The sequence below is a fragment of the Melanerpes formicivorus genome, unplaced genomic scaffold (genome assembly GCF_026170545.1).
Source record: "Melanerpes formicivorus ecotype bairdi unplaced genomic scaffold, bMelFor1.0.p_v2 SCAF_8, whole genome shotgun sequence".
Classification (NCBI taxonomy): domain Eukaryota; kingdom Metazoa; phylum Chordata; class Aves; order Piciformes; family Picidae; genus Melanerpes; species Melanerpes formicivorus.
Window position 1 is genome coordinate 12,678,188 of NW_027142360.1, and position 498,078 is coordinate 13,176,265.

At 42.0% G+C, this 498,078-nt stretch overlaps 6 protein-coding genes across 18 annotated transcripts; 1 reads left to right on the top strand and 5 right to left on the bottom strand.

The window, feature by feature from the left end:
* Window positions 1-4,314: 4,314 nt before the first annotated feature.
* On the bottom strand, window positions 4,315-80,370 carry PTN (pleiotrophin). Its single transcript, XM_068142166.1, has 5 exons — window positions 80,082-80,370; window positions 30,592-30,701; window positions 28,581-28,754; window positions 26,501-26,662; window positions 4,315-11,162 (listed from the first exon to the last, which is right to left on the bottom strand). Exons 2-5 carry the CDS (start codon window positions 30,698-30,700, stop codon window positions 11,110-11,112), a joined length of 498 nt encoding a protein of 165 aa, XP_067998267.1. The 5' UTR covers window position 30,701; window positions 80,082-80,370; the 3' UTR covers window positions 4,315-11,109.
* Window positions 80,371-104,186: 23,816 nt separating this feature from the next.
* DGKI (diacylglycerol kinase iota) lies at window positions 104,187-311,807 on the bottom strand. Of its 7 annotated transcripts, none has more exons than XM_068142168.1 (34): window positions 311,425-311,807; window positions 233,410-233,518; window positions 230,982-231,077; window positions 227,036-227,110; window positions 224,444-224,500; window positions 223,459-223,524; window positions 219,071-219,142; window positions 218,429-218,545; window positions 212,027-212,122; window positions 211,652-211,726; window positions 210,454-210,549; window positions 208,204-208,286; window positions 206,908-206,968; window positions 201,603-201,716; window positions 200,920-201,057; window positions 199,730-199,808; window positions 195,046-195,101; window positions 194,128-194,190; window positions 193,832-193,905; window positions 192,237-192,348; window positions 189,408-189,607; window positions 174,731-174,831; window positions 164,802-164,881; window positions 162,989-163,033; window positions 158,048-158,117; window positions 156,533-156,573; window positions 155,715-155,842; window positions 154,007-154,132; window positions 137,768-137,793; window positions 123,262-123,299; window positions 121,584-121,704; window positions 111,295-111,331; window positions 109,423-109,522; window positions 104,187-108,012 (listed from the first exon to the last, which is right to left on the bottom strand). In XM_068142168.1, the coding sequence occupies exons 1-34, from the start codon at window positions 311,805-311,807 to the stop codon at window positions 107,896-107,898; spliced, it is 3,252 nt and encodes a 1,083-aa protein (XP_067998269.1). In that variant the 3' UTR covers window positions 104,187-107,895. The 7 variants fall into 7 exon arrangements, with proteins under 7 accessions (XP_067998269.1, XP_067998274.1, XP_067998272.1 ...); XM_068142173.1 differs by lacking the exon at window positions 212,027-212,122 and adding an exon at window positions 183,982-184,044 and having other exon boundaries at window positions 311,425-311,524; XM_068142171.1 differs by lacking the exons at window positions 212,027-212,122; window positions 311,425-311,807 and adding exons at window positions 183,982-184,044; window positions 271,620-271,898 and having other exon boundaries at window positions 218,444-218,545.
* A 6,137-nt stretch (window positions 311,808-317,944) lies between these two features.
* CREB3L2 (cAMP responsive element binding protein 3 like 2) lies at window positions 317,945-403,581 on the bottom strand. The gene is made up of 12 exons (XM_068142175.1): window positions 403,260-403,581; window positions 355,760-355,976; window positions 340,397-340,563; window positions 338,774-338,861; window positions 336,808-336,989; window positions 335,989-336,135; window positions 335,036-335,094; window positions 333,675-333,743; window positions 326,812-326,911; window positions 326,492-326,618; window positions 325,631-325,856; window positions 317,945-324,704 (listed from the first exon to the last, which is right to left on the bottom strand). The coding sequence occupies exons 1-12, from the start codon at window positions 403,365-403,367 to the stop codon at window positions 324,629-324,631; spliced, it is 1,566 nt and encodes a 521-aa protein (XP_067998276.1). The 5' UTR covers window positions 403,368-403,581; the 3' UTR covers window positions 317,945-324,628.
* A 6,993-nt stretch (window positions 403,582-410,574) lies between these two features.
* Window positions 410,575-428,623, bottom strand: LOC137442955 (single-stranded DNA-binding protein, mitochondrial-like). 3 transcript variants are annotated; one of them, XM_068142178.1, is made up of 17 exons: window positions 428,587-428,605; window positions 427,764-428,135; window positions 426,855-427,054; window positions 425,633-425,681; window positions 423,009-423,181; window positions 422,242-422,363; window positions 420,820-420,966; window positions 420,002-420,103; window positions 419,580-419,665; window positions 418,614-418,784; window positions 418,386-418,528; window positions 415,747-415,783; window positions 414,230-414,290; window positions 413,191-413,331; window positions 412,456-412,543; window positions 412,141-412,229; window positions 410,575-410,742 (listed from the first exon to the last, which is right to left on the bottom strand). In XM_068142178.1, exons 2-17 carry the CDS (start codon window positions 428,094-428,096, stop codon window positions 410,696-410,698), a joined length of 1,989 nt encoding a protein of 662 aa, XP_067998279.1. In that variant the 5' UTR covers window positions 428,097-428,135; window positions 428,587-428,605; the 3' UTR covers window positions 410,575-410,695. The 3 variants fall into 3 exon arrangements, with proteins under 3 accessions (XP_067998279.1, XP_067998278.1, XP_067998277.1); XM_068142176.1 differs by lacking the exons at window positions 410,575-410,742; window positions 412,141-412,229; window positions 412,456-412,543; ... (1 more) ...; window positions 414,230-414,290; window positions 415,747-415,783 and adding an exon at window positions 416,260-417,477 and having other exon boundaries at window positions 428,587-428,623; XM_068142177.1 differs by lacking the exons at window positions 418,386-418,528; window positions 418,614-418,784; window positions 419,580-419,665; ... (6 more) ...; window positions 427,764-428,135; window positions 428,587-428,605 and adding an exon at window positions 415,893-415,954.
* A 3,801-nt stretch (window positions 428,624-432,424) lies between these two features.
* DENND11 (DENN domain containing 11) lies at window positions 432,425-449,914 on the top strand. Of its 2 annotated transcripts, none has more exons than XR_010987798.1 (9): window positions 432,425-432,675; window positions 438,434-438,533; window positions 439,557-439,715; window positions 440,341-440,494; window positions 440,749-440,887; window positions 441,378-441,509; window positions 441,671-441,821; window positions 442,304-442,368; window positions 443,450-443,479. XR_010987798.1 is itself a non-coding variant. In XM_068142179.1 (9 exons), the coding sequence occupies exons 1-9, from the start codon at window positions 432,441-432,443 to the stop codon at window positions 443,643-443,645; spliced, it is 1,335 nt and encodes a 444-aa protein (XP_067998280.1). In that variant the 5' UTR covers window positions 432,425-432,440; the 3' UTR covers window positions 443,646-449,914. The 2 variants fall into 2 exon arrangements, 1 of the variants encoding a protein (XP_067998280.1); XM_068142179.1 differs by having other exon boundaries at window positions 442,300-442,368; window positions 443,450-449,914.
* A 64-nt stretch (window positions 449,915-449,978) lies between these two features.
* On the bottom strand, window positions 449,979-488,361 carry AGK (acylglycerol kinase). Of its 4 annotated transcripts, XM_068142184.1 has the most exons (16): window positions 488,189-488,260; window positions 481,634-481,758; window positions 479,063-479,102; window positions 474,409-474,488; window positions 472,340-472,415; window positions 470,967-471,059; window positions 469,988-470,020; window positions 467,927-468,021; window positions 465,668-465,737; window positions 464,849-464,928; window positions 462,823-462,880; window positions 460,143-460,290; window positions 458,930-459,027; window positions 456,901-456,971; window positions 452,030-452,114; window positions 449,979-450,443 (listed from the first exon to the last, which is right to left on the bottom strand). In XM_068142184.1, the coding sequence occupies exons 4-16, from the start codon at window positions 474,456-474,458 to the stop codon at window positions 450,306-450,308; spliced, it is 1,095 nt and encodes a 364-aa protein (XP_067998285.1). In that variant the 5' UTR covers window positions 474,459-474,488; window positions 479,063-479,102; window positions 481,634-481,758; window positions 488,189-488,260; the 3' UTR covers window positions 449,979-450,305. The 4 variants fall into 4 exon arrangements, with proteins under 4 accessions (XP_067998285.1, XP_067998283.1, XP_067998281.1 ...); XM_068142182.1 differs by lacking the exon at window positions 481,634-481,758 and having other exon boundaries at window positions 488,189-488,361; XM_068142180.1 differs by lacking the exons at window positions 481,634-481,758; window positions 488,189-488,260 and adding an exon at window positions 487,475-487,611.
* Between the last annotated feature and the right edge of the window lie 9,717 nt (window positions 488,362-498,078).

A 498,078-nucleotide genomic window follows, 5' to 3' on the forward strand; every position in this document is an offset into this window, starting at 1 on the left:
ATTTGGCTTAGAGCTCTTGTCATTGCAGCTGCTGATATGGATGCAGGGGAGAAGTGTTGGGCTGGCGAGAGCTTGCCTGCCAAAAACAGCAAGCAAGGAACTGGGATGTGAATAAGAGGGGCCTATGGGTACTATGATTTTTATTGTTTTTTTAAAGTTTATGTAGTCCCTTTCAACAGAAGATTTTTATTTTTTTTCCAGATCAGCTTTTCACAGAGAAAAGTAGTTAAGATACCAGTTTTAGGTCTCTCAGGAGATGCTTTGAGGGATGAAGCTTTAAATCTGTCAGCAGTCAATGCTAGATAAGGAGTGGCCCTGCAGAGCTACTCCCCAGCTATTCCCATTCTCACCCCACGGCCCCTTCCTGCGCTCACTTGTTTCCGGGAATTACTGGCCTGCTGTTGAGAAATGTGGCTTCACTCTGGTTCCCAGAGTAGCCATGAAAGAAGCAGGGGCATCCACATCCACATGTACATTCATCTGGGGAGCAGAGCTTCCCCTCACACCTGCTGTGTGGCACAAAGGACCAGGAGCCCAGCAGGGGACACAGACCCTCACCCGCCCTTCCTCCCTCAGCTAAGGCAAATAAGTGAACAAAAGCCAGGATTCTCTCTCCCTTTTGCCTCAATACCAACTTCAGGCCCAAGGAGGGGGCAGCCAGTTCTTCTCTATCACCTCTCTCCCACTCTCCAGTTTCACTCAGGGCCATGCTACATCCTCCCTCCCCTCTGACAGGAAAGATTTATGCTGGGACTTCAGATCTCATCACTTGAGGCCACAATCCATGGCCTTGGCTCTCCTGCCTTTTGGTTTTTGGCTCATGTCATCAAAGCTGTTAGGACCCCTTAAATATAAAACTCCTAAAGACCTTTGAAGTGCTAGCTTTCAGCGTTGCAGTTTGCTATCTTAATGGGAGGGCAAACCACCATCCCAAACTCAGGTCAGTCTAATACACTTCATTTCCCTAAGCTCCCTCCACATATAGGAGGGAAAGAGGCCCTTCATGACATCTTTCAGATTTACTAAATCAGCCCTCTATTCTGAATCACCTTCTGAATAGGCTTGTCATGCTCCATTGACTACAGAGGGAGCCTAAGGACAACCTCCAAGATTAACCTTCCACCTCACACACAAGGGGTGGAGGGAACTTAGCATTGACAAACTGCAGAAACGTTTGCCAATCAAAGGTGTTAACTGAGGAGATTATAGCTAAACTACAGTACAAAGCACAATAATAGCTGTTAAATAGTTTTTACTGCTGCTCATAACAGCAAGTAAGTATATTTCTGGGTGTAAGATTAGAATGTTTTTCATCCCCCTTGATGAAATCCATCTAGTCCAGAGACCCATAGCATAAATTTCATGCTGCAAAGTAGGAAGTTGGCTGCTTTCTCTATTGTTTTTTATTCCTCTAAGAGGCTGTTGTTCTTCATTTATTGTAACATTTTACTGTGACCTTTACATTAAAGTTGACAAGCACTTATTCTATTGACTGCACACAGCACTCACTGCAAGAAAATTTACTGGTCTTTTTCTCCCCATGCTGGTACATGGAACAGTGGCTTATTTAGGGAGCTTTCCTGATAAGACAGCAAGTAGCAGTGATGGTACGCAGGCCCCCGTTTATATTCAGCTACTTAACATGCAGTCTTTATCAGAGGGAGCGTGTGTTTTGTCTTTGCAGCACTCAGTTGTGCAGGTGGCTTGATGGACCCCTGTCATCAAAGAAGGACAACAGCAAAGAGAACATATGTACTTCACTCATAGCTAAGGATAAATGGAGACCTGATGCCGCCACTCCTTGGGCTTCTGCGCTGTTGAATCAGCAGGAACATCTGCAGCACAGAAAGCACAATGCTCATGCAAATTGTTACAGGAAATGCTATATATTTTAGGACATTTATACATTATATCGTGAGCCTCAAGACATTTCTCCAGGCTGAAACTGGGCCACTTCATATTCAGAATATATCCAGAATTAGGTCCAGAATTCAACATAAATCTTTTAAAATATATCTTTTCAGAAGATGGGAGGATAGAGAGCTGGCTTTCCTTACAGCCAGTTCCATTATTGACACAGGCAGTCCTAATTTTAGAATAGGATTCTTCAGCACCTCAGTCTGGGCACTCATTTGTGTTTCTCTGGCACAGGTACCTACTTTTTTGTTGTGCTGGTCTTTACATCAGGGATTCTGCTCCCATCTTCCAAAATCACCTTTCCCCCTCAACGTTTCTTCCCAAAACCCTCAGCCTCACAGAAGTTTGGATGCTATTTACAACAGTGACTTCATGCAATTACAGATTACCGTTCCCAGGTAATCACTTACTCACCAAGTTCTAGGTCAGCAGTATGTGGCCTTAGACCAAGCAGAGAGTGGAAGAAAACAAGCTAGGAAGAAGCCTCAGTGCTACCTCACTTTGGCAGGTACCTCCACCATACATGCCTTGAGGAGAAAGTGAAAGCCAGTCCATTCTCACAGCTGAAGATTCCTTTTGCATCAGTGCATACCTACACCAGGACTTCATAAGACTGAGGCTAATTATGCACCCTGGAGTGACACCAATTCTAGTTGACTCTATATATAATAAAAAGAAGCCACATAGAGAGATAGCCATCTAACAACCTGTTGCATGAAAGCAACCCACCAGAGAAGAGCTGATACAAAAGCTCTTTGTAAGGCCTATTTATAGCTTAGTCAGCACTCGGGGACAGAGGTGAGCAGGACAGGAAAAATCAGAGATCTGTGTGGTCTACATGATGGAGTTTTAGGAAGCCAAGTATGACTTGAGACAATCCACAAGCAGCTCAGGCATACTGATGATATCAGGTATCTCTCAGGGAAGAACATGTAAGAACTCTCTTATTACTCAGTAACCTTAAAATGTAACTAAATGCTAAGTAACATATTAAGTAGAATTTTTTTTCTTTTCCTTTGCAATTAAACTGTAGTGAGTCCCTGGTTTCCTTTCTGAGGATAGGATTGAGGTTGTTGAGTTCATTAGTGGTCTGAAGGATGCACTGTCAGTTTTCCAACCTTGTAATACTTCTCTTTCTTCTGAGCAATTTCAGAAGGCTGTATAAATCTCCTTGTAAACATTGTGAAGCATATCACTCTTTTGGCAGTGAATGATGGAATAGCTTGTATGGACTAATTAGTTATTCTACTATTTTAAATAATAATTGGAAACAGAGACAAAACCAGAAGTATTTGAAAAAAGAAAACACATTTAGAAAAAAAAAGGGTAATGAAGAACAAAGACAAAATTAACATACAATGAGCATTAGCTGAATTTATTTAGTTCATTAAGGTAATTTAGCTTTGCTCTACTCTCATCATCCTCTCACCTCTCACCAAACACACACAGTAAAAAGTAAAACAGAGGAGCATTAGAATGCTGGGAATAAGGTTTCCCCACTGCTTAGTTGATCATGTGCTTTATTTAAAGAAAAAAATACCACACTCCTCATCTGTAACCCATCGCTGCATCAATATCACACAGGTTGAATGAACCGTGTGCTGAAAGAAGCTGCGTCACAGAACCGGTGTCAGGCAGTTGGGGCAGACAGACTTCAGTACGCACAACCCAGAGAGATGTTTTCTGCCGGAACAATTTTCTGACAGATTTCCTCCTAGAGACTTAAACTGTTTCTGAATTTACAAAGAATAGTGTTTGTGTGATGAGAAACACCTACAGCTGATGAGAAATTAGTCTGATAAAGAAATATTGCTAATACTTGAAATTCATTTAAGAAAGAGTGGCTCAGTTAGTAGCGCATAAGACCCTTAATGGGAAGGTCATGAGTTCAAGCCTGCAGTGGGCAGTAGTGTCCTCCCTACTCTAGTCATGAGGTCTGTGGTGATAGGTTGGACTCGATTTTTGAGGTCTCTTCCAACCTTAGTGATACTGAATACTGAGCTGGGGGATGGGGTCAAGGAGCAGTGTAATGTCCTGGAAATCCATGAGGAATTAGTTTGGGACCTGCTGAGCCACTTGGACACTCACAAGCCCATGGGACCGGATGGGATCCATCCTAGGGGGCTGAGAGAGCTGGCAGATGTGCTGGCCAGGCCGCTCTCCATTATTTTAACCCCCTTAGGTGGCTCAGTTGGTAGCGCATCAGACCCTTAATGGGAAGGTCGTGAGTTCAAGCCTGCAGCGGGCAGTAGTGTCCTCTCTACTCTAGTCATGAGGTCTGTGGTGACAGGTTGGACTCGATGATCTTTGAGGTCTCTTCCAACCTTAGGAATACTGCAACTTCAGAAGTCCCCCCCCCCCCCAGCCCCAGTTTCCCCAACCAAATAACACCACAAGTCTGTGTATTAGTTTATTTAATTCTTCATCGCCACTAAGAGCAAGTAAATTATGTTGATACAATTGGTAAACATATACATTGGCTAGAGCCTCCCACAATCCCACAGAGCTAAGGGAAACGTTAAGGGATGTTACAGGATTAATGCTTTCATTCTACAATATGGATATATGGCTTTCATACATGTTTTAAAAAAACACCCAATAAAATCAAAAAGGTAGTATACTGCTAGCTTACAAAATCAATATACAAACTAGGGAAAAAAAAACAGGAAAAGGAACAGGATAAAGAGTAACTCATGAGAAGATATCACATAACACTGGTTTAATAGATATGTACAGAATTAGAAATCAATTGAACACAATATTCAGGCTTTAATTTGTTAATTTTGACTTTCATTCCTTCTCTCTATTTAACACCCAAACTACAAGTATTAAAATTATTTACTTTGTTTTTTCTTTTTTTTTTTCCTTCCCCCCCTCCCCATTTCCCTCACTTTTTATTGGCAGAGAAAAGACCTTTTTCTGCCTCCGCTTCAACGTTCACATCTAACTGAAGCAGTCCGTCCGCTTTGAGGCTTTGAAGCCCTTCCACATACTTGGTAGGACAGAAGAGAACATCACTCTGATACTAAGACCTATTGGCCATTTCACTGGCATGTGTTTTGCATTTTTCTTCTTGGACACAGCTATCCCTAAACTGATAAAACAGTCAGGTGGGAAGAAATCTGGTTCTTCATCCTATATACTACTTTTGCACCCTTGTGTAAATAACAATACACGAAAAGCTCTTTCACTTCTGCTTTAGCTTGAAAACATGCAGCACTAGCTGTGAGACACATTTTGAGTTATGGATAAACTTTTCTATAGTTTTTCTTTCCCATATCTGGAAATTATATGTGTATATATATATATATATATATATATATATATATATATGCAGTGTGTATGCATGTGTGTTAGGGAGCTGCTGTGTTTGATGCTGACATTCTCATTAGGTGGTTCCTAGCTCTAAGCTGCAGCACTAATAGCCTGCTCCTGCTTTAGGTCCCCTCAGGAACCACAACACACTCTGGATTATCAGTCATTTCCTACAGGTGTAAAAATCTAGATGAACTATGCAATTATAGTATGGGAAGCGTAATGAATGACCTGATGAGAAAAGTTAAATAATTCAAGGAAGATTAGGGTGAGGGAATGCAAACAGTGTAATTGATTGAATGAAATTAGCTACTGGTAAGACAGCCCTGCAGTGGTTATCCATTTTCCTAGCTTTACAACAAAGAATTCAGGGTTAAAGCTTTTGTACAGTCTTTAACTTTCAATGACCTTCTGAAATGGGAATATTCAGTAGCCTTTGTTTTACCTCAACAGTAAATTCATACAATGAGTACAAGCTTCAAGTTGTCTTGTGGGTTTTGCTTGGTACTACTCTTCTTTTTTTTTTTTTTTTTTAAGAAAGGAATAAGAACTGTAGGTATATTTTTTTTCATATGCAACTCACTCAAAGCTGAGCAATTTAAAGGTGAAGAGATACCTACACATTTTTCAGCCATCTGGGACTTCAAGACACTCTGCATTTAAATGGCAAACCACAGAAAGGTCACAAGGATTGCATAGTCCCAGCAATTAGATGATGATAGCTGAATATAGTTGAATTCCCATGTTTTCTTTGAAATACCACATTTCTGATCAGATCAGAGTGATGAACCACACATAGACTGCCATTTTTTAAGACTAGCAGAAAGGGAACATTAGGAAAATTATTAGACTTCAGCATCATTTAGTTTTGGTCTAGAAGCACAGAAAGTTTGCTGCTGCTATGAATAAGGCTATCTAGACCTTCTCCAGATGCAAATACCCATGGGGTAGAAGAGGTTCTCTTCATTCTTTACTTTTCCCAGGCAAGTCTTCCACTGTTCCTGAAGCTCTATCCATCATGTCTCTCTCCTTATGATTGGATGGCAAAAAGTGGGAAAGTGTGCATCTTCTTGCCACTGTTTATCTAGTTGTTTTTCTCTTTAAAGGCAGAGACTCTTTCATCATTGTCTCTAATTTTCAATCAAAAGGGATATTTTTATCCCCTAGGAAGCTTTGCCCAGGTTAAGCTATGACAAAGGCTTTACCAGCAAGCCACTCTCCCAATGAATCAAGGGAATCTCTTTACTCACTCTCATATTTCCCAGTTCACTGTCATCTTCTGATCAACCAGTTGCTACCATGTCCTTTAATCTTAGGACACAGTGAGAGATAACCTGATGGTAGGGGCTTGCTGGGGCAGTTTAGCAACAGCCCAGCAAGAAATGGAGAATACAGCATGAGGAAGAATCAACAATATCCATGGAAGACTGTCGGAGAGATAGCATGCCTTGGCAGGATGGACAGAAAATAGACAACAGGTATAATCTGTCTCCACAAGGGAGAGGACACGGGAGTTCACGTAAGATGCTATCTTAGAGAGTTTAAAAGGACTGAATATGAGACAACTACCCCACTGATATACTACTTCCCCTTCCTATAAAAATTTGGGAGATGTAAAAGATTACTGTATCATGTCAAAATGGTGTACCTCACCAATATTTTGCTTTAGAAAAGTGGCAGGTTTACATTATTAATGTTGTAGTTCCTGGACCGGTGGAAGTTCAGGATGGCTTTTGTCCTACCCTCATTGCCTATTAGACTATGGAAATTCAGGTGAGCTTATTATATGCTATGCAATTTCATTAAATAAATAGTAATGCTACACAATATTTATCTTCAGATGTTCACTGCTAGCATCATGGTTAGTTTCAGAGGGTTTATAGGCCTGTTTCCACAAGCAGTCTCCATGAGCACTCACCTCCTCTTAGTTCATCTTACTGCTCCATTGTTTTACTTGAGTTGCCCACTACCACATGCCGAGTGGTGAAGGGTATACACCAAAGAAATACACGGCATTTTCTCCTATCAACTTGCAGTCCTAAGCCAAAAAAGAGACATACTATTGTCTTCTTTTGGCATTGCCTCCTTTACTTCTCTGTAACAGTCTACATTTGATTAGTTTTCATTAAGGCACAAATCAAATGAAGCATAAAAATAAATGTGCCAGCCACTAATCCTGCTCAAGGAGCATGCCAAAGATGTTTGTATGAAATGCTCCAGACTTCATACCTGCCACTTCTTGACAAAGTCTCTAACACTGTCTGTTGATAAGTTTTATAATTATTATGCTTTCATTTAGTTTCTTATATTTTTTCTCCATTGAAAAACAGTACAGTCCAGAATGTCATTATGGAATTAGAAGATGATAATCAATGAGTTGCAACTTAGTATTTACCTGCATGTACAATGCTTCTCCTTCCTGGAGCCTTTCCCTGTAGTTTTGCTGCACTTAAGTAGTATGTCAAATATGCCTGGCTAAAAAGCAGTGATTCTCATTTAATATGCTCATGTTTTTTATGGAGACATATCAAAAGTTATGAAATGTCCCAATCTTCACATATTATTTTGAATCAAGATAAAGACAGGTCTAATTTCTTAGAAGAATGGCTCAGCCTACTTAGAGGAAGGGAGTTATACTCAAATTCTCCTAATTTTAAGCTTGCTAGAATCCAGAGTCTGGATACAGATTCATCTTTCGCAGATCATCAGAAACTCATCCCTCTCTTTTCTAACTGATTTTAGGGCTTCAGAAAAAGGCTATCACTTGGGGGATTTCTGTCATTCCCCATATCATATGGGGGTAGCAGATGAGGATGAAAGCCACTTCTCAAGAGGGGCATTTGTGAAAAAAGTTTCAGTTGGTTAAACTATTTAAATAATACATCTATGTTAAGTTATTTTCCATTTTAATAGGATAGCACCAAGAGGGCAAAACGCATTTTTCATCTGAAGTAGCCGCCCCCACAGCACTGTCAGACAAGTTTGCCCTCCTATAGGAGGGAGAGTAGAAGATTAGAAAGGAAAATTCAGAATTACTGAAGTGGAAATTGAAACAGATATGGCAGGAAGAGGTTTTGCCTCTTGCTTTCTTAATAATGTCACTAGTGAAGCAACTGCTCCTGTTAGGTACCAGGTACCTCCTTTCAGAGCTGACTTGACTGACTTATTTGGTTCAGTCTTCTGTGTTCTACCATGAATGCCTTTTTTCACCTCCTTCATAGCCAGAGTTTCCACAGAATGTTTTATGCTGCTTTCTTGAGAACTTTTTAAATCATGTATAAAGTATGACAGATACCACTCCAACTACTGTCAACAGCAAGATGCCAATATAAAGTGAAACATATATGGCTGAGTGGTACAGAGGAAGTGTTCTATTTCATGCCCTTTGCTACCAGGACTGCTGAGCTTTAATCTGGTCCAACCATGGTATTTTTTTTACCTTTTTCATTGTTTTCTGTAAACTCTCTCCATGGAGGCTCTATACCACCATAAGAACCTGACTGGCCTCCTTCATAAACTATTAGGAATGTTCCTTTAATAAGCCAGATGGACAGATAATCATAAGATGTCAGAAGAAACACAAGGGAATTTAAGTTCCTCTTACTCACAGAGGTGGAAATCAGAAGCTGCATCTAAGGTTTGTTAAAGGATAGTCAAAATGTTGGTCACAGCATCATTCCCAACTCCTGCCATCATCCTATGAAAAATGGACTAGATTAACCAGTGTAAGACAATGGTGCAACAGTGTTTGCACTCAAAGCTGAACCACTTCAAGTGAACTGATGCAGCATTTAGACAGACAAACCTTTGGTGAGTGAAAAACCTTCCTTCTCCCTTTGCTATCAATCCATTAAGTCTGAGGCACAAGCACAGGGAGACCAAATTGAAGTACAAACAAACCAAATAGCACCCAGAACCATCCAAATATGAGCCTTTATGATTTTGGATTTGGTCATTGCACATCCACCACAAGTTGGGGGAATTTTTAACCATACCACTGGCTCAGGTATGTCTAACAGCACAGTCAAAGTAATGAGGACATCAAGACAAACTGCAAAGCACACCCAAGGAGTCTGGGAAATAATTGTGGCTAGTCTACCTTGACCTATGTGCAGCCTTGGCTATCTGGTTTCAAATGGATTGGGGAACATCTGCAGAAGGGCTTGCCTCACAGTGAGTTCAGTTCAGCCATACTCTCCATGTGAGAAAAACAAGGGCAAGCTCTGCAACTGTAATAACTGTTTTGCAGAGAAGAGGGGAGTGATGTTAGTCTGGGAAAAGACTCTTTGCTTGTCTACAAGTTAATCCCCAGAGAGGAAGGTGATTTACTCAGATGAACACAACCCGCTGCAACTTCGCTCAAGTCACTGGGTCCTGCAGCCCACACAAAGAGCAAAGCTTACTTCTTGCTGCTGAATCTTAAGATTTAGAATGTAAAATAATTAATTTTTAAATAATTTGGGCATTGAAATCCCTTATGTTTCCTCCAAAAAGGTCTAGCCTGCTGGCTCTTTAGTTTGATAAACAACCCTTCACCTAGGGACAGATCAGACTTCTGTCAGATCTGTTAGATTTTGTGACTATTCTCAGGACTTATTATCATTTAGAATAGGTGAAACTGAACAAACTGAGGAGCAGATGGCTATCATTTTTCTTTTTCTGCCCTGCAGATCATTTAAAATAAAAAAAAAAAAATTATTAAGATCACAGAACTATTTTTATTTTGACTGAGATTTTCCAAGGTTTTTTTACTTATATACAAATGGAAGAAAGTGAAAGGTACTGGGTTTGTATTTCCCTTCTGCTTTACCAACAGCAACAAAAAATTGTTTCATTCCTATTGGTTTCAAGTCCCAGTTTCCAAACAGCATTCTGCTGTTACTTCCTACCAGACATAGTATTTTTCAACCAGCTAGAATTAAATTCAACAGGAAGATTTCCACTGATACAGAAAGCAGTTGGGTCAGGCAGAATCACAAGACTTTCAACTTGATTTATGTGAAAAGGATATTCTCCCTTTTGACAAAAACCACAAATGAAAGACAGCTTTTTTTTCAGCTTCTATATGGACAATACAGGATGTTACCATCCACCAGCACTGACATGCTTTAAAATTGACAATGTTGCTGTTATTCCACTTGGAAAATCATTGCTAGGAAAAAAAAAGAAAAAAAGTGAAAAATTAGGACTTTTCTATGTCCAACTATTGAAAAGTTTCAGGATTTTTACTGCCAGTATCTAAAATATGGCCAAGAATAGATGTGCTACTGGTTTTTTTTCCCTGGTGATGGTGGCATATTTGCAATTCACCACGCAGCCAAACAAAAATCTTTGCCTGTAAATATTAAAAAATAATAAAAATGCCCCCATCCTTTCCTTAGACAAATAAATTCATACAGTTATCCAGATGTAATAAGAACTTAAGAAACAAGCCTGGGTTTTTTTTAGATACAAGATCCCAATCTTAAATATAATTGCATCCAGCCGGACTGCGTCCGCACAGGGCACCACTGGCTTCAGCGGAGCTCCACAGAGGTTCATATTCTGCATGCATGGAGTAATTACCAGATTGAGACCTATGGCAAGACTTGAGAAAAAGGTATTTTTGAAATTTCTATATTGTTTGATATACAATAGACATAATTTTCTAAATGAGTTTGGAGTCCTTTATTACAGGCGTCTAAAAATTGTTGTTAGGGTTATACATTAAAAATACTAAAGTAATAAAAAAAAGGATATTTTTTTTTCTGTGTTTGTTTCCTTCTATGATACCATTAAGCTATAAATAATTTTAGGGTAAAATGCCTAGATATAAATGAAACTGTTAACTAATCAGTTTGCTGATGTCCCTTTCTCACATTGCCCAAGCTAGCTCCATTAATCCAGCATCTTCTCTTGTTTTTTGCCTTCCTTTTTCTTCTTCTTGGATTCTGTTAAGACAAAAATAACCGTTAAAAAATTAGCATCTAGCAGTTACTGCAATGAATTTCATACAATATCCCTGAAAGTTCCCTTTGTTTTCTCTATGCACATAAAGCTAATTTTGTTTCTTTGTTCTGAATACATAAAGAGAAAACGGAAATAAAAGGAGTTAAAAAAACCCCAAAGCAAAAACAAACAACAACAAACAAAACAAAAACACCACAACAATAACAGTAATAACAACAACAACAGAAGATGGAAAGAGAAGTGCATGTGCAGTTCAGAACAGTTCCTATCTGAGCAGCTGACCCTGTTTGGTATGCAAAGCATTGTCCCAGGAACTTGCTTCAGAAATAAGAAAACTCAACAGCAGGCAGCTCCTGGAGAAACCAGGTCATGGCTCAGTGAAAAGTTGGAAGAAATCTTTGCACACACTACCCACACACATACCCCTCCGTTGCTTCCTTTCTCTTTCATTGTCAGTCTTTGGCTTTCTCTGAATATGAAAGTAGCTCTAGAGTGCAGTGAGAAAGCTCACTTGTTTCTCCAGCTTCTCCATTGCCAAAGCTTCCCTGCTTTGTAAGGGACAAACACCTCCTAACACTTAAGAGGCAGATGAAGTTTGGCCTAGAGTCATCCAAGCAGGGTCTGTCCAGCTTGCTGGTACTGATAGGACAGGGAAGAGACTAAGGACCATGTTCTTATTAATATTGGCCAAATAAGGGAATGATATGAAGTTACACTACCATCTGCAGTAACTTTCTCTGTGCTATAGGGTGGTGTGTTGTTCCACAGTAAAGGGGAAATTCAGAGGGCCCTAAAATGAGTATGAATTAAGGGGATTGGGTACTTTTCTATCATATTGCCTTGTAATGGAGGAAATAACAGCTCTCACTGGGGAAATGAATAAATCCTCATGGATGCTACCACAGAACATAGCACAACAGGCTCTACAGAGATGGAAACTGAGTTTCTGTGAAGCATCTTTCCTGAAAACAAAACATCAAACAAGCAGAACCATATTTGCCTACATCCAGATCTCACTTCGCTTCTATGAATCCTGCCTTTCTTCCTAACTTCTCAAAAAAAAAAAAAAAATAATCAACCAACCAACAAAAAGAAAACCAAACAAACAAAGACAAATTGTCTAAAGGCTAAATGGCAAATATCACCATGAATGAGAAGACAAACACTGGGCCCTTAAGGTAGTACTGTTCTTTGTGAATGTGTTTCTTTTCTCTCTGACTAGTTTGCATAACATAGACAGCCAAGTAACCACCACCTCTGGTATAACTAACTTAATAGCATTAAACTCATGAAAACTACACTGTGATCTTTCAGCTATGGATAGGGCCAGGATACCTTCAGCAAAAGTCACACTCAGGTTATCATATTGCTCTGACTACTGCTTAGTGTTTTAACCCCTTATTTTTTCCTTCATATTTTTCAACGTGACAAAGCTTATTTCTAACAGTCCTTCAGTCAAAGCAAAATAAAATATCTATTTCATGTTGTCACATAATCTGCTATAAAATTTTGTTCCCTTAAAAGCTTTGCTTCACATTTAAAGGAATAATAATTTAAGGCATGAAGCAATTTATTTGCATCTGAAAATGTAAAAATCACACTTTATTCACACGCACACCCTCGCCTTTGTATGTGTGCCTGTGATTGTGCCTGTGTGTATGCATATATTCAGCCTGGAACCTTTCACAGAATCTGGCACTATTTTACAACCTGTCATTCCAAAAATGTCATTTTTTAATAAGTTAATACTTAATTTGCTTTCAGATAAAGCTTTTTTGCTCTGCAAATTTTCTGTCTCCCCTCCAAGCTTCTGTTACCCACATCCTCTGCTTCCTCAAATCTTCCCTCTGTATATCACCAATCCTCCTAAATTCTGAACTGATTGTACTACCTCTCTCAATCTCTCTTCCTTCCAACACTGCTTTCTCTGAAAGAAATGGTGGTATTTTATCAATCAGATCAGTGCTTGAATCTGTAAAAATCTATTTAGACACCAAACATAAGCAGAGTTTTGAGAATCCAGAAGAGGGGTGAAGTCACTGTCAGGAGGAAGTTTTGGTCTAGAGTCACATCATCACATCATCCTCACTTGACTTGAGATACTAGACAAACCACTAGTTTACTAATTTGCACTTGATCCTTTTGAGCCTATATCTGCTCCTGTTAGTAAAAGCTCCTTTCTGTTGTCTGTCTTGTAATGATCTGGCAAACTGCCAACCTCATGTACCTACAAAGAGTACTGACTCTTCTTCATGTTTCAGCAGACAAAGCCTCATGTGTGGGATGTAGTTCCTCTCACATTAAAGGTAGTCACAGCACCACAGCTTAACCTTTCAGGTAAGTGCCACATGTGCTCCATGAAATGACATGCATCCCAAGAGTTGTGACAGGAGTAAAAAAGAAAAAAAACAAACAACTGCTCAAATATTTCCCAGTCCTCAGGCTCTTTTAAAAACCCTACCACAGAAACCAACACCCACCCATAAACATATTGCCATGCACACACTCATGCACAAATCCATTTACAGCTGCCCTCCAACTGTTTTGACTGTGGTCAGGCTACAAAATGCTGCATGTCCATGGTTAACAAAGCATTAAGTTGCTTAAAGATGTACTTTGTTCATGTCTTCTACTCTTTGCATCTCTGACATTCAGGCTTTATTGCTCTCAGCTCTGTTTACCTTTCACTACTATTTCAACTTTCATGACATGCTATCATGTCAACTCACACAGCCACACTGGGATCTATCTCACTTCTACCAATTGGTGATGACTAGTAACAAAAGTTCCAGTGAGAATTTTACCAAGTAAACAAATGAATTTTGGAAACAAAAATTTCTCTATGCAATTTGAAATGGCAGTGGCCCTCTTTAGTCTTCTTTATTCTGGGCCCTCATTCTTACTATGCAAGCAGTAAAGGAAAGTAATTATGTCAAACTGGAGCCACACATCATTTCAAGCCACTCTTACTGTATAAGGCACAACAGAGAGGTAATTACATTTTAATGGAAGTTAAGCTTTGTATGCCAAGATTTGCAGGTATTTATTTTCATTTGTTGAAAAGAAGGTAATGACTCCCTCGCAGCACTGCAGAACTCATGTATATAAAAGTCAAGTAGTTTCCCCAAAAGCAATATATATCATTCAGAATAGCAAAAGCTCTGCTGATGAAAGGTTAGAGTGAAGTATTTCAACACCAGGTGTTCGGGAAGCAGTTTCCCCAGGAACTAGCATTCAGTCCCACTGAGTATAGAGGAAGGCAAGTTTTCTATCATGGGGACAAATTTTCCAAAGCATCTGGTTGCCATGGGGTGCAGGGAACTTCTGAATTTTGGGGGTGAAGTGCCAATCTATGTGAAAGGGAGCAGACGACTTTGGTCAAGCCAAGGATTTTATCCCTTGATGACAAAAACCCCAAAACTCTAAAGACGTTCACTGTAATCTATAGAAATAGAAACTGTACTATCTTTGATTTCCATGACTGTACAAACAAATACCTTGATTTGTGAAATATCATTTATATATGGTATTTCTTCTGCTTCTAGACAAATGAACCTTTCATGGCTAATTCCTTTTCCTCCTGTTTTCCTGCACTATACATAGTATTCATGTATTCCAGCTAGTTTAAGGAGGAAAAACTATATTACAACAGCAATTTTGTTCCAAAATTAATTCTTCTGAAAGGCCTCTTTGAATAAGATGGTTCCACTGGACAATAAAAAAGAAAAAGAAAAAGAAAAAGAAAATAAAAAAGAAGTAATACTCTACTAGCTAAACAGCAGTAGAAAGCTGATCTGACTGATATGAACAAGCTGATGCCTCAAATACCATGTGAGGCAGTAGCCTTGTAGTTAGGACAAGTACATGTTTTGTAGTTAAAACAAGGTACAAAATACACCAGCTCTACAGGGCTTGGAATGCATCAGAGGATGGATGGCACTGCCTCCTTACCAAACTTTTATATGTTCCACTGAGATAAGAAAGTTTGCTGCACAGTGTACAAAGGGTAATAAAACACAGGATCTCCAAACTCAACTGGTGGCAAGGATTAATGCTGCCCTTTCCCCCAGGCATGTGGAAACATTAGTAGGCACCACATTCCAGCACTTTCCATGCAAAATGTGGGACACATCATGAAGCCACAAAGCAACACCCTTTTTGGCAAAGAATATAAAGGACTTGAGCACACTGTCAGGTGCACTCCCACCACTGAAGACCGAAGGAACAGATCTGGAAACCTGAGTGGTGATCTGGATCTTTACCTATTTTCTTTCTCTCTCTCCCCCTTTCTCTTAGACACGTCAAGTGTATACACATATAACTTCAGTCAGGCAGTTAACTATTAAATTTCTTTTTGTAAGCAGCTATGATCTAAGTCTCTTTAATCTGAACCAACTAAATCATCAAATGAGAGTCACTCCATTTTTCTTCTTCCCTCTTGGCTTGAGTGGGATGTGACAAAGTCAAGCCTCCCAAGAATCAATGACTCTGATGTGACTTTTACTTAATATACTACCACTGATTATATCCCCACACTTTAGCTCTGTGCTGTTTAATGGCTTTCTCTAGTTAACTGTGCTTCTCAGTTTCTCCACTCTTCCAGTCATTCCTTTCCAGCAGGTTTTGTTCTGCTTCTCACTTTACTAAATTTCCATTGTGGATAGGTTTGGATTCGTTCACAACTGAACACAAGATGGACCCAATTCAAACCTAAAGGGTGGATTTGCATCATATAAACCAGGAGGGTAGATTGCAATGTGAACATTGCAATGGGTAACAGATTTCTGTCTGTAACCAATACTAATATATGTGACAAAGAAATGGACCAGAGAGCCACACACAAAAGGAGTTTTACCCATTTTCTTTCTACTGGAATTGCAAGAAGAAATCAATGTAGGGAAAAAGTAATCTCATTTATTCTAAAATGAACTACAAAGCTCTGAACAATCTTACACAGCTAGAAGCCATTGCTTGAACCTGACAGAGATGTAAGATGCTGCAAACATTCCCTTTAACATCCTTACTTAAACTAGTTAGGAATTAGAGAGATTTTTAGAAGACGGAATTAATTGGAAACAAGGATTTTAATCAGAAAGGTTTCATTTTGGTGATTTTCTTAATTCAAATATTTGATTGAAAAAAAAGTTTCAAAATTGCCAAGGCACAGGCACACAAAAGATCACAAAGGCATGTGCATTTTCTGGGCTTTGGGCTGATTTAGAATGTCTAAGTGCCCAAAGATAAAGATCAGGAAAGTTTTGTCTCATTTTCTTTACATCTGTATCACATGTATCTAAGCTTTTGTGAGCATTAGCAGTAAGTATTCAGAAGTCTGCAATGGATAAACTTTTCAAGAGAAGTCTGCTTGAGAAGTCTGCAAGAAGTCTGCTTAAGGGGTCCAGCTAAAGAGAAAGTGATTCCCAGAAACAGCTCACTTTGCTCTTCTGTTTGCTGCTTCTTATCTGCCTCTGGTACATTTGTGCTTGTGCTTATGTAGGGTATGGACTTTCTTACTGTTCTTTGTCATGTTCTGTGCTCAGCACAAGAGGGACCCAGTCGCAGCTGGCTCTTCAGCCCTCTGTCTATGCTTTACACAAGATCTCTCTTAATGCCAGCAAGACAGGTGCAGGCACAGACTGACACATTCAGAGTTTACCCTCTGCATTCGCATGTCTGCAGGAGCCTTGTTGCCAACAAAAAGTATTTATAATCCATTTTGATTTTGGCATATACCTATACACTGAAAAGATCACACACTGAGGCAGTTTTATGTCAAGCAAATCTATATTATATACATATCTATCTATCTGTAGTATACAAATAGTTATTTAGCACAACATGTTTTGTGATATACTCTGCACAGAGACCCTATTTTATTTAGTTAGATTTTCTAAACCAGACACAGGAATTTCTCGGTTGTGTTTTCTGCATCTGCCCCAGATAGGATCTGTCCCCAGGGCACAGGAGAGGGGCTCCACACTCTGAAAAGTTGCCTGCAAAACAGCTGCAGTAAGCACAGATAGAGGAAAAGATAGAGAGCTGCTGACATGGAAAATGAGATGGAGGGGTAAAGAAGGGGCGGGGGGTGTAAAGCTTGAAAAGAAAGGAAGTAGAGAAGTAGAAAACAAAAGGACAGAAAGGAACAGTACTGTTGGAAACAGTAACAAGTGTAAACATTTGCTGATGGTATATCTTTTATTAGAGCAAATCCCACAGCTTCAGGCATTTTCACAGCTCAAGGGCACTAATTAATGCCAAGGAGGTTGGACTGCTCTTGAAAGCCAGGATAGTGAGACAATGAGCATGTAACAGAATTGGCACACACAACAACACTATTTAAACTATCACCCACAAAGGTCTGTATTAAAGCCAAAAAGAAAGCCCCAGTTGCACAAGAGGGTTAAACAAGTGCATTCCTTATATCCACTTTTTCATCTTTTGAGGTAACACGGGGGGCGAGGGGGGGGAATAGTCTTAATTACAAACCAGGGGGTGAGAATACATGAAAGGCTAGGTTTCCCACTAAACTTCCTAAGCTTGCTTTTCTTTCTCTCTTTTTCTCTTTCTTTCTTTCCTTCCTTCCTTCTTTCTTTCCTTCTTTCTTTCTTTTCCCCTCTCATTCTTTCTTCCTCTCCTACAAGAATTTCCTGATTATGATCTGACAATGCATTCTAATTATTTATCCAAACAGTGTAATTTTTCAGTGGTACAAATACAGTCTCATGGGAGACTACCATGCAAAGCTTCCAAGGAACATAAGGAAATGGAGGCAGCAAAAAACACTGTTATAAGACATCCAAGTATTACTAGTTATGGACTGCACTGGCAACTTACTAGCAGCTTGAGGCTGGTCTACATTTTAACAACCACTGTGTTTTATTTTTCTTACCTGGTTTCCTCTTTTTCCTACTTAAATTGAGAAAAATCCTATTTCCCCATATTATGGTAGCAAGGAACCAAATCACAGAGATATGTCTCAAAGTCTAGTTTCCAGTGAGTTTTACTTCATCTTGATATAACAAGCTTTGATCTCAGACTAGCAATGGGCACCAGGAAAGACAAGCAAGCATTTAGTACCCAGGCTCACCCCGCTGGACGACTGTTTCTTCTCTTGGTCTTCACATTTCTCAGCTCCATAAGGCATACATTATTCATGGCAAAGCTGCCTCTCACAGTGTTTATGCAGTGCTTAGTACAATGGCACTCTTTTCAGCTCAGGCCTCTGGGCACTCATGCAATACAAATAATCATGATGATAGCAACAATAATAATAGCAAGCTACGCTGTTCCCACTGGGTATCTACCGCCAGTGTCTACCCTTGCAGAGTTCAGATTACTGTATTTCACTGCCAGCTCCTGGTCAATGTCTAAGGCCATTCTTCAATAAATCTGCCTTCCTCTTTACAGCAAGAGAAAAACCTCCTAATTTTGCCTTTCTGGTATTTTTGTTAAAATGTTACAGCTGTTTCCTAATATGAGAAAATCCCTCATTTTTATATCTAATTAGTTTGAGCAGATCCTATTATTCTGCCTCCTGTAATACTAATTATTACGCTAGCTGCATGCCTGCACAACTAATGAGTTACATTAAAGACAGGGAATTCTGAAACCTACAGAGGGAGGTATGGTACAAGAGCTGTGCTAAAATAGGAGACACCAACATCTTTCAAACAAAAGAAAATCACAGTCCTGACAAGTAATTTCTTCTCCCTCTGTGTCCCCTCCAGCTACTCTTCAAAACTAGGTATCTGCTGTTGCACAAAAGCAAAGCCAAGGGAGGGCATCCCATAAAAAGTAGAAGCCTGACATGCAAAATTGGCTGGGCTGCAGGTGGTCCTTTCTGTCAGTGCATCATTCAGTTTGTCTGAACAATGAATAGAAGTTTATCAGGTAAGAAATTCATACAGACATCACTGTCAGTTGCTTGCACTGGCCAGTAGCCAAGTCATCCTGCCACAAGCAGTCAGTCTGTCATGGCAGTGCACTGTGAGTAAGATGACTTCTCTACAGGTAGAAATCAAGGCTGCTTAAAAACTACAGGTTGTTTTCTGCTCCTGGCACCAAAGGAAGGACAAGGATATAATTGCTTTTTAACAGAAGTCCATCTTCATGTTTTGACACCAAGACAGGAGGTAAGTAAGTGGCAGCACCGTCTTAAGTCTACTTGGATTACTAATGTCAAAACCAAAGACCCTGCAGACTGTGGTGCAGACAGTCAACTTGAAGTAAATTCTGGTAATTGTAATTGCAGACTAGGAAAAAAACAGGACAGCAGCTACTGGCAGCAGCTGCTGGCCGACAGCTGCTAGCAGAGTGCCTGGACCTGCCACTGATACTGTGTAAACCTGGAAAATCACTTAACCTTTTGAATTTCCAGTTATTACTTTTTTTTAAACTGTACTTCCTCAGCTCTGAGGAGTGACAGATGGATTAGCCAATTGCTACCTGTAAAGATTGGTAGATAAAAGAAACAGTGTAGTGGAAATTATTTATACTGCACTAAAGTCATAAGTAAAGCTCCTCAAACAACATGAAATTATTGAAAACACGGAGTGTAGTTTTTTCTCCACAGCAGTATCATGTTACCACTTGTTAAATTGCACTGACAGGTTGCTAGACTCTCAAATGCTGCACCTGATCTGCATTGCATGAAAGAGATTACAGCCATTAATAACTCAGGTACGTCTTCTTTCATATGAGAAGCCCTTCCAATCACTACATGCAGGAGGATGTGACCTCATGGTGTAAGCAGCATTAAGGTACGTCAAGCTTAGCTGGAATTGCTTTCCTTTGTGGCAAGGACTGAGCTGAGTCAGCTGTAACTCACAGGTCAGACATCATACTGTAAATTGCCAAAATATTGGAGAGGGAGATTCATTCAAATGAATAAATGAATGAAAATTTAAAATTTACCAGAAAGCAGTGTAATTAAAAAAAAAGAATGAAGGGTACCTTGCAGAAAGAGCAAGCAGGCTGCTTATTCTATTTAATTTCATCTTAATCAGAAAAATAAATAAGTAAAAGTATATGAGTTATGGGAAGAGAGAGAAATGGAATCAGAGTGATGGAAAGAGTGAAAAAGATATAAAGGCTAAAGCCTATTGAGCAAATCATCTCAATAAAATCAATTCCTCCCCTCTCAGCAGTTGAACCAAAGTGTTTCCTGAATCCTGACAATACCCCATTCTTTTACTTGTTGGCTGGCTGGAACCCGAACAACCATCAATCAAGTTTGGGTGGCTGTGAAGTAGGCCAGATGGAGCATGTCAGAAGCGTTTTCTGCTCTTTGGTGGAAGTTGACCATTAGAGCAGCCACTCGACAGAAGTGCCTGAGTCTTTCACATCTGTCAAGACAGTTTAGGAAGATCTTGAATATTCCCAGCTTGCAGACACTGATTAGAATATGCAATTGTTTGTGCTAGAGGAGAGGTGGCTGTCTTTACTGGGATTTTGTGATAAAAATAAGCCTTTCAATCCTTTCCAGCTTTTGTGACAGGCTTTCTCATGACCTCATTTGTGTACTAAATACACAAGTCATGGTGTCTGGGATATCACTGTCACACTGCTGACTACCTCTCTGTCCAAATGTGCAATGTTCAAGAACGAACAACAGTTTTCCTCTTGTGTTAACTACGCTTCAGCACAGCAGCCCAGGACCAAGCTATTGTCTTCCGACCTGAGAACACCTCAGCAAAGCTATGGAGAAAAGAGCTTCTTAGAAATCCAGATAAAATTCATAATCCTGATTCATCATCTGCTTTCTCCCTTAAATCCAATATACAGTGAAGTTTCTCAAAAAATTCTTCTGCAAGCAGTGAGCTCCAAAATGTCCAAGTGTTGTAGGATGCAATCCATACTTAGAGTCAGCTGCTTAGAAACAAATGAAATATTGAGACAGAGCAGTTGCTAATAATGAAAAAAATACAATTCTTAATTACTTTTTGTTTGCTTGTTTCTAAAATAAGAGTTCTTTAAAAAGATTTTAAGGCTTTACTGTGAATGCTGACCAATGAAAAATAAACCTAGGAGAACAGTTAGACCACCAGTTTATGAGGCGGGCATTGATTTCCAAGGTTAATGAGTACCTCCTGGCTTGATTTAGCAGAAGTTTTGCCACAGATCATAGAAGATCCTGGCAAATCAAAATATACTTTGTCAGCAAATCTGCAAGATTATAACCCTTGGGATTTTTCTGCAGGTATAATTTTCCTTTCTGTTAAGCATAGATCAAACTCTAGGGAACAGCAGACACAGAACTCATCCTGCTAGCAAAGTTGCTGCATGTTCATGAGCTGGAAAGATGTATAAGCAACAGGTGAGCAGCACTTAGAGATAACATCAGTTTACTAGCATTTTTTTTCGAAGAACAGGGAAGGTGAGATGGAACTTCACACACCAAGCCACACTAAGGAAATGTGTCAGATAAAATGTGATAGACAGCACTTCATTGGGCAAGCCTAAAATAAATAATCTGCTTTCTTGGGTTCTTAACTAACTACATTAAGATTTTTTAAAATATAGGAGTCAGGGAGAAATGTGAATGTCTTAGATAAAGAAATACGCTCCACATGCAAGCAGTGATCAAAGGAAAACTATATTTAAATTATTTAGTGGGTGTAATGAACAATAAAGGAAGTAGTACAGTATTTCCAACACAAATCTATAGAGGATATGCATGGAATATTGTGTACAGTAGTCTCTTAAGCTCAAAAATGATTTTGCAGTAATAGAAGGAACGTAAGTAAGTCTAGGAGAGAGACTTCTTACCATGGATAAACTGTAATACAATTAAATACTTAAGTCATGGGATTTAGTTTAAAAAGATGGCAAGTGACAAAAAGTAACTGAAGAAATATAAACCTACAAATGGTTGGAGAAGCTGAATAAGAGGCTTTTAATACAATTTACAATAAGAAATCGAAAGGAAAAGTGACGTAACAAAAAGGTTACAAACATAACCTAAGAGAAGGAACATTTTAGGGCATAGGAAAAGGAGTTAGTAAGGAAGATCATGAAAACAACCTTTTCTGAATATATTGGTATTTGTTATTGCAATATTGTCAGTCAGTTCACATTTGCATTGAGAACTCTCAGCCTATTCCTGTCAGAAATGTCTTCAGCAAGGCAGCTCTTCAAGCGCACACCAGACAGAAAGGTAACTGACTAGCAGTAGAACAGATTCCTGTGATCAATAAGCCACTCACTTCCTATTCTTCTGCCAGGGCTCCTAAATGTCAGAACCACTGTCCTGCTACTACAGGCAATCACAGTAGGAAGGTACTGCACTCAATCAGCATATCAATGCAGACCTTAGGTAACACTTCGCCTCAGAAACAAACCAGCTCCTTTCAAATAATGTATGACATGCTTCATGTCTTTTAGACAGGAAGGATATCATAGACAAGAAGCTTCACTGATATGAAGCTATAGGTGAAAATGGAGGCTAATAAGTACCTGTAGTCCATTGCACAGAAAACATAGAATCACAAAATGATTTGGGTTGGAAGGGACCTTTAAAAGTCATGTAGTCCAACCTCTTCAGTAAGAAGAGATGTCTTTAACTAGAACAGGTTGCTCAGATCCCAGCCAACCCAATCTTGAATGTTTCCAGGGGTGGGGCATTCACCATGCCTCTGGCTAACCTGTTCTAGTGTTTCACCACCCTCATTGTAAAAAAAATTCTCTTTATATCTAGTTTAAACAGTAGCCTCCTCTAGTTTATATCTAGTTTAAACATAGCCTCCTCCTTGGCCTCTTAGTCTCATTGCAACAGGCTCTACTAAAAAGACTGTCCTCATCTTTCTTCTAGGCCCCTTTTAAGTACTGAAAGGCTGCAATGAGGTCTTCCTGGAGCCTCTCTTCTCACAGAATCACAGAATACATCCAGTTGGAAGATACGTCATAGATCATCCAGTTCAAGGGTGAAAAAACTCTTTCAGCCTTTCTTCACAGGAGAGGTGTTCCAGCCCTATAACAGCTTCCCCTCCTCTGGACTTGCTCTAGCAGTTTCATGCCCTTCTTGTGCTGAGGGCTCGATGACTGGACACAGTACTCACTGGAATTGAACAGAGCAGCACAAGCCACTCCCACTGCCTGCTTCTCATGCTTCTTTTGCTGCAGCCCAGGACACAGTTGGCCTTCTGGACTGCAAGTGCACATTCTTGTCTCATGCCCAGCTTTTCATCCACCAGTATCCCCATGTCCTTCCCTGCAAGGCTGCTCTCAATCACATCATCCCCCAGCCTATGCTGATACAATAGATTGCCCTAACGCCCTGTGCAGGACTTTGCACATGGCCTTGTTGAACCTCATGAGGTTCACATGGACACATCCACCTCTCAGGTTTGTCCAGGTCCCTCTGCATGGCATCTTGTCCCACTGGAATGTCAACTGCACCACTCAGCTTGGTGAGGATGCACTTAATCCCACTGTCTATGTTATTGATGAGAGCATAAATAGGATTGGTCCCAGTACAGACACTTGAGGGACTCTCCATCTGGACGTTGAGCCATTGAACATTACCCTCTGGATGTGATCATCCAACCAATTCATTATCCACCAAACAGTCCCCTCATCAAATCCACCTCTCTTCAATTTTGAAAGAAGGTGACCATATTGATGGCTTTTCAGAAGTCCAGATAGATGACATCCATCGTTTTTCCCTTGTACACTGATGTAGTCACTCCATCACAGAAGTGCTCACACAATAACCTATATCTTACTTCTCATCTTCACCTCAGGAAGAAAATAAATGCTCTTAGTCTAGCTAACATGTCAGCACTCAGATTTTTTTAATACAGAAATAAAGTTCAGTAGGGCACAACATTTCACACAGTACTAATCTACTTGACCTAATTTCTTACTCTAGCTCCTCCTACTGCTGCCAACACACTGTCCAGTTTAGCTGCCGTGTAGAGCCACAATATGGATTTCTTATCTTTAGCTCAAGGCTCAGGCAGGCTGTGACAGGCAGCCTGCAAGTGTGACTTCCATGTGTGCTGCTCTGATTAATGCCAGCAGCAGATGAATGAGCAGGTGGCATACAGGAAGACGCCGTGAGATTTGTAATGCAAATCAGGAGAGCAGAATTTCTGCCCACAGTTATTATGATCACAAACCTACATTTGTATCTATTTCTCCGTACCTATTTTTTCAAATCAAATGAAGTCAGGTTTCCTAATTATATTAAACCATAAAAGTATGTTTGCTGCAGTCAGTCCCAAGTTTCAGCCTCAGCTATAACTTACTCATGACTAGAACACAGGAAGTTCCACCTAAACATAATGAAAAGCTTCTTTACATTGAGGGTGACGGAGCACTAGAGCAGGCTGCCCAGGGAAGTTGTGGATTCTCCTTTTCTGGAGACTCAAAATTCACCTGGATTTTTTTCTGTGCAACCTGATCTAGGCAAACCTGCTTTGGCAGGGGCATGATCTCCAGAGGTTCCTTCCAACCCCTACCATTCTGTGATAACCAGAATCAGTCAGCTCCAATCCAGGAATTCCACACAATCTGCCTTTAAAACTGTAAATTGAAAACAACCCTGTACCACCCAACAGCACTGCTCTCCCAAAATAATGCTACATCAATGCTCTGCTGTATTACCCTCTCCCCTCTTCTGACAGTCATTGACAGAATATACTGACTCAGTGGGAGCAGAACAAGACAGAAGGTTACTAGTGGCTCTGCTGGCAGTGACCTTGTGGCAGAGAAATAGGAAGTTTGTTTCAATAAATTCCCAAATGCCACTTAGGCATGGAAACTTATTTAAAAAACCCTAAGTCCTTCCCTCCAAACTTATAAACAATCAAATCACACAGCTCACAGCCTTCCTGCCTTCCCACCCAGTCACATCTATCCCCAAATGAAGATGTTTATTACTGCCAACTCAACCAAGTCGGCTAGTCTCTGAAAACCTAGTTGTATCCTTTCTGCTTCACAGCTTGCCATTTTCTATGCAAATTCCACACTCAGCAGTTATCTGATAACTCTGTGGATGGTGTGTGAGGAAGACCAGTCACAGTTGTACTGACTGCAAAACAGATGGATGCACGCACACACAGAGAAAGCATCTGCAACCTCATCAGATGTGTCTCTGGCTGCACAAGCAGAACAGGGCACCTGCAGGTACTCCTCAGATCAATGGTGCACCACCACCCACAACTTGAAAATTGCTTGTCCCAGCTGCCCATCACTCCTAATCACATTTATTTTTGTAATTATCTAACCTACCTCACTGGTTTTAAGCAAACAAATGCCAGGGTAGCATAGCTTGTGAAATCCACTGAAAACACATCACTTCTGTACCTCAAACAAGATCGCTTAGCTTTAACTCCCACTATAAATCAGACTATGCACATAACACCTGCTACTCCAACAGGAGGATACATTAAAAGCTTTTAATGATCAGAACAAAAATAAGTCTGTCTAAGGGACACCTGGAAATACAACTGCAGGTTGCATGTCTTTCTGTGTACTAGGAATTACACTGTCACTGACATTTAAATAAGACATACAGATTCTGTAGTCTCCTTCTTGCTATGTTTGAATAAAGAATATACAATTCCAAGGGTGCAGAACATTCATGTATTTCAACACGCAGCAAGAGGAACATCCCTTCAATACTACCTGTCCAGAAAGAAATGAGTCCTTTTTTCAACTAGTCATTATTTGATACCAGGCCAAAAATACAGAAAATGTGTCTTTACCAAGAGGCATTTTTGCATGCTATTACTGTTTGGTTTTTTTCCCATCAAGAAGTGAGTTATGGAAAACATCTTTACTTTGGAAGTCTAGTTGCATCAGCAAACTGGTAGTACAGGTGGTCTAAGATTAAAAATGGTGCTCTAAGCTTTAGCTTACCTCTTGTGTATGAGACTGCTCTGACTATACAACTCAGGAATATTGTCTGCCTGACTGATGAGATACAGGAGCAGTACAGAATTTAGGGAAGGCTGTGAAAAAGGCTCAGGGAAGATCTTTTATCATTCTCTACAACCACATGAGGATGCAGCAAACCTGAAGTTCTAGGAGTATCAGGCTCTGCAACAGGCTGCCCAGGGAAGTGGTTGAGTCACCCTCCCTGGAAGTATTTTAAAAACAGGTAGATGTGGTGCTTAGTGGCCTAGTAGTAAACTTGGCAGTGCTGGGTTAGTGGTTGTACTCAATGATCTTAAAAGTCTTTTCCAACCTGAATGGTCCTATTATTCTGTGAAATTACAACCTTCTGCACTACTGAGCTCCCATTGAAGCACAAGGGATGTCACAAATCCAGTGATTTGAAAGAACTAGTGTGCAGCTTTCAGCAAATGGAATTTACCTTGAGGTTTGGGTTTGGTAAGCTTCCCACAGGGCTTCGAGATTGTAACAGTCTTCTGGCAGTCAGCATTATGGAGGGCCCTCTTCAGGTTCCCAGTTCGAGTCTTCAAGGCAGTATTCAAGTCACATTCTCCCCAGGCCTGGAACTGGTATTTGCACTCCGCTGAAACAGGCAAATAAATGGCAATTTTAAAAGAGAATGATTGAATGTGGGGGAAAAAAAAATATATTATGAATCTAGTAGGTTATTACAGACAGACAGTATTTGTAAACAGATCACAAAACTGATGAAAGCAATCCTGAGAAAACTATAAAGATGATTTGCAGTGATAATTGCCATCTCTCCCACAAAGTATTTCAAAATTTAATCCTATTGCTTTTTGGATGGATATTGTAATATAAAAGAAAATGTATTCAGCTAGGAAGATGCACAATAAATAGTAATTAAACATAAATAAATAAATATCAAGAATGGAAAATGCCCTATGGCTGCTCCTCCATTTTTGTGATGCCAAGAGTTACCAAATAAGGTTTGAATGTGGTGCAGCAGACACGCTGGAGGGAAGGGAGGCCATCCAGAGGGACCTTGACAGGCTGGAGAGGTGGGCACAAGCCAACCTCATGAAGTTCAATCAGAGCGAGTGCAGGGTCCTGCATCTGGGTCGAGGCAATCCCAGGCACAAATACAGGCTGGGCAGTGACTGGCTGGAAAGTAGCCCTGAGGAGAGAGACTTGGGGGTGCTGGTGGACAAAAAGCTCAACATGAGCTCTCAATGTGCGCTTGCAGCCCGCAAAGCCAATCAGATCCTGGGCTGCATCAGGAGAAGTGTGGCTAGCAGGTCAAGGGAGGTGATCCTCCCCCTCTACTCAGCCCTGGTGAGACCCCACCTGGAGTACTGTGTCCAGTTCTGGAGCCCCTTTTACAAGAGGGATGTGGAGGTGCTGGAAGGTGTCCAGAGAAGGGCCATGAGGATGATCAGAGGGCTGGAGCACCTCTCCTATGAGGACAGACTGAAGGAGTTGGGGCTGTTCAGTCTGCAGAAGAGAAGGCTCCGAGGAGACCTAATTGTGGCCTTCCAATATCTGAAGGGGGCCTACAGGAAGGCTGGGGAAGGACTTCTCAGGATCTCAGGTAGTGATAGGACTAGGGGGAATGGAATGAAGCTGGAGGTGGGGAGATTCAGGCTAGATGTGAGGAGGAGGTTCTTCACCATGAGAGTGGTGAAACCCTGGAATGGGTTGTCCAGGGAGGTGGTCGAGGCCTCGTCCCTGGGGGTGTTTAAGAGCAGGCTGGATGAGGCTCTGGGCAGCCTGATCTAGTGTGGGGTGTCCCTGCCCATGGCAGGGGGGTTGGAACTAGATGATCCGTGTGGTCCCTTCCAACCCTGAATGATACTATGATACTATGATACTATGAAGAACATGTGTGCAACTATGAACTTATCAAGTCTCAAACTGCAGCACTAATTGCCTTGGTAAGGTCAAAGTGAGAATGCTATATCCCTACAAGCTGTTTAGTAGAAAAAAATAAATAAGCTGTTTTTAAGAGTAATCAGATCTGAGTTGTAGATAGACAACTTGTCCAGGACAGATCTACCACATCTTTCTGCACTGTTATATATGAACCTTCTGAACTGAATAACACAGACAAAATTGCTTCATTTAGTTCTTTCTCTGCACATACTGATAGCCACCCATGCTTTGTGCTGCAAATCACATCACAAGGTCATGTAAAGCCTGTGGTAGCCATTGCAGAGATTCTCAGCTGTGAGTGAATGTGCCACACTGGCAATGTGGCCTTAAATACAATTGTACACCACGCAAGAGCAGATTTTGGCATGTTGCTGGAAGATTGAGTTTAGAGTAAATAGATCAATAGGGACTCTCTGTAGAGGAGCTGCTTTGCTCAGAAGAAGCTGCCTTCTGTTGACTTATGTGTTCTAGCTCTAATGAACTTGAAATAGAGCAGTAGCCCCTTCACTGAGACATTTGCAGAGCTAAGCTGATAATACAGTCTTACTGCTCCATACTTAAATAAAAAGTAAAAGACAAAGCAAATCCCTTAAGAGACTCCTGCTTACCTCCAAATTGCTTCTTCCAGTTGCAAGGAATCTTGCACTTCTGAGTCTTGGTGGTTTGCTTGCACTCAGCTCCAGTGCGGGTGCCCTCACGTGTCCCCAGGCCACAGTCACCATTGGTGGGCACACAGACACTCCACTGCCATTCCCCACAGTCAGATTTCTTCACCTTTTTCTCTAGATGAAGACAATGAACATAAACCAAACCAAGAGAAGTGGTCAGTATCCAGAACCTATGGAAAAGTTCCCTAAACTTCACTAAACAGTCATGAAAGAGTCAATAAGGAGACATTTGTAAAACAGCTGCTTCAAAAGCAAAAGCTCTGGCAACCTCTTCACACTTCTTCAGAGACAGGTCAGCCTCTTTGACTCCAAAGCAGTGTGGATCATTGAGATTCCATTCTACTGCCATTCCTACTCGTCCACTTAGATATTCTCAAGTGGATTCTCATCTCCAGAATGGGGGATTATCTAGAAACCCTCAGGGATCACTGACCAAAACATGCAGGAGGGCTCACTCAGAAAGGTCGCTTCTTGTCTCCTGTAGCTGACAGCATGCAAATATTTTCATTTCCATCTGAAGCACTATGCACTATACAGACTAGAAATGTATGTGTTGACACTGTATAACGAAGGATTTGAGCACCTCTAGGGAATAGCTGTGTGACACAGACTTTCACTTACTATACCATACCAAATTTTATCCAGCCTGGAGAAGAGAATCTTCTGGGAAGACATTATAGCAACCTTCCAGTACCTACAAGAAAGCTGGGATGGACTTTTTATGAAGATTTGTAGTGATGCAGTGAGTGGGATGGCTTTAAGATGGAAGAGAGTAGATTCAGCCTGGATGTTAGGAAGAAATTCTTTACAGTGGGGGTGGTGAGACACTGGAACAGCTTGTCCAGGGAAGTTGTGGATGCTCCCTCCCAAGAAGTGCTCAAGAACAGGTTGGACATCACCTTGAGCAAGTTGGTCTAGTGGGAGGTGTCCCTGCCCATGGCAAGGGAGTTGGAACTAGACGATCTTTAAGGTCCCTTCCAACACAAACCGTTCTATGATATTTTATGACCAGAACTCCAAAAGTGAAGAAAAAAAAAAAAAACAAAAACATGGAGAAGTGTACTCAAAATGCTGTTAACATAAGTGAGTTGCTGCTCAGGGCCAAAACTAAGGATCATTATTTCATTGAAATCCTTAAACCCAAGTCTTATAAGAAATTATAAGCAATGTTATTAAACCCAAGGTTTCACAAATAATTAATTAAGTCCCCAAAACCTTATGAGCAACTTTAAAGAGCCTAATATGAAATTATTTTCCTTCTAGCTCTTGTATATTTATGTTCACATTTTCTCATATTTTTATATAGGCACAATGGTTAGAAAAACTTTTTTTAATGGGAATGCTAATTCTGACTGATAATCTTACAGGTCATATTAACTGGTGTGTCAGTTACCTGTAAAAAATAATCACTTAAGAAAAACAACAAAAGAAGTGTCCCTTGAAAACTTCCAAAATTGGGTTTGATAGGTATGAATTTCCCACCCTAAGTCTGTCTTTCCTGTAATGAGGTCCGAGTTCCTCACTGACAGAAAGCAATTACTGCTGCATGTCTGACTGTCGGTCTGCAGCAGTGAGTTAGTTCAGTTATTTGTCAGAGGATTTCAGCACCACACAGCATTGGTGTAACATTGTCATATACAACACTGAACGAGTGACATGATAACTGCCCTTTCATCGCTGCTGTTTAGTTCTTCCTAAGCCAAGCATGAACCTATTCTCTGATAAACTCAGGAATCCAGTCTCCAGAGCTGTCAAGATGACAGCTTTCATGAAAACTACTTTCTGTTTTCTTATTTAACACAGAACAACATGTCACCGTCACAAATTCCTACCTTGCATGTCAAAAGGTTAATGAATGGCCTGGATTTCATCACATAACCTGAAGCATTTGACATTCTCCCACACATGCAATCTATCTCAGGGATTAACTCTGAATTACACTGGTCCTTACCTGGTTTCTCTTTTTTGCCAGCCTCAGTGGTACCCACAGCTGCCAGAATGAAAACAAGTGCCAGGAGGGCAGCTGTGAACATTCGACGTTGCTGTTCTTGCTGTTGCATTCTGGAGATTAACAAAAGAGAGGAACGAAAGGTTGATTAGACTGCAAAAAGTGGGACCCCATTAAAAGTGTTCCTACACCATTTCTGAGAAGCTCAACTTCAGGGCCATGAGACACAAGGAGGTCAGACCTAATCAGCCATTGGCAGAACAGGCAATTATCTTCATTCCAGAGAGAATACAAAGATTTTTAGCAATTATTTTACAGCCTGTGTGCCAAATCCCTGATCTACATCATTGATGTTATGGACAAATTTTGCTACAGGAAATTCAATAATTACTGCTCATCTTCTAGAAACCTGTCAGAGAAGCAAGGCTCCTGATGAGCCTTCTCTCATCTTTTCTGACCTTTAGCTGTGATTTATTGTGCAAAAAATAAACATGTGTTATGTTTCAGTTTCCTCATTCATATAAGTACTACACTGTCCACTTTGCAAGGGTTCAAGTTCTCATTAGGCTTACCTAACATCTGAGAAGAACATTTATGAAAACTTACACAGGAAATATGTAATGCATTATTTTAATTTGCATTGTCATCTTGCTACCCACCTTTTCCTTCCCCTCCAACTAGTGTCTCTTCCTAATATAAATTATGCTAACTGCCTAAAATGCAAAATGGGCACAGAGGTAGGACATGTACATGCAGCTATAGATTGTCCATAGCACGTTAATGAACCTAAAAGCTGGATTTGGAAAGCAGATATTGAAATACTAAAAGGTATTAAAAACATTTGCTGGGTTGTGAAGCATGTGATTAGCCAATCACCAAAAGTCATTCAGAACTGGCTAACTTTAGTGGCTTATACACACAGGTCCCTTTCTCTTTGCTATAATTTGCATTGTCTCTTTTAGCCATTGTTTATCAGAATGGAGGGCCTTAGCAAATACACTTCTTAAAAATAAGAAATCTCTCCACTTCCCACTTCTCTAGTAAGTGGCCAGGTACCAAGACAATGGACTGCAGACTGCTTGGATTGAAGGTTTATCCAGCCTTTTTTTAAAACCAGGGCCCATGACACTCATACTGCATCAGCCCTCTGAGGAGGTGTCAACAGTGATAGCCAGTATGATGGCCTCAAAAACTCAACTAGACTGGTGTTACAGAGAGTTTAGAGGCAACCTGATCCCATTTTGCTGAATGCAGCAACCTTAGGGGAGAAATAATTCCCACCATGAACAAGGAACAAAATGTATTTGAATTTAATTTGGCACTCCTCTGTATTCTCTGCTGGCAATCTCTTGCTCAAAAGCAATGTGATTGTAATCAACATGAAAAACAGGAGAGGAATCCTAAACCTACAGACTTTTAAGCATCCAGTTTTCATATCATGCTAGAAGCCCAATGAGAAAACTTAACAGTTATGTTGAAATAAAGTTCATGTGAAGACTGAAAGAGATCTGGCACTGAAATGTCTAAAAGAGCAGTCGTCAGCACCAGTGTGGTTTACTTCAAAAGAAAGCACTGTTTCCGGTCATGATGAAAGGACCACCAGTGTTTTCCAGGGAACTCAAACAAAGCCCAGAGCTAAAGCACACCGGCCCTGTGTGACCTCAGGTTTGTTTTTTTCCTTTCTTCAGCTACATGTTTCCACTTAGAGCCTCTCATGTTTTACAGAAAATGAAATAAGTAAACAAACAACTAAAAAATTACACAACCTGCCTTTTTATTCAGTTTACTTCAATCTAGTTCTCCATAATCAAATGCAGTTGCAACACTATTAAGACATCAAACTTCCCCCTCGGCTCCTTTGCCTTGGTGAAATTTCACAACCAGTACCATTGCACCTTACATACCATTTTCACTACATTATCTTCTCACTTCCTCTCTTCCAAATGATCCACCAGAATCCCTCACTGAAGGAGGGAAGATAAGTGGCTGTGTAGAAACACATATAGTGAGACACATACTTCCATAATCTCAAGATAGCACCCCAGCGTGTTGTCTCGGGGCATGAGAAGTTGAAACAAGTCAGCACTAGTGGGTTTGCTGCACAGGATGCCACACACAAGAGACACCCACACCATGCTTGGGTCTCCCTCTTACATCCTTGCTGCCCATCCCAGGAACCTGGGATGTGGTCACATATACCCTACAGGCTACTGGCAACCACTAGGAGCCATGGATAACTGTTTCTAAGGAACCTGTCTTGTATTAACAGAGACTCAAATTTGATTGGGATTATTTGCAGCAAAACAGGCAGGGAAAAGAGCTGGGTTTTGGAGTCAGAAGCCCTATAAACAAAACCTCCTAGAGCCTTAAGATAACATGTTTTCCTAAGAGTGCAAGTCTCCCTACAGCCAAAAACACTTGCTAAGTTTTCTGAGGCAAACACTAACCTGCAGATATATGTATATACATCCCTCTAGCAGAGAGAGCAGGCTGCTTGCTGAAGTGCCTTTGCTATTAATGCACAAAAAGTGAAAAGCCATGTTGTACAGAGGGAGGCCTTGCCTCACATCGCAGCAACACCTTCAATTTGACGTAACCACTATCACAATGAAAATGGCATTGTTGTTTTGCACATGATATATCAGCAAGGGCAGATGCTTGCTTCTACAAAATTACAGTCTATGCACAGTATTCATTCAATTAGTTTGTTTCTTTTTTCAGATGGCCACAAAATTCTAAATGTCAATAATCATTGGGGTTCAGCCTTCAGTCTGGGCTTTAAAAAGATGGATGAAGATAAAAACTTGTCAGATTGGATTTGGTTTTGGAAACAATATATTCCACTGAAAATAACTTTGTCTTTTTTTCAAAAGCTGTTGGGTTTTTTTCCAAAATGTGAAGGTGATAGTTTTTCCTTTTTATTAGATCTCCTTCTCTTTGTGAGAACATTTTCATTTCAGCTTTTAAGAACTGCCAAAACTGCTAATAACACTGAAAAAAACAGATGTTTCATGATACACAAAATGGACTCCAAATCAACATTTTGATTTTTGTAACAAGCTTTCTATCTACACCAGTGGTAACAAGTCAATCATCTACCATAAAGTCTTTCTAAAATCCTGTATGACAGCCCCTAAAAGGACCAAGACAGCACCATTTAAACAAATGATACTTGCATTTACTACCAACAGGAAAAGATGAAAATAAAAGCAAAGGAAAATGACATTTGGGGTGCAGAAGCTTCAAGCAACTTCAGAAGAGAGAAAAGGTAAACAGAGATAGTGGGTTTAGAAGAGTTTAAATGTTAAGCTGGAACATGATTCAAAAAACAGACTGAGTAATCATGAAAAGACCATCACAATAGGAATGAGGAAAGGACTTAATGATGGTTAAACACTGAAACAGAGAGTGTTAAGAAATCATGTGACAAGTGAAGCCCAGCTGAAATACATCATAGCAAGTGGCTTGTTCCAGCAAAAATGAAGCACAGGAATTATTTCAGTCTTACAGTCAGTTTCACAGTCAGTCTCTGTTTGGGACTAAAATATGAAGGAAAAATTTAAAAATGGCAGGCAATCACAAAATTAATGAGTTCATCAATCATTCATCCATGGGTTAATTGCATGTTGAGTAAGAGAGGCAGAAGCCACACTATGGCTGCAGCCTAAATGACCTTCTGAGTGTCATGTGAGCCTTCTACTCCAAATCCATCACTGCCCCTGACCTGATTCTGCAGATACACATAACTCCCAACCTTGATTCATTAAGTCATTTGTCTGCTGTGATAAGTACAGCCCACATGACTAAGTGTACCAACTTTTCCACAAAGTACCCACCCTATGGACTTCATCACACAAATCCCTGCTCTAGCAGAGACCCAAAACAGTATCTACATTGTGTAGCAGAGTAGCATGCAAACACTTCCATCTGGGTCCAGAAACACTACAGACAATGCTTTCATGTGGTGCCAGGCTTTTTTAAGCAGCCCAACTGAAAGTTCACTCCTTCCAACCTAAGACCTTGCAAATGCAGCCTTCTTATTTAACAGCCCAAGGTGGCCTGGGTATTTTCACACTGGATCATAATGCAAGTCAAGCTTGCTGGAACAGCTATGTCTGAATTCATGCAATTAACTCATACACAAGTTCTCAGTTTCTCATATCTGAACAAGCTTTTCCTGAACATGAGAATCCAGAACAAATGAGACAACTTCAGATGAAGCTCAATCGGTGAGCAATTGCTTATTTTTCCTAGCCTGACTGAAGCTAGCATATGCAGCAGATCCTAGGATCTTGTATGCTTTTTGCAGGTGGCTTTTTAGCTGTTAATAACTACTGCTCATAAGCCCAACCCTTCATCTGTTCTTTCCAAAGCAACTGGCAAGGTCCCAGATTATAGAAGCAAATACTTTGTTATTAGTCTATACGAGTGTAATCTTCCACTCCAAAGTCAGGTTTTCTAACACGATTTATCACATCTGTGTCCTTCATTTCCAGTGCCCTGCATGTATTGCAATACTGTATGTATTGCCATTTCTCATGACAACCCACAGGCTTTGAAGAAGCAAAATGCATCCCAAAGGCAGATTTAAGAGATTTCTACATCTCATTATTTCTCTTCACAGCACTACTTATTTTGAGTCCTCTTTTAGCTCCTTACCCATGTCAGAACTATCTTTTACATTAATCCATTTTTTTCCTGCTTGAATTAATAATTTATTATCAAGTCCCACAACAAATACTTTAATAAATTACAATTTGATTAGTCCCAGATTAGACACAGCTGCAAAATCAGTTTTTAAATGCACTAGTTTGGGAGATCAGTTTCTTTTCTATAAACACAAGCTGTATTTAATGAAACTTAACATTTACCTCCATTTCTGAAATTGTTCCCTTATTCACAATGTGTTCTATTTTGCAGTCCATCTAGGGAAGATAAACATGTCTGCAGCTACCTGGATGTGTGTCTTTCCCCTTCTTAAATACAAATATAATATTTGCTATGCTCCAGCTGTACAACAGCAGGAAGTATTTGATGCATGCTTTAACAGTCTTGTGCATCTGAAATGTCAAGTGTCATTTTTACAGACCTTTGAGATGGAAACAGTTTTCTCTGTTAAACAGAAATTAAGAGCATTTGGCTCTTAAGAATTTGATTTCTGTAACAGCTGCAGAAACTTCCGCTTCTGCAAGTCTCTTTCTCAATCATCACCATCTGGTGCACACACCTATGTCCTACCTGATCTCCTATACTGAAAACCATGGCAAATGCTCACATGCTTTTGAAGCCAAAACATTGTGAACTGTCATCTTCTAACTGTAAAATGTTCCCTCTTCACTCACACAATTTGGGAGCTGCATCAACAACACCAAACAGTGGACCACAGTTGTCTGAATCCATGTGTCAACAAGTTAGTTCAAAGCAGTGTAGGAACCCCCAAAACCTACTGTAAATCAGCTCCCTGCATTTTAGCCAAAGGAAGATGGCCATGTAGCTGGGCTGGCACCTCAGCATCAGTCTCCAGATCCCTGTTCCCTGTTCCAGCATGCACAGCAATGCAGCTGGCAGGTTGCTCCATTCAGCAAAATGACAGAGAAATGGGAAGTTTCAACTAACAAGCACTTCTTCACTTTCCTTTTTTCTAACCCTCTCCTTTCCTTTCATGCTGGCATGAGAGAGGGGCTACCCCACACAAAAGCACCTCCAGCAATGTTCTCTCCTATGCAAGAGAGAGGAAGCTTGCAAGCAGCAGCCAGCAGGGAAGAGGCAACTGCTTCCAAAGTGAGATGGTCCTAGAAGGAACTGGGCAAGCCACAATTTATTTAGCAGTAGAGTGTCAAATTTTACATATATATATATACATATATGTTTGTTGCAGCACATGAGCCAGGGAAAAGTAAGAAAACTCTAGAAGCCTGAAATTATATTTGGCAAACTTTAGGTTTTTTAAACTAGCATTTATACTCAGCTACAGCACAGGGTACCTATAATAACAAGCCAGGAGCAAGCAGTTAGCTAAAAAAGAAAAAGAATCACAACATGACCCTTCTGATAAGCCAAAGGCAAACACTTCCCTTCAGAAATTGCAGTCTGCAGTTCAGTGACTACATTTTTCAATACATAGTCAAGTTTATGTTCTCTTTTCAACATGGACATCATCAAGGCCCAGAAAAATGTGTATTGAGGCCAGCAAGTTATGCCAATGCCATAAATATTAGCTGCTAAACAAGAGTTTCTTGACTGGAGAAACTTATTAGAATATAAACAACAGAAAGTCAAAACCTATGATCAATTAACATGTCCTGTCTTACTTTGTTGAAGTAAATAAGCCAAAGCAATTAGTTAACTTGTGGCTAACAGTTTCCCTAGCCTTTGATATTTGCGTAGTTGATTGCATGTTTGTCTCATATATCAGGCTAGGACAAACACACAAGCTGTGGACATTTTATACTTCCAGCTCCCACACATAAATTAATAGTTGAAGTTGATAACAGATATCCCTGGGCACGTGAATTCTGCCTTTTAGAGCTAAGCATAATTTAGACTGACTTGTGACTTGAGATAACAGACAATCAACATACAGACAGAACATTTCTTTCATTTTTTTCCCCCAAATCTTATGCCAAAAATAAAATGTTTCATGGCCAACAAGATGGCAAAATTTCAAAAGCATTTTTTTATTAATATAATTTTTGTCTTGACTTCATTCCCTTCCATTAAAACTACAATTTTACACAATCTATATAAAGGATCCTACTGCTTCTCACAAGCAGACCCTCCATCCAGACTCTCACAGATAGTTCTGCAATTTAACATCACACCTAGAAACCTGAACCTCCATTTGGACTTCTCGTTACCTGTCTCTCTCTCTCAGGGAACACCAAGAGCTGTACAATTCCTTCATTGCAAGGTTTAGAGAAAATTTGGCCAACCAAACTATAAACTTTAGTTGATCACTGAAGATCAACTAAATCAGACCTAAAAAGCATCATTTGGGGAGGGTCAAAGTTTTGAATTCAAGCAGCAGTGTTGTGAACAAAACTATCATGGTAACAGTTTCTTCCTCAGAGGAAAAGGGTAGTAAGTAGAAATGCCATGCTAAACAAACACAGCAGACAGTATGGATTGTGTAAAATGCCAAGGAACTGAAAATCTAATAGAGGCAGCCAAAACCCTCCAAAGGGGATTACAAATGTTACACTTTGCTCTTTCCAAATTTCCAACACAAGGTTTTACAGAAGTGATTTTATTTACAGAAAGTTTAGGGAGGACACCTACACTGGGGGGGGGGGGGCGGAATATCCAATCAGTATAGTAAGCTAACATCTAGAAATTAACCATGTCAATAACATGGTAAAAAACACATTCTGTCCTTTCAAGAGAAGCATTACATTTGTTAAATATAAAAAGAACAGTTGCCATTTGTTGCCATTTTGCTTGCTGGCCCGCAGCCAGAGCACATTTCCTTAGCCACGGCCTTCAAAATTTCCATTGCTGCAATAAACATCCCTGTTGAAATCAGTTTTCTCTCCTCCTTCCCTGAGCTCTTATTTCGCTCTCACCCATAATGCACACATTTTCCTCCTCTCTTTTGTTCACAGTGGCTCTGAACAAGTTGGGGTTCTCAAGAAGTGACTAACACTGCCTTCTGCAACAGCCTCTTCTATTAACCTTCCCCTCTCGCTGCTCTAGCTGAGAAGCTGAAGAACACAAGCAAACAAAACAACAAAGAATTGATATTTCTGCTGCATTTCCAGATCCAGTTTGAAAAAGGCATTTTTAATCACTTGTTACCATGATTTTTTTCCCTCTCTGCTCTTTCCACTACGATCACAGCTGCTGTGTCACTACCAACTAAGTCACACTGGTTTTCTTTACACTTTCATTTCTCCAAGACTAAAGATGAAACAGTCCTGGATCTGATCACAAGGAAGACCACAGCAGACTCACTTTCATTGTCTCCAATTAGTTTCATTTCAGTGAGAGTGAGATCAAGATGCTGACTCAACTCTCTCTCTGCATAATATGCATCAATGTGTTTCTCCTGGAGTATTCACATGTGCTGATGATGAGTTTCCCACACCACTACTACTGGGAAATCCTCTCTCTCTATTCTCCTCCAATGTGCACAAGATATAATTACTTGATAATGGCAGAGAGACAAAGCACACATGTCTAAGGGAAAATAAGCTTGTATTAAAATTACTCTTTCTGCCTCCTTTCTCACCCTAAACTGGCTACTTTCTTTGCTTTAGCTAGCAATCTGGTTGCCTGAGATTGTTAAAAATTGAAGTGGTATCTTTTTCCATGGTTTTACAATACCTCTGGACAGGTGCCCAGATCCCTACTACTCAGCTATCATGATACTACAGGACCAGAAAAGGACAATAAACATTGTAATAGCCTCTTCTGGTATAAGTATACATCTTACACCTGCTTGGCTACAGTGTTTTCAGCTGCCAGAGATCAAATTTCGGTACCTTCTGAAAACATTAGAGTAAGGAGTGGTAGTTTCCTATTCATTTACTAAACAGAGGGATGAAAAGAGTCTCTCACCATCCCTATCTGGCCAAGAAAAAAGTTTTTCTCACAGTCATAAATTCATTTATAGAGATACATTTATGAAGCCTCACTTTCTTTACTGGAGGAGTTGTATCAATATCCTATGGATATCACAGCCAGTGAATGAAGGAGCAATCAATGAATACAACTGGTTTTGTAATTAGATCCACAGCCAAAGATTATTACTTTGAGGACCAAAACTGTGTGCAGATATACACTTATTTTATCACAGCTCCAGTGGTCATACCATTATTGTGAATGCATCACAATTTGAGAGCTGTTTAATCTGTGACATGATTTTCATAACAGACAGCTGTACCATACAAGCCAGACCGATGCCTCCAGAGTATTTTCTTTTTCTTTTTCTCCCTCTGCCCCAATAAAGACATTTTCAGTTCAATGGCAATAGGCAAATCACAGTATCTACCACTGACCTCACTTCTCCATCTGTGAAATAAGGATAATAGCACTTGCTTCCTTCAATGAGAAACCCAAAACAAAAATTATAAAGGGGGGGACAATTTTATTATCCAGCATCAGATGCAGATTGCTCTACTTTCCTGGAACTCATGCCTCCATGGTTCCAGGCTTTGAGCAGTACAGACAGACTCCTCCAGGAAGAGTAGAAAAGCAGCAACAGTGCAGCTCCCAGTACCTTATTATGTTGTGGAGAGAAAGCTGCAAAACAGCAGAACTCCTTTATCTTTTATAGCTATCTTTCCTCAAAAGTAATACAATTTCATTAAATGCTTGAGTTTTGATTTGCCTGAGTTGATTATCAGGTTGGAGACTCTTTTGGGTTTTTTTACCTTTTACTTTTTTAGTGTAAACTATTTCCCAGAGTCTGACTGGAGGTTAAACAAAATAGCACATTTTATTTCCTTTACTCATTATGACTCCCTGTCACATTTGCTGGCACTCCAAAACATGCAGGGCAGTCAAAGCCTACTTCAGCTGAAAGCACGTGGCCTCTCACCTATGCCCTCTATTAGTATTTTTGAGGGAGTGCCTTCTTTCTTTCCCCAGAGAAATTATCTCCTTGCTTCAAGTGACAAATCTCAGGGCATTGGGACATCTATTAAAACATTAATGAGGAAAACATTAATTCAGCAAAACCAAATGTGACATGCAAAAGAAATTTATTTCAGCCTCATTGTAACACCGGGCTGGAATGTGTTTTTAAATTGTTCGCCTCCAAAAGCAGTTAGTGAGCAGAAGGCAGCTCTTGTGTAGCATGTTAACTCCACTTTGTCAGTCAAGAAAGCAAAAGGCATCTCTGAGGCACATACACCCTCTGGAATGATACCAGTTAGCAAAGGAAGAGAAAAGCCCAGGCACATATTCTGCAATTGATATTCGTTGATATTTCATAGTTGGAAAATGCTTTTGAGTCTAACCATAAACCTAATTCTGCCAAGTTTGCCACTAAATCATGTCACTAAGCACCATATCTACATGTCTTTTGAATACCTCCAGGGGTGGTGACTCCACCACTTCTCTGGGCAGTTCCAGTGATCAAGTTTCAGTGAAGAAATTTTTCGTAATGTCCAATCTAAAACTCCCCTAGTGCAATTTGAGTCCATGATTTCTATCACTTGTCACCTCACAACTCACTTTCAGGTACTTCACAGCCATTTTTACTCTGTGTAATTTGACAACCACTCCCTACCTTGAATTCACCAAAAGACATTCACTATGGCATTTAATGGTAGCAAAAAGTGGGCTGGGATGCAGCACCTCTCTCTTTTCTGGTGTCACGGTTCAGGCATAGCCAGCAGCCAAGCCTGACACAGCTGCTCATACAGCTGCCCTACCACCACCAAGCTCTTCCCTGATGGGACAGGAAGGAAAATCAGGAGAAAAAGGCAAATCCCCATGGGCTGAGATAAGGAGAGTTTAACAGTAGGGCACAAAGAGATAACAACAATCAGGAGAACCATAACACTAATGAAGCAGTATATACAGGAGTATATACAGCAAGTGATACAAAACACAGGACTGACCACCATGGCCAGAGCCAGCACAGCCCAGCCTGGCCCATCCACCTGATCTTGCCTCATTGATGCCATGTCAATGATGCAAGTCACAGTCACCTGTGACTGTGATAACACCTGCACTTGCCCCAGCTAGCCCATCTGTAATAAAGCAGGCATAACATCAGTGTGGTATCAAATACCCACTGGCTGGCTCAGCTGGCTGTCTTGCCAGCATCTAGTAAGGGGAAGAAAGAAAAGAAAAAAGAACAATAGTTGCCAAAAAATCCTACCCTAGCCAAACCCAGGACATCCAGTATGGGAGACTGCCAACATTCACCATGACCATATCACTGCTAGTAAGGAGCAATGTATTTCGACAGCTGCAGTGAAGCAGTGTCAGGCACAGCTGGTGAACAGCTGTATTCTGTGACAGCATCTCACAGTGGTGCCTCCATCTACAGGAGGTTGTTCTAGAAAAAAGAAAGAGAAGAAAGTGCAGTCACCTTCACCTGGCAGGATAGAAACTGAGGGATAGAGAGATAAATTTATTTGCTTGCTTTGTGGCCACTAGACTGTTGAGCTCTTTTGCTATATTCCATATGTCCGTTTTGGAAATCAATACAGAGCTGCAGAATTGCAACAAAATCTCGGTAGCTGCAGAATAGGCCTGCACACGTCTGCAGTACTATTCAAATGGACATTGTGCTGCAGCTGCCTTCTAGCCATGCAACAGGTCAAAATACATTCAATTTTTAAAAGCCTGTTTTCATCACCCCAGGGAGGGCTAAAATGTGTTTTTGTGACTGATTAGTCTTTTGCATTATCATCCTCATCTGCTGGAAGGTATAGGGGGAAAAAAGAAGAAATTCCATCCAAATCAAAAATTCTTGCTATTTGACATCCTGGCTGTAATTTGATGGTCTATATTTCACCCTGTTCTTTCAATTATACTTCCATGTCTCCTCTACATTCCTTTATCCTTGTGGATACATTTTTAAAGAGAATCTCCTTATGAGTCTTTCTGCACCTTCTGTGTCAGGTCACAAAGTTCACTTGAGACTCTTATTAAACTAAAAAAACCACGAAGTCCACTCTTTAAACTAAAAGATAGAATTCATCAGGATGAAGGAGAACCAAACTCATTGCTACCCTGGGGGTCCAAAGAGAAGAACCAGATAGTCAAAGAGGGGGGGAAAAAATATTTTTAAAAATAATAACAATTAAATCTGGGGGTATTTAAGGCCATCACCTGTGGTGTAGAGAGTTGGCAGCTACTTGAGAATAATAAAACAATTCAAGGACTATTTCTCAGTTTAGTCAAGACTCAGATAACAAAAGGCAACAGGTCACATGCAAAAAACTTTCCTCAAAGTTGTCTTCTCAAATCCCAACAGCTAAAGAGCTTTCTTCTTCTTCTTTCTTTTTTTTAAATGAAATCCAGATTCTGCATCACAGAATAAAGCAGTAGATGCCAGAAAGATAAGATTGCATCTAGGAAGAAAGAAGTCGGCATCTTTAATCTTTAAAGGGAGGCTCCAGCCCTTAATGAAGTTGAACTACTGCTGGAAGGCAGTTTTTATTCAAATTGAGTTCTTATTAACATATAAATAAGGTAATTTGAAAAAAATTTGGTCCTTAAATCACAGCAACCAGGCTCATGCTGAACAATCTCTTTCAGATTTTGGGCAACCAGTTAGTCACACGAGCTTAGTGCTAATTTACCAGCAGAAATTAAAAGAAAGGGAAAAATAATTTACCTTTTTTATTCCTTTGTTTATTTTTATTGATTTTAAAATCAAAATGCAAATCCTGGAAGATCTGTCTTCAGATCCTGTCTATGTATGATAGTTCCGCTATTGATTTCTGCTTCCTGTTCCTCAAGACAACCCTAGCTAGAGCTCAAACACTTCTCATGCACTCACCTCAATCACCCATACCAAGAATTTTTCTCATACTATAGATACTTCCAAAGGCCTCATGGGGCCTTTCTTGGAAGGTGGGATTATTATGCCCTACTAAATATTTAAGTTTTGTATACTACATGATTAGTTTCCACATGAAATGTGGAGAAACTGCCACATTAAAGTGTAGTACAGTATTTACAGCATTCAGATATGCAAGTTTTGAGACAAAAAGAACTTTTCCAGTCCAGCAGAGAGGGAATGTGAATGAGGACTCCCTCATTAAATATTCTCTGCGAAAGACCACTAAGTAAGGGCAAGGCAGTACAGTTTAATCTCACTGCTCTTTTCTCCCTTGCCCATAAACTCTTCAGCTTATCTTGCAGTTATGTATAGCTATATACATCTCCTAACTACATTTCTCAGTGAAGAAAATATTTGGCAACAGACTTTTCTTGAGAACGTGTCTCTCAGCAGACTTGTTAAGACAGTCCTTTTTTATTTCCATGTGTGAAATAAACTGTTCATAAGCACTTCAACCATGATAAAGGCAGGATTTTTAGAACAAAATTCCAAATGTTTCTGTTCCCTGCATGCTGCACCCAGGGATATCGAAGAGATTCAAGTGAGAGGCCTCCATAGCCAAAACCATATTCCTAGAATTGAAACCCAGGTGATCTCTGTAGAGTCTCCTGATAAGTGGAGCCTTAGGGATCACATTGCTTAGACTACTTGGGATGTGTATGTTTTATCCTTCCTCATGCAGACTGACATTTCTTCTCCTAATCTTCTGTACTGCTATTACGTGCAGAAATTCAGTACTGTATTTCCCCATATGAAGAAATTGGCAAGGAAAGTGTACTCTTGGCAGAAGTTTGCTCTGGGATTATGCCAATAAACAATCATCTTCTAGTTGCCACAAGCACTCCATTATTTTTGGTTTGTCCATTCAGTCTACTCCAGTTCAGCTCCATTATTGCTTCTTAATAAACCTCTATTATCAGGGGCTTAAGCCTCAGTCATGTGAATCCATGTTCAGCTGGGACTTGGTATTCAGGGACCCAGTCCGAGTATCTTAGAAAAAAAAAATACAAAATTAAAACACTTACTTCACCACAGGACAGAGACAATGGAATTTCTCTGGCTGCAAATTATATTTGTACTTAAGGAAAGCTGCATTTTGAGGCTTGCTTTATAAACAACACTTGGAGGCTTTGGCTCTTACTGAGAAGAGAATTGCGACAGCTGTCTCTTGTCTTCACATCCTTTTTTGCATGTATCGTTCTGTTGTTTACAGCAGAAATGGCTTTAATTTCCTCATCCATTTTTAATCACCTACTTTTGAGGCTAGATTTAGGGGGTAAAAATCCAAAACTCAAAAGAACCTCAAGCCTCGCACTGGCTTAGATACCGAGCAGTGACAGTACCTGAGACAGCTCCTCCTGTGGCATGCTGCTCAACTGACTTGGTGACTGCTGAGGAAGCTGCTCAAGCCATTTGTCTGTACAGCATGGGCTTTACAGCTTTGATCCAGGCACCTCAGTTCTCCTAGAAAGCAGCAGGCAGTCTATATCAATATGTGCACCACAGACAGACACCAAATTAGTGAGGGGACCAGCTTCAGAGTTTGAATTTTAAGCAACTGAAGTCAACTTCCTTGCTACAGAGATAAGAGAAATGGTTTGCCCAGAGAAAAACCTAGACTGTAGGGTGTGCCTCTGAAAAAGCCTACAGACACCTCCCTTGTGTGCCCCACAATCATAAACCCCTTAATGTTTAAGCTGTTCATCATTTTCTCTCCCCAGAATCATAGAATCATTAAGGTTGGAAAAGACCTCTAAGATCATCAAGTTCAAGCGTCAACCCATGGCTACTGAACCGTGTCCCAAATGCCACATCTACACATTTTTTTAACACCTCCAGAGATGGGGACTCCACCACTTCATTGAGTAGCCTGTTCCAATGTTTGACAATTCTTCCAGTAATGAAATTTTTCTTAATATCCTATCTAAACCTCCTCTGGTGCAACTTGACCATTTCTCCCAGTGAACCAGCAATAAGATGAGAGTAAGAGAGTGAGCCCCACCTCATTAGAACGTCCTTATTCTTTGCAATAAAGATGTAAAAGCCATTAATCATAGCAATGTATTGGCCTGAAGGTGGGAGTCTTTAAGCAGAACCTGTGCAGGGCAGGAGTAGCGGCATATATTTACTTCAGATGAGGTAAGTATAGTATCTGTCTGCTCTAATGCAGCAAGTTCTCATTGTGCAAGTTGGACTCCACTGTAGTTACAATGGCAGCCTCTAGAAATGAACATTTACATGCAAAAGTGTTTATCATCCATAGATCAAATCACACAGCATTGTCCCTGTAGAAAACAACCTCTAAGGCCATTGAGTCCAACCATGACACTTTGTTGGTTTGCTTTTCATTGACTTGATACCACTATGGCCATTAAACCACCTCCTTAAGTGCCATGTCTGCACATTTTTTTTAGCATGCCAGGAGTGGTGACTACACCACCTCCCTGGGCAACTTATTCCAATGCCTGACCACTCTTTTAGTAAAGAATTTTTTTCCTAATATCCAATCTAAATCTCCCCTGATGCAACTTGAGGCCATTTTCTCTCATTCTATCACTTGATACAAGGAAGAAAAGACCAACACCCACCTCACTACAAGCTGCATTCAGTTAACTGTAGAACATAAGAAGGTCTCCTCTCAGCCCCTTCTTCTCCAGACTAAACAATCTCAGTTCCATCAGGAGCTCCTGACAACACTTGTACTCCTGACTCTTCACCAGCTTCACTGCCCTTCTCTGGACATGATCCAGCAATCCCATGTCCTTCTTGTAGTGAGGGACCCAAAATTGAACACAGTATTTGAAGTGCAGCCACACCAGTGCTGCGTACAGGGTCATGAGCATTTCCCTACTCCTGCTGGTCACACCATTCCTGATACAGGCCAGGATGCTGTTGACCTGAGCACTTTGCTGGCTCTTGTTCAACCAGCTTTCAGCCAGCAGTCCCAGGCCTTTTTCTGGTGTGCTATATGTGGTTGTTATGATTTCTGTAAAACAAAATAGGAGTTCAGTTTCAATGAGCCTCCCAAGAACATGGTCAATTTTACCCACTGATGTTTGTCATTTCTAATTTTTGTGAATTTGCAAGAAACAGTGATGGGGGGAGGGGGAGAAGTGTGAATAAAACTGCAACAGCTGGATAGTTAAGCACTTGAGAGGAGTGGGGTAAGAAAAGAAGAAAAGGTGGGGAGTGTTAACTCTTGATAGTTTTGGTGGAAAGTTATGACAAGCCATAATTATTTTCTTCCTGCCCAGCTCAAACATATAATGCAATCAGTCTGGTTCTCGTGCCAGCAATACAGCTGCCACCACCAATGGGAGTGATTTGCCCAGAAATAATCCAGGATTCTATTGCAAAAACCTTAACCACAAGGTTAGTATCATTTGTCATGAATTAAATGCATGATTTGTCATTAGGAAGGTAATTCAAAGGTCCATGAGGTAGACTCATCAGCGGTATCTGTGTAGGTGCAATACAGCATTGCCCTCTGCTGGATTTTAAGCTGCCTATTCATGCGTGTGTTGCCTTCAGCTGAGCTAGAAAGGATTATTTTTAAACAAGCACCGTACTAATTATCATAAGAGAATATCTTGGCACCCAGTAAGGGATGGAATAGTGAATTAATGCTTATTCTTAAATTGGTTTGTTTTTTCCACAGGACTAGCACTCCATGAGACAGGGCCAGTGTTGACTCATTCAACCCTTGCCTGGTCCATCAACAGTCAAGAGTATTCTGCATTCACCAAACACAGACAGCATCAGTTCACAGACAGATCCACAACATCTTAACAGACAGAGGCTGAATTTTAGGTGAACTCTGGATAAACCCATGCCATAGTTCTGTTACCTACAAGAACTGGCCATTTTACGTGACTATCACATCAAATAGGGTGTTTTCCAGCACCCAGCATTCTTTCTAGATAAAAGCATGCTGCCACCAACCCTTTTCTGGGTGCCTCTTCCTGAAAAGTCTATTTCCAGTCCCTTCATAGGCATGAACATGGAGACTATGTCAGTGTAGACTGGTGTAGGATGAGCATGACAAGAAAAAGGAATGGCAGACTAGATACAGCAATATAGTGTAAGGCAAACCTCTTTGTCCATTCTTGCTGTTCAGCACCTACCATTTGCTGCTATCTCTTCCCTGGCTTATTGACATTAGGTATAACTAGTCAAATGCACAAACATAGGCATATAGGTATGCAGGAACACCTGTATGTCTAAACACATTTTTGAACACAGCTGCCTGGAATAGTCTAATTATAACCATATGATTTAGATAAAAGCAACAGATTCCACTTCTGTACTTTTTAGGCTGTTATTCTTGATGATCATATGAAAGACACAGCAGGGCATTTTGCATTCTGTAGCTTGATGCTGTGCAAAATGGGACTACATCCAGAGCATCAGGACATGCAGTAATTCAGACTAATATATGGGAAACAGCAAAGTCAGTAAAGTACTCTTTCACAGAAATAGAAAGTGCAAAAAGAAAGCTCCTTTCCATTTGTACTAATTTCCACCCTACAGTCTGCTCTTGCTCGTCTTAAATGTTCCTTTATTTGGTTTCTTTACGCTTTGCTTTGTCAAAACATCATTCTATCTTTCTTTCAAGCTATACCTTATTTTCCCATTCCAATCTTGTTCTAACATTTTACTCATTTCCCTCTTCCACCAAAAATATGTGCTGTGTGCTCTCTTCAGAACAGCTATTCTGCAAAAAACCAGCTGCTTATATCCCTAGTTTTCTTAGTATTCCAACTCTGTTATGTATCTGTTTCACAGTAGTTGCTGAGGAAGCCGCTCACTCATCTCCATGCATGATGTTGTTAATAATTACAACAACAATAATAAAAAATCCATTTCTAAAGATACTTTCTTGCTTTGTTGTTTGAAGAGAATGTTCTTTCTAATCTGCTTCTCCCTGTAAGGTATTCTGCAGTTCTCTGTGGGAGGCTTCTTGCTAAAAATAAACATCAGAATTTGTTTTCTCTTATGTTACCACTAATAAAACTTTGCTGATATAACATTTCACCATTTCATTCTGCTGCATTTCCAAAGCACTTTGACTTTTTTGCTGCTCTTGCCTTGTCAAGCCAAAAGCAATGATTGTACTTTCATATGAAAATTATCAACCCCAGCGACATGCAAGGAAAATAAAAAGCAAACCCCGCATTGTTTGGTCTCTTGCAAGAAGTTATCAGCAAGAGTCAAGATTTTATAATCTAACAACTTCAGTTTGCAAACTGTGCAAAGCAGGGAACCTGCTTGTAATAAAAGGTTTGGGTCACTCAGACATGAACATGCAAAGAATGTAATTAAAAGCTGACAGATACAAGATAAGAATTATATACCTAGGGAAGGAGGGGTGGGGGGAGGGGGAAAGAAAGACAAAAGTGATGATAAGGTCCATATCATCCACAAGTCAATTCTTTGAAAAAGCCTACCCAGATGCCAAAGCAGACTAGGTAGGCATTTCATATGATTTACAGCATCAGCCCATTTTTTTTTCCCCTGCCATGTGTTTTATTTAATTATGTATACTTGTACAAATGAGTTGGTAAAATGATCCATTAACATTTTATACTCACCTTGAAAAAGTGACTGATCAATTTGCAAAGCTATGAAATGGATCTTGTAAAGATGACAGAAACCTGAACATGTAGTAATTCAAAAATAGGGCCAATTATCAATTGCTTTGGCCAGCAGTTACTTTGGCCAGTGATACAGATGATCTCTCCAGTTTAAGACTGAGTCATAATCACAGAATCACAGATTCACCAAGGTTGGAAGAGACCTCAAAGATCATCAACTCAACCTGTCACCACAGACCCCATGACTAAAACCATGGCACCAAGTGCCACATCCAGTCCCCTCTTGAACACCTTCAGGGATGGTGACTCCACCACCTACCTGGGCAGCACATTCCAATGGCAAACGACTCTCTCAGTGAAGAACTTTCTCCTCACCTCAAATGCAAAATGTTCAGCAAAGCAGACAGAGATGCAAGAGAATATACTAAATTCTCAACACGTTACACTCAGGTGCATTCTCTGCTTTACATTTTAAAGCATAAACATTTCAATGGGGAAGGGGAAAAAAAAAACCCACAAAAAACCCCACTGCTATTTAAAGTGTAAGTTACACAGGCAAACTTTACTTAACACTATGCATGTTCTTGAACTTTGGACACACTGAACACTATGAGTGGTTACATCACAGTGCTTTGAATTGTTTTAAGTTGGAAAATGTTTGGTGATGATGATACATCAAAATGTGAAAAATCTCCATGTGACCACTGTCCTGTCTTGAACCTATCTGCAGGTAAACATGTACCAATCAACAAAAAAACCTCAGCAACAAACCACAAGCAAACAAACAAATAGAACAGTGGCAACTTCTTAGCAGTGTCAGAAAGCCAATGCTAGCAATGCAAGCTATCAAACTGTTGAGCCTTCTTTTCTTTCCCAGGGTGTGGGTGTCCCAAATGTCTTGGCACATTCCAAAGCGATTTACACAGTCCCTGGAAGACGGGACTGGAATGGAAGGACTCTGGCAAGATCCAGCATCCTTTTAAGTTAAATGTATCCAACTAAAAAAGGTGAAAAAAAGTTTATTCTCTTTATAGCTATACCATATAACTGACTTTGGAAAATATTGCCTACAAGCAGGCAGCAAAAAATCTTAACGTGGATTTCAAAATACCTTGCCTAAAAGGTGCAGTGGTATTTAAGCTTTTCTGACATTTTTTTCCAGTCTTTATCAGAGAAAATACCTATAAGAACCAAATTCTAGTTTCAAGTGCAGTAAGGTGTGAGTAAGGTAGTACAGTCCTACCCCAAAAGAAAAAACGTTAGACTGACAATATCCACTCAGATCTCACGGCACCATGACTCCTAAGGAAATATGGAAAAATTAAAAAGAGCAAGAAATGAGCTTCCTCTGTTGAAACTTTCTGAAAAGTATGATAAATGTTAGTGTTCATTACATATTAAAAGAAAGCAGAGCTGGAAGGTTCTTCAATGATCTCAAAGGTCTTTTCCAACCTGGTTAATTCTATTCTTTTCTACTCTACTCTATTCTATTCATTTACAAACAAAGCCTAAAGTATTAGCCAGTTTCAGGTACACATTCCCATCCAGTCTCAACTTCTGCACAAATAAAAATAAACCACACAAACAAACAAACAAGCAAAACAACACCAATCACCTTCAAAATACCCAAGGCACCCACTGTAGCATCTTCTCTCCCATATGCAACTACAGCTTCACATGTTAACCTCTGTAATATTGCATGCTGTAGAAAGTAAAAACTGACATTAAATAATCTTGCTACCCTTAATGAATGAAGGTGGAGATGCCACAAGCTCCATGATTTATTTTTTTTCTAGTAGCCTGTTGTGTTGATAGGGTTAACAAGGCCCAGGCATAAAGACTTGAGTGACTTAGGAACTTATTGGCATGTGAGATATACCCAGATTAATAAAATGTGGAGCTTTTATACCTCTGCCCAGTACCTCAGCCCAGATAATGTCTCAGATGGCAATTCAGATCAAATATAGCTAAATATAAATGTAGCTCAGCTTTGTCCTGAATAGCTAGAATATTGGAAATCATTGGCTTCATAGGGTTCATTATAAGCTAACTTACCTCATTACCTTTTTGTATCACTGTAGCCACTCAGCTACTTCTCAGCCAGCAGGCCTATATAGATTTAATTCTCCTTGTGCATCAATCTTAATGATTCTTGATTACTCTACTATAATAACGAGCTCAAGAAGGCTGAATGCACCTCTGCAATGTGTACCAGCATGGGACATCAGTGATCAAATCCCCAAACCCAGCATAGTCACATTTGTTTTTTCCTTCTGAATAGTTTGTGATCCACAAGATACACTGAATCCTGTTGGCTCTTTTCTATTTTTTACTTTTTGGTAAAGGTAAGAGATGTTCAGATTTTGGGTAAGACTGCCTCCATCTGTTAAAGAGCAACCAACACAATGTATGCCTGAAGTTAGAATTAAATTCAGACTTGCCTAAAGTTCCACACAATTTCAGCTAGCTTCCTTCTCTACCACACTCACTGTAGGCCACTGAATCACATTTACTTATACAGAAATAGACACACCATATATCCATCAGTTAATTTCACTCTTTTTTCACCAACAGGAAAAGCTGCTGGCACAGAGCAGACCTCTATCTGCTTGCATAATAGGTGCATGTGCATGGAATAGCTTTTGAGAATATTTCTGCCATTCTTTGTTCTAGGAGAAAGAAAATGACAGAAAGCAGAACACAGAGAAAAAGAAGGAAAGAGGATACTAATAATGAAGAATTCCCCTATCTCTGTTTCATTAATATTCTCAAGTTCTTCTATGAAGAAAAGAAGCAAGAACAGCTCAGATTACCAGGGCTCATACCACCAGCTTTCTCATGTGTGGACACAGGCAGACAAGCAGGAGCATTCCTGCAGGTAATTAGCCTTGACTCTTAATCAAATCAGCCAAAAGTGATGAGCAAATTGGAACTTCTGTAGAGAAGCTAGTCAGATGGTCTTCCTAGATCCCTAGAGCAGCGTTACTGCTTTCAGTGATGCTCTGGGAACAGTGACCTGCAATACGTCCTTGCTGCTTTCTGACCTGTCTCCCACTCCTGGAGCCTCCCGCCACAGACCTGGACCCATCTCCCAGTCAATGCTGTCTTGATGACTGACAGCACCTGAGGGCAAAGAAAGACTTAATTCAGGTGGGCATCTGACCTATCCTTCACTCCCATGGATACAATTTCAAGATGAAAACTAGCACCAGATCCCTTTCTTCATCTTATGCCCCCTATTTGCATCATTGCAGATATTTGCAGAAGAGGAAGAGCAATAGGGTCCTTGCTTCAGTTGTATGCAGGCTCCATGCTACAGCCACCCAAGGGACTGAGTCAGCCCAAACAGTGCAGAGAATGCAGAACGGTGACTCTCTGTGACAGCTAAGAGGTTCCCAAGGGATGAAGAAATTAAAAGCAAGGCTCTGCTTTTACAGATGTCATACATGCATGATATGTAGGCATGTTGTGAAAAACAGTGTCCAAAAGCTGGGAGGGATGGGACAAAAGCTGTATGTCAGATACACTCAGTAAAGAAACAATCAGTCACAACTCTGTCACTCAGTGAAAAGACTGAAACCTTTCAGAGTAGAGGACTGTGTCACAGATGGCAAAGGCCTAAAACAGATGGGATGAAAAAGGACTTGGAAGAAGAGGATGATCAGGAATGGAATGGGCCAGGAAACAGCAACAAGCAGGCTGTGCATTGAGGAGAAAGGCTGATACAGAAAATATCTGAATATGAAGTTCAGCCTCACCAGCTGTGATGAGGACACAAGGGGCTGAGGCAGTTACTCAAACACCCCCAGAGAAGGCGATTAGTTTCTGTGTCCTGACATTTTTAGAAACTCAGCAAAGGAAATGAAGAAAACTAAATCCTTCCAAAGATTCTCTTCTCAATCCAAGATGGTGATAGCTTAATAATGCTGGAACTTATTAAAGGCTAGACTTTAAAGAAAAGCACCCTATAAGATTTCAAAGCATGGAAACATAGAATTTAATAGATATTACTGCTAAATCCCACAGAATTTAACTGAAAACACTTACAGGTAGATGTCATATTTCAGCTGCTAAAAGATCAGAGTAATTTGATTCCTCTTAGTATAAACATTTACATAAGTCAGAGGCCGATGTGGGATTTAATTATGAAAGTTCTACATCAGAAGAGTGGGATTTCCAGAACCTATTTGCAGATCTGTGATCCAAGCTACCCCACGCCATTTCCTCCCTCCACCCCCCTTCTCCCTGCCACAGGATAGGCTTGCTGTAAGCAGCTTTCTGCCAGAAGAAGGTTGGATGATTAAGGTAACTACCTCACAAGGCTCAAGGATTATATCTTCCGTTTTACTGACCCAGAAATAGCTTTAGAAAGAAAATGCAGAGCTCTCAGTGACAAAAGCTGGAAACTGGAGGCAGGAAGGAGTAAAACCATCCAAGGAGTTCAAGCCATTCTAGTGCCCAGCTAACAGCAGCCAATACCAAAGACACTCCTACAAGTTTTTCTAGCAGCAGTTCATCCTCAAGAATTTGAGGAAAGGCACATTTAAACACTCCATGCAATCAGAACTTTTGCACACCACCCAGACTGCACAAAACATTTGAATATGTCTCTGCATACATTGGCCTTTCCTCCAGAGCAAACACAATTCTGAATTAAGCAGCTTCTCACCAAAGCTAGCCCCTAGCTACTTTAGTTTCCCTGCTTTGGGGCCAAAGACAAGCAGGATGTCTAGAAAGTGTTCCAGTCTTAGGGCTACACTGGCACAAAGCACAATACAGGACTAATTTCCCTGAAGGTCCAGGTTGTTTCATACTGTAATAAAGCCTCTTTGAAGGAATAAGAACACTGTCCTTTCAGACACAACTCCTTTATCAGGATGGCAGTCTGTGCACATGGCTGGAATAGCAGCTGAAACGTCAATCCTTCTACTCCAAGCAAAGCTATTTTAGCATAATCTGTTCCCTTCTAACATTACATATAGTGCATGCCTTCCTCCTCACCTCTACTAGCACACACTGCTGTTCCATAGCACCTGAATGAGACAATTGCTCAAGAGTCACATCAGCCAGTGTAAGAATCATAGATTTGCTGAGGTTGAGAGGAACCTCTGGAGGTCACTGTGCTTAACTACCCTGCCTAGGATTGAGTTCAGATGAATTTTGAGTATCTCTAAGATATTACTCTCTGAGTAACCTGTGCTAGCACCTGGTCAGGAAGAGATCCACACTTCCACTTATGTCTGACATTGCAAGCAGGCTAGGTTTTGTACAAGGCTGGACAATCACAGAGCTGACCAAATTCACTTCAGTGCACCATGTGGTTTTGCATCTCCGAATCCTGGAGTGTCCACACCACTGGGTAGAATCTAGATAAATGTGTGCAAGATTTAAAGTCAAGCCCTACTAGCTATGGAAGCTAAAGTCCTTTTGTTAATGTTTTGTCACATCTGTTCTTCAGCAAGAGAGCCCTTTGAATGGAAAGCATAATTGTTACAGTTTACATAGTGCTGAACTTCTGCATTTTAATTCTCAAAATGGCTTGACAGAAGAAGAGGAAGTGTTTGTGCTTCACCCAATCAATCATATTGGAGCTTCTTCAAGACAGAGTACTCCCACTCCTCAAATAATACACACATTAACAAGGAGGTCAGCTTTGTGATTACTCCTGGTAATGGCTTTTTTAAGCAGAGTCAACTCTAACAGGTGGGTCTGCTACAGATAGGGGCAGAATGTATTACAAGTAGGAGTGAAAATACACAGAAATGTAGGAGGAGTAATCAAAACAACACCCCAGAGGGTGAAACTACAGGTCTGTCTCATGAAGTAAAGTCTTCATAGAAAAGTAGGATCAGGCATAACAGAACAAGTGAAACAAGCCTCTATATTAAATCAGATCTTTATGCTTCTTCCCCATTGCTTTAATTTCTTGTTTGTTATGTTTCAGGTGAAATGAATAGAGAACTAATGGAACTGAAAGTCCTACTGGAGGAGATTTGTTTCAAACAAGCGTGTCACCAGCAGAAGTAGATTAACAAAATGAGCTATATCTCATGAGGAGAAAAAGAGAATGGCCCTAGCTCACCAGCCAGTACACTTGGTACAAGATCTGCTCTTGGAGCAGTTCAGAGTCCTTGTGTTAAGAATATGCTGCAAGGAACATCACCATCCTGCAGATACAGAGGCATCACCAATCAAATACCATAGCTACAAATATGACAGCAGCTCCTCTCCTGTTTGGGTACTGGCAGCCTGAATCTACTAAAATAGGCCAATATCTTCCTTATTAACAAATAAACTCTTCACCCTCAGTCCCTGCACTGCTTCCTTCTACCTCTCATGTAAAAAAAAACTGCAGTGCTTTTATTTTTCATTCACTTTGTTTCTGGCCTATTTCTGGGGTCCCTTTGGCCCGAGTTTGCATACCTCTGAACCAGTGGCTGATGTTACAGTTTTGATCCTTTCCCTGCCTGGTTTAGTTGCCTTTATTAGCTGTAGCATGCCTCTGAAGTTAGAGCTGTTTCTCTCAGCAGTCTCTCCTTTAGCATGGAATAACGCTTTTTAAAGCTGATTCTCTCCCTAATTAAAGGACATTTAACGTTTCTAGAGTTACATATTAATTCATTCAGTAATGTAAGCATTTATTCTTCCTTTGCTTCTCAGTTCAGTGTATTTCTGTCCCCTCAACCTATTCCATCCCTTCCTTCTCTGCTCCCAAAACAAACAAACAAAAAGACTATTCTAATTCCTCATTTTTACCCCCACTGGTGACTTAATATGGCTCTAGTTTTTACTTTTACTGGATCACAAAGATGTAGAATTTGTTCAGACTGGTGTGAAAAATCCAGTGTTCCTTTTGCTTTGAGTCCACCCTTGTTGCTTTTTAAACAAGTGAGGAAATGCCAAAAACCAAACAAATGAGAAGCCAAAACGAACTCAAAAAACCCCAATCAAAACAATGCTACTTTCCTTGACCTGGCTACTACTGTCCTATATACAAGAGAGGAAAACACCATGATAGTATGGAATTGGAAAAGACTCTTTACAATTGTTATTTTACAAGGTTCTAAAAATATATTGTTATTTTTTAAAATGTGAAGGAATAAATAATAATAAGCCACCACAAAATGGAAAACACAGCAAAAGCCTATCAGGACCTACTTTTGACAAAGAACCCCAGCACTCTCCAGCAATAAAAGGTGCAACTTCCAGCCAAAGAAATACCCAGAATTCTCCTCCACCTTGAAACGTGTTAAGCCACTCTTACAGGACCACAAGGGAGATCAGGGGTGCTGGTGAATGGTACAATAGGCAGAGGAACCATAATGTTGAGAAAGACCTTACTAACAAGTGTCAAGTACCCTGAGAGAAGAGGGTACATCCCAACTTGACCTGGGTGCTGAAGACTTCATATCAAGCATGATTCAGGGTACAGAAAGACTTCTATAAATGCTGGTTCCTGAATGCATAGCACACTTTTTAACAGCACATACTCAAGACTCTAAGGAAAAGTATTGTCCAGTTTGAGATCTAGACAGATTTAGCAAGCTGAGAAACATAATGTTGAGGGGAGGTATCAAAGCCAGTTGACAGGGATTTTAGCATCAAACTTTTGCATTTCCATTTAATTAAGAAAACACAGGAGACCAAATATATATATATACTATAAAATTAGTAGGCTTTCCTGCTAGTACATGTTAGGAAGAGGTCATCATAAGAGAAGAACTGGATAACCTTGGGTATGGAGGGGTAGCAAGTTCTAAAACTCAGTAGTAGCAGAATCAAGACTATGTGCTTCAGAAATAACAGAAAGTTCTGCTTTGAACCACTGGCTCATCCGGTCACACAAGTGAGAAAGTGGAGTTTTAACACAGATCCTGGTTACCACCGTGATGAGACCATTTGAAGAGGAAATGTGTATTCAGAACATATCATGCACCCAAGCCATGAGGGTCCTGGTTCCTCCTTCCAATTCCTTCCCCCTGCAATTAACCTTCAGATAGAAACCATCTGCAAATGACAACATTCAGTATGTGTTCTTTTGTTTCTGTTGTGGGTTTGTTTTTGTTGTGGGTTTGTTGGTTTGGGTTTTTTTTAATATAGGGATTGGAAAGTTTCCAAGTTTAATGGTTGTAAAACACCTGAGTTTTGGATGTTTGTAAAAAGCTTGATAGACTTGACTTCACATACAGTCTTCTAAGACACAGACTTCCTCTCAGTGGCTATTTGTGCAATGTCATGAAAGCATCCCTCAACTTTGTTGGCTGAGTCCTCCTGGTACCTCTGTGAAAGGAATTAAAAAACAACCTCATAATCTCCAAAACTGGCTGGGATACTTACCTATACTCAATTCTCCCTTCCCATTTCTCAGAGGGGAAGGGTTGTTTACTTAATCAGAAGATTACATTTATTGATCAAACAATGAGGAGAATCCCCTCTGCCTCGCATGCCCCATCTGCATGCAGATTTCAGAGCATGGCCTTGCTGAAGCACAATGTACAGCAACACGAATGAACTACCCCTATATTAAGTCACCAGATGTAATCCTGACAGCAACTTCAAGATCTTGGGTCCCTCTTCCTATGATCTCTCTCTTTTTTCTCCCTCTCTCCCCTAGCTTGATAACTTTGACAGCCAAGTTCTTGGAAAGTTACTCCAGGTTACAACATGTCACCTTTAATGGAATTCAAAGCTTTAATTCAGAAAGTGGCCACTCTTGACCTCTGGCCCCACTGCCACCCACTCTGCCATTCCCCCTTCTCCCCCTCAGAACCTCCCGCCCCCTCTTCTCCATCACCATGGAAATGAATAGCCAAGCGAAAAAATGGGAGCAGGCAAAGTCTAAAGCTTTTCACAGAGCCCCCAAAAGAAAGATGAATGAAACTCATTCATCACCGAGCAAGGGACCCAGAGAGCAATGCTGACTGAAAAGCAAGCCAGAAGGAGAGCAGGCAAGGCAGAGAGATAGATTGAGATAGAAAAGGTTACCTCATGCAGGAAGTTATGTGATTTGAAACAGAAAAGCACAGGAGGTGTAAAGGAATATAGTCTACTTGCAAAAACTTCAGATTCTGCCAAGAAAGATGCTGTTATTTGGGAAGGAGAAGTTATTTCCTTAGCCCCTTCCCCACATAGAATTTCTTGGCAGATTACCAGGAAAGGATAGAAATTGGAGAGGGAAGTGAGAAATGCCCAGAAAGAAAATGCAATGAGTGCCTAAAGGATGAGCATGTCATTGCAAGGAAAATACAGAGTTAGAAACAAAGCTGTGTTTATATTGTTGAAAATCCCTTCATCTAAACTCCTACTTCAGGGGTATTTTGTCCCCAAAGCATATACTTCCCTTTCCTCCCCATCAGCTCTGTATCACACAGCTTGATTTGCCTTGATATGCAATATCAGTCAGATACTAAGGCAATTTTTAGCACTAGGGAGCAAATGCACTTGAGAGGCAATAGCTTATTCACTGAGACATAGCACCATATTTCTGGTGTGTTCTTCTAATTTCTCTGTTTCTCACAACCTCACTACAACTGTATTGGCAAAGAGCTCCTTCCTTCAGGGCATCTGAAAAGATGCACGGTTGGAAAAAGAGTAAAGTTAACTGACACCGTGTATCCCAACATCAGTTAAGGAAAATGTGCTCCTGCATGCTGTCCTACAGAGCTGAAGGAGCTTGCTGATGCCAGTAACAAAAATAAAGGGAGAGAGAGAAAGGGTGGTTTGAGGTTGAGCAGCTCCAAAGAGCATATTTGCCTGCACCACCTGAAAAAGAAATAACCAGAACAGAAGGAGGGCAAGAAGTGGTGGCAAGTGATTCCCTAAACCCAGATTCCTTTGCAAAGGTATTAGTTAAGAGTGTCATAGATTATACTGGAATATTTATAGAATTGATGACTTCCCAGAATAACCAGTCAAAATCCATCTCTCTCTAGTGTACCAAAAATCAGGCATAAGCCACCAGCAAACTTTGGGATAGTTGTGGAAGAACAGCTGTAAAAGGTAGGTCTCACTAAGAGGCAAATTCTCACCTAAAACTGACTTCCTCCCTTATCCTGACAGAGAAATGATAATGAAGCTTTCCTTTTCACTGAAGAACCATCCAAAGCTTGCCCATTAAGTATGACTCAGAAGAGAGCCTACCACAAGATTAAGTGATAACTCCAGGAGATAGTTGCCCCTTGCAGAGCAATTACTATTCTGAAGCATGAGATTCTTTTTCCTCCTTCGAAAAGCTAATCAGGCACAATTCTCTTTCATTTCCCCAATCTCTTTACCACAATTTAATTCCTTTCTTAGTGTTCAAGTGAAAAGGTATCACCCAAGAGGCAAGAATCATTAGACTTTATTCATTGTTAATTCAGTGAAGATGCCAAGCCAAGCTTCCTGGGAGTGGCATTAGCACCTCTCCTGGCCAGGCAGCTCAGAGCTCATTCAAGCTTCAGCTGTTTGATAATTTCTATTACCCTCCCTGGTGGCTTATACTCTAGCTCTAGTTTGAGCTACTCTGTAAATTCCTCAGGGAGGGGATTTCAGTATATGTAGTATATACGGCTTATGAGTCACAGTAAAAGGGACCTAGTATATGTTTAATGCCTTTTGAAAAAGGGAAAAAATGGAAGTGGCAATTTGTATACAAATGAACTGAAACTGAAGCTAGCATTCCTCACTGCTCCTAGATCTCTTTTCCACACCTATCAGAATATGTCTATCAAAAATGGAAGCAGTCATGTGAAATGTTGCATTTCACCTGCTGGATGCCTACTACTGAGGTAGGTTTACTTACCCTGTTGCTCATTTCTCATTATTGGGGAATCATTGCCTCTAAAAACCTGAAGGCTCATTAAGGTTGCCGGTATCACCTGTTAAAGCTGATGAAGCATAATTCACCACAGAAGGATGCCATCGGTGAAGGGTCAATGCAGAATCACTGCTACCTCTCTATGCCTCATCTTCATGAGAAGAATGTCTGCAGATGTAGAAGAACTAGAAGCAATGCTACAGGCTCATAGACTGAGGACAGAAAGGAGAGCACTGAAACAGCAGAGAGGGAGAGGAAAGAATCCAAGAAGGCTTACAGTGCTGCTTATCGTGCCTTGCCTTACCCTCCCCACTCCTCTGGCCTGCTAATTTCTTCCTCTCTCCCCACCCCCATGGACCCTTAGCTTCATCTTCAAAAGCTGGCTTGCAAATAAAAAGATCACTTACAAAAGGGTTTGATAGTTACAAAAAAATAACTTTTTTCAGGGCATGGCAGAAGTTAACAGGATGATGCTATTCCACACAGGCAAGGTAACCACATAACTCTAGTGTAAAACTTGTGTTAGTGTTAAGAAGAGCTAACAGTAATATCTTAGTGAGGAATTACGCTATAAATCGTTCTTCTCTCTGGTGGCCTCAGGCTAAGGTTTTGGATTGTCTTGAATGAACATATCTCTGATTGATCCACGCTTAATTCCCACTGTAGGGAAGTTCAGGTTAGCTCTGTGCTGCACATGTGTTTATGTTAAACAGATTTTGGTCGTAGTAAATTGTGCCACAAATGGCTTCACTGAGGTGAGAAGCCTCATTTGGTCTTCAAAGTAACCAACTTCCTACAGCAAATTTAAAAACTTCAGTGCCCCAAACCATGAAGAACACCTGCATGTCATTAAGTACTTAATGCTGAGCATACAGCTTTCTGGGTCACCATCTGTTCAGCAAGAGCACCAGCTCCTGGCTGCTATTCCCCAATTCAGTGTGCTCCAGGCTTTGAACTCTCAGCCTTGGCAGCTCACAATCATCCAAAAGGTAGCACGGGTGGATCTTCTGTGTCAGCAACACAAATTGAGAAACAGAGTCTGGGGAGAGCACAGTCCAACAGGCAAAGTTCAGTAATGTCTGTTTAAGAATTAGCAACTAATCAGCATAGCTCATAACATACCTGCCTCTGTTGTATGTACTGCTGCTCTTCTATTCTCGCCAAGATGCCTGCTTATCTGCAGTATCTGGCTCTGGTAATACTTATTGGCTGTGTTGTTTAACCAAAGTTCTCTTTTGTGCTAGAAAGTTTGCTATCTAGGCAACTCCTTACAGAATATACTTATATTCTTCAAAATTAGCATGCCCTCACTTAAACAATAAAACTTGATGAAAACACTTTTTGTAATAGACAGGAGGAGCTGCCTGTTCAAAGCTAAAGAAGAAATAACTCATCAACTCTAGATATCTAGAATGAATTTCCCTCCACTGTTCAAGAGCTAGGCTGACTCAATGCTGGCACTTCTATCCAAAGTTTTTGGCTTAGAGCATCAGCCTTTTGAAGTTGAATCACCAGATGGTTCCACTACATCAACTTCATCATTAAATTAGGCAACATTCATCACAGAGATAAAACAAAAGTAGCAGGTCCTAATGGTCGCTGGGGAAGCATAAAACAAAGCAGGAGGAAAAGAGAACAGGGGCTACTCTAAGGTCTGGGGAACTGATGTAGGCTATAAGTACTTCGCACATCATAGAATTATAACTTCTGGGTTTTGCCCCCTGCTTTTCCCACCCAAGTTGTATTACACATGAAAACTCAATTTTAGGAAAGTTACTTTGTGGAACAGTTCATATTCTCAGAAAGAGAAAACCCCAAGCTTTTCCCATTTAGAAGAATCCTATTTGGAATTTGATCTAGTTCAGTACTCGAACTGAACTAGAGTTCAATGCTGCTAAAAGCTTCTTCATTCTTCCCAATGAGAAGAAACTCATTATTTCTCTTGATTCTGGAAACAGAACTGACTTACCCACATGACCAGAAATGTGTATATCGAATTCTCCCAACCCCATAAGCAAAGGAAGCTCAGTAAAGCTGATATCCTAATGCCTCAGTCTTGCAAAACCCAGATCTCCTATCCCTGTATATATTGCACGTTCCCCAACTATATGTAAGAAATAGCACATGATGGTGTAGACAGTCGTCTTTAAACTTTGAGTCAAACCTTAGTTTGATTTAGTTTACTTCACTCTGAAAGAGACTTGTTTACCTTACAAAATTGACACAACTCTACCTCTCTCACAAATGCCTGTTTTTCTTCATTCAGATTCACTTTTCTAAGAGGCTTTATGAAGGCAAAACTTAAAGACATTAACATAACGCTTGGGTAGCTATCTTTTGTGCTAAAGGATCAGTGTTTCAGGGATAATGGCCACAGCCTGCCTGTCTGCTATCAAGAAAATCATTCTTGATTGGAAAGGAAAGCAGACACTTAGCTATCATTCCACTAATGCAAGGAAAGCAGAAAAAAACCCGAAATCAAACACCACCACCACCACCACAAACCCCCACACCCACAAACACCAAGAAAAAAACCAAACAAACAAAAAACCAGCAACACACTTAGAAAGGAAGAATTAACCTACTCTGATGGTGAATGCCCACCCAGCATGGCCCTTTCCATTTCTGTGATGTACATTTCCCTGCTCACTCTGTTTCACATGGTGTTTGACTCTAGTCTTCTAGGTTTACAGCATCAGTCACAATGTGATATGATGAAGGGCAGCACAAGAGGTGGGACTTGTAACATGTTACAGCCTTTGTAGGATACAAATTGGCACCTAAAATGAAGTCTTTATGTATTACAGTTAACAGAACTCCATCACTTGTTAAAGCAGGATGCATTTGCTACCTTTGAAAAGGCTTCTGCTTCACTGACCTGCCCACATTTCACCTCTGAGCAGCTGAGAAAAACTTTTCCGTCATGCCAAAATGGATGTCCTGATGTAAAACTCCCTAGTTAGTTCCTTGTACCAATTATCTGGGATCCGCAGCTCCACGTTTGCCATTTGCACTTCATGAGATGAGGGATCCACTGCCTTCTATGACAGCTTTTGTGAGATTATCATCCTGCCTCCCACCATCGACACTGTAAAATAGTAAATTAGTTTGTAATTGAATTTTTCTTATCATGTCTTTCCCTAGATAGTTACAGAGACCTTCACCACTTGTTATTTTTCTTCCTGAAAAGATATGTATGATGTGGTTATCTGCTCTTCTTGAGTCTGTCAGAAAAACTAAGTTACTTAAGTCACAGGGCAAACTTTCTCCAGCCATTAGTTTGTTGGAGAGTTTTTCCCTTTCCTTTCATTTTTGCAGCTGCTGAAAATGTTGACACCAACACATAATGCCTTATCCTAATACCTCTGTCATCACCCTGGTCTGGCTCTTTCATGTACATGCCTAAAAACTGGTTTCAGACATTCTTCCACAGCGCTATGCTCAAAGATCATCTGCCAATGCCTACCTCCTATGACCCCCCTAAAATCCTTTATAGTCACTGCTTTCCAGATATTTCCCACTATAGGAGTTTCATTCACACATACAGAGCTAGAAAGGACTAAGCCACGCTGTGCTAAGCCACCTACACCTTTATTTTCATCTCAGAAAACACAACAGGGAAAATGTTGCCCATTCCTATAACACAGACAGATACATGAAGGAACAGGTGGTAAAAGGCTCCCTGCCTTTTCTTGGCACTTTATTCCCTTTCCAAAAAGGTAGAAAGAGGTCTTCAGCAGCCTCAGGCTGCTGCTGGTGGTGCCAATGCTTGGTCAGTAATGAATTTTGCAATATTTAGCATTTTCCTTAAAGACCAAAGTCTAATTCTTCATCAATTTTTAAAAGAAAAAAAAAAAACACCATATATTTTCAGTCTTCAGCTTTAAAGAAAACACTTGAAAGTGTGACCAATGGGCTATATTAAAATAATAAAAAGCTATGTAGAAGGTCAGAACAAAGAATCCCATCATTGTTTTGGATTTTCTTCATCTAGTGATTTTTAGGCCAGTATCCTGACAGGAAAGGGGGAGAACTGGGGCTGTCAGTACTGTATTCAATGAGTATAACTACACTGAATTAGAGCTAAGGGGTTTAGAGAGAGGGAAAAAAATACTGTTCCACAGAGTTAATATAAAGTGGGCTTTCATGTACATACAAACCCACAAGGAGCAAGCTACTGCCTGCTGAGACCTATTTGAGAGCCAAGGGATTGATCGGACTCAGCCAGCCCTTGCTTAAGAACAAAAAAAAAAGCTGCAGTTGTGAATTACTGTAAAGCATTATTCACATGATTGATGGGTTTACCCCCACCACCACATTTGTTTCAAAGATCCATTTTCTCTTCTGTGGCAACGGTGTGAATTAACCCCTTTCACAATGGCTGGCTAGAATTCGCAAGACCAGTCCAAAGTCTAGGAGCTTGATGCTGCTTTTATCTTTTGCAGCCATGTGACTGGGAAAATGGGAAAGAGATGTTGTTTAACACCCAGGCTTCTGAGGAGCACCATAACACCAACCTTCTCAAATAGTCTGCAGACTTTCTGCTGTCAGACCAGCCAACTCTTCACCTGCCTGGAGACTGGGCTTTGAAGGATCTCCCTTGCAGTCTGACACTCAATCCAATTGTTCTTACATCCAAGGCAACATGAGATATTTTTATTGCATCTCTTGCCTTTTTAACCCAATTTGCTATCAGCAGTAGTTTTCTTTCTGCCTTCTGTTTCCCATGGCGAGCAAAAGGAAGACTGAACTGTGTATGCGCTAAAGAAGCCAGAGACTCCAGGTAGACTTGTGATGGGATTTCTCTTCAGTCACGGTGAATAAAAAATAGCTAGAATAGCCAAAGGAAAGGGAAAGAATAATCAGAAATGGGCCCAGATCATGACCAGTTATTTAAAAGCTCCTGAAATATTGTGAATTGACAGTATGACACGGAAAGTCAGATTTCCATGGAAGCCTAATCACATGCTTGCTTAGGAACAAGCCCACAGCATCTCAGGAATAGCTCATTCAGTCAGGAATAAATCTGTTCATGTCAACTGCAAATTGCCCCGTGTTCTTCCCAGTTCCCAGAAAGGTACTACATACATGCATAATTCTTTTCCCTTTACAAGGTAAATAAATCACATAGAAGGAGGGGAGGGAGGAAAAAAAAAAACCCAGAAAACAGACAAACAGAGGATTAAACACTATTAGCTACACCACATTAGCTGCAGGCAAGTGAAATGTAACCTTCCCACACACAACTCTGCAAATGTATTTCACACTGTCTGCACCACTTCATTTTTCTTGCTCCGGACTTCCCTAAAACCATGTGGTGTCTTATACAGCACCTCCTCCATATTCACAGTCCAGCTCTAGCCTCAAGGAGAGAAAAAAAAAAAAAAAAAAAGAAAAGATGCATTGCTACCCCAGTCATCTGTGTCACTAGACTCCCACCTCGACACTACCAGCATTTCTTAATCTCTGCCTGCAGCATCTGCTGCTCCCCACAGTACGCCTGCCCTTTATCCCAGCCTTATCACCACACCTGCTGTCCCAGGCCTGGGCCCAGGAAAATGGAGTAAGAGCACGTGTCATGACATATTACAGAAGTTTTCTGTCCTCAGGTTTAGAACACCTTCTAATCCTCTGGTCTTTTCCCGGACTTCATCTGCCTTGATAGTTACAGCAGATGTTGCAGGAATCGAAAATGCCAAACTCAAGCCAAAGGGCAGCGTGTTTCATTTCTCTGTGAAAAACTCTTTCAATTGTAAGGAAACTGCCCGATTTTTCAGGATAAATTGGACTTTTACTGTGCTTGCCACCTCTGTTGCTGTCATTTGCAAGTTCTGCACCTGTGCTTTCTGCTCCATTATGCAAACAGGGAAGGAGGAAAATGGCAGGAGGAAAAGAATCAATGGCAGGCTACAACAGGACCTTTTTCCCTTCACTTTGTGGGGGGGAGAAGGCTGGGCCTTCCTCTCAAACCTTTGACAACCTTGCAGAACTGCCAGCAGCCTGCAAACCAAACATACAGAAAAGCACACCATACGACAATGTCATGAATCCTGTGGGAGTCGGGGGTGGGTGGAGGAACACCTGAGCAGCATAAACTAGCAGTATCAGTGTGCTAACATGGCACTGCTGTGTTAACAGAGCCATCAAATCCCATACACCCACCATCCAAAGCTGAAGCCCACTCCAGTCCTAGGAGGCCAGCAGTCTTTGTTTCTACCTGTTGTATGATAAAAGCATTTCCACTGGGGTCTGATCATCACACTTAGTTATTCTCTTCCGTCCCCCGCCCCCCCCCCCCCGGCTCCAAATCACCTTACTATGCAGTTCAGTCCAGCAGCAATCACAGCTAGATGTGAATCACAGGTATGCTATTAAGAAAGGTCAAGCTATTTCCTTTCCAAAGCCTATGTGCAGTGGACTACCATTAAAACCAGGTACACTTTTCTTTTTGTTCCACCTAACAGATTATTTGCTTGAAACAAAACTACTTGTTGTCATGCTTTCCTTTGCCACACTCGGAATGTCACAGGCAAGCATGATCACTACAAGCAAGGGGTTAACTTCAACCTCAGCTTCTGGCTTGTGTTATTGCTGATGCTGTGTGTCACACCAAAATCTGTAACACATTTAGTAACACACGATGACAAAGAGCATGGACCCCTGCACCCATTCACAGCACATCACATAAAAGTCAGTTGAGTTCCTCAAGAACAGGAACAAGCTTTTAAATCCAGCCCAATCCAGTTAAAGGCTTACATTGAAATGCTGAGAGACAGGGCTTACAGGTAGCTAGCTCACACACACACTGCTTTGCTAAAACTTGGGGAACATGTATGAACTGCCTAGCTGAAGTTCATAACCACTTCTTTCCTCTCCATATATTCTTTTACAGGAACTTTTTACTAAAGGTATGAATTTAAGAAAGGGGTCAAGTGACCTCTGTAATAATTATTATAAATCTTGCTCCACTAGTATATACACACCAAAAAAAAAAAAACTTATAAAAATTATAAATCCTGTTAAGATGCAGAAGCCTATTTCAGTCTTCCTGATCAATTAGTCTTCCCTTCCTGCTTTTGGCATATGTTTGCTTAAGTTGATTTGCTTCTGCTAAAGAGATGCTGGCACACGTCAAACTAGAAGAAAAAAAAAGATGCACAGAGGCTTTGAGATTGTTTGTTGCGACATCAGTTGGTGATAACAGTACCATCCCCTGTCTCCATCACTCCATCTGTGCACACAGATGTAATCTTGAGAAGTGGTTGCTCCTGATCTCCTGAAGAGCAAGCATATAAATGGATGCCCAAACTCTGTCTTCCCAACCACCACCAAGTGTGCAGGATAGCTCCAAAATGAAGGATGAAAGAAGATTTCCTCCATTCAAAAAACAAAGATTTCCTTTGGGATTCATTACTTAAAAGGTAATAACCTTAAAGCCTTGCTAATTCTAGATGTTCTGTAATAGAAACTGGGGATGGGGAGCACCACTTTTGCCCAGAATATGAGTAATTCTAAGAGTTAAATGAAAGGTGTTTTTAGAAATATAAGTGTTACTACAAGAAGTTAATATTAAATATCTGTGTGATGCAAGGAGACTAAGTTGGCATCAGATTAATTGAACACAGCAAGACTTAGGGGAAAATGTGTAGCTTTCACAGGACATTGCAACTACGACAACATACTTGTTTTCAAATGTCCATTTACCACAGCTGGCAAGCATCAAGGCATCAAATTAGATGTATATAAGTGCAATCAGCTTGCATTTCTGACATCAGAAGCAGCTTCGTGGAGCACAGTCTGCTGAAGTGTTAATCAAAAAAAAGGCAGTTACACAAAAAGTGTTAATGACAAATTATACAGTCAGGCTAAATCACATTGAGCCGACATACATATATGTTTATTTATATATATATATATATTCAGTTGCTTTGGTAGACTTTAAATCAGGCCTTGAGCTAAAATGCTTAGAGGGGATTCTTCTAAAGAGAAAACATACAATCTTGAGCTGTACTTGCACGCATACCAAGTAAGACAGGAAGAAGTCAAAAGTACAAATCTGACTTCTCAGGCTTTCTTCAGTGAACATTTCTCCACAGGGAGGTACATTAAAGGAGTGTTTCCAAATACAAATTCTTCGTGACAGTCTTGAGGATGACAGAACACAAACCTCCAATTCAGACCAGAGACAAGCAGTAAAACATCTGGTGATCAAACAATGACAGTGACATTACCTTTTTCTAGAAATCTGAAAATGTTGGTGCAACCAATTCATATGGTGGCAGCTGGTTTGAAGCTTGATAAGTGAAAAGACACAATGAGTTAGTCCTAAACAATGGAAGCCAATTGATTAAGGAATTGGACCAATTTCCAAAGGGAGAATTGCCATGGTTGTGACACATTTCCATAGGATGTCAACACAGAATTCTCTCACAATCCTTTGAAATCTTCACCCCAGGGTTACTGCATGATTATGGTGGATTCTAGGATTGGGAGGTTGTTACTAGTCCTAAGAAAAACAGGCTTCAAGAAGCACAATATTTGGAAGTCACTTCTTTCTGCTCCCTGCAATCCTTCCTCTAACAAAGCATGCAAGGAATGCTCACAGATACTCTGAGAGGTTGCCAAAATGCAATCACTGATGATACTTCTGGCCATTCAGAATTAAAAAATAAAATTAAAGAAGGAAAGAAAAAAGGAAAATTATTTCTCAAATATAGTTCAAGAATTTATTCACTCACAGACTATCCATAAAAGAAAGAAAATGGAAATCCAGCCCAAGTGAAACTAATAGGAGCGAACAACTATGGCAGGTGAGATGCAAAATGGAGATTAAGAGAAGCAAGGCTGAAGAACAAAGAGACAAATACATAGTGACAAGAAATAATAAGGCATTCCTTAAGCACACAGAAAACTAGAACTCCAGGTGACCCAGTGGGTACTGCAGACTATACTGGAGACTACCCTGATGCAAAGAAGTCAGTGAGGGCAAAGAAAGAGATTGCACAGAAGTTAAGTGATTCCTCTGATTCAGTTTTCATTTCTAAGTAGGGAAGATAGATGCATGCCCCAGGGTTATACAGGTAAAGATTTTAAGGCAGAACTGCCAGACAGGGTTAAGGGAAATAAAATAAATATTTTCTTTTTCTTATTTTTTAAAAAGAAAACACTTGAGAAAATTGATTGCACTAACTGCTTGTTCAGATCTGAGAAAAATCAGCTACAGGCAAGTGTAAAGCAGCTAGACTGAAACAGATGTCCCACAAACTAGAAAACTCTAAAAAAGCACACTTTTCCAAATGATAAATCATGCCTCCCTAATCTATAAGAAGCCTTTAGAAAGCTTGGCTATCTTTCACTAGATGTGAATCATTTGGACTTTAAAAGGCTTTGGGGAAAAAAAAAGAAAGAAAAAATATTAGGAGAGCTTGGTAATCTTGGAAGAAGAGGTAAGGTCCTGTCACTCTTTAAGTAATTAGTCAAGGAACTAAGAATCCCTGGGTAAGAACAAAAATCAGTTTTTCATACATCTTAGCTTGGCCCAAAATCATCACTGCTGAGTACATTTATGAAAAATCTGGAAGAACAAGCAACAAGGCAACAAAATGTGCTGCCCATGTAAAATGGTATTAGTCAGTAGTATGAAGGTCCTTCTCCTCTCAAGTAAGCAGGCAACTGAACAGAGATACCAGATAAAATCCACCACAGACACGCCAAAGTGGAACAAAAATATGCTTACATACCTCAATGTACCTATGATGACTGAATTAACTTCTAGATGCCAAAAAAAGTTCTGCAGACAAATGATGTCAAATCCCTGTGCACAGCAGCAGAGTAATTTCAGAAAGGCAAAGCTTTGGAATGGTGCTTCTAAAATTTTGAACTATAACATTAAAGAAAGGAGTTTGGCTATGGAAATTAGAATGCAATTATAGAATGTCAGGTTAAATTTCAACTAAACATTCTTGCTGAAATAAGTGCACAATTTTGCTGAAACATTTGGCACTTAGGATGGGACTCTAAGAGATCACTGAGAAACATGAGAGAACGTGTAATATTTATGAAGGATGACCTAATACTAGAGAGATTAAAGCAAAGAGAAGAGGGAGTTAGGAAAATAAGGACATTAGAGACACGGGAACTGAGAATTAATCTTTAGGAAACCTCAGCTATTCAGAGTTAGGGAAATGCATCTTCTAAACCAAAGCAGGGGAAAAAATCCATTTCAGATCTATGCACATCCAAAGCTAAAGAAGATGAATGTTACTTACAAGGAGTTTTAAGCAGTTCATATAACCCTGGTTTTGCAGAAGTTGACCTATGCTCTTCCATCTCCTTTCATATCTTGTACAATTGGACTGCTACTAAATGGGTGTGATTCGCATCTTCGAAAAATCCAAACCTATTTCACAGACTCATAGAGCTTCTGCTACAGAAGGATAACTTCTGCTACCCTTCAATGTTTAACTTTCCAAGACATCAAAATCAGAATCAGACAGGAATCTGAGCAAGGAAATTATACAAGCAGGTGAGGCTGCTCAAAGTGGGCAGCTCACCTGGATCCAGCTGTTACAGCTTGTAAATTCTGCTATTCCAAAAAGCTTTTAAGCCCCAAATACTTCTTTTTTTATACCTGGGGGAATTGATACCATATATAAACCAGATTAAAAATATATATATATATCTATCTCCTTTCCATTTGAGAAAAAATCATACTCTGCATCAGGCAGACCATTATTCTATTTAACACTGACCAAAGCCTGAAATGTCTTTTGCAACAGAAACTATGATAATACAGGGAGAACATAAAATAAAGTAGAAGAGAGAGAAAATAAAATTAAAAATCACAGACACCTCGTCCTGTGGAGAATCTGAAAACAACATGCAGAAGACTCTGGGAAGAAATAGAATCAAAATTTAAATTTCACTCAATTCCTTTATTATAATAGTGCTAATTATGAAAATACATATTTATATAGTCACAATTGTTTGCAATTATTTTGTAATAAAGAACTTTGCAATACAAATAATTTTGTCACGCTTTACAATTATTGTGCATATAAATTATATTCTAATTTTCCCAATTATACTTTGAAAAAAAGAAAATAATTAAACCTATCAGGAAAAGATAAATTTGATAAAATGCTCCTCATTCCCCATTACTCTTTTTGTGAGACATCGTGATCATAAAATTGCCATAATGAACAGCATCAGCTAGACATCATAGGGCATTACAAAGAGCTTACTATAGCCAGTGTATCACATATGTAGGCTCAAGTTCTTGTTTCCAGTCCCTCAATACCCACTGAGTGCTGCAAGTGTTCAGGTACATACTAGAATTTCACTGACCTGGAAGAGAAATCTCAAATTCAGTAACTCCAAATTTTCCCTTTTAATAAGCCTTATGTGAAATACTTCAACCTCAACACTTCTTTACTTAGATAATTTACACCTCACAGACTTCTCCTGCTTTGGGCTTTTCATTTGTTTCAGAATTTCCTATTTAAATGAGACAAGAAATTCCCACCTACAATTACTTGAGAAATCTCAGTTGGTAAAATCCCAACTAGAATTAGAGCCACATTGCACATGCTGAAAGTGTCAATACAGAAAGCTGTGAACTTGTCACTTATAGTACATGTTGCACAGTTGGAAAGTCTAAAGTTAGATAACACATTTTTACTGCACTTCCCCACAGCTTTTAAAGTTTCTCCAGAGGCTCACTTATGATGTATGTGTGTAAAGCCCAGTGTTGGAGCAAAGCATCTATACATCTCATTGTTTTCTCTGCAAAAACAGTCTCCATATCCACTCCCCTACAGCTGTAGTCAGCACAACAAAGAGAGACTCTTATTTAAAGGACTATTTCCTTGTAGATATAGTCATAAATAATTCAAACTGAACTAAAGCAATTAAATGAACAAAGTATATGCTGTAATATACCACCTTGGCTTTTTAATCCATTCCTTGTACAGTAGTAGTCAGTCTCCAGACATTTTCAAAAGCTCTCACCCTCTGTGAAAATTAGCATGGAGATCCTGTACATGAGCACAGAGAAGCAGACATAGAAAGACCAGGACCACCTAGCACACTTATGGTACCATAAGTCATCTTACATGACATGTTTGTAAATATTGTATCAGCTCTGCAATACTAAAAAGATCTACAAATGTCTCTTGAAAGCAGCCTCAAAGTAAGTTTTCTAGATCAAAGTTATACTTAAAAGAAATTAGTTCATCCACTTTTCCTCCCATTCCTATCCCCTTTCAAACTCCAGAATTTTTCATCACGAAAATGTGACCAGTTCTGTAGGTAGGGAGGGACAAGGAGAGAAAATTTCCCCCATTTTCCTACATCTTGAATCCCAAGTAGCTTTATAAAACCATTTTAGATGTTAAGCAAACCTAGCAGCTTTCTCTCTTTAGAAGAAATATCCAGGGCTGATCCTAGCGGGAAGAGGGCAGCCTCCATCTCTCATCGTGACAAAGTCAGAACTTTCAAAGCACCACAGGTTATGTCAGGCCCACACCACATCTTAGAACAGTGAAGTTAACATAGATAGACACAAGAAGCTTACACTGAGAAACAGAGGAGAAAACCAGCTTTCCAATAGCTTGAATTTTACAAAAGAAGAAAAAAATAGCATTCAGGAACAGCTCCTTAAACAGATGTCCAGAAAAATATCAAGAAGCTGCAAAAGGCCCCACAAAAAATGTATTACTATAAAACTTTATCACAAGAGATTTCATCCCCACACATTCATAAAGGGCATGCACCTGGATGTCTCCTATATCAGCAGAAGTTTTTATTTCAGCTCAGTGTGTCTAATCTTACACCTTAGGGCCCTGGTCAAGCAAAGCTTTCACACATAATTTTACGTTTGCGTTGTTTAAGTAAATCCCACTGTTTCCAATGGGGCACAAATGAGCCCACAAAGCTGTTCCAGTGCATGAGACATGCACATGCAATTACAAGTGACTGACAGAAACACTGATCCCTCCTAAAGCACATACACCTGTAAACCCAATGGCCACTCAACATGTGAGTCACAAACACAAACTAATCTCCATGTCCCATTTAAAGACATGGTCTTGAGCTAACAAACATGAAGGGAGTGGACTTTGCCTTTTCTTCTTTATCACCCCATAAACATGGTTGCCATGCTATTTGGGAAAATAGATCCTCCTATTTAGGCAGCCTATAATCCCTGCAGCAATTTATAAATCCTCTGCTGTTAGATCATGTGTTCATTGTTGCTAACAGAAGGAAAGATAGAGCAGCTTTTAGGCTCTTCCAAACTCTGTAGGTCTTAGGTCAAACTGGCCGGAAGATCACCATATCGTAACTGGCTCCTCAATGGCTTTCTGTTGGGTTTTGTTTTGGATTTCTGTTTTGTTGGGGTTTTTCTCCCAGCTGCATAAGTATGCCTGGAAGAGGAGGCGGCCTGCACCACGGATCAAGTATGCTAATGCCGTATCATACTAACTGCCATGCCAACGGCAATCACACACACGCCTGCTCACACTCTTCTGCCAAATAATCACTTAAGCAAGCATCAACTACAGAGATTAGCAAAAGCATCTGACAATGCCCAAATCAGACAAGAAACATGGGCTGAAGGGGCATCTTAGGAATGTGAGGATTTAATAAGTGAAATGACATGAAGTTCCTGAATCAAAGCTTGCAGTGTTTTTGGAAGATTTCTGAAAATCCTGCCTGTTGCCCTTAGATTTTTTTTTTTTCCACTCCTCAGTCCCTACTGCATATCAGCTGCACCCAGGCAGGCTTCTAATAAAAGCAAGTGACTCTTGCGAAAACAAAAACCTGTTTGTGACCTCTGGGAAGGCAGCAGCTCCAGCAAACAACCAGGCAGTCAGGTGGCACAAGCTATTGGGAAGCAATCATTGCATCTCAGGGGCAGCAGCAGAAGGAACCCTAAACTTCTGCCATGTAAGACTGGGTTTCCAGGAGAAACAATCCAGGTACACTGAACAAGAGTTCAAACTATTTATGTTTTAATAAGGCGGTGTTTGGGGGGGCTACTTTTGAACAACTAAGTGTTATTGCTCAGACTCAGGCATTTCGCCACCAGAATCAGGGCAGAGCATCAGAATAATCTCTTGACTTGTCTTTAATTTACTGAAACATGCTTCACTCCAAAGGCATTTCCAGTCAAAGTACTGAGATTCTGCTTTGAAAGTACAAGAAGAGACACCACCATTTTACCAGCATTTTAACTCACCTGTGTCTTATTAACTTATTTTGTGTAACCAAAACAACGAGGTGGGTTGCCTTCCTAAATCTTAGGCTGAATTCGGTTGTCCTTATTCTGATGAAACTCTTGCTGAAGCATCACCTCTGCCTGAATAACGGTTGGAGGATGTGTGACTGATTTAGTATTAATCTATGCTTGACAGGAAGAATATGACTCCCAGAAAGATGAAAAAGATCTCAGTATGGAAATGTTAGAAGTTCATTCATTCAAAACCAAACTGTGACCTTGTAGTGTCCTAATGCTGAAGAGACAGCACCATATTAGATGTGTCATATTTTTACCAAGGCTATGTCTCTGTCCCCTTCTATATCCCTTTCAAAAACAGTAGACCTTTCTTAAGAGATCCATCCATTACCATCTAACAAAGTGCTCAGAAGAGCACCACAGAAATGTTAAAATAGGCATTGTGAGCCAATTTCACTCTTCCCACTGTTGCTTGCATGGTTAAAGCCTATTAAATAAATAAATTAATTAATTAAATAAAATAAAACCCAGACCCAAAGCCAACCAAAATAATTTGGTTTAGATATAAAGGTTTTGATATGAAAGCAACCTACACACAGTATTAAGCATATTTTGGATGCTTCTGTCACAGAAGCAAAGATACTCCAGACTGTGAGCCTTCTGTTGCTGCTACAGATGGATGCATACATTTGCATTGCACTGCTAAGTCTCTTTTGCACTTTGAGATACATGATGTATGAGAACTATAGCTAAAAAGATAAATACATAAATAAATCTGTTGTACTAGTGATCCCATCAAAACAAGGAAGCCTTAAATGCAATAGTAGATCATCTTTCCTTGGTTATTAAACTAATGCTATTGTTCACATCGCTCTGAGAAACAAAGCCCAAGAACAAAACAAGTTTTGTGACTGATATCCAATAGAATTGAATCTGAGAAGCCAGTTCAGTCACTTTCATTGCTTGCAATCAGACAGGGACACTGACTTCCAGTGATGTCTATGTATTTGCTGCTTGTTTCAGTACACAGAGAACTCCTCCTCTCTCATATACCCAGAGAGCACAATTATCTGCTTTTAACCTTTCTAACCCTAAGGGACAGCCTAGGACAACAGGGCTATGTAGATACCAGAGTCATGTTCTGAAGACAACAGTAGAGTGGTCAATCTCCCTTAGTGAGCTCAGAAGATCCAAATCAACTTTGCACTCAAGGCTGATCTCGATCCACATCTGCCTCATTCCTGATATCACTAGTGCCATGCCTGTCTCCACTGCCAGTGAGACCAGCCCTACTAAAGCAAAAGAGCATCAGCCCAGATGCATAGAAAGAGGCTTGCTGAAGGAAAGAGACGATCCAGCCTCCTCTTCTCTCCTAGTTGTTCTGTGTGATTCTACCCCAAGGAAAAGAAATTGTAGATAGTGAATTGCTCCAGCAAATACTGTTTGAAGACAGCAAAAATTCTGTTTCATTTATGCTGTTAGTGAGCTGCAGAACAGCGTCAAAGCAAGCATTTGGACTGGAGTATTAGAGAATTTCTCCTCATTTCCAGCTAAATAGGGGATGTTTACAAGGTACAACCTATACCGGAATTATGTAGAGACTAATGAGGAAGGAAGACTTTTTCTAACATTTTCATGAAACATTTAATGAGCTCTGAAATAGTGCTGGCAGGCCTCAGAGGAGAAAGGTCCAGTTTAAAACTGAACTTTGCAGTTTACTAAATGGCAGTGGACTAGAGCCCTAAGCATTATATGTTTTCAGAGACTATTTTTATCAGAAAATCTCCAACTCTTGTTAGGCTCTTCTGCCCTAAAAGTCATTACTTCTGTTGTAGCTGCCATGCAGTCAATGGCACTTGCCAAGCAACATACTCCTAACAGCCCAAATTAACATATTAATATATTTTTCTTAATAAAATTAAACTGAGTTCTACCTCACACAGCTCTACTTTGTCAACTCTACTTGACAACTCTACCTTCAGAGGTTATTCACATTGAAACCAAAGTGCTATTCTGGGAAGGCAAGAAAGGGCAGTAGCTTTTTAGAGTGGAGGGACAGAGGGGGTGGAAATCACCTGGCTGCATCAGTAATGTATCTAGCTCTTTATTATATTCACATTTCCCTTTCTCATCTCCCATGAAACTGCCTACAGCTGTGTTCTCTCAACCTTCAGTCTGAAAGACATTAAAAAGCACTCTGCAAAATTATTACAATTTTCCAAAAGTCACTCCCACATATGTAAGCAAGGAAGGAAATGAGAAAAAAATCTAAAAAAATAAATCACCATTGTGCCACTGCAGGAGGCAAAGGCAGATATTATAAATGGCTCAGTGATTCTATCCCTTGGAATAAAATGAGATGAGACAAACTGGCTATGACAGTGGCTAGTTTGGTAAAGACCTGCAGATTCTTTCTACCACCATATGGTAAGCCACTGCTGAAAACTTAAACTGAGCTACCACTATGACAAACACCACCTGCAAAGGGGCCTTTTAAGTCTTAAAGTCTTAGTGAAAAGACTGCAAGAGTCTGAAGATAGTCTGAAAAGTATTAATAAACTTGGCATCACAAAATCAGCTCTTCTGGTGACTCAGAGCCACAAAATTTTAAACAGAAACATTCCCTACTGACTGCCAGCTCTTCCTACATGGGCTTGATCAAGCTCATGTTAAAGGTAGTGAGATTAATGAGTTTCTCCAGCTGACGACCACCTCTGTTTGATACGTGATCAATGGTTTGCAAAGCATATTTGAATATATATATATATATATATATATATAAACACACACATATATATACCGGTCTTTATTCAGCATCTACTACCATTGGCACAAAATCCAGGTCCCTTTGAAGCTAATGAAACACAGAAGATATACCTTTTCTCATCTTGTTTAGTTGCTGCTGTATCAGTCCACAGAGAAACCACCATACCATTTCTTATGCAACTACAATGTTCTGTGGGTTACTGTAGCAAAACGCAAACATCCACATTGCAGAAGACGGCATTTGCTCCTTCAGTTTCTTTTTTCCACAGTGCTTTGGCTGAAGAAATTGATGCAAAACAACTGACAAAAATTTCCCCCCAACTCTCCTTGAACACACACTGAACACTCAACAATGCCCACTTTTATATTTTCCTCTCATGGCTCCGTCAGAGATGACCCTCTATGCATTCAGAGCAGCACAATGGAGAATGATTTCCAAAGCATTAACTTGGAGCCATTGAGACTTGGATGTTTTCAAAATTACCCTATTGTGCTCAAAGGATTCTAGACTACCCCAGCTACTCTAGAAGAGTCTTTCTCCCCTTCTCAAAACATCCATTCCTTGTGCCATCCCTAGAGTGCATTGTTGGGGCCAATTCCTTAGTGCAGTGAGTTCCATCAGTCAAAGCTCAACAAATACAAATAATATCAGGATATGGATATAAATTAGTGCGACAGACCTTAAATAGTTTTGACAGGTTTGTAAGTATATATAGCAACACAGAATGCTATTCCTGCTGTCAGACATCAATATGTAGACAGAAGATTGGGGGCACCATGGAAACTCAGCGACATAAGAGTGGTATTGATTGGATAGAAAATGAGGCTGCAATTTAAGCTTAAGGCTGCTAGAGATGCCAAGAATGGAGAATGACCTCCAGCAGCGAATTTTCAGCATAAGCTCCCTGTGAACAAGCCAGTCCAAGAAGGGATAAATCAGAGACAAGCTCACCAGGGATATGGCTCAACCGAATGCAGGCTACTCTAAGCAGATGAGAATCACTCTGTGTGCATGCGTTACAGTGACCTAGTTCGTTCAAAGACAGCATTTTGAATGGTTTATTATAGAGGCTAGAAACAAAGAGATTTCCTCAATTAAAGTCCTGAAATGAATCCCCTAAATGAAACCGCTTTGGATACTCTGATCAGCAAGAGTTGCAAATATTGAAGCAAAGCATACATTGTTAAAGACCAGTTCCCACAGAAAACACCACAGTTGGGAGTGTAGGTAATGAGGGGACCTGAAGAGTGCAGGAGGTCCCTTGAATGATGCCAGATCCATCCCTAATGCCTTAGTGTTACACTGAAACACTCGTTACTCTGTAACACTTGATAAATCCTATCTTCCCTGCCAAGAAAGCGCACTAAAATAAAATAGAGTATGAGCTAAATGAGTGCATTTTCAGAGCTTCTGTAAAGGATTATTTTTAATTGCTATCTGAGGACTCAGAAACAGCCATTCACATAATGATTGAGAAGAAACACAAGACATGTCAGGGAAGTCACTTGCTGACCGCTGGAAGTCAGCTAAGTAATACTATTCACGTTTGTTACAGAAAGATGAATCTAAACAAAACATTCATCAGTACAGCTGTTTTAGAAATAGGATAAGCGCTCAAAGTTTCCTCAGTGCCACTATGGCCATGGAGGAGAACAGGCACTGGGATAATAGCACCATGTTTTGTAATACTATAGTATGACTATCTCTCTGCTGACATGGAAGTATCAGCCACAGACTGCATTTCAAATAGCTGATGATAGATACCTAGATAATAGCAATAAGTGCTTTTCTTAGGCAACATCTACACTATAAACAAAGGCTTATCATTTTTAAAAGAAAGATTAGTTACTGGGTTCCCTTTTTTTCACCCAAGAGCTTCCTGTGGAGCACACTAAAGTCATGAAGCTTTGGATGAGATTGAAGGACAGAAACTTACTAAGTAATAAGTCACCGAAGAGTTTATCTTAGCCTGGAGACAAGAGTATATTAAAGCCCTACTCTTTAGGAAGAGTCACTAAACTATGCATCACGTTCCTTTGGTACTGCTTTTTTTGTGTGTGTTTGACCTCTCCAATGAAGTACCCTCTTCATTCACAACAATTTTTTATTACAACAGCAAAACAACTAATTTTTAACAAACATGCAGGTTCCTTTTTCTCTTCAGAGCATGCCTCGATCAAAAGATCAGACTTTTTTCTTTTTCTTAATTATTATTTCTTTGCAGGAAGGAAACAGAAATACACAGAAGAGAATAATTCTTTTGCTTTGCAAATCTTCTCAAGCACATTGGCCAGAAACTTTAAAATACAAGTATTTTTTATGACTTTTCCCATATCTTTCTTCTTACTCTCTTTCTCTGTCCTTCCTCCCTAATACAAGCAGTTATGTACTTCTTGTCCAAAAAGTTGAACTTTGCTAAAAGCTGAAGTGTTCTTCCACTGCAGCACAAGTCATGTAGAGCAAACAAGACCTAGTTAAAACACCTCACACTATCCATATCTGCAAGCTTATCTCACAAAGCTTTAATGCACATCATGAACATTTCCATAATGCTCTCAAGAACCAACTAATCTCCACAGAGTTTACATCCTAGAATCCAGCTTCAGAGAGTGTAGCTAAGCTAATGCACAGCATTCACCACCAACAGCCAAATGGAAGACATAGAAAAAGCACATGAGCTCCCCAAAAATGAAGACCACCTTTCCCCTGTACAAGTCTCTACTTTAAAAAGAGAGAGAGGATGAAGGACAGTAAGGAGTTAGAAGTATCAATGTCAGAAACTACAACACGTTCGCAGAACAACTTGCATGCTCAACAGGAGGAAACAGTTTTCACCATTGTTAAGTCATATTTTCTCCCAACCTATCCCTCGAGAAGAAAAAGAGAGACGAAAAAACTAATGATGGCAATTTGAACAGCTCTATGAGCACTAGCTAGATCCAGTTCTTTCACCAGAAATAAACTAGGGATAAGAAGACAAAGTCCCAAGAAAAATATCAAAGTGCTCAGTCTGAGAGTGCAATCTAACCTTATATTCTGAGTCTCTGCCTGGATATTGCTGGCACAGGGCAACTGGGACCTGTAGGGGGTTTGCCGCGCTGGGGTCACTCCGCTGCCCTTTTGTCCTCTCGGAAGGACCAGCTCGAGGACTTCTGCCTCCCTTTCCCACTGGCTTATGTCCCCCACCGCTACCGCTCTCCTCAGCCTGCCTTGGCTTTTTAGCGCTCCGACTTACCGACCCGCGGCAGCCACCAGCGGTAGCGCTTCCCACCATGGCAAAGCCCCGCCACCACGTCCCTGCTCCCCGGAATCCAGACCTCGCTGCTCGGACAGGTGTCTCTGGGGCTACAGGTGCCCACCACCACACGGCTGGGTCCGGGCTCCCACCCAACCCCACGACCCCTCTCCCGAGCCCCATCGCTGACGTGGGTCCCGGGCCGCGGAGCCCCGCTGAAGCAAGTCCCCAGCAGGGAAGAACGGGGGAAGCGCTCCTCACTCACCCCCAGGGGCAGTGTGCCCTGGGGGCACCATCCCTCGAACGCACCCCATGATTCCCCCTGCCCCCTTGGACTTACTTCGGGCAGAAAAAAAAGCTCTTCTGCAGCTGAGAAGAGTGAGCCGCGGGTGTCCCCGGTGAGCAGCGGCTGCCGCGGTGCCGCCGCAGCGCGTCCCTTCGCTTCCCCACAGACGGTCTCGCCGGTCGCCGCCTCAAGCTCCGCTCCTCCTGCGCCCCGTCTCTCTTTCCAGCAGGAGATTTCTCGCCGAGATTTTTATACTGGAGGCAGGGAACCTGATCCGCGCTTTGACTCAGCAGAGCCCGGGCTGCAGCGAGGCGGCGAGAGGAGGGAGGCAGGCGGGCGCCGGGGCAGAGCGAGCGGCCGCGCTGCCCCCTCCCGTGATGCGGTGGGGGCGCGCCCGCCGGGCGGGTCACCCGCGGGGCAGCCTCGCCCCCGCCGTCACTGGAACCGGGGGAGATGGAGGGGTGTGGAGGGGGAGGAACGGGAGGGCTCCTCTGGCCGACGGGGCTCTGCTGCAGCTCCCCCTGCGCCCAGCACCAAAGGCGAGCCCCCTCCGGCTGGGCTGCCCCGCGGGCCGGTAACAGGGTTTTAAGGGTTTTCCCCTCCTTTTCCTCACGGCACCCGAGGCGCTGATCCGCCGGCCTGGGGAACACCTCGCGGTACTCTCTCTGGGCAGTACGAGGGCTCGCCGGGGCTTCAGCTACCTTCCCAGGTACAAACTCCCGCAGGTTTTGCCGAGTGGCTTTTGGCTCTCGGGATTTGCGGAGCTCTAACTTTAGCCTCCCTGACTTCTAGCTTGGCACTTGGCCCGCAACTGTTTTGGACTGGGAACACTGCTGGGGAGGCAGAAAACAAAAGGCAATAACAAAGAAAAGAAAATAAAAGGCAACAAACAAACGAAACAACCACAAAAAAATGCCCCAGCTTTTAATTTCAACTTGGGCTGAAAATGCCACGAGACCAGTTTTTGTCATGGTGTTTCAATGCTTCTGGTTGTAGTTGCTGGAGTTATATCAAGGCTTTCATTTACAAGCAGGCTTTTCCAACTTTTAGGTTCATTACATCCATTGAATAAAAGTGTTCCCCAATCCACAGCTTAATTTAAAACTAACTGGACTTGTTCCAAACTCTGGGCAATTTCTATGTAATTCTTGATCCCCAGAGCAAGTATCTGCCTTTGGTTGGAAAGACAGGGCTCATTGACTGCTTGGGTCTCAGTTGGGGTTACAGCTTGCAACTCCTGCTCCAGGTTTGCACAGAAATCCAGTTCAGATTCCTCTCCTGTTTCCCGAGGAATGAGCTAAAAAAGTAATTTGTCTGGCACCGTACTCATTACATCATCTAACACCTACCATCTGTGACAATGAAAAGCACTGTGCAGCTAGTCCCAGCGTGGGCAATTGCACCCACCTGGAGTCTTTCTTAGAAAAGTGAACTAGTCCCTTCCATCCACACCTTGGCATCTTCTTTTCATCACACAGTTATGCATTTAGTTCTGGCATGGCTGCTCAGGATTTGCACCACTGGCAGATTTAATGACAGTGATGTAATTTAAAATAACAGTTTTGATTTGTAGAGTAAAGTGATAGCTTGAAATTGAGACAATTATCTTTTTAGCCGCTGGATGAGTGGAAATGAGCACTCAATAGTAAACTTCATCTCCATGTTTCAGAGCGTGCAAAGGTGAATGGATCCCCGATAGCTGTCTTCCACCTTCCGAAGGGCTTCTCAATGAAATCCTGGCATCACGGTGCTAAGCACCACAAACATTTAGAGAAAGACACTTTTCATCAAAAAACACCTGGTAGCTGTGGACACTTTAAGCCCTCAGTTTCTCCACACAACCACAAATAGCACATTACAGATGGTCAATCATGTCTGACTAACAAAGAGAAAGTAGGAAAGAGGACAAAAGCAGATCTGTAACCTCACCTGAATCGAAACCAAAATAAATTTCATCCAAGTGGGTAGAGATTTCTTCCTTCCCTTACAGAAATCTGAGTCTTAGCTAAAACAATAGGAACTTCACATTTTCAGCTTTTCAGAAAACAATGGAAACTTTCCAGAGAAGGCAAGAGTTTCCCACAAAGATGTGCATGACATTGGAAGTCTCATTTGTCCACTAACTTTTAGAAGCTATGTCTACAGAAAATCTTTGCTCAGATTTGCTCACAACTTTTCCCCATACTTAGTTTTCCATAGTCCAGAAGTGAATTTCTTGAGACTGAGTTTACACGCTCAGAAACTAGGTTTGTGTGATACAGTTTAGGGTTTGATTCAGAAGGTCCAAAATAAAAATGCGGATGAGGTTAACACAGCTCCTCAGTGGACAGATTATTGTCTGAAACACCTATGACTGAAAAGAAGAAAGTATCAGGTTTTGATTGATAAAAAGTCAATATGTTTTAATGTTAACATTGTTTCTGTCTCAAAGGCACCTTGAGGCTTAACTGAGGTTTCTGTCACAATAAAGACTGTACAAACACAGGAACATATTCTTTGGCCCAAATTTCCCACTATGTTGGATGGTTTTGATATTAATAAAGTATAACACTTGAATTTCTTGACTGAACCTTTGCTGTTGAGACAGAATTCATAAAGACATAGGAGGTGATACATTTGGCAGATGCAGCAGTTTTGGGAAATTCCTTTTGCTTAAGAAAAGATCATCAACTCTGTGTTAACCACAGCCTCAAAGGTGCCTATTTTGCTGGTTCCCAGTGGGAAAGAACAGGACAGCACAGAGAAAAGGGATGGATGGGTCATAGGGTATGACCATTTACTCACCACAAGGATATTTTCCTTATTGAAAGAACCGTGAAGCTGGAGAGTCTTATTTCCAGAATGTCTGTGCTATTTTGTTCCTCCTTGATTTTGTTTTCCAGCCAATACTTTATTTCCTATGTAATCTCTGGAACTGTGTTTCTTGTGACATATAGAAAAAAATCTGTACTACAAAAAAAATAGGGTTTGATTATTAGGGTTTTTTTTCCCCAGTTTGAACATAACAGCTAAACTAGAAAAGAGAATTTGCTTGCAGGTTGACAGAGATACTTTAACATTCCTGACATTTGATTACAGCTACTGGTTCCACTCTGAGGAATGGACTGGCAGATGTAGAAGTCCAATTTCTACTTTTATGTATCCTCTTTGCTACCCTGCCCAGAAATTTGCAACCTAATGAAAAAGAGAGATAGGGCTGAATTTTCTTTTAAAAAGGAAAAGTGACTGTTAGGGTTGTAAGAAAATCCAAAGGGACTTCTAATTGATTTATGATTGTCATTATTCTGATGTATGAAAGCAAATGTTCTCATCATCCAGAAGTATTAGATCCCAGTCAGAAAACCAATTCAATGAGTGAATGCTCAAGACAATTTGGGGGAAAGAAGCTCACAGAATTAGATGTGTTTTTTGCCAAAATGTAGAAAGTCACCCATAACGAATTTTCACTCAGTGAGTTGGTTTTCTCTGAAAAGAACCCAATTTTCTCTATGAAGCTGGGGATCTCAGTACTTTTAGGTAGTCATTTTGCATACCACCTGACAAAGGTAGTTATTTGGATCTCATCAGCTTCTAGGAAGAGTTTGCACTTTTTTCCAAAGATGCCCATGGAAAAGTCTGACTCTAAAACTCCGACTACAAAGTCAGAGGGCAAAGTTTTATGCAGTTTGCTCCCAAGAAGTGCTCCACTGTTTTCAGTCCCACTGCTGAGAAGAATGAGGATGTACTGATTTTAAAAAAGAAAAAAAAAGGTGCCACCCCTTGCACACCAGTAAAAAGATCAGCTTGGGCTGAGCTTGTTTTGCTTGTTTCAGATACAATGCAAATACAGATTTCATTCTCTTGCCCTCCCTAGCTGCCACCAACAGCAGCTCCAGGAAGAAGTAACGGGATTCCAGGAAAGCTAAGAAGAGAACTCAACAGTAGTTTAGATTTCTTCACCTTTTTCTGCATTATTTTTCCCAAGCTATTGAGCTGCCAAACCCTGGCAACTAAGTGCCCCACATCCCCATTCCTGCACTAAGATCAGATTTCCATTAGTGATACTGAATTATTTAGTGAATGCATCGAAGACTGAAATCAACTAGAGAGCTGTGTGCTTTCGCAGCCTATCTTTCACTTAAAGTCCACACAATGGCAGGCATATTGTGACAGAGACTATCAATCCTATAATTAAAGTAAACAAATCCATGGAGTTCAAAAATAATAGTTCATACCTCACTCTCTAGTATTAAAGTAATCCAGTATATAAAAAATCAGATTTCCCAGTTGTATGCAGAAGGCAGCAAACAGAGAGCATGAACCCAGAAGTGTTATTCTTTCATGCACATATGCTGAAAACTGGAGATGTTTGAAAACAAAGTCAGTGTCTCAGAACTTGGTCTAAAGCTTCAGTCATTAAACCATGAATGCATGTTGTAACTTTACACATTTGACTGATTCCATTTTCTTCAAGGGGATTAAAGCTCTTGTGCTCAAAATTATTCATGTGCATACATCTGCATGTTGCAGTATGAAATACACAAATATAATGAGACACAGCAGGCCTTCCCATATCCCCAGCATTTAAAAGACTGCTGTTCATATGTTGGCTTCTCTCACTATTTTCTTCTTTTGTGCTGGCAATCCTGGGAATGGAAGTCCTATATATCTACAACATGAAGGCTACTACATACAAAAATAATTCTTAGTTATGGTAAAAAAAAATTGCTGTTTTGCATATGCTATCACTTTCCCCCCTATACAAATAAACATCTTCACTTTAGTTTTACTAGGGAAACAACCAAAGCAAAATGGCATTTTATTTTGAAGGGCTGAGTAACAGATACCATTTTTGTTCTGTTTTCTGGGGGCTTGTTACTATGTATTTCTGCATAAAAATCTAAGCAAACTGCAGAAACAAAATGTTCTTACATTGAACCAATGGGCTTTTTTTTTCCCTTTTCAGTTTATCTCAGGAAGAACTTGATTGCCTAGCACCTATTTTTTCCTAAGTCATTATACCCCCATGCCTAACTACTCTATGAAGAGTGGCTGTAGAAGTAGAAAAGGTGGTATTTATAATCACACTGAATCAGTCCTTGATACTTGTTTAAAACAGTCAGCTAATATCAGTCGTAGTACCAAATAGAATCATAGAACACTTTAGGTTGGAAGCAACCTTTAAAGGTCACCTAGGTCAAAACCCCTCACGGTGATCAGGGAGTACTTTAACTGGATCAGGTTACTCAGAGCCCTGTACCACTTGGACCTTGAATGTTTCCAGGGATGGGACATCCTCCACCTCTCTGGGCAACACGTGCTGGTGTTTCACAACCCTCACAGTAAAAACTTTCTCCCTTGTATCTAAGCTAAATCTACCCTCTTTTACTTTTAAATCATTAACTCTTGTTCTGTCACAACAGGTCCTACTAAAGACTGTCCCTATTTTTCTTATAGGCTCCCTCTAAGTACTGAAAGACTGCAATAAGGCCTCCCACAAGACCTTAGCCTTTCCCTAGGCACTAAACTGAAATGGCCAGTTTAATTCTCAGTGATGAGGAAACAAGAACAGTTTTGAGGCACTAAATACAGAACAGGCAAGTGATTGGAAAATGAAAATTATTCTCATCCTTTGTCAATAAGCTGAATCAGAGCATGCAACTATTTTTCAGTTAAAACTATTTTAACCACATTTTTAAATGCATAATCAGTACCTTTCAGTCTAATGATGATTACATAATTAAAAAAAGTATTTCCTAATATATTTCCTTAACAATTAATTACTGCTATTACGAGGAGTAACCACTAGGACACTCTACATCCACAGTATGTTGTAACCAGTGCAACTCTGAACTAAATGTATGAACAAAGAAGGAATTATGCTTAGAAAAATGTTCTCTTCTTACCTTTTAAAATGATTTGTCTGTCAATTTGTAAAGGGTTCACCTGTGTGATTATAACGATGCTGAACTTCACATTTAAAGACAAATGTAAGTGGTTTTGACAAGTCTTCCGTATGTGCAATCAAATGATGAGATGTTCTCCTTCAGTGCAAGTGCAGAACAGACAGTTAAATCCTTGATTATCAATTTTAGTGAAATCACAGCAATGGAAGAAACACTAAAAATATAATATTGACAAGTAATTATCAAACATGTTCAGAAATACCATTACCAAGACTTCTTTATAACTGGCTTTTTCAAGGCTTATCCTCAGTCTATAGGTAAGCTTGAAAGCTCAGTTTTTCAAAGGTGACAGTACAAGTCTGAATATATTAATGGAAGGGGGGGTTTCCTTCACTTCAGCTGGTACCACATTCTGTAGTAAAGTCAAGCATACTCTAAGACTGACAGTTGTTGAAATAAAAGAAAGTCATCCATAAAGTAGGACAAAGTAAAATTCAGACCCTAAAAATGGTGCTGCCTGGGGTTGCAAAGCTCCTCAGGTGATAGCTTTCTAGTGAGGTATTCATAATAAAATAAAATAGAATAAATAAAAAGTGAAATTGTACTCAATTTAAGTAGTACCTTTTCCTAGCTACCATTTTCAGAAATCACTATGGCAAATGCAAAATTTAGGAGGTATATAATATATAGATAAAGACACACCCATAAGAAACCAACATAAAGGTTTGTTGCTAGAAACATAGGAGTTGGAAGACAAACAGCTATAACCTGTGCCTGTGCAATGCCCTCATTAGTTAATGTAATGGCCATGATTTCCCCCCCCCATAAGAATAAAATTAAGTACATCTGTTCTTAACTTACTGGCAATTTCTTGCTTGAGATTTGAGCCAGTTACATGGCCCTCATAAAGCACAATACATCTTTGATGGAAACTCCTGTGGGATGCTGTTGGCTTCAATGTCAGCTTGATCTAGGTTTTCATGCTCAGGAGTTTAACAAAATGTGGCATCATCATTCACAGACCTAGACCTGGACTGGTTGTTATTAAAAAAATTAAAATGAAGGCATTAAATCCTTTAACATCCACATTAAAGATTTCATGCTGATGTCAAAGTATAGGGACTGCTATGGGTAATGCTGGCACTTCTTGATAAATGGTGGGGGGGGTTTCCCCAAAGATCGACTTCCCAGCATTATGTGATTGCATTAGACACATAGTTTTCAATAGCAAAAGGTGAACAGGCAAACAATGGGGAGAAAGTCTTGCCTCTTCCACTCCCAGTGCTTTACAGGAAAAGTCCAGAATATAAAAGTTAAAAGGCTCTTAAAAATAATCTACAAAAAAAAATGTTAAGAATATGTGTTAAAAACTATAACATAAATGTATATATTATAAAATAGAATACCTGTAAATATTTAAAATGTGCTGACTGTCTCATATGGTGTTTTTTTTTCTTCACCTATTTAATGGAATTTTCACATATTTAATTCTTCATATTTAAGAAAATATCCATACTTACATTTCACATTGCTTTCTTTTGTTTTATCCACCAGCACATTCTTTACTTCAGGAGTTCCTGCAGATCAGGAATTTCAGTAGAGTAAAACACAGGGGAAAGAATCTTCCTGTGCAGAATAAATTCTGATGTCTCTCAAACAACCTTAATTTTAGGCTCATTTTAACAAAGCTACTAGCTATTGCTAATGATCATTTTGCTGACACCATTCGTGAGATTATGGATGTTTTTAAAGGAGGTGGTTTTGATCAAACACACTTGGTTTTACATGGAAAAGAAAGAACAATCAGAGTAGCTGCACAATCTACAACTATTTTATCGTAAGATTTATCATTTCTATTGGGAAATGGATAGGAAGCAGGGTCTTATCCTCTGAGACCCATCCAGAACTTTATGCCTTTTGAAGATCCCATGATCCTTTAGTACTATGTATGTAATGTTTACAACAAAGGACCAAAATTTCAGCTAAGGTCTGTAGTTCCTTTTGTCCTAATTTTAGTACTAATGCTAATTAATATACATGATTATTGACAAAATTATATTAACACAGTTGCAGAAGCTATGAGGATAGATGAAATTGTACTTCAATAGCAATATACTTGTTTTTACCATTTGCTTTTCAATACTACAAGAAAATGTACAAACCTCTACTTAAAACTGTTCAGGATTGGTTTTGTGTCCCCAGGCTATTCCTTTTCCAATTATTTGGGCTAAACACTAAGATATTGAAAATTAGACCTTTCCAAACAGTTAGAGTGAGCATTGTCTCCCTCTCTGCATCCCCAATCTCTTCAACATTTTTCCCATCTTCTTTAAACAACCTGTGTCCTTCTCTTTGTCTAAATGATGTTAATATACTACTAGGACAGCATCAATAATGCATATTTGGAAACTGCACCATCATCAAGGAGTTGAAAGCAGCAACCATAAAAGATTTGTGTTAGGAACCACCACAAACTGCCTACAGGCAGTATGATGTTTAATGAAATGTTCACAATATTTAACAGAATGCTCATGTTTCTCGTGTAATTTGCCTATTTACATTTCCTCCATCACGTTTCTTCAGGGTGTAGAAAGCATGAGTCTTTTACAAGGAGTTTGTATGAGTCTAAACCCTGCCTCACTGTTCATGTCTGAACTCTAGTGACATGGTTTAGATTTTGGTCAATATTTTCTCCTTAACTTTTTTTGTGTGTGTGTGTGTGACATCTGTTTTGTTTCAGCTGCCTAGGATAGGAAATGAGGAGCATTTTGATAGCTGGATTGCCTGTCTTTAGCTTCTACAGGTAGTATTCATTTTCCAGATGAAATATTGTTTTGGAATGCTGTAAAATGATACTCCCTTTGTGTCTCAAATTATTCCTACAGTGTTGGTCAAAAAACTGAGAAACACCTCATTGTGAAGCATAGTTACAGGACCCGGTCACAAGTGTAATTCAATGCTCTTTACACAGTGTTTTTCCCCTGGTCCTTCTGATGATGAAAGAAGTGCTGGGAATTTATGAACTTGTTTAGCAAGTGGGGTGTTTCCTTGTGGTGGTTTTTTGTGGTTGTTTTGTTTGTTTGTTTGTGGTTTTCTTTTTTGTTTTTTTTTATTATTCATGAAACTGAAAAATGAAGATGGGAGAAGTCCCTGCAAACGGATACACTCCCTGATCCAGCCAGGAAAAAGTCATCCTTCATGGAGTCCTGGCTTATTAAGAGGGGTAACATTTTTATTTAATCCTATATGAACACACAGAGCTAGATTTTCCTCTACAGCCTAATACTCAGATTCATTCTGTAAGGAATGCCCAGATCGGACTGTAGGCAGACATGCATTCAAACTCTCCTCACTCTGGCACCTATTCTCACCTGTGATTTTCACCCAGTAGAATAAGCCAGTTGTGTGAGTGAATCAAAAATTATATAGCACTTTGTAGAAAAACTCATATAGGAAGGAAGTTCAAGGCTTTTTTTTTTTTCCCTGGTTTTACTGTTATTAAATGGGGAAAAACCCAAACCAAATGACAATGGTAAACATGTTCAAATTTGCACCTTCTTAGGCTGCGTAACGATGTGTTCAGAAAACTCCATGGTGGTCGGGTTCACCAAACATGAAGCTATCACTCAAGATACTACATAACTCTGGTCTGATTACAACATTTCTGAATTCAAATCTCCCCCACTTAGATTACTGAACAGAACTTGAGGAAGGCAAAATATACATCAATACACCGAGGTTCTTTGTTGTTTGGGACAGCTGAGAAGAGGAAGAGCACTGAGTCTGGAGCCACTACAGAACAGAGACCACTGTTAAGCTCACTGTCTAAAAAATGAAGACAAATTAAAGAAAATGGAAAGTGATTCCCTGGTCCTTGTGTGCAGAGTTACTCAACCAACATTGTGAAAACTATAACACTCTTAACTGCAAAAGGCATTAACCAAATGTTCTCCATCTTGAAGAGGTCTTGTTTCCTACATCTCATCAATACTTCAGACATGGGACAAAACTGAACTGCTATTTTTGATGCCCATTCTTGGACCAAATTCTACATTATGACCTTTGAAAAACATTTACTTGATTTACATACAAAGGGGATTAAGTTGTTAACTTCCACTCAAGGGGCTGGGGTTTTGTGTGTGTGTGTGTGATGGGAGCAGGTTTTTTGTGGGTTTGGTTTGGTTTGGTTTGGTGTGTCTAATTAATACTCCAGAGTTACAGCTAAGAATAAGCATATATATTTCATATATATGAACATATATATTTCAAGAAGATGAGTTTGAAAGATTAAGGCAAATGAAAAAAAAAAACCAAGAAAGAAAGCTTAGAACAGTAGTTCTACATTAAATATATTTAGTTGTATTAAGTTGTCATTAATAACTATAGCACATTTCATTTAAAGACTGAAAGCTTCATCAATATTGTTGCTGGTGGTAAAACTGATGGTTAAAAAACTTTAAATCCAACATTTACTTTAAAAAAAAAAAAAAGTGAAATGTGTGCAGGACACAAACCAGACACCATCTGACTCCAGAGTTGCAGCACATGCATGATGCTCACTCCCATCCCTTGACAAAGAGCAGCAGCACAGCTTGCTCCCTTGTCTTGTGCACAGGATTATGCAATAAAATTATGAGAAAAAGATGACTGAAAGACAGTAGTGGTTGTGGCCTGAATCAGATTTTTCAACAGCACAACACCTGCGTAAGAACCTACACCTCATGCTGTTGTGCTAGCGAGATGAGGAATTACCTGCTTGTCTGGAAAGTGCATTTGGTTCCTCCAGTCAGGAGCACTGCTTCTCCGTGACTGTCTTTAGGTAAGCCTGAATGCAGCTGTACCCTGAAGCAGATAATTTTTCAACTGTTACACTTGGCTCACACTGAGATAAAACCATTTTTGCTGTTGTTGTTGGCCAGTACACTGGTATTTGAACTTGTAGGGTAAGGAGATCTGCCCTAATCTATGGACTAACAGAGGACACAAGTCCTAGGCCAAGCTGCACTGTGCTTTTCAACACTTTTCACTTTAAAAGGGACAGAAGAAACAAAACAAAAGAGAAAACATTTTCATATCTATTGTTTTAGAGGCTCGGAATCAGGCTTTTGCCTGCTGTCCATGTGTATCAATGGAAAGAATGTGGCAAGGCTGTAGGGTGTCCCCTCCTTCTCCTCACAGTTTCCATTTAAAGGCCCAAAACATTTGAGAAGAACCAATCTGTTTCCTATTTTGTGCACAATAGGGATGCAACTTTTAGCTTCAGGGGACCAAAAAATAGCCCCAACAACTCAAAGCAAAGTGCATAAGTCCATGAAACAGCCCTCAGCACAAGAGAGACTTCAGAAACAAGAAAATTCAAGAGTAGACACACAGTGCAATACAACTTACCAGATGTGAATTAACTTCGTGGGAGCCAGGGGAGTTTCAGGTCTGTTTGTTTTGCTAGTGGTTATTTCCTGGGTGCCTTCGTGTAAGTGAAACTTTTCTTTAGCTGGCTGTGGTGTGTTCAGTCCCTGATTCTGCAAGCTGCACACATTTTTTCTTACCTCAGATTACCAACATGGGGGCAATAGCAGTCCATTTTTCTATTCATGCTCGCAGTTCTGTAGAGCAAGTGCATTTTTCTTTCAGTTTTTCTATCAACCCATGGAAGGCCTTGATAAGACCTAAATTATGGTCCTAAAGACAAGGATCTGACCTCGATCACCCTGACCTAAATTCAAAGTTGATGCTGGTTTGAGTGAGAGGTTGGACCAGATGTCCCCCACCAACCTAAATTAGCCTATATTTATGTTTAACAGTGATGGAAGTTCAGCATGTGTTTTAATAAGCAGATAGGTTTGACATTGAAGTTTGTGCATTAGCAAACTGCAGCTTTGGGATCCAGACAGCTTTCTTCAGTTCCTAAAGCCTTCTTTATGGAGGTTACTTATGGTGACTCCCACATCCATCTTGGGCTCAGCAGGCTCATATATATCTGTATAGTTGGTGAGCCAAGACCCATCTCTCGTGTTAAACAGGAGGTGCAGTTAAGTTTATTCTTGATGTGAGATATCTAGGAACAGCAACATTTTGTGAAGGCAGTCAGTCACACAGTGAGAGTTCACCCCTTCTTTCCTTCCCTAGATAATTGCAGGTAGAGTAACTAGAGATTCTCTGACTTGGAAAGGCTTTGAGCAAGTCTGCCAGTGGTCACAAACCTGGAAACCTTGAGCAGAAAATTTACACCGTGAAATTAAGGAGCTCTTCTGTCCTTAACAGAAGAGGATGTTGCATGCATTGCCTGTGAGTTAACAGCCACCAGAGAATATACTAAATATGTAGGATCCATCTCCCCTCACCATGGCACAATCCATCAAGTGTTTACTGAATGCTGTGACTACAGAACCTAAGTGAGCTTTCTCCCCATACCACTAGAAAAAAATGTGTCTTGCTGTGTGTCCAAAAGAAGCCCACAGTCACCTGCTTTTCTTTACTTGCCTTGTTTCTGTGATCTAGTGAGACCTTCAAAACCTTTTTATTGGTTAGCAAAGAAATGAAGCAGAAACAGGGAGGTTCAGTAAGTCTAGGTAAGGAAAAATGCAGATCTGAGATAATGAAAAAATCAGCATCACAGCCTGGAAGTGGTAAGTTCATTTCTGACATCACTAAACTTAATCTCCCTGAGACCCAGGTAGCAAGAAAGAATCTAAAGCAGAAAAAATAATCCTGGCCAATTGCAATGATGTGAATTAAAATAGTTAGAATTATTTTAGATAACAAAAAAGAAATCATAATACAGATACTGTATTTCCAGGGTTTTGAAATTAAAATACAGGAAACAATAGGAAAAAAATAATTAAAATAAAAATCTTAAACATGAGACAGTTGGAGATAATCAGCCCTTGTTCTCTTTCTTCCACATACAGACACAGATGCTTAACTTCTGGCTACAGATCTGATCTCCTTCATTACTAAAGAGTAAAAAAAGCTCCCAAATGACCTGCAGAGCATTGCAATACTGAACTAGGTCTCCTACTAGGAGACCTAGAGAGAGATGGGCACTACAAGTACAATTCAGTTTCACTGACAATTCAGTGTCAGAATTTCAGGGTGATTTGTGAAGTCGTGAACTCATGCAGTGACAGACGTACTGCTTTCATGGTTTTTATCAGGGTAAACTTCAAACTACAAGCTTTAATCTACAAGCTGTCCATCAGCTTACCATAATATTAATTCTGATTGTATCTGTGAATATATGCCACCTGATGATGTCCTCAATGCAACATCAGGTGGCATATAAGTGAAAATTGAAATGGAAAACCGTGAGTGACTAGAGAACTTTTAACAGCTGTATTGCTCTGAGAAACTCTTAGTTACCCAGGGATCTTGCATACTTCAACAATCTTCATGCAACTGGACACAACTGATAATACCTGCTCTTCCCTCATACATTTGATAAAAGGCAGAACAGAGAAACTAGAGGGAAAGCCAACATCCAGAATAATGACCCTGGATATTTATAAGGAGCCTTGCATCCAAATATTACCTACTTCAGAGATGATAATGAGACCTATTTACAAAGTGCAGATACTCCTGGAGCTGAATATGTATCCGTAAATGGAGTGAGAAAGCACAGATTGTTAGAGTAACAATTCTGTTGAGACTAACATTAACAGAAGCAGGCAGGTAGTCATGCCCCATTTCTGACAAACACAGCCCTCAGCCTGTAGACAGCAACAAACCCCTCATGTTCTAGCCAGCAAACAGCCTGAGTCACTCCACCTCACGGATTCATGGTGGTTCAGGCTGGATGGTAGCTCTATTCAGAGCCACCTTCAACTTCATCCTCCTATCACCCTTAAAGAAAATAACCCAACAAAAACAACCACAATCCCTTCAGCTACTCTGTGCCCTTCATCTTTCATCTGGCATAACAGAACATCCACCTGAGCTGGCCTACATGCATCCTCTCATGAGAAGAGTTCTGGTGTCTTATTACTTCTGCACAACACTGCATCCAAAAGCCAAAATCTCTGGAATGAGAGTGAACTAATTACCCTGTGCAGTTACTTGGCAAGCCATTAGGTGCTTTGGTAATAATGTAAAACAAACAATACTGCAGTCAAATGTTTGGACAGTCAGTACTACTGATTTTTCTTAACTCTCTGGTTAGGTACAAAATTGATTGAAAATATGAACTAAGTAGTGCTTCAACTGGATTCCTATCATGCTCCCAATTGCCCACCTGAGTTTAACTCCCAGTGAGTATCTCCTGACTGTTTGAGACACAAAATTATTTTTCTGGAAATTAGGATTCACAGCTCACTTTTCTATCTATGGGATCATTCACCTTATTGAATGAGAGCAGCAGGATCCTTGCAGTTGACACACTCATAATTTAACACCACATTCATATAAAACCACTTCCTAACACATCCTTAGTGCCACTTAAGATCATGGACAGAAGAAGCAGAAGAACAGAGGCAACAGGTCTGAAGGTTTCCTTGTCCTTTGGTACACCTACTGTGAACTAATCTGGCTTCAAATACAATATTCATGTATCAATATCAACACTTTAATGTGAAAATATGAGACCAAACACCTTGAAATCATGGGACCACTTCCAATATTTACCTATTTTTAAACTCAACAACCTTGGCAACACTACCTAGCTTAAAAGATCCCTTGTGAGAAAGAATCACATTTTAACTGCAGGGAAATATTGAAGTCACTTGGCTGCACTGAAACTGCAGGGGTTTAGAAGTTTTGCTTAAAGACAATTTTTCCTGTCACAATTATATTTTTTTTTTCTTCATTGTAGTTATGTTCCTACAATGAAAAGCTTAGTTTTTAGAAAAATCAATTCAAGTTATTACTTTTCATATGTAAAGAAAGGGTGCAGGAAAAATTCCCACTTTAAAAATACATTAGTCTGTGAGAGAGATTTTTGCATGTATGTAAGCATATAGATGTGAATTTCATCAGCCTCTTGAAAGACTTTTCTTCTTTTTTTTTTAGGGTAAGTTGGCTAGAAATCAGCCCTGAAGCAGCCAACATAGCTGGAACGCTGAGGAACAAGGGAAAAATACAATGGATGAGCAAAGCAACAATTGGACTGTCTTCAGAACTTCATAGGCATCCATACAAGGCCACACACGTTCAAGAGTTTGGGGTGCAAAACTGGTAGGGTATAAAGCTGTGCTGCTGTTTTTCCTTAAAGCACCACTGAGCAGCTCTGCCTGCAGGTGGTGGAACATCTCTAGATGTTGCTGTGAGGAAAGCTCTGAGCACATCAAAAAGCATTTCTTCCCCATGGACATTCCCAGAGAGGAGCTGGCAGCCGTTTGGTGCAGCCTGTTACTGCAAAGGACCCCAAAGGAGTCAGTGCTTTGTACCACAGTGCTTATGAACGTCAAAGCTGTGCTTGGCAGTGCTTTCTCACTGTGCAGCAAGGCTCAGTGCAACCCATGACTAGGTTACATCCTCATCCAACTCCAACCAGTTCTGCACAAGCAGAGCAGTTGTTCTTTTTAGCACTATTATTATTAATAATATTCTGAGGCTGTCTGAGACAGCAGGAAAAGGGGGCTTAAGATATCATTTAAAAGAGACAAGCACACAGCTGGCTGCTGGCAACAGTGGTGAGCATCAAAAGGCTTGGAGTGGAAAGGAAGCCAGAACTATGTGCAATGGTGATGTTTTTGTGGCAGACACTGTCCCAGAGAGAGCCAACAAAAAGGAAACATCACAAAATTATTCAAAAATATGATTTCAGGATGGGAGAAAAGAGACAAGGGAACTGTTAGGAAATATCAACTTGCATGTGAGGGAGGCCACAAAAAAGCTTAAAATGGTACAGAAGCTTCTGAGTGGGGCAGGCTGGGCAGCTGCTGAAGACAAGAAAGCAAGCAATAGCTATGACACGAATGTCCTAAATCACACACTGCTGGGCAGAAACAAACAGAACTATTCTATGCTCATGTATTACTGTAAAGGTGCCAAACTGAGAACCTAAGGTAACTGAGAGGTGGATTAGAGAGAGCCATGGAGAAATGCTCCTGAGATGCAAAGCAAAGACCTTGAGGTGACCTATATATGCCCACATTACAGCCTTACTAATCTCTGCTGGACCTCTTCTGCACACACTGAATGCTGTGCTGACTATTTGAACTTACTGAGGGACTGGGAATACCACCCTGGAAATATTAAGGGATGTCATTAACCTTTTTCATTACCATGAGCTTGAAGCTGGCTCATCCAGAGGCTTAACATTCCCTTCCCATCCCTCCCCTGGTACACTCAGGCACACAGAATTTGTGACCCTTGCATCCCTTTCCTCCACTTTAACTCCGCAGCTTTTGAGTCACACCAGTCTTTTTGCTTTTCCAGAAGCAGCAACACAGCTTCACTGGAAAGTAACACAAGGAAACTAATCCCAGCCAAGGCATGAGCTGCTTCACTTTTATTCTGTACATTTCCACACAGATCACAATACAGAAGAAGTGTCCAAAGGAACAATAACCAGATCTTTCACCTTATACAGATTTCTTCCTTCCCCCAGTTTAAAAATCTCCTCCTTTACCCCACACAGTGATCAAGATAATGCATATAAATAAGAAATGCAAGAAAATCAGGGAAGAAAATACCTTCTTACTTGGCTACAAAATGCCCTCCCTCTTCCCACATCCCACTTCAATGCTGATTACCTGGTTCCTGATTCTGTGTTAAACATATAGCTTCATTGCATGGGTGCTGCCACATGCCTCAGATTCCTTTGGCCATCTGTCAGTCTCATGATGCACAGCTCCACAGCATTATACATGGGGTCAGGCAGCATAAAAGAGCTCTGTGTGATGTTATTACAACTCCTAGAACAGATGTGAGTTCAGATAATAGGATATGTACAAATATTGGAACTCTGGATGCCCCTGAAATGGTAGCTGAATGTGCACATTTGCTATTTGGCTTTACTGCTCTATTCAAGGGACTAAATACCTAACAGAGTGGCCCAGATTCTGACTCCTCTCACATGTTGGTTCACTTGGAGTGAGTTCAGTGCAAATGATGTCAGAATCTGTCCATTATCCTTCCTCCATCATCTTCAGGAAGTAGCAAGTGAATATCCACTACATAGTCTGACATAAACTGAACCTTTCTATCATGAGCCTGTTTATCAGCATCTCAAGTGACAATGACTCCTTAGCCTTGATCCTTTTCAGATAAGACATCTCCAGCTCCCTAACTCTTTGCTAGCTCTTGTTCTTGTTCTTTATCAGTCTTCATCTCTCAATGCCAACTGGCCAGAGAGTCTGCTCCCTCAAACATTTGGCTTTGTTCCTCAGAAACCTTTTGCATCGACAAACTCAAGGGGTGATTTCTGGGCTGTTGGAAGATACTGTGATACCTCAATGATAGGATAGAGGTGAGAGAGGTATTTCTGACATGGGCCACTTCTAACGAAACACACTCTGCTCAATGAACACAACATGATGGAGTACAACTGCTCTGAAGTTCAGGGAAATATTATTCTCTGGAGGGAAGGCAACCACCTGAATGCTTTTATTGACTGGACATATCACCTGAGTTAGAAGTTTTAATACAAGACAGCTCAAACATGGAAACTATTAGAAACCTGTCATCCTACCGTACTCTTTACTATCTCAACTTAAGCCATCTAAACTAAAAACTATGAGACAGGGCTGCTCCCACTTAAAAAAAAATTGATTCCAAAAGAAGCAGGATACTATATGGGAGCAGCATTACAAGGCACAACTAAAAAATCATAAATAGTCAATGCAAAGCAGATTTTGGCCTCGCAAGATAAAGTGCCTTACCTGGTGTGTGCATGTGCAGATGATAGTATCCCCAGTTTACAGATAAGGAAACTGGGGAATAGGAAGGTTAAATGATTTACCCAAAGCAACACAATGACAGCAGAAGGAATAAAGTCTCAACCCTTTGATTTGCTACCTCCTTCTTTGTCACTGACCAGAATACCTCCAGAGAGATGTGCTGATGAATTATAACATGCAGCAAGTGCTTTCCCTATCCTGTGACACAATCATTTGGCACAGACTTGCAAGCTGTCTTCATAGAAGCAAATCATTAAAAAGAGTGCTCATTTTTTTGCAGAATGATTATATTTTACAATAAAACAACAGGTCAGATCTTGCTTAGAATAAATCCCCACTGAGTTAGTAGTGACAGACTCATAAACCAGGTTCAGGCCTTATTTACTATGTATTTTCATTAGCACACACTTGCAGCTTGATGAGTACTTGTGTCCACAGGGGAATTACATTTCCCCACAATGCATCTCGGGTTTTCCTAGTGTAAGGCTACAGAGCTAGAGCTGGTTTAAAAGCTGTACAGAAGCAAGGTAGCAATAACAGTGGCACAAAGGCAGGCCTGTATTTTGTAGCAAAATATTCTGCTCACTGACTCAGAGAGGACACTGAAACCTCCACGGACTGCCAGTGGGTTTATGTGGGAGATGCAGAACGTGAGTCCTCAGCTTTATCATCAGCTAGACTTTCCAAAACCTTTGAAAAGCTTCCTTCTTCCAAAAAGCCAGCTGCATCCAGAGTAACTGGCATAGGGTTTACAGTACAAAATAATATGGGCAGAAAAACATAACCTTCATCTCCCACTATAAAAGCATGTTTCACCTTGTGGAGATTTCTACAAAGAAATATTGGCAGTTATATTTCATGTTCTCCTCCTCAGTTCACTGCACTCTGCCAAGGCTGCCAGCTCCCAAGTCCATCTGGAAAGGAATTTTAACCCTTTGATATTTCATTTTTTTATAGATTTACAGGACACAGAGAATAGAATAGAATAGAATAGAATAGAATAGAATAGAATAGAATAGAATAGAATAGAATAGAATAGAATAGAATAGAATAGAATAGACCAGACCAGACCAGACCAGACCGGAAGAGACCTTCAAGATCATCGCGTCCAACCCATCAACCAATCCAACCCACCTCAACAGCTAAACCATGGTGCCAAGCATCCCGTCAAGTCTCCTCCTGAGCACCTCCAATGATGGTGACTCCACCACCTCCCCGGGCAGCACATTCCAATGGGCAATCACTCTCTCTGTAGAGTACATGCAGCCCATGGTGTGAGGGCAGCTAGAGGGCAGCCATTACAAAGAGCAGCCCCACACTGGCTGGTCTGAGGGGCAATAGGCAGGAATCCCCATCCTGGAGCTGCTCTTTGCCCCTGAACCGGGACAAGAAACAAAAAGCTCTTGAAAGAGTTGTCAAGAAAGTGAGGCAGCTCCTAGAGGCTTATTGATACTCATATGTATTTTGCACTTGCCTGGCACATGGTGAGGCGCCCAGAATACGCAGCCTCCAAAGAGTTGTTATTTTTGCTCATAAAGCAAAAGAAGGATCTTTCTACACATAAGGCATATCCCCTTTTTCCTTTCCCCAGATCTGTAGGTGCAGCAGTAAGCTAGAGAGACAAAGCTCTCAAGAGCTGCTTAGTGCTTTGAAGGCTCAGTCACTTTTTTTCCTCCCAAAGCTGTGGTGTGATCAAAGGAGGCAGATGGAGGAGAATCACTCCGTAGTGACATGTAAACGGAACAAAAACCTGATAAGCCTCTGCCATTGCCCTGTGATTTTTCTGAGATGCATGCTGAGCAGAAAACTGTACAGTAGCAGGGCCAACCATTTCACATGAGAGACTAGCACACTCACTCACCACTTGGAAGCAGCTGACACTGCTTGTGCATACACCATCAAGCACACAATCACAATCACATTACTCGGTAAAGATTGGTTACAAGAAAAATCACAAAGGGAAGGAACATGAGAAGAGCTTCCACCCCCCCAAAATGTGTGGTTGTTTTTCCTATTGATATTAAAACTCAGTCTAAAAAAAGTCTAAATCACAATCCCTCAGGTGTGAAATACCTTAGTTCATCATGCTTCTCTTCTGCTTAATCCTGAGACATTATGACTGCCCTCAGAAGTGCCTTTAGTGCTATAGATCTGACTCATTCATCATACAGCAGAATTTTAACATGTCTGGGCATGGGCAGAGGAGATCCAGCTATCTGTAAGTGGTCAAGCAGATGTGTCCCAGAGGCAAGCCCATGACCAAGATTTTGACCTTTCCAGTCAAATATTAAGGTAGCACAAACTAAGGAAATAAGAGGTGATGAAAGACCAAAGACATCAGTAATGAAGGTCTGAAAAGGATAGAAGAAAATGAAAATAGAAAAGAAGGGGGAAAAACTAAAAAGGGGGGGGGGAGGGGGGAAGGAAAAGCAAAGAGCACTGAAGATTATTCAAAATAACAGTCCATTTCCTCCCTGCCATTAGCTACTAGTAAACTCACTTTCTCCTTAGCTTTGAAATAAATATATTGATCTTACAAACCATGGAAATAAGGGCATTATTATACTAATGGCAAGACCACAGGAGAAAACAACTTGCAACTGCATCCATTTCCTATGGAGAAAAACAAAGCCAAAACCAAAAAACAACCAGGAACATCAAGACCAATTTTCCCATTCTGATCAAGGCAAAACCCCTGATTTTGGGAAAAAGGCTGAAGCAGGGAATGGGAAAGATAGCTATTCACTTTGAGGCCTATAGCAATAATATTTTTTATGTGGCATTGTTTCTATTAATTTAGAAGGAAAGAATCCAGTGTGAATAAGGAATAGGGAGAAGTGTCATTGCATAATTTTGGGCTCATGTCTCACTTTATGAAGCCTCCAGATACGCAGATAGGAGGATGTGCCACACCAGTTTGTGCGGCGATTCCTGCCAGGGCATGAACAGGAGAATCCCTGCAGCTGGATGACACAAATACTAGCAGAAAAGAGCTTAGAAAAGAAATTACATCCATCTCACTTTAATAAAAGCAGACAGATACATATAATTATGGTAGATAATTACTCATTGCAGTGATATTCAATAGCTAGCATTGAAACTTCCCACTCAGAAAATAGCAAAGCTTATGGAAACCATTCAGTAGGGTCCCCATTACCAGGGGCCAGCTTAGCTTTGCTTTTCTAATTTTGCTTTCTCTCATTTTCTATGTGACTGTCATACAGGGCAAAAAACCCCAAAACCAAAAACAAACCCAAAAGTACTAGGAAAGTATGAATATCTATTAAAGCCTGATTAACCAAGCAGAAATTGCTCAGATCTGTTGCGTCAGGCTCAAAAGCTTCTTGAACTGCTTCTCTGTACCTGCTTCCTACAGTTCCTAGACACAATCTGGATTCCTGAATAGGTGTAGGAAAAGAGACTTCCTTCTCCCTCCTTCTTGGCAACAGGCTGAGGAAAAAGTGATAATTGAAGGTCATTAAGGCAGCTGGAACCAGAAGACCATTTTTCTCATTAAAGTGTAACCCTAAGAAATTAATTGCTGCTGTGGATCATACATTAGTAGTTAGATAATTGCTGCAGCACTTGTCATAACGGAGCACTGGATTGCCACCACGCACACTTCACTGAGTGGTGGGTTGCACATCAAGCAGCCTCCTAGACAGGGACTAATTGAAGAGCCAGGTGTTACACTTTGCCAGCAGAAGCAGACAGGCTCTAGATGAAGTAATTACCTACGCAGTATTATATTGCTAAAAGAAGTAGGGCTTTCTTTTTTTTTTTCATGTCAAAATGCTACAGCTTTTGCATATGAATGCTGGAGCTGTTAACATATTGGTGAACTCTAAAACAGCATTTCCAAATCAGGGTTCTGTTTCAAGTAGATGAGATCAAAATAATAGAAACAAGTTTCTAGAGAAGTCAGTCTTTCTGGGATATTCAACTTCTTGTACAGGTCTGTCAAGAGAATCACTGCTGCCTTAGATTCCCAAATTCTCTTCCATGTTGGGTGTCCAGGAGCATAAGTTGACTGTTTTTTAAAGGCTAAGCATCAAATTGTTTCCTGAATTATACATGTGTTTACACTAAGTTAAATGCTTTTGTTGCAGGGCATTCTTAGACTTTAGAAGTCGTCACATGCTATATCAGAATGAGGGGGTTTTCAGATGATCTGCCTGACTTTCCTTCTCTCTGGGTAAGTAGACACGTGTAATGCATAGGATAGATTGTCTTTTATACATGTATAAAGCAGTCTGCAAAGGAAGAAACTGTATCTGAAACTGGAATGTGGCACCTTATAAATAAGGCAGGAGAAGAGATGTACTCTGATGGCTGAATACAGTACAGTTATTCATCTCTAAGCCTGCCTAATCACTGAAGTCAAAGGTAATGAATTTACTGGTATGATCAAGGCTGGAGGGAGGGAATTTTCCCCATCTGCAGGAATGGCACCATAGGTGGGCCAGGAAATCCTTTGGCCAAGGAAGGAGGTGTTGCTCCAGTGCCCAGAGAATGCCATCCTGTAGACACTGCCGTGGGCAGCAATGCTGGAAACATGCTGAGGAGGAAAAGGCCCCTGAGCTTTGGTACCTGCAGAGGATCTCAGGAAGGCAGTCTTGAGAAGTGTGGTGCTGAGGCACAACCTGGAGTATGCTTACCCATCATCACTGCTTTGACTGCTGAGTAGACAATCCCTCCCAAGCCAGTTTTTATATAAAATCAGAAGTGAGAAACCACCCAAGTGTGGTTTTGGGCAGCCCGAGCCAAGTGCCAAGCTGTTGCAATCTGTCTGTATGATAACTCCTCAACAAAGGTTGAGACATCCTAACTCCCCTAATATATTCTGTCTACTGCAATAGACAGATGCAGTGCTGTGTTACACATCCTCTCAAGGTATTTCCACAGTGCAGCCACAAGCTGCATCCTGCCCTTTTAATCTAAAGGCAGTTAAAACACCAATTCTAGAGACAGATCCTCCACATAAAATTCACCAATATGTTAGCATGTCACATTTAGCATATTACTGAGCTGTTAATGCAATCATATCTTGGCAGGCAGCACGTGGTATTTTAAAGCTGTAGCTATCCACTGTTAAGTAAAATAGTTGTCCACATGTTTGTTAAGAAAGCAAAGTAGGACGAGTACCACAGTAAACACTTGTAATACTGTGTCCTATGGCTTCACAGGTAGCCAGAAAGGCACAGGTAGATGATAAGTTGTTTCCAGGACTGCTGAAGTGACCGAAGATACTCACAGTTGATGCTTTGCATTAATTAGGAAGCTAGTAACCAAATACATCTTTGGCTTGGATTCAGCAAGGTATGTATAGGAATTACTGTCTGATGAATGGAAAAGGTATAGTGGAGATAGAAATGTTACTTACAACAAGCATAAACACCATACTTAGAAAATACTTCTTCATGGATGTTACTCTGGTGCAAAAGAAGCAAAAAGTGGGGGAAAGAAAATGATAGCCCTCAAATGGATGAACACAAGGTACTGTTTTCTTCTTGAAGAACATGGACTGCAAGGACAGAATTGTCCTTGGAGTGTTTTCAAGGCATCCAAATTCCAAACATGTCCACACATTTCTTGAGCACTATTCAACTCCTGGCGAGCATAAGGCTACATATGTACCTTGCCCATTTCATAGCTTTTGCTCAGAGTCAGGTCAGTGCAGCATGCTTTTGGTATATGGAAGGGTCAACACATAAGCACCTGTGATGGCTGAAAGGAAAATAGCCACCTTCTACGTGAGGTTGTGTATTAATGACTTTCATTACCATGCATGTTACTGTCCCAGCAAAGGCAAAGACAAAAATGAGCAAAAGAGGCTATAAAATAGTAGTGAAACCAACATTCCATGGCCATGCTACCAGAAAAACTATGTGCCCCATCTGTTCACTCACAACAGGAGCAGCTCTGCAAATACAGCTGGGAATGGCAAAAAAACCCCAACTAACCAACCAACCAACCAAAATCATCAATTTTGTTCCATTTTCTTTATGTCTATGGTGCTCCTGTATGATGATCCTCATGTAGCAGGGAACATCTCATGCAATCCAAATCCAGGCTATGGCACCCTGAGTTGAGACAGAGAAATTCTATGGCTGCTGGGGAAAAGCAAGAATGAGTTGTCAGCAGAAACATCTACAGCCGTCCTAAAATGCTAAACCACAGACAAGCCATTATTTCAAGTGGTGAAAGAGTCGCTGGAGTTGGAGGCTTGCTTTGTAATGGTCAAAATTTGCCTTGAACTCGTGTCATACATGAGTCATTCAGCCTCACATCACACAATACTGAGGAACACTATAATCCGTGAGAAATGTGCAACATCATCATGTCTTGGATAACACATAAATATACCTCTATCATTAAAACATGAAATAATAAGAGTAACTGATACTATTAAATAACAAAAGTATGTTTATTTTGTCAACATTATAAATACTTTCTTTTCCTCCATTTGACTCCAAAATGAAATAGTAAGTCCAGTACAATGGAACCATTAAGGAACTCCTCAGTTCTACTGAAAAGGGTCCCCTTTAATACTAAATTGAAATGGAAAATGGTATATTGTCCGTCCAGCAGTCTCAGTAGCTGAGCATCCCTAGGTACTTTGTTATTCAAATGGCACAGTTAGTGTGCAAATCTATATATATGTATACTGATAACTATCAATGTACATATACATAGTAATATACACACATAAATAGACACAGCCACTGAACAGCCACTTTTAGCAAATCAAGATATATTACATGTAATTTAAGTAGATTTCCAGCTGCAGAGTAGAATTTGGGCCCTTCACAGTGCAGGCATAATACTGCACTAAGCTAGATCCCAAGTGCTCAAGAGTTTCAATATGTACATGTCACCTTTAACTGCTAAGTGTCTGCCTGCTTCTGGTGGCTGTTCAAAATCAAGAATACCATTGCTCTTGAAAAGGAGTAAGGAATAATCTTGCAAAATCCTGGCCTCAAACGTCTTCCCTCAGTGAACCAACTTCTCATATCCCTGGTCATGTATGAGCTATTGCAGAAACCAATATGCATCCTCTTTTACCTACAAGAACAATACATGGCCAGTATCTAATGTATTACACATGCAGTGCTTTGGGACACCTTAAATATTAAAGGCACTGTATAAAGCCACTTCCTGTCCTGTCTTCAGTGTTGGGGTTTATTTTCATCGTATCCTAACTGCCTCCTACTGAGCGCACAGCACGGGCAGCTTTCCAGAGGCACAACAGGCTCACTCTGATCATAGCATCGTACTCCAGCTGCCAGGGAAAAAGGCAATCCAGACTCTCTTGTGTTCTCTAAGCTTCTTTGAGCAGCCTGAAAGGCACAAAGGAGCTCAGGAAATCTGCCCATCCTGCCAAACAGCTCCAGAGCCAGTCCCTGCTGTAACCACCCTCTGGGCACAAGGAATGTCTCACTGAAAGGAGGACCACAGAGAGGGACCAGATCCAGCTCCCTTAACATAATTTGTATGTGGCCTCTGGAAGCTACCTGTGATTAAAGCAAGGCTTTACTACTCTGCCTGCTTCATGGGACTAAAGCTGCTGACAAACTTCTGCTCTGGTACAGGTGTGGCCTCGGCACAAGACAAAATCAAGCCCCTGGTGTCATTGAGTGTCTTCCGTTTCTCCTATCAGTAAAATAAAGCAAACCAAAAGCAAAACCCCAACATAAACCTGATACTGATATAATTTGTATTTTCATCCAATGTATATAAATATTACAGTAATGTCTTCCTCACAGCAGGGAAATGATGCAAGGCTTACCACGAAACCGCAGCGTGAGGATCTTCCCTGCGGAAATTTCACGTACACAAAAATTATACTCGTTGATTTGGTTTTTATTTTAACAAGTTGCCAAATTCCATTCTAATATATACACATACTGGCCTTCAGCACAAGCCCCTGGGCAGCTATCAAGGGAAGGAATTTGGCTTTCATATTTTATTTTATTTTTTTAAACAAGAAAGGTAAAGACAGAAAATAAGACAAAATACATTTCATGTCGCCGGTAATCTATAAATTACAAATATATATAGAGTTTCCTTCCAGAGGAAGAAATACTAAAGAAATACTCTGCTCATATCAAATAAACCTCTGAAAACAGGAAAACCCCCAAATAAATATAGATTTCAGCTCCTCTCTCTCTCTGGCACAACGATCATTCTCAGTTGGAAAAAAAAACCAAACAAAAGAAGAAGAAAGGAGGAAATAAAAGGAAAATAATTGCATCAATTTCATTTCCACAACTTCTAGCAAGGAGGGGAAAAAAAAATCTTCTCTGAATAATGACCTGAGTTATTTTCACTTTTTCCAAACTGCATATGATCCAAATGATCACCACCTACCAGAGACCTACACTTAGCAAGGCATGTGGAAACACCAGTGGATCTTTCAAAACAGACAATAAAGCAAAAGTCAAAAATCTGTTGCAAGAATTATGCCAAAAGTGAGCCGTGAGCATCTTCACGGGAACCGGTTAGACAAAGCCAAAGTGGAAGCTCTGCTGTTTCTGGCATCTGAGTAGTGCTTGAAAATCTGAAAGTGAACGTTTTGTGCAGGTATGCCCGTGTGTATACATTTGCTTTCTCTTCTTTTGTGGTAATGATCTTTGAGGTAAGACAGAGAACAGATGAGTACATAAGACAGGGCTGGCCTTTACAGTGGCTAAGCAACTTTACATTTCTGAGCCTATAGTGGGGTAGCAAGATAAAGAGCTGCCATTCGTTCTTCCCAGTGGGATAGCCTCTCTGAAACTTTATTACTTGGGGAAATCAAATCACAGAATCACAGAATGGTAGTGGTTGGAAGGGACCTCTGCAAATAATCTAGCCCAAACCCCCTGCTAACACAGGTACACCTAGATCAGACTGCACAGGAATGTCATTCAGGCAGGTTTTGAAAGTTTCCAGAGAGGGAGACTCCACAACCTCTCTGGGCAGACTGTTCCAGTGCTTCATCACCCTCACAGTAAAGAAGTTTCTCCTTAAGTCTAAGTGAAACCTTGTGTTCTAATTTGTACCCATTGCCCCTTGTCCTTGTTTACACCTTCAGATAAAGAAGGTTTTCCATTTCCCAATGAAACCGGGGCAACACTTACTTGTTGCAGCAAGCAGCAAGCTTAGGCTGACTGCTGATATTCTAGGTCTCCTTCTGGCTTCTGCTGATATCCTAGGTCTACTTCTGGCTGTAACTTGAAGGAGACTGGGTCTTTAAGTCAGTCATTTCAAATGTAAAAAAATAGCTCTTAGCTTCTAGGCAGGCCTGAAACTTGAGCAGAATTGAGTCAGTCATCACACAACACAATGGTGGCATGAGAAGCCTCACCAGTAACTTTCTGCTCACCACACAACATGGCATCCCATGTAACCCTCCTGGCTGTCTCATGAGCACAACATAACTGTATACTCAGAAGCAATGAGGAGATTAGACTTTGTAACAACTGTAAATCGAACTTTGCCCTACACCCTGGGAAACAAGGCAGAGTCCTCTCTAAAAGTGGGAAAACTCCCTGGTGGTTGAGCACTGAGAATGCAGCTTCCGAGAGGATGCCAAGGGAGAGAATGGTGGCCACTAAAAATGGTGAGTTTTTCCTAAGGGCATCCAGAGCTCCTCAGATTTTTTGCTACTGCCTGACCATTTGTGAAGACTTAACACAGAGATAAAAGGTACTATTTAATTGATGAGAAGTGAGGGGAATAGAAGAATAAAAGAAATGCAGAAATCTGTAGGAATGAAGGAGGGCCTGGTTGGGTGTGTTACTGTCCCAGTTAATTTGGTTCCCCCACACCCTCTTTTCTCTTTCCTTTTTTTTTTTTTAATAAATTGTACAGATGAACATAGGAGAAGTTCATGCTACTTGCTGGAAGCAATAAAGGTAAATTTTCCTGGCCCATGGATTCCACAGACCTTTGAGTGTCCTGCCTCGTCCTTCACGGGCTAAATTATGGAACTTAATTGTTCCGTGGCAAGACTCATTAGCCCTTAGAAACTGGTGGTATGTCCTCAGGTATTTCCCATGAGAGTGAGAGACACATTGATTCCATCAGCTTCTTCCTCATACGATGCCTGAGTGCTTCAGCTGCAGCCTTGTGATTTTCAAGGATCCTCTTTGAGGTGTTCAGACATCAGACTGCTGTCTCCAGATCCTCGTGGGAAACCATTTGGTAGTTTTGTCGACTTTCCAGGTAGGAGGCCAGATCTGGATCACCAGCTTGCTGTGCCCTGTCACGAGGGGTCTTACCCTATAATAGAGAAACATGAAAAGAAGGTCTTGTGCTAGCATATTTGGAAGAATAGATGAATGCACAACCCAGAAAAATTCCTAAAGGAAGGATGGAACCAAATTTGGATCATTTAGCTACTTGTTGCATGAACTGGCATTAAGTTTTCCTATCAGAGTCATGACATTCCAAAGATTTCCAAAGTCCTTGTGTGGGTTAGGATAAATCATGCAGTTCTGCAAGGACACGCTAGTTGATACACCACAAAGAAGAGCTCACATGCTGGAAGGGAACTAATTTTTCATTCTAGGACTACAAGCCCTGTGTAAATGAATACGATGCACAGTACTACAGCTAACATTTGAAAAGTGCACTTCAGAAACTCCACACTTTGCTCAGGATGTGCAGAGAGATGCCCAACATTTAAGATAAGTTCAATGTGCCTCATTCCAGCTCAAGTACAACTTTTTTTTCCAGTGCATAAATTTGCTACTCCGTTATCTGATTTACCTTATGAATACTGTTAGATTTGATCACAAGTGTTGATCCTAAACTATGAAAAAAATATTAGAATCACATTAATCTATCTCCATAAAAGCACTCTTACTCCATGGATTTCTGGGCCACTTGTCTGAATGCTTAGCTACTGCAGAAATTACCTTTTGCAACGTGCAGCAGTCTCATCTGAAAAACAGATGATCTCTCTCCCTATTATAGGCTACCTCAGATGGCATAAAGTCATAGGAAATATTTTTTAATTGTCTTTTAATTGCTGCAGTAAGGCTGCTTCTGACTCTGGAACCCAGAGGTCCAGCCATGTCTCAGCTACTGACCACAGAATGCTTATCATCAGAAATGCCAAGGGTGCAGCTCTGGAATATGTTTCCTATGCTATCAGAGTCTTGTATTGACAGGATATTCCTAGGATTTAATTTTGCCCAGACTTCTTTCTCAGCCAAGAATACACCAAGAGAGAGCTGTGGTTAGTGTCACACCAGTGAGCATAAGGACAGGCAAGGGCAAAAGAAAATGGTTAGTCACCCTCGCAAAGGAAGTCAGCCACAATAACCAAGCCACACAGATGCTATCACAAACCAAGGCTTCCCCAGGTGGTCCTTGCCCACAGGCCTCTCTTTTGACCACACAAGAGGAGGATGCTGCTGTGCTGTGGACATGCCTCATTCACACCCAATACACCAAATGGTTTGAGGCCAGTCTCTCAGTATGTGAAGATGACCCACACTGGGGACTGAACTGAAGTCTCTTGTACTTGTTTAAATCAATACACTTTTGTAAATACAAATAGCTTGTTTAAAAAGAGCGCCTCTTGGCACACACAAGGAAGCTTCAATCATGCAAACAGCAGGGACAGATGCTGATTGGTCTCACTTGACTGCAGGATGTTATATCTGGTTGACAGGGCTGGGTTACCTTGGAGTCTGTCTTTCTCAGAGAGGCTCCCGCATCCACCAGGAGCTGGCAGACGGCACGATGGCGCTGGCAGGCTGCCTTATGTAATGCTGTCTCACCCCTAGACCAAGGTACACAAACCAGCAGTGAGACACATCGTACCAATGCATGTTACAAGGTATGAGGTACAGAGGACAGACAGAGAAGGATGCTACATTTCTGTGAAGTTTCCTCTTGCTGGCAGAGGCAGACTTGTGCACTCTCTCCCTTAGCATCTACATCCTTCAACTCAGTAAGAAAGCCTGTAACATACAAATGGCAGATGAAGAACTTCTAAGGGCTGGGAAAGAAACCTGCACTGGTTTTATGTATTCAAAGGACTGAATGTCATATTCCAATCAAGCCACCAGTTCTGCTATCTGCTGCAAAGGCAAACTAGCCATTTTCTTAGTTCACAGCAGGCAAAACAGCAACAATGATTGTTTTCTCCTGCTCTCTTGGATGTATGAAGCAAGTGCTACTGGGGAAACTTGAACACATACTTTTCAAAAGGGTAGGCTGTGCAGTGGGAACAGATTTTTGCAAACTCCTCATTCAGACTGGGGCTACCGGTAACAGCATTCTGAGACTGACTCTGTCACCCAGGTTAAAGAAATATATCAAGATTTACCTAGGAAGAGGAGGAGAAGATGCTTCAAATTGATTGAAAAGGTGTCCCTAATACCAGTGTTCAAGTAGGGACATTACATAACCTTCAAAATACCAAATGACAAAAAAAATATGTGTAGTAGGACAAATCTTGCATCTACCTAGCCATTCAGAAAGTGGAAGTGCATAAACAAATGTCAGCCTCGGTCCATAAGAGGACAAGCTGAAATATTAATAGACAGCCCTTTAATGAATCTGCCTCTGCTGCATGAGAGAGAGATTCAGAATTAAATACTACATGACTTCCATCTGGGAATCAAGAGATAAGTTCATGCTGCAAATTACAGCTTGAAAATTTAGTTTTCAAGAGTTCTTGGTAGAGGAACCTTTATAAAAGTCCTCACAATCTCCATTATCGTGTTCACTTGCAATCTTTTTCAGTGGCTGCGCCGTGCTAGTGGATGAAGAGAAACAGGCAGTCCATCTAGACTCCATCACCCCTGGGCTGCACACACACACTTTGTGCAGTACCTGTGTGGTGTTTCATGTTAGAAGAGGAGGGCACTATGGGTTGAGGTTTAATCCCTATAAGCAAGGTAACATTTTCTTTCATTTTATTCCATATACTTCCAGGACTATTCATGCTTTCCCTACTTAGTCTTTGTGATGCTTTGAATATATCACATGATGTAGAACATTTGGGAAATGGAAAATGAAGTTTGTGGGTTTGGTTGGTTGGTTTCTTTCATTTATTTGGTTATAATAGAGATGATAATAGGTTCTAGCTACTTGAGAGAAATCTTCAACTGCACAGGTTGTAGCCACTTGGGACAGCTGTAGCAGAGCACCCTGGGTGAATCAAGAAAGGACTGAAAAAAAAGGTGTGGAGCAAGAAAAGTAATCTCCTGACTTCAGGAATTTACTTTTCTGGTTGGTCCCTCAGTAGTTGATGGCAGAAACAGTGAAGCACAATGCAGGATTTGTGTTTTTCTAGAATGATTGAGGAGGCATGGGAAGCAATGGAAAGAAGTCCTTAATGGAATTAAAGAAACATTTCTTTCACATCAGAAAGCCACATATGAGTTGGTTGTTGTTTGGGTTTAGGGGGAGTTTTATTTGCTTGCTGTTTTTTGAAGAACTGTGCCATTTTGCAAGCTTTTTTATTTGAAAGTTTGCACTTGAAAACCAAGAGAAGTCTGCTAGGTCAACAGGCACAATGTGAAGGGCAAGGTGCGTTGTACTTACGTTTCACTGTCTGTCATGTCCAGTAATTCAGATGGCCCTGCAAAAGATAGCCAGGTAGATCATGTAGCATTTGTCTGCATGACTAGAACATTAAAACTACCAGAAGAAGACTCTTGGTGCAAATATGTAAAAGAAGCCAACCAAACCCTCAAGTTACACAAATATACCAAACTTCAAGGTAATATTTGTTTGTGAGCGCTCTTGCATTAGCAAAACTTTGAATTCATAGTCACTGCTGGACTCTCAGCACCAGTGAGTAGCTGCCTCGAAATTATACTAGGAATGAATATTCATGGAGTTTATTTTCTCACTCTTCACCTTGCTCAATTAAATAGTTCACATAAGTACAGTGCATTGAAAATGTTAGTACACTGGAAACCCTGATATATTGCAACTTAAAATCTATTGTTAGTCCTAGAGGGAAAATGTCATTAGAAAGTTAAAATTAGCCAAAATTCTGTCCTGAATGACATCTCTGTGCTACTCCATTTAATAGTGTTATACAGAATGTAGATCAGGGTGGAATATTCCCAGCAGTCTTTATATTGATATGCAAATCCTGTACTCTACTGGTTAGCAATAATCAGGAAAGTAAGATTAAGAAAAATTGAAAAGATTTTTGTTAAGTTGGAAAAAATACTGCATCTATGCTAAGGTTCTTTTGTCCTTGATACTCACTACAGGCAGATGTTTATTGCAGCAAATTCCATTGCTGAATTACAGTGAATTGGAAAGGCCAGGATCTGGATAGCATTTGAAACAAGAAAAAACTTTCCCTTTGCAGTCTCTCACTTCTCTGGAGCACGGTGCCAGATGGTATGGGGCAGTTTGCAAGGGAAAGAGTGAAACTTTACAGGAATTTTCCTTCCTGTGTATGAATATTTCTCTTTAGCACACTTTGACTTTGAAATTCAAGAGTCCTCAAGAGCTTACAGCAAATCTCACCTGAAACTGAGGAATTTCACACTACTTGCTTACAAAGGCCTACACATAACCTCTACACTCCTTTCACTCCAAGAGCATGTCAGAATCGATCAGAGCAGCCTGTCTCTCCCACATTGCTTTTACAACATACACATGCAATATCACTGGGGCATCTGGCAGCTCCTTCACTTCATCTTCTGTCATCATGAGAAAGGTGTGGTCAAAAAAGTAGCATGCTCAGTCTTCAGGGCAGCTGGCATTGCATACTTATCATGACAGTTCTCCGAATTCATTAGACACTGTCAATTTCTAATGCACAACACCCTGAGTTTACCACTGCACATCCTCAACTCTGCACTTGGCATTAAGTGTTCACTGTTCCCTATCAAAAAGAAGCAACACCCAAGACCCCTGAACTCCCATAAGCATAAAGGAGGATACAGAGGGCTAAGCAGGACCCCTTGTTGAGAAGAAAGATAATACCTGAGAAGCTAAAAACAAACAAACAAAAAAGAACAAACCAAACAACAACACTAATGAAAAAAAAATACCAAAAAGCAAAACCACAACAAACAAGCAAGAAAAGTAGCTAAACCCAACCAACCAGCCAAACAAAACCCACAAGTGATTAAAAAAAAAATACTCTCTTCCAGGAGAAAATCACATTGCCTCAAAACCAGTCAATTCCCCATGACTTTCTGCAATGCCACATCCCAGTGACAGGTAAACAGGAAAGGCCTACAGTGTGTAAGAAAAAACACTTCAAGTAAACTATTACTTCTGTTCACAGATGGGAGGTTCAATGAAGGGATGGGAGGTTCATGCCAAGGTGGAAAAGTGTGTCTCTGCTGGCTGCACTGAGCATAGAGTTACACTCCCTGATGAATGGGGAAAAAAAACACTACAACATTAGGAGGAAGGATGGAGAGAAGTTACAAGAGTATGACCTGAGAGGAAGGAGAAGCTGGGGCGGGGTGGGTCTGGAGAGACAGGAAGCCAAGGATGACGGAAAACTGATGTGGAGCAGGAAGAAATAACAAGGGTAGGACTGATGAATTTAGTGCTGAGGACTGAGCAGGCAGTCTGCAAGCACACACCTGAGAAGCTACCAGGTACACCCCTCCTGTGTGCAAAGGGTGCCCTCCTGGATACTGTCCCAGATAAAGTATTTCATGGAAGTGCCCCATCTCCATCCCAGTCACACATAAGGGCCAGATATTGGGGTTAATTGATTAGCAGCATAATGTGATACCAGGATTCATTTGTTTCATTCTTCTCTGGCCTACCTCTGAAGCTGGAATGTCCCAACTCACACACAGCCTGAGCTGTGCCCTTTACTACTTTACTTTATTTTCACTTGTGCTTCTCTTAAACCATCTCACGCCCTCCTCCTAATTCCCTTTCCCCTCTTTTTTGGACCTCATTTTTACATCAGTCTCCCTGGCGCTGCCAACCGACCATTCCAAATCCCCCTCTGCCCTGGGACAAAAGCTGCACAGATGTGGGAAGGGCTGGCACTGGGAAAGCTAACGGCACTGTCATCCTGACCCAGCAGGGAGGCAGCCGTTTTACTCCAGCACAAGAGACAGAGAAAGAAAAGGGGACCAAGGCGCAGAGAAAGAGAGGACAAAATAACTCAATAGAAATCCGGAAGGGAAATGCATGAGTGAGATTTCTATCAAGGAAAACAGCAGGGGAGGAAATAAAAACAAAAGATAGAAATGTGTGGAGAGGTGGAGGGAGGGGAAAAAAGAAAGAGAGAGAAAGAGAGAGAACGACTGGGGGGCTAAAGAATGGCAGGATGGGGACAGGGGGGTAGGGGTAGAAGTTCGCATGAAAGGAGCTGAAAAGCATGACGCACTGAGGGGAAGCCCAGCTGAGATCACTCTCTTTCCCTAACATGTCCGATAGACTGTCTGTGGAGAATTATTAACTTTTTTCCTTCTGTCCCCTTTCACTCCACTAAAGCCTCTCTCCAGTTTTCTCATGAGGCAAAGCCGCCTGAGCCGAGGATGGGAGGAGGGAAGGGAAGGAGACACTCAAAAGCAGCTGCCCTTTAGCTGAGCTCACGACAACATAAAAGAGAGACTAAATGACCATATTTCAGAGGCATTTCCAAAATATACAGCACCATGCAGTTTGAAAGGCCTCCAGCTCACAGCACACCCTGCCCTCTCCAATGGATGTGGTTACCGCTACCCACAGGAGATCCACAGCTATTAACTATTGCCAGTCCCTTGTCCTGTCAGTCCCTCAAAGAACTGGGGAAGATGGCTTTAAGCAGTAACAGTGGACATCAGCAGCATTTCTGGGTCTTCAACTGCCAAATCCCTCCTCATTTATTTTGATGAGGTTATCTGGGAGACAAAACTGGATTTGATTCCTTACCTTCAAAGAGGGAATATTTTAAATATGATTGTGATCTATAAAGTCAGAACTATTTCAAGCCTTCCCCCAACTCCATATTCCTTGTTTACACTGGATGTGAAGATGAGTAGTGTCTGAATTTGACTGCTAGTGCCCTCTAGCTCATAATTGCCACGATACCATTGAGGGTGGTACTCTGGCTGTGGAATCGTGCTTTCCATTATAACTGTCTAGCAGCCATGTTGACCTAAAATTTGGTAACTTTCCACAATAAAATAGACTATTTTATACCCTATATCTTTTAGGAAAACTAAGGCATTTTCTGCTTAGGTCCTTCACAAATGTTGACTACCCTAAAACATTCTGCACTCTAGACATATTAGCAAATATCAGGCAAACTATCTCTCTCCCAGTGTTGTTTTCTGATGACTATTCACATTTTCTCCCTGACAGACATGTCTGTCATGGTGAAGTTTGTCTTCCAAAAGCCTTCTTTGGAACTCCTGAATCTGGCCAGAATGTGCAAACCCAAGCTTACTAATGGCTTTTCACTCTTGACCTTGCAGCACTAATAGTAATAGAAGCCACCCTCATTGTTACCAGAGCATGCTATGTAATGGAGCAAGGACACTGAGGTTCACGCTTACAGAAATGTTCAGGATGAGATGCTTTACTGACTGAGAGTCCCACCAGAAGTTCCCATGCACCACAAATGCCTAAAGCAAATGAAAAATTCTTTCCTGTGCTTTACCTTTCAGTGCCCTAAATGAACAACAGAATTCTTGTTTGTCTTTTGACCCGCTAGAGAAGAGAAGGCAAAGAGAAGGCATACCTCAGAATGTCTTGTATAATGGTTCTAAACTATAAATAGTTCTGAACTGGACATATAAAGCCTCCAAGCCAAATTTGTTTCCAAATACAGATGATTAGTTAGGAGGTTGTTTTTCTAATGCAGATCCTTAAGCCCTCCCCAATCCTGTTTGTGTTACACAAGTAAGCAGTTAATTCTTCTCCAATGTGTATGCATTAGGGTATGAGACAGTTGCTGATTGTAGCACTAAACAGATGTGTTTCTGATGCCTATGGAGTCTGGCCCTCAGTTTCAAGCTAAGTGTTCCTTAGCTCAGATGTTAAAAGGTGACTGTCCTCCCACAAGTAAAAGACTCATGATTTAGGAAGGCAATCTTGAACAACAGATAGGTCTGTGTATCTGCCCTTCCTGCTCAGGGGACACAGAGAAACTCTTCTGAAGGAACAGCAGCCAACACAACTGTTTCTGCAACAGCAAGCAGATGTTGTCCTGACACCTACTACATTGGTGCTTCAGCTGTTATTCCAGGCTTGTGATGGTAAACTGCTAAATCTCTGACAACACTGAGCAGCAGTCTCCTGTGACTCATCTCTGCTTTTTCTAATTTAAGAAGGGTTATTTTCCTCTCCTTAACATCTGAAATAATTCTGATGAGGATCACAAAATGATCTCCTGCATTGATGTCCCTTGCATGCTTGCAGAAAACATAAAGTCATCTCCAAAATAATGGTCAATCATAGCATCACTACACCACTTTCTCTCCTTCATAATCTCAATGCTATTGGCTGGGGGAATTCCCCACCCCTATACTGCATTTGATTCACCCCACTAGTTTCACACTTGTTAGCTAAAATTCCTGGTATGATGGGGTTTGTCTTCTTTTGTTGTTGCTGTTTTTTAAAGACAGTCAGAAGATTTTTCCCTGTGTGATTAATAATAGGTTTTCTGTTCTGTATGCTGGAGGGTATTTTACAATGGAACTCTTATTAATATGAACTACTTCCAGCTGTGTATGGAAAGTAGACAAACTGCAGAGGAAGTATGGCTGGGCAGAGGTAATTGCTAGAGCAAAAGTAAGACTCATTTTTATCAAGGATGGATATCAGCAGAAATGACAATCTAGATACAAGGAAATCCTCAGATATTGGTAGTGTTGGATTGGATCTTGCACAGTAATTAGATGTTGAGAAGATGCCAGATGCCAGCAAATGCAACAGAAAAACAAGGACATTATGATGATGATGATGATTCAGCAAGAGAGCTCATTTGGGACTGAGAAGTGCCCAGAGTAGAAATTAGTTTCATTAATTGCTTGGTGGGAGAAGAGGCTCCTATTAGAGCATTGTCCCACGCACTCTCTGATCCCCAGAGAATGTTAAACAAACAATGCATTTGGAGAAGCCCAGAGGACATATGTCTGGAAAGCTACAAAAACTTCCTGCCATCCTTGGGGATAAAGGCTCTAGAGAGGAACTGAGCTGACATTTGCTCAACCTTCTGGTTTGTCTTTGTCTAACAGTCCATAATCCCTCACATTTTTCTATTCACTTTAAATATTCCCATGGAGTTCCTGCTCACATCCTTACCAGCTTAAATGATCTCATTTTAAACCTTCACCAAAGGAATGGTAACTGGGTCAGACAGTAAGTTGAGGTGTATGTGTCTAAGAAAAATCCTGGAGAGGCAGCCATGACAGTGAGTTGGCAGAGGTCATGTGCCCTGTGAGAAGAGACCAGAGGCAGTAAGAAAATTAAATGAAATTATGTCCACCTGCAGAATTCAGAGGCTCATATATATACTGTGATTTTTGAGATAATTTGGAGAAGTCAGAAAGAGGTAGAGTTAGCACTGGTAAGGGTTGACACAACTGCTGAGAAAATTGGCCAATATTTGGATATAAGGCCAACTGCACTTAGATGCCCATGTGTAGGCATTTATACATAAAAGAGCAATTCAGACCCCCTCAGTGAGATATCTGGGACACAGTTCAGTTGCCCTCACAGGTATTTTGTGGCATTCATATGCCTACTGGCAGGTCTTGGGATCCATTTGGAATGACAGAGATGGTTGCTTGGGTTCCAGTTGCTAGTTCAGTATGTCTCTCCTACAAGCTTTGCATGCTATCTTGTAGACCCATGGAGATGTCCTGGATGTTCAAATGCAAATGACATTAGCAAGTTAATGTTTAGCTAAATGAATGAAATGCACAGGTATCTGTCAGCTGACTTGCTTGCTGGACTGCAGTGACAGCTTTGACTAGGGGCACCCTTGAGCTAGTTGTGCTGTAGACCTGCTGTTACTAAAGGTGCCCTCCTCACTTCTATTTGCCAATGAAAGAGGACAAGTCTTCTGTAGTACCTCTGCCATACGTGAGCAAATGAACCAAATCATAGCTCTTTGTTGGCAGTACAGGAACTTAGACCCATAGGTTACCTGGCACCTGTACGTAAACACCTAAACATAGGAGTCAAGCCTGAGCCAAAACCCAGCCCATTTAACACAAATGTTAAGAGATGAATTATTACCCTCTTCCTTTCTTATGACTTGTGCTTTTTCCTTCTGCCTGTACAATTTTCAGTAACTTTCAAGCATAAGCTAATATGCTGCTGATGGAATAGCATAGCTGATTTTGACATCCAGAAATCAAAATAGCCATGGATATTTTTACAAAGGATTACAGAAGATTTACATGAATGTTTAAAGGACTAGGAAAAAAATTCCTACAGTGCAGGAGGCTGGTCACTGTGACTTTAACTCTGCATGCAGAGCAATGATTACTGTACTGCTCTCAGCAACCAAAGAAAAAGATTACAGTAGTTCAACAGGCAGAAACTCATACATGTGACTGCCTCAAACGTGTGTACACACACAAATTGCTGCACAGCCTGTGTAAGCATGCCTTCAATTTTGCTACTGATGGAGACAGACTCTTAGAGTCACATCCTGACCAGCCTGAAACAAACCCAAGAAGCAGATGGAGCTCACAATATGGACAAGTCCTTGCCCTCTTTCTCTGTGACTAAACGTGGTAACTTATCAGATAGCAGGTAATGGCAGCGAGCTATTGCCCAGCACAGCAGGCACTACATGCATGTCTCCCCAGTGACTACCCCACCTTCCAAAAGGCCCTTGCAAAGCAGGAATAATGCTCTGCAAGGTAAAAGGATAAGGATGATAGCTCACCATCTTGGAAGAGTGGCCAAGGTTTAGTCAGTCTACAACCCACATCAAAAACTCTTCAGGAAAGAATAAAAGACAAGTCATTGCATAGGTGACTTGGTTCTGAATGGGATGGAAGGTCTGATATGCAGACTGGACCAGTTTCATAAAGAAGTCTGCTGCCTCCCTGGAGCCTGGGTTAATGAGGTAAGGAGAAAGCTTCCTTCCCTAGTATGATCCTTCTCAGATTACTATCCATTGTTAATCTTTCAGGTAGGTAATGATAAAGTAGATATATGAAATCCAAGGGCAATAAAGAGAGACTTCAAGACCTTGGGATGACTGGTTAAGAGATCAGGAGCACAAGTAGTGTTCTCTGTCCCTCAAGTTGTGAGGAGTGATGACAAAATAAACAGGAAGAGCCAGTCAATCAATGCCTGGCTCCAAGCCTCGGGTAACAGGCAGAACTTTGGGTGGATTTACAACACAACAGGCCTGCTGGCAAGATATGAAGTACAACTTCCTCAAAAGGGTGAAAGGCATCATAGCACAGGAGCTAGTAGGGCTCACCAAAAGAAATTAAACTGTTTTGGAAAGGTGAAGGGCACAAAACTGAGTTTGCTAGAAATAAGTCCAAGAGCTGCATTCCAATATTTGAAGGATGGTGTGCTAGTGAGGCCTGTCAGTCTGCAGAGGTAGGGAAAGGAGACCCACATGGCAGCAAAGGTGCAAGTGCTGTTCATGAGTTAGTAACCATGAGTTAGTAACCTGAGAACAGTTTTGTAGGAATTAAGACTTCTTCCTGCATAAAGGTGGCAGGACCATTAGACCACCTGAGGTGTATCTAATGCACACACCATTGGACACAAACAGGAGGAGATGGAAGCCGTTGCACATCAGGAAAACTATGGCACAGTGGCCATCACAGAAATGTGGTGGGATGTCCCACACTGTGGAAGTGCTGCAATCTATGGCTACAAACTCTTTGCTGGGTTAAAAAAAAAAAGCTGGATGTCTGGGCCCAAAGAGTGGTGGTGAGTGGATTTAAATCCAACTGTCAGCCAGTCACTAGTTGTGTTCCCCAGGGCTCAGTTTTGGGGCCAGTTCTGTTTAATATCTTTATCAATGATCTGGATGAGGGAATTGAATTCACTCCCTCTAAGTTTACAGATGATGCTAAGCTGGGAAGGAGTGTTGATCTGCTCAAAAGTAGGAAGGATTTACAGAGGGATCTGAACAGGCTGGATCAGTGGACAGAGGTCAATTGTATAAGGTTTAACAAGGTCATGTTGCATCTTGCAGTTTGGTCACAACAACCCTACACAATGCTACAGGCTTAGGGGAGAGCAGCAGAGCAGGGACGTTAAGTGACAGCTAACAGAATATGAGCCAGCAACGTGCTCAGATGATCAAGAAGTCCAACAGCATCCTGGCCTGTATCAGGAACAGTGTGACAAGAAGGACCAGGAAAGTGATTGTGGCCCTGTACTCAGCACTGGTGAGGACACATCTTGAGTACTATATTCAGTTTGGAGGCCCTCATGGCAGGAAACACATGGTGTTGCTGAAGCATGTCCAGAGAAGAGCAATGAAGCTGCTAAATGGTCTGGAGGAGAGGTCTTATGAGGAGCAGCTGAGGGAACTAGTGCTGGTTAGTCTGGAGAAGAAAAGGCTGAGGGAAGACCTCTTAACTCTCTACAACTGGCTGAGGGAGCTGGGGTTGTTTAGCCTGGAGAAGCGGAGGCTCAGGGAAGACCTTATTGCTGTCTACAACTACCTGAAAGGAGGTTGTAGCCAGAAGGGCATTGGTCTTTTCTCCCAGGTAATCAGCGCCAGAACAAGAGGACACAGTCTCAAGCTGCACCAAGAGAAGTTTAGGCTTGAGGTGAGGAGAAAGTTCTTCACAGAGAGAGTTGTTGGCCATTGGAATGGGCTGCCCGGGGAGCTGGTGGAGTTACCATCCCCGGAGGTGTTCAAGAGAGGACTGGATGTGGCACTTGGTGCCATGGTTTAGTAGTCATGAGGTCTTGGGTGACAGGTTGGACTTGATGATCTTTGAGGTCTCTTCCAACCTTATTGATTCTATGATTCTATAACTACTGGAAAGGAGGCTGTAGTGAGATAGGTATTGGTATCTTCTCCCTCGTGTCAAGTGATAGGATGAGAGAAAATGGCCAGAGGAGGTTTATATTGAATTTTAGAAGAAAATTCTTCACTGAAAGAGTTATCAAAAACTGGAATAGGCTCCCCAGGGAGGTGGTGTAATCTCCTTACCTGGAGGCATTAAGTGATGCATAGATAAGTTGCTAAGAGAGATGGCTCATGGCTTAGCACCAGAGCTGGTGGAGTTAGATAATGGTTGTACTCCTAAAGACCTTTTCCAACCAAAATAATTCTATGATTCTACAAAAGATGAAAAGAATCCAAAAAAAAAAAAAAAAAAACCCAAAAAATGAATGATCACAGCCAATAAATACAAGTTTAAAACAGAGATCATACATGTTATTGAGGGGGCTTGAATCTAACAGAGACATAGTATTGGAAGGTCGGAAGACAAGCTAGGTGAATCCAGTCTACAAATAATTGCAGATTCCTAATCAGTGTGCTACTAAATACTGAAATAATACCAATGGTTGAATGGGCTCCCTGTCACTGTAAAGGTTTCAATGAAGGATAAATGCTTTCTACAACATATGCTCTAGTTGAAAAACAAATCAGTTCAGGTGATTTCTATGCCAGAGGTTCTAATGAGAACATCACACATTACTTCTTCATAGCCCCCACAACTGATGCAACTGTGAAAACATCCATCTTCCTCAAAAGCCAGCTTTATTTTTGTTTCCATGCTTTCCCTTATCTGGAGCCATCATTTATGTTGCTGACATATTCCTAGCCTCCTGCTCACATATGCTGCAGGTGGAGATTTTGCTGACAGTGACCGCAGAAGAGTGAAGGCACTTCCAGCCACATGGTGTGGTTTTACCTGGCTGGAGTACAGCTCCCTGTGACTTTAACCACTGTGACTCACCATGCTCCAGGATGTATTTCACGATCTCGCCTTGACCAGTCTTGGCAGCATGGTGCAACAAGGAGCAGTGATCAGGTCCTTGGATTAACAGATTGGCTCCTTTTTTACAGCATTCTATGAACTGGAAAAAAAAAGATCAACAACACAAAAACCACCACACAGAACGATAAGATGGAAGGAGCAGAAAAACAAATATAGAGGTAAATTATTAACTAATCTTTATAGGAGGTCATAAAATGGAGTATAAAAATGGAGTAAAAAGAAATAAAATATTACTTTAAAGTCAGCTTTGGGGCTCCAGTGGAAAACAAAAAAATCTATCTGAGTCTAGAAGAACTGACAGTTACATGACTTAAGAGGAGCAATTTGTATTCTCTAAACAATGAGACATTACTACTCTACTGGTGATGAATTATTGCCTGATAATAATGTTTGCAAACCACTTCTGGTGAAGAGGTTGGGATATTTTTAAACATATGTATTTGATAGAAAATTCTGTCTTCCCTACTGAAAATTCCAGCTTTTCATCAGGATGGGAAACAAACACTTTCTTACTACACCAGAAAACTCCAACTCAAAAAATCTGCAGGGCTGTGGGGTTCAGCTGCTCCAGATCTCCCTTCTCACTTTTTGCCCTCTACTCATGGCTGGTGGTAGGGGAAGCACTACAAGGGGTATTAACAGGCAGAAAACAGCATCTGTCCAGATCTCAGAAATGCTGCAAACTCAGGGAGAAGGGAGGGTTGCAGCTCAGGTCACTACAGAAAAGGGGAAGAGGATTGTAGCAGTGGGGCATTGTTTATGATGCAGTATATCTGAAGAAGGGCAAGAAGTTTCCCACTTAAAGCAAGGTTGGGCAAAAAGTTCTCAAGATGTGGAAAGGAGACAATATTTTTATGACTGCTGGTTGAAGGACAGCTCCCTCAGTGTTGCAGCCACAAGCACAGGGACGGAGGCATAGATGGGGCACCTGCAAGCGAAGATTTAGCCTAACAGTACTGTCATTTTTACAAATGGCTCCAAGCTGGCTGCTTGCAGATAAAATTGCAATCATTAATCACAGTCCTCATCCAAATGCGAGGACATGTTTTCAAACACCGCCTTGGCTTCAGAAATATGTAGCCTGAATAACTGTCAGATATGGAACTTCAGACTTTGGGCACAAAACATTCTGGCATGGGTGCCTTTTCCTCCCAATAACTAAGAATACCAAAACACTCCATGTTTTGAGACAGGCAACAAACTAAGCTGAGATTCATTCTACCCGCTCTGGTGGTTACCCAGGTAGAAGTTAAAAAGTCTCCAGCAACTCTAGGGGCTTGGCCACCAACCTCACTGCCACAAAATATCATTTACTGTGTAAAGTTGCATCAGAAGTACCCTGCTGTTCAATTGCGTTTGCCAGTAGAGTAATTTTGTGTTAGTAACTGAGACATTACTTGGCACAGCACTCTATGAATCCTGGGCTGAAAGGATCCTATTCACTTGAATTTCACATCTCACCTGACTGATGTGTTCCCCTAATATTCAGGATTTCCTGGAAAGGCTGTAAAATGGCACTTGCCAGCCCTCCCTACAGCAGTCTATTTCTGTTTTGAGCAGAGGTGTGATAAAATTTACGGTATATCAAACCTGTGAAAAGCTGTGAGAAAGTGGACACTCAGTGCTCTGTACTTACCTTCAGCAGATCACCAGCTATGACTGCCTGTAAAAGTGCTGCAAAAGACAAACAGAAAGCTAATGTTAGGAAGGAAGCATTAAGCATGTCCTTTCAGGTAGTTGTAGGGAGCAATGAGGTCTCCCTTCAGCCTCCTCTTTTTCAAACTAAGCAGCCTCAGCTCCTTCAGTTGCTCTTCATAAGATTCATTCTCCAGGTCCTTCATGGCTTCATTGCCCTCCTCTGCATGCACTCCAGCACCTCCACATCTCTCTTGTATTGAGGTCCCCAAAACTGGATACAATGCTCAAGGTGTGGCCTCACCAGATCTGAGTACAGGGGAACAATCACCTCCCTACTCCTGCTGGACACAGCATTTCTACTACAAGCCAGGATACCATTAGCTTTCTTGGCTGCCTGGGCACACTGCTTGCTCATATTCAGTTGCTTGTCAGTTAGAACCTCCAGGTCCCTTTCTGCCAGACAGCTTTCCAGCCACACTTCTCCAGGCCTGCAGCATTGCTTTGGGGTTGTCGTCACCCAAGTGCAGGAGCTGGCATTTGACCTTGTTGAAGCTCATCCTGTTAACTTTGGCCCATTGATCCAAGTCCCACTGTAGAGCCTCCCTACCCTCATGAAGATCAACATTCCCACCTAATTTGGTGTCATCTGCAAACTTACTAATGACACACTTTATGCCTTCATCAAGGTCATCAATAAAGATGTTAAACAGAAGTGGTCCCAACACTGAGCCCTGGGAAACAGCACTTGTGACCATCTGCCAGATGGATTTAACTCCATTGACCACCATTCTGTCCATAACTTGTACAAAAGCTGTAGGGACATCAGCCCAGAGCTTCCAAAACTGCCTTGGAACTGCGTGCTACTAACTGAATTATTGCCTTGAGACACTTCAGGAGCCTTTTAACAGTGTCTACATGTGGGTCCTAATCTCTGGAGATGTCAATGTCAAATACAAAGAGCTAAAAGCAACCTCAGACATCTCAGACTGCTGCTCTTCAGTCTCAAATACACTGAGAGTCTCAAGATGCAGATGCTTAGGTGGCAAAATAGAAACTTCTTAATAATTATTTTCACTACAAAAACATGACAGTGGGCAGCAAGTGCTCTAGGTTTGGCAGGCAGGGTCAAAGAAAGCAGGAGGCAGTCCTCACCTTTATACCTTTCATAATTTAAACAGATGCAGAAAGAAAGAGAGACAAAGAGAAGCAAAGCAAACAAAAGCTCACAGCAAGGCAGGGTAGAGCTGTGCACAGGGCTGGCGGCTGCTCGCTATTTGCTGCTGTGCCTCATGCCTGTTAAAAAGTAGGAGGGCAAAAGCCTGGGACAGTATTGCTTTATGCATAGGCTTAATTCAGCTAAAAACATGATTGTGGCAAGTACCAACAAACATGTAGTTATTTCCTTCATTTTTCCTCCTCTTCCCTGGTATGACATATAGGGTAAAAGGTAATTATGAATAATCTTTCTGAGAAAACACTTATTTGGTTTGCATCTTAGAAAGTATTAAACATCTGCCTCAGTTCATACTCTTTCAAGAGTGCTTAAATCCATTTCTACCTTCTAGTCTAGGCAGTGCAATCAAAGAAAGCATTCACTCAAGTACCATCCTTGATAAAGATGCCAAAAGCTCACACAGGGAGGAACAAGGGGGAAAGAAAACCAGAGCATGGCTTTGCCTCTGAAAAATAGCACACAGGAAACTGCAGTGTGAATTCCATGAGGACCTTGTTAGAGCCTCAGAAATGACAACACACTGGAGAACAGGAAGGGCATTCACAGACTACTCAACAAATGTTGGTTCCTTTGAAAACACCTGGGGCTGTGCATAACTTTCTGATCTCATCAGTGCCTTGTGCCCTGGCCACGCAGCAGCAGGAAAAACAAAAATCTAGTCCAGCTAACTTCTGACTTGGAAAACCAGTAGCATCAATTCTTGTAACACTGGATTTAGGGCAGTTTAATGGTGAGCATAAGTTAAACCAAGTCTTGCAAATGTCCCTGGCATCTGTGGAAGCAAGAGCACACAGATTTAAGGAATAAAGAAGGAGGAGGGTGAAAAGTGTATATCTTTTAATTTTAATTCTTGTGTCATTCATTTTACCTTTTCCCTCCTTTATTGCTTGCCTAGTGTGACTGCCACAATCATTCTGTGGGCTACTCCACTTGGACTTCTATAAATATTTTGTTCTCCTCACACACATGAAAATCAAACAAAGAGGTGGCACTAGTTTTTCATTTCCTTCTGCATCCATTTTAAGACACGGTTACATCCTAAGAGGCAGAAATGTATTTTCTTATGGAAATGATGCTTAAGATTATAGTTCAGAAAAGCCAGGAGGGAGATACAGAAAATGATGAAGTGAAAAGAGAAGTCTGGCAAGCCATGAGAAATCCTCTGCAGTGAGTATCTGTAACAAGAGTTGGTCTGGTGATAAGGCTATTAGGATAAATAAACTCTAAAACACATTCAGCATAATTACAGCAACCTTTTCCTCTTTTCCCTAAGCCTCTAATCCAGCAAAGCATTTAGGCAGGTGCTTGGCTTTGAGATAATTGTATCCTTTTCACCAAGTCTACCTGCACACTTAACAGTAAGGGCTTTGCTAGAGTACAACCTACTGCATAAATGAATACATTACAGATCAACAAAACCAGCTGGCATAACAAGCAGATTAGACTATAGTATAATAATTCCATTCTGTAAACCAGGATGCTGAAAGACTATGAAGCTGTTGAACCGGATGCAGAGAAAGGTTCTTTAGAAGAGGGTACACATTTCCCTGAGTATATGAATATTGATTAGCACACTAAACCCATAAACTCAAACAGGACATGCTGGCCATATTGAGGAGGAGGGTGAAGATGGCAAAAATCACCTGGTTGATAAAGAGGGGGTAAAACAAGCAAACAGATGGCACTGACAAGAGGGAGCACACTGAGAAATTGAACCAAAATGTTGTCAACAATGCCAGGCTAGTTGAAAATTAAAAACATTAAAGTGAGAATAGTTTTATTTCTTCTGAGCGACACTGCACCGCTGATGTAATATATAACATGAATTATGCAGTTGTTCTATCATATCGTAAAATACCTCCCGGTCTTAAAGATGCCTCAAAAATTACTTGCTTTAATAAATATTTAAATCAAGTCATTATTTTCTCAGCTTCTCCTAAGACAGGCATTTGTCATGACTAATAAAAATGTTTTATTACTTTTTTCATGTATTTAGCAAGCAGATTTATTGCTGATGAAAGGTGACAGCTTGACAAGACTGTGTTCTGTCCATATAATGAAGCAGCACTCAGTCTGCTGCAGTGATAGACTCCAAAGGCTGTCTTTTCTGTGAAGCTCAACCTTCTCTATCAGCACACCTCTGCAGACAGCCTGCTCTATCCCTGCTGAAACTGCCAGCAAACATGTCCTGCCCTGCAGGAAAACTTCCTTCTCATCCTAAAGATGCTAATCAGCATAAATCAAGGACATACTCTGGGCTCAGCACTGGGCTACTATCATACTATAATTTTTGATAGTAAAACACTTTCAGAGAGAACATGGAAAAAAAACTTCTCAGAAACCCTTGTAGGTAACTTCTCAGAATCACAAGGTTCTTTGTTTAAAGTAGGTTGACATGAAAAACATTTATTAAGTTAGTAAAATAATCATTGGTGAGTCAGTGAGAGGAGTTAGTTTTCACCAGAAGGAATCTGCAGTCTGTCAGTGGCATAGGACTAATGTCTCCTTTTACATGAGTAGAAGTTATTCATAAACCATAAGCCTCTCCCAGATTTTACCACTTGGATTGCACGTCTGGTCCAACCTTTTCCACACAATGTTTGCATCAGCTACTGTTATATAAACTATACCACAATGAATATTGACTGAAAATGTATGGCTGTTTTGAAGCTTTAACCATCTCCAGGCAACTCTTTAGTGGGGGGAGGGGGTCTAAGCATTGCCACTGAAGGGAGAAGACATTTTTTTAAGCTGTGTTTTAAAGTACCACAGAAAGAAGTTGCCACATCCATGATTACCATGCAGCCAGTTTGAGATCTACAAATGATACATGGCATGATGTCAAAGTATTACTGCGATTATACTCTTACCATGGGTTTAAAAAATGCCAGGCTAACAATGAATCTGATCACTGTATGAAAACTTTTAAGCATATGGGAAATTCTGGCAGAATTCAACTAACGTAACTCCAACAGAATTAAGGCTCATAAAATCTTTAGCTCTTTCAAAAGACCCAGTAAGACTGAATGATCTGAATGATCTAAAGTGATCAGGACCTTGTAGAAACTTAATTTCTTGGGCAGTGCTTGCAAGTGTCCACCCCTTTCTAAGAAACAGCTAACACACCAATTCAGCACTTGGAATCAATATGACATCCACATTTCTGTGTTGGATGGTTCTTACTGGTTTAGAGGCAGCTCATACAAAATATTAGACATTAGAGTTTTGCTGCGGGGACCCCAGAATTTGAACTTCACTGTCCACTACCATGTCCTGCTGGATATGGTCAGAGGAACTCTTAAGGAACACCTCTTGAAATACTGCTTAACTCAAACTTTGCTGAGCTGATAATAAAGAAGAAATTGCACCAGAAGGTGACATTATCAAATTTCATAAGAGTTATTAAACTTTATTTGGCCAATCGCTACCTTCCAGAACACTTATGGCTCTTTACTGCTGTTCCAGACAGTGAAATTCATAGTCAGAAATTTAAAGTAGTTACCTTTTTTGCACATTGAACAGTTAAAAGCTGACCCCAACTAGAAGAGTGCTTTTACACCACTGGAGTCCTCTGAGCCATTAAAGATCAGCATTAAAGAAATTGTAAGAAAACAAGCCCTCATCCTTAATTTCCCACTAGTTTTTAGAAATCAATAATAACTTCTATTTCAAACATTCAAAATGACTACACTATATTACCATACAGAAATACATGCTTTTTAAGCAACAGTTTACTAGATTGTACAAAGCTGTTGCAAGCAAAGATCAGATCTCACCCAGAAATGTACAAAACCGAATTTTTATGCTCTAGCCATGATTTTCAGCCTTGGACTGCAGATGAAAGAGGTAAGGGGACCATGGAAGATTAGTTTGTGAACTATTTCCCTTCCAAGATGGCTATGAAAACAACCATCTAAGATGCACAGCAGTGAATACCTTTGACATTTCTGAAGGGTCTGCCAGTCCTATAGAAATATTTTAGAGATTCACAGTGAAGAAAGGTTGCAAATCTCTGCATTTGAGCTTTTACAGACACTTTACCTCTTCTCAATATTTAATCTGCTTTTAGAGTTACAGGGGGAAAAAAACACCACACTTTAAAATATCTATGCCAAACAGTCTACATAACTGAGAAATTAAATTACAAAATTAGCATAGAATAGAATAGAATAGAATAGACCAGACCAGACCAGACCAGACCAGGTTGGAAGAGACCTTTGAGATCATCGAGTCCAACCTATCATCCAACACTATCTAATCAACTAAACCATGGCACCAAGCACCCCATCAAGTCTCCTCCTAAACACCTCCACTGATGGCAACTCCACCACCTCCCTGGGCAGCACATTCCAATGGGCAATCACTCTCTCCATGAAGAATTTTTCCCCTGGCACAGCTTGAGACTGTGTCCTCTTGTTCTGGTGCTGGTTGCCTGGGAGAAGAGACCAACCCCCTCCTGGCTACAACCTCTCTTCAGTTAGTTGTAGAGAGCAATAAGGTCTCCTCTGAGCCTCCTCTTCTCCATGCTAAGCAACCCCAGCTCCCTCAGCCTCTCCTCATAGGGCTTGTATTCCAAACACCTCACCAACTTTGTTGCCCTTCTCTGGACACGTTCCAGCAAGTCAACATTAATAACAGTTAGTTGAAATGACAGTGAGCTCACAGGTCTTTGATCTACAGACAATCTCAAGTCACACCAAGGCTGATGATGCTTAAATATTTCTTTTTGAAGCTAAGCTGAGTCAAAGGAGCAATTAAATGTTTCTTCATTTATTTAATACACCTGCACATACTGGAAATAACTACTGAAAACAAGTAAATGGGAGCTAAGCCTTGTGGCTTAAGAGGACTGGCAAACCCCCCAGAAATCATAGAATCAACAAGGTTGGAAAAGACCTAAAGGATCATCAAGTCCAACCTGTCACCCAAGACCTCATGCCTACTAGACCATGGCACCAAGTGCCACGTCCAATCCCCTCTTGAAATAAAAGGTTAAATCTTTGGGTGGCTATAAGACAGGCAAAAGTCTGGCAAAAGTAAAAGCAGCAAAAGCAAAACATCCACTGTGCAGACTTGCTTGAATGTCTACACAATAAAATCACTTCTGCGCTCACCAAAACAGTACTTTACATCAAACATCTGTCTGACACTTAGAACCAAATTTTCCTCCTGATAGAACTGGACAAAGGTCACTGAATACAAGTGAACAAGTTGGACCAAAAATGCTGCAAAAGGGACACTCCACTTTGGAGTTTGTTTCTATAAGAGTGCACAATTTATGCCAAAATAAGGACACAAACATTTGCTCCTATTGTAACTAAGAGGACTCAATTTTTCCTTACAGCTGTACACAGGAAAAGCAGTGTTCAGAGGGAAAACAAAACAAAACAAAACAAAACACACCACACAAAGTCAATTTTCATCAGAATACCCTGTAAATACAGCCCATGTACTGGTGGGGAATTTGCCTGATCACAAAGCTTAGTAGTGCTGTTTGATGAGGGTATATCTCTGTCAGGTATTAATCTCCATCTTTTCTTTTTTATGCTGATTTTCACCTCCATGGTGAACTAAAGCTGACATATAGTAAAATAAGGGGGGAAAAATAATATTGCACTGAACAGGAGAATATTTTTGCATGTTTTTTTTTTTTTTAACTTTGGTGCTGAGCAATCAAAATAGAACATCTTCAGTGAAAAAAATATGCAACAGACCAGGAGAATCAGTCTCACATTTCAGTACCCAAGAAAGACTGCATTATACATAAACAAGGCGCATTTTGACAGGGAATGCGATTGCCTGTAAGCTGGAAGAGACATCACCATATAAATGTTATTGAAGCTTTAACAGGGAAAAAAAAGGAAAAGAAAAAAAAAAAAAAAAGAAAGAAAAGCAAAAGTCTCTCACTAACCATTTCAGAAACTCTAGCCCTATATGTCAGAAACATCTAACATCAGCCATGAGAAAGATGATGCTGGTTGTCTACATCTGAAGCAGCTCTCTGCATAAGAATGGGGAAGGGTCCTGGATTTCCTAATGGAGTTCTGCTTCAGCCTAAAGACTTCATAAAAACCATGATGGAAACATTACAGCACCAAGACAAACACTTAGAGGCTTCTTGCCTAGAACATAGTATTTCTTGTGCTGGCTGAAGCAAAAACTCATTGATTTTTAAATTGTGTATCTGTTTGCTGCCACCATTTACTGTCCTAAAGAAACACCTGGTGAACAAGATTTCTCCACAGGATTTCAGCTTTGGGAGGCTTCTGAGGGAATCTGTGAGCAATGGCACCAGTCTAGGTAGCTCACAGCAGCAGTGCTGTGAGGCACTACTTCCGTGAAAGAAAACCAAATGAAGAGCCTGAGAGCTCAAAATGCTCCCAGGAGATAAAGAAAACCAATAGTGAGGCAACCTGCTGTGACTGAAAGCTCAAAAGCACATCAGCTGAACAGCAGCTAGACACAGATGTCTGATGACTATTCAGCAAGGGGAATATTATGAAGGCCTTCACACAGCATCTGAAGCTAATCCGTCTGTACAGGAAAACCTGTGCAGGAGCACACACATTCTGCTGTGGTTTGAAAGCCTTTTGAAGCATCCTGGGCCCCTGCGTAAGTTATACCTCAATAGCATCTACTTCTAGGATTGCACAGAGGTAGAAAACCCTTTTAAACATTTGTGGGCTATCTTTAGCTACAAAAGCACCACAGTCTGTGTGGATTCAGAAGACAGAACTGACACAGTTTTGACTGCCTCTGTTTGCCTAACTTGAGAATAAGACAAAAATATTAACAGGCAAAAAAATGGTCCCTTTACTCAAGTGGCTATAAATATGCACTACAACTTTTTTCTTATAAGAATTTTAGATTCAAACAATCCACAGCATCAAACCAGGCTTGCTGGAGGGAAAGTAAGTTTAAACTCTTACTTACACAGAAGTCCCTTCATACATTTCTGGAAGAAAAAAGAAGCTTTCAAGCAGATGTAAATTACACCCAACCTGCCTTTAAGGCCTTTCACTGTCAGACTAGCTTGAAGGTACTATGATGCCAATTAGAGTCCACCCTGAATTGTTTATGTGGCACTGATTCTGAGCTGAGAGTGCAGCTGATAGTTAAGAGTGGAAGCATTCAGAGAACGATGCCAAACTTTTCCTGCAAGATCATTTAACTTAGATTTACAAAAAGAAGGGATGACTGTAAAGAAAAATTACTTCCTTTGTAAATAGCCCAAAACCCCAAACAGTTGCAGACAAACTAAATACCACCTGGCAGATATTGTCAGGTTTTTTTCTTTCCCTTTGCCCTCCACCATTTTCAGTTTTAAGCCAAGACAGGAACAATTAATGTAATGTTCAGGAGCGATGTGGTGGAGGAAAATGTCTCCAGTCAACCAAGAACACAGGACAGGGAAGACTTTGGCTGACTAATGCCACCACTTTATCAGTAGTGTGACATTACTTTGGCAGAAAGAGAACTGTAGGTAAAATAATTAAGCAATGATTTATTTATTTATTTATTTTAAAATGAAAAGGGATAGCAGATAAAGGAACATCGTGGGCCTCCCTGTGCCCTGGCTTCATATCACAGTATCGCCAAGGTTGGAAGAGACCTCAAGGATCATCGAGTCCAACCTGTCACCACAGACCCCATGACTACTAGACCATGGCACCAAGTGCCACGTCCATTCTCCTCTTGAACACCTCGAGGGATGGTGACTCCACCACCTCCCCGGGTAGCCCATTCCAATGACCAATGACTCTCTCAGTGAAGAACTTTCTCCTCACCTTGAGCCTAAACTTCCCCTGGTGCAGCTTGAGACTGTGTCCTCTTGTTCTGGTGCCGGTTGCCTGGGAGAAGAGACCAACCCCTTCCTGGCTACAACCTCCTTTCAGGTAGTTGTAGACAGCAATGAGGTCACCCCTGAGCTCCTCCTCTCCAGGCTAAACAATCCCAGCTCTCTCAGCCTCTCCTAATAGGGCTTGTGTTCAAGGTCTCTCCCCAGCCTTGTTGCCCTTCTCTGGACATGTTCAAGTGTCTCAATGTCCTTCTTAAACTGAGGGGCCTTCTTAAACTGAGAGACCTATCACAGGCATTTCTAACACACTCTCTTCACATTTTTGCTACTTCAAGACTGGTTGCAGGGCTTTTCCCTGGCAGTATCTAAGTAACAATTCCTCAGCAAGCTAGGGCTTCACAGTTGAACTAAATAATCTGAAAGTCAGTTCAAGCATTTATTTGCTCATTCGAGTCTTCAGTGGATGGAGTAAATTGTTTTCTTGGTTTATTTTGACAAGTTGCTGCTCTTACCTGACCAGCTTCCATCAGAAACAAACATTTTAAAAAAGTTTTTAAAAAGAGGAGCAAAGCAGATTATGTAAGGTTGCCAGTTTGAAAATAGGTGTCCTGATCCAGACAACTCATTCCTTACTCCTACTCCTCCTAAGGTGAACGAGAGAATAGCAGTGGCCACCTGGAAAGAAACACTTCCCATTTGCCTTGATTTGTCATTCAAAATGGTCACATCTGCCAGATCCTCCCTCCCAGACTACTGACTCCCCTGTCCTACTGAAATACCATGAGAGGTTGGGTGTAGGCACCTTTTAAAGCTTTTAGGCAGAAAGGACCCCCCTCAGAAGTGTTAAGACAGTACGCTTTCTTTTGCTACAGGTACCATGGGTCTGGATTGATAACAGCCTCTGCTGAGCTGAAAAGTACATGAACAAACACAGAGCAGATCCCCAGGCAACTGTTGGCTCAGCTGGTCACAGACACTTTTGAAACACTATCCAGGAGAGCTTTCTTTCCAAAGTGGCTAATTAATCAAAATAAATACCTGCAGTCAAGAACAACCCTCCCTACTCTCTTTGATTTGCATTCCAAGATATCTCAATTTGTTGCTAGGTAAACAGCTGCAACATCACCCTGAAGAATACAGCTTCTCAGCTGGAGCTGCATGAAACCACGACTACCTCGATTGAAAGAATCTGGTGTACAAAATAATGGTGGCTTTTTAATTCTGCCATCACGGAGATGCTTTGCTTCATCTGTAGTGCTCTGGTCATCCTTTTATTCCTGATGGCAGGATGCTATAAAAACTTGTGAGGAGTACACCCCCTTGCAGACTCTGACTAGCAAAATCAGTGGACAGTGGATACAGAAAGTAGAAAGAAATTTGTTAGAGCAAAGTCCATGCTCCCACTGGCTGTCAGGCAAAACAGGAAATACTTGTTGGAGGTCCCAGGAAGTGTTCTCAGCTGTTTTGCTCTTTTGTGGGGCTCCTACAGCCATCCTCCTACACTATACCAGGGCCTACAGGACGAAACATTGTGTTCTTCACAGCCATCACTCGAATTCCCCATCTAAACAGCTATGCTTTGGTATTTGCTATTTGCATAGTTTGTAATTTTTATCAGTATGTTAGGGAATTTAAATGTTAGGGGGTTTGTCTGCTATTTTGCGGTTTAGTATTTTGGATTTTTGTTTGTTTTTTTAAGGTTGTTTGACCTTTTTTTGGGGGGGTGGTGGCTTTTGTTTGTTTGTTTGTTTTGTGTGCCTGGTTTGGGTTGTTTGTTTGTTTTAAAACTGGAAATAAAAGGAAATAAAAAGATGGATGCTATTCTAGTTCTGCATTTCCTAACTATCTGTACCAAGAATAAAGACACAAAACTAAAATCTTTAAGAGGCTTGGGTCTTTTGTTTTGAAGTGTGAGGGGTTTTTAGCAGTTCTGTTTTCCTTGCCGTGCCAGCTAAAATGGTTCTGTTTTGTAACTGATAAAGGTGCCTTTAACACATGTCCACAGCAAGAAGCATTGTGTCCTGTTACAATTGTTCAATAGATGCCCAATGCCAGACAGATGGTGCTTTATCCTCACCCTCTCTTCAAGACAGTATAATGTGTTGTCCTGTCAGGGATTAATGGAAATGCCACTCACAGTAAATACTAATTCTGGTAACAACTTTGTTACTACACTACAGATGCTATAGCTCCTGCTTGCAACTAATGCTTGAAGCAGACAGTCCACACTGAAGGAGAAACAGGACATTCAGAAATGAAAGTTAAGAGTATGAATCTGTGTAGAATGCAACCTTGTGGTCAAGGGGAGAGATACATTTGTAAAGGAGGACAAGGATGATGGAAAGAAAACCGCACAAAGTAGCAGTAGAGCTAAAAATGAAGACTGAAGATTAAAGAAGACAAAACAATCAGGAGATAAATAAGAAGTTAAAGCAAAAGATCCAACACAATGGAGAAAGCGTCTTTTCCCATCAGAAAATCATCACTAGAAAGGTGTCCCATAATAAGGAGAAGCAGCTGAAACACAGGACATAGTGACACCACTAAGGATACATTATTTAATAGTTGAATCTTGTTGCATTATAAAACTGCATATAAGTATTTAACATCTTGAAAAGACACACATTTGAGTAGTGATTATTAATGAAAATAACAGCCTCCAAACCGACTCCTGGATGCTTACTCCAGCAAAATATACCAGGAGAGTCCTGTGTGAACACTAGGAAAGACAGACAATTCAGAGAATTTTTTTCCACTCACTCCTGGACCCTCCCTTTATTGTGTAGAGAAGAGATTTAAGATCACAGACTACTTTGAGATGTTTCCACATGTACATAAATTGGACTCAGAAACACCTAGACTCAAAAATATCCTTGTGCTATGGCATTTCTGTAGCCTTTTCTTTCTACTATTGTGCTCATTCTGTATATGGCTTTGTGGGAGAGAAAAAAATCCAAGTATTGGACTTCTCTTTCTAAAAAGTCACTGGGTCATGGGAAATCTTTTGTGTTTGAGAGTTGCTCCTACACATTTACATGGATTACAAATCTAGGTAGATAATCAACAGTCATAAACCACAAAACTTCTAATAAATAGCATTATCATGTCACTAACTGGTCAAGGAGATATAGGTCTTTCACTCTGCATTTCAGCATGGGTTTCTTATGGGAGAAAGGGAAGAGAGGGAAGGAATAGGCTCTTCAGAAATGTTTATCAAATCTGAAAGCCAGACCTTGGCAGCAGATGGTAGATGGCAAACAGGAAGATTTTGTGAAAAACTGGAACAGTTTAAAAATAGTGGAAAGAAAGAAAGAAAGCATTATGACAGCAGAAAATACTGAAGTTTAAAGACACAGCAGAAAATACATTTACACTGTGTGTTACTCCATTAATGGATAAAAATTGAGCAATAGAATAAATGGAAAAGAAATGAAAAAGCAAGAGCAGTCTGCTCACTAACAAGCTCATGCACTGACAAGCAACTTGAGTTCAGGTCCTGAAACAGTATAGTAGACCCTAATGTTTTCAAATCTCTTCTGGGGGTTGGAGAAATAGGCTACACTGTTAACTTCTCACAGGTTTCCAGTACTTTACATTAAGAAACTCTGGCCGTGGTAAAAAGCAGATCAACTATTAAACAAGAAAATACCTCTGGTTCATGGAGTCAGTGAGCTGTAAACCATGGGAAGTTGATAGGGTACACCCAGAAATGAAAACTATATACTTCTGCCATTATTGTGCTCTTATTTATCAGGGGCTCCACTATTATTGGACACTAGGAATGGAGTAGATGGGTTAGATATATCTTTGGGCTGACACACTTGCCCATTTTTATGGCTTCTTTTACAACTCTTTTTATTAAGAAAAGATATGTCAAGGAGATGAAAGAAAATTTACTAATGAAACTATGTTTGACAGCCACTATATTAGACTAAAAAGGTCTTGGCTGGAGCCAAGGACAGCTAGTCATTCCACACTCCAAACAAACATACTTCATGATGAAATTCCAGGCTCAGACAACCTTACATCTCCATTTGTCACAATCCTTACTATTTCCCATTTGGGACTTTCTTGAAAGCTACTTATTGTATTATCCAGAGATTTTGTTGATGGTGTAACTGGATACAAATTGAATGCCAGAAGAAAACAGATACTTATTTATTTTGTGGTCAAAAAAAAACTATTGGCAATTCAGAAATATATGATCATCTTTCTCCTCTCAGTTACAGACACCCTTTTATATTTTTTCCATTCCTTATGTGACTCTGCCAGTGCAATTATCACCTCATTTGAGGTATGGCTAGAGGAATATTTATGCCACCCAACTAAGCATTTAAGCTGGTCAAGTTATCAACCAGCTAGCCACTGCCAGCTCCCTCATTAGTCCATAGGAAAAGTCTCTTTCCTTCAGAGCAAGCATATTACAATAACCTGCAATTCTTGTTACTCAGGATATAAAGATTTTACACGTAAAAGCTGTTATCTGCACTAAATTCTACACCATGCCACCAAACTGACTTTAGTGGTCATCCAAGGTAACAAGGGTTCAAGCTTTTAAAACATTATATACTCTCTTCTACTACAAATGTGCTGTCCTGTAAGTCATCTTCACCAAAAAAAGTATCTTTCTTAATCTCATGAATAATTTTCCATAGGTGAAGCATTATGCAGTTGTGCAAATAAACTGCAAACTTTTGTGATAGTTCCATTTGATAGTGCAAGATTGTCCCAGTACTCAGCACTGATGGGACCACACCTTGAATACTATGTTCAGTTTTGGGGATATCAATACAAGAAAGACTTTGAAGTCCCAGAGCAGGTCCAGAGAAGGGCAACAAATATGGGGAAGGGTCTGGAGAAGAGGTTGTATGAGGAGTGGCTGAGGGAACAGGGATTGTTTAGTCTGGAAGAGAGAAGGCTGAGGGAAGATCTCATTGCTCTCTGCAACTACCTAAAAGGAGGTTGTAGGGAGGTAGGTATTGGTATCTTCTCCCTAGTGTGTCAAGTGGTAGGATGAGAGGAAATGGTCTCAAGTTGCAGCAGGGGAGGTTTAGATTGGATATTAGAAGAAAGGACTCTCAAACAGTTGGAATAGTGTCCCCAGGGAGGTGCTTGAATCTCTATCCCTGGAAGTGTTTAAAAGATGCACAGATGTGGTTCTAAGGGACATGTTTTCCCACTAGAGTTGGGTAATGGTTGAACTCAATTATTTTATAGGCCTTTTCCAATGGAAACAATTCTATGATTCATTTTACAAATAATGCAGCATAGGCATAACTTCTGCCAGTCCCAATTAAATCAACCAAATGTACAAGCAATTGATATCAAGGGGTGAACAGCATGTGAACAACAGCAAAGTTTCAACTTTAGAAAGCAATTTTTCTCCACTACAACTATGTTAAAACACAGCTTGCTAGCTTGTCTTCAGAGTAATTTTTAATCTGCTACTAGTGTCTATAAAACAGAGCTTACCTTGATCTTCTGAAGAGACTGGTGACCTGGAATGAAACAACAAAGTCCAGTCAATCTTTGTTATGAAAATACCATAAATAAGTTCAGTGTCACTGTGGGGGATGTGATATGGAGGAATTTGAATGTTTTATTCTTTATTCCTTAGGAGAGATGGCTGGAAGGCATCTGACAAGGAAGGAGCAGAAAAGCACAGGGAACTACTCTAGCCACAAGTTTACAAGTCATGTCTATATGGCAGCAGTCAGCTGCACTGAGGCACTCCTGGCATGAGTTTCTGCAAGTACTTCACAAGAGAGCTATTTTCTACTGCTGTCATTGGAAATAGCTGACATTACTGTTGGGAAAGTCCTGATCCTCCAAATATTATTGATTGGACCAGAATTAAGTGTGGGCCGGTAGAAAACTTTGCAGCTAGAGGTGGTTGAGGAAAATCACAGTTTTATGAGAGCTCAATCTTTAAGGTGGCCATTTTTCTTACCACAAGCCAGTGTAGTAGCCAGAATAAAGCCACTATGGTAGTTGCTACCATAATTAATAACAGTTTGTGCCATCTTCACAAAAGCAACATAAACAGACAAACAAAAAATCCAACCAACCCAGGTTTGCACAGATTTAAGTACAATAAGAAGCAACATAATAGCAGCAACACACAATTTACAGGATACCCTAACCAGTGGCTTAAGGCTCTGAAAGTACTCCAGAGGAGTGAGTGTGTTATAGAACATGAGGGACTTCTCAGTTCTCCTGCTGATGAACAGAAGGGGCCCACTGAATTCCAGAGATTTCTGCTACAGGTCTCATTACTAAGGAGCACATGCTTTATCATTTTGGTCAGCACCCACAACAAAGGAACTTAAAGAGGTATAAAGTATTTGCCCTCCATTTTTCCTTACGCTGCAGTGGCTTGGGTTAGCAAGACTGGGCTAAGTGTACAGCCAGATCTGAGATGTGCCTGGGTTACTCAGGCCAGACAGCACACAATGGATTGGACCATTGCCACCACACTTCCCCATCAAAGATTTTCAACTGCATGTATAGCTTTTCCCACCTAGTAACGAGTTTGTTCCTGCAGTGAATGGGATGATCCATGCTTCCTTTTCCAAGATACATTGAATTTTGCACCAACACACAAATATAAATTACTAAAGATTTAAAGATGATACTGTTGCCAGCAGACAGATCAAATCTCACATAAGAAAAGCAGCCATACAGGGGTGAAAGGAAATGAAGGAACAAAGGGTGAAAAAAGCACATGTATATATAACTGAGTCAGCAGGGGCTGTGGGTTGGAGCAATGGAAAAGAAGAGTTAGAAACTCTGAATTTAGAGGAAAAAAGGAGCTGAGGAAGGATTCATGATCTTATTCTGTAGCAGAGGTCTGAAAATGAAGGTTGGGGGATTATAGGACATCAGAAGAAAATACTCAAATATGTAGATGCAAACAGGAAAGATGGAAAAAAGAAAAGAATGAAACTTTTCTAATGAGGTATGCAAATTTCATTAGAAAAAAAAAAAAAAGAAAAAGATTTGCAAAGAAAGGAAAGAGTTACAGCACAGCTGGAGCAGTGGTCACTGTGAAAGGAAAAAATGTGATTGCCTAATTAAGATTCTGACTGTGCAAGAAGCCAATGTGTCTGTATGGATCAGAATTAATTAATCCTCTGCTCCCATTACCATTTATAGGCCTTTCTCCATGATTCCCAGCAGAAGCCCTTATGAGGGTCAAAACTCAATGCATAGTGCTTCCTACAAGCTTAAACTCTGTAGAATGGGCCATATCAAGAGGCGCATATGTTTAGGTACCTAAAAATATTTTTACTGCAGGAGTCATGCCATGTTCCTTAGCTCATATATCCTGACCCTCCATCCATTGTTAATGCAGTATCCCACAGCATCAGTAGAATTTATTCCTTTGCTTTTTGCTTAATTGAACAGTTTCATCATCTTTAAGATCTTTATTTGAAATAATAAAATAAACAGCAAACCATGTTCTATAATTTGGCTCTTCTTTATGCCTGGTAAAACAGATGTCATTATTTCCTTAAACCATCAACAATGGGAGAGACACTAATAGAGTACTATTACCTTCTCAATTAAAACATTGAAGGGAGGGATGAAAAATATGTTTCTGCATCTTTAGTGTGTCCAAGCTTAGTATGTATGTTTCAAAATACTACTGCCACGTATCATTGTTGCAGGCCTTGAACACAGTGGTTAAACAGTAAGAAATCTAACAGCTACTACTGTTGCTGCGAGAAGTGTTTTCACCTGAAAGGCTTCACCAAGCATCTTTTGGAACTGTGTAGCCTGGTAATCTGAGAAAATAAGGTTAATATAATCACTGAACCTTGACGTTTGTAAATTCACCTCTCTGCCTCATCCTAATGAAGTTTGAGCTTGTTGACTTATTTCACTTCTCATTAGCAAATAGGTTGAAGACTCAATTCTTGTTTTCATAAGGAAAAACAATAAGCTCAAAGTTTCTGATGTAGCTTCAAAGCCACAAAGAGAGAGGTTTTGAATATCTCAAGCCCCAGGAAAGCCTCAACTAGAGGCTTCCATCATTGGAAATACCAAAGGTTCAACCACAATAAACCAGGCTTCCTTTGTTTCACTACTGACAAAGTATTTCAGCAAAAGGTGAGTGCAGAGGACTTTCAACATTCTCCTGCGATGTCAGGTCACACATTTTATCAGGCAGATTTTTTCCGAACCCTTCAAATACCAGCCTAACTACACCATGGGAAGTCTTGCTTTTAACTGTAATGGAAGGAAAGGGTGCTCTTGAAAAGATACACACTAGCAGTGTTTGGCATTTCATGCATTGGCTGGTCTACCTAATGCTTATGACAGCCTCTGAGGGAGGAAAGAAACAAAGTCTAATGCTCTGCTCTAAACTACATATTCCACAGCCACAGGGTATTTTCCTGACAGCAAAACAATCCAGTGGATGCTCATATTTCCAGTCACACATCCTTCTCTCAGGTCTGTAAGAAGTGTGAGGGATATATTGTGGCAGCAGCGGTCACCAGATGAGCGTCCTGAGAAGGAAGGATTCTCAGTTGTTAACATCTGCACAGCCACCATCTATCCAGTGCCTGACAACTGCCCTTCTAGTACAACTCTAGCTGTGTGTTTGACTGACACAAAGAAGTAAGTTATCATTCTCACAACCTCCATGCCTTAAAAAAGTAGAGGCAAGTCAGAGATAAAAGTAAAAAAAAATTGCCCAAAGAAATCTTCAAGAGATTTGATTAAACAAAACAAATCCCAAAAACATTCAGGAAAAAGTTCAGGCACTGCAGTATTCTGTTCTTGACCATTCATAATGGCATTGTTTATACTTTATACCCAACTGCTACTTTTTTTCTGCTTTTATCTTGGTGTAGAATTAACTTTTAGAAAGAAAAGCTTATCAACCCTTCCCCCAAGATAGTAGAGAAAGATCAGTTTGTATATGACTGGTTTAATTTCCAAAATTATAAGATTAAATTAGCTTTTCTTCCAACAATATTCTTTCACCAAAGGCATTAATGACTTTCACCCTACTCTGGTTTGACAGATGTTTCCTGTTCTAGTGACTAGTTAGGAGAAAAATAAAGATGACTATCATGATAGAGAAGGAGATTCAGAAGAAAGAAGGAGGCCAAATCCTTCCATGTTTTTCATATCCCTTCTTTCACTGCAGTCCTGCAGTGCCATTTTCCTCCTGTTTCAGAATCACAAGCTTTCCTCAGAAAGGCACTTGCAGGCCTCAGTTTGCAAAGGGAACCTGTGCATTGCCTATTCCACAAATCTCTGTGCAAGCAAAGCAGTAGGCTGTTGTGCCTAACAAAATGCACAAGGATCTCCCAGGAAATGAGGTACATATATTTAGAAATACTTTAAAAAAAAAAAAAAACTTGAATAATAATGTAAAAAGTCCTTAATCATATATACACTAGATGCTTCCAGAAAATTGGGAGACTTAGGATACTGAAGGCATGAGGCAAGCCCACCTAAAAGAGCATTGTGATCCAAAGCTTACTGCCATTTTTTCCACTCACTCTCACAGGCTATGAATCAACTGCTGGCAAAAATCTAATTCTCAGTATAGCCAAGATAGCCCTCAGAAACATGCAAGAGTTCCTCGAACAGCCAGACCCTTCGAGTTGTTTCCAAGTGCACTCCCCAGTGTGCAAGCATTAGATTTGCTCAGCACTGTAAGGGTGGAAGAGGTAACATTCATTTCTAAGGAGGGAAAGGCACGGACTGTCCCAATTTTGAGCCTAAGCAGCTAAGGCTTAGAAACCTAGAGAAATTCAGCAAGCCTCCAGCAGATGAATTTTAACAAATTTTCTGAAAATGAGTTCATTGTTCATGGAAACAAAAGCCTCTGGAGAAACAAGCCCAGAGCTGATGTAAAGCAGCTATGTTAATCAATAAACCTGTAGCAGAAAGCATCTGCACCAGGCCTATTTAAAATGAGCCATTTACAATTTAAAGGCCAAATAACAATCTGTGTACTGCAGTTCTGCTGGGGTTTATGACCATTCCCCCTTTTCCCTGCTTAAGCAATGTATTTCTGGAAACTTATTCAGCCTGACGTTAGCTGCCTGTGAAGAAGGAAGAGACGGAGCCTTCAGACGAAAACCATTCATTCTCATTTTGTGTATACATCTCTTCAGGACCCAAAGCAGCATCCCTTTGGGGGTTTCTTCATATCTTCTCTGATTGTAATCAAAGAAAAAATTTAGCATGTAAAGTATTTTTAAAATAATGGTGAGGAAGCCCTCTCATTCAGCAATCTGCATCAAAACCTCCGGGACTAGTGAGTTCTCTGCAGCCCCAGCTGCAGACAGTGCCTTGTATCTTGCTGGAAAAAAAAGGCAGAACTTCTTGCTTTCCAGGTCCCTTAGCATCTCCTAACGGCAGATGATCAATAAGAGTTAAAGCTCAGCCTGGGCATCACCATTTTCTATCATGCCACTCGATGGAAAATAAAAGCTTAAGAGTTACTGAGATCTTCCCCACACTTCCACTTTGACCCCTTACATGGCAAATTCATTGACCTTGAGAGCTAGCAGCAACCTAGCAGGTTCAACAAAGGCAAATGCAAAGTCCTGCACCTCAGGAGGAATAAACCCATGCAGTTTAACACACTGGAGGCCTTCCACCTAGAAAACAGCTTTGCAGAAAAGGATGCAGGGTGTTAGCCAAGCACAAGTTAAATGTCACTTAGCAGAATTCCTTGCGACATCAAAGGCTAATGGCATAGTTGAGTTATATTTGCAAGAGCACAGCCATAAGCAAGGATGGAAGTGATTTTTACCCTCTACCCAGTATTCGTGAGACCTGAATACAAGATAGATATTGACAAGCTGGATTGAATTCCACAAAGAGCCATGAAGATGACAAGGGCATGTGAGGAGAGACATATGGGAAAGGCTGAAGAAGATAGGTTTGTTCAGTAAGAGAAGGCTCAGGGAAAAATCTTATTGCTGCCATCAGCTACCTTTTGGAAAGACATAAACAAGACAAAATCAGAGTCTGCTTGAGGAGAGAGGAGGAGAAGCAGCAAGTCACAAGCTGGGATGTAAGAAATTCAAATGGGATATTAAGAAAAATTTTTCCACCACATAGATGTTCAAACAAGGCAACAGGTTGTACAGCAAGATTCCTGAATCTCAAGCATTGAAGATATTCAGAACTCATGTGAACAAGGCTCTGAGGAACTTCATCTAATTCGACCTATTTTGAACAGGGTGTTGGATTGGATAACCTTCAGAGATCCTTCCCAACCTAAATTTTTCTGCAATTCTGTGAATGTCTCTACAAAGCTTTCTGCTTTATTATCCCAGCTTTCCTGCTATTCTTTTCTTTCAAACATTTCTCATAGACAATGGCCATACTGTCTTTCACATGGGAAAATGCCAAACAGCAATGCTCCCTGAATTAGAAAAAAATCCATTCGTGTTATTTATTATTTTACAGAAGTTTGTCCAGACACTTACTGTTAATTTGTAAGAACAATGTGGAGAGGCTGGTTTTGTCTAATTCTGTTAATAGCAAAGGCTGGTAATTTTCTAGCATCCCTGTAACTTCCTTCTGCAAACTCATTCTCTACCAGCACAGAAACCACTGCCTCAGGCTGGTCACAAGCAGTCCAACATACAGAAATTTAGCTTGAGGCTTCTTAGGAAAACATTACAGCTCAGATGTACTCCTTGCTGTGTCTCAGGCATACCTGTGTCCCTTATAACGTTCATACCTTTTCTCATCAATGTCTGACAACTTTTTGTTTCTCAGCATTTTTCTGTCCACCGTAGAATAGCTTTACTCAAAGCTTGCAACGCCACAATGCAGCTGTACCTGAAGTTGTACTGACACCCAGAGGGACTGCATGGGAATTGCTGCCTAACAAGGGAATAGGGGTTGACGAAATAGACCCTTTTCATCTTGAAAAGAAGATAGTTCTATCTTGGAATCAAGATCAAAACATGACCTTGAAGAAGAAAGCTGGTTTGTTATTTCCTTGAAAAAGAGGTATTTCCAAATGACCAAATGACCAGCAGGATCGATATTGGATGATCATAGGTTTGGTGGGGTTTTGGGTTGGGGTTTTTTGTTTGCTTGATGTGGGGTTTTGTTTGTTTGTTTTGTAGTACTTACATACTCTCCTACACGTTCTATTATTACCACATGGCACCTAAGTATCTCAGGGGAATGTTAGACATGGAATTTGAAGAGAGCCTTATTCAGACTTCTTTGAAATGCTGTTCTGCCATCTCCAGATTTGAACTAAATCTTAAAAATCCTCAATGACCTACTTGTCAATTGCTTGGCAAATTTGGTGGGCAAATCAGTAGGTGATGTGGATTTAACTCTAGAAGAAATAAAGCAAGACCTAGCCATATCATGTAATATTCTGGCAAAACAACAGTCTGGATGTCAAAGGATTGGATGGTATTTGGACCATCTCTTTATTAAAAAGAAATGGGAGAGGCATGAAAGGGGCTAGGTGTATACACATTCTATATGAAAAGCAATTAATGATGTTAGACATAAGCAGGTAACAAATAATCTGACCTCTTTCCTCAGCAATGAATCTCTATACTTTTTCTTTTTTCCAGAAAAAGATTAACTCAGACATCATTTTGCTAGGACTTTCACTTTTCATTTAATCCAGAGAAAGGAATTTGGTAACTGCAAAATCATAGTCACACTACAAGCACATCAAGTACACTCTGATTCAGAAGTCACACCCCCACTTGGCTCTCAGGTTAGATGGAGAGGAAGCACATCAACTGCTTTGTATCTTAAGACACCTCCCAAATAATCTTCAGCCAGTCCAGGTTTCTAAATAATCTAGAAGCTACTCTATGTAGCATGTTTGTTACTACAAAGCAAAGCAGTGACTCCTGACAAATAGCCTTTAGTAGTTTTGGAAGAAGACAGACTGAAACATTGGAATCCCTCAGAAAGAGATTTTTGCAATTATGTTCATAAATATAGGGCCCAATTTTCACAAATTCTAAGCATCAAGCAACCCTCTCTTTCTTGCCATCTTAAAAACCAAATAAATAATGAAACAATAATATTCTGTTTTTTAAAGCCACAAATTAAAAACCTACCCCAGCCCCACCTGTTGATGTGCATAACACGCAGGTCTGACTCAGAGCAGAATTGTTGAGCCCTTTACGTTCCTGCTATAGAGTAATTAGTGGAGAACAAAACCTACAATAGGCGCTTCAGATACGATTTTGTGCTGCACTTTTAGATGCCTGGCACAGAAACAAAAATCTGAGAGTCAGGGTTATATTGGCTCCGAGCCATCCCTTGCTCTCTGATTTCAGTCCTTGGCATAATTTAGTCAGGTCCAGCTGTCCCTGCTTGCCCATGAGCATTAACACTGCCAGCAATCTCAGTAAGGTGAAGGGTTACAGCCCCACTCTTCATGTATTTCCCTCTCATACACACACTTCTGTACCAGAGCTGCTAAATGCTCACTCAATCTCAGCTACTAAGACAATGCTATGGGGTCTAGTGTTCCCATACAGAGTAGCAGCAGGCAAGCAGGGACAAATTTTCTCCCGCCTTATTTGAATGCTTTTAAGCTTTCAGACGTTTCTCCTCTCACTTGACAATCATTTGGCAGGCAGTTTAAGAAAAGGCAGCACCTTTTATGCCCCCTGCAGCCAGGGGACTAGGACAGGCAACCTAGACATGGAAGGGTGAGAGTAGCTCCCTGCAGAGCAGCCAAGCCAAGAAGGACATTTTGGGCAACTTGTTCTCTATCCCTCAGCATCCCCACAGTGAACCTGAGAATCTCTCCCCAGTCCAAGCACACTAAACTAGTCCACTTCCTGTTGCAAGCAACAGATATTCCAGAAGAAATAAACTGCTTTTATGCCCAACTCCACCAAGCAAAACCAGCTCAACAATACATTTTTCAATACTGGCAGTATTTTGTCTCCAGCTTTTTGTTGCACTGCTTGAAAGAGTCCAACACAGAGCCACAAATATGATGAAGGGAGTGAAACATCTTCCTTAGGATGAATGGCTGAGGGAGCCAGGTCTCTTTGGCTTAGAGAAGTGGAGGCTGAGGGGTGACCTCGTTAATATTTATAATGTACAAAATGAGTGTCAAGAGGACGGAGCCGGGCTCTTCTCAGTGATGGCCAATGATAGGGCAAGGGACAGAGTACAAACTGGAGCACAGGAGGTTACACATGAACATAAAAAAAACAAAAAACTTTTTCACTGTGTGGGTGCCAGAGCACTGAAACAGGCTGCCCAGAAAGGTTGTGAAGTCTCCTTCTGTGGATACATTCAAAACCTGCATGGATGCATTCCTGTCTGACCTACTCTAGGTAATCCTGCTTTGGCGTGGGAGTTGGACTCGATCTTTCAAGGGCCCTTCCAATCCCTAACATTCTGTGATTCTATGATTTTGACACTTTCTAGTTTCCAGTCACAGTTGAAATCTGACTTCTTGGAGTTTAACAGTCAGCTCAGGCAAAGTATTTCTGTGTGATAGTCTAGAGCAGTTATTTTACCAAACTATGTGTCAATTCCTTTTGCAAGCCTGTTAAATCAGAACTTAGGATCATGAATGGGTTGTCAACAAATCCAGTCAGAATGCATATTATGAGATGCCCTATTTTGAAAGCTTGGATACACTATGTATTCTGATATGTATGTTACATATGTACAGGACTCTGTTTTGTACCTGTGCCTTGAAAGCTTATTAGTTTCGGGTTCAGCAAGACGGCTTGATTCTGAGTGATAGCACATTAAGAACCAGTCTCCATTCTAAGCAGATGGCAGCTCCTTATGGCACTGATGGAGCACATGGGCACAGGCTTGCTATTTGAGTGCAATGCTCAAAAAACTAGGATCAGGATGGTATTTTTTTCTGTCTTACTTCAACTCTTAAAAACAGTAACAAGTGCACACAAATACAGACATATATATTATCTAAACCTACAAGTTTCACTTCTTTTCCACTTTTCATTGGACTGCAAGCCTGTTTTTGCTGGAGGATATTCAAGCCCAGAAGAATACAGGCTGTCAGTCATTCTATATCACACTAATAAGCCCAGCTAGTCCCTCTTTGAGTGCATTTAATGTCACTGTGGGCCATAGGTCTGCTTTTTCCATCCCATAAAGGTGCACTTGTATCATTAGCTTCATTTTCTCTTCTATCCTCTCTTGCTGGATGAAGTTACCACATACCTGATGCTTGCAGTAAAGCAGTAGGCCCTAAAGATCGAATTATCAAATGTAATGTTCTTTTAGCTAGGCAAACAGAAAACAAGGGTACAAGAAGTGACTGTCTTAATATGATTTCCTGCTTTCTTTGTTGTACAGCCCTTTACTTCTGGATCCAAGGGCAAAGGCAAGAATGGAAGCAAAGGGGCAAAAATAATAAAGAAAGATCTGTAGAAATAAAAGAGAAAGAAGAAAGAACTCTATTGCTTCTGCCTTGACTATCTCCCAGAGAGCAGAAAGCAGATTTATAGCTGTTATAGTAAACCACTTAAAGACACCCAGGACATTCAGCTCTCCACTTAAAAACACTTTAAATACACTCCAAGCAAAAAAAACCCAAAAATTATCAACAAACTCAACCCAAACAAAAAACCTAATAACATTACTTTTGGAAAAAGCTTTTCCATCTCCTTATCTACTGAAACTATTCAGAAACTATTTTAAAGGTTTTTCAACACTCAGGTAAGGAGGTCCCTTTTGTTAAGGACATGCTTATTGTATTTCTTGAAATCACCCCAAGGAGAAGAGGAGAGCTGGAGGGCTTGCATTTCCCTTTTGGAAAGTGGAATGCCAGTCAAGAAGCAAGATCTCTCTAAAGAAGCCAATCTGTGGTTTCATGACATGTGGGAGTGTTTTGCATGTCACTGCCTGCTAAAATAATTTGTCAACAGGGTGACTATCCTCAGCTGTGCATCAGGTGTGGGAATGTTAGGAAAAAATCATTAAGAGCCCTCATTCTGAGGGCTTGAGGCAGGTGGGTGGGAAAAGTGGAAGCTGAAATCCCACTCAGTCCACTCTGGGGAGCTACATTATGAATAATAAAATTGCTTGTTAATTAAGTACTGATGAAAAACTAAACATCCTACAAGATGCAGTACAGCATGTCCTCTGTTTCTACCACATATTGAAGGGGCAGAAGCACAAACCCACCTCATCAGATGTGCCTACTGTTGTTAAAGCCCCTTAGCAATTTGGCACCTCAGCAGCAAAGCTGGACACTTAATTCTGGAAGAAAGCAAACACTATTTGCATTTCACTCACATACACAAATAAGGTCATAGATATGCAAATCTAAACCAAATTCTGATGTCTTCCTTTTACAATTACAGTCAACAAGAGCAGAACCAAAAGGCAGTGTTTAAAACTCAGGATTGCTGGGAGAGGGGTTGTCGGGATGATGTGCAAGTATCAAATACTAATGACTACTGCAGACATTTTAATAAATTAAAAGCATGGCTTTTCTAAACCCCAGTTCTCTGTAGATAACACCATAATTGAGCAGTAGTGGCATAAAAATTTTACTAATTAACAGGGGAAGAGGTGATTAAATAAGGCTTTCCTTGTATTCAGTCACTTAAATATGACACCAGAAGTTGTTCAAAGTTTGTGTTGAACAGTTACCAGAAGCATCTAATTCTTGCTCTTCGGAAAGGTCCCTCAGGTCTGGTGGGTATAATCACCACAGAGCTCATTACCTGACACAGCAGGCATTGTATGTGACAGCACTTTCCCTTCTCCTGTTTCTGTGTCTTCAGACATCAGAGTAGAATGCCAGGATCTCCTAATGCCCAGAACCATCCCCGAGATAATACAAACATGGTTGAAGCAATGCAAAGCCACTTGAATTTTGAATTGAGAACGCCTGTTCTTGTGTTTACCTCACCTGCACAATCTGTACATCATACATTCAGGATATACCAAAAATATTGGGGTGCCAATATTCTTGTCCATCCTCTTTTTTCTGCAGTGGACTCACGATGTGTCTGCAAATCAAACATGTCCAGGAGTCCCTTCTCCTATCTACAATAGGGATACACATCACTACAACTAGACATTGCTGGGGGAAAGTAGACATGGATTAAGTAATAATGCAGGAGAGGCTCAAAACCAACTTGTGAATTAATGTTTGTTCAGGTAAAAGTCTTATTTCTCGTTCTGTGACAAGTCATTTGACAAGTTCCTATATGTGATTTATCTACAACTGCAGTTGAAACTGCTATATAAGAAGCTCTCTGAAATGAGGATATCTCAACCTAAATCTAACAGCATGACCCTGATGTTATGACAAACAAGTCCCTGAAGAATGAAAAGTATTTCTTCAAGAAAAATTGTAAAAGCTGGACACTCAAATTAGCTTCCAAATAGCAACAGATGCCAGCAGCAGTAGCTGTCCTTTATAGAAACTTCTGAAATCCCACAGGCTGCAAAGCAGCACAGGGCACTAAAGATTTTTCTCTGCTGTCAAGCTGGAAAAAGTATGAAGTTCAGTGGGAAGTATTTCTGCCTCTGGTGCTACAGTCTCCAGACTGTTCTTTCAGTCAATGGTTGTACCACAAAACAAAAATAACTATGCTAGTTTTGAGTAGCTCTGTATCAAACTGACTACACAGAGAAAATAAGGGATTCAAACTATATCTGGAACAGGGTGATTTTAAAAACACAGGGATCTCTCAGAGAAAGCATGCCTCTTTGTTAGCCAAATTCCACCCTTTTCAAGAGGCATCCCATCAAGTGTCAGGCTGCATGTATTTTTTTTTCTGGGTGGCAAGAAATGAAGTTTCAAGACAAATTATGCAGGCAATGCCAAAATTCTGATAAATTTTCATTGCAGCATTTGAAGTTTTTAAAGGCCTGTGAAAGGCCAGAAATATTTCAGAATCTCAGCTTATATAGTCAAGGTAGAATTCCAAAGAAAATCAGCAATTTTTCTCTCTGCAAATATCCAAAATTAATGAAGGCAGATGAAATCTTGAGGTATATGTAGAGAATTCCTATTCACAACAGGCACATAAAGTACATGAAATTAGTTATTTAGGCCATCTGGACACTAGAGTGTAAAAAACTAACAGATACCACCTTCATCAAGAAAGACTCCACAAATGGGACAGGGGAAGATTTACTTAAGCAACTGAAAAAAAAATATTTCCTAATAGGGGATAAACTGTAGAGTCTATCTGGAATTTGCACAAGTATTGTGATTACATCACACCAACAATAGTGAAAGCTTTCAAAATGTAGGACCAGACACCACACTGAGATGCCTCACTTTTTCCCACTTAATGTCACTCAGGGAAATTCCTTTCCCTCAAAAGAATTTCTTTCCCATTTGCTGTATTATCATAATTTTGTTTTGTTTTGTTATTCAAAGTACTTTCCCTATTTAAATCATGTTTACCTTTCCCTCAATCATTCCCAGCTCTCATTACACCACTTTTTCTCAACTATGAGCCTACATTTTTCCTTTTACTAACACCCCTTCCATTTTATTATCACTTCTCTTGCAAGATGTGCAGAGCAGCAATAGCAAAAATCTTTCTCATGCTCCACTTTAAGCAGCAAGATGGTGTCTTCAAGCTATTTGTAAAAGTATCCAAGACAACAGAAGAGAAGGAAAAAGGAGAGCTGAGCATAAAGAAGCCCTGCATTTTGTTATGTTCCTATTTTAAGGACTACACAGGAGCATAGAGTGAAAGCGAGACAATGATTTATGTCTTCTTTCAAATAAGATTGTTCCAAAGTATTTAATAGTCATGATGATTCACCTGGGGTTTTAAACAATGGAAAGTAATTTGTACAGGTGTACGAAGAGCTGGTTAAAACATACATACTTCATTCTTGTGGCTTAATCTTACAAATGCAGCTTAAACTAAATCTGAACCAGATTTTGCTATGAAAACACACCAGAGCAGACTACTTTGCCTAGTTTGGGGTAAACACCAGAACTTTTCAAGACCTCACCCTTGAAATTTTAAAAGTTCACTATTACCAACATGTTCAAATCTTAACAGTGACCTACGTGGTCCTGCTCTGGCAGGGCAGTTGGACTAGACAATCTTTTGAGGTCCCTTCCGACCCCTAACATTCTGTGATTCTGTCACCTATTAATATTTTCTTAATTTTCAGTACATGAGCATGCCTTCTCCTTTCTAAATGCAAACTTGCATCTCTGATGCTCTTCTTACCTTATACCATACAAAGATGTCTGTAAGAAAACAACAAAACAAACACAATAACCCACCTCAAGCCACCTCAAAATATCTCTGTTGTCACACTAATTTCCTGGGCAATAATCTGATTCTTGTGGCTGAGTTAAAACACCTGGCATTCAGCCTTTTTCTTCTTCCCTCTCAGGAACTAGGTTATCATTGTCTCATAAAGCAATGCCTGGGTGGTATTACTAGCTAATGAATGTATATTTAGTGTAAAGGGCTGCATCCACCTTCCAGCTTCTACAGGAGCTTTTTCTTTCTCTCTCTGACACAACCAGATGGCATTCTGGCTAACCTTCACCCAACCTTCACAAGCAATGCACTTGATTCAGACAATGCCTCTAGTAGCTTTGGAAGCACATCACACATCACCATTACAACTGCACAGATGTTAGAAGAGTGGTTGTTACTACCCTAAACAATGGGGAAATCAATTACTTCAATTAAAAGGTGCAGATTAAACCTCTACCAAAGTATAGTCATCTTTTCATTCTTGTGTGCTGTTGTGGGGTTTTATTTTATTTAATTTTCCAGCCCTCATCACATAACAGGGTGGCAAACAACTAACTAGGAAGAGAAATATGTGGCCAACAATGAATGCTCAGAGCAGGCTATGAGAAAGCAGTCATCCCGTCTCACTGCACCTTTTGATCATAGGATAAATTAGGATAATGTACCCATTCATGTTGAAAGAAGGAGTCAAATCACATATTTCAGTGCAGTCATTCCAGAACACTAAGCTTTTTTCAAGATCAAGCACCAGTAGTCCAAGTAGTTGTCTTCCCATTGTGTTCTCGTATGCACCAATCATACTAATTTGATGTTCTTATTGAGCTACAATATGTCCCAGCTCCTGGTTACTGCATCAAGATGCTGTTTCATGTCCTATCCACTCCACAGATGGGTGAGACATTAAAGAGCCATCAGAAAGGGGGCAAAACATGAAATACAAGCAGTCAAAAAACACCTGAAAATTAACTAACACAAAGCTCACTTAATCAGAAATAAAAGCATTATGGAATGTTGTGTCCAGTTCTGGGCTCCCCACTGCAAGAGGTATAGGGATATACTAGAGAGTGTCCAATAGAGGGCTACAAGGATGATTATTAAGGGACTGGAACATTTGTCTTACGAGGAAAGGCTGAGAGACCTGGGGCTGTTTAATCTGGAAAAGAGAAGACTGAAAGAAGATCTTATTAATGTTTATAACTATCTAAAGGGTGGGTGTCAAGAAGGTAGTAGTCTCTTCACAATGGTGCCCTGTGACAGGACAAGGGGCAATGGATACAGACTAGAACACAGGAAGTTCCTCCTCAATATGAGGAAAAATTCATACACTGTAAGGGTGACAGAAAACTGTAACAGGCTGCCCAGAGAGGTGGTGGAGTCTCCTTCTCTAGAGACTTTCAAGACCTGCCTGGATACATTCCTGTGTGACCTGCCTTAGGTGATCCTGCTTTTGCAAGGGTTGGACTTGATGATCTTCAGATAACCCCTGTAACCCCTACCATTTTATGATTCTAAGAACATATGAATAATTTTCCTTCAGAAAGACCCCTGACTCAAAGCCATTACATTACTCTTTACCCCAACAGCTTGTGATCAAATGCAACACCAAACATTGTAACTATTTTTCTATCACCCCTTCTCTTCTCTATTCTCATTGCTTTAAGGAATTTAAAGGATCTCCCTATTTGCACACTTTGCCTTTTTAGCTACACTCCTCACCTCAGAAAGAAATATTTCATATTACAGAGGTTTTATACATATATACACACACATATATACATATATATAATTATGTTTGCACACACACACGTATTTATGCAGCAATGCCACAGACAGGAGTCTGCAGCCATACTATGGCCAGCTGTGGTCTAATCTGCTCCTAACAGCCACACTCAATCAAAAATGGCCAGTGAGAAAACAGCCCCAGTGGGCCAAGTGAGGACACTTTCACAGCAAGTCCTCCATCACTTTCCCTAGTGACAGGCTATAAGATACTGCACGTGGAGCTGAGAGTGCCATACAGTATTTGGGACTTGGTGTAAAACACTGAACACCAATGACTCTTAAAAGACCCATAAGAATCCCAAGTACAGGAGCAATTGTCCCACTCAATGTTCTGCCATTGCATCAGAGCTACCTTAAGGGTGAGTGCTTCACTTTTTCCCATAACCAGTTTCCACAATGGTTCCCTTAGCTGGAAGTACTTCTGAAAACCTGGAGCTAGATGTTTTATGAATGCAAAGTGACACAGAGGGAAAACAAACAATCAAAAAAAGGCAAGAACATAACATAACATAGTGGAGAAAGTGGGAGAAACAGAAGGGAGGAGCGAAAAAAAAAAAAAAAAAAAAAAAAAAAAGGCAGCCAAACACCTTCTGTTAATTTCAGCACATCAGCACAGCTCATTAAGCTTAAAGGAGCCACTAGGCGTTGTCTGTGGTGACGGTGACAATGCATCATCAAGCAGAGAAATGCAGAGGGCTCTTACTGCAGCGTATGTGTCTGGTTGGCGTCCTTTTGTTTGTCAGGTACCTCGTAGTGAGGGGAAATCTTGCCAAGGCCACTGTCACTCAGCATCCTCTTTCGAACTGCAGGATTCCACCGATCTGATATTCTAAGGAGAGAGGAAGAAAGAGAAAGGCATTCACTCCTCAGAAATCACCTTACATGCTCCACATCAAAGCAGTCTTATGCTTACTGGCTTCCAGATTTTTTTCAGCCCATAGCAAGCTAAAATAGATTAATTCATTGTGAGTCTGAAACTGTTGCTAAAGATGAGTCAGAGCATTTCTGGTTTGCCCAGAGGATGAGGAGATACATCACCATCATTCATAGGTACAAAGGGCTTCAGGGCCTTATACCGAGGTATCAGAGCCTTGACCATGCAGAGAAGTGTTTGTAACTCAGCCAATACAAATTTATGATAGGGCAGATACAGTCAAGGCATATGAGGAGATTGAAAGATGTTGAAGTCTATTAGTCCTACTGTGTGCTTCAGGATGCTTAATGGAGTAGGTGTTATTCCACTGTCATCCTGTCACTACCATGGCTGCATCTGATCCTTTCCTGTCATGGTAGGGCCAAACATCCCCATCATAAACCCAGACAGACACTAAGGTGTCTAGACATGGTCCCCTTCTCCCCCAACCTTCCTGCAGAAAGCCAGGATAATGCGGAAAAAGGAGCAAAGGGGACAGGACCATGCATGTCTGGTAAACAACCCTGTATCTATATTAAGGGCATGTGTTCCAGCCACAGCCTGGCAGAACCCCTTCCCATTGGGTAACTATGTGCTGGTTTCATGCCTTATTGGTCCAATCAGTCTTGGGCAAGATTTATATACAGGCTGATTTCTAGTTGTCTGTGCCTTGCTTTTGCCTTGCTCAAGCATTACTTAGCATTGCTCAGCCTTACTGAAGCCTTGCGTGCTTGCACCCACTTGGACCTCTGGCTGAAACTGCCTCAAGTTGCATGCCTCAAGTTGCCCGGTCCAGCTCCTGCGATAAAGCCACAAGCATACACACCACAAGCTACAAGAGAAGCCACGAGCTTAGGAGTCAGAGCCAAGCCTGCTTCCCCTTGTGACCAGGATTTTGCCATGCCTCAATTTATCCAGGACAAAGCAAGCACCCGTCACAATAGCATCATTAACAGCTGAAGCATCATAACTGCTGAAGCCAGACCAGCCATAGAAGACCGCATGACGTTCCTGCCAGCAACCTGCATGAGCACCCCAAAGCCTCTAATACACCGCAGCAGCACTCCCTGCCTGGGTACAACCAGTTATGAGTAATTAATTAACTGCCTCTTTGGCATAACTGCTCTTGTTGAGTGTCCCCCCTACTGTGGTCAAGTGCCATTTTGCTCCTGGGGTGTTCTTCCAGTTTGCATAAAACAGTTAAATTGTTACAGGTTCCCAAATACTGGACATTCCCATTGTAAATGCATTCTAACTGTTCATCAAACCTTTTGATACATTTTAACAATGTTCATATCAATAAATGTTATTAATATTTTGATTAATGTTGCCATATAGTTTGTAATAAAGGAAAATTATATATTCCTCTTTGACATGTCCCCAGCTCCCCACCTAAGATCTGATCTTCCAAGTCTCCCAGTCCTTCAGAAAAGGGGACCAGAAAAGAGATGCCCAGCTCTAATACAGCTGCTGAAATCCAGATCCAAGCATGACTCACCCGGAGGCCTGCTCCACTACCAGATCAGGCATTCCTGGTGGCGTCCCCACCTGCTGTGACATTACCAGCTCTGGGTCCAGAATAAAAATCTCGTCCTGCGAAATTTCTGTCACAAAGTGCAAATGTTCCTGTTGGCATGATACAAGGAACAAACAATGAACCTGAAGCATCTCTGGTCTCTCAGCACACAGCTGGCTATAGAAAAACTGGATGCACATCAAGGTCTCTGAAGAGCATTCTTGAGTATATTGAAGTATGAATGTAGACACACATTAAAACCAATGCCACTGAAGTTGTCAATAAATACTTCATTAATTTCAAGCCATACAAGATTCCCAACCAGCAAGCTTCACACTCACAGTAACACCTTTTAAAATGAGTACCAACACATAAGGTCTACCCTTCAATAATGGCTAACAGAGACTTTCATTGCTATTCCGTGTCTCACATGGGATCAAGACTTCTGCTAACTAAAAGCATTAGAGCAAAGTTAAACTCAAATACTCTGGTGCCACAGAGATGCCCTTAGTTGGACCTGATAAGAATGACAAATGCAGAAAATTCTGAACTGTACCTCAGATTGGTAGTAAACAGAAAGGCAGATGGTCAGCAGAAATAAATCTTCAGTGAAACAATGGGAATTGCATCAACTACAAATGGCCCAGAGGCTCTGCTCTCTACTTTTCATGGGACATTAATGACATTTTAGATTACACAGGGGGAACTGCAGATAATTCATTTTAAGCTGCATTTGACATAGCTTTAAAAATAACAATAAAAAAAAAATCTATAGAAACAGGAACTGAATCAAGATTTACCTGAGATCTGTCAATGCGGTAAAAACGGTCAGCAGAAGTTGCTGCAAGACAGGGAGAAAAACAGAGCCACAGTGAAGAAAATGGTCTGAGCAGAACTGCATGGACGAGTTGGACTGAGCTAACATACTACCACATAAGACAACCTCTGTGAAGTCACAGTGAACATCTGTTTTGTTCATGATGTTCATATTCCTATCCCATTAAGTGATGAATTTAAAGGTAAGACCTAATGAAACAATATTCACTGAAATCACTAAGCAATTTGTTTTTAACAAGTTAAAAAGTAAAATGGATTTCAGGCTTTTGAGAAGAATTTATTACATTAAAATATGACAGAAAAAGCTGCATAGTTCTGATGAAAGTATAGTAAGCATATAATGAAAGTGATGGGTCTAGTAGGATTAATTCAAGTCTTGAACCTAGAGAACAATAACATGCTTGAGAGCTCTTTGTAAATCAAGCCTGTAACCACAGGTATCCACCCTGAATTACAAATATGCTCAAAGAAAATTTATGCTACTCATGAAAACAGAGGAGATTCACTAAATAAAGCACCTGATATGAATTTTGTCGCTGGCAAATAATTTATGTTATTAAACCCAGAAGTGTTTTAGCACCTACAATGTGCTTTATCACACGCAATACTTTTGTTTCTGGTTTGAATTTATTTTGCCTAGTGAAATCAGAGTCGTTCGTTCTGGAGTTTTGACATAAGAGCACAGTGATGTAGCATGATATGTTTTGGCACTTCAAGGGAATATCAAATCCCTAAGGACAAAAACTGAATACATCTATCCACCTATCTTTCTCTGAAACCCAAATAGATTCTCATTATGTTCTTTTATCAATTTCCCTTGTGAGAAACAAGAAAAAGTGATTAGAAATTGCCAAAGAGAAACCGGTTTTGTTTAGAATGATAAACATTTCAGTCCCCTCATGTTGAATTTTTTGCAAAAGCAGGTGCCATCCCTTTTACCTGCTAATTCCACTGCTCTGGAGCCTGATCTAAAGCATGGAAGAGCCATCAGGTTTGGCAAAGTCTGAGTCAAACACAAATGCTTCACTTCACGTGAAGTGGTCTTACCAGGAAAGGGAGGTATATTCCTATCACCTAAATACCTTAGTATGGAAACACTACAGTACTTAAAGAGAAACCAGAGCAAAGAACATTGCATTACCAGTATCAGAACATTGACACAAGCAGCTGTACTCTGAGTCAAGGCACTGCCATGAGATAAGTGCTGCTCATCACATCACAGCAGAAGCTCTAAGGAACCAAACTTCTAACTACCCTTAGAAAAATATGACTCCTGGAGACTCCTGCTACAGCAGACATTTTGAAGGGCCCATTTAATTTTTCAGAGGGAAAGGGGGGCACCCAGCTCCTTTTTTATCTGCTCAGTATAATAAGGAGCAATTACACTTCCCATGGTAATACTTTCAGACACATTATCCTTCACATCCATACCAGAGGCAAGCAGCATGTTAGGAGCAAGGGAAGGGAGATGCACTTACCATCTAGGAAGCACCATCTGGGAGATAGCCTCTGAACGGAAAGAACTCTGGGGAAAGAGCTTTCTTGGTCCTGGATAGGGAGGGAATTGACATTAAAAGTAAAAACAAAACAAAACACACCATCCCCCATTCTCCCCTCATCTCCACACACCACCCCCCCCACCCCCACCCCCCCAAAAAAAAGAAATGAACAAAAACCAACAAACAAAACCACACCCCCCCCAAAAAACAAACAAAAAACCCCAAACAAACCCACAAAACAAACAAACAAAAAAAAGAATGAAAAAACCCACCTTTTTCCTCTAAAAAGTACTATTCTCTAGTTTCTGCCTCTTTCATTGTTCTCTACTGATGTGGTACAATGCACAAAACCTACATAGCTCAAACCCACTGGTTTTGCTCCTCATTGACACTGGGGTTTGACTGCAATGTTATGAATGCTTAAACCATAGCATAACACCAAAAGCCACCACTCCAGTCTTAGCTGCTGTAAACCTTTTAAAAGAGCATGAAGCGAGAGACTCCAAGTGGCACAAACCCCACCATTACCAGGGCACAAACCCCACCATTGCCTCAGATGGCTGACACTGTGCATGATTTGAAGGAGGAAAGCAAGGGTGTTTTGTATACAAGAGAAGAAGTGCAGAAAGAACAACAGAAAATAAAACTTTGCATATCTGGAACATTTGCACAAACTCTCAGAGATTCACAGTTTCCTATATATTTTCCTCTGTTTTTACTCCCTCATGTTTAAACCATTAAAAAAACACCCTAAAAGTGATAGCAATTTCTCAGCAATTTATTTTACTGTTAGAAATATGTCAGATTTGAACAAAAAATATATATATTTCTTATCTGGGTAGCCATGTATGAGAAAAAGTTATGGGGAAAAAATAAAAACAAAACAAAAAAAAAACCATAACAACAGAAAAAATGTGTGTTTCATCAATTTAGTTCTCTGGTCTACCTAACATTACAGTAAGACTACAGGGAAGAATCAGTTTCTTTCTTCAGCCTGGGGAAAATCTCAGAAAATGCTGCAGGAATTTGTCATTTCAATGTGAATGAGTAGAACAATTTTCAAACTGATTGCAGATCAAATAATGCTCTCATATGTTAAAAGGCAGACATTGATCTTCAATTTACATAAAAGTATCTGACGCTTTACCAGCCACCTAGGAAAAACTGAGGTCATGTTGATGCTTTTCAGATATACACAAGTTCTTAGTTTCTCCAGCTTCCTGGTCATTAGGGTGATCTAGCTTAAGATGTCCCTGCTTACTGCAGGGGGGGGTTGGACTAGGTAACATCTAAAGATCCCTTGCAGCCTAGTGCATTCAATGATGATAATAATAATAATAATAACAACAACAACAATAATAATAATAATCCAGGTTGGAAGAGACCTTCAAGATCATCACGTCCAACCCATCAATCAATCCAACCCACCTACACAACTAACCCATGGCACCAAGCACCCCATCAAGTCTCCTCCTGAACACCTCCAATGATGGTGACCCCACCACCTCCTCAGGCAGCCCATTCCAATGGGTAATCAGTTTCTCTGTATAGAACTTCTTCCTAACATCCAACCTAAACCTCCCCTGGTGCAGCCTGAGACTATGTCCTCTGACTCTAGGGAGCTTGCATGCACTGTATGTTATTTTTCAAGCAGCTCTGATGATGATTAGAATTTTGCATTTTGATGGACATTCATTTCTCAGCCAGATGAATGTGTATCAGTGCTTGGCATGATGCTGCTACAAAATGTTATTAATTACATCTGGCATCATGACAGCTTTTGCAGGATTCATCTTATTAGCTTCTGACTGAAATCATTTATTATTGCCTTTCCTTTCTGGTTATGTGGGACAGAAAAGCAAAGATGGCTCCAGGCAACTCATCTGTTGTCTCCACAGTGCCCCAAAGTTTGACTACAATTCTAGCAACAGATCTCATCTGAAATGTTACTGCAGCAACTTACAGACTTTGCTTGAGTAAAACAAAACCAAACCAAAACAACATACTTATCTTTTGATGCACAATATCTGCATCTATAGCCAACCTGATGAAAATGAACTAGCCCTAATTCTCTCTCATATTTAGAATCACAGATTTTACTTGATTCCATAAACCTTGCTCTCATGTACAAGTTTTTGTCTCCCACCTCTCTGCATTGAAGACCACCAATATCACAACATCCCAGAAAGCGAAATGCACATGGGGACCAAATATCATCTCTGTGGCTTAAGCCAGATTTAAAACACATCTATGTCTTTCTCAAATAGTGGTTTATAGAGTTGTGGGATGCTTAGGCTTGCTTGTCTCACAACTGAGGCTTGTATGGGAGAGTACAGGGGTTTTGGAACTACTAGGTTCACTAATGCCTATGCACCTACATGCACAAAGCTTTACGTGTCTCAATATTTAGCCCTTTTGTAAAAGGGTAAGGACTGGGATATAAAGGACAAAAGAAAGAAAACATCCAAAGATAACAGTGCATCCTAAAACAGTAGATGATACATAAAGGAGAAATTAATAAAAATTCATAGACCTAGCAGAGTACCTAATGCTGGGTAAATTAAGAGAGGGATAACGCTGATAAATGTAAATTCAGGTCACAAATAGTATATGGTGTGATATGCTCCTTCCAAGACTTCACTACAGTTCAAATACAGAACTAGTTTGGGAAGTCTCAGGTTATTGAAAATTGTATTTTATGAGTATTAAACTCATAAGACAAACAAAACAGAGTGAGGAACAACTCAGGCATCATTTCTCATCTGCACCTGGCCTTGCTAATGTTTCTGCTGACTCTGGGTTTTGAGCTGCAGAGGAATCACACAAGAGAACTGTATTTATAAGACCTAAAAGTACCCATGACATCTTATTAGTGAGGCAAGAAGACAGTTTCATCAACTCAAGCACCTTATTCATGCCCTTTATCTGCTTTTTTTCCCCCTTTTCTGTAATGTGTAGAGGAATACTAACAAACATGGAGCAACTCTCAAATGAACCTAAAAAGACAGTTTGTAGAAATGACCTAGTGAGAATAAACCACTGTTTGAGGAATCCAGGATGAGCAAGTACTAAAGACAAAACACAGAGGAGGAGTGGGGGGCATTCAAATGTAGCATCATAAATAATTGAGAGAATGTTAGGGATTTCACACCGATATGCATGAGAGAAGATGGTTAGGCAATTAATTTGCATGCTGCTAGAACTGCAGAGGTTAAAGCAGTATGGGGCTGATTTCTGACATTCCATACTCCCTTTTGGACCTCCGCATACATGCAGATTTAGTTTTTTTGCCTCAGGCAGTTTCCTAGGCATGGAGCAGTCGGCAGCCACTTGGGTTAATTTGTAATGAGTAGAACAGAATAATACATGCTGTTCTATTACCCAATTCACTAGACACTAACTCTGCTCTAAAACTCAGTTCCAGGGCAATGATTGACAACAAATGTCAAAAATATGAGGTTAAAATTGGACAGGGAAATGCAGAAACAAATCATGAACTGGCATGAAGAAGGCAACTCCAGGAAAACATGCCAAATTGCATTTTCTCATAGAGTCTTCCTGCATTAAGCACATTTACAGGCATTCTTGCCAAACCAGAATTCTGTATCACCCAAATGAACATTAAGTCCCAATGAATTATCTGCTGCTTGATTGCAGTGAGTTGCTATGGGTTGTGAATCTCTGTCCGCTTTTTCTGTGAACTCATTCCTGCTGATCCCAACATGACTTACATTATTATAGCTAGGAAAAGGCTATCAATGCTGTAAAAACTTCTCTTGTGATCCTAGGCACCCTGTCAACTGGCCATGGCTTGTGTCAAGTTTTTGTGTGAATGTCAGATCAGCTCAGGAGTCAATAGAGTTACCCTGAGTTAGTTTACTCCCAGTTTAAGCACTCTGTTGTGCAATAGTTTACTGAGAGAAATATGCATCCATGAACAATACTCTTAATTGTATAAATTGTAAAATGAGCCACCTGGCCTCATTTTTCTGGGACAGAATGAGAGGCCAGCCATGGTCTGCAGGCCACTAGCAGTTTTGAGTCGGCCTGGGCAGCTGACCCCAGCTGGCTCACAGGTGTATCCCGGACCATAAACAGCATACTCAATATAAAGGGGAAGGAAAGTTTGTGGAAGATGGGGAGTGTTTTGCTCAGGCTCCGCCTGACTCTGCTCCTCTTCAATCTCCCTTTCTTGTGGACTGCTTTTCCAGTTTAGTGGGATTCTTTGTACATTTGCTGGGCTGAGTAGGATTTTTACTACTAATGCCAGTATAAAGTATACATTTGGCTGCTTCATTATATCTATTTTCACCTCAGTTCATGGGTTTTCGCTCCTTTTCCTGACTTCCCTTCTCTGCTATGGTGGGATCATCAGGAGACAGACCAACTGCTATAGGTTAGTCCCAGATATGGGTTAAACATACACATCTAAAACTAGAACCTGTTTGTCACATGTACAAGATGCAAATGCGCCTAGGATAAACTGAAAAACTACTCTGAAGGTTATGTCAAACTGAAGGTAGGTGTCTATGGTGCACAAAATTATTAAGAGGTTAGGCCTGCTAGCACATCTCTTTCTCAGTGATAGATTTTACTATAACAGCTATGCAATATAACATGATCTGTTTCTTAGACAAAGAAACAACATTACTTCTGTAATTTTCCTACAGGACACATTCTCTCATATACTTCAATATGCATAACATTGCTATTGCAATATCATTGCATCATCATGCTGTGCTAATTCTAAAGCTGGTTCCATCAAGGTCTGCAAGGAAAAGGACTGTCTGAGGGGGAGGCAGAACAAACCTCCAGTATGTGAGGGTAAAAGATAATCAGAAATTCATCTAAATGCAGAGATTTCAGTTCATATTGTTAAGCCTCCTTTTGTTCTGATACTGAAAGGAAAGCTTATCTTACCTGGTAATGAACTCTTTGTGTAGTAGGAGGTACAGACTGTAGGTCCTAGGAAGAAGATGAAAAACACAGAAATTACAGAAGAAAAACACAAACAAACAAGGAGACAAGCTGTTTGCAGTTCTACTATCTGAAATATTTGGGCAAAGAGAATTTTCCAACTATTTCTCACTGGTTTTAAAAATACAAAACACATACCACAGAATAGTCATGAAAAGGTCACTTAAAGTTTAGATTTGCACACAGTTAGTGAAAAAAAAAAAAGTTTTAAAAAAACATAGAGATTCTTGGTAGCTCTTTACCATGTCACAGACCTATTTGTTCCATGAAAGTTATCCAAAGTTAGAATATCTGCAACACAGTGAAAGAAAAGATTCTACAGTCTGGAAATCTTTTTTCCAGTGATTAATTACTTTTTTTCTGAGTAATTAATTTGCTAAAGAAAACCACTGCCAGTCCTCATATCAGGGCTATCATATCAGAACAACACAGGTACTTAGCAGGGTTCTGGAATTGATTTTTATAGAGAGTTTGATGGATAGTTTTAGCTCATGACATAGACTACTAAGAAGCCTGGCCTACACCCCATAGTTCCTCAGTTGGCGTGCAAGTTGGCAGACTGGAGGAAACCTTGGCACCTCTTTTCCTAACAAATGGGTCTGAGACAAATCAAACACACAAAGGAAAGTAGCACAAACCCTGCAAAATATTTGAAAACAGAGTTCCTCCACAACCACTGCAGGTAATTCAGCCAGAACATTTAGCTGGGTGGCCTTCAGGACTGTACAACAAATTGCCAACCAATAGTGACCTTTAAGTTACCTGAGCTCAATATGAGATCACATTTGTAATCTGCTGAGAACACCACTATTATTTCATTGTTATTTTCTATCATTGGATACTTAAAATATGCATCACCTTGAAATATGGGTTTATGTTTAATAAACACACCTCAAGTCTAAATGCTCAGAAACATTTAATTAAGGGAATCCTGGCTGAAATGAAAAAAGTCAAAGCCTGTAGTGAAATACTAAGGCAGATATTCAGGCTACACATGCAGAGTTTCAAAGCTACAGGGAATTCAGTAGCTACTGAACAGTTCAATAGGAGGGATGAAGTTCCTAGCTTCTATGTGAATTGGAACACCTATTCAGGAACCTGTGTAATGCTCTTACACTTAATAATGTTACCAAAGGTTATCAGTAAAAGACTACAAAGACAAATATATCAATGAAAATCCATTAATTTTTAATCACTAAAGTCGTACAAACAAAATTTTCAGGTAATGGAACATTTGGAGTCTCCATTCTTAGACTGTATGGAAGAATAAACCCTTGTGAGGCAAGATGTTCAACACAATAAGAGCAATGTTATTATTAGCTGCATGAGCATACATTCCTGTGTATTTGTTTACTGGTGCCTCAGATTACTCCATGACAGTATTAGAGAATGGCGTTTGCATAATTAGACTTCCTTGAATACCACAAGGCTTATCCTTATAGAATACACCCTCCAATCAATAATTTGTCATTTCAGCAAGATATGTGGAAAGACCTTGTATTTCATTCCAATTCTAAGAGAAGTAAATGCACCCGTCCACATCAATCACATTGTCATGTAAAAGGAGTCAATATGAATTCTCCTTTAGAAAATATATTTCAGTGCTACTCCTGCTTTTATTACCATAACTGTAAAGTTTTGTTTTGAGTGATAGTCAAATTGCAAAATTGCAATGGTTGCTGCAACTATTAGACCTCTGCACTCGTAACTGATAATACAGATGAGCAAATGATACCTGAACTCAGAAAAACCTTACCTCTTGTAGCCGGTCAATGTACATACGACAGGTCTCCAAGTCACAATCTCCTCGTACAACTATAATTCCTAGGGGAATGGCTGGAAATTCAAAAACAAAGGAAAACCACTTTAATTGAAGTCTCTTGAGCTTTACAACATTTGCAGCACACTTTGGTTTTGGGTGGTTTGGTGTTTGGTTTTTTGTGTGTTCTCACAACAGCTAATAGGATCTAAATCTTGAGTAATTAAAAGCAGGAACACATTACTCTTCATTAGTTTCACCCTCTTATATCTATCAAAGGTTTTGGTTTTCAACTGGCTTTAATACCAATGAAGCTAAACCAAATTCAGTTAAATTGTGTACTTCATTGTCTGTTGTCAGCATCAATTGTTAATGTCAAAGAAAGGAACATTGCCCAGCACAAGAGTTTAGGGAGATGTTCTTATACATTGAAATAAGACAGTGATTTTTCATTTTCAGAACTCTTAAAAGTCTACCAAAATGATTTAAAGCAATGAAAGTTATAGCTTGATTTCAGAGAAAACTATCCAGCACCACATTATTTTGATATAAGGCTTCTTTGAAATCACACCAGACGTTATTCCATCTACTCACAAAACTGACACATCTCCATATTTTCTCAGGGGGAAAAAAAAAAGAGAACCTGTAAAAATACAATAAATAATTCCCCTCAGCTGAGGGCAGCATTTGTAACAACAGAGGATTCGGGGTTTCATATCCATTCTGTTCTTGCAGGCAAAAAGATACACAAAAGACACCCAGAAAAAGAACAAAAGAGAAAAAGGTATACCTGAGTCCATAAGAAGGTACTAAGAGAGTTACCTAAGATGTCATTAAATAAAAAGAAAACAAGTGAATACTCTTGATTACCTGATTTTCTAAAACTGAATCACTGAAAGTTCTTTTTTTTCCCCTCCCTTTTTTTTTTTTCTTTAATCAAACAACATGCAAAAAAATTTAGGGAAGTAACAGAAAAGTGATTGACTTAAATCCTTGTATGACCTTCCAAAAAGAGAGCAGACTATCAACTAACAGCTTTAGAAACTGGATAACAAGCAGTAAAATTCATGGGCAGTTTTGGGATAAACAGAGGCAGGAACAAACAACTTTTCAAGAGAAGTTGAGTAACAGGGAAAGATATTTATCTACCAAGAAGCTCTTTGTTCTGATAAGAGAACATGACAGCACAAAAAGATAGGGGGGAACATGTCTCATATTTCTGTAGACCACTGAGACCAGAGGCACAAAGAGATGCACAGTGATTTCAGGAAGGAATGTTGGGGAGCACTATTACCAATCATTATGAGCCTCAGAGACAAGCACAGCACTCTAGGGACTTCACCAACACTGCCAGCATCGTGTTTAGAAAGCAGGTAACAGCACAACAGCTATGAACCCAGGAAAACCAGAGCCAAGGGAAAAAAGCTGGAGTGAGAAACACAAACATAAAGAATGAATAGGCAGAAAGATAGGAAGAAGAGAAGAGCTGGTATTTCTCCTGAAGCAACACTGACATCTGACAGCAATGCTGATCCAGCCACACATTTTCAGAAAGGCCAAAAGGGAACAATGTTCATTGTGACCTTCTGGGTTTCTTACTACAAAACAGAGCCTGAGACACAAGTGAGTGGAAGGAGGGTGGGTTGTGAGGTTTGCTAGTGGTCTGGGTCACAGACTGATTTCCCTTGCCTAGTGTTTGTTATTGATTAACCTGCTCTGACACAAGACCTTCAAGGTCTTTGCAGAGTGTACTTAATGGGTATCCAGTTTCAACTCAGCAGAGCCCTCCACAGGCCTTTGAGAAGTGGTTGTTAAATGCAGTTATAACACTAAAAAGTGAATTGCAGAAGATAGAACTACACCTCCAATAGCTACAGAGCACTAGGGAGCTACACGCCCCTCACAAGTCATCACCACACATTTTTCTCTTTGCTATTGAATTCCTTTATGGAGGAATATATGCACTTAATGGGGACTAAAGTCTTGACCCAGCTATACAACACACCTAACACAGAACTGCAATCCTTTACTGTGCACATTTCCAACAGCCTGGAGAAGGAGGACTTTATGAACATCTGATATTCTAAAGGTATCTACTGAAGTGTCTGAAAACACTAAAGTGCAATAGATAGCTTAGCATTGACATTTATGAGCCTCCTCTAATGAGTAAAGGAGAAAGTAGTGATTCCAAGATTTAATTAATTTATATCCTATCTATTCTTGGTGGCCAATGCAGAATTGGATGACTTTGACCTTAACAAGAAATGTGCAGCTTTTGCTGCATGGAAATCTTAAATCAGTATGAGCTACAGTGTGTTTTGGGGGTCAATGGCTAGCTAAGGAATAAAGTGTGTCAGGCAGATCTCATTCCATATGGCTCATGCTCATTGAAAAACACCTTTTAAACTTTTACTGCATAACACTGCAGCAAATGCTAAAATGATGATTGGAAAATTTTTCATGTTTGGGATTTTTTTCACAGGGTTTTTTGTTTGTGTCTTTTTTTTTCCTGTTGTTTGCAGTTTGTTTGGGGTTTTTTGGTTGGTTAATTTTTTGATTGATTGGTTGGTTTGGGGGGGTTCTATTGGTTTCTTGCAAGACCCATTTGGCAGCCTTCATTTTTATCATAAAACCACACAGACAAAGTTTTCAGTGTTTCACAATAACTGCTGTTTGAAAACAAAAGCAAATCCTCAAGGACTGATATTGGATGCAAACTATGGGATTTTTGTTTATTCTAAATATAGGGCAGTGCTGTGCAATAGAGGCAAAATTAGTTAAGTTATGACAGATCAGTTAAAGACAAAGTTAACATGCATGATATTCAATATCATTGTGGACACTTTCATCCAGGAATAAAACAACAGCTACCTTTTCTGAATAGCTCTGTGTGGGTGAGGATGAGGACAGTACAGAACAGTGTTGTGGGACACAGTGATTACTAGATATGCACATGAGAGACAAGAAGACAATCTTATATTAAGAGCACAGGCACTGCAGAGTAACTTTCCCATACACCCACACAGTGTCTGCTTCTGTGCATATATGGATATATCCACACATGGGAATATGCCAACAATAAAGGATGGTCTCAGACCGTGAGCCAAGCCATAGCATTCAAGTGCCAGACATTTTTCTCCTATGGCACCTGCTCTTCTGGTCACTTGCATCCAACTTCCATTTTCTTTGTGCTCTCTCATTGACGAAAAGGACTTTGTCCAGGGATCTGTGGATACATACTCTAATGTTGCACTGATGAGCAGCAGTGCAAAAACCCCTGGAGATAAGACAGGGAGACATTTGCAGTATGTTCTGAACTGGTACTGTGGAAAGTTTTTGGTCCTGGCAACACTAACCAAAATCAGGTATCAGCAGAAAGAGGGTTATGTAGGTATGGCTATCCTGATACCCCAACTGCAAGACTAATAGTTATTTCCTAAATCCTTGTGAAATTAGCTGCAGACCTTCTAAATGAGTAATAAATCTTCTACCTATTAATTGTCCATTATGCTGAATACCTAAAGCTAGAGACCTCTGTAACAGTATTAAGGGCACAAATGGAAGAAGCCTGAACATACTATGTATGGCACCATGAAGGAAAAACAAAATTCAATTAACTTCCCACTTATTGTTAGAAAAGGATTTCATTTGTGATCTAAACACCATGATTAGCCTGCTCAAATTTTAAACAGAACAGCCTCAAGACAGATTATTAAGGTGGATGTGAATGCTAGGAAAGCTCATTCTGAATCTGACATACCTCAGCAGTCTGGGGAGAGAAGGCATTAGGCTGTAAATGTTTAATGTAACAAATAAAGGATCCTCACTACTGAAAATGTTACAAGAATGTAATTTTCCTGAGGGATTTTCACTGGTATTAGAAATGTGAAGGACCAAATAAGGTCTAAAATGTTCAGGCATTTAAATTCTTTGGCACTCCCTGTATGTTATAATACAACTGAGTTTATACAAAAGGATTTTCTTACGATACAAATCAGGGGATTGGTCTCTTCTCCAGGCAACCAGCACCAGAACAAGAGGACACAGTCTCAAGCTGCACCAGGAGAAGTTTAGGCTGGATGTTAGGAAGTTCTTCATAGAAAGAGTGATTAGCCGTTGGAATGGGCTGCCTGGGGGCGTGGTGGAGTCACCATCACTGGAGGTATTTAGGAAGAGACTGGATGAGGCACTTGGTGCCATGGTTTAGTTGATTAGACAGTGGTTAATTCTATTCTATCTTGTTGGATGATTTTAAGCAACCCTTCCAGTTTCAGATCTTAAGTCACTGTGACAAAGAAATGCATGTACTAGCAAACGTCTATACAACACATACAATGTTGTTAGAGTAAGGCAGTGGTTTTTAATTTTCAGTTTTAATTTTCAGAGTGAAATTTGTTAGACAGTTTGTAGGTAATGCTGCCTAATGCAGAGTTTTTATAGATAAGCCACCGTGTCCCCCAAGAGACCTTCTGACAAACAGTCATTGGTGCATCCTTTGCAGAAGAGAAGAGAGTGTCATTAGATATACAACCTATCTGACACAAATCCACCCAGATCAAAGTTGCTCTCCAACATGAATACATTTCCTTCAGTGGCTAATCTCCCCAGTTCTTATTCCATTTGCTAATTCAGGTTTCCCTCATCATACCACCAAGCAAGTTTGCTGCTTCCCTCCCCTTTACATTGTGGATATTCTGGACATAAATACCAAGTCTTCAGTGTTGCTCTTTTCTTATTCAGCTACTTGCTCAAAATCATATGGAATAGTCTCCAAATTAACTTCACCTGCCATGTCCCTGAACTTTACAGGTCAATGTGTCTCAAACTATTGTAAGAGCATGGTATGAGGAAGCTACAGCATCTCTGTACATGTATACATCCCAAATGACTATTTACTCTGAATACCTGATAAAAACTCCTATGATGACCCCAAAACCCTCAGATAACCCACAGAAATCAAAGGCAAGGACACACATTATAGACATCTGGTTAGAGAGAGAGACAAGAATTCTAGGTTAACATCACATACTGTTACTACTACCTCCCACTTCCCACACACACACAAAGCAAACACACTGCAGAGAAGGATTGTTAGATAACAAAGAGTTCAAGTGTTATACATATGGAACTAAACTTTCTTCAAAATTGTACCTATTGTGCCATTTTTTCCCAAGAAGTGATAAGAAATAGCTGTCTCTGTAAAAGACCATGTGGGAGACCCAGAGCTGTTACAAAGCTGAGAGCTATTTCTGATACTGCCATTATTACAGTTGGGTACAGTTAGGGGCTGGAAGGGACCCCTGAAAAATCATCTAGTCCAACCCCCTGCCGGAGCAGGAACACCTAGAGTAGGTCACAATTGTCTGTGTATGTATTATCCACTTTGTTCCCTAACTATGCTGCAGGTGGAGAAACATTTGAGCTGCTTTCATCTGATCTAACTCCAGTTCAGAATCAGGAAGTCTTATCCGTAATGTACTGCAGAGAGTGAATTTCCTAGTTCAGGTAAATACCATTTCACAGAGCAGCCTCCCTGACCTATTTCACCTCAGGATGATCTTGCAGCCTAATTTCACAATATTTTGTGTTATCCATACTTTGCCATTATCCCATTTCATTGCTTTCCAAGATCATAGAGAGTTTACCTTATATAAACTCAAAACATGGCTGCACAAGGTTACTCAAGGAACTCAAGAGATGATAAACTAAGAAATGCAGTGATTGAGAAATCATAAGGCATTGAGTAAACTAAGATTGCTCTCCATGGCTGGGGCATACAAAGCCACAGGTTAAGGGTCATAAGAACTGATGTTCTATTTAAAAACAAACAAACAAAAAAACCCCACACCACAAACATGAAAACCAACAGTGCAGTTACTGCTGATGGTGAGCTATTTCACCACTCCATTGTCATGGTGCAAATCTACTACAGTGCTGCCAGGACAGTCTAATAAGGGTCAAAGACCACTTGATCAGTAACAAGTTTATAGTTGGTGTGCTTGCTGTTGATTTTTAGGTTGCTTGAGTAGTAGTAGTTTTTGCATTTTACATTACCAGGAATTTGAGAAACATTAGAAAGGGGAAAACAGGGCATCAAACAGAAACATGTTCTTATTTAAAAAAACCACACCACAATTGTTCCCCACAATGCTGCCTTGGATCCCACTTTCATAGAACAACAGGAAGTAAGAAAGAGTGCACAGAAGATGTGCATACAAGAGAGACAAAATTAAATTCTGTCCACCTGAAAGCACTGATGCAACTTATTTACAATAGGTTTTGTTATGGCCGTGTAATGTAATATTGGACACAAGGTGGTGAAGCTGGTGACTAGGGTGACAAGTGTATGTATAGAAAGGTATTACAGAAGATGACTACATTTGCAGTGAAGAATATTACAGCATAACTAAAATGTCAACATACAGTCCGTTCTTAAAGTAGTGCATGGAGCATTCCCCCCTCCTCACTGAAGAATCATTAAGCACCCTCTGTACCATCATCCATCATCCCACAGACAATATTGAGACACCGACAGAATAAAAAATGAAGGAGAAAAGAATGAGCATGGGGAGGGAAGGAAGGGACAATTCATAAACAGCATCTCGGTTAAATGTCAGCTGCAGTGACAAGAGAAGTAGAATGCAACAGAAAGAATGGGTGAAGAACAGTCATGCCCTTCAGAGGAAAAAATGACATGCTTTAATTGCTCAGGGTACTTGCAAAATGAGGTGTCCACCTCCAGCAGAGTGAAGATTAATCTTCATGGAACAGTTTGTGTAATGAGTTGTTATATGTCAGGAAGTGTAATTTTAGGTGAAGTAGCTCATAGAATCAAATCAGGATTTCAAGCAAACAAGGGGAGTGAAATGTATTTACTGTTATTTAAAATGATTCAGATTATTACAATGAGTTTACAAAAGTCTATTACGGAGACATGTAACAGGCAAAACCCATAACAGCCTCTTCACTGTTTTTCCTTCAGCAGTAACTCATTTTTCACTGTCTTATTTTTCCTTTTCAGATTTCTGTGAGATTCTGGTTTGGTTTTCAAAATAGTTGGGGAAGTAGAATTGTTTTTAATCTTTGTGGCTAGGGAATAGCTATTAAGTATATTATTCTGCAATTAAGTTGCTGGTATTCAGTCAAAGCCTGGACAGATACATAAACGGAGTTTTCTGCAAGCATCCAGTGAGACACACATGAACCTGAGAGCTGCAGCCACGCTGAAGGATGTTAACCCCACCTGCATGTTCAGGCCTTGTACAAACAAGGCCCAGTACAAGTGCTCTTGTATTTACTAGTGCACAAGTCTTATCTGCATTTAATTCAGATTGAAGAATTTTTACCTCTTCACCTGCCACGGAAATTTATTTATTACCACTCTCCATCCCCTCCCAGTCACTCTCTTTTAACCAAAGAATCAGTTGGCCACTCACAGCACTTCCCTCCTCCCCCTTTAGCCAGGTAACTTTTACTGGCAATTCTCCATGAAATTATTTGCTGATGAGGACATACAGCATGTTTATTTCATGTAAGTATGTAGCATGTGACAAGCCAGACAGGAACACATAGACCTGTCATGAGAAAAATATGTACAATATATGCAATTATTTATGTCAGAAACAGAATTTAAATGGCTATCTACTCTTCTTCAAAGGGAAAACTATGTGATTTTCCAGCTTTTTTCCCCCTCATAAAAACTTATGAGTAGCAAAACCAAATGAGTTATGTAGTACTCTAACGTAACCATGTAGCTCAATGGCTGGATATGCCTCAGTTTCCAGGAGAGATGCAAGAATTTTGCAGTAAGTCACAGGAAAAAAATTATGTGAGGTCTATGCTCAGTGACCTGCAGGGATTTTCCATCTTTTACTTCACAAATTTCAAGAAGCTGGCTAGAATATTTAAAACAGTTTGGTTTTGGTTTCTGAGTGTTTGGAGAGTACTTCTCTTCCCATACATAATTTTCTTCACTTGTAATCAGCATCACCCAGAGTCCTAAACTGAAGAGCAGCCTCCCGAAAAATAAAGGCTGGACAATTCCTATAGGAGATGCTTAAGCTCTGTCCACAGAAGTAGGCTGATGATCATCAGTGTATGCTGTAAGTTATATGTCCTTACACAGGACATTTCTAATGACTGCAAAGGGTAAGGTGAGATATCTTTTGGTGGTGGGAATATATCTGGTTTTCCATATTTTAATGTAAAAGCATTCATGCACAAGCATTACCAAAACAGCTAAAGAAGGACAGATAGGAAAAAGAAATGAATGAAAAATGTCTGGGGACAATACTTCAGTCCTGCTATGTTATATTACAAAGATGGCCACACAGCAACTCGAAACAGACATGGTCTGCAAATGCCCCAAATCAATCATTCTAACTCTCAAAGGACAAAAATCTGTTTTGAAAGAAAACCTCTTATGTATACATCCAGCAAGTGATCAGATGCACATGAAATCTAAAACCATATCTCAGAGGTTCTAGATCATTCTGTGGCATTTTAAAATAAGTTATCACTATGGTTTTTTGCAGGTAACAAATAACATAAATACACATCTACAACTGCAGTTACAGTATAAAGAGTTGTATATTTCATGTCAGAAGATGCAAAAGGCTCTTAGAGACTACATAATATATGCTGAATGTACATACATAAAATTTATCCATTGTGAGGGTGGATGAGGATAGCTCTCCTCAAGTATGAAATCACAGGAAGCACCATCTAATGAACCAATTGTTTCTGTGGGTGCAGTAGGGCCTGAAGTCTACTCAAAGTCAAATTCTCAGTTTAAAACTTGAAGAAAAATCTTCTCCAGTGAGCCATAATCCTCATCCTTTAAAATTCAGTCCAGTGATGAAAGTTTTGATTGCATTTATGAACAAAAACAGCTAACAGAAACTTCAGAAAAGGCTGTTAAGAACTCTATTCAAATTTAAGCTATTTCAGTTCTTTTGTTGGAAGGAGAGCTGCTAAACTAGGAGAATAAGGAGTGGGACTAGAGGAGAGTGAAACAGTTTAACTATCTTCCAACAGTAAGATAAGCAAAGCAATTAAAAGGATTGTCATTCTTTAATTACCAGAGCACTATCTATTACAGAGGGAGCTAAAGCTTTGTTGCACAACAAACATTCATGCTTGTAATTTAATATGAATAATGAGCCAGATGCATGAACAAAACTATTAAATTGTTATCACAAGCAGCTTTGTCCCTCATTGATTAATGACTCCATGTGGCACCAAGGAAAGGAACTCCATTTTTAAGTGTGGATTGTCATCATTAATGTTGCCAAAGCAACCGGTGTCTGGTTTTGACTTACCACTGAACATGGCAATTAACCATTACATGAGGAAACAAAACAGTAATTATTCTCTTATGTGGAAAACAGAGGGTTGCTAAAGAATAAGGGACTGGGGAAGCAAAATTTGTTTCCCAAGAGAAATGCACCTGTGCATAAATCACATTCAGGGTCAGAACATATTCTCAATATGAAATTTATCACGGGCCCCAATTCAGTTTAAAATCTGATGCTAAACATAAAATCTGGAATAATTTCATACACTAGTAGAAACCCATTAGAACAAACAAATACATGAATAAATGAAACAGGTGTGAAAAGCACCTATTTTACAGCAAATAATATCAACTAGCAGAAGGTACAGTAAGCAAGGAAAGATGTGAATTCTCTACATATGCTCTTTATAGGCAGAATATGTCTGTGCATATGCACAGCTAGATAAACACAAATTCCATATAACATCCAAATGTATGCTTGACCCTGTGTTTATGGTTTTGGTGGTGGTTTGGGTTTGGTGGTTTGTGGGTGTTGGTGGTTTTTTTTTTGAGGTGTTTGGGTTGGATTTTTCCTTAGTTTATACAGAATATTCTACCAAAAGCATCTACAACCTGGTTTCTTCCAACTTACAAGCTTCACGGAGTTTTTCCTTGTCATAATGTAGTCCCTCATATTCTTGCAAATTAATCCTGTTCACTCTGATCCGCAGGCGATCTGGGATGGAATGAGGACTGAAAAGAAAAGAGGGAAGCTTCTTAGACAAAATGTTCCACATAAGAGCAAAACAAAAACAGGATATGATTTTAATATTTTGGGGGGGGGGGGGGAAGGGAGGGGAAAGGAAAGAGCCAAAAACAGAAAGCCTCTTCAAAAATGTCAGCTGCTCACAGCCCCATCAATATATTAAAAATTGTAACTACCCACTGCACAACAATATAGGCATCACACCTGAAATGATAGGCAAGATCAAGAATCTCTTTTGCTGGCTGTGTGGTCTGGAATTGAAAAGGTTTTCTGAGTTTTGTAGTCTCTATATAGCTGCCCCTCCCCTCTGCAGTTTGCCTTTTTGTACATCATTAGGGCCCTACCACAGCTAGCAGGTCTGCCAGGCTGTGATTCAAGACACTGATACTTTCTTGGGAAGTCTCTCAGGATAACCAATCCTTTGCCCTTGAAAATACCCACCCTCATTCCTGCAGGATCCTTATTCATAATCTCTGTTCTGAGAAATGGGGCACAGAATTGTGGCTACAGAATTAGATTACCAAAGTAGAGAGTCTAACATGGACAACCCAGGAGGACTTCCAAAAGCAAGCAGCAGTATAAGAATATAATTTCTACAGATCTGAGCCAACTTTAGATACCTCAACTCTCTACATACTGGGTGCCTATCTGTATATTTAAGTGTCATTAAAAGCTTTGTTTTGATTTCATGCTGGCTTCCACCTTACCATAACCTGTTACTTGATTTTGTAAGTTTAGCTGAAAGCTAAGTAAATGAACTTGGCCACATTTGCTTTTTTCACTTTTAAAGAAAGGTAGATAACTTGAGTATTATAATGCAGAAAGTGAATGTCTGTCCTATAGGAACTGGCTCCTGGGTAAGTTAATAGTACATTCTTCATTCTGTGCTTCCACCAAAAGGTTATTTTCTCTGTTCTAAGCTAATTAGTAACAGAATGTTGCCAGTGGTACTATTGCCTAAGACACGTTCCTCCTTTTAAATGTAAAAGGCTGTACACTGTTATAAATGCTTCTTTCTTTGCCTCAACTTTAGGTATTTGTCCTACAGCATTTGTACTGTTAGTGCAGGACAAGCCACATCTCACAACTGTAAACTTGATTGCTTGTTTCTTTCTTTTTTCTTTTTAAACAAGTGAGCAATTTTCTTTTTGGCTAGAAAATACTGTAGCCAAACTGTAGTTACTGTAGATCTAACAAAGCACAGGGTTTGTAGCTATCTCTTGGTAGAGCCACTAGGACTGTAACTAGCAATTATTTCAGTGTTACCTTACTGCATGCTTTCTCTCTGTTGCTATAAACAGCTCTGGCACATCTGCACAGATGAAAATAAAGATCGAAAATCAAGTTCCAGTTGGGAAAAAAAACCTCTATTTGCACAAGTACTCTTTGCTTTAAAAGTGACAAAAGATACCAAATTGAAGGTGACTCCAAAACTGGAGTGTAAGAAGGAACTGCACTGAAGGAACTCATGTTCTGAATATAAATTTCTATATTAGTGATGAAAATGAACTTAAGATACAGGAAGAATGCTTAACAGTGGTAGCAAGACTGACAGAAGCATACAGGCAACCCTATGTTTCCCTGTGCTGACTGACCAGGACTATTGTGTCAAAGCACACCAAGATATCAATAAATTGCCCATATTCAAGATTAGCTTTTGCAGTTTGATAGCTGCCACCTGGGATGGTAATTTCAAAGACAGCTTCAGGAAGAGGTAACTCAGGTGCCACTATGTTGCCCTAAACAACAGTAATCTCCAACTGCAGGCTCCAAGGCTGGTTTAGCAACCCAGAGAAGATGGGTGTCTGCAAATAAATGGAGGGGAAAGGTGCACAGTGGAACAAGAACATAATCTCACAGCCTCTGACACTGTTTTCTCTTTCTTTTCTTTTTCAAACAAGTTTAAAAGTCACATAGCTGACTGTGAAATTAACATGATCTAAGGGACTATGTGTTCCCTTCCTACTTCTTTAAACTGCAAGTTTCAAAAATTAGAATCGTGGGAGACTTTGGGTTTAGGCAAGAAAAAAAAAAAGAAAAAGAAAATATTTAAGTCAGAACATGGTAATTTAATTGCATAGTCTTTGAGGAGAGAAGAGAAATGATTCACTGCATGTACTATGATTCAGGAAAATGACAGATCGACAGCTCTGAAAAGTGAAGCTTTTTATGCACTAGTGCAACATGGGCAGAAGCTGCGGTGCTTTTACCATAATCTTCTGCCAGCACATTATGAGGAGGGTAGCTCAGCCTTCCAGCTGAACAGTTTGCAACTTGGGGAACGTTGTCAGGTGTCAGTGAGGAACTGCTTATGAATTACCTCTACTTCTTTGAACTCAGCTAGAAGGAAAAGGCACAGGAAGGCTGCAGAATTCAGCTATTTATTTCTGTTGTAACATTCAAACATGCTACAAAAACAGCCACCCTCGCTATGTGCTGAATTAAGCCAAGTATATATATACACAACCCAAAAGAGCTGTCTCAAACTGTTGCTTCTCCTAAAACCAAATCAAATCTGTGCTATTCTGTGGAAATCTTTGAGGAACCCAAGAAGAACTACATAAAAACTATCCTTTCCAATCCCCAGTTCAAAATAACCGGTTGGTCAAAGCCTGATGCTTCTGTGCAAGTTACTCAGCCTAGCACATGGGATGCTTGTCCTTCAAGCCAGAGCCACACCATAGCCTCCACCTACATGCTCTTTTCCATTTTTTCCTTGCTACAGAGCTCATCCATGTATGATGTCCAGACCCTCCCATTCCACTCTGTGACCCTCCGCTGCCTTCCAAACTGAAAGAAAATATTTTAGTACAGGAACTTTGCATCTTCCTGAGGAAAACTGCAATTTTAACTCCTAATAGAAGATCACAAACTCCTTTTTCCCCTTGATTTGTCCTTTTAGATCTACCACAGCAGATACCTGAGTGATACCTGTCTTTCAACCACTCCTTGGATCCTATCACTCTTGCTACCCCAGCAACCTACTGGCATCATTCAGCTTAAAAGATTAATCTGTTTAATGTGTTTTTCTAGCTCTGCAGTATCTGTGCAGAACTCACTACAGCTATGAGGTCTTCAATATTTCCCACTCACAATTTCACTCCCTCTCCTTACACACACTCTTGTTCCTTGGTGCATGGCAGGACAAGATCATGCCTGATACAGGAAACTGGAGGACAAGATATGCTCTGTCGTGCCAGGTATGGGAGGGTAATCAGCTACCAAGCACCAGAATTTCCTGTTCTCCTTTTAGTCCCTCCTGTTCACCACCTTTTTATAAAGCCAAAGTACTGCTACTACATAAGCAGGCAGTGTGTGCCAAGCCATACAACTCTGGAGAAACAAAGTTTGGGCTTTTGTCCATTTAAAAAGTTTAGCTATATTATTCATAAAAATGTAACACTGAAAAACACATCTTTCTGTACAAAATAAGTAATTATCAGAAATAGGAATGCTCAGGGGTCCTTTTTACAAGGTAGAGCTTTTATGTACTAGCTAGGTCCAGGCACAGATAATATAACTTAAATGCATATGTACATAATATCTATATATACAGACATACTCAAAAAAACCTCCATTTATTCAGTCATTGAAGTTCAGTGGGTTTATGTTTTACTTGCAAACGCTGTCAGAATGCAGCTGTTGGCTGACATTAATACCTACTCAGTATAGCTTTGGCTCTAAAATTCATTATGTGAACATTCATTCCTTACGCTATCACACTGACAGTTGACACCAGGACTAATTAACTCATTCACTCACAGAACTCATGAGCCCCACACCAAGTATTTTGCACCTGAGAAAATTACTTCCACTATCAAGACGTCTGCAGTCTTCACAGATACTGTATAGTAATCCATAGTATTAGACCAGTTGCATAATTTATCTTGTTCAAGCTCGGCGTATTCAGAAACCACAAAGATTAAGTACTTAAGCATGCCCATATAAAAGCTAATAATAGGGTGATGAATGTCACTGAAAGCAAACATTAGTACAATATCAATAAAAAATGATGCTTCTTAACACTCTATAAAACAACTTGCTCAGCTGTAAGGAGAGGAAGAAAAAGAACTTTCCAGTTAGAGCAGCATGCAGTTTATAAGTATATTCAGGGAGATTGCTTCACCACAATTCAACCTAAAATATTTTAATTTCTTACCCCTATTATTCTTCAAAATGGTATATTACATAGTCATTGAAAAGTAATCTAAAGGTACAGATGAATGACTTCCATTACCTCCTAAAGCATCTAATTAACAACCTCATTCCCCAAACACACCAATCCACAGAATTAAATCCTAAAGGTCATATACCCCATGGGACCATAAATAGTGATTGAAGTCAGCTGAAACATTCTGTTCACTCATGTTCATTAGCTATAAAGGTATCATTTAAACACAAACCTAAAGATCAATCTTCTCAAATCAGGAGCATAGATAGGCTAGTTACAGTATTTAGTTTTAACTGATGAACCAGAATTGCACATTCAGAGCATTATTAAGCAATCAGAGCATTATTAAGCAACAATCCAAATGAGACTTGCATATTTTTCAGTTAGAACAAACTATGAAAGATTCTACAGAAATATTAGGAGGTCCTCTCAAAATTTTTCCACTCACATAAAAAATGATATTCAATTTCAGTAACAAAGGATTCTTTTCTTCCCCTTTTTAGCTGCTAAGTGGCTGAACAGTACAAGGAAAATGCATTACTTATTATCAGAGAAAATGCATGTGGCTTTTCCACATGAATGCAGGCAATTATATTTCTCCTGCCAGGGCAGGATGAGGAAGCTGGGGTTGTTTAGCCCAGAGAAGGGAAGGCTCCAGGGAGGCCTAATACTAGCCTTCCAGTACCTGAAAGGGGTCTACAAGAAGACCTGTAGTGATAGGATGAGTGGCAATGGTTTGAAATTAGAGAAGACTAGATTTAGATTGGATGTCAGAAACAAGTTCTTTATCATGAGGATGGTGAAACACTGGAACAGATTTCCCAGGGAGGTAATTCAGGCACCATCCTTGGTGATATTCAAGGTCAGGCTCAACAAGGCTCTGAGCAAGCTGATCTAGTGGAAGATGGCCCTGCTCACTGCAAGGGGTTTGGACTAGATGGCCTTTGGAAGGCCTTTCCAACCCAAAGCATTCTATGATTTTATGATTACTCAGTTATTGAATAATTCCCATTGTAAGGAAAAGGGCAGGCTTTCTGGAAATTTGTAAAACTTCTAGAAATTCATTAATGTAAATAAGTAATTTTATTTTTATGATTTTAAAATCTAGTGTTCTGTGAGAAGTTATCTATCTCACGGTACTATAGGTTACACAGCAGAATCAGAACCACTCTTTTTACAGTGGTAAGTCTTCAACAACCAGCATCATGCTAGATAAACTGTTTATAGGGTGAAGTGATTTTTAACACTACCCATCAATCTGCTTACCAAAAAATGTATGCCTTTTTATTTTTACCCTTCTATGCCTCAGCTATTGCATTTTGGGTATTTTAGAAATGTTATTATCAACACTTCCACCACCCCACGAAAAACCTAAAACATAACAAAGTCTATAACTACAGGGGTTTGACAGGTTAAAAAAGAGAGAGAGAAGATGAGAAGAGCTTCCTTATTTTTATTATTTCTTTTTTTAAAATATCTTTAATTCCATCATTTGTGGTCCAAGTCCAGACACACCTATTCTGAGGTTACCAGCAGAATGTGATCTACTTCTATTCACCAAGAAAACACACTCAGCGTTTTGTGAAGCTGACACTTCCTCCTCTCACCTCTATTAATCATCCCATGACAGGTGAGAGGATGCCAGCCAGCTCACTTGGAGCACAGCTGGATTCGTAAGAAACAGGCTCCTGCCTCCAGTCACTCAGGAAAGAAAACAGGCAGAGCAAACCAGGTTCTGCCCAAGCCTGGCACTGCTGCACAGCAACCTGATAACATTTCTGCCTGGTGGCCATGCCACCAGGTTGGTTCAGCTGGGAAGACAGACTTAAAATTATACATGCTCTAGCCCCTGTATCAATTATTTATGAGCCCTCTGAACCACTTCTTATACCTTGTGTCCACAGAGAATGGATAAAAATAATAACTAGTCCAACAGCTCTACAGAATCCAGTGACAAATGTCTGACAGAGCTTTCACAATACAGCCCACACCTGACTACACATACAGATCTTCATATGATTCAGTAAATGGAAAAGGAAAGCTTCCACTTCACTTCCCATGTAAAAAATGAACTTTAGGGGAAAAGAAACAAACAAAACCCAAATACACACAACCACACTCCTCTGGGACATGTTTGCAACGATGGATTAATGAATTAACTTTGTCATGGAAAAGAAATAAACAGGAAAAATCATCTAAAAGTTCCAACTGAAAAAAAAAAATAAAAGAACAAAACAAACACCCAGAACACCACACCACCAAACACAAACCAGCAACAATCAGAGGAGAAAAATAAACTTATCTTACTTTTGAGATCACACTGGCAAAGCTTGGAAATGATGCATGAAGAAAGTGTAATTTTGACAGCATTTATCTCCTTAAAACATAAAAACTGCCACAATACAATACAATCATCCAGTCTCTTCTGATGGACAAACTTCAGTGCTTCACAAAAGTCCACTGCTGTTTTAAGGCAAAGCTCTTGCTAAGCTCTTTACCTAAAAAAAATACCCCTAAAAATATTAGCGCCACATTTTATTTTTTTCCTTCCATTTGGTGAGTGTTACACAGATAAGCCAGGTTAACCCAACTGTACTAAACCCTTTTTCACTTATAGAATAGAATAAACTGGGTTGGAAAAGACCTTTGAGATCAAGTCCAACCTATCATCCAACACTAATCAACTAAACCATGACACCAAGTGCTCCATCCAGACTCTTCTTAAACACCTCCAGTGATGGTGACTCCACCACCTCCCTGGGCAGCTCATTCCAATGGCCAACTATTTCACACTTGCTTTAGTAAGTGCTTGAGTGTTTTGTTTATAAAGGCTATGCAGACACACACTCAAACACCTGACAAAGTGCCAGGTAGAATCCTGGGCTTCGCTGTCAGACTCCTTCCCCATGCTAGCTGTAGCTCTCTCAAACTTTATACTTCCAAACGTGGCAGATTCTCCAATACTTTCTCTCTTACACATTGTCTTCTACTGTTCTTAATTAGACTCTTCTCCTATAGACAACACCTATAGTCCCCCTAAGAAAGCTGATTCTCTTTTGCATTTGCATCTCTAAAAGCAAAATTTATTTCCTGTTGCTCCCTTGCTATTCAGAGATGTTTTATATGCATACTCTGCTGCAACAATTACTCTGTAAACTCTATGAAAAAAAAGAGCCAACTACTTACCAATAAAGTGGTAAGTGTGTATTCATTTATGTGGCTTTTGTAATAAAAAGAAATAATCATAGCATATGCACAATGTTTACTGTGCTTGTAAAAGAATGGTAGGAGCTATGCAAGTCCATGATGTTTTATTTTTCAAATTTTAATTATTCTGTAGGATTCCTTTGCATCAGTCACACAATATTCTCACATGTGTATCCTTCTCATCTCTGAACAGCCAGCTGGAAGGAAAACACAAGTCTTCAGCTTCCTTTTAAGAGCCTCAATTAAAAATACAACATTTATATTTGCTTATGCACCTTGTATAAGCACTTAAAATGGATAACACTGTAGAATTGTGGTTGTACTGCTTCTGCAACAAAGACCATATGTGACTGCTAACTGTGGCTGTCCCAAATTCCCATGAATATCCTGAATGCAGAAAACCTGAAATTTATCTAAGGCAGGCTCTACCCATTGCTAAAAAAAAGGAGCACTTGAATTTCAGAGTCATCATAATCCATATCAAATTTCCCTAATATCTCATGTGTTCCTGTTTTAATTTATTAGACATATTAATAGGCAGCCCTGATGCAGCAGCATGTTTAATCTATTTTTACAGATTTTTAAGATACAGAACATCTTTGACTCACAAATTAGTTTGGAGCTCTGTTCCTGCCTTATCCTGACATCTGATATTGAGTGGGACATTCAAATGAACTGTATCAAAACTTGGAGGTCATTTTCTAAGGGATATGCCTCAACTTGGAAACAATACCCATTCTCCCAGATACACAGCTTAATGTTCTGTTTAAGCAATAAGGCTTATCTCAACTTTTTTTTCTACAAGCTCGCTTAGATACTGAATTGGTGAGATAAGTTGGTTTATTAATTTCTGCTCCACAGCAGTGTACAGCGAATACGACCCAGGTATAAGGCACACTGATTTGTAAATCTTTCCTTGCTTGCAAAATAACAATGAGGAACATGCAGCTTTTGGAAATGTCATAGAATCACGAAAGTTTGACGTTGGAAGAGATCTCTGGAGGCCATCAGCTGCATACACTGCTCAAAGAGGGCCACCTAGAGCAGGTTGCCAAGAACAACGTCTAGGCAGCTTTTGAGTATCACTAAGATGGAGATTCCACAATCTCTCTTGACAACTTGTGCCAATGCTCAGTCATTGTTAGAGCAAAGCATTTTTCCTGATCATCAGAGAGAACCTCCTGTGGTTTATGTTGTGTCCATTACTTAATTGGACACTGCTGAAGAGAGTCTGTCCGTGTTGTTTTTGTATCCTTCCTTGAGATACCTATAGGCATTGATGAAATCCAGGCTAAATAGTCCCAGTACTCTCAGCCTCTCCTCATACAAGGGAGTCACCTTAATGATCTTTGTCACCCTTTACTGGACACTCTCAATGTCACTTCACACTGGAGAGCCTAGAACTGGATCCAGTACTCCAGATAGCAACTCACCAATGCTTAGCAGAGGGTAAGGATCACTTTCTTCTATGACTGGCACTTAACTTCAGACCTGCCTGTTGCTTTGGCTTTGTCTGGCAAGCTGGACTCTTTGCTGAACCTGGTGACCATCACCAGACACACCTGCTCACCTTACTTGGGTGCTGTGGAACCATGCCTTTGCTGATGAGGCCACTGCCCTGCACCTGCCATGTTGCCACCTGAGCTCCTGTATCCCAGTTGTCACTGGATTTTACTGCATTGTCTGCTGGCTGAATGACACACATGGTAGCAGCAAAACACTATGGCTCTATTTAAGTAGAAAAAAGCCAGATACTCACACAGTGAAGGAATCAGGGGGAGCTGAGACTCTCCTCAGGTCAGCAGACTGCACTTTATGGATACTATTGGCAGCAGGAAATGAGTGGCCAGGAGAAAGGCAGCACACAGTGTGGACAGACAAGGAAAAAGACAGAGGAGAGAGTGGAAGAAAGAAAGAGAAAGACATACAACATTTAAACAGAAACAAAAGGAATGTGTCACATAAAAGTTGAATGAAGAAACATGCCAAGCTCCAAGTTCACAAGGGCAACAGAAGTCATGCAAATGGAGAAAAATCACTGTTACATGGCACACAAGAGCTTTCTAAAGACACAGTGGCAAGGACCAATGACAAGCTAGGCATTTGGCTATATAAGGAAGACGAGGAGCCTCAGGATTTTTTTCACAGGCACTGAAAAATTTCAAGGACTCTGAAAGCAGGTCCACAAATGCAAACAGACATCCACGCCAAGACCTGAATGTATAGAATTGTCTCCAAAGATAAAACAAGTTCAAGATAAAACAAATACATTAAAACCAAATTTTAAGAAAAAAAAAATACTCTTACTGGAGACTTTGAATCCACAGTGACAAATTGTTGTCCCCATTCTTCAGTTATGTACCTTAGGGAAACATGCGTTTTATATACAGTGACTCATACTCAAATGGTCCTTTTGTTTCTCTCAAGTATATGGAATATGATTTATGTACAAGCTCTTCCCTCTTCCTCCTTTTCCATTATGCAGGACATTCTTCTTTAACCCAAACTAAAAGCCAGTGAGAGCAGTGAAACCTCTTCTGAGGTTTAGAAAGTGACCATTAACTGAAAATTACTGAGCAGCATACTAGTTTCTAATCAGTAAATGACTCCTGGAAAAACTGAACCGCAGCTTCTCTTCTTATTCGACATGTATTTTGCTCATGGCTTGACCACAGTAAACCAAGCTATACATTGTCTCTTTGACATGTTACTATGATCAAGAGTGGAGAACTTAGCAAGTCAGTCTTATTTAGGAAGGAGAGCAAGCACATAATTCAGTCTTTCTCAGAAAATCAGAGTCTGCTGACCTTGCTGCACAAACAGAAAAGCCATGAAGGAAAAAGAAATGCACCTTCTGTTTCCCTTCAGCCCACACTTATCTGGTCTTGTTTCCATTCATAACCAGATATGAACAACATCACCTTATTCTGTATATTCCTTGGACTTAAAAAGTTGCTTCTGGCTTGAAAGACTTGATTGGATTGTTATTTATCTCCATTGCAGAACAGTGAACAGTAGGATGAGGAGAAATTTATACCTGCCTTTTACATTCAGACAGCCTCCAGTAGAAACAAGTACTGCACTGTAACTATTCACCAAATTTCCTGTGTTACACTGCAGGTCAAAATGCTGACGCTATCAGAAGAGTACAAACCATGAAAAGCACTCATATAATCTGTATGTTGCAGGAAAATGGCAAAAATTTACAAAAGGAAATACTAAAAAATAAATAAATAATCAAAATACAAAAATGAATGCATGATAAACAGCAAAACATAGAGATCACTAGTTGCACCCACTAGTCTATGAATAATTTCAGACAATTAATACACCAAGAACTTTGGTTTTAGTCAATTCAGCAGTAAAAGCTGAAATAGTGAAATAAAAATATTAATTGCCAGTAATTCACCCAGCTATGACAAAATGCAACACATCATATTTACTTCTTCCCTAATAGCTTGTACAACATTTTTCTTTCTGCTGTCAACAGCAAAGGGAGGCTCCTTCTGTTCAGGTAGCCCCACAGAAAAACTAGATTCATTGCTGTTTAATTTGATTCCATGGCCAACTTATTTTATTAAAATTCTAGGAACTTTTACATCTTGAGAAAGGCAAATTGTCCAGTAAAAGGTAAAACACAGACTCTCAACATAAAGGAGTTTCTGCCTTGAAGGTTAGCATAGAGCCATGCAAAGTAGTATGTGCTACTATAAGGTGCTGGAAGCGCAGCAGTGGGGAAATGGAGCGTCTACAGGTTTTGGAGAAAAACAGTTGCAACTAGGAAGATGGGCAACTTTTACAGGAGAGAATCATGTTTCCAAAGCCCTCCTGCTTCCAAGTGAGAGAAACATGACACCTCTGTTCTCACTCAGCTATATTACATACAGACTCATCAATTTTAAAACACTATTAACCCCTGGTAAGCCAAGTACATTAAACAAAAAATCACTCTCCTCTCTATATCCTCTCTCCTGAAAACTTCCAGAACAAAGGAGAGCACACAAAAAACCCAGAAACATAGTGTTTGTTTCAATTTAAGTATTTCCTGCTTATGACACTGGACAAGCTAAGAGTCCAAAGAGCATTCCTAGTACTCTCCTTACCTAGGAATAACACTTAAGCCAATAATAATAGCAACTTTACATCGTCATGCTGGGTGATACTTTTTTCATTACCTTCCTGATAAAGTGCTGAAAGCCATCTGTCTAACAATCAGAGATAGCTCCAAACCCACTTACTTGTCTTACACATCTAACATTCAGATGACTGTCATAAGAGAACAGTCTATTGTATTCAGTCAGAGATAAGACCTTCTGGGAGATTTCAATGGAACAAGACAGTACTTTCCAGATATCAACTTAAGATATGTCGATAAATATATTTAATTGAAAAAATTTCTCTCTTGTGAAATACTGCAAATAAGCATCATCTTGAGTGAACTTCTTACAAAACTAAGTTGCCTTCTGGAGTTTAACCTTTAACATGTCATGTACTTTTTATCATGCCAGGAGATTCAACTCCTCTCTCATTACCCTTCACCGCTTGAGAGCAAAGTACATACTACTCAGTTATATCGAGATCTAAATACATGCACACACCATTTCTGATGAGTGAAGCTGAGATTAGAATTCCTCACAGATTACGTGTATTCTCCCAAAACACAGGTCTGCAGCCAAAAGACTCAGCCAAATCAAAGGACTCCAGCAGGAATGTCATCTACCATAGTACATTCCAATCAAGTTAAATAACAAAGATTATCCTCTTGACATCTGGCATATACCACGAACCTGCATTTCCCTACCACAATTTACATTCAGATCTCAAAATCCAAACCTAACCATGTTAATTACCAGATCAACATACTAAGAATTTTATTTTCACATTTGTATTAGCCTCTCTCAGTGTAGAAAAAGATGGCCCAGGATTGCTCTCCACACAATTCTAGCTTTAGCAAATAATTGAGTTGTTGTGGTTGGATGAAATTGGGCATTACTGCCCACAGGCAGGCATCTATTTTTCACTGCTCAGGAGATATGAGTGTACCTTATGTATTTTCCAGGCAAATAAGAATTGCACATTACAGATATGGGCTTCTACTTAAAGCATTAGTCTCAGCAAGAGAACATAGAGTGCTAAACAGAACAGAGGGATGTTGGAAGTAACCAGGGAGATTTTGATTACATAAACAGATTGACGGTCAGCAAATGACAACAAGTTCTCCAGGGTCAGAATCAAAGTTCGAAATGAAGCAGTATTTTCCATTTGATGATACAGTTGGAAGACACAGACAACCTTTAAGATATCTGAAGAGAAAAGGTGTGTCTGACACCTTGTCTGTTCTTTCCAATACTACAAGTTAGTTTAATGAAAGTTATTACACTTCTTCATAAATCTTTTCTCACCACAACAGCTGCAACAGTAAAATCCCCCACCCACCTCCCTGGAAAAAAAATAAAACCTCAGTGCGTGGATGTTTGAATGAGATGTAGGTCCTTTAGCTTGGTATCTTTGTATCAGGGATAGACTGTTTTACTTCATTTTGAGAGCACTGGATGAAAAAACAGCAAAGGTACTTACTGTGTCACTCATTCTAGCAGCAAAACCTTTGTAAGTAGTACAACAATAAGCCCTACAAAATAATCTTATCCAATTATATTTTTGTAGGTCTAAATTTGAATATTTAGAATATTTCTACTAAAATATCTCCACAGTGCTAACAAAGTTTAATCATGAAAAGCAACCTTAGTCCGATCTGTTTCTTCTTCACATGTTCCTAGTTTCTAGTCTTAGCTTTTCACTATTCATCTTTTACAACTCTCATTTCTAATTTGAGTTTTTATACTAGAGAAGGATTCTTTACAAAGTTGAAACAGCCCTTTCTGGACTTTCAGGTCCTTCTCCATCAACAGTGACAGGTAGCAGGCTCCCACAAGTTTAATGAGGCCAAGAGCAGGATCTTACAGCTGGGAACACATAAACCAGGAAAGCAGCTCAGACTGGAAGCCACCTGGTTTTAGAGCAGCACTGTGGAGAGGGAGCTGGGGGTCTTGGTAGACAAAAGGCTCAACATGAGTGAACAGTGTGTTGCACTGGCAAAGAAAGACAACAGGATGCTGAGCTACAATTATAAGGGTATCACAAGCAGGGATATAGATGTCATTCTCCCACTATACTCAGTCCTGGCCACCCACACCTTGAGTACAGTTTTGGTCCCTTCTATACAAGGCGGATGTGGACAGGGTGAAAAAGGTCCAGAGAAGGGCCACAGAATGATAAGAGGACTAGAAGACCTGTCACATGAAGGAAGGCTGAGAGAACTGAGTTTGTTCAGCCTTGAAAAGAGAAGGCTTAGGGAAGACCTCATAACCTTGTACAAGTACATAAAGGGTGGCTCTGATGAGGAGACTCACTTTTTACAAAGGGCCACATGGTAAAGACAAGGGGTAATAGGTGCAAGTTACTACTCAGGAGATCTGAACTGGATGCCAGAAACAAAATTTTCATCATTCTATTAGACATTGGAATAATCTGCCAAGACAGGTGGTGGATTTCCCTACATTAGGCAGTTTCAGGGTCCAGCTTGACAGGGTGCTGGGGCATCTTATTTAAACTATGTTCTTACCCTGAAAGGTTGGACTAGATGATCCTTGAGATCCCTTCCCACCTGGTATTCCATAAATTTATGAACAGAGACTACAACATATCCCAATTCTTGATTATAGCAGCTTGTTGAAGGGTCTCTAATGGAGCTTAAAATGCAGATCAATAAAATTAGGAAAATTAATCAAAATAATTTCTAGCAAAAATGGCACACACATGCAGAACTGTCAGAAGCCAAGATCCTGCAAAAACTCCTCTAAAAACCAAAAGTTGCAATACCTTTCTAAAAACAAGACAGAAGGAAATCCAGAAGATAAAAGAATAAAAGAATATCAGGAAAGTATTTACAATACAGCAGCAAAGGTGTTAAGAAGTTGGGAAATTCTCGTGGGGGGGCGCATTTTTTTGCTACATCATTTGGTTTTGGTTTTGTTTTGGGTTGGTTTCTGGGGTTATTTTTAGGGGGTTGGGGTTTTGTGTGTGTTTTTTAAGTGCACTACAAGTCCATTACATGCAAAATCTATGACTGAATACGCTGCCCCAAGTGGGCCTTCTGCCACCAGAACATGCACATATCCAACTCACTCATTCAGCAAAGGCATAGATGTTCTTCTCTTGCTCTTCTGCACCATGTTGGCTTGGTTCCTTAAGGAGATCCGAATGAGTGAGGGAGCCAGTCGACATGGTTCACCATCCACTTGCATGGGGATAGACTTGTACGTTAAAAGTGTCACCTCACGGCACTGATGCAACCTCTCTCCATGACCACCCACCTGGAGAGCTGCCTGCAAAAGAAAAAAACCAACCAAAAATTAACAAACAGAAAACCACCACAGAAACAAAAACAAACAAAAAAGCAAGCAGGAAAGAGACAAAAAGAACATCTCAGAACAAAAAGTTGAAGCAGCTAACAAATCCAAAATACAGTTTTGCATCCATTACACAGTGTTCCATATGTAAGACATTTTAACAAACCACAATGACAGTATTTTCACTCAAAAAATTACAAAGCAGCACCTAAATTTTCCCAAAGAAAGCGTTGGGCAACATGAACACACCTAACCATATGGACTGTGTGTCTCATTTCCTGGTTTATGTCAAGTATATTGCATGCACACAAAAGTATACTTACAAACACATGCATACACAAATGAATATCTATGTTCATTCTTAAAGGTTTCAATTTGGTTTGTTTGTTATTATTGGCTCTTTAAAACAGCAACTCTCATCAGAGATATCTGTGAGACAGAAAAATTACTTCCCTTTCCTGAACAGAATACAGTCCTTAATGTCAATTAGATAAATTCAAAATCCTCATTATGAGTGCTTACACAGCAACTCAACCTTGAGACTAGACAGGCTGAAAAGAGCTAGCAGAAGGACCATGTTAAAAAACAAAGATCATATTCAAGAATCCATTTCACAAAAATGAAATGAGGGAAATGAGCAGTTCTAGGCAAAACTGTTTGTGCAGAAATGTATTTTTTTGATTACTATGTCATCTATGTGACCATTAGCCCTCATCCATCAGATGCAGAAAGTAAATCCTACATTGACGCTCTAACATAGAGCAGCCTAAAGACAAGTCAAGACCTTAACCTTGTTGTGCGCTCTTAATGCTGCTTCCTATAAAGTACCTCTCTTTCTTGGCCTCAAAGACCACAGACTTGTAGACCTTCAACTCTGAACTAGGCTACCTTTACAGAGAAACAGTAGCTCAATGCGGTCCCAACAGAAGCTGTTGGTAGCTTTTGAGATCACTCTAGCCACAACCAGCAGGAGTGAAGTAATAAAGGTTTATTCCACAGCATCTACTAAACTAACAATTGCTTTATTTTTATACCAAGTCCACTACACCCATTTAAAACAAACAAACAAAAACCCCAGACTGATTTCTAAAGAAATTACTTCTGATTGAGACAATCTTTCTCTTTTGTTTACTTTGAAGATTACCTTTGCCTGAATTTGTATTTGAGTAAAACATCACTGTCGTGGCTATACACCAAAAGTTATATGCACTGAGAGCAGGCCACACAACAAAACAGAGTTTAGTGAATATAGTCTTATCCATGCTATTTTTAGCTTAGTCCACACAAGACACAGCAGCAACAAAGACCAAATAATATGGCTTTCACTATGATCTCTGTTTAGTTGTTCTAGGAAGCCTAGATACTTGCCTTCTGCTGGCCGCGCTAAATTTAAGCTGCAGTACTTTAGGTATACTAATGCTAGTACAGGGATATCCACTAACTCTAACTGCATTTAATAATCCTTTAAAGACATTTTCACTGTGTTTGACCACTGTGATAGTAAGATACTAGGGTATTTACAGTGAGATTTCTTTTACAGTATCTTAGCTTTAAAACCAACGCTGACAGAAAGTGCGCTGACAAGTTGAACTGGCTTTCCTAACAAATGAACATAGAATATTTGTGCTAGAAAAATGACTAAAATTTTCCACAGCTATTACTACATTTTGACATTTTTACACTTTTAGGGGGCAAAAAGTATATAGGCATGTAATTATATGGAATATTTTGTATTTGTTTTCAGTGGCCAGTTTTTAAGGGCAACAAAGCTGGTGAGAGGTCTGGAGCACAAGCCCTGTGAGGAGAGGCTGAGGGAGCTGGGGGTGCTTAGCATGGAGAAGAGGAGGCTCAGGGGAGAACTTATTGCTCTCTACAACTACCTGAAGGGAGGCTGTAGCCAGGTAGGGGTTGGTCTCTTCTCCCAGGCAACCAGCTCCGGAACAAGAGGGCACAGTCTCAAGCTGCACCAGGGGAGGTTTAGGCTGGATGTCAGAAGGAAATTCTTCACAGAAAGAGTGATTGGTCATTGGAATGGACTGCCCAGGGAGGTGGTGGAGTCACCATCACTGGAGGTGTTTAAGAAGAGACCGACTGGTGCACTTGTTGCCATGGTTTAGTTGATTAGATGGTGTTGGGCGATAGGCTGAACTCAATGATCTCAAAGCTATTTTCCAACCTGGTTCATTCTATTCTATTCTAATAAATAAATGCACTTTTATGCCATGGCTTGAAACATACAAAAGCTAAAAAATAAAATCCAGTAGCAATTTTTCTAACCATAGAACATTCCCACAGTACTAACATGTCTGCATGTTGTTCCTACTGTAATAATTTTGCCATTTAACTTGGTAACGCTGCATATGCAAATTAGCCATGTTTTACAGATTACATTTGTATTGTTAAATAACACTTATTGTATTAGAAAACTACAAGTTATTTCCTTCATTTAACAGCAGAGCACATTTTGACCTTAACTGAATGTGTAGACTCATAGTGGGTCTTCAATAGCAAGGACAACTTCACACTCTGTAGCATTGCTCACAGAATACCCCAAGTCTACTAGAACCAAGCATCTGTAGGAATAGTAGCACCTGCAATAACTCACCAGCGAGGCCATGGTGAACCCAATGACTTCAATGTAACCATCATCATGGCGCTGAGGCTCAAAGTCTCTGTGATCTCCAGGGTTTCCCCAGGGCATTGTGCCAGCACAATACCTACAGAAAGAGGTTTGGAGAGCAAGCTTTGAGAAAGCAGTTTTCCCTAATGGGTCCTGACTAGTAGACTGACTATTCACCTGTTTTGCTGTCCATTCCTGGTTCAAATCAGGGACAATTAAAAGTTATGCTGACAAGAACTGGCCAAAAGGGGAAAATCCCTCTCTTGTTTTCAAGCTGGTACAACATCATAATGTATAAATCACTTTCTTTACCAGGTTTCTTTATGAGATGAATATAAGGAAACACCAGGAAATACATAACAGGGCACTTGCTTTGCTTTCTGCAGATGAGCTGCTTAACACCTCTGCTGGGTAGGCTTAGGGCAGCAGCAACTCCAGCTTTGTGGTTCCATTTCCAGTCTACCTGCTGGCTGAGCAGCAGCAATAGCATAAAGACTATAAAACGCTGCACAGCTTGAAGAGGCAGGGAAAAATAAGCAGAAACAGATGTGGCTGTGGCATCTCTCTTTCCTACCATTAAATAATGGATGTAGAAGTGATCTAAGAGTGATAGGAAGGGGAACTTTGGAGAGGTGACAGGAAGTAGAAGGTTGAAGTGAGGGCAATGCACGACTCAAAAGATCAAGTGACTGGGACTGCACATAGAGCAAAGTGGTGGTGGGCTGCCTTAAAGCATTGGCATCCAAAATGGGGTGCCCACAACACATGGAGTGTGCAAGAAAAATCCCAAACTGGCAAGACAGGCAGTCTACAGAAAATATTGTTTGTACTTTCAACAAATAGGAAAACAAACATTAAAATAGCGTTTGTTTCATCTTTATCACATCCTTTCTTAATTTCCATTTTTGTGTGTGTTTTATACTATATGCAGTACATACATTTTGTAATGTGTGCAATATATTAGTAGAGTAGATGTATAGGTTTTATATAATTATACATGTATTGAGGTGATGCTTAAAAAGTTTGTTACTGTTAGGGGTGCACAATAACAAAATTTGGAGACTAGTGTTCTAAAGAATAGAGAAGGTTTAGGAATACAGCTATATTTCTCTTTGGGACACCTTCTAACTTGATAAAAACCAGCACCTATTTCTATGGCTTGGTGTTCCTTCTAGAGAAAACTATTCATCTTTTCCCCCTTCCCCTGCCTCCCTCCCCTGCCTTTTTGACATTCTATTTCTAATTAGTAAAAAGACCAGACATCTGTATCTTTACCATCTTACTTGCAGATTAAGTCCAAAACTTTGGAAAGGATGTTTAAATCATTTCTACTATCTCTGTATCAGGATATTCAAATTTTTAAAGGATGCCTTCCCAGTACCCTGGACTCTTACCATGTTCTGTGCTATGAATTAACAGCATTATTAGCACGTAGCTCTCAAGAAAGCAATACAATGACAATTTATTTCTTGCCCATTCACACAGTCTAGGACAGCTTTTAGTTAGCTTTTTATCTTTTTATTATTATTTTTATTTATTTATTATTGTTTTGTAACTGCAAGCATTTTTCTTGAGCTTACCTGGGTATGTTTAAAAACACTATACACTGGAACTTCAGCTCCTGGATCTTTGGAGTCAGGTCTGTACCATCACACTACAAAGCCAAAGTGACAGAGCACAGAGAAATTGCTGAATGGAGCCACAGACAAGAGAAGTGTTGCTGCTTTGTAACAACTTTCCCAAGACTTTCCTTGGAATGTGTTGCAAATGTCATGCTCAAAACTGAAAAGTAACAGAGCCATTAAACTCTCACCTCACTCTCTCTCCCCATTCCCCCCTCTTCCCACAATACTATAATACAATTTCTTATACTTACCACAACTTTAACATGTTTGGATAAATCTCTTGAGCTTCTTTGCAGAAAGTCTGTAAAGGCTGCCTGCAACAGAAACAAGTGCAGGAATTGTCATCAGTGCTTCCTCTATTCTCTTTTTTCATTTCTTATCCCATCACAGACCTGATTACCTAAATGCCATCCTTGTGCCAAACTTACTCTTCCTTGTTCTGAGGAGATATATTTTTTTTTTCATTTTAAGTTATAATACTTCTCCCCTTGAGATATTAACCTAAGACAATCCATGGACACCCTAGGATTTAAATGTAAATACTTGCTTGAGTATATGTTTCCATATTTTAAGGCACATGGGTATGGTGGGAGCCACTACCCAGAAAGATATGCATTAGCAAATTAGTGTTTCTTTCAATAATGGCATTTCAGAATCAAGTGTTGTCCTTCTAACCTCCTGTACTCAGAAGTGGGTAATTTGATGTGCATATTCACACCTGAAAATTAACCATTCCAAGTAGCTGATCTCTGCCCTCCACTCCCCATGATCCTACATCCAGAACGACTTCTTAAAGCTACAAAGTCAAAACTTGGGGAATCTCTCTAGGAAAGTCAATATCAATATGCTTCCCAATCCTTTCAAGAATCAGACCAGTTTGTTGAGAAGCTTTTGAGCCAGAAGCAGGGGGACCAAGACATGAGCAGTTCTTTGTCCAAAAGAGTAGCATTTCTCTCACCTGCTAAGCTCTGTAAAACAACAGTGCTTTGGGCACTTTCCAACAAGACACGTGTGTGGCGCTGCCAGAAACAGCACACATGCACTGTAAGTTGCCAAAGGAAAAATGAACTAGCATGAGCTCCTGAAGTGAGACAGCAAGGGGGGAGGTACTTAAGAAAACATTTGAACAACTGAGTTAGCATCATTCTGTAAGACAAAGCACAACTCACCCCTGCATAAAACATTTTATTTCTAAATCGGCTGTTGAATTTCTCTGGATTTGCCTCTGTGAAAGGATAAAAAGGAAAAATATAAACACCCTCATAAAACAAGTAGACTCCATTGTACCTTCACATTCCCTGCACACACTGCAGTACTTTTAGCACACATCACTCAGTGAAAATATTAACATAAATGTTTTCCCAGAGTGAGAGTTCACTGTCTGTACCATTAGCTGCTATCAGATTTCAAACACTGTGTTCTTCCCCTTTCCTGTAGATTGAAAATAGATGGAAACAAGACCAAAGAGGTAACAAGAATTCAATCAGCTAATTTAGCACCTCTCAGACTACTCATCTTATGATCCATCAGTACCATTTGTGAGACTTTTTGAGACTGTTTCTGCCAACAAAGAAGAGACCTTTAGGAATTACTAGAAATTTGTGAAACATTAACTCACTCTTTGAAACAGGAGTTAAGCATTAATAAATTGCATTAATAAATTACAGGATGAAACAGAATTTTAAATTCTGAAGTGTTACAAAGAGGTACTGAGGAATAGACATCACTACTCAAATACTCCTGGGGGTGGAGGGGAGGGGAAAGAAAGACCAAAAAAAAGTGGTAACTCTAAAACATATTTAGAGAACTGTTTTATTTTGATTAGACACCAAATGATAGAAATTTTTAAGATCCCAGTAGTAATGCACATCTAACAGTTAATTTTTTCTCACTGTTAAAATAACTGTGAGGGTTTTTTTCCTACCTTGAACTTTTCAGACTTCAACTGCTACATCTTATTATATTTCTCTGTCAGATTAAAGAGCCTTTAGCTATCAGATATCTTCTTCTAGCGTAAATACTTACAGGTAGTGATTAAATCATCTCTTAACCTTATTTCCCATAAGCTAAATGGAGCACCTTTAATCTCCCAATGTAAGGTGTGTTTCCCAGTATACAGGTTATTCTCATTCCTCCTTGGGAATTGTTTTCCTACTCTATGGCATCCAAAGATTTCAGAAGCAGACTTTCTGACACTGTATTCAGTGGCAGTACAACCCCTACTTCTGCTTAGCAATATTCTAGTGAAGAAATCCAACTACCAAGAGAGTCCTGGCTAAAGCATCACATTGGTGCAAACACTTCAGAATTACTTCTTCTCTAATGGCCACTTGGAACAATGTTTCTAGTTCTCTTTAAAGCCACTACATCTCACAGCACAAGGCTCCCATGTTGCAAGAGTGAGCTACTTGTTATTTCCTGTTTGACTGTGTGCTCAGCTACTTTATCCGTTTGTGTGTTCTGAGTCAGCCTGGAATGCAAACCTGGGCCACGTCGTCTTCAAGCAATTAATTTAACTGTATAAGTAAATCCCCACTCATTTACTGAGCTCTCACCTCTTCACAAAAAGTCTCAACATCCTATGCTAAAAAGTGAAGGCTCCTGAAGGCTCAGCACAAGTGCTGCGTGTGATGTTGGATGGCTCTGTGCAGCAGCCACCAGAGCACTGTCTCTTACATGGATCTTATGACAAATGCTGACCAGAAACAAAGCCCCAGTTTTGGACACAAAAGAAATTTTTCTGAGGTCAGAGACTCATCAGTCCCTCAACTGCTCCTACTTCTGATATAGCAGATGAGTATAGAAAGGGAAGAAGGATTCATTCTGCAGTGTGGAATAGAGACTAAAGTGCAGCTTTGATTGTATAAGTGAATCACTGCATATCCAAGGCTCACTCCATCTTCACCATGCTCAAGACATCAAGGGAACAGGAAATGGAACATGTGAGACTGTGTGCATGCAGTGGGGAGGTGTCCTGGCAACGAACAGTCCTGTGGAGCTGAGGGATCAAACAACATGTCGATAGGGATAAAATAAATTTCATCTCCCTTGCTCACCAAAGCATAAGGATACGAAGGGAGGAAACTGGAAAGAGTTACTACCCAGGACACTTCCTGAAGAAGCTGAGCTGAATATGTTAGGCTTAGAGCCAACTCTCAGGGCTCAATCTGATTTGTTACAAAAAAAAAAATGTATAGAGGTTGCCATGGGAAAGGCCACATTCATCTACAGGTTCCTCTGAGACATCACAATCACTGCTTATATTAAATATAACAATAGATCAATCTCTATTGCATAAAGTGTGCTGGTAGGCTGAGAGTTCAAATTAATTTATTTCAGTTTAGCAGAGGAGTGGGGGGCTGTAGATGGGGGGTGATAGGGGGTTGTATTTGCTTGTTTTAGTACTATATGTGATTACAATTGCTCCAGAAAAGCAACTGCATACAACCAATTATCTGAACAGACCAAGTCCTACTGCCATGAAAGCACTTTAATCTTTGCTAGAGTTTCTCTGGATCGTCATCACAGAATCAACCAGGTTGGAAGAGACCTCCAAGATCATCCAGTCCAACCTATCCAAACAACTAGACCATGGCACTAAGTGCCTCATCCAGTCTTTTCTTGAAGATCTCCAGGGACAGTGACTCTACCACCTCCCTGGGCAGCCCATTCCAATGGCCAATCACTCCCTCTGTATAGAACTTCTTCCTAATATGCATCCTGAACCTCCCTGGGCACAACTTGAGACTGTGACCCCTCATTGTGTTGCTGGTTGCCTGGGAGAACAGACTGACCCCATCTGGCTACAACCTCCCTTCAGGTACCTGTAGAGAGCAATGAAGCATCCCCTGAGCCTCCTCTTCTCCAGGCTAAACAACCCCAGCTCCCTCAGCCTCTCCTCACAGGGCTTGTGTTCCAGGCCCCTCACCAGTTTCATCACCCTTCTCTGGACACATTCCAGTACCTCAACATCTCTCTGGAATTGAGGGGCCCAGAACTGGACACAGTACTCAAGGTGTGGCCTCACCAGTTCTGAGTACAGGGGAAGAATAGCCTCCCTTGTCCTGCTGGCCACACTATTCCTGATACAGGCCAGGATGCCCTTGACTCTCCTGGCCACCTGGGCACACTGCTGGCTCATGTTCAAATGAGATCAAAATTTAATTTGCACTCTGACTCATAGAATAGTTTTTGTTGGAAAGCACATGTGTAGATCATCTAATCCAACTACCTGCAATAAGCAGAGGCATCTTCAACTAGATGGGGTTGCTCAGAGACCCATCCAACCTGACCTTGAATGTTTCCAGAAATGGGGATTCTACCACCTTTGTGGGCAACCTGGTCCAGTGTTTCATCATCCTCATGATAAAAAAAACTTCTTACTAATATCAAGTCTAAGTCTACCCTCTTTCAACTGAAAACCATTACCCCTTGCCCTATCACATCAGGCCCTAAAAAGTTCATCCCCATGTTTCTTATAAGCCCCCTTCAAGTACTGAAAGGCTGTAGAACTTCAAGTCCACACGAAAAACAAGAGAACCCACACACCAGCAACACCTCCAAGGCTATAAGCTTTTCTCTCCCAAACTGCATAGGACTCTCTTTGTGTATTTTAGCAAGGAAGACATCAACAGTAATGACTTGTAAGAGCAGTGATTTACTATGAAAAGCTCTCCTGGCCACACACACCCACTCACCAACATGCTGCTTCCTTTGCCAAGTATTTTTTCATCCATGTAAATTTTTTAGAACTGACATCTCTGCAATAACATCTATTCTTCTTAGGGCTTCATAACTTCATTATTAAGTAATGCCTCCATTAAGTGAGAAAGCAGTCATGCATGTCATCTATACAATATAGTCACAGTCACATTAACAATGTATAATGATATGCATTGATTAAAAAAATGCATACAGCTGTCATCTTTTCATTCCTGTGCCCTTTTGTGGCCCTTCATTATTATTCTTACAGCTTGAAGCAGTCTTAAACATTGTAAAATATGCATTAGCTCATTCCATCATGTATCCTGCTCTTTATTTAGCCTGGCACTAGAGTGCTATCTTTTCATCTTGAAATGACACTCTGACAGTATAAAAGTGAAGATGAGCAAGGCTGTAATTCACAAAAAAGTACCTGCACATGAAACTGAAATGATCAAAAGCTGAACACAGACAATCAAATAAAGTTTGTTTATACAAGCATGCTTTTCCAAACCGTATAAATAGAACAGTTCCCATCAGTCCATAAGCCCACCTGTTAAGCCACATTTAGATCTGTATGGAGTAGCATAACTGCCATTGGCAAGGGAACAAACAAGATGCTACAACAGCTTAAGTTCCTGAAAATTCTGTGGACATTAAAAGATTTCACTTGCACTGGGTCTGTACCAAGTCCAATGATATTATGCTATACCTATACATAGGTTACAGCTGTTCAGACTGAAAACACAATTATCCTCCTGCTACTGCCAGTGTCTTGCAGCTTTTCTTCTCCCTCCACCTCCACACTTCCACCTGACTTGCATTAGTGGATTTTTTTTTCCTGCTCTTACTCTGACACTTCTGTATCACATAAACTTCCTTTATATATTTATGTCCTTGCTAGTATCTCCTTTAGAAGAGCAAAATCTTTGAGAAGCTCCCCTTTTAACCATTTTAATTCAATGAATCTTTCCTTGTTATTTTTTCATTTTTAAATCACTAAGCCCTTGGAACCTCATGATACAATCACTTTCTTCCTACTTGTGGGTCTCTTGGGCTTTTATGTTCAATCCAGTTCTATTTGTAATTTTTCTCTTTTTTTTTTTTTAAATGCCCATTCCCAAAACTAAGAAAATTCAAAGTTCCTATTACCTCTAGACTCGTGGAACTCCAGTGTCACATGTGCATCGAATCCAAGGCTGAAGTAATTATTGAAGACATTAAGAGGAAGCTGCAATTGGATAATAAAAAGTCATGTAAAAATAACTTGAATGATGCATCCCATGACACAGGAATTAACTACTTTGAACCTAGCATCTCATGAAAATCCATGAAGATGAAAGTAGAAAAGTATCAGGGCACTGTATACAGAAGGTTGCTCCAAAGTTTAGTAATAGCTTAAGGAAGATGAGATACAAAAGCCCAAAGAACACAAACAGATCTACAGTGCTTTATGATTACATACATATGTTTGTAAACATACCAAAAGGTTCTTTATGTTTTCATAGAGATTTCCTGTGATGCTGCACCACTTAACATGTCAATGCAGAACATTTCCTAATTGCTGGCACTTCAAGCTCAGCATGGTGAATGAAATGTAAGCTGTGTTCTTCCTGCTTCACATATAACCAGGAGCAACGCAACTCCCAAACAAGAAGCCCTAATTCTATTGAAGATGTATGAGGCACACATCTGTCATCATCTTCATTATATGTGCCCAACAGGGCTGTACAGAGAGAACTGTGGCATCCAATAGATAAACATGAAACTATAAATGAGGAGGGAAACAGTTCACAGAATCTTCTTTTTAAATTATTTTCATTACAACACTTTCAATTACTCTAAATTACAAACTATAATGAGATCCCCTCACTTGAAAATGTTCCTGTTCATCCTCAAGATACACTAATGGACATTATATGGAAACCTCCCACAAAAAATACATTACACTTTGTTATAAAGTAGGCAAGAGTTGGCATCCACCAGCAAAATACTGAAGAATAAAAAGTTACATCTTTTTTTTTTAGTTTTCTCTAATTCTGGAATGGATACTAGTCAGTGTTGCTTCTCCTACAGCTCCAGATTAATTAGAGGAAAATAACAATGGTCTTTCACATAAAATGCTAGGAACTTTTTTTCCTCCAGGATTTAGCTCTTGAGATGTGTTCTCAAAGTCTGGGAGTTACAAACAACAATATATGATTAAAAACAAAAAGAAAGAGATGCAGCACTTTAGAGATGCAATTAAAAAGTTTTAGAGTTTTTCTATTCATGCCATTTATGGTGCTGCAAAGATGCTCTGAAGCATCCTATAACCTCCCTGGGAATAAGAAGGCTCTAACCTTGCGTGCTCCATCCTCCAGCTCATCTTGTGGCAAATCAGGGTTGCGCTCAACCTGGAGATTCCAGCGGTCCAGTTGGACAATTGTTCCATCTTCTACATGGCACAGGATCTTGGACACTGGCTCATCTGTGTAGCCCTGAGAGCAAAATATCACCAGGTTATCAACCATGGATAGTGAAAGCAAAGCAAATTACTGACCAGTTACCTGGCAGACCTCCCTCCTTTCACACAGGCCTAAAATATCAGATCAAACATTCCTAAGAAGATATTGCTATATAGAGCATTTCAACAAGCTGTTGGCTAAGGTACACAAGTCTTTGAGCCGGCAAAACGTAAGTGTAAGGAGAGAAACTCAAAGTATATTTGCCTTGCTTAGAGTAGTCAAAGATAAATACAGAGAAATAAAGTTTAAAGTGTGTTTAACTTGCAAGTCTGCATATACTTTTCTTTAGTTGACCTGAAATATCAGACAAATATATCTATGTACACTTTAAATACAACTTCATTGATAATAATTCAAGATCCCAGACTAGAAATGGAACCAAATTTTGTCTAACTGAAACAGACCTTGGACACGACCCTGCCTGCTGTTTTAGCCAAAATGAAGTTTCTGGCCCACACAACTGAATCAGAGTAGCAACTTGAGAGGCCACATCTAAAGATACCCCAGTCAGTGCTTACCCCACCCCAGTTGAGGGTGCGGGCAAGGTCATTCCCAGTGCCAAGGGGAAGGACAGCCACAGGAGGTGGGGGACTGAGTTGCAGCTCATCGAGGATAGACAGGATCCAGCCCACCTATAGGATGGAAAATGCAGAGAAGTGTTAGTCAGGAAGAATAAAAAGGAAGGAAAAAAGGAAAAAGGCTCATTAGGATCACATTATCACGTGAAATAGAAAGGAGAAGGAAAATTTAGGATAGTAAATTTTAACTGTACAACTGCAAATGAAGTTTCACCTTTTGGAGAACAGGTAGAGCAGTTTTCACACAGCTTCTGTGCAAGCAGAAGCAATGGGATGAAAACACTGGCTATTGGTAACCACACAGAGAGATACTGAGAAAAGGGAGCACATAAGTTGCTTTTCTTTAAGCAGAAAATGGAAACACCTAAGATTAGACCTGCATAAGGCTGTGCCCACGTGGCCAAGAAAGCCAATGGCATCCAGTGGTCTTCCGTTCCCCAAACAAGAGACCTGAGTGCTGAAGTATTTCATCCAAGTGCAAAGCACAAGATGTATATAATACAAATGCATCCTATTCATATGTATAGAAACACATGCATATAAATATATACAAAAAAAGACTTAAAGACTAGAATAGAAGACAAACTCTAATGATCAGGGTTGAAGTCTTGGAATTGGAATAATTAATCTAGGTCTTGTGTATCATACGCTATTTGTTATTTCAGAGAATTACTTCTCTCTCCTGTCCCTATTCTGTACAACATAAAACTTTCAAATAGAAATCTAGCCAGAAGAAACAAATTACTATAAAATATATGGGGTTTATTAAATAGTAATTTCCAAGGGGGGAAAGAATTGTTACTGAAGGTGTTATCAAACTTTTTATGACTGGAATTCTTGCCATAAGAGAATCATAGAATCATTGAATTGCTTAGGCTGGAAAAGACCTTTAAAATCACCAAGTCAAAACATCATCCAATTCTACCAAGTCTGCTGCTAAACCACGTCTCCATGCACCACATCTAAATGTCTTTTAAATACTTCCAGGGATGATGATGCAACCACTTCCCTGGGCAGCACATTCTGATGCTTGACAACCCTTTCAGTGAAGATTTTTTTTTTTCTAATTTCCAATATAAACCTTTCCTGGCACAACTTGAGGTCACATCCTTTCATCTTGTCACTTGCTACTTGGTAGAACAGACCAATTCTCACTCCCCTACAACCTCCTTTTAGGTAATTGTATAGAGTGATAAGGTCTGACCTCAGCTTCCTTTCCTCCAGACTAAACTCTAGTTCCCTTAGCCCTCAGAGGCCTTGCTCTTTAGACCCTTCACCAGCTTTATTGTCCTGCTTTGGATCCACTCCAGGACTTCAATGTTTTTCTTGTAGTAAGGGGTCCAAAACTGAACACAGTTCAGGTGTGGCTTCACCCGTGCCAAGCAGAAGGGGATATTCACCTCTCTAGAGCTGCAGCCACACTCTGATACAGACCAGGCTGCTGTTTGCCTTCTTGGCCACCTGAGCAGTCAGCTGACTTACATTCAGCCATCTGTCAGCCAACACCCCCATGGCTTTTTCCACCAGGCAGCTTTCCAGCCACTCTTCTCCAAGCCTGTAGCATTGCATAGGCTTGTGGCTCAAGTAGAGGACCTGGCACTTGGCCTTGTTAAAACTCATGCAACTGGCCTCAGCTCATCAATCCAGTCTGTATATGTTCCTCTGTAAAACCTTCCTACCCTCAAGCAAACCAACACTCCTGTCTCACTTGGCATCATCTATAAACTTATAAACAGGGCCTTCAATCCCTTTGTCCAGATCACCAATAAAGATATTGAAGAGAGTTCACACCAATACTGACCACCGGGGAGCACCCCTTGTGACCAGAAGCCAACTGGATTTAACTCTGTTCATCACAACTCTTTGGGTCCAATCATCTTGCCAGTTTTTAACCCAACAAAGCATATATACATCCATGCCATGAGCAGCCAAATTTCTCTGAGAGGATGCTGTGGGACACAGTGTCAAAGGTTTTACTAACGCCCAGATAAACAACATCCGCAGCATTCCCTCATCCACTAAGCAGGTTGCCTTGCCATAAAAGGAGATCAGATTAATGATCTAGGCAGCACCTGCCTGTCATAAACCCATGACAAATCAGTCTGATCACAGGTTGCCCTTCACATACTGCATAATGGCACTCAGAATTATCTGCCCCATAACCTTCCCCAGTACTGAGGTCAGACTGACAGGTCTGTAGTTCCCTGGATCCTCCTCCTTCCAGTCCTTTCTGTAGCTGGACATCACAGTTGTTAATATCCAGTCAACTGGGACCTCCCCAGTCAGCCAGGATTGTAGATAAATGGTCTTCTTCCCCACCTGCTAGTGTTTCAGGACATGGGAATGGTCTGAACTCTTCTGCCCATCAGGGCTGTAAAGAGGACTATTCCTCTATTCCTTAAACTGCTTCTCACCTTCTCAGGTTGGACTCGATGATCCTTGAGGCCAGTTCCAGCCTTAGTTATACTGTGATACTGAAAAGAACATTTATAATCACAGTCTTGAACAGAAGCTGTGATGTATTTGTTTTAAACCACTGCCAGTGTTTAAAGATGCAACCTTTACTGGAAGTAAAGGCTTTTAAATAGGACAGGAAAATGAAATCCTGACCCTTGTTGGACAAGATCATTCCTCCCTCAACTAATATTACTATGACTTCAAACAGACTTTTGACCAAAACTGGGATGATACCAAGGCTTCATGAAAGGCACTGAGCATAACATGGGCCTTGGGAACAACAGCTGGTATTTGAAGGGCTGCAGTAAGAATGGTCTGATACAGTAACCACCTTGATATTCTAGAATATACTAGGTATGCTTGGTATTCTAGTACATGCCTTTCTTCAAGTCTCAAATTACAAACTTGATTTTGTATAAACATTATTTATCAATTATTTATCATAACCAATTGTCCAATTATCAAATCATTCATCTGGGAAGTAATCTCATATTAGAGCTCATTGTCTGTTAACAGTCATCTGAATCACAAACTCTCATGAGCTAAAGGTTCTTAGGCATAGCACAGGCACCATGGTAGCACAAAGGGGAGTCCTTAAGGGATTTTCAAAGGTAAGTAACCTTCTATTCTTCTGTATTGATAATGGGAGACATAGTAAAGACTCTTCATAACTTCACTAGGGCCAGGACTTCTTAAAGTGTTCGCTTTCATTGATATTGACTTTATATCTGTGCCTTAGCCTCCCACTGGTACAAGTAACTTTTGCAAGTGCTTTTAACTGATAAACAGAAATTTCAAATGATTAATTTATAAATACAACATTGCTATTTAGCTTCAATTCATTTCCAAACCTTGCACATTAGTTTTACAATCAAGGATGACACAGACTATCATTTCCCTGTACACAGAAAGCTCCTGACTGCTTTGAAAACCGAGCTTTCCATTTAAGCCCTGGAATGGAGCAGCAAGCAGCGACGATGGAAAATTTACAGTAAGTTCTGAATCACCTCAATAATGCAAGATAACATCTGGTCTCATTGAATATTCACAAAGTCCATTTGAGCCAGATTTTTCATTTCTAGAAGTAATGGCTTCGGGAATAAGTAGATACTAATTTGCTTCAAATTGAACAGCAGCAGAGCGCTGCTCATACTACTGAGAAGGTGCTGCCACCTGTCGCTTGCGCTGCTCAGTAAAGGGAAAAGCAGAATCACACGTCGTGGTATTCATTTCTATTTTAATACTTTAGGGTAAAATCTCCCCAGCCCCTCTGTTAAAACACTGGCTTGCTCAGATGAAAGACTTTCAGAATCACATTGGAACACTTTTTTTTTTGCAGTTTATACCTCCTACTAAACCAAAGCATTGTACATTTCTGAAGGAAAGTTCAGAATAATATCTTATTTCCCCAGTCACCAGCAAAACAGTAGACTAATCAAGTTTTTTCATTAATCTTGCAACCCCACAACTAGGGGTTTAAAAGTACCCACAAAAGCTGAACATCAAGTTCCCCCAGAAATTCAAACAGAGATGGGTTAAGGGTGGGAGTTCACCTCAAAAATAAATAAGTAAAATAATAATTCATCCCCATGACCCAAACATCTACACATATCTGTTGGGGCCAATCACTTCACCTTTCAAGCAATAATGCATTTTTCTTACCATAGTTTATGTTACAACTATTATCAATTATGTGTTTGGGGAACTGAGCTTCACAGACAAACACATTTGGATAACTGACCATTAAAGCACTCAGAAGCATAGACTATGATTTATGATATTCCTAAGTACTGGAAAGAGTAATGCAGTTGTAATATCTCCATTACCACTCACAGCTTTCAGACCTTGAACTGCAGAGGCTGTCTTCTTCTTAAGGTGCTTAAAGCCTTTGAAGATCTGAACCTGACTGCTTATCCATAAAACACAGAAATCCAGTAGTAAAGAAAAATACTGAATCTGGATCTGCCGGATCCCAGGCTTTGTGGAGGAAAAAAATCACAGAATCATAGAATTGTAGGGATTGGAAGGGACCTCTGGAGATCATTGAATGCAACCCCGCTCCCAAAGCAGAATCACCTAAGGTAGGTTACACAGGAACGCACCCAGAAAAGTCTTGAGAGTCTGTAGGGAAGAAAACTTCACAACCTCTCCGGGCAGCCTGTTACAGTGCCCTATCACACTTACAGTATACAAGTTTTCCCTCATGTGGAAGTGAAACTTCCTGTGTTACAGTTTGCATCCATTGCCCCTTGTCCTTTCTCAGGACACTATTGAAAAATAGACTGGCCCCTTCTTTGTACCCACACTTCAGATATTTTTAAACATTAATAAAATCTCCTCTGTCATCTCTTTTCCAGACTAAACAGCCCTAGGTTTCTCAGCCTTAATCACTTTATTTAGGCACATAGGAAACCTTATTTGACTGTACTAAGACATCATGAAGATAATAGCAGGAAGGAGGAGAAATTAAGATTTAATGACTGCCAGACACTGACTTAACCTGCTAGACCCTCAGCAGGGCCATCTGTGTAAACAGTGACAGGAAGCCAGCAAAGTTAGTCTTCATGAGGTTTTTAAGGTGTACCAAAACTTTATGCATAAAACACATAGGACCTTGGACACTACACAGTCAAGGATGCACAGAAAATTAAAAAGTCAGTGAGTGGTCTTCACAAACATAAGGTGCATTATCTGGCTCTGCTGGCATTGCAAGGTGGGAAACCCACAACTGTGAGGACTTTCATCACTTGGCCAATGGCCATGGAGCTGACAGGCACTGATCACTTACCGTCCCATCCCCACCGCAGGCCAGGATCCGCAGGTTTGGCACTTTTCTGTACAGCTCCAGCCTAGTCAGTGGAGGGAAAAGTTAAAAAAAAAGGGAGAAAACTCAGAACAATAATGCAGGCAGTTTGAATACATTTTGCAAAGTGACAGTTTAACTACTGCTTATTGTATTTTAAAATATTTATTACTGAAGATGTGAGTGGAGGCAGAAAAAATAAAATCATTTTAAAAAATAATAATGTCAGTGTTACCAAAAGCATTGGCAGTGAGGAGGCATCAATTCTGACAGCCACAGGCAGCATCAGCCCCAACCCTGTGGCTAATATCACATACACTTCATCTCCACATACACACAAAACCATTAGGATATGAAGTGGAGTCTTCCTCTGTGATTAGACAGCACTTCCTGAGAATTATTTAATCAGTTTAGCACATTCCTGTGCTAAATCTAAAAACACAAATTTGCATGTTCCCTCTTAAAAATGACAAAATCTTATGCTAAAGCAAACAAATATAAATATTAAGGTTTTCAAAGAAAATTTAGTCCTACTTATTGGCATTTGTTGAGTCAGTATTCCTGAGGCACGTACAACATGACAAATTCTTCAGCTGGAAACTTTTTCTCAACACCACTCAAGGCAAGACTATCTAATAGAGTTCTTTCTCTAAACATTTAAGATACCAATACCTAAAGAGTGCCTGTTGAAGACCTTCTCCTTCAGTTGCATGAAAGAGAGGCATAAAGAAATTTGTCTTAACGGAGGTAGGTACATTCACATGTAGGGAGCTGAGTGATCAGGGGATTTAATCCTCCTTTGACTCCATTACATAGTTCTGAAAACTGTATCTGTACCTTAAACATTCTATTAATTATGATTGGGGAGGTGTGAGGGGGATCTTGGTTGCCTTGAATAGCAGATTTTTATACAGGTAAATGTTTGATTTTACATTATTACTATATCTTTGTGCTGCCTAGCTTGTGAAAGTACCACTGAATAGAAGGTTAAGTGAAGTAAGTGTCCTCATCTCAAATAATAGAAGCATAGAATGGTTGGAGGGGAGAATAAGCTCTTTAAAGACAGGTGCTCCCTCCTGTGGGAGGGGCTTACACTTCAGCTCATGCCCAGGTAAGCTATGTTAGGTATTCAGCAAGCAGAGATAGCTGCATGCTGTTGTTGTGTATGGAAATCTGGAGGCAGCCTCACCCCATAAAGCTCAACCATTAAGGAATAGCCAAGCATTGGGATAAACAGCAGGTCTGCTGCTGGTCCACAGTGGTGAAGGCTTGAGAACTTACGCATCTCTTGGCCCTTCCTGAGAAAGATCAAATACTTGGCGTGGATTCAAATACCACATAAACATTTGGAGAACCTTGGTGCCCTGGAAAGAAAGAAAAAAATTAATCAAAGGAAGGGAATTTAGTGTGACCATTTGAGGCTGTGCCTTTAAGAAAGGGACAGTGCTGGAACACTCTGGGTGAATGTTTTGGTATCAAAATGAAAACATGATATTCTAAATTAATTTCATTGGTAGAATGCAACTTTAAGTTTTAGTTCAGTTGGAATTCTCAGTTCCTCTCTGCTCTCCCTTTCCAGCCTGTCTGCTTCTGAGCAACTAGCTGGAATGATCTTGAGTAACAGATAAGCACTAATTCTGCATGCGCTTGGAGGCCTAATAAGAATTTTCTTCCTTAATAACTGCCTTTTCTCTCTCTAACCCTTTTTGGGAGAAAAGGGAGGTAGGGGGAGAGAGGGGGGTACAGGGCAGGAACCCTCCTCTGTCCAGAGGAGGGAGTTTTGTTCCTGTATTTTTCTTTGCTGTATATTTCTGTATATATATTGTAAATACTGTATATATTGTGTATATACAACCTGCATCCCATATTGCTTGTAAATATAGTTTTGTTTCTCCGACTAAGCTAGCTGTGGTGCCTTTCTGTTGTGGGGGAGGGAGAGCTAGGCCTTCTCTCAAACCACCACATTTAGGAATAGTTTAATGATTATTAGAAATAATAGTGTTGGTTATTCATTATATTTGGACTGTTTCTCTGTTTTCTGTTTTATAAAACAAAGAATAATACAAAGTAGAAAGTGGCACAGCAGGTGACTGCTCTATAGGATAGCAACGCACTGGTCCAGACAGGGTGCACATGCATACATGTAGCCTAAATTTAACAACATAGCTAATGGCTCATAAGAGCAGGCATTTGGGGATAGACCAAATGTTCAACTCCCACAGCCACCTGTTCTGCCTCTTGCCACATGCAAAAAGAAACTTCTGTTATCCTGCATGACCCTCAGCCATCCATGACAGCAAGAGGTTGAACAAGATTGTGGGTAAAGCAGCGATACAGCTTTGACCACCGCCACCGTGAACGCTCATAACTGTAGCCTTTTACCATCTAATGAAAGGTGCTCTCTCTATAGGCTGCAGTGGCCCTAATGCTCCCTCCCTCAGCTGCAGTGTGGCCAGTCCACAATTCATTCCTTTATGTTCTGCCCAGATGCAAAGTGGCAGGATGTCTTACTAGCAGAAGAGGGCTAAGAAACCCATGGGGCAAGCTTGTACCCCAAGTGTTTAAAAAATGCCTTTCAAACATGGCCTGTGGGTGCAAGTCAGGAAACTTCAGCTGAGGGTTGGCTTTTCTGTATGGCACCTTGCCCTAAGTGGGGAACCAAGAATAGCAAAGTGCCTAGAAAAAGGTATTAAGAGCAGAGAAACTAAACAGGTAGGTAATATTTTAGTCTATTTCGAGTTTGTAGAAGTCTTCAGCCAGGTAAAGGTACACAGGACCTCAGTAACCTCCAGGATTTTTCTCTTCCAAATCTATCCTTCAGTCCATATAAACTTCAAATATCCACAATATCCTGATCAAGGAGTTTTGCAGTTGAACTACACTCAGAGGGAACAAAATTCTTTGTTTTCAATCAGTCTTAGCAGTTTCATTTAATCTTCCCCAATTCCTCTGACAGAGGAGATAGTGAGCAAGGGCTAACCTATTTTCCATGCACTATAGGCCTCTGTTGTATCTTACATTGATCTTTCATTTTCATCTAGAAGGCCCTATTCCAAGAGCCCTAAGAGAGGTCTTATGCACGTTAGTCACTGGAACTTGGTTCTATGTGGTACAGTGCAAGACTGGTGGGGGTTTTTTAAATGCCATAGGAATGTTTCATTTCACATTTGCTAACTTCACTAGGCTTTCCTTGTATAATTAAGCCACTTGTGGATAAAAGCAATGTCTAAGACTTCATTGTCAATCTAAATTGTCTACAAAAATATTAAACATTCTGAAAAGCTCCAGACTATCATTTTGCATTGCTTTCAAGATTCTGAAGCTAGAAATACAACTGCTCAGATATTCGCGTATCCATTACATCCATCCAATTTCACTGTAGTGGAAAGGGCATTCAGCAGCCAGGACTTCTGAAGAGTGCAGTTCAGGCATAGTGTTCCTCCTCTCTGACTGGACAAGAACTAGTGTCATCTGCAGAAACCCTGTTGTTAAACTAAAACTTTGTGATCTGGATGCATATGATGTTCTTACCTGATTTCCTCCACTTTTTGGATTGACAAAAACCAGCAGTGGTTTCATGAGTGGAGAGGAGATCGGCTTTATCACAAATGGCCGACCTTTGTTATCCTGAGAAAAAGAAGCAAGAGAGTTTTCTACAAGCTGTGTACATTTCCATGGTGTAACAGGCGCAGGAGACCCAACCTATCTCTGACAAAACTACCTCAGGTGGTGAAAACAGTACAGCCATGTAAATAGGGAAAGGGGATGGTGTGTGGAGGAAAATCAATTAATGCCAGCACAAAATTATTTCACAGTTTTATTCAATGTTATTTCCCAAAGCAACAATTATTCACACAAAGCAAATCATGTCTCAAATAAAGTGCTTTTTCTAATAAAAACAATTTTCAGATGGAAAATAGAATGAGACAAAACAGTTATTTCATTGATTCCATCCAAGAGGCAAGCTGTATCAGCACTTCTTTGCAGACAATCTGCTCTTGAATTAGAAAACTATTGGCCTCCTATTCCCTACCCCTACAGAACACCAGTGTGCCCAGTAGTGAGTGCACTCATCTGGACTGTGGTAGACACAGATTCAAGTTTCTGGTTTGCAGTTCTCCCACCACTCAAGCAAGGACCTTAACCAAAGCCCTATTTATGCAGAAGTGAGTCTTCCCTCACCCATCCTGTGAAGACATTCCTCATCTATGTAATTAATTCATTAAGCTGGGCCTAGAAACAAGGTCTTCTGTAAGCTATGTGGTAAATCAAACCATCAAAACATTTATCTGTTTCTCTTACTCTGTGGCTTCGTGTCAATTTTGACACAAGTGGCATATTTCCAATATGAGATCTCCTTAGGGAGACAGTCCTAAATTGAACCAAACTATCCGTGAATTCAGTATGGATTTCACACCCCCAGTTTCACACCCCTGCTCTGCCTAGTGGAAAAAAAGGGTCTGAGCTGAGCCTCTTACATCCCAAGGGTACAATGTGCCATTAGGCTGGAGTTTGGTATGCTTTTTCTTTAAAAACAAACAAACAAAAAATCTATTCAAATAAAATTTCTTTACAAGTTTTATCAAATCTGATCTTTTCTCACAACAAATCCAATAATGTGGAAAATAGATATTAAACAATAAAAAAAATGAAAAAAGGTTAAACTTGAAGTCTGCACTTAGATATTCAAAAGAAAGGATTCTGGTTTCTAAAGCACTTCAATACCTACTTCATTGCCTCTTTTACTGGCTTTTCTTTTAAAAGACGTCCTCTTCTTTCGCCTTGTTGAAGTCTTTAATGAGTTCTACATCAAAAGAAAAAAGAATACATGAAAAGCAAAACAAAATTTAGAAGACAGGCCCAGACAGAGCCCCTTTACGAAGCTCTTCCATGCATGTCCACTTGGAGAATGATAAGAGTATCTGGCACATGCTCAAGTTTTAAATTACATGCGCTGCATGCTTTACACTTCCACACCACCGTTTATGGAGAAAGCCACACATGGAGACCAGACTGGTGCTTTGGAACTGGAAACTTTCCCACGCTGTGAGGGGGGAAAAAGATCAGATGCTCCCATAGACTCACATAACACCACATGTTGTACCTGCCAACCCTCCCAATAGGGGTAGGAGACGCCCGTTTCCCCTTCGGGGCTCCAGTCTCCTGCCCAATCAGGCTCGTCTCCTGGTATGGAGACCACCTGCATAAAGATGTAATAAAAAACATGATAAATGAGATATTTTTCATGTTTTTTGGTGTTCTTCTTTTAGGAAAGAAAACAACAAGTTTTAGCTCTGGCAACCATTATGACTCAACATAACGTAGGCCACCATGGCGTATGATGCTGGCACTGTGGAGTCAGCTCCAGCCTATCAAGAATCTTGTGTAATTATCTGCTAAGGAACAAATTGCATTGTTAACATTTAAGGATTTGAGTGAAAGGGTTGTTTGTGGGGTTTTTGTTTGCTTTGTTTTTAAGTAACAATATCACGTAACAACACAGAATAAAATCCATAATGTCTGTATTTTTGCAGAATCTATTAAAATAGAACTTCCATCAAAGCTATTCCCCAGGCATACAGTAGCCTGCTCAGTGATTCTGAACCAAAAAGTACTCTCAAGTAATAAAAACAGTCCAAGAAATGGAATTCTATCTCTTTTTTAAGTTATTTTAATTCAGTAGCTGACATATCTGCAGGAAACACTAACCCTTTCCATATGATTGAAATGTTGTATTTTAGGAAATATTGTACATGTTTTCTCACTATTTTAACTTCTAGTCTAACCTTCATTAATTTCTAATCTAGCCTTCACCAGGAAATAAAGTAACAAGGGGAACTGATTTACTTCTTATTCTGGCTTCAAGTGGAAGCAACATCCATTCAGCTCATCCAAAATTTCATTTCTGTTCTGACCTTATTCAAAAGTGTACCACTAGTGAAGTAGTCAATGACCAGAGGTCATCAAATCTGTAAGCACTGATGTCTGTTCTTAATTCTGCTTGCTAAATGCCTTTCATATGAATAGCTATTGAATTCTGTTTATTACCTAACAACAGCTTCCAGAATTTGAAAACATCAGTACCATACACCAAATGTGGAAGTGTGTTTCCACATCTCTGAGAACTTAACACCATTATCTAATTCATATATCTAAAGGTTTGGTCCTTTTTCACACAGAGCATGAGAAGCCTATTGTAAAGCACAAGGCCCTAAGATTTTTGTCACCTCTCAACATACATTGTGATCCCAAATATAGTCATGCCTTCTGCTTACTGAAAATACTGAAGACAAGACAGCTCTGCAGAACATTTACAGGACATTTGCCCTTTCAGAACAGATTTTGAGAAACCAGCTAAAGAAGTGTTTGTACTCTTCCCTACTCTGACAAGAGATGATCTTTAAAGCATAATAAACCATACAGACCGTACTGACCAAGTGCAATGGCAATACTATCTGCATTGTCTTTCATTGCCCTACCTCAGTAATCAGATTGCTAGTAGACAAAAGACTTTTATCAACAGACAGATACGGAACCTTACTCCTAGTGCTGCCTCCCATGAGGGCCTTAGCCTAGTTCCTCAGCTGCTCTCTCATGAAGTATTCTCCCTGGAGTGGAGTAAAATACAGCGAAGAGAGAGGAGATCTAGTCCATGCTCAGTCTTGCCAGCACCCTGCTGAAAGGTCATGAGAGTATCAAGTTCTGTTTCCCATGCTTCATTCTGTTCAGGTATAAAATTCAGTATATTTCTCTTGTTGATAAGGTGCCATGAATTCTGCTTGAAAATATTATTCTGTAATTGAGGTTAGGTGCTGTACTAGACAAATACTCAACTATACCTCTGGAAGAACTGTGCTTGTTATTCTATCCTCACAATGGAGGGACCTATGCCCAGTGAAGCTGTTCTGTAGAGGACACAGTTTAGAAAAATCCTGACTGATTTTGACAAGGTAATTTAAAGGATGTTTAAATGTTGTTGCCATTGAATCACATTATAATGTATTCATTTTCTAGCCTATGGTAGAGGTCAAAAGAGGCATACAGCTATATCAGACAAAAAACTTTTAATCTAACCCTCCATTCATGATTATAAGAATTTTCTTTTCCACACTCAAAAAGGCACTAAAATATGCTACTTTACAACTATGTTATTTTACTTTTCTTTTTAAACATGCCTACAACCATAGGGTTAAGAAAAACTAAAGCTTTGCTGTAACAATTGCAACTGCATGTCCATAGCAGAAGAAAAGCAAAAAAGCTGCTTAAACTTATCTCTTTGCAAACATGCAGAAGAATAACAGCCAAGAGTAACCAGCAGCCTTTGCACATTGAAGGAAGGAAATGGATGGATACCACCTTGTCCACGCAACAAGGTGATGAATATTTCCTAAGTGCATATTGTTATGCAGTGTAGTATCCAGTAGTAAAGCATACCTTTAAATGGGTACCATATGTAAATCCTAACTTGCATCTAGAGAGTAAACCTCTTTGTGGATGTTGGTTTGTCCATCTTCAAAAAGATTTTGGTATTATTGAATTATCAACATAGTTCTCAGTAAGTTTAGCTAGCTAAACAGAAGTTCTTCCCATACGATGTACAGGGTGGTGTGAGGGCCACAGACTACCTCAAAGAAATCCAAAGGACCCTGCCAAACTTTATAACATTTCAGCCTTAATTTCCAAAGCTTTTAGAGCATCAGGCTTCAAATGACTAAAATAATTACAAGCTTCTTTGAAGGTCAATCTTGACCATCTTCTGGTCATTCACAAGACACCATCAGACAAGTCATCTGCATTCAGCAATTGAGGAAATAAATAATGCCAGAAATGTAAATATTCACTAGAATTCTTTCAAGACCCTCAAAGGAGGAGAAGAATATGCCATTTTTACTCACCTTGAACAGAAAAAAAACCCTTGGAATTTTATAGTTACTGCCTTTGCCTTCCCACACAGAAGACAGGCTGGCTCAGTAAATCCATCAACCACATCCTCCTTATTTACATTTTCCCACAAAATAAATATACAGCAAGTCCATTCCTGGACCTAACACCAGGGCTACCAAACCATACCTATAACAAAATGGCACCAGTCAACAGGAGTGACCTACTTTCACAAACTAGGAGATGGAATTGATTTAAATCCCAGGAAATCAGAGCTAGTATCAAAGCGCTGCTAACGCAGTACAGAAACACTGGAAATCAGTAAAGAAGTTACAGAAGTTCACGTTACGAATAACATGGAAAAGGTATTGGGAATTTTCCATTCATGTAAATGGTCATTACATACAGGGCTACCACCAATCCCAAAGCTATTTGAACCATTCTGAATATTCATCTTCTTGCAATCAATTGCTTGCAAGAAGCAAAACCTCCCCATTTAAAATATAGGTTGTCAGCAGAGATTTGTCCTTAACCGTTTACACCATGATGCTTCACTACCACAACATTGCTGGTAATCAGAGGGGGAGTGTGCTCTTTAGTCAAGCCATTTGAAAGGTGGTGAGCCATGTTGTACAGAATAAGCATGGAAAACCATTTTTGTAGCAATAAAAATAAAATTAAACATCAGAGCAAGATTTCACTACAAAAAGCCATCTTATTTGCTTAAAAGGAACAACCAACAAACAGATGAAGGCATCACTAGAACCAATTTCATGTAAGTAGATAATTCAGTCCAGAAGTTGCCTGTGACCAATATAACTAATTAATTAGAGTTGAGGAAATATTTCATAAGCAAAAAGGCTTCTAGCCAAATTTATTCTGATTGTGGAATATGCAAAAAAACCCAAAACACCACCAAAACAAAAAACCCAGATTGCTGGCTATGGATTTATTTACTGTCTCAATTTACAGAATTTGTCAATGTTGTGTCTGTGCTCTGTGGATTGAATGTAGTGAATATTTCACAATATTTACAGAGCACTCACATAGGGTAAAGAGTGTCATGATAAACAAAAGTAGAGCTGGCCAGAAACAACAGGAGAGGAGAAAATATTTGTTATTTTCTTAAGTAGGAAATAAGAAAACAAGATTTCTGACAAAAATCTGAAAGATGCATCAGTATTTCCTTCAGCAGTAAGGATGCATTCCCCAGAACTGATTCTGTGATGGATGCTGTTAAGAAGTTTCATGGAAAAATGCCCATTGTTTGTGCTAAATGTCATTTTCATGTGTCTAATGCTTCATGTAGCAGTTTGGGCTGGGTGCCCTCTGCTACGTGGGGTGCTTCTTGTGTCCAGAGGTCCAGCCCAGTGGGCAGACACAGGAAACTAGGTATTTCCTACCATAATTCTCTGCACCATTATAAGATCCAGGGCAGGGTCTGGCACGTCCTCCTTCTTCCCCTCGCTGTCACCCGGTAACTGGGGGAAATGCCTCCTGGCCATGGGCCTGGCCAAGCCCAAGGCCACAGGGGGATGAGCCATCTCAGATCTGGCCAGCTGAGACTAGCTTAGCAGTGGCAGGGGTTGGGGAGGAAGAAGGAGCACTGGGGGTCCTGGGTGTATCCTCGGGCAGGGATGGGATGTTCCTGTGTTTGCTTTGGGATCTCTTTTGTCACTGCGCTTCTGGCTCTCTGTAAACATTCATCACTTTCCATTTAAACTTTCCATCACTTTTGCAATCCATTATTTCTGCCTGTGGTGGGGAGGGGATCTGCCTCAACCCATTACACTTCAATTACTCAAGATATGGTTTTTGCATACTAGTGACCAAGAACTTCAAGATTCAATGGAAAGGGAATATTGAAGTACTGCCTCTCTGCTCATGAGTCAGGCATACAAAGCTAACAGATATTTATCTTTTAATGTAGCATGAGAAAATCTATTTTAAGGCTTTGTCCCATGACTTAGAGTTAACCAGATGAGATTTATTATTTATGCTGTCTTAAAAAAAAAATATAAATCATGGACAAAAAATAATAAAACTCTCTATAAAAACTAAAAATTTAACAAGGGTACCTGTCTTTAGCCTAATACCAAATCAAAAGAAATTTACAAGTGTCAAATATCTTTTTTTTTTTTTTTTAAACCACAAATAAAATTAAATTAAATTAAAATTTGAAAGATGGAAGAAACTTTTGTTGAATAATGTCACGTCAGACATGGATACATCTATCAAATACCACATGTGCTGAAAATAAGCCAAGGAGATTAAGTCTCTGCCAAGGATTCAAACAGATTCTTCAACAACAGAAGAAAGAAGATTTCTCTGGGGGGAGGTTGGAGTAAAACTAACAGAAAAGAAAGAGTGTAGGGGGAAAAAAGTACAAATGCTAAATAGATCAGTTCTCTTTGAGTGGATGTGGATAAGAATCTTACCTACTCTCTCTGGACCTGAAGGAGAAATAGTGGTTTCTTCAGTTGACTTTTTGATAACTCTATATGTATATTTTTGCTCTACATGTACATTTTCCCTTCCACTTGTCTTTAACATCCAGCTTGTTCATGCACAAATGTGACACTGTAGAACTGAAAACTGAGTGCTGTCACAACTCAGACCTTCCAGTTTCTTGGGCTCAGTTTTGACTACAGGCTGAATTTTTTACTTCTTTTTGACAAGAACATGTAGCCAGAAAGTTCAGGGTCACTCCCCAAGGATGGATGTTAAGAACCACACATCACTAATCTATAAAACCAGCATTCTTGATAATGGAGGATAATTACAAGAAAACATGAATGGGAAGTTTCAATATCCCAGCCATTATTCACTTGGAAAAAAAAACAAACAAACAAAAATTTGTTCTACTGCTTCTGAAATAAAACTTATCAGAGTTGGAAGTGCTGGTATATGTTCAGTGTTTGGTTTTCTTTCTTTCAGTTCAACCTGGAGTGAAAACACACCTCCAAAGGAAAAAGTATTTCTTGCACAATATGAATCCCCTCTTAATTTTTGGCCAGCTCTCTTTTGGATGCCTTTTCTCCCTATTGTGCTCACATGTGAATTACATTCTATTGGATATATCACATCCAGTTCAAAATCTTTGAAGTCTAATACTTGTTACCTACAAGCAAATTATCACATGGGCTTACTGCTGGCATTCAGCCAGCAGTGATGTAAATAAGACTTGATTATTTAGATATTCAGAAGGATGCTGGTACAGCCACAACCAGTTCTTCAAATTGAATTCTGCAAAGTTCAGGTGAATGTTTGTGAACAGTTTTTCCCCATATTTCATCAGCTCTATTTAATGAAACATGCTCAGCTGCCTACAACACAGAGGGCTTCTTGCAGTGCACTCACTGAACTCACAGGAACAAATCTGAGCTGATTTGCTCAGAACAAAAGTCATGTGTGCTGCTAATGGTCCCAAACAGGGAAATCTACTGAAAGGTCAAATGAAATGGCAGGAGGATATAGGTTTATAATTGCCATGGATGTATGTTGGGTTTCAGGGAGAGATACAGGGTTGAACAAGCATGCCTTAGTGAAGGAGTACCAAACAGCGAAGCCAGGTTGGGCCTGCACAGCCACAGAGCTTCAGAAACAGACATCAGCATGCAGTTACCTGAGGTTTCTTCACCTTAATGATCCAGGTGGGAGGCACAATGACAGCAGCATGAGCCCCCAGGGAACATGGCTCCTCAATGTGATGTAGCATGAAACAGGTGACTTTGTTATGAAACTGGAAGAGAGGAAAATAGAAGAGTCAATAAGGAGGGCAAGAAAGACAAAGAGACAGCAGGGAGATAAAGAGAAGACTGATGGCACAACAGCTGGAGCAATGTTCCCAACTCTACCATCTTCAAGTCCTTCAAACAACAGACTTTTAGGATCATATATCTAAAGATAATTTTCCCTAACTATGACTTCTGAAAAAAACACCCAACAACAAAACAAAACAATAAAAACATCTAACACAAATAAACAAAACTCCAAAACAAATCCCAAACCCATTCTTCCTCCCCGCCCCTCCCCCCCCCCCCCCCCCAAAAAAAAAAACCCACTAGCAACTATATGGTGCAACAAGACTCTTTTCTTTGAGGGCTCTAATCAGCCATGTGAAGTCACAGTGTCTTTGAGCAAAAGAAATAGAAATGGCAAAACTGAGGGTGATTCACAAAGGGGAGCCATTGAGTGCCAAGAAAAATGAAATTGCTTGCAGTGTGGCCCCTTGAAGTTGCTACCTCTCTCCTTATTATTCACTTACCGCCAGTTTGCACCAGGAACAACTGATGGCCACAATCTCTTTACTATGGAAGGAGAATTTCTGTTGAAAGCCCTAGAATAAAAAAACAAACAAAAAGAAAAAAAGGGGGTGGGGGAATGGGGGGGAGAAGATTTAATTCTTTCTGAGTACAAGAAAATATACGCCTTTATTTCCTGCCAGGTATCTGTGCTTGGCTGAATCCATTCAGTGAAGCAGGGCTGGTGGGGAGTGTGATAAAACAGTGGCAGGATTCATAGAAACAGTTCTTCAACGAGGAAATTTTCACACACATAAAAACATTTCTCAAAAATGTTAATGCTTTTTTAAATGTCACAGTTAGAAATGATGGAAGAAGAATTAGAAATGGAATGTCTATTTTAATTGATTTCTACAGACCTGACAGATTTTGTGTTGAACAAAATATTTTCTCATTGCACTTTTTTTCTCTGCTCTAAATACAAGCAAGAATTTGAGTTTTTCTTTTAAAACACAGTGCAATCAATTGCAAAGCCAGCATGGAAATGTTCTCACTAGGAAATCAGGTTTATTGACTCAGATCAAAATCTTTTTAATAAGCACCAGAAAAGCAAGATGATCTGGTCCAGATTAAATACATCAAATAAAATATGTCTTTACCACTTTAAAAAGAAGAAAAGTACACTATCAGCTGCAAATATGAGACTTTATTCTCCCACAGAAGAGCTTCATTTTGTAGAATGCAATTTCAGCAGACATATCACTTTTCTCTAAATTCTAAAACTGGAAAAGAGCATTGGACCTTCTTGCGTATAACACAGGTAACAAATGGTAATTTACAGCCTAGAAAATTAAGTTCAGTTAAAGCTTATTTTAGCCAGAGACAGAATTTTTGTTGGTTAATGGCTACAGAGATGGAAAGTCCAGAATTTTAAGTAGTTGATCAGTCACCTTTACTGCTTAGATTTCACATTGGCAGTTGCCTGGATCCTCTACTCATTGGCCTCTAGCAGGCCACTCTCTCTACTATGTTAGGTAGCCCGTCACAATCCAGAATTTCCTAATTCAGCCTCACTACCAAATCACAAATTTGTGAAGCAGTTTTCTTTGTGATGAGCTGAGTCTTACCTAAATCTCCTACATTCTAGGCCATGCCCAAGACCCACTGCAAAGAGTTATAATGTGATTTAGTAACATTTAACAGGACATTGCCTCATTGCTTCTATAAGTAAGGTCCTTCTTATCCTAGTTGCTATGAAAAGGAACAAGAAGATGGATCCTTCCGGAACCCAGCACCAGAACAGGGGGACACAGTCTCAAGCTGCGCCAGGGGAGGTTTAGACTCAAGGTGAGGAGGAAGTTCTTCACCGAGCGAGTCATTCGTCATTGGAACGGGTTGCCCAGGGAGGTGGTTGAGTCATTGACCCTGGAGGCATTCAAGAGGAGATTGGACATGGCACTTGGTGCTATGGTCTAGTCATGGGGTCTGTGTTGATAGGTTGGACTCAATGATCCTCGAGGTCCTTTCCAACCTATGTGATACTGTGATACTGTGAAATATGAGCCTTTTAGTGATCAGTACAATGGCGATGTTAAACACAGCAAGGAGGAGAACTAAATGAACAACAAAAAACTCATTCAGAGATGCACTGATCTTAAGTGAGGGACTGAGCTATAACCTTTCCATACATGGTAGCTGAAGACAACCCTATCAACAGTCTGAAGAGGAGTCTCTACCTGTCCACCAACCATACAGAAGTGCACTTTACAGCACCTCTTTCAAGTGTTGTCAGATTATATTCAAACCAGCTTGCTACATGGACAGCACCACCAACTAAGGCCTACTACTAAAGATGCTTGTGTCACCTCTGTCTAGATCTTATTTTTCTAAATCCTTCCCTTAGGCTCAGGTTTCACATTCAGAGAAATTTAAATGAGGAGTTTCTTCCTAATGATGATCATTTACCATACTGTGCTTTAGTAACGGAGCAAGGTCAAATGGCTTCACAAAGACAAGCCACCAGTTACTTCTTGTTGGGCAGATCTAGCCTGCCATTCACTGTGGGCACAAGAACAGAGTGATAGCATGTCTGATATGAGTGGTAGAACAGAGTTCTGATGGTGGACGAAACATGGTTCTCATTCACTCATACTAGTGATTCTTAATGTTTCTCGCAAATCTCACTTTCTTGTCCCAAAGTGTATTAAAACCAAATTATTTCAGCCCCTCATGGGCGTGAAGTGGTTTGTTTTCTTCTGCTTTGAAACAACCAAGGGAGAAATTCTTCTCTCCCAAAACCTTCACTAATAAAACTTAAAATTCAGTACATTAATTCCACAGCCCATCAGTAGTGCATTTGAAACATATGGACCAAGCAGCTTGGCTGGTTCTAGATGGACTGTTTTTCATTTATTCAGTAAGCCATTTGGGGTTTAGGGAGTCATTAGAGAAAACGATAGAGCAATAAAAACATATTAATGATAAGTAGCAATAAAACATGACTTTTCTTCCTCAAATTGCTTTACAAATGGGAGCTAATTCTTCCTATGAATACATGTTTGAAGTAAGACAGCAATTATTTGAATGTTAGCTTTACAAATAAAGGAACTGATAAAATAATGTAGTTTACTGCAGGTCACAGTGAAATTAGATGAAGACTTATCAGATGGAAACACTAGAGCCCTCCACATTACTCCAAAAATCATGTGAGAAGAAAAACTAAACTTCAGTTACCTTGTTCTTGGTTCATGCAAATTCTTCAGCCAGCTGAACATGAGCCAGCAGTGTGCCCAGGTGGGCAAGAGGGCCAATGGCATCCTGACCTGTATCAGGAATAGTGTGGCCAGCAGGAGCAGAGAGGTCATTCTGCCCCTGTACTCAGCACTGATTAGGCCACACCTTGAGTACTGTGTCCTGTTCTGGGCCCCTCAGTTTAGGAAAGATGTCAAGGTGCTTGAATGTCTCCAGAGAAGGGCAACAAGGCTGGTGAGGGGTCTGGAGCCCAAGCCCTATGAAGAGAGGCTGAGGGAGCTGGGGTTGCTTAGCCTGGAGAAGAGGCGGCTTAGGAAAGACCTTATTGCCCTCTATAACTACCTGAAGGGAGTTTGTAGCCAGGCAGAAGTTGGTCTCTTCTCCCAGGCAACCAGTGCCAGAACAAGAGGACACAGTCTCAAGCTGTGCCAGGGGAGGTTTAGGCTGGATGTCAGAATTAAATTCTTCACAGAAAGAGTGATTGGGCATTGGAATGGGCTGCCAGGGGAGATGGTGGAGTCACCATCACTGGAAGTGTTTAAAAAAAAAAACCTGGATGGGGTGCATGGTGCCATTGTTTAGTTGATTAGATGGTGTTGGGTGATAGGTTGGACTTCATGATCTCGAAAGTCTTTTCCAACCTGGTTAATTCTGTAATTCTCTATGTACAAAGTTCCTTGCTGGACTCTTCCCATGTTACTTGATATGAAAGGGCATGACATTTTTATCACATGCCATATTAGAGTCATATAATTGTTAGGGTTGGAAGGGACCTCAAGGATCACCTAGTTCAGACCCCCCTGCCATGGACAGGGACACCTCACACTAGAGCAGGTTGCTCACAGCCACATCCAGCCTGGCCTTAAAAATCTCCAGGGATGGATCTTCTACCATTTCCCTGGACAACCTGATCCAGTGCCTCACCACCCTCATGGTGAAGAATATTGCAGCTGATAGCTGTGGAACTAGATTAATATCCAGTTATAAATTTGATTTTTCTCTGACTTAAGTGTTGTGCAAGAGATGAGAGTCTACTTACTAGCTGACACTAAGAGGGAGTCAAAAGTGTAATACATTGCTAGAGAAAAGAAAATAAACTCTTATGTTAATTTAATTTTGGAATATCTCTCAACAGATTTCAGGGGCTCAGAGTATTCTAGAAGAAAGGTCCTCAGTAGCTAAGGGTTTTTTTTTTTTATCCCTTTTAATGGCTTTTTAGAATACAATGCTTACAATCTATGTAGCAGATCAAATGTGAAATGATCTCACATATTTAAGTATAAGGGCAGAAAGAAAAAGCCTTTCTTTTTCCAGAAGCCTGAAAAAATAGTCTGTCACAATTTTTGCACAGAGGACAGCATTGCAGGAGGGCCATATAGGCGCAGTGTTAGCTTACCAAAGAAAGGAGCTCAAGGACCCACAGCCTGCCTTCACCTCATTTTCAGCAGCCAGTGCAATGCAGTTTTCCAGAATTTGTGACTCAGCTGCCTTTACCCTTCCCACATGGGAGACAGGATTGCTAGTATTGAAAATATCAGGCTTGTCATTAAGGAAAGCTAAGTGTTTAGGATAGAAAAATGTCAGTGACTAGAAAGCCATACTAGCTACCCTGAATTCCTAAGTGCCCAGTGTTATGTCTGTGCTGCACTGGAAATCTTACCTTTCCACACTGCTTGCATTTCCCCTCCTGTCTTCGCCTGTGCACCCAGTGATGTCGGACAAAGTTCTGCAAAAGAAGGACAAAAGATAGGTTACAGGAAGCAATGGCAGCTTCCACTCAGTACTACCATCTATGTGAAATCGGTTTAGAGACACCAAAGGAAAGGTCCCTTCTGCCAATGCAATAACTTCTGGAACAAAATGCAGCAGCTCCCATGGGAAACTCCAAACACAATCAAAACTGGAGGAAGTATAAGAATGAGATGGTATTCTTTATTCATGCTGAAACACACCCAGAACTACTCTTTTGATACTCTTTTACAAAAAGAAGAAAGTTCGTTACATGGCGTAGAGACAATCATCCCCTAAATACAGAACACAAATTTCTAAACACTGCTGTGTTCAGCCTCACTGCAGGGCACCCTTCTGTTCTCCTTGGAAATACAGCCTTATAATGCAACAAATCACCAGTCAATGCAAGGAGAAGAGAAGGAGGGCAACAAGGAGCAGTTATTGAATCAATCTTTTTCCCTTATTTGGGCTACTTACATCCTGAAAGGCAGAAAGAACAGAGGGTGAGCAGGACTGCTGCCCTTGCTTCTGTGCAGGCAAAGAAGCAGCAAGTGGAAGGAGAGTGAAATGGAGGGGGGCAAAAAACAAACATTATATCAAAGGTCAGGAAGAAAAAACAAATGTTACCCCCCAAAAAAATCCAAGAGAAATACATTTTAAAAAAATCAAAACAGAACAGATGAATGAATGGGAAAGAGACAACAGAAAGATGAAATTATATGCGTCAGTGTTAAGTAATGGAGTGCCTCATCTAGAATTGATTTTAATTTATCCTGGGGAGGGGAACAAGTCCCACTGGGAACCAATAATCTGTTTAAGGTTCATCTCAATCTAAAAACATTGATGCAGCTCCACATGAGGTGGACCAGCATACAAATCAAACTAAAACCAATTGTCGTTTGTCCATTACTTACTTCTCTTGGAGATCTGGAGCCTCCTTCTCGGAAAGTTGGTTTGCAACGAAAATTAATCTGGTATTAAAACAAAACTGTTAGAATTGGAAGTGAGCTCAGACAGAATTTATTCCAATATATTAGTCCAGGACAGACCTCCAAAATATTTATTATCTATTAAGATGTTAGCTGGACTAGCTGAAAAAAAGTAGCTTACCTGGATGCCAGAAAATCTCTTCTCATATGCCATAACAATTCTTCTTGCCAGATCTCTACACAGCCCTCACCTTCACTTACACCACTACTGCCTGCTCGGTTCAACTATTTAAACTGTCTCCTCCCTGCCTAGAATGCAACCACTGGACTTAACTTGAGATCTCAAATGTTAGTAAGAGTCAGACATCTAACTCTGTAAGATCTGTTTGCACATCCTGGCTTTATATCTTCATAAACAATTTTTGTGGAAAAATCTTCATTTACATGAAGTAAACTGTGTAAATTACTCTACATTTCTACCTTTCACTTGGATCAGGCTTTTATCCACCTTCCCAAACATAAACCACTTAGAGAGCATTGTGCTGCCTTGTGTTGTGATGTTGCCTCTTTCAGACAGAAGAGGAAAGAAAGAAGACAAACAACAGGAGCTTCCATGAACTTCAGAAAAGCTTTTTAGGAACGTGAAGATAAATTTAAATAAATAAACAAACAAGCAGGGGAGTCCTATGAGGAAGAAAAAAATTGTTTTAAGAAAGAAAATTAAGAGCTGGGGGGAAAGAAAAACATATGCCAAAGCAGTGAGAGACATGGAGAAAGTCCAAAGGACATGTGAGGTAAGGATACACTAAATTAAATAGATTCAAGCTTAAGTTGAATATCCTTCAAAAAATACCATACTTAAGGATTCTGCATAGCTATGCTTTTGTTCTAAAGTTAGAGAGACTGAGTTTCCCAAAATTTAAATACAAGAGTTCCCAGATGAATAAGTTCTTCCCTCATTTAATAATGGCCTTTAAAATAATAGATGAAGAGAGGGAAGAAAAGAAAATTAGTAAACAAAAGAGTATTAATTAAGAAGAATTTAAAGACAGAGATATTACTCTTCCTCTATTGCTCTTCACCTGGAATTGCAACTCCAGGTCATGGCATGCTGGAACAACCCCCAGCTTTTATTTATTTTACTTAACAACTCAGATCTTTGCAATGAGAGCTAGGCAGAAGACTTCCATATGAGTTTTGCACTCCACAGGGTTTAAGAGGGATGCAGACTTCGTAACAGTCCTCTGGGAAGGGGTGAATTTCATGGTCTCCAGAACAGCGTAAACAAGCTCCACATACTGGGTTGTGTCTAAGTGCTTATTTGCTCTGGCTGGCACTGCCACCAGCTCGCCAGGCTACAGAGAGTCAGAACTGCTACTGATGAAGGAAGTCATGAAAAATTCACTGGTAACATTCTGTGCTGAAAGCACGCACTAATGCTAATTTCACTGTGGGTAAAAGCATCGGGGGTGGAAATGGTACTTCTCCAACTTGGTATTATGGCAATCACTATGACATTTGTCAACACACATCCAAATACTTGGAAAGGGAAAAACTGTTTCTAAAGGGCTGCTGCTATAATTTCGTTATGCGCCAACTTTTTAGGAAGAACAACACTGAAAAACATATAGCAGTGAAAATGAAGCTCTAATGAAATTGATGGGGAAATTCCCACTCATATTTCTTTACACATATCCCACTGGGAAAGGAAAGTGTGTGGGGGGGGAAATTTCATTAACACATTACTAGTTAGGCATAACCAAGACAAATCACTGATTGGAAAAACAAAGGTACTTGGGGCATCAAGGGTTTATTGGAGGAACTGAGAAGCAGGACAGATGCTCACAGAAGTAACAACAGTATAATGGAAAGGCTTAATATTTTCAGTTTTAGAATGAAGAACTTGATTCCTGAAGTTTTAAGGGAAAAAACAATACAGCCTAGTAAATGCAGTGAAAAATGCTCATAGTAGCATCTTATGCTGCACTGTTAAAAATAAATATAGCTGACATATAGTTATGCTACTTCATAGTTGAGGAATTTTGCAAGGCTGTTTTTGTACATGCCAGGAGACTGCATTTTCTAACTTCAATTTTCAATCTAAAAATAGAATTAAATTATTTCTTAAACATTAAAAAAAGGCAAAATCATTCCACAGGTTGGTTTTCTTTCCCTGGTTTGGGGGTTTGGAGTAATTGTTTATTCCTTTGCTTTGTGAGGTTGGGGGGAGGGGGTGTTGTTTGTTTTTTGGGTTTGGGGGGGTTTGGAGGGGCAGTGATTGATTTGGTTTGGTGGTTTGTTTTTTTTTGGGGGGTTTTTGTTGTTGTTGCTGTTTGTGTTTGTGGGTTTTGTTGTTGATTGCTTTTTATTATTGGGTTTTGGGGGTTGGGGGTTTAATGGTTTAAAGGAACATATCTAAAAGTAATCTGGAATTTCAAGTCAACTTTTAAACAAATATAGTTTTAAAACAGCTATGGAAACCTAGTTTGGGATTTGGTGTTTTCCAGATGAAAGTCTCATTAAAAGAATTAAGTGAGTGCTGTCCACGTCAGGCTCCAGAAGATGGCAATGTCTTACCTTTTCTAACTGCTCCATGCACGCATTATGGACCACAATCTTGCAGGCAGCACACTTCCTTCGCAGAGCAGACTTCTGCAAGAGAAAGAGAGATGTGTGCATGAAGGTGTGCTACCCCTAAGAGCAAGACTTTGTGAAAAAGACAGCCAGTGGCTGTACTGGAGAAGTAAGAGGCTCCCTTTAGGAAGTAGATAAGGCTGTCAACAGTGTAAATTATTGCTCTAAAAGGGAGCAGCCTATGAAGATGACGAGCAGAGCCAGAATCGTACATGTCAATGAGAATTCAGGTTTGGAAAAGTATGCCATTTTTATGGTTATCATATAATATTTCATGTGATAAGCTTGACCATTGCCTTGCAGAAAAATACCTTCATGCTTTGGTCATTTAGCAGAGAATTATAACCTTCTCACAGAATGTTGTTAAATGGTTATGAAATGTTACAGCAAGGACAAAATTCTCAATCTAATTATGCAGGTTAGTTTTATTAATTTCAGGAGCACCTCTAAAATGATTCCATTAGATGCCCTGAGCCAAAGCATATCAAAAAGCAAGAGAATGCATTGAGGAGAAAGAATATATTTACTTTTTTTTTTTCTTTGTTTACAGTCAATCTAATAAGCCAGATGGAATTAGTTTTCATAGACATTTAAGTTACAGAGTTGTGCTTGAGGAACACAAAATATGTAAACACACAGTAAGCTGAGACTGACTTGCCTCAGATTTTTACATTCAATTTATTCATATTCATTTACATCTCTAATAAATTATTTAGTTAGAATTTTCAATATGTTGTAACTACATTTAAAAAAGAAGCAGGGAGCATAGCTTCAGCTCACAGCATACAATCATTATTCTAATTTGACTGTGGCATAATTACAACTCATAATTACCTAGATACACACTAACTACACATTCACATTTATGTGGAGTCATGTTCTAATATGTCACCAGAAGATTCACAGATTAAACTTTCATGTGTTTTGTGACTTGTTAACTTTAAGCATGTTCTTAGTCTCTGTATGTTGTCTCACTCTCCTTGGTAAATAAAGAAATCAATCTCTACCATTAAAAACTGCTTTTTAAATTGCTTTCATGATTTTTGAATGCTAGTGGCATTGCAAGTAGTTACAACCCTTTGTAGTGAGAGACTACTAAAAATTCAGACTATCACTTCCATTACTTCTGACTTCTTTGATTTATCATGAAATGTCAGCTCTATATTTCAGGGATTATGAGTTAATGTTTTGTACAGAATAACATTTTATGCAAGGTCTGTGCAACCACAGCTTAATTATTTCCCAACGATTCTCCATTGTAAACCCTTGATCTTAAATAAACTATGTGTAGAAGAGCTAAGTCAAAGGAAGATCAGGAGAGATGCAGAAAGATGCAATGTATTCAAAAGATTCAAACTGGGAAAGCATTACTTTTTCGACAGATGAGGTTAAACTAGCCACAAGTACAGGTAACTGGATTTTCATTTCCATCTGTAGGTCTTTGGATACCCCATACACTGTAACATGTTATAAATAGAGCTATCCCCAAAGGGAACCAATACAATAGTACCTAAAAAGAACCTAAGTCAGATCAAAGGCAAAGCAATAAAGAAATGAGCAAATTTAATCTCTGTTGCTTTCTAATTATGATTCAACATCTTCAAGTCTATTGGCTGGAAAGGCTTGTCACCATGTAAGATGTCTCCTAACATTACCAGAGGTGTAAGTCAGCAGGTCTAATTCTTCCAAATTCTTGAGAGACATCTCTCTACAACTAGGAGACAGCCTTTCAAATTGTATGCAACTTATTACTAAATTCCCATGATACTTTCAGTGTGCTAAACCACAAGAAAATATTTATTCAGTTTTAGAAAGGCAGACTTTATAAAGAGCCTAAGAACAATCCTGCTTGAGTCAGAGCAAAGATCCAGTTAGACCAAACAAGTCTTGTCCCTAGCTTTTGCCAAAACCCATTGCCTCAGGACGAATAAAAGTGCAGAGCAAACAAGCAATGACTCCTGTGAATATTACCTTTGATACCATCCCCCAGAGCAAACTCCTGGCCAAGCTGTCAGCCTGCGGCTTGGACAGGTGCACTCTGTGCGGAGTTAGGAACTGGCTGGAGGGCTGAGCCCAGACAGTGGTGGTAAATGGTGCCATATCCAGCTGGCAGCCAGTCACTAGTGGTGTTCCCCAGGGATCAGTGGTGGGCCCTATGCTCTTTAATATCTTTATTGATGATCTGGATGAGGGGATTGAGTCCATCGTCAGTAAATTTGCAGATGACACCAAGCTGGGGGCAGGTGTTGATCTGTTAGAGGGTAGGAGAGCTCTGTAGAGGGGCCTAGGCAGACTGAACAGATGGGCAGAGTCCAACAGCATGAGATTTAATACACCTAAGTGCTGGGTTCTATACATTGGCCACAAAAACCCCATGAAGTGCTACAGGCTGGGGTCAGAGCAGCCAGGCAGAAAGGGACCTGAGGGTACTGGTTGATAATAGGCTGAACATGAGCCAGCAGTGTGCCCAGGTGGCCAAGAAGGACAATGGCACCCTGGCCTGAATCAGGAATAGTGTGGCCAGTAGGAGCAGGGAAGTCATTCTGCCCCTGTACACTGCACTGGTTAGGCCACACATTGAGTACTGTGTCCAGTTCTGGGCCCCTCACTTTAGGAAAGATGTTGAGTTGCTGGAATGTGTCCAGAGAAGGGCAACAAAGCTGGGGAGAGCACAAGCCCTATGAGGAGAGACCGAGGGAGCTGGGGTTGCTTAGGCTGGAGAAGAGGAGGTTCAGGGGAGACCTTATTGCTATCTACAACTACCTGAAGGGAGGTTGTAGACAGGTGGGGGTTGGTCTCTTCTCTCAGGCAACCAGCACCAGAACAAGAGGACAGTCTCAAGCTGCACCAGGGGAGGTTTAGGCTGGACGTTAGGAAGAAGTTCTTCACAGAAAGAGTGATTGCCCATTGGAATGTGCTGCCCAGGGCGGTGGTGGAGTCACTGTCACTGGAGGCATTTAAGGAAGAGACTGGATGAGGTGCTTGGTGCCATGGTTTATTTGATTAGATAGTGTTGGATGACAGGTTGGACTCGATGATCTCAAAGGTCTTTTCCAACCCGGTCTGGTCTATTCTACCTCACTTTCAGCAGTCTGCTAATGTTGGGATTTTGCTTCAATACTCTGTGAGCAGTCAGAGACTTCACAGGCTTGGCCTTAATGTTATATTTTGCTTCAGAAGCAATGGGGGATAGGTATTAAATAGAGCTCTGGAAAGCCCTAGTATTTTAGATAATACTTCCCCAAAACACATGGTTTAGAGATCAATCCAATGAAAATTTTTCATATGCAGTAGAAAACTTCCAGCAGAAGACAGCAGAACATGAATATTCTGAAATAGGAGAATGCAAACACTCCAGTACGAGTGCACCTGTTGCCTAGGGAGTTCATTCCAGAGTTTGGGAAAATCCAGTGCAAATCCTTGCAGTGATTAAAACCAAAAAAAATTTAATCAGACTCTACTCTTAGGGATCCCAACCACAGATATATTTGCATATATAAACAAAATAGGCTACTTTCTTTGAACATTTCTGAAATGTATCAATATTCAACCCCCTCCCCCTTTTTTTTTTCTTCCCCTTATCACATTAAAAAAGCTACACACTATTCACAGTATCACTAAGGCTGGAAGAGACCTCAAAGATCATCGAGTTCAACCTGTCACCACAGACCTCATGACTAGGTCGTGGCACCAAGTGCCACGTCCATTCTCACTGTGTAAACCTGAGTCACTCAAAGTTGTTTGGAGCTTTTTACCCCTTCTGCATTCTTTCTGGAATGTAAGTATCAACATCAACAGTAAACAGTTTAAGCTCCCAAGCATCTGGGTACAGTATCACTCTGAAATCAGGCTTGTTACCTCTGAAAGAGAAGGAAGTCTGAAAACTCACTGAGAATTTGACTTGGCAGCTTTCCTCCCCCAGGTAGCACAGGTCCCCAGAAACATTTGTCTCCAGCCACAGATGCTCTCCATTCACAGCATTTTCCTGAGGGGAAAAAAAATAGTTTGTGAACTTCAACCACGTGAGTATAGAGGAAAAAAAATTAAAATCTGCTTTTCACCACAAACTTAAGAGGAAAAAAAAAAATCCAATCACACATTCATTTGTTTTTCTACAACACACAGCCACTACACTATTGGCCTGGCCAACCACCTTTGCTTAAGTGATGCTGATCCTACAGTGACTACCAAATCAGAAACGAAGTATTTTTGTCTGCAGTTCATTGACATTTTGCCTATGTTCTTCCCACGTGTTGCATAGTTGAACTGAGATTTCATAAGCAAGAGAAATACACAAAATTTTGAAAGGAACAGAAAATCGAGAGAGAGGAATCAAAAGCATAACTGCTGAACTTCCAATTTGAGATGCTCTCCTCCCCCACAAAATAAATAAATGGAGAACTGGGCTCAGAAGCACAAAATTTCATACTGGCAATAGCCTTAGGATGACAAGATAGTTTAGGCAAGGCAAAATGTTTTCTTTAAAATGGTTAGATCACTTCTGTATGCTTATTAAAACATTAAGTGGTCAGGAGAGAGCAGTTTTTAATTTTATACCTAAAAGAATAATACACTTAGCTGAGAGCACTCTCCCCACAAAAAATAATGATCTGCCTAAAACACTGACAATCAGTAGTGACTATCAGGGTACTTCTCTTCTTTGAGACTGTTATTTGGACCAATCTATACCTTGATTCTATTAAATAAAATCATGTAATGAAGAAATTGGGTTGTAGAAAGACCACAGTTTTCATTTGGCTGTAATCCTGCCTCAACTAAAAAGACTGAGAAGTCTCACTACTTGAGCAAAGTGAATAAACAGGATTTCTGCTCAGTCAGAATTAGAGCAAGATGGAAAAAGCTTTGACAGTCCCTGACATTTGGTTCCCACACTGCAGAAGTCACAAATGATGACGTTTACCAAACAGATGGCGTCCGACAGCAGGATGCTCTGAAATAGCCATCTTGGTTAAAATAATTTATTTAAAGCACTACTGACAGTTTCAAAGTGATGAAATGAGAATTCTTGTCTTGCCATGCAGATTTCTTAGGTAATGCAGAGAAGAAGCAGAAGTCGCAGAAGCATTTGCCTTCAGGAGTCCGACACCATCCGCACTAGCCATGACCTATGCAAGTCTGCACGTGATGCCCATTGCAACTGTGGTGCTCACCAATAACCAAGAGGATAAGAACAATGTTATTTCTTTTCTGGTGAATCAGAAGTCACATTATACTAATAAAATTACTATGCCCAGTGTATTGCTCAATGTATTAAATGCTTGTCTAGTTTAGGAGGAGTCAGACAAGAGGACCAAAACAGGATGATATAAGCTCACTTAAGTGTTTGACCTGAGCACATTCTCTGCTGACAAAACACTGCAAATTCAACATTGTAACCCAGAGCTAAATTTTAGAGATAATAAAAGATGTTTAGGAAGAATCAACTATAAAAGCTATGTAAGGAAGCACACTGCTCCTGGGACATAAGTTTTAATGAGGAATCAAAATGACCTTACAAAAACCAGATTAAACACCTCTTCATTCAGACCATGTCCACGCAACTTGACAGCCAAGATTTCTAAAGATAAAGTGGCCTATTTTCACAACCTAGTTTAGACTGAGCTTTGTTCTCTGCTGTTCCAGACTATCATAGATTCGCATGTCTGACTATTTTACAGGGTAAATCAAGTCAGGAAATCTACAAGGATGACCTTTGTAGCTCATACTATGATAGAGTTCTGACAAGACCAGATAATAAAAATGTAAACAATCTGATCTGGTCCAAGTGGTGCATTTCTAGATACCTACTGCCACAAACCATTTCACAGCACTGTGTGTGAAAAGTCAATTTCAATTCCAGCAAAATGACATTTGGGGAAAAAATCTTTCATCCTGAAATGGATACCCTTCCTCAAAAAGCTTTGCCTGTTGATCATTTTGTGTCAATAAGATCAAAGATGAATATTTGAATTACACAGAGGCAGCCAATTCAGAATGTGTCTTCAGAGTTAAGTTTTGGCCTGTCAAGCAGAAGTATAAAATCCTGCTATGCTAAACTCAGATCATCTTTGGATGGCAGGCCTTGTCAAGAAGGCAGTAAGAAAATGTAACTGGAAAATCTGAACAGATCTATCCTATGTTGCTCAAGTGTGTGCAAGTTTTCATGTCCCTGCTTTCATTTCATAACATAAATGTGCTTTGTTTCACAATAGAAGCATGTTCCTAATGGCCAGCACTAATTGTGATAGTAATGCAACATTGTGTATTGATTTTAAGATGGAGAGAGCACTAGCCAGAGATACTGCTCAAACACCTACAGTCCACTCTAAGGCTGCCCTTGGTTCCTTCACAGGTCCATTGGAGACTGCAATGTTGAGGGAATGCACAGGAGCCAAGTGCTGGAGGCCTGACCTGGAGATTGCTTTCCTGAAAAGTAAAAAGAAAAATACAAATAAATGGAGTGCATATCTGATATAATTACACAATATAGTTCTCCACCCCACCCTTCTCCAGAAATCAGAAGAGGCAGTACGGCATATAATTTCAGCTTGGGTGAAATGGTACTTGAATACCATCTCCTGTTAAAGCAGTTTAGGAAAAGAATAAAGTAATCTGATCACTGAAAATTACTGTTTAATGAAGATCAGTGACTCATCTGGCACTAAGCTGAAGTGTAAAATCCAGTGGACTACATATGTTCTGTTTGTAAGCTTAAGTGGAGCCTTCATTTGTTACACCTGTTCTTTACATTCCAGCTGAACCTGCTGAATCAATCTGTGCATAAATCCAGATACCCTTTGTCAGATAAATGAAATGTGGGTTTACACAAAAAGAATAGTATCTGTTGCTCTTACTCAGTTCATAGGCTGGGAAATGCCATCCATTCAGTATCCAACTATGTAAAACAAGATACCACTTAATCAGGAAAAGGAGTCATACTCTAATACCTTTTTTTGATCATATCAGCATCCCTTGAGGTATTACAGTTTCTTTCCCCCTTTTTTGATCCAAAATTATTCTTACAGCTCTTGAGGCACAGATGCAGACTCCTTCAAAAGTCACAAATAGTGACCAGAAACCCTGGAGTTCCACAAACACTGAGGGTGCACCCAGTGCCTTTTTTCCCCCAGCCCTGCCAGATCAGTCTCTAATAGTGAACCATCAGATGGAAGCACAGCACACTGCTAACTAAAAGTTCAGCTGCATTTAGACAGTAGATTCATGACTTTATTATGTGGCATATTTTAGCACCTGATGGCGGTGGTCATAACAATTTCACAGCTTCATCTACAATGAGTCAGAAGAGGACAAAAGTATCTCAAGGAGAGATCTCCTATTGTAAGCCAAATACACTTATCTCCCACAAAATGAAAGGACAGTCTGTTTGTACAAAGTGCATTTTTGTGATACCACTCCCACAGTGAAACAGCTATTTATAGCAGCTCCTAGTCTTACCACTGTCTCAAGGCAATAAAGGTCAATTGAGCCAGCGATGACAATCCAGGTCAGCCATATGCTAAATAATCTTTTCATTGTCCTGAAAATATACAGTGCAATATATATCCACAGTAAAAGAGCTTGGAATCCTCACTGCTCACAGTGCGTGTCTGGAAAAACTGAGTGAGCTGAATCAGAATCTCTTCGATTCCCTTTTCTGTGAGTAGCATGAACAATTCAGAACATCAACACCAGCAGCCTCTGATCACCCAATGCTCCCTTTCCACTTAGTTGGGCAAGGCATTGACAGTAAGGGTTTTTCCAAAATATTTTTCATTTGACAAAAATCCATTAGAGGGAAAGGAGTCCAAGGAAATGACTTTCACTGCCTGGTAATTTATCAGGAACGAACTATTTAGCAAGAAAGATTTTATGCCATATATGTCAGTACAACATAAGCTACAAGTATTATCAATGATCAGATTAAGGCCTTAAAGAAATAAACCACAGAAAACTACAATTAAAAAAAAAAATAAAAAGAAAACTAAAAATTGCATTTTTCCAGAAAAGTGTCCAATATTTCAGTCTCCTTCCATGCTGTTTTGGGTATCAATTCAGTTATTAGTGTTTTCTAAGCACAGGAGTACATTCTTGTGTCTCTTCATGGTTTGCAACATGATAATTTGTTTTGGTGGAAGTGGACAGTATCACATTTTCCACCCTACATCACAAATATGTACTTAATCTTGATTTCATAACAGAAGAAGGTAGCATCCACTTCATCCAAAGCAATACTCAAGAGGAGGTTGAACAGTAGAGCACCAGCAATTAATTATTATTTCACGAATAATGCCAGAATTTTCAGCCAACACATCTTACAGCTTGTTACTTGTCAGACAGGCCTGTAAGGCTGCACTAAGCAAATCTACTACAGCAAAGTCTGCACTGAATATTTCCAGGAATAAATTTATATGACCAGTCTGAGGACAAGGCTTCCAGCTGGAAGGCAAATTCAGCAGGGACTTAAAAGGTAAATATGCCTAATGAACAGCCACAGATATCACAGCATCAAGCTCTGGATACTCTTTCAAGTCAGAATTAGGGATGTGTAAGCCTCCTGCTTCAGAACCTGAGACTTGGCTCAAGTTCCTTTAAAAGTGAGCTGAGGCAGATGAGCCTTTTGGGGAAGACTTGGCACAGATTTGTGCCAACAGCCTGTCCTTCCCTCTGCATGCCAAGCTGGGTTTATGGCTTTGTCTGAAAAGCACACAAAACAGAAGCATGGTGGTAAGATCTATTTTTCAGGTTTACTTTAACATAAAATTCTATCAGGCGGTATAACTTTGCATGAACCAGGCATAAGTGACCCTTAGGCTCAGCAGCAAGCCAAAAATGCCCACTTTTGCACAGATTCTTATCAGAACTGTGTGTCAGAACAAGAAGAGAGAGAGTGGCAAACCACATTGCATGTTCTGCCTTGCCCATTAAAAGAAAAAAAAAAAAAAGAGGCGGCCAGGCTAAAGAGCAAACACATGGCCTTCTAATAGTGTAAGGCAGATGAGAGAGGGGGAAATGGAAGGAAAAGAGAAGGTAGCACAAATCTGATAATGGAACAGATGCTGAGTATCCAGGTGAGCTCATATTACTTTAACTAGCAGATTACACCACCTGGCACTTTTCCAACAGAAAGGTAATACAAGTGGCTTTTAGTTATCTTTCCCTACCGTTTCATTTCTGCTGCACTGACTGCATGAATGAAAACTCAGGAAGCAAGAGTGATCACCATTCCCCTGACAAGGCACAGCCTGAAAAAGTTAATCTGTGCTTTCATGATATATTCTATTCCTCAGACTACAAAGTCCACAACTATGTTAAAATGAGCACACCAGCCACCCTGACAGTGTAGCAACCAACAGCAAGGAAATGTTACAGCATATATAACAAGCAGCATTTTGATAATTCCTTATCCTACCTAGTGATCAGTAATTTGTAATAGGTGTTACTATTAAATAAGCTAACACACCACCATTGTGAGCATTGAGGGTGCATACACATATGCATGCCATTGAATACACAACAAGCAAAAATGTCTGATATTAATTGCAGCTGATTCCATAGTCAATATTATTAAGGAAAGTTTTACAGAGCAGCTGCCTATCTTGGAAACCAAAAGCAATCAGACACTTGAGCTAGTCAAGTATAACAACTGAACTGTTTATTTTATTTTTAAGTATTACATTTTCATTTTGCTGAGAAGTCAGAAGAGACTCAACCTACTTACTAGATGAAAGGATCCATATTTGATTAAGGGGGGAATTGAGTCTATATCTCTTGCTTTGACTTGACTAAGCCTTTTCTTTCACCTAAGGCATATTAAAATCCTCCAACGGGTTGTTTAGGCTGAATAGTTATGCCTGAATTCTCAAAGACCCCAAAAAGACATTTAGTCAATAGTAAGAAGCTATTTAAGCATTAGAAAAATCTATCAGGAAAAGAAAGAGTAAGTTAGTGCTGCCCATGATTAGCATGTTTGTTTGCCATTTCAGTTGTCACTGGTGTTGGAGTTGCTGCCTTACCAGGCTGGAGCTATCACCCTCTTTTTCATAGTCACCATTTGGGTAGTCTCTCAGTTGCAAGGTTGAAAGACCACAAAAACAGAGACACAGATCCTATGGCTAGGTTGTCTGCCAGGAGAGAGATTCAGGGAAACATTTCCTCAGAGTTAATCCAGACATCCAGAAAAGGACAGCCACTTTTATAACAACATGTAATTTACAGCAACTCTGTTTTTCCTTGAATGTCCAAGGTAGATAAGTGCTACACCTGACAGCTCTCAGCAATGCCAATCACAGCTTGAAGATCCCTGTACAAGGCCAGGCAGTACTTGCACCACATAAAAAAAAATGTGTAAGTGCCTCAGTTTGTCTGGTGGTGGTTTCCACTCCTACAATTTGGTGCTTATGAAAGTCATGAAGATGATGTACTGGCTAAACTCTGCCATTATTTAAGTTTTCCCCATATGTCCCTGCTGGCTGCCCAGTGCTCCTGGAACCTGCTGTTCCCAGCTTGCCCTCTGGGCATGGAATGTTCTCTTTTCAAGTTGACCACAGGCCAATGAGTATTTCACTGCAACATCAAGATTTCCAATTTTTTTGCGTTTGGTTTAAAAGGAGACAACTTCAGTCAAGCCAAATAATCTGTCTGGTCAAGCATCCCATTTCAAATGGCAGACAGTAGCAGGTATTCAGAGAAGCACTGGAACAAATTGGGTAAGCCTTCCTCTGGCATACTCCAGTCCCAGCTTCCAGTAATCAGTAGTTTAAGGACTTCCTGAGCTGGAGGCTGCTTCCAGACCTTTGTGCTTAATAGCCTATAATGGATCTTTACTCTAGGAATGTGTTGGTCCTTCCCTGAACTCATTTGTACTCTTGGTCTCCACAGCAGCCTATGTAATAAGCCCTGCAATTTAATTACAGGCAGTGTAAAGTACTTTCCTTCTGTCTGTTTTAAAAATTCTGCCTTATAATTTAATTGGTGTATCATATTGTGAGGAACAGCAAGTAATAACTTGCCTCTCTACACCTTCTGTGATTTTATGAATGTATTCATATACCCTGCCAGCTGAGTCAAAACTGTAACGCTCTTCATTCATCCTTCCTGCCCCCACCCAAGTCGAAGCACCCAAAACCATTTAGGCATTTGTTGATATTGAAGCTGCTCTCTTTATCAATATTTTCTACCTCAACTTTATCTTTCAAAGTGGGACTACTAGAGCAAATATTCAAAGTCTGGCTGCACCAGATTTTTATCAGTGATGTCATTGTACTTTCTGCATTGTTCTCTTTCCCCCTTCCCTCCTTTAATTGCCTTTTTATTACTGTGAGCACATCATTTCATAGGAATACTTGTAATTATCCAGAGATCCCTTTCCTGAGTGCTAAATTGTATCCCCTTGACATTTTGCTCCCATCACACATCCCCAGTGGTCCCCATTAATAAACTCCTAAGTAAACTCAAAAAAAAAACAACAAAAAAAAAACCCTAACCATCCCACCGTTTGCTACCTTTTTTGACTGTGTGGGTAGCAGCCCAGTTTGTCCTAGTAGGTCTTGTGACACTATTAGCAATTTCTGGGAGACTCATGAGTCCTGGCTGCCTTAGGAAAACCTGCGCTGGCTCTCCTCCAGCACATCACTTCGGCTGAACATTTGCTAATCCTGCATCTTATCATCAGCCCTGCCAGTTTCTGTGATTAAAACTTGCTGCCGATAAGATGCCTGTATTTGACCACCTCACTGCTTTAGGGGTGGATCTTTTAAGGGGAGCTATTTTAAAGCCCTCTCATCAATTTCTTATTTGAACTCTGCCTGTCCAAGATTTGCAAGGGCAACAAAGCTGGTGAGGGGTTTGGAGCACAAGCCCTACAAGGAGAGGCTGAGGGAGCTGGGGTTGCTTAGCCTGGAGAAGAGGAGGCTCAGGGGAGACCTTATTGCTGTGTACAACTACCTGAAGGGAGGTTGTAGACAGGTAGGGGTTGGTCTCTTCTCCCAGGCAGCCAGCACCAGAACAAGAGGACATAATCTCAAGCTGCAGCAGGGGAGGTTTAGGCTGGATGTTAGGAAAAAGTTCTTCACAGAAAGAATGATTGGTCATTGGATTGGGCTGCCCAGGGAGGTGGTGGAGTCACCATCCCTGGAGGTGTTTAGGAAGAGACTGGATGGGGCACTTGGTGCCATGGTTTATTTGATTAGATAGTGTTGGGTGATAGGTTGGACTTGATGATCTTGAAGGTCTTTTCCAACCTGATTAATTCTATTCTATATAAAATGAAACCCTATTAACTAGTTACTGGCTCTTTTATCAATGTGGTCTTCATCATCCTACATTAACCTTCTCATTTTCCTCAGGTTCATCCACACAAATAACAGCTCAGCCTAGGACACTCTCAAGCACTCTCAGCAGTGAACACTGATGCAAGAAATTCAATTAGCACTAAAAAAAAAAATAGACCTTTCAAAACTTCTCATTAAACATTTATGCATCTGTCATTGCCTGCTGTCCAGGGAACCAGGGTATAGAAGAGCAAAAATTTCAAGTTTCCTTTCTACCCAACATAAACATCTTCAACAGATCTTTTCTCCCTTTCTCTCAACTCCTCACCACACAGACTATTTTGATAAAAGCTGTATAGAAACTTGTATATCTCCATGAAACACTGCAGCTCTACGTAGCTCTGACCAGCCTTGTTTTCAGCCTCAAACCTAGTGTTCCTGTACTTAATACACAGCTTATATCCACTAGATACCAACAAATTTCCACTAATGATCCTGCAAAGCACTTTTAACAGCAACCCCAGAGCTGAGAGGTAACCTCAAGTAAATCATGGTAGGTGCACTTGAATCTATCAGCTTGTATTGGTAAGGTGCGAGACCAAACAGAACCACCTAACCTTTCTACAACCATCTCCTTGAGTAACTTAAGCAGTAAACACAAATAATACACAGTAATCCTATGAAAATAACTAAGAGGCAAAGCAAAAGGAGCATAAAGACCTGCAGAAAGTTTGATCAAGTAAAAGAAATAGCCTCTGCCTCAGGAAGCTGTCTGAGTTAACACTGCAGTTCACAGCCATTTCCATGTTCTGCAAAGGGTTATTCTTTCCCCTCAAACTCTGAGAACAAGAGTGACAGGTGACTTTTTCTACCCCACACAGACAAAACAGATTCATGAGACAGGTTGTGTGTTAAGAGGCATTCACAAGTTGTATCATGATTATCAGCTTACAGTTCTAAATGCAGACACACAAATCATCGCTGCCCTGCAGTTATAGTTGGAGTTTGGTTTAGTGTCAAAACAGCACAAGCCAGAGTAGTCCAAATGCCAGTAAAAAAAAAAATCTCTAGTACATAAATTTTTCAAATCTTTGCTTAGCTGCACCAGTAGGCATATATTAAGCACCAGATTTTAGCTTTGGCAAAGTAAATTATGGGTTCAATTAGATCCAGAGCTATGCTAAATTACTGAATCCCTTCAATTTTATAAAAAGACTTCATCTTCTCAGAAGTCAGAGAAAGCCTGCACCTCTGTGTCAGTTCCTATAAATGCAGCCAATATCTTGACTTAGATCTATAAAACACTTTGGAGTCCATATTGCATCAAAATAAGTGTGACTTTGTTCCTTCATGCCTTCATTGACCAGGCTCCAGGTTCAGCAAATTTCCTGGAAACTCCACAACAATCCTCAGCTGCAATGTGGAAACTGAAAATTACTTATATTCCATTTGCATAATTAATCAGACACTTCATTATGAGATATGTCAAAGTCATGTGGAGTTCTCTCTGAGTTCCTATAAGAGGTGTTTAGGAAGAGACTGGATGGGGTGCTCAGTGCCATGGTTTAGTTGATTAGATAGTGTTGGGTGATAGTTTGGACTTGATCTTGAAGGTGTTTTCCAACCTGGTTAATTCTATTATAATAATAATAAAAAAAAACCAACAGCAAAACAAACAAACAAAAGAGAGACATTTTGCTTTATTTTTGCTGCATGTAAAACCAAGTGGTTTTAGGAAAGAGAGGTGAACTGGGAGGAGGGGGATCATGTTGTTTTGTTATTGCTTGGTTGGGTTGGGATTTTGTTCTTGTTTGGTTGTTGGTGTTTGTGTGGGCATTGCTGCTGTTGCTTGCTTGCTTTGGCTTTTGTTTGGTTGATTTTGGTTAGGGTTTTTTTACATATGTGTGGTTGGTTTCGTTTTCTTTTAGCCCTTACCTTTCAAAGCTATGGAAGTCAGGTCTGGAAAACACCTTATATGTCAGGAAATCAAGTCTTCTGTTTCAGACAAACTTATCATACATTCAAATTCATAAAGGTATCAAGACCCATCTCAAATATAGCCCAGTTATTCCTTCTTTCTTATTCTTACTAAGAAGCTATGCAAGATCTCCATTCTTATTATTATATATATTTTTAAATTTCCATCCAATATGCACCCCCCAAAATCTTCCTTAAAAATTCTATTATTAGGATTTTTGTATTTCATCCAAAGACTTCAAATTGAAACAACAATCAATGATTTTTACATAATCCTTCTACAAAATAGAAGGCACCTGGAAGTCTCGATGTAGAAATCTTTAAACCCCGGGGTCAAAACATTTAGTGAGGCTATGTAGGATGGAGAAGTGCACAAGGAGTCAGGAGCTCACATTTCAAATATTCTAGAATCAGCTGAGTAACTGGAATGATAAAATTTAATCACTGTCCTTCCAAGTAAATAACAAGAAATGCTCCAGGAAACTGAACATAAATGATTTCCACCTTCACCACAGACTAGCCGTCAGCATTAGAGAAGATGGATATGAATTTACTATTATAAAAAAAACAAAGGAAGCCTGAAAATATTTTTATAATACATTTGATCCAGACAAAACCAGTTCAAGTGTAGATAAAAACCAGTGACAAATAATTGGATGGACAGAAAGGTATGGTCACGCTATGTTTTTAATCATATGCTAAAGTAATACATATTGATTTTCAAAAGGGCTGCAGATACTCTATGTTATTATCCTGCCAACCAGAAGAAAATACAATGATTAAGGTCTATTTTTAGAGTACTTTTTGGTGGCATTAAATAGTCTTCATCTGATCTGGAAGATAAAAAAGGGGAGAACAAGACTACACAAAACAGGCAGGGAGAGAGCACTCAATCCTCAGCAGTTTAGAACAGCAGAAATTTGTTTACATAGAGTTGCAACAGCGCTGAACATGTTTTTTTTCCTCTTAGATGCTAGCACATTGCTTTTGAAAATAACCTAATTTAAGGTAATTTCTCTATCTGACCAGGATTCTCCATCAACTTAAGCTATTAAGTCATATGTCATATGACTCAAGAACTATATGGACTCACACAAACTATATAATGGAACTATTCTGATTTTCTTCTTTTTCACAAATCAATTACATGCCTTGTAATTTTGCCACTGTAGGTTTCAGACAATTGTTTCAAATGAGGATTTTGGGGAACCTATTTTCATGTCCCTGAATCATTAAATGTTCTTTCCTTTGAGTAGTCCCATTTCCTTAAAAACAAAAAACTAAATAAGTAAATAAATCAGAAAAATCAGACATTCTCACCACCCACCTCCACATTTTTCCTCCATTAGGAGCTTCCATTCAGCAAGCAAGAATCTTAAAGGGATTAAAAATAAGTCTTCCATTTCTTAGTGTGCAAACAAAAAGATAATGAAGATCCATACTCACTCATTGAGTGAAAAACACTTCAAGAGATTTTAGACTCTGGATTAAAGAAAAAAAAAATGCTGTATTTGATACCAGAATAAATTCGTTATCAAGTATTGATACATGAATGAAGGTGAACAAATACTTAGGACTCAAGGAATGTCCCAGAACAAAAGCAAGCTTTAAACCAATCGAAAAACAACTTTATATTTTTATACAAAGTCTTTCATAACCACAGAGTACAGGAAAACATTCTTCCGAAATGCAAGTTAGACTTTAGAATTCGAAACACATTTTGTACAGAAAGAATTGAATCTCTATACCAGAGCAGGGAAGAGTGTTCTTTCTTCACCTGTATAGCTTTTGAAAGGAGAAAAGAAAAAAAAAAAAAACACTGGGGAAAAAAAAACCCTTACATTTTACTTTATTAGAATGACACTTAGACAGATAAAAATAGCTGCCACTCAGTAACCAAACAGATTCTCTTTTCTTGCTAAGGAAGCAAGCCGGAAGCCCAGCAACTGTGATAAGACAAAGATTCTGTGTCCTCCCTTTCCTCCCCAGGACCATATGAGATGCAAAAACAGATGGGGAAAAGAAATGACAAATGCTGCCTTCTTTTCGCTCCTCACCACATACACTGCTGTGCTTAGATAATCTGGCTCTGAGCACCTGGGACAACAGGCCCCTAATTTGTAACAGGACTGGCAGCTGCTGGGCTGAACCAGTCACCTGCACCTTTATCGCCTCCATACCATTTTAACTTTCTTCCATTTTCTCTAGCATAGTTTGTGTGTGCCAAACAAAGTCCCGAGGGAGCAGGCACATGTCTGCTGATTCAAGTTCCTCTGTTTGAAACAAACTGAAAGAGTTCATCAGAGTGTGGAGAAAGAAAATGTGAATAGCAGTTGAAGAAAATAGCAAGTGGCGATTCTCCAGCAAGTCTGTGTGGCAACCTGTTCCTGCAGGAGCCCATCCAAAGCTCAAATTCAGTCAAAAGGTTTTGATTACATTTAGCAAGTTTTAGGATCAAAGACTGCAGGCTTAGGAGTAAATTTTCAGATCTTTACACATGCTCAAAAACTAAACAAGGAATGAGGAATCTGTGTAGAAAATGTAAATAAGTCACCAGCTTCCTCTCTGCCCATCACCGGCAGCTGTCTGGCAATGAAGAAACAAGGCAAAAGTACACCTAATGTGACAATGTTCCTTCTTCCATCAGTGCATAGAAAGCAGAAAACTTCAGAAACAGCTTAAAATAAACTTCCAGAACTGGAAGACAAACAGATCAGAGCTTGAGTCAGAGACCTTAACCTCAGAACACCCAGTAGTCTTATAAAACATGAATTCAAACTCATTTAACTCTGAATAAAACATCAGTTGTCTACTAAAAATACTTGTTTGAATCTTATTCTTGATAATTAACTTTGGAGTTACATGGAACCATTAAAAAAATAAAAATCTGTTTTTTTACTGAACCTTAACATTTCTGCCTGGAGCAGCATTTCACATCAGATTAAGACAACAGCATTGCCTGTGTCATGCAATGTTACAAATGTCACTGGAATCACATTGAGGGGCTGCTGCCTTCAGCATGCAACAGCCACTAAGACAGTACTGCAGGAAGGGTCCAAGGCACTCTCAGTCAGGAGGGATATTATTGCACTCCCTCCCAGCCCCAAGAGACAGCTAACACAGGGTCATGCCTAGGTCTCAGTATTGGAATTGGAAAGCTTTCAGGGGGACATTGAGGCAAAAAAGTACAGATAGTACGTCAGCTAGACCACTGATCCTTGTGACCAAGAAGAAAGTGGAGATCTTCAGAAACGCTGTAACTGGAATCAGGGTATTGGAAAGGAGGGAGGGAGGGTGTTCTTACGACCCACCCACTCCCAACTAATTTAAAAATATGTTACTTTTTCTTGTGAGCAGCCCTTTTAACACTTTGTCCTTTTTTCATCTAAGCTCTGCTGAAATATACATATGGGTGTTTTTCCTCCCCCCTGTTGACTCACCAGTTGTATACAAAAGCAGGTTAAAGAATAAAAAACACAATAGAGCACTGTCACATGCACATAAGCAAACAATAGGGAGAAAGAAGATTTATTTCTCCTCCAATTTCTTTTTGGCTACAGTAATACTGAGTGCTGTTTCTATAATGCCTAAACATCTTCAGGAAAAGATATGGTAACTTGCTAGTCATCGTTCAGGGTCAGATAAACGTTCAGACCCCATGATCTGACAGCAGACTTCCCATTTCAGCCTGCCTAGAGCTGGAAGAGATCTGAACATTAACCTCACAACAGGACACTACTTGGACAATATTTTAATCTGAAAGAGCTTTTGATAGTACAAAAGGGACTTGTAATGCCATGCTCTTAGCTCTTGTGTTGGTGTATTATTTATTTGCTGGAGTCATTTGGAGAGAACTGATGATTTCAAATGAAGTCACTGAACAAGACCACCACGGGACACGAAGGAAAATATCTGTTTGTGTAATGGTTTTATTATGAAAGGATAAACCCAGTTTCTGAAGGTCTTTTCTATCAGTGGGCATTAAGATGTGAAGATAACTGACAGTATGGGAGATTAAAATACCACAAAATTGTCAGAGAAGAAATTATCAACAGTATAAACATCCTGCCCACTTACACCTTGGCATACGTCACACCCTCTGCCCAGAAGCAACACTTGTAGGGGTGAGAAAAGTAGGTCAATTGCCAAATTCAATCCAACTTTGACCTCAGCTTTTCTTAGGGCTTTCAACAAGGGAGCCATGTGCCTTTTCCCTCCTGCACACAGTAAAAATACATGTCCTCTAAGATTTCATCTGTGCAGAAATTCTTCCTCATTTTACAGTGGCACACAAGTAAACAGTCATTAAATCATGGCGTTTTCAGCTAGAACTAACTCTTGCTGGATTAAAATCATCGAGATAAAGTGGACTGCTCATCAAGCCTTGAACTGTCAGTCTCTCCACATAGAGTGATATTAAAAGGGGGAGAAAGGAAAAAAAAACCCTATTGTAAATTAAAACTAAGTAGCACTTTTTTTGCCTCATTACATCAACCACAGCAGAATCACAGTAAGGTACAGAAATAGACTTACTGCATTTTGCTTTTCACTTATTTTAACATTGCATCACCTACTCAAAAAGACACACACCCAGAAAAATCATTTCTTTAGATAGCAACAATCTGATGGATGAATTCACACCTTGACAACAAAATGACCATTGTTATAACAAACAAGAACAGAAATATCCAAAGAGCAGAAATATCCAAAGAGCAGAAATATCCAAAGTGCTTTTTGCTGCTGACAGATACAGAAGATGCCAGGCCAGGCTACCCTCTGTGATCTTGCTGAGCATGTATAGCTCAGACAAGATAAAACCTGACATTTTCTTAGCATGAAAATCCAAACTGCTTTAGAACATCTGATCCAGTGAGATCATAATATGTGAAAAACTACCAAGTGCAGACAACTAGGATACTTACAATTAATTCTTATGTCACTTTCCAGGCACTCAAAAATGCACTGAATCACCAAGTGTTGTGCTGATTTTGGTATAAATAAATAATAAATAAATAAATTCTTTATAAAGAAATAAATAAAATTCTTCCCCCAAAGTCCTTTCTGTGTATCCCTTGAATAAATAAAAACTTCACAAAACACTAAAGGACAGCAAAGGCAGGTAGGAGAAGAAATATTTTGAATAGAGGGCTGCTGAAACAGTATTTTGCCCTCATGCTAGTGATATTCCTCAGCAAAGGTAACAGCACAGCTCAACCAAGCCATCCTGTGTGCCTGGGGACCTGACCCACAGCATATGAGTCATCAAGGAGAATGTGAATAAGGCTACATGCACAGCACTCGTGTGCTGCTGCATTTCAGCTTGATTCTCCTAGCTGCCTTTCCCAGAGCAGAAGGACAAAATGAACACAGAGGAAAAGAGACCATCAACAAACACCACATAGCAAAAGACAAATAAATCATGACATTCTAAAGGAACCATTGCCAATCTCTGCTATGCTTAGGATTAGGATGCACTTTTTAGTGGTCTTAAGGTCATAATCAGTCATTACTGGTTATAGGGGAAGTACTCGCAGAGGAACTGAACAGCTAGCATGGTCTGAGGAACTGCAGACCAGAACCTTTACCAACAGAAGTGCAGTGTTGTGTGCACATCTGGCAAACAGTTTGTGTACTGAAGCAACAGGAAAGAGAGGGATAACCTACTGCTTCCAAATTTTCCAAAAAAGTACCTGACTGGAAAGTTAATATGACCACAAGACCCATCCTTGCTGGCTGCACTTACAGCAAGTTGTCATGACAACTCCAGACAATTGCAGGTGGGTAACTTCTTCAAAGCAAATACCACATTGAAGCTCTTGCACAATTAGAGAGCTGTGCAATAAAAGAGAACATTAAAAACCAAAACAAACAAACAAACAACCCTCTCTCTTCTGGAAAAGCAAAATAGAAATTTAAAACAAACAAAAACAAATAAACCCCCAAAACAACACACCAAACACACCCATGTTGAGTGCTCTCACCATCCTTTCACTTCATATTTTCCTCAGTACCTTTCTGTTCTCTGGAATGAACTGGGATGCCCTAACACATGGAGATTAGCAGTGGCCTAGCTGGGAACAAGAGACCAGATCCTCAGCAGGCAAATATGGTGTAACTTTGGACTTGAGCGAAACCATACCACTTTGTATTACTTGAGGCATTATCCACAGATTAGTTGTTCTTAACTGACTAATTGTAACATACTAAATCAATTCTTTAAATGCCACACCAAGCATGGACTAAAGAAAAAATTTAAGAAACAGCACAAAACACAAACTCCTTTTTTTACCCAAGAAAATTGCAGTGCTGCAAACAACTTAATAAAATGCTTCAGTCTAGTGCAAATCAGAATGGGGAAATTATTTCCTCATAATAGCACGTTATTGTGACTCAGGTCAAAGTGCCTTTAGACTTAAGGTAACCTGGAAAAAAAAATCCTGCTAAAGGAATGCATATTAAAAAAAGTTGTAGGTGCTCTGAAGCCATCCAGTTCACACTGGTTTGCAAATGAAGTGTCAGCTTCCCACTTAGTTAAGCTCTAAGAAAAATGTAACAGTAAGTTGTGTACAATAACAAAAAAGGCAGTGAATACTAGCTCAGATTCTCACAAGTCTTCCTGAATCTCAACCCATTTTGTTATTCTGGTCGCTTTGGTTTTTAAGGCATCTGATTGCAAAGCGCAGTGCTGAAACCACAGCCCATCCATAATGCAGCAGTGCCTGCCTGAATTTGCAGATAAACTGATGCAGTAATTTTGGTTATAAAAGGGTCATGATTCAAATGCCAATGACATTACTTCAACACTGTTGACAATGCACTGCTAATCAAAGCACACAAGAGAGATGAGAATGAATACTTGCATAGCCTGTTTGACTGATTGCTCATTTTGGGTAGGCTTTTAAAACAACATTGTTTGCAGCAGCAACACTGTAAGCTTCATTTTCTTGACAAGTCAGGATTCAACTTTCCAAAGCTGAGAAATGCTGCATTAACTGATGAAGACTGTAATTCCATCTGAGAGACACAATAAATTTGAGCTTTGTTCTTGTGGTCTAGCATGTCATCAGAAACCTTTGCTGGAGTTACAGAGGTACTACATGCAGATGAGAGTGCATTACCTCATCAATAAAATGTTTCAGGAGCTTTTCCAAAAGCAGCAGCAGAAAAACAAACTGAAATATGACATAAGCTATTTGCTCTACCTTATGACTTATAGTGCCAAAAAGGTCCTACTAACTAAAGTTTATTTATAACTTCAGTTTAAGCTCATCAGTAACAAAACCAGGACTTTACAGCCCTGTAAATCGTGGCATTTCCTTTCTGTAGAGTTGTTCATATTGCAGGTTTCTAACTGCGTTAGAAACTAGGGAGCAAAGCAGGATTATGTAGATATCAAGCAAAAGAAATTTTCCTCAGCCCTGGTTTGTTCCCCCATAGCTCTGCATGTCAATCAGCTCTGTTCAGAGCAGTAATATTTTCAACACATGCTGAGAATTAGGATTTTTAAAAAAAAGACAAAAACCAAAAAACCAAACAAAAGGATTTTTTTTCTGTCAGATGGAATTTACCATCATATCTTAACCCAAATGCCTGAATCTTAAATTTACAGCAGCATTATCTTCTGCTATCGGTACAAGACCTTGTTGCGGAATCCTGTTCTCTATCCGTCTTTACTAGCCTGGAATTCAAATGCGAAGGGAAAGCACTAAAAATTGTTTTCTCAGAAATACTTCTAGGGAATATCTATAAGGAAAAGGGAGGAAATAATAATTCAACACTCAAATGCATCATGTGTCTTACCAACATTACCTGCTTCCAAAAGCCATCTTCAAACAGACTTACTGAGCTAATCACACCCCTAATTGTACAGCTCACCAATTTCATCTCCCTCCATAACTTTATTTAAAAGGGAGACACTCTCAAGGAAATGAGGCCAGAGCCTATACAGAAGGAACCAGACTAACTAGAAACTTGCAAAAAAAAAGTAGGTTGTCCAGAACTAAGAAGCCTGTTGCAGGTGCCCTTAACCTCTCTCTTCAATCCCCATATTTAGGAATTTCCTCTGTTGCACTGAAGACCAAGCGGCAAGCCTGGTGCTAGTCCCTCCATATGGAATATTCTCTCCCAGACACCTACATAGCCCTATCTTCTCATAATTTTTAAAAAGCTGCCTGACACTGAAGTAAATGCTAATACACTTGGGTTCAGCTCCATATGTGATGTCCTACATTCAGGAAGCTCAAAGTGAAATTATTTTACCTCCCATCAAGGTTCAGAGGCAAAAACATAACTGTCAGGTTTACAGTATGAGAGGAGAAATCAGACAAAAACAGTATCAAAGCCAGTACTGAATCCAAAGCCACACTGAGTTCTCATTTTACTATTTATAGGTGATTTTTATTATGCAGGTATCTGGTCACATTTTTGGTTTAATTATCTGCATTACTCTTTTGACATTCTGGCATGGGACATTTATACACAAAGTTCTCATTAATCTTAACACAGTTTAATATTTACAGCTGGAGAGTTTCTTGAAGGCCTTGACAGAAATTAACAATATCAGATGCAGAATAAACAGGAAGAGTTTCTATTCAATTGGAGAGGGCACTTTTTAAGTCAGAAGAGGGATTTGACTAAGACAGAAACAACTGGGTGATTTGTAAGGGGATAACGTATAATGTTAAGAAAAACCAACCAACTTTGGTTCAACCAGGTTTTACCTGAAACAATAGGAGCATTCAACACTGATTGCATCAGTATTGTTGTCCTCAGCTTCAGTAAGTGTGTTAAAACTAACAGTTTCCTGTGCCGTGCCACTAGCTGAGCCTTTCTCATCATATTTTTTGCTTTGACTTTTGTACATTCCATCTTTCCTTGCACTGTTAGTAGCACTAAATGTGTCACAAAATATTTTATTAGTCTTTTGCAGCGAACACGTTGTAAATATCCAAACATGAAATATATATTAAGACCTGGCATTCACAGTATTAGAACTCTACTTAACTATGCATTTATATATCTTGTCTCATAATAAATGACTACCAACATTGACCCACACAAAAAAAAATAAAGAAGGCTGTAACTAAACAAACAAAAAGTTCTTTAGACATGAATAAACCTTGCCTCAGGAAATCCATGGGCATAATAATGAATAAGAAAAGTGTTCTAGATAACCTTGTTCATCCAGCAGCTGAAGCAGAACTAATACTTCCAATACCTGTTGAGTGATTTATTTTGTCTATGACGTTCAAGAGACATGAATCCCTTGGGAATCTAACTCATGGAGTACCAGATGAATTCATGGTGCTGTTGTAAACTGACCTAGTTCCACTGGCCTCAGAGTAAGCTGATTGTTTTGTAATTCTGTAACAATATATCAGCTGGTTAAAAGAAAGAGAAAAGTTAAAGGCCATTTTCATAACTGTCCACCTCACTTAACCAAATCTCTCTTAAAAGATTTCAACACTGTAGGCTTCTTGGCTTTAAATACTTAAGCAGGAGAGAAAATACTACACAATAAATAAAGGGCCTTTAAGATTTCAAAGCCCTTACCCCATGTTTCCATGGAAATGGGGACCTTGCACCTTAACTAAGATGACATTAATGATCAGGTGCCTGGAGTCACACAAAAGAGAGAAAGAGGACCGAAATTACCAGATACTCAATAGTGTGTCAGTCTATAGCACAATCTCCCTAGTTAGGAGTAGGGCTTGATAATGCTTTTGAAATTGCAAAGCTTCAGCAGAAACAGATCTCAGTGTTAGAACAGTGGAGGGTTGCTGTCTTATTTTTAATGATTTGCTACCCAAGTTTGCTAACTATAGAGGTAAACCAAATAAAACAATGTCATCATCATCTGAGGGAGGAAGAGAAGGAGGAAGAGAAAGGGCAGCTTTAATAAAAGCAACACTATAAATGTGTTCCCACACTCCAGCCCCCTCGAAGTGTGTCTATATCTTGGTTTTATCTAGCCCTGTCACCCATGGCTAAATGCTGAGAACTGGAAAGGATCGCTCTGGTGTGCTGTGTCTGAGATGATCATCCATACAGTATGAGCTGAAACAATAAAATCAAAACTTTATGGCGATAGGAAAGTATACTTGCTGCTACATGCTATTTTTGTACCAGCAAATGGAAAGGAAGAAGAGATGTGAAATGACCTGTTCAGGTTCAGTGTTTGCCATGGCCAAGACAAGAGAAGCCAGGTTTCCCCAAGACCGTCATCACATCCCTCAGGCACTGTGCTGTGCTAAGACAACTTTAAACCTTGCATATCTGAACTGCTGATGACTTAGGTCATATCCCTTTCTTCATTTATTTGTGTCACTGACCTGATTCTCCACTTGTCCTAAATACAATACTACATTTTTCACTGAGCACATTCTTAAATGAAGAATGTGCAAGATCATTTTGCACAGTGTTCACCCCAAGGAGAGAATCTGGGCAAAGAAACATCACCACCATACAAGTACTAAAGTGTTAAGGAAACAATCCACCACATTTGAACAAGAGAAATCCTTCTGTGTGCCTTGAGATTCAAAGGTATGGGTGGGGAAAAAAAAAAAAAAAAAAAGTCAGGTAGGATAAATAAAACCTGAATGTCAGACACAGAGGTGTGTGTTTGACAGAGAAAATATCTGCCAAATCACTGTTTTTCAGGACATGAGAAAAGGGTGCCATGCCCAGTATTTTCTGACTATTCCTATGTAAGTATTTCTACTTCAGATCCTCCTGTTCAACACTGTTCAGAAGACCAACTCCTGAGGTGTCACCAGGACCAGTCTCTTAGGAACTATGGATGAACTTTGCGATGTTTAACACAGAATTAACACCAGTAAAAAGAAATTCAGATTCTATGTGTAAGCAGGGTACCCAAACTGTGGAAATGAAGATCAGACCTAATTTATTGGTGTGTTCTTCCAGGCATGCAAAGCTGTAGAGAGACTATATAAAGAAGAATTTTTTAAAAAGTAGAAGTGTTCCTTTTCTTCTCCCAAATTTAGATCCACAAAAGAGAGTGGCTCCAAGTTAGCCTACAAAGCAGATCACTCTGGGGTACTTCACTATACAATGCATGAAGTCAGATGCTGAAGGTCTGGAGCAGTAGGTCTTGGAATATTTTTTTTTTTTAAACAATTCTGGACAAAAGCATGAGTCCCATCTCAGATGATCTAAAGGCACAACAGGCTAGAAGGAATGCCAAAGGTGATTCTAGAACTACAAGACTAGAAAACACTCAAGAGTGGTCAGGTGTGTTTGACCATGAAACTCTCAGTAGATTTCACTGTGAACCAGAAACACTAAAATATATGCAAGAGAAACATCTTACATACAGAACTTCCCAAGTGCCACAGTGATCCCACACATTAATCTAGAAACATTTATAATTTTCCAAAGATTCTAACACTAATTTCAGTGCTATGCAAATAGTACTACCTAAAAAAAAAACCAAACCAAACCAAAACAAAAAACCACCACCACATTCTGGTGAAAAAGTAGTATTTGGGTGACTTGGTTTCCAGTTGTGATGTTTTCTGTCTTTTCATTTGAACTACAGTCAGGTCAAAAATCTCCACAAACATTCAGCCACCAATCCAATTCTGAATCAATCATCATGCAAGGGACCAGCTTGAAGCCCAATGTTGTAATGGCATCAAACTAAATATATAACATTGTAATAAGACTCTCAGGGCACTTCGATGAAATGGAGTACTTAATGTAGAGGAAAAGAACAGTTGATTTGTTTTGCTTTCGCCCATACTAATCAAAAGCAGCCGTGCTTTGCCAGCTTGGACTCCAAAACTCTGCTTTACATAAAGACCAGGATTAGAAATAACTTCATGTTTTGGGTAAACTCAGTGAAGATAGCCAATGTAAACACTAAACACAATCTGTGATATTGACTGCAGTAAGTGTATGAATCACGGTGCTGTATCTACTTGTCGATATATTTTATAGTGGGATTGCCTCTGTAGTGAATATACCTGCAAATCAATTAAAATGTAACCAGCAGAGCATAACAACAATCAACTTATCTGACTTTTTTTTTTTGCATTTAGTATTTCAGCATCCTCAGGCATTTATTGATTTTTTCTAATAGTGCCAACACAATAGAGAAATAATATTTTGACTTTTAGAAATGAAAATGGAAGCAAGATTACGCTAGTGCCTTACTCAACTCATTGCAAAAACTCAAGAGCACTAAAGGAAATCAAAGGTGGACTCTCAGACCACTACCTAAAGTCAGAAGACATACATATTATTTTCCTTATTTATTACTGCTTTCTGGTAACAGAGCACTGTGCTAACCTACCAGCTTAAGGAAAGCTGACGCATGGTGTTTGCATACTCTTGAAGCACTACTTAAAGGGAAAAAAAATGCAGAAATTTCACAGGAGCAGGTATCACAGTATCACTAAGGTTGGAAGAGACCTTGAGGATCACTGAGTCCAACCTGTCACCACAGACCTCATGACTAGACCATGGCACTGCCACGTCCAATCTCCTCTTGAGCACCTCCAGGGATGGTGACTCCACCACCTCCCTGGGCAGCACATTCCAATGACTAATGACTCTCAGTGAAGAACTTACTCCTCACCTCGAGTCTAAACCTCACCTGGCACAGCTTGAGACTGTGTCCTCTTGTTCTGGTGCCGATTGCCTGGGAGAAGAGACCAACCCCTTCCTGGCTACAACCACCTTTCAGGTAGTTGTAGAGGGCAATGAGGTCACCCCTGAGCCTCTTCTTCTCCAGGCTAAACAATCCCAGCTCCCTCAGCCTCTCCAAGACCAAGCATAATGTGAAAAGGAATGGAAAGTGGGTATAAAAACAACTTTGTTTTTCCTGTTGTTTAATTTTTTTCCTTCCCTGTGGTGCTCTGATCATTAATCTTAGGAGAGGCTTGGGGCTTTATTCTAGTAAAGAATATCTCCAGAGAGGATTTTAAAACCACATATAGGTAATGAAACAAAAAAATAATAATTATCATATCAGTTTGCTTTAAAAAACAAGTAAAAGCAAAATGAACGTTACTCTAGAACAGTGTACAGTCTTTTAGGTAAAAATGCAGTCCATTATGGTAATCAGATAGCACAGTTATGAATGTTGAAGGTAAAATAACAAAAAAGACCAAGCTGTTAATGATATTTTTGTGAATTGTCTTTGAAAGACATTATTTGAGTTACCAGAGTACAAGTCCATATAGCAAAGCAGTAAAAACATCTTTCAAAATAAGTCACTCTTCTTTTGAAAGCCACTGGATGAATACCTCTCAAGAATTCAGTTTAAGTCTACACTGCAGCATGCTGTGCTAGGTGCCAGAGCTTGCTCTGGCACTGAAAGATGTACAGTCATGTCAGCATGACACTGTGGCTGGCATAATCACCCTGCTAAGAAGCCCACAGCTGCTCTGCGGCCCCACAGGTGTGCCGCACCCTGTACCAGCTGCTCATGCCTCTGCATCACACACTGCCATGTGGCAAACACACGTCACCCATATTGCACCTAGCTGCTGAGTAATCTCAGCATGGCCAGGAAAAATGGGTGCTCCCTTGACTGTCCTATCCCACCACAAATCCTTAATGTGCAGGCAGCTCTTGAAGTGATGCAGAAAAGTCTCACTGAAAGGTGGCTAGTGGGTGAGCAGGGGTGGTAAGCTGTAACACTAATAGGAAGCTGCAGCATTGGGCAGACCTAGAAGTAACCTCCTCTGCTTGCTGCAGTCTAGGCCATTGTTACAAAACGCCTGGAAAGAATAATTTTTCAATAATTCAACTTTAATGACAATTGTAAAAAGAAAAAAATTACAATCAAATCAGGACCCATCAAACAGCCATACTGACACAAATTGCAGTGTTTACAATATCAAACTCGACTGTTCACAGGCCAGATGAACCGTGTGTTCAGTTGTTTGTGGGCTCCACTATCCTTTTGACATACAGCCTGAGGCTGCTGCCTCAGGATGATGAGATTTTATTGTTTTTTCCAAGTTTAACAAAAGTACTTTAGCTAACCCAAAACAAAACCGGGGGGAAGGGTGGGTTGGGGTGGAAATACTGTTTATTTGGCATTTAAAACACTCAGAAACCTTCTCTTTGAAAATTTTGGCAGAGGACAGGGGACTCTGCAACAGACAAGCACCTTTTGTTGTCTTTCTGAAAATCCACTTGAACTTGCCAAAAGGGTAGGCCTTTGAAATTTCATACACCTCTCATACCTTCCAGAGTTTGGCCTGAATTAAATTGCTGAGCTGCCCAAAGACCTGCACTGAGGTTGAACAGGACTTTCCTTACAGCTGCCATCTTAGGCTGCTAACTTAAAGTTCAGATGAAATGAAATTAAGGAACCTGTCCCTGCTCTGCTGCCCATAATCCTAGCCACATCCAAATGACAGGAAAGACAAAATCCTTTTATGAAGTCACAATGAATTACCAGTTTACAGGGCAGAATCAACTTTACCATATCAATAACTAAAGCCAGATAGGAGAGGAAGAAATACCTAGCACTGTAATTCAAAATTGAGCATTGGGAATGGGGATTATAGCTAATAGAAATAAGGAAATAAAAAGTATTAGGTAAGGCTCTTCGTCCACGGCAGACACTTCATGTTCTTGTATTCCTAGTTCATAAATGGCAACAGCACAGCATCCAGGATCAGACAGAGCCACTGTGTCCATGAAACACTGGCCACTTGGGCAGTGGTTGAAGACTACCAAGAAATCAAAACAGTAAGGCTATCAATAATTCCTCGTTTATTTTGCAGACTGGATCATGTAATGAGAAACAGTTAGGAGAAAACAAGGTATTGAACACCACCTCACTCAAACAACAACGGACATCCTGTGCATAGGAGGCAGCAGGAATTCTGTGGGAAAAGAGTGTGCAAATGTGTAATTAAGGACTTGACTCATAAAGCATATGCATAAGCAAGTAGGAAAATTAGCATGCTAACATCTCCTAACTTTTACACCTTTGATTCTGTTGTCCTGATAGCACTCTTTATTCTATAGAGCATGAATGTGTCTCCAGTATGTAAACGAACCCTAGAGGTTGAAATTCAGCATCGCACTCCCCAAACCAAATGGCTGCACTCTGCTGAACCACTTCCTTGCAGCTGCAGACATAGCTGGTGCACTTGCACTATGACAAGGACAGCAGTCACCTGGAGTTCTGCTACTGGGGAGAGTGCCCAGACCCAACTACTCTTACCTTCACTCCATAGAAGTATCCTGAAACAGAAGTATAAGAACAGGTCCTTTTCTACAAGTGAAAGATTGACTAGAAAGGCAAAAAATAGTGTGAACAGTACGCATAATAAAAATAGCCTTTAAAAAACTGCAGCTAGCACACAGAAAGTAGTGCTCAAAAGCAGCTTGCCATAACTTTGAAGGGAACAGAGAGGAGGAGAAGTCAGTCACTAAGAGAATAGGTTCCAACATCAAATTGTCATAGGGTTGTTGCAGCATCAGTGAGTGGGCAGAGGAAGAGAAGAAAAAAAAGGGAAAAAAGTCTCAACAATGTCTTCTTTCAAGGAACTTATGATTGCTGCAGTCACCATACCCAGCTCACAGGCCAGAGTCCACATTCTCCACCTTCCTCCCATAACCCCTGCCTGCCAGTAGAACATGAGATAATTAATAACTGGATTCTAGTAGTCTGGCTTTTGCTACTTGAAGCACTATGTGAACGGTTCAGAGGCTTTGGTATACATTATTTCACCCTTCTGCAGGTGCATTCTTTTGGTTTAAATTATTCCATCTCAAAGCCAACACAGTAACTTGAGGAGTCCAGGGGATGACTGTACTGTATTCACTTCCAGAAGAAAGAAAGGAGGAAGGTCACATTTTACATTTGGATTGCCCATAGAAAAATTTTAAATTGCTGAAAGATCTGCAGATTAAGTGTTATTAAATAGCAAGGGAACAATGAATTTATTATATAGCAAGTTGTGTAATTGTCACCTCCTCTGCCTGTACACTGAATGCGTGCGGAGGAGCAGGGGGAAGAGAAAATAGAGATCAAGAAATGGAACACCAGCACATCCTAGGAATAGCTACATTTCTGTTCCCACTCCTGGACTCTCAACTCTCTGACCAATCTTCCTCTGGTAGCATGTCTCATCCTTATCTCTCTTAATGATGCTCTATCCTCAGACCAAGTCTTGGGGTACAGCATATCATTCAGCCACCCCTGTTTTGCTAATTCAACTGGGATTAGCTAACAGTCTCACCTTTGGGGAAACTGAGCTGCAGACCACATCAAAACAGAACATCAGTTAAGATAAGTCTTGGAAACAAAGCAGAGCAGAGCAGAAAGTACTGGGAAAGGGGAAGGGAAATCATGGAATCATGTTGATAGGTTGGACTCAATGATCCTCGAGGTCCTTTCCAACTTAAGTGATACTGTGATAGAATGGCTTGATTTGGAAGGCACCATAAAGATCATCTAGTTCCAACCCCTCTTGTTTTACTAGAGTAAAATGCTGGTGAATAATTTGGTCCATTTTAAAATAAAAGGTACTATTTTGAAGGGTGTACAGTACAGTTTTAAAAAAATGTCTAATGACCTGAAAAACCTAAAAACAGCCTTAGGAATTTAGTACAATCACCATGATTTGGCAGACAAGCCTAGAGTCAGACCTTCAGATTGAGGGCAGAGAGAAGAGATGAGTCAAAGAGGGCACAAGACAAAAGGAGACAATAGGGACACACAGAGTGGCAGAGGAAGGCAGGCTGTGCCACAGGCTTGAGCCTGGCAGCACCAAGACAGAAGTCTGATCTCACAGCCACTACTAGGTCCACATCCTGGAGGCAAGCGGTCACTGGGGACAGCTCAGCAGAGCACCAAACAGCTCCCAGCACCTCCATAAACTGCTGCAGTGTGCTGGGGAGATGACAGCTCCTTGCCCACACCAAGACAGTGCATGGTGAAAACAGGTTTTAAGCTTCTTAAATCACCTAGGTGTTTTGTTTGGTTGAGTTTGGGGCTTCATATTTCACAGTTTCATATTTGTCTAGGTCTTTGTTTTCAGTCCAGCTTATTACTGCACACTTAAATTTATCTCAGAAGTTAAAATGCTCCAACCTCTCCTCTCAGCATGACCACACTGTCTCAAGTAATTTGTTTCCTTAATCATCTGCATTTCCTCTTATCCTTGGAGCTTCCAGAAGAAAATGCAAAACAGGGTGGAACAAAAGCAAATAACAAAAGAACACAAGTATTCACAATGGTAATGTTAATGAGAGAGAAAACATAAGAACTACTTAGATGTGTAAACTCTATTGGAGTCCTAGCTCATCCCCTTCAGCTGTTTCAGATAAACAATGTTAATTCCATACAACATTGGTAGAACAAGGAGGAAATCTTACTGAAATTACCTGGGATAAAAAGAAAGTCTTGGTTTTCCACTTAACCACTTCAAGCTCTAATGATTTTGTTGTTGGCTTGTTTTTTTTCCACACAACAAAGAATACCAAAGATATTATGTAAGAGTTCCCAAAAAAAGGTTTCTCATCTTTAGAGGCACATATGGAATACCCAGCCTGTCAAGTTGAGTCAAATTGGAAGTAAATGCATTGTTAACAATAAGATCTTTCTTGTATGTGATATGTTCTTCCATGTCAAAAGTGCTTTATAAATCACGATTTAGTTTCCTTAGGCCTTTTCACCAGTGCTCCCTCCAAAAAAAACCATGAGCAACTTGAATACTGTCCTTATTTTCACTACTTTACTCTCCTTGTTATCCACCACAGAGATTACATTCTGTATCCCCTTCCTTTACTTCCTGTGCAAGTTTTAATCATTATCCTCTTCCCTTCTAAATCCCCTTTGAAGGCCTACTTCTTCCACATTACTTACGGAAAAGTAGGTGCGCACAGCTTTTGTCCCCTTTACCTAATTATCATGTATGCCAAGAGTCAAAGCAGAGGAAACAGAAAGACGAAGTAAAAACCAATGCTGGCAAAAGAAGAATCAAGCACTTTTTAACAACAAAAAAAAACACCCAAATCAAAGCAGCAACTAACAAACCACATTACTATCATTTGCAGGCATCACTAACAAACCACACTTCTTGTACCACTTCTCATTGCTCCCAAACCTTTCAAATTCAAAAGTTATATTGCATTTCCTACTTTGGCTGTTATAGATGTAGCAATAAATTGCTTTCATGGGATTTTTTTTTAATACCTCACCAAAAGATTGAAAGCAAGGAGGTATGTTGCTTTTTTTAAGTGCAGAACTTTCTGTCAAAGTATCTATTTTTCTCTCAGTGTGACGCATTACCATATGATACACACTGTGCTCAGAGACTGCTTTATACACTGGGTACACCTCCAAAGGGTTCTGAAAATGAGCAGCCAGAAGGGCAGATCCTTGTATGAACTTCCAGACTTCAAACAGAAAAGAGGGAACCCCATGTTACCAATCTTTCATGTGATTTTTCCAAGTTGTTCATTTCAGGCAAGTCAGAATATCCTTATTACTTGTATTACACTAATGACTAACAAATCCCACTCAATTGGCACCTACACTGTGAAGAAAAGAATTAAACTCCCCCAAAACTTTATTTTCCTGTATCTTCGATGAGAATAATATTTAACAAGACCTGAAGCTTTTCCTTTTCTAGGCTGATGTAGGTGGGAGGAAAATGCCACTCCAGCTAGCTAAAGCAATTAGACACTCATTCTCCAAGCCCTTGCCAATAGTTCAGAGAGGTGAAGGGGGCCAAGCATACATCCGAGATACATGAGAGCAGACAAATGGCACTGGCTGCTCCTTTGGCTGGTAGCTGCATCCACACACATGTTCAAGACCTGTTATATTAAACAGGCACCACCCACACCATTCCTCAGCTGCTCTTGGAACAGGACAGGGATGGCTCATGTACCACCAGCCTCCACTGACTCCATGTTCCTATTTCCATACTACACACATTGCTCACACCTCTAAAGGCCTACATAGAGCAGGAGTCACCAAGATAAAGTTGCATTCCAAGTCCAACAACCCTGGTCTGCACAGAGAGTGAAAACCCACTTGTTCTGAATTAGAAAGGTCAAGCCTGGATACTGTGGGGACAAGATGGCAGTCTTCCCCCAGTACATCAGTGTCAGGAAAGGTTGCTTTCCACGGCCAAAGATAACCTTCAAAAGACTAGCATAAGGGCAGAGAAGACCTCCTTGAAATGGACAGTGAATCAAAGACAATATAATCTATTCCCATACACTTAAGTTCTGGTACTTTATACCCATCTGAGAATAAATTCTGCTGCCCAGGGTATCTTGTTTTCTTCTATCTCCCCCATTCCACCTGGTAAGGTCTGGTTTGTCTGCCTTTCTGGGTTTCAGGCTTTGGAGTAGTTTTTTGTGGTGGGGGTTGTTTTTTGTTGTTGGTTGCTTTGGTTTATTATGGGATGTGGTTTTTTTTTGGGGGGGGTTGGTTGGTTGTTGTTGGGTTTGGTTATTTTGCAGTTTTGGGATGTGTTGCAGAAGGAGGTGCTGAAGCTTTCTTCTTCCCTTACATTGCTTTGAATGTTTTGGATTTTTTATCTTCCTGGTTTGCAAGGTAATGCAAAACTTGTTTTTCTTATGGGAGTCATATATATCTTGTTGAAAGACTGAGGGGACCACCTTGACTTATGCTTCATCTCCTCCTCCAATTAGTCAAGAAGCTCAAAATGTTCATATAATCAAAAGACTCCTGAAGTGGAAATTGTAGCAAAGTAATGAGGTTTATAACAAGCCAATGTTGTTCTTCCTCAAAACCACATTACTCTTCCTTAATGTAACGCTCAAACCTCGGAGGACTGGTGAAGGGCACTGTGAGCACATAATACAGGAACTTGAATGTATTTTTCACTGTTTTTCCTGGAAACTATGAGCCAGATTCCATTTAAAAAAAATTTCCTTTTGGCATGGATCTCTAAGATGCCACATACTGAAGGACAAGTGGATATAAACTGACCTCACCAAAGTCAATATTACTGCCTTGCAAAAAAATCTTCATTGCAACTTTGATCAAAAAAGCTACCACTGAACTCTTCACAAATCAGGTTTTCAGCTGGTATAAACTGCAATGGCACAACAGAGCAGCATCACTGTGCCGTGTCCTGTACAGCGTCCTGTACAGCTCTGCAATGAAGACTAAAGAATCAGGAAGATGGGGAAAATAACCAAATATAATACTTTCCATTCCTGTTCTCTTGCTTTACAAACACAAGAGAGACCTGACATGTAACACCACTTCTCTACCTGGGAGCTCAGCAAAATTCTTCTTTTGGATTGATCTTTATGGAATCTAAGGGATTTTCTGAGCATGGGATACATGCCTTCAACAGCAAAACTAGATGCATGGGAGTAACTAATTATTTCAACCTTAGTAAACTTTTGCAGTTCCTAACTAGTTTTAGACCATTAAACCACAAACAAGCGCAGCTAAAATTTCAGCTTTCAACGCAAATTGAAGCACTGAAACATAGCAGGAACCATCTCTTACAAAACATGAGGTCCAGAAAAAAAGCTTGAGGATTCAGATTCATGTGTTTTGAAGTAGACTTCTGTAATGCATGTACAGTTCTAGAGAAGTGGACCCATATTAAGAAATATGGGCTCCTTGCATATTATTTTATGGAGAGGAAAAGAATTCAGTTCTTCCAAGTAACATGTAAATTAAGTTGGCTCATAAGGAAATGCAGGAGAGTGTGGCTAGGGTGGTCTCCATGTTAGCTCAAAATTCACACACAGTTCTAATGCCTCTATAATAGCAAGCACCTCTGTGTCTGTACTACTTTGTTGGATTTATGTCAGCGCACTCAACATGCTGATACAGTATGAGACAGTAGGATGCAACAATACTGCTTGCAGGGGTTTTGGATAAGTCTCAATACCATGTTAACACAGTGAGCTGGTTTCCAGGCTCAAGCTCACAGCCTGCACTAGCTCAGGGCAAAAGATGCAATAAATTCACCTTTTTCTGCTGTAGACAGACCCCAAGACTAAAAGAACAATCTCACTGAGACAGACCAAATATTTACCCAAGTCAGCAGCTTTTGCTGGCAGCCAGTTGGTAATGAATGCTAACAGAGAGAGTACAAGAACATGTAAAGCAAAAAGGTATATTGCCTTCATACATCTCCATCTTGCCTTCAACAAACCAAAGCATCAGTATTCTAGAAACAGGCTGCACCAAATCCTCCCACTTCATGCTACCCAATGGATTTTTGTAGCATTTATTTATTTGGTCTTTTAATACTAGTATCTCTGCCTCCATGACATTGTGTGTCAAGGAGATCCACCACATAGCATCAATTTGTAAGGAAAAATATTTCCATTTGTTTGACAGGCTTATTTGATGCTCTCTTCATTTTGTATAATAGGAAAGAAGAGCTGAGCATTCCCTACCAGCCTTCTGCTTGCACCTCATGCCACTGAAGTTAGTACAACTTCTTACAACTCTTTTCTCATCCATATACTGTTTTGCCTCAATGATAAATTACTTTCGCTCTGTTTGCCTTCCCTGACTTCTATTTGCTCTGCTTAGTAGTAAGCAAAAATATTCATAGAATTATCTACAGTGACTACTAAATCTCTCTCCAAATGGGTAATAACTAATGCACAGTCCTTCAGTGCCTGAATTAACTGCAAAGTTATTCAGGTAGAGAAAAGTAGCTCTACCACCACAGAATTGCAACCCCCAATGTATGGTTCATTCATTCACACATGATCCAGCCTAGACACCCCATAGTTGATTTTCTGCCTCAAATTTCCTACTCAGCAACAAGAGTTCTAGATCCACATGAATCTCTAATAAAACATCCCCCTGCACTAAAAACCAATCACTTGTCTATAGTCTCACTCTTTAATCAGATATTAGACCAAGAATCTTCACCCACGGACCAACATAATTTTGTTTCTTCAGACTAAAAAGTGTTGTTCAGAAAAAGGCAGCAAATGCAGACGCATTATGTCAATCAGATCATAAAATAAACAGCTTTGACAGAGGAATCAGAAGCAGTGTGATTGAATACTGCCACACTTCAGCCCATTTCCAGCCCTGAGCACTTTTACAGTCAGGCTTAGGGATTTGTCTGCATATCAATAGTAAATCCAAATCCCTAGAGGATTCACAGTTATCTCAAAGCTCACATGTATGAGAAATAAAGCACTAGCCACTGACCCCTAACTCTGTAACATACTACAGCTCTTGCTAAAGCCTTAGTTATTGGTGGTTCAAAAAAAAAATGTAGCTGTAAAAGTGCAGTACCTTTGAAACTCCTGGAGCATCTCTGAAGGTTGAGATGAAAAGGAACAGCATGCCTGAGCTACACACAAAATAAGTATGTACAAATACAACTCTAATATAAAATAAAGGTAGTAGGCATTGCTCAGTTTTCCTTTTGCATATTTAGATCAGATAGATTTAAATGGGTTTTTTAGACCACATACAATCAAAACGAGCTTCAATAGCTGCTTCCATCAGACTGTTCAGCAATTTATGCTGCCTTTCAGCTGTCAGTTTACTCTGACACAGTAATTGCTCCATACTAGTTCACCAATAAGGCCAGCATGTCCCAGGTGTCTGCAGGAAACTGGAATGGCTGCATAAATGAGAAAAGAAGTGAAGCTGCTCACAGTCTTTGTGTCATGAAGCTGAGCTGCTAAAGAGGATACATCAAAAAGACTTATTTTAACACACCAGGAAGGCTTCATGAGAAGCCTTACAAAGAAAAGATGTCTGGGAACTCAGCTACAAATATTTTCTTTATTCCTACAATTCCCCCTAGTTCACTAGGCTGTGCAGACAATCATCTTCTATACAGACCAATAGCTTCATTTGTTTTCTCAGACTTCCAATTTCAAGCCCTGTAGACTTCAGTTCTGCATTAAGAGAAGCACTGTAAATCTATTCAACATCACATGCATCTCTAAGTTAAAGTGCACTTCTGAAGCCTTCCTTACCTTCTCCACTGAAAAGCAACAGCATCCTTGATCTGAGAAGAAGAGTGTAACTACAATTCTGTGTCAATCATTTTGATCACAGAAAGGACAACAAAGGCTGGAATTTGTTTTCCATAAAAAAAACAGGACCACAAAATAGCTGTGAAACAAAGAAAGAGGCCCCTCTCCTGCGGACAAAGACTGTCGCTAGCAATTTTCCTAGTGCAAGCAGTACAGACATGAAACTTCTCCTGGAAATTGCTCATAGGACACAACTGCAACTAAAAAGACTGCTGTGCTAAATTAAACCATTAACACATGAGTATACCTCATGGAACAGAAATTACTATGGTTAACTCTGGCTGAACCCCATCCTTTTGCAAGGTTGAGGTAAAAATCAGAAAGAGGCCCAAACACATGGAAAATCATTTACAAGACAACTGAGCCTCATGTTGACCAGAACCAAGAAATGCTGGGCTGTAACTGAATCCCAGAACATTTGGATTGGTTCCTTGTTTGGGAGCACCAATACTGATATCAGCAGAACCATTTCAGGAAATTATTTCTTTCCTACATAGGAAAGAGCAGAAGAGGATACTACCTTTATAGATCAGTTTAAGGATTTACTAACTCTGCAATGACAGTAGTTTTGTGTGTTCCCATGGAATGTAATCCTAAATTGTTCACTTTGTGTGGGTAATACCCTTTCCACCCTACACAGGAAGTAACCATGTATTTACAAGCTCACCAAATTATGAAATGACCCCTAAGATCGATGAGTTCTACTCACTAAATAGTGAAGAATCAATTTTGGTTTGTAACTAATTTTAGACCCATCTTTCATGGAACTCGCATCCCCACACAAGGTCTGCTAGCACATGATGATTTATATGAAAACTCAAGAAGATAAAACCCCCAAATCTTACATAATACCACTGTGCTAACAATTTTACATGCTAAGGTAAAACCTAAACACCTGCATAGGTAAAGCTGCTAGGCAGAGAGGTCATCTGTCTATTTTACTCTGAAGCAGATGAGATTCACCTGGAAACACACAGGAGCATGTAGGAAAGTGAACTGAAATATATCAGGCTGCATGTAGTACAGCACTGAGATGGCTGCCTTGTCTGTCAAAAGAAGAGAAACCCCTAAGAATGTAGTTGCATTACTAGAACAAACAGCCTTTCTGAGACAAACAGTGAATTTCTAGCGAGGCATGAGACCCATTCATTTGAATAGCAGGAGCATCTCCCTCTGCTTACCTCCCTGCCTTCAATTCACCCCAGCTTACCCAGACCGTAGGATTGACTTTCCAACCTCATCTCCAGAAGGGCGAGGGGGACACTGTACCTAAATAATTGTTTTCCCTTTGGGCAGAGGTTTTTTCCCACCAAGAACTGCTGAGTGCTTTTAGTATTAATTCATACTTGCCGCATTCATTTTGACACCACCTGCTGAACATACCTCACACTGCTGTATGCAAAATACGAGATCTTAAACTCACAGGGATAAACCAAGTTGTGCATCATCTGTTCTGCCCTTGTATCACAGTCTTTCTGAAATATCCAGATACCTGCCTATTTCTCTCCTGGGAAGGGGCATAAAACCCAGACTGGAACTCTGTGAAGGGTTAAACATATCAATTCCTATACTTTCTCCATACCTTGGCAGCAACTTTTGCTAAAGGCACAATCTTCAATCTGAAAAGAATCCTTTCAAACGTGATTTAAAATAGCAATTTCCCAGTCAAATATAGGACTGCATTAGTTGCTCTCAGCTCCTCACAATTGCATACATATTCACCACAAAAGAGAAGTGGCAAAATAAAGTACTTCAGACGCTTTCTTTAAATCAACAAAATAGACCTTTCAAAATCAACAAAGGTCTTTGGCAGTAGAGCACTGCACTTCTCTACGAGCTCTTTCCCAGCCAAAGGATGCCAATGATTCATTCACAATTCACTGTGATTAGACCAACATTTTCTACTCTGAAGCTGAGGGAAAGCCATGAGTTAAGGGACTTTCAGTAAATATGGAAACACCTGATGAGTTTAATTCAAGATCTGTGCAGATGAAGCAAGAGTAGGAGTTAGGCAAAGGTCTCCTACCTCGGCGCTGCCTTTGATTCTTTATACTCTTTCATATACTATTTTAAAGTAGATGATGATTATTACAGAAAAGACTGGTTCCTGAGAAATTACACAAATGGATAGACCCAGATACACAAACACAAATCTCTAGTTTACTCTGTGTTCCTCAAATCTCCTACACCTCTCTCTGGTTTTTGCCCCCCACCCCCCTTTTTTTTTGTCAGCTGCAATAATACTCCATTTAAGATATTCTCACTGAAATATCCAGAGTGACTTTTATTCCTTTGAGAACCCCACAGCTTCAAAGCACATGACTATATGTGAATTCAGACCACTCTTGCTAGCATGCATTGCTTGACATTTAGAGAACGTCGCAATGATACATAGTCTCTGGTGTACTGAAATCTGCTTGGAAAAATTTTGTGGTTCTTTACAGTCTCTACCAAATACTTTCTCCTCTCCCTCCTTTCAAATGTGAATTTGCTGCAAATGAAAACTGCCCTGCAACCGGCCCATAAAATCTCTGCTTCTCCAAACACACAGGCTGGCAAACAGATGGAAGTGTCCTCAGCCAACATTATCAATGTAAACTGATACCACTCATTCAAAGGGATCAGCCCTCTAAAGGAAGGTGGTGCTCAAAGTCTAAAGCCTGTGGATTTGTTCCTCATCTCCCTTGTTCAGCTGGATTGCTATTAAACATCAGTGCTGAGAGCAGGGGTCTATGGTAGTAGGCAAGAGTTCCAAACTACGCAGCTGTTCTTTGACGCTTTTACACAAAGCCATAGCATCCTTTGTATACATGCTTTCATGTGCTTGCAGCATTCTGCACCTGGACTTCCATGATAAAGTGTCCTGACTGCACTTTTTTCTGAGGATTTGGTTCCATGGCGGGGGGGGGGGGGGGGGGGGGGGGGGGGGATGTTTAAGACGATTTAAGTGTTGGGAACATTTGATGAAGAAATGCACCACACACAGATCTCCCAGAAATCAAAGAAAAAGGATACCCTAATGAGCTATGTTCATTCATCTCCAGGGTAAGATATAAAACATATGTATTGCTTCAGACCAAAACAAATGGGAATTTAAGAACCTGCTGCCTAAAATGGGCATTTCATTGGGAGGAGAGAGATGAGAGCAGCACAAATTGTACTCCATAGTTGTTATTGTCACCATTTCACAACATGTATTTCAAGTCCAGACACAAGTTACTCAAAGAGTGTCTTCTGGAAAACCTGGTAACTCAAGCCGGCTACACTACACAGACTTCATTCTGTGTTCATGTGTAATCATACATCTGTGCATCTTCATTCTTACACAATCTAACAGGTGTAAGATTGCTCCTTTCAAATGAAAGGGTAATTTGGCCCTAGATATACATCCAGCCAGTCAGCATTTGCCCTGCACTGTCCCAAGACTCTTATTCCATCCCTTTTCTGCCCCAAGGTAGTTTGTCCATCTTCCAATGCCTAGGACCTTGCTGCTCCAGTTTGGAGGTACATTCCATCCTGATGCTTTGTCAAGGGTCACTAACAGCTGCTGATTTTTCAGGGTATATCACATGTCCTTAGCAATACCTCTGCTATTTCACACTTTGTTCCCTGCCGTAACCAGAGACAAGTATCATCCGGTGCAGATGATCTGCCATCCTTTGGCTTCTCAAGTTGCTTTATACAAACCAGGCACACACACATCAAAACTGAGAATGTTAGGGAAGTAAGTAACAGTACTGTTTTGTTCCTGATGTAAAATTCTCAGGTTTGCTTGCAACAAATATTTCCACTTGAGGTTAACTACCCAAAGTTTAAAATAATCATACTGGAAAATTAAAGTTTGCCTTGAGATGGCCACAAGCACACAAATTAGAGCTTGCAATTTTGAGTCTGACTGCAAATTGCTGCTGTCTGAAAAATCTTGAAATATGAAAATAGAATTAATAGATTAATGATTCCCATCAAACTTGCAGCTTCCTCACTGGTGTTTCAGATCACTTCTTCCCCTCATTTGAAAAAAAGAAAACAACCAAACAATGAAATCCAGACAAAGAAACCAACCCAGTAGCACAAATCTAAGCCTTGAGCAACCAAGGACTTGCAAAAGAGTTTCCTGTGTAGAACAATTACTACTGTCACTTTTAAGGTGCCATGACAAACTATACTTTCAGTTACAGACAGAGCGGAAAACATACTTTCAAACCGACTGTAGAGTTGCAGTTAATAATTTGACCTGTGCTATTAACGTTGTTCAGAGAAGACTAGACTTGTTAAAAATATTTGGCCTAAAACAAATGTATCAAATGCTGACTATAATTTATATATATATGCATTTTGCAGACAAAACTAGCAAGTGTACATTACTACCCACTGATTAAAGGGAGTGAAAACATCACTTTCACAGTATCACAAAGGTTGGAAGAGACCTCGAGGATCATTGAGTCCAACCTGTCACCACAGACCTCATGACTAGACCATGGCACCAAGTGCCACATCCAATCCCCTTTCCTTTACTTACATTTTCTAAGTCCATTTACAGTAAAAAGTTCAGAAAAAGCCAAACAAACAACCACCACAAAACCAACACCAAACAAACAAGCCCAGACTTGAAAGGGACACCATTTTCCAAAATTACTATGCACCCAGGCTCACCAAATTAGCTTCTCTATTTCAAAATCCAAAATTACTGTTCCTTTTTCTTTAAAACAGAAAAATCAAACAACAAGCAAGCAAAAAGCCCCACTCAATTTAAAACTTTATGAAATGCTACAGAAATTACATTATTTTCTCTAATGAAGTGAACAGCAGCAGTGAAGCATTTATCTCCACAGAGAACAGTGCATCTAGCTGGAGTCATCTAAACAGGTCATACAGGTAATGTAACCGGAATTATTCCAAACTGCCAGACCTAGAAGTATGTTCAGCATCCCCTGTTGGACTGTTTTTTTCCAGTTGCTTCCAGTGTTGGAAGGAGAGTGGGGATATCAGGGGGTTTGGTTTGCCTGCGCTTTTGCTTTTTCTCAAGGTTTCAGGTTAGCAGTGCCTGCTAAGTTTGCCTGCAATAAGCTGACCAGCCTTCTGAAAACATGCATCCAGACAACATTGCTCTGCTTACATGCATGAAATCTGGCTCAAACATACATGCTTTTCCAGAAGTTTATTTGTAATTTTCCAACCTTTCAACTGCAAGATCCATCTGTACCTCCCATGAGGATCAGCTTTCCTCTGGGGCTCCCGGCTACTTGGCTAGTGGCAGGAAGGGAATACATATGCCCATGGGGATTCCTCATCGCTCCCTGCAATAGACCTGTCAAGATCTCAAGAGAAGGTTGGCAATGTTCTATGCTTGTGAGACACAGCACCCATGCTGAGGCAGAACAGTAGAGACAGAAGCAGAGAGATAAAACTGAAAAAACCTCTAATCACTAAAATTTCTAGAACTGAAAACAGCACTTTTATTTCCCTAGAGATGTTTCAGCAATGAAAGTAGTTTTGGTTTTACCTTAGGTAACCTACATCAAGATTAATTAGTAGTCATTAGACAGTATTTTCTGCTGGGAAACAAGCATACTAGAGAACAGACCACCTTCTAAATACTACAAATTCATGATGAGACACCATACTCACAAACACATCACACTTGTTACCATCATTTCCACTGCCTTGTAGATCACATCTCACTGAAAAATTACTGCATGTTCAAGCAAAAAGTGTGACTTAGGAGACTATTTCCTCCATGTGCACACTGCTATTTTCCCTACAGAGACAAGAGCAAAACGTGAAGGACAACCTCCTCTAAATGAAACCACAGCATCACACAGTTCTGCCAGTTCAACTATTACTTTGTTCTGAAGCTTGTGTCTTGTTGGAAATAGGATACAATCCAACATAAAAAGCTGAAACAAGGATTGGAACACAAGTTCTTTAATCGATTGACTGAAATATTCTGTCTTCATCAGATCAATATTAAATTTCTATCTGAAGGTGGAGAATTATTCCCCTGCCTCCTTTTAGAAGTGACAAATGACAGCAATTTTCTGTAGTGGGAAAGGGAGGGAGGTTTTCATGTTTCATCAATACAGGTCAATAAGGTATTAATATAAAGCTTTCTTTGGATATCTCCACAAGAAGTCTTAAAGAGTCAAAAAAAAATCCAGTTTTCTATTAGAAGAGCAATAAAACACACCAGAAATATTACCAGATAACTGGGTTTTATGTAGAAATCTCTCAAATTCACCATGAAATTCCTTTGCTTTCCCACTTAGAGCACTATTCAATATGATTTTTTTATTAGTATTATTTTAAGAGTGATTGATGCATCAAAGTGTAACCAAACAGCAAGATTCTTCTGGTCCATACTCAGTAGTATGATGCAGAAAACTTTGAGTGTCACACAAGCAAGTAACTTCTTCCCATTACCATGTGCCTGGAAAACAAGGAGGGGTGGTCCCCAAAGGCAGATGGAGAAACAAATAAATAAATCAATCGACCACAAAGCAAAGTAGAAATGCACAGGAACCAATGAGAGTCTCAATTTAGCCTCATCTAAAGGCCCCTACAGACAATATCAATCTTTTTCCAACTCTGTCAGGAAGCCCTGGGTCAAACCCTCTGCATTACATGGCAGAACACGGCAGGCAAGTGGAATTCCTGGTTCCATGTTTGGCAGAGGTAAGGATGCCTTTCCAAAGGCTGTGTTAACTTTTGAACAGAGTATTAATTCCTTCCTCCTCAGTCAGGAATAAGGGAGAAAAAAGGGTTCTGCATGGGGCACATCAGGAAGATATCACACAGCTCTCAGCGGAGCCTCAGGTGTGAGGCTCCCAGCAGCAGAGAGGGCTACTGTTTTCCAGAAGCCAATTCAAACATATCCAGAAAAATGGCATAACTGATGACTGGCAAAATGACTGGCATTTCTGAACACACATTATTACATCCCTCCCAACCATCCCCAAACCCTTTTTCTCTTCCCATCTCAATTCTCCAGCCATTTTGCGACAGCATTGTGTGTACACAGTACTGAATGCCATGAGCAAACACAGTCCAGCACAATCAGTGAACTGTGTTGAATATAATGCATCTAAAACCATCAGCAGATCAACACAGCGTCACATGTGATGATAACTGTCATTCTTCACATATTATTCAGGAAGGAGATCTGGAAAGCCTGAAATACATTCAGCACTTGCAAACAGCAGTCAGACAAGACTGGCCATTATGTCACTGAGAAGCTTAAAATTCAACAGTTCCTGCAAGAGCCCACTTACCAGCTATCCAAGGAGCCTGGCATGGATAACTCACACCTGTTTTGTTTCCTGCTGTTTTTGCAAAGGAAATCCATGCATCCCACATTCATAATTTCCAGCAAGAGGAAAAAAAAAATATCTGAAAGTCCAGCACCTCAGAGAGCCAAGCTACATAGGAAAACAGAAAGGTGTCCAGTTTTTGAGGCAATCTTCTCCAGTTTCAACTCCTAAGTCCCCACCTCTGCCTCCCACCACAGTATGTCAAACTGAATTAGGGAAATCTAAAGCAGGAGAAAGAAGAGCAGTATCAAAGGCTAATTCTTGTGAAAGAAATGGCGCTTGCAAGCTGGTCAGTGAGAGTCTGCTGAATGATGTATGGCTACGTGGGGAGCACATATGTGCACACACATGCACACAGACGTCAGACCCTTCCTTTGGAAGTGGATTAGGTGGCAGATGGTGTCAGAACCTGAGCTGCTGTCAAGAGCACAGTTCACGCTGTCCTCCTCCCATACGCTTAGAGAGCAAAGCCAAGCCAAGCCATCAGAAAAAAAAAAAAAAAAGGCTGATAAATTGCTGACAATCAGCTTTGTCATTGGCAACCAGTGGAATGACACCCCTTCGCTTGTTCCCTTCTCCCTTCAGATTCCTTACAGGCAAAATCCTCTCTGAAACAGAGATAAAAGAGGAAACAAATGGAGACGTGCAATATCCAAGCACGAGAAATATCAGAGGCTCAGTTTTTCACAAGGAAACTAGAACCTACTATTACCAACCCAAATATCAGAAGCCAGGACAGAAAGGGGGGAGGAGAACATCCAGCTTAAGGTCTATTAAAAGCAAAGGAGAAAAAAAAAAATAGATAAAAGGAAAGAAAGAAAACCCCACTGCCTATGATTGCCAACACAATGAAAATAAATGAGAGAAATAGCATTTGGGAGGGATGTACCAGCTGAAAGCAGTCACAATGACTTTGTGCAGGCACCACTGTTATTAATAATTATTACAGATAATAAGGGTTTTCAGGCTGAGCAAAAAGATCTTTTTTAGTTCCTAAAACCATCTCTCCCTGCCCTGTCACCTACCACACACCCCCCTTTTTCTCTCTCTACTAAGCACCTGTTTTACATAGCTTTCCTTGTATTATCATTAGCTTCATGGATAATTGATAGCTGAGCTCGTCCAGCTGATGCTAAGAAAAGAATGACAAGGTAGTTCGACACATGCCTGCTAAAAATAGAAACACAACATGGCCAGCTTTGCCAACATCTGATGATGCTTTCCCTCCTGGGTCCTAAAGTCAGCTAGTTTCTGAAAGTCAGGGAAGCAGGGAGCAAGGTAAAACGCTTTCAATTAATTTTGCAGAGATTGAAGGGATAAAAATGGGGCTTTATATTTTTATGACATGCTAAAAATAGCCACTTTATGAAACCCTTGGCATAGTTTGCAAAGCTCAGTATGAAATCTTTTACTTCCTTTTTCAGTTGTAACCACAAAGCTCAAAATATTTAGCGGGTGCTGAGGTCTTTATCAGTAGGGCTGAAAAGGGTCATGAGAAGATCTCTTTGCTGTGTATAGTGCATGGGAGCTAGACAGAATAAAGAAACCAAAAAAAATAAAAATCACTATTGCACTAAGCCCCCAAAGGGTACCTGCAAAACTTCAGTGCTCATGCTCAGGAGCTCCGAGGGTAAAGACTGTCAGTTGGTGAGTGCAGGAGAATCATAGCTGCCTCTGCATACATGGCAGGAGGCAAAGACTGCCTCAGGCACTGAGTCAGCAGCAAAACTTCCAACCTCCTCACCAGTTGGTTCTAGACACTTCTAGGACAATCCCCTGACCTGTCCTTAATTGAATATGCCAGAGGTAGGCTTCCAGCTGGTAAAAATCCTTCATTTTTCTTGGCTTAGGCCATCCTTGGTCTCTAAAGACTGGGGGAAATACACTGTTCCACCGTGCAGTTGCATTTAATTACACATTCTTGCTGATGACCTTCCTCACTGTCACGCCCAGTCCTGCAGTTACCTTTGCCAAATTAACCCAGACTCTCACTCACCCCACCACATGGCTCACCTCACCTCCCAGCACAGCCTGCAGGGCATGTAAAGAACAATGTGCCTGTTAGAGCAAACTGCTTTTCAGGAACAGAATGGTAGGAGTTGGAAGGGATTTCTGGAGGTCATCTAGTTCAACACCCCTGCTAATGCACGTTTGCCTAGATCAGGTTGCACAGGAAAGCATCCAGGCAGATTTTGAAAGTCTCCAAAGAAGGAGACTTCACAACCTCTCTGGGCAGCCTGCTACAGTACTTCATCACCTGCAAAGTAAAAAAAGTTTTTCCTTAAGTTCAGGTGAAGCCTCCTGTGTTGTAGTTTGTCCCCATTTCCCCTTGTCCTATCTCTAGATATCACTGAGAAGAGCCCAGCCCTATCCTCATGACCTCCACCCTTTAAATATTATATTAATTTACAAGATCCCCTTTCAATCTGCTCTTCTCTAGGTTAAAGACCCCCAGATTTCTAACCCTGTCCTCACAAGAGATGCTCCAGTTCCCTAATCATCTTCACAGCCCTCCATTGGGCTCTCCAGTAATTCCCCATCCCTCTTGAACTGGGGAGCCCAGAACACAATGCTCCAGGTATGGCCCCACCAGGGTATCTTCTGCCTTTGAATCAGGGAGAAGTACTTTTCAAAACCTTCCTTGGAGTATTTCTGCCTCTGGCTTTGGAAGTCAGGCACAAGCACGCACCAAGCATTTTGTCCTCCTTTTACAAAAAGTTACCCCAATGCAGTGTAGGTTCCAAAATTACTGGATCCTAGATTGGGGGTTATCTTTTTTGTCTTAGTCACTGGGTTCAACTGCACTTTGCAGATCATATCTATTTTTATATTTTTTTTTCTAGTATAAAATGCTTATTTCTGGAAATTCTTAGTGCTTTCCTTCTACAAACACTAAATAGGCTGCTTCTATCTGCCAGATGTCATTCACTGACAGCCAGCTAAGCTTCATCAGTACAAATAAGGCAAGCAGCAGTTTAAAATTCCTCCTGCCTAAGGAAAGCAGCTGCAGCCAAGTATTTGCCCCAGCACATGCTGAGGTATCAGCACTGATTTTGTCCTTGCAGTAGCTGCCTCCCTTTTCAGAGCTGATAACACATGCTCAGGTCTTTCTTATTTCCTGTCTTGGTGGTAATCTCAGTCTGAAAGCCATTTTACACTGCGGGAGTACAGCAATGTGAAAACAACCAACCATTTGTCCTAATTATCAATCAGATATTGAGATGGAGAAAATCAGGCATTTCCACTAGAAGAAACCATTTGTCTCTCAAAGTTTATCACAGCAAAGCTGTCATCATGGGCAGACAGTGCCCAGTCATGACACAACAAGCTGTATCTCATACCACAGGGAAGGAGAAAAAGAGAGCATCAGCTAAGCCTCCATGCCGCTCTGTGACAGGCAGCCTGCACACAGTAAGAACAGTGGCACAAAGCCACCCAAGTTTGAGAAGTGGGAGGAGGACATTTTCTTTAAAAAGCTCCAGAGATGTGCAGAAGGTTTCATCATGAGAAACTCGTAGCTTGAAGCTATCAAAAGAAAAAAAAAAGCTGTGTCAGGAGCAAAAGAAAAGCCTTCCTTTTATAAAATTGCTTACCTAGCCAGTGCTGGAGGGCAAGCACACCAGGGGGGGAAACAAAGAAAAATCATTCAAACAGTTTTGCCAGCCAAAAAAATACACACCAAAATGGAAGCTTTAAATATTTAATGCCCAAAACAAACAAGAGAATTTCTCAAAACAAGACTGCTGGTTCAACACAAACCAACAGCACTCATAATTAAGACAATGGAGGTTTTAAGTGCAGCTGGACTGCTATGAATTAGGGACAGGTAAAACCCATTTAGAGATTAAAAGAAGCAGGTTCACTTTTCAGTAGAAGAGAGCCAGGGATCAGGCAGAGGAGGAGTGACCTTTCCCATCTTTTTTACACTTGCACAAAGTAGTTAACACCATGAGAGAGTGGGAGGCAATTTAGCAAGGATCAGTGCTAGGAGTCTCAGATTATGCCATTATATTGAGACTCTGTAAAAGAAGAAATTAACCTTCTTTATAACTCTTTACTTACTTTAATAGATTTAATGGATGTCATAGGCTGGAGATATTGTCTTACTTTAATTTCTATGCTTATTGTCTTTGTTACAGTGAAAATTCACTATTTGAGACTTTGGGCAGGGAGCAATAGCACCGTTAATCACACAGTCAAATCCTCAGCTGCTTAACTGGTGTCTTGTCCATAGATACATGACTGAGGCACTCACCACCTCAAAATCAGGAATACCTTTCCCACAAGCTCAGAGTAGAAGTCACTGGGATTTTCCCACCGTTCTTTACAGCAGATGATATTGTGCTTTTCCCTAAGATCATCTAGGTATTTTTCACCCCCAGATTCCCAATCCTTACAGGGACCCAGGTGGGTGGCAATGTCTGACATCTCTCTTGCTGGCTCCTTGTGGCACAGAACACCTTGTTCTAGAAGGTCTTAATCTTGCTACAGGAATATTAGAGTTCTTTAGAGTTTGTGGTGTGAGAAAAGAGAAAGGGCTTTTTTCCCTGCAAATCCAGACTGTGCCAATTGTGATATGTTTACCTGTGATCACAGGGATGGGAAGCAGTGGCCAGTACAGTTCCATCCAAGCCTTCATCACCTTTTTGTTTGTTTTTAAATCTTTGTTGGATTTTCCACCATCCTTTCAAAACAAATTTAAAAGGATGTTTTTGATGGGCACACACACTGCAAACCTCACACAAACAGGAAGGTTTTTTTTTCCATAGAATTACCAAAGGTGTGACTGATCTCCACTTGTGTTCTGCCTATCACTGAAATTCTACATTTCGTGTGCAGCTCTAATAGCATACCTTATTTTACTTCAAATAGGCTTTAGTATCCAGAAGTTACTCCTAATTCAGAATACTGGTGCAGAGGACAGAGGAAGCAGGAGTGGAAGGTTACCAGGTGAAGGGAAAACATCATTTCCCAATGAAAAGGTAACTCAGTCAGAGGAGCGATGCACTAAAACCTGCTCCTGATAGTGACAACTGCTGAAAGAAAACTTCTGACTGGAGATCAGAAGGGACAATGTGAGAGATCAAATAAACTGAAATTAAGCTTGAGAGAGTGAAGGCCTGCTTAGAACATAGTCATGTCAGTATTAAACTTCACATAAACAGCTCAGTCTGACAGACTCTCTGTCTGGCTGCAGACCCCTGAGGCCTCACCTCATCTACCACTTAGTCTGACTCAGTCTTTGACTATTAAATGGAGATTTATGAAAGGTCTGGTAGGCAGAGGGGTTGAATGACTACAAACCCCCCTAGAAGAATTCCTTCAGGGTGCTTACAAACCAGAAAATGTATTTGGCACTTCTCTTTCTCTGACAGAATTTAGCCACAAGTGAGTGCCTAAGGTAGGCATCACAGCTTTCCTTAATACACTGTTTAGCAGGCAGACCAGAAAGAGGGAGAAATAATATGCCATAGGCTATACTCATGAATTCATTCAGAGTGCAGGATGCACTGAGGTCTGGTGTAGAAGTGGTGGCAGGCACATCACTGCTACTGAAATGCAAGTTTTATGGATCTGCAGGAGAATTCCATACACCCTCATGTTTTTTTGTCACTGCTGGCTATGCAGCTCAAGCTTACAGGCATTTCCCTAAACTCTGCCCTCCATAACTCGTCATAGCTGCCCTAGGGCAGCCAGGATGAGCAAAAGAGAATGAAAATAGATGACTTCTAAGATAGTTTGGCCATTGGTCACAGGGCAGACTGAGCATTATAAGTCATGTACTATATGGTTCATTCTGTCAGCCACTTAAGATACACAGATCACATCTGCCACTTGAGGATGGCATTAGCCCTTTCCACTGAATTCAAGTACTTAAAGTCAGGCTTTTGTATAAATTACTCCAAACCATTCATACTACCCAGCCCTACACATACTAATGGTATTCTGTGAACAGAAGGAAGAAATTAAACCCTAAATTTATGTAGCAAATATATGGGTAGAGGTGGGGTGGAGGGCATTTTTCTCAGCTTCTCAAGGCAGGCATACTCTGCAGCTGTGGAGGTATTATTTACCTTTGGGAAAGACATTTGTGCCCTGGCTGCCTAGCTTCATGTCTCCATGGGGCTTTTTACAGGTTCTAGGAGAAATACAAAGATAAAGTCTTTGGGAGCTCATAGGAACTTGTCAATCTGAGGAGTTCCTCTTAGCAGTGTCTACAAAGTAACCTTATAAGTACACCCTTGCTGCCTTTATAGTTTTTTCCCCTTTGGCTTTTTTTTAATTACTCTTTTTATTTTCCCACTTTTTTCCCCCCCTTCTTTTATATCTTTTTTTTTCCCTTGAGGTTTTTGATGTCCATAATAGTCTCAAATTAACCTTAGCTACACACAAAAACTTCAAAATTAATACTATATCTCTAAAAACCTTCCTTTACCTAGGTAATAAGATATTTTCTCCTCCTTTCCCTGCTCCCACCTTTTGGTATCCACCCCACACACCTCTTTAATTCAGTATTCTCGTTATACTAATTTTCTTTGCCTGCCTTCCCTCTTCCACCTTCTCCATTAAACCACCTACCTTCCATTGCCTTAAAAAATCTCTCCCTTTTTACCCAGTTCATTTCCTTCCCTAACCATTCCGCCCGTCCCTTTTTATCCTGTTCAGTCCCTACTCCTCCACCTCATTCCTACCCACACAGCATATATTGTGCTTTTCTTGCTCTGCCCCAGTTAAAACCTTCACATTATAATTTATTTTCCCAAATTATATTCAGGGGTTTGTATCAGTCTTCTCTAGGCTCACATCTCCTATCTTTTTCCCATCCATGTTCATTCCACATCCTAGCTAAAAGTAGAAAGGGTAGATAAGTCCTCATCTTCCATGTACTTACCTAGCCTGGAATGAACTATATAGTTTAGCCTTGGATAGCCAATGCTCATGAAACCAGGCACAGATTCTAGCATGCAACTCAAGCAACAGCTCTTTCTTGTGGGACAAGCTCACAACTTACAATTTACTCCATGAATACCAAAATCTGCCCAGTTTTGGATTTCACTAGCCAATTGATTGACAGACTCTCACACTCTTGCTGGCACAAGCTAGTGCATGTCTCTGTGTGCACACCCCAGGACAAGCAGGGAAAGATTCCCTGTGTCCTCTGCTTAGCAGTAACATGCTCTGATGGAAGCTCCATCAACCACCAGATGCCAAGGGACAAATACAATTCTTTCTCAGCATGAAGTGTGGGTATCTTTCCAGTAGATAGAAGGGCATGACAATAACAAGTAAAAAACAAAAACAAAACCACACAGAAAAAAAAAAAATCAAGAAAGTGAAATTGAACAAACAAAATCCAATTAAGGAAATCACTCAATCAACCTCCCAGAACTAGAGATGATCAGGGAGCTATTCATGAAGACCTCCACTACAGAGCCTTGAGGCTGTATAAGGATGGTTATTTTCCATACAGTGCTGATCTAAACAAAAGCTATACTTAACCTCCTTCAGCCTCCTCTCACTCCCAGAATCGTATGACTACATGCTTTGGCAGTTTAACTCCAAACAGAAAAAAAACACACTATCTGGTGAGAGATGTTTTCAGTAGGAGGTCTGGCATGGACCAGAGAACAAACACAAGCACCCAGATTTTTGGAGGACCATTGAATTAAAAAATAAATAAATAAATAAAAAGGAAATACTGATTATTAAAAAACCCCAAACCACCACCACCACACATACTAAAAACAACCAAACAAAAAACAAAGACCCCCCCCCTCCGAAAAAAAACAAAACAAACTGATGTTTTAAGTTTCTGCTGAAAGAGCAAGCTTACACATACATTTATTGGCTTTGATTATGAGATGGGATGGTCTGAAGGCCAGTGAAGAAAGCTGCTTTCCAGGCTTCCTCAGATGTAAGAGAAGGAGCATGGCTCCTAGGACCTCCCAGAGCAGGGGTGACAAGTAGACATCATATCCATAAGCATTCATTAATGCCCATTCTGCACTTGCCACTCATCTTCTAGGGCCCTTCTCTCTCATCTGCCATCTCCCACTCCTTCAGACAGGGAACAGAATTTAGGGCTATCTGTAAAATACTCTGCCTTATGACTTCAAGACCTAGCTACACTAACATAGAGAATTTGTCCTCTGCCTTTGATGCCAGTCAGAGAGAAATATTCTTCAGGATATGAGTTGATGATGCTGCTGCAGTTGGGATAAGGTCTTTTTAATCCAAAATGTTGGGGCCTTGTGCTAAACCATTTCATCATCCCCCCACCCCTCATCCTTGAGGTGCTTCTGCTGGTAGACAGTTGCCATAGGAACCCTAATCTTTATCTGTTTTGCTTGTCAAATAAACTGGCATTAGTAGTCTTCTTTATGGGCTGCTCAGTCCCTCTCCTCCCTTTAACTCTCCATCCCCAAAAGCGAGATCAAAAAGAGCAGAATGTTTGGCAACCTCCCTTTAACCCTCCACCCCCAAAAAAAGAGATCAAAAAGAGCAGAATGTTTGGCAACCCTCCTCTCCTCCTCTCTCCCTTTCTCAACAGAGCTTTTCAAGTCCAAAATCCACAATTTGGCAGAAGCAGCCACCATGATGCAGAAGTGTGCGTCATGCATGTGTGTTCTCTGGATTCAACAGATAGGAGAGAAAGGAGTGCCAAGACAGCAGCAGGTAGGACAACACAGCTTGAAAGCCAAACACTGCAATGAAAGAGACACCTAATCCAAATTATTTTAGATTAAAGCTTTCCCATGTCTCCTTATGGCACCTTCCACCTCCTGCAGTCTGCAGCATCAGCCTTGCACTACTCTACTACGCTTACACAGTGCAATTTTAATGCCATTACTGAGGGTACAGCCCCAGAAAGATGTTTCAGAGCTGAAAGCTGAAAATGGAAAGGAAAGCTAGCTAAACCCTAAACAAACGAAAAAACAAAGTGTCTGCAGTGGCCTAGAGCTTTTTAACATGAAGCATGTTTTATCCTTTCCATGGACCAGAGATCTAGGCCAGAATTATGTAGGTCACAAGCAAACTTTGTTTCAGCTGATCTTAAGCCAATCTTTAGAAGGTGGTAACTCCCACTCAGAGACATATTTCTTTTCCCATGCATTTGCTTGAAAGAGAAACAAAGAAATGAAGTGGCAAGGGATGTTGGGTGAAGGAATAAAGCTGCCTGGCTTTGTGTGCATGTGCAACAGTCTAACCATGCTTTCCATCTCTGCAGGCATGTTAAATGCAGAGATTCTGAAGCTGTTCTTCCCTTCATAACACTTTCTAGTGCAACAGATACCATCCAAAGAAAGAGTGATCCTACTTTGTTAATTTGCTTGGAAAGATCTAGAAAATTCATAGTGTCAAGATGGGAAAGAGCAGGCAAAAGGGGAATCTCAAGAAGGTGAACTCCCACTGCATGCAACACCAAAGCAGGCTATCAAACCAGCATCTTATTTACCTGAAACTGAAATAATTTAGGTAGTCCTTTGTTCATACCACAACAACAAAACAAAGCAAAAACTCACACAAGGCATCAGTTTCAGAATTGTTTGGACATACCTAGGGATTTTCAGCAGCTGTTCACTGGCATATGAATCATTGTCCTCATGGAAGATTTTGCAATGCTCAGGCTGCCTCCAGAGGATGAGGGCACAATTTTGAATGCAGCTGGACTGCTGATTCCTGGCCAATTCAAGTCTTAGATTGGCCTGCATGTCGCTGAAAGATCCAGCAGCTCTGACAAGTCACATCTTTCAAGGGCTGTTACAGTGTGTTTCACAAGTAGTTGCACTATTTGCTGTGCTTTGCGTATAGCTCTCTGCTTGTGCAGCACACACGGATGTTTTCACATTTCTGTTTGGGAGGACTGCAGCTAGGCTTCCCTACTGCTCTTTTAGAAGTATAATTTCTTAAATTGGCAGTCCTTTAATGCAAAGTTCAGAGTTCAAATATCCAACTCTACTAATGCAGACTATCCACTTTAATCTCTACTCTGCCAAACTGTAATTTCTTAGTATCCAAACCCTTTTGACATTCAGGCTACTTTCCACTCCCAGAAGGTTTTGAAACAACACAGAAGCAGCCCTGTCTGAGGACATTTATGCATGCAGGTGAGGCCCATAAATAGAAAGAAGAGACAAGTGAATAAAATAACATTAAGTAAAAGTTCACTCATGTTTTGGAAAAACAAGCAAACAAACAAACAAAACAAAAAAGCCAACACAAAGCCCTACTTTAAATTCATATGCCTTCTGTCATAAGTCTCTTTCCCTTGATAAATGTGGTCCTTATTCTTCAGGAAAGTAGTTTTTAAATTCAACCTAAGTGTCCTCTCCCTCTCCACTCTGCTTTTCCCATTTCTCCACGAGGGCTGCTTGTTTTGAAGAGGTGCATGTAGGAATCCCATGTGGCTTTGCTAGCCCCTTTTTAAAATGTATATTCAAGGCTGTCAGCATGCACAAATCATCAGTAAAACACTGTGGGGGTTATTTCTTCTTCTTCAATCCCCATGAGCCTCCCACCTCCAGTTGTGCTCATAAATTCCTAGCTGGACAACCTTAAAAAGAAACTTTAAAACAATAGAGTTTCTTCTGAGTTAGTAACTGAATTAGAAAGAGGTGGCCAGCAGCCAAGGGGAAAACTGTGCAAGATTTGTTCAGTGAGTATCTTTTGCCATTTATTTAAAATGCAACTTCCAGTCACTCAGAAGATTTGCACAGATCTGAAGTTTTCAAAACTTCAAGGTAAGCACAGTAATGGACTAGGTGGGCACTGCAAAGAGCTTGTGGGCTTCTATGCAAGAACTTAGCACATCACATCAGTTTTCCTTGCCTTCTCCTCCACAGCTCAGCCCATGCAAAACTTTCACAGGGTCTTCCTCAGTTTATGAATCTCTGCTGTGCTAAGACTTCGCTGCCACCACCCCCATTCCCCCAGTGACTCAGATTTATTAAGATAACTTCTTTTTTTCTAGTTTGCCACCTCCAGCACACTCAATGCATTAAGCCATATACTCCTGCATGTATGTAAAATCCTCCCCAACCACCTTCTCTCATCCAACTTCTCTCCTACAGTTTTGCACTCCCACATCTTGGGGTGACAGCATCAGTCAAAACCCACCCAAATGAGCTCAACCTTTACTTACACCCCTGGCTCCTCTCAGGCAGCTTATTGTGAGATGGTGCTTGTAGACACCAGCACAAACAGGTCTCAGGTAGCACTCTTCTTCCCTAAACACAGCTTTCAGCAAAGTCAAGGCTTGTGACATACAGAAAAACAGCCATGATTAGGCATGCAGTGGGAAGAGGTCACAGTCCTGTGCTACAGCTAAGCATATGTGCGACATAGGGGGACTGTACCCATAGGGTGTGTGGAGACCACAATCATGTTGTGCATGTCTTTGGAACCTACTGTCTACTTAGCAGAGCAAAGCTTTGTCTTATGCAACAGGAGGAATTTGTATATCATTAACAACTGCTTGAAGAAGTTTCAGGTAATAAAAGCTTTTCATCAGGTTTTACAACCAGACTGTGGATACTCTGTAGGCATTTCTTGGATGGCCACAGTAGACATAACTGGAGGCTGAGGCACAACAAGAAGAGAGTCCTTCCAGCCCCTGGGTGCCATTGCCTGTACTGGCAGTAGGACAACAATCTGCAAAGAAACACTGGCACCCCAGGGAAAAATGTTTTGGGTTTGGCTATTTTTTCAAAGCTGGGGATTTGCTCAGATTAACATCTCTCCTGCTGCACAGGGCTCTGCACACATGCTCATGCTTGCTTTTCTTCCTGCTTTTCCATGACCAGCAACAGGTGGGGAGGAGTGGGATGTGCATAGAAAAGGAGGACAGGGCGAGAGCAGAGAACATGTTCCTGACATTCAGGGATGTGTAGGGAGAATTGTCTGCCTGGACCAGAAAGAGACTGAGGATGCAAGAGGGCTGCCGAGCCGTGGGTCGCTTGGATAGGAATGGGGACAGGCTTCTAATTCTGGCAGCATTAGGTGGGAGTAGGGAAAAAGGCTGGGGAGAAAGTTGAAGCAGAAGCAGCACACAGAAGAGATTTTAAAAGGGAATCTGCATCCTTTGTACCAAACTCTTAAAATCATCTTCTGTCACCCTTTTGTACTCATTAAGAGACAGTGTTCCCTTCTGAAGCATACTTCTGCACGTCTTCATTTCAAAATGCTGGAAACCCCTCGAGTGAGGCAAATGGCTTCACTTTCTGTGAAAACAGTTTTTTGTTGCTTCCTTGATTTATACAGCTGTATTCAATAGGCACCACTTCTACTCTGACATTCAAGTTTGTCTTGAGCAAAAACTTCCAAGCCTAACTAATTTGTGATGTGCGTAAGCAAATGACCCTGCCAGAGACCTAAGAGAGAATTTGAACTGTGGCCCATTTTAAGTGAAATATCCTTTATTAATTGTACTACAACCCTTCCAACCACCTGCTCCAGTTGAATGGGTTTTTAATTTGGCCTGTACCAGCCTGCTTTGTGGATAACACGAGTTGGATTCATTTTGTTTCTCAGTCTGAGGCAGACGTACTGCATTTATCTTCAGTGTCCAAGTGTGCAGCATAAGCCTCATACATAAAACACCAGACAGAAACAGAGCTAGGTAGAAGAGACACAGGAGAAAGGTTGCCCTCTTCACTTCAGTGTTTTTTACTGGGATGGTTATTTAATCATCCAGAAAGTTGTTGGATTACTTTGCTCAAAGAAGTGCTTAATCACTGTAATTATGGGTCCTGATAACTGGACAGAAGGATCACACATTCACTATTCAGAGAACAGTTAATAAATCATCAGTAGCAGAGAGGCAGCAGCTAATCTGAGACACCTCATCTTTGAGCCTGAAGATGATGATGATGATATTCCTGCCAGGGGAAAAGATACTGACATCTGGACATATGCTAGCCTAGGCCTCTGTGATGAGCTGCCAATAAGTGCATTTTCTCTCCTGTTAATTATGGTGGTGTTTCTACAATGATGAGATGACTTGTGTGGAGAAGAGCTCTCGTTAGGAAATTGGTTCTATTGCAATTAACATTTTTGGATATCCAAATTTAACATCCTCCTTGAGCTTTCTCCCTTATTTCAGGATGTTTGTGATCAATCAAGTCCTGAAATAAAGCCAGAGATCCGGGATTCAGAGAGCAAGGAGGAGTTGTATGTTTGGGGATGGAAGGGTTAAGTACATATCAACTTCAAAGTCATCTAGTTGCTGTCTCTAGCAACATTTAAGCCTCTCATCATTTCCAAGAAAGCTACTATCACCATTGCCACTATTTAAACTCAGACTAGATGACAAATCTATTTCCTTGCCTCAGTCCTGTCTTCAGGTTAAGCTACAAAGGAGGATCTGGAATGCAGGCAGACAAAAACTACAAACATTTCTCACAGCAATTAATACAGCGTGCCTTACAACACACCTTTCCTCTTCCCCACCCCACACATGCTATTCCCACCTACTGCAACTCCCTGCAGAGCCAAAGGGAGAACAAGCAGAAGCCAAAGGAAAAAACAACCATGACAGGGGATTTATGTAAACATATATAAAACAGCATGTAAAACACCCAAAGCAACTTTTGCTGCATTAAATTCGTTTACATAAAAGTTTGTTTCCTGCTAGATGATATTAGACCTTCCCTAACTTTAAAATATCAACCACCAAGTGCTTATATACTTAGCTAATCAAACCATTTTAAACCTGGAGAAATGCCATACTGGGTGAAGTTAAAATGAAATGTAATACCACTTTTGGTTCTCCACTGCCATCCCTTGTCATGTGTCCAAAAAAAAAAAGGGGGGGGAAAATTCCATGAAACTTGAAAAATATGTATAAGACACAGAAGTAAGGTGCAGAGTCTTGGACCCCAACTACAACTGCTCATACAGTTATCTGCACCGGCAGAGCCCAGAGCAATGACAGCAGAAATTACTGAGTCAGTCTTTCTATTCTAATGGATACTAAATCAGATGTATGAACACAAATCTGAATAAATTAGTTCTATAGGCTTTAACACTTGGGCTTTGTTTTCAGTGAGGGATGCTGCTGAGACAGAAACAACGACTTTCACAAAGGTTTGCTCAAATGAAACAGAGTAAGAGAAGTGGGAAGTAGTGAACTGATGGGTTAACCAAAAAAAAAAGCACTTCACAGCATGAGGGCTTAATAGCTGAGACCACAGGGAAGAGTGGAATTGTGATGTTAGATTGCCTGTGAGCGGGCACTCAGGCAACATAAGAGCAGCTTCCAACCTTCTACAGGGCCTCATCTTTCAATCAAGCAGATGCGAGACGACAATAAAGTTATCAGATAATTAATATTTATGACTCATTAGTGAAAATTAGGAACTAGTAATTTGGGTTCCTTTGTCCAAAATTATCCTGTGTTTAATACCTTCTGTGAAGGGACTGTTGCAAACTCATTACCTTGTCTTCCATATCATTGCAATGTATCCACATTCACAGTGAAAAACATCTTGACTGTGAGGAGTTACAAACCAAACTGAGCAGCTCTGAAATTGCTGGTTTTGGCACTCTCAAAACCAGCTCCATGTCAACAAAGGGAGGACAACAGAAAAGTCACATCTAAGGAAACCATAACAATTGAACCAACTGGTGGAAACCAAGTGGGGAATAACCTTCAGACAAGAATACTTGATCTGTCCACTCAGGTAACCAAAGGGGCAGGCATAGAGGAAAGGTTGAGTCAGTGTACCCGCAGTCTGAAGGTAGCCCATGTTTCTGTGCCTGCTGTTAGCAAGTTGGCAGCAGAGAACACCTGCTACATTCCAAACACCACACCCTAACTGCAGAGGGAATGAGAACCACAAGGATCAGAAGCATTAAGCAAACTCCATTCTCAGGGCGGGTCAAATTTGGGTCTTCTTACCCTTGACATAGCCACTGTAAAATTTTTGTACTTCATGTCATAAATTCACCAGAGGTTATAAGAAGCATAACATTATTCAGAGCCTGCAAAACCCTCTGTCACACCCCAGCAGTTCTGGTTTTCCACATGATACATCTGAAGTCATTTAGTCCTTCGTGATGTTTAAAGAGGAAATTCCTCTTTAGCTTCTCATTCAAATTGCTATGGCAGAAACCAACAGGGTGGATACTTCAACCTTGTAAGAACAGTTTCTCTACCATATAAGCACTGTTACTGAATACAAAGACAACATGCTGACACACACATTTACTACAGTGCAGATGGAGCCACTTTGGTACACATACACATGACAACTTGAACCACCTAGACATATCCACAGAAGCATATATAAAAGTTTCCAACCTCCGTGTATTCCAAGGATGCTTATCTTTCCACCGGTCCCACATCCCTGAGTTCTGTAGACTCTCACACTTCCTGCCCCTAGAACTTGATGCCTTTCTTTCTTGTCAACTGTTGAAGCTGCCCAGCAGGAAAGCAGTCGACCCAGGAAGCCTGAAAGAGTGTCCTGTCACTGCCCCAGAGTACTCAAGTAGGCAAATGATGGAGTTGAGGGAGAAGAGGTGGTTCCTGAGATGTCACTGGAACAAATGTCAGATCAGTAGGCTTCACTTCCCATTTTTTGTGCTTGGTTCAAAACATGAGTAGTTATTTGTAAAGGGGGCGGGGGGAACCACAAAAAAAACCAAACACCCTCTTCTTGGCTTATTTTTTCCATGCAGAGCCTGACACTATGTGAACATGAGTACAACAAGTAAAACCCATAAAATTTTAAGTCCAGGGATCATGAGCACCAAGAGCTAGAGTAGGAAATAAAGAATCCCTTGCCTTTTCCTCAAACAGATAACAACCACTCTGGCTTCGCTAAAAGCTCCAAGTGTTGTAGCCTTTCATAATAAGTAACAATGCCAGGCAAAGCACATAATAACACCTACCTTTGCAATACAGTGTAATAATAATACAATACTACAGTTTGCTGGTACATCTTTACATGAGTAGGAGCTTTGCTTACAGCCACACAGAGTGGATTCAGGAATAAATTTGCTCAATACACAGTGCACAGCAATAGTCCATCCCATGCTAATGGCAATCCTTCTGCTCTTTGCCAATATGTTCTTTCTGTTGGGAATTTGGATGACTATTTAGCCAGTTCATTAGCTATTTTGTGTCACACAGCACCAGCTCTTGCCTGCTGCTGTTTTCCAGCTTTACAGCTGAGGATTATCCCTTTGGGCTAAGCATCCTTTTTCTGAAAAGGTAATGCTGTGAAACCCAGGAAGGAGGTATAACAAATCTGGAGAGGAAAAACCTTCATAGATATCTGCCAACTCTTTAATTTTTCCAATCCCTAAATGCATGTTTCCCCTTAAAACCTCCTAACCTCCTACCAAAATGACTGAGCCTCAGTGAACATCAAAAGAAGTCTCATGCCCATGAGATGATGGCAGCGTCCCATATTCTGCTGCTCACCCAGACTTTGCTGCCCAGATATCTTCATTCTCAACTCTCAATCCAGCTCCAGAGGCCATTAAAGCCAGACAGGTAGCAGTTAAGTCATTCTCCTTATAGGACATCCCATCACCCACATTTTTCTGGCACCTGCACCTAGTAGATCAAGGGACTCACTAACCTGGGTTTGCACTGCTGACCTTCACCTTGAGTAACTGTTGCCTCTACTAAAAGTGACCAGCCCAGGACACAGGGCATGATACACACTAAGAAGTACCTTCAATTTAGAGTGATCTCATCATTACTATTGCTTTTAACACTTGCTATCATTTCTGCATGGCAATTAATAAATCCCCATCTTTTCTCAGTGACTGTAAGAGTCTGCTGAAATATTTCCATTCAGCACTTTTTTTCCAAACAGATTCTTTAAAATGTCTTTTTTTATATCTGAAGCTGACTCACCCTCTAATGCAAGACAGTCTGACTCACATTTAACACTTTAATCTCCATTGGCTCATTTTGGTCAACAAGTGCCTTAGCCATATCCTTGTACTACAGCTAAGGGGGGAGAAAGGAGAAAGCAAAGTGTTCTTTAAACATGCACTCAGTTCCAGACCATTGAGACATTCTTGGGATAAATCTGCAGAGGAAGGAAAATAGCTTCAGCACCTAGAGACCTATTACAAATTAGAACAGAAATGAGATTTTTCAGCAAGAGACAGATTTGTACTTTCATGTTCCCAGATTCAGATGAAAAGGGGGCTCCATACAAGAGATATTTTGCTAGAGGGGTTTCTTTTTCTCATTTAGCTTCAGCAAAATCCTCATGACAAAACTGAATGGCAGTGCTTCAGAAATGAAATAACAGTCCAGAAATTATTTCCTCCTTACACATAACTTGCAGTGGATTTATTACTTAATAATGCTAAAATATCTAAAAAAGGCAGCCCCTAAAAAGCAAGGCTGAAATTTAAGTCAGATAGAAACAGCTACTGCTTCACCCATGGGATGTCCCCATGTTTGACCATCCCTTCATCAACATTCCTGCTAGAGCCACAGAATCCTGACCCAGGGAAGGCTCCTGCAAGGTGAATCCAGTGAAACCATCTGCAGCAGTTTTCCAGAGGAATACAAGAAGCTGAGGAGCAGATGTTATTGACATTAATGGCAACTGGGAGATTTCTTGCCTTTAGCTTTCCTCAAAAGATGTACAGACTAGGCTCAGAGCCTGGCCTTCCTCTTGCTCTGCAGATCACTAATAAAACCAAAACAAGGTCATTGCCTGCTTGGGAGCCAACATCTCCTACACAAAGGCTTCTAAGTAACTTACAAGCATTAACTGACTTCAGTCCCAAGTGAAACATATAAATTCTGCATCTAGAATTTGGAAGTTGCTTAGTAGATTTGGGTAGGGTTTTTTAATCATCTGTTAGGCTGAAAAGGAAATCAGAGACTGGGATAGAAGAGATATTTTGACATAGCAACTGGAAATTGTTTCACCTTCTGTCACTTAAAAAGTAGGCTTGGCTTATGGCCATGTTTTGGAAAGCAGAATGCAGGGACCTTGATACACCCATATAAACACATGCAATGAAGCAGCCTTGCTCATGATTCTTAACTAGATATCAACAGAGAGAAAAATTCCCCTCGCCTCATGTACTTCCTCTGTACTCTGGCAGATCTTAGCACCCACACATGCTGTACCCACATGTTTTTGAGTTTAGTCTGTGTTTAAGGTCTAGTGAGATCATTTTCAGTGGATATTTTTGCAGGTCAAGAAGGTGGGACTTGTCTCTAGAAAATCCTCTACTTGGAGGCAGAAGGTAATGCCAGTGTCCGTCTCTACAATGCCTGAGCTATGCACAGGCAGTGTGACCTTGAGAGAAGTTGTGCTAACCTACGAATGTATTTCATACCCTGTTTAAAAAGAGCAATAGCCTTATCCCATCCCTCACCTACAGTGGAGGCATGTCCTATGCTCTTCTGTGACAAGAGGCACCTCCGTCACCTGCCCCAGCAGCACAGCAAGTGCTCACTGGAGAGGCAGGCTGTTTTTCTCCAGTATGAGGTAGCCAAAGGTCCAGTTTATCATATGCCTCCACAGTTTGTCAGCTGCCTGTGATCAGTCATAAACAATGTTCTCCTGCCCTGCTCAGGGGCACGTACCCACACTCTCTCCATGACCACACGTCACACGCAGACAGGCAGAAGTTTCCAAGCCACAATGCAGATACACTTACCCAGTGTTTTACATGCACAGCAGTTGCAGTTAATGTATACAAAGCAATATGTATCAGACCAGTCAACTCTCTTTTTATCTGAGGAATACTAACTTGCAGCCTTCTTAACTCACATCAGCAAGAGTGTGCATAAGGCATTCACCAGACAACAAAGCAGCAAACTCAGCTGAGTCCTGCCACCAGGATAACACACCATCCATCTCCTTCTGCTCTCACCTAGACACTTTTCCTTCCAGCTGTACATCTTGTCTTTGCTGTAACTAAAACAGGGAGGAGTGTGATGCAGCCTGTTGAAAACAAACAAAATCCCTCTGATTTCACAAGGGCAAGGTCTCCAAACCACATACAATTTAAGGTGTAAAACTGCATCTGAGGAGCAGCCAGGGTAGAGTTTGCTTCCAGATGCATCCCCAAGTTTTCAGCAAGTCTCCAAGAGCAGACCTTGCTGCACAGGTGGCACCAAATACCTGGCACAAACCTGAAGGAAACCTGGCATTCCTGGGAGAGCTACAGCTCCACACCTCTATATGGGTAGTGAGGAGCTTACAGATTGCTGGACAATCATAGATGGAAAAAAATAGTGAGATAATTCCTTGGGCATTACAGTTTCAAATTAGCTGAATTTTAACACCAAATAGTGGTCACACCTCCTCTGTCTGGAGGAGCTGATAAAATTGTTAGCGCCCTCTTAGTTATTCCCCAAAGAATTACTGTTGTGATCAGGTGAGAGACTCAACTAGATCATGTATTTCTGAAGATTACCACCTAGGTCTAAGCTGCAGAGGCTTTTAGCTCCCTGACAAAGACTAGGTTGTAGCAGTCTGTGTGGCACTAGACATCTGCCCTGTTCTGGGCTTATATCATCCTGCCCTGCACATAATGCTGCAGGATTTGGGAGTACAGAGCCCCCCAACCTGCCTACACAGCTCAGAAAAACAATGCTCCTACTTTGTAGAATACCTGCCTTAAAGGGTAGGACTAGCTGGAGCACTGCTCGTGGCATTTGTAACCTATGCTTCCCAAAGCACTGCAAAAATATATCCTTGGCATCTGGATTACTTGCATGGGAGCACAAGGGTAGATGGAGGGGAAACGCTGTAGATCAGGCTGCTTCCACCATGGTGGACAAAAGATTGACCATGAGCCAACAATGTGCCCTTGCTCTCAAGAAGGCCCGTGGCATCCTGGGATGCATTAAGGCCAGTAAGTCAAGGGACATTCTCTTTTCCCTCTACTCTACCCTGGTGAAGCCTCCCATGGACAAGGCATCCAATTCTGTGCTCACCAGTTCAAGGAGGGTAAGGCTGTACTGGAGGCAGTCCAGCAGAGAGCCACTAAGATGATTAGGGTACTGGAACATCTACTGTACTGGAAAAGCTGAGAGACCTGGGTCTGTTTAGCCTGGAAAAGAGGATGCTGGGGAAGGGGACAACTCATTGATACTACAAATATCTCAAGGGCAAGAGTCAGAAGGGTGAAGCCAGACTCCTCTCAGTGGTGTTCAGTGACACCACAATGGGCAATGGATACAAAGAGGACACAGGAGTTTCAACATAAACATATAGAAAAAAATTACTCACTTTGAGGGTGTCAGAGCATTGAAACAATCTGCCCAGAAAGGTTATGAAGTCTCCATCTGGGGAGGCATTGAAAACCTGCTTGGACACATTCCTGTGTGATTTACCTTAGGTGATTCTGCTCTAGCAAAGCAGGTGGAGTACATGATTCTCAGATTTTCACCTACCACTCTGTGATTCTATGAAGATCAAGGTCAGAGCCACAAAAACCCAACTTCAGCTGCTACCTGTATGCTGAAGCAGAGGGTGACCCCAACACAGCATCATAGGAATGTCTAGGTACAGGTATCTGCAGCTCATCATGCTCTGGTAAGGATGCCCACACACTGTGACCGTGGGTGCAAGAGTAGCTATGCTCAGCCAGCAACAGTAACCATCTGGTGATGTTTTCACTTCTCTTCAAAAGTCACAGCAAGGACCAACATCATGGCAATGAACAAGACAGCTGGATTCCAAAAAAACCATCAGGAGCTCCCATGTGAGCAGAAACACATTGTTTCCCTCTAGCTCATAAAAGAGGCACCAAGAAGAGTGAGAAGGAGGGAGGCAAAAAGAGGTAAGCAAACGCCATGAGACCAGGAGACAAACGCACTCACACACACACACACAAGCCCTCCAGCAGTTTCTTGCCTGTGAACCCATCCCCAGCACTGCCCAAAACTATTCACACAGCTTTCCCTCTCATGATGTACTAATAATTCTTGTCAGTGGCCCTTCTGCTAATATATTACTGCTGGAGTGGTTAAGGACAGAGCAAAACAACTTAGATTTGTGGAAAGGAAAATTGTGGTTTCACACCTGGAAAGTCTACATGAGACAGGAGATCTGTTGCTCGTTCTAGCATCTCTCTATAAATCAGATTTCCCTTACACTACAGCATCCTGGTAGACCCCAGAAGCTTAGAGCAATGTCCTTTTGGAGGCACAACTGTTCCTTCAGTGCATGTTTACTGGATCTCTTCTAGCCCACCAGCCTTCATTTGGAATTACATTTTTTATGCTCAAAACAGTAGCTTTCAGAGGAGGTAGGAGTTATTAAAAACTTCATCTGTTCCAGCTGCATATTCCTCACTTAAACTCATCATTAATCCTCTTTTTATGATACCATAATTGTCTCTATGGCAACCAATTATGATGTCACAAACAAGATTAGAATTTTACATAGAGGAACAGAATTAGCCGCTTCATTATTTGGTTAGTTCCCTACTGGCTGTCATACCCAATAGAATCCCTGGCCCATGAGTTTGGGAACTCTCTTTTCAATATCCACCAATACCTGTTATTTTAAGGGAAAGCAGACAGCAACACAAGTGGCAGCATGTGCCCAGTGAAGGATGGAAAGAAGTGTGGCATGGAGAGAATGTTTTCCTAGCTCCTACAGGTCAATTCTCTCACCCGTGAAGCAGGCAAACACCAGCAACTCCTGTGACATTTTGAGTACCCAGTTGTCAGGCTTGCTACAACTGTGATTCATTTTCCTACAAATGCTGATTCTTTCTTTGGATCCTACTCAACACTTCTTTCAATAATTTGCTGCAACAGTGAAGTTCTCATTAAACACACACAACACAATCTTTTGAGGCAAGCAAAGGAAAAGTCAGAGCTCACTTATTTAATCCTATTTTCTTCTACTCAACCTAAATAACCAGACTATCATCTCTCTTTCTGCAATATAATCATGAATACAGCTGAATGCATGATTTACATTACCCTTCTCTAGTCTTCCTTCATTTCATCTGTACTTTTACAAGCTTCAGCAAATAAAATAAATAAATAAATAAGTAAATATACACAAACAGGGAAAAGAACCAAGAGGTAAAATCCCAGCCACCCAGGTACTGTTCAGCACATCATCAGTTGGAGGTGTGACATGCTCTTTCGTCCCCATTCCTCCTTTCCCCACAGGTTTGGGTTATGCCATTCCAGCAAGGTGAATGACTTAGCTTAATTCTTGCTGCTACCATAAGAACAAAGCTCATCTAAAAAGGGAGCTGGCCCACAGAATAATATCAGGATCTGCACAGAGGCATCAGACCCTCCACTTTTAACAGATGTTCCTTTCACCATCCAAATCTGGATTTGAACCACTAAGGGACAAGCCTCAGAGACCAGAGTAGTCATGGGCAGTTCATGTGTTTTACTTTCCAGGTAGTTTATTGTAGTTCATGGAAAATATGGGGGGAAAGCCAAAAATACATTGTTAGGCCAAGACTTTACTTTCATGTCTTGCTTTGGGACTCCGTGACAAAACACCTGCCAACTGCCACTGCACCTGGCAAAGCAGTTCCTTTAAAAAGATGCAGCTCACAACAGGCAAAATGGCAACATCACTATTTGGCTATAGAGCTACTGCAGCACTTTTTAAAATGTACAGACTTGCCAGTACCCACTAAACAGAGTCACCACCTCCACTGAAAACCAGATTTGGCTCTTGTCAAAACCAAACCAACCTACCAAAACTACCAAGAAGCCTTCCTCTGAAGAAAACGTCATGCTTTTTACAAGAAAAAGTTTGCAGGCTTGTGGTTTATTTCTTTTGAATTTGGAAACATTTGTCAAGTACTAACAAGCACACACATCTACTCATCCTATTTGTAGGAGGGGCCTGCATAAGAAACAGTCCTATCTTTATGAGACTGCTATCTGCGGACTGCCTGCTATCAATAGAGATGGGCTCTTCCACAGGACAGTTTGGAGCCAGAGCCTGAATCAGGCTGGCAAAAATGTCCTCTGGAGAAGACTCTTTCCCTTGCTAATGACTGTTGAGGACATTGAGGGAAGGTAGCCTCCCCAGACTGAAATTATCCTTCAAGAATAATTCCTCCCTTCCTCCTCCTGACTCCACACACATCAGTACTCACAATTTTTCCAGAGCCAGTAAAAAGTGGCACCCATCATCCAGGCATACACATGGGGACTGATTCATCACAGCAGAGCCATTAGAAGGAAATGCATTAGTCTTAATGGCAAGAACTGCACACTCACATGGTCTCTTCCCAAGAAAGTTCTTAAGTCCTGTAGGAGTCAGATGTTGTGAACAGCAAAACCAATACAAGCAGACACTGTTCTTTGACTGACAAGTCAGCAAACCATTGCTCAGATATAATTTATTGTAACAAACACTCCTTGTTATTTTGTTTATCATGTATAGTCCTTTTGGGGCAGTAGTTACCAACACCCGTTATCCTTGAACAGAAGATGACCAAACCTTCACACACAACCACTAAAATGTACTGGTACCTTCTTCCTCCACTGTGCAGATTACTTGGGTAGGAGTTGCTCAAATCTAGTGGAAATTTGTCTTCTACAAAAGTTTCACCCTGTTAATCAGAGAAACCAGAGCATGGTGGGAGAGACCACCAGCCAGCCAAGATCCACCCAGTTGGCACCCCTCCCTGAGAGAGGATAAATGCTGATCCAGCTGCTCTATGGCCCAAAAGGAGCAGCAGAAAGAGTGAAAGAGCAAGTTGATATTTCCTGAGGGCAGAATCCTTTTCAGCCCTATCATCAGAGATCATTTTCATTGCCTGTGTAAGACAAGAGTTGATGTCCAATAAGAAATTAGGGGTTTTATTTGCCAGGTGCATTATACCATTATGCAGACTCCCACATGCAGAACATTCTGAGAAAAGGAGGGAAAGGAAAAAATTCACCACCATTAAACATACAGCTCATGTGCTTTCTGACATCCCTGGAGAATGACTTCCCTGTTTAGATATAAAAATGTGGGTAGTCATTTGCTACACAATATTACGCTGATAATATACTTTAATCATGATATCAAGCAGCTTCTGCCCAGCAGGCAGAGAACAATTCATCAACCATGCTCATTAATGTCTCTGGTCAGTCCTTCAGAAGAGGTTAAATCTTGTAGAGCGGCCTTTCAGTAAATGGGGACTTATAAGAAAGATGGAGATGATCTTCTTAGCAGGGCCTGTTGTGGTAGGACAAGGGGTAATGTTTTTAATCTAAAAGGGGGTAGATTTAGGCTAGGTATAAAGGAGAAACTTTTTACAGCAAGGGTGATGAAACAAGAGAACAGGTTGCCCAGAAAGGCAGCACAAGCCTCATCCCTGGAAACATTAAATGTCAGGTTGGATAAGGCTCTGAGCAATCTGATCTAGTTGAAGATGTCCCTGCTTACTGCAGTGGTGTTGGACTAAATGACCTTTAAAGGTCACTTGCAACCAAAAGCATTCTATGATTCTGTGATTAACACTAGATGTGGTTATTACAACACATTTCTTATGATGGAAAATTAATCATGACCAAGACAGTTTCACAGATCACAGAATCACTAAGGTTGCAAGAGACCTCAAAGATCATCAAGTCCAACCCATCACTACAAACCTCATGACTAAACCATGGCACCAAAACAGATGCTACCAAACAGCAACTTCAGCCTGCCAGAACTCAGCATTTCCAGGCTTTGGGAAATTCCCTCATATCAAATCAAAACAAACTTCCCTGAAATGGAGTGGGGAAAAGAAAAGAAGTCAGCATGAAGAAATTCCAAGGAACTATAATACCAACTATTTCTACTTCAGTTATTAAAATGACTGTATGAATGTGTTGCTTATCTGGGCTTTTTAAAAAGCAAATCAGTATCTTCTCCAAAAGATTTCAGTTAGAAAACACTATGTCCAAAACAAATTTAAAATAACTAATAGTAAAACAACTATTGTCCACTGGGAATTCTTCAGCCACCCTTCTCCATTGTGGAATTACAAGTCTTGGGGTATCTTCATGTAGTACTTCATGCTCAGTTCTCAATTTAGAATGAGTGAGAGGTCACTGTTTTAAGGAACAACCATGTGTTTTCCCCCTGCTGTTCTGTTTGAGCAGTCCCTTCACCGAAGGTCTTTGAAATCTTCCTAACGATTTTGTCCACAGCTACAGTTCAGCCTGGTCAGGCATGAGCCCTCCAGGCATTACCTGGTTGTTCCCATCACCACCACCTCTCTACACCTCTGGCACTCAACTCAGACTCTGACGCACATTGTTGTGCCTGCGACCGTGCTAAGATGTTCTCACTGTTTTGCCTTTATCCTCCTATTATTTGTGTTTTCACACATAATAGAAGCTGCTTTGTCTGCCTGCATAGTAAATTTGCCTCATTGTCTTACAACCTTGCTTCGAGAAGCTGTTAGGATTGATTCACAATAGGGCCAACATTTCCATCAAGCAAATACCACTTTCAGCACCTGACAAATTACGACACTGTTTGCAGAGAGACTGAATCAGAAATAAAAAGCTCCTGCTGGATGCTTGAATGGGGGGTCGCTGGGGAAGGGCTACCATGCAGTGAGTGGGGACCACTGTTTAAGCATGGTTTGGCCACAGCAAGACTTAGGAGAGCCCCGTGTTTTCTAGCTGTTGTCCCCACCGTTGCCATCAGGAGTGGGCAGTAGATCTGACTTGCCAGGAAATAGCCTTTGGAGACATCAGGCTGCTTCTCTTACAGGAGAGGAATTCACATCTTTCTCCTTCTCAGCCTTTGGATCAAATCAGGCTACAAATTTTCCATTCCAGTTTATTTCCTCCTCTTTTTCTTTCTCTCTGTTTCATATTCATAACAGCCTCTTTCAAGCTTAGAGAAATTACTGTTGAAAAAGCATTACCCGGTGCACCCTAAGCACAACTTCCTACCCTCCCTGTCCTCATCTCATTCTTAACTGCTTGTGAGCCACTGGAGTCTGTAGTTGGTCAGGTGAAGGGTCCAAAGGCCTGACTGGGGCTGAAATGATCAAAACTTCTTATGATGTACCAAATACAAGCAGATGAGAGAAGCAGGCACACAACAGATCACAGACCCAACTGTGAGCCCACATCCACATCCTTCAGGAAACAGTTAGCTGCCGCTTTCATTTAGTAAGATGCACAGCTGTAAAGGATAGTAGAAAAGGGCATTTGTGGCAGAAAGGCAAGGCTGTCTAGTATCTTGGCACTTCACGTGTGAAAGGGGATGATCCCGAATTTTCAGGAAGCAAAACATGCACGTAATCTCAGGATAAAAGCCAAAACACTGAAAAGAAAGGGAATTACCTTCTTTTTCTGCAAAGTCGAGAGAGAGGCAAAACCAGCATGTGATGAAAGCTTCCCCTGCCACAGCCTGTGCTGCAACTCTCCCCAAAAAATGGCCCTTAACAAGGAAGCCAGGAAGAATGAACCCAGCACTTTCACTATCACAGGTCGGCTCCTCTCTTCCTTCCATTTCCCTCCCAAAATCAGTCAGCAGGAGTTACGAAAAGAAAGGAACCGAGACGCCAGGATTCAGAAACTGTGGTTTACTCTACTGTATTCACTTTGCATTCCTGTTTTAGTTGAATTCAGTACAAGACTAGGCACCAACAAGAGCACCAAACTCAAAGTCTTTCTTCAGAAAGAGAATTGGAAAGTAAGCACCTATTACATTGTCAGGTTGAGGATATTTTCATAGCCCCATCATAGCTGGTGGCAGAATTATATTTGGTTGTTTTCCTTTCGTCACTAAGAAGGTGGAGGGGGTGAGGAGAGAAGAAGGTATTGTGAAATACAGAGATTAGGCAGGAAAGGCCATATTGCCCAAACAAAGGATTAGAGCAGGATTTTCTTTTAAATACCCTGTTAACTGATCTGTCACATTTTCACCAGAGTGAAAACTGAGAAGAATGCATTACTTGATCTTGAAGAGGTGACTTTGGGTAGTTGCATATGAGGAAATGAAAAATATTTGCGTGCCATACTAAAGATCTCTTCCAGTTACCAGTAAGAGCCATCAGTGACAGCTTAGCTTTGTGTCTTTCAAACAAACAAACAAAAAAATTAAACCCTAAACCCAAGCCAAACAAGCAAACCACAAACAAAGAAAAAACTCCACATAAACAGGGAAGCAGAATTTATTTATTTGTTTTGCCCTGATAGAGTAGAGATACATACAAGGCTTTTCTGAAACATTCATTAAGCAAAGAGCTCACACACAAGCTCTCTGGGTCCATCCTGCCCTGGGGAGAATTTCTCAAGAGTGCTTCCATTCAGAGACTTCCCACAGGCTTGAACAAACATACATAATGTTTGGCTCATGCTGTTGATGGCCATCATATCAACCAAGAGGGTTCTAGACAGAAGCTTGCTGTGAGCAGGGAGAATAGATACTGTTCCTGGAGAGAAAAACACGCAACATTCTTTTCAGAAAGCAGAAAAGCTATGCTCCAGCCAGCCCTCCTCTTAGAGAACACCAAATTCTTCCAGGTCAAAGTGTCCACATTCAGTCCTGCTAACACTTACAGTATCATAGTATCAGTCAGGGTTGGAAGGGACCAGAAGGATCATATAGTTTCAAACCCCCTGCCATGGGCAGGGACACACCACACTAGATGAGGCTGGCCAGAGCCTCATCCAGCCTGGTCTTAAACACCTCCCTCCCTCTCAAGTGGAGTAAGGGGATGTTTTGGCAAAGAACTGTCACTCCTAAATCATTCATCTAAAAACTATCAGGTTAGCAGTTCCTAAACATAACGTGTAAGCTTTCCGTAGGAGCTTCTCAATGGCTATACTGATCTTGGTCCAGCTCCTAACTGCCCCAGCATCACAGCCAGTATTAGTCATCTCTCCCACTATCTGCTGAAAAAAAAGAGAAACTAAGAGCTGACAAGACAGAGACCAAACAACCCATCACTGAGTAATTTTGCTGTTCACTCTGGAGCGCAGCACATTTATCAAATGATGCTATGGCCCACACACTCAGGGAAATTAAAAGCATTGTTTTGCTGTTTGCCATCCTGATTGAATCAGGATTCACAAGGCTGAAAGAGTCTACACAAGCATCACAACACTACTCTGTAACCAAGCCACTGTGAGTCTGCACTGGTGGTGTTTGTTATGCATTAGCAGGGTTTGTCAAGCACCTTTCAGCATTCCTTCAACACCTGAAAAACTGGAAGAAAAGTTGAAAAACTGGAAAGGTCAACCTATGCCTCCTCCTTTTTGCCATAGGCTTGTATTGCACTGACAGGGAGAAGCCAAAAAGTCTCTCTCTTTAGATTCTGTTACACATAAAACATGTACATAACCACTTTTCAGGTGCTGCAACATAGTATACCATGGCAGGGCTTTTAAACCTCCAGTACTACAAGAAGCAGCTTATCCTGAGCATCTTGATAGTAAGGAGTCAAGAGACACAGCACTGGGCTTTCAAGCTTACACTGGTCTTGGAGGCAGGGGGAAAAAACTGTTGGTGCAAGCTCAGTAAATTAAATCTAGCCTTGAAGAATGAATTCCAGTGTTTATGTACTTGTGCATTCTTCATCCATCACACTATGCCCCACTCAGCCCTAGGTATGTAAACCCACACAGAATGCCAGTGCTGCGGCTGGACAGTATGGCAACAAAGTCAAATTACAGAATGAAAAGGGAAGAGGAGCAACTCAAAAATAAGGAGATTACAAATTTTTAACACAGTAAAAATTTGCCAGTGACAAAGGAGAGAAAAAAAACCCAAACAAACAGACAGGAAAAATAAAAGAAAAATAAAGGGGGGGGGGGAAGAAAAAGAAGAAGAAAAAAAAACAAAAAGAAAAAATAAAAAGAAGGAAAAAAAAAGGGGGGGAGGGGAGAGAAAAGAAGGTGGAGGGGGGAACAAACCAAAAACAAACTACCTGTTTCAAAGCCAGATATCCTGCCCTGAAAGAGAAGTGACAGTTGGCTACCTGCAGAGACAAAAATGAAAAATAAACAATAGCTTAAGCTCTTCTCACTAACAGAAGGCCATCCACAACTAAGTATGCCATTCCTTCTTCAATGTCATTCTAAATCAGGTGAAAACCTGGAGAAGACTGCAGTGCCGGCAGCAAAGGATCCCAGGAGCGCAAGCAGCTGGCAAGACACTGGTACTTGATATGCCTTAAGGCAATAGCATTGAAAGCACTTTTGGTTTCCTATCTACACAGGTTTTTAACATGTGAATTCTCGAAGTGTCTCAACTTAAACTAACCTCAAAACTCATAATGAAACTCCTTCAAGTCTTTGGCATTTCATTTACTTTCGCAGGAGAGTCCATTGTCCTCTAGGGCATCATGTCGAAACCATAAATCAGGCTAACATCAGCAATTGATAATCAAAGACCTGGCCTAGCATGCACCTACACAGGGCATTTCATTACCCTCACAGACCCTACAGGATGCCATGCTCAAGTTGGAATGAAATTTGATGTGTTTTCACAACAAAAGGATATACTCCTGGGATCATTCACTAACTGAATAAAGGCATAGAACTAGCCCATTATCAACCCTAGAGGAAACTCATTAGCAGCATAATAAAATAAAGTGATAGCAGTAAGGTATTTTCTCATAATCTTTTAATGCTAACAGGCTTCAAAGACATTTTGCATCCACACCCTCTCCTATGGTGCCCAGAAACCCCACGGCACCGCTCAGAGCATAACAGGCAGTCCCCTCTCCTGCATACTACACATTATCAGGGAGTAGTTTCAGAGCACAGAGGGATTCTAAAATGTTCAAGTCATCATCTTTGATGAGTCTGTGCAATTGAACCTTAATCCCTGCCCCACTTGGAAAATGTTCCCCAGTGGGTCAAGTTTCCTGATTAGTCATACAGTTTAGAAGACATAATCTGGCTGACAGGGGCTTTGTTCTTTTCATGAAATGCCAAACAGGGGAATATTTGAAAGACATTAGAAATATTACAACAAATATTACTGTTTTGAAATGCTTTAAAACCAGTAAAATTAGAAATAGTGGAGTGAGTACCACATAAGCATGGCTCTTCTTCTACATGAAATATGATCATTTCTTTTTCTCTTCCTGTAAAAAGTGTCAGGTCAAACCCCCAAACACTCACGTATCATACAGTTCATAATAAGATGTACTTTAGCTGCACATTAAACACACTTCCCTTAAAAACAGCAAGGAAGGAAAGGAGAATTTTGTATCTATCTGAAGAGGATTAAAAAAAAGCCAAGACAAGGTATCCCCCCACTGCATTCCCACTACCCACTTTCTAAAGGAACCCTCTGCACCAAGAGCTCTTACCTACAGTCAGACAGCCAAAACCATCAATATTATTTATCTCCACAATGCATCTATAGCTTAGTCGAGGCTATAGGACAGCCAGTGACACCATTCCTCAATGCTTGATGTGTAAATTCATTGCCAATGGCATGCCTTATCAACAGCCTCAAAGTAGCATCCTACAACTTATCCTGTTCTCACCATTATCCATAAAGGCACAGAGCAGGAGGAACAATTCATTAAGTTTGCCTCAAACCTAAGTACAATTAGAAACCTCCCTTCTCTCTGACTGCATGGCCATTTGTCTGTGATAATGGAGATTAGTGCTAGGTATTCTGCAAGGCCAATCAGCTGGAAAGCTTTCTAGGTGGAATTTGAAGCCATAACCCCTCAAAGGAAAAAAAAAACCAAGAAGAGTCGATGAAGCAGATGATAAATAGCAGCTTCCCATTATGAGCTGTAAATTTTGAAGTTGGCTAAGCTTTCAGAAAGTTGTTAAATAGAAGAAAATTCTGCCAATGCTCTTCAGGGCTGCATGCAAAGGGACCAAGAGGCCCAGGACCTCATTACCAAGCATTTTTCTAGCCTAAGTGTTTCAAACTACCAGCCTTCCTCAAAAATGCAGTACAGAAAGCATCAGAGAAATACGAGGCTCAATCTCAGAGTACAGAGAGGCTCAGCTAACTCTGCCAAGGGTGCAGGAGTTAATAAATCTTTCCCTTCCCTTCTAACTCCTTACCTACCTTTATGCTGAGCCATTTCAGTAATTTAGCTGGTGGTGCTGAGACCAGAAGAACCACAACACCCTGTGGCAGCCTCAGGCTACCGAAGCTCTATAAAAATAAACTCCTCCACTTACTCAATGCACAAATAATTCAGAGATAAAACCTGGTTGTATTGTACTCCAAACAAGATCAAATTATAATATTCATACACAGCTGTGCTCTGCCTCTCCCCCAACTTGCAGATTTTCTCTGAAAGTTGCAGTTCTGATACTATTTTGATTTCCTCTCCTTTTAGTTTAGGTGAGAGACCTTTGTGTTACAGCTAGGGTTGAGGATCTGTTCCCACTTTGTGACACGGACTCCACCTACCACCTTAAATAAGTTACTATGTTTCTTACAACAGATTTGCAAAGCATCAGGTCTTACAATTCCTGCATTCAGTAGGTATTATCACTTACTAATTATAGACTCACAGGTAGAAAAAGCTGAGACAAAGTATCATGGACAATTAGACTTTTTTTGGTTTTAAGTTAAGGCTCTGACCTGCACATCAGATTTGTTTTTAATTAAACAACCCCTTCCTTGACACTACATGCTACATTGTCTCCTACTCCATTTTTAGATCTCCTGTGCAGACAAAGATAGGGAGGCTGAAGGTTTTTTGTTACAGAAACAATTCTAGCGAAATTTAAGGTGAAAACCCCACTTCCTTTCCTGACTACCTACAGTCACTCTTGCCATATTTGGTAACAGCTGGACAGGGAAGTCTGCACAGGATCACAGCTAACCTCTGGCACAGGGCAGCCAGCGCACTAGACAAGGTGGTGCTGGTGTGACAGCTGCACACATCTTAATCTTCACCAAATAAATTCTCCCTGAATTCACTTATACACAGCCCATTCCAATGACCAATCACTCTTTCTATGAAGAACTTCTTCCTAATATCCAGCCTAAACCTCCCCTGGTACAGCTTGAGACTGTGTCCTCTTGTTCTGGTGCTGGTTGCCTGGGAGAAGAGACCAATCCCCACCTGGCTACAACCTCCTTTCAGGTAGTTGTAAACAGCAATAAGTTCTCCTCTGAGCCTCCTCTTCTTCAGACTAAGCAACCCCAGCTCCCTCAGCCCCTCCTCATAGGGCTTGTGCTCCAAACCCCTCAGCAGCTTTGCTGCCCTTGCAAACCTTGGACTCAGCTCTTGGCAAAGGACTTCACCATGACCAAACACATTAACATTTTATGTGCACAAATATGTATTACCACAGAAGAAAGGGCAGTTAAATAAAGGGAGAAAACCCACACACTTGACATTGGAATTAGCCAACATAATGACATCCCTACACCTGACATTCCTGGACATTTATAGAGAGCACACTGAGGCTCCAAATACACAGCCCACCCTGCTACCCTGTCCTCAGCCCGCACAATCTCTGGCAATTATTTGATAGAAAGTAGAGATGGTTTTCCAACACAGTTGCACCCTGCAAAACACACAGCAGTGTCCTTCATGCCCATGTCCTGTCATATACCTTCCTTCACTCTGAAGTTACTCATCATGATGTCCCCTTACCCATACACAGACACCAAATACCCAGCATGAACCCACATGCAGGCTCTTACAGACTCTATAAGCATACATATGTACATATATTCTTACACTTCTATTCATACATATCCAGTCCTCCCCCCCCCCCCCCCCCCCCCCCAGCTTTTCTCTGCTAAGAGTGACAAATGGTCAAATCATTCAGAAACCACATAAGAGAAAAAAAACCAACCAGCAACAGGACACACAGGTTAACAATACAAGTGAGCTAATGCATCAGTCCTACATACAAACAAGCAAACCAAGCACAACTTTGTGGAATGCGACACAAAAAGAAAACAAGAACTACACATTTCCATATCCATTTTATTCAAAGTTCCTCATCATCATTTCTGTGATTAGGTTACCACAAAACTGCAAGCCTCCCTCTTCCTCTTTTAATATCTAGGAAATCCTTTGGCTGGCTATTGGTATCTCACACCAAGGTTGTGCTGGGTTTACTGATACACAGAAAGACCAGAGGAGACTCTTGCACACGTACACATACATCAGCTTCCCAACATCTTGGTCAAGTTCCCAAACTAAAAACACAACAAAAATTGTCAGAAGCCCAGTGAAGCTCCAAGCAAATCCTTCCACCATCCCCACAACTGGCCAAGGTGGGAAGAACCCACTACCTGCTTATTTATTCCAAGGGACTAGTCAGGACAAAAGTGGGTTTCCACGCCAGCAAAGTTATGTGGCATCTGATTCAGGATTTTTTACACGGTGAGATTTTCCATGTACAGCAGTCTCAGGGCAATCTGAGCCTACAGGTCTGTGCCTGTGCTACACAACAGCTTTATTATGCGCTCCTAGAGGCTTCTCCCTTCAAAACACTGATACATTTATCTCCTCCTGAGTAGGTGCGTTGATTCCATCACATCTCACAGGCAGCCTTACCCCAAGTAACCACTCACAACGTGTCTTTTCAAAAGTGCTGCTACCCTCAGGTACAGAAGGGAGAATATAAAACAGACCTTTTACTTTGTGTGACCTAGAAACATTGACAGCCAGACATGCAGCCACATCTCCAAGTCAGGATGGAACTTGAGATGTCAAGCTGCTTTTCCCATAGTATTACTCTTGTTTCTGGACTACCCTAGCCTTTTTCTGCACTTTACTCCAACACAGAACTTCCACCTCAAAACTCTATAAATGAAAGAGCTTCATTATGAAGACCCTTTTGCATATCAAAAACATCCAGTGATGTGCTCCTGAAGAAATGATAAAATGGTGATGGATGTTTTGGGCAACAAAGTAAACCGAGTCACTGTTACACGAGCGGGTGGTAACAACTCTGCGCAGTACATGCCCAAAACTCTTAACAAAGGCAGGGGGTAGCAGATCTTCAGAGATTAGGGCCAGAGAGACAGAATTAAACCCTTGGCATTTGGTAGAAGATAAAAGCTCCTCCATCATTTCCATGAAGAACAACCTCACTCATTTATAGAAATAGGATGTATTAAGATTCAAGGAACCTGAAGAAAGCCACACAATCTTTGAAAAGATCAAAGGCTTGTGTTGGATATTGCCATTTTTTGCAAATGTCACTCAGCTTTAATTATTTATAATGCCTCACAGTACAGTAGTAAATGATGTCATATTTCATAAAATAATTAAATCTTAGTAATAAGAGACACCTCTACCAGCCTGTCTGTTCAATATTTACTGAGAAGTGATATGTATTTTATGAGCATTACCATGTCTGTAAATAAATGAAGGGGGAGGGGGGAAAGAGACACCTTGAGTACTGTGTCCAGTTCTGGGCCCCTCAGTTTAAGAAGGACATCAAGACTCTTGAACGTGTCCAGAGAAGGGCAACGAGGCTGGTGAGAGACCTTGAGCACAAGCCCTATGAGGAGAGGCTGAGGGAGCTGGGATTGTTTAGCCTGGAGAAGAGGAGGCTCAGGGGAGACCTTATTGTTGTCTACAGCTACCTGAAGGGAGGTTGTAGCCAGGTTAGAGTTGGTCTCTTCTCTCGGGCAACCAGCACCACAACAAGAGGACAAGTCTCAAGCTGCACTAGGGGAGGTTTAGGCTCAAGGTGAGGAGAAAGTTCTTCACTGAGAGAGTCATTCATCATTGGAATGTGCTGCCCAGCTAGGTGGTGGAGTCACCATCCCTGGAGGTGTTCAAGAGGGGATTGGATGTGGCACTTAGTGCCATGGTCTAGTCATGAGGTCTGTGGTGACAGGTTGGACTTGATGATCTTTGAGGTCTCTTCCAACCTTGGTGATACTGTGAAATTGTGAAAAGGTTGTTTCCTATCCCTAAATTTTCATTTTGATCCATCTGCTTACACGTTCATCAACAGTAGTGAGGCTTGTGTAATCAGGGATTTCCCAAGATTTCTCTGCCATAACTTTTCCCCCTCCAAATGCACTTACAAAACATACGCTAACTCAAATTAGATTTTGCCACAACAAACAAGGCGTTATTGCTGATGATGCAGAAGGAGAGGCCAGCTTGATTCTTGGCTTCTGCTTGCAGAGAAAAGGTTGGGAAAGCACATAAGGCACATTCCAAACAGATTAATTAGGCAAGTGGGAGAGAAACGTCAGCCAAGGAAATTCAAACTGCCTATCTTAGACAGCAACATTTCTGAGCGGAACTAGATGGTCAATGGACATGGTGAGTTAAGGGAACCAGTGCCTCCAGCCACTTCCATTAATAAAATTGAAATGTGTTATTTCCTGCTCAGGCAAGCCACCTTGGCCAAAGCCAAAATACAAGAGCCAAGCCTCTACCCACTGCCTATTAACAGTGCAGAACTCTGAAATGCCTCATTATGGTGCCATTTGTGGAAATCCCCAGGCCACATACAAGAAAGAACCCTAAAGTCAGCCACACACTGCCTCAGACAGGACTCCTCCACTTGGTCAAAATGAAATTACATTGCTCTAGCTAAACTATTTCCCAGTGACAAGAGTTTGTCAAACACCACTTGAGCTCTCACAAGAGAGCCATTAAAACTTGCAACTTCATTTTTATTTCCAAAGCCACTAATCAAGATCTCCTGGATTTCTAGATAATCATTAATAACACTTTGAACTCCATCTGCTTTATCAGTAATTTCATTAGATTTGGGGGTTATGCTGATTATTTTGGTTTTCTAGGGGTCTTGTTGGCTTTGTTTTGAGGTTTGGGGTTTGTTTGGTTTTCAGTGTTTTGTGGGGCTTTGTCATTGTTTGTTTACTTTGTGTTTTACACCTTTAACTATTTCTCTAATCTTAATTAAATTGCAAGAGAGCATTTCAAATAAGTTTTAACAGCTGCAAACACCTGCAGGAAGCCTGCCAGATGGAGTTTTATTTCCAAGGATTTCTTTAGCCATAGCTTTTTATTGTGGAAATACTCCTATTGAGCATCTCTTTAGTATATTCCAAGTTTCTCTTTATTTCAAGATTTGCTTTGGGATATTTACTTTAATCTCTAGCTAAAAGAGACCACAAGGTTCCTCACAGAACTTCACAGTGACAAAACAATAAAAATCAAAAGGAAAGATATAATTGACCACCAGATTTGTGCCACAATGCTTTGTAAATGTTCTGCTGCATCTAGAAATGTAAGGGGCAAATACTACTCCAAGGACCAGACTGTAGAGAGCATTTCTCTCTGGCAGAGGTACATATTCAATTAGCTGCCTTTCCCCCCGCTTACCCCCTTACAGTTCCCAGTTTCTTCACAGTGGGACAGGAGAGTGAACTTTCAGTTCAGGTTTTAAACAGAAAATTCACCCTGAAAATTACTGCTTAGATGTTGACATTCTGATGTTAGCATTCAACTGTTAAGTCAGCTGGCTTCATTTAAGTGCATGAGGCTGAAAAGGGAGACCATTTCCCTGAGCTTTCATTCAGCTCAGACAGGGATCAGCTCTGCAAGATACCCTTGATGATGGCAGCCCTTTCCCACCATCACCAGCCCTGCAGCACCAGCGGGACCAGCAGTACCCACCACACTGCCTGAGCGCCAGCAGGACCAGCAGTACCCACCACACTGCCTGAGCGCCAGCAGGACCAGCAGTACCCACCACACTGCCTGAGCGCCAGCAGGACCAGCAGTACCCACCACACTGCCTGAGCGCCAGCAGGACCAGCAGTACCCACCACACTGCCTGAGCGCCAGCAGGACCAGCAGTACCCACCACACTGCCTGAGCGCCAGTGGCAGCCCGCCCATTACAGCAGGCAGGGCAGGTGCCCCCTCTGCAAATTAAGATCCACTTAAGAGATGTGTGTTGGCAGCATGCACACACACAACCAGACACACTTTAAATCCATTAGCTCAGGCACAAACACAGATAAGTGGCATATCCCCACTGTGTATGTATACATAATTACAGCATACAACCAGAAAGAAAACAAGCAAACATTTACTCATAACAGAATGACAGACAACAAGCTTTATGAATGTTAGATGCAGGGTGAGCATAGCCAAGAACATGGCATGGTCAAGGGAATTTTTTAGCTCCCTGTGAGGAGCACCTGGGTTATTTAAAGCAAGTTTTTTCTCCTGATGGTTTGATACAGAGGACAAACATGCCTACATTGGTATTTACTACACATAATCATTACATATTTAATACACCAGTTTCTGCACTATAAGCCAATGGCTGCATCAGTACAGAACATTTCTCTGGACTATGTTACTCGTGGGTTTTGTACAATTGTAGAGAAACTAACAAGTTATTTGCATGCCACAGCTATGTCATTAGCTAAATAGATCTGTGTTACAATGAAAACAGTTGCTGTTTAGCAACAACAAAAAAATACAGGGAGGAGAACAAGTTTTACTTCAAGTCAGATTCAAGTAAACCATAACTTCACAACAGGGAATGATTCAAATTAAATTTGTACAGGAACTATTTTTCTTCTTCCTTTTTCTTCCTCTTATGATGATACCTTGACTTCTCTTTCAGCCACCTGTTTCATTCCCTCAGTTGCCATCGACAGAATTATTTACAGTCATTTCCACGAACCTGTATTATTTTAAGCAAGTTCCAAGTGTTGGTGATTTTCCTGCGTGTATAAGTTACAGATCCATGGGTGTATGTCAGTCTAGTGCACCTGCACAGAGAATCCCACATGACCTGTTTGAAAGTCTGTGTGAAGCCTTGAATAACTTCTATTGTACTAGTGCATAAAGTAGTCCAAGTGCCAACATAAATACATTTTCCTGTATAGCATACTGTCATTTACATTTTCAAAGGCCTCTTAGAACCATAATTTACTGGAAGAAATGGTAGCAATTTAAGGAGCTTGGGGGATGCAGGGTGTGAAGATCTCAGTGGAGGTCCTTTGTGGAAGCCTTCTACTCTGTCTACACAGACTGTTCTCTTTATGGACAAATGAGGGAGTGTGCATTATTTGTAGGAAACCAGGATGCAAAGAAATTGTACTTGCACGTATCCTAAGTCAAGTAGTATGAGTAACACACATCAAGAGATACTTCAGAAAAGGGGTTTATAACCAAAGGTTCAGGACTTGCTGTACACCTGCCTAGACAGAGGAGGAAGATAAAAGAATGCAATGCTCCTTTCTATAAGCATTTATTGTAAAACCCTTACATGTATCCAGCACAGGGAAAACTTGAAGAATACCCTCCTAGAAAATCTAGAGAACAGGACATCATGCCTGCCCCCAAAGTGGGATGATGCCAAACTAATGAAATAAAAGTGAGAATGTGTAGCCTGAGCACCTGCAAGATTTATTACAAGCCAACCCCATGCTTTCTGTAGGGAGAGCAGACACATTAGCAAACCTCTCATTAGCAGGTAATTCAACAGCCCACCTACAGAATCTTCCTTTGCTTGCAATATACCACTTGCCCCTAAATGACACCTGTGAGGGATACCATCAGGGTAGAAATGCAAAAGCACTGAGATCACTGATGTCATGCTCTTCAGGTGTCCAGTAGGTTTTCCTTTTCACATCACTAGCCTCATTGAGTATGAATCATCCCAAACTTCACACTCACCAGCAAGACCATCAGCCCTTAACTGGAAAGTCTCTATGCATACATGAAATCTCACATAAAGCTTCAGCTATGAAGAGTGTTTAGCTACATCAATTTTAAGCTTTTCCACATGCAGAGACTGGAATCATTACTAAGCTACCTCAGATATAAATTGACAGCATATTTTAAACAGTACCTCTATGTCAGGAGAGATTCTTTAGCTGATTTACCCATAGCTAGAGTCACTCTTTCCTTGCAGATACAAAACAATTTTGTATTTTCTATGATCCCAGTTGAGACATCTCATCCCTAAGCAAACAGCTGTACTAGTTACTGCTCGTGTGCTGCCTTTGCTGGGGCTTTGCAGCCAGAATCAGGTAAGACTCAAGAACTTTTTGTCATGAAACTCCTCAGACAGTAACTGCTTTCAGCAGCTGCTGACCATTAACATCTTCTAGGTGGCAACAGAAAAGCAGAGGAGCCGCATCAGAAGCTTCTTCATACAGGTGTACTTACAGGAAAAGAGACCCATTTATTTTAAATCAAAGATATGGGATAAACGCAGAGCCATAAAAATGCAGGAGCCTAGTGATCAGAGTAATGCCCTGCTTTGGCTGTACCATGTCCTATGACACCTCGGTAGCCGGCCTGCTCTCTGCTCATAGTCATGCGTGGGGGTGTTGGGCACAGCAGCCCCCACCTGTCTTGCAGCCGCTGGGGCTTATGCAACGGCTGCCTGGGCAAGGAGGGAACACCTGCGTTCCCTGAGACTTCCCATACAGAAACCCCTCTCGGGCGCAGAAATGCCATCAGAAAAAATTTTCCGACCCTTTTGTGAGCGTTCGGAGGCGCCAGGAACACGGGCGGCCGCGTCTTTACTGCAAAGGGCAAAGCGTAAAGAGGAACCGATTTCACCGGCAGCCAGGCAAGATCCTCGACTTGCTAAGTAACTCTGAAGTTCAGCCACGTACACCGTCCTCCTCCCTATCTCCCCTGACTCTGCCGCACCGGAGGAACACCGCAAACCTGACGGCATCGGCGAGGCTGGGCGCAGGTCGCTTTCTTAACGGAATACCAGAAGGCTCTTTTAGGCTTCATGATTAAGAAAAAGCCCGCCTGAGTCTCCACGGTTCTGCCTAGTACCTCTTTACCGGCAACATCACCGCCGTCGGACCCTATCAGCCGCCTCCCCAGCCGCGGGCGCCCCGTGCCCCGCAGATGTCCCCAAGAAGGGCACCGAGGTTGCCCGGAGCCGGCCCCGCCCGCCCGGTACCCACCTGTAGGACACCTGCTTCCTGAAGGTGAGCGTCCGCAGCTTCTCCTCCAGCGATTCTTCTGCTGCGGACAGCCCCGGCTCCTCCGGGACCCCAGCGGTGCCTGCCGCCTCCCCACCACCCTCGGCCCCCCGGCACCCGCCGCCACCCGCCGCCCCCGTCTCCTCCCCGCCGGCTGCGGAGGGAGGGTTCATTGCGGAGGGACAGTGGGACCGAAAAGAAGGAGGGGGCAGGCGGGGGGTGGCCGACGGCTGCAGGCGCAGCGGGGCGGCGGTGGCCAGGGGACCGCAGCTCCCGGGGCTGCAGGGAGCGCTGCGAGCCGCGGCGGCTGCAAATGGCAGCGCGGCCGCGCAGCATCCATCGGCGGCCGCACTGCAGCGGGGCATTGTGGGAAACTCCCGGCCGCCACGCCTCCCGTCACGCCTCCTAGCCGGCCGCCAATCGCCGCGCCGCACGCGCCACCACGCCCTGCCTCGCCCCGCCCCCTCGCCAAGGGAGCACTCCGGCCGGCCGGGACGGGGCAGCGGCATAGCGGGGCATCCCGGGGCTGCTGGGTCAGGTTCCAGCCCCGACTGTGCACGTTTCCTTCCCAACGTCACGTTAAAAACACCCTCAGAAACGAGCTTAGGTGTCCCACAGCATCTAGCGCTGCCCTTATCTGCTGACAGCCCGCACTCCTTCACGCCTTAATCACTTCCCAATTTTTTCCCAGGCACTTCCCATTCAGCGTGCTCAGAACCAACGCACCCAACTCCAGAGAGGTGCCTTTTGACGCAAGGACCACGAGTGCCCTTGACTAGAACGAATTGTATTCCCATCTCTTTCCCCACCTTCTCACTTTTTCTCATTGTGGGGGAGACTAGGGAAAACTTTGCAGAGAGGTGCCAGCACTGGGCTATTTAACCACATGAGCTGACAGTGACAATAAGATTTAAAAGTACAGCAAGTATTTACATAAAATCTTGGACGTCTGCCACACTGTCAGGCTCTTTACACCTGATTCCTGCTCTTTCTCCAATCCTATTTAACAATTCTTCCTCTCTACGCTCAGGACAGACCATGTACACATCTTTCACCTCAGCTTCAGCAGTGCCAGGCTCTCCAAGAAAGCCAGTTGATGTTTTCCTGTTGCTGATTGGCAGCAGCAAAGAATGATGAGAAGTGCATCATTATGCTACAGCATTTAAAAGTTTCACCAGCCTTCAAAATTATATTCTGTCCCCAAGCATAAATGGTGCATGTGTTATCTACAGGCACATATGCTTCCCCCAACACATATCTACATTCTTGCTCTCCAAACTTCAGAATTACTAATCAAGCACAGAGAAGAAAGCAAGGTCTGCAAACCAGCACGAAGCTCTACTGAAACCGCTGATACCTTTCCCATGGAGAGATGGGACTTCAGCTGAAAGTCCCCTGGTGAGCTCTCAGGGAAATCAATGTCCAGTGGAAGTTTTCAGTTTAAGAGCATGTCACAACTATTTTCTTTTTTTTCCAGAAAGAAACAAAACCATTTTGAGGTGGAACTGTCAAAGACCGGTTCAGACCTAACCTAACAGCTAGCTTCAAGGATGAGGAGCAGTGCCACAAGCTCCTCTCTCATCTGCAGTACCCTGGAGCTTTTGGTGGCAGTGAAAACCGTATGTTCTGTTGCTATGAGAAGATGCCAATGGCATCTGCAAAAAAATATTTTAACTGTGAATTAATCTTGCACTTGGAGAGCAGAACAGTGTGCATCATCTCACAGCTTTATTCTTTTAGCCTTTGCTCTACACGAGAACAGCTCTGTGGCCTCTGCCCCAGCCAACTGCTCTACCTCACCTAGATTGTCTGGAGCAGAGCCTAACAGCTAATCAGAATCTCCTACCCCTGCCTCCAGCAAACATCCACAACACTGAGCCACATCTTCCTCCAGCATAAACTCTGTGATAGCTCCTGCTTGTCAATAACCATTTCGCCCACACGATCACAATTACACTGTGCTCTGGGATTACCTGTTTTCCCTCTGACTGCTGCAATTTGCATGACTCATTTGCAACATGAAGTGCTACATCGACTTCCTAGGCTTTTTTCTGAATATGAGCAATTATGAGAGAATCTGGGGCTGCTGAAGGAAAGCCCTGCTTACACAATTACACCTGTGGCAGAGCTGTCAATTCCTGTGGTTTGAGAAAGGCAGCGACAGCAGAAACTTTGTTAGAGCATCACGTTTGCTTCAAGATGTGGCTGCAGACACAGAATAGAGGAAAAGAATAAAAACAAAAATAGGTTTTTAGCATGTTTTGCCAGTATCTGGCATCTTCATGTTGGCAATACAAGAATTCCCATGGCTGGAACCTCATTTCTTAATGCCAAGGACTGAGTTGTTGGGTTAAGAGGAGCACCTTACATCAACTCCATCGCCACTCCCCTGCTCATCTGGGAGAGCTGACAAGCTTCAGCAGGTGGGAAGCTCTTTTTCCTGGGTGGAAATTTCTCACCATACTGCATGCCTTGAATAGCAGCATGGATGGTGGGAATGGAAAAGGAAACGAGGAGAAAGGAGGGAAAACAGCTTTTTGAATTAAAGCCAAGGGAAGGAGATTTATTCCATTACTCACACTCCTTTTTAATCCCATTCTGAACACTCCAGTGTGCATTGCAGTAAGTTTTGTTCAGAGTGAGAGAAACTAAAAATCCTATTCCTAGTGGTAAAGAAGTGCATATATGAAAATGGGGGTGGGGAAGAAAGAGGTGAGGCAACTCTACTTGTTTGGTGTGCCAGGCTAGCTGGTGAGAGGTCAGTCTTCTTTGAATGCTCCCTATTCCTTAAGGTCATACAAGATTCATCCTCAACCTAGCCTCCAAAACTCACTCTTGAGGAAAACATACAAAAAGATTTATAAACATACACACAAGCTTTTGCATCCCCCCACATTTACTCTTTTTTTAGGCTTGTCTGAAGCTGCAGCCAGCTTCTCTTTCCAGATCCAGTGCTGATAGATATGCTCATGAAAAAAAAATAAACTAACTTCTGGTCAGCGCTTGAGTTCAAGTAGAGCACCATTTCTGCTTTGGGTAGATGGGGCTTCACATGGAACAGCCTGCCCTCATCTCAGCACTTCACCCTGCAGCTCAGCCAGTGCTGGCTCTGATGTGAGCTACTGCTTTCTGCTACATTCTAATTTTTTATATCATTTTTCATCTATTCCCCAGCACTGCTCCCCTTTCTGCACGTAGGCTGCCTCAGCTAGAAATATGCCCCGCTTCCTGTTGCCAGGGTGTTCAGTGGAGGTGACAACATGGGCGTGATCCTGTCTTGAAAGTGCCTGGGTGGTGCCCCATCATAAATGCCACGGATCAAACCCAGGTTTTTGTCAAACAGGTTTAAAAAAAGAAGGCTAACCAGAACCTGAGCCTTTCATTAGACAGTCCAACAGACGTGGGATTATTCTGCAGTAGTTATCTCTCCTCAGCTGTATCACAGCAGAGATAAGGGCCAGAACTTTTAATTTCCTCCTCACTTGAGATACACAAACAGGGAATTTTATAACAATGTATAGAACTTGTGCAATTAAAGCTTAAGATTAATTCAATTATAAAAAAATAAGACATACCTGGCTTCTGTGGGGACCGTTTGAAGCCCATAGGAGACAGCACCAAGAAAAAGAGAAATCAAATCAATCACTTTTTGAAGTACAAACCGGAGGGAGACAAGATGCACAAGCGTTATTCATTCAACACACAGTGAAAAAGGCTTTGGGGTTTGATTACTACCTCCTCTGGATCACTTTGCTTTAGTTAATCTCAGCGTGCTCTACAGAGTGTAGGAAGCCACCACTGGCCTCATTTCACAGACCAGGATACTGAAGCATGGAGAGGGGCCAGCCAAAATCATCAGCATGCCATAAACAGGACCAGACCAAGCTCACTTCCTAGGTCCCTATCCAGCACTCTCTCTCTCTATTTGGCATGGCTCCTGCAGACTTTTTTTTTTTTTTGTGGCAAAGGTGCAAACTTTTGCTCACTGCTTCTCAACTCCAAGATAATAAGGTCCTTATTTATAAAACACCCAAAGCAGATGAACTAGAAAAAGAAGCACCAGTGATGAATCTGCCATGAAATACCTCCACGGGTGGCAAAGTCTGTGCTCTTGTAAAATAGGCACAGAAGCAATAGCTAACAGCAAAGGGTGAAGACTTATTATCCCAAGCCACATCATGGGAGGCATTGCAAGATGCATTTGGACACCCTTCCTCCTGCCCTGCAACAGAATCAGCCTGAGAAACAAGTACCAAAATTGAGCCTTGCATTCAAACAGTAACATGCTTGTCAAAGAACAGCATGTACTGGAGAGTGATAGGTAGTGAGGCTGACAGCTCATCACCCAGCACTTCTCTGTTGTATGTGGGCTTCCTTTTTAATCACAGACTCCCCGCAGCACTGCCTGCTGCGTGATGCTTTAAGGGTAATACTCAGACCCAAAGAAATTCTTAACCAATTGTTAATCACCAGTTGGTGTTTTGTATGCTTGGAGGAACTGAGCTCAGCTAAAACTAAGCAGAGGGTGACTTCCTCAATCAGTCGCGGTCTATTGATTTTCCTCTAAAAATGTTACATATGGGTTGATGCTGCTAACGAGTGCCATGGATCAATAGTTCTGGCAAGTGAGATTGCCTGTTTGGAAAGCAAGGGACACTCAGGAGAAAGACAGTGGCTGCAGTAACCTCTCAAATTGCGAGAGCAAAGGAATGGGATGCAGGGCTTCAAGGACAAACTAAGGCCCTTCTCCTCCCACCTTCCAAGAGAAAGCACCCCAGACTTTCTTCATTCAGGTACAGAAACTAAATTGTGTGAGATGCTGCTGTGACCAAGGCAGGTTAGGCCTTGGTGCTAGAAGTGGGAACCACCTGGGAGAGCTGCTCTATAGCAGCACTGCATAGAGGCTGTGTGTGTGTGATGGGACAGGCCAATAAGACTGCATAAGGAAATAAACTTCTCATTCCAATTTTCTTGTGATAGTGCATGGTGATGGACAACAAAGCCAATCTTTTTGTGAACCCAGCTCTGCACTAGGCTATCCATTGCCAAGTTCACTGGATGGCCAGCCATGGAATCATCAAACTGGAAGAAATTAAATGTTTTATTTCCCATATCTACTCAGAGTAGCAAAGGCCAGCTGCCTCTTGCCTGGATGCTGCTTCTGGGCTGTGTGGCATAATTTCAAATGTTTGTTCAAGCAAACTAGCCACCCCTGAGTTGCTTCAGATAGTGTCAAATGCTCAAGATAGCTCAGAAGACATCTCCCACAACATCCTTGAAGCTAAACTGAGGAAGTGTGGTCTGGATGATTGGGTAGTGAGGTGGATGTGAACTGGTTGAAGGGAAGAAGTCAGAGACTTGTGATCAATGGGACAGAGTCTAGTTGGAGGCCTGTATGTAGTGGGGTCCCTCAGGGGCCAGTACTGGGACCAATACTGTTCAATATATTCATCAGCCAGCTGCATGAGGAAACAGAGGGCACTGTCGGCAAGTTTCCTGACAAAAAACTGTTTGGAGTTGCTGTGCAGCCATTCAGCCAGACCTGGACAGGCTGGAGAGCTGGACAGGAAGAAATGCAACAAAATTCTACAAGGGCAAGTGTAGAGTCTTGTACCTGGGAAAGAAGAACCCCATGGACCAGTATAGGTTGTGGTCTGACCTGCTGGAGAGCAGTGTAGGGGGAAGGGCACCTGAGGGTCCTAGTGGGCAAGATGACCATGAATTAGCAATGTACCCTTGTGGCCAAGGACAGAGGCCTCCTGAGGTTTATTAGAAGGGCTGTGGCTAGTAGGTCAAGAGGTTCTCCTCCCCCTCTACTATGTCTTGGTGAGGCCATGTCTGGAATAGTACGTCCAGTTCTGGGCCCCTCAGTTCAAGGAGGACAGGGAACTGCTTGAAAGAGTCCAGTGCAGAGCCACAAAGACAATGAAGGAAGTGGCATATCTCCCTTACAAGGAAATGCTGAGGGACCCAAACCCCTAGAAGCCAAAGCAGAAAGAGTTCTTCTAAGAGTTTACTTCAATTAGTTGCCAAGTGTAAAGTCAGAGCTGGGAAAGCCTTTACCTTCCGGGGGGCTATTTGGTCCACAAGAATTAAGCTCTGGCAATGTTCTAGCAGACTGGTATCACTAGGCTGAAGCTCATGCCTCCTAAAGCATCAGCCTTCTTGGGTCTCACTTTTATAGAAAGAGAGTTTAATAGAGTGGAACTGTATCACATAGTTGCACTGAAATGCCATTATCATCATTAAATGCCATCAGCCTTCACCTGATTTCCACCCAAATACTGACAGATCAACGCCTCCACTAAGCTCAAAAAAGGGATGGGGCAGCCAGCTGCAATAAAAATCCACCCCTTGCTTTTAACCTTCTCTGTGTAGCAACATGCAAAATTCATGGGGTCCTGCCATATTGAAGACACATGTCACACCCAGTGCCACTACTGGGAAAGCCAAGGGACCCAATCTTTATCAAGCATCTGGAAAGCAAACAACTTGTACTAACTTTTTCTACAGAAAATATTTATTTGCAGGAAAAGAAAAGCATAACATACTTAGCTACATACATGTTCAGGCTACAAAAGCAGGTAGTCAGTTCTCTCATAGAATCAAGTAGACAATTTAAGAAAGAAAGCCCAGCAATTTCTTCCCACCGAATGAGCACGCTTGCAGTGTGAACGCTCGGGTGGGACCTCCTCCAGATGACAGCACTTGTACAAAAATAGAGAGGAAACTGAACATGCATACAGAGTTAAGCAGACTTATGGCAAAAAAGAACAGGTATCTGCTATCAGAAGAGGTCTCAATGCAGTTCACCACGGAGTTTAGGGGGGTGTGCTTTCGCACTTGTATCATTGTCCTTTCATCTTAGATAGGTTTAAATGTTCGCACAAGCCCATAGCATATACACATGAACAAAAGGAAAAGGAAAGATCAGCTGAAACGCCTTAGGGGTGTCACACGCAGAATGACTCAGTGTCACAAGGTACTGTTTTGCAGAGCCCAAGGCAATGGCTTTGACCCTTCATGAGGGTACCAGCAGGTAATTTACCCTTGAAAGGCCCAGGGAATCTCAAGGAAACTGTGATGTACTGAGAAAACAGGAGAGCAAACTGCTTCTCCTCCATGGCATCTCACTGTGCCCCTGGGGCAGTTAGGGCAGTAGAGATCCCAGGGAAGGGAGATTATTAGGTCTTCTCTCAGAAGAGCAGCTCAACAAATTGTGTTCCTTGAGCTGTCATCTCCCTGGGGCCATTTTTTAAGGCTAACTTACAGCATTGGGGAAAAAAAAGGGGGAAAAAAAATAAGCTAGAAAAAAAAAGCAGCACACATTAAAGGCCATAATTCTGCAGAACAAACAAGAAAAAATTACCCCCAAAATACAACAAAGCCTAAAGCAATAACTATTACTTTTTTTTGTACCAAGACAACACTGTCCTACAGAAAGGCCAGACAATTTATGCATACACACAAAATAACACAGTGCAACAACTTTCAGCTGAAAATTGTTAATGGGACAGACTTCAGACAGCAAGCCACGCAACAGCTTTACAAGTGCTCAGTGATGTGGAATGTGGACAGGTTTCTGAGAGGAAAACTTTCTGTTGCACCAAGTGGAATGTGCTCTGCGTGTTCAGGTAGATGCCTTTATTTAGTAATGCTTACTTACTACATTAAAAACAAACAAACAAACAAACAACAAAAAACCCCCACCCACCAACCAAATCTGCAGGTGCAGAGATACACACATGCTCACACTTGTTCCTGCTAACTGTACAAATGAAGACAGCAAGCCATTACGTCAGCACCGTTGAATTAAAATCTGATATGGCAAAGTCAGAGATGAGCAGAGCTCTGATAAAAGAAATTGATTACCTGCCTCTGCTTCTCCCTCTCTCCCTTCCACTCCCTTAATTATGGGCTGCCAAAGTTCAAAAAGATTTTTACTTGCTGGTTGGAAGGGAAAATGGCATAGACTACAAAGGTCAGATATACATAAACAGGACTGCGCAGTATTGAAGAGTGAGGGGAATAGTAAACCTAAACCAAGGAGGGGGCTAATGAAAAAGACTGTCATTGCTGGTATAGAAGGTTTCCCTGTGATGTCACCTGCCATGTCTTTCTTTTCTGTAAGATAGGACTACAAACCTAGATTTCCCCTGATTCATTCTCGTCTATTCAGTTCCAGCTCTTGGAGAAAGCATGGAGATAGGCTTTAGGGCAGAGAAGAGACTGCTGGCAATAAAGAACATCCAAACTCCATTTCAGCATCACAAAAGAGAGTTTCCTGAAAGATGAACTCTTTTCTAAGCAGAAAGTCAATTCACACATATATAATACCTTGGTAAAGCAGAAAAAGGTCAGCCATGAGAAACAAATGGCAGTTTTCCTCTCAATCCTGGAGTCCCCAATGGATAACTGATCACCTAAACAATGCAGTACTAACTGGAATCACACCCTGAACATACCCCTGAATGCCCACTGTCATTTAATTTGCCATGAAAAAGCTACAATATCCTGATCCATTGATTGAATCCTTGCTTCTTATTTGTAAAGACCTTAACATGCAAGCCAGTTTCTTCATCATTGCAACCCTCAGTTGTTTATCCTTAACACTATGGTGCAAAGCAGCAGCGCATCACAGCACTACACTCCTCCTGTAGCATAACTTTTGTAGTTACAAAGTAATGACCTACCATTTCACCTTCAGAATACAAAGTGTTCCCTTCCTAATTAGTGACTTCAGAAAGAAATATTTTAGTCACCAAGAGTGTAAAAATATTCCATATACTTCTGTTCTTAGCTGCGTGGGTTTTGTACAATGGCCTCTTGGCATTCGCTAGAATCTAGAGCCCAAATACTCAGTGGAAATCCCTCCCAACGTTGCAATTAGTACAATTCATTTACTTGACCTACATTCTAAATGTGTCTAGACAGAATTCACCACTGTTAGTTTGGAGAGATGGGAGTGAAGAGGTGGGTTGGTTTCTTTAGCAAGTGAAAAAAACCCACCAAAAACCAAACCACCAAACAAAACCCAAATAAAAACTACCAACAAATAAAAGCTTTTAGATTAATTCTTTAGCCCTATGTTAGAACAGAGAAGAATAAATTGAAATATATTGCTACACAGAGAGATGTGGAAAAGGCCCCCTGCCAGTATAAATCAGACCTGCACCCTCCAAAAGTAAGTGAGAAGTGTGCTGCACTGTATCAGCTGGGATCTGGCCTAAGAAGCTCAGCCTTATCCATTACTAGCCTGTGCTGCTGAAACTATTGAATGGTGTGGATGAAATAAGAAAAATGCAGCAAAGTAGTACAAATAGCCTGGGGAAAAGAACTAACATTATCTACACACTGGTAACAAGATTAGAACTGTGACATGCCCTGTGCTTGATACTTTTAAAATATGGATATAGAAAAATAATGCCCTACATTCCTTTCTAATTTATCTCCCTAGAAGCAAAGAGCTGACAGATCTAGACATGCTTCAAAGCCACAGGCCAAAAGGTAAGTTTAATAGTGTGTATAAAATCATGCTGACAAGCAGCATAACGTTACAGCTGAAGACTCTAAGGATCGCTCAAGTCCTCTAGTGGAAATGGAAATTAAGCAGCCCATAAAACCTTTGCCTACCCTGTCCATACAAGCACATGATTCCACAGCGCCAAGTCACTGATCACCTGAAGAAGTATACTGGCAGAAGGCTAAGATCTCAAGTAAGATAGCTGAGTTAATGAAAAGCACTTACACTGGCATCCTCCCCAAATACCGCATGCTACTCCTTCCCTGTGCCCTTAACACAGAGCACTTACATCTGCCTCTCCCTGTGGTCTGAAGTGCATTGACATTCACACTTGGGTCACCACTGGACCGCTGAGGCTGGCAATGCAACTGTATGCATCCTATCTCCTCTATCCCCCTGCTAGGTATGTAACACTGGCATAAACTACCTCTGGAGACAGTGAGGTGCTTGTTGCTTAACAGCCTGGGGGAGCAGTGATGGCAGGAGATTCTTTGGCCCCTAGGATCTAGCAGAGAAACCTGTTATATTAAGGCCCCTGAAGAAAAATGAACACAAACATACCAAAGTGAAGCAAAGTTTTTCATTACTATAAAAAGTAATATTTGATATAATAAATTTCTAAGCAATGTGCATGCTAGGTCAAGAGATTCCCCTAAAGAGTACCTAAAAATAATTTAAAGGATTACACAGATTAAGACTACAGAAATAGATTACCAAACAGTTACAAGAAAATTGGTGCGGCCATACTGGCTTGGGGGTGTTAGCTCAGAGGCCTGTGGCCAGTTTAAAATGCTCCAAATGAGAACACAAGTATCTCCCAATCAGATTTGAACTAACACGCCCAAATCAAACGAATAAGAGGGCAAAGTTTTAATGGTGACTAGTGCAATAGGGTTTGGAGAAAGGGGAGGTTGTTTGGGTTTTGAAATCTCATCTGTCCCTTAAGTATTTAGAAATAATTCAATTCTGGTTTTAATACAGTGAAGTCAGCTGCAGCTGCAACGGGAGGTGATTGACCCAAATGCATCATCTCAATGGGCATGAGCTCAGGCAGAGTGGCCTCCTACTTAAGCACAGTGCAAACAGCAATGTTGTGCTTGATGGCTCGAGGCCTCTCTTGCAGAAGACTTAGCCATTCAGTTGCCCTCATCAGCTGCTTTAATAAACAAGACCATTTCAGGAATTTTCAGAAAGATGGCCTTTCCCAATTACAGCGACCAGCCATATGGGAATGGAGAGGTCAGTCCCACCTTTCTCTTGTCACTTTGCTGACCTCATGTGGCTAAGCAATGCAGCCATCCCTTGCAGCAGCCACCAGTGTCCATCATGTGAAGCATTAAATATAAAAAACAAAAATAATCATCATCATCAAATCATACAGAGACTGGAATGATTCAGAGGACTCAGCAGGATCACTGGGAAGAGAAAGAGGCCGAGCCACGCTAAGAAGAAGGGAACACTCGCAAAATAGGCTACACAACATCTCTCCTCTTGTTGCCACCAAAGACTAAATAATAAAAAGGCACTTGAGTAGAGGAAAAGAGCATTACCTAGAAAGCATGTCTGTACACCAAAACTCATTACTAACTCATGGAGTCAGGCACATGTTTCACTGTCACTAATGTGAAACACCTTCTTAAAATGGCACAGTAGGGACTGATCCACAGCCCCCTGGAATTCATCCGATTCTTTCCATTCACTTCACTGAGTTTTGAGTCAGGCCTGAGGGTGGTGGATAGGGTGCTGAAGGAAGAAAGTCTAATGGGAAAGAACAAGAAGAAAGGAGCTGGTGTGGCAGCCCCTGCAATAAAATACAAATCCAATATTTTACAAAATAGAATACTTGCAGGAAATCTCTACTGTACATGGTAAAAAAACCTACTTGTAAGGCTAAGTTAGTTTCCCCCTTATTTATCATTAGGAAAAAAAGTTAAAAAGAGCTTCCAAATTCTTTATGATTTTCTTAAATCCACTTCTGGTAAAGTAGCTATAGTAGCCTGCTGAATTAGGATTTTCACATTAGATCCATCCTCAATGGAGTCTGAATGCCCTTCTGTAGTGACCAGATAAAGCCTTGCTCAAATCCTGGAGTACGTTCAATTGTGCCCCTGCAAGGGCAAACTGCAAGCACAGCTCCTGCAAAGGCATGTCCAGGGCACTGAGAGAGGGAGTGCCTTAAAGGCAACAGCTACACAGGACAGAGAGGAAACAAAGCACACAGAAGAGTACTGGACCAGGATCAGACCTGATCTTGGCTTTTCCACTGGACTTGGGTCAGTCACTTCAGTTCCCTATGTGCCAATCTTGTCCCTCTTTTGCCTTGTTTCCCACCTACCAGTCCCTCATGTCAGAGGCTGTCTTGCCATACATTTAATGCAGTATCTACCGCCTCCAGGTCTGAATTGTGCCTAGCTGGGGCTACCTATATCCCTTATCTTCTCAGCTAAGCAGTTGGTCTAATAACACATCTCTGGAAAAGGAGGTAAGAAAAAGGTAAGACACATGGCTTTATTTTAGGGCAATTCAAGTCTTGGGGAGGAAGTGGGTATTTGGTGATACATGTGTGTCTGATTTCAGAGTCTGTCCAGACCATTTGCAGGGTTAGGGAAGCTCAGTTCTCTTCATTGTGACTGGCTGAATAAAATTTTGCAAAGCTAATAAATACTATTTACAACAGTAACAGGAAGATGTCAAGGAAAATAAAACATAAGACAATCTGAGACCAGGTCTGCATGAGAAATTCTATCAATGCATCTGGAAGCCAATAAATTAAATCCATATGGTCCTCTCAAGAGGCACTTCTGGTTTGAGCCTTACACTGATTTAGTTTGTTGGGAAGGAACTGATTTCAGCTAAACAAATTAGCCCTAAGCAGACTACAAGACATCCATCCAAAGCATTGCATAAATTTAACAAAACCTGCTTTCTAAACAGATTTAGTTAAACTACTGTAATTTTCCCACACAAAGTGTGACATGACAGCAACTGATCTTTGCTTGAATTCCACGAGGGTGGGAGCATAAAAAGGCTGGAAGGGAGAAGAGAAAGAGCTAGGGGAGAACAACTCAGCAGCATCATTGCTCGCTTCTCTTGTGCCTGTGCTGCTAATTCAGCAGTATCAGGGTCCTTTCTTGTCCCTTCAGTAGAGGGCTTCATGCTTCTCAGTCCCCACAAAAGGTTTAAGTGCTGTTGAACAGCAGGCACAGAGCTGTGTCTAAATTATGGGCAGAATCACACTGCATCTCCTCTTTCTTTCAGTTACCTTCTCCCAGGAAGCCTGTCACCCACATGCTCCCATCAGTTTCGGTATTTCACTCTTCTACAGAATGTCTCTGTGCTCAGATTAGGATGTGTGGCTGCAGGCACACGCACACACCCACCAGTCACCGGCACACTGCTGGCATCATCTGCCATTATAATTCAATCCTGCCCTTACAGTATTACAGCCAGGAGAGGAACAAAAGCAAAGACAACGACTGTGTGTGAAGTGAGGAAGGGAGTTACAAAGACAAGAGATCCCAGCTGCAGTCACAGCCTCACTAGTCAATGAAGAAGTTGTACTCCCTCTCTTTTGTGCTTTGGTTCACTGGGGATGACAAGTTAAGGGGACTTTGGTTGAAAATATGTGGGAAAGGGTAGTCGAAATAACAGGCTTTTTTATTTTTAAGAGGTGGCATTGACTCTTCTATCTATTTCAATTATCTTCAGTGTTTCATTTCCTTCTAGCTCGGAGTTGACTCTGCAGGGAACAAGAAAAACCAAAACAACAAAGGTTAATGCTAATAGTCATTTTAAAAGACACATTCTGTGTGAACGGCCTAATGCTGAAAAGGTGCTCAGCATTTACCAGGTGCTTGTCAGTTAAGTATGGCAACACACTGAACTGGTCATCTCTTTGGCTCTAGGTATAACTGAACTCAGAAGGCATGCCTGGGGTGACATGGCTCATTCCAGCCCTCAGGAGAGCACGCTACCAAAACAAATCCCTCTCTCCACTCTTTGTTGTACTTTCTACTGCTTTTTAGCAGAGATAAGACTGGGGCCAACAGAAGAGTGGCAGGACAACAAAAAGTAGAAAGCGGAAGGAAAACTCTACACGCACATTTAAACCAGTTAACCTTTCTCTTTGCAGAGGCTCCCAAACCACACATTATCCTGGCCAATAAATAAATAAACATTGTGAAAGAGCTCTGTGTTAAGTAGTTCAGATAACTTTACAGGTCTGTCTCTTAAGACTGAGTCTTGCAAACTTTTTCACACTAATGCTTTGGTACAATCAGTGCTGTGAGAAGCTCTAGCTCTTCACATCCTAACCTCATAGAAATCCCAGTGAGTCACAGCCTTATACATCCACTCAACTGGCAAAAGCTTATTCCTTTAGGAGACAGAAGTAAGTGCTTAAAGTGGATAGGCACAACTAAAAGGCTTACAGGGGTTAGGTTTCTGGCAGAACCACTGAGCTTGGTAGCCATACTACTACAATATTGTTGCAATCACTTCTCCAAAATAACAATAACTTTACCTACAAGCTCTCTAGAGAACAACCAAATTCATAATTTATGTTATGAGTACCATAGATGAGCCCATAGAGTTACTGCTGGCCTCCAGACACAAATGACAGTGACACTGAACACCCATATGACAAGCAGCCCACCATGCACTCACCTGTGCTGCTGCAGGCCCAGCAACACTGATTTCTCTAGCATCGTCTCATTGGCTATTGTGAACTGCATGATATCATCCTGCTGTGTCCCAGGCATGGCTTCCAGGGACAGTGCTGTGTATTTCGAGGAGTCTGCTTGCCTGTCATTGCGATCTGCAAAGGAGATCGGGCTTGACGACTCCTCTAGTTGGTGAGGCTCTTCATATATTAGCAGACTCCTTGACCTCACTGCATACAAAGAGATGAGAAACAGGCATCTCAGAGAACAGTCCTGGTTATTTCAGGAAATGGAAACTACCAGAGCAGAAATAAAGCTGCAAAAGCCTTTTCATAGTGATTAATTGCTAATCTGATACCTGAGGAAACATATCACAGCAATGGTCCAGCTCTGAATTACTCACAGAACAAGACCCAAATGAAACAATCCCTTTGACAATACACACTGAAGGCATCTGGTTCATTGCAGGTATGTAACACTTTCTACCCAGTCCTTGGATGCTTTCCCCATGCTGGCAAGGGATGCACAAGCTGATATTAGTTCTGTGTTTCTAACAGTATGATCATTTACTGCCGAGTAGAAATCCTTCTGCCTTTTACAGACCACAAGCTTTAGTTTCACAAACAGTAAAAAAATCTGCTTTAAGCAGAAGTTCTGAACACACTAATGGGGAAAGGCTTTGCCCATGTCTGTGAAGTCTTCTGCCATCAGAACTGCTTGCCAAGCCATCCTTTGAAAGACAAATGTATACCAAGGAAGGGCCCAAAAGCAAGAGGTGCTTTAGGAGAGAGCTAAGGATGGGAGTGGAAAACAAATGCTAAAGTACAACCAAGCTGGGAGCAAGACTGGGGTAGTTGTCACTTACCAATGGAGTCTGTGTAGGACTCTGGTGAGGAATGTTGCCTGGGCAACACCATCTTTGTAGCTGAAGGATATGGCCCATAGGTTTGAGAGAAGCTGCCAAAAACTACTGCAAAGCACAGCACCACCATCTGCCAAAAAGATGATGCAGAAGGGGTAAGTGCAGTAACTCTTGGCCCACATGCACACATTAACACTAAAAATCAACAAGTTTTCCAAGCTGAGAATTTGCAAGAGAGGGGCTTTGAAGGACAAGGCATATGCCTTTAAGCAGTGGAAAGAGATTCTCATTTCCCTACAATTCCCAGTTTTAGGGACACTCACCATAAGACAGGTCCCTGTCTGTGTGCTAGCTGCCTTACACGAACGGGACACCCTCCCAGCAACCATGGCTTGGAGTCTCTGCAACTGCTGCAGAAGTGTTCTGGAAAGCAAAGACAACAGACAAGCATCACACACACTGATCACTACATCTACTTGCTGGTCAAACAGCTTTTTGCTTCAAATTCTACACCTGGCAATAATACAGCATTTATGAAAGGGCACTGATAGTTCTCTCCTTGAAGTTAATAGCAAAGAATATTTTGAACTTTACAAAGTTTTTGCCTGTATTAACATTGGAACTTTCAAAAAGATCTATGCCTTTCCCTCACTGATGTCCCTAAACAATTACTTCTTTAGTACTTTTCAAGAAAGCTCATAAAGAAAAATTGTGTTTTCAGTTTTTCTACAAGAAATGATTCTGGTAAGTGTACAAACAACTGAAAGTGCTCTACATGCAAGTGACTGGATGCACATACAGCCTGATTCACTGTCATGAACATAGCAGGAGTTTCAGCATTAGAGAAGGAGCAGAAGCAAGCTTGTAACTGCTCTAACTGGTGGCAGAGCTACCCAGCTACCTCCTTTTTCTGAAAGCCTGAGGTACAGGGGCTGGGACCATATGCTGGACCACTTTCAAAGAGAAGGCCTTAAAGTCAGGCACAGATTTCATTTCTCTAATTAATTAATTAAAGAAAGCACTTTACTGCTGTTTGCAAAACCTTCCAGGAGTTGTCAAAAATCACAGATGCTTTAAGTGGCTGCTCTGTGTCTGAGTTCCCACCCACAACAGCAATTCTCTTGTGGTTTGAGTTGATAGTCCTAGACTAGAAGGGTATTATTCCTCTTTCTGGCTGTATCATCAGTTACTGCAGACAGAACATTAGTCATTTAAATGGAAAATCATCTCAAAGTATGCTGAATACAGTATTTGCAAAGCTTCACAGTAGTTTCCATTTTGTTTTCATTAAGGCTGTCCTCAACAAAAAGAGAGCATGATTTTGTACCAAGATGTCAAATTTGCTGTTTGTTTCCAACTTTACACTTCTCCTGTAAGTCTCACAATCCTACTGCAGAGGATAACGGCCACAAAACTCCAGGAAATAGCTTTGGAGCCTGTGACGTCAAATGCTAAAGCAAGAGGCAAGGTCAGGATGTCAGAGAAAATAGAAGGATTATTTTAAGATCAAACTGGCTAAAAGCTAATTGTAGGACAGACCCAGAGGTGCCTTCACAGCTCAATATACACAGGTCTGCCTATTATTATAGATTTTTTTAATCATCATTGCTCACTGCTAATTAGGGTTTAATGAATTCAAGGACTTCAGGAATGCATTCTGAAATGAGCACAAGGCATTCTCATAGCACAGATTTATTTGGGCCAGCAGATCCTTCTCAACTTATTAAGGAAGGATATCTTGCATGCTCTTGAGAGCATGGTTTACTCTGCAGCTCAATAGTTAAAAAAAGAAAGTGAATTCATCTAATTCAGTCATTTATTCTCCAGAGACATCATAGGCAAACTAAGAGATGAAAACACTGTCCACCACATAAATGAAACCATCCTAATTCCCTGCTCCCCTCTGTATTTCTCCCCAGTTCCTCCTGACATCTACTACATAGCATAGGTTACACAAAAACTTGCATACATGGTACAGTTTCAGCAGAGAACATGCTGGATGCAGTATTTTCACCATATGCAACCAGCTGTGTTATACAGCAATGTCTTTTTAACCCTATAATATCTGTGCTATTATAGAAGACTAAATCTTTCCCCTGTTGCAGGCCTGAGTCACTGGGCTTGACACAGAACTGCTCTGCAGAGCAAGGAGAAAGAAGCCCTTCTCCTCCTCCCCCAGCTGACCATTCTTGCCACTTTTTGTGGAGCTGTCAGAGAGAAAACAGCTAATGGGTGGTGAGGAAGCCAACGGGTAAGAGGCAGATCTCCTCATTTTGCTCACCTCTGCCTTTTTGTGTCCAATTTAAAATGCATGCTAGGCAGAGTGGGCCCAGGGAACTGATTCCAAAACACTCTCTTTTTGGAAGGTGCAGTTAGGCAGGTATTCTGAAGACTACTATACAGACAGGAAGATTCATTCCCCATCTTATTTACCCACTATCTTCACATAAAATGTCTTTCTCTTTCAAATCCCTTATCTATTTGAGTACAGATACCGATGTCTCAACAGACAAGGACTCAGTGTTGGCAACTGACAGGCTACAGGTGCATTTTCAAACTGAGAGCAAGAGCCATGGCAAGAGCAAGAAACAAGTTTGTTCAAAGATGATACCAGTTTATCCTGCCTTCACCAAAAGGGGGCACTCCTCGATGCTTTTATTCTCTATTTCAACTGGAATGGTGGAAGACTGGATTCTGAGGTCAAAAGATCTTCTTTCACATGCAAAAGATGCATTCATTGTTATTGGATTGCTGTAAGGATTACCTGGACTAAGAGAAGAAAAAGGAGCAGCACCGTGCTCTGGAGAACAGAGACATAGGTTGAACTAAGATGCTCCCTCTAAATAGCAGCAGGAAGGCCACGAATGCTTTTAGTGAAACACACTGCCTATGGCTAAACCCTAACAAGAGAGAATGCAATCCCAAAGCAGTGTGCATAAAGGGATTTGCACTCACAGGGATTATTTTCACTGTCTGACACATTTCCCAGTGATATTCAATTAGAGGGTCACCTCTGTAGGAGGTGTGAACGAGCTTTCACGCTTTTTGCTGTCATGGGAAGCACCTCATAAGAAAGCTGTAAAGTGACTGAAGACTCCTGCTCTCCCTTCCACATGCTGCCAGCAAATCCACTCTGCCTGTGATGTCTTGCTTTCGTGTGCATTCACATAGTCATCCTCAGAAAAGCCCCCTTCACTACCAAAGTAAAGAGCAAGTCAAGGCTTCCCCTTTGCTTCCAGTGACGCTTTGATTAAGGAGAAAAAAAAATTGTCACTCCAGGACCTAGCCACCTGGGGGGCTTCCTCAGTTCAATGTTCATGTTTAAAATGCAACATTGATTTAAACAAAACAAAAGACACTTTCCAGGGGACACCAAACACTGTTTATTTTGATCAAGACTTTCCAGAGAATTTATCTACTTTGTGAAGAACAAAACCCAACTTCGATAAAGAGAGAGAAAAAACATTCTCTCTTCCAGATCTACACATAGATTCCTTCTCTGCCTGTGTAATTTGTAGGAAAAGGAGGAAATCCCAATGTGAGGCTTTCACTGTAATACCAAAATACCTCAAAGGAGAAGAAAGAAACTCCACTTTTTTTTTTCTTCATTTGAATTACAAAGGAAAAATCCAGCATAAAACCCACTGTCCTGCTGCTTTGAAAACAAGGAGCCACTCCAAGGCTGCCATGGTGGTCTGGCAGCCTTGATACTGATAAACTCTTGTTGTGTTAGCCTGATATGCAACTTATCTTTAGATAAGTGGGAGTTGCAACAATATCTTGAGTGGATGCATGAGAAATGGAATGAACATCCAAATGGCCTTTTAGGTGCCTGTCAGAGTGGAGATCACTTTTTCATGTGTGCAGCAGTAACTGCTATTTCTATGTATTGTCCATTTGTGACATTCTCAACCAGATGCTAACTGGAACTTTTGTCTATCACCTGTCCAGAAAAAGTGATCATTATATTTATAAATACGGACTCAACAAAACTGCAAGGTAGAAGTACTTCTGGTATGTTATACACAGTACCAAATGTTTCAACAGCTTAACTAGCAGTGTCTCCCAGGTAGACAATGATGATGTCAGAGACTGTATTTAACCTCTCAGATCACTGGCAGTTTCTACCTTTGGTCCCAGTGCCAAACTATGAGTGGATGAGGCCTTCTCAGGGAAAGGCAGAAGTTACTTCAACTCTTGATGCCAACTTCTTCTCACTCCCTTTGCTGTCAAAGACTGCAGTGCCTCACACATCCAGATGCTATTGAAACCAATGAGAACCCTGCCTGCTTGTGGCTACCAGACATAACAGATATGCAAGTAATAATGTGCTGCCTTGTTTTTGAGAAAACTGCCTAGAAAGGAATTTGGATGGGTTTCTTTTAAGAGACTGAGTCGCATAAATTAGGAGAGGAAACATATGCTAGTGTTCTGATACTAACGATGGCAAAACTGCTGCAATCACCCACTCAGAGTAATGAGAATTAAGAACTCCCCTGCATCTTGATCCCCAGCCTCCTGCCTTGCCTTTTAAGATGGATGAATGTCCAGGAAGAAGCTTCTGGAGACAAATGTTTTGACCACACTTGCACCTCTTACGTTACGACTTTTCAGATCCAGAATGTCAGGCCAAGGTAGGCTCTCGGGCAAGATTCTTCTGATTTTTCCCTTCTTCCTCAGAATAATATAGGAACATTTTTACCAGAAGAAATTCTATTGTTTCCATGGTTTGGAGCCAGATTTTGAAATGCAAGCAGGGCTTCCCTGAAGTCTTAGGTATCTATCTGTGCAAACGTGTTCTATATATGGAGTAACATGCTCTAAACACTAATTGCACATACTGAAAGGAAACTGCTGTTCAACAGTTGTACATTTTGGAGATTGCCCTTCAGTCCCTATCAACTCCAGCCAGACTACAGAAATATGAGACTGACTGTCAGCACACACATGTGCATGAACTTCTAGGCAAGCAGCAAAAGCCAATTTTTTTACAAGGCAAAACTCCAACTTTGTCTTCATCTACACTTGAACGTATGTTATTTTCTTATTTTCTTCTTATCTTTCTTCCACTTGTACATAAAAGAGCATCTGTAATGTTTGCAGATCTACTTTTAGGTGATACATTACAAAATGTCTTCATTTTTCACTGTATGGAATACAAATAAAAGAACCTTGGGCTCCAGTTTGGGCCTTTTAAATAAGATACATGTGTTTGTGACTGTGTGCTAGGTACTCCGGGAAATGAAGCCCTAACCATAGAAAATGGGGCATCCAAGAATAAAGTGATACTGCGTAATTTTGACCATCACTGCTTTGAACTTTGACTCCTGGCTGTACATAGGAGATGAAAGTATCAGATATAGGATGCTGTGAAGACAAGGTCTGAAACATATGAACAGTTTCTGGATGCTAAACCAAGGCTCTGAGCAAATGAGGAAACCAGACATTTTGAATTCACTCTAGGAAGTGGACAGTGTACACTAAACAAGGGCCTGGAACCATTCTTTCAGCAAGAGAGTTGCATAATTTTACCTGAAATAAGAAAACTGGCTCTTTGGACTTAAGGTCCAAACATAAAGTGGTATGTTACTCAATTCAGACTTGATGAATGAAGTCACTTTTGCAAATTTCTCAGTACTTCAATTTGAATCCTTAACAGATTTTAGATACAGGCAAAGCAGCATCACCATGAATTAAAGAATTTCTGTGCAGAGGGTCAGGAACATCTGCTTCTCTGCAGGAGATTACAAATCAATGTTGATGCTGTTGTAGAGGAAAGAAAACTCATCCCACATGCCCGAAGTATAAAGGATTTGGAGATAATATCACTCAGCTGAATATTTTCAGAGCATTTAGCATTAGAGAATTAAGGTCATCAAATAGCAAAGATGCTAAAGGTCCTGTGTAAAAGGATGGACAATACCACAAAGATACTCTTTTGACTGACTCCACAACAACATGAAAACACATGGCCAAATTTAGCTGAACTGGAGAGAACAGCTCTGGGCTTGATTGCATGTTGCCCCTAATGGTTCATCCACAACTGCACATTTCCTTAGAGCCATTGACTCCAGCACCTTTTGGGACCGATCCTGGGAGAGAAAATCCTTCTCCACATCTAAAGAACAACTCGGGGTTCTTTTATGTAAAACCCTGGAGGAAAATACAACAGGCACAGAAATGGCTTGGCTCTCTTCAAACAAGCAGCAGATGTCTTTATGCATGAGCAGTGTGTGGGAGACACTCTCCAGCAAATTACAGTGCTGCAGGGTCTGGCTCCATGAAATTGGAGATTGGATCCGGAGTTTAGAAACAACACATGCCACTCAGTTAGCAATACACTGGCTGCCAGACAAGTTCTAGGGCCATTTTCCACCATGGTGGGTCTTATCTTGAAAACCCAGCCTCCTCCCACACTTCAGTGCTACTATCCTTTTCAACAGTAATATTCAACCATCACTACAAATACTAGAAGGGGTTAACAGTGTGCTTATCTACTACCTACCCATTGGAATTTGCTCTCATTGGAGAAATTACCTAGCTTATGCCACGACTGACATGCCACTCTTACCTAACATCCAATTAAAAGCTCATCTATTCAACATTTTCTGCCATGTGTCCTTTGATAAAGCCGCTTCTGAGCCACCTTTTTCTTCAGAAATGAAGTAACAAGTTTATTTTCTTTCTCCAAAGCAAGGAAATTCTGGAATGGGACATGGTTAGAAGGGTCCACAATAAATGCAAGAACATCTAGTAGTGCAGAAGGAACTAATAATGACTCTTGAGCTTCAGTACTGTAATTTCTGGAAGTGTCACACCCCACATCCAAATCTCCTCTCAAGACAGTCTGTCACTAAATAAAGACCACTTGGAGAGTTGGACTGTAGTTTTATGCTTGTTATGTATCACTAATGATGTTTCCTTGGGCAGTGGAAGAACTCAGAGAAGAGTGCTAAAAGGTTTCTCAAGCACATCTCAGGCTAGTGAGACAGTTTAAGACCTGACATTAAAGTCTCCAGGCTTTACCTCACACTGCAGTCAGGATAACAGGCCTTCCTCATCTTTCTTTGACATTAACCAGATGAGATTGAACTACCCTTCACATATCAACTCTCTTACCTTCCAGATTTTCACCTTTCACTGCAGTATCATGCTATGGTTTTGTTTTATTTCCTTCATACCGTACCTGTTGGTATTCTCCAGGACTTCAACCTTCTTACGTAGCTCACTATTTTCATTTGAGCAAGTCTCAACCCTGGAGACAGCACAAAGAAAGAAACAGGAATGTAAAAAACTCAGTCATTTATTAAACTTGCTTTCACAAAGAGCTCTATGATCTTGCTACATTTAATGAAAAATTGCACCAATGAATTTTAGTCATAATCTTTGATCATACTTCATGGTGTAAAAGACATTGCAAAAGATACTAGTAACTGTGAGGCACCTGCTTAGAGTGCTCAACTACAGCCCAGCAGATGCGGCTCATTCAGGATGGACTGTAACTACTTTCTGCCTCCTGAAACAGACACAGCAGAGACTCCACACAGACCTTCTCTGTGCAGCAGGCCATGCAACAGATACTCTAAAAGTCACAGAATGTGCTGCATTTATGTATCGTTAGCAACTATTTTGTGCAAAGGTGCTCCAAGCGTGCGCTTCATTGCTATAGGGTGTGGCATTAAGCACCTTGGCAGCACTGTACTTCTGAAATCAGATCCTGGAATTTCAAGTTTACAGAGCCTAATAAACCAGATTAATTCCCAAGAGAGTGCTCATTTCCAAAAAAAAGAGACCCAAGTAAAAAGGTGGGACTCATTGAAAGATAAATATTGACCAGTCAGAATAGCTTCAAGAAGGAAAAAGGTAAATGGAAATAGCTTTGATATTGGTATGTACAAAAAGCAACTCAGATAAAGCAAGACTCATCCATAAAGAAGTAAGTAGTAGGGAACTGCATCAATGATATTCACCAAAGCCAGTGCAAGGGGTTTTACAGATCTCTCTGGTGAAGTGCAAAACAGAAATACTACAATACTTGTCTGCTGAAAGACTGCAGGGCAGATAAATCACTAGCTGGGGGTTTGGCTCCTTCCCACTCATGAAGTCAATGGGTCACATGCTGTTTTCCAGAGTCCTGCTTATTTTCTTTCCCTGGCAGTCCTGACTCACCCGCTTCCTATTTCTGTCTTCATCTGCCCTAGGAGACAGAATATATTCATACAAATCCACCTTTCTCTGGACACTGCCTACCTACTAGGGCAATAGACTCGCATGATGGGAAGACCAATAGCAGATGGGTCTTGCTTTATTTCAGGTTTAATGTCTTTGTCGGCATGTTAGCAACATGTTGCTGGCAGGCACAGTTAGGACTGCAGCACCCCAGCGCTCCTAGGAGCAGAAGGCAGAAGGGACTTTTCTAAGTCCTAACCACAAGAGGGCAGCTGGCACTATGTGCACTAACAGTCCCAGCATCAACAGCTGGATCCCTTCCCAGCCCAGCAACTCGTGCTATTGGCCCACTTGAAACAGGAAGGAGGCTGGCCTTACTTTTTTTCCAGACTGTCCATGTATTCTTTCTTTTTTCTTCTACTTTCCTGGGCAGAGATCTAAGGAAAAAGCAAGAAAAACACCAAATATTTGCACAGAAAAAAAATAATAAAAGGATCAGGAATGAAATAATAAACTGATAAAAAGCCCTGACATTAAATTCAAGCCTCCAAGCTGTTCTCATTTCTATTCCTGGTAAGCAAAGTACTGACTTGATTTGTTTCCACATCCTGAAGCAAGACTGCTCCTCTCAGTCATAGGAAAAAGATCATTCCTTGCTCTTACAGAACTAACCTTAAAAAGTAAATCAGATGCATCTGGAGAGGATATCCTAGGACAAATACTAAAAAGCTGATCCCAGGACAATGGCCTGCACCTGGGAGAGGAAAACCCCATGCATGTGCTAGAAAGCAGCTTAGTAGCAAAAGACTTGGCATGTCCTGCTGAACAACAAGTCAAATGTAAGTCAGTTAGTTGCTCCTGTAGTAGAGGCAGCTACCAGATCCAGGCCTATATTAACAAGATTTTAGCCAGCAGGTCGAGAGAAGTGGTTCTCACCCTCAGTTCAGCCCCTGCAAGACCACAGTTGAGTACAGTGTGTAGCTTGTGGCTCTGAAACAAATACTTTCGATGTACAGAAGCAAGTCAGAGGAGGGCCACTGCTATAATAAATGTGTCAGAGCACATGACATATAAGGAAAAAACAGAGAAAGCTAAGTTTGTTCAGATTCCAGAAGAGAAGTCTAAAGAGGGAATCCTATTTCTGTCTTCAGTATGACAGGGGCATACTGTCACAGTGACATTTGATGGATGCATTTAGGAATAAAGAAAAATGCTTTATTAAAAGACATCTCACAGCATTCAACAGTACCACAGACCATTACTGCAGAATTGTTGCAGCTTTTTTTAAATGGAGGAGTAGGCATTACCCAGCAAAACTAATTAACATTTACCTTGTTCTTGATTTTCCTGCGGATTTTCTTCAGCACTTTTTCCTCTGCCTTTGTCAAGGGTAGTTTGGTAGGGATTGGGTACCCCTCTGCTATCAGTGTTCTCTTCTCCTCTTCTGTCAGGATGAGTGGGCCAGTCCCCTGCAATTTCTGCAGGTGTCATAGAAACAAAATAATATAATAGTAAGTGCACACAGCTCTAGAGAAAAGGGTGTCAGGGTATAGAGGCAGCTGTTCTCCCACTTCAGAAAGGGCTCTGCCTACTAAAAAAGCAGCCTCTTGCAACTGGGAATGTGTGGAAGGGGAAGACCTTTTAGACAGCTTCCATTCTGAGACTGAACCTTTGAGACAGGATTCTCTTAAAACAGTCGTTCTTAGCCCACCTCTGTACACAATGAGGCTAACAGTGAAACTTCCCACGGCTCAAACAGGGAAGGAGACAAGTGACAAGCACTACTGAAAATCCCTCCCTAAAGATCACTACTTGATTCCCACAAGACAAAAGGACAGATGCAGTTCTACTAGGGACAGGTTAACCCATGAGGGCTGGGCCCTAATGCAAAACATAATCCATGGCACAAGAAACCTAGTAACACTGCTGAACCTGGGCTCAACTCAGAAGAGAGGCACACAACGTTCTCTGTGGGAACAGAACAGACTAGTGCGAAAAATTACTGGATTTGCAGATTTGACCAGTGATGGATTCATGTGAAGGACAACACAAAGTTACAAATCCACAGCAAAAATAGTAAATAAATAAAAAAAAAATCTATAGAAAGGGAAACAGATGTATGGATGCTGGAAAAAGCTAGCCCAACTTACATGAGGTGCAGTCAGCAGAGGGGAATTGGAGAGCGCTGAAGCTGTGCGAGATGTCACTTTAGCTGTGGCTTGCAGCTGGATTGGGCTTGAAGGAGGGAGTGATCTAACTGGGCTCTGCCCTCCTTCAGAGTCACTGCCATGGCTGCTGGGAGGGGTTGGAGGCAAATGCAGGGGATCCATTGCTAAATGCCAAGAGAGACATAGAACACAAGGCTTTGAGGTGCTGATTTAAATTTCCACTAGAGCCACCACCACCACCACCCAGTTTCCAAGACTAAGACTGCCTGCTAAAAAATGGATCAGCTAAAAGAGGCAAATTGGAAGACTTTCAGATCATGCAGGTCTCCAAGGGAGGAATGTAACACAGCAGCTATCTTTAAATTCAACAGACAAAACAGGGCTCTGCACATATGCTGCAGTTATTTCTACCTATACTTCAGCTATTTTTCCAAATGCTTTGATGCTTCAGTATAACCCTCCAGCAGAAGTCCCCTATCCTGGGAAAGCACATTAACAGAGGGGCTCTGAACCAGAGGACTTTCTCTCCAAAAACAACAATCTTTCCTAACTTTGCTGTGGTTTAAACAAATCACCAGTACTTTTCAAGAGAAAGGATCACATCCAAGATATTATTTCTCTGCTGCCTGTTCATATAATCTACCTTCTGCAGATGTGGTTTGGCACAATTGGGAAGACGTGACAACCTAGTGACAGCAAAGGCTTTAATGTACTGATGAAGCAGGAGATAGGCACCCACCACAGGAACCTCTGTCACACTTTATTATCCAGGACCATAACCTAACTTCTGCTGTACTTGTAACCAAAAGAACCTGTGCTAGAATTGGCAAGCAAAGTGCTGCTTATGACCAAATGGGTCTGGATCAAGAGAATCTGGGTAATGTCTCACCTACTTATATTACATGGACAATTTAGCAGATGTCCAAAACTGCTGTAACTAAGTCATAAATTTATGGCAATGAAAATTTAGAGTAGGAAGATACAGGGCTGAATTTGCCACCTCCCACTTCTGTTATACTTTGCACATTTCAGCTGAAAGATCAAATAGGAGGTGGGGGATGAAGGAAGAAAAATAGTAACAACAGAAAAAAAGAGACAGACACGAGCTCTTTCTGTCTAGTTTTCTGTCTAGCATCTTAACACTAGCAGTTGCCAGCAGAAGACATACTCTTGAAAGCCAGCAAGGTCCTTAATCCACAAACTGTGCAATCAAATCTGTGCCCTGGGCTGAGATATAACCTCCTTTTTTCCCACCTACTACATCACTTGTTTCTCTCTCTAGAACAGAGCTACTTACCTACAGAGTATCAAGTGTTCCTGATTGAGATGCAGTTATCTGCTCAAATTTCAGCCCATAGATTTGGCTCCTCCTAATTTTTCTGGGTTTAGCAGATTATGCGCCACAAAACTATGTTTAAAGGCACCTCATTCCTCATTTAGAGAGTAGTGCAAAGGAATCTTTAACTGATATATTATAAACAGATGCACCAAACTTCTAACTTCATCTAAACTCACATCTTTGCCTTTATGTCAAAGGTTAAAGTACTAAAGTTTCCACTTACATTCTTTATGTTTTCTATACCTTATTTAAGTCCTCTCAAACTGACTACTCTTCTGACCTAAATAATCCTGTACTTTAAGGATTCAGGCTCCCTTCAGCAACTGTACCATTGTTATTATGCTACAGACAAAAAGAGATAATTTTCTTTGTGATAAGCAAGGGGGAAAAAACAAAGAACAAACAAAACAAAACAAAAAAGGAAGGAAAAAACCACATAAATGGGTCAGAGAGAGGCTGACTCTCCAGCAGCCTCAGCTGAATCCCTAGAAGGCAACAGCTTCAGCTTAAAGATTAACATAGTGAATGAGGAAGCCAAATACTTAATCAGAGTAAAGTACATTGATTCTGGTCATCTCTCCCTGCATTTTGTATTGGTAATTAACAGACCTTCCTTAGACGAGAGATTCAGGAACTGGTCCACTTCATGGGGCTCCAATTTAATCTCTGGAAGAACTTTCTGGTTCAGTGGTTTCATCTAGAAAAGAGAAGTTAACAGCATGAAACCCCAAAAGTCTTAATAGAAGGATACATGGATGAATTCTCTTCTCCATAAATGGAGAGGTTCCCTCTCCTCTTGCTCTGCTACAGGCAAAGCTTTAACTCCTTCACACAATTTGCTAAACCAGGCTACAGAGAATACTGCTCTGACTACTCCCACTATGGCTTTTCTTACTACTATATTTAGCTAAATAAAAGATTACACCTCAAAGATGACATTTCAGACTGAAAGCTAGCATGCAACCCACTCAAATTACTTCTCTTAGCAACAGAGCTGCCGCTAGGATTTGCCGGACTGCACAGTCTGTTTGAGCAGAACCAGAAACACTGCTGGCAGTGGGGGACAGCCTGTTCAAAAACCATTGTCATCTAGGAGCAAGAGCGAGGTGCCAGTTCATTTCATAGTCTGGAGAATACTGGAAAGGAGGCAGTCATGGCTGACAAAAGTTTGGAAAACCTCTGGCTTGCCCTGTTTCCAGGCCTGGGGCACCAGGATGCTAAGCTGTTGTCCAGAGCTTGCCTGTATATCACAGTCTCAGGCTTGAGAAAGTCAGTCTGGCACAGCAGCCTGCTCAATGCAGCCGAAAGCGCTCCGAATAACCCCAGTAACTAATCCATACAATGGTAATGAGCCATCAGGTAGTCTCAATATACTCTGCAAATCATGGTATCCCAAGCTACAGCAGGACTATGTCCAGGGGACAGCACATTCAGACTAGAAGATGATGGCAAACTTGTTTTATTCTTTTCAGTTTCTCACAAAATTTCTGTTGCATGAATTTCTGATCCACATCCAAGTGGAAACACTTGTTTTTCAGGCCAGTCTCACCTGGACTGGCATCTCACCCTGGGGACTGAGAACACTCATGCTTCTTCCTCCACTGACAGGGGACCCTAGTGAGCCATCAACTGCTGCAGTTCACTCTCCTTAATTCAACCACAGCCAAATTAAGCCCTTGGGAATGCCCACTAGCTGCTCCAGCTGTGGTGAGAAAGGTATCAAAAATGCTCTTTACAAGGCAAGTTGGTGTGGAAGCAGCAGCAACTCAAATGTCAAACCTGCACAGCCCTGGCAAAAGTGACTTAGCAGGCAAACAGGGAAACTCTCCAGTCCTTTCAAACAAGGAGTCTTGCTATGATTATGGGAAGGCACAGCAGCAATAAAGCAAGTTATTATAGAGGACACTTAGCTCGTTACAGGCTCAACAATCAGTTCAAGAGGGACTGGTTCATTAGAAGCTGTTTAAATATATTTTTAAAAACACATAAGCCCCAGGCTTTGGGGCTAGCAGAGAAGAGAAGGTTGTGTACCCAGCCATTACACCGTGAGATGCAGATGAGCGTTTTGAAACTCAAGCTCTTACAGCAGCAAGCATTAAGAACCATTAAAGCAGACTGCACTGTGCACCCTGAACTGACAAGCTTTGGCACCAAGGAGGCTACATTGGTATGCAGCCTTAGGAGAATCTGTAGCTAATTGTGCAGAGAGTAGGGCAGAAAATCTGCAAGTACCAGGGCATCTGGCTGTAGCTCAGGTTGCTCCTCATCCAGGGACATGGCCGTGACAGTGAGACTGACTGAGGGGGCCAGGCCTGATGTCTCACACAACGCTGGCTCAGTCTTTATTGTTGCTGGAGTCAGCTCTGTACCCAGACACCATTCCTCATTTTCCAGGTCACCTGCCAGGGAAGGAAATTGGACACCACATGTTTAGGTCAGAGACAGAAAGACTACAAACGAAAATAATGTCATCCCTCCTCCAGAGAAGGGAAACAAACACAGAAGGCATTTCTGTCTATCAACAAAACTCTGCCCTTACTATTCAGCTCTCAGTCAGTGCAGACAAGCCTGCCATTTCAGGGCTGTAATCTAATCCTAGCCCCAGGATACACAGAATAGCAGCGAGGAAAGACACAGAGCACTAATCACTGCACATTGCCGAAAGCTGCTAACTCATAGCAGAACAAGACTGAACAAGCCATTGGGTAAAGCAGCCAGGGAGCCATGTCCTACACACACTAATGCCTGCTAACTCAGTTTTATTCAACCTTGTAGACCTCTGCTCCTTCTGCTGCTTGCAATCACCAAAGAGCTGGAGTAGTGATATTATACTTTTAAGAACAAAGGATTTTTCACACACTCAACTTCAAATTTTCCCCTCCAAAGATTCATTTAGTAAGTATAAAAGATAATAAAGGCTTTGATGACTTCACAGGACCATCAGTGTCACGGTGATCGTGATAATTTCCTCCTCAGAGTCTCTGGAAGTGGACAGCACAGACTGGCAGCTATGAAAAAAGCATCATGTGTTGTTACATGCCCCCCAGCCCAAATTACTGCAAGCTCTCTAATCAGGAGAAAGTCATGCAGCTTTTCACTGGATGAAGCTAACAGGTTGCACTGTCAAGAACTGGAATGTTGGTGTGATAAGTTGGTAGCTCTCCATTTTTGTTCATGAAGCAGCCACTGTTTGGCTTGCTGAGAAGGGACTTACTCTCCCAGGTGTAAGTGCGAAAGCCAAATATTATAACCAGTTTCTCACATAAGGTATGAGAGACAATCAAGAACTTGGAAGGACTCAACCTTTAAAACTATTCCATAAAGCTATTAACAACTCTGCTTAAAAATAAGAGATTAAAAAAAAAAAACACATGTCAGTTGCAATTCTTCCTTCAAAAAATTGCCATCCCTACTGCTAGTGTTCAGTCATAGAGGTTCTTTTCTCCATACCCTGCATCCCAACAGCATACAACACAGTCCTCTGCCGCGGTGAGAAGCACGTCCATTATATCAAGCAGTTGGAATCCAAGGCCAAATATACATAAGATGAATCTTTCAAAGCTTTCTCCTGCCTTCATACAGACTATTTACTGCATAAACAGAACTGAAGCAGAGAGCAAGCATATACACCATATGGCTAGTGAACAGCACTAGAGCTTTGAATTAACTGCATGCTACATCAGCACCATGGGAGGCAGCCATGCTGCTGTGGTTCTGCCACCAGCAGTTTGCAAGGCTGACACAAGACCCTTACACATCTGAGCATACCAGGTTGGTGAAATGTCAACTGAGTTCAGCTGCAAACAGCTCATAACACCAAGAGCAGGTACAGCCTTTGTGCTGTCTGCCCGTGCTAGTAAGACCACACACAGTGCACAGAGGCACTGGACAGAAGCTGGGTGACTAGAAGAAGGGAGGAGCGTGTACATCTCCAATGCTAGTAATTACTTTGTGGTGGGACCTAACCTCTCTGGCAAGGAAGGAGATAATTTAAGTAAAGACACACCAAGGAATTAAAAATGAAAAATAAGTATCCTGTAATCAGAAGCTGAAGAACAGCGAGCTCAGCTCTGCCAAGAGAAGTAACAGTACAGCAAGGGCTAAACACCATATTTAAGTTTCTGGAGAGCTTACTCCCAAAGCTTTCTGGGAAATGCAGAAATACATAAATAGAAATGGCACTGTAAAAATACTAACTCAGGAGAGTGAACATTGCTCTCTTTTAACCCTCCCTGAGGTTCTCAACTCAAACACAAGAACGCAGCTCCCTCCCTGCTGACTGCAATGAAATATTCAGTGGATCCCAGGACTCCCTCTAGTTTAGTGTGTGTGATCGTTTGGATAAGAGACTTAAAGTGGTATCTTTGCCTGGAAATCCAGAATCCCTTGGCAAATGCAACTTTCAAATGCTTGTTTGGATAAATTCTGCAAAACCTCCATCACATTACATTGCACAGTCTCTGCTTGCTGTGTCTCACACCTCTGGGTTGAACTACGCAGTGACAGTGCAATTACCGAGCTGTAATCTACTTGAGGCTCCCTTTAGGAAGAAAAGCTACATATAAATGAGACCCATCAGTGAAGCAAGTAATTAACCCTGAACTTTCTGAGACTTGCATCATCATGCAAGTAGAAGAGAAATCCAGCCATGGGTGGCCAGCAAAACAGGGCATGCCCTCTAAGGCTGCACTTTGTGATGTTTATCACCTGTAATCCCCAGACTCATCAGGAGGATTCAGCTGCTGTAAGACAAGAAGATATGCTGACCTTCAGCTGGTCATTTTACTCCTCAAAAATCTGACTTTGCCTATGAACCTGACATCCCTGCCACCACCACTTAGATCTGCACAAACTGATTGGAGTTATTCTAGGCTTTAAAGCCAGTCCAACCAGTTTGTAGGGTTAAGAATGCTTTTTAGCAACAGCAACACGCTGCATTTAACACTGAGATAACTTTGAAGAACTGCATCTAACACTTTTTTGATGCTGCCTCTTATGATGCATGGTAACAGCTGTCATTCCAGATGAACAACCCCATTCTCAGGATATCAGGTAGTGATAGGACTAGGGGGAATGGAATGAAGCTGGAGGTGGGGAGATTCAGGCTGGATGTGAGGAGGAGGTTCTTCACCATGAGAGTGGTGAAACCCTGGAATGTGTTGTCCAGGGAGGTGGTCGAGGCCCCGTCCCTGGGGGTGTTTAAGAGCAGGCTGGATGAGGCTCTGTCCAGCCTGATCTAGTGTGGGGTGTCAGGGGGGTTGGAACTAGATGATCCTTGTGGTCCCTTCCAACCCTGAATGAAACTATGAAAGGAAAGCATGGAGCAACACGCTAGTCAAATCCCACCTTGACACTCCCCACTTTTTCCAAGCTGCTGTTACTCATTCACTATCATCATCATCAATGTTGTTACTTTCTTTTGACACACTACTTGTAGCAAAATCCCAGTCAATGCTTCTAACTGCAATGCACCAGCACTGTGCTAAACTCCACAGAAAACGTTTACTCAGCATTAAGGTTGCAGAGCACCCAGCTATTAAGAAACACCTATGAAAGTTTAATTTGGTCTACTTTTGCACATGATACACACCTAAAAAATAATCATGTTTTAATAGTGTGATCCAACAATTTCTCCACAGAACCTGTGCCTTAATAAGCAGAATGCTTCTCTAACTGAGGAGTTACTCCACGTTTTGTTATCTATGGTTTTGTTATTCTCACCGTCTCATGTACAGATTTGTTGCTCCTTTACCAAATATAATTCAAATTCTGTTCCCACAGAGCTCTTTAATTCCTTCCTAGGAAAATGCTTCAGCAACTTGAATTGATTTCCACAGCTGTCCTGAAAATTCAAACGAGGCATGGAGAGATAAAGGCCAAAAATTATCTAGTAGTTTTAAATGGCCAGCTGGAGACAACTGGGATAGCATTTTCCAGATGATTTAGCACTGTTGTTTTGTTTCATCAAAATACAGTAAGCATTGAGTCTTCAGGTGCAGCTGTAAGCATCTACCATTTCTGCAAGCTAAAATGTCAGAGTTTGAAATCAGGTGTCCAAAAAACCCATTCATCACAGCAACTCTAGATTAAAATGACATTTCTTTGAAAACATTTGGTGTGCTGTTTCTGTCATGAAGCCTGTCCCACCTTTCCTGAAGACTCTTGTTTAGCATGCAACTTCCCCTCTTAAGAAAACAAAGACAGGAGCCACCTAAAGTTCCAATGTAAGGTAGTTCAACATACTGAGCCACGCTCTCACTCATCACAAGTCCAGCTTGATCCCAGATCTGACATGCAACACGTTATAAGATGTTGTCTAAGTGATAATGCAAGGGAAAAAGCTCAAAACAGAAGATAATTCCCTCAGTACTGCAAGCATAAGCACTGCAACTACAGCAAAGTGTCCAAGAAGCAAACTCTTTCTGTCCCTGGTCTTGATTTCAAAGGCCCTAATCTTAGCCCAGGTTCCATCATCTGCAGTTCAGATGGGCAATGCTTGGAAGGATCTACTCAGCATAACACAAGTGGGCTCTCCCTTTTCACTTTTTCTCTGGATCACTACACCCAAAAGGAAAAAGGCCATGTAACCTTTCACACAATGAAAGGTGCCACTTGGTGCCACAGGCTAGTAGTCATGAGGTCTTGGGTGATAGGTTGGACTTGATGATCCTCGAGGTCTTTTCCAACCTTATTGATTCTATGAAGGCAAGAAATCTTTAAAAGCCATTACGACGACTGAGTTAGGCGCAAGTGCTTGGCTTTGGGTGCACAACACGCCCAGGTTAACTTATGTCTATGATCCACACCACTTACATCATGATGGTAGCTTTCAACAGAAATGGATTTCAGTGTTCCTCTAAGCAGCAGAGCTGTAGCAGTAACTGGTATGTGTGCTTTAGGCGTACGTGACAAACACACAACCGAGAAGGGTTGTGTTTGTACATGGCAGGAGTAATACATACTGCTTATGTGTTTGCTTAAAAATACTTTGGAATATACCTGTATTTATATAGAGATATTGGAAAAAAATATAAATATAGTCTCTTAACAACACCATGTGCAGTTTTCTAGGATACCCATACTTCTGTGAAGAACTGCAACATTTTACTTCTTTCCTTGTTCTATATAACATCATGAGAAGGCAGCTCAAGGAAAGTGGAAAAGATCAAAAGTGGGGGTGCTTAAGCTTGCACCAAGGGCCCACATTCGCAACAGCTGTAGTTTGGACAAGCATTCAGTCCTTGCCTGCACCCTGCTTCTGAAGTTGCTGCTCCTATACAGCTAGCAGCAGGATCCAAGGATGCCCACTAGCTGTGTAACACAGAAATACAGTTGCAAACCAGGAGCCAGGTAACCGCACAGAAAAAATACCTCTTGGAAGAGGCTCAGAATTTGTTTGTGGGGGAAATGGCTGCTCGCTCTTTATCCACAGAAAGACCCCACCACAAAGGCCTCTGCTGAGGTAGAGACTCTGGGCATGCTGCTGCACATGCTGCTTGCAGGGAAGTTCAGCACCCTCAGCTCAGCAGTCTGAGCCTTTCTGGCCTCCCAAAGGCAGGTTGGGCCTTTCTAGAGGAATAATTGCTTCCTTGTCTTCCCCCGGTGCCCAGCTCTGGGCTCATGTAACACCTCCTGATAGACACAAGCCTTGTTCATCATGCCTGAAATGCTGAACTCCAACGCCGCTGCTGCTACCCCTCCTCCCCTCTGTGAGGTGAGAGCCCACATTCATCGACAAACAGTTTCTCTTACAGATTTTCCAGATGGCATTTCCCCCTCCCAGCGTGTGCACACACTCCCACCACAAATAATGAAACCGAAGCCCTCGAAACAGCCTTGACAAAGGAGATACTGTTTGACTACCAAACATTGGGGTCCTTTTTACAGTGCCAGGAAGAGAAAATCAAATAAATGGGCAAAGATGAATGGCAGCAATACATAGTAATCACAACACACAGCAGAAGCAGCCTTTCTCCTAACAAAGGATCGCCAGTCATACTGGCATCTCACCTCTGAGCAGTCACAGAGTGCATCTAAGACCCACAGATTATTTGTATCGCTGTCAAAGTTTCTTAGACAGAAACAAGGACACATTGTCCCTTATATACCTAAACAATCAGGGTCAGTACCCTCTTTCCTATGGAGAATTTGACAGTTTTCAATAAGAATCATCTGGTCATATTAGACCAGCCAGGAGATGGTTACAGGTTCTGCTTTAACCTCCCTTCAAACTAAGACTTTAACCAAGAGTAGCTGTCAGCTGGGATACAGTCCTTAATTTTTTTAATTTCACTTAGATGTAAAAATGGTTTTTAATAGCATCACTGTTTATATACATGGGAGTGAGGCACAGACCGAGGTGGCAGCTTTGACTTGCAGCCTTAAAGCTTGCTACTATTGAACTATGAACAGTGGCATTGAGTGCACCCTCAGCAAGTTTGCTGACAAAACCAAGCTGTGTGGCGCAGCAGACACGCTGGAGGGAAGGGATCCATCCAGAATGACCTTGACAGGCTGGAGAGGTGAGCTCATGCCAACCTCATGAGTTTCAACAAGACCAAATGCCAGATCCTGCATCTGGGTCAGGGCAATCCCAAGCACTTATACAGGCTGGGCAGTGACTGGCTCGAGAGCAGCCCTGAAGAAAAGGACTTGGGGGTGCTGGGGGATGAGAAGCTCAATATGAGTCACCAGTGTGCACTTGCAGCCCAGAAAGCAAATCACATCCTGGGCTGCATCAAGAGAAGCACAGCCAGCAGGTTGAGGTTGATTCTCCCCCCCCTGCTCTGGTGAGACACCACCTGGAGTACTGTGTCCAGTTCTGGAGCCCCTATTACAGGAAGGATCTGGATGTGCTGGAGCATGCCGAGAGATCAAAGGGCTGGAGCACCTCTTCTCTGAGGACAGACTGAGAGAGTTGGGGCTATTCAGTCTGGAGAAGAGAAGGATCTGAGGAGACCTTATTGTGGCTTTCCAGTATCTTAATAGGGCCTGGTGAAAGCTGGCGAGGGACTTTCTGGGGTGTCAGGCAATGATAGGACTAGGAGGAAATGGAACAAAACATAGAATTGGGTAGATTCAGACTGGATGTCAGGAAGAAGTTCTTCACCATGAGGGTGGTGAGACACTGGAACAGGTTGCCCAGGGAGGTGATAGAAGCCTCATCCTTGGAGGTTTTTAAGGCCAGGCTGGATGCGGCTCTGAGCAACGTGATCTAGTGTGAGGTGTCCCTGCCCATGGCAGGGGGAATTGGAACTAGATGATCCTTGAAGTCCCTTCCAACCCTGACAATTCTGTGAGTCTATGATAGATGTTTTTTTTAAATCTATGTGAAAATTATCCACAGAACCATTGTGTCCAAATAAAACCATTCTCTGTCACCCATCTGAATTTTTCTCCCCACATCCCCACAGATGTTGTGAAGGCATATATGCAGTATGGCAGCAATCAGGCCTCAACACACATTTAAAGGAGTTGATGCTCACAGTGCATAACTAAGAGAGCATGAATTCCCAGTGCAACACTACAGAGAGAGTAAGCTCACTGGTTTCAGAAACAGTAGGACTAGAACTGGGAGGAATATTCCCTAATATGCATCTTTAGGGAAATTCTTCCTGGGAAATCAGCTCCTGGGGATACTTGACAGTTTTAAAAAGGAAATGCAACTGTCCCTTTGCTTAGAAAGGAACTGCAATAGCTGAATGCTCAGAAGATCCTCCTTACAGGGAAACACCTAGGAAGTGAAGTTCTTTTAAGCTATATCCAAGCAAGAATCAAGAGGGAACTTAACCACAGCCTACAAACACCTGGGGAAAGAGGTATCCAAGAGCAGGTGGCTCTTCACTCCAGGTAGAAAAAAAGGCCATAAGGATGTGAGAAACTAGAAGCTAAAGGAGGTCTGACTGCACATAAAGTTGTTAATTATTAACAGTAATAGTAAGTAAGCACCAAAATGCCCATCTCTAAACCAAAATTGATATTGAGACACACTGCTGCCCAAGCAGAAGTTACAGGATTGATTCACAGTGATCTACTGATTTAGACCTTGGACATATAAGAAGTTCAAAAGTTTTCTCGTCCTTTAAAAGCTGCAGATGCTAATAAGGACTGACTGCTACCCTTCCACATCAAAAATCACCAAATACAGGCTATCAGCACCAAATACCTTTCTCCTCATTTCCTGGATACATGAAAAGAAAAAAACCCACACAGGAAAAAAGCTCCAAAAAACATCAGTATGGCTTTGACAGCATCTTTTCAAAACACAAGTACACTTTTTTTTGTTCCAGTTCCATTTCTTTAAAAGTTAGGGCAGAGGAGGTTTCATTTTCATTGTTCACATTTCATAGATTCAGGATTTGGAGGCAGAAGCAGGACAATGCATCCCTCAGTGCAGAGCCTATATTAAAAGAAATAAAATTAGGATATGCAACATCACAGATTTGTCAGGACTGGAAGGGACCTCAAGTTCCAACCCCCCTGCCACAGGCAGGGACACCCTTCACTAGATCAGGTTGCTACATTCAGCCTGGCTTTAAAAACATCCAGGCATGTGGCTTCCACCACCTCTGTGGGCAACCTGTTCCAGTGTCTCACCAGCTTTATGGTAAAGAACTTCTTCCTAACATCTGATCTAAATCTACCCTCCTCTAGCTTGGATCCAAGATAGCCTACTATAAAAAATAAATATATTATGACTTATGTATACACTGCATGAAGAGCACCTGAGCCTCAAGCCCACAGGTGTCTTCATACAGAAACAGCACATGGCACCAATTATAGCTAATGTACTCCATACATAAGCAAGTATGTTCCTGTACAAAGTGTTGCCTGAGATGAGGGCTAGAGTTATTGTTAAATGGCTATTTGACCTAGAGAAGTGGGAGCCACATACAGTGATTTTTAGGCTTTTGTTTGTTTTGGGGTTCTTGTTTGGTTAGGTTTTTTTCTTTTTCAAACCACGGAGTTGAAGCTTAAAAGGTAAATTCGGGGGTTGAAAACACATTACAATAAAACATATCCTCAGCAGCAAAAAATCCAGTAATAATACAGCTTGTATTCTGAGGCTAGCATCAGTTTTGGCACAACTAAGCATAAAATAGAAACATACCATTTCTGAAATCAGCCTGTCAAACCTTTAGCCAAGACAAGCTGCTTCAAATCCAACAGTAACTTCAAAGCATTCCTGAGCAGGAAAGCAGAACAGGAGGGGCAGGTGGGGACCAAAACTACTCTCGAAAGCAGAGCCCTTAGGGGGCTGGGAAAGGAACGCAAGCAGCCACCTGGCCATAATTTGAGGACAGAAACTATACAAATGACTTTTCACTCTCTGAGCCCTGCCAGGCTCATGAACTAAAACATACACACAAAACCCAAACACATGCCCACTGCAAATCACCCCCTATCACTTGTGCTGATCCCAGAGGATGCCTTTGTATTCCCATTGCACTTTTACTTCAGTCTCACCTACAGATCTCACACATCCAAACCAAGGGCAGCTGCTGTCCTAAGGTTTGTGCCTACTTTACACATGATGAAGCATAAGAGGGCAAGGAAGGACCCCATACTCGCATCTCAAGTCACACAGGAGGCTAATCATAGTCCCTGCTAAAACTCAATTCTTGCCATACTCCTGTCTGACCCACAGCCCTTTCTTTCCACAAGGCTGCAGAGACTAGAGAACTGAAGACAGACATGCACCAGCCATACCAGCTTTTTCCCCCTAACCATTTACAACTGTCAGGAGCAAACCTGTGCCTCAGAAGGCCCTGATGTGCAGCAAGAGCTCTCCTTTATCCACCTGCCCTGTTTCTCAGCCTCCTCTCCCAGCTTCTTCATTTCCTTCCAGGAAGCATTTTCCACTTCACAACTACGCACTGTGCTTCTCCACAGCTACTCTCCAGTTGTCTCAAAAACCTGCTGTGAGAGAAGTGGCAACACAACTGATGTGGCTCATCAGTACCCAGGCTGCAGCCTCCTTTTTCATGTGACAGCCTGGAGCCCTCTCCAGGCCAGGTGCCTTATTCATCAGTTCAGACAAACAAAAGCACATGATCAGCCAGCCAGCTGCAAGCAAGCAGGTCAAATCTGTAAATTGCTCCCTCTACTATCTTTAGTCTTTAAAGTTTATGCAAAATTGAATATAAGAATAGATTCTCAGTGAAGAAAAAACCAAACAAGTAAATGCCAGATGTCTTTCTCACATCTGCTTTTAAAATAGGTACTCCTGCCAATACTTTTGTAAGCTTGAGATTTAAGGATTGACACCTTCAGAGACCCTATATTAGCAACAACCTGCAAGTATACAGAAAACTTCTTCTGCACAAAGCTGGCCAAACACCCTCAATACAGTGAAGTCAGAATAGTGATAACTGGGGAAATATGATGCTGGGACCTTGGTCTTTTGAGGTCACTAAGACTCCTCAGGAGAATTAAACCCAGGCTTACAAGTTTGCCAGGTTTTACACTTCAAGAACATTTTTTAAACACTTAGATGTAAGATTTACACTTACAGGAATAGGTCAGTTTAGCAGTTGTAGAAATCCTGGTAATGGCCAGGTAGTTGCCAATGACAACCGTTTACAGCAGAATTTAATTGTTCCCCTGCAAGTGTTGGCAATAAGGTGCTTGTGGAGTCAGAATGATCATTTGCTCCACCATAACAGTAAGTACATTTTCAGTAAGTTTTTGGCAGGGAAAAGAAGATGGAAACAGACACTGAATGGCTTGAACCTCTCTTGAAGACAATGTGCCACGCTAAACAGGCCCTTTTCTTACTCTCCCTGTAAACTGGGGCTCTTGGACCCCACACTTGGGAATATGTAGATGAAAGCCATTGTAAACATTTGGGTGCTATTGAATCAGATAGAAATGACTCCCAAAATCCAATTCCCTCCTCCAACAGGCAGGCACAGACTGAAAGAGGAAGACAGAAAGGCAGGCAGTAGAGCAACACAATGTGGGGTCAGCCTGGTGGCAGCACTCAGCACACAAGGTCAGCAGGACCCTGCTCCAGGATAGGTGATATGCCCCCAAGTGTCACTCCTGCCTCTCCAACAGGCTTGTCACCATGGAAGTAAACTTCAGATTTTAAAGCTGTTTTTAAAAATAGATAGGTACACCAACACCATACTTGTGTGGTACAAGCCACCTCCTGCTCACCCTCATCACAAGCAAACTCCTGACAGCACAAGACTCATCGGCAGGCCAGGCTGGCACAGGGCTTGGAAGCCACCCGCACACTCCAGGCACAGAATGGCACCCAAGGGCTGAGCAATCGATTAGTGTTACACAATTAACATGCACCAAGTTAAAGTGACACAGGGAACCAGGTTGCATTTCAATATCACAAGGTGCCTGAAAAGTTGCTTTTGCTGAAAGAGTTTGCAGCAACAGGTCATACTAACGGAGTAACTGCTGCTTTGACAGCCCGTAATAGCCACCATTTCCAAGTACGCATTGTCTAGCCATATGGGCTAAGGGACTTGGCCCTACAAAGTCCTGGGTTTTTTTCTTCCTCACTCTTCCCCTGTCTCTGCTTGCCCATAAACACCCCCAGGTCTAGGAGGGAATGGCATTTCTGCTCACCCTGGGAAAAAACCCACCATCTCTCATTGCCAGGACAACTGCTGAGAGATTTACAAAGAAACACTCCATTACTGACTTCACTGCAAAGCTAGAGCAAAGCCTGTTGGCTGCATTTTTTGGGCACAACGTCAGGTCCCCAGTCCTCTACAGCAAAGGTGAAGCTCTGAAACAGTATCCAGATCCAGCTTAACTGCTGTTTGCCACGCTCCTGGCACTGCTGCTGAACACAGTATGTATGTCCACATGCATGCAAGTGGCATCCATGAGCCTCTGTTCTGATTTTGGGTGGAATAAAGTTAACTTTCTTCATAGTAGCTGGTCGAGTGCTGTGTTTTGGATTTTGGATGAGCATAACGTTGCTATCACACTCGTGGTTTTAGTTGTTGCTAAGCAGTGTTTATACTGCTAAGGACTTCTTAGCATCTCATACTGCCCCGGCATTGGAGGCTGGGAGTGCAGAAGCAGCTGTGTGGGGACACAGCAAGGACAGCTCACTCAAATGAGCTGAAGGGATATTCCATACCATATGTCCTCATGTCCTGTATACTAAACAGGGGGAGTTGGCTGGGGGCCCCATGACTTCATGATTAGCTGAGCATCACATAGTGGCTGGTAAGCAAGGGCACTGTGCATCACTTGTTTTGCCTATTCCACTACTATTGTTTTATCTTCATTTTCTATCCTATTAATCTGTCTTTATCTCAACACACAAGTTTTACTTATTTTTTTTCTCTCTCCAATTCTCTCCCCCCATCCCACTGGTTGGGGTAGGGAGTGAGCTGCTGTGTGGTGCTTAATTGCTAGGGTTAAATCCCAACAGCCTCTTCATTAGCAGCTCCTACTTCCAGTCCTGCAGCACAGAGTCCTGCAGAATCATGAGCCTTACCATGGAAAAAACACATAAACACAACAGCTGTAAAAGCTCACCAATCTTCCCAGTGGGGTGCTTATATGGAGTATGTACATTTTGTTGTATGTTCTTTATGTAACTCCTTCAGCCAAACTTCATTTTTCAGCCCCTGCCACTCCACAAAACCACTCTCAGTTCCCCAGCAGCAGGGGATCATGCTGCATGCAGCAAATGGACCTCCCACTCCACACTCTGTACTTCCTGTTCCTCAGAAGGACACTGATGCTCTCAGTATCTGTCCTCTTACTCCACCAAAGGGTATTCACCAGAGCCATCAGGAGCACTGTGTACCTCCATTAAGAACAGAGATGCTTTTGATCTCCAGGGTCAAATCCTGCAGTGCTGTCACCCACAAAATCCCCCTCTTCTGCTCTCATGGACTGAAAAAAATCTCTGTTCTGAAGTCAATAGGTATTGGAAGTTTGTGAGCATGATTCAAGGGTTAAGATTAAATACAATCCCAAAACACCAAGAACAACTCCTCCTCCTCTCTTATGAAACAGTGAAGAGTGAACAGAAAATGAAATGCTTTTCATTCATTTTCTATTTTTGAACCCACTTGTTAATGTTTCTTGGCTTTTTAAAACACCATTTGACTACAGCTCTATTAATTACCCAGTGGGCTCAGCAGCATGAATTTCATCAGTGTTTTTCTCCAAAGGATACCCCTCATTTTTAGCCTAGTTTGAAGCTTTTCCCTGTTAACTTCCAGAGAAGCTTAATTTTCAGAGTTTCTTGTGCTTGTTACTCCTGCCACAATTAATACCTCCTGTATGCATTAATTTAAAAATATTCACAAAACACAGCCAGGAAATATGAAATAGGAAGGCTTTATGTAGATGTGTTTTCAGATCATCACCACAATCCCTGTATTACATTGAAAAGCCTAGTCGGGGGGGTTATTCCTTGTCCTCTTGTGAAATCTCACAACAGATCTTTAAAAAAGCACTTTGCACTACAGAACTGTCAGCCTTTGAAAACTCAGGTCCTGGTGGATCTTCATAAACTGCTTAGATTAGATTAATGAGGACACAGTCTCAAGCTGCACCAGGGGAAGTTTAGGCTCGAGGTGAGGAGAAAGAGAGTCATTCATCATTGGAACGGGCTGCCCAGGGAGGTGGTGGAGTCACTGTCCCTGGAGGTGTTCAAGAGGGGATTGGACGTGGCACTTGGTGCCATGGTCTAGTCATGAGGTCTGTGGTGACAGGTTTGACTTGATGATCTTTGAGGTCTCTTCCAACCTTGGTGATACTGTGATACATAAGCACTGATCTTTGTCCCTTTTATTTTGATGCAATTTAGTAATGTACTGCTTTTCACTACAAAGCTAATGTTGAAGACAAACACCAATCATTAGGAGTCTGCTGTGGTGTGGTGGTTTTAGGCTATGCCTTTAAAATTTAGTTACAGATTTTGAGCAGAAAAGTAGAAAAATGTAAATAAATCACTACTGGGTGTAAAAAGGAAAACAAAAGATTATTCTAAACAAATTCATTGGATATCTAGAATAAGATGGACTGTACCATAACAATTCTCTCCTGATCTCCAGCTGGTTTTGCTTCGCTCAGAAGAGATAATCTGCTTGTTGGCTGGCCTTGGCTAGGTCAAACTCACTGCTTTTTCTCTCCACTTCTTTCTCTCTTGGGACAGGGAGGTAGGGAAGGGCAGTGGAACAGCTTCCCTGGTTTCTGACCTGGGGTGGGGGTGTGTTGTTTGCTAATTGTAACTATCTGTATAATATTGTAAATACTGTATAGTTTGTATGTAATTCATTGCATTCCATTGTAGAGTGTAGTTCTTGCTTGTAAATATAGCTTCATTTGCTTCTAACTGGCAAAGTTAATGCTGGGGGGAAACTTCAGCCCACCACAGATGGTGATTATTCCTAATAGTTACTAGATATTCATGGCCTTGCTCCTCCAGCAATCAGCAGCTTTTACTTTGAGCTCTCCTTCCTGCTAGCAGGCATCTTCGTGCTGGAACAGGCAGGTTGGATCTCCTCCCCCCACCAGTCTTGCATTTTTCTTTTTTTCCCCCTCCAGATGTTTGTAACAGCTGAATTAAAGATAACTGCTAAAAAAAAATGCTGCTGGTTTTAATCATTGTCTATGCATTGCCATTTCCCACAGCCACAGAATCTAGAAAGCTGCAGTTTGGTTTTCTTTGGGGTTTTTTACTAAAAATATTTAAAAAAAAACCAAAAAAAACCCCAACCAAACAAACCAAAACAAACCCAAAACCAACCAAACAAAATCCCCAACAACAAGGGCTTCAGCAAGACAAGTTTTAAGACTGAGGCAGCACCTGAAGTTACATTCCTACACATGTAGAGATACCAGAAATCTCCAGGTACTCACTACTGAAAACCAGTATTGTAAAAGGTTTGATTATAATAAACCTGAAGCTATGTAGCTTTGAAGGGACCTCTGGAGACTCTCTTGCTAAGTCCTCATTCAGCCGCCTCAGGCCAATTTGGATCACGAAGATTTCACAGCCTCTCTGGATGCCTACTCAAATGCCTGACTCACCCTCACAGTCACATTATTTTGCTAACTCCCAGCTAGAATTTCTGGGGTTTGCAACCATTGTTTTTTCTGCTATCACTATATATCCCAGAGGAGTCCAGCTTTGTCTTCTCTGCACCCTTCCACCAGATAGAGATAGACAGCTTTCCTATGTCTTTTTTTTCCAGAAGAAAATATCCACTTCACCCTTTCCTTACATGTCATATTCTACAGTACTCAGACTACATGGTGATCCTCATTTGACTCATTCAGTTTAACAGCTTCCATTTACCTCCAGTGAACACAGATTCAGGTACATGGTAACAAGTGTATTTCTGGCTTTCCACCCATTTGTTGTTGATGGGTACTTTAGTTATAATTAAAAATGTTTACAGTACAAAGGTAGTAACTTCTGTTGAGCACAGTTTCACTGCCTACAGACAAGTTTCTTTATGCACAATGCCTGCAGACTGAAACAAACTGTTGTAGGTATATCAATTATCAAAGAGCATTCACAGGCACCCTTAGTGCATCATCACCCCAACAGGAAAACTTCATTCTGCATCATCACAACAAATGAACAGTGCACACCACCTTCATTAAAGTTGTCCTCAGTTGAGATGTGAGTCAGGGGAGACTGGGGTCGAGAGTCCCCACAGAGGGAGTAGCTGTGTTCTGCCTGGATGAGAGGTGCTGGGGACGCTGGAGACAATTCCACCTCCATTATCTCATTCTTCTCAGACAAGAAGGGATCATTCAAGAGCTGGCCTAGGACATCAGGTGAAAACTCATCCAGGAACTCTGTGAAGTGCTGTGGAGATAAAACAGGAGGAAAAAATTTATCTCCTTCCCTGTCATGCCAACAACAGAAGAGTGAGTGTTGATCAGAACAACTCTAGCATCTGCACCGGGCATCCGTGCCAGCAAGTAGCAGGATCTACCAGCCTAGCCAACAATCTCCTCCTCCAATCACTACTTCAAGCTGAAGAGCCACAGCTAAAACAAAAGTCCTCTCAGGAGGCATAAAGTACAACAGAAGAGCCTCTGATTAACTTGCAATGAAAATGGGAAAAAGAAGCATGGTAGTCATGTCCTGAAGCAGCCTCTCCTCCCCTCCTCCTGCAAGGGCACTCACTACAGCATGCCACCAAAAATGGGAAAGCCTGTTTCATACAGACAGCATGAAAGATCCTGTGAGATTTACCACCAGAACACTCGCTGTGTGGAAGAGAATATGTTGGCTTGATGTTCACTAAAGCAGAGGAGAAAAAGAAAACACACTCAGACACAGACTCAACACCATGTATGACTATTTTAGCTGTGCAGAACATACAGAGTGCTCTAGGAAAATGAGTCCTTGCATGTCCCCAGCCAAGCAATTAACACATTTACTATAGAATAGGTTTCCTGGGTGGTTTATGCATCTATTTTGGAATTCACATTTTACTGAAGTCTAGAGTTCATATCCAGCTTCATATCCCCAGGCTAAAGCTCTTGACAGCCAGACCTAACTACCACTTTATCTATGGCAGTGAATTCATTACACTGCAGAGTTTATGCCTGTATGTCATAGGATAACTGTGTTTCTTATTCCAAAATGAGCACATACCAAACCTCATCATCTACTTCCTTGACACTTCTATGTGGTTCCCATCAATAGCCAAAAATGCTGCATCTCTTCTTGGTTTTGATTCCAGTATCACAAGACTACATCCAAGAAACTACACTGCAAGAAACTATTCCTGTTCATCTCACTCACACAAAGAACTCTAATTTTGTACAAAGATGTTTGTACAATGAATTGTAACAAGCTTTTCTGAACAATCAAGCATTATCCATCATCTCATACAGGAGTCATTGTCAATTGGGGCATGAGCGTAGGCTTAAGTCTTAAGGCTGTTTGCCTTGCTCTGTTTTTGCAAACAGTATTGATCTTGGCTCTTCATCTTGCTCTCTCCTGCAGAAACAAACACTGAAATTCCTGATTCATCTTCCTGTAGGCTAAATTAAGACTTAAACAAGTCGATGTTGGATAAACCCATGTTGGAAGCAGTGTGCTCACACCTCCATGCATGCATATTTCACATCTCCAGCAGCACCTGGGGCCTTGAAGCCTGATGCTGGAAAATGGCACAAGCTTCAAGAAGGCTAAAGGTCCTGCACTTAGGTCACAACAACCCCAAGCAATGCTACAGGCCTGGGGAAGTGTGGCTGGAAAGCTGTCTGGCAGAAAGGAACCTGGGGATTCTAATTGACAAGCAACGAATATGAGCAAGCAGTGTGCCCAGGTGGTCAAGAAAGCCAATGGCATCCTGGCTTGTATTAGAAATGCTGTGTCCAACAGTAAGGGGGTGATTGTTCCCTTGTACTCAGCTCTGGTGAGGCCACACCTTGAGCATTGTGTCCAGTTTTGGGCACCTCAATACAAGAGGTGTCAAGGCACTAGAGCAAGTGCAGAGAAGACAATGAAGCTGTGAAGGGCCTGGAGAATAAATCTTATGAAGAGCAACTGAAGGAGCTGGGGCCATTTAGTTTACAAACAGGAGGCTAAGGGGAGACCTGATCAATGTCTATAACTGCCTGAAAGGACATTGTAGAGAGGCTGGTGCTGGTCTCTTCTCCCAGATAATTAGTGATAGAACAAGAGGGAACTGCCTCAAGCTGCAACTGGGTAGGTTTAGACTGGACATTAGGAAAATTTTTTCATGGAAAGAGTGGTCAGGCATTGGAATAAGCTGCCCAGGGAGGTGGCTGAGTCACCAACTCTGGATGTGTTTAAAGGTTGTTTGGATGTAGTGCTTGGGGTTTAGAGGTGAGCCTTGCAGAGTAGGGTTATCGGTTGGACTTGGTGATCCTGAGGGTCTTTTCCAACCTGAATGTTTCTGTGATTCTGTGAAAACAGTGAGCACAGCCAGCTCTCAGAGTCCCCATGAAGTTCAAGCACCTCTTCCAAGATGCTAAAGAATGCTAACTGTGCCTTCTTTCAAAATTAATAAGACTTCAGTCAGTTCTGACCAACTGTGAGGAAAAGAAAATATTTGCTAAACATAAGGCAATAAACACAGGACCACAGTTGCTATGCCAGAATAGCAAGCTAGCTAAAGTAAAGCCTTTACAAATGGCAAAACAGATTCATTGCCTCATTATTTGCTTACTGTAAATGGTAACAGTACTAAGCAAACTCAGATAATTCAGCAAGAGCGTCATGACCACCTTAGAAAGCCTTGTTTATCTTGATTTTGATACACAAAGGCTCACCAGCACTTCACATGTAGAGCTACCCTCTTACATCTGCAAGGATAAAAGCACAAATTACAGTTCCCCACTGTACAAAGAAGAAAGAATAACAATGGTCAAGTCTAGTTGAACAGCCTGGTGCATCAATAAAAACACTGAGTAGAACACAGTAGGCAGCCTTTGAAGTGTAAACGAGGGACAGGAAAGCTTCCCAACCGTGGCAGAAGTCAATGATGCACAGAAGTCAATGATGCACCTATATTAAGATAATTTTTTCCCCACAGACTTTTTTTCATTAAGGCTAATGGTGAGAGCCAATTACATTTGTTTGCTTATTTTCCTAAAGCTGGATAGAGCATTTCTCTCTAATGTTTGCATTCTGACAGATGACCAGGAGATGCTGAAACAGGATACAATACCTGTATCCTGGCTTCTACCTACAGCTACTTTACCACCAGCACCATCCAATCTAACAACGTCATCCTTGAAAATATCATACCTAAAGTGTTGAGACTCTGACACTAGCACTGGTTAGGCCACACCTTGAGTACTGTGTCCAGTTCTGGGCCTCTTAGTTTAGGAAAGATGTTGAGTTGCTGGAACATGTCCAGAGAAGGGCAACAAAGCTGGGGAGGGGTTTGGAGCACAAGCCCTATGAGGAAAGGCTGAGGGAGCTAGGGTTGCTTAGCCTGGAGAAGAGGAGGCTCAGGGCAGAACTTATTGCTGTCTACAGCTACCTGAAGGGAGGTTGTAGCCATATGGGGGCTGGTCTCTTCTCCCAGGCAACCAGCACCAGAACAAAAGGACACAGTCTCAAGCTGTGCCAGGGGAGGTTTAGGCTGGATGTTAGGAGGAAGTTCTTCATAGAAAGAGTGACTGCCCACTGGAATGGGCTGCCCAAGGAGGTGGTGGAGTCAACATCACTGGAGGTGTTTAGGAAGAGACTGGATGGGGTCCTTGGTGCCATGGCATAGTTAAGTAGATAGTGTTGGATGATAGATTGGGACTTGATGATCTCACAGGTCTCTTCCAACCTGGTTAATTCTATTCTATTCTAATTGAATAGACTCAGCTGAAAGACAGCAAAGTCACACATACAAATGTCTATTAGCTTTCTCTCTATTACTGCTTTGATACACTGCTTTAAATCTTATTTTACTTCTTCCATTTGGTTAAAGTTAGGTACATTAGATTTTTATTTTCTGACTGAAGAATTCTTCTAAACCTGCTTCAGAAAAAGCACAGAAGGAAATAAATATGGAACTTCCTCAAACCAGAGGGAAACAGGACCTTGGGGTGAGGAAGGATGTTCAATGTGTTCACCAACATTTGTGATTTCTCCTATCACACAGAGAAGAATAAGAACAGACTTTGCATTTACAACAGAATTATCTGATAGCAAATAAATAGAAAATAGTTTTAAAATGTCACCAATTTCATTCTAATTTTTAATCTTAATTTTAATAGGCTATGATACAGCTTTGAATACCAGCCAACAAAGAAGCCTCAAACAATTGCCACAGGTCAGACCGTACAGCCACTGAACCCAGGGAACTGGCAACTTAGGGAACTGGAATTCCCCTCACTCTGTTGCCACAAAAAGCATGAGCAGCTGGTTTACAGAACTCTTTCATGTATTACACATCTCCACTACAGTGAACACTTCAAGCTAGCTTGCCTCTTTTTTTTGGTTTTGGGTTGTTTGGGTTTTTTTGGTTGGTTGATTGGGTTTTTTGTAAGAAAGCAAATGTTCTCATTGAGAGCAGCTCCGTTTGCCTAGAGAATTAAGAACAAAAAGCCATCTAAGCAGCAGCTACAGGAGAAACCATTCGGAGCAGTCATGCCTCCAGCTCCTCAAATCTTCCACCTACACCTAAGCTGCTGTCTCTGTCTTTTCAAAGTGTGTTCTCCCATTGCCAATCCTCCTCCTCCCTCTCTGTGCTCCCCTCTCTGTTTCTGCACAAACCTTGGTGGTCATCAGCTGCTTCAAGAGCTGGAGAGCCACAGAACCCTCAATTAACCCTCAATTCTGATATAGCAGCAACCACCTCTGTACTCAGGACCAGGAAAAGGCAATTTAGAGAGGAAACTGACAATTTTACCATCATAAACTGTAAAATATATTTGCTTCCAAAGGAAACTCTCTCCCTGTGCTTTTCAACTCATCACCTTTCACCCACAGAGTTTTCCTTTTTTAAAAAACCCAAAGAACATTTGAACTGAAAGTGTGCCTTTTCTCTTTGTTTTCTTTTGTTTGTGTGTGTTTAACACCTCTGTAGACAGCTCTGATGCCATCATTCTGCTATCCTCACATGCCACTGGCAGACACAGCACTAATCACAGATGTGTTGGTACAAGGAGTCTGCTTGAACTATCAAACTATTCTCTCTACATAGCAAAGAGATGTGTTCAGATGGGATTTTAACCACTGCAAAATGTCATGGATTTAGAACAGATGTAACCTTATCTTCTGCTTCCCTTTCCCCAAGAACCTTGAGAAGACAAACAAAATAGCAGTGCTGCTGCTTACAGAGAGAAAGTAAGCTGCAGCCCCACACAGTGTCATAACCAATCTAGCTGGACAATGACTCCCACCTATGACCAGGGTGCCTCTGGGGAACACAACACACCTACAGACATCACCCCACAGTATGCAAACAGAGGAGAACCCTTCTGTCCTGATGTGTGCTGGGTTTCGGATAGCTCTTTGAACATAGTATTTGGCTGCAGACCAGCTGGGCCACAGGCTGCAGGTCTCCACAGCATCTGCCTGTTCCTGCCAGACAAAGGCCCTTTCTCTAGCTCTGCCTTAGGAATGAAGGCTTTTTTCTTTCTTGTCTGATCAAAATGGTTTCTCTGAAGTAAAACAGAAACTCAAGTTGTGCTAGGTGCATGGCTGTGCTGACTTCTCCACCAGATGACCAGAAGCCGTACAAGTCACACCAGCCCTAGCGGTCTAAAGATGTGACATTGTGAGTAAAAATGAAACAGCCATGTTGAGAAAATTAACTAACTTAACTTTCTAAGAACTCACTAAAAACCGAATGAACTGAAGAGCCCAAAATGACACTTCATCTCTATATTTAAATTATTAAAGAAGTGACAGGCTCTGCTGAGCCTGGAAAATGCACTGCGTCAGCTGCAAGTCCCACACACCAACTGCAGCAACGCAATCCACCTCTTCCAGAAGAGCCACTCCATGAGGGAGCTGCAACAGCAGCACCCTGGTACAGTATCACAGTATCACAGTATAACTTAGGTTGGAAAGGACCTCGAGGATCATCGAGTCCAACCTATCAACACAGACCCCATGACTAGACCATGGCACGAAGTGCAGGTGCCCTGCTCTCCAAGCAGCCCAGAGTAAGCCATCCTGCATGCAATGTGCTGGGGTGAGAATTATACACAAATTCAAGATATTCCCCTCCTAAGAGTTAATGACTCCCTTCTGGCTTGCCCTGAGGTCTCCCCATCCTGGAAAGATCAATATCCACTTCACAAGTGGAACTGCTTGCTCATGGGCATTCCTTCTACCCAACAGGCACTCATGGGATAAAAATGAAGCCAAACATTTACCTGTAGGTACAAAACTGCCTGATACTTATCTCTTGTAAATCTTGAGCAGCAGTAATGGGAGGTGTGGGGCAAGGACTTCTTTATCAGCATGCATGTAATGTATAAGGCAGTGCTCCTAGAGAAGATGAGGAAAGAGAGGAGAAAGAGACCACAAAGCAACCCATAATTGTGGGGATATAAACATGCAGCACAGGCATTAATTGGCCTCTCCTTCCCCCCTCAGTTTCCTCTCACATTAAGATAACAGGGGAAAAAAGGGAATTATTTCTTCAGTTGCTCTTTTGTGGTTTGCATAAACAAAGCTGTGCTGGAAACAAACTGCAAAATATCACAAAAGACAGCAACACTTCAGTTAATAGCATCAAACAGATCAAGAAGTATGGTTACATGGAGATACCATCTCTTCTTCAAGGAACCAAGCACACATTTCACTGACATCTGGCAGCTACTTACATGGTAGCTGAGGAGATCTGAGCAAGAGTCACAGCTGCTAACAAAAGGCCAAACTTTGGGGCATCTAGGCAAGGCACCAGCTGTTAAAGACGACACATACATGGTGTTCAGCCTTCATGGGTTCAGCTCTAGATTTGACTGCACAGCAAGAGCACCCTGCTGTCAGCTCTACCTGAGTTTGGAAGTGCAGCATCTACATGTAAGTGCCTGGACAAGCGCCTTGCCCTTTTTAGCTAACGAGCCACGTCTAGACACACTGCTTGTGGAGGACTGCACACACAAGCCTACCAATGATGCCAATGCAGAAGAGAAGTTCTTGACTTCTGCGTGCCCAACCCCAAGGTTAAACCCTAAGGCACAGGTTAGAAAACTTCCTCAAGGCAAGTGTTTTCTTCCCAGGTATATTGCTGGTGGTGCTGCTGACTTTCCTATTTTAAGTTCATTGATGACGGACTAGAGATGTCCTTGTGCACCAGCTTCCAACAACCAAGACAACTGTTCTCAGTACTCACTGGCACTCGGGTGTCAGTTAGTTTTTAGAGATTCAAACAGAGATTCTGCAGGTTATTAGGTACATCACTTCGCCCAGTTTCTTTCCTTTCTAGAAATCCTTTATGTTTGCAGCAGGGAAGCTGGACACGACTCATTCTTCTCCAAACTCTGTCACTGTTTGTATCACCTGGTGCCCATCTTTGTCAGCTGTGAGAAGACCTGCCGATGGAGCGTCTGTGGCCTCATCTCTGCAGTTCCCGTGCCCTGCAGGGAACAGAAAAGCTCCACTGCAGGCATGGGGTGCATATCATGATAGATCACTGTTGTGAGGCACAGATCCAAGCTCCTGATGGATCGCTCTTACAAGGATGAAAAATGAAGGATTGCCTGGCAGCAATACAGTATTTTTCCATAAGACCGATTTGAAAGATGGCAATTGAAAGAGACACAAGACCAACCCCACAAGAGTCATTCACAAATATTCCCTGTTGTAGTGTGATAGTTTAGCCCACACCAACAAAAAGCTCAGCTGAGCCCAGTGGGAGAAGGACTCCAGAATATTTTACAAGCAATAATGGAATGCAATGAATATATACAAAATATACAGTATTTACAATATCAGACAAGAATTTACAGGAAAGAAACAACACAGAGATCCTTGGGAGGAGGATTCCACCTCACCTCCCCCAACTTCTCTCTCCTGTCCCTTTTTCCTCTGTTAATTAGAAGAAAAGAGAAGAGGAAAAAGGATGTTAGGGGAATTTCAGTTAGCTCAAAGAGTTATTAAGAAAGTTAGTTTTGCTTATCTCCTTTGCTGATAAGCAGCCTCTCTTTGTCCAGGACAGCATGCATGCCAAGAGAGAGACAGAAACCGGAGTGACTCTGAGAGAAAGGCATGTGAGAGATACTTGCTATGGTACATCTCACATCTGACCAATGAAATTTGTTTAGAATTAATCTTTGTTTTCTTTTTTTCACCCAACTGTTCAGCTAGAGAATTCTACAGTTACCTCTTTCTTAAAGGCATAGCCTAAACTGTCACATTCCCACAGGGAGAAAGAGTGCGGAAGGCTGCACCCTATACAGTTTGATACACCAAGGTACTTAAACCTTAAGCCTGCATTAATTTGGGGGGGGGGGGGACACACACAACTATATTTTGCAGCAACTATTTTAAAAAATGATTGCAACCTGAAATAGCTGAAATCTGATTAACCAAGGGACCCCTTGGACAGACCACAGTATTGAGCAGGAAACTGCAGCCACATCTAACTGCTTACTCATAAATGGAACACAGAGATCCTCCTTCTCAGCCTGATGAAGGACCAAAATAACTGGAAGAGCTTTCTGATGGTAGGAAAAAAGTCTTAGAGGCAGCAGAGAACTTCAGAAAGGCTGAGGACTGTAAACAGTCCCCTAAGTCACACCTCAAACATGCAGATAACACAACAGAGAGATACTACCCTGGTTTATGTATCTGCCAAGAGCAAACAGAGGGAACCTCAGATTTCTAGGTGTTTATGTCCTGCAGAGTAAAAATAAAAAATTAATCAAAGCCAAGATGCAAAGAAATAGTTGTTCAACTATTTTGCTCTACTTTAAAATCCTTTACTGTCTAGTCATTAACCTCACTGAAATTAGCTCATTTGTGGTAGGATATGAAGAGTAACATGAAACCTGTATTTGTTTGAAAACAGCAGAGAGATGCACCATAACACAGCAGAAAGGATCATTTAGAAGAGGAGGCTCAGGGGTGACCTCATTGCTCTCTACAACTACCTGAAGGGTGGCTGTAGCCAGGAAGGGGTTGGTCTCTTCTCTCTAGCAACCAGCACCAGAACAAGAGGACACAGTCTCAAGCTGCGCTAGTGGAAGTTTAGGCTTGAGGTGAGGAGAAAGTTCTTCACTGAGAGAGTCATTGGTCATTGGAATGGGCTGCCCAGGGAGGTTGGTGGAGTCACCATCCCTGGAGGGGTTCAAGAGGGATTGGACGTGGCACTTGGTGCCATGGTCTAGTCACGATGTCTGTGGTGACAGGTTGGACTCGATGATCTTTGGGGTCTCTTCCAGCCTTGGTGATACTGTGAGTCTCACACCAGCAATTATTCAATTTTAAGCATTAAACAAAAATAACACGAAAAATTGGACAGAGTGAAAAAAAAATCCACTACACAAATAACATTCAGGTTGTGTCATCAGCAAAACAAATGCCAGGAAATTCATAGTGAATAGATTTGTAGGGCAATTAAATGTGCACGTCTTCCCGACTTGCTCAGGTTACACATTGGAAATGCTGAAGTTAATGCTGAGTAAATCTCATAATCCACCCCATTATGCACACATGTATGCACACACTTCCACTGCAAACACTCAAGTAATTCCAACCCCCAAGCAGCAAAGATGTATTTAACTAATCAGGGGGATTTTTCAAAAGCCATGTTTACTCCTTTTCCCTTCCTAGTTACAAAACATTCTTTCACTTCCTATAACACTTCCCCTTGCCAAAAAGACCCAAAAAAGTATTTTGGAGTTAAAAAGAGAATTAAAACCAAAATTGAATTCTATAATAACTAGAACTACATATGGGTTGAAAGAAAAAAAACAAACAACCAAAAAACAAAGCCCTTGTGCAGCTGAGACAAGGGCAAGAAGCAACTCTGAAGTTGAGTGCCTCTTAAGCCACTGCCTGCGAATAGAGAAAAGGATGCTGTTGCTCATGCCTAGCCCAGGCCTCTTGGGAGACACACAAAATAGGAAAATCCTTCTCACATTCCCCTGCCCTTCCCCCACTGCATAGTTCTTGGATGTAGTCTTACTTTTCATTAGGCTGGGCTCATGTTTTGGTATTTCCCACCCTCTTCCCAAAAGAGCCAAAGTCAGAGAGGAATGAGTCACAAGGGCCAGAGCACCAGAGCAGTGAGTCAGCGAGCTGGAAACCCTTTAACAATGCTCCCCCCATCTGGGTCCCTGGCTGAGACCTCAAAATACTTTATCAATTCTGTGCTGCAAGCAAGTGTCTGGATTATGGTCTCAGGTCAGATGCATCCATTCTTTGTCTCAGCTACTTTCTCCCCCTCTTCCCCCCCCTTTTTTTTTGTCTCTTACACCAGGCTCATTGGTATGCACTTAATTCGTCTTGGGCTGCCAGGTGAGTGACAAAACCACAGAAAATCGAAACTCTCCATTACTTCTTCCCATTTCCTTCTCTTTATCTGATGAGAAGCAAGGTCACAATTCTTTACCACCAGTGATTGTAGAGGCTGCAAGGCAAGCCTGATTGACAGGTCTGCCTTTCATGAACCACAAACAGTAGGTGCAAGCCTCTCCCTGCCACCTCCAGCTAGCCTGACTCACCTTAGACAGAGGAGGGTAGCTCAGCTTCCAAAACTTAGTCATTGGTGTCTCTAATGATTTTTGGCACCCAGGCAAGATACTTAAAGAGACCAGTTATGTTAGTACAAACTATCTAGTGAAGAAAGAAAGGCAGTTGTTTGGGCTCTTTCCCCAGCTATGCTCCAGGCATGCAATGCCAGTCAGAAGGTTTTGCTGTGAGATAATATTTATTTGCTGGGTTGCACCCCAGACACACCTATGGGCTCTTTGGAAGGAGCCTGCATTTACCACAAGTTTTACATACAGACAGTGTCTTCTGGGTAAATATCCAGTGTTTAGCCAAAAAAATAAGCAGTGAAAGAAGCTTTCAGACAAGCTGAAATCTTTGTGTATAAACTGTACAATTCACCAGTGGGCATTTACGGTTTTGTTTGCTGCCCAAGGGTTTGGCAGCAGGGATAACACATTTTGCTGTTGCACAGCTGGTTTGACTTAGGGCCACTTCTGAAATCAAACAGTTCTTCCAGTTCCTTCTGGAATGCTTGAAGACAGATCTTTACCTTACAGCAGCATTTTGCAACATTTATCATCTTCCTTCACCATGGAAATAGGAGGGGAAGAAAGCCAAGCAAATTCACCTCAGCCCCCATGTAACAGCATCCCTCGTTGAAGGGCACAGATAAAGCATTTGCAAAGGTCACAGCCAGCACAATTCCTGTATTTTATACAGAATCCACTACTTTTGCATCTGTATTAGGGATCACATAGTATCTCAAGGAAGGTGACCCATAAGGATCATCGAGTCCAATTCCCAGTTGACTTCACAGATGTAGCAGGATGGAGGAAAGGATAACCAGTGAGAGAAGTCAGAAGTCACAGGAATTGCCCAGCTGACCTACAGAGAGACAAAACCCTCTCTCCTAGTACCACCCAATTCACAGATGTTTACTCAAAACAGAGATGCTGCAACCTGCCCTGCAGGTCATCAGCAGTTCACTCCTTTGCTCACCCTGCAAGGTCTCACCACAGTTCCCACATGTTAAGCAACACTTGAAGCTGCCAGCCTCTGCCCATGAGCACCTCCCAGAAACATAACCATCCCAGTGGGCACGCTGTGCTGGGGTGTCATTAGGGGAGTCCAGAAAAAACGACATTTCTCATCTAAGTTCCCATTACTGCAGGGAGCCTCCTGCAGAATGCAGATACTCTCAGGCTCACCAGTTTTGTGTTTTAAATGTTTGAAACAGCCTCCTCCCTGAGGACCAAACCAGTATCTTTCAAAGGAGGGTCTTAATTAATTTTGAGCAGTTTGGGCAAGAAACAGCCACATGCTTAGGATTGTTACTCCTGACTTGAACACTTGGCATTTCAAATAAAAATGACTATTCTCTTCTTCAACAATGTTACTACTTTAATAGCTGCAAAGTTTAAATGGCAGGGTTCCAACTTGTAGTAGCAGTTGGTCCTTCTTTTTCCTAATGCTGGCTGCAAACGTATATCCCACCCAGCAAAATTCAGCTCTTTAATTAGAGCTGTCTGGCTATTATAAAATAAGAAAGGCTTTACCATCAATATTGACAGCTTAAGGAGTGATTTGGTATTTTGTTTCACTGCAGAATTAATAGTGTTTTGTTTTACAGATTTAGTTTTAGTACCAGGAGGCATCTGCTGGGATTTTGTTTTGAAGTGCAGAAGCATGGAAGCTGTGGATTGAAGAGAAAGGACACATAACAAACTCCTGAATGTTTAAGTGCTCTTAATAAAGAGTCAGACTGTCTATTCAAGAGCCTAAATGCAGACTTGATTATGGAAAATATTAGCTTTTATAAATACTGTCTAATATTCACAGACATGATGGTTAAAATTGCAGATCCACGTGAAGTGCTACAAAGGAAAAAATACCACCACAAGCACAACCCTTTTATGAACTTCAGAGACAGGTGCTTGAACATAAAGGGGGGAGGGGTGGGAGAAAAGTGGCTTTGCAAAATAAATGTGAAGAAAGTCACAGGTCATATCACCTTACCCCAGAGATTAACTCCCCTGACTGATTCAGAGGTCAAGGATCAGCAGCCTTTGGTTAGCAATGAGCTTAGCTGCCACGGGTTTTAGACCCTGCCCAGCAGAAACTGCTGCCCACTCTATCACACAGATATCTACTATCAGGGCAGAAAGACAACTAACACTGGCAGGACTTTGTGTTCAGTACTGTTGTCACTAAGTGTCACACGTTAAGTATCATGCACTAGAAAAGTCAGTTTGGTCTCAAATCCTGTTCCAGCATGTGATCTCAGTGGATAGTGGAACAAACAAGTACATTAAAGAACCTCTTTGCAGTAAATAAGGTATATACCTTGCTTTCAGTAGAAACATCCTGGGGATTAATCTGACACATCTTTCATCCTTCCCAAAAACCTGCACTAAGCCCAAACACTGGATGCATACCGAAGAAACACCTTGCCAACAGTAATTATCGTCAAAAACTTCCCATCCAAAACTGTCAAAATGTTTCCAGCCTGCAACTTTCCAGCATGCTTCATGTCAAACCAGCTAGTGCCCAGGAAGTTAAGGAACAGCAATAGTACTTGACAATGACAACTACAAGGAAAAAAAGTCTCAACATTGTATCTGAAGCCTTGATAATACAGCTGCTTTGGATAAGCCAACCCTGCTCAAACAAAACACAGCAAAAAAAGCCTCCTATTTCAAAGCCACCTACGGTGGTCCTCCATAGCATGAGATGGATACACCAAGACACCCACACTGCACTTGTACAGCCTTAACTCTGCAGAAATTCACACACAAGCCCACAGAAATCCTTTTGGCACCTCATTTTGTATGGATCAGTACCTCCATCAGCACTGGTGATTTTGCATCCTCCTTCTGAGGAAAGATGTATTTCATTGTATGTCACTACTAGAGCAGTGGGGGTCACTTGGTTTTTACTCATGCCAAAGGCAGACCAATTTGTTTTGAAGCTCTACTGAAAGAGCGAAAGGAAACAAGGAGACAGGATGTGAACAAGATCAAACACATACTCAAAAGTATGAAAAGCATTTGTCTAGACAAATTATTTTCAGATACCCCATACTTGAGAGGCAGTATTCCAATTTCCTATGGCAAGTCTTCTGTCACAGGGTCAGAAAACATTACTGGAATCAACTTTACAGACAAAAAATAAAGTAGGAGTGGTACTGGATTAAGGTTCAGGACCCAAAATAGCAGAAGATAGAAACATCTGTATCTTAAGACTAGAGCTTAGTTCTTCTCTATGCTACTTTCCAGAGACCCAGGGACTAGTGGAACAACATATTTAGTAACATGTGCTGGCATTCTCCCTTCATGAGTCTATGTAATGCAGGGGAAATTTTCAAACTGGTATTGCCTTCATTTGCCTATGAACAGGTATCTCAGCTTCTTTTGCTAGCAGCCTCCCATACAAAGCACCCCATCCTTCATCTGTACCTACCTCAGCACCTTCCATTTTCAAACCTTTGTTCCCAAGCAGGTGAAAGAGAGACCTAAGCTACTCATCACCTTGCAGGCCGTAAAGAAGATCAGCAGACCTCAGAAGGAAGTCACAAGCTGCAGGTGAAGACCCTGAAGGAGCAAGAGCCAGAAAGCAAGGGTGCAGAAAGCAAGCAGTGGGAGGAGCAGGGAAAGTCACAGTGCTTGGGAAAGGATAAAATAAACCTATGCTAGATAAGCAGCATATTAAGGTTGTGCAAGAACTTCCTTCATCACCAGTTGCATATTTTTGCCAAGAGTCACTGACTTTTATGCCTTGCCATTTAAAACTGCCTGTCTGGCACTGCTGCCATCCAACAAGATCTGGACAGGTTGGAGAGCTGGGCGAAGGGGAACCTCATGAAGTTCAGATAAGGACAAGTGTCGTGTCCTGCATCTGGGGAGGAAAAACACCAGGCACCAGTACAGACTAGGGGTTGGCCTGCTGGAAAGCAACTCATGGTGAAAAACCTTGGAGTCCTAGTGGACAGTAAGTTATCCATGTGACAGCAATGTGCCCTTGTGGCCAGCAGGGCAAATGATATCCTGGAGTGCATCAAGTCTAGGTCTAGGGAGGTTCTTCTCCCCCTCCACTCTGCCATGGTGAGACTCCACCTGGAATACTGTATCCAGTTTTGAGCTCCCCAGTTGAAGTGACACAGGGATCTACTGGAAGAGTCCAACAGGGAGCTGCAAGGATGATTTGGGAACTTGAACATCTCTCCTATGAAGAAAGACTGAGAGAACTAGGGCTGTTTAGTCTCAAGAAGACTGAGAGAGGATCTTATTAATATCTATGAATATCTGAAGGGTGGGTGTCAACATGAAGGTGACAGTTTCTTTTCAGTGGTGACCAGTGTTAGGACAAGGAACAATGGGTATAAGATACAACACAGGAAGTTCCACCTCAATGCAAGGAGAATCTTCTCTACTGTGAGAGTGATGGAGCACTGGAACAGGCAGCCCAGAGAGATTGTGGAGTTTCCTTCTCTAGAGACTTTCATGACCTACCTGAATGTGTTCCTGTGTGACCTGCCCTAGCTGATCTTGATCAGAGGGGTTGGATTCAATGATCTCTAGAGGTCCTTTCCAACCCCTAACATTCTGTGGTCATTCTTGTGACTGCTATGGATTTATCCTCATTTATTCTTCCCCACTCAAAAGGCAAACTCCAGGAAAGGAGACTCAGTAGCAACTAGCACATTAGATTCCTGTGTCTTCGAGTTAGCAAGATGGAGGCACACTACTGCAGGAGCAGTGCCAGTGCACCATCAAGCACAACAGCCCTACCCTTCTCCTACAACAAACATTTCCTCTAGCTCATGCTCTGCAGTCTGAAAGAGAGTAGAGGTCTTGGAGTTGTCCCCATAAAACAGAGCATGAAGACAACCTAAGAGAAGGCCTTTAACCAAGAAAGCATTAATGTTGATTGTAAATAATTTATGAGCATTTCAGCACATCCCTAAAAACTAAAACATGGCAGTTGAAGAGAAAGCCACACTGAGCAAACAACACTGCTTACCATGGAAACTTCTAAGTATTACATGTTTGGGCTGCTGGAAGAAAGCAAAAATTAATGAGAACATAAATCAGAACCTAGAAAACAAGAAAGAGTTAAGAGATAATACAATTCAGTGGGAAAAAAAGATTGCTTCTGAGTTTGTCAGGACCCAGAAGAATGTTAATTATAGATTAAGCCATCACTTGGCTGCAGTCTTTGGGGGGAGAAGGAGGAAGATCAAAATGTTTAATTGAATATTCCTGGGAGGGGGTGGTTCTGAATTACTGTTCTTTATATGAGAACAGATGATACAGCCATCCCACAGGATGGTAATGAAATGGTTTTTATCCCAGCAATAACAGAAGAGAATATAAAAACAACAGCTACTTGAAGGTGGCCATTTTAATCAGCAGACCTAGAAAACCTCCATCTGAAAAGACTAAACAGAGCTTCTGAGAAGCTCTACAAACTGTTTTCAGTATGAGACAATACTGATGGACTGTGAAAAATCACAGGAAAATATTTAAGTGTAAACAAGGCAATCAAAGTAAAACAAGTTAAGTTAGTCAGTGTTCATTCTGAATAAGGGAAGGTATGGAGAATAGAATAGAATAGACCAGACCAGACCAGACCAGGTTGGAAAAGACCTGTGAGATCATCAAGTCCAACCTATCACCCAACACCATCTAATCAACTAAACCATGGCACCATGTGCCTCATCCAGCCTCTTCTTAAACACCTCCAGTGATGGTGACTCCACCACCTCCCGTGATGGTGACTCCACCACCTCCCTGGGCAGCCCATTCCAATGGCCAATCACTCTTTCTGTGAAGACCTTCTTCCTAACATCCAGCCTAAACGTCTCCTGATGCAGCTTGAGACTGTGTCCTCTTGTTCTGGTGCTGGTTGCCCGGGAGAAGAGACCAGCCCCCACCTGGCGACAACCTCCCTTCAGGTAGTTGTAGAGAGCAATAAGGTCTCCCCTGAGCCTCCTCTTCTCTAGGCTAAGCAACTCCAGCTCCCTCAGCCTCTCCTCATAGAAGGAAACAGAACAGTTAAAAGTACAATTGAACAATAACTGACAATCCAGCTTCTCAAATTTTATCTCTTTTCCTAATCACATTACAAGCTTAATGCACCTTGTCTCTCACAAAACAACTGACTTGGTGCTATACAAATTAAAGCCAGATTGATACCAAATCAACAAGCTACATTCAGTGTGATAATAAGATAAATGTCCAGATGTGAAACACAAACCAGCTGATTGCACCACAGGTTTTCAGTGGGGTTTTGGCCCCAGAATCTACTATTTTATCAATGACTGTGAAGACAAAAGTCATCACCACTGAAGTTTGCAGATAATGCATGCTCAGCAGGAGCAAGCGAAGGAATAAAAAGGTCAGATCACAAAACCAAAACAGGGAGCAGCTGATAAACAGCCAGAAACAAGGGGCACATTTTAAATAAGACTGAAGGTTAACAAAACAAATAATAATTCTTACTGCTGCAAACAGAATTCCCCACACCACTCTCGGGTGACTGACAATCAGAAGCAGAGATCTTGAAAATGACTTGGGATCCTGGGAGAGAAGTGGCTGAAGCAGCATCTGTGTGACAGGTTCTGCAAGCACTAGGCACGTGAATGATGGCCTGGAAGGCAGTAACTGCGTATATGTGCTCATGTTTTGGTTTTGCTTGTTTCTTAATTGAGGTTTCATATGTAAAAAACAAATAAAAAGGTGCCCTGTAAAGCTCAACCCCCAGGTACAGATTTTGCACTACAGCATCTCACCAATGGCACAACCTGCTGCACAGCTCTGTGTCCCCTGAACACCTCGGAGTACATAGCCCTGAGGACCTCAGAAAACTGAAGGGTGTGAATCAGAAGTTAATATCCTTCAGCTACTGCTGGCCAGAGCCAGGTTCCAATTCTGTATCACCAAATTCCTCAAAAAAGTGTATTGAACAACTGGAGAAAGTTCAGAGAATCACAAGAATCACTGTGAAGCTGGAAATTCTGCCTCAAAATAAAAGCAGATAAGCCAGTGTATTCAGCTCACCAAAGAGGAAATGAATACAGAACATGAACTTTCTTTAAATACTCAAACAGGGACTAAGACAGGGAACAGCTCTACCAGCTTGCAGCTAAGTTTACAAACTGAAGCCAAATCCATTCGTTGTGGTTATAAAAGGTCACAATATATATGCTTTTAAAAAAATCCATACACCCCCAAAAACCCCCAGTCATTCATTGAAGGAACACCATTAATTCTTCAACCCAAGACATTCTTCCTGAAAAGTGGAGGGATATGCAGGGATTCAAACAGGAAATAATCTAGGGAAGCTTTATAGCCCATGATTTACATAAGGCTAAGTTAATTGATAATAATTGTTTTCTTCAACCTTTTAGCAAAACAAGGCTGTTTACTAGAGCAGGAGCATGTTCTGGAGAACTCAATAAAAACTCAGAGCTGGGAAACCTGCTGATGCTGCTTTGCATTCCTATACTGCAGATAACTAGATATCCTTATCAGGAAAGCAGCCAGGGACACACGGTTCAAGAATCTAGGTTTATGACCAAAGGTTGTTCACACTAGATACAACCCACTCACCCACAAGCAAGCTCCAAACACAGCTCCTTCTTAACTTCAAGTGATTGGCACATCCTGCAGCAGTAGCCCACTGCAAGCCTCTTCCCTTGCTGTTTGTATTTTGGGATTTGCCCTTTTCTTGTGTTTTTTTTTTTTTTAAGGCTGGGATCTCAAGCCATACTGCACAAGTGAGTCAGCTTCCCCTCCCATGCCCAGGGTGGGCTGGCAAAGGCTGCAGATACACGAACACTGGCTGGGAGAGGGAACCTTTACCACTTGCCTTCACCCCAAGAGCTGCACCTCAATAGAGAGCTGGGAGAGGGTGACAGAGAAGTTTGGCAGGCTTGCACTGGACTTCAGAGTTTCTTACTCAAGACATTGAAAAGACAGCAACACCCATGAGTACAAACCATTCCCTATCCTTTTGGTAGTAATCTGCTCCTCAAGAATAGAGGGACAACTGCAGTCATGACAAAGCACAAGTAAATGCCCAATGACACACTGCAAGGACTCACAAGCACACAGTGTTGTGATAATTTTCAGAGTCCGTGCTTAATTTCCAAACAAACCACATCTGATAAATGGCTGATTTCAGAGGTGATGGGAGACAGAAGATTCCCCACAAGCCCAGGCAAAGTGAGGGGAATGCCAGCGTGTGTGGGGGGGAATTAAAAGGAAGCTTCCACATGGAGACACTGACTTAGAAAGAAGTCGTTTAGCAGTTGCTCTTTTCCACGTCTCTTACAATGTCTCTTAGTTAGCAAAGCTGCACATGTCTGGGCATCTCCTCCACAGCCCATCATCCTTTCCAAATGCCAAGTATGCAGCAGCAGAAGACTGCCCATAGCACAGATGCCAAAAAAAGTTACTTCATTCTTAAAACTGAGAAAGAGCATAAACACAAACATTGGTTAGGCTGCACCTTGAGGACTGTGTCCAGTTCTGGGCCCCTCAGTTTAAGAAGGACATCGAAACACTTGAACGTGTCCAGAGAAGGGCAACAAGGCTGGGGAGAGGCCTTGAGCACAAGCCCCATGAGGAGAGGCTGAGGGAGCTGGGATTGCTTAGCCTGGAGGAGGCTCAGGGTTGACCTCATTGCCCTCTACAACTACCTGAAAGGTGGTTGTAGCCAGGAAGGGATTGGTCTCTTCTCCCAGGCAATCAGCACCAGAACAAGAGGATGCAGTCTCAAGCTGTGCCAGGGGAGGTTTAGACTCGAGGTGAGGAGAAAGTTCTTCACTGAGCGAGTCATTCGTCATTGGAATGTGCTGCCCAGGGAGGTGGTGGAGTCACCGTCCCTGGAGGTGTTCAAGAGGGGATTGGATGTGGCACTTGGTGCCATGGTCTAGTCATGAGGTCTGTGGTGATAGGTTGGACTCGATGATCCTCGAGGTCTCTTCCAACCTTAGTTATACTGTGATACTGTGATGTAACATGAAATCCCACTCAGACACACAGAGACCAAGGTAATTAGGGCTCTTAAGTTCAAAAAAAGTTCCCTGATTTTTTTTTTAGCTTGATATAGAAAATCATTAAAAGCAAGCAGCTGATAGAAAGGAAGGAGAGAGAGCGTTTGAAGGGAAGGAGAAGTTTCATCACATTTTAAAGATTAATTACAAGATTAACCCCACCAGGCAACGTGAGTTTCTGGCACTAAAGCAGAAGGGTGCTCTAGCCAACGCCTCCAGCCAGCACACACGCACTCCTGCACAGCATCTTCCCAGTTCCCATCTCTCCAACACCGACATACAAACAAAGCTGCTTTCACTTGCAGCACTGCAATTTAATTAATTGGGTATATTGAGCAGCACTGCTGTGCAGTGCAGAAGACGACTCTCCTATGACTGCCAAAAAAGCTTGCCAGCATCCTGGGGATAGAGCTGGGCAAGGGACATTTCAGACATTGCACAAGCACAAGCACACATAATCACTCATTTGCGCTACCCCAGCCAGCGTTAGCTCAGAACCCTGCGAACTGCAGCCAAGATCTACTTGAGCTATTCTGAGGCAACAGAGTGCCCAGAGAGCAGGCAGAGAAGGGAGGGAGAGGCCCAGTGTGGGGGTGTGTGTGCCTGTCCCAGCACCTAGCTAGCATAGTATCACAGTATCAGCATAGCAGGAGCACTGAGAGGGCCCCTCGGACCTGCTTTTGTAGCTATCACCCCAGAGTTTAAACGAAGTAGGGGGGAGTGTTTTTTTTCCAGGTGCTGTCAAGATCACAAGGAAAGAAATATGGCTTTGTGGTTTTGGAGAGCCAGTCAGAAGCTGAAGACGTTGTCTGCTGTCCCACACTGCCCAAGTGAGCATGGGCCTCTCAGCCTCTGGCACAAAGGTACCCTTTGCCTCTCTTCATTCTATGTGCTGAAGGGCAGTAATGAAGTGACAGACTCCTGTCACAAGGGATTTCAAGGGTAAAATCATGGAAGACTGCATCACTTTCCGTGCCAAAATTATTTGGATCATCAAAACGCCAGAGCTGGAGGTAGAGGGAGCCCCTTATTGCAGGGCACGGTGCTGGACACTGTGCCAAGGCCTAGAAGGAGCGACTTCAGAGAGCACCATTTGCATTTATACTGCAGGTGTCTTGATCTCTTCTTTGCAGCCTCTAAACCCTGGCTGCCAAGCTCCATGCTAGCACAGTCCCCCCTGCCCCCCAAGCAGGTAGCATGTGAGGAGAGGAAAAACACACTCCCAGAGCTAGATGAGCCTGAGCAGCTCCAGGGAAACACAGGTACACAGGCAGAAAAATAATCCGGGGAACCTTGTACTGCTTATCAGCAGTGCGTAACTCCAGAGCCAGCTAAGGCTATACACGCACAGGGATCTATATGTGTGTGTGTGCATGCCTGTGTGTCTGTGTGTATTAAATATAGATCAGCTTTTTAGTACGGTGCTGTTGGCTGCAGAACAGTTCGGATGAGCATCTGCTACAGACCATCTGGACTGGGAGGAAGGGAGAGCGAAACGCTGGGGGACTCTTGAGGAATTTGAAACTTGCAGTGGATTTTACGCAGCAAACTGTTGCGTAAGGTGCACCAACAAATGTGTGACAGCAGGAAGGTTCCTTAAGAATTAAAATATATATATGTGGGAAAAAAAAAGAGAAACAATCCTGAAACTGCTGCTTCCTGTGGGGGTTGGAGCTGGCTGCAGGCAACAATACTGACCTCATGCCGCTGAAATTCATCTTCATTTAAAGAAACAAAACCAAGTTCTCATGCATCAGTATGGGAAAAGATCTAGCTTTGCCCCAATGAATTGAAAGTGGCACCTGATGTTCTGGGGGTTACCACTGAGTATCTTAAGCTTCCATAAAAAAATACAAATAAAAGCTCATAAAAACCACAGTGAGTTTTTATTCATTAACATTCTAGAACAAATGCTCATGTGTAAAGCAGTCTGACATCCTTCTGACTAAAATGGCTTCATATTCATAATGTACACATGGAGATACTGCCTGTGTTCTTGTCCAAAGGTTACATCAAAATTCTATGAAGATCTTGTAAGTCATGGTTCATAATGATCCTGTCTTATGCAGAACCAATACAAAGACTCAGACTTGACAACATTAAAATTGTCAGTTCTTCAGAATTGCTTAGCACACTCTCTCTTTTTTTCTTTTCCCTTCTTTCTTTGTTTTCTGGTTGCAAGCTCTGCAAGGGGTAACAAAGGTAACTAAAGAATGTGAAGAAAGTTTGTTTGCAGGGACTGCACACTTCCCCAGAAAATTGTTAGGTGTGCAAAAACAAGAAGAGATTGAAAAAAATCAGTGCTCTGATTCTACCAACAGTTGTGGCTCCAGACAGCTCAGGAGGTCTGATCTTCAGCAAGAGATAAAATGAGCAAGGTTGGCACTTATGCCAAATGGGAACACAGCATTTCTGGGATTTCCATAAGCTCAATTCTACCTGTCCTGTAATGGCAGCAAGTTGCTAGCACACACACACACGGACTTCAAGGAGAAACAACTCTTCTTTTGGAAAGAACAGCTGTCAGTTTTTTCCTCACTATCAGTCATTTAATTTTTCCAATATTGCAATAAAAACCAGCTAATAAAACTTCAAAAGGTCCACCAGAGCTGCATGTTGTAAAATGAGCCCACTCCACCATGGTACAGAAAGACCTAATAAACTCTGTTCCACAGAAGGATCCAGTTAAACATTATTCCAGTTTGAGCATTGTAGGGACAGCCAACCACACTCAGAAAAGCCTGCAAGCAGATGGAGATAATAGACATTTAAATGGACCATTTAAACTTTCAGTATAAACATTATATGTGCTATTTTGTCAGTTGCCAGGCAAGTGGGAAAGGGGAGAAGGCACAGAAGACATCACCAGTTCCCCCATTCTGTCTACATTGCTCCCATCTCTGGCTCATGTAGCAGCAGTTAAAACTATTCCTCTTTTGACACAATCTGTTAAGTCAGTCAGGAAAGGTCAGGACAGAAGATGTAAAATGATTTAGACCAGATGCCCATGCTAACAGTAATTCAAACCGCATCTTCCCCACTTAAAATGAAACTATTAAAACCAGTGACAATCTGATATGCTTTTAAAGGTTTAGCACTCTAGCCATTTTTATTTAAGCAGGTGATTTGTATGTTTCTGATGCAAATCCATTTATAAAAGTTCAAGGAGTAAATAGAAATGCATGTTGAGAAGCAGTCTTTTTTGATGTGTAACAATTCGTATTCAAGACAGTTTTGCTGGTAAGAAAGAGGCCACACGTACGGACATACCACGACCATACACCTCCAAGAGGGACAATCAGAGCAGTAACAAGCAAATAGGCATTATGCCCAGACAGACAGTGTGAAATCTCTCATTGCTAAGGGATGCACATATTCAGATGTTTTCCTGGTGTGCTCTGAAGGTGGTGCCTTGTTTAGGGAAGAAATCAAGCATCTAAGGAGGACTACAGAGAGGCTCCATGCCAGTACTTACAAGAAACACTATACTGACCTGCTGAAGCCTTTAGTGATGAGACAGGCAGGAAAGAGGAACTAGGGAGCAGGAGAGGAATGTACACAAGTCATTATCTTGCTTTTCAATACTTAATTTCCCATGGCAATGACTCTTCCCATATTCCAAAAGCAGGAGGACACCTGAGTAACCAGTGCAGGAACAGCCACAAGTAAGCCACCTCTGCTGAAATACCCAAGATTCATCCTTGGCAAAATAATCTACAGCAGGAAAAATTCCTGCAGTAATTCACCTCATTCAGAACTCTGTTGATGCTGCCACACGAGCATGCTGCCTGCAATAGGAAGGGCCCTGGGGATAGTGGGGAAAGGGATAACATTTTGCCAAGGGCCACTCAGAGCACCTTCAGCCTCTGCCTGAAAATTCAGTTAAACAAGTTCTGGGGGGAAAAAAAATCCAGAATAATGGCCCTGGTTTAAGATGACATTGCCCTCTGGCTCCCTGCAGGACTATGGCTCCCTCATGATGAGAGAAGCAGACCTTCACACCAGCCATTTTTGTTCACAGGAGAGGACAAGGTACCCAACTCGCTTTCCTCAGTGATGTAAGCTAAAACAGTGGTCTGGAGGGCCTGGGTACCTCCCCATGGCAGCCTCCAGTAAAGATGCAAGAAGGACAATAGGAGGGAGCAGCATGAGAAAGCAATGCTGTACCACAGTTTCCCTGCCACAGCTGGCACTGGGCATGCTTTAAAACACATATTTCATATTAAAAGATTCGTAGTGCCCCGATGATAGAGCTGTTCACCTTTCCTTGGCCATCAGAGCAACACCAAGAGCTGCGCTGCTAAGCCATTTATTTTAATAAATTAAGTAAATACAGCTTTTCTCTACCCAACACTGCTCTTGGAAAAACCTGCCTTTTGGAAACAACTAAAGCCAGACCAAGTATGTGGCCACAGAGACTTCAGGACTACTATTTCAGGTCCAAAGCACAGACACAGAGTTGCTTCTCAGAAAGAGGCAAGGGTATCCTCACAATTCACCCCACCAGAGCCCCAGCCCTGCTGTTACACTTCATGTATAACTGTGGGTAACCAATGTGTTAAACCCCTCCTGGATTCACGCCATCCCTTTGGTAGAATAAACCCACAGGGATTCAGTGAGTTTTGGTTAGAAGTTACACACACATGCAAGGCTCAGTGGTCTCAGGGCCGCAAAAGCCCGACTGTTGGTGCTCCTTCCCCACCAACCCAAAATGAAACACAGAGACATTTGTTGTAAAATAGCTCTGCCGTAGGCACACAGAGCAGGGACTGTGGAGATGGGGCATGAAGCAGTGGCGAGGTCCCTGCTGGAGGGGAGCTGCGCCCCATTTCCCTTTCAGACAGGTTTATGAGGCTCACTCCTCCTTCAGAGAGACAGAGACAGTGAGATATTTCTGAGCAGAAGCAGGACCTTGCAAAGTCCCTTTCACTGCCCTGCAGAGAAAAAGCAATAACCTCAGCCCACCCCAATCCGTCAGCAGCTCCCCGGCAGAGCCCCTGTCCGGGGCGGGGGCTGGCGAGGGTCCAGCCCGCCTGGATAATGTGCTGGGAGCCTGCTGCTGCAGGAATGTCTGGGACTGAGCGCATGCAGCTTTTTTTAATTGCAGGCTTCTGTTTCCACTGTCTCAGTCTGTCCTGGCTGGCTATTTTTTGAGGTTGCTTCTTTTTTGGGTGGTTGTTTTTTTTTGGTTTTTTTTTTTTTTTTTTTTTTTGTCTTTTTTCTTTCCTTCATTCTGCTTTTAAGTGTGTGGGGGAGAGGAGCGAGGGGAGTTCTTTATTAGAGGACACAGTCTCAAGCTGCACCAGGGGAAGTTTAAACTCGAGGTGAGGAGAAAGTTCTTCACGGAGAGAGTTGTTAGCTGTTGGAATGTGCTGCCCAGGGAGGTGGTGGCGTTCAGAAGGGGATTGGATGTGGCACTTAGTGCCATGGTTTAGTAGTCATGAGGTCTTTGGTTACAGGTTGGACTTGATGATCTTTGAGGTCTTTTCCAACCTTGCTGATCCTGTGATACTGTGTGATTCTATGACTCTAATAGCTTCCCTGCCCACTCTTAGGCTTCAACCGCCTAACCGTCTAGGCTAGATGACCACAGTCTTATTCACACCCTCATTTCTGTCTAACACTTGGGTTTTCTCAAACTCTGAGACATCAGTTTTCTCAGGTGACAGTGGTGGAGAAAGTAGGGCTCCCAGATGACACAAACCAGTGTGAACAAAATGAAGGAACACATTTCAGAAAACTCCAACGTGCCTGAAAACTCAGCATGTGGGGATGAGTGCTATAACCTTATCAAACTATGAAACATGCTTTGGCAATCTCTTTTAAGGCTCAAGAGGCTAAATGCTGCCCATATGCAATGGATGAGAGCACATCTTGAAAACTGAGCAGGTTCTGGCAAAGTCACATGCAAACTACACAGATTTGCCAACTCTATCATTAAAAATCAGACTGAGCACCACAAAGGAGCACGTTCCAACTGCAAAATTGAGTTTGAAGCCATCACACCAGATTGCAAATGCAAAAGGAGTTACACCCTGCCCTTACATCCTATCTGTTTCACCAAAAGGTGTGGTTCAGCTGTCTCAGCCTCTTCTCAGCAACCCACAATACATCAGTATGCCACACAAAAGACCATCACCCAGAAGATCCTACTGCTGCCAGGTCATTGAGAATTTTGAGATAGAAATGTTTAATGGACATAACCTGCAGAGAAATGTTGCCTTTCTGCCACAAACTGTGCTGGATTATTACTCATGCTCAAGAGAAGTCACCATCTTTCCCAGAGGTCACTGTTCCTTCAGAGAGGACAGTTTATTTCCACATCTCTGGCTCCAATCCAGTTCTATCAAGGTGAATTTTAAGTCTGCCATTCAAGATAACAGAGAACACCTTGGCAGAGCAGTACAAGGGAACTACATCAAGTTCAGTTATACTGGCAAATCTAAAGGGGCCAGACAGGGTTCTCATCAGAGCACACCTAGCCAAAACCAAAGTCACTTGTTAATTTCTTGTTTTCCCATCTTAATTTTGACTTGTCTGGCAAATCAGGATAAACCTCATGCAAAGGGTCAGCTAGGCTCCACAGCTTTGTAACAGCTGCACGTCAGCAGCCCAAGCATGGAACTGTGCACAATAGAGGCTTTCCCAGGGAAGATGGCATTTTTTTCTTGACACTTCTCAAAACTGCATTGCTTAAAGCAGCAGCCTGCCTCACAGAGAATTGCATCTTAGACTGTGCTGCATCCAAGGTCTTTCTACCAGCTGCCACACGCTAACAAATCTTGATTGTTCCAGGATTCCTTCATTATAAAGTCACCAAATCCAAAAGATGCCAAAGAAGGTGTCATTCTGATTCACAGGAAGTAGTACAAACATGGACAGTGGGGCTAAGTCTAGTCAAATCCTGCATGGCTTGCCCTAGAGAGATGTTTGCTCACATCTGCTTACAAACCTGCCACCTACATGAGCCTACTTCTGTGCCAATGCTGCTACCAGAAGAGACCAGCTTTCATGCACGGGGCTGCCTCTGTCTTGCTCAGGCTTTGGTTGTCACCAAGGCAAACCGATTAGCAAACCTTCTTAACAGGAGTACCATTAATCAAAAGGAGTTTTCTTCCTGGAGCAAAAGTCAGATCAGTGGCTAGGAAGAACTTCATAGATGTCCTTGTAGCTGCTGTTCCCTACAAACTGAGCACTGCTCCCTTTACAGGTATTATAAATGACATAGTTTGTGACTGAACTGCAACAATTAGCTCATTCTCAGTGAGATCAAGTCCACAGAACTTCACTGAACCACAGTGGAAAATGCACTTCCATTAAGAAAACAAAGCAGCAGCTGGAACTGGAAATGTAAGAACTTCTCTGTGCATTGGGATATGTAAATCTGTTTTTCTGTGTATCCAAGGCTGGAACACAGATGCTCCATCTTCAGCCCCAAGGAAAAACAAAACTAGTACAGAGAATAGATGTCTAAAGGTTCCATGCAATTAATAAATCCTTCTTACATTCAAAGGATGAAAAAAATAAGTTCTGTCAAACACTTCACAATTTGTGTGTGTGTGGAATTGCACTTCGAAGACCAATTTCACTAAACTGTCATCCCATGATCATATGAGGAGAGAACACAGACTGACTTGGGCATCTTATTTGAGTCTGCATTGCACAGTTGTAACACCTCCAGGATTAACTGCTCTTCCACAGAGAAGATTGCCTGGTTCCACATTCTTATGAGACCATGGATCAGCATGAAACGATCACAGGTCAGCTCATCTCAGGCTACAGTGCATCTTGATCAGGACATACTGTCTCTCACAATGTTGCAACAGCATTTAACTGCCTAGTAGGATTTTGCAGGCTACTTACCACAACCCTGAAATCCCTGATGGGTGCAGCTGTCTGAACTACCATAAACCAGCTGAATCAATCCTGCAGGCTGTGCTTACAAGACTGCCACAGTCAGCCCTGGGAGGGTACTGGCAATGCTGCTTCCTCCAGAGAATGTACACGTGTGTTGGGGCATGCGAATACACAACTATTCAAGTGTTCCTACTGAAAGGAACATCTGTTTCTGGCATATGATGTTCCTAAATAAAAACAGAACAAAACACAAACAAATAAACAAAACCTACACTAGGTGGCAAAGCACATTGTGATCATTTATGATCACCTGTGGCAGCCTCAAACTAAGTGTCTACTGATCTCCAGACGATTACCATCCATCAGACACACAAAGTACTCAACTTGCTGCTTACTACAGAAACACTCCAGACACGCAGAAGCACTTGGAAAAGAAAAGTCAGATGAAGTCCTTTTGGTAAGCAGCCTGACCACTGCAGTGGTTTTTTTTTTTCTGGTCTTCCATATATAGTTGTGACAACTGAAGTAAAATATTCACTCAGCTGCCCTCCTGTAGCCAGCCGAGTCTGTAACTGCCTACCTACACCACAGATGTACTCAGAAGTTACAAATCACTCCCTCCCAATTTACACAGCACAACAAGCTGGGATGCCACGGCTGCAGCCCTCACACAAGATACCAAATCCGCCTCTCCTGTGTACTTCCTGTGTTGTTTGAACACACTGCAGGATCAGAGCTGGCCAACAACAACAAAACTATCATAAAATGGATTATTTTATCTTAAGAAATAAAGTTATTAAGTCACATTTAAGCAGTGCATATACAGGAGTAGAGTGCCAAATATTTCATGCTTCCACGTTTTCTTCTTCACATATACTTCCAGCTAGCACAATGCCACAATATTAAGCAGCCTTCTGATATGTTCTGCTTTGGACTGTGCACTCCCACCCTGTCACAAAATTACACAAACTGTCTCCAAAATACTACACACCTCCAACAAAAACTACGAACTGGTTTAAAGATTGTGAGTACACTCCTTCCCCGGGTGAAGAGGGAAACGTATTTGGATCTTCTGAGGTTTTGCATCACTTGATCTTTTATTGGTTTTTTCCCTTCTCTCCTTTAATACTCTTCACCTCTATAAACCCAGCCAGAACCTAAGCCAAAGTGGCTGAATCAGCTTGCTCTATACTTCATGAGACAGCTTTTGACCAACGCAAGCAATGCAGACCTCCTAGAGGTGCCTCTGACGAGCAGGCCCAGCTTCCTGAAGTGGCATCAATACACACCACGGCATGGTGTCTGCCAGAGAAAGATAAAAGCAAACACGATTTGTACATACAGATTCTGTTTCTGAGTTCCACACACATGTAGTAGAAATATGAAATCAGAGAAATCCAGCCTCCTTTACTGATAATTCCTGTTTTAAGTGAGATTGCAGACAGTTTCTACTTTCTTAAACCTCTTCCTCAAGCAGTGAGTCCTCCTTATTTTTTTCCCCTGAATTCAGGCAAACTGGCTGTTGTCTAGTCTTTGCACTGCTCCTGTCCCTCAGTTTGAATCCCTTGAAGAGCACTCCACACTTCAGTTCAGAAATGGAGGAGGTTTTCATATTTAAAATTATTTGTTAACTACAGGTAGGCCTGGGTCAGATACATGAAAACTTAACAACATATGCTCCACAAGACAGCCATGGTCCACCAGAAAGGTAGGAAGCACAAGTGACACCCTTCTGCAGCAGCCTGGAGCACCCTCCTGCACTGCATAGTTTCTAGGGCAGGAGTTGGCTGAAACAACACACATTTCTCAGTTGCTTTCCTACTTCTTTCTACCCTTCCCTGGACTCCCTCAACAAGTCCTATGACTATAAACCTTTCCCAATAAATACTAGAAGCTCTTTACTCCCCAGAGCTGTTAAACTTGTGCGTTTTCATATGAGCCTCTCCACTAATTTGAGAGACTGTGCACTAGACAACAGTGGAGAAGAGAGCTGCTCCTCACATAAAATTATAAAGCAAAACATTTTGCAACCTTGTTTTCCCCCACTGTCAGAGAAGGACGAAAAACCTCTCCATCCTTCACTCCCAACACCACCAGGACAGAAAGATTATTTGCTAAAGGGACTCTGAGAAGTTAAGTCAGATCTTCAGCACTTAGATACAGTGCCGGTCCGTACACTGCCAGTAAGGTCTTAGCATAGAGGCTCCACTGTTCACTCCCTAAGTGGGAACATCCCTGTTTGGCTTGGCTCAATCTCCTGAAATACTGCATCACTAACTGGAAACAGGCAGGGCTGCACAGAGCTTCCAAGAGGCTTGAAAAAGCGATGCAACATAAGCACTCTCCCCTCAACCAAGCCATGAAGAAATAGGCAGTGCTGAAGGAATCAGGTCTGTGCTGGTTCCACAGCTAAATTGACTGGCAGCACACTCTAGGAAAAGTAATATAGAATCACAGAATTGTTTTGGTTGAAAAAGACCTCTAAGATTATCAAGTCCAGTCATTATCTAGCTCTACCATGTCTGGTACTGCTAAACTGTGTCCCTTAGCAGCGGATTAAACACCTCCAGGGATGGTGATTCAACCACCTCCCTGGGAAGCCTATTCCAGTGCTTGATAACCCTTTCAGTGAAGGAGTTTCTTCGAATATCCAATCTAAACCACCTGTTCTGCAACTTGAGGCCACTTCCTCTCTTTTCTCCCTAGTAACAAGTGAGGGAGAGACCAACCCTCACTTGACTACAACCTCCTTTCAGGTAGTTGCAGAGACCAACGAGGTCTCCCCTCAGCATCCTCTTCTCCAGACTAAAAAATCCCAGTTCCCTCAGCCACTCCTGGTAAGACCTGTTCTCCAGATCCTTCACCAGCTTCGTTGCCCTTCTCTGGACCCACTCCAGCACCTCAACTGGCCTCACCAGTGTTGAGTACAGGGGGACAATCACTTTCCTAGTCCTTCTTGTCATGTGTTTCCAGCTGCAGACCAGGATGCTGTTGGCCCTCTTGGCCACCTGAGCACATTGCTGGTTCATGTTCAGATGAGTGCTGATTAACACCCCCAGGTCATTCTCTACCAGGTAGCTTTCCAGCCACTCTTCCCCAGGCCTGTAGCATTGTATGGGCATGTCATGACTCACTATCACTTTTTGGACCAGCATAGTTTTGTATTTTTACTGGTGGCTGGGGCTTAGGTGTCTGTGGATCACAAACAGCACTGTGGAGAGCTGCAGTAAGGAGACTGAAAACCTTGGTTACACTGATTGTGCCCTTGTACTTTACACAAATCCTTGACCATCTGTTTAAAGACAAGAAAACCATGAAGGCTATCTCCTCCCTGCTGCTACGAGACACTGCACCAAGCTATTTCTAATCTCAGGGCTATTTCTACACGAGGCCCTTCTCCCTTCCAAAACCTTGAGGAAGTGATCAGCACTTGAATGAGTACAAATTATCACACAAATACTCACTGCAGTCTGAGATGTTTCAAGTATCTCCATGCAAGATCTCTGAAGCAAAGCATTGCACAGACATTTTAGCTAGCCACAGTGCTACCTTAAAGCTCACAGACACTGCAGCATCTGCTGGTGACTAAGCCTTTGAACCAGCCACTTCCCGGCACCAGTCCTGCCCAGCCATAAAAGACATTGGTACTTACTGCAGACCACTGAAGTCATGGCTTGTTTGTGCACAAGTACATTTCCTAGCCCCATTTGCTTCTAGGTTTCTTCACACCCCTACTTGGTTCAGATTTTCTCCAGCATCTGCTCACTGGCTTCAGGCCTTTGACTCACATTCCTTTCCTGCTGCTAGACTAAACTGACAGAGCACAGCCTGCCTAGCTCAAAGAGCAGGCCTCTGGTTGGCAATATACACAGAAGTGTGGACTGAGATTTCTGGGACACCTGCCTGAAAGTGCCTTAAAAGGCCCCAATTAAGAAAGTCCCCTCCAAGGTATTCTAGCAGCACTCTGAAAAGTCAGGATCTTTTACAAAATCTCACTCCCTCTTCATAGGCTGGGGTGTGGGAGAAAAGGTGAAAAAGAGTTTGACACCTCAGTTCTGCTTTTATTCATGTATTTCCTATTCTGTGCCTTGGCTATAACCCAAGTGTCCAACTCCCCAGAGGCTGCTTTAGAGGTGAGGGCAGCAGCCTAGACTAATAGAATCACCCCTCCATGCGGTTCCTGTACAAGGCACATCTGGTCCAACAGATCTGCTCCTAGCCTGCTAATCGCATGCTGCAGTGTCTGCTGTTGCAAGGAGCTCAGCTTCCCTACATGCACCAAGCAGAAATGAGGTAAGGCAGCTTTGTGAAGATAAACCTGCTGTGTGTCAGACCCAGGAGCAGGCTATGCACATACCCAGGCTCTAGGCATCTAGCGCAGTTTAAAACATTGTCTGCCTTGCACTGCTGCTCCACCACTGCAGGTTATCTTTCAACAGCAGAATGGCGAAGGTGGTCATCTGCTCCAGCAGGGTTGCTCACGTATTCTGTCTTCAGACAGGTGTGAATGGTGACTCCCAGCCACACACATAGCCTCAGCCTCTCCTACCAAACCCAGCAGAGCCTGTCAGGATCATCAAGCTGAGCAGCTTCATTCCCATTAAGACCCACTGTCAGTGCTTCTCCAGGAGACACCAAATACTGAGCAGCAGGTCAGAAGGAGGCCGTTTCATGAGCACGGCAGCTCCCTGCCACACCAGATGTATCCCAGGCATGCTGGGAACTCCATGCCAAAAGGACAGCAACACTGCTTTAGAGAAGCTGAGCACTCTGTGGCGATTGCTCCATTTGCAACACAGCTTGCAGACATTTTCAAGCCACATCTGCTGTCCATGCTACACTTGAATAAAGTATTTTTCCCCTCTAGCACATTGCAAATAAAAACCCAAACACCACTACCACTAGAGAAGGTTCCATACCATGGAAGCAGTTTAAGGCAGCATCTTCTGTCTGCTGGCTACCTAATACTGAGTATGTCAAGGAGGAAAAATGACTCACCCTTCCCAAACATCCCAGGTACTCTCCTCCTCCTGACTCCAGTTGTGTGCCAAAATTAAACACGAGACTCCTGTAAACTACAAGGAGACTGACCCTGCATCACATACAAACTACCAGGCTCATTAAAATGCTGCAGAAGTTCTGGATAGCCATTAATAAGTTAAGGCCTGCCACAGGCAATGAATTTTAAGTTTCCTCAAGTAGTGGTTGCAGAAAAGCACATACTTGTGGTATTGTGACAGAAAAGGCAGAGAGGTAACAACAACCTACCACTGACAAAATCTGGGGTAGAAGTTAGTACCATTGGTACAGCTGGAATCAGACCAGCTGCCACCTTTAACTACCTCTACCTTTAAAATGAAAGTTAGAAACTTTCTTTTTTTGCCTAGGTATTCATCCCACCTCCTCAAATGTCCAGCCCATTGGTTTTTAACTCATACCACATCCTAACTGTTTTGTTTTCTTCCTTTTCTCTGTCTTCTCTCACCTGCTAGTGAAGAAGATCCTGGACACCTGCCACTGCTCAGCTATGTTTTAGACAGTCTGTCCAAGACACAGAATACAAGGCCACCTTTGGTACTCGACTCCAAGAAGGAACATACTTAAAGGTGGCCTTTTATTTTGGGACAAATGCCTTTTTCTACCAGAAACCAAACCCTTTCCCACACGCCTTGCACGCTGTCCCCTTTTATACGCACTGAGAGCTGTCATGATAAACACAAGCAGTTCAAAATAGCTCGAAGAGATGAAGGCATTTACTTAAACTTCACTGCTATCAGTGCAGTTTAGGAGAAAGACCAAAAGCTGTGATGCATTTGGACAGTTTAGAGTCACACAGGGTGCTGCTGTATGTTCTGCCTTGCAGGGACTCAACAGGCCCAGCAATGAAGTCTTACAGCATTTAAAGCTAGAAAGGACAACGAAACCTTCCTAATTCAACCTTTTCACATGTCCAAATCCTCTATGATTCCCTGAGATACCCTTTAATAGGGTCTGATACCTTGTCCTTTGTCAAAATATAACTGCCAGGAAAGAACATAGGTATGCTACAAAGCTTGAGAAATAAATCTTTTTTTCCCAGCTCAAGCATATTTTTAGCTTTTTTTTCCCCTTTTTCATTACATTTTCCACTTACTTAGTATGTTTTTTAAGACTTGAACTTCAGGAACTAGACACTGTGTGGTAGAACTCTCTACAACTACATGAAGGGAGGTTGTAAACAAGTGGATGTTGGTCTCTTCTCCCAGGCAGTCAGTACTAGAACAAGAGGACACAGTCTCAGGCTGCGCCAGGGGAGGTTCAGGTTGGATGTTAGGAAGAAGTTCTATACAGAGAGAGTGATTGCTCATTGGAATGGGCTGCCCAAGGAGGTGGTGGAGTCACCGTCATTGGAGCTTTTCAGGAGGAGACTTGATGGGGTGCTTGGTGCCATGGGTTAGCTGTTTGGGTGGGTTGGATTGGTTGATGGGTTGGACACGATGATCTTGAAGGTCTCTTCTAACCTGGTTTGGTTTATTCTAAATAAATAAAGGTTTATTCTAAACTGGTTTCACCAACACTCTATAGTGAAGCTAAATTGAGAAACTGTTTTGAGCAACATGGATTTTGTATTTAAAATAAATCAATCTTTGTTCTTCAGAATCAGCTTAGCAGAGCACATGGCATCGCCTGTATACTCTGAGCTCCAGACCAACTTGCAAGTCCCATTCCAACCTTAGTGATACTGTGATTTTCCAGCACACATTCACCTGTCCCATAGGTACAGACACATCTTTTGTTCCTAGACAAATAACTTTGCTTCTGGATCATGGATGAAATTGCTAAGAAGCCGCCTGTCTGATACCTTTTTGCAGGGTCCAAGAAATCCATCCTGACACCAACTGTCCATCAGCAACAGCTTTGAGTCAACCCTGAGTTTTCACACATTTTGTAGTACTCTTTTTTAAAATGAGTACAATGAAACAAATATCCAATCACTTAGAAACTGTCTCCATTTACTTTCAATTGTTTATTTTTCACCTCCAAGAATTAAATTGGCTTTGCTGACTACAAGAGCTTTTCTGCATTTTAAAATATGTTTGGTACCAAGATCTCCAGTGCAGAGCTTTCATTTCCTCTGCTTTACTCTTTATTAGTCAACTGAATGTTTTCAGACATTTCCTCATGAAGCCATGACTCAATGAAAATCCATGTCAACAAGCCAAACTTCTCCTCTGGGACCTTTCCACCCATCTGGATTTTTCGGTTATCCTTATTTGTTGGTTCCAAGAAGTTTTCTAACCCAACTACTGCTAATGATTCATTTACACACTATACCATGAAAAAGTCTTCTTTTTACCCTTACACTTACCGACACTGTCTTTTCCCCTTGTATATTCTTAGCTGATCACCATCAGCTCCCCCCTCTACTTCACGTTGATTCTTTTCATGCTGCTTTAACCTGCAAGCACTACTTGGGGCAAAAAGAGAAAAGGTATTTTCAGAGGATGTGAGCAGTTTAAAAAGCAAATGGCATGATAGCTTAAGATTCACAATCCCCTTCATGGCAATGATCATTTTATTCCAAGCACAAAGCTCTGAAGGGATCTTGCTGTGAGTACAAGGATATTAATTATGTGTGTTATGAGAACCACAGCTGTATCCAAAGTTCTTGCAGACTCTATTCTGGTGAAGATACTGAAAATTATACTATATACATCATATGAAACTGAGAAAGTTTCATATAGCTTTAATGTCAGCTTAACAAACTGACCATATCACTTCCACATCCTCTTCGAAACACCTGTCAAAGCAACACACATTCAGTGTTTTTAATATTTCCTCATAAACTTGCTACTCCAACCCCTTACTTTCATTGGTCTTCAAAATCTCCCAAATTAGCCTCTCTTTCAGACATCCAGGTGTCAAGAACTGAAAAGCCCACAGGCAAACTCTAGCTTGCTGACCCTCACAAGCCCCCAGGCTCATGCATCTCCCCAAATCACACTTTTCAATACCTTAATCAGCACCATGGCGGTGGCATAGTTAATTTGCCATCCATAGTCACAACCCTGGCTCCTTTGACACACAGATTTTATACCTTCCTGCACTAATAACTGCTTCAGCAATGCAAGTTTCTGCAGATTCTTGTTTCTTGCCTGTATTTCCAACCTCCTTTTTCCCTTCAAATACCTGCAAATCTGGAACAAAATCAAGTGAGTGCAGCAGCTCCTTGTAGCTCTATCCCAGGTACCATACCGCAGGAAATCCCTCTAAAACACCGAAGCCACATCTTAAAACCACGCAGGTTTTTCCATCCCCAACTCATCTTGCTAGAAATCATTTCCAAGAAAGGTACCAAGGAGAGGGCTGCCTGCATGCCTCCCTTCCAGATCTTTTCCATTAAAGCTAAAAAACACTTTCTGGAGATGATAGGCCTTAGTTTTCATTCTTAGAAACGAAGACATTAACTGCACAGCTTTCAAGGTCAATGCCACTTCTTTCTTGGGTTTGATCTTGCAGACATGTTTGTAGTTAAGCAAAAACACTAATGTAAATTAAGTCCATCTTTCCCCTGTGGTTTTGTAACATATTTCTAATAACCCAGGAACCAACCAACAGCAAGAGAGAAACATTCCCAAGCCCCAGAGCAGACTCCCTGCTGCTTTTTCAGCAGAAACTGGTAATAGTCATGAGGAATTCACCAAAACTTTGCTCTGAATTAGTACACCCAAATGAAAAGCTACAAATTACCCCAAGCAAGTACGAAAGCAAGAATTTCCTTTCTTTTAGTCCTTCTTATAAGTGACAGCATCCACTGTAAGCCAGGAGAAGCAAATCAGCAAATAGAAACAAAACTGTGAAAGCACGAAGGCTTAAGGAGGAGACAAGTTTCAGGGTCAGAAAGCTCATGCCTTAAAAATAGTGCCACAGCTCAGTTCTGCCATGTCAGTTTCTTCAAGGGAGTTGCACCTGAGCAGTGCCTTCCAGCTGCCTATGGGCCAATCAGGCTGGGCACGTTAAGGGCTGGGCTACAGCCCATCATCCTCACACATCTGGAGCCCTTCTGCAGTCACCAGCTTAGCACTCCCTGTCTCATTGGAGAGCTGTTGTCATCGATTAGGTAACCGTGGGCAGAAGCCTCCCAGGAAGTCTCCACTTCAGCTCCTTCAGAGGCACTGGGAGGGAAGAAGGCAGGCAGACATGCAGGCACTGGTCTGGAGGGGAAACGCTTTCCGATGAGAGGAAGGGCAGATGGCCCACAATCAGATCCCCAGAGAGCCCTCAGCAGCATTTCACCAGGCTGCACAGGAGGCATCAGAGAGCCACATGTAGGCAGGGTCTGTTTGGTTTTCTTGCCTTCCTTTCTAGAGAAAACCTTCATGCTTTACGCCTGCCCTCTGAAAAAGACAGCTTACCAGCCTGCCTCAAACGCCACACCGGCCCCAGCCCTGAATAGCACACACAGCTGTGTCGAGGGGGATGGTGGAGAGGAGGAGGGGAGGGGAGCTACAGCACTGAGTATCTCAAGCAAGACATACCATCAGTGCTGATGACTAGCCCAGTTACACCCGTGATGAGAAAGACAGATGTTTTGCAGAAAGTCAGTCACTGGCTCGTATTAGGAGGTAGGAAAACAGACAGTGTAGACGTCAGATTTTCCTCAGTCTTTATCCTCTGCTAGCCAGGACAGGTCCAAGAAAGACAGGTATCTGGCTGCAAAGAAGTAATAAACTTCTAAGTCTTGGTTCCCCCTGAAAATCTCATCCTGTCTGTAATATCAGAAACCTTCCCCAAATGCAACGGTCACATGGCTGCTTTTGCTGCAAGAAAGGCTGGAGGAGCGATCAGCTCCTTACTGCTCACACAAATATGTGAGTGGGTACTAAAACCTCCATAAATGAGAACATACACAAAGACTGAAACATCACTTAAGCCAACAAAAGAACCTGTAGGAGACTGGGGAAAAGGTAGCTTTGGGATAAGCTTCCCCTTGTGCAGAAAATTTGCTGCAGGACTGCAGGGGTGAAAGAACAAAGATCTGTTTGGCATTTAGGGCTCGCTTAGGTTGTTTTCTTGTTGGCCATTTTTCAGGTTTTAAACCTACAACACCTCCTCCAAGCAAGTCACATAAGCTGCTACACAGGGTGGTCTCTACCCACACCTACAGTTTCAAGGTTAGCCACACAAAGGAAATAACACAGGTAGTGGATAATCCTTGTGGGTATGAAGGTGCATGTAGACAAACAGCCATGAAACAGATGGTGTAGGTTCTGCTGTGGTCATATCGCACTGCAGCAGTAAGTAGCTAAGGCAGACAGAATTTTATTTGGGAAAATTCTAACCAAAATTATGCACCACAAGTGCAACATACCACTGTGCACCTCAGGTGTGCTGCAAGCAGGAAAACGTGTGCATAGAAACAAGTGTTTGTTCAGGATGGCTGGCGCTCAGTTTGGTTTTCCTTCTCCCTGCTTCAGTAAATTCAAACCAGAACTGGGAAAAAAAACAACCAACCAAACACCCCACAACCCAGAACCACCCCAAATCACTGCTTCCATGTGATCATCAGAAACTAACAAAAGTCAGCAAAACAAAGTGACCTCAAGTAGTGACTCAATAGTTTAACAGGGACATGAAAAATACAAAGGTCAGACTACTGCCTAGCAAGACCACACTTAAACTTGAGCAAGGAAGTGCCTTGGGCCCAGGACTGCTGTGGAAGGAAACACAGTTTGAAGGCACTCAGATGGTCTCTAGCCCAGCCTCTGGCCCAAGTAAGGTCAGCACTAAGTTGAGACTAAGTTACTCAGGGCATTATCCAGTTGGGTCTTTAAAACTTCCAAGGAAGAGCACAGCGCAGTTGATCTGGGCAGCCTGCTCCAGTCGTCGGCTATGCCCACAGCAAAGCCATTATTTCTTACTTGTCTGAACCTCCCTCACTTCAGCTGATGTCCATTTTCTCTCATTCTCCCATAATGCAGTGGTGTAAAGAGTCTGGCTCCTTTTCCACAGCTCTTCATACCACAGCATCCAAATGAAACAGGATGATCCAAATACCAGTAATTTAAAGATGCTTTCCTTCCTTCACAAGCCATCAGATGCTTAAAAGTATTTAGCCACAGCTGAAAACCCTGCTTACATCCAAAACTGGGGGCAGTACTCAACATCTTTAGCACAGAACAAGGGCAAGTGATCTTCCCCATCTCTGTTGGGGATTAGCCTCTCATGCTCAAGGAAGCACACATCTTACCTCTGCAGGCAACTTCAACTGCAACAAGAGCTGGGAGATGAGTGCTCCAGGGTATCAGCAAAGGCATGTGCCAGCATGTACAGCCACTAAAGCCTATCAGCAGTATTGTTCTTTGCCCCTACATTACAGGGAAGAAGCTTCCACCAACACCAGTTCACTTCCCTCCTTTCAGGACACATCAGACTTAGCAAGCAAGGAGACATGACGCTCCCTAAGGCACCTTCCCAAAGCTCCTTAAGAGGTTATCAGAGCAGCCTGGTCTCTATTTCTCACACCATATGACTAACAGATTGCATGGAAGGACAAAGCCAGCACAGCTGCAGAGGAATGTTTATCCTTGGCAGAGAGGAAAGAGATGAAGTGGGTGCCACATTTTTCCATTAGATTTCTGCTTGTCACCAAGCAGAGCCAGATCACATCCAGAAGATTGAAAGCAAGTTAGCAGCAGATGGGGGGGGGTGGGGGGGTGGGGAATAAAAATTAAGTGAGTAGTCTCCACGACACAGTGAAGGCACAGCGAGGTCACTGACACTATTAAGCTCTACATTTGGATGGATGGCAGCTATGGGGATAACTAGTCATTCAGCTCTGTTCCATTTAACCAGCCTTTCCTTATTTTCTCACATTACCTTCTTTCTTTCCAACTCACCCTCCTGAGAGGCAGCACTCTATATTTGACAGAGCATTCATATCCTCCCTGCACACATTTAGCACTGATATAACTCAATTCAGTGTCTCTTTTCCGTGGTCGCAAGCTGCATGTGACAGCTCACAGACAGAACGACAGTCCCTGCTATGAAGAGCTCAGCATCTCAGAACACAGACACTGGACACCGTGCCCACCTCTGCTACATCTTACCAAACCTCACCATTTTTTACCTGTCTTCTTTACTGCCTATTACTCACATAAGCAAGATGAAAGAGTAACCTATTTGCCAGTAACAATGTGGCCCTGAACCAAGCTTATTTTTCATGTGGTGCTTGGGTCACTTTTATACAAGACAATGTAGCACCCAAGACAGCCTCCACTGTTCACCAACACTGGGTGAGCATCATGGAGAGGTGGCAGTACAACTACCTGGATCCAACACCAGTGCTTCTTTGAACCTCAGGTCTGTCCATTTCTCTGCTGCAAATGCACACTCAAAGAACCCTTTTTCCTACTGATCCTTGAACAACTGCTTCCTCCAGATAATCCCCTTTCTTTCCAGTGACATACAAGTAATAGTCCACTGGTATCAAACAAATTTGCACACATCAGGATTACACCTAAGAACAACTCTAAAAGCTACCCAGATTATTCCTAGTGCACATTCCTTTAGCCTAAAATGCAGATCCAACTCCCCTTCCCCAGGCAAAACCTGTTCTTTCACATCAGTATCAATAACTAGGCTGCCACAGGGTAAGTTGCATCAAGGAACTGACACCTCCAAAAGCTAATTTCTTGCAAAAAAGGTCATTTTACAACTGGATGAATTCTAAGGCAGCTGCAACAACAGCCTGCAGTTACATCCAGGTGGAGAACTGAACTGCCAGGTATTGTCACCCAGAAAAAACACAGCCAAAGGGCATCCAGATAGTTGTGATTTCCCAACTCCATGATTCAGAGAGATTAATAAGAAGCAACAGCAGAAATTAATGTGCCCTCCTGGAAAAAAACAGATGCAGAGCTCTAGGGAATCAGAGGTGTTAAAGGAAGGACCTTAGAAACTCCGAGTAGGTAGCCCATAAAAAACACCACCAAGCTAGGTTAGTCATCCTACCTGACTGGCCAGCAATAATTGCTGAAGTCTCACACACAAAATCATCCTTCTCCAGAAGCAAGAGAAGCAGCCCAAGTCAGAGGAAACAGAGGATGGATGTTTAAATCAACTGTAACAAAGTGACTGAGAAACAGCTTTTAAGACTGCAGGGAGGAAGGACTACAGACAGCACTAAGGAGAGCAGGGCCTGATAACTGGATACAGTACAAAAAAGCAGCATCTACTGCAAGTGAAAAGACAAGATAATTTGCCTAGTCAGACAGAGAGGACCACTTGAAAGGACCATCTCTTCACTTCCAAAGAACAAGAAGTGCCTTGGTAGCTGAAGCACCAAGAGAAAGCGAGCTCAGTGGCGCCGAACGCAAAGCTCTTTGACAAGATGAGTAGCTAGCACGACACAGCACAAGTGAGGTGCCGCAGAGCCCTAGGCAGATCTTCATTCCCTGTACAAGCAGGGCCCTGGGAGCTGCACTGCTAACAAGGTGCTAGCTGGTGAGGCAGATATCTCCCTGTTTCTGTTGTAGCAAAGCTGAGCACATCCACTCTAGCTTAGCCCTGTAAAAAAAGCCTATTAAAGGAGGCTTACAAGCCCCCAAGCCCTGGGGCACCATCTTGTGTCACTACAGGATGGCATTGCTGCCTGGAGAGGCTCCTAAGGTGCCGAAGTAATTTTATTCTGCAGTAATTACTTGTCTCTCACATCTGTCAGACAGCGTGGAGGTAAAGTGGCTTTGCCAGGTGGTGCTGTAGGAGACAGCCACACGGTATGAAGCAGAGACAAGCTAAGAGACAGTCAGAGCTGGTGGCACCCAAGGCAAAGGCCTCTTTGTCTTGTATTTGTTTTTAAATTAGTTTTACTTTATTTTGTCACAGCTGGCATGAATACAATCCGATTTCACAGTCTACAAGCAAAAGCATGAAGGCAGGCTTGCAGAGGAGGAGAAATAAGGCACAAATGAACTGCTGCAACTAAAGTCAATGCATCAGAGAACAACAGGGACACAAAGAAAGATCAAATCAAACTGCACATCACCACCTGGGATCTGCACCTAGTAATATCATTCCCCTCCACAGACACAGATGAGCCTAAAAAGTGAAACGGCTTTGATCATTACTGGTCACCCCCAACAGGATAGTGAAAACTTACTTAATTCCCAGCTATGAAAGACCCCAAAGAAAGGACTCTTCACAGTGCAAACAAAGACCTGCACAGAGCAGAGGTTCCTCCCATGGCTGTAGATAAGTTCAACAACTCCAGACACAGGAAAACCTTGTCTGGTGCCACAGTGAATAAAATTCCTTTACCCCAGCTATCTCACAGAACCTGCTCCATGCTTAACGACTGCTTTTCCACAGCAAGGACACATTTACAGAAGACAGTGCAGACCAGTCACGTCCATCAGGGAAAAGAATAAACACTGGGTTTGTACATTAAACGTTGGCTCATTCTTATCTCCCGTGCCTCAAAGCCAGTCCCAGGACAGACTGACATTTTTTCCAGCTTGCGTCCTCCCTGCAGATGAAGCACTTCACTATCCAGTCACAGCCCGAACCAAACCAGCCCGCAACTCAATACCCATTTTAACTGTCAGAAAAATCAGAGGGTGAAGTTTCAAAGTACCAGCTTCTAGAGGAACTGCAGATCTCTTAGGCTAACTATGAGGACCTGACATGTCCCCTGGCAAGCAGGAACGGTTTTCTTATTTCAGTTCGTTAAGAAAGCAAAGGGGGGTGTTTGCGGGGGAGGGGTGACGGCTTTCGGTGCAAGGCACTGAATACAACTGGTTCAGCTGTTCAGCAGCTGTGACCTTGGGGGGTTTTATTTGAATATGGAAAGTCTTTCTCAAAATTTGACAGTACCATGAAGTCTCTACACAACCATTTAAAACCCTCCACTTTCACATTTTCCCTCTTTACTAGAAGATTTTGGCAAAATCCCGGGAAGTTCTGGCGTTACAAATACTTTGCCTAAAGTCATAGTATCATAGTATCAGTCAGGGTTGGAAGGGACCACAAGGATCACCTAGTTCCAACCCCCCTGCCATGGGCAGGGACACCCCACACTAGGTCAAGCTGGCCAGAGCCTCATCCAGCCTGCTCTTAAACACCTCCAGGGACGGGGCCCCAACCACCTCCCTGGACAACCCATTCCAGGGCTTCACCACTCTCACGGTGAAGAACTTCCTCCTCACATCCAGCCTGAATCTCCCCACCTCCAGCTTATATCAGCTGTCTGGTTCTCCATAGGCAGGTGTAGAGAGAAGAAAGTGTGAAAGATTTCAGCCAAACTCCACTTTCAAGTGAAGTGCCCTCCTCCCCAGCAAAATCAAAATAAAAAACTCCACCAAACCTCTCAAACTATATCGACACCAGATTTTACAGAGTTACATGCAGCCACCACAAAGTAAGAGCCAGCTCCACATCCATACATGCTGTGGTAACCACAACATTCAATTAAGTAGACACAGATTATAGAAACCAGGCACTGTCGTCCATTTAAATCAGCCATTGCCACTGCTGCACACAGAAACCTAGAAGCAACCCCTGGGAGGGAGCATTTCTGCAGAAGTCATCAGGACACGAAGTAACAGCAACCATCATGCATGTGGCACAGGAAACGAATCACAGCAAGCTCTTGGTAAGGTTCAGAGGCTTGTAATAGGCAATTTTAATCTGAGGGAAGAAGGCTAGCTCAAAGTGTCCCTGTCTCATCCTAAACAACCACCACAGCCCTGGACACTAATCATCAGTGGCAGATCCCTTTGGTTTTGCTCTCACAGGGAGACAGCAATTTGGTAGCCAAGTCCTGGAACACCCCGTCCTCTGCTCAGGGTAATATACATTGCACCCACATTCCAGTGTCGAGCTGCCCACAGCATCACCACTGACATGGCAACAGGCTTGCTGAGCTCAAACACCACTCAGACATTTGCATCAGCAATGCAACACTTGAGGCATTTTAGTTTTTTTCATAGGAGCTTCAAGTTCAACAGTCAAGCTCTTTAATGAATAAGCAATTTGGGCTACTTAACATTTTAAGGATCTTCCAGTTAACCACTCAGGACATGACACCTGGGAATTTAGACCCAACTATTTAAGCTAGCCACTGTCTCCGTGTACCTGTAGGGTAGGTGCAGTTCTACCTCTGTTGTGCCAAGATCACAGTCATACTTAGATTCAACTGTATTTTACTACCATCTGGAAGCAGCAGCCAGCAGCTAATGTGTTAAAATAACCATGAAAATGGGGGGCGAAAAAAGACTGCCTCCTCAGTATTAAATAAGGACTTCTTAAATGTCAAAGGCTCCTAAGAACCATCTGCCTTTCATCTCTCATCCAGCAATGGGACAGGTAGTTGGCATTTCACAGCATGTTTGTCAACAGACATCCATCTGCATCAGATCTGGCATTTGTCACTGAAGATGCCATCTCAGCTAGGCTGGGTACCACTACAGATCAATCCCAACAGAGAGCCATGACTGCAAGCAGAGCTCTCCCACATCAAACCTGCCTGTGTGATAGGGGAAGTAACTGCAGTGGCACGGAGGCGAGGAGTTTGCAACTCAGCCATGCTTCTGCTCCCTTTGGGTAGCAGCAGACTTTGTGCTTCTTTATGCTTGACTGCCAGGAAAAAAAAAAAAGCGTGCCAATGTATGGCTTTGCCAACACACAACCATAGCAAGCCACAGGGCATACAAAGATAATATGTGCCAACACCTCACATGCCATGAACACACCTCTGGGATACTTTGCCGCCTTCTCTTAGATGGGAAATGAAGTCAATTGGGAAAAAGAGCCACTATAAATAAAGCTATCTGCCACCCAGGGCATTAGCATAAACCGTGAAGACTTTGATGAGTGAGGCACCTCAAGAACTGCTGCCTTCTAATGCCAGAGCCAAGCTCCTCGAGGTCCCACTTTCTCCCAGCACTGATGATGGTATCACCAACAGCACTAGTGGAGCGAGGAAACCGCTCCTCACACTGCTTCAGGCACTGGTGAAATCATCAGCTGTTAAAGAGAAATGTAAATCCCCAGGAGGCTGGATTTCAGCTCTGACAATTAAGACAGGCTGGAAGAGTTTAAAACAGAGGTCAAGTTTTTAAGTGTATGCATACTTTCATGCTTGTCTACTAGCTCCAAATCAACCAGACCTATGAACAACCTTCGTGGTTGTAAAAAGGTTGACTTTTAAGTTACAATACACAAGAAGAAGCTTGCACAGAATTATCACCCTCACCTCTCTGCATACATGGGTCTAACTGCCAAAGGACACTGATCCTTCTTCCTGCTTGCGAGCTCTCCCCTCAGTCATCCTCATCTTCTGCCTACTCTGCCTTGTCAGTTCAACTCATGCTCCAAAGGCTGCATGACTATTGCAGGCACCTTTCCTAAGTCCACTCAGAAGTCTTCCAGAGTACAAACTGGCACATCCAGCTGTGGGACACCATGGGAGCATGTCAAGACCACAAGGTACCAAAAGGCATGCATTCCTCAGCCATGAGGATGACAGAACAGGTGGTGAGTACTCATAGTAAGAGAGCACAGGAGGGTCTTCTCATCACCTCAGTCTTTTCAGAAACATCCTTCAACAAGTTTACAAACACAGCAGAAACAGCTGGGCCAAACCCATCCTCCCAGACGTTAAACATAAACCAGGAGAAGAGCAGATGTTTCATCTAGAGAGGCTGGTTGGTTGCTTTGGTTTTAAATGATTCTATGAGGTTTTGGCCAGAGGTAAATGGAGAACTTGTGTTTCATGATATCAAGCACAGTATTTTGCTCCACACAGCAGGATTCACATTGCAAAAGAAAAAGTTGAACAGGCAGAAACATGGGCTTTTCCCCCATGTTAACTTCAGAAAGTTTATCTTTCTTCCCCTCAAAAGATCCTAATACTTCATTACACCAGCTTCACCCGCAGCATTTGGTTGCTTTTATTTAACTGGCAACTTCTTTCAGAATAATTCCAAAACAATAAATTGATTGCACATTTCATTTGACTTTAAGGTGGTCTTAAACTCTTACAAGAAATTTTAAACTCTTACAAAAAAACAGTCAAAGAAAAAGACCACACAAACAAATTAATGGTAGGCTCTCAACAAAGCAGGTCACCACCCAAGTTTTTGCAGATCCAGCTATACACCACCTCCTGCAAAACACACTTGTCACAGCACTCAAAGCTTAAAATCCCCAATGAAGCTTGAAAACAGCACAGGAAAAAGCACCATGTTTTTATCCACCAGACAGCCAAGGATGTTTGTGCTTGACAAGCTACACTTCAAATGAAATCCTAAGCTCCTTGAAATAGGGCAGATCCATGCCACTGCAGCCACAAGTTCTAGCCCAAGTGCAAGATCTCCTTCAGAGAACTGATTAAAAAATTATGAGAACACTAAATAAGAAAAGTTAGAGTGGCAACTCCATTCTCATCACAAAGATCGAAACAAAGCGGGAGGAACTATTCCAGCACAACCGTGAAATCCAAACAGCAGCACTTTTCAAAGAGTCTTTCATTACATTTCATTCACAACACTCCTCTTGGTGAGGAAGGAAAAAACAAACAAACAAACAAAAACACCAACCAAACAAAAAACCCCAGCTGTTTGAAGGAAGAGCTTTCTATTGTTAAAGTGTTCCTGCTGGCTCTTTAAAAAGCCAACCCACCGTAACATACGATTGCTTTTTCCCGGATCTACCAGAAGATACACATTGCGCAAGAGAGCCCAAGAGTTTTCAAAGACAAAGAAGCTAAACAGTATTTAAGGACAGTCACGCCTGCAGCAGGCTTGCTTCCTGCTGAAACGCGGTTTGGAGCTTGTGACGGATACGATCCCGGATCGGAAAGGCCACCGCGTACCACATATAACAAACAAGACTTGTTTGTCTTTCAAGGCTAACGCCATGTACTCCATGCAGCGGCAACATGCTGCCTCGCTGCACATCGTGCTATTGGATCCCAGGCAGACGGCCTCTCTCTGTGGGATGCCTGTATTCGTCCACCGCTCCCTCAGGTACAAGAAAGAAATGCGGAGCGTGGGCCACCATCTGTAATCACCTTTCCGCAGGCGGGCTGACACAGGCTAGTCACCACCACTACAGATTCACATAATCATGCTACACTAGGTTTCCATCCGAACACATTCTCGACATCTACACCAAACTTGACCACCCTCTGCTTTTGTATGCAGAGGACTGGAGAAGTCTTCCATATCCACTGTCCTGACATGCTCCAGCTCACTTCCACTTTGGATTTACATCTGAACAGCTTTATTAAGTTGTGTATCTGTGCTTGCAAAAAGCCTCCAGGATAACAGATAAAATACACAGCAGAGATAACAAGATGCATTTCCCTGGGGTTGTCCTAACTATGCAAAACTAGGAAATTGTTTATTAAAAAAAAAACAAAACCAAACAACCAAACAAAAAAAAAACCCACCCCAAAAAACCACCCCAAACAAAAAGCAAACCCAAACGAACAAAACCCACAAAAATAATCAAGAACAGCAAGAATTTAATCAACATCTTTAAAAGACTCCTCGTAGCATGCCTCCGGGAGTTAACTTTCCCAACATTGGCACGATACACAACTAGGTGAGCGTGACGGTTCACAACGCCCCGGGACCTTCTGTCACTTCCTTCCTGCGCCGGGACAGTCTCGCTGTGCTCCCCGGGGGAGAGGCTGGTATCACCGAGGGGAAATAGGGAACCCCGGCCGGGAAGCGGGCTGCCCGAGGAGGGGAGGAAGTTGTGACGCTCCAGCGCAAATGAGGCGAACCACGGCCCCAGGGGCAGCAGGATCCCCGGGGAGACCAGGATAGCGAGGCAGGATTCCCGGGGAAAGGCAATGGGCAAGTAACTGCTGGCCAAAGGCCCACGGCACTTCCAGTCCCCTAGTACCGACCTCTTCCCTAAGGGGAGGCCGAGGGTGTCAGAACAACCCCTGCCACTACCTCCAGAAACACGGCCGCCCACAGAGGCATCTCATACGTTCCCTGCCCCCATCCCCCCCGCGCCTTCTTCGGGGCTCCGGGCGAGCAGCGGCCGCGGAGCCCCTGCACGGCTGCGCCCCCGCCGCTCCTCACCGTGTGGCACAGCAGGGTATCGGGGTCGGCGGGCTCGCACAGCTCGCTCAGCTTGCGGTCCCAGTGCAGCAGCGGCGGCTGCTCCCCACCGCTCTCGCACACCTCCATAGCGGTAACAAGCAACGGGGCACCCCCACTGCCCGATCTACCGCACCCCTGTCTGCCCCCTGCACACTCGCGGCGGCCGGCTCACGCCGCGCCGCCCGCTCCCATGGGCCGCGAAGCCGCCCGCTCCCTGTCTCGCCCCTCGCTGCGCTGAGGCCTCGTCCCCACCGCCACCCGGACTGTGCTGGTCCCGGGGCGGGTGGGTCGCCCCCGCCAGCTGCAAGTCGCGCCCCGCCCTCGCACCCGAGGCCACCAATCTGGAGCGAGGACAGCGGCCGGCCGGCAACCGCACCCCAACCGGCCCCCGCACGACTCCAGCTGGGGAATGTGGGCGGGAGCTCCCTCAGAGCGTCACGGCGGGGAGGGGGGAAACCCCCGTGCCCCGCGCGGCCAATCGAGCGCTGGGGGCGGCGGGAGCGACGGGCGCGCCAGCCAACGCGGCAGCGACAAGACTGCAGCCGCCGCCAGCCGTCCCGCCCCGGTGCGTGAGGGCGGAGGGGCAGGGGACCGGGAGCACAGCGGCACCTGGCGGCCTGGGGTGGGGCGTAGCCAGGGGGCACCGCCGTGCCCGCCGGGGACGGCGCGGCCCTCGCCGGAGCCTCCACCGACCTCCCCTGCCACGGTCAAGGCAAGGGGCTGAAGCCAGATCGAGCGGTTCGCTGGCAGCGGGAGAGAGCAGGAAGAGGCGGACGAGGCCCGCCGTGCATCAGTGACCGGGGGAGCGCTCACAGGGAGAGAGAGTTCGGGCAGAAGGCAGTAGCAATGGACAGCCCCACCTCCGCCTTGCTCCCTCCGTGCTGCCACAGTCGAAATAAACATCACGGGGGAAGGAGGGAGGCACCAGCCCCTTACTATTTCGGCTTCGTTAGAAAAAAGACACGAAAAGGAGAAGGCGGTGAGACGAGGGTAGTGCTTGTTTATTAAAGACGTAAAAAGCAGTAGTTTCGCAATGAACCGCACTTTGATTAGCACGCGCTGCTGTGGCGCTCAACCAGTGCAAATCCAGCAGCAGTAAAGATAATTCCGGGCAGCAGGAAATTCTGATATTTTAAGAGTTGCTTTCATGCCAAGCCAAAACACCACTGCCATTTAATAGCCCTCTAGAAATGATGTCCAATCCTCACAATTCAAGGAACTGGGCATTCTCTGGTGCTTCATTTCAGCTCCTGGAACTCAGTCAAGGCATTTTGCTGTGGGTCAGTTCAGCGCTAATTGGCATCTCCACACCATGTTGTGCATGAGTCATCACAGGATTGCCTGAGACAGTTGCTCTCTTCTAAACATCCTGCTCAGACTTCATTTCTTGTGGCACACCACTTCCACTCAGAGCAAATGCTTGTGCAGCATTAAGCTATGCAGTCCTCACTGAAGGAGAGCCCAGATTAGCCCTCCAAGCAAAACACTCACAAGGACTTCCCAGCACTCAGTCACAACATGAAAAGTAATGGTGATTGAGTCACAATTGTTTGCAATAAATCTTTAAAGAAAAAAGAGTGGAACAAAAGGTACATTGTTAGAAAAATATGAAAATCTGTAACTGCCCCAACCACAGATCTCCTGCAAAGAGGAGCCATTCTAAGTCACTGTGAAACAAGACCGTTCACTATATGCCCTCAGCAGCACAGAAAACACCTAAAGCCAAGTTACTGGAGGCCAAATTGCTACCTACCACTTTGTCAAGTCCAACCGGAGGTACAAACGTGTGTTCTGGCACTGCCACTGTTGTCAAAGCAATTGCACTGTGCCGGTCCAGAGACAGATTGTGAAACCTGTAAAGGTCAGTTCCTTATCCAGAAACCTCTATATTTTCATTAGCTGTGTTCTTACTTTCAAAGCCTTTATGGCTTGTGATAATCCATTTAACAAAAGGCTCTCCATCACCCTGTTCGGTTGGCTGACATTAGATCCTTCCACAATTCCTGCTGACTAGAGAACGTCTTTGGGCTGGGGCAGTAAATTCAGCTTCTCACATGCAGAAGACAGAGGGTGAGCCACGTTTGCCTCATAAGCCAACAAAATAAAAGCCACTTTAAAGATATCAGTGACTGGGTAACTGCAACTTCATTTGCTGAACATGCTGAGGATGATGTTCTCCTCAGGACAGGTATCTGACCAAGATGAACCTTCTTATCCCAGCACATTTCTGAAGAAATACTTCTTTAGGAAGCTAGTTGCAGAGTGTACACTGCTGGAGTTCCCCCTTAGGTAAAGCACTCATGGGAATTCAGGCACCCTGGGTAAAGAATGCACTGCTTTTGCCAATGCTTCTCACTTCCTGCATCTCATAGAATTGTGTCCCTCTCTCCTATGCACTTGCTTAGCAGGTCTCTTGCAACATTGGTACTGAGGCACAGCTGTTCCTATGGTACACACCACTGTTGAGTATCCATAAGCATCTGAGAAGACGTCTTTGTCCACTCATTAATTTTGTGTATCAAAATAATCAACTTCTGGGGTTATTCACCAAAATAAAACATGATATTGTTAACTGGGCATCCTAAGCAGGTCCTGCCCTATTAGTGTTCATGGCTGCATCTCATTTTTGAGCTTTGATGTTCCTAACAATTCCTTGAGATTTTGTAAGGAAATAGTTTGCCTTGTACTGTGGCAACTAACAGCGTATAGACCACACAAACTTCTGTGCTGCAGCACAGGTTCCTGAGACCTGTATTAGCAAGCACATACACAGCACCAAGAAGAGAAAAAATAGAGGAAATGAATACTTTCCAAAGAATATTAATTATTCAGTGCTGCGATACAATACATGGGATAGCAGTCTAACGTCTCATGCATTGGTGCTCACAAACTGACACTACACCAGAAATCAGGCACTGTGGAGAGCATCACAAAACCCACAGCATTACACAGGAAAAAGTTGGGAGGACAGTTGTATTACATGGAGGATTTTAAACCACAGGTTTCAATAAAGGCATGCTAAAAATAAAAGCTCTTTTTCTCTTTCATAACTTTCCACTCAGAGCAGTTGTAGTATCATTTTTAAGTCCCGATACATCTGAGATCATTTTGATTTCTTCTTTTGTTTAAGGTCATTTCCTCACCACAGACTTCTGAACTGTGTTTGTAGTCACTCTCCAGCACAGGGGTACAGTGATAAAACAGACTAATAATCTCCAAGATAAAAAGGTGGGGGTTTGTCTGAAGATAAGGCTGAAGAGAGGTCAGGTCAGTTTTCTTTTACTGACTATTCCGACCCCTTCTGTGAGGAACAGAAAGTCCACAGGAAAAAAACCAAACACACACACAAAACAAACAGAAAACCCACACAGAAAGAGTAACTAAGAAAGAGGAGAACATTAAGGCAAAGCTCCAAACAAACACCACTTTAAAGATCAAAGAAAATAAAAGCTATTAATAACACAAGTCTAATAAGTCACAGAAAGTCTGGCAAAGGAAGGGCGCTCAGCTTTCCTTGCAGATCCAGGTTACCAAAGCTGGAACTCCTGCAAGTGCATCATTACTCAGTCCTACATCAGGTCAGTTGCACAAAGGCTCATTAAATATTTACAGGTGACATTTTTCTGACTTATGGCAACCAGGATCAAGATAGCCATCTGTTTTCTACAGACATTCTGTTCAAGTAAGTTTGAAGAGTCAGCCAGCAAGAACAGAACAAACATCAACAAAGCCCTATAGGATAACAATTGCTAGGTTTTTTGATCAACTACAAATGAAACATCTTACCCCTTGACAGCCATAGAAAATGGTCATAGTTAGAGAAGGCTTCTTCAACAAACTTTGTACAGCAAACAGACTTCAGGACTAAGAACACAAAGAATGACCAAGTGATCAATTTATAATCACAGTAATTGCTGGAAATTGTTCTGAAACAGTACAGTATGATAACAAGCTTTATCCAGGACAAAGCAACAAGAAAAAAACCAAGTCACACATTAACATGCATGTCCCACAAGAGGATGTCTCCAGAAACCCCATGAAAGTTGATTTGTGTGCCATGTGCAAACAGTATTTGTACCACCCTGTACCTGGTAGCACACTAACAAAGCAAATGTCTCGTGTACATTGCTGTATGGAGAAGCTCACCATCAGCAAGATAAAACAGCCACCATGTACATACATACAGACATGCTCAACTACTTAGCAAAAAGGGTACCAACAGAAATTTCTGTTAAAAATAGCAGGTGTGTTTGAGAACACTGAAGTTTTCTTCCCACAATCCTGGCATTATATTCTTTTTCTGACATAACTACTGTGAAAGAAGTGGGATTGCCAGTACTGGAGAGAGCCCACATAGTTGGTACACCCACAGATATCCCAGTTCCTTTTCCCCACCTCTTGTACCCAGGGACTTTGCAAAGCACTAATTCAGCTTTCTTGCCTTTGCAACTCATGGCCTCTCCACGTGGGCTTTTATCAGACACTGCTGGTCTTCACAGCAGAGCTAGGACAGGGTTCAAACATCTATCCTCTGCATGCAGGACATTGGGCAGTCACCTGGATGCAAGTCTTTTGGCTAGGTTAGAATCTAAGCCAGGTACATGCTTAGATAGCTCTAGGAATCCTATACGAGTCCAAGCCCTCAGTCATTCCTAGTCCATCTGCACAAATCTGGGTCTTGAAACAGAAACAAAAGATGCTTTAGCCAAAGTCCCACTCCATTGAAACAGCTTTCTCATTACCCTCCACATCCCACAGGGTTAGGGAAAATTCTGTCTGCGTTCCCAAATACAAGTCACACCTCACTTAAAGTTGAAACATTACTTGCTGTGTGACACAGGCACAATGCCAATGATGTCTCCCTCAAACCAGAGCACTAGTCACAGCAAAAAACACAGGAGAAAAGGGTTTCCTACACCTTACACTAAACAAACAGAAATAACTGAGTGGCATTGAGCTGCACTGCCAACCAGAAGAGCTGTCTCAGGGCTCTTAAGAAGTGATCCAAATTCTTGGTTAAAAGGCTCTCTCATTTCAAAAAGAAACCATCTCTATCTTTTCCATTCTGTCTCCATAAATTCCTAAAATAAATTCCTTGTTCAGATCAAACACTTGTAGATGTCCTGGGTTGATGCAAGCAATCAGGGTTTGCCTAATCCAGTTTACACAAGAGTTTTAACATGAACAAGCAAAAGCTGAATGCCACTTACCAAAAGACAATGTAGAAAAACACTCATTTTACAGTTATAAACAAGTATCACTGTGTTTTACTCAGTTTTCTCACAGAAGTACCACCTAGTCATACAAAACCCCCAACCCAGAAGCTCCAGGAACGCTCATTTCACACCTGGTTTTCTCAGAACCACAATGACTTGGTTATAGATTAACTTCACCCCATGGCAGCAAAGCAGACATGCAAAGCAAAGCAGCGAACACACAACCTACCTTTGCCACTGGTTATGTTTGCTGTAACTATGTCTATTGCTAAGGTAGAACAATGTGTGAAAATCTACCCCAAGGCAATATTGTGATGAAGACTCAAGGTACTGCACCACTTCCCAAACAGTGTGTTCTCAAGGTTGGTCTGTGCTGGCTTTGTAGCAGGTCAACCTTTTAAAGTGTACTAGCAACCTTAAATAGAACAACCGGAAAAGCAAGTAAAGCTGGAGTTCTTGAGCAAATATTTTTCTTCTCTTGGCACCTAATCCTACACCTTGTGCTAGCTTAGCGCTGTCTCCATCCTGAGCCTGGGGCAGAGATTAGCCTAAGTCCTTCAGCAACTGCCAGATGGAGTTCCAGCCACTCCACATGCAACAGTGAAGTGAATCATCGTTGCCACTTCTGCTCTGAATTTGCAGTAGGAAGCTAGTTCCCAAGCTCCAAAGCAGACACTGCCAGAAACTGTTGGAATTGACCACCACAGCACAGCACAGAAAAGGAGATATCTGCTGAAAGAACAAAGGCTTAGGACATTAAGTCCAGGCCTTCTTGATATAAAAAAAAACAACTTAAGACAAACCCCAGTTTCCAGCTGAGAAGAAAAGTTTGTGTTGACCAAAATGGAAACTGAATTGCTACTATGGAAGTGCACCAGCCTAAAAGTTCTCCAGCACTACAACAGGCTCAGATAGAACAAGTAGTAAAAGGAATTAAAGTCAGAACTTCCTGTTCAAGAATATATCGCCACAAGGATGATCAGAGGGCTGGAGCACCTCTCCTATGAGGACAGACTGAAGGAGTTGGGGCTGTTCAGGCTGCAGAAGAGAAGGCTCCGAGGTGACCTAATTGTGGCCTTCCAGTATCTGAAGGGGGCCTACAGGAAGGCTGGGGAGGGACTGCTCAGGATCTCAGGTAGTGATAGGACTAGGGGGAATGGAATGAAGCTGGAGGTGGGGAGATTCAGGATAGATGTGAGGAGGAGGTTCTTCCCCATGAGAGTGGTGAAACCCTGGAATGGGTTGTCCAGGGAGGTGGTCGAGGCCCCATTCCTGGAGGTGTTTAGGACCAGGCTGGATGAGGCTCTGGCCAGCCTGATCTAGTGTGGGGTGTCCCTGCCCATGGCAGGGGGGTTGGAACTAGATGATCCTTGTGGTCCCTTCCAACCCTGAATGATACTATGATACCACCTCCTGTGGATGACAACCCATTTAAGTAGCTAGGCATTTCTAGCACATCTAACACCTTGTTAAGCCAGGACCAGGAGCTAGGCTACTAGTTGAAGCATTAACCTTGATCAGAAGTGAACACTGAAAGAACTGAAGTTTTTGGTAGCACTGAGTGGTCATAGAGAATTATAAACAAGATTATAATTCAGTAAGGGGAAGAGCAGCAAAAGCTAAGCGTGCTCCCTGCTGGGCTCAGAGAGCGAAGATACCAAACCCCACAAGCCTGGAAAGCAGGAAATTCTCACCTCTAACATTTTCTTTCCTTCTTCACACCACACCACATTAGTGAGAAACTGACCACTTCTCCATGTAACAAAGGTACACCTTTCGGTTGTGCATTCTTTTACTAACCACACTAGTAATTCTCCATCTGACAATAAAACAGTGGTACAGCAAAACAAACACCGCTCCCACATCCAGTGAAAAGCCTGGAGCAGGAATGTTTTTCCACACACAATCGCAGGCCTCTCAGAAGGAAAGCCAAGGCAGTCATTCCTCCAGCTCCTCCTGATGGCAAACGATAGGCATCACACTGACAAGGTACCGAGAGAAGAAGTGTCATAGTCATCGTGTCAAACGATGTAATAACGATGCCCTAAGTACTAAGAAAACAAAACACACAGATACCCTACAGGTACCAAGCGTTTTATTTGTTCTTTGAAGAAGCTACAGCAATATACATGATCACAGAATTATGAAGCACTGTAAAACAAAAGGAATGAAATGGCCTGGATCCAAGCACTAATGACCTCACACCTTTTCTTTCACACCACCATCACTCAGAAAAATTACATTATCTGAAAAGAAACAATGAAAATTTAGATTGTTTTCCCCTGCTGCAAGCCTGGGCACCCACAAAGACAACCCATTGGTGTTAAAAGAAGCTGCAAAAATATGTATTTCAGAGCAGAACTGTTCATAAAATCAGGTGCCTGACAGAGGGTTCGGGGTCTGTCTTCCCTGAAAGCTGACAATTCAAAGCAGCCATATACACAGTGTAACAAGTCTGCTAAACCTGATGAAAAGTTGCTGAGCAGCCAGACACCTGAAACATTTTAAAAGGGTGGTTTCATTCTTTGCTGTGATCTGTATCAGCTAGAGATGATTTTCCCTTTTGTCATTCTTAGCATACACTACCATGTCATCAGCCTGGAGGACTACACAAAGCTCCTACTTCATCAAGCCTCACTAACTGAGTATGGGGACACTGAACACAATGGAAACCTTCAGGATTAACACTAATTTTAAAGTCTTGCATCCCCCCTCCAGCTATTTATAAACAGTGCTGCAGGCTGAACTGTCAGTGTGATAGCTGGATTACTATTGTCTTAAAGAGGCAGGACAGCAGCAACATCCAGAACTGTGGCTGGCTTGTTCTTGTGTTTTGGGTTTGGTTGTTCATTGGGTTTTTCTAATTTCTCTTTTATGGTTGGTGTTTTGCTCTGGTTTGTTTTTCCTGCTTGTGTTTTTTGTTTGGTTGGTGTGTTTTTGTTGTTTGGGGGTTTGGTTGGTTGGTTTGGGAAGGTTTTTTGCCTTTTTTGTTGTTGGGTTTGTGCGGTTTGTTTATTTTTGTTTGTTTGGGGGGTTTGTGGGGTTTTATTGGTTGGTTTTGTTTTGCTTCTCTGGCTACTTTTAAGATATGCTTCCTCCCTCTACTACCCAACTGGTCTAGCCCTTCCCCAAAGGCCACAAGACAGTGGCTCTACTTACAGTAAAGATACAGAATGCTCAGGGTACTTTAAGCTCAAGTCAAAAGTTGAGTTTCCCAGTTTTCTTCTTTGCATCTACCCAAGGGATAAGTTATTCCCTATCCATTCTGTGCTGCTCTTATCACTACTGGTTACCAATCAGGTCCTTCAAAATTCTCCATCAAGCTATCCCAACATAAGGCATCCTTCACAGAGATCCTTAAAGTCAGTGAAGCCTCTAGTCTGTAACAGGAAGCAAAAATTCCCTGACATCACCAAGGGAACAGAGTCTCAGCCTCCTGCACCAAATGATTTGTGAGCAAATGATGCAACAGTTTGCAATTACATGCTCTCATCTATGTCTTCACAAGCAGGACATCTAGTGGCCAGCCTACTGATTCTCTCCAAATCATCAAGTATGGGTATTGAGAATGAGGACAAACCAAAGGTCTTCCACCTTTCTCCATTTGAGAAGCACAAGAGAGGCCTTGGTGTGTCGTTCCTTACCTGCTATAATGGTTGTGGCCTGCCGCCTCACGTTGTTTTTATCTGTATATTCACCATAGTCTATCTTCCCTTCAACGTAGATTCGAGAACTGAAAGACAAACAAGACAGGAATTTGGCTCTGGTCAGAGACCTGTACTACTGTTTTCTCCTCCATACCCAATTCTAAGTACAGTCTTTTGCATCGGCTGTTTGTAGCAGGTCTGATAACTTATTTCCCAGAGCTCCTGTTTCAGCATAGCTCCTCAGCACTGTAATTATTACCTCAACCAGCTTGTAAGGCATTAAACCCACAGCCACACGTGTTACTCACTTACCCCTTCTTCACATACTGATACGTAACATCCCTGAGGCCCGGCCTGAAGACAGAGATCCTGTGCCACGTCGTCTTCTGACTGATGTCACCTACAGTACATGACAATAACAACGACAGAAGCCAAATCTAATGTTTAAGGTTTGCCTCAGGCAGCAGTTTCAACATGCTGGTATTCTTGAATTATAAGAAGTGGTCTGACAATGGACTTCTAGTAGCACTCATCTCCCACTCCATATTAGAACTCAACGTTCTACTCATCTGCATCCAAATTAAAGTATCAGTACAGTTCAAACCCTGAGATCACTTTTCCTGGAAGCCAGTCCTCATACTAGAAGCCTTTTTGCCTCACATACTCTGCATGGAACAAAAATTAGAGGAAAAAAACCATCTGCAACTGCAGACTGATGGTGTATCTTTTCTATCCCACCCACCCCCCGCCTTCTTGAATCACAAATAAGAATATGGGGCCTGCTACACACCTCCGGCAACCCCGACAGTAAGAACTGCCAACTCAACACTCCTTCCCCAGAGGAAGGCTGACATGAAGATCTCTACTCAGTACACACTGCTGGGGATCAGTTAGTCCACAAGTGCACCAGTATCTCTGCTGACCTCAAAAGGAGCTGCCCTGAACCCAGCAGATTTACACGGCAGCCTGAAGACAAAGCACGGTGCTACAAACACGCACGCAAGAGCTCAGACCACAGCAGAAGCATGTTGCTTGTTGCAGACTCACCTCCCTGGTTTACCTCACTTTCACCTGTTCGCCACATCTCATTGGTTGCAAGAGAAAATATGGTAACAGGATTCTTTCCATCCACTTGCCTCATGATAGGGTCCTGCCCAACCCGACCAAGTAACTGAACACGATTCATGGCTGAAACATCAGAAAGCAAACACACATACAGGTGAATTGTGATGTCTCACAGCAAGTCATAACCTGGCAGCTTTTGCAAAGGGCTGGAATAATGACTTCCTACATTTCTCAAGTTCTTGTGACTTTTAGCTTTAGGGCCTGCAGCTGACTGACTGTGCCTGTAATATCATATTCACTGCTAAGTAAACTCATCTAGAAAGCTAAAGGTTCTTTCTTCTGTTAACATTTTTCACAGGTGCATGCATATGCCACTTGAAACTAGTTTTCATCTACTTACCTCAACTTGCACTTTCTCATTATGTTATAAACCATAGCATTACATTGTTTTGTCCTTACAGCAATGCCTTTAAAACAATGAAGCTGCATTATCACACCTCATCCTCTGAATTGGATGGTTGCTAGCTTTTACAGAGGTACCAGGACTAGCTGGACACAAGCAATTGCTTCTCCTTTTCCAAGAAAAATTGGAGATCAGGAAAGCATCACTCTTGCACAAGAAGCACATGTACTTAATGGTAAAGCCTGAAGTGCACACCTGGAGCAAATCAAGCTGGGGCAATAGCAGCCAAACAAGTCCCCCAGGCACACGTGAGTCTGAGGAACAAGTATGTGAGACACCTGAAAGCAAGTATTAGCAATTGTGACAACAGCATGTCTGATGCACTGCCATTGATAAAGCACAACCACCTGCCTTTTACAGCTGTAGTCCATACCAGAGCTTTTTCCCTTCCCTCCTTAAAGGCAGCTAGAGTTGACAAAGACTAGGTAAGAAGCTACTCTAGAGTCTGTTTGAAACAACACGAGCTACCATTCTATTTCTCTCATGACATATTGCAGCCATTCTAAAACACACTAAAACTCAGAGTAAGGGCTAAGTTTCACCTCAGGAGCTACTTACATCTTTCAAGTACCAGTGAGCCAACTGTATCAGAATCATGCCTTACAAACTGACGAAGCACCTGAAGGAACAGACACGCATTAGTTTCCAAGACACAAAGTACAAACAGTATTCACATGCTTTTAAACCTTGTTTTCTGAACACTCAGGGGTTTTGCAAGCACATTCTTTTCCAGAGACTTATGTGGCAACTAAGGGAAGAAATTCATCAAGCCAATAGGATTATTCCAAGAGTACCTAGTTAAACTGGTGTTAAAAACACTGCCTAAGAAAAAATCATGGCCTGATAGCACACCTCCAGCAATTGTTTTGGGGACACACAGCAACTGCTATTTTTCTGTAACACATCAGGGGACAGGGAAGGGTTGTTTAGTTAGCTTAGCTTCAGTTTTGGGGAAAAAAGTTTTGACGGTTCCATCAACTTCCTGCTTCAGAGACTAATAAGATGCATCTAAAATGTACATCTAACCATTGCCATAGTAGTATGATGCTGATAACCCCTCACTCCCAAGCAAACAGTAAAGCAAGACCACAAAAACCTCAGTTCTTACTTGGGTTTAACTGTAGCAAAAGAAATTGCTTGTTGGTAAATAACACCATGGAAAAAAAAGGAAAAAAACGAGGAAAAAAAGCCCAGAATGCCTCTGTAAGAGGCTCATGAACAAGAGCTGCAGAAAAGTTCATCTCTTTAACAAGTGCTTAAAAAAACCCCAAACAAACAACTTAAAGGAAAGCAAGATTAACAGTCCTGTGTTGGACAGAGGAGCTATACCAGGGGAAATACAACTTGCAAGACAAAAGATCTGTGGTATGGTTCATTGATGTGTATACAAATCATGGAAGACTCATCCCATGCACAAGCAGGAACTTTTAATGCATCTCTTTCAGTAGCTGAGTAACTCAAGTCCAGCATTTGTATTCATGTGGAGTACACAGAACTTCTCTCCCTGTCCTTTGAGAAATGACAGAACACCTGTGAACTGACAGGCCCATGGGACGATTCACATTTCTTTATTAAGGGCATATTCAGTGCTACGGTAAAAGCACCAGCAGCAACGGCCGGTCCTCGTAGGCAGGCGGCTCGCAGGGCGCCGAGCCGGGGCTCTGCGAACGCCCGGCCCGGCTGCAGAGCACTCCTTCAGCCCTCACAGCCCGCTGTGCGGAGGCGAGCGGCTTCCCTGGCTGGAGGCGCGGCTCCGGGCCCCTCCGCTGTCCTCACACCTTACCATGCTACAGCGAAGGGGCGGCACTGAAAACACGTTTCCGTGACGAGGAAATTACGAGCCCCAGGGCGGGCTGAGAAGGGGCAGGAGCTGCCTCTCCTGCCCTCACTTTCCGCCGCGGCCCGCGAGCGGCTCTCAGCAGGCGGCGCCGCGGTGCGGCCACCTTCGGGCAGGAAAGTCAGATCTGAACTCCCCCGGGGGCCGCAGCCCGGCCCCAAGGCCTGAAAGGAGCAAGTCCCGAGTGTCGCTCTCCCAAAGGCCCCCAGCCCACCACCCCACCTCCGCCCGGCCCTACCTGCCACGCCGGTCGCCGCAGCATGCTGCCGTCGCTCCTGCGGAGGGAAAAGCACGGCTAATGAAGCACCAGGAGGAGCCCCGTCCCACTGCAAGTGCCCCTGCCCTCGCCGCCCGCCCCCTCCCGAGCCCCTCCGTCCCCTGCACCTCTCCCGCCGCAGGACCAGCACACAGCCGGAAACGGAAAGGGAGCGCAAAGCCTTGTCCAAACAGAGTCCGGGTGGAAACGCGACCCCATCGCCGGCACGGGTTGGGTGGGCCCGCTGCGGGGAGCGGACCGCGGCGGGCGGAAGAGGGTAGCGCAGCGCGCGAGGGCCGAGGCCTTGCCGCGCGTGGAGAGGGGCGGCCGCGGAGGGTCCTTCTGCGCGGCAGGAGAGGTCTCCCGCCGCCGGCAGCGACCGGCCCCGGTCCCCAGCCACCCACCGTCACGGGGGATTGGTAGCTCCCGTACGGCGAGGAAAGGAGGCCCAAAAGGTGAAAGAGGGAAAAAATACCAATCACTCCGTCGTAGGTAAAAAGATTAAAATCTTTATTTGCACGTTTCGCTTCTTAAAGGATAATTCTAACAATTTAAAAGCCAACACTGTCCAACACTTGAGAACAAACTTGAGTAAAACCTGTAAACAGAGTTTCCAACGTAAGGCTCTCCCTAGTAAGAGTACAATTCACATGCAACTACAGCCAGACATACAGCCGACAAGGACTCCACTGCAGTAAGCCGGGGGGTGAGGTTTAGCAAACATTAAGCACATGGGCAACTCCAAGGAAGCTCTGGAGGCCGGAAAAGGCTTTGCTGATTTCCCTCGTGTTTGCTGAAAGGCTGCCGTTTGCAGGCAGATAGTTGCACCACATGGGAAACTGAGGGACCTACCAGCACACCATGGTCACTCCCCCCACTTAAAGCGGAGTCCTTGCCGACTGACATAAAATAAGTCAGGCAAACTAGTCTACAAAAGCTTAACCAGTCACATGGTACTGTGCTTGTTCCAGAAAGTTGAGGGGGGAAGCTTTCCTTCAGTTTGCACTACTAAAGCCCCCTTAACTCAAGAGTGTTGCCTTTTACTCTTTGTACCCCTCAATGAAATGCCCCTCCAATTGCATCCCAAATGCAAGACTAGCATGTCTCTCTCTCCTGAAGTTTAACCAGTCTACCCTAATCCTCACCACCTCACTTTGAGGAGGACTCAGCTGTCAATGCAGTCTGTGTACAGAGTATCTCCCCTCAAGACATGCAGGTGACTAGAATTTTAAAACCACAAAAACATCAATAATAGGACCAACTAAACAGAGAGGAAAACAAGTAAAAGTTTCCATCTTTTCCCTTGAATAGCAAAACCATTCTTAATTTAGGACAAGACCAGTTACACAAGAAATTAAACACGTAAAACTGAGGACAATAATCTTAATTCTCACTATCTGACATTTACAAGACAATAATTTTTGCCTCAGCCAACATCTCATAAGTAACAAGGGAACCAAAAAACACAAGGGGAGCTAACATGGGGCATTGGTCTGTGGGAACCCTCTGCTTTCACAGGGCCATTCAGCAGCCAGAGCATTTTAGGACAACACAAAAATTCAGTAACCCAAAGTGAAGCTAAATGAGCGACAACTCTTCCCTCCCACCAGACGCTTGCTGTTCTGCTTAGAAGTTTCAAAGTCTTGCAACTCGGCACTTCCTAAGGGCTGGTCCTTCATGAGAGCCTGGGCAAGGCGAGCTGCTTTAAGTTCCCTGCATGGGGAAGATGGGAGGAAGAGGAGAGGAAGAAAACCATGTCATGCATGAATCCCCATTAGCTACAGAAAAAAAGCTATGAACAATCCTGCACAACAGGGTTGCTGCAGTACTCCAGGACTGCTGGAGAGCAGCAACTTTTTACCTGAGAGGGTGACAAAGATTCCTGTGAGTAACTCTAGAGTTTCTACTTCAGAACAGAACAGCTTTGAAGCCACACTAAAGAAAACTCTGTATCAGGTCAGACACACTGGCACTAGCACCTAGAGTCCCTAGCTTGGTTTTTCTCCCATTGTTGCAGTCCTTTTGAATGGTGCTGCTTAGATCAGTGCCACCTTGTACAGCACAAACACCCTAATGAAGACACATGCTTCTTTTCTGTCACCATCCACCCACCGGTGCTTGTCTGCTGCCAGGGCATATGCCTTCCTGTCCACACAGAAAGGCTATTCCCTAGCTGACCAGTACACTAAAAGGGGTGGTAGCATAGTTCTTACATACTAGCACCACAGAAAATCACTTCCAAAAGCAGCAAGATGGAGAAAAGGGAAAGCAGATGCCTGCTACCACTTTCTTCCTTCTGTCCTGAACCACTTTCTCTCAGTGCAGCATCAATTTCTCATCTGCCCACTGGCTGCATCCTGTAGCAGTATTCTGTCACCAGCAGTTGCAGTAAGTGTGCAAGTTCACTGCTCTAATTCAGCCAGTTCCTCAAACCCAGAAGTGATCTCCAGCTCCTTGGGTACTACAACTCCCTGTTAGAGCCCCCTCGCTCTCCTAGCTTCAGGCACAGGAGCCGACTGGGTATTTCTTCATGTTGGGTCTCATAGCTCTACCACCCTACATAGAAGAGCAGCAGCTGATGCACCCATGTCTTATTCCTTTTGTGCCCAGGCCAGCCCTACCTTTCCAACATGGCAATCTTGCACTTCTCCACATATAGCTGCTTCTGGAGCTCCGCAGCTTTTCCACGTGAAGGACAGAGCACTGGATGTTTAGTAAGAGCTGTGGCAGAAGGTCTTTCCACTGGGTCAGGATGGATCATGAGCTATAAGGCAAAGAATTTCAGGGTTTAAACATGCTGTCACATACCAACTGGAAAAGCCTCCATCCTGTCAAAGCTACTTTCTCACCTCAAGGAGTTCAAAAAAGTCATGAGGAAGCTTCTGGGGGATTGGTGGGAGATAGCCTTTGCGGATGTGATGCCACATATCCCCGTTATGAGGCAGTGGTTCTGCGCCAGCTGCTAGAGCTACTGTGAGTGCCAAGGCAAAGATGTCTGCTTTTGGCAAATAGCAATAATCCTGTGAAGAAGAAAAGCAGTTTTAGAAAGAATTTCTTGCTATGCTGAACAAAGGTGGGTTGAGATCCCAATTCAGTAAAACAACCAGCTGAGTAAGTGTGTGTATGACACTTCACCATCCCAATTAGCTGTTTTCTCCTCTTTAGGATAAGGACATAATTACCAGTCCTACCTGGTGTCAAACAGCACACTAGCTTTTACCCAGTAATGAGGAGCTTGCAGTCCACATTAGGATCTGCACAGAAAATCCAGAGGACAGCCTAACAAGTGCACACCTCCAGCTTTCAAAGGCAAAAAGCTAACCATACCCAACTCAAGTGACCAACTGCATACAAAATGTGGACCCCTCAGTTCCTAAATCCACTTGCAGTACAAAAAGATAGTGTCCTTGAATACCAGAGCCCATGAGCACATCCAAGCTGCTTGTTACATACAGATACCCTTTTTTGTTCAATCAGCCAGTGTGAAAATTGCAGTCAGCTAAGTCCCACTTCTCCATGCTACCTCATCAGTTCTTGTTGTACAAGGCACTTGTTTGGGGGCATATATTCCTCAGTAATCACATCTAGTAGTTCAATCTCAGCTGGGTGTGTAAATGATAAAGGGTTTGTTCCTCACAGGTGGAATAGCTGCAGTCCTAAGTAAGTATTTTAAATGGTTACATGTCAAGACCCATTAACAAGCTGTTAATTTGGCTGTTTTCACAACCAGACCAGACACAAGAAGATAAGGCAAGGCATATGCTAATGATTCCCCAACAGTTGACCTCTTCCCACCACCCTGCCAGCAGCTGTACCTCTTGCAAAATCTCATTGGCCAAGAACCTTCTATCTCCTTCCTCCACCTGGGGGTTTGAGATTGATGTCACATGGCCAAGGTCACCTGAAACAAAGAATAAGCAACTAATGCAGTTAACTGATGTAGAACTCCTCCAGCAGTAAAAGTAAACCCTGCATTTTATAGGCAGCAACAGAGCAATCAGGAAATACTGAGTAAGAGAACAAGTTTGCTCCTACTCAGGAATCTGGGCTTAGGAAACAAGCATGTGAGTGTAAGACTTATCTCCTTAGAGGAACTGGCTATGGCAAGTAGCAGAGGCATTCAGGATGATGCTATCAGTTTTATATGCAAATGTCCTCAGCCAGCAGCACAGAGCAAAATCAAGCAGTAATGAGCAACTCTAATCTTAAGACAGTTGTAAAGTGCACTGAAACCTACCAATTTTATACACCACACCAGGTGTGAGTTCATCTTCACTGTCACTCTCTTCCTGCCCAGCAGGGCTCTCAACTGCCAGTTTGTGACAGATGAAGATATTACCTGCAAGGCAGTGAAGTTATCAATGGTGTTATCAGTAGCCAGACAACTTCATAAAAATCCTACCTGTCAGGCTATTTAAGCTTTGCAGCCAGAGGAGCTATGCACATGCTTCCCACCTGCTTTCTGCCCAGCTCAATACACCTGTATGTTGTGCATGAAATACCCTAGTGAAATCAGCTTTTCCTCTCCTTCTGCTCCCAAGCTAGAAACCCAGTCTTAGCAGGGAAGAGTTGCTCCACTGTAAGACATAACTATGTAGCTGGGGAGGGGAGCATTGCCCTGGAGCTACCCATCCTCAGCTGCACAGATGAAAGCTTGTTACTATTTTTTGCATGAACTTAATCCCTCAGGGTAAGTATAATAAACATTCACTTCTCACTCCATTTCTCCCACACAAAGGTCAAGTGTTGGGCAACAAGACAGTGGGAAATAAGGAAGTCCTCATCTTCATTAGCAGTCCTACTTGCTCCACCACTATGAAAGTGATTCTCATGAGCCAGGATTATGAAGATCATGGAACAGAAGTAAAGTGCTGCCAACTATCTGAGAAGGCCCCATTTTGGAGCATCTTTAGTGGCAAGATTAAAAAACAAACCACAAGCCATTCACATTTTAGGGCACAAGCCTCCTTTCTCTGAAGCACTGCAATAAATTCCATCAAAGTCTTATTACAGGTGCCCTGGAGGGCCCACAGAGACTGAGAAGACTGTACTTACTAGGTTTGATATCCAGGTGCACAAGACCAGAGTTGTGGATGTATTTTAGTCCCATGGAGACTTGCAACAATATTTCTTTCAGTTCTGCTTCTGGGAAATACCGACCAAGCTTTGCATTTTCCAGAAGTGCATCTTGGAGACTCCCACCTAGGTGAAAACAGTCAGAGATCTGACAAAGACTTTGTGGAGTTACATGTTTGAAATCACTTAGTTGAAATCATTACCTAGAGAACCTGTAAGCTTGCTAGTCACAAATCCCAAGCAGAGTGGCAATATGTATTTTAGTAATTAAACTTGGACATCACCATTTGGCTTCAGCCTTTCCACTGCCTGAAAGCATCCTTGCCTCCTGCTTGTGTATGACTGAGCACCTGCAGTTCTACAGCACCAGAAGACCTGACTTGGTAGTGATGCTGTTGCAAAAGACCAGTGGAAAAATAATTATCTCTGCCATGGTTGCAGGCAAAAAGCAGACATATGAATGGTGGAGCAAGAAAGTTAAGAGTTTCTTGATTGAAGAATGAAACATTTGACACAGTTGTGTGAGCGTCCCAGAGCACTTCATTTCAGGGCTAGCTAGTACCATGGTCTCTCTCTCTCCACCAGCCTGCTTTTCACCCATGTTTTTCCTTTAGTCTCAGGTGTTCATCCACTAAAATGCAAGAAATGCATCAATGCTGCAGCAACTACCACTACATTTCACTCATCTCCACCATTACTCTCAAAGGTCTTTTCCAACCTGGTTGAATCTATTCTACTCCAAATAGCTGTCATCACTCATCAAGCCCCAAGACCTGAGGAACAGTTAAAAGATGAGAACTACTTATTTGCCTTCAGATCCTCCTGTAGCCAGAGGAGTCTCTTCCAGTGTCTTCCAAACAGTGGAATGGCCAAGGGCAAACTCAAATAAGACCACACCACCCAGCCTGCAGCACCCTATGTACTGTTTACATCATTATTTAGTACCATTCCTTTGCAGCTGTTGAGCCTTTTCTTCTAACCAAGATACAAGGTGCCACCTTCTCAACCAGGTAGCCACTCTTCAAATCATTACTCCTTTATTAACAGCTGTTTCCAAGATATATGGCATTGAAGTTAGCTGCTTTTGGGTCACTCATATAAAGTTCTACCTAGGCAGTCCCCGATGCAGCTCCTAAGCAGCCAACACAGCCAACTTCTCCAAGTCAGCCAACACAGATGAGCAGTTTTAAAACCTCTCAAATCAAAGGGTGTTTGCTACATGTAACACACTGGCAATATTCATAGATTTGTCTAAATATTGGGCCCTCACTGTATTCTTCATGGAACTGTAGGCCCAGTGGTTTGCTTTGTCATAAGCCAAAAGATCTTATCTGTAAGTACAAAAGAAGGTAACTGCACCCATCCTAAGGTCTCAGCCTTGAGCCATATCACAGCTCTTACCATTGCAGTGTTCATTTTGGATGATCATGTGGTCATCCTCTGCCCACGCCGAGTAGTAGCGCACAACATGGGGGTGGTGTCCAAGGACAGCATGGGCATAGACCTCACGCAGTGCCAGCTGCCTAAAGATTGCACAGAAAAAGCAGAGGTGACAAAGTGCTGGGGTCCTGCTTGGGACCATGAGAGGAACCCCGGTTTGCAGCCTAGCTTGAAAGGAGGAAAGCAAAGGTGCTTAGACCTTCTCTAGGATTTTGGCAGACAGACTGGCTCGCACAGCTGCTGAAGCAAAGTCTGTTCTTGCTCAAGTATGATGAGCAGTTGTCTGCAAAGTTAAAGGAAAAAAAATACTGAGGAAGTTTTTTGTTAAAGGAGCAAAGGCAGCTTCAAGAATTTTGCTTTAGCATGCAGGACAATTCTAGCTGTTCAGCACACATTCAAGCAGTGCTGGCCAAACCACAGGGCAGAGACATCACAAATTGTTTATTTGACAGTTATTCAAGGAGATGTCTAGATGAACATGAGGAGTTCAGGTAAGCTGTTGTCTCACTTTACAAGGCATGTAGCACCTTCCCTTTCTCAGGCATTTATATCCAACAGTCCTAAAGCAGCAGCTTCCCCCACTCTCCCAACTGTTACTTGGGAGTGCAACAGCAGCCAGTTCTTTCTTATGCCACCCCTCAGATACCTTTGGATCCACACTTCCTCCTTCCTTATCACACCCTCCCAAGAACATGTCCATCAATTCAGCTGTCAGTTAGCACACTCACTCATCTGAGGATCCTGCCAGAGGCCTTTTGGAGCGTTTGATGGCATAAACACATCCATCAAGGCGTTTGATGCACTTGTAGACAGAGCCAAATTCCCCCACACCAATTTTTTCCAGTTCCAGGAACTCTTTCTTGTAGCGGGAAACCATATTGCTCTCTTTCAGATGGTATCTCTACAAGGCCACAAACCAAAGACAAATATGAGTTGAAAGACCTAGATAACATCTGTCCTGTTTCTACAGCTATTTAGCACTTGCTGTCAGAGCACCCCTGCTTCTCCCACTCCCATTCTGGATGTTCACCCAGGCATGCATGCAGGTGTGCTACCAGTTATTCTGGAAATACTACATTTTGCTTAGGCATGTTGTGGTTGGTTTGCTGGGTTGGGTTTTTTTGACCACCTAAGGTCATCTTAACCTTGTTTAACCAAGAGGCTATTCTGGGGGGTTGTTTTGCCTTAAAATTTTAAAATCCCACACCTGGTTTACTAGCAATAGAGGTGGAAGTTGTAGCTAAGGGGAACTGTAGTCTAGTTAACTGTATGTGCTTCAGCCTCCTTGGTTTACTACCATCACACCTCCTCTCTTGCACCCTTGCTCAGCTCCTCAACCCATGACTGATAGAGTTAGGAATGAACAGCGAGTAATACTTGCCTTTTGCCCTGATACTGCAGGCTTGAGAAGACCTGTTACCACTCTTGATAGAAGTCTAGTACCTCAATTAGCCACACTCATGTAATGAACTTGTGTTTAAAGGAAGAGCTATTGCCGATTATGAGCTCAGGAGAAAAGGTTGGTGCATTGGCATGATGTGGCCTCAGCTCTGTAAGAGCTGCTTTAACATCTGAGGTTGCCTGCAGCTAAGACATGCTGCATAAGTTCAGGCTGTCACCATGTTTGAAGCATCAGCTGTAGAGTAATGGGCAGGTTAGCAGGTCTCAGTGTATCTGTTTGTCTTCCCAATGATTTCTCACAAGGAGCCTTTTTCCACAAAGGACTAAAAGCCTGCAGAACAGCTGGAACATCATTATTGCTACAGTAATGGCCACTAGGGAAATAGGAGCTGCTGATAGTGCTTGTAAAGTGATGTCTGCTTGCAGGAAAGATAAGTTAAAAAAAGGTAAGCAGTGGAGCATGAAGTGAACAAGATGATTTTTCTTTCTCCTCCTGCCTTCCTTACAAGGGCAGTGGCTCATGCTGCACAATGGTTTCCACTGAAACCACTGCTGGGATTGCTATAGTATATGATATATGACCTTAAAGGGTTGAGGGTAAAGAGATGGTCCTCACAGCCAGAACAATATGGCTCTTAAGATACAGCAGCCCTGCACAACAGGTTGTATTTCATATGGCAGCTATATTTTTTAGTACCTTAAAAAGCTCAGGGAATAATGATACCTCCTAGTACATAATTTTATATCGATACTACCTACTCAATCAGCACTCGAGCAGAATAATATTTCTGTGAGCCACGAGTTATTTGGGGCTAAGCACAACAGTAACTGTGATAGCCCCGGATGTCAGTCGGCAGCAGTTTGGCTCTGCAGCTGCAGTTTTCCTGCAATACCAGACTCTTCTGCTAGAGGGTGCCATTGGTCTTCCTATAAGACCCATTAAATCCATTACAATGAACTTGTACAATGCCTCTTGCACAAGATAAGGTAATTCCCTACAAGACCTGCTCAGGAAAATTAAGCTTTGGCTTTTTTTTACCTCATCTGAACGTGGATATTTAATTCAGGCTTGGCTTGCTTTCCAGAAGCCATCTGGATGAGTAGTTTCCCCCAGGTACAGCTAGGATGGAGGAGAAACGCTGTGGAACACAGGTTCCCACACAGAATACCCAGCTCTGCCAGCACAGCTGGGGGCATACAAGACCTTGAACCCTGCCTGATGCAGCCAGGCCAACACTCTGCCACTAAGGTTTGCCATCAAAGCACAGACATTGGCAACAGCAAGAGAACTTGGTTGCGTGTTGCACCATGGTGTTTGCTGTCCTGGGGCTATAAGCTGTGGTGAGGTCCTCCCTTGGACCCCGGGGCACCCCCAGATGGATATTTTCCTACTAAAGGAGAGCACAGAATTTTCTTCAGAGGTTTTCCATTGTGACTGCTGCATCTGAAACTTTGCCCTGAGTGCTCCACCACATCAAAGCCTTTCAGCTTAGACTTTGTGGTTTTGAAGTGCAGGTCCATCTATTATTTGCAGTAGAAATCCATTCACATCCAGAAGTGTTCAGTACATTGACTTGCAGGAAGAGCAATACGCCTGCTTTTCCAACCCACAAAGGTACAGTCAATATTTACACTAATACTATAGTAATATAGTTCCTCCTGAGGAACCCAAATTAGATTTTCCAGAAAGAAAGAATCTCCTGACTAAAATCAACAAGTCCTAGGTTTACTTGTCAGATCTGCATGAGTACAAGTTTCATTTAGAGACTGGAATAGTTTCAGAACTTGTTGTCTCAAACAAAGGTTAACAATAAAACATTCATCTTGGAATTACTCTGTGATAGGTATCCATCCTCTGTCTCAATGCCACGAAATATACTCCAACAGCAGAGTAAGTTTTACCAAACATCTACAAGCATCTTATCCTCCCCATGGATACTCAGACACTCACCTTTACAGAAAGCTCCTGTTCCGTCTGGCTTCTTGGATCAGAATTCCTCCTGTAACAGAAGTTTAAGAAACTCTGGATGTATCACTTCAGTACAACAATCCAACTGAGATTTAAAATTAACTCTTTTAAAAGCAAATCTCCAAACTTTTATTTATTTTAATTAAAGATGGATTTGGCAGAGTGCTGATACAGAAAAGAGTTCCTAGTTAAAGCCTTAAAGACTCAGGCCCAGGCTAGGAATTCTGTTTTCATTTAGAAAGCTTCTATGTACCAGCTTTATTAGCACCCAAAGGGCAGAGTACCAGTTTCTAGGGGCATCACTCTCTTGGACACATTATCACTGGCAAGGCTATGTGGGAGATGACCTTGCACAGCAAGCTCCTAATGAAGGACACCACTGCCCCATTGCACCTTCAAGGGGGACACAGCTTGGCAATGAACAAAGCTGTACATCATTGTAGCACACTCAGGTGAGACCTTATTGCTCTCTAAAACTACCTGAAGGGAGGTTGTAGACAAGCAGGGGCTGGTCTCTTCTCCCAGGCAACCAGCACCAGAACAAGAGGACACAGTCTCAAGCTGTGCCAGAGGAGGTTTAGACTGGATGTTAGGAAGAAGTTCTACACAGAGAGCAATTGCCCATTGGAATGGGCTGCCCAGGGAGGTGGAGTCACCATCATTGGAGGTGTTTAGGAGACTTGATGGGGTGGTTGGTTGCATGGTTTAGTTGATTAGGTGGTGTTGGATGATAGGTTGGATGTGATGATCTTGAAGGTCTCTTCCAACCTGGTTTATTCTGTTCTATTCTAAGTTTGTGTCTGGGTTAACACAGAACTTCTACAGGTCAGGAACAGCCTGTATCCATCTTAAAAGCTGCATTACATGCAAGCATGTACAACATTTCTCCCAAGTTGTGGGTGTGTGCATGACAATCAAGCTCCACTTTACCCATGGTTGAAAAAAAAAGTACAATCTTTTCAACCAGCCATAACACTGAGGTGACCTGCTGATGTCTCACATTTCCAAACCAAGGAAAAGATCTATTTTATTTAGATTTCTATTACCCTCATATGCCTGCTAATGTTTGCTCTGTACCCATGAGTACTATAGAAGCAAATGATTCATTGTTAGCAAGTAAGTCCAGGCACTAAACATGTCCATCATTACTTATCTCCTTCAAACAGTCTAGTTCCAGCCTGTTATCTAACTGTAGCTCACTTACAGCTGTCCTCCTGTCTTCCCCTTGCCATTAGGAAGGAAGAGCATTTGTCGATATGACTCTGGGGTAAAGGGATTAATGTTGACATGAGGAGCTTGGGCAGAGTCATCAGAGTCAGCACCAGGAGTACATCTCAGATGTCGGAAGCCTTTGGGTGGGACCTTTGTCTCAGATGAAGAAAAAGCTGCCTTTGACAACAGGCTCTGCATTGAGAAGGAAAAAAATCAAACAAGTGGCAGATAATCCAGAAAAGTGCTTCTGTTGCTGGAATGCCAGAATAAAATCTCTACTCTCCCACAAATCAAAGACTTCAGCTCCTTCCTCAGGGGAGTAATCCCCAATTTAGTCCTCTTAATACTTTGTGGAAAGAGAACAAAGCTATTTTCCTCACTAAGCCCTTTCTGACTCTATTCCCTGCTCACTTGGGTGAAGCCTGCAGAGCCATTTCACAAGCATAGTCTTTAAGAGGAAACAGCTGCTCATCTTTCCCACCTCCAGAGCCACAGAAATTGCATCACACTACATTAACATGGAAGACCCAGTTCCACCAACCATAGACTGTTGCATCACTTCTGTCAGGACAGGTTTGTCAGGAAATGAGATAGAACATCATCCAAGTTACACATTTCTTTCAACTTCTGAATCAGAAGTGATTTGGCCACTGACAAATTGACCAGAAAACAGTTCTTGAGAGCAAACCCCAGCATTTCAGAAACTCAAGTCCCAAAGGAACCTTTGGATATTCTAGAGTTCCACTTCCCAGAGGGGACAGGCCACTAGGTTTTACCTGCTTGTTCAAAACCTTGGGCTGAGTGAAGCATAAATTCAGAGAAGCACTCAGTCTTGATCTAAAGGCTACCCAGTGAGTCCACAGACCTTTCCTGCTCACAGAAAGTGGATACATGCCATTACCTTGGGGGTGTGTGGAGTGTCACACAGCTGCAGCTTTTTCCAGGTGATGTGTAGTGGTGTCTCAGCATTACTTGGTCTCTTGCTCATAGCTGGGGAAGCACTCAGGGTAGGACTTGCCCAGGCTTTTGTACTCTTTAGGAAAATCTCACTAAGCTTGCCCTGAGGGGTTGGTGGCAAAGGACTGCTGCCTTGCCAAGGCCGGAACTCACAGCTCCTGGCAGGGCTTGAGCTCTGGGCATCCTCCTCATCTACACTTCTGCCCTCACTCTCCTCACCACAACTAGAAAAATCCAGTCGCTGAACGAGTTCATCACTGTTGTCCCAGTCATCCATTTCACCATATGAAACAGGCCAGGCAGAGCTGACACTGGCCTGCATTATTGGAAGAAGGGTAGAGAGAGAAAGCTAGCATTATTTACACAAGTAGATTAACCATCCTTTCCTTGCTTTATCCAAGGCATTAGTTCTGCTCACCCCATGCTCTCCCCCATCCCAATCTCAGAACCACTGACCATAGGCATTATCCGATGGCATGTAATTAGCAAGCACAAATACATTCAGTTACTGTTCATGTAACAGCAACAGATTGCACTTTTCACCTTGTTAGTGCAAGTCAGATAAAACACAGAAGCCATTGCCTCTCCTAATAAACCTTTAATGCAGCTTCTCCACCCACCAGTGCTTCACATATTACCCTCATCACACATAGAAACAGAACAATCACATCCTAAAGAAAAAAAAACCCAAACCAAACAGCAGCTCTCCCCTTACCCTTTTCTACCTCAAATTTCTCAAGCAGAGAAAAAGAGCCCACAGTACATACCCTGTAAGAGCAGAGGGTGCCCTAAGCAGTTACCAGAGAGCCTACAGACAACTCTTCTCCTGCCGTGGCACATTTTATAACCACCCCACACGTGGGCTATTGCTGATGGGAAACATCTGAAGCTCAGCATCACCTGTGCACTATTGCCTGTGCCTCAGGAAGCTGGGGGATAAAGGGGTTTGCTGTGAATGTGCATTTGTTTTGCCTGCAACCGGCTCTGCAGGGAATCAAGGCTCCCTCTGAATCATCTCCTTGTTTCTGCACACTCTCTTCTCCTCCAGCTCCTCAAAGCCTATGAGGAGGTGATGTTTGCTGACAGGCAGTCTGCTCCATGTTAACATCATCAGAGGTGCAGTCTTTGTGGGCTTTACTCCTATAAGTGATGATTCTTGTGGTAACGGGGCCTTGTGCTTCCTTCCTTAAAGTCTGAGTTTCACTTCCTGCATTTAGATGTGTATTGTCTTGCACAAGCATTGCACCCTGCATGGAGAGGTTAGCAGCCTAATCTATAACATGCTCGACTTCAGGAGAGAGTTAGGAACCATACCCAGGTCCTTGTATAGGTCCCCATCTTGAGGTTTGAGGGGAAAGGAAGGTGGAGCTGGCTGCATCAGTGAAGGCATTCCCAAAGATAAGGTCACTCACTGGGAGCAGGCCAATGTCTCCTCTTCACTGTTCTTTGTAAAAACCAAGAATATTTCTGTACCTTTCAGTGTTCCAAAGAGGCACTAGAGTGAGTTTTTAACTGGGAACAAGGTTGTAGCAGCCTTCCTACAATACTGAGGAAAGCTGCTAGAAGGACATGCAGACATTGAAGTATCTGCAGCTCCAAGACGGAGGTTTGTCAGAACTGTACTTTCCTACACACACATCAAGAGGAATTCCACCAGAAAATAGAGTGGCTTGTCAACCTGAGGTCACTTGGCCCTCTTGGGAGGAAAAGTATGGCCACACAGCCTTTGAAGTTGCCTGTTGACTGTGACTAGCAATTTGTCAGGCCACCAAAGCTGTATTAGGAGGCCATGACAGGAACTCGGTATTGTTCTTACTGCTGCATCTGGCTCAGATGTTGTAGCATTTCTTCCAGGCATTGAGCCTGTTGCTGCCATGCAAGACTTCCTTCTGCAATGCAGCTGCTGCAGCTCCCTGCCCCTTAACCTTGAGTGAGGTCCAAAAGCCTGGGAGTGCCAGGGCTGTCTGCTTTTTGCTATGAAAAGCTGACTCTGCAGCATCTAGACAGCTGAGGTGTTATGACAGCACCAGTTCAGCACTGCTATGATCTGACTGTACTAATCAGATGTTCAGTACTTGCAGCCTTGGATAGGAATATTTTATTTTGTCTGAAGAAATAACGCTTTGCATCCTCATACTTTTACCAGTAACTCAGCAGTGAAAGTCCTTCAGACCAGTTTTCAATCCCATTTAAACCAAGGCAGAGGAGAAAAGTTGCACTTTCTGTGTAAAGAAGGCTCAACTTATCCAAGTTGCATCTTCTAACTGAAAGCCACCATATTTGGTTAACATGTATTTTTTTTCTGGAGAACTTCTCAAATATCTGACAACAGTTTTCCTACCCCCTTCCTTCAAAGATGTTGGGTTTTTTTCCTCCTAAAAGGGCAATATTCTGTCCTGGTCTAGCTCTTTGCAATTTTTGTGAAATAATAAAGTACAAAGTGTAGCATTTGCATGTTGTGTGTATCCAGCAGACGGAGTGCCCTCTGCAGGCCCAGGCTGCTGGCCAAAGCAGTGTGCACAGTTCTCTTGCCCCACAAGGGTGATGACATTTCATCTATCTCAGAGTCAGCACTGGCAGCCTCAGCTCCCAGTCACTGGCTGCTCTCTTCATAGTGTCCCCCCTCTCATGCTGGGATGACTCTTGTGTGACCTCACAGCACAGGGGACCAGGAATGGCTCTGCACTCCAAAGAGCCTGTGTGGGTTATGGAGGAACTCAGGATATGTTTCCCCTGCTTGGATTACTGGGAGACAGGCTGACATTCATACCAGCACCACTGTAGGAATGAAGTAGAGGAGAGAAATGAGCTGTCACTTTAGCATGCAAAAAAATATTCATCAAAGTGAAGCTTGCCACTGTCTACATGGTTAAAGCAAAGCATATGGCCACGAATTTGCAGAATCTGGCTTTTCTTTATACAGCAACAAAATATTGTGCAGGATTTGTGTTGGGTTTCTTTTTTCTTTATCAGTCACCTTCAATGAAAAACTCCATCTGCTAAACACCACCTACTGCAGTTTATAGCTCTGCAAAGTAAACTTGTGCATGGGTTTTGTGAAACAAAATGCCCACTCGGTGCTGGAGCTGTCTGCAATGAGGCTCACAGCAAAGGGATGCTAATGTTACCCAAAAAAGAAAAGAGAGGGAAAAAAACCCCACACTAAATCCCACTGTTGAGGAAACTGGATGATGAGATTCTTAATGGTGTATTGAACACCCAGAGCTGCTCGACAGGAGAAAAGTTAGACAATTAAGGCTTTTATGACAATATCTTCTCTTTAATTGTGGTCTGCTTAATTGGGTAATCGAATTAATCAGAAAGTCCCAGGGAACTGAGCTGAACCTAATGACACTTAATGGCATTAGTGGTGGAGCAGAAGGGATGGTAATTACAGAAAAGTTGGCTGCCTGTGGATGCCTTGGTCATGCTTGGTCTCCATCTTTCAATCTCAGCCTGATTCTGCCTGAAAACTGTTTAACATCTTTCTGAAGCACATATAGCACACCGCTGTATACTGGATCAATATCACTGATTCTTTCCAATTTGTGGCTTGTAGCTTCCACTGCACTAATTTAGGGGTGCTGGAGATTGCCCCATTCCTGTTTCTGAGGCTGCTCTGCTCAACTGCAAGGGCTCACCCGGGAGGATGCAACTGACAGAGCTCCCCCTTAGTGTTCCTGCTCAGAAAGGCAACTGATATACACTGGAGCCACAGGCTGAGGATGACAGAAAGCAGGCAGCTGGCTCTGCCCTCTGGGAGGATGTGAAGCATAGTGAGGTGGTGTACCTTGTCTTAGGGAGCCTCCAGTCATAGAATCATAGTATAGGTTGGGTTGGAAGAAACTTTTAAAGCTCATCTAGTCCAATCCATCTTTGTGGCCCTTCTCTGGACTTGCTCCAACAGGTCTGTGGCTTTCTTATGTTGGGGGCCCCAGAGCTGGGCACTGTACCCCAGGTGGGGTCTCACAAGAGTGGAGGAGGGAGAAGAATCACCTCACTCAACCTGCTGGCCATGCTCCTTTTGATGGAACCCAGGATGTGGTTGGCATTCTGGGCTGCGAGTGCACATTACTGGCTCATGTTCAGCATTTTGCTCACCAGCATCCCAAATCATATTCCACAGGACTGCTCTCCATCCCTTTATCCCCCACCCTGTATTGATACTGGAGATTGCCCCGACCTGGGTGCAGCACCTTGCTCCTGGCCTTATTGAACCTCATGAGATTCACACGATTTCACTTCTCCAGATTCTTCAGGTCCCTTTCGATGGCATTTCATCCCTCAGGCGCATCAGCTGCACCATTCAGCTTGATGTCGTCTGCTCGTCCTTCCGTGCTCCTCCAGGACCCAGCACCGGGCCGCGGAGAAGCCAGGAGCTCCCCATCAAGCTACCCTCGGGCAGCTCCAGTGGCTTCCTCTGCACCGGCCGCTCTCCCCAAGCCGGTGAGGGCACCGGCAGCAGCAGGAACTCCAGAGCGCCCCTCGCCCTGCCCCTCAGCGCTCCGCCCCGCCCCGGAGCCGCCTCCCGCCGGCGGCCGGTGCGGCGCGGTGTTGCCGCGCAGCGCGGCTCGGCTCGGCTCAGCTCAGCTCGGCACCGTGCAGACGGCGGACAGCGGCCATGGTGGAGCGCGCAGACGAAGCGCCGCTGCTGTTCTGGGCCGAGGGCCCCGCCGTATCGGCGCCGCCGACCGCGGCTGAGGCGGGCAGCGGCGGCGGGCGGCGGCTCGGCGGCGGCTGGAGCGCGGCTTCTTGGAGTGGCGCGGAACCGGCGCAGGCAGCGGGCCCGCCGCGGACAGAGGCGGAGGAGGACCAGATCGTGGCCGTCTTCGTGGTCACCTTCGACCCCCGCACGGGTGAGAGGCGCCAGGGGCGGGCGAGAAGGGGCCTGGGTGGCCGGGCCTGGGGCTCCCCATGCCGCTGGCGTAAGATGGATGCGGGCCGGCGCCAGGCGCGGATTCCCGCGGGGTTCCCGCGGCTTGCATGCCGCTTCCCGCGGGGACTGATCCCCCGGCCGCGTTCGAGGCCAGCGGCGCCGGACTCCAGCGAAGAGCGGCCTGCGGGAGCCGGGCTGCCCGCGACCCCCACGGGAGACCGCTGCTTCGCTGCACGGCCGCCGGTCCGCCCTGCTTCGGCCGGCCTCCAGAGGAGCGCCGTTCGCCAGCGGACCGAGGGCCGCGGGCATCGCGGGGGCTTGCCGAAAACGAGAGCATAACAGGGGTTGTGCTGGATCGTCATCCCGCCGAGAACTTCTGACGGGAGCAAGGTGCTGCTCCGAGGAGAACAGTGGTGTGGGCAGGACCGAGCGAAGCTCAACTCGAGAGCGGGACATGCTGCAGGGATTCTAGGGCTGCCGCTGCGGCACCCGCTGCACTTCACACCGTGTCCAGACCTGGGACAGAGCCTCTGCTAAACACTGCCTGGGGTGGCACCAACCTGTTGTAGCATCTTGAGAGCATCCTGCCTCAATCATGTGGCGTAGACCTGCCTACAGGTATAGGCGATGGATGGCTAATACGGCAGTCACATAGGGCATCATCCCCACCAGCAGCAGTTGCATCTTGGCTATGTATTTCTTGGCGACCCATGTGTTTAGAGGCTGGCCTCCTGTGGGATCTCTAAGACTTTTAAGTGGAGTGCTGCAATCCAGGAGGGCAGAGGAGAGGGCAAGGCAATGCGTTTTCTACCTTTCACTGCCATATCCATCTCCTTTGGCACTGTCAGACTGTTCTGTCACATTTTACTGACAGGTTATTCACTTCAAGTTGGTAAATCAGCATTTCTGAAAACATCTTGACTTTCTTTTCTTTGTCTCAATGCTCTAGTGGTGGCCATCAAACAGGACACTGTGACACAAAGAGGAAGTTAGCACTTGCCTGGAATTTAACACAGGTCTGATGTCCTTTCTGATCATTTGGTCTCTTGACTGCCTGACACCTACCCGAGGTGCAGAGGCAAGAGTAGGGCATAACTGAAAGTCTTGGTACAATCAGAAAGTTGAGGAAGCAGGTTTGGAGACGCAGGAGCTCATTTGCATCCAGACTGGGGAGTCAACTCCTCTTTGTCAACAAGACAGTTTCTTAGTAAATCCATAGCAAAAGTAGGAGAGACAGGAAAGAGATCTTTAAAGCATGGTGGAGTTCTTCAGTGGAAGGGGCACATCATGCTCACATGAGGGCCCTGACAGCAAAGACTGGATCCTGTTTTTGAATTGAAAATCCCAAGGAAGTAATGAAGAGAACAGAGCCCCAAGTGTGATGTGCTGTCAGAAGTGTGCACTGCCAAGCAGCATGGCTTCTATGTCCTGAAACACCAAAGGGCTTTCCAGAGGTTACCTGTTTAACAGTGCACCAGATAAAGGTGTGTTCAGTCTAGAGGCCAGAAGCTTTTAATACGTCATAATCTGAAATGAGATTGGATATCATCTTTCCAATGATTAAAGGGGAGGTGCTTCTAATAAGTGTCCAAAACATGGAATAGTCCAGGTGACTGCAGCAGCAGGTTGTCTTTCAATCTGAGAGCATATGCCTTCTGCAAAGTGGTGAATTTTCTGGGTTGATAGAAAGCTGAGCTTTCTCAGGAGTTTGAACCAGCTGTTGCTTTGAATGAAGTCCAGGGAAATTTGGGAAACAAGCTCTTCTCACATCTGATGTGCAGTTAATGCTGGGTGACATCAGCTGTTGAGTAGTCTGTCAGGAGGAAGATTCAGCCTCCTGTTGCTACTCAACTTGTATGCTGAATGTAAGGAGCATGATAGGACTGTGAAAAACACATCACCAAATGTCAGCTTCACAGGTGGAGGGCATAGACTTGGAAAAAAGGATCTTGAAGCCACAGTGGTGTGAACTAGCTGGGGTCAGAAGCGGGATATGGGAATTCCTGGGTCAGTCACATCAAATGGCATGATGGACTTCTGTAACCTTCATCAGGGTATGTGGTCCTTGTGTGTGACATAAAGGAGATCCTGCCTAATAGGAGCACAGCAGACCTCCTTTGGTAGCTTGCTCAGGCATGTGAAAGGCAGAATTTCTGATGGTGGCTGGAAGATTAGTTCTGGCAGGGTGAGAGATGCTTTACTGTAGAAGGATGAAGTGGTTACTACTCTAATAAAGAACAGAACAGCTTTCCTCCTAAATTTGTTAGGGCTTGAAGCAGAACAGTGCTGTATATCCAGCAGTTTCATACTGTGAGTTCATAAAGGTAGGTTATGGGGTTGCCAGGCCACTGTTGTGCTTCCAGCATCGCTAGGACTGCTGGTGCTTGCGTGAATGGCTGAACATAAGAGCCACAGGCAGATTCTAAGTAAATGGTGCTGTCCTCACCTCCAGCATGGTGAACCAAATGTGGCACTTGAGAAGGAGCTCTTTCACTGCCACTAGAAAGATGGTTCTTGCACTAATGCAGAAAGTGAACTGTAAATGCAGTGCAGAGTGGGAGGCAGCCATGCCATCTCTCTGTTGCTCCTTGCCCTTTAACAGTCCCCTTCTTCAAGGAGTAATGAGTTTGGAATACATGGACACTTCAAAAAGCATGAGCACCAGCTCTGTGCAAATACTGCCCCTTAGAGAGCACAGTCACAAGGGATGGGGCTGCTGAATTCCCTAAGTGTGCATGTTCCCTCTGGGCAGATAGTTACAGAAGATCCAACACTGTCTTGGGCATCTGTTAAGTGTGGCTTGGCATTATGTTCCAGTATGGGTTCTTTCTGAAGCTCTTACTTGTCTTGGATAAAGCAAATGGCAAACAATAAATTTTTCTTTGGAAGGGAGGTAAAGATGAAGCAAATCTTTGGCAACATCAACTCTGTCAGATCAGAATAGTTGAAAAGTGGCTGAACCTCAGTTCTGTGATGGAGGTGATGATAATTGAGCCTGTGGAGGTCTCACACAATCTGTTACTTTAAAGGACGATGTGACTGATAGAGGGAGATGAGCAGGGAAGGGAAGGCAGCAGTTGGTTTTGCAGCAGTGAACATGCAAATACTGTGTTTCACTCTTCAGTGTTTCTTCCATGCAGGAAATGGAGCCAGTGTGATGGCCAGGTCACACTTTGTGCTTACTGTGTCCTGGCACAACATGGTAGCATTGCACTGCTGGGGACTTCAAAGATTTTGGAAAACATCTAGTGGTGAGGAGGAGGGCCGGTGATGATCACCAAATGCCAGTGCCATTGTCATTTCTGTAAGGATGTGAAAACCCAGGGGAGAGAAAAAAGAGGAAGAGGAAGACTCTTAACTCTGCACACCAGAAGCTGAGAGTGCTGGTTCTGACCTGGTCTGGAGCTGGGTGATAGCTCCTGAGTGATGTCCAGAGCTGTCTCTGAGCAAAACCACTTGCCCGCTTCAACAGGGCTGACTCTCACTTGGGAAGTTTGCCATGCGCGCGAGAGATGCTTTCTGCACAGGGAAGGGGCAATGCTTCCTGTTTTTCTACACTGGTCCCTCCTCCCTCCTCTGCTTTTTCGGGCAGGCTGGCAGTCGCTGTTGCATCTGGGTGAAGTCTATCCTTTGTTTGCTCTACTGTTCCAGCAGAACAACTTCCTTAATTTACTCTTTTATCTCTGCGTTCGTTCTCCGACTGCCACGTCGCTGCATGTTCATAGGGCAGGGTGGCCTGAGGAGCGGCCAGGAGCCCAGGTGTGAGTTGCTTGTCACAGATCCCATAAAAAAAAATAAATAGCTGCTTGAGAGGTGAGTTGGGTTTGTGGTTACAAGCAGATTAAGGCTCTGTTTCAAGATGTCTTTTCCTTATTGCTGCAGAACACTGTTTGGGCCACGTCCCCTTCAACACCTCCATAGTGGATATTACACCTGGCGGTAGGGTTTGGCACTAAACAAAGTCAGTTTCCTTCGCTCAGTGGCATTGCTACATGTTGATCTGTAGATAATGACCAGTAAGTGATTCTCTGCAAGGAAAGGCTTGAAAGCAGATCTGGCCCTAATCAGAATTTTGTGATTGAGAGATAAGTCATAAGCGTTGTGTTCCGCACCCTTTAAGGAAGGGTCTTGTGCCTTTAAAAAGCAAAGCACAGGCACACACATGCAAAACAACAAAGGCCAACATCTATATATAATATGCAAACCCTACAGGGGACTGCGCAGGCTGGCATGATGTCACCGGCTTTCTCTGCCAGCCTTTCACACGCTTCTGAGGCAGAGACACTCACAGCAGAGCTCTGTGGTTTCGCGTGTGAGTGCACAGGGCTGCGCTGGGGTCACGAGGCTGCTGCTGCTCCCAGCCACTGCGCCTCAGTGGGAGAGCTCCACTTGTGGACTAGAAGTGGCTACTTGGATGCAAAACTTCTCCTGTTGCCGTGCCTCATGCTGTGGTTTTTTGAAGTCCTTGCCAGGCAGGGTTGGGGGAGGTCTGCTGAATATAGTATCTATGTGAGAAGAAAAATAGCCTATTTAAATGTCAGTAGCTAAGCCCAATTCCTGCGTGAGAGTGCATGCATCTACTTGTGCAGTATGAGTAATGACACAAGACAGTCTTCAGAAATGAGGCTTCACATTTAAACATCTCTAGAGGTCTCAGCTAAGTGTAAGGCCCTTCCAAATGTACACTGTGTAAGCACAGCTGGGATGCTTGCCCCAAAGGGCAGTCCCAGAAGAGAGCATTGTCTGCCCCTGCATTGTGCTGAAGACTGTTTGCTTGCTTTGTTGTTAAAATGAAATTGCATTACTTCAAATGCTGTCGCAACGGGCTGGCTGACAGAGAATGGGAACTGAATGAGTAAACCTGGAGCTCATCATGGTGCAGTGGGAGTGTCCAGGTGAGCAAGTTAGACTCTGAAATGCTGGTATGGGAAAGCCTGAGAAATCTCATTTTTGTCTGTGGTAAACTTGCCAGCAGCAGGGCAGGACTTCACTACCTTTAGGGACTTTTTGTGACTTCCCTGATACCATCTGTTCCAAGATCTGGCTCCTCAGGTGGCCTTTTTCACTGAACAACTGCATGCTTTCTGCCTGAGCTGGCAGGTAACAGGTGTTTGCTAATCTCTATCCACATTGTAATCTGTGTACTTTTTCCTTTGGTTATTCTAGCATTCACAAATGTGATGCAGTACTTGGATCACCTCAGCCTCTGTATAAAGCTTTAGCTAACTCCTCCTAGCCTAAACTACATGTGATAAAGATGCTGGCTTAGGGGTTCCAGTTTGACCAACCCTCCCAAACATGGTGGTATGAGCTATTAGATAAACTCATCCTAAAGAGCAGCAGTCTATACTGTGAGATCTTTCTATGTCAGACACTCATGTTGTCAGCCTTAATGGAGCAGTGGTAATACCACAGCTCATCCGCTCTCTGGTAAAATTGTAGCTGCTCTGATTAACTGCATAAAGGATAAACCCACAGAAAGCACAAGCTCCAGAAACAGCTCCAGAAATCCTGCAATACCTGGGTGTTGTGCTTCGACAAGTAATGCCTTCAAGAGCTGTGTAAAGTGTGATATGTCAGCTACTGTCTGTGACAATTTAGACGTTCGTGAGTTGTGTTAGTGCACTGTTACTGGCATCCCAGTGATGTAAAAGCAACAAGTTACTGTTGATGGTGTTTGCCCTTTAGAAATAAGTACCTGTGTGCAAGTTTACTCAAACAAATTTGCTTCTTTGCAGGCAACATGGTGGAGTGGTGTTTACCCCAAGATATTGATTTGGAAGGCGTGGAATTCAAATCCATGGCAAGTGGGTCCCACAAAATCCAGTCAGATTTCATGTGAGTATGTCTGAGCTGTGCTAATTCTTTTTTCTCTTAGCTGTACATCTACAACACCATCCCTTCAGAACATGCAAGAAAAAAACCTCTCGTAAGACTGTATCTACCTGAGCCAAAGATGGTCTTCAGATACTCTCAAAATCCTGTCACATGCCAGTTAGCTGCAGGGATCTGTTGTATGATGGCTTTGGCTGTGGAGGTCAGCTGGTGAACAGGAAAGGCCACCTTTCTCAGTGGTGTGCACATTTTAATGTGCATTGGGGAGTCATAATGCACTGCCACAACTGGAACTGTCAGCAGAAGCCTAGGGTGAAGAGGAAAGAATGACAGAACTGAAATGGGAATGATTTTGCAGGAACTGGACTTAGAAAAAGGTTCTTAATTCTGCCCATCCTTTGGGATTCTTTGTCCTGATAAACAGTTATTGCTCACCTTCTTGATTGCTAGCTCCTTCCTTCAGTGGAAGGACAAGCTAGGAACTTTCAGCATTCCCATGCTTTCATCAACCCACTGTTAAAATGCAACAATGTTTAGCAACAAGTTAGTGTCACCATACCTTTTGCTTAGAAATAAGTTACTTTCCCAAAGGTATGTGACCTGAACCATTGCACTCAGAGTATGCTTTGAAATGTTGGCAGCCAAAACGTGACTAGGTAGATAGACTATACTCGCTGCTTCATGTACTGCAGACTGTTCATTTTGGAAGACCCTTGACTTGGGTATTCTGTTAGTCCTCCCCCCAAGTTCTTTCCCTGTGTTCCTTACCAGCCTGTAATATGGCTGGTGGAGGCTTCAGTGACAGGGGCACTGGGTGTTCATCCCTTAAATGTTGTGTCCTGTTCCTGAAAGGGCCAGGACACCCAAGGCCCGCCCTGAGCCCATTAGACAGCAGCATGGGATTTCGGGGGGGTTCCCTAAAGAAAGACCTGTGTTCCCAAATCAGTATTTTCAGTGGTCAGTCACCTTTCTTTCTCCCCCTTCCATGGTTTAACACCAAGCTCTCTGTCGTACGTTTGTCCCCAGCTACTTCCGAAAAGGGCTCTGCTTTGGCCTGGCCTGCTTCGCCAACATGCCTGTGGAGAGCGAGTTAGAGCGTGGTGCTCGCATGAAGTCTGTGGGGATTCTCTCCCCTTCCTACACCCTGCTGTATAGGTACATGCACTTCCTGGAGAACCAGGTCAGGTGAGTTCCCTTGGGAATGGGACTGGCCACTCCCTGCCTGGGAGAGGTCAGGTTGCCTCAGCAGAGAGCAGTTTTAGGCACAAGGAGAAACTGACTACAACACTTAGTTGTGATTTCTTTCAATGACTGCTCCTCCAGAAAAGACTTAGAGGATCACAATGGGAAAGAGACAAGTAACTGAATAGCAGCAGTGTGTACACTGCTAACAGGTTAGTCAAATGCTATCTAAACCCTACTTACTTTGTGCAACCGTAAGTGTCAAAGGGAGAGTTGAGAGAACAAGAAGTTCCCCTTTCCTCCTTCTGAAAACCGTTTTACTAAGGGCTTACAAAAGGCTAGGTGTGTGCTTCAGCTGTGTTGAGTGGACCTGGCAACGAAAATGGTGATGGTAGGAGGGAAAGCTGTCCCTTCCTGAACATATCTCAAGCAGGATCAGTACTACACATACATCAGCTCACTATCTGCTTCAGTCCTGCCCATTCTGTGGCTGTACTGAAAGCTGGTGTTATTCCTGGTGTTTCAGCTGCTCTCATGGATAAGTCTGTGCAGCTGAGGCATCCAGGACTCCTTAGCTATAACTGGCTTGGGGCAAGGCTCTAAATAAGTAGAGTCCTTTCTCTTTCAGACACCAGCTGGAGATGCCAGGGCACTACTCCCATCTAGAGGCATTCTATGATGACAAGAAAGGAGTTCTCCCTGACAGCAAGGGCACTCCCTCCTCTCAGCAACCTGTCCACTGGCTGCCATCCATCCACAGATACATGTACCCAGAAATGAAGGTAAGGCAGGTGCTCTGAGGCTTGTAGGAGTGGACAGTGTGCTGCTGCTCTGTGCTGCTCAGACTTCTTTATATAAGCAGTCACTCCAGTGCTTTGGAGGCTGCTTTAGATAAGATTTTGTTACTTAGACTGTTAAAAGCTGCAGTTCCGTCATTGCTCTGTGCTGGTCTTGCTCCCACATTTAGACCTAGCATCTGTGCATGTGTCCCTGTTTCACCTCTGAGCCATTTTCTTCCCCTTCCTTCCACCTGCAGATCACACACCCTGCTGGCTGCATGTCTCAGTTCATCAAGTTTTTCGGTGAGCAGATCCTTGTCCTCTGGAAGTTTGCCCTGCTGCGCAAGCGCATATTGATATTTTCACCACCCCCAGTTGGAGTTGTCTGCTATAGAGGTATGTTTCCAGGGACACTACAGAGCTCTGATCTAGTGTGCTGAAGCACTGCCTGTGGGTACTGAGGGGACAGACATCAGGCAGGTGTTCAGAATCCTTTGAGGTCACTGCTTGTGAAGATGCCGCTTGGCCTGCATTCACCCATCTCCTACAAAATGCTTTTCGTCAGGCATTTTGGGTAAGGAGATAACCTGGCACTGTTAAAGACAGTTCCTATCAGCACAGGGCAGTAAGAGTGCTGAATCAGTTTGTGGAACCTTTTCCAACCTTGCTGATACTGTAATACTGTGATCAAAACATGGGATTCCTATGGAACTGATTTATGTGCTATCCAAAACAGAACTTTTGAGAACTTTTGGGTCTTCAGGGGTGTTTCAAAACTCTCACCAATGATTTCATAGAAGTGTGTAGGATAATGGGATCTTTGACGTCCAGAATGCCCTCCAGGGAATCCTGAAAGCATCTGAAGATGTCCTTGTCTTGTCTACAGTGTACTGCTGCTGTTGCCTTGCCAACGTTTCTCTGCCTGGTCTTGGAGGAACTGTCCCAGAGTCCAAACCATTCTTCTATGTGAATGTGGCAGACATAGAAATGCTGGAAACTGAAGTATCATATGTGGCCTGTAAGTATGATGGATTAGGTGTGACATTTTGAACCAGGCTGCAAAATGTATTGAAACACCAGGCTGAAATCAAACTGATGAGAAATGGGACATGTATGGAATGATTAACTACAAAAGCAGGGAAAGCAACACGCTGCTCTGAAAATCTCTGGTGTTGGCAGGTACAACAGAAAAGATCTTTGAGGAGAAACGGGATCTCTATGATGTCTATGTGGACAACCAGAATGTGAAGACACATCATGAGCATCTGCAGCCACTCCTGAAAATTAACAGTGCTGACAAGGAAAAGTACCGGCGGCTCAACGACCAGAGGTAACAACAGGCATCTGAGGGGTCCTGATCCTGATAGGAGAGCAGGGTGATGTGGGAGAGAGAGCACACTGCTCCTTTGTAGTTTCCTTCTTGTCAGTATTTTCAAAGTTTCCCACTGCTTCAGCTCATCTCTTTGTGAGTCTGGTTCTGCAGTAGCTGACTGATGTGAGAGCCCCTGGGCACTCTGCACACATGCAGTCACTCTGCCAGTGAGCTGAAGGAACAGAGAAGGCAGGAAGAGAATCAGAGGTTATGACTCACCACTGGTTCACCACTGATCAGCAGGGAAGTGAAACCAGCCTGCTTTCTAGTCCAGTGCATTATAAAGACTACCCTGTTGCCTCAGATACTGGGGCAGCAGTGCTAGCCTGATTAGTTTCCAAGAACACATGAGAAATTTTTAGTTGTAATCCTTGTCTTCTCAAAATGCTTTCAGGTTCACTGTAGGTATGTGCAATTAATACCTCCTTTCTCTCAGGCAGATGTTAATGTATTCTCAAGAAGTGGGTGAGGATTGTAGCTCCTGTGAAGAGGACCTCTTCATCTTGTGAGTGGCTTCCTCTAATTCTTATTAGGTCACTGTTAGGTTTAGGGTGGCTTTTTCACTGATTTCATGTTGCACTGGTTTGGCATATTATGAAATGTCATGGTTAACGTAATTCCATAGTCATCTCTCTTCCTCTAGGGATCCAAGAACCAAACTGGTTCTTCCTCTTCAGATCATCTTCCTTTCAATTTAAGAAGCCATATACAGCCCTCTTATGTGCTGAGACAGAGGAAGGAATTTTAAAAACACAATTGAAAATGCAAGAATCCCCTCCCCTCTCTGAAAACACAAACACTGCAGGACTTCTCATGCCAGAACTTTTGGCTCTGTAAAGGACAATGTCTGCAGGAAGCAGGCATTGTACCATGCTCAGGGAGGTAGCATGGAGATAAGACTTGCACATGAAGGATTGGCCCATTGATGTGGCTGGCTTTGTACTTGGCAAACAGAGGAAGCAGAACGGGGTGTAGAGGGTGAAGTATGGAGTTAGATAAAAACCACACCTCTACCTCCTCTCAAGCCCTTCACTGCCTGTTGCTATTCACAGTCTGCAGCCAGGTGAGAAGTAATGGGATAAAACTCAAGGGCTGTTGGGGCAGAGCTCTGATTGTTGAGCTGCACAGATGTGGTCAGCACTCTTTCCAAACAGCTTTACATGTTCCTAAGAAAACAGTAGGTAAGAAGCAGCTCATACTGTTGCATTCTGTGCCAGCAGTGGAGAATTTATTTACCCAGTGGCTTACAACACCGTTTCCTCCTTTGCTTTATGGGAGCTATAGGTCTGATGTACCTGCTTGGTTACCACAAAATACACAAGCTGATAAAGTGGCTTGCCTCTGGAGAGTGAAACGCTTGCTGTAAATTGGCCTCTCAGAAGCACTGCTGTTACTCCTTCTTCCTTGTTTATTCTGGGTCTTCTGTAGGGTGGATGGAAAACTATTACAGTGCCATCCAAGAAGGTGGGATCTATGATTAAAAAGGGCTAATATATGTCTGGGGCTCTGCTGTCTGTTTGGGGGGGGTCCAGTTGCTGTCTTTTGGGGGGCCCAATGCCATCATCTCAGCTGACTTTACCCTACAGGTTTTTCATGGAGCAGAACAACCGCATCTTTCAGACACTGATGGAGGTGTCAGCTAGCCAGGACAAGACACTGACAGCTGACCATGCACGAGGCATGGGCCTGGATCCCCAAGGGGATAGAAGTTTCCTTATGGACCTGCTGGAAGTATATGGCATTGATGTTATGCTAGTCATTGACAACCCCTGCTGCACTTAAACCAAGGACAAGAGAGATGAGGAGCAAAGACCACTTTTTAAAGACTACTAGACACTGCTTAGGAGGATCACTGGAACTCACCACAGCCACTGGACAGATCTTGTTTTATTTAATAGCTTTGTAGGGAGAGTATTTATAATTTTACAATAGAATGTGATTTTATTTTCTTCCCCTTAGCTTCCCAATGAGGACTTGCTTCAGGGTTGTTTTCTTGGTTTTGGTCTTTCTTGTTCAGTTGTGGGTTTGTTGGGGTTGTTTCTGATATTTTGATAGGACCAGTGGCACTTTTGCACCAATCCTCCCTGTTGGCAGTGACAGCTAGGTTTTGGCCTAGCCTGGATGCCTGAGGGCTGAAGACTTCAGGAAAGCACTTTGTCTGATGGGGACCAATGTGAAATGCTGTAGCTGAGCTCTCAAGACTTGATTGGAAAACCCTCCCATCATCATCCTCTTTCACCTGGGGACTGCAGAGAGCTTCAGCACAGGCTGTTAGTGGCCCAGGTTCATAAAATATCTGTCCTACCATGTTTATTGGTGGGGACACTTGAAGCAGTGATAAAAGAACAGGACTTTAAAAACCCTTCACTCAACTGAGTTGGAATAAAGCCACCCTTCCTCATCAGTGGCAGAAGCATGTTTGGGATAAGGAGGCACTACAGGATCATGCCACTTTGCTTACATGAGCTGCGTGGTTTCACTTCCAACATTTGAGGAGGTATAAACTGGTAAAGACTGTACCTACCTGTCTCATAGCTGGAGAAGAGCACCATCTCTGCTTGATCCCTCCTGCCACTTCCTCTGGTTTTCAGTTGGATCACACCTGCTGCTTTGGTTCAAAATCTTCAAACCAGCAAGAGATGGTCTCCCATTTAAGAGGGACCAACACCACTGAGCCACCTTGCAGTCAGAATATTCTCCAGCCTCAGCTCAGATGGTGCAGGGCCAAACTGAGTTGAACTCATACATGTTTTAACTAATGTCACTAGCCCTTTGTTTGTAGCAGACGGTACTTGTCACTCCTTTGCTTTAACACTGTCTGCTGATCCTCCTTTTGTCAAGCAGCCTTCAGCACTGCCTGCCACTATCCTTGGCTTTGTGTGAGACACAGAGCAGTATGTGACCTTTCAGCTGCAGAGCTTCACAGTTTGCAGGAGGTTCCCCTGGAGTTTGGTGTTAACTGGCACAGCTGCTAGAAGCAATGTCTAACAGCAAGCCTTTCTTTTTTTTTTCCCCTCCTGGGTAGTGAAGCTGTAGGACTAGATGGGAACAGTGTTTTCTTACTCTGGTACCACGGGAAGAATAGGATTCAATTCATGCAGACCCAGTGGTTCCCACCAGCAAGGTTATCCCAGTAAAGAGTAATCCCTTTGCCATGCAAAATCCAAGAATGGTACTGTGGGTTCTAGGTGGGACATGCTGTTTTGCACCAAATCTGCCATCAGCTTTAAGCTAACTGTTCTTCCTGAACTGTGGCAATAGCTAAATTAGCTGCTGTTTTCACCACAATAGACTCCAGCACCCATGCAGCCTCTGCAGTTGAAAACTGTAGCTGATGTATCCATTTGTGGTAGCATTTTAAAGGATGAGACAGAGCCTGAGCCACCAAGGTCTCACCTGCTAATTCTTCTTAAAAGCAGGTAAAGACAAGTTCTCCAAGTAGCCCCTCTGTGGATTATCAAGACTGGCATATCCTGGTTTTCCTTGAAGGCTGTCTGCAGCAAAGGCTTTGCTTCCTGTGGATGCAGAGGCTTTAGTGAGGTGTGGGATCAGGGGGCTCATAAGAGCTTATTGCACAGTTCATGGGTATGAGCTTCAGCATTTTCTATTCCTGTGTTCTGCCTGTCTCTGAGCAGTCACTCCCCTGCCTGCTTTTTCAGAGCTTTGGATGTTTTTGTTCAGGAGAAAACATGCTGCTGCTGCTGCTTGTATTGCCATTTGCTCACAACTGCAATGTAATCCTCTTTAGAAGGCTGGGGGGAAATGGAGAAAGGAAAAGAACAGAGCAGAATATCATTTCATGGAAAGATCAGTTTCTTTCCCTTGAGAAAGCACTGTTTTTCAATTGACAGTTCTAGTCCAAAAGTGACCTACAATCTCCATACTTTTTTCTAACTTCCACTTCAGTTTTAACATGCTCTCTGCAGTGAAGACTCCTGAAGAGACATAGATGGCACTGTATTGCTGTGACTGACCTCAGATATATAAAAGACAAAAAAGGAACTGAAACTAGTCTCTAGCAATCCTTCCTCTCTCTAGGAGGTTTGCTACATAGTTTAGCTGTGGTCAGCTGTTAATAACTTTCTCTTCGCTTCGATGTCAGTAGTGTTTTGCTGAGCTAATTAGAAACAAACCTTTGTCATTGAAACTTTATAGCCTCTGCCATCAGAAGTTTTTTAACACCCTTCATCAGAGGACTATGTTCATAAGCTGTCAGAACATCAGGTCTGCTAGAGCCCACTGAGCAGAGCCTCCAGAAATTAGTGTTTGTCATTTATTAAACTTACACTTTCCAGAAACCAGGGCTTCATTTGCTAGCAGTGGTGTCAGTGCAGAAGCATCAAAAAAAGCAGGTAACTGTAAAAGCAGCATCCATGCCACATCCCAGCTGGATGGCTGTAGCCTATTTTGCTCTCCCTTGTAATTTTGCTTCTTTCCAGCCTCTCTTGGCAGGTGACTGCTACAGAAGTCAAGTAGCTGCCAGACAGAAAACAGAACAAAAAGACACTCTCTCCCAACTCTTCCTGGTTTGATTAATTGCAAAAGAACTTTCCTTCTGCACTCCTTTTCTGTGAGGCATTGCTTTGATTGTTGTTGCATGTGGAAGATCCTTGATAAATGGCTACATAGTTCAAATGGCCACAGCCTGGGATATGAAGCTTGTTCAGCAGGCTGGTTTTGTTTGGAACCAGTTTAACTAAAACTTACCCTTCCAGGAGACAATATAATTCAAGATAAAACAGTTAAGTGCAGACATTTAAAATCCCCTCCTTGGAACTTAATGTTTGCTTTTTGAATACTGGCAGCTGGCAGACAGTTGCTTGGGTGTATTTTGAATTAAAAGAGGGAGTTAAGTGTGGCATAAGGTAGGATATTGCTGATTACTACAAAATTCTCTTCTCCATTTGTACTTTGCCTTTACAGTGGTGCCTTTATTTCTTTGGGTGTGATGCCTCTGGTCAGTTGCTTGTGGTCAGAGCCCACATTGAATGGCGCTTACAGTAACCATCTATGTACTGTGCCCCAGCAGACAGAGTCCAGTATGTTCCTCTCTAACACCCAAGTCACAGTATAGCCATTGCAGGTTCACAGTACCTGCTTGAGTTTAAACAGGAGAGCAAGAGGTTCATAACTGCATCTTAACTCAAATTGCACTAGAAGTATATAATCAAGTAATGAGTTATTACTACTTGTACTATATGGATTGGAGGGTAAAGCTTAGGAGAGAAATAAAAGCCGAGTTTTCAATCTGAACAAAGGATACCATGCCAGACATTTGATTCATGCAAAAATCTTCTCACTGCAAGCTTAGACCAAGGTGTATAGAGCCAAGTACAATTAAGAACTATAACAGATATTAAGAGAAAGGCATTTTACTGAATTAAGACTTCAGATTTGTCTTAGAGACATGCTAATACCTTCTTTTCTAGCACATACGAAGTTGCTGCTCCAGTGTATGTTTGAGTTAATGGACATGCCTGTGACAAGAGATGAGCTTGCCTATCCAGCATCATTAAGGGCAGAAAGTTCCGTCACCTTTTCAAAAGAAAGGAGCTTATTCTGTAAAGCAGTGTTACTGTGGTACTTCTTCCTTTTCAAGAACTGCCAAAGCTAATGGGTAAAAAGTTAGAGAAGTAGCTGTGGCCCTCTTGGTGGTAGACTATGCAAGAGACAGGCATGCTTTGCTCTAGGAGGTTGAAAGGCAGTAGTTTCAGGAATAGCAGGGCAAGAGCACTCTATCCTAATTCCAAAGCCTAAGTACAAAGCAGGCTAAGCCAAATTCTCTCATCACAGCTATTACTTCTAAGTTAGTTGCCATCTCTACCCTCTCCCATCCCCTGCCCAAAGCTAGTGGTCTAGTGATTATGGGAGAAGACAACATAAATGTCCTTTGTGAGGGACTGGAATGTACTGACTGAGTCATGTATCTGTCTAAACCAGAAGGTACCAGGATTTCAGGTCCTGGTTATTGCAACATGTCATTAACATGGAAATGTTTAATTGTGGTGAAAATATATAGGTGCCTTGGGCTGGTCCAGCATTAGGTTGTTATCCTTCCTTTTTACTCAGATTACAGTATTTTAAGCTATTCTAGAGTGGACGCTAAGTTGAAGCCAGGAAAGGTGTTTCTTGAGTGGGATCTAGGATTCTACTCCTTCCTGCCTTGGTGTTTTTACCAAGTTGTTTGTCTGCCTCTCAGACAGAATCATGAGAACTGAGTCCTTTCCTCAACACCATAGGTAGCGAGTTCAGCCCTTGCTTACCTTATGTAATGTTTTCTTCACACATCCCCTCTGCACATTGCAGCTCAGAGGTCTGGAATGCACAATGGAAGACCTCTGGACTGTAGAGGAAGGGGAAGAATTACTTGAATGGTATTTATAGAAGATACTCAACTTATGGTGATAGGATGATTTAGCTATCAGCCTGTCTCAGATGATTCTTGGTATTTAAACAGCAGAACATCATTAACAATATAATTTCTGAAGGGAGCTCTTGGTTACCCTCAAGCAAGAAATCACAGTGCAAAGGGAGCTATGTGTCTGATACTATGGAAGAGAATTAGTCCTTTTCCCTGTACACATGAACTGGCAGCTAGTTCTTGGCATCTCACCCCTTGCAGCAGGCTGGTTGTAGTTCTAACAACTCTGATGTTGTTTGCATCTTGCAGATCTGTGGTTGCTCCCATAGGCCTGTGGCTGTGTAGTAAAACTGCTTACTAAAACATGAGTATTTTTAAATACAATTAAAGCTTACCTTTTTGAAATGGCTGCTGCCTTGTCTTTCCTGCCACTTAAGAAAAAAATAAATACAAAATTGCTGATTTTTTTTTTACAGAAGCATCAGCTTGAGGAAGAACCCAGTGAAAACTGCCCCCAACTCTGAGTGAGCCAGTGGCTGCAGAGCAATATTCCAAGTGTCTCTCTGGCAAGCAAAAAGCAGAGCACAGCCAACATGTTCCTTGGGGAGTGACCCAGAAGTCCTCAGGGCACTCTTAATTGCTGCAGGTGAAAGACACAAAACAGGCCCTAGCACCAGCTTACCTATTCAAAAGAACTAGTAGGTCCCTACTCCCCTAGATCTTTAGTCAAAAAAGGGATGAGTGCTAGTCTCAATAGCTTAGGTTTCTCCACAGTATAATCAAGGGAAGGACAGCATTCAGACTGGTTCCAGCATCATGCAGAAAACAAACCCTACTTCCCCTTTCAGAGCATTTTGCCTTTAGCAAGCTTCCAGCAGAGGATGCTGTTGCAGCAGCTTGCAGCCACGATGGTCTTCAGCAAAGCTGCTGGAAGTCAGTTCACTGATGTCCTCATTTTGATTACAGCAAAGAATCAACAGATGAACATAGAATAGATCACAGTGTAACACAGGGACTACATACAAACAACTCTCACATCAGAAAAAACAGAATTGATTTTTTTTTCCTTCCAGTTGGCAAGGCAGAATCATGTGAACTTTTAAGTTATAATAAGGGCAACATAACCTTGCCTAAGTCAATACTATTTCCTTTCAGCAATGAAAGTGAGGTATAAACAGAAGCTCAGAAAAGCAACAAAACTAATTACAGTACCGAGGCTCAAGGGGACGTAGGTTGCATAAGGAGTGGTAAGCACTGTTTACAGAAGAGAAGAGCAACCAGACACAATGAAAAATCAATGTTATTTGGATGCCCTTTTTTGTATTATACTACTACAGGAATAAAAGGAATACTTACAAAAGAAGACTAATTTTGCCTGTTGAGTCTTTACACAGGTACTCCACAGAGCTTTGAGTCAATGATGACATTTTCCCATTTGCTTTTGTGTAATACACCTACACTTGATCAAACTAATGTATTTCTACAATACTCTTAGCTGGAACTCTGTGCAGTTGAATCCTGGAAGATGAAAAAAATAACAAATATCCAGAAGTACAGGAGAATCTTTAAGCTTCCTCTGAAGCTTTGTATCACCCACCTTGTAATTTATTTTGTGATAGAACAGGTAACCGGCCACCTGTTTTGTGGCAATTCCAACATGTGATAGACTTCTTTAGCATTACTCCTTGATAAGGATTTTATTTCCAAGATCCCAGGTTTTGTGTGGTAAAGTAGACTTGAAACACAGGGATAAGCATGCTTTCATTTCACTTTAATATACAATTGCATTAAAGCAGTAGCATCTGACACAGTGCTCCTCCTGCAGCATCGAAAATGGAACATTGATGACTTCTTTGGGGAAGGAAAAATGATGCCATCAAGCTAACATGCATTTGCCAGAACTTTGCATTTTTAACCCCTTTAAGATTATCCACATTGGCTGCTTCCTGTGGAAGTACTTTGTACATAAAAATGGCCACGTGTCATAATGGTCTGGTGGGATTATCAGGCTGGTGAAGTCCCATGTGCCTTGAAGAGAGCCTGACAGGATTGGTAAACACTGGCCTCTTTGGCATGAGTTCTCATTGTACTGCTGCATGGAGCATCTGGTCTCTCCTCCTGGGATCACAGAAGAACCGGAGTTTGCGGGGTAATAGCTTCACCTCCACAGGCATAGCTTCATACTCCTCGCTGTCGATGCCGAAGGACCCCTCAGTGCCCTGTGTACAGAGAACAGTGCTGATCAGGGCTGCAATGCTGTAACACTGACACCTGATTTTACTAACAGAATACTTAGCTGGGTCTTAACCAAGATGACTCTCTCCCTAAACCATCCAGCCCATTTGGCTCAACACCACAGCGAGAGCTAGCCTTCACTGCACGTAACATACTGAAACGTCTGTTGCATAAGATGTTCCCTCACCTAGTTGCTAATTGGTGATAATTAAATGCTGGAGAACTTTAATGACCCACATTGTTTATACTGAAAGATTCTTTGCTATTGGAACTACAATTACATGCACTTAGATTCTGGTCTGCCAGTGGTGTCACAACACAAGCTAATCTGCAGAAGTGCCTCTTAAATAACTCCTATTAAACCCAGGCTACAAACACATTTTGGTATTGTTTTACTATATTGATCTGAAACATGAGGCAGAGGAATTTACAGGTCAGGAATTACTCAGCAGTAGATTCTTTTAAAACATTTTCTTTAACACTGATGAAGTCACCAATGATTAAAACCATTTATCACAATGGCAGGTTGCCTTTGCCTAGAGAAATCTGGTGACTGCTCGGCATGCTCTTGGCTCAAGGTAGGGCTGTGTTATATGGATACTCAAGTTCCAAGTGAACTTGTACACCAGGACAGCAAATCAGATTCTCCACCTGGATCAACACACCCACTTGTGTGCAAAGCTAGTAGGACTACTCTGAGCTGTCTCCAGTTCTCTGAAGATCTTAGCAGCAGCTGCAGTGTGAACAGCTTGTTTTGTACCACAGCCCTTACATCTCAGCAATACTCAGCCCAGCACTGCAGAGTATTATTTCAGAAGCCTAAAACTGGCATGGTATGAGCTGTCTAATCATGACATCATAATTCATGACTTTCACTTGGTAATGACACTTTTTTTTTTAATCTTTTGGCACATTCTATTCTCTCTCAATGTGGAATATTTTGCTGAATGGCAGATCACTGAAAGCCAGAAATTATCTATGAGACTGATTCCATGTCCTTGTAAAAACAAGCAACTGTCCTCCCCAAGGACACAATAACAGCCTCTTCTTTCTAAGAGGCAAAAAAATGTAATCTAAATTACACAGGGGACACAGTTTTGACTTCTTTTTAAGTCTCACTTATGAATAGTTTTGAGACAATTCCCTGAGTGATCTGAACTCCATTGCTTTGTCTCACCTTCATTGGTCCCCACAAGGCTTCTAATATTTATCTTCCCTACAGCACACTCCCTTGTATGATGTACACACATCCTTCATACTAAGGAGAAGAAGGTATGCATACACAATACACCTGAGTAAGAGACCCTTTACAACCACCACTGTGGTCTACATATAAGGTCTGCCACTATTTACTGGCACAATAATGCTCCCCCTCTGGTTTACAGACCACCTGGGAAATTCCAGTATGAGGCTCCTGGCCAGGGACTCAGTTGCTGCACTGAGGAACCGTGTGTTTCACTAACAGTATAATCAACCTCCCAGATTTGGAGTAGGGATTTCTCAATGTGTAGCATCAACTGGTACAAGGAAATAAAGTGACAGACTATTCTTAGGTCCCTTAGCTTCTCACCTCTGGAAGTTGCAAGATACATCTGCTGGCTTGGATGCACTGACTCCCTTCAGGGCACATATGTGGATCATTCATCTTTTGACTTCTGTTCAAACCAAAAGAGAGGTAAGGTAAGGAGACATTTCTCTCAAGAACATCATTAGGGACATGTCATTGTGGGTTGGTAAATCACTATGCATTTGCTAAGTTTACAGGTCCTGTATATACACAAATATTTGTGGGTTTAACTGTGAGGAAGTACAACAGAGATTCCCTCTTCTGCTGCAGTCAATACATATCAGCATGCACTGTCAGCTTCTATTCTGAGGCTCACTGAATATATTTCAACACATATAGCAGTTCTGTGCTTCTCACTTACATGCTGAACTGTACAATTCCTGCAGTACCTACCATCTCCTCATATTCCATGCTTCACCCACATAACTCAGCAGCAACCTAAACAACCCTAAGACAAGAAAACCTGGTAAAATCATAGCTCCATTTAATCATTAATTCACCATCTAAACCCCAAACAAGCTCCTCAAAAAACCCTTCTCACATCCGCATCAGCCAGCGGGACATTTCTCACCTCCTGGTTTTATGTCATTCTTGTGAAGAAACCCCTCAACATCATCACTTTATCCATTCCAAATAACGTATCTGGTGTTCTAAGTTACTCTCTCTTGGTGCCTATGAGATTCTTATGATGTACTGTACTCAGAAGTGTTACTTTCCTTCTTCTATGCATGTCAAATGGGAGCACACAGAAGGCAATTACCAGTCTTAAAAAGCTGGTGGTGCAAAGTGCCATGTGGTCTTGAAAGACTTAGGTTGCTGTCTTGTCACTGCATCAAGTGTTGAAGGAGAGTGTTGTGATTCCCTCTCCCAGTGTGTGCTGCTGCAGAGTAAGAACAAGCTCTTGACTACACTGGCCTACCTCTGGCCCCCTAAATGAAGGCACACATAACATTTTGGATAACCTTTGACAAAGGTGCACCACACCTGGCAGTAATCCCTCAATTTGGACCCCTCTCCAGACAGCAACACATGAATAGCAAAGGGAACAACAGAGAGTTACAGTATTAATACATCACAGCTCTCAAGCCTGACAAAGCTATCACAGATATTCCTCTGAGGGCAATGCCAGCTGTCCACAACTTTTCTTTAATATCAGTCTACAGAATAGAGAGGAAAGTTTATTTAAATACTGCCCAGGAAAAGAAGTCACAAAGACACATCACAAACTCCCTTTACACCAAGTCTTCTACACGTTGAGGAATGCAAGCACCTCTTAAAAAATATCACAGAAAATCCCAGAGAAAGGAGAAGGGAGGGTTGAAACAGGAGGTAAGAATCAGAGGAAGAAAAGCTAAGATACCAAAGGAAAGGGCAAGGAAGGGCAGAAGCAATATTAACTGTGGAAAGTTTGGTTTTAATCAAATATGTATATATTAAAAGATTAATGAGTCAATGTGAGGGAATTAAATACCCTCCTGGCAATATAAATGATAAATCATTGATGGCATGCAATACTGTCACTTTATACACTGCTGCACAAACAAGCAGCAGGATTTCCCATTCCAGTTTAACCTGCTCCAAGTTTAACATACATGGTCCTGGTGAGCAAGTAGATTTTTTGGTCCATGACAGTAAGTGAGGCTCTACATGGATACCATTATGGGGTCAAGGTAAGTTCAAAAGAAACAAGACATGGAAATAAAGATCAGTCAAAGGAGAATGCTGGTAGGTCCAAATAGACACAGCTCCACTTGCAGCGATTGCCTCTTTAGTGACCCAGTATAAAAGGATCTGAAATAATCTCAATTTGATTCAACTTCTTACTCAAGACAAAGTAAAACAGGAACAGGCAAGATCAAAGCCTAACAGCAACAGCTTCCATTAATTGTTTTATCCTGCTCCATATGCTGAATCACAAAAATGCAGGCAGGGAGAAAACCACTGCAGATAGCACACAATTTGAACCAATTTTCATCTCCAGAAGCAGCCAGTGTTAAAAGATTCAGAGTAAGGCTCTCTGACCAGAAAACTCAGTCTTCTGCACTGTAGCTGGTAACTGTATTCCTCCTCTAGAGTGACAGCTGTCTATACCTTCATATACATCATCTATGGTGGCTACTAGAATGTGGATTACTGATGCCACACTTCCCATCTCTCCTTCCCTCCAGCACTTCTTGGTAAGTGCTACAGTGTAACACCTGTTCTTCTCCAACCTGACCTTGAACATCAGCTGTATCCCTGGCTGCACATGTTTGTTCACACAAATCTGATCCATAGCCAGAGAGCACTTTCACACACTTGGGATGACCTACTCCTGTCTTTGAAATCCAACAGTAGGTGCCCTCCAGCCCTCTGATGAACATACACACTCCCACTGCCTGAGCCTGAACTGTAGTTTCCCACTGGATGTGTGATCCATCAGCTCTGATCAGCTGGTGTCAGTGATCTCTTCAATATAAAAAGCCCTTGATGAGGTGTTTTCCCTAAAAATATCTTAACCCCTCCAAATTCTGGTGAAGTTTAAAAATATGCATTTAAAAAGAAGTAAAAAAAAAGACAACAAAAAGCAATCCCTGGTGGTGCTGGGCAGTGGGGAGGCTCTAACAACTTGGTTCAAGCCTAGCGGCCAAAGGGCACTGTGCAATGAAGAGTTTCTCTGAAGACCCTGGTTTAGCCTTGCAAATGCAGGGCATATTTTTCTGTTCTGACTGCTCTCTGAAGGACTAACCAGTCCCTCCTACTGCTCTACCACTCCATACACCACTCTTTCTTTGTTACCTACAGACTTCTTGGGCACTATTAAATGAAAAGAGTTTGTTTCTTTGAACTTTGCCTCAAAAGCAGCTCAAAGTTTTTGGACTGCCTCTAATTAGGTCCAGCCAGCAGGGGCAGGCTAACTCTCATCAGAGACTTTTTTCTGCATGACAGCATAATTTCAGTCAGAAAATGTGACATACTACTGTGTGAAGCACGTCCAGTCCACATGGGAGATATCCCTTCAGTGGGTGTGTGTACACTTGAATACCCCTCCCTTAAATCACACAAATTCATCCATCCTTTTTCTGCTACCCAAGTGTCTAAGAGCCCAGAACAGCATCTGCTTTACCTTTCTCCTTTATGAAGCCATGCTGCCTTCTGGCCTTCAAAGCAAAGACTTCAGTCCCAAGCAAACTATGGTCTACGCGGCTCATACAAATTTAAAAGCAGTGATGGGTGCTAACCTGACCTATCCTGTATGCATAGGTCAGAAGTTTCTACACTCACTGAGGCTCAAGTAAAGGTCCTGCTGCTGCTATTAGTATCATATACAAGACACACCGGCGGGAATTACACTAGGGTGACGGCAAGCAAGTAAATCTGTGCTTACACCTTTGAACTGTTTTCACTAGGGGGCGCTCTAGGACTGGACAACAGCGGTATTAAAACCGGTAACGGGCAGAAGAGCACTCTCGGATTCAGGAGGAAAATCTGTTGCTGGTAAAAACTGCACTGACGATGCAATGTAAATGCTAGCGGGATTGTACAGAGGAGCTGGGAAAAAGCAGCTCAGATTTGTGTCTCGTGAGAGCAGGATGAACAAGCACACTACAGACAATACTCCAAGCACAAAGGAAGCAACACATTCACTTATTTCTACAGGCTGCTTCCTCACACCTGCAGCCTTCTTACTCCACATACAAGCAGCACCAATACCTTTGCATGAAGTCTCTGAGTTCACATCTTCCAATGGTTCTTTCACTTCAGATGTAATTTCTTACAAGGGCTACTGAGTCAAGGGAGCTCTTCACTTAGAAGCAAGGCCACACTATCAGAGTTCAAACAATGGCAGGCACCACTAGTACAAACTTACCAGCTCTGTGACTTCTCAATCCATTAAGCAGACAGGATTACAAGATACTGAGGATGCCTATGGCTGCCTATAAAACTACAAAGCTATGAGAGCATTATCCAAGTAGTACTGATCAGCAGCAAAGGGGAAAAGGTGAAATATGTAGCAAACTCAGAACCTAGGAAGAACTCCAATCATACTGCTCTGCCTTGTTTCCAGAAAGAGAAAACTAGTAGGAATTTTAAAGAACAAGATCAGAATAGAATCATAGAGTCATCAAGGTTGGAAAAGACCTGTGAGATCATAAATTCCAACCTGTCACCCAAAACCTCATGACTACTAGACCATGGCACCAAGTGCCACATCCAATCCCCTCCTGAACACCTCCAGGGACGATGATTCCACCACCTCCCTGGGCAGCACATTCCAAAGGCTAACAACTCTCTCGGTGAAGAACTTTCTCCTCACCTTGAGCCTAAACTTCCCCTGGCGCAGCTTGAGACTGCATCCTCTTGTTCTGGTGCTGGTTGCCTGGGAGAAGAGACCAAACCCTTCTGGCTACAACCACCTTTCAGGTAGCTGTAGACAGCAGTAAGGTCTCCCCTGAGCCTCCTCCTCTTCTCCAGGCTAAACAATCCCAGCTTCTTCAGCCTCTCCTTGTAGGGCTGTGCTCAAGGCCCCTCCCCAGCCTTGTTGCCCTTCTCTGGACACGTTCAAAAGTCTCAATGTCCTTCTTAAATTGAGGGGCCCAGAACTGGACACAGGACTCAAGGTGTGGCCTAAGCAGTGCTGAGTCCAGGGAGACAATGACTTCCCTGCTCCTGCTGGCCACACTATTCTTGATGCAGGCCAGGATGCCATTGGCCTTCTTGGCCACCTGGGCACACTGCTGGCTCATGTTCAGCTGGCTGTCAATCAGTACCCCTGACTGGTGTCCTTTGCAGTTCTCTGCTTCTGAATTTTGCACAAGATCAGAGAAAAAACACCAGTATGCTCCAACTCATACAGAGATTCTGTCATCTTTCCAGAGCCTTCCCATACTCACCCTCTGTTTACGAACTCTCCTTTGCTGACAGTGTCTGCTTCAATGCAAATATCCATGAAGTCTTCAGTGCGCTGTGCAAAACAAGGATTCAGAAACCAAGCAGTTATTTCAACATGCCACACCCATGACACTGCATCATGCTCACAACACACCCAGTCCTGTGTCCCACAAAAGGAGGCAGAAGATGCCTTTCTGCATTTCATGCTTGTCTTCCACACTCGACAATGGTACTATACAGATAGCAATATCCCACTGATGACTGCTCAACAATAAACATCAGGAGAAGGAAAATCAAGATTCACACATTTGTCATCTTGTCACATTTCACACACTTGTTCAAGACAGTAACAGCACATCACTTGGGTTTTCTTCTGTGGACAAAGATTTCTAATCAAGAGGTCTTTCACGAATTTCAGACCAACGACCCAACAATCTGGCCACCAAGCACCACAGCAAGAGAATTTTAAACAACACAAAATGGAAGTCAAAGTGTTCTTGCTATCATTCCCTTGAACTCCTTACTCGGCTTCCCTTCTATTTACAGCCTGCCTTTGAACCAAGTATAGGTAAAGCTTTTGCTGGGGAAGCAACTTTGATTAAGATTCATTTCTTATTTATTTTAACATTTCTGTCCTGGCACAAGTCCTAGTGCAGATGCAATCAAAATGACAAAAGTAAAAATAAATGCACCTAATAGCGTAACTTGGTTTATTTCCGTGCTCTATCTGCAGAGGCAAGCTTGGCACTATCTGAGCTGCAGCTATATGGCTTTATCAGCTTCTCTTCAACGGGACAGCCTAGGCATGAATCTGAGGTGAGACAGAACGACAGGAGTTGGTGACAATATTCAACAGGCATGCCCTGGTATTGATTTGAGAGAGCTGTTGTTCAGCTTTGATGGCTACAGGGACAATGGCTTCAAGAATGGGAGTTAAAAGCAGTTGTAAGGGGTTCACAGCTATCAAGAAAAGAAAAGATGCAGTACCAAGATACTTCCAGCTCTAGAAACAAAACACTACTACTGCCCTAACATAAACTCGTCCATCTCTTTAGGCTGGGTGAGAGATCAGAGCAATCTGCATCACTGCTTTCTTCAATACCAGTACTGAAGTGCATTTTGAAGGCATAAAGCAGAAGAAGCAAAGAGCAAGAACTAAAGATGTGAAGGGCCAGTCTGTGCAATGTGATACTTTCACTTTACACCACTGACTATAACCCAGTTCAACAACCAAAACCATTCTCTTCAAGTGCCACCTAGAAACCACTAAAAAATAATCCAAGTAGTAGTCTCCATCTAGCTTCTACCATAACTAGGACATTGATGAAGAACAGACTAAAACCTATGCAGTACATTGTAAGGAGAAAACAGGAGGAAATTTTAAGGCTAGGTTTGCATGGCTGGTTTTTTTTCATTTATCCTACAAAGATAATGTATCAATGTACCACAAATTTTCAGGTTCTTAAGACTCTGAATTCTGAGCAAGAAACATGTTGCAGTAAGTTCAACACCTTCTGTTAATCTGGGTGTAGTGGCAGAGTTTTCCTGCAGCTATGAGGAAAACATGAAAAGCAGCTCACCAGTACAGGATCACTGTTACCATTTTCCAATAAAGCTGAAGACTGACATCTACCCAAATGGCTTCCACAGCAATGGAGTGTCACCAAAACACACACATAAGCCAAAGAGAGGTTTGAAAACAGTTAATGAACAGCAGGGGCATGCTGAGAGGTTATGACAGGAACAGTTCCCTTGCTCCTTTGGTTCTACTATTCAACAACCACCTGCACCTCCTGTCCCTCAAATTCAGTGCAGCCCCTGTCTATTCCTGTACAGAGTCTTCCCAATTTTACATGGGTCTCTTGTGGTTCTACACTGGCTCTGACACTTGCCCATCCCTGGATTCAGTCACAGGCCCGTCCTCACACGGGGCAGTAAGTTTTATTTATGTAGAAACAAGAATGGGAGGTTAGCAAGAAAGGAAAGCTTTAGGCAGGCAGCATTTGGAATCCAGTTGTGCTATGGCCTTACCATTAGATCCAGATGCCTGTTTTGAGTTGCAATGGAAAGCTCAATAGTGGATAGATTCAACTCTTCCCAGTCCTCTGGGGAGACCTCCTGGGGAATTTCTGCAAATCCAGAAGATATCAGTAAGTGGAATTTAACTACGTAGATCATTTCACTGCTAAGAAGCACAAAATACCAATGCCAACCACAAAAATCACTCAAATCCATTGTGAACCACTGGTTTTGCCTCTTTCAAAGGTCAGTATCTCACAAAAAGGAAAAAGGAGCTTGCAAGTACTGAAGGAAAGGCATAGATAGTTTCTCCTGCTCCTGTGTGAATGCTGGTGCTATCAAGCACATTATATGGCAGCCCTATGAGTCCTTATGCCCAGGGATTAACAGATCCTCTGGGCTTGTATTGCAGGAACATTTAGAAAACACCTGAAGCACTGCTACTGAAACCCAGGAATCCAATGCTGAAGATGCTGTGGTAAGATGTGCTCTCTACATGAGGAAACTCCACAGTACAGTTCTCCGGTAAAAGATGCACAGTTCATGCTTCTGTCTAAAATCACCTCTTCTAGCCAAGAAGGAATGAGAAGGACTTGGTATCACACTGGACTGCCCAAAATACATGCTCCCCTTCCTTCTGCAGTCTGCCACATGCACTGCCTAGCTAACAACCCAAGAGAGGCTCACAAAGCACACAGAAAAAATAATGTTAGAGAAAGAAACTTAATGTAGTAGGAGAAACTTAAAGCTTCTGCATGGCCCAAACTTAATTGTTCTATTTTAAGTAGCATTTATTCCTCTGTGTTAGCAACTCCCTCCACCCCGAAATACTAGGGCTACTCCTTTCTCACTAGCTCACTAAGAAGCCTAACAGGAGGGGGCTCCTTCTTCTACAGGAGGAAGACTGCAAGAAGCTTGTCTATAAGTGCCAAAAATCACCTATGGAGGCTTCCATAGCAATGGCAACATACTACAAACCCAGGGAATGCCCCAGGTTCTTTACAAACACACTTCTGTTCATGAAACCACAAGCTCTGGCAGGACTGCTCTGTTCTACATCTGGCAAATAGCACTCTAAGCATCTTGACAATGTCACAGTTCTAATAAATAATAAAAAATAGTAATACTATAAAAATGAGAGAGCAGAAAAGTAAAGCATGGCACCTCCCCATTCATTAGAGAAGTAAAGCCTGCCTGTGAGTTTATACCAAAACATACACCTCACCTTTTGGAGGAGATGACCAGTACAACCGAAGTCGTCTGTAAAGCCTCACATACAAAGGAGGTCTGGATGGTTTCTCCTCTGGCTCTTCTGGAGGTCTCTCAGTTGGACCCAGATACGTGAGAGCAGCTTGATGTTTCTGAGGCCATTCCTTGGATTTACATGGAATGGAAAGACAAAAGATAAAGGGCTTTTTGTTTAGCATCTACCTATTTATTCTGTTTAGTCCTTCAGCCTATTTATTCTGTGCTCCCAAGTACTTTGACTGGATGTTAGGAAGAAATTCTACAGAGAGTGAGTGCCCATTGGAATGGGCTGCCTGGGGAGGTGGTGAAGTCACCATTACTGGAGGTGTTGAGGAGGAGACTTGATAGAGTGCTTGGTGCCATGGTTTAGTTGATTAGGTGGTGTTGGATGATAGGTTGGCCATGATGATCTTGAAGGTCTATTCTATTCTATAGAGCCAGATCCCACCACTGCCTCAGCCTATTTTACAGCCCTCCAGCCTCCAGATTCATGTGAGAACATTTTTGCAGCTTGAAAAAGACTACCCACAGTTCCCAAGTCTCCTAATCGACTCTTCCCCACACAGAAGTGAGGTATCTTTTCCCTCTATAAGCAGAGGGTAAAGAGATGCTTTCTGTGCCGCTGATGTGTGGCAGGGTGACAAAGCTGCTTCTGGCTGGAGGGAACTGCCAAAACCAGCAAGGTCAACATCAATGTTTGAAAGCACAATTGGTTCCTTCATGGCACAAAGGCAACCTCAAAGAGCAGCTGCACAGTGGGGTCTAGTGCAAACAGACAAACACTACCATGCTGTGTGCAGCCAAGGGACATTAAAATCTGGCAGGCCTTTGTTCTACAACTACTCAAACAATCAAGACCTGCCTCAAACAATCAAAATCAGGTGCTTATAGACAGTGACACAACATATCTTAAGTCAAGTGAGGTGAGCTTCGTAAAGCATCTGAGGAGGGATGGGGGAGGGAGGATTTTTAAAGTAGGTGATGGGTGATATTTCAGATTCCAGTGCCAGGCAGTGATGTGCTACAAAAGAACTTTAGCTCCTGAAGTATTTCCAGATGCTGACAACATTTATTTCCTTTCATTTTGTTTCAAAAACAATTTCTGAAATGCTCAAAGAAAGGACTTACATAGGGAATAGTATGAGTGGTTTTCAAATGTATATACTGGAACAACCCAGCCAAGAGTCCACATGTATTCAGTAGAACTATTCTTCTAGGCATAAAACTTTGGAAGCAGTTTTGGATCACACAGCACAGGTTGTTAAGCTAATTCACCTTGCACTGCTGAAAGCAAGAAAAGACTCCACTATCATTCTGGCATAATAAAGAGGGCAAATGGAGGTTTTATCAGTAGGGCAAAACACAAACAGTAAGTATTAATGATCAAAGCAGAAAGCAGCAATGTTATGATGATTTAAGCCTGTGCCCTCTAGCAGATACGATAATGCGCATAACAATGCCGCTACCAATATCAGGGAAGAGTTCTCTTCCCTTACTCTGTTTTCAACTAGAGGTTATCCTATTTCAAAGGACAGCTGTACCAAAATGAAAAAAAGATGAAGTGCACAGCGACAAAGACAAGCCACCAGGAAGAGATTAAGCTCAACAAGCTGGGGCCATTTCTAATAGAAATTAACAAAATGATACCACCACAGGCACATAAAGCATCCAATACCACAGTTAGGGGAGAACAGGGAGAAACTTTTCTGTCTTTATAGCAGACAGTGTGGGCACTTTAACCTTCAGCAGGTTAAATGCATCTTTTTAATGTACAATGAACAGCTCACCAGTGAAATCCACTGTCACTGCCACTAACTGAGGCTAAGGATTCAACAGAAAGTGAGAAAGGAGCTGGAGAGAAGAGAGAAGTGAATAATAGGTTTCTGCCCAGAATGCCAGCACATAGATCATCATCTCAAATTTCTTGGGGAGGAGGAAAAGAAAAAAAAAAAAAAAAGTCTTTCATGGACACATCACCATTTAATTTTTTTTACAGGAGTTCCCCATAAGGGAAGCATTGGCACTGTGACAGATGGCATGACTGGACTGCACTATACCCTCCTGGGGATTTCCACAGCCTTTCATGAAGTTCCTTATAAGTTTGGAGAACAGGAAAAGCACATGAATGAAAATGCTTCACCTTCCATGCAGGTCAAATTTTAATCCTCCTAGGACCAATTTCAAGCCAAAGAGGAGTTTAAGGTGAGACAGAAGCTATTAATCTTCATGCTCATTTTACCACACATGGAAGCCCAATTATCGACGTGCTTATGAAGTCTAAATAGGCACTGCTGCCAGACAAAAACATGAGAACTAAATGTTACCCTAAGAAAGACTGTTGAGAATAGGTGACAGAGCACTTTAATGGTTATCTCCAGCATCACTACTGATCTCCAGTTTCAATGGTGGTTGCTACCTCCCCTGGTGATCCTGCAGCAGCAGATACTTAGTGAAGAAATCTTTTTAGGAATTCCTCCTCCCCTTTGTGTCTTCAGAAGTTAGGTCTATAAATTGGTAGGTTTAACAAATCAAGTTTCACTCTCACTTTACAGTTACTAGAGTACTTCACAAAAAGCTCACAGACAAATTATACAAAGCATAGTCAGCCTTTTCATTTTTCCAATACAAAACCCATTTTCCTCACAATGACTCTTTACCTTAAATGTACTGAAAAAGTGAGCTGCTTTGGTTTTCAGAGGCCCGAGGTACCAGTACCTGCAAAAAAGAACACCAACAGTACTTCTAATATACCCAGGGATACTAGGATCAACACTGGGAAAGGGAGAAACCTTAAATGAAGTCAGAGCACACAGACTCCTTTGCCACTGAAGTTAGCTATCCCCTACAGCATTTAGCTTTGTTACAATGTAAGGTATTTTCTACACCTCACCAGCAGCTTAGCCTGCATCCCGTTCCTGAGTTACAGATCACCGAAATGCAGTGTACAATCTTCACTACAGCCAGCATGACATCTCAGTAGCAGAATTTTACCTGGTTATGTGACACACCTGGGTATGATTTAAAGGTCTGTGCTCTAAAAGCTGGTGGAATGCATCTCCACAATACGCAATAAAGAATGAAGTTGGAGGAAACAAGCAAACAAAAATCAACAGCTTCAGCAACAACAGAAAAGAGCCAGCCAACATCCATTTGCCCCAAACAATTCTTAGATCAAAATCAATGCTTTAGAAAATAAACATCCTGCCAACTATACAGCATTCTGTAGAATCTAAAGATGTGACTATCTTTAGGCAGGCTTGGCACACATTTTGATCACTGTCTTCCACCAAAGAGGGTCAACAAGGCACATTAAATGCCACCGGCTCAAGAGTACTGCAGATCCAAGTATATCATTAACTACTAAGGCATGCAATTGTTACCACCAGGCTATGACATTGTCTCTAAAATAACAAAACTTAAAAAACACTGAACAGCACCATGTCTCCACCAGGATACTGCTTAGCAGAGTGGTTAGTCAGAGAACTTTCTGAAACTGACTTACAGCTCAACTCCCTTTGTAGTAGTTGCCTTCTTATCAGTTTAAGATCAGTTGTACTGGAATACCCCAAATGTTTTTTTAACCCAATTCTCCACATCATCCCATTTTGGTCCCCATGAGAGATGGAGTAGTATAAGAACAGGACATGCACACATGGCTCTTGTCCCAGGCTGACTCTGAGCACCCATTCATTTGTGTCTGAAATGCCTTTGAGGCTGTGCATGTTTTCTGTGCATCCCAAAATGCTAGTGGAAGAGCACAAGGTCTGAGGATGTTCACACCTTCCCACACACAAAAGGTGCTGTTATGCCTCTAGTACTGAGTCCAAAAGACTCCTAAGAAGTGGAACTGCTGCAGGCTGACACTAGGAAAAGAACAGGATATGGGCAGGAAGCTCATAAGAGTGCAGAAGAAAGAAATGCACTTTCTTATCTTGGGACTGCAATTAGCAGGAGAGTGTGGCACAGCCAAGGCAGCATCTATATAAGTTACCTCAAGTATATCCCTTACTTCCCAGGAACAAACACCAGCATGTCCTCCATCCCATATCACCTCTCAAACCTACTCAGATATTTGCCAGATGGACTCCAGAGGTTGGCTATCTCTTGTTTTCTGACAAACACAGCTCATTCACAAAACACTTGTTATTTCCTCATAGCTGCACAGCAGAGGCATGTGCTGTAGTTCCTCCATAACACTTTGAGCAGTGAACTGCTTTGGCCTGGCTGCTCCTTCACTAGATAATGCCAGTCATTTGATACACAGACCGTGGCATACTAAATGCCCATTTGGAGAAGGCCCAACAACTATCAGTTCAGCATTCAGAGAATAGTCATCAGACAACACAGTCTATGCCATCTCTGGCAGGAACTGAAGGACATTTCTACTGCATCTAATGTCCCTTGTTGGGATGGAGTTACAGAGTCTGTGTGCATCTTTTCATTGGCAGCTGATGAACAACAATGGGCAATTACTTTACTTAGACTTTGCTCCAGGGAGTTCTTTTCCCACTGATACACTCTGAGTAAAGCTCCAGAAGTGGGCACCACAAGACAAGCTGAAAGTAAGTATTTAAATGCCCAAAGTCTACATTCCAAAAAAAACTCCTTCACAAGTGGGGTACATGTCTTTTTGGGCAACAGATGCTAAAAAAGGTACAGATTCAACACTCAGTGTTTTCTTACTTGCTAGCTTTAACTTCTGCATCTCTGTAAGATCCCCATCTTAAACCAGTCACTGCAAACACAGGCTGTTCTTTTTCTCCCTGTAAAGAAAAATGGACATTGCAAAATTGTTTTCTCTTATCTTGTTTCCAATTTTCAGGTTGGGTATTTTTCCAGCTAGCAAAACCTATATTTTCATATGGAATGAGATTTGTGATTAATCCTGAAAGTGAATTTTCATAGCTAACAGCAATAAAGCTAAGCAGAATGTGTCTGGCAGCAGCCTATCTGCTGCCAGAGAGGAACAGGTGAGTTTGAAGAGGCTGAAGTTTGACTTCACAGCCAGCAAAAGCCATTTCAATTTAGGGATAGTCAGCCAAAAGCAAGCAGCTCTGCACAGTTCTTGCTGCAGAAATGTCCATTCTACAACACAACAGAAAAATAATACGCAAAGCCCATAATAAGCATAGTCAAAGCTTTTCCCACTTCAGATTTTTCACTTTGTGAAAGAAAGCTATTAAGTCCACAGCACATATGAATGCATTAAATCAGTTCATGCAACTGTTGTTCTCTCTCACCATTTCTACAGAAATATTTGAGTTACTAAATTTTGTATTCACCAATATGCAAAAAAACAACCAAACCTCTTCAGGCGTTCTAGAGTTTTCTTCAGTTTAGACTATCTGATGTCAGAGCATATGGTGGAAAAATGATTGTCACCAGAACTGCTGACATCATAAACCAAACCATCATGACCCCAACGAGAAGCATGGAAAGAGAACAACATGAGAATAGGAAAGTTGTAGGAACACTGGGTGCCAAATCAGCAGATGCTTTTACCTTGATCTGCAAGACATCAAGTGGAACTGTCTCTCCCTTCAAAATGGCCAATGTAGCATTAGTAATATGTCTGCAAAACAAACAGGAGAGAAGCAAAGACAAAAAAGAAGGAAAAGAGTAAGCTTTAAAATGATACTTTTTTCCCCAGTAAACCCCATGACTTCAGGTGGGACCTTTTTTTCTTCCCAACAAACACAACATCAAGAAAAGAACTCTGACAAAGTGCTGCATTTTGTTGAAATCAGAAAGCACACTGGGTGGCTGTAACACATGACAAAGACTGCATCCTAACAAACAGCAAAAGACCTGAAAACAAAAGGAAGTTCTCAGTCTAAGCTCTTCACAGATTCCAACATCTTCAGGTAACCTGGCAGATGTCACATAACTCTGTGCCGTTTTGGATACATAACACACTAAGGACCCAAATCATGGGTTTATTTTGTCGGTGCCAAGTGTAACAATGTGAGAGAAAAGGGGATGGTCATGAGAGTGGTCTCCGATCATGTCTCTGGAACTCAATTGCCTTAGTATGTTAATTTGTTTAAAAGGCTTTAATCAATGTAAATCTACCTATCAGCATATGGATTTGGTCTCCATTAAGCTGTGGAGAGTAGCTAAGGCACTTTCTCATTTTGAGTCACAGAGCGTGGTACTAAAGGTTTTGTAAGCAAAGCGTTCGAGTTTACTAAGAAGTCTGTACGATCAAACCTTGATGCATGTATTTCATTAAAATGCTTTCTTTGCTTGCAAAGTTGGGTAAAATTTAAATCCCACATTGCACACATTCACAGTCTCTCAGCTGGACAGCAGAACACCCATGAAAACCAAATGCAGTTTTCAAATCCAGCCCAACGGTCACATGAGTCAGCAGGAGAAATTGCCCCTGGCTTAGGCAGGCTTAGAACACTGAGACAGAGACGGGAAGTTGTTCTTCTCTCAGCTTTTTGTTTCTCCTAACTCTTATCCTTTGTAAGATCTCTACAGTTCCAATACTCCAAAGGTAAGATTTAATAGTGCTGAAGGGGAAAAAAAAGCCCAAATATTTCTTTTTAAAGTATCATTTCAGCAGTTCTTAAGCCAGGTTCTGTTACTGGTGTGGGCTGTTAAGCAGCTTATTGACCAAATTCCTTTCAACTTCACCAATATGCTGCAGTCTCACCTGCACAGTTCATTACCTCAGGACAAAAAGATCATTCGATTCAAACAGCTTCTTTAGAATCCAAACATAAATTATTATTTTAATCTTAGCTGCTGATTACAGCCTTGTCCATCTTGCTGAGCTTCAAAGCACTCTGGTAGTTTTAATGAAGGATGCTATGGCAGTTGGCTCTTGGGTTTTATGTATGATGGATACCAGCAAGGGTTCCGCAAAGAAGAATGTTAATGAATTACTGGGAGAACCAGAGTGAGCAGAGTTCAGGAGCGAGGAGAAAGATATTCATTAGTATGGGAGGAGGAGAAGAGGAAAATTGAAAAGAAATGAAGTGTGACAAAAAGAAAGATTAGTTGACTAGCCTTTTTACTTTAAAAGTGGACAAAACAAACCTACTGCTAACTGAAATGGAGGCAACAAATACTGCCAGACTGGATCGTATCTAGGATGCTGAGAGGTAAGGCTTTTGGAGAGTTGCCAGCATTAGTCCCATCGCAAGGAGAGGCAAGAAACCATGGAGAAGTTAGTAATGGAACCCAGCAAGGAGAAGCAAGAAACCATGAGGAAGTTAGTAATGGAACCCAGCAAGGAGAAGCAAGAAACCATGAGGAAGTTAGTAATGGAACCCAACCTTTCCCATAAAGACAGTCTAGTGGGCTTTACTTTGCAGAAGCTAATCAGGTTATTTTGAGGTTGGTTTCTAGAATTCTCAAGGTGGAGAAGAGATGGAAAAAAGGGCTTTTTTGGTTTTATTCTGTCATATCCCTGCTGTTATATTTCTGACTATTCCTAACAGTTTTTATCCTTTCTTTTTTTGTTTTTTTTAAAGCATGCCAAACCCTAAGCACCACACGATCATGGAAATATTAGCCACAGCAAACGATTTCATGTTCCAATAATACATACATTTCCTTCTCTTAATTTTTTAGTCAGTTTTGGGAAGTCATTAACTCAGGCAAGTCCAGAGAATCATCAAGCTCTGCTCAGAGACTGCCAACTTCTATGTAACATAGAAGAAAAAAAGAAAAGTATCAAGCTACTGAGCAGCAGTGCTCCTTGAAAACAAACAAACAAACAAGCCCCATTCAGCAACATGTAATACTTACTGGACTTGGTTTGTGCTCTTAGGGTAGAGTGTGTGGCTCAGCGTGCAGTTCTTTCCAAGAGGAATGAATCCTATAGGAATCTTACTGAAGACAGCCTGGACACATGAGGAGAGCAAATTAACATTTGCATCAGCTTAACACAGCTTCCTGTGTGGAGATTACTGCTGTGACTGGTATCACCCCTTTGGCACTAAGCAGCCAGGCACTTCCTTAAATGAGGCAGTAACAGAGAACGACTCAGAACATGGCATCTCAATCTGTGAACCCACCACTGCCAACTGGGTACAAAGGAGCTCTCTGTAATCATTAAGAGCACTGCTACATGCAGGTTGGCAGACACATCCTAACTAATGCATGGATTCTGTCAGCAGTCTGCCATCTTTCTTAATACTGACGGTGGCATCACAAGCCCTGAATCTCATTTACCATTGTAGAAATCCCCCTCTGACAGAGCAACCTTGCATGGCAAAGGTTTTCTCAGTTAAGGAAATTGATTTTTCTGGCATCTGAATCGTGAAACAGCAGAAGGTCTAGTTTTTGGAAGTCACTGACCATGTTATTTTTCTGTACCACAGTTCAGCCAAAGTGCTTGTTGAAGGAGCAAGTTATTACACTATACCTCATAATAAACTGTGCTTCTTGAAGCGTGTCAGCGAATCAATGTAAACTACCATATATTACAATGCATGATCTCCCTCCTGGACACTGCTTCTAGCAGCACCATGATACTGCAAATCTGCACCAACTAAGTAACATCTCTCTCACTTCATGCCCACCCGCTCTCCCTTGCTATCTCTGTGTCACCTGCAAGTCTTAACGCATCTGAAAGACCCTTCTCTCGTTTTCTTCAGAGCTGTCTTACAGCATACAGATGACAGACTGTTTGCAGCTCATGCAGTCATGATCTGCTACCCTGGTTGCTAGGAACAGGCTCTTCTTATCCAAGCAAGAGTGGTATGGCATACCCAAGTGAAAAGCAGAGCACAGAGTCAGGGGGCTGAACTGCAGATCTCTACTCCCAGGACAAAGTGGTGTGAAGGACAAGAAGAATTCCCCAGCCAAATACATAAAGGGACACAGTGGCAATAGTACAATGCAGTATTCCACCCAAAATAGCGCAGGATGCAGAATTTTCTATGCCACTGCAAAACCAACTCAAGCTAGATCAAGATAATAAGCAAAAAAGAGAAGAAAAGCCAGCCACCAAAGCCTTTAAACCTCTTTCCCCCTCCACCCCCCCCCACCCCCTCCCAAGTATCTTTAGACTATAGCAGTCACAGGGCCAACTGCAATAATATTAAATTAAAACACTGATGTCTCAGAATTGATACAGCCTGTGTCCCTTTAAAAATACTGGCTTGGTTGCAGAGTTTCTCTTGTCACATTCAGACAAAGCAACTGCCTAAACAGATACAATTCTAGCTGCCAAGGATATCATCATAATCTTGCCTGGATCATCTAATTGAGTTTTTGCCAGCTCCTGCCAGAAGGTTTAGGGAACAAAGATTGCCTCCTTTCTTCAATAACACTGTCCTCCCCCTTTAAAAAGAAAAATCTCTCTCATTTCCATTTGGAGCAATCCACCTTGAGAGGTGAAAATTTGCTTTCTGCAGCCATCTGCATAGGTAGACATTTGCCGCTTGAGAAACGGCAAAGCAATCTCAAAGCGATAGGAGCACAGCCATGAAGGGATTTGGTTTCAAGCCTGTATACAAGATAAAATACAAGAAAAACACCTACTGTTGCCTGACACTTCTGCCAAACAAAGCAGCATACACAACTGGTCCACAGGTCTTTGAAAGTTGTGCATTTGGCTTCTCCACAATCCCTGCTCTGATGCTGGAAACTTCCCAAAGCCATGGCTTGGGAGCCACTGCACTCCCCAAGAAAGGGAATGAAGAACAACGGGCAGAGCTGCAGGACACAAGCATGGCTGACTTATTAAACAGCAAGCTAGCTCCAGATTAGTAAGCAACTACCTGTAGAAGACAGCTGAAGCCATGAAAGTGGATGCACAAAAGAATTCCTCTCAGAAAAACAACCCATAAGTAACGTGCTCACCTCATCTGCTCTGCGGAGAAGTCCAGTTATGACCTGAAAAACATGGGAATTGCTCAGCTCTGAGAAATGGGAGGGTTTTGGTCTCAGTAGAAAGCTATGACATTTATACACTCATTTAATTAATGGAAAAGAATTAGGGAGCAGCTGTTTTATGGAAGGCACTATAGTTGCTTACACGGGACAGGAAGCATGTTTCCACCTTTCCACCCTGTGCACACATAGTGGCAAGAGCAGGGTTAGGAGCGAGTACGAGTGCATGCTAGCACCACAACCAATGCCAGCGCAAATGTTTTAACACAAACAATGCCCTGCATAATGCAGAAATAGCACTGCTCAGTATGCAATTAACAACAACAAATTCTAAGGCTGGGAAGAACTTGCAGATGTATTCTGACCACTTTATCTTAAGGTCACTGCATTTCATTTAGCCTCTGCCTTATGATGTCAGTAGTTAGCATTCCAGGAAATGCTTTAATAAAATACAGCCTGCCATGAAAAAAGAGAGTATGCCCCAGTTCTGCTGGTCGTTTGCTTCTGTTATTAATCACCTTGACAACAGGCATTTATTAAATACACACCATGCTTTCTTCTCACTGCCACACAATGTTTAATTATTTGATTCCCCATTAGCAAAGCATGCATTCCTCTTGGGGAGTACAGGCAGGAACGAACTGCAACAATTAAAGCATTACAGCTACGCTACACAGAGAGAAAAAGTTAGAATCATGTATCCCCAAATAATTTTCTCATACTGGATTAAACTTCTGGAAGACAGTTATGTTGCACACTCTTTTTCCTCACACTGTCATTGTTGCTTTTGGACTAATAATAACTACTGGAGTTTTCTTGTCCCTGTTACAATTATAACAGTGACTGAAAATACAGACACTAAAACTGACAAATCTCTAGTCATAGATGTTGCTACTTCACCCTGACTCCATCTTTTTCACTCTCAGCCAGGACAAAGCTTCTGGAGTACCTCTTGTACTGTTCCATCTCCTCCTGCAATAATGATGAGATCTGTGTTCTCCATCAATTCCAGCAGCTTTTTGGCTTGTCCCTCATAATCAGTCTGAAGAAACAGAAATCCAGACATGAGAACTCGAGTGACTACTTCTAGGATTTCTCTTCTATATATATAAAAAAATCACTACTCCATTTGCCTAGTAGTTAGTCCAATACCAGCACACAGTACTGTGTATTACTTACATTTACTGTCATTTCTTTTGACTTATATGCCTAGTGCATTATGTGCAAGCAAACACACAAACACTATGTGAAGTATCAGAGTAAATCATATTCAATGGTTCTAGTGTATCACAGCAATGATCGTATTTCCAGGTAGCTCTACACCAACAAAACCACAGGCAAACCACACTCTTGCAGATGAAGTTCCAACTTCTTTATCAGCCAAAGTGCTCAAATGCATCTCCTGAAACACAGAATCAGCCACATAGAAGGCTGATGCTGTTGACAACAGGTCTGGCAGTAAAGAGTACACTGACTTTCTAAACCATCAAAACTGTTTCTTGTAAAATTAATGCCTTGTACAGGGACATCTGAGTTACTGGTCCAGCCTCACTTTGCACACTTGCTGCGTTTGAAGCTATGAAGTGTCAGTTTTTTCTCCTTGGGTGGGACTATGTATTTTTAATAACCAGAGGGTACTTTAATACGGAACGTTGTGAAAAAGCTTCCCAGCGGAAAGACAGAGAACACAGGACACAGTGACTATTAAACCATCCACATAACACAGCCTGAAAAAATCTGCAGAAGATGAGAATGCCTTCATGTTTACTACTTCTCTTTCCAAAATCCTCTAATTCACACCATTTAGAGCTCAGTGTTTTGCTTTTGTGATGGGAACATTGATTTATTTGCAGATACACTGAAGTATTTCCAGTGTAAAAAGAGAAGCTTATTTTAATTGATCTGAACAGTTCCACGGCATGTTAAAGTTCCTCATTTCTGAATTCTGCACGTTCAGGCAGAATTGACAATTTCAACAGAGATGGGCATGCACCACTAGGCAGCACTCAAATATTTAGAGTTTCCTCTCAAACATGAATTATAGAAGGGCTGCTTTAGACAGACAGACAAGCACATGTACTGCTTCAGCTGAAAATCAAATCACTTAGAATTTTCTTCTTTTTAATTTGCAGTTAACTTATAAACTGTGTACTAAGTACCAGCTTAATATCTCGGCATTTCCTTCTTTCTATGAGATATCTGCAGGGCAACTGACAATTGCAAATGCATCTAGAATTTAATTTAAGTTCTTCAAGGGGAGAAAGCAGAGCAGACAATATATCTGCATCAGCAGAACCTACCTCACAGCTCCGAGATTCTTACCTTAACCACAGTTACGTCCAAGCCAGATAAGTGCAAAATTGGAGCAGCGTTCTTCTCAAAAAGGTTCCTGGCTTTGCTAGAAACAACAGGAGCAAAAAATAAAGCAAATAAATGTAAAAGAAAAGAAACAAATGAATAACAAGAAGAAATCTACTTAGAAATGAGCATAGGAGCTGGACAATCACTCAACCTGCCAGTCAGCATAGATTAGAATGTAGAATAAACCAGGTTGGAAGAGACCTTCAAGATCATCGCGTCCAACCTATCATCCAACACCACCCAACCAACTAACCCGTGCAACCGACCACCCTGTCAAGTCTCCTCCTGAACACCTCCAGCGATGGCAACTCCACCACCTCCCCGGGCAGCCCATTCCAGTGGGCAATCACTCTCTCTCTGTAAAACTTCCTCCTGACCTCCAGCCTAAACCTCCCCTGGTGCAGCCTGAGACTGTGTCCTCTTGTTCTGGTACTGGCTGCCTGGGAGAAGAGACCAACCTCTGCCTATCTACAACCCCCCTTCATGTAGTTGTAGAGAGCAATAAGGTCACCCCTGAGTCTCCTCTTCTCCAGGCTAAGCAACCCCAGCTCCCTCAGTCTCTCCTCACAGGGCTTGTGTTCCAAGCCCCTCACCAACTTTGTTGCCCTTCTCTGGACACGCTCCAGCAAGTCAAGATCCTTCCTAAACTGAGGGGCCCAGAACTGGACACAGGACTCGAGGTGTGGCCTAACCAGTGCAGTGTATAGGGGCAGAATGACCTCCCTGCTCCTGCTGGCCACACTGTTCTTGATGCAGGCCAGGATGCCATTGGCCCTCCTGGCCGCCTGGGCACACTGCAGGCTCATGTTCAGCCTACCATCGACCAGTACCCCCAGGTCCCTCTCTGCCTGGCTGCTCTCCAGCCACTTTGACCCCAGCCTGTAGCACTGCATGGGGTTGCTGTGGCCGATGTGCAGAGCCCGGCGGTTGGATGTGTGTCATTTGGTTCAAATGCATTGTATTTTTAGACTCCTACCTCAGATATCACGTTCTTATTGCACTTGCCATAAATGCAGAAGAGGTTAGTTACCTTGCTCCACAAAATAATTTTTAAAACAAAACAACATCTCCAGAAAAATAAATGTCTTAGAAAATTAATGACTTGCAGAGCATCAGGATTTCAGACCACAAAGAAAGTTCGTTTAGGTTTTCAGGAACATTTAAAAAATAAATAAATTACTTTTACATATTATTCAGTAAGTTAGAAGGAACACTTTATCTGACCTTCTTTTGTTAATGGGCTGATGCATGTTCTGCCTGTAAGTGCACAATAAAATAATTATGCCATTAACTATAAATTGCTTAGAAGTAGGAACGTGACACTAAAAGTCAGAAGCTTAATTTGTTAACACTTTGCATTTTCTAGTGATAGAATAGAATAAACCAGGTTGGAAGAGACCTTCAAGATCATCGTGTCCAACCTATCAACCAATCCAACCCACCTAAACAACTAACCCATGGCCCCAAGCACCCCATCAAGTCTCCTCCTGAACACCTCCAATGATGGTGACTCCACCACCTCCCCGGGCAGCCCATTCCAATGGGCAATCACTCCCTCTGTATAGAACTTGTTCTGAACAAATGTACCTAAGCCCAAGCACTTCCACATCAGATATATTAATCCTTTCATATTGCTGCTAACAACTCCCTGCCCTTCCCCGAGATACAACTAATATGAAGCTTGGCTGACCGGCACAGACACATCACATCCAAGATAACTGCTTTCCTGCTAATGAGCACACAAAAGTTTGGAAGGAATGTGAAGGAATGAGAAAGGTTGAAACACAAGACAAAATAAAAAGTGAAAATACACATACATTTAGAAACCATTCTTTCAACTCAAACATCTAGTTTTATTTCTCATTCCAGCACTGTTGGTGAAGTAAAGCTTGGCAGTTACATAGCACCAGCTTGGCATCAGAGGGAGGCAAAAATGAGCTAAAAAATCTGGCTGGCTTTTATAGTGGATGGCAAAACAAAAGTACAGAAAGAGTATCTCACGTATGAGTGTGGGGAAGGGGAAATTTTACCCTTTGCAAGCTGCCGGGTTGAGGAACACTGTTGCTTTCTTCAGGGGCATACTGGAAGGGATTGGCTGGTTGCCAAAAGCCTGAGTAAGGGAAAAAGAGCAAAGTTCAGTTTGTTTTATGCACTTAAAGTCTGTCACTGTACTTAAAGCACATTTGCAAAACAGTTCAAACAAAATTCATCTCTGTAGATGTGAATTGGCTGGCTTTTAAGCCTCCTGACATTCAGATGACTTCCATCTTCAGCACAGGCCTGCTACTCAAAGACCTGCCCTTCTAGCTGCAGCTCACACCACTGTCACAAGCACTCTTCAGCTCATTTTTACAATTCTACCACCATTTCATTTCTGTCAACCTCTGGTTTTCTGCTATGGGCAGAGATCCAGGGAGATATCCTTGACTCCAAGGTTGCTTGATTTCTCTTATGCAAGTCTCATGCGCCACATCCTTTCTGCATATTTTTCTCCTTCTGTACTTAATTTCTTGCAACTTTTCAGCTCATCTGGGTATTTCCTAGGATTGTGTTTTTACAGATATGAAAGATAATTGCCTAAACCTATAAGTAAGCTTACTGTTTCTCTGACATTTTTTTTTTTCCTTTCTCATGTCCCCATATAAAAATCACTTAATTCACATTTAACTTCTAATCCAATTCTGAATAGCTGCCTCAATTTTAAATAGAATAGAATAGAGTAAACCAGGTTGGAAGAGACCTTCAAGATCATTGCGTCCAACCTATCATCCAACACCACCTAATCAACTAACCCATGCAACCAAGTACCCTGTCAAGTCTCCTCCTGAACACCTCCAGTGATGGTGATTCCACCACCTCCCCGGGGCAGCCCATTCCAATGGGCAATCACTCTCTCTGTGTAAAACTTCCTCCTGAACTCCAGCCTGAACCTCCCCTGGCGCAGCCTGAGACTGTGTCCTCTTGTTCTGGTGCTGGTCCATACAACCTCTTTTAGCCATTTGTACCTATTTCCACAGCTTTTCAGCACAGGGGAGGTAAGCAAAGCTTCTACAGAGATTACTTCTGCACATATTACTTCCCACTCTGTAAATCTCTTTTAGGTCACCTAAAGGCATCCTCACCATCACACCAAACTGAACTGGTTTTGAGTGAAAGGATGGCAACATACTCAGCAGTACCAGCCAGAACTCATTTAGGGCCAAAAGACAGTTGCACTGAACATGAAACATCTAGGTTTTCTCCCCCCTTTATTGTGAAAGTCAGTTCCCCTAGCAGTAATTTTTTACTGAAGAAATGGGTATTGTATACAGAACAGAGTAGATTTTAGTCATTGTTAGATATTTACATTTATAGTTAATTTTACTTGTCAACCTTGCTCAGGAAACTTCAGTTAAAAGAAGTGTACAGCAGGCTGTGTTGCTTAAAACAATCACATTTCTTCTTCAAGAAAGTGAAAGGATAAGAGAAGTTGCTGAGAGTAAAGGAATCTTAAAACAAAGGCAAACAAATGGGTAGCTCTTAAGCTTTACTCAAAGATCAGCTGGAAAACAGAGAACTTATTTTATTGCAATTGTTGGATGGGGACTGGGAAATACAGGAGACCTCTAGCATGTTACAGCTGTTAGAAACAATTAATTATTTGCTTGGGGAGCACAATGTGATGTATTTGCTTTCTCTAACCAACCTAACAAGGCTTATAAAGAATTTATGAGCAATGACACAATCTCTTCTTTATGTAATACACTTAAACATTTATGCTATATACAAGGGCATTTCTAAATCAAATGCTGGTTTTTAAGACAGGAAATAAAATAATAATAATGTAGAATTCTAGGAGTCATTTTCCAGAGCACAACACAAAGAAAATCAACTTAAAGCCAGATGTTAGAAATGGTTATTAGATATATACATATGAAGGTATAATTTAGGAAAGCCAATGCCTTTTTCACTTCCTTGGCAAATGCACATTCCCAGACACTGCTTTTCTGCACTTCCAAGATGACAATCACTATTTTGCAACTATGCAAAACCCTTTATACAAAGGCTTTACAATGCTTTACAAATACTAACAGAAACTACATTCCTTTATGGAAAACTATCCCTGCTTCACGGAGTGAATTGTTTGCCAGGTAAACAGGATCTCTTTTAACACATGCCAAGAGCTTAGTAAGAAAGCAAATCAGCAAGACCACATCTGCAAAGGAAGTCCACAGTCAGCTGACACTGGCTTATTCCAGGGAAGGAGGTGTAAGTAGTATAAAACATGATAAATGAGTTCTTTATTATACAACCTTTCCATGGTCATTTGCCATTCCAAGGCTATCATCATAAACTGGTATTTAAATTCAGATATGCATGGTGGAGGCTCTGCATAAAACACTGTGCCAGAATATCCTAACTACAGCAGAGGTGGGCACTTCATCAATTTGGTATGGAAACAGGCTTAAAAAATTGAAAGTCTGATGTAAAACTAGTAGGACCCACACACACTTCACTCAGACTAAACCTTTCCCTGTTTTTCCCCCAACACTTACACAGCACTATTAACACAAAGCAGCATTTTTCAAACAACCACAGTTTGTTGTTATTCTGAACAAGGTATAAGACATTTAATGCCTTACTGCTGAATCACTGTGTGTTTTCAAGCAGCATTTGGCACTGACACATCAGTGAGAATGAAAATTACAGCAAGAATTGATTACTAGGCTTTCTGGTTCATTCCTTCCTAATGCAGGAGTCTTCTGCAGGGTATTTTCCCAGGCTTTAACCACTGAAATTGTAAGAAGCTCTATCGACAATGCTTCTGCGTTTTCATTTGTAAGACTAAGGCGTAATGGAACAGAAGATCCCATCAGCTAACGACTAGAATTAAGAAACAGGCAAGTCAGATTTCCACAACAGAATTATCTTCTTGGACCTCAGCAAGTACACCTTTTTGATAGTGCACACACTTATCACAGTATCAGTCAGGGTTGGAAGGGACCACAAGGATCATCTAGTTCCAACCCCCCTGCCATGGGCAGGGACACCCCACACTAGATCAGGCTGGACAGAGCCTCATCCAGCCTGGTCTAAAACACCTCCAGGGACAGGGCCTCAACCACCTCCCTGGACAACCCATTCCAGGGTTTCACCACTCTCATGGGGAAGAACCTCCTCCTCACATCCAGCCTGAATCTCCCCACCTCCAGCTTCATTCCATTCCCCCTAGTCCTATCACTACCTGAGATCCTGAGAAGTTCCTCCCCAGCCTTCCTGTAGGCCCCCTTCAGATACTGGGAGGCCACAATTAGGTCACCTCAGAGCCTTCTCTTCTCCAGACTGAACAGCCCCAGCTCCTTCAGTCTGTCCTCATAGGAGAGGTGCTCCAGTCCTCTGATCATCTTTTAACTTCTCCTTATATACCATTTCATCAGTACCTCTAAAAAAAATACTGAATTGGTCAACATACTTCAAATTCTGAAGTATTAACTGCTACTTTTGGTGCTATTAAAAACTTCTATCACTTTGATATTACACAGTAAAAATTAATATTGAAAACGTAAAACTCAAGAACAACTGACACTATGACTTGGAAATGCTTTGATTCTGAAGCTGTAAGTATGATTTATGAAAGCAGTATTTTCAGAGAAAGATTCTTCTTACTGTTTCATGAGACTTGAGCTCCCTAACATCTATTCTGGCATGAAGTTCCATTGCCCAAATCAAGCTGCTGTGAATATCTTTCCCTCAACGGCAGGCAGGGTAAAACTGGGATTATCCAGGTGCACCACATAAACAGGGTACTGTCAAGGAGAGTTTCTCAATGAGAAAAATAATTTTCACAGTTCTTCTCAGACCCTAGCACATAGCAGCAATGGGCTCAGTGTCACCTCCTGCCAAATCTGGCGTGGAGAAGGAGGTTTATACTTTTTGGGAAGTAGAAAGACTTAAAATCCTACAGCACACCATTCATGTAGCAAGAGACAGTAAGCTGTCACACATGCATCCCTGAAAGACATCTATTAAGGACAAGATTTCCTTATGGGAATACTACAGTATGTGAATTTATGCAGGCCAGAGACTACAAAATGCAACAGTCAGTATACTCAGAGAGTAACTTACTCTTTCTAAATATTACCTTCCTTGTCAGGGATCAGCAGATCAGTTCCCTCCATTAAGTTCCCATGGGGTACCCGTGTCTTAAAAGTGCTAGGTCAGTCATCCCACTTAGTACCCTAGATAAAGTCAGCCAGAATCAAATAGCAAGGGCAAGGGCTCTCCCACTGGGCGCTAACGTGAAGCAGTTTGTGCTGCTTCTGCCTAAACTACACTCCTTGTGGTGGATGAGAGATTTCAGTCTCCTGTCTTATCAACAAATCATCTTCCTACCAGAACTTTACAGGCACGGAGCAATCATACCTGCAGAAATGGAGGTCTGGGTAGCTACAGAAGCAACTGAGATTACCCCAGTGATAACACTGCACCATCCATCGCAACAGCAGTCAGGACACGAAAGGTACAGTACCCTGGCTGCAAGCTAGAGGCCTCATCTGCCCTTTGGTACTTCAGCAAAAGAACACAGATGGCACCATTATAAGGCTTGTCACGTAGAGAGGGCCCACAGGGAGAATCTCAGGAGCTCTGTACAACCAAGATAAGAGAGAGATTTTAATCTAATTTTATCACTTTAAACGGTATTACCTGGGCTTCTTGGCATGCAGCTCTTCGTAGCAGGTTATCGCTATTAGGTAAGACAGAAAAGAGAGTGGACATTAGGTTGTGCAAGTTTAAAACAATTTGCTAGCTTTTAAAAGGCAGGTACATACCCTTTCTGCACATGCTTTTGCCACACTAAAAACAAAAAATACAGGTTCTTTAAGACCTATTTAACACATTTTAAGGATGAAACACACCCATTCAAGCACACATATGGGTTTTTTCCTGCCTGTACACACAGACACCCTTTCTAAAGTGAAGAAAAGCAGAAAACAAAGACCAAGTGTGTTGAGATTACATAAAGTATGAGGCACAGCCATAACTGTGATTTCAACTGCTACATAACTGTACTCCAGATCTAAGGGGTGGGGTTTTTCTTCAATGTTAATGCTGCCTGTTATTTACACTGAAGGCACTTACCATTCTGGTAGAATAGAAGGGATTTAGACTTAAGTGTAACTTCCAGGGACTAGAATCTTTGTGCCTAATTGAGAACACCCCTCTACATCCCTCTCTTCAGCTTAAAAGCTGAACAAATGTTAATGGAGCACCTACCACTCACCTAGGTCTGAACACAGCCTAAAGCAGTACCTCAAGAGAGGTGACAAATCACTCAAATCACCTAAGTAAAATTTAAAAACAAAGAAGAAAATATCAGTACTAGATATGTCACTGATAGCCATTTCAGAAATAAACTAAAGACTAATCCTCACGCTTGTCATTGGTGATGGATGGCATTAGCAGTGTGGCAAGGAGGGTACAGCTGGCAAATAAACTGGAGATAGAGCTACCAAGTGAAGAACAAAATTTCGTTCTTCCCCACACTACAAAATGCCCTTGCAGACAAAACAGGGAGTGCTGGTCTGCAGTGCCAAAAGTCTCATCTGTCCTCTAGATGCAGACACTCCCCCTCCTTCCTAAAATCAAAAGCTCCTTCAGCTTGCCCTTGCCAATACCTGGCAAGACACTGTATTATTGTCTCAAAAATATCAAGTACAAAAGCCCACAATTATAGCCAGCATACCAAGATGAATACACTACACCCATTAAAAAGACTCAAGGCCAACCAGGAAAATAAAAAGCGACCAGGAAAGCAGCACACTCCTGCCATAAGCCACACTCCTGGCTCATCAGGCCAAATCCTGCAATGGAAACAGCAGAGGAGAAGGCAAGGCCTTGGTCACACCTCTGTTCCCAAATACAAGTGCAATCTCTGCAGTTCCATGAGTTTACAGTATTTATCTGCTCCTGAAGCTAGAGAGGATGTTCTTTTTGGTGTCACAAATAGATGCTGCAATGTCAAAAAAGGAGAAGTAGAATGACTTCAGGTGAGATATCATGTGGGTCTCAGAGACAATAAACCTGCAGTAAAAAAGCCACAGGTTTATTCCTGGGAATAACAAATAGGCAAAGGAAGACTTTAAGCATGGAAAAAGAAAATAATGTGAATAACCTCACCAGGAAATGTCCAGGAATTTCTAAAACAAATTTCCTTCAAGGCATGCTTTTAACTAGCATACTTGCTCCTTAAAACCAAAGGAATAAGTATTAAGCCCCTGAAATATTAGAGGAGTGACAGACTAGTTTTTGATTGCAATAATCCAATGAAAGCACCCCAGTTAAAACAACAGCCTCTGAAAAGGTTTGTGTTCCAAGCTAAACACTGTCACAGCTAATGCCTGTTGAGTCAAAACATCATGACAGGCCAAGTCCAGACTACACTGCTGAGGGCATGATCCCTCGTACAGGGACCATTTTTCCCCTCTGTGAATGTGTGGCCAGAGCAAATGCAAAGCCATTTCAGTTTCGATACATAAAGTTGAAACATTATGTGAGATCAAGAGAACCTTGACTATCAAAGGATGGCTGCATAGCTGATGTACTAGAGAACTGCTGTCCTAACCTTATGAACAAATGCTACTCAAAGTCATGGTATTTGTTTACTTCACACTGATGCCGTTTTGTTCAGAAGTCAGGCTGTGTCATTGTCATCCACTCTATTTCACTCCTCCCTGCAATCTTGTGCTGCAGCATTAATTGCCTTGAAAATGCAGTCCAGCACAACTTTTCAAATGCAAACAGAAGATAACTGTGCTCTCTGTCCCAACCTGCAAATATCCTCAAGACAACTGTCAAGGATGGAAGCTTGATTCGGCTCGATGGAGTCTTAGGCACAAAGATTAGGTTTGACAGTTTGGATGTCAACATTTAAGCTAATTTTGTCCTAGAGAAAGAGAAAACATCTACTCTGGCACATAACATTTTGGTGCCAAATGAAAGGTTTAGGTTCTAAGACCAGAAGAACCACTTACTGTCCATTAATTTATGGGTGATTTGTCTCACCTCTCCAGCAGCTCAGCACCCAGAATCCCGTCCTATCTCAGCCATACTCATAGGATTCCCACTGATTCAATTAGGACACATATTGCAAAGTCAGATATCTGAGTTTGGCTTAAAAATGCTATGTAACAGAATTTGGTTTTTTCTCTTTCTCCTTAAAATGTTAACACTTTACTATCTTCACACTGAAGAAAAAGAAAGCACAAATGCACTCACAGCGCTGTATCTGTGAGAACAGCAGTCCTCCTGTATCACAGCTCGTCTTATCTCATATGGCTCACATTAAGTACCCCAAGTGGGTCTGGAAGTCCTCTGTGTATCATACCAATTAATAAATACAGCTAGAAGAATGATAAAAATAGCAAAAAAAGGAACTTCTTAAGAGTCTTTTGTCTTGGTACATAATAGATTATGAAAATACAACTGTGCCAAAGTTCTCAAAGAGGAGGCTTTAATAAGAAAGATAACATTCTGTTAATGTTTCTGTCCATTATTGACTAGTATTACATAGACACAATTTTGGCCTTAAAGCAAAACAGATGTGCAGCATTGCTTCTGATGGACAACTGCAGGCTGCCTTCCCGCTGCGAGAATTACACATCACACAGCTTACAACTGGGCCAACTTGCTTAAGCAGTAAAAAACTGGGAGACAGAGAGGAACGAGCAGTGGCAGTGAGGTATGGAAGAAAGAGGATGTCCTAAGCTGAACCCACAGACAGAACTTTGCCTGGTTCAACAAAGATCTCAATCAACCCTGCAAGGCTGGCAGCCTCTGCAGGGCTGAGCCCTTGAAGAACAGAGCAGGTTTAGGCCCAAAGCAAGGAGCAAACACAGTAAGGCAAAGGAACTGTCCATAGCTTAATATGCACCAGCCATGTCAGGCTGCCAGAACACACTGGGATGCGAGAGCACAACATCCATACAATCCACCTGAACAGGAGCTGCTCTGATTATCTGCAACATCCCTGGCACAGGACTGGTGACCACTGTTCGGTTCTAAGTGTTTTCAGCTAGAACAGGGAATTAATACTTGTACATACACACATGCAGACCCACACAATTGAGTGCATATGCTCCTCCAGATAAGGCTGCATCCTCTGCCCAAGAGCCAGCAGAGGCCAGGGCTGAAAGGATGGTTCCCACAACAAAACATCAGCCAGGGCATCAATGAGCTCAGCAAGACAGCAAATGAATTGAAGAAGCTGTTTGAGTCCCACAGCTGCAAAAAGAGTAAGCCTTCAGCCTTCATTTCAGAGCTAAGCAAAGCAACTCCCTTAAAAGTGACAATACTACAAATCTATAAAGAGGCTCAGGTGTAAGATCCCACTTCAAAAAGGGTTATTAGCATTAAATCTAAGACTATTAGGTACATTCAAGCAAAAGAAGCCTAAAAACTCACCAGTTCAGTGTCTGCATCAAAACACAGCTTTGTGAAGAGAAACATGACTATAGTCAAGCTGTGCACTCAAGAGCTACAACAGAACTCCTAAAAGAGTTTATCTTAGCAGAGAGCTTTTGGTCTGCTTCCAATACAGCAAGAGCACAGCATCCTCTTTGTTGGATATCAGCATTTACTTCCAGCTTGGCTTTGGGAAGGTCATGAAAGACAAATCTCAGTTTTTATCAACTTTAACCAAGACTCAGAATTTATACTCCATTTCTTTGACAAAGCTGTAATGAAACAAAGTCAGCCTCTCAGAAAGGTGACAAAGTGAGTTATCAGTTGGCAAACACACAGAGACTAACATTCAAATTATAGATAATAGTAACACTCAGGTTACTGGCAAGCAAAAGCCCAAAAGCCTTGCCAGCGTTTTCTATGGAAAAAGTCAGTACTTTAAGAGATACAGAGTAAAACTGAGTAGCTGCTGAGTTCACTGCCTCAGCACAATACTGGGGGTCCTCATCCTTGTGAAGTGATGGCCACTTACACAGTGACACCACTGTAACACTATGGCCTGATCTATTATCAGTTAAACTAGTATTCCTAGAATCATAAAACGGTTTGGGCTGCAAGGGACCTTAAAGATCATGTGGTACCAACCCCCTCACCAGGAGCAGGGACACCTTCCATTAGACCAGGTTCCTCAAGCCTCTGTCCAGCCTAACCTTGAAACACCTCTACGAAGGAGGTATCCACAGCCTTCCTGAGCAACCTGTTCCAAGGTCTCACCACCCTCACTGTAGAGAATTTATTTCTAATATCCAGTCTAAATCTACCCTCTTCCAGCTTAAAGCAATTACCCCCCTTCCTATCACTACTAGCCCTTGCTAAGTCCCTCTGTAACATTCCTGTGGGCCCCCTTCAGATACTGGAAGGTCTTCCTGGAGCCTTCCCTTCAGGCTGAAAAGGCCCAACTCTCACAGCCTGTCCCCATAGGGGAGGTACTCCAGCCCTCTGATCATCTTCAAGGCCCTCCTCTGTACCCACTCCAGCAGTTCTATGTCCTTCTTGTGTTGGGAGTGCCGGAATTGGATGCAGTACTCCAGGTGGGGTCTCACAAGAGCAGAGAGGAAAAATCATCTCTACTCTGCTGGTCACATTTCTTTTGATGTGGTCCTGGATATGGTTGCCTTCTGGGCTGCAAGTATACATTTCCAGCTCATGTTGAGTTTTTCATCAAATGACACCTCCAAGCCCTTCTCCCCAAGCCCACACTTAAGCCACTCCTTGCTTAGCCTATATTTGTGCTTTGGATTGCCCTGACCTGGGTGCAGGACCTTGCACTTGGCCTTGTTGAACTTCATGAAGCTGCCTTGAACTCACCCCTCATGTCTGTCCAAGTGCCTCTGGATGGCATCCCTTCTCTTCAGCCTATCAACTGGACCACATAGCTTGGTGTCATCCACAAACTTGCCGAGAGGGCACTTGATTCCATATCACTGACAAAGATGTTGAACAGCACTGGTCCCAGTACAGACCCTTGAGGGATGCCACTTGTCACTGGTGTCCATTTGGACACTGAGCCATTGACCACAATTCTCTGAGCGCAGCCATCAGGCCAATTTTCTTCTCCTGCAGTGGTCCATCCCTCATCATAATTTCTGTCATCATAACAGTGATTAAATTTCTGCTGATTTGACATAGCTGGTGACTCGCTGCACCATCTGGACATAAAGAACAGCATTTCATTTTACACATGAAAACCCTCTGCTGTCTCCTGATCGATGTCTCTTTTGAAGAGGCACATGTGCTGTCATATCACATACTTAGAAGGATGGGATCAGACATGGGGGAGGGGCAATCAGCACTAGGTTTCCCCTTAACTCTTCTCATTTCGTCCAAAACCCCTTACTTTTGAACCAGTTAATATTTGCACAAACGCCTCCAAAGATGAAAGGCTAACACACTCATCCAGCAACTAAATGCTGCATGAATAAAGTATCATACATGACTGGGCTAAGAAACTCCCCAATCTTTATAGTTAATGTCATCCACAACCCTCAGACTAACTCAGCAACAAATGTCAGTGCCCCTCTTTCCCCTACAGCCTATGGAGCACAAGGGTATCCATATCAGCCCCCCAGCACAGTCTGGGGGTGCTAGAAGGGGACAGCCAGGTGCATTTCCAGGCAGGGAAGAGGTACAGGGAACAAGTAAGAGATAATACTCTTTTTGTCCTTATTTGTCCACATAGCCTCTGAAGTCTTAACCAAGTACCCCATAGCTCTTCGGTTTCTATGGCCACATAGAGATTGTCCTTCAAATAAATGGTAACTCTTCCATAGTCAGATTGTTATTCATAATAGCTCCACTTAATGCAGGCTTTGTAGCCTCTGCATTCAGAAGGATGAACCTTGAGAAGTCAAAAAAGCAAACGATCTACTCTGTGCAAGAGAAATAACTTAGAGAATCCATGGCAAAAGAAAAGCCAAGAGAAGGGATGCAGAACGGGAAACAATCATTTTCTTCAGCTGCAAATAAATGATCAACATCTCAGACAGCTAATTCCAAGAAGTCAGAGGCTAATCTGAACTGATGCTGTGCTAAAGCAAGCCCCTTCGTCAGAAAAACTCCAGTGATGCCAGAAACTGAAGCACAAGACTCTACTAAGCTTTTAATCTGTTCTAAAAGTACAGATATGTCTAGTCAAGTATGCCTCACGCATTGCCGTTTAGCCTCTGATGTCAGTAACAGCAAGCCTCACAGCCAGCATAGCCCACGGTTCACTTGTTAACCTCTTCAAGTGTCACCTGCATCAGATGGTGCATGGGGCAAAAGGCACCTCTTATGCCCCCCAGCATAACTGGAACTTAAGCTAGAAAAAGGGAAAATACAGAAAAAAAAATGCCACCCAAAGTCCTCACCATATTTGGAGGCAAAAGCTGCAGAGAGGGATCCTGGCCTACTCCCTGCCATCCAGCAACCACAAGGTAAGGTCTTCACTATGCACAGAGTACCACAATAAAGACCACCTTTGAACAATTAAACTCTTGTAACCAGGTTCTTCTGTCACTTCTCATTTTTCTGTTCCCTGGCTAAAACAATCCTTCACAGTGAAATGGCTAAATGGTTGTCACTTTTTTTCCAAACAGTATTTACATCTCTGCATGCAGTACTTCACTGCTCTGCTTCAGTCTACATCAAAGTCACACAGAGCTGTTTGTCAACACAGGATCTCCTACCTTGCATTTCCAATGTCTGGTGAGGAAATGCCCTATTTTGCCTTACAGAGGAAAAAGGAGATTGAAGAATGGGATGTGTAAACATATCTGTCCTCCACTAGCTCATCTGGGTTAAAGCACCATGCCCACACTTGGTACAAACAACCTCTGCACAATGCAATTTACATACCAAAAGCCCCCTTTTTGTTTGTTTGCCTTTCATATTTTCCTCCTTATTCACCACTATATCACCTGTTTCGAGCTCTCCATAATCATCAGCTGTTTCCACAGTTACTGCACAGGAAACCAATACAGCTGAAACCAACAGTACACAGGCACATAAATCCACAAACGACAGACATAAAGGGGAGACAGGTTGTGTCTGACGCTGCTCCTAGGCCTCCTCAAGTGCCTACTCTCCATATGCACAAGGAGCTGATATAGATTTTTTCTTAATGCTCTATTTCAGTAGCACTCTGTAGTACCCAGCCTGACATCTACTGTGCTGTCATTAGTATCTGTGGCAACCACATATCAGTAAAGAGGCCATTTATGTAAGCAGGGTACCTGGCAAAGTCGGGGGCTGCTCTGCCCTGCCAGCCAGCCCGCCCCTCGTATGAATGCCACCAAGCATTTCTTCCTCCTCAGTTTGTCCATTAAGTTTATTCTTTTGGTTACATAGAATGATAGAACTTCAAATCATTGCTCATTTGCATTTTGCTATTTTATCTGAATTCAAAAATCAAGTCACCAGAGGGCAAAGTGGAATGCAGGCTCAAGGATCTACTGACATTACAAAACGGCATTAAAACCCCCAGCCTGTTTAACACAAATCCTTCTGCTTACAACACAGCAATATACTATGTACTTATTTTCTTCCTGTTGGCATACATGTGAAACCATGACCTTGTTACCACCACTTTCACAGTTATTCTCCATCCTACCATCGTCTCTCCCACAATCAGCAACCCTACAACACAGGGACAGAAGCACAGAGCGAGAGGTTGATGCTTGCCCTGAAGTCAACACAGCCCTAGTGCTTCAGGTAAAAAGCACCTAAAGCAGATGTGCTACTCAAAACAAAGACTAACGGAAAAGTCCCTAGGCAAAAGGAAACAAAGAAGGAAAGTATAACAAACAGCATAAACAGATTGTATTTTCCCAAGTTCTCCACAGAGGCTTTGGCAGCATTTTAATGTAAGCAGAAAAGAACACTACTAAAACCATGACTTAACAATTAAAAGACATTAAGGCAAAATAAACAGCATCACCAGAAGTAGAAATTTGCTACAATAATTTGGCTGTATTTGTATTTTAGTCAAGTGTATTAACCACAATGGTAAAGGACAGGGATTAAAATATAAACCTAGCTACTTAAAACCTGTGAACTAGGATTCTGCTTACTATAGAGAACACAGGCTCCATAGACAAAACACCGAAAATGACACACCATGAGGTACAACTTCTGGGGTCCTTCCAGCTGGGTGGGCGGCACACTGCAGGGCGGCACACTCCGGCGCCGTGCCCCAAGCACTCGTGCAGCCGGAGACTGGGAGCTTTCATGAGGTGCATGGCACCATCCAAAGAAAGAGGCGGAGAAACTCATCGGCGCAAGGCCTTCTGCGCATAAAGGTGGCTTCTCATCAGCCCAGTACCAGGGGCACCATTTGCAGGCGCAGAGCCTCTGGTTTCAGTCTTATATTGCTTAGAAGAGTGCAAGCCAATTGCATACACATGGCTCATGGCATTTATGGTTTTGTGTTAGAAGAAATCTTTCTTCTCTCCAACAGGCCCCAAAATTATTCAAGCTACCCTGACAAGCCTTCTGTTTAAAACTACCGCCTGACCTAGCCCCAGGTTTACAAGGCCAAAGTGAGAAGTCAGAAAAGGCACTGAGCCTTCCTAAGTTCGTGGCTGCTGGAGGAGGAGGGAGAGCCACGTCCCAAAGGCACCGGAGCCCTCTAAGACAAAGCCCCCATTTTACGAGCCGCGGGGCGAGGCTGCCTGAGGCAGAGGCTGGCAGCCCGAGCATCCGAGGCGAACATGGCAGCGCTGCCCTCGCCGCGCGGGGCCGGTCCCCTGTGGAAAGCGGCAGGCACCCAGCCAGAGCGACGGCCGCGCTCCCCTGCCGCACCGGCCCGGCCCGCCCCCAGCCGGCAGTTACCAGTGCCTCCCGTAGAGCCAGCTCCCGCCCCAGCTCAACAGGCAGACTCCGAATGTGGTTTTCTTCCAATGATTCCTCAGCGTCCTCAGCACTTTCATGGCCCCCGCCATGCCGCCCCTAGCCAGTCGGGGCAGGCCGGCCGCCCCTCAGCATGGGCCGGCGGGAACCGCCGCGCCGCCGCTGCCGTAGCCCGGCTCGGCTGGAAACGGCTTCCCCGGCATCAGCGTTCCGCGCAGCGATGCTGTCCCGCCGCCGCGGGGAGGCCTGGCTGTGCCCCCCCGCGGCTTGGGAGGCCCCCCCGCGGCTTGGGAGGCCCCCCCGCCGAGGGTCGGCCCCTGCCGTAGTGGTTTTGGTCAGCTTTTCTCCCGCGCATCGAACGTGGTGCTGAGGATGCTCGTCCCCCATCCATGCTATCGTCCCCCTGCCTTGGGCCATGCGTGGTTCCTATTAGGGGCCAGGCACACCCTACCTCAATGCAAAAAGAAATAGTCGCAAGGAAAAGAGTTTTTACACTCACCTGTGTCCCGGCCCTTACAGCCTTGCTCCATAGTTGTCCTTCAGCCCATGAGGTGACCCACAGCCAGCACTTGCCAACAAGGCCCAGCGACCACAAGAAGCAAGGAAAGCAGGAGGCTTTTCTGCATAGCAGAAGACAAAAGTGAGCAGGTGTCTTTTTCACACTCATAGAAATGTCCAAGGTGCTCCCCACCGAAACAAAAAATGAATTCTGGGTGTTGCGTAGGAAGTGCCTAACAGGATGACCATATGCACCAAAAGAAATGTCTCCGACTATGCATGGAAAACAGACTATCCTCACAATACGGAATACAGAATTAACCAGGATAATGCTGGCTTGAAATATGTTTTTTCCCTCTTGCAAAACACTGTTTTCAGCAAACGCTGAGGATAAGGATGCCAAAGTCAACAAAATGGCTTTTGTGTTACAAGCTTCCCCAAATCCTTCTGCTTAATGGTGTCTTGATGAGATGTGAGTATTAACACAAAAGCCAAATTTGGGACACTGGTTGTCCAAAAGTCTGTTCTGCAGGAATCAAGTGGAAGCTGAAGATGGTCCAGAAGACAATCTGCCGTTAGCGATAAGGAAAGCAGATTAAACCCTGTGGTTTTAGATTTCCCTCTTCATTTTGTGGGCCAGAAAACTTGGGATTTGTTTTTCTAAGAAAACCATTAAATGCTCAGCTCCTAATTAATATTTCAAGCACACCCTTAGCCAGTACCCATCACGTTCCACTTTAATATTCCAGGTTCACCTTTCCAGTGCATCTCAGTGTGCTGAGGATATGCAATTGATGCACTGCTGAATATTCCAGGTGGTGTGGAGTGATTAAATGTCCCACTTTTTGTTTCCTTTTTTTTTTCCCCCTGTTTTTTTTGGCATTGTCCTGCTTTTTGTGAGCATTCAGATGGCATGGCCAGCAGCTGACAGCAGTGATAGCAACAGATAGTAGTATTCTCATGATGCTTTCCTTAGTCTGTGAAAAGGCTGTGCCTTGAGAAATACTCTTCAAATTCATAATTCTCATGAAGTGCCACAAATAATTTATAAGCATCTGTAACTTTCTGGTTTGCAACCAAGTCAACTCAGTACAGTTGTGTTTATTAATGCTGCTTTCCAAACAAGATTGAATTTTTAAATTAAAGCCTCTTTAGCATGGCAATACATGTTCAGAGCAGTCAGAAAAATGCTTATATGTTTGAGAGACCTGAATAAGATGGCTTAATGGAAATGCTCTTCAGTTCATCTGCATGAACAAAACATCAGAGTCAGTATAAATGAGAAATTTTAGCTCAAACACTAGTTGACTTTCAACATCCCTAGCAGAAGGACTTGGCCTTACTCTGAGCAGGGTAGCTGGGCTGGATGAGATTGTTTAACATTATCTGAGAATTTGGGCTGGTGATTTTGAGATGGAACTTTTTTGAAGGGAACTGCCCTTGGAAGAGAGAAACACTGCAGACAACAGTGACAGCTTGTGCACTTGTCTCGTTTCTTGGCTTTACTTAGGATGCAGCATCCGTGCTGGAATCCCTCCTGGCAAACACGTATGTCCTATATTTTGGCTGTGGCTGTCTGATTGCCCTCAAGGTAAATCACACCTGCCATGCTGCCTCATGTACTAGATACTTCTCTTTCAGCTCTCCTAGTTTTCTGGATGTCAAATCAATGGAATTAAGGATTTGAGTATGTGCAATGGAATGTGAAGGAATAAAGGGCTGATCTTGCACATCCTCTAGATTATAGACTGTAGTAACCTTTTAGGCCAAGCAGAATGACTGCTACCCTTTTCAGAGAACTGCTCAGAGGAGGCTAGAATACATCTTTTGTTTCCTTCTGATTGCTAGATGGTTTGTGTAGAAAAGAGTCATTCAAAAAGCTGCTCTGCAACTGTAATACCTGACTGGGGATATGTCACCTAAAATTACCACAAAAGTTGTTTGTGAAGACAGGTGAGTGCCTCATCCCAATTACTCATGTCTGATCCATTTTTTAAGAGAAATTTTGAGAACATCCCGTCTCTACCTTCAGTGCCAAGCCTATTAGTGACAGGGGAGAGCATCTTCGAGCTTTGTACAGCTGATGACCCCCCACTCTAAACTTCTCCTTGCCTCTGGCCCAGCAAAGGAGGTTATAATTTGCTTTGCTTTAATTCCACAACACCTGAACACCAAGCATGATTTAAGCTGGGGAAGAGCCCTTTTCCTTGGTAGGTGATGGCAGGACTAACTGTCTGTAGCAGAGGGAATTAATTGGAGTTTGATTAGAAATATCCAGCTGCCAAGGGCTGTCTGGGAATAATTGGTGTTTGTGCCCAGTCTGGGAATGCTTAGTGGGAGCCCAGAAGCTCCCAGGTGCATGATAAGGGTAACAGATAACATGTGTCTGTAGACACCTTTGTTTATGAAACTGAGGGGGGACAGGAAAGTGTTGACATCCTGAGATGACCATGAAAGACCTTCAAGCTCTCACTTGACCGCTAATAGACCTGAGGGAGATGAAGATGAGGAAGGACAGTGCTGGGCAGGGGGAGTGCAACCCCCTTAGCGGGCTGTGCACGTGAGCAGCAGATGAGGAGTTACATAACATGACTGTGAAATACAGGTGGGGCTTTTGCTCCAAGACCCAGCCTGGTGTCACAGGATGCGGGACCCCTTAAAAAACCTGATGATCTCTACAGGGTGCCGCTGCTTATCTGATCCACAAGACAAGATTTGATCTTGCGGGGATGCCTGCCTGGATGGGAGATGGTCAGCTCCACCACTGCGCGATCTTCAGTACCGCTGTGTGTCTTATAGGGTGCTTAGGGTAAGTTAGCTGCATTTTGCAGTTCTTTCTCTCCTTGTCTGGAGGGAATTCCTGTGCTTGCTGAAATCTCTGGTGGGTTTCCTAGTCAGTGTTTCTCTGCTTCTGTTCTCCAGGTTTTGTGTGGAGGGCCTAAAACTGTTCTTCCACCTTGTGCCTGAGGTGCTTCTATGTTCCATCTGTGGCCACTATCCTGTGTAGAAGAGGGGAGTGCTGCAGCCACTGAAGCTAATCAGAGAAAGTTCCTGTGTGTGAGAGCAGAGAAAGTTCATGATGGATTCTGTTGCCCTCATTTCCAGCTCTTCATGAAGTTGTGAGTCCCTGGGGTAGTCATGTCTGCAGTCAATGCCTGCTCCACTGGCTTGGAGACAGATCTGAATCACCCTGGCAGAATTCTTGGTTGGGTAACTCAGAGCACCTCTGCACAAGAATAATCGCTTCCTTTACTTCCCCTTCACACTCTTCCCTGGCTCTTCTGTAAGCAGACTATGACATGAGCTTCACCCTCCCTGGAATGAAATTCAGGAGCGTGCCTAGCATATTTCTACAGCAAAATCCGCCACTTTTATTCCCTGTCCCCTCTTCCCACACCCGAACTATTACACTGAAATATTCCCTGATTCTCAGAGTTTATTAACCTTCTTTTTCCAAGGGAATGAATAGATCTATTCACAGCTTTAGAACGGCAGGAGAAACCCATTAAATTGCTCTGTGGCAATCTTGTCAGGAACTTGTTCCTGTAGCAGAGACACATTTCAGAAGGCTCTGCACTCACTCCCAGCCCATTTGGATTCAGTAAGTGCAGGTGCCACTGAGGCATTAGGGCGAGCAGCACTGGACTTTAAGCTTTGAATGTAGCAGGGCAACAGATAAAAAATTCTCGAAGTTTGTGGTCTCAGAGCTGGCCAGAGATGTTAAGTCATTCCTAGCACCAGTTAGACCTCCTCTGGGTCTGCTCCAACTGAAGGAACAAAGAGAGTGCCCTGGGACTGGGATTTATCCATTCACCCAGCAGTACAAACTGCTGTATGGAAAAACCCGTGGCAGCTTCTGTGCTAATACTACACTCTGCTTTTCAGTGAAAGTCTCAGCGAGAGCTACAGTGTAGACATAAGTTTTGCTATTGGTACAGGTTCCTACTCTTAAGAAAAGTCTTGCTGACACAGGCTAAGGTCACTCATCTCTGAGCTGATGCAGTTCCTATGGTCCTGCTATGTATTAAAGTATAGAAAACAGTATTGATACAGGGAGAGAGAAGGAGAGAAACCAAATGCCTACTGCAAATGTGCTGTCAGTCTGTGAATGCCTCTCTAAGCAGTGTCTGTTTGGAAGGAAGGTAGCTGTTACCCAGCTGCTGCTAACACCTAACCTCTCCTCAGCTTACATCTACAAGCAGATGTTTTCACTTCTGCAGACAGAAACTGAAAGTCCTGCTGCCGCTACTACTCTGTACCGCCCTGGTTACCTCCTGTAGCCCTCTGATCCTACTTTCAGAAGAACTCCTGAAAACTACTAATGCATCTCTAGAAATGATTCATTTTTCACTGCGGCAGTGACATCCTAATCTATGGACCAGATGGAGTGGGGCCTTGGGCAATAGTAATCAAAGAGCAACAGCCACAGTTTGAAGGCAAGAGAGATTCCCAGTTGGTTTCCTATTAAACGCTTCTGTTTTCATTTTGTTTTGACTCAATTGTGTGCATCACCATGGCCCACTGAACACATCTGGCTGACATCTTAGATCACGTACCCAGCACATTACTGTGTTTGCTCAAAGTTTCACGTATTCCAAAGTCAGTGGCAATGCTCTGTGACCACAAGTTCTTTTATCCTTGTCCTTGGGTGCCATTGGGGGAACAACAGAACCACTTGCAGGCAAAGGCAGGCTAAGAAAATCCATCACTGTAATGATAATGAACCACTCCTCTCCCTCTTCACCAGCAAAATACCTTTCCTTCTGTGGAAGCCTTGGGTTTTTTGCCTTGGTTTCTGGAGCACAAAATACGGCCACTTCCAGACAGTATAATGCCACTGAGTTACAGTAAATCAGTCTAATTCAGTCCCTGCCTAAAGATACATCCCACATCTAATACTGACAGTACCCTTTGCTTATGAATTCTTACTGGTCATGTTGCCAGTCTACAAAATAAAGTTCTTAATGTTTTCAAGTGTTGCTGAATGCATAACTGTACTTTGGTGTGGTTTGGTTATGTTGTTTGGTGTTTAAATCAGAATAAAAACTGATATTCTGCTTTTCATGCTGGTTAGTCATTCTTTTCCCTTAATATGCTACTTCAAGGATCTGTGATAAGATGATGCCGAAGGCAGTGCAGGACTCAGGCTTGACTGAGCTAGATTAGAATAGCCTCGCATTGTACATTAAATACAAGTGGTTTGAGACACTACTTGTTATCTGTGTTCTCCAAATGGACAGGTGCTATTGACTCCATTTATATGACATCTCTGCTTGCTTTCTTTTCTTGCTTTCCCTTTCTAAGAACAGATGGGAAGAGTAATTTAAGTACTGAATACCATAAGGTACCTGAAGTAAAGTAAATTAAGAAAATACCATAAGTGAAAGAATGAAGCAGCTAAACAGCTAACAGGAGAGTTACAATTAAGAATTAACAGAGAAGATAAGCTTTGCCAAGAGACAGAAATTGCTTGGTCCAGAGCAAATCTTTCAGTGGATGGACAGGTCTCTGATGTTATAGAATAGAATAGAATAGAATAGAATAGAATAGAATAGAATAGAATAGAATAGAATAGAATAGAATAGAATAGAATAGAATAGAATAGACCAGGTTGGAAGAGACCTTCAAGATCATCGCATCCAACACCACCTAATCAACTAACCCATGCAACCAAGCACCCTGTCAAGTCTCCTCCTGAACACCTCCAGTGATGGTGATTCCACCACCTCCCTGGGCAGTCCATTCCAATGGGCAATCACTCTCTCTGTGTAAAACTTCCTCCTGACCTCCAGCCTGAACTTCCCCTGGCGCAGCCTGAGACTGTGTCCTCTTGTTCTGGTGCTGGCTGCCTGGGAGAAGAGACCAACCTCTGCCTGTTTACAACCTCCCTTCAGGTAGTTGTAGAGAGCAATAAGGTCACCCCTGAGTCTCCTCTTCTCCAGGCTAAGCAGCCCCAGCTCCCTCAGCCTCTCCTCATAGGGCTTGTGTTCCAAGCCCCTCCAAGCCATAGAAAAACAGAGACTCAAGGTGTCAAACATGTAAAGCATTTGATGGATTTATGCAGGCTGTAGCAGGAGCATAAGTTGGGAAATAAATGGGAAATATATTGTAAAAGGCATATTTTGTAATACTGACCCAGGAAAGATCTCAACTGAATACAGAGCAGACCTGGAAGAGTCTCCCTCCCTTAGCCTCCTGTTACTACCTCCTTCCTGCAAATCCTGTCTTTGGGAAAGACACCTTTAAATCATAGGCAAAGTGGGGATGTTAGCAGGAGCATTGGATGGAGGATCATAGAATTATTAGGGTTGGAAGGGACCTCAAGGATCATCTAGTTCCAAGCACCCTGCCATGGGCAGGGACAACTGACACTAGATCAGGTTGCCCAGAGCCATGTCCAGGCTGGCTTGTGCTGGGTTGCACCCATCCTTGGAGTGGGAGGGTTGTGAGGGCCTTGTTCTCCACGGGGGTTAAGGAAACCTGATTCAGGTGGACTTGGTTCTTCCCCCTCCCCCCCCCCCCCCCAAAGGACTGCAATCCACCTACACTGGGGGGAATACAAGGCCATCCAAACTTGGTTTTGTGTATCTTCCTATTCATCCTTGTTCCTTACCCTTGTGAACCCTTCCTGTTATTACATTATATACACATCACAAACACAAACACACACATATATATAGTTTAAAGAAAAAAAAAATTACTTCTCTACTTCCAAACCAACTCCAAATTAGTTCTCGGTAGATTTACCTCCTCCCCTTTTTCCTTGCCCCCCTTTCAGGTGCACAGCTCTGCAGCTTCTCCTCTCTCATCCAAAGGAACTCGCTTGTAATGGTCTGCAGAATATTTTCCTAGGTGTCTGCTTAGATTTTTCAGTGCTTGGAGGACTTTCATGCATCTATTTTGATCATAACTAATTAGAGTTGCTACAGGATTTTTTAATAGCCATTCTGCTGATAACATTTATTTTCTCTCTAGTTACTCTCTCAGCTACATTGATGGCAATCGCAGTCTGTCTTTTTTCCAGGGCTGGACAAAACTTTGGCTGTTTGCTCAGTTGTTTTTCTAAGTGAGATCATTACACACAAAATCTAATTCTAAGCTGCACATACTGCATTTGCATGCAGGTAGCTGGGAGTGAATCTGGGCCCCAAAGATGACTGCCAGCTGTGCATTTAACTGCAAACATAATTCCCATCAGGAACTGGCTTGACCATCTCGGGGAGTGTGCCATGGCTAATTTCAGCAAACACTGTTTTCTGCAAATTAAATCCAACATTTATTTACTGGGACATGCTATTTGCATTATTTACTCACCTCTGTTTACTAGATTTCTCTGGCACCTGTGGCACAGAAGTCATTGTTTCATAGCTAGTAGCATAGCTCTGCAGCACCACTAATGGTGTCCTTGGAGAAATGAGTGTGTAACTCAACTCTCGTGCTGTGAAGCATTGGAATGGAGTCCTCTCATCAATTCCTTCAATTTCTCAGACTCTGTATTAATACCAGCATAGCACAGCCATTAAATATTGCTGTGCAGTAGTGCTTCAGGAGGTTGCTGCAAGCTCCTAGACTAGGAGCAGATGCTTCATGACTAGGTCACAGCTTTGACCCAAGCCAGCATCATAGGTCAAGCAGCAGCAACAGATTCCTTGCACCAATACTGACCCTAAAATGTCACTAAGCATAGATTTAGAAAGGAAGACATAGTCTTAAGACTATGACTTTGGTGGCCAAGCATCCCTGTCATCACTGTGCTGTCAGGCTTTTGTTGCCATTACACACAGGCACACAGCTGGACAGGATGGAAGGCTTTTGAAAGCCAGGCAGAGTCTGATCACTTGGACTTGTCAAAACATCGCAGTTCATGACCCAGTGTATTTACAGGAGCCTAGCTGCTGGTAAAACTGGCATTCCCAGTGGAACTCCTGTAAATACAGTGGATCATCTCAGGTGTGAGTGCTGAGTCCGACCTCCATCACTGCGTCCTGGGCTGCGCAGAACTACAGCTGCTTGCCTGCTCACACCTTAGGCAAGGCTTTGTCCCACAGCTTCACAAGTGGATGGGAGAGCCTGGACCAGGCAACAGTGACCAGGTATTTCAGCATAATGAAATGTGTATTCCCTGGTAATTTGGGAATAATTGTGTTTTAAATGAATAGCCATTGATATCTTCTGTCATCAGGTTTATTTACTCCATGACATAGTAACTGTGTCTTAAGCAGAAATCACCCTCAAGGTATCATCTCATTATCTTCTCATCATTCTGCAAAGCTGTTTCCTATTACCAATAATCTTATTACTACAAGTGAAACACTCATTATGCAAACAGAGGACAATAAAAATACATAGAGTAATAGTATTCAAATTAAGTTTGAATCTCACAGTGAGTGATGGATAATTCTGGAGCAGATTGTTCTCATAGATTTTTGCCTGTTGTTTTCTGAGAAAAGTTTAAATAGCTCAGGAAAATCCTATTTCAGTTACACTTTTCTAGAGTCTGGCCATTTTATGTAATTAGATTACCACAAAATGGCACAGTCTGGGCCAGAAATGATTGTGGAGCCCTCCTCTATTGAGTGGAGAGACCTCTCAGCAGAGGCAACTGCTGGATTCCCATGGCAAACACCAATCCCCACCCAGATCAGCCCAGAGGCCTGATGGAGATATGGTGAAGGTGAATTCTGTGACAGTGACCTGAAATCTCTCAGGTATGTCAGATGCTTCTAGGTGACATAGTGGGTGATCTCACATGGGACTAGGAAGCCATCACTTTCTTCTTGACGTGTAGTGGCTCCTGATGTTGCACTGAGTGGAGCAATGCACCACAGAGGAGTTCTGAGCCATCCACATTTAAAAAATCTGGGACCTGATCCTCAGTTTGTAGAAGTAAATGGAAATGCACTCATGAAGAGCAGACAGCTAGATCTTCAAGCTGTTGTCACCTATCAGCCATGCCAGGTTATATTTAGCTCTGCTACACCTGCACGGAGCCACTAGAACATGTATCAAAACAATTCCCGTGCCTAGCTTTGTTCCCTACTGTCTAATCCAACAACAGATCATCATTTGTCTCCCTTGTAAAATAACTGCTGACAAATGTAAGGGCTTTTTTATTTTTTTAAGCTGCAAATGCATGAAAATATATTTGGAACATTTTATGGGTACATTGCACACCTGATGGAAACATTTATGACTGCTTCCTCTCTGGCTACATAAAAATATCCTCACACAACTTCACTATTTTTATCAACTCCACTCTTACACTTAATGTTCATTCTGGCCTGGAAATTTTCTTTTCCCCTGAGTATCACAAATGAGTTTGTGACCTCTTTGGCATGCTCAGCCAAATGGCTAAAAGACTGTTCTCTGAAGTA

Excerpts from the sequence above, each read along its gene's own strand:
- LOC137442955 (XM_068142178.1), bottom strand. The coding sequence starts at position 428,096 with ATGGATGACTGGGACAACAGTGATGAACTCGTTCAGCGACTGGATTTT. Across the intron at positions 427,055-427,763 it reads ACACTCCACACACCCCCAAG|AGCCTGTTGTCAAAGGCAGC; the intron begins GTAATGGCATGT and ends TTCTCAATGCAG. Across the intron at positions 419,666-420,001 it reads TGGTGTGGTGTATAAAATTG|GTGACCTTGGCCATGTGACA; the intron begins GTAGGTTTCAGT and ends TCTTTGTTTCAG.
- CREB3L2 (XM_068142175.1), bottom strand. The coding sequence starts at position 403,367 with ATGGAGGTGTGCGAGAGCGGTGGGGAGCAGCCGCCGCTGCTGCACTGG. Across the intron at positions 336,136-336,807 it reads CTCTGCTGACTGCACCTCAT|AAATTGCAGGGGACTGGCCC; the intron begins GTAAGTTGGGCT and ends TGACACCTGCAG. Across the intron at positions 325,857-326,491 it reads GTCCTACACAGACTCCATTG|TGAGGTCAAGGAGTCTGCTA; the intron begins GTAAGTGACAAC and ends CTTTGTATGCAG.
- DGKI (XM_068142168.1), bottom strand. The coding sequence starts at position 311,807 with ATGCCCCGCTGCAGTGCGGCCGCCGATGGATGCTGCGCGGCCGCGCTG. Across the intron at positions 224,501-227,035 it reads GCATGGAGCAGTTAGAAAAG|ATTAATTTTCGTTGCAAACC; the intron begins GTAAGACATTGC and ends TTTTAATACCAG. Across the intron at positions 155,843-156,532 it reads ACCGCATTGACAGATCTCAG|GAACATTTGCACTTTGTGAC; the intron begins GTAAATCTTGAT and ends TCATGCCAACAG.
- AGK (XM_068142180.1), bottom strand. The coding sequence starts at position 487,596 with ATGCACCTCATGAAAGCTCCCAGTCTCCGGCTGCACGAGTGCTTGGGG. Across the intron at positions 470,021-470,966 it reads GAGATGGAACAGTACAAGAG|GTCATAACTGGACTTCTCCG; the intron begins GTACTCCAGAAG and ends CATGTTTTTCAG. Across the intron at positions 460,291-462,822 it reads ACTTTTTCAGTACATTTAAG|GAATGGCCTCAGAAACATCA; the intron begins GTAAAGAGTCAT and ends TGTAAATCCAAG.
- PTN (XM_068142166.1), bottom strand. The coding sequence starts at position 30,700 with ATGCAACAGCAAGAACAGCAACGTCGAATGTTCACAGCTGCCCTCCTG. Across the intron at positions 28,755-30,591 it reads TGGCAAAAAAGAGAAACCAG|AGAAAAAGGTGAAGAAATCT; the intron begins GTAAGGACCAGT and ends GTCTTCATCTAG. Across the intron at positions 11,163-26,500 it reads TACCAAACCCAAACCTCAAG|AATCCAAGAAGAAGAAAAAG; the intron begins GTAAATTCCATT and ends TTGTCTTAACAG.
- DENND11 (XM_068142179.1), top strand. The coding sequence starts at position 432,441 with ATGGTGGAGCGCGCAGACGAAGCGCCGCTGCTGTTCTGGGCCGAGGGC. Across the intron at positions 439,716-440,340 it reads TTCCTGGAGAACCAGGTCAG|ACACCAGCTGGAGATGCCAG; the intron begins GTGAGTTCCCTT and ends TTTCTCTTTCAG. Across the intron at positions 441,510-441,670 it reads TGAAGTATCATATGTGGCCT|GTACAACAGAAAAGATCTTT; the intron begins GTAAGTATGATG and ends TGGTGTTGGCAG.